This window comes from Diabrotica undecimpunctata, chromosome 8, assembly GCF_040954645.1.
Source record: "Diabrotica undecimpunctata isolate CICGRU chromosome 8, icDiaUnde3, whole genome shotgun sequence".
NCBI lineage: Eukaryota > Metazoa > Arthropoda > Insecta > Coleoptera > Chrysomelidae > Diabrotica > Diabrotica undecimpunctata.
Genome location: NC_092810.1, coordinates 5,609,616 through 6,186,331, shown reverse-complemented (window position 1 = coordinate 6,186,331; position 576,716 = coordinate 5,609,616). Strand labels below are relative to the sequence as shown.

The following is a 576,716-nucleotide window of genomic DNA, read 5'->3' as shown; positions in this document are numbered from 1 at the left end:
ATCTGGACCTTCTGACTCACTATCTTGAACTTATTGAACAATTGACTTCACTAACTAAATGTGTCTATCTTCTAACTAACTTTCTTACTAACTGACTGGCCATCTGACTGAACTGTAACTGATCCTTGAATCCAAATCACCAGGTATTTATATCTTTTTCCATGTTCCAGAATCATCTGGCAAGAAATCCTATTAGAATTGTTCCATTTCCTCCATATGAATGTTCTCGAAACAGTATATGTTCGATTATGTCCATATACATAACCATATTCGAGAACGTTCTACCGTAAACAAAGGTTAAATAGAGAATTCCTTTCTTTTCTATTGAGAATTTTGTTGACATTTAGGCTTTTCAGATCAGAATATAAACCTAAATCAGTAACATAAACACTCTAATTTAATAAACTACACATTTTAAACAACATATTATTATAACCCCACTTATATTCGTAATTATTAATTTCTGTAACTTATGACACTTATTCAAAGTAGGTATATCTGGTTGCCTATGCACATGGCTCACTTAAATATATTATAATTATAAAAAAAAAACTTTTTACACTTATTATATGCTAATTTCTTAAGAATACCCTCATAAATAATTTTTATAAAATTCTCTAGTATATAACTTATAAATTATTTTCTTTAAACACCAATCATCTCAATATATATATATATATATATATATATATATATATATATATATATATATATATATATATATATATATATATTGTTATGATATGTAAAATCGAGAAAAATATTGGGTTGATTAAAATATTTCAAAGTTCAAAAACATTAAAATATTTCAGATAAGTAGGATAATAAACAACAAACATTTCGAAGAAGGAAAGTTATTAAATTCTTGGATTTCCTGTACTAAACAAAATGTAAGCTATACATAAATTATTTCTTTGTTATACTTGAGTGACCCGCATAAGTTTAAGTGAAAGCCAAAGACAATTGAACGGGGTTTTTCAAAATACATTAATGCAGTGATTAAAGACAATAGAAGAGATTTTAGAAAGAGGTTTTTGTTAGTTTTTAAGAATTATAGAAAATATTATTTGTAAATAAGTTTTAGGAAATTTTATAATTATAGGTAAAAATTTGTTTGTTATCGAAATGAATAATGGGGGAATTGTGACGAGTTTTGATTGGCGGAGATTGAAAAAGGTGGGATAAGTATGTAGGAAAAAGTTTAGCGAGATTGAGGAGAGAGAAAGGAGAATCAGTTGGTTTTCAAAATCTGTAAGACGAACGGGGATGGTTCTCTGGCAGTTCCTGAGAAGTAGCAAGCAGTAGTGTTGAATGTTAGTGAGTTTTTGTGGAGTTAGTGTATCTGACAGAAGTTGGAGCAGCAAAATATTGTAAGTCATATTTTCCTACTTATATTCCAAGAGTCACTGTTCAGGCCAACGAGAGATTCAGTTTATCGTAAAGAGAAGATATTCCAAGAGTCATTTTTCACTCGGGCCAACGAGAGATTCAGTTTATCGAGAGGAGAAAGGCTATCATAATTTGAATGATTGTTGCTTTTGAAGGAGATCATTAAGGACGATATACTTGCAACAATCTGTTGTAAGATTGCTGATTACATAGGGAGCGGTTGAGAGGAGATAATATAGTCTACAAGGAACAAGGATTTGGACCACTCATTATCAGAGAGAGATATTTTGTTTTCTGCAGTTTTTTCTTTTATTGATAACACAATTTTTACACTTAATTTAGAAAGGATATAAATATTTTGATTAGGAGAGTTAGAATAGTTCGGAATTTTGAGATTTCAATTAATATTGTTTGTACCATTAATTTTGATTGTTCACGTACGTAGAACAAAATTTTTGAGAATCATTATATGAGATTTGTTTATTGAAAACTTTTGAGTGTGAATTATTTCATTATTTTTATTTCAATATAATATAGTGTCAGATCATATGTGTTTTTTATTATTCCGGTATTCTCTGGACCTTACCTTTCACATGTAATAGCATAGATATTGAAGCACGAATTTAACCCTGAGATAAAAGAATTAAAAATTGTGATAGAGTCATAATCATATCATCTAGATAATTTTAATTAATCAAAAAAATTAATTAGCTAATTATTGCTTGGCGCACCAAGACTTTAAATATCACAATAACATATATATATATATATATATATATATATATATATATATATATATATATATATATATATACATCTAGCGGTTAATGTAAGCTCCGTTCTAAAACGGTATTATACTAACTCCAGTAGAATATACACCGTGTATATTATTATCTGCGTAGCGCTTTATGTAGACTCCGAGCAACACGTAGGATTAAGTGAACTCTGTAATAGGTTAAAACACTTTTGGGATCCGTATGTATACCTTCGCGTACACAACTAAACTCTTGCGATGTTGCCAATAATTTGATTAGTCGTAGACTTTCAAATTTTACAGCAGGTACATTTTGGAACTTCAAATTTATTTAAATATCAATCAATTTAGTCATTGAGAAATTTCACAAATACTTGGTTAATGCAGTTAAATATTTTAGAGTGGTAATTTACATTACTTGCTTAAATTATTTATAAACTTAAGTAGTGTCTATTATAAACTTGGAAAAGGCAAGAGTTCATTTTTATTTATTAGTATTTTTTTTAAATGCGTTGGCACTGAAATTTTTATTATATAAATGAACGTTCCGATGTTTCGATTGCTACAGTTTATTACGTATAAAATATTTGTTTAATGGAGTAGTAAAATTTAAATTATAACAATTTATAAATCATTCTTAAAATTCCAATTTTTTTACCGTCTAATTTCAATATTTCGATTTTTAAATGTAGGGAATTCAATATCCTATATACTATATTTTAGATACACATAAACACATGGATACACTTATGGCAGATACTAAAAGAAGAAATATTTGGGTTCCTTAGGGTATCTTGATTCTCGGCAACATATCTATTACAATTACATATAATATGTTCGGTCTTATTGTTTTAAATGCTTTGTCGCTTGTACAAGCTATTATTATTTTCAACTTTATATAATTGTGTTTTTGTATCATTCGTTGTCAGGCATATCAAAATTTAATTTTTAATTTAGAAGTAAATGTATATATATTATTTTTTCTGTCACTTAGTTTAAATATAGATCACTTATATTCTTCTTGCTTATTTATTTTTATTCGTAATACTTATTAACGTACGTAATAATGTACCCGTTTTTTGTAAAAAGCAACAACGAGTACGAAAAATATCGGGTATCAGGGGAGGTATTTGTCAATCTAAATGCCACTTACGACATATTAAATAAGAGATCATTTCTCCAAAGCTGCATGACATCGCCTTGGATAAAAACATTACTTGTTTTATCCGCGTATATCTACAGAATAGAAGATTTTTCGTATCATTCAATGGTAAGATGAAGAACGCAGATGAATGGTCTCGCTTGGGGTAGCGTAATGGCACCTACACTGTATTACATTTACACAAATGATTAACCGATAACAGTAGATACTAGGACTTTCATGTAGACGATACATTGCACAACCAAAACTTTTGTTGCTGAAGTGAAAAAAAATCTAAATGATTGCCTTAAATATAATAAAATAAACTACGAATTAATTTTAAGCCAAACCCCGAAAAATCTTAGGAGCGCTCCTTCAATTTGTTTAAGACAGGCGCTTTCACAAAACTGAATATCTAATCTAAGATAAATCTAATATAATCTATAGTCTAATATAAATACCTTTTTTTTAAACGCATCTACCACGCAGAGGCATTAGCGTATTTAGATTTATGTTACAGTTGATACAAATAGTGTATATACATTAGTTCACAATTAATAATAATAATATGTATGTGTATTACAATGTATGTTTTAAATCTTATGAAGAAGTTGACAGTCTTTAAGATAAGAAATTATTCTTTTTGTATCTGTATTTTCTTCTAGGGCAGTTGGGTATGCTATATTTCGTTCACTGTTATATTTAGGACACTGTATTAAAAAATGTTTTAACGTTAGAACACGGTTGCACACTTCACAAACTGGTTTATTTTTGCGCTGTAGTAAATAGCCATGAGTAAGTCGTGTATGGCCGATACGGAGACGGGTAAATATCACATGCTCTCTTCTGTCTTTTATTTTTGGTTTCCAAAGATGTGGATGTTTGTTGACTTCATATAGCCTTGATGGAGTGTTGTTCCAAGTTTGTTGCCATTTTTGAATTATTTTTTGTAGTATAAGTTTATAGTTTAAATCGTTTTGTACCAATATGTTACTTTCTTCGGACATTAGGTTAGTTGGTGCGTTTTTAGCTAGTTTATCTACAACTTCGTTACCTTCAATTCTGACATGAGAAGGTACCCATAAAAAATGAACTTGGATTTTCTTATTTGAAATGTTTTTATGTTCTTTTTTACTAAGAAGTAGAAGGGGGTTGTCACAGTATAATTAAGTCAGTGAGGATAATGAATTTAAAGAATCTGTGATTATTATACATATTTCTTGGTTTTTGTTTTGTATTAACGATAGAGCTTTTAGAATTGCAAATAATTCAGCCGAAAAGATGGTTGTAATTGACGACAATTGGAAACTAACTGAGATGTCTTCCGAATAAATTGCTGCTCCAACTCTGTCTTCATTTTTTGATGCATCGGTGTATACGCTGTAGGTATTGCCATATCTGTTTAATAGTGTACGAAACTTTTGTTTAATGACGGTTGACGATATCTCTGATTTCTTAGGTTTGTTTGATGTCGATAGCCGGAACAGATATTGTCCATGGCGCAGGGTTGTGGATTGAGGAGGTATCATAAGTTTTTGAAAATTGAAAATTTAATTTGGATAAGTATGATCGTATACGAAAGTAAAAAGGATGATCAATTTGATGTGTTTGTTAAAATTTATTTGTAAATCGATCAGCAAAAACGTTATGCACAACTGGATTATTTCGGTTTGATGACACTGCTGCTGCTTATGTTAGGCTTAGTGGAAAATATGAATTTTACTATAACGAAATATAAACAAACCATAAAAATTTGATGATTTGAAGAAAGAAAATGTCAAATTAGGCTAGAGCAATAACTGAAACAAAAGAATCAAGTGGGAATAATGTCAGTCATCATATATATACTCTAAAAATAACTAACAAAAGATAGACATTAAATGAGAAGTAAAAATTAAAAGAATAATATGTCACTAAAAGACTTGATTTGTAACGATTATCAAAATTTAATAAAAGTCACAAATGTCATCCGATTAATAACAACATTAAATCGTCTGTCAATAAAAAATGTGAAGAACAATTGGACAACACATACCTAGTTTGGATTTAGAAGTGGATTGTGTATAAAAGAGGAATTGTGCGCAATGGAGGTACTATTACAAAAATGCAGAGATTATAATGAAAACGTATTTATATCTAATATAGATTTTCAAAAGTATTTGACATAGTTCAACCTGGTAAGCCCATACATGCATTAAAATACATACACCTAGATACCAAGATATTAATTTACTAAAAAATCTACTAAAATCAAACAGCGGTCATGCGGGTGAAAGATAGAGAGACAAATCAAGCAGAAATTCAAAAAGGAGTCAGCTAGAGATGTGTGTTGTCAACTAATATTTTAGGAGACACTATGGGAAAGAAGTAAGGAATGGAGTGAGCATCATTAATAACATAAAATTTGCAGACTAAACCCCAATTATGACAGAAAATATAGATGATTTACAAATTCTTATAGAAATTATTAACAGATAAAGCAAAAAGATAGGACTAAACTAAACAGATAAAAGTCAATGTTTACAAATAAGAAATTGAGTGTGGTTATTAGATTGAGATCGTTGAATGTTATGTATGGTCGCAACTGCTATATGGGGTAGAAGCTTGGACCCTGACAGCCAAATCTGTAAAAAAATTAAAGGCATTCGAAATGTGGCTATATAGCGTTTTCTTAAAATTCCTTGGACTGTAAAAGTCTCAAACGAAGAAGCGTTAAGACGAATTGTTTATCTGGACATCGTATCTGGGCTACAATTCGAAACGATAAATACTCTCTTCTACGCGTCATCATGCACGGAAGAGTAGAGGGAAGAAAAGTCTTGGGAAGAAAGACAAAATCTGGCAGAGAAATATCAGAGATTGGACTAACTTCAGTGTTAAAGAAATAATATATCTAAAAAATCTTGAAGCTCTAGAAGCTTGGACCCTGACAGCCAAATCTGTAAAAAAATTAAAGGCATTCGAAATGTGGCTATATAGGCGTTTTCTTAAAATTCCTTGGACTGTAAAAGTCTCAAACGAAGAAGCGTTAAGACGAATTGTTTATCTGGACATCGTATCTGGGCTACAATTCGAAACGATAAATACTCTCTTCTACGCGTCATCATGCAAGGAAGAGTAGAGGGAAGAAAAGTCTTGGGAAGAAAGACAAAATCTGGCAAAGAAATATCAGAGATTGGACTAACTTCAGTGTTAAAGAAATAATATATCTAAAAAATCTAAAAAAATATCTAATATATCTATACCGAATCCTGTAAAATTTTAAATACTTTAAATTAAATCTCTCGTAAATTATAAAGCCTATTCTTAGATTAAAATAACAAATTTCTTAGTATTATGATATGTAGTATTGTGATAATGTGTAGGTGTCAGTATTCTTTTAAAAGAGATTTATAGGTTGGTATATAAATTTCACGGTTATGTGTCATACGGTTTCATCTTTCATACAAACATTAAAAACCTTAAAAAGTTTCATTTTACATACAATTAGCACGTTGGCTCTGGAAATGAGCTATAAATAGCATTGTTAAAAATGGTATACATTTATATAGATTATTATATATTATATAGATTTTCCTTTGTCGTCTTCTGATTATGTATCTCAATTCGTTCCTAATTAAGCACGTGTTGTCCACAAGGTACCTCTCTCATGTTTTATTCACTACTTTTTTCTACCTTTTGCCATAGTTTTCCTCATTTTCTTTATTTATATCGATTTCACTCATAACGAATATTGGGTAGTTTATTGTTTCATGAAACTTTCTCCTTATATGTCCGTATCATACAAGTTGTCTAGTTATTATAGCGTATATAATGTCGTATGTTAATTCCATTTTATTTAACAACAAAATACTAAAAACTTTGTTTTCAAAACTTACACCAAATTAATTGTATTTTATCACTACAGCTGTTTCGGCAGAGTGCCTTTCTCAAGTCCCAAGTTTCTCGAATCCGTCAATCATCTATTGTATTTCTTATCATGATTTTGAAGCAGCTGTGCTCCATTAGTCCATTTTTGTTGCTTTTTTTCACTGTTTCCCTTTTTTCTTTATTGTCATTATTACATAGCGCTACAACACTGGGTGAGTCTTCGCTAATTATAACTTTTTTCCAAGTTGATAGATTTTCCACGAATCTTCAATGAAATGTTAATTTTCTAAGATATGATTGGATGTTTTCTCTCTATTGTATACTGAGACACCCAAGTGGCATTCTTCTGTGCTAAATTTCTTCCATACCAGTTTTACAAGTTTGACATCTTGGCGGCTATGCATGTGTCCGATCTACCTTAAGCGATTTATTTTCCTGAATAATATCGTTATAAGAGCTTTCTTTATTCAGTATATGTTCTTATTCTATACGGATTTGTAGTGATATAATAATGAGGTTAAAAAATTTTAGAAGAATTATGCTCTGTATTTCTTTAGTGACATTATTATTAACCGTGAGTATTGATCTAAGATATTTAAAGTATTCCATACTTTCAAAATTGTAGTTGTTGACTTTATTATTTTATCTAGATGTATTGAATTGCTCTCTTCTCTTGATTCGCTTGTATTTGGTTTTCATTTTGTTGATTTTAAGTAAAACAGTTTTGGTACTCTCTTCACTTTGTTAAAGATGTCGTTTGCGGATGGGAGAGAGTTTCTTATGAGATCAATGTCATTAGCATATGCTAGGAGTGCTTTGTGCCTTGGTCCATTAATGGATTGTATCTTAAATATGCGTTATTTCTATTTTAGTAAGCTGTTCATTAATTTTTTGAATATTTAAATCGAGAATCTGTATTTATTCGACTGTTTTATAATACAGTTTCTTGGCGCCTATTTTAATCTCTGTTTTTTTGACATAGGGAGTTCGGTGGTATGTCCTTAACGTTTCCATAACCAACGTTCGAAAATTTGTCTTACTGTAAAGTGATGACGATTTTACTAGAAAATGTAGTGCTATTTAATAATAATAAAGTTCAAGCTACAATTCCTATATGCATTAACTTGGTACTGATATCTCTGCTCCCCGATCCCAGGTAGCAGTCAGGAAAACAATAAAACTGCTACACTCATGCTTCCTATTATCCAACGATTAGCTGGTCCAGGACTATACGCCTTATTATAGTACTGATATTGCTTCTGCCCCTCATAAGTGAATTTAATATTCAAGGAAGGTTTTGGAAATTTAATAGGATTTTGTATGTTAGAATATTATTTCTCTAAGAAAGTGAAGAATATCTATTTGCTACCCGGTTTAATCCATAAATTAAATATTAGAATGCTATGGAATAATGCTACAAGCAGCAAAAAAACGGTCAATAGTCAGTAATCAGAAAACCAAATAAATGTTCTTTAACATACAAAAGAAAGGATGTAGAGTAGGGCACAACGTAACACTAAACCCATATAATTTTGAAAGATTGCAGCATTTTGGGTATCGTAGATAACGTTGTCACATAAGAAATAAAATGGAATATTCAGGTAACTAACTGATGTATATATAACCCTCATAACACTTTTAAATCCAGAAGTCTAATACGAATCCCTAAAATCAGGATATATAAAATAGTGATTAAACCAATGCTATTGACTGGATACATGACGAGAACACTGACAAAACAATGTAAGTAAAACTCAGGTATTAATTAGATCAGTATTACCAGAAAAGCCATCAGAAGTATTGCCAAGAAATGTAGAGCATATAGTGAAATCTAAATATCGTAGAATAAGATATTCAGACAGTATCGAGCGAAAACATTATTGATGAGGAAAGAGAGATCCATCGCTGAGAAAGTGAGAAACTAATTGCCAAAAGCAAAGGGTACTTTGTAATAAAGTACTCGTACTCTAAAGCATAGGCATGTCTTTTCCTACTCTTTAAGTAAGTGATGGATTCGACTGTCACTTGATGGAAATTTATTTTATCTGACAATAAAACAGGTATGCGTTTACATGTTATAGCCTGTAACTGAATAAGTTGAAGAGGGGACAACTGTTTGTCTCAAGTTGGTGATTTAGAATTATGGCTGTATTTTTTAATTTGCTGATTTCCCTAAATTTTAATTTCCATAGAATCTAAAAATACCTTAAGGCTTTTATCTTAAATATACTTTTTTAGTAATGAAAATACGTAAACAGAACCTTTAATATACCTGTAACCTTTGATCTCTGGGATAAACCCATCTTCTGAGCAATAGCGTCGATATATTTATTTGAAATTTTGTACACTTATTTTACCCGTTTATGTCCTTATTATCCATATATGAGTTGTCACCGATATGATAAACTCACTTACTTTTCACAAAGAGACTCTTTATTAAGTACGGTGATTACTATACATATCTGATTCGAAATATCGTCGAAAAGTAACAGTATGTAAAATTTAAATTTTTAATGAAAAGTTAAAGATTAGCCATTTATTATGGAGTTCAAAAGAGAAGCCTTTACGAAAATTTAAGTACTAATAAGACCACCGCAATCGGACGTACCCTGGGTAATGAACAATTAATTAATCGGCTAATCAACCGTTCAATATGATTTTTGTCAAATCGGCCCTTTTTAGGACCAACTATTCTAATTATGTCTATAAATATTAAGGGTGCTTAGCACAAATGTGACGTATTTCTAGTGCAGGAAACATATAGAGAGCCAAACCTAGGGCATTTGGTATTAATATGATTCCTGAAAAACACATAATAAATGTAAAAGTGCTATCCCTGCTGGCAAATAAGTAAAGAAAAACTTAAATGAGAGAGGACAAAACCAGTCAGCTGAGGGAACCTTTCAACTATGTTGAGCTTGGATCCACTATCTACCTATATAATGAACAATATTACGGTTACTGACTGAAGATCTGAGCACAAAGCTTATAAAATTTGTACCAAAAACACAACAATTACTGATATCCAAAGTCTGCAGACAAGCAAAGCAAAGACAAAGTTGTTACCTTGCTTAAACCTGCAAAAACTCCAACAACCACAAAAGCTATCGGTCAATATATTTATTTTGTCAGCTATATAAAATACTTCTGCACATAATCCTTAATATAATTTTACCGATAATAGAACATTAACACACCCCGTACCAGTAAATACTAGGACTTTTATTACGTAGACAATACATCTCCTGTTGCACAACCAAAAACTTTTGTTGCTGAAGTGAAAAAAAATCTAAATCATATCTTAAACACAATAAAAAAATAGATACAAGGTTGAATGCTCGAATAAATGAACTTTGATAAAATAAAGGCAGATATCGAGGACAGTTTTATTAATTAAATCTTGCCCAACTACTTTCGCTCCCTAGAGCATCTTCAGGGGTATCTGAAATAAGCCAAAAAACGTTTTTTTAAAGGAAGAAATTGATTAACCGCGATAAAGACTCGAAGTTATTGGATAATAAAAAATTTTTGTGATTAACGTTTTAGACTTACTTCGTCAATTTTGGGCTATCCAACAATAATTGCAGAATGTCATAAGTGAAGAATATCAATTTGCTATCCGGATTTAATCCATAAATTAAATAATGGGATGCTATAAAATAATGATATTAGCTAAAAAAACAAACGGTCTAATAGTCAGTAATAAAGCATATAAATGTTCTTTAACATACAAAAGAGATGACGTAGAGAAGGGCATAACGTAACAATAAACCCATATAATTTTAAAGGATTGAAACGTTTTAGATATCGTAGATAACTTTGTAACATAAGAAATAAAAGGGAATATTCAGGTAGCTAACTGATGTATACATAACTCTTATAATACTTTTAAATTCAGAAGTCTAATACGACTCTCTTAAATCAGGAATATATAAAACAGTGATTAAATCAGTGCTAATGTGTGGATATGTGACGAGAACGCTGACAAAACAATGTACGTGAAACTCAGGTATTAATATCCGACTTACAAAGGTCCGCGTACTAACCATTAACGAACGGAAATAATGCCAAGGTCAAACACGTACATAAAGACAGCAACGTCGTACAAGAAGCTAAATCTCAATGCTAAAGTTGCGCTGGCTATGTCCAAAGGCTTTATAATAACTGCATTGCCAAGTTAAATTGGGAGGATGCCCCAAGAGAAAAAATGTCCTTAGGACTTCCACAAATGAAGGAAGAAGGTAACATGAGGTCAGATTTAGGAATCATGAGACTATCTACCGACCCATCATATTTATCAACACATGCCTGTTCAACTACCTGCTATCCTACCTATAGTCAATACTTATCTGTTGGGGACTATCAAATCAATTACATGTAATCAAACAAACCAGAATAAAAAAGTTATCCCAGGAAAGGCACTTCAGAAATATTGACATAAATTTTTAAAGCGTTATTTACGTGGCTTATTAAAATTTAAATTTTTAACGAAAAGTAAAAGATTAGCCATTTGTTATGGGGTTCAAAAAATAACCTTCACGATGTTAATTTTTTGAGATATGATTGGATGTTTTCTCTTCATTGCATACTGAGACGCCCAAGTGGCATTCTTCTATATATATAAACGGAGAAAATCTTAGCCATCTAAGGTTTGCAGATGATATTGTACTAATAGCTGATAGGATAGATGAGGCCAAAGAACTTTTAAATCAGCTCTACCTTTCCTCGCTAGAAGGGGGAATGAAAATAAATATATCTAAAACCCAGATGATGACAAATCTTGTAGTCAGCGAAGATATATGCGTAGGAACAAGATCCATAGACCAGGTAATGGCCTATAAATACCTAGGTCATGAGATTCGCATAGGAAAAGATAACCAAACCGTTGAGCTTCTCCGTCATATAAGACTGACTTGGGCAGCCTTCGGCAAGCTGAACCATATTTTCAAATCGTCTGATATACCAATATGCCTTAAAAGAAAAACGTTTAATCAGTGTGTTTTGCCAGTGTTAACTTACGGTGCGGAAACGTTGACCATGACAAGGAGAACAGTTCAAAAGATCCGTGTGTATCAAAGGGCGATGGAGCGTACTATGTTGGGCATTTCACTACGAGACAAGATCCCAAATCGCCAGCTACGACAAAGAACCGGAGTGGCTGATGCAGTAGAGAAAGTAGCAACACTGAAATGGAACTGGGCAGGTCACGTGGCTCGAATGACAGATAATAGATGGACAAGCGGATACTGGAATGGAGACCAAGAGATGATGCCTACCGAAGCAGAGGTCGTCCACCAACACGTTGGACTGACGATCTAAAACGTTGTCATAGGAATTGGATGCAAGAGGCACAAGATCGAAATAGATGGAAAATTATGAGGGAGATCTATGTCCAGCAGTGGATAAGCGAAGATTAAATGATGTTAATAATAATAAAGTTCAAGCAACAATTCCTATATGCATTAACTTGGTAATGATATTTCTGCTCCCCGATAGCTGGTGCAGTCCCGAAAGCAATAAAACTGCTAGACTCATGCTTCCTATTATCCAACAATTAGCCAGTCCAGGACTATACGCCTTATCTTGGTACTGATATTGCTGCCCCTCATAAGTGAACAGAATATGCAAGGAAGGTTTTGGCAATTTATTAATTTTGTGTGTTAGAATAATATTTCTTCGAGAAAGTGAAGAATATCTATTTGCTATCTGGATTTAATCCATAAATTAGCAGCAAAAAAACGGTCTAATAGTCACTAATAAAAAAATCAAATAAATGTTCTTTAACATACAAAAGAGAGGATGTAGAGTGGGGCATAACGTAACGCCATACGATAAAGCCATATCATTTTGAAAGATTGCAGCGTTTTAGATATCGTAGATAACGTTGTCACATAAGAAATAAAAGGGAATATTCAGGTAGCTAATTGATGTATATATAACCCTTATAACACTTTTAAATCCAGAAGTCTAATACGAATCTCTAAAAGCAGGATATATAAAACAGTGATTAAACCAGTGCTAATGTGTGGATATGTGACAAGAACGTATTAATTAGATCAGGAATCAGCATTGCTAGAAAAGCCATCAGAGGTATTTTCCGACTTACAAAGGTCCGAGTACTAACCAATACGAACGGAACTAATGCCAATGTCAAACACATATATAAAGATAGCAATGTCGTACAAGAAACTCAATCTCAACTCCAACGTTCAGCTAGCTATATCCAAAGGCTCTCTCAATAACTGCATTACCAAGTTAAATTGAGAGAATGCCACGAGACGATGTCTACAAATGAAGGGTGGAGGTAACATATGATCAGATTTAGGAATAATGAGACTACCTACCGACCCATCATATTTATCAACACTTGCTATTCTACCTACAATCAATACTTCTCTGTTGGAAGCTATCAAATCAATTACTTGTAATCAAACGAACTGAGCTTAAAAAAATTATCCCAGGAAAGGCACTTCAGAAATATTGACATAAATTTTTAAAACGTCATTTACGTAGCTGAGTTTACAATAGAAATGAGGAGACAAAAAGAAGAAAAGGCAATAGAATCTTGCTGTGTTTTGGCTATGCGATGACGATGATCTTTATATAACATAGAGGGAGATAGAGAGAAGAATGTCTATGTTTAATCTAGAAACCGCTGGTTTTCTCCCTTTCGAATTGGGTATGTATATGTATTACCATAGATAATAAAAGCAAGAGGACTATAATTATGAAACTTTATCTAAAAAGTAAAATCAATAAACAAATTATATATACAAAAAGATTACATAAGTAAATCCCTAATATTTACACAGACTGCTTTACAAAAAGTGAACGGATGAGCATAAAAACACAACTGTTTAAAAACATAATATTATTAGACAAATTGTGGATTCATTTCACGCAAACTACACCGGTTTAGTTAACATACTACAAAATAAATCAGAAGACTATGCTAAAATATGATACGGCAAAAAAAAGGCAATGACTTTTACAGCTGATTGTCGTATACATATCAATATAACGCAAATATGACGATTTGTCCACAGCATATGAGTATTGTCTCGTAATTTTATATGGAAGGCGTAATTCATCACTTGACCAAGCGCCAAAATATGATTTTGAGATATTTTACTTTAAAGTTTTCACTCTATTAAAATTCACTATATGTTACAATTGTCGTAATTTTTTGTTTTCGAATACAGTTTTTTATGTTTCTTATAAGTGCGAAATAGTAACTTGTCCAATATTAAAGAAAAACAAAAAAAAAAAGTCTTTTGGTCGACTTACGATTTTCGCCACATTGTGTAATTGTGTTATACATCAGTAGACCAAGCGACATGGAGGTCGTTTGGTCTAGTGATGAGTAACTAAAATATCACTTTTAGTGAATTATTGGTAGGCCACAAGCTATTATTTCTTTTTGGGTATGACAAAAATAGTCGTTGTTTTTGAATATTTTATATTACTTAAGAAATTAATCAAAAATATAAAATCTTTTAATGTCGTCTTCTATTGTATTGTTTCTGAAAAGAGAGCAATACAAAGGTTTTGCATCATTTGGTATTAGGTGCGTTAAAGATTGTCGTTAAGCTTAGGCACAAAAAGTGGCTTGCCTGTGGGCCAAAGAGGAATCAAGTGGTTACTTACGGATTGCATTGCAACAGGCCGTCCTTTTTAAAAATCCTTGTAAAGATTTACTTCAACTTCACTAGTGTTAAGTTTTCATAAAAATAATGAGTGGTATATCCTTTCTTATTTAAATTTCTCTTGTTTTAAACCAGCCTTACTGTTTTCTATGTCTGACTTAGGGTTTGTAATCATAGTTTCTAACTTCTTTGTTCCAACGAATTCTTCTTGTTTCATTCTGTGAACTACTAGTGGTTTCTTTTTACGGGATTTTTTCATCACGTTTATTTAATCATCAACGATATATAAACGTTGTTGAAATTTTAGGGCATTTTCAAAATCTCCAAAATCACTACCATTGGGTAAAAGCTATGACTACGAAGGAAATAGCGTAATGTAATTTTTTCAATGGTAGGATGAGTTTCCAAAATCGTTTTCAGAATCAAAACTATTTTGATGTTGCGGTTTTGGCCGCCACAAGAGTCTAACCAAAAAATTACATGTCTTGAAGAAGTAACATTTTCTTCAATATGTTTCTTAAGACAAATGCCTACGTCCTGGGCTCCCCGACCAGCTTCACCTTCTATCCAAATATAACAATGACCTTTGTTATCCTTGGCGCTATGGATACCAAGGTTGTAAATACATAATTGACGCTTATAATATACAATATTTATTAGAATTCTCGGAAGGGGAAGAGTTTTTCTTTAAATCAAAACAAAAGGTTTCCACTTCTGGTTGATAGTTGCTTATCTTCATGTCTAGCTTTCTTCTAGATTGTGCATTTTCAGCTTCTTCTAAGTGCACATTTTTTCTTTTTTTAACTTGCTTAATTGTTCGTTATCTGCGCAATTTTTAATTTCTAATTCGAAACAATCACATCTACTACAAGTAACTTTTTTCAACTTTTTTCTTTGAAGATTAAATCGTGTTAAAAACATTTTTTTGTAAAACGAAAATTTAACAAGGTCATTGTCTGCTTCTTTAATATACAATTCATACATTTTACTTAGTGTTATGTCTTTTGTTAGGTATTCTCTTTCTGTGTTAGCTCTTCTGTAATGTGACTATTATAGAAAAATTTAAGCAATAACTGCCACTACTTCTTTATCTAAACGCCTCAACTTTGCAACTATGCAAAATTCAAAATCCAAAATAAAAAGAAAGGCACTTAATCTTTTTTTAAATATATCTGGTTATCCATTACTAACAGGTTAATGGGATTTATTACGTAGATAGTTTATGCTTTTTTCCACCTTCTTCTTTAAGTTCCATCTTCTATCGAAGGTTGGAAATCACCATGGCTATACGGACTCTGTTGACTGCCGCTCTAAAAAGTTCTGCACTACTGCTTTCAAACCATTTCCTTAGGTTTTTAAGCCAGGATATTTTTCGTCTATAACTATTCTAATTATGTGTATAAATATTAAGAGTATATCTAGAGATAAAGACACTCCACTTTACATATGCGCTTAACAAAATGCAGGAAGCACATATATGGCCAATCCTATGGCATTTGGTATTAAGCTGATCGCTGAAAATTACATATTAAATGCAGGCAAAGAAGCAAAGAAAAACTTATAATGAAAGAAAACTAAACCAGTCAGCTGAGAGAACCTTTCAACGATGTTGAGCTTGGATCCGCTATCCACGTATATAATGAACAATATTACGGCTCCTGGCTGAGGATCTGAGAACAAAACTAACTCTAAAATTTTAACCAAAAATACAACAATGGCTAATATCCAAAGTCTTTAGACAAGCAAAGCAAAGACAAAGTTGTTGCCTTGCTTAAACCTGGCAAACACTCCAACGACCACAAAAGCTATCAGCCAATATATCTATTTATTTTGTCAGCTATACAAAATACTTCTGCACATGATCCTTAATATAAATCGATAATAGAAGAAAAACTCAAATTAAATAAAAAGTGGCTATATATGACAGGTTAAATCATATACGTCACAAATACTAAATCTTGCCCAACACAGCTAAGAGAAGTACGAAAAATATCAGGTATGAGGAGTGGTATTTGTTAATCTTAATGCCGCTTACGACACCTTAAATTATAGGGTATTTCTCCAAAATCTATGTAATATCCCTGAGGTAATAAACTCACTTGTATTATCCGCGTATGCCTACACAACAGAAAATTTTTCGTATCACTCAATGGTAAGAATAGCAGATGGAGAACGTAGAATAACTGTCTCTTTGGGGTCCTGTAATGGCACCTACTCTGTATAACATTTACACAACATATACCAGTAAATACTAGGACTTTTATTATGTAGACGATACATTATCTATTGTTGCACAGCCAAAAACTTTTGTTGGTGAAGTGGAGAAAAATCTAAATCATACCTTAAATACAACAAAAATAGATTATAACTCAATCTTAAGCCAAACCCCGAAAAAAGTCAGGTGTGCTCCTTCAATGTCCCTAACAGAGACACTTTCACAAATCTGAATATATACCTGAACCAATAGTGTCATGAAATCCTTAAACTCTGGACTTGCTATAAATAGCTTGAAGATAGTTTCTATCACACTTTGTCATTCACAGTACTTTTTTTAAAATCAAATGCCAAACTAGAACCAGAAAATAATATTCTCTGCAAACTTGTCAGCTAAAAATGTGAAGCACATCCTTCCACCCTTAAAACGTAGACGCTTGAACTCTATGCTTCTGCTGCCTAATATACCTTGATAGTATAAGTGACACCAACACATACTTAACACGTAGATTTAGTTATAAATTAGTCAGCCAAATTCAGCAAATATTAAGACTCACATCCATACATAAGCTCTACAATATCGTAGCTATCAATCCACCTAATATCCGAAGATAAGTAGCTAGAGAGCAAAAGAAACAAAGTCCAGATTCGTAACATCCACTCCACGAATATCAGCCCATTTTATGACTAAAATCAAGGAAAAATGGCTATATCAACAAATCTGCAAGATATACAAACAAAAATAAGCTGCTCCTCGCCATCTGATCCCTCGAAAGGAACTTCCTTATGGTAGTTATCTTTCTTAAATCTGCCAGGAGGACTCTGGCCTGCAAACACCTTTTAACTTGTGTGCATGTGGGGTGGTACAAGACTTATTACACTTTCTTAGTAAACTTTACCATTCGAATCGCTCTTTTCTGAAGGGACAAGGTTTATTTATGTAAACTAAACATGTAAAGTACAGTCAGTAAGCTATTACTTATAAAGATCATTGCAAATTTGACACTAACTCCACTTATATTGATTACATATTACCCCTAAATAGGAGATAAAACATTCAGAAATATGTAATATTGGTGAAGTTGTATATTTCGTGTTAGATAAATTAATCAGTCTTCCCTTTTTTGTGCACTACTACCCATTTTAACAAAAAATATCTATTTTAGCACTTAAATATTTATTTTGAGATAACCTTCTATCCAGAATTATATGTAGTACACAGATAAAAAAATAAAATAATAAAATAGAAGAAATAAAATAATAAAAAGCTGTATATAAGATATCATGAAACAATGGATGAAATAAAAGAAGTTCTTATTAACCGGATTCTCAAATAAAACGTATAAAGACATACTCACGTTAACAAAATACATTAGATAATTTTCGCATATGAAAAAACACATCCAACTTGGTAATGAAATCCTTTTGTATCTATAAATCTATTTTTAGAAAAGCACGTACCTACCAAAAACAGGTATTTGGTAGTACACATATCTGTTACATACTGTAATGCGTATGAATGATAACAAAAGTAAGGAGTCCATATTAACCGTTTAGAATATCCGCTGGAAATAAACGGCTTAATCCCATAGTTGCCAAACTATCAGAGCTTACTTAAACCGATATACTTATGGTTCCAATATACACGGAAAAAGATCTGAACGACCCCTATAATATATACACGTGAACTAAGCGATATACATTCATGATACAGGGGTACTTAGGGGTTCCACAAAATTTTTAAAAATTATGAAACTATACATGTTGACGAATCGACAGAGCCAATATTATGGAATGGTCAAGTGAGCTCCGTATATCGGTGGCCACTTGACCATGGAGCTCACTTGAACCTGAATTTTAACATGGGCGGAGTCCACTTTATGCCGTAGATATATATATATATATATATATATAAATATATATATATATATATATATATATATATATATAAATATATATATATATATATATATATATATATATATATATATATATATATAATGTTCGGAAAGATTTCCGCGGTTAGTACAATTAAACTTAGAGCTAAGATTAATATTATTATAAAAATTAATATTAAACTCACCAGTCTTCCGGGTTGAACCGCGTCGATATCCATTTTGCCGAGCTTTCGACATCCTCTCTGATGTCTTCTTCAGGGCTTCCGAGGTCTCAGTCTCCCGAGCCCCCAGACACTACTACACTCACTAGTCACTTCTAGTTCACTCACTAGTTCACTACTAACTAGCTAATTGCTAACTTGCTAACTAACATTCAGTTTAAAAGAAAACGTAAAATCAGATAGTCAGTGGAAAAGGAAAAAATCGCAATAGTCTAAATCAATGAGATGATGCTCAAACTCTTCCAACAACATGGAAAACAATATTAAAGAAGAAGTCGAAAATAAATCAGACCACAAGCACGCAAATTTATTGTACAAAAACCGTTGATATTTTATTATTGACCCAAAATTTTATTATAGAAAGGTTTAACAATAGTAGCATGAGAAAAAGAGGCAAAATGTTTTCAGATAATACCTAAAATGGATAAGGTGCGCGAAAAGGCATTTTGTCTCTAAAACAAGCTTTACTTAAAAGGAATATTTTTATTTTGATTTCAGACAGAGAGCATTACAGAAAATATAGTTTGCTCGAAATGGTACATGGCTGATACACGCATTAAAAAAGATATTCTCTTCATATTACTAAGTACTCAAAGATCCTTTACGCTTAATGCATTACCACTTGGAACTTTAAACATGGAACTATTGTTACTGGTACGTACGCACTAAATACAAGTTAAGTAGTTGTAAGAGGAGCAGTTGTAAGTTTTTTTAACAAAACGTCAACTTTCAGTATTTTGTACTGAGATTAAAACTTATTACTCTGTAATAGCAATTATAGATACTTATATACACTTTATAAAATAATTTATTCTTCCAAAGATATCATAATATATCTTATTATAAATAATTATATTAAAGAAATTAGGAGGGTAGTTAGACAAGGATGTGTTCTGTCGCCTCTGCTGTTTAATCTTTCTATTTAAAGAAGCATTGGAGGATTCCAAGGATGGAGTCAAGGTGAATGGCATAAATATCAACAGTATCAGATACGCCGATGATACAGTGTTAATTGCGGATTCCGACGTAGGTCTACAACGACTCATCGACAAGACCAACTCGACCTGTGAGCAATTTGGTATGAAAATAAACATTAAAAAAACCAAAGTGATGTCAATCCGAAAAAACCAAAACGTACTTCAACCTTGCACAATAAATGGGCACATTTTAGAACAGGTCAATAGATTTAAGTACCTAGGATGTTGGATCGATAGCAGCCTAAATTCTGATCTAGAAATAAGATCGAGAATAGAACAGGCCAGAAAATCTTTCGAAAAAATACAAAAACTGCTTTGTGATTCTCGAATAAAACTCGAAATTCGACTACGTTTATCAAAATGCTACATCTGGTCGACTCTTCTATATGCAGTTGAAACGTGGACCCTAAAAACATAAATTGGAGGCCTTTGAAATGTGGATCTACCGGAGAATGCTCAAAATTTCATGGACATCGCATACCTCAAACGAAGAAGTGCTGCATAGAATAGGAAAGGAAAGAGAACTTTTTAACACAGTAAAAGTTAGAAAAACATCATACCTAGGCCACATACTGAGAAATAATAAGTACCAATATGCCCAACTTATAGTGAAAGGAAAAATCGAGGGAAAGAGAGGCCTAGGAAGGAAAAGACTATCGTGGCTCAGAAACATCCGACAATGGACAGGGCTAAATTTTGAACAGCTAATAAGAACAGCTGAAGATAGAGAAGATTTTAAAATTGTAGTAGCCAACCTCCATTGAGGAGAGGGCACTTTAAGAAGAAGATATTAAAGAAAATTCTAATTAATAGAGATAAATTATAGAAAATTCTAATTAATAGAGATATTACGTTAAACCTTAAAGTCAGATTAATACGCTGCTACATATTCTCCACATTGCTGTATGGTATGGAGAGTAGAGATAGAGTCGTATTTGGTATGCCCATTTCTTCAGGTTACTAGTACAACGTGAAACGACAGTTCGTAGTCTGTTTAGTACTTTCCATGTGGGATATGGCAAATTGTCTCCAGCGGGCATTTCCTCTTTGTAGCTGACGCTTGCCATAGGTGTATTCAGCGCGTCTTTGGCTCTTCGGGAAGGGATCGTGATTTTTTCAGAAAGCTTTTCCGAGATCTTAGTCTACTTTACTGAACTTGGTGCTCATACAAGGTGTGTCTTCGATCCGTCTTCTGCTTCTTTCGTTCTATCTCTGACGTGACCTGTCTTCTGATAGTAGGTGGAGCGATTTTAACTATAGGGTAGACCTCTTCGATAGGTGTCGGTTTCAGGCAACCGGATATTGCACGAACCGTTTCATTTAACGCAACATCGACGTTTTTAGCATGAGCAGAGTTTTTCCACACTGGCGCTCTAAACTCGGCGGCAGAAAAACATAGTGCCAAGTCAGAAGTACGGAGAGTGTGTGGTTTTGCTCCCCATTTTGTATTTGTTAGTTTGCGAAAGATATTATTTCTGGCGCATACTTTTTTATTGACATCTTGACAGTGATATCGATAAGACAGAGTTCTATCCAGATGTACGCCGAGGTATTTTGGCGTCTCATTGTGTTCCACCATCTGACCACGCCATTCCACCTTTAGTGTCCTTCGGGCATGCTTGTTTCTAAGGTGGAAAGCACACACCTGGGTTTTTAAAGGATTGGATTTCAGATGGTTTTCGTCATAGTATAGTGCTAAGTCTTCTAGGGTATCTGCCAGTTTTACGTCGACTTCATTGAAGGTACTTCTCTGAGCTGCCACCGCTGTATCATCCGCGTAAATAAACTGTCTTGTTTGTTGATTTTTGGGTTGGTCGTTGGTATAAATGTTGTATAGCATCGGCGTGAGGACACTTTCCTGTAGGAGTCCATTTTTTGATCCCTCCACCGACTGTTCTTGGACTGAAGCCTTACGTAGAAGTGTCTATTCTGGAGACGACATTTCATTAATCTTGTTAGTTAGAAATAATTTGTAATTTCTTAGAGCTTTACCAGCAGCCGTTGATCACCTTGTGTCATAGGCGGCAGTTAGATCTATGAACGATACTCCTGTTATTTCTTTCCGTTCAAACTCATCTTCAATATGTTGGGTTTGACTGCAGCAGCATTTTTCGGGTGTAAACCTTGTTTAGGAATAATTTTAGCGTCCACAGATTGAGCGATCCAGTTCAGTATCATTCTTTCGAACGCCTTGAAAAGGTGACTCAAAAGAGAGACAGCTCTAAAACTCTTTGTATCCGCCGGATCGTTTCCTGGTTTTAAGAGGGCTCTTAAAAAAGACCAATAATGACATACGCGACAGAAACACGATCTGTTACAGAAAGGACAAAAAGGATGTTAGAAACAGCAGAGATGAAAACGCTTAGATACATTGATGGTAAGACACTATGGAACAGAGCTAGAAGTTCTTACTTATATTTCTTATTTGAAAATTCCTTAAATAGTATTAGGTCCTACCTTTCAGTAAATTTGAATTTATAGTCAAATTGCTTATAATCAGGGAATTTTTTGTATATAACTAGGTTAACTGTATATAAGTGGTGGTGGGTAGCATAAAGAATTAAGATAGACTGTATATATTTGTTTGGGTTTTAAATTTGTTTTTAAGATTAAATATTTCAATTAATACTTACCTGTTTATTTTTTATTTCAGCAAAAAGGGTATACAGCATTACAAGATACCTTGGAAGGTATATGTTAATACTTTCCTGGCGCCCACTCACATCATAGATCAACTTAGATCACATCTATTCATATTTTTTTTGATTACTTTGTCATCTATTTTTTCATTCTACGGTCTCTGTAGGGCATGCAAATTGGCCGAATCCTCTTTTGAGTGTCAAGTAGTCACTCTTCGGCACTGTCCGCTAGCCAGCCTTCAATTTAGTTATACTTTTATATTACAATTTGGTTAAATTTTTTCTACATTTCAATTTTGTTATATTTCAAATTCATATTTTACATTTTCCTATGTTGATCATACTGATCTAATCTCTACGTTTGTGAGGATTAGTAGTTTCTTTAGTGTATCAAGGTACATTTTATAGATGACCCTTAGTGGTGCACGAAGACAACCTTCCTTAGTTCATTTGTTTTCTGTTACATTGGCGCTCTATTGTAATTTGTTACATTGGCCCGAAATACATTTTGTTACAAAAATTTTAGAAATTTAGAAGAAAATGTTTATAAAAACCTAATACACTTTTTAATGCACTCACCTATTTTTATTTTTAGATCGTAAAATCATCGTATTCCTATCTAACACTTCTAAATAACACAACCTAGACCAGTCAGATAGATAAATATAGGGAGAACTCAACACGGAAACTAGCTTAGACTACAAAAAACACAGCAAGTATCTTATTCAAGTACTTTATTCACGGCAGTACTAATTGTTTGTTTATCTAATGTTATTGGTACCATTTATTTTTTAAATATGTAGTTATAATTTACTATTATTTAATAAACAATGTTTTGTGACAGTATTATCTTTTGTCAGGCCCGACCAGAGGGTGGGCAGGGGGGGCAAAATCCCCGGGGCCCGGGGCCCGGGGCCCGGGCCCGGCCGTTAGTCAAACATCTCAGATACGTCGCTGAAACCAGCAAAACTTTTGAACAAGCTCGTGTCTCTTAATGTGACAAATCTTTTCCCCAATGTGTGCATTGCTCTTCGCATATTTTGTTGCCTACCAGTATCCGTTGCTCAGGCCGAGAGATCATTTAGTGTTTTGAGCCGAATTAAGATTTGTTTAAGATCTACTATGGGTCAACAAAGATTATCTGATTTGGGACTGTTAAGCATAGAGTCGAAACTTGCAAAACTCTTGATTTCGACCACGTGATCCAAAACTTTGTGGATATGAAAGCAAGATGTTGTAACTAACAGTTCTATTGTAAACAATTAATAACAAAGTTTAATTGTTAAAACTGTTTTAATTTTCTTCCTTCCTGTGTCAATAGCATGAGTGTTCAGTGACTCTGGGCGGCCCTGTCTTTTGTTATTTAACTGATATCCAGAAATATATCAATTTATACAATTGTTAGAAGTATATCTTATATTTTCACTACGCATCTTAAACTAGCAGGAGAAAAAAAAATAATGCTAACATTCGTGGCAGGTACTTAGTCATAAAAGATGAAAAATATTCTGCCAAAGACTTAAGAAATATGGAAAAGGATGAAAATGAAGATGATGTTCAATCAGAAAAACCTAAACCATACAGTGCACCAGAAACACCAACACCAAATTCTAAAGAATTTGAGATACTGAGCTAGGCGAAGCATAGACGATAAGCTCCCATAGTTGATTGAGGTATTATTTTATAATAGTATTTCATTTCTCTTTGGTAGTCTTATCGTTACATATTATAGATGCATACGTGGTAGAGTTCAGAACTTTTAATGTATCTTGGCTGTCAGAGTTAATAAATATTTTCGCTGAATTGGGGCCTCTTTTCAGAAAGTCTTGAGAACAAAAGCTAGTGCTACTTATTGCGCATAATTTTGCTACCAAACAATTTTCGTTTTAAATTAAAAGAAAATAAAGATAATTACATGCTTTATTTCATTTAAATTTTATAAATCATTCACGTGTTAAGTTTAATTATGCAATATGGGAAACCATGCAATCCTCTCAGATTCATAAATTTTAAAACGTTTGTCCTTGGCACTTACACATTAGGGATTAAAAAAATTAACTAATTTTTGTATTTTAAATATTTGATTAGAAAAGTTTTCATTACCATTTTTATAATCACCATATTGTTTATTGTTACTACGAGTTGCTGAACAATATGTTTCGTAATAAGCTGCACCAAGCATTCGGTGTAAACTTTCAGGTTTTAAAGCTTTTCATGCTTTATATTCCGCAGAATACCGAAGTAGAGAAAAAGAGATATAAATATATTTTGGCAACAAGCTTGTTCTTAAGATCCTTCTTCTATATTTCTTCCGGGGGATCAACCATGGTACATTTATATTTTGTGAAAAGAGGTAAAAAACACAGCAACTGAATATCTTTGGTTGTTCCTATTATATTTATATTATTCAATTCCAGATATTAAAGTTTTAGCACGTTTTATTTAAAAGCTTTTAGTATTTTTTTTAATATCTACTATTACGTTATAATTAATTCCACTCTAAAAACTGAAACACTATCCATTTTTAAATTGTAAACTGTAACTTCTTCTTCTTTTGATATAATAAACCTGGATGGGTCTTTGCCTATCTGGCTATGTCCTTCCATTCAGATCTCTATACAGGGTGAGTCATGAGGAACTTTACATACTTCTACCATATGTAGAGTCCCTCAGGGAGCATATCATGTGGCCACTAAAACATGTCAACTCCTCTTCTTTATTAATTAACAGGGTGATTTGTGTAATTGACCATTTATTTCATTTTACTGTAGTGTTTATACGGCTCATTTGATTTTTTTAATTTTTGCATGATACAGTACACTACTATCAAGCATTCGACTGGTATTAGCTAAACTAAAAAATTCCAGGACTGGCTTTGGAAAAATTAATTTAGGGATTCGTATTAAATATTACACCCTGTATATATTTTTTTTAAAATGCAATAAATGATTTTCAAACTACATAAATAGCCAATGAAAACGACATATGCGACAATGTTGTCGCACTTTTATTAAATTTTTAGTGAACGATCAAATCTTACCAAAAATAGAACAACCATAATGAAGTATCAAATTATAAGGTAATTAATTTAAACAAATGTTATAAATTTCAAACATTTTAATTGAAATGATAAACTGAGTCACTGCACAACAAAAAACAGTAACTACTAACAATAACGAAGAACAATTTAAAAAAAAAATTAAAAATATGTACATAGTTATGATAAACCCATAAATTAGAACTGGAAAAGATACAATAATGGTAACAAAATAAAAATAATTCAAAATAGATTTTCGAAATCGAACCCTGCAGCCTGTACACATTTTTGTTGCCGAATTGTTAATTGACGTATTGAATTACGGATACTCTGGGGATCGTTTCTAATAGTATTACAACAATGTATAATTCTATCAATTAATTATTGTCGGTTATTAATATTCACTGCGTAAACTAGTTCCTTCAATCGTCCCCAAATATGGTAATCAACGGGATTGAAATCAAAGGATCTTGAAGGCCACGAAATAGGACCTGCACGTCCTATCCACCTGTTGCCATAAACATTATTGAGATGTTGTCTCACTGCCAGTAAAAAGTGTGGGGGTGCCCCATCATGCTGAAAATACACCCCTCGGATAGCAACGTCCGCGTTGGCAAGAAAATTCGGCAAAATATTTTGTAGAAAGTTCAAATAGACCTGCCTTGTTAAAGGACCATCAAAAAAGTGAGGACCTACTAATTGGTTATTTATGACACCAATCCACACGTTAACCGAAAACCTTAACTGAGAACGACGTTCTCGAATAGCATGGAGATTTTCTTCTGCCCACACATGTGAATTTCGTGAATTATTTATCCCGTCTCTGGTAAATTGGGCTTCATCTGTAAATAGTGTCCTGTATAGCGTTGGTCGGTTATTGTTAATCCATCTACAAAATTCCAACCTATCGATCTCATCTCCAGCATGTAGTCGCTGAACCATTTGAATGTGATATGGGTATAGATTATTTTTTTGTAAGACTCTACTTACTTTTGATTGAGTAACATTGAGTTCTCGACTTACTTGTCTAGTGCTTATTGTAGGGTTCATAGTAACGGCGTCCATAATGTCATCTTCCTGCGCTTCATCTACATGTCGCTCTGTTGTTCCACTAGGAAAAGTGCCATTTACTCGCAAATAATTAAAAACTGACCCAAATGTTGGATGACTGGGAGTTCGACGATTAGGAAATCTCCTGCGATATTCTCTACTAGCAGCCCTACCATTCCCATTACAGAATCCATAAACAAATATTATGTCTGCATATTCTGTGGTCGAAAACTGATGTGGCATTTTGAACGAAAGTAACAAAAGCTCTACCAAAACTAACACAATGTACTTAACGTAGATATGACAGAAGAAATATGTATTCTTGTACACATAAATAACAATTGATAATGACAATAATGACAATGGGTATAAAATATCAAGAAACGTCAAACGGTCAACGCCAACCTTCATTTTAAACTTTTTTAGATTTATTTTTATTTAGTACAGTTGATGCAATGTATTATTATTTGACATAAAATTTTAATCATTTACAATCAACAAAAACTAACACATACAAAAGGTTTGACTTTTTAATCAATTTAATTTATTATTTAATACGATCTATGAGTAAAAATTTAAAATTGAAAAACAATTGATTCTATCGTAGACATAATACAAAGTGACAGTAAAGATGTTAATTTTCTACGTATTAGATTATGTTGTAGGAACTCATTTTAATTAAAATGTTTGAAATTTATAACATTTGTTTAAATTAATACCTTATAATTTGATACTTCATTATGGTTGTTCTATTTTTGGTAAGATTTGATCGTTCACTAAAAATTTAATAAAAGTGCGACAACATTGTGGCATATGTCGTTTTCATTGGCTATTTATGTAGTTTGAAAATCACTAATTGCATTTTAAAAAAAAATTATACAGTGTGTAATATTTAATACGAATCCCTAAATTAATTTTTCCAAAGCCAGTCCTGGAATTTTTTAGTTTAGCTAATACCAGTCGAATGCTTGATAGTAGTGTACTGTATCATGCAAAAATTGAAAAAATCAAATCAGCCGTATAAACACTACAGTAAAATGAAATAAATGGTTAATTACACAAATCACCCTGTTAATTAATAAAGAAGAGGAGTTGACATTTATTAGTGGCCACATGATATGCTCCCTGAGGGACTCTACATATGATAGAAGTATGTAAAGTTCCTCATGACTCACCCTGTATATTTATGGTTTTCAGATCGTCTTCCACGTCATCCAACCATCTCGTCCTGGGCCTTCCTTTTTTCACCTTTCTACCGGCTATTAGCTCATCTATGAACAAATTCCACAAGAGAATTGATAAGACATATATTTTTGTAAATATTAGGATAAAACTATAAACAAAAAATTGAAATAATAAAATTTAGAACAAAGCGTAATTCATATCAATTTTTTTTTAGAAAAACTTGGCGTAGATATTAGCGAGCATTTAGCCGTGATAGTTTCAACATTAGGATTAGTAATTATTAGCTTTGCATATCCAGTATACTCAAAAGATTGGTCGAAAATTATACAAATGCTTACAGATTACAGAATGTTTGGTAAACCTCCTAAAACCGATGAGACAACTAAATTCTGCAATCGGATTGCGATTATCAGCATCATACTTGTTTTTCAATGCACGTTTTTATACGAACTTACTAGTCTATATGAAAGCAAAAGTTGTTTCAAGTTAGCAGAAAGAAAAGGTTTACACATGAATTGCTTAACAATGTTTCCTGTGTGGCTACCTTTCGAGATTGACGCATCGACTCAATTAATAATATCGTTAGTTCAATTTATGTTATTAGCATATGCTGTAATACCTGGTAAGTATAATAAAATTTAAACTACATTTTTAGTTGCTATCAGCAAGTTGCTAGTAAATTCAGTTTATAGCTTATACATCCGAGTTTTTTATCACATTAGATAGAGCATCCGGCATTAAAAGGCTTTTCCGGCTTTTCCCGGTTTATAACTAACTTAGAATTACTATTTCTGAATCTGTAAAAGCATAATAGCTGTAGGAAAGATGAGCATTTACTAAACAAATTTTAGAATATTTTTACTGAACTACATTCATTTTACAAATTCCCAACTATCAACAAACGCACATGAAAGCCAAACAGGGTCGTACTAAGGTGTATCATATAATTTTTAAAAATATTTACTTTTGAAACTATTAATGTAAGAATTTCTTGAAATTTAATCATTGTGAGAAAAATTTAATGTTCCATTGAAGAAAACTGTGTTAAAATAAAATATTCATTAACTGAGAGACACATAACAAAGTGAACATTTTGAATAAAGTAGCATTGTCATAAGTTTATCAAAGCATAAAAACATACTATTTAAATTACTCAGAGTCTGAGGAGCTAGATGTGCTGCTGTCTTTGTCTGGATTTATTATTACGGGTTCGATATGGTTCTTTAATATATTGTCCAACTTCCACATTTTGGACTAGACTTTTTGTTGAACGTGTTGCACACATTTCTGCTACATAGTTGGACTAATATTATTTGTGGCATCATAAAAAATATTTTTTATATCTGCAAATTTAACAGTAGTGTTTTTGGCTGCTACATAATATTTTACTTCTGCCCAGATGAGCTCAATCGGATTGAGTTCACAATGGTACAAGGGCAGCCTTAACACTACTTTGTTTTGTCATCTCATCAATGATATATTTATTATATTGTCCCTGATGTTCCTTAACGATAGCCAGCAGTTGCACTTTTAACATGGAGTCCTCAAACCCTATATTTTTTGATTTCAGCCACGCTTGGATGTCAGCTTTTCTAAAAGCAGTAGTTGGAACTTTTTCCAATTTTCTGGAATGATAAGACGGGTTGTCCAATACAATGATGAACATGTCTTCTAATCGGGCCAGTATATTTTTGAACCAATTTTCGAAAGATTTCCCGTCCATCTCTTTATGGTAGTCCCCACTTTTTTAATTCAAACATCCACAGCTCTTCTGGAACAAACCCATCTTCACTGCAAATGTGACAGATTAATAGTCTTTTTCCTTTTCCTAAAAATTTTGTTATTTTAAAATTTACTTGAAGTGAAAAAGCACATAAACATTTACCTGCAGAATTTTTTTACCCCGTAGAAAGTCAATTTAAAAACGATTCTTTATAAGACGTTACCGAATTGTCGACCCATATTTTAGATTTGGTGTGATCAGTGTTTAGCCAAGTCTTGTCTAAGTAGTAAATTTTGCGGTTTTCATTTCTGTAGGACTTAAAAAAAAGTTATATTGGGCCGATGTTTGTTTTTGCTCTAGTTCCACCCATTTAGTTTCAGTTGTGGAAAAACATACTTTCAAAATACATCAGGAATTGGATAAACTGACTTATTCTAAGCAACCTTTGTTCTATAGAGTTTTTTCACACGATTCACAAGATTTTTAGATGTTTTTGCAAATACCTCAAAACGTAAGTATTTTATCGAAAAAATATTCTTAACATAAATATATCTTATAAAATAGCAAAAAAAATTGTGTACGTATAAAGCCAGAAGCACACTTGTAGCTAATGAAAAGTAGGTTATTATTCGTCAAATTCCAAATCAAATATTTGAACGTGAAAGAATAAAAAAAACTATCACTTTCCTCGATACAGAGTTTTCCCCGAAAAATGCTTCATTTTTTGATATTTCTCGTTGAAATATTCGATTTGAAATTTGAATTACTTTTCATTAGCTACAACTCTGTTTTTACTGAGTCTACAGATTTCATATAGGTATAAGTAAATCATCTTTTTAACTTTTTTGTAAGCTATATTTTTGCTAAGAATATGTTTTTTGATAAAATACTTATTTTGGAGCTATTTGCGGAAAACTGTCTAAAAACGTTGTTTTTTTTTTAATTAACATATTCACTCGCAAATAACTCGATAAGTATTGACTTTGTGCAAAACTGTATACAATAAAAGTTGCTTAGAATTAGTCAGTTTATTTAATTCTGGACTTATTTTTAACGCATTTTTTCACACCCGAAAAGGGGTGAAACTCACCCCCATGGCAAAAGCACACATCGGCACAATATCACTTTTTTTCTTTGCCGTTAGCTATGTATATGCCAAATTTCATGTCAATCCAAGCGGTTCTTTAATAGTTACAGCAAAAACCGTTAATAAATGGACTAAAAGGATATAAAACTTTTCGAAACATCAATAAATTAAAATATTGGTTTCTCTTACCTTTATTAAAGTGATTACCGCAAGCTATTTTTACTTTTTATTAACAAATACTTTGTTTTTGGATGCTAAAAGTTCACTGCACACTATAAAACTTAATACTAAACACTTAAACTAAACTTTAAAAAATAATACGACCAGTAAATAACTTAACAATAACTATCACATATAACACACAATATATTAACTTAGAAACCAGCACGCTACAATTTGAATTTAAACAGACTGACATGTTTGGACCTGTAAAATGAGAATCCGTCTGGCTTAAGGCAATAAATTTTATTTAATAGCCTCTTGACGAATGAGAGGGCGAATATCAACACGTGCGTTTGTTTACAGTTGGGAATTTGCTGAACGAATATACTTTAAAGATTAGTGGTTAGTATGAACAGTTAGGTACTCGTTTATAACGGTATTTACGATATTTATTAAAAAAAATACGATTAAAATAAATCCTTTTTTAATTTGAATACATTTCATGAGGAATGGGAAAACTACATTAAAGCATTATTTAAGGATGATCTAGGATCACTACCTAACTTAAGTGCAAATACAGGACCATCAATCTTAAAAGCTGAAGTGGAAAAAGCCATACACCAAGCCAAAAACAACAAAGCCAGTGGACCAGATCAAATATACAGCGAATGGCTAAAATTACTCTCAATTGACAATATAAAAGAACTCACTGTACTTTTCAATCAAATATATGATACCAGTGAAATTCCATCGGACTGGTTAAAATCGATCTTTATTCCTCTACCTAAGAAACCAAACGTTAAGAAATGTAGCGACTGTAGACTCATTAGTTTAATGAGCCATGCCGTTAAAATACTGTTGCATATTCTTCTAAATCGAATTAACAACAAGTGCGAAGAAATAATTAGTCAAGAGCAGTTCGGGTTCCGGAGATGCCTTGGAACTAGAGAAGCCCTATTTTCTATGCAAACACTCCTTCAACGATGTTGGGTGGTAAGAAAACCCGTATATATGTGCTTCATTGATTTTGAAAAGGCATTTGATCGCGTTCAGCATACCAGACTAATTACCGCCTTGCAGAGCATCCAACTAGATGAGAAAGACATCAAACTTATTGCCAAACTTTACTGGAACCAAACAGCCATTATTAATACCAACAACAGAGAATCAAAGCCAATCAGTATTGAACGAGGCGTAAGACAAGGCTGTATACTATCTCCCACCCTCTTTAACGTGTATTCTGAGAATCTATTTAGGGAAGCTTTAAAAGATCAAAAAGGAATTATCATAGGAGGAGAAATAATTAACAATATACGGTACGCCGACGATACTGTGATTCTGGCTAAAAACATCGACGATCTGCAGGAGCTAATCAATAGAGTTGACATGGAATGCACAAATTGGGGACTGTCGATAAATATCGATAAAACTAAATACATGGTGACCAGTAAAGTGGATATTGGCGCAACCCAACTGATATTAAACCAACAACCGCTGCAGAGAGTTCAGAGATTCAAATACCTTGGATGTTGGATTACCCAAAATCTTTGGCAAATCGATGTAGAATTGATCAGGCAAGAAACTCATTTCAAAAATTCAAGCCTCTATTATCCAATAACTCATTAAATTTAGAAATCCGTGAAAAGTTTACAAGATGTTACGTGTGGTCTGTACTTTTGTATGGATGTGAAACTTGGACTTTAAACGCCGATATCATGAATAAAATCGAGGCGTTTGAGATGTGGTTGTATCGAAGGATACTAAAAATTCCATGGACTAGCAGAACCAGAAACGAAGAAGTTCTTCGAAGAATGGGACATCAACGAACTCTATTAAATATTATTAAGAGGCGTAAACTAGAATATCTTGGACATATAATCAGAGAACCAAGATATGAGTTCCTTCGGCTAATTCTCAACGGTAAAATCGAAGGAAAGAAATGGATAGGACGGAAGAAACTCTCTTGGTTGAGGAATTTGCGGCAGTGGACAGGTTTGACAGCGGACCAATTGCTACACGTAGCGCAAGACCGAGATCAGTATAACAATATTATAAGCATGGTAGTCGCCGACGTTCCGTAGGGATATGGCACTCTAAGAAGAAGACATTTCATTTCGAAGAAACGGGGCGGTGCTTTCACTTCAAATATTTTAGGAGTTTTAAAATAATGTTACTGTTTTGACGTACAAAAAAAACTTTCAAGCTTAATTTAGTTCATAAACAAAACATTAATAAATAAAATAAAAAGCATTAAATTACTAATATACTTCATTTTAAGTTGAATCAGGAATTATCTTACTTTGGGAAGTTTCTCAACAGCTAACCAACCATATGCAGCATTTAAACAATATGTTTAACAATATTTTCGAGACAGATGATAAAGAAGAGCAACGAAGAAGACTAAACAAATGGATTAAATATCATAATCATATCATTAGGTAAGAATAAGTACTGCTGTAACAAAATATTTCTTTGTAGTGCAACCTAGAGTAAGTTTGTATTCTACGCCTGCTACATTGGTGAACATATTTTAGTTATACAGTGCGGTAAGTTTTGGATTAGATATTGCAAATACATAAAGTGTTAAAATCGGCAACATCGCCTCGTACAAATTAAAGATAATTCATAATGTCGTGGACCTGACGTAATCATTTAGTGACGTCGATCTACGAACGAAACAATTTTGTCAGGCATTGCTAAAAACATGCAGCTTTCTTCAGTGCGTTATCGTAGCGAGACAGAGACGAACTAGTTTTTGCCTTAGTGAAATAGCTTTAATATTTTTATTATTTTTTTTGTGAACAATCGTTTTTAATATTTTATCATTTTTTGGGTCATTCTGAATAAAAAAGGTTAATTGTAATTTTTCTCTAAAGTTGATCGTTTTCAACTTATAAACAATTTAAAACTAAAAAAAAAACGAAAAATGATGATTGACGGCTCAAAAACACACAATTATTTTTGAATTCACCAAACAAGTATCAGTTTCTGATAATTTAGTTTGAGCTTATTTAATTTAAAAACATTGTTTTTAGTTGTTTGAGGCCCTTCTCACAACCTAAAAATGGATTTATACAAAACTGTTTAATACATTAGGACCACTTTTTGTATGAGCGACCTCTTGAACATTATTCTGCGGTATTTTATGAAAGTGATTATGCAAACAATCTCATGGGAATATATTTCCCAAGGAATTCGAGGTTTTCGTCCCGTATAAACATATTTTGCTGAATTTAAAACCAAAATTCTATTATTTTTCTATCATACATTGATGTGTTATTTATTTATTTGTCCTCTAGATTTTTTTCAGTTCTTAAAAGGTGTATTTATAAGCCAAATTAGTGTAATGTAAAGATTTTACATTTTTACACAGCAATTCTTATCGGCAGTGAAGACGGGAAGTCATAAATTTTTATTACATCTTTCAATGTGAGATAAAATAAAAATACGATGACTAAAGGAATGTTTAAGATTAGAGAAACATAATAAATGTCATGTTTATTGGAAATATTCGACATCATTAGCACTAGGGATGGGAAAAACCTACCGGTTTTAAGAGAAAACCGGTTTTTTTACTTCGCAATAACCGGTTTTATCGGTTTTATCGGTTGTTTTTTTTGTCCCGGTTATAACCGGTTTTTTATTTTTAAAGTAAAAACCGGTTATCAGGTTTTTACGGTAATTAGGATTAGGTTAGGTATTATTTTGGAATCCAATCATAATTATTATTCTCAAGTAATTATTCCAAACAAACCCATAATTCAAATTTTATTTTATTTTATAAATACAGCAGCAAACTGAAAGTGCAAACTTGTAACCTATTGGATTAAAAAAAAACCGAAAACCGGTTTTTGGAAAAACCGGTTTTTTTTGGCCGGTTATAACCGCAAGGTTAAACCGTAAGCAAAAAAAACCGGTATAACCGAAAACCGGTGTTTTGTCAAAAACCGCCATTCCTAATTAGCACGTGCAAATCCTACCCTGCCGCCTAATTTCCTACGAAATTAAAATGATAAATGTTTTTAGGATCCATTTATTTTTTCGGGCATGCGTATTTACGAGCTCCACGACGTTTTGAAACATCTTTAATTGTAATTCTACGATCCCCTCTGCTCCGATACTTAGACTCCTAGACAGAAAATGAGAAAACTATTAAGTAACACATAACAACGCAAGGGATATGCAACTCCGTCCCTCGATTTTTGTTTTGCTTACGTACATCCGGTTCATTTCTTATAACATAAACTCGATAAAAATACACTGACCATTATAAGGCGGTGCATTTATATCGGTTTTGAATATTATGAACAATTTTTTGTGGTTGAAAAGCGCATTTCTTTAAAAAGATAAAATAACAAATAATTCCTAATAAAACAAGAAATAATTCTTTATGATCTATAGAAATAATTTAAATATTTGACTTTCTGCGGCTGAACAGTATCACATTATATCGTAAAAACTTCTGCGGACAGATGTAAGAGTTTCTGCTGGAATAGAATTGGAGACTTCTCTTATTCGGTTTCTTAATTCATCCAAATTTTGGGTGCCTCTAGCCTTAGGATGATCGTAGATGATGCTTTTTAAATGTTCCAAAAAAAAAAGAAATCCATGAGCGTAAGATCTGGAGATCGCGTAGGCCACTTAATATCGCCTTTCCAGTAATAATTCGATTCGGGAAAGTATTGTTTAAGTACTCCCTAATTATTCGAGCGTTGTGACATGAACAGCCATCTTGATGGAACCAAACATTCTCCACATTTACATCAGGAAGATTGAGAATAGTGGGAAGAACATGACTCTGTAATAAATCGAGGTATACTATACTATTTAAGTTGCCCTCAATAAAAAACGGACCTATTATGCAGTCTCCTAGAATGCCAGTCCACACGTTAACTTTCTGAGGACGTTGAGTTCGGTAAACAACAATTCTGCGCTGGTTTTTCTGAGCCCAATACATCGCAATGGAAGGATTGTGTCTCCCTACAAACAAAACAGAAGATTCATCAGTAAATAAAGTGTTTTTAATAAAATTTGGTTCATCATTCATCATCCAGCCTGAAGAGTCCACTGCTGAACATAGGCCTCTTCCTCATGTTTCCAACCCCGTCTATCTTGCGCCGCTCTTATCCAGTTTTTATTGAGTCGTCTTAAATCGTCAGTCCATCTTGTAGGTGGTCGACCGACGCTTCTCTTGTCTTCCCTTGGCCTTCATTCCAATAACCTCTTTGTCCATCGCCCATCTGTCATTCTGGCTATGTGTCCTGCCCATCTCCATTTTAGTCTGGCTATCTTCTCGATGATGTCAGTCACTCCGGTTCTTCTCCTGATGTCTTCGTTGGTTATTCTGTCTCGCAGAGTTATTCCTAACATGGACCGCTCCATTCTTCTCTGCGTGACTCTCAGTTTGGTAGCTGCTGCTTTTGTTAAGGTAAGTGTTTCTGCTCCGTACGTCAAGACTGGGAGGACGCACTGATCAAATACCTTTCTCTTTAGGCAAGTGGGCAGCTCACTTTTAAAAGTTTCTCTCAGTTTTCCAAATGCTGCCCACCCAAGGCCGATTCTTCTCTTCAGTTCATGAGTCTGGTTATCCCTGCCAATCATAAGTCATTCATGCCATTCATGTCCCAGGTATTTATATCTATCTACGAGTTCTATTTCTTTCCCAGCAATACTGATGTTCTGGTTGGGTACCAAATTGGTCATGATTTTTGTTTTCGAGATATTTATATTTAAACCTACACTTTCTGTAGCCACAACGAGTTCCTGTACCATCTCTCTTGCCATACCTAGATCTTCAGCTAGGTATGGCATTATAAGTATATCATCGGCGAAACGTAAGTTGTTTAGATATTCTCCATCTATTTTTATTCCCTTTGTCCAGAATTTGGATTGGATGACAAAGGGAATAAACAAAGGGTTCATCATTAGCCTTAGTTATTAGAGTTTGATAAAACTCCATTCTTGAAAGTAGTCGTCTGGATAAAGCTGCTGTATTTTCGAATATTTAAAATTCTTGTAACCGTGCTTTTTCCACACTTTCGTCACAGTACCATTGCTAACATCTAACTCCTCAGCAACGTTTCTACTTGAACGTGTTGAATCTACTTCGATTGTTGCACACATTTGTGTATCCCGGTATTCTCTTTCCTCAACTTTTTCTGGTGACACTTCTTGTGCGTGACATTTTCTGAAATTTCTGAGGCAATAACAACTCTCAAATTTTTTTAAAATATTATGAACTGACTGTACGCAAGGAATTGATCTCCCCTCAAAAGGCACAGAAAATAAATCTAGACACTATTGTCCAAAATTACCACCACTAAATCATTTTATTATTTGAACCTTTTCTGCAGGCGTATAAACAGACATGTTGTTTACAAAAATAAGTTAAAAATCCACACTCTTAGTGCTTTAAACAACCACTGTATAATGACAAATTATTAGCGACGGGGCAACGGAGGTTGCCGTTTATAATGGGTATATCTAATTTAAAACTTAACGTACGGTATATATATATATATATATATATATATATATATATATATATATATATATATATATATATATATATATATATATATATATATTATCTTAAAACGTTTTAGCATTATCTATCAACTAAACACTCTTATGAAGGGATGTGTTGGTATGTTATCTTTAATAGTAAGCATAGTTTGTGCTTTAGCCGTAAATCAGCTCACTAACTGGGTATGTAATATAATTTTTATTATTATTTAACAGATAAATATTTGAACTTTAATCAAATTAAAAGCAGATATCGAGCACAGTTTTCTATTAAATCTTGCCCAAGTACTTTCGCTGTCAGAGCATCTTCAGGGACATTTCGTCAACAATGTAGTCTATCGAGCACTTCGATTATTTTTCGTAGTATTATTGTTCAATTATATTTGTCTTATATTTTAGAATAAATCACTTGGTGCAATTACTCATCTTATTGGATGGCTTTGGTCCTTTGCTGCAAATTGCATTACTGGCCAACAAATAATTAATCAGGTAAACTATATGTAATGGAGTGATTAAAGATTAAATACGTGTGTTTCTTGCTCTTTTCTGGTGCTATTTTACATTTTAATTTGTATACATGGTGTTATATACACTTTACATTATGCACATTAGATTTCTGTGTAAAGATAATTGGCACTTTCGTAGAAATCTAAACATTGGCACATCCGTGTAATACAATTTATGTACAAGACTTAATATTTATACTACAGTTCCTTATCAGTTTTGATTATACTGAATATCGTGTAACGAATATTTTGCCTACCACATAGGGTATTATTATAGGGGGTTGAAAATTGGGGACAGAAATTACGGGGCTAGATATAGGGAAATCAAAATAAAAGAAACTGTTGGGAGGGGTTTATTTGGAGAACTGGGTCGTGGATAAGTGAATAAAACAATGGGATTGAATTGGGGCAACTACAAAAATGAGATAAAGGGGTACTTATATAAATCTCCTGGAACAAATAAAACACAAGAAGATCCTCTAGCTATTTAAAATGGGACGCCGTCTTGAGGAAACTTCCTGTTGGATGAAAGAAAAAGGCTCTTCCCTCCTAAAAAACACAAAAAAGGACTTTTTTTTTAATAAATAAACAAAATAATAAATAAACAATACAAAAAAATACTATATAATTAGTTACAAAGATAATAGAAATAGATGGTAGAAATAAATTATTATAAATAAAAAAATATCTTTAAATGAAACTATACATAGAGGTTAACCTTTTTCTAAAAACAAAAAAAAATATCAAATATGATTAGATATTTACCAAATGTCAAAAATAGTGCTAGCTGTCTTATGTCAATACTCAATCTTAAAACAGAACAAATAATATGACAGCTATGGCCACACCCTACATTTATAATTTTAATTATTACAATTATGAAAGCAATTATTATTAGGAAATGTTTATCTTCAAAAATAATTACAAAAAAGTTACCTGGATTTCACTAAAATTTCTTTACTTTAAATTTCTGGACTTCACTGGACTTAAGAATTTCTGGAAATTCTGGAAGTTAGAACTCGAGTTAGATTTACCGCCACACGAACAAATTCATCTCCAGACTGCGATAGAACAAAACAAAATTGAGGTTGAAATTGGCACACTGGACACAAAACTTAGACTCGGCTTCTTAAAAAACTGGAACCATGTTGGTATTTTTAAAATTTGTTGGAAGCGCCGTTTTACAAATATCTCAGATGAGAGACGGCTTACGTCTCTCATCTGAGAAATAAAAATTAGAAACAGAAAAAAACAAAAATAAAAAACAGTGAGTACTCTTATTGGAACTGATACATTACTTTGAGTATAAATCACTTTTTCTAACAAATTTTGTCAGCTTCTTTAAACTACACACCGACGGCTGTTCTCAATGACTATCCATGCAAACCCCACATAAAACTGTATAATTAACTGCCACAATACTACTAATCTTCATTATCTACGATAAAAAAACAATAAGGAAAAACCATTTCGAATTAGAAGGAAAATTCGGACCCCAATAAAACTGAACGCCTTTAACAGCGGCCGGCCTTACAGAGAGTCATGTAATTAATTATCTTTGAAATTAATTCAGTCAACTTAATATAAACAAAACATATAAACGAGTATATTTATTTGAACCGCAGAATATTAAGCGGCTTCGATCAAAAGAAAATACCAAAGAAATACGCGTCCGTGATATATAAACAAACTGTAAAATGATTTATTATCGACCTTGGTCGCAAACAGGATTGAAATACTTTGGTGTTGTAGCAAATACGACGGGATTTCAATATATACCAAGGAATTAAAAAATGCTACAATCTTCATCAAATTTGTTATTTTTAATGAAATCTCCGACATATTATATTATTTTTATATTCTTAGTTTAATAATGCCAACATTATGTATAAACAAATCAAAGATTCTGTTGTAAAAACACTACAAAAGGAAAAGGAAAGCCGCAAACTTTGGATAACTTAAGAAATACTAGACAATTACGAAGAAACACACCTAATCGAATAATTGACAAAATCAATAACCTATTAATAACCCAATTGAAATAAAACAAGCATGAAGAAGATCTTTTCATGGACAGAAGAACGAAACCAACACAAATTGTAAGCGAGGAAGCTTCAATAATAACAAAATCTAAAGTCCAACATGCTATAAATAACTCAAAATCTGGCCGCAACCCTGAGCCAGATAAAGTTCACATCGAGTTAATTAAACTTATAGATGTAGGCAATTTTAGTGCAATAACTGTCCTCTTTAATAACATATACAAATTTTCTGAGATACCTACAAAATGCCCACTATCGGTCTTCGTTCCGCTACCAAGCACCAAGAATTTCAAACACTGTAATGATTATAGATAAATTTGCTTAATGTCACAACCATTACAAACAGTTTTAAAGGTTATACATGCAAGAGTATTCAGAAAGTGTGAAGCTCTATATACGAGGGTGGATTGATATAAAACTAGCCTTTGATAGAAAAAAACAAGTTTTTTGGAATTAAATCGATTTATTTCTCAACATAGTCCCCTTTTAGCTCGATACACTTAGTAAGACGATGTTCCAATTTTTTTATCCCATCCGAATAGTACTTTTGCTCGAGCTCTTCAAAATAGGCCGAAGCTTCAGCGACGACTTCATCATTAGTTGCGAAACGGCGTCCTCTGAGCTATTTTTTTAGGTTTGGAAACAGAAAAAAATCGCTGACGGCAAGATCTGGGGGATACGGTGGGTGTTCAACTAATTGATAGTCCAATTCGTGTAATTTTGGCATGGCGACGGCCGATCAGTGAGCCGGTGCATTGTCTTGGTGAAAGAGCACTTTTTTGCGTTCCAAACCGGGGCGTTTTCGACGCAATTCGGCATCGAATCGATCGAATCGATCCAATAATACTGCGTAGTACTCACCATTGGTTGTTTTTCCTTTTTCCAAGTAGTCGATGTGGATGATGCCCTTCGCATCTCAGTAAACAGTCGCCATTACTTTGCCGGCCGAATGTGGACTCTTTGCCTTCTTCGGCGGCCCTTCGCCGCGTTTGCGCCACTGTTTCGACTATTCTTTGGTTTCCGGTGTGTAATAATGCACTCGTGTTTCATCAACGATGATAAATCGGCGAAAAAAATCCTTCGGATCGCGCCGTATCATCGCCAAAAGCGTGTCCGAAGTGGTCGTACGTTTTTGCATTTGATTGATTGTCAGCAAACGCGGCACCCATCGCGCGGATAGCTTTTTCATGTCCAAATGATGGAGAATGATGTGTACGCGTTCGTAGGAAATTTTTAGGACCTCTATTAACTCGCGGAGCTTATTTCGACGATCTGCCATAATCATGTCATGAACTTTGTTGATCATTTTCGGCGTGGTGACTTCATTTGGCCTCCCGGGACGCTCATCATCAAAAACACTCGTACGAGCACGAACAAATTCAGCTTTCCAAAATTTTACTGTTGCTAACGAAGGTGCAACCTCACCATAAACTTCATCCAGGTCGGCTTTGATTTGCACATTCGTTTTGCCCTTTTTGTGGAGGAACTTAATCACCGAACGATTCTCGACTTTTTCCATTTCTCCGAAAACACAAAATTAGCTTGCTTTTGACGGCTATAAAAACCAAACTAATTGTTTTTAAAACTTAAAATTTTGACAGACGTCATTTCATGATTGGAAAATGTCAACACCGAAACCAATTCGGTATCAAGTAGCGCCATCTATCAAAGGCTAGTTTAATATCAATCTATCCTCGTAGACCAACAAAAAGATCTTCTCGTGTCAGGTATTGGCTATAAGAAAGTTTTCGACAAAGTTAAATATAACACTTTCATGGAATGTCTAAAACGAAAAGAACTCTATAAAAATGATATTAACATGGTTAGAAATCTCTATTGGAACCAACAGGCTGTGGTATTATTAAATGGGAATAGCACGGATGCGGAACAGATAAGTAGAGGTGTGAGACAAGGCTATGTACTTTTACCATTACTATTTAATATATAGGGTGTTTCAAAAAAAGGTAACCCCGTCTCTAGGGTAGGTAAAAAACTGAAAAATAATTGGGGTTTGCTTAGTAAAAAATTTTTGTATCGCCATCCGTTTTCAAGATACAGGGCGTTGAAGAAAAAAAAATTTACGCATTTTTTACGATTTTGCCGAAACTACTGGCAACATTGTAATGAAATTTTATACGAATATGTTTTGGAAGCTGATACATCCCATGAATTTGTTTTTATATCTGATTCTCATAGAGGGCGCTAGTTACACGGATCGTACTAAGTATTAGTCAATATAACTTTTTTAAGAGTATAGTTATTAATCAAAATTTTAAGTAAACTTAAACATCATTCAATTTTACACGAAAAAGGTACTCTTGGTAAAACTCAATACTGTGTACCGTTTTCGGAATATTTTAATTTGAAAATTATGAAGTAATAATTGATGCTGGTAGTAATGATAAAGTTCTAATAGGTATACCTCTATTTTCTCCAATTGTGCCATGGAAATCTGACATTTATTGATTGTTATGACGAAAAATCAACAATAATTAGAGTTTTGAAACCTTGTTATTTGTAAAATCAAATCAAAATGTTTAGGATGTTCTAGTGCAGCTGTGACACGTTATGCAGAAAAGTTTCCTAGAAGAAACTTACCAAGTAAAAAAACATTTAGAGCCGTTGAACGACGTTGTCGAGAAACTGGGAATGTGAGACCAAATAAAATAAATTCTGGTAGACCAAGAACAACAAGAACAATTAATAAAGAAAATAATATTTTAAATTTACTTGATCAAGATCCAACAGTTAGCGTAAGGAATATAGCAAGACAAACAAATACTTCTTCTTCAAGTACTTGGCGGATACTGAAAGAACAGCAATTACATCCTTATCATTACAGACAAGTCCAAGAGCTCTTGCCAGATGATCTACCGGTTAGAGTGGATTTTTGTGAAAAATTGCAACAAAGGACAGCCCAAAATCCAAATTTTTTAAAATGCATTCTTTTTACGGACGAGGCCACCTTTACGCGACAAGGTATGTTTAACTCCCATAATGCACACTACTGGTGTGATGAGAATCAACGAGTCAAAAGGGTATCACATTACCAAAACTCATTTAAAGTTAATGTTTGGGCAGCAACTTTAGGTAACAAATTAATAGGTTATCATATTCTACCTGGAAATTTTAATGGTGATATGTATCTTAATTTTTTAAACAATTCCTTATTCGAGATATTAGAAGATTTAACGCAAAACGAGCGAAGATCTTTATTTTTTATGCACGATGGAGCTCCACCACACTTTGATAGAAGGTGTCGTAATTGGTTGAGTAATCATTTTCCGAATCGATGGATTGGTAGAGGTGCAGAAGCTCCGATTCATTGGCCTCCTCGGTCATGCGATTTTAACCCTTTGGACTACGCAGTTTGGTCGTATATTAAGGAAAAAGTTTATGCTACAGAGGTAAATTCACGCCAAGAATTGGAAGAAAGAATTCAACGTCAATTTAATGACATCATAGCTGATCCCCTACCGTTTAGAAGGTTAATGGAATCTTTAGAAAAAAGAATAGACTTGTGTATTCGCGAAAACGGAGGGCATTTTGAACACTTACTGTAATTGAATTTTATTTTATGTTCTTAGTCATTAATTTAATCTTCTTCTTGTGAGTTTTGTTTAATTACTAACTATTTTATACCAGCATCAATTATTACTTCATAATTTTCAAATCAAAATATTTCGAAAACGGTACACAGTATCGAGTTTTAGCAAGAGTACCTTTTTCGTGTAAAATTGAATGATGTTTAAGTTTACTTGAAATTTTGATTAATTATTATACTCTTAAAAAAGTTTTATTGACTAATACTTAGTACGATCCGTGTAACTAGCTCCCTCTATGAGAATCAGATATAAAAACAAATTCATGGAATGTATCAGCTTCCAAAACATATTCGTATAAAATTTCATTACAATGTTGCCAGTAGTTTCGGCAAAATCGTGAAAAATGCGTAAAATTTTTTTTTTCAACGCCCTGTATCTTGAAAACGGATGGCGTTACAAAAATTTTTTACTAAGCAAACCCCAATTATTTTTTAGTTTTTTACCTACTCTAGGGACGGGGTTACCTTTTTTTGAAACACCCTGTATATTCCAAAAAGTTATTTACCCAAGTGGACAAAATGAAGAACTTAGTAGTCTAGATTACTGAAGATCTAAATCCGAAATCAGATTAATTTAATTAAGAATAGACCAATCAGATAATTTTTGAGGATAAGGAAATTTCTAAGTAACCGAAGTCTCAATCTGCAAACCCGATATCTTCTTCATCTTCCTGTCAATAAGCAAAGCTGTTTATTCATTGACAGATTAATATCTCTATGAAAGGTTGTCACTTCATCTTTTGCGCGGTCTTCTGATACTTCTTCTGCCGATTGGTGACTTATCTGTTGCTATTTTGACGAGTTTTCTCTTTTGTTCTGGTGGACAGTATATTGCAGGTGCTTGTAATTACTGCATCTTTTCTTTAACTACTATTGTAGTAGCTTGTTAATAAATTAATATAAAATTAATTGTAAATAAATATAATAAAAAGGTATTATTATCATTTTCGGTTAGGGATATGTTTATTTTGATTTCAGACAGAGAGCATTACAACAAATATAGTTTGCTCGAAATGGTACATGGCTGATACAAATGCTAAAAAGGATATTCTCTTCATATTACTAAGTACTCAAAGATCCTTTACGCTAAATGCATTACCACTTGGAACTTTAAACATGGAACTATTGTTACTGGTACGTATGCACTATATATAAGTTTAGTAGCTGTAAGAGCTGAGTTTTTCATGTTTTCCACCTTGCATTTACATCGTATATCTGTACTTCTAGCTCTGTCCCACAGTGTTAAAAAAAAAAGAATGCTGGCATTGGTTCACTTCTCAGGATTCGATGTTCTTTTCTCAAAGCTCAGCATCATAAATATTTATATATTTATATATAACGTATGTATTCATTTACTGATTTTTTTTTTATTTTCAGATTATAAACTCATCTTATTCTTATTTAACACTATTAAAGAACGCAACATAGAACTTTAAGAAGCTACTAGCTATGTTATAAAGCACTATTTATTAGAAAACTGCACGAAATTTATCATGGAGTACAATAAATATTAAATAATTAGTATATATTACAGTGGTTAATGGATATATAGTTATGATAATGGATGTTAATCTAGTTATTTATCCATTTATTTATTGAATAAAGAATTCTACCAAACAAGATATAGTATTATTGTTTTTTTAAATCTCGAAAGTAGAAATCCGAAGATTTTCGAATCTCTAAAGTAGAAAATCTCCAAATAGAAATAGAATCTCGAAAGTAGAAAACCAAAATTCAGATTTTTGCTTTAATCTGTGCCTTCTATAAATGTTTAAGTCATAAAAGATGCTAAAAGATGTAAAAGGGATATGGAGAATCTTAAAGTTGCATTCCACAACATATATCCTCTTCTTCTTCTTAACATGCCATACACCAAAGTGCGTAGGCGACTATCTCATTACTAGAATTCTGTTCTTGGCGGCGGCGTGACACAGCTCGCCTGTATTGTGTATTCCTGTCCATTCTTTAATATTCCTTAACCAGGATAATTGTTTGCTTCCGGCTCCTCTCCTACCTTCGATCTTCCCTTGTAGGATTAACTGTGGTATTTCATATTTTGCTCCTCTCAATATATGCCCAAGGTAACCAATCTTGCGTTTTTTAATTAATTCAAACAGTTCTCTTTCCACGCCGGCTCTCTTAAGGACGTCATCGTTTCGAACTCTCTTCACCCAAGGTATGCGCATCATTCTTCTCAATGACCACATTTCAAATGCTTCAAGTTTGTTGATAGATGTTTTTTTCAAAGTCCACGTTTCCATGCCATAAAGCAAGATGGACTATATGTAGCACTTGATCATTCTGTAGCGTATTTCGAAATTTAGGTTTTGATTACATAGGAGCGGTCTGAATTTCACAAAAGCTTGTCTTGCCATTTGTATTCGGGTTTTTATCTCTTGTTGTGGATCCGATTGGTCATTGATTGTGGTGCCAAGGTATTTAAAAGTTTTCACGCGTTTTATGCGATCGTCACCTATGCATATTATCGGGTTTTCTAGAGGGTTTCTGCTAATGAACATATATTTCGTTTTCAAAATGTTGATTTTGAGGCCATATTTTTTACCTATGCTATTCACCCTATCAAGTAATAACTGCTGATCTTCCAAATTATCAGTTATAATCACTGTGTCGTCCGCATAGCGTAGGTTGCTAATTGGTATGCCGTTCACCTTAATGCCTAATTCCGTGTCTTCTAATGCTTCCGCAAATATATTTTCAACATATAAATTAAAAAGCATCGGAGAGAGTATGCAGCCTTGGCGGACACCTTTCCGGATTTCAAATTCATCCGTATATTGGTCTTGATCAATCCTCACCTTTGCCATTTGGTTCCAGTATAGATTTTGAATAATTCTGATCTCCTTCTGGTCAATGTTGGCCCTATGTAGTAGTTCCATCATGATATCATGTTTAACATTGTCAAATGCCTTCTCGTAGTCGATGAAGGTGAGGTAGACATCTTTTCGTTGATCTAAACAGTTTTGTATTAAGGTGATCAAACATAAAATTGCCTCTCTTGTTCCTAGTCGTCCCTTAAAACCGAATTGTGTTGACCCGCTACGTTCTTCTAGTATCTTGTACATTCTTGAGTGTAATATCCTAAGGAAGAGTTTTAGCAAGTGACTCATTAAACTGATTAAGCGGTGTTCATTGCATTTTGTGGCATTAGCTGTTTTTGGGGTCATCACAAAGGATAACTGCAGCCATTCTCGCGGAATGTAACCAGCATTATAAATTCTATTGAACAGCTTTACCAAGATTTCGATATTCTCCTCGTCTAGTAGTTTTATTGTTCTGCCATAATGAGATGAGTTATCCTGGGGAAAAGGTAGTATTGTGGTATCCCGTTACTTTCAACACCGTAGTACCACAGCCATTCAAACTGTCCTAGTCATGCCTGTGGAATTCCAATAACAAGCCGGTCCAAGATAATTTCTTTTGCGCCTTGCGTTGGTACTGGTGATCGCTGCTGCGCTTCACCAGGGTTGAGGACTAGGAGGAAAACATATGGAGGGTGTAGGATAAAGGTTATGGGACATGAGATTCCACGGTGTGGGATGGTGGAATATCATGAGCTAGCGTGGGCGGGGTCGCTAATCCCTGAAGAAGCTCTGTTTCCACCGGGATCGTGAAAAGTATTTGAAATGTGGGTATTGAGTATTGAGAAGAATGATGCGCATAACTAGGGTGGATAGAGTTCGAAACGATGACGTCCTTAAGAGAGCCGGCGTAGAAAGAGAACTCTTTGAATTAATTAAAAAACGCAAGATTGGTTACCTTACCTTCTTTACTTAATTGTTATCTATTTTACTTCTATCAATTTTATCCCATATATATATATATATATATATATATATATATATATATATATATATATATATATATATATATATATATATATATATATATATATATATATATATATATAGACCACTCTTCTTATACATCTCTCCTCCTACACACCCCAGTATTTTGCTCGGATGTTCTGAGGGAAGTTTATAATTCCATGGGAGGTGGCTGAAAACAATTCCCCGTTACTTCTAATCTCGACATTGATAAAAAGAAATCAAAGAGGAAGTGAGGAAAGTTTCTTTCAGCATAAGAAACCGGAGCAAAAAGATAATTATAGTAGATAAAAAAAACCATCCAATCGGATGTAGCGTGACCTTGCTTCACATAGAGTAAAAATATAATGGCCTTGAACAAAATACTATATTAAAATATGAAATAATGAATCTGAATGGATAAAATACTCTAATGTTCATTAAAATATCTGTGGAAATTGTAATAGATGTTAGAGATTTACGGAAAATTCAGAATTTTAATCAGATTCATGCCAGAATGATTGTAAGCTGCCATACTATGCTTGAATTCGTGACCCAAGGTCATTCTGAATACCTTAAGAATGTGGGATGTGGGAACAAAAAGTTAGTTTTTATAATATAAAAAAAATAATTACCAGATAGCTAATCAATTCCGTGCTAGAAATTTCACTTCAGCCTCCCGAGTTTCCGAAAACACCGTCAATTAAATTGTTACGGTTATACTTAGAACATTTAACTTCTTGAAGTGAAGGAAATTCTATGCATTAATTGGATTTTTTTTCGCTAACTACCACCTTTGTACCACTTCAAACTCTCGATCAAAAGTGAATTGTAATTCACAGTTTGTTAACCAAGAGCCAGTTTCCACTCCCCCTAATCTCCTATCATCTCTCTGGTCCGCAATGGTACCAAATTAGATCAGAGTGACAACTTAAATTATTAAAAATACACACTTAATGAGCAAATGAACACTTAAAGTTAGGCAACCCATACTACATCTCTGAAATTATTTTAATATAAATTGTAGAAGTAACGACTGTTACACCCTGTCTAGAGATAGGTTCAAACAAATAACTTCATTTATACGTTTTGACAATTTTGAAACCAGACAATAACGAAAATCAGTAGATAAACTGGACCCAATAAGAGATGTGTGTGATATTTTTATTTCTAATTGTAAGAAATCACTTAATCCAGGCGACCATCTGTGTGTAAATGAGCAGCTCGTGCCTTTTAGATGTAAAGCACTACTCCGAGTTTATATGAAGAGCAAACCTAACAAGTACGGATTAAAGATATAGGCCCTTGCACTACTTGTTTTATTGTAAACATAAAAATTTATTTGGGTAAGTTTTTTAATTGCCAATAAGAAAACAAAACAATTTTTATTTGTAGGAATAAATAGTTATGCTATTTATTAACATAAGCCAACTGACAAAACCAAAACACAGATTTTTTTCAAAAGAACTTTGTTTGGCGCTAATTAAACCATATGTTGAAAAACGAAGTAACAATCAAAGAATACCATCAGACATAAGGGCAAAACTAACAAGAAATAACAGTGGAGAGGATACTCAAGGACCTCCTAACAAGAAACAACGAACAACATTCAGATGTGGAGTGTGTCCCCGTGGAAAGGACAGAAAGTGTCAAAAGAAATGTGTTTTTTGTTTTTTTTTGCCATAGGCATTGCCATGGCATTGCCATTCAGCCAGTCACAACTTTTTTAAGTTCTTCCCAAAGGAAAGAAAAGAAAATAATTATCACAATATATTTATTATTGGTTATTTGGTTATCCATGGAACAAACATGGTTACTCGCTTCTCGTCTAGAGACCCATCAAGACATTAAATTAAAACACAAACTATAGTGTATTTTTATGTATGAGAGAGTAATAAAACAATAAATTATGTATGCAAATCCCTAAACTGTTGATACGGGTGACTCAATGAAAAACAGATAGTTGTCAACAAGTTTACAGAAGTATATAGGAAAACAATTTTAAATTGAGTATGACCACCAGGTATAAAGGTTGGAGCAGAATAGAATACAATAGTTGTGAGGGTTACTAATCCCTAAATAAGGTTGCCATTGTCGGAGTGATGGAGGTTAACAGGTACTAATGAATTTGCAAGAAATGTAAGATGTTTATTTTATGAAGGATTACCCAGAAATGAGTCGAAGTACGTTATGGAAACTTTTAAAAGAAATAGGCTTCCGCTGGAAAAAGAATCCCAGAAAGTCTATTTTATTAGAAAGAAGCGATATTGTCATATGGAGAAGACATTTTCTAAGAACCATAAAGGAAATGAGAAACCAAAAAAGGAAAATATTTTATCTTGATGAAACATGGATCAACGAGGGTCATACACCAAATAAATTTTGGCAGGATGAAACTGTTACAAGTCAAAGGCACGCTTTTGTAAATAACTTATCTACTGGTTTAAACCCACCATCAGGAAAGGGACGCAGGCTGATAATAGTACACATTGGCAGTTCAGACGGTTTTGTTGAAGGTGGTTTATTAACTTTTAAATCAACTCGTACCGGTGACTACCATGAAGACATGAACGCTGATGTCTTTCAAGAATGGTTCGAACAAATGATAGATCTTCTTCCTAATAACTGTGTAATAGTAATGGATAATGCAAGTTATCACTCCAGACTTATAGAAGGACTGCCCACAACCAAGTGGTTAAAAAAAGACTTGCAGAATTGGCTGAGTTCAAAAAATATTACGTACCATCCCGGATCTATAAGAAAGGAACTTTATTCGTTGTATGCCCTTCATAAAGAAAAATTTAAAAAATACGAAATTGATGAAATTGCCAAAAATCATGGAATGACAGTACTTAGATCCCCACCATATCATTGTGAATTAAACCCAATTGAACTGGTATGGGCACAGATAAAGAGTGAAGTTTCAAGAAAAAATACCACTTTTAAAATTCATGATGTTAAACAGTTGTTTTTGGAGTCCGTAAATAATGTAAAACCTGAAAACTGGGAAAACGCAGTAAATCACACTATTAAAGAAGAGGAAAAAATGTGGAAGCTGGACAATATTACTGATAAAATGATCGAGCCAGTTATTATAAATTTTGGTTCTGAAAGTTCATCTTCTGAATCTGATTTGGATTTGTAACAAGTAGCTGTAAGTTTTATATTAATATTTTTATTCATCTATTTAACATACCTTAGACGGTTTTAAAAACTCTTTTTCTCTTTTGTAATTTTTAAAAATTAAAAAAAAATGTGAATTTTTTAAAACCCTTTTTAATGTAGGCCAGTCAGTTCTAATATAGTGTGTGATAAAAGAGGTCACTTTTGTTTACATACACATAACACTTTATAACACTGAAATAATTCATTTATTTTTTACAATTATTCAAAGTAATTTTTCAATTAATCTTGAGCACGCCCATGGAGTGGTCGGAGCTACCAGTTAAAATTATGCTAATTACTCTCTCGTTCATAAAAATAAACTATAGACAGAGTCACGGATAGTAGATTTAAAACAAATGGGATAACACAACGATTACTATTTTTTGACTGAACTTACAAATTGAGGTTACTTTTCGAAATAAATTCTGTTAAGTAGTTATATACATTTTTGTTATTTAATGACAAAAGGTAACAAATGTTATAGGGTGAAAGGATTTTATGTTTGATTAAATTTTTTATTAAGTCGTCAGTTTGTTGTATATATTTTGTACATTCAAAGAAAATGTGGTTTAAATCTGAATCTTTTTGACAAACTTCGCATAAATTGGAATTTACAATTTTAAGTTTTGCCAGATGAGCCGGATAACATTCGTGTCCTAATTTCATTCTGATGATAGATGTAATATATCTACGTGAAACAGAGTAATTTTTAAACCAAAATTCACTCGGGATTGAGGGTTGTATGAGTGCATATTGTGATTTAGAGTGTTGACTGTATTCATGATATTCTTGTTTCCACTGATTGTTTACAATATTCTTGATTTTTACAAATAAATCTGGGATGCAGAGCTTATAATCTGTTTTCGCACCAGAATCAATGGCTTAAAGAAATGTGTTAAATGTGACATTTTTCTTTGTCTTGAACATTGTGTATATTTTTTATACAAAATTTTACTACTATTTAAACAAAAGTTTTTGGTTACTTTTTATAAATTTTGTATTTTTTTCATTCTATATGTCCAACAAAAATTTTGGTAACAACAATTTTTGTTAATAAACTAAATGTTAGTATCTTTTTTGAATCATTGAATTTTTCTAAGGACATTTTTAAAATTTGACAAAGGATATTATAACGATTTGACCATGATTTAACATATTAAGCTTGCATTTAAAAATAAAAAAAATTCTCAATTTTATAAATATTAAAAAGGGGTGATAACTACCCCACCACACAGCTTCTGTCAGAAAATGTCACCACAGTTGCTGGATTAAGCTGTAGCGTATTTGATTTAGGGTAAGATTATGCACGAAACATTGACTTATAGGTATACTTAGTAAGACTGCGAATGAACTTAGTAATAATCACAAGCTTTTACGGATTTTTTGGAATCCCCAGTGCAGTTGGTCGGACTTCATACACTCTTGAGGAAAAAAATCTATTGCTGTTAATTGCAGATAATATCAATACCAAACTATTTTTGTATGAAATTGGAAAAAAACATAAAAATAATTCCACCCTTTACGTCATTTGAATTTTATAGGTCATCGATGTGTTTGGTTTAATAATGCAATATGAGAAAACTGCAATCCTGTCTGACTCATGAATTTTAAAATGTTTTTTTATGGATCCTTATTAAATAAACTATGTCTGATTAAATATGTTTCTATTGCCACCATGTCTTTTATTTCCAATCAGAATTTGTTGTTTGTAATATTTTCGGTTCGCTGTTTTTTGCTTCGTTGAATATATTTTTGTATAAAAAAATTTATTTTTGACTTTATTGGGTGACATTTTGATAGAAAATGTCGCCCATTGATATGAAAAATAACTTTTCTGTAAATTTATATGTACAAAAATATCATAGAATTCACCCAAATACTCCCTATTGCATAGGGACAAATTCATCTCTTTCTCAAAAACTAATACCTTTAAATGATAGCACTAGACGGTTTTGCCATATTTGGGAGTCCATTGGCAATAAATCAGTTAACGGAAATTTAACGTTAACGTTTTAATTATTTTACCTTTATGGAATGTTTATGGTATGAAATATAGTTCAGTGCGTCGTTATTTTCAGACTTTCAGCTATTTTTGGTGAACTGCAGTGGAGATGTTTATCTTTCGTAAATCGAGCAGAACATTGTCGCACTGAACAATATCTATTACTTTTCTTCTTATTGCTCATTATTTTTAAAATTTGATGAAATTTATACGTTTTAAACTATAATTTAACCCAATTTTTGACATTTATTCCCACTTTATTAGTTATCTATTTTGACACCAGTTGGCAGCACGGTCGTTTGAGAACGCAAATAGGATATTTAGTTGATTGAAGGGTTAAATGAGAATTTGGACGCCAACTATTTTTAAAACAAAAACAGTAAAATGAAAGAAAAAGCTAATGAATGAATAAAATAAAAAGAAATTGAAATAAAATAATTATTATATTAAGTATAAATAATAAGACTTACGAATGAAGAGTGTAAGCACTGGTAATAATCCAAACAAATAACAACCAGCCTTTAGAGGTTTACTGCTTGTATACTTTAGAATCTTCAGTGCAGTTGGGCTGCCTTCACAATCTCTTGAGAAAAAAAAATCTGTTGCTGCGAATCACGTGTAATATCAATGCCAAATGATTTTCGTATCAAATTGGAAGAAAAATAAAGATAATTTCATACATTAGGTTCAATAATGCAGTATCAAAAAACTATTATCCTGTCTGACTCATGAATTTTAAAAAGTTTTTTACGGACAATTATTAAATAAGTTTTTTCTATTAATGTAATTTCATAGAAAAGTTTCTATTGCCATCATATCTTTTATTTTCGATAAGAATTGCAGACCAATATGTTTAAAAATAAGTTTCACGAACCATTTGCTGTTAATTTGTCCATTTTAAAGTTTTTCTTGCTTTATATTCCACAAGAAACGGCAGTGGAAAAAAAGAAGTATAAATCTCGTTTGGTAGGAAGCTTTATTATAAAATTTTTTGCCTATATTACTTCCGGAGCAACAACTTTGATACATTTATTGATGGTAAAAAGAGGTAAGGAAGCATAATTACTAATTACTAGACTTCGGCAAATATGCAAATAAAAATGTAGAAAATATGCGCATAAATCTGCACGTGTTTACCCGAAAATATGCAAATATTTTACAAAATATGCATACAAATAAATAAAAAAATCGTAAAATAGTAACAATTTTATTTAAAAAAAAAGTGTACATAACTAAATATTTCCTACTATTCATTAAGATTTACATTTATTTTAAGTAACTACATCATTTTTAAGTATGAATAAACTTATTTAGAATTATGGTAGCAATAAATGACCAAGTGGTGTTCAAAATTTTCTAACAAAAACTTGTGGCTTCTGTCTGAGTACATATATTTATATATGGAAAAACTTCGTTCAACATCAACTGATGTAACGGGAGCATTTTTCAAACTAACCAAAACATTTGGTTTTAAATTAATTGTTTCCGAAATATTTCCAGTTAGAACACTGACTACTTCAGAAAGAATATGGTAACCTTTATTTTTTTCCATAGTAGCTTCAAATTTTTTTAAAATATCTTTTCCAATATTACCTCTAACGTTCCGACAACATGACGCAAATTCTTTTATTAATGCTATACTTTCGAACAATGACAGTTTTGGTGATTCTAACTGAGTAATTGTTTTTTGAACAAAACTAAAATTTGATTTTATAAATGAAAATTCTTGTTGAAGCAAGTTACTCTGAAAAGTTTGTTTAGAATCCAAAAGACATTGGGAACTTTCATCTGTTAACGTATCAATTATGTTCTTTATTTTAACAAAATGATCTGCATAAAAATTAGCTGCTTCTAACCATGTTCCCCATCGCGTTAAAATAGGTTGTGGTGGAAGAGGAATGTTAGGTAGCATTTCTTTATAAAGTTGAATTCTTATAGGAGATTTAAGAAATACTTTTTTGACACTGGATATCATGGTATTTACAAGAGGAAACTTTTTTCGTATTTCCTCTGCAACTCTGTTTAATCCATGCGCTACACAAGTAACATGTATTAAATCTGGGAAAAATATTTTTAAATTTTGTCCTGCTTTCACCATATAAGGTGCAGCATCCGATAAAATAAGCAGTAAATTATTAGAAGGAATAGTTGTCGGAAGAAAAAAAGTTGCTAATGTTTCTTGTATAAAACGCGAAATTGTTAAAGCATTTGTTTTCTCAAGTTGCTGGCATGAAATAAGATGAAATTTTGGTAAGGTATCTTCTTTAAGAACACCAATCAATAAATGAGCAATATACTTTCCTGAGGAATCAGTGGTTTCGTCTACAGATATGTAAAAATAATTATCTGCAATTTCTTCCTTAATATTAATTAACACCGACGAGTATAGCCCGTTCACATTATTTCTTCTTAGAGACCGATCACTTGGAACATTAAGTTTGCAATATTTTTTTAGAAACGAACTAAAATTTACATTTGCTAATTTTGAAAGCGGTATGTTTGCAGACACTAATGCGCGACACAAGTCTTCATTAAAAGTTTCTTGCTCATCTAATTTTTTTGAAGTAGATTGGAAACATTTAGCCATTGAAGTTTGACGTTTTCCTCCTATTTTTCCTTTTTTTGTAATGTGTGAAGCAGTTCTCACATGTTGATCTATCTGAAATTTCTTCTCACATGCTATCTATAAATAAAAATAAAAACCGTTATTTTAACCCAACCTTTAAAATATAAAAATATACAAGGTGTTTTTGGTTAATCAAATAACTGGTTTGGAAAAAAAAAACACTCGCTAAGTGTTTTAAATGCAGTATTAATCCACAAATTAGTTTTTGTTACTAACCATTAGTACATCATATAACTTATTTTAAAATTCAACAAAAGTTTTTTTTTTGTTAATTCAATTACAATAAAAATAATTGTGTTTTAGAATAGCTGACTTCATAAAAAAAAGTAAAGGTAAAAAATTTTTCTAAATACACACCATTGTATTGTACCATGGACAATTTTTTCTCACTAAAGGAAGCTATTTTTCATTTAAAAACAACCTACGAGTACTAAATTTCAAGTAAATACGTTTATTGGTTTTAAAGTTATTGTTGTTATTAACTAAAAGAATTTAATTTTTTTTTTAATTTTAACACCCTGTATCTCGAAAAGTAAATAAGTTTGACCCCTCATTAACTATATCGTTTTGTTCAATTTTTCGAGAAGTATCTACAGTCAAACGTTGTAAGTGTCATTTGGAAACACCCTGTATGTATGAAATATTAGATATTTAATAGAAAATATTAGATACTTACAATTTTACCACAGACTGAACAGTAGATTTTTCCCATATAGCTCTTTATAAGGTTTAATCCAAGTTGAAGCACTGGTTGTTTTAGGCATTATAAAATCACAATCTTCCTTTTTGTTACGCACAACGAGTGTTTACGCTTTGAATATCAAAACAAAAATGATTTACAAATCTGAGCATCAAATTAGAAATGTTTAGGTACCTAATTCAATAAACTGGGAGATTTTGGAAAATCCCTAAATTAGGAACAAAACTATTAGCCGTTTACCTGCTGTTAAGATACAATAAATTGTAGATAGATTTGGGGATTAGATCATAAAATGCAAATGAGCGAACCCTTAGCGATTATCCAATAACTGAATGCCTCAGTGACCGAGACTTTCTAAGAATGTTGAGGGCTACTTAAATTGATCTTCTTTGAAATTGTAAATGTTTTGTACCTGTAGAGATTACGTACTTAGATCATTTCTTGATTAAAATGACTACAAAATTTTATACAAGAATTGAAATAAATTGGTATGTTTAAAAATTTTCAAATACAGTATAAAAATCTGAACTTTTATGCACTTTATGCAAACTTTTATACAAATATGCCAAAATATGAAATATTTGCATAAAATATGCACAATATGCAAAATATGCAATATGCATATTTGCCGAAGTCTACTAATTACCATTGGTTGTTCTATTTGTATTTGGATTTTAAAATTCTAGACATAAAACATTTCGCTTATTTTATTTAAAAAGCTCTCCTAAAACGACACCTCCTACGTAGAGTATCGTAAGTGCAGTCGATCAACTTTACAGTACAGCTGTTTAAAGGTTTTCTCATTGTTTAATAATGATTGTTCAGTGAGAGAACAACCAATATATTTAAAAATTTTCATATTAATTACAAACTAGGTTGGTAATAATCCTGTGTAGTACTTTTGTTTTATTATAACTAATAAATTAACAATCAGAATAAAACAATGTATTCTTTAAGTTAATGTGATGAGTTTAGGTCCTGTCCCTTGGTTCTGGCGTGATGTGGTCCCCTCCAGTGAGAGGATCACGGGTCCATGTTACTGGTCTGTTGGCCACGTCGTTTTAGTCTTCTGATAACTCGATGTTAAGGTATTGCGGAAATTAATGGATTGGAGTGTGTATTAACTTTTTGAATGTATTGTAATTTCTTTTGCTGGTATACTTCTTTCACTGTTGAGATATTGAGATCCTCATAGATTCTTTGGTTGGTTACGTACCAGGGTGCATCAACAATTGCTCTTAAGATTTTTGATTAGCATCTTTCCATAATAGCAATATTAGATTTACTACTACAGCTCCACAGCTCTATGCCATATGTCCATATTGGTTTGATAACTGTTTTATAAATTAGAATTTTGTTATTTATTGACAGCTTGGAGTTCTTTTCAATTAACCAATTGATTTCTTTTTGTCTTAGTTGTATTTGTTTTCTTTTTTTGGTGATGTGTTCTTTCCAACACAGGGTTTGGTCCAAGTGTAACCCTAGGTATTTGGTTGTTTTAGTCCTGGGTATTTCCTCATTGTTAATATATGTTGGTGGTGGTGTTTCTCGTCGTAAAGTGAAAGTTACGTAGGTTGACTTGTTTCCATTTATTTTTATTTTCCATTGTTTTAGCCAGTTTTCAAGCTCATACAAATAGTCTTGGAGTTGTTGTGTAGCTATGTTAATGTGTTTGTGACTTGTAAGTGCTACTGTGCCATCTGCAAATGTGCCAATTGTTACGTTATGTGAAGTTGGTAGATCAGACGTATATAATATATATAATAAAGGTCCCAGGACGCTGCCCTGTGGAATTCCCACCTTAATGGGATGCATTTTGGATATTTCTCCATTTACTTTTGTTCTAAACTGTCTGTTTTCCAAGTATGATGTAAGTATTCGAAAGAATGGTAGTAATATTTGTTTAACTTTATAAAGAAGTCCTTTATGCCAAACCTTATCAAAAGCTTGACGTACACCTAGTGATACCATTGGGCAATATTCCTTTTCTTCTAATGCGGAATGATTTTATTGGTTATTCGGTGGTATTTCTGAATAGTTGAGTGTTCTCGTCGAAATCCAAACTAATAATTTGGTATCCAATCTGCGCCTGTAAAGTCTGGATCTATTCTTTTTATTAAAAGTTTTTTCCAGTAATTTGGAGATTATTGATAACAGACTGATAGGTTGATAGGATGAGACTTTACTTGGATCCTTTCCTGGTTTTTGGAATAAAAGTATTTCTGCAATTTTTAGATTGTTAGGCCAATAATTACATCTTAATATTGCGTTAAATATATATGTATTACTATACACTTTTTTGGTAATTCTCTTAGCACTTTTGGTGTTATTAGATCAATTCCTGGTGAGTTTTTGATATTTAGTCTTAAGATTTCTTCTTTAAGTTCTTTGGGTGTTGTTAATTTTATTGGATTTACTGATGGTTGTTCTGAGTTTAAATAATTAATAATTTCTTGATCTTCTTCATTGTTGTGTGGTTGGAATACTGTTGATAAATATTCAGCAAATAATTCTGATTTTTCTTTATCGCTTCTTGTCTATTGCTTCTGTGTGTCTGTGGTTTTTCTTACTGGTGGCGATATTGCTTGAGGTTTTAAGGATGATTTGATTGGTTTCCATGTTGAATGGTCGTATCTATTAAGTTGTGTTACATATTTTTTGACTGACTCTTCTCTTGCAATTTATAGTTGTGTTTTTAATTTATTGCTTAAGCGATTGTAAAACGTTTTATCCGCTGGGTTCCGACTTTGTTGCCATTTGGCTCTTGCTCTTCTTTTTTCAGCAATGAGCTTTTTAATTTCTAGTGGAATATTTATTCTGTTCTCGATTTTATTTTTATCTGCATCGTTCGGTGTCGTTTCTTTTGCAGCGTTTTGCAATATTGTCATAAGGTTGTTTGTATCTGCTTCTATTTCTGAAGGGCTTCTTGATCTTACATTTAGTTTAATGTTTTCATCCAGTATTTTTCGGTAAAGGTTCCAATCTGTTCTAGGCCCATGCAGTTTTGGAGTAGGTTGTTTGTTAATAACGCAGGTACTTGTATTGTTGCAATCATTGGCGAATGATCTGAAGATAGATCATAATTTGGAACTATGTCCATAAAGTTGTTAGATATTCCTTTTATGATGCAAAAATCTGAGAGGTCTGGTCTTTTTTTGGTACGTTGGTGTTCCTGTTGATAAATATGAGTATTTATTTTCTTGCATTAAGCTATAGAGCTCTCTTCCCGTTGTTGTTATTAATCTTGATCCCCAGTAAGTGTGTTTACTATCAAAGTCACCAGCTGCGATAAATTTTGGACCAAGAGTATTGAAGAAGGATCCGAAATCGGTTTTTTAATATTGTGCTTTGGAGTTCAATATACTGCTGCTATTGTTATTTCGTAAGGTAATGAGCACACTTTAATTACTGTAGCTTGGATATAGTCTGTTATATAACTTTCCATCATGAAATGTTTAATTGATTGTTTGATCAAGATTGCTGTACCTCCATGGGCTGTCTTGTCTGGGTGGTTAGTATGGTACGTTAGATAATGAGGTATTTTAAAATACGATTTGTCTGTAAAATGTGTCTCACATTAATAATATATCTATAAAATTTTTTTGTAGAAATATTATCACCTTGTCCTTATGATTCAGCAGATCATTGGCGTTCCATTCAGCTATTCGTAGAAAGAATTTTATTTGCATACGAGTTTACTTAGCATGTTTATTACCATGCTGTTTTGTTGCAAGATTTGATTAAACATGGCTTTGAATTCTTCTAAAAACTTCATAAGAATAGTGTTTGAATCTTGATTCTCGGAAGGAGCAGCAGGAGGTTGTCTATTACTCACTGGATTAGCATAGCTTACATTTGGTCTATTGCAAATTTTTTTTTTGAATTACCATATAATTGACATCTCATACATTGGATGATATTTTTGTTTTTTTTTATGGGTGGTTCAATTTGTATATTGCAGAGTTGTAATTTCTGAATTTTATAAATATCTTGGTTATTGTCTGATGGTTCAAGGTCAACAAAGAACATATTTACCGGCTCTTTTGTAATCCTATGTTTAGCATTAATGTTGTTTCTTACCTTGTAACCCAGTTTTGTCAGTTCTTCTTTGATATCTTCTGTTGCATGTGAATAGTGAAGGTATTTAATTACGACTCTATAGGCCCTTTCTTCCTTTGGTTGATATATGTGATGATTGTGATGAATAATGTTGTTTTCTCTCATATATCTTGATAATTTTCTGTATCATTCTGGATCGCTACAAATTATTTTGACTGTATTATTTGCCAAAGTCCTGGTTTCTGGTTTCGTATTGTTCAACTTCAACTATTTCTGTACATTTTTTTCTCATTTCTGGGAAGTCGCTTACACCGTAAACAAATATTGGTGGTGGTTTAGGTTTTCTGGCGCTGTTTCATTTTGATTGGTTTAGAGATTGGTTAGAGAGAATTCGATCAACTATGACGCACTGAAAGAAGGGTTTGGGACGGACTATACATTAGACAAATAGGCAAATTTATGTATAATAATGTAAAATTCAACAACCTGTATAAATACCATGTATTTTTTTTTAGAAAAACTTGACATGTTCACCAACGAAGATTTAGCGATTCTTGCCTCGAATGTAGGAATAATAACTGTCTGCTGGGCATATCCAATGTACTCGAAGAGTTGGTCCAACATTTTACGATCGCTTACAGATTACAGTATGTTTGGTAAACCTCCTAAAACCGATGAGACAATTAAATTTTGCAATCGGATGGCGTTTTTAATCATTTCATTATATGTTGTATGCACGATCTTATACGAACTTGCAAGTTTGCGTGACGGTAAAAGTTGTCTCAAACTAGCTGAAAGCAAAGGTGTAGTTACAAATTGCTTTACAATGTTACCTGTGTGGCTACCTTTTGAGATTAGCATATCAACCCAATTAATTATCTCATTTGTGCAAACTGTGTTAATGTTAGCTACTACAGTACCTGGTAAGTATGGCAAAATACGGAAATCATATGAAATTCAATCAAATATTCAAATTACCTTATCTATGACGCTGCCGTGGTAACAAAAAGTCTACTGTATCCGGAAATTTAGTGTCTCATTATAAAAGTTATTTTAATAACAGCTGTAAAACTGAATAGTCCCTTGTAAATACTCTATTGTTGTATAATTATCACAGCTACCAAAGCTGTCAGGATCGGCATACAGCCAAGTCAACTGTAGGTAAAGATAGTTCAAACACTCTTGACCATGGAGCTGCGCGAAGGCGGAGTCAAATTCACGTAAAGGCAGAAAGGTTCTTTTGTAAGTGGAATTATACAGTGCACAGTACAATGTGTTTCGCATGGAAGTGGGAACTGGAACCTCTTTAGAGACATCGTAAAGCCGTAGAAAATTTCCATTGACCTTCCAGCTGTTCTAAATAAACCATCAGCATTCTGATGATTGCTTTTGTTAGCGCCAAATCTGTAAAACAGTCCAAACAGAGCTTTTAATTCTATAAGATCAATTGGCCTAGCCCTTCTGTTATTGACTATGTCATAGCGTTTCAATGCTATGAACTTATTGGTGCATTCTACTATTTTTTCTAGAATATCTGTAATAAAAAAATTCCCAAATCTCTTTTATCACCAATTTTTGCCTAATATCACCTTTTGGTCCTGGCAGATTGGATAGAAGATTTTCAGTACGAGTTCGAACTTTACGATTAAATTCATGATGTTTCCTCTACCTTGTTTCGTCTTTCCCAAACAAACGTGGTATGCGCAGTATTACTTCTACTGGTACATGATTTTCGATATATTCTTCAACACAGAAATCCTCATCTGAATTGGTATCATATTCTAGAACTTCTGAAAAATCATCTTGCACACTTGCGTCGTCATCTTCTGGTTCCGGTTCGGAATTAGCAATAATTTCGTCAAGTTGTTGAAACCTAATTTGTTCTCTTTCGTAAGCCATATTCACATACAACTCCTAAAATAAATATCCATTATTTGGACTATGGACCAAATGGACCAAATATGGACCAAAAACGACAAAAACTTACCGTTGCGTATAACACAAATGGTAACCTTGGTCGCTCACACCGTCAGGTCGAATAACATATGAACTATCCATACTCGGTCACAGATTTTTCAAGACTGTATAGCGTGATGAGGATTCGAAAGCTACCTGGCCGCGCGGACAAAACAATATGCGCATTTGAGTTTTAGCGCAAAATCTACCAAGTCGGTATCAGGGACTGTATGTTACCACTCGAAAGTTAATATTTGTAAAATATTTATTTAAAGTTAGTTGAGTTAGTTCCAGCTAAAATACTTTAATTTTAGCTGGAGTTGGAATTCACTTGCCTTGGGAAATTTCCAAGCAACTTTGCAACCATATTAACCATTTAAACAAAAGGTTTAACAATATTTTCGAGACAAATGATCAAGGGGAGCGACGAAGAAGATTAAATATATGGATTAAACATCATAATCATATACTCAGGTAAGAGTAAGTGTTGTTTAAAAAATTTCTTTGTATTATAACCTATAGTCAATATTTTAAATAATAATCTAGGATTTTAAATCTTTGGAATTGATTCCATCTAGTTAACTGATGCTTGCAGTAAATAAGTCATTACTGCCAAAGCCAAAAATGACCCAGAGAAATATAAAACCATAAATATATTAAGAAGAACGAAAATCAGAGAAGCGAAAGAAAAAGAAGCAAGGAAAAGATGCGAAGAAATTGAGACTTTGCAGTCAAAGTACGATAGTCATAATGTACATAGCAAAGTTAAAGAACTCACAGGGGGACTAAGACGAAGGCAGAAAGAAAATATAGCTGATTCTGACGGAAACATCATCTTGGACAAACAGAGTAAAATAAGAACGTGAAAGAATATCTAAAACAACGATTTGAAGACCAAAGAGATAACACCTTTGAGCTAGAAGAAGAGGTAAATGATGGACCAAGATTATTAAAGCAGGAAGTTTATTCCGCAATAATCCAGTTAAGGGATGGTAAAGCGACAGGACCTGATATTATATAAGAACTACTCAAACATCTGGCATTTGTCGATTATCACAAAGCATTCGACAGTATCGAGAAATGGGCTTTCTTAACAGTATTGGAAGACGCCAGAGTAGATTCAAGATATGCTGCCCTCCTTAAGAATATATATGATGATGCTACTTTTCACGTAAAAATAGATGATGATCTGGAAACTATGAAAATAGACCTTGGTAAAGGTGTGAGACAAGGCGACACCATCTCACCCAAATTATTTACTTTGGCATTAGAAAATGTCTTCAAAAAACTAAATTGGGCAGAAAAGGGATTAAAAATGGATGGAGTATATCTTAACCATTTGCGTTTCGCAGACGACATAGTACTAATAAGCACAGATATCCATAAACTAAAATCAATGCTACAATATTTAAATCACAAATCGAATTAAATATGATTAAAAATAAAACCCGACAAAACAAAGATATTAAGCAACAGCCTAGAAAACATCACGATAGATAACATCAATATAGAAAAGGTAAAACAATATATATATATATATCTAGGACATGCAATTAAAAACAAAAAGGAAAATCAAACCCTAGAAATTAAAAGAAGGACACAATTGTCATGGGCTGCTTTTGGTAAGTTGAGCTTCATTTTATAAAACAGAAAAATCCCAATACACTTAAAACGAAAAACCTATAACACTACCAGTTGCAACTTATGGATTGGAAACTATGGCAATAACAAGAAAAATGGCAGAACAATTAAGAGTAACTCAACGGGCCATGGAGAGGGCCATGTTAAATAAAAGCCTCAGAGACGGATTGAGATGGCAATGGATAGCATATGTAGCAAGACAAGACACCAACAGATGGTCTCATAAAGTGACATTCTGGAGACCTCGAGAAACAAAAAGAAGCGTGGGAAGACCCAAAAAGGGATGGATAGACGATATAACAGCTGTAGATGGAAAGCAGTGGATGAGAGTTGCAAAAGATAGAAAAGCGTGGAAGCAATTGGAGGAGGCCTATGTCCAACAATGGATAAATGAAGGCTGAAGAAGAAGAATTGCTCGGTCAGGCAGTCAATCGTAATTTTGTCTGTTTTTTCCTTTATTCGTATATTTTATTTTTGTCTTGATCTTGGTTTTTTTGGAAACTAGTTCATTCTCTACTCATGGTTTTTTGAGCTTTTATATTTTATTTTGGTTTGTAATATTCGTAATGATCTAGGAAGCCTAGGAATGTCATGCCATCGAAATCAATGTCTAAATTAAAAATGAAAACATTGTGAAGATTATCTTTCATATAGCCATATCATATGAATCAGCCATAGAATTTTTATTGAACATTTGTTATGCGTGGCAACTTTTTTTTTGTATATATATTTAAACATTTCAGCATAATATCTCAATTAGATGCACTTACAAAGGGATGCGTTGGTATATTGACTCTAGTAGTTAGTGCGGTTTGTGCCTTAACCGTAAATCAAGTAACGAAAGGGGTATGTATTATTTTTTTTACGTTCGACCTAGCGTCACTACAATATTAAAATTAACTATGATTTTCATGTAATATAAATGTTTCTACATCTGTTTACGTAGCTGGTTACAACTATGTACTTTAAATGTTTGTTTACTAATGATTATACACTCGCGATCATAAAATCCGGGTCACCTTGAAAATCACCGATATTTCAATTTTAACGAGCTTTATCGTAAATAATAATAACACAAATACAAACTAATGCATGTTTCTGAGAATTGTTGCGGTTTCCTTTGTAACAAAGAATTCCAATAGTGCCGATTTCGCGGTAAAGTGCACACTTCCCAAAATGAACGCTACCTGTAACTCCGCTTGTTTTAAATGTCTCGTTTGTACTTCGACTTTCTGTTCAACTGCCACGGACAAACGTTTATTATTGCCACCATTAGTGTTTATTAGTGTCATTATTAGTGTTTATTTTTTGACAAAAATGCCTTTGACTGTTGTTAAAACGGCACAAATTGTTGCACTTGTGGAAGACGGTCACACTCAACGGCAAGTCGCAAGAACTGTTGGCGTAAGCCTTTCTACAGTTCAACGAGTGCTTCAACGCTTTCAGGAGGCAAGTTTGCTAACCAGGCGACCTGGCTCTGGACGAAGAAGAACGACCAAGGCACTAGATGACCGTTTCCTTGTGTTTCAGGCTTTACGAAACCGGACCTCAACTGCCGTTATGCATTAAAATCGTCTAGAGGAAGTACGAAATCGCAATTTTAGTGTTGCAACAGTCAGAAGAAGACTTCGTTCTTCTTGACTATCTTCTCGGGTAATGGCTAGAGGACCGCCACTTCGCCGGGTGCCTCGAGTTGCACGACTAGCTTTTGCTCGACAATAAGCGTATTGGGGAATTAACGATTGTAGCAAAGTGTTATTCTCAGATGAATCCCGTTTCTGCCTAATTAGATCCGATGGACGTGTAAGAGTTTGGAGGAGAACCGGTGCACGATTTTCACAAGCTTGCATTGCTCCAAGAATGCCATTTGGTGGAGGCTCGGTCATGGCTTGGGGAGGTATATCTTCCGACTTCCACACAGAATTACCCTTCATCGAAAATGGGTCCCTAACTGCACGAAGGTACATTACGGAGATTCCGGAAGAACATGTTATGCCCAATATGGCAGGGCTTGGAGAAAACGCCGTTTTTATGCAGGACAACGTGCGACCGCACGTTGCCAGGATCAGTATGTAATACTTGGTCGAAGTTGGAATTACGAGGGTACCCTGGCCAGCTAGGTCTCCGGACCTGAATCCCATCGAACATCTCTGGGACGATTTGAAAAAATGTATTCAAACCCATACACCTCCTCCTAACAACGCACAGGAGCTTAAGGATCTGTTAGTGAGAGAGTGGAATAACATACCACAACATGTAATCCGGAGAAAAATTGAGAGTATGCCCCGTCGTCTGCAAGAGGTTATTAGAGCAAGGGGAGGCAATACACGATATTGGTCATTGAAATTTCACTGATTTATCAACAATTTGATTTGTTTTCTGTTTTTTTCAATAAAAACAATAAAAAACCATTTTTTTTATTTCAAAACAAACATTGATGACAAATAAAAAATACATTAGCCAAAAAAAAGGTTATTTCTGCACCAAAATATTTAAGAAACTTTTCAAGATGACCCGGATTTTATGATCGCGAGTGTATTTAAAGATTATATATTATTTTAGTTATATATTTTAGGAAAAAACGCTTGCTGCATCGGCTGTTCTTTTTGGATGGTTTTGGTCTCTTACTATAAATTGCATTACTGGCCAACAAATAATTAATCAGGTAAGATAAATTCTATGGGGTGACAAAACTCACAAAAAACGATAAACTTATATTTTTTTAAACAAAACTGCAGAAAAAAACTACAAGGTAAACTAAAAAAATATATACATTACACATAAAATTAGATTTCTTTCTCTTCTCGGCAGTGGTGGCAAGTAAAATTTGTTAAACCAGTGTGCTATTTACATATCAGTAACTGACAGTTAGAGTGTGGGAGACAGGTAAATGGCCTGAAGACTGGACACAATCACTATATATTCCCATACATAAAAAGGGAGCGAAAGATTTATGTAGCAACTATCGCACAATTGCTCTAATTGCGCATTGCAGTAAGATACTCTTACACATAATTCTCGAGAGGATAAAGCCCTTTTTACTACCTAACATTGCGGAGGAACAAGCAGGTTTCGTCCCGGGACGTGGTACTAGAGAACAAATTTTAAACGTGGCAGATTGTAGAAAAATCCAGAGAATTTAACATCACAACATATTTGTGCTTCATAGATTATAGTAAAGCTTTCGATTTGGTCAACTGGAGTAAAATGTGGCAGGTTTTGTCTGAAATGGGAGTCCCCAATCATCTGATACTGCTAATTAAAAGCCTGTACAATAACAATTATGCCAGAGTTAGAATAAATGGGGAACTAACCGATAGTTTCAGGGTCACAAAGGGCGTGAGACAAGGCTGCATACTAAGCCCAATTCTATTTAACATCTATGGTGAATGGATAATGCGGAAAGCTACTGAGGACTGGAACGGTGGCGTTACCATTGGCGGGAAGAAGATTTGCAACTTGAGATATGCAGATGATACTACTATCCTCGCTAGTTCTGAAGCTGAATTGATTCACCTGCTACAACGGATAGAAGACGTAAGCTTAACGATGGGCCTTAAAATAAACAGAGATAAAACGAGAATCATGATAATTGACAGACCTAACAACAATCAAAATCATCTGGTCATGATAAACAATATCGCTGTTGTAGATAAATTTGTGTACCTGGGCTCATTAATAACCAACAAAGGAGGCTGTACTGAAGAAATAAAGCGGCGGTCAGCAATCGCAAAAAGCGCTATGGCAAAATTAACAAAAATTTGGAAAAGCCATGAAATAACTACCGATACAAAAATGAGACTAGTAAGAAATCTAGTTTTTCCAGTTTTTACTTATGCATCGGAATGCTGGACCCTTACTGAGAAAGACAAAAAGAACATAGATGTATTTGAGATGTACTGCTGGAGACGAATGCTGAGAATACCATGGGTGGCCCGAAGAACAAATGAATCCATACTGGACCAGCTAAACATAAAGAAAAGACTAAGAACACAAATATCAGAAGAAATAATAAGCTATTTTGGACATGTCCTTCGAAGAAATGGTCTTGAAAAACTTACCATCCAGGGAAAAGTAGAAGGCAAAAGAAATAGAGGTAGATCTCCCACACGATACACGGACCACATTGTTGCTACCATTGGCGCTCCGTTGTCAGAATGTGCTAGAATGGCAGAAGATAGAAAAACGTGGAGAAACATCGGGAAATTTAGCTAATAGCTTTATGATATCACGATACCTGCATCAGGTTAACGACTAAGAAGAACTGACAGTTAGTACAATAATGTTGGGTAAACCTGTTCTTGCTTACAGGACAAAAAAACATTTTGGTTTTATAGTTGGAGTTGCTCCTTGAGAAACTGATGGCTTTTCTCCGGTTATATTTCAGATCCTGAGTCTCAACTGAAAAGGTAAATTTATGATATTGGAACGTCGTTGAAGAGGGGACATTAAAAGTTGCTTACCAAGCTCTGCAATGTAGCTTCTTCGAGATGTTACAATATTAGTGTTATTGTTGTAAATTATTTGGCTGTTTATAGTTAAAATATTTGGTAGGCTGCAAGAAACAGTAAACGGCCCGCGATTGCTAAATCGAGTCACCGAGTATTCTGCCTTCATTTTATCAACAACATCCACTTCGCCTTTTGTGAGATTGAAATCAGTAATAATCTCTGGCTTCATGGTTTGGTGTTTTATTTTTCCCATGGTCAAAATCTTGGATAACCATCATCTTGACCGCTTTCTTCCATGACATCTTCAGGATCACTGGGTAGATCTTGTGTGGACTGCTCAGAATCGGTATTTTGAATATTGTTTTATCACAAGTCCTTATCAGAATCTAATGGTTCCACATCGCTGTCTATCTCTTTATACCATTTTAGTAACTGGTTTTCCATTTTCTTGTCCATAGTGTAGTTTACTGTGCCCTTTACTACAACGAAAAGTTTTCTGCTAATTCCATTAATCGTTTAGAAGTGCAAGTTGGTTGAATGTATTGTATATAATAATATTGTGATACTTTTTTTTGTGATTTAAATATTATTTCTGATTAAATTACTTTTATTTTTAGACAGAGAGCATTACAACCAATATAGTTTGTTCAAAATGGTACAAGGCTGATAATCGTATTAAAAAAGATATTCTCTTCATATTATTAAGTACTCAAAGATCTTTTACGCTGAATGCATTACCGCTTGGAACTTTAAACATGGAACTAGTGTTAATGGTATGTATGCACTGTATATAAATTTAATTCTTAATTCGTGTTTTATAAAAATAGGATCCATTTCTGTTTTTTCCACCATTTTCATACAGGTCACAAAATTGATTTTCAAATCCCGAGAATCATAGCCCTCCATTTGCTTCTATTGTAACGAAAATATTTTGCCTACCACATGGGGTATGGGTATTACTATTAGGGGTAGAAAATTGGGGAGAGAAACTATGGGGAGGAGATAAGGCAAGCAAAATAGACGCTACTTGTGTGAACGGCACTCAGGGGTTAATTGGAGAGCTGGGTTCGTAGATAAGTGAATGACAAGGGGTCGGATTGGAGTAACTACCAAAAAATTAAAACAAAGGGATATTTACATGAATCTCCTGGGACAAATAAACAAATAAAGACAAAAAGAAAAATACTTCTAGCTGTTTTAAAGGAAGGACGCCGCTTTAAAGAATCCTAAACTTGCTGGATTTAGGAAAAATATCCCTAAAATAAAAAACACATAAAGGATTAGGAGATTATTCTAAAGTAAAGTAAACAAAATAGTTTAGAGAAATGAAATAAACATTTATTTCTGTCTCAAACAAACAATTACATTACAAATAAGCAGAAATACTTTACTTAATTGCTACAAAATTGCTTACTGGAATTGCTACAAAAAACTTACAAAACTGTTATTAAGTTATTTATATATAATAGTCTCCCGTTTTATACCGCTGTCGCGGCTTTGGGAGTATACCAGGGTAGTCTGCTATATCTAGGGCCTACGGTATACAAGGAAGGTAACATGGCCAGTGCTACGCTTCAACCGTCTATTATTACCCCTGGTTTTACCCAAGGTACTCATTTTTATTCAGGCTGAGTCGACCTGGGGCCTATAGACATTTTTAAAATGTCTAGATGTTCTTGCCGGCGGTGGGATTCGAACCCCGGACCACCGGCTTGCGAGGCAAGCATCCTACCGCTTGCGCTACGCAGGCCCTATTAAGTTATTTATAACTGGCAGAAATAGATTATCAAAATTAAAGATATGTTTTTAAAATGAAAATCCCATAAAGGTTAACCTTTTCTACAAACAAACAAAAATATGTCACAACAAATTAAAGGCTAGCTGTCATATGTCAATATTTAATTTAACAGATAAAATCAAAAATGACAGCATAGCCACACCCTAAGATTTACAGTACCAATAAATTATTAAAACCTTTTATTTATATTATTTACTATTTAAAACATGAAAGCAATTATTAGAAAAAAAATGTCTATTTTTATTTTAAAAGTTTAAACACAAAAAAACGTTACCTTGATTTTCACATAAAATAAGCACTAACATTTCTGGGGGTTAAACGGAAAAATTGGAATTTCTGCCATACAAAAGGGGCTTGTACACTTGTTCTTACATTATTAAACTCTTAAATCGCATTAATACTCTATACTACAAACCAATTCCTAATAATCCAACAACATATCTGTAGAAAACAACAACAGCCATTTTCAATACAAGCTCTCTTCCAGTTGACGTAAAACAATCTCCAATTCCTCGTGAAAAGTCTTTCAGAACACCTCGAATATATGGCCTACTCAAATTCACAAACATGATATTCCTCGACGTCCCATTGACAGTGCATACAACTGCCCTACACAATCATTGGCCAAATACTTGGCCAAAACTCTACAACCTCATTATTCTTCGTTAACAATTCTTTTCATTTCATCGCACGTCTTAAACAATACCCGCTCTCACCTTCAGGCATTCTAGTAAGTTTTGATATCGTTTTACTGTTTACAAACATTTTTATAGACGGAAATCTAGCCATTTTGAAAATTAAATACAGTATTTACTGGTCTACATATTTCCCACACAATCTCAACCCAAAGACTCAGACCCTCATCATACCAAAGCTTTTCTTCCTTACATCAAAGTTTTAAACACAAAGTTGACACAAAATTAGAAGCCACGTCACCATTGACGGTATATATGACCCGTCCTCTATTTCCAGCACCAGTCATGCATTGATTAGTAATCAGTCTGGAAGCTCTGGAGACTGAGACCTCGGAAGCCCTGAAGAAGACATCGGAGACTGTTGAGGTTAATATTAATTCCTGTAATAGTATTAATCTTAGCTCTAGTTTTAATATATATATATATATATATATATATATATATATATATATATATATATATATATATATATATATATATTTATTTATTGTGTTTATATTTATTTCTAGATTGTGCAAACATCTTATTCATATGTCACACTATTGAAAAACACAACCTAGAATCGCAAGATATTACAAGCTGTTAGTGGCAACCATAAAACCGTTTAGCAGAATATTGCATATAAGTTAGCGTGGATTAAAAAAAATATAGCAAACAGTTTGTATTATTTATTATACTAGTAAATTTTTATTTACTTACGTTAAAACTGGTGTTAAACTTATTATTTATATATTTATTAAGTGAGTAAAGTTGTCTAAAAAATATAAAATAGTATTATTGTTTTTGTATTTATAAATGTGCTTCATTCTTAGCTAGATCAATGCAGTGAGTTATAAATATTTTATTTAAATTAGGTCTAGTTTTTATTTTAAATGTATTGTTCAAGTTTGTAATAATATGCATTGATATTAATTTAGAAATTCGTGACACCAAATTCAACGAAAACTTTTATTAGCTATTTTTTTATTGTACTAAAAATGACATAAAGAAATATTGATGAAATAGATGAAAAATGAATAACATATTGTATATTATACCCTTGTAGCCTCTTCTGTATCTGTAGAGTAGGAAGGTCGAGTTAGGTTTCACAGCACTTAGGCCGTAATTGACCCACTGTGCATCCTCCCAGGGAGCTGTTACCCTTAGCTCATCTCTCCTATGTGGGCCAGGACTCGCCGAAAGCGTACTCTCATATTAACGATAACTCCGGGCATTCACTCACACAGGACATGCTCTACAGTTTTGTCTGTAGGACGAAATGTTAGGACTGGGCGCATTATTGATTTTTAGAGTTTTACTTTTGTATTTCTTGATATAACTGTAGATTTAACAAGGAGATTAAGCAAAAAATAGCATCTATTAGCCATGAAAATTTTGCAGTTTATCTTTGCGGTTGTGTCATTTTCAGTATTGACGAGCGTTCCCAGGTATACAAATTCGTTAACTGCTTCGATGACGTCGTTTTCTATAACAAGTGGCCGTAGTATTTGTGATTGCGTATCTATTTTCATGTATTTCGTTTTATTGGTGTTTATTATTAAACCCATTTTTGTAGCCGCTTCCTTTAGTGTTACGTACGCCTCTCGTGCTGCGTTTTCCGTTCTCCCAATAATATTGATATCATCAACATATCACCAGATGGGAGGTAAGGGCTTGTGAAAGTATGGCCACTTATACACTCCCACGGTGCCTTACAGAGGGCCTTCGAACCAGTCTATTCGAAGTACCCTCTGCGTATCTTCCTTCTTAGGTATTTCTTACACAGGAAATAAGTGAAACTCGGTTTAGAAGATGGGCAAGGGCCAGCCACAGAGTCTAAATGTTCCTAGAACCGGAGCAGCGCCCCGACATCGGACTCCCAGGGTACACAGACTCTATTTGGGAGCCGAGACTAGACTGACCCGAGAGCTGAAAAATGTCGCATATTTAAAAGCATATTAGTATTTTTATGGCATTTGCAGATCTCCCGGCCAATAGAAAATTAGAAAGATGTTTAAAGGCGGGGCGATGCGCATCAGGGTGCGTATTAGTCCACGACTAAGGCACCAGGATGACAAGCATATGCTAGGATTTGCACAGATTTGTTATATATTGAACCGGTAGTTGTGATTTGTGACGTACGTATTACTTTTTCCAGAGCTAGAGTGAATAGTATACAGGAGAGTGAGTCTCTCTGACGTAGCCTGTTATTTGTTTTAAAAGGTTCAGAGAGTTCCTCCTGGATTCGTACTCTGCATTCAACTTTTTTAAGGGTTAGTTTGGTTAGACTTACCAACTGCCTTGGTACTCGTAGGTCTATCATTGCTCTAAACAATTCTCTTCCATTTACATACTCGTAGGATGCCTTGTAGTCTATAAATATGTGTGGTAATCGATGGTTAGAGCATTCAAAGATATCTCCCTTTTTGTGTATGGTGTAAAGTATTCCAATATTCCACTCACTGGGAAGGGACTTCTGTATCAATATTTCTTTTATAAGCTACTGTAGCGCCATTATGATATCGTATCCACCTTCTTTATATAATTCCGCCAGGAGATTATCTATTCCGGGTGATTTGTTTCTGGCTAGTTTGTTTACAGCGTCTTTAACTTCTAGGATGGTTGGTGGATCCTCCTCCCTCTGGTCTGCTCCGCTTACCTCACAGATTTCGTCTTCCGGGTTTTCTTCTTCTTCCTCTATATTAAGTATCTGGTTAAAATATTCCCTCGATCAGATTAGTACGTCTGTTCTTGTTATTAATAAATCGCCATTCAAAATTCTACATTGATTTGTGTTTGCCTTGAATTCTTTTAAGAATTTTTCTCCTTGATTTCTTGTGTTTGCCTTTTCTGTTGATGTTAACATTCTTATAGAATGTTCTGAATTCTTTCTCTCTGTTGAGGTTTTCTATATATTGAAGTTCCTTTTTTAAGTGGTTTCGTTTCTTCATTCTGTATATTTTCTTTTCATCTCTTCTCTTTGTCTGGTAATTTTCTATACTTGTTCTAGTTCGGCGGGTAAGCATTTTTGCATGGGTTTTATTTTTTTTCTGTGTTACGTCTTTACATTCATCGTCAAACCAGTGATTTTTTCGGGTACAAGTTTCTGTTCCTATTTCATCTTGTGCTACTGACTCAATATCTTCCTTTATCCTGTTCCGGTAGGAGTCTATACCTCTCTGGTCTTCTTCGCTTAGACTTTGATTCCTTATACTCTTGGTAATATTTTCCCAGTACTGTTTTGCATCTCTCAGCTTCTGTACATTCTATTTCTTTCTATCTATTTTTTTTCTTTGTTGGAATTTGAAATTCTCGCCCTTAGTGTTGAGATCACTAAATAATGGTCCGAGTCTATGTTTGCGCCTCTATAACTTCTGCAGTTTGTTATGTTCGTTCCGTGTCTTGAGTCTATTAAGATGTGATTAAACTGACTAGTTATTCTTCCATCAGGGGAGGTCCAGGTTACCTTGTGTATATTCTTGTGTTTAAAATAGGTGCTAGCGACGGTGCAGCACCTAGAAAGTAGGTGCTGCTGCTGTTTATCAGTCGTAATCCATTATCGCTACTGATGTTGTGTAGGTTATGCCTTCCTATAGTCGGCATAAAAACTCGCTCTCGTACTATTCTTGCATTTATGTCACCTAGCACTATCTTGATGTAATTTCTGAGGCATCTTCTGTAGGTTTGTTCTAGGTCTTCGAAAAAACTGTTCTTTAATGTCTTCTAGTTTGTCGTCGGTCGGGGCATGTGCATTAATTAAACTGTAATTAAAGAATTTACCTTTTAAGCGTAAATAGCACATTCTTTGACTATAGGCTTTAAAATCAATAACTAGGCCCTTTGTTCTTTGGTTTACTATAAATCCCACTCCATCTATGTGTTGTTTTTCATTGCAGCTGTAATATATGGAGTGGGTTCTCTTGTCAAGAATGCCTGTTCCCATCCATCGCATTTCCTGCAGTTCCAAAATATCTACTTCTTTAGCCCTGTTTTCTTTTGCTACTCCACTGTAGATAAGTATATATTCACCTAATTTTAATTGATCTTTTCCTTTCTTTTTTGTTTCTTTCTCATTCAGCGCTTGGGTTATTTCTTGGTCCCTTGAGTTGAGTGATCTGATATTCCCAAGTAGTAATTCTTATCTGGGTTTTGGATGTTTTTTGCTTGTCCTTATTTCTTGCCATAGTCGTCTTCATAGTATCAATCCGGTTCCGAGGCTGACTGTTTCTTTGAGCAGTATTTGTTTTTACGATTGGTAGGTTGCTAACCTTGCCAATCACCCTCCACGTTTTATCCGGGCTTGGGACCGGCTGTGGTAACCGTAGAGCTACTCAATCCACTCCGCAATCACCCCAGGCAGTGTTATAAATGACACTTACGTGTTACGAACAAAGAATGTCCGCCCTCTTAATAATCTGTAATAATAAGTTTTTACGAATTTACAAGCTGTATACTTTAGAATCTTCAGTGCAGTTGGCCTTTATAAACTCTTGAGCAAAAAGAAAAGCTTTTACTGTTAGTAGCGCTTAACATCAATACCAAACGATTTTTGTATTAAATTGGAAAAAATAAAGCTAATTCCACACTTTATTGCATTTAAATTTTATAAAAGGTTGACGTGTTGGGTTAAATAATGCAGTATCAGAAATCCGCAATCCTGTCCAACTCATGAATTTTAAATGTTTTTTATGAACAATTATTAAATAATTTTTTTCTATTCGAATATTGTCCTAGAAGCGATTCTATTCCCACCATATCGTTCATTTTCAATAAGACTCGCCGACCAACATGTTCAAAAATAGGTTTCACGAACCATTTGGAGTTAATTTGTACGTTTTAAAGCTGTTGTGGCTTTATATTCCACAGGATACGGAAGAAGAACGAAAGAAGTATAAACTTCGCATGACAATAAGCTATTCTATAAAATTTTGGGCATATATTACTTCATGGGGTACAACTTTCATACATTTAGTGATGGTGAAAAGAGGTAAGGAAGCATAATTACTAATAACCATTGGTTGTTCTATTTGTATTTGTCATTTTAAATTCTAGATAATAAAAATAATAATAATAATAATTTATTCAACAATCATACAAAATTTGTTTTAATAATTAAAAATATGTGAATAAATTAACCCAAAGGATTCGAGAGGTGTGGGAACACCTGTTTCGGTAAATATAACATACAATAAAATATACTAAAATATAAATATATATAAGATAAATTTAGCCATAAAAAAAGCAGATTAAAAATTTAGATACAACAATCAAAGATGTATAATAAAATTAAACTTAGATACTGATAAGTTTTTAACGAGTTCTGCAAATACACAATTATGTTCTGGTAAATATGGTAAATAAAATAAACAATACAATGTATACAATACAATAATATATACTGCTTTTTGAATCATAAAACAATCATAATTAAAATTTTAATAGAAACCTTTGTTTGAATACAGCACTTATAGCCCAGTCTGGTTATACAAAAATCATCGATTTCACGGCAAAATGTTTCGCAGATATCTGAAGCTTTTAAGACATAGGTGGGGGTTACTAGATGACGAATAGATAAAAAGATACTCCTATTTTTACCTTGCGTTTTTTTTAAACAATAATTTATGGTCAGAATTTGATTTTTTATCTACAAGTTTTTTCCCTTATAATTTAAATAAACAATATTTATACCATTTTTTTATATCAAGAATATCTTTATTTTCCCGTTTTTTCAATTAAAATTGAAAAATAATTTACGGAGATATTTGCAAAAAAGCAGTTTTTTTGCACTAATTTATAAATTTAATTAATTTTTTTATTAACAAAATAAAATGTTATTAATATATTTCAACATTGAGGAATTACCGTCCTTTAAATTTGTGCGAAATTTCCCCCCGATCGTTCAAATAGTTTAAAAGTTATTCAATTTGTTTATCCCTATGACTAATAATTTAAACCATTGAACTTGCCCTATGAATGATGCTAGACACATTTAACAAATTTCATAGGATTTTTTAAGACTTCTCAAAACTCATCATACTATCTCAAAAGTTAAATGATAATTGAGTTTTCATCGAAATTATTTACAAAATAAACGTTTGACAAAGGGGTTTGTTTTTTACTTATAAACAATTGTAATAACTTCTATATTTTTCAAGCTACAGACTTGTACATACAACCATTAGATAGCTGGTAAAAAAACTCACATTTAACAAAAAAAAAAATAAACCTTCTATGAACAATAGGAACGAAATTAGCGACAATTTTTTTGTTAATTATATCTCCATTGTTTATAAACATTAAGAAGTAAAATTTGCACAAATTTTGAATGAAAATCTAAACTTTATATTGAATTTTATAGCTATAAAATTCATCAAATTTTTCGAAACTTAAAACCTTTCGAAACGAAGTTACTTTCGAAAGATCGACATAGGAAAGTGGAGGGGAAACTGTTTTAGCCCCTCGCTGCAAAATTTAATATTATGGTTACGGATTTATCATTCAAAAGTTTCAACAGTTCTGTAGGAATTTCATCAGGTCCATTTGCTTTTCCATTTTTAGCGTTTCTTATTGCGTATTCTACTTCTTCTTTTAATATGTCTGGCCCAGTTGCATTGATTATCTGAGTTAAGTTGTTTCTATCGTCTTCAAATAATTCATTCAGGTATTCTGTCCATCTTTTTATTTTATTCTCTAGATCTACAATAAGATTTCCATCTTTGTCTTTAAGTTTACCTATTTGGCATTTCTTTATGCTTCTTGTTATCTCTTTTACTTTTTTGTGCATATTGAACGCATCCTACTTTTTCTCATAGGTTTTTATTTCTTCACATTGTTCTTTAATCCACTCCTCTTTGGCTTCTTTTATTCTCTTTTTTATGTGTTTATTTATTTCTTTGTATTTGTCTGGGTAATTCTTCATCTTTCTTCTTTGTTCCATCAAGTCTAGTATATCTTGTGTCATCCACCCCTTATTCTTTGTTGTTGTTTTTGTAAGATGTTTCTTTCCTGCTGTTTGTATAACTGTATTTATGTACTTTAATTTTTGGTTAACGTTGTTTGTATCGTTAATTTGTTGCTGCACTGAACGGAGGTTTTCATTTATTTCTTCTCCTGTTTCTTGTCGTATATTTTTGTTTCTAAGTTTATTTAAATCTAGTGCCTTTCTATGTGGTCTTCTAATCTTTTTTGGTCTCGCCTCTATCACAGTAATTACCGGGTTATGATCTGAGCCTATATCAGCTCCTGGGTACGTCTTAGTACATTTAACAGCATTATGATACCTCCTTGCTATCATAATGTAGTCAATTTGATTTCTCACTATTTTTTCTTTGATATGTTGTGGAGATGTCCATGTATATAACCGTCGAGGAGGTAATTTGAAAAAGGTATTTGTTATTACGAAGTCTTTACTTTGGTAAAATTGTATCAATCGATCTTCTCTGTCATTTCTGTTTCCAAGCTCATATTTTCCTACTTGTTCTCCTACCTTACCTTGACCCATCTTGGCATTAAGATCGCCCAATAATATGTTAATGTATGGAAAGACTGACTTAATAAGTGAAGACAAACAACCTGCAACAAAAAGGTTCAGACCTGACAGTGAAGTCGAATAAATGAACCAAATTTTAAATTTTAAACCAATGTATGTAGAGAAAATAAAAAAAGTAAAGTTTAATAAACATTACAAAATTTAATAAGGCAAGTGATGAAAAAATCGACTTATTTTATCAAAGCAGTAAGGCAGATTAGATTAATATTGTATATCATATTTGTAAGAAAAATAGAATAAAAATCAATATTGTTAATTATAAAAATACAAACAATTATAATTAATATAAGGAATATAATAATATAATGTGTAAAAAATTACCTGAAATTTAATTGTAAAGTCTTTTCGAAAAATAAGCTAAATAAATTTTATAGCTATAAGCTTAATTAAAGTTTAGAATTTCATTCAAAATTTGTGCAAATTTTAATTCTTAATGTTTATAAACAATAGAGATATGATTTTTTTAAAAATAGTCACTAACTTCGTTCCTATTGGTCATAGAAGGTTTTTTATTTTTTAATGTGAGCTTTTTTACCAGCTATCCAATGGTTGTACGTACAAGTCTGTAGCTTGAAAAATATAGAAGTTATTACAATTGTTTATAAGTAAAAAAACATACCCCCTTTTTTCAAACGTTTATTTTGTAAATAATTTCGATGAAAACTCAATATGCATTTAACTTCTGAGATAGTCTAAGTCCCAAAGAATCCTATGAAATTTGATGAATGTGTCTAGCATTATGCATAGGGCAAGCTCAATAGTTTAAATAATTAGCCACAGGGATAAACAAATTAAATAACTTATAAAATATTTGACTGATTGGGGGGAAATTTTGCACAAATCTAAAAGATGGTAATTCCTTGATGTTTAAATGTATTAATAGCATTTTATTTTGTTAATAAAAAAATTAATAAAATTTATAAATTAGTGCAAAAAAACTGCTTTTTTGCAAATATCTCTGTAAACTATTTATCAATTTTAATTAAAAAACGGGAAAATAAAAATATTCTTGACACAAAAAAATGACATAAATATTGTTTATTAAAAATATAAGGGAAAAAATTTATAGACAAAAAATCAAATTGTGACCATAAATTATTGTTTAAAAAAAACGCAAGGTAAAACTAGGAGTATCTTTTCATCTATTCATCATCTAGTATCCCCCACCTATGTCTTAAAAGCTTCAGATATCTGCGAAACATTTTTCCACCTTTTTTTTTAACTAGACTGGGCTATTATGTATAAATCAATTAGTTAACAAGATTTTTGAAAGGACAAAAGTGTAAACACACATGCTTCAGTAAATATGATAAATACATTAAATAAAACAATAGAAACAATACGATATATTATATTTTTAATTTATCTTCAAAAGGAGTAGATTTATTAAAGTTTTTTTTAAGAAAGTTTAGGTGAATACGGCTTTATAACTTATGCTACTATAATGATATTACAAAAATGTCTTGTCTGTTCCATGAGATATGATCTTAATTTATTTTTAAAGGGAAAGACATTCTTCGTATTTTTGATATCAAGGGGAATATGATTGTATATTTTAGGGGCTAAAAATAAGAAAGATCGTTGACAGAAAGATTTCGTCATTTTTGGAGCCATATAGAGGTGCTTGCCTCTAGTATGATATCCATGTGAAGGTAAGTTGCTTTTAACTTTCATGGTGTGATATTTTACAGATATACAAAGAAAGTATAACTGCTTTAAGTCAAATATTTTGCTCTCCTTATATAGTCTATCTGTAGAACAAGTGTAAGGTTTGTCCATAATGATCCTCAGAAATCTTCTTTGCATGATTTCTAGTGGAAGAATGTGAGTTTTTAGGGCGCTTCCCCAAGCCAGTATATCATAACAGAGATGACTTTCTACTAATCCGTAATATAGTGTGCGAAGGTATATATCCGGTATGTGTTTTTTTAGGTGCTTAAATTTATAGAGGATAAATTGTAACTTTTGAATAACGTATTTAATGTGACAATCTCATTTTAAGTGTGTGTCTATTATAACATCTAAATATTTAACATTCGTTGCTGGTTTGATGCAAAAATTGTGTTAATTATGTGCTATTCGAAGAGGTTTGAATAGATCAATATTCGGGGTATAGATAGAGATTGGTAAATAAACAGTTTTTTTTTTAATTTATTGTAAGTATTTTATAATTAAACCAGTCTTTTATGAATTGTAGATCAGTTTCTGATTTTATTTTTAAGTCATACCAGTTATCAGCTTCATAAATAATAGCCGTGTCATCAGCAAACCCAATTATATGCCCTGTACTTTGCAATAAAAATAAACCATTTATATATAGAATAAATAAGACAGGTCATAACACTGTTCCCTGTGGCACTCCATACGTTATACCTCTTTATCCGCTTGTTGTTTCGGAAACAGTTACTACCTGTTGCCTCTCAGAGAGGTAACTTCTGAATAGTTGAAGACAGTTGCCTCTTATACCAACTTTCTCTAAGGTTTGTAAGAGTTTACTATGACTGACAGTATCAAAAGCTTTGGCCAAATCTAGAAATACACATAAGCAAACTTTATTATTGTTTAGAGCTTCATACACTTTTGATGTTAGGTTCAAGATGGCATCTTGTGTGGAAGTATTTAGCTTAAAACCAAATTGGTTAGCAGAAATTAAATTATACTTTTTGATGCATGCTGTAAGTCTATTATTCAATAATAATTTAAATATTTTAGACATGTGTGGAATAAGCGATATAGGTCGGTAATTTAAAGCAAGAGTTTTGTCTTAACTTTTGTATATTGGTATGACTACTGCTGTTTTGAAGGCTTTGGGCCAAATTCCTTCTTCCATACATATATTGAAAATGTAAACCAATTTGAGTATGTATGGTGAAATTGTTTTCAAACATTCTGAATTAATATCGTCAATGCCAGTTGCCTTTTTACTTTTCAGTTGATTTATTATTGTTTTCATTTCAAATGCATTTGTAGGTAATAAAACCATTGAGTTTGTCAAGGAGGTATTATCATACACCTTGCTGGAATGGATAATGATTTGTTCAGCCAATATTTTTCCCATCTCAGAAAATGTCTTATTAAATTCATTTGCAATATCGAAGGGATGAGTCAATATATTTCCCATTTGGTTTTTAAGACTGTCGATAGGCATTTTTCCTTTTTTTTGTACCACTAAGATCTTGCAATACACTCCATAATTGTTTATTGCTATTTGAATTCTCTAAAATCTTATTTTTATAAAATTTCCGTTTTGTTTTGTTTATAAGTGAATGCAGTTTATTTCTATATGCTTTATATTTTAGCAGTAAATCATGGCCATTCGGATGAAGCTTCGTTAGTCGATACAGTCTATCTTTTTCACTAGCGGATTTTACTAAAGCTTTTGTAATCCATGGTGTAATTTTGTGTTTTTTCTTTTTCTTTTTCATAATAAGTACATTTGTTGATATTTTGGAGGATAACTGTTATTAATTGATCTGTTGCTAAATCCGGGCTACTATTTTTTAGGATAGAGTCCCAAGATTGCTTAGAGATAATATCTACTAGCCTTTTGTAGTTGATTCGTTTAGCATAATAGTCGTTTGCCTTTTTAGTCGTTTTTTTGCTAAAAAATATTTGTAATGCTACTTCAAAGTGATCTGTTGTGTCAGTTTCTATTACTAGAGGAATAATATTCTCCAAACTATTGGTTTTTGATTTTAAAAATATGTGATCTAAAGGAGCTGTTATTCGAATTGGGTTATTTATAATGGATGTAAATCCGCACTCACTCAGGGTACTTGTATATTCCCTGGGATTATCATTTAAATTCAATAGGTGAATGTTAATATCTCCGACAAAGAGACAGTAACTTTCAGAGTTTGTAGCATTGTTGTGTAAAAAAATGTTGTAAATTATTAATAAATTCAGAAATACTCGAATTGTAGTTTTCCTTAGAGGCTGATGGATAGAACGCAAGAACTATAATTGTATAACTATTATCAACAGTTAATTTAATTTTTAAAGCATTGGTTGGTCCTAATTTTACTATATCGTAGGTGAAAAGATATTTGCAATGTATGTAAGACACAACACCGTCATTTTGGTTTAATTCTCCTTTATTATACAGGGTGAGTCATAACTATTGGGACATAGACTAAGGACAGGTTATTTGGACCAAAATATGGCTATTGGGCCAAATATGCCTTTATAAAATGTTGCTGAGAAAAAAGATACAGGGTGAAAAAAGTTAATTTTTGTTTTTCGTTTTTTGCTAATAGTTTCCCTGAATATTTATAAATTGCTATCAAAATTGACACAGAGGCATAATCTTAGACAAGAAATAGTATTTTATTTACAATTTTACGTTTTGTCATAGAGGGCGCCACGTGGATCATTCCTAATGATCAAATTGCGTCTAAACTTTTTCTGATGAAACGTTTTAGTAATTTTTATTAGAAAATATGACGTAAACATCATATTTACGTAAAATTGGTACTCTTGTTTAAACATGATAATTTCAACCGTTTTTGATAAAACGCAGTCGAACTGCTTAGAGTCTTAAAAAAGGATTTCAAATATTATTTCATTTATGAAAAGTATGCTTTGGACTGTCAGATAATTGTTGTTGATAAATGTCATTTGTTCAGAGTAAATTATTTTTGATGTGGCAGTGTAGTTTAATGTTGCATTTTTTAAAAGTAATCATTACTTTTTTTGATTAAAATGCCTCGTCACAATCATTTTACTAATGAAGGCAACCAAATCACAAAACTTTTGCAAGATTATATCGTAGTTTAGGTGAAACTGGGTCATTTCAGACTAAAAATCGGGGTGGTCGACCGAAACAAATCATACCTAATCAAGAAGATGAACTTTTGGTTCGAGTAGATGAAAATCTTGAAATAAGTTCACGACATCTATCAGCAGCAACAGAAGTAAGTCAGTCGTCTATTGTTAGAATTCTAAAAAATAAAATTTACTTCCAACAGATCATCCACGACGGTTACAGTTTTGCCAAAGTATTCTGAATAAACATCGCAATGACAGACACTTTATTAAGAATATTATGTTCACCGACGAAGCAACTTTTACCAGACGAGGGGTTTTTAATTGGCGAAATAGTCAATATTGGGAAGAAGAAAACCCGCATGTTATTAAAGCTATACATTTTCAGCATGAGTTTAAATTGAATATTTGGTGTGGCATTATAGGCGACCAACTACTAGGGCCTTATGTTCTTTCTCCAAATTTAAATGGAGATTCTTATTTATTCTTTTTGGAAAATACTCTTAGTGATATTTTAGATGATCTGTCACTGGATGTAAAAAGAAAAATGTGGTTTATGCAGGATGGAGCGCCACCTCATTTTTCATTAGCTGTTAGAAATCATCTTAATGACGTATTTCCTCAACAATGGATTGGCAGAGGCAGTGATTTTCAATGGCCACCAAGAAGTCCTGAGTACAACCCGCTAGATTTTTATTTTTGGGGACATATGAAGTCCTTAGTTTATACAAATGAAATATTAATACACGAGACGAACTTTGGAGATACATTCAAAATGCAGCTAATCTTATAAGGGGGCAGAATAATATTTTTTTAACGTCCGAAAATCCTTTATAAAAAGAATTAGAAAAGGCATAGAAATCGGAAGAGACCGTGTAGAACATTTAGTTTAAGTTTTTGTGAGTTATTTTAAGTTAAAGTGTGTTTAGTTTTGATTTATGGTCAAAACGGAAACCTTACGTTAGTTGCAACTTTGTTTGTTAGTTTGGTATTTGATAGTGGAATTGTAACTAAAATACTATTTCTTGTCTAAGATTATGCCTCTGTGCCAATTTTGATAGCAATTTATATATATACAGGGAAACTATTAGCAAAAAACGAAAAACAAAAATTAACTTTAACACCCTGTATCTTTTTTCTCAGCAGCATTTTATTAAGGCATATTTGGCCCAATAGCCATATTTTGGTCCAAATAACCTGTCCTTAGTCTATGTCCCAATAGTTATTTAAATCGCATTTCTTCATTAGTAAAATGATTGTGACGAGGCATTTCAATCAAAAAAAGTAATGATTACTTTTAAAAAATGCAACATTACACTACACTGTCACATCAAAAATAATTTACTCCGAACAAATGACATTTACCAACAACAATTATCTGACAGTCCAAAGCATACTTTTCATAAATGAAATAATATTTGAAATCCTTTTTTAAGACTCTAAGCAGTTCGACTGCATTTTTATCGAAAACGGTTGAAATTATCATGTTTAAACAATAGTACCAATTTTACGTAAAAATGATGTTTACGTCATATATTCTAATAAAAATTACTAAAAAGTTTAGACTCAATTTGATCATTAGGAATGATCCACGTGGCGCCCTCTATGACAAAACGTAAAATTGTAAATAAAATACTATTTCTTGTCTAAGATTACGCCTCTGTGCCAATTTTGATAGCAATTTATAAATATACAGGGAAACTATTAGCAAAAAACGAAAAACAAAAATTAACTTTAACACCCTGTATCTTTTTTCTCAGCAGCATTTTATTAAGGCATATTTGGCCCAATAGCCATATTTTGGTCCAAATAAACTGTCCTTAGTCTATGTCCCAATAGTTATGACTCACCCTGTATATTACGTTATAGCCTGGTATGTTAAACAAATTAATATCATTAATTTTCCATGTTTCAGTTAAAACAATTACATAAAAACTTGTAGTAATATCAATTAAATGTAGCTTAAGTTCATCTAAGTTTTTGGATATGCTTCTAATATTATTATGAAGTTGAGTAAAGTTGTTATTAAATTGGTTTACCCGTAAGATATCATCACATGTACTAAAGTTTTTTACAGTGTATGTATCGACAGTGGACAGATATAAAGCATTCAGCTCATTTCATTTTAAAATCTCTTATAATTAATTTCGAATAATGTTGTTCCGAAGCTATTTTCTTGTGGTATCTTAAGGTAATTACTATTTTAATTGGGAATAAACCACAATTTAAGTTTATTGACGTTTCAATTTCCACTTTGGAATGGTATTCATGACGCACGGGTAAAGAATTATGGAATTAAGCAAATTTGTGTATATTTCTTCTTCTTAGAGTGCCATATCCCTACGGAACGTCGGCGACTACCATGCTTATAATATTTTTATACTGATCTCGGTCTTGCGCTACGTGTAGCAATTGGTCCGCTGTCAAACACCTGTCCACTGCCGCAAATTCCTCAACCAAGAGAGTTTCTTCCGTCCCATCCATTTCTTTCCTTCGATTTTACCGTTGAGTATTAGCCGAAGGAACTCATATCTTGGTCCTCTGATTATATGTCCAAGATATTCTAGTTTACGCCTCTTAATAATATTTAATAGAGTTCGTTGATGTCCCATTCTTCGAAGAATTTCTTCGTTTCTGGTTCTGCTAGTCCATGGAATTTTTAGTATCCTTCGATACAACCACATCTCAAACGCCTCGATTTTATTCATGATATCGGCGTTTAAAGTCCAAGTTTCACATCCATACAAAAGTACAGACCACACGTAACATCTTGTAAACTTTTCACGGATTTCCAAATTTAATGAGTTATTGGATAATAGAGGCTTGAATTTTTGAAATGAGTTTCTTGCCTGTTCAATTCTACATCGAATTTCGAAGGATGGATCCAGATTTTGGGTAATCCAACATCCAAGGTATTTGAATCTCTGAACTCTCTGCAGCGGTTGTTGGTTTAATATCAGTTGGGTTGCGCCGATATCCACTTTACTGGTCACCATGTATTTAGTTTTATCGATATTATTTATCGACAGTCCCCAATTTGTGCATTCCATGTCAACTCTATTGATTAGCTCCTGCAGATCGTCGATGTTTTCAGCTAGAATCACAGTATCGTCAGCGTACCGTATATTGTTAATTATTTCTCCTCCTATGATAATTCCTTTTTGGTCTTTTAAAGCTTCCCTAAATAGATTCTCAGAATACACGTTAAAGAGGGTGGGAGACAGTACACAGCCCTGTCTTACGCCTCGTTGGTTCCAGTAAAGTTTGGCAATAAGTATGATGTCTTTCTCATCTAGTTGGATGCTCTGCAAGGCGGTAATTAGTCTGGTATGCTGAACGCGATCAAATGCCTTTTCGAAATCAATGAAGCACATATATACGGGTTTTCTTACCTCCCAACATCGTTGAAGGAGTGTTTGCATAGAAAATAGTGCTTCTCTAGTTCCAAGGCATCTCCGGAACCCGAACTGCTTTTGACTAATTATTTCTTCGCACTTGTTGTTAATTCGGTTTAGAAGAATATGCAACAGTATTTTAACGGCATGGCTCATTAAATTAATGAGTCTACAATCGCTACATTTCTTAACGTTTGGTTTCTTAGGTAGAGGAATAAAGATCGATTTTAACCAGTCCGATGGAATTTCACTGGTATCATATATTTGATTGAGAAGTACAGTGAGTTCTTTTATATTGTCATTTGAGAGTAATTTTAGCCATTCGCTGTATATTTGATCTGGTCCACTGGCTTTGTTGTTTTTGGCTTAGTGTATGGCTTTTTCCACTTCAGCTTTTAAGATTGATGGTCCTGTATTTGCACTTAAGTTAGGTAGTGATCTTCGATCATCCTTAAATAATGCTTTAATGTAGTTTTCCCATTCCTCCATTACTTCGTCTTCTAGGGATAGTGCATGACCTTCATTATTCGTTAATGTTAGGGGTGTATTTCTTTTGTGTACTGTAGTTGTGTATTTCTTCTAGTTCCTCACATTTTGCTCGCATCCATAACTCTTTGGCTTCCCTGATTTTTCTTCGAATCAGATTATGCTTTCGTTTATACTCTGAGTTATTTCTATTTTTAAGCTGTCTTCTTTCGTCCATCATTTCGATTATTTCATCTTTCATCCACGCTTGCTTTTTATAATGGGTGACAGTTCCACTTTGCGTTGCTGTATCGATGATACCAGTCTTTATGTTATCCCATCTTTCTTCGACTGTTGGTACATTGTATACTTGTGTGATGTTGTCTCGAATTTTTTCGTTTATTGTCTGCTCAAAGTGATGTTTAAATTCTTCTTCTTTTAGTTTTTGTCTATCGTATTTCTTTGTAATGGAAGGCTTTTTGATTGTCTTTAATTTTAGGTTCATTCTAGATGCCAGTAAATTGTGTTCGGTGGCTGCGTCGGCACTTGGATATGTCATAGTACATTTACATGAGTTTCGAAATCTATTGTTAATCATGATATAATCTATTTGGTTACGCATTACACTACCATGGCCATCTCTCGGTGATATCCATGTAAAGAGACGTCTTTTTGGTTGTTTAAAACATGTGTTGGTGTTGGTGATAACAAAGTTTTCCTCTTGGAACTCCACCAATCTATCACCTCTTTCGTTTCTTTCCCCAAGACCGAATCCTCCAATAATTCCGGGAGTTATGTCTTCTCCTACTTTAGCGTTGAAGTTTCCCATTATTACACAGATTTCGTGTTTTTTTGTGTTATTTAGTGCTTGCTTTAATACATGGTAAAATTCATTAATTTCGTTGTCTGTACTGTTACTTGTAGGAGCGTATACTTGTATTAAGTTTATATTAATCTTACTTTTAATAGTTATCATCATTATTCGTGTATATTTAGTAATGTATATTTAGTAATGTGTATATTTAGTAATGTAAAATTCAACAACGTACATAAATATTATCTATTTGGTTTTAGAAAAACTTGACGTAGATACCAACGAAGACTTGACTATTTTAGTCTCGACGGCAGGAATAATAATTGTCTGCTTTGGATATCCATTGTACTCAAAGAGTTGGTCCAAAATTTTACTATCTCTTACAGATTACAGTACGTTTGGTAAACCTCCTAAAACCGACGAGACAATTAAATTTTGTAATTGGATTGCAATTGTAGTCATTATATTATATTTTAATTGCGTGTCTATATTTGAATTTGCAAGTCTTTATGAAGCTAAAAGTTGTATGGAACTAGCTGAAAGGAAAGGTGTACGTATGACTTGTTTAACAATGTCTCCTGTGTGGCTACCTTTTGAAATTGACATACCAACCCAACTAATAATCTCGTTTGTTCAAACTATGTTAATGTATGTTACTACAGTACCTGGTAAGTATGGCAAAATTTAATATCATATTAAGTTCGACCAAATATTCAAATTACCTTTGACGCTTTGACGAAAAGGGAATATCACTGGATTTAGTAAAAACCATTGAGAATATGTATATAGAGATATAGCTATGGTAAGATGTAAAGAAAAACTATCACAACCTATCAAATATGAAACTGGAATTAGACAAGGAGATTCGCTGAGCCCATTAATAAGAAATCTGAATGGATGAAATCATAAAGAAAGTTAAAAAAAAGAAGAGGATATAGAATGGGAGAAAAGGAAATAAGGATAATATGTTACGCTGACGAATCCATAATAACAGCCGAAAATGAAGATGACCTACAAAGATTAATTAAAGAATTCGAAGATACGGCGCTCATATACAACATGGAGATCTCAACAGAGAAAACTAAAGCGATAGTGATATCAGCGGAACCGAGAAGATGTAAACTAGTCGTAAATAACAAAATATTAGAACAAGTGATGGAAACTAAATACTTAGGAATAAAACTGTCAAGCTACGGAAAAGTGGAAGAAGAAGTACAAAAACAAGTGAACATGGTAAACAGAGCAGCAGGATGTCTCAACAACACAATCTGGAAAAACAAATACCTCACAACGGAAACGAAAACCAGGATATATTAATCAACAATAAGACCGATAATCACGTACACAGCGGAAACAAGAGCAGATACGGCGAAAACACAAAGACTACTGGAAACAACAGAAATGAAAGTCTTACGAAAAATAACAAACCAAACTCTAAAAGACAGAGTAAGAAGTGAGGAAATACGAGCGAGACCAAAAGAAGAAAAGTGGAATGGAATCAACACATCGAAAGAATGACAGAAAATAGAATAGTACGAATAGCAAGAGACAAATCGCCAAATGGAAGAAGATCATTGGGACGACCGAGGAAAAGATGGTCAGACAACGTCAATTGAAGCTAAAAACCAAAGTAAAATAGGCATTTTGCCTATTTATAAAGTAGGAAGAAGAAGAAGAAGACCTTTGACGCTGCCGTATTAACGCAAAGCACCTCCAGCTACATTTTATATTTACACTGCCTGTATACAATAATAAAATGCATGGATTGTTCGTCTCTTCAAATATCTTTCAAAACGAGATAGAAAAATCAGCACAGATACAACAGTAGCTATAGCCCAGTCTGGTTAAAAAAAAAGGTGGAAAAATCTTTCGCATATATCTGAAGCTTTTAAGACATAGGTGGGGGATACTAGATGATGAATAGATGAAAAGATACTCCTAGTTTTACCTTGCGTTTTTTTTAAACAATAATTTATGGTCAGAATTTGATTTTTTGTCTATAAATTTTTTCCCTTATATTTTAAAAAAACAATATTTATGTCATTTTTTATGTCAAGAATATCTTTATTTTCCCGTTTTTTTAATTAAAATTGATGAATAATTTACAGAGATATTTGCAAAAAAGCAGTTTTTTTGCACTAATTTATAAATTTTATTAATTTTTTTATTAACAAAATAAACTGGTATTAATACATTTAAACATCAAGGAATTACCATCTTTTAGATTTGTGCGAAATTTCTCCCCGATCAGTCAAATATTTTATAAGTTATTTAATTTGTTTATCCCTGAGGCTAATTATTTAAACTATTGAGCTTGCCCTATGCATGATGCTAGACACATTCAGCAAATTTCATAGGATTCTTTAAGACTTAGACTATCTCAGAAGTTAAATGCATATTGAATTTTGATCGAAATTATTTACAAAATAAACGTTTGAAAAAGGGGTATGTTTTTTACTTATAAACAATTGTAATAACTTTTATATTTTCCAAGCTACAGACTTGTACGTACAACCATTGGATAGCTGGTAAAAAAGCTCATATTAAAAAATAAAAAACCTTCTATGACCAATAGGAACGAAGTTAGTGACTATTTTAAAAAAAAATCATATCTCCATTGTTTATAAACATTATGAATAAAAATCTAAACTTTATATTGAAACCAATAGCTATAAAATTTATCTAATTTTTCGAAACGACGGTACTTTCGAAAGATCGACATAGGAAAGTGGAGAGGATATCTGTTTCAGATCCATTTTTTTTTCGGCATCGGAACTTCAAATTGCAACACGTAGGAAAACTTTACATTATCTCGGCTTCCTTTGCAGCTGCAAGCCTCTTTTTTTTATTCTGGGGTAGCTCGTCGAAATATGAATAACTACATAGTTTTCACTGGCCGGAAAATATGGGAAAACTCGGAAAAATTGAGTCCATTTGAAATTCACCCTAAATACTTACTTTTTTTTTAATTTGCTCGAATAGTCTGTCGCAGTATTAATAATGATTACATAATTTTCACCCCCCATAAATCTCGGAAAATCACGGAAAATCAACATATTTTTTTTCATTTTATATCAATGATGTAATAATACTTATATATTTTATAAATTAAATTTCAGGTAATTTTTTACACATTATATTATTATATTCCTTATATTAATTATAATTGTTTGTATTTTTATAATTAACAATATTGATTTTTATTCTATTTTTCTTACAAATATGATATACAATATTAATCTAATCTGCCTTACTGCTTTGATAAAATAAGTCGATTTTTTCATCACTTGCCTTATTAAATTTTGCAATGTTTATTGAACTTTACTTTTTTTATTTTTACATACATTGGTTTAAAAGTTAAAATTTGGTTCATTTATTCGACTTCACTGTCAGGTCTGAACCTTTTTGTTGCAGGTTGTTTGTCTTTACTTATTAAGTCAGTCTTTCCATACATTACCATATTATTGGGCGATCTTAATGCCAAGGTGGGCCAAGGTAAGGTAGGAGAACAAGTAGGAAAATATGGGCTTGGAAACAGAAATGACAGAGGAGATCGATTGATTCAATTTTGCCAAAGTGAAGACTTCGTAATAACAAATACCTTTTTCAAATTACCTCCTCGACGGTTATATACATGGACATCTCCACAACATACCAAAGAAAAAATAGTGAGAAATCAAATAGACTACATTATGATAGCAAGGAGGTATCATAATGCTGTTAAATGTACTAAGACGTACCCAGGAGCTGATATAGGCTCAGATCATAACCCGGTAGTTACTGTGATAGAAGCGAGACCAAAAAATATTAGAAGACCACACAGAAAGGCACTAGATTTAAATAAACTTAGAAACAAAAATATACGACAAGAAACAGGAGAAGAAATAAATGAAAACCTCCGTTCAGTGCAGCAACAAATTAACGATACAAACAGCGTTAACCAAAAATTAAAGTACATAAATACAGCCATACAAACAGCAGGAAAGAAACATCTTACAAAAACAACAACAAAGAATAAGAGGTGGATGACACAAGATATACTAGACTTGATGGAACAAAGAAGAAAGATGAAGAACTACCCAGACAAATACAAAGAAATTAATAAACACATAAAAAAGAGAATAAAAGAAGCCAAAGAGGAGTAGATTAAAGAACAATGTGAAGAAATGGAAACCTATGAGAAAAAGTACGATGCAATCAATATGCACAAAAAAATAAAAGAGATAACAGAAAGAAATGCCAAATAGGTAAACTTAAAGACAAAGATGCAAATCTTATTGTATGACAGAATACCTGAATGAATTATTTGAAGACGATAGAAACAACTTAACTCAGATAATCAATGCAACTGGGCCAGAAATATTGAAAGAAGAAGTAGAATACGCAAAAAGAAACGCTAAAAATGGAAAAGCAAATGGACCTGATGAAATTCCTACAGAACTGTTGAAGCTTTTGAATGACAAATCCGTAACCATAATATTAAATTTTGCAGCGAGGAGCTAAAACAGTTTTCCCTCCACTTTTCTATGTCGATCTTTCGAAAGTAACTTCGTTTCGAAAGTTTCGAAAAATTGGATGAATTTTATAGCTATAAAATTCAATATAAAGTTTAGATTTTCATTCAAAATTTGTGCAAATTTTACCTCTTAATGTTTATAAACAATGTAGATATAATTAACAAAAAAATTGTCGCTAACTTCGTCTCTATTGTTTATAGAAGGTTTATTTTTTTGTTAAATGTGAGTTTTTTTACCAGCTATCTAATGGTTGTACATACAAGTCTGTAGCTTAAAAAATATAGAAGTTATTACAATTGTTTATAAGTAAAAAACATACCCCTTTTTCAAACGTTTATTTTGTAAATAATTTCGATGAAAACTCAATATTCATTTAACTTCTGAGATAGTATAAGTCTTAAAAAATCCTATGAAATTTGTTAAATGTGTCTAGCGTCATTCATAGGGCAAGTTCAATGTTCAATGTTCAAGTTTTATTTTGTTAATAAAAAAATTAATTAAATTTATAAATTAGTGCAAAAAAACTGCTTTTTTGCAAATATCTCCGTAAATTATTTATCAATTTTAATTGAAAAAACGAGAAAATAAAGATATTCTTGATATAAAAAAATGGTATAAATATTGTTTCTTTAAATTATAAGGGAAAAAACTTATAGATAAAAAATCAAATTCTGACCATAAATTATTGTTTAAAAAAAACGCAAGGTAAAAATAGGAGTATCTTTTTATCTATTCGTCATCTAGTAACCCTCACCTATGTCTTAAAAGCTTCAGATATCTGCGAAACATTTTGCCGTAAAATCGATGATTTTTGTATAACCAGACTGGGCTACTAAAATTAAAATTGAACCACCCGTTATTTTAAGCGTTTAACGGGTTATGTAGGCATTTAAACAGAATAATCAGAATTGATTAACCGCTTTTTTGCGAAGCAAAGCAAAATAAAAAGGGAAACAAAGTAACTTAACGTTTCTAAAAAAATTAATATTAAAATAATTTTTAAAATACTTCCATTACAGCTGGAGTTGGAATTCACTTACCTTGGGAAGTTTCTCAACATCTATACAACCACATTCAGCATTTAAATAGTACGTTTAACAATATTTTTGAGACAGATGATGAAGAAGAACAACGAAAAAGACTTAATAAATGGATTAAATACCATAATCATATCATAAGGTCAGTATAAGTGTTGTTACAATTTTTTTTTTCTAGAATAACCAACATAGTGGCAACTCACATCAATGAGTTTGTATTCTACCGTGGCTACATTCATAAATTACTATTAGTCATGCAAATCTACTTAACTTTACTTTACTTAATCAGTAGAGCCATTTGTACCTTTCGGTGTTGGGCCGTTTATAATACAATTTATTAAATTACATTAATTTACAGTCTTCTGAGGTGTCCTAGCTCTTAACGAACTTTCTCCATTCCTTCCTATTGGATGCCATCTGTGTTGCTTCCTGCCAAATCTTACCCTTACTCTGCAGTATCTGTGAGATGTCACTGTTTCATTCTTTAATGGGTCTTCCTCTTCTGTTATTCCCTATTGGTTTGGCGTCCCACACTCTTTTTACTTGTCTATTATTGTCCATCCGGGTTAGATGTCCGAAGCATGCCAATTTTTTCTCCTTGATTGAGTCGAGTATCGGTTTGATTTTGAGTCTTTCCCTTATTTCTTCATTTCTGATTCTATCAGACATATTGATGACAACGTAACAATCAAAGGAAAGGATAAATTCAAATAGTTGGGGTTTATAATCACGAAAAAGGCAACAACAGAGGAAGAAATTAATCAAAGATTAGAACAAACAAGAACAGCAATCCAACAACTTAACTCAGTATGGTGGGATAGACACCTAAATAGGAAGACAAAAAGACAGATTTATAAAACATTAGTGCGAAGTATTATGACATATGGGGCTGAAAATTGGATTAAAAACAAGAAAAGCAGCAGTCAGATAGTAGCAACAGAGATGGAATGCCTGCGAAGATGCTGCAGAGACAATAATGGATAGGAGAAGTAATGACGAAATAAAGCAAAGAACATCAAAAGAAACAGACATACTAACATATATAGAACAAAAAAGACTAAAATGGTATCGACATGTAAGAAGAACTAGCGACAGCAGATGGATAAAGAGAATAATCGAATGCAGCCCCATAGGAAGAACGAAGTAGACGACGTTATGAGTGAGAGAGGCATAAACGATGGAGAATGGAACAACAGAGAGAGATAGAAACGGTTGAGCGAGGGAAATCGGTGAATACTGTAGAATCCCCGAATATATATATATATATATATATATATATATATATATATATATATATATATATATATATATATATATATATATATATTATATATATATATATATATATATATATATATATATATGTATATATATATATGTATATATGTATATATATGTTCGGAAAGATTTCCGCGGTTAGTACAATGAAACCTAGAGCTAAGATTAATACTATTATAAAAATTAATATTAAACTCACCAGTCTTCCGGGTTGAACCGCGTCGATATCCATTGGGTCGAGCTTTTGACATCCTCTCTGATGTCTTCTTCAGGGCTTCCGAGGTCTCAGTCTTCCGAGCCCCCAGACACTACTACACTCACTAGTCACTTCACTACTACGACCAGAAGACGGTTCATCCAGTAGTCTCCATGACGCCATACGGTTACCTTCTACATGGAGACTTCTCATAAAAAAATATCGCCCCCTCCATCCTCGAATCAAAATCCTACTGTCGGAAATGTTCGCGACAACTCTCGCTCCAATCCCCACCCTAACTCCCACCTAGGCTAACCCCCACTTACTGACTTATTTCATGACTTTTTCCCAAGTAGCTTAGATTTTTTATAGAACATTTTTTATGCATGGCAACTTTTATTGTATACATTATATTTAAGAGCGTTATATTTCGGACCAATGCTTTTTAAATGCATTCATTTTTTTCGAATCCTGAGAAAACTAATAAGTATTTTTGAAAAATTTAAAAGCAGAATGAAAGATTATGAAAGAAAGATACATTATTACTGAGGGCCGAAAGTCCCTGAAAACTTCTAGAATGTTTATTTTAATAAGTTACAGGGGTGAAAAAGAAGAGAAAATTTAGTGAAATTTTTAATTTCAAATATCTCAAAAAAAAAACTTTTTGTTTATTCTAATGGACTTTCGACTCTCAGTAATAATGCAATCTTTCATTCTGCATTTAAATTTATTAAAAATATTTATTAGTTTTCTCAGGATTCGAAAAAAATGAATGCATTTAACAGCATTGGCCCGAAAATTTGGGCCTACGCTCTTAAACGCATTTGAACCGAAAGCTGACCTGGAAGCAACACATTAACTCCATAAAACTCAGCTCACTATAAAATTAAAACAAATGAATTGGTTACTTAAGTCAGAACTGTCATTGAAGAACAAAAGTCATAAAACAAAGTCATATTACAAATTACTTAATGTACTGTTTATGAGTAGATTGTAAATACGCATTTAAAACCAAAAAAAAATATATTTGAACATTTCAGCATAATCTCTGAATTAGATAAAGTTACAAAGGGATGCGTTGGTATATTGTCTCTAGTAGTTAGCCTAGTTTGTGCCTTAACCGTACATCAATTAACAAAAGGGGTATGTATTATATTTTTTACATTTAACAGCTATTTGAAACCAATATTTTCCTGGAATTGTTCTTCTACTTAATATATTATGTCTAGTCTAGGTCGGTTTTAAAATCAAGATATACAAAGCATGTTTTAAAATAATCATTGCTTTGAAATTACTCCGCTATAGTGCCACTATGGTCGGCATTTAGCGTGTGTGTACGAATTTATCACTTTATAGACCTAGACCTACATACAATTGTTAGCTACTTCGAGATAAAGCAATTAAGCTTATAAATATTTAAAATAACTCACACGTGTTGACATATAGAAAGCTAATTTTTTTATTCGAAATGTCAGCATTTTTCCACAAATTAAAAAATTCAATGTCCTATGGATCTTAGACTCCGAGAAAGCACTTTCTTTTATTTCTCGATTTTACTATTTCAAAAACTGAATTCATAAAGTCAAATTTTTAAAAGTCACAATCTCTCGGGTTCTATTCAACGAAAATTTATGTTATGTACCTCGTTGCATTGATTATTAATTAAATTTTATTAAAAATGAATTGGATTATTTATGAATGGTTTATTTGTAGAGTAATTTGTTTACACAATTTAAAATAATTATTTGGTTTGCCAAATTTTACTTTTCTCTTATTTTTATTAGAAAAGGTTATGAAAAGATAGGTAACTTAAATATTTATCCATTACATAATGACGGTATTAGATTTTTGTTTTGATACAGGGCAGCGACAGCCGCTTATACGTATTTCGACCTCTTTAGGTCTCCTCAGAACGCTATAGCCACTGCTCTATATATCTATCTATAGAGCAGTGGCTATACCGTTCTGACGAGACCTAAAGAGGTCGAAATACGTATAAGCGGCTGTCGCTGCCCTGTATCAAAACAAAAATCAAATACCGTCATTATATTTTATTACTTACTTCGTTTGGAATACCAGAAACTGAATTCACTACAAATTTTGACCAGGATGAACGGCATGTGGAATGCAATTTTAGATTCCCTTGCCGAGTAATTTATCCAGCTGTTTGTTTCGCAAATTTTAGGAAACACAGTGGTAAAAATTTGAATTCGGTTTCGCTAGGTAGAAATCGTTTGATTTCTCTTTTTAATTATGCATTATCGTTATAAATAATAGTATCCTTTAAAAATAAATTAGGGTAGCGGGTATTTACTCTTTAAATTCTTGAAGATAGTCCTATCAGGGAAAATGAATCAATCCCTACCCTCCGCAGATTCCGGGGGTTTCCTGACCCGGGAAACTAGTACCTATTTAGGGTTCTTTGTCCAGAGTTACGGATGAAGTCCACAACGGCAGCCATGGAGGAGAAGCGGATCTTTGGTACGGTGCGGATGGCGGAAGTGGCAACCCTCGATTATAGGATTGATATAGAATCAAAACAATAGCGTCTGATCCAGAATGGACGGCTACGAACAGCATCTGGCCCAGAGTGGGCGGCTGATATAAAACTCACCAACCCGTCTAGCCAGCGTGGTGTTTTAAGGCTACTCATCCTTCCAACTATATAGATATGGCGAATACTAAAACGAACGAAAACAGTTCCCAGGTGGGTGGAGTATGTTATGCCAAATCCCACACCCAGAAAACAGTCTGCCTCGTGGAATCTGGTGGAGGCAAGAATTCGCTTAGTACACACAGAATGCACATCAAAACATATAACATCAGAACGATGAGGACAGAAGATAATCTAGAAGATTTGCAAAAAGAACTTAAGACCATAAAATGGGACATAGTAGACTTATGCGACACAAGGCTTAAAGGCGAAGAAACGACTCTACTAAAATCAGGGCACACTTTGTAACAATACAATTCAGGAAATAACCAAGGTATAGGAGGCGTAGGCTTTTTGGTACATAAGAGAATTGAAAACTTGGTAACTAAATTCCAAGTGATTTTTAATATAGTTATCTATCTGGTAATAAAACTAAATCGTAGATACAGCATTCAAATAATTCTCTCTTATGCACCAACTTCTTCTGCAGATGATGAAGAGGTAGAACAACTTTATGAAAATATTACAAAAGCCAGAAACAAAAAATAGATGGAATTAAGAGGTAGAAAAAGATATGGAAAAAATTGGACTAGAAGACCAGAAAAGAAAAATGAAAACAAGAAGGAATGGAGAAAAATCACATATCGAGCCAGAGAAGATCTTAGTACATAAAGAAAAGTGAAAATGAAAAAAGAACAAACTTTTCAAGCCATGGGCCTCTAAGGCCTTTAGTGCTATTGTATAAAATTGTAAAAATAATAAGCATAATTGAAAAAAAAAAGATTTGATTTTAAAATAAAAAAATAATTTTATTTAATTAAGGAAAAATTGTTAACTGGGGGCTATTAAAGAACCATCTATAACTACCACATATTTTATTTGATCTCTCATATATTTTCCTTGTACGTTAAATCTTTTAGACACTAAAAGCTTAAATTCATTTGGACAAGATGTATCGACTGTTTTCCTATACTGATGTACCTCTTGCTCTCTTACCGTTACAACAATCCCTAACACATTAAGTCCTCTAGGTACTAGATTATTAACCCAATAGCAGCTTACATGCAGAGGTAATATTATGTTTATGTCATAAAATTTGTGGATTTAATCGTATTCTTTTTGTTAACCTACCCCACACCACCTTACACAGCTCTCTACGTTACACCATTTGGCAGATACATTATTCCGGTCTATTTATCATGCAGCAAAACATACCCGTATGATTATACCCCAATTTTTACACCTATTTTAAAGAGCCCACGCACGTCACCCTACAAGAAGCAATTTGGTCGCTAAGGATATTTTTGACAGTTTCACTCCTGACTACGGTTCTTAACGTAACTACGGTTTTAAACCACACTACGATGTAGGTGTCACCTCGGGGAAACAAATAAGGGTCTAACCACCTTCTATTGTCTCCGGGTGCTCTGTAGAGGGCTTCGAATATACTGTCGAGAGCTCCTCTACTTAAGTCCATTTTCGGGTTATGGACTTGGAAAATATTTATCTTCGGTGTATTGCCTTGAAAAAGGCAAGATATTTCTTACATGACAATTTCTTCGTCGAAATAAAAACACCAAGTTAAGTTGAAACAATTCTCAGCCACAGAGTATGGAAAATAAATGCAGGAAGCAGAGCCCCGAGAACACTAAGCTCTCGTAGAGCCCGTGAGGGACTGACTTGGCTGACCTGAAAATCGCCAATATTTATATGCGCTGTTCGAGCGATAAATAGGGATTTCCAGGTCAAGAGCCAATGGAAAAATTCGAGGCGGGGCGATGCGCATCGAAATGCGTACTAGTCCACAGACTATGGCATTCGATGACATCCCCCCTCCTCTGGAGACTCTGCGTCTGGGAAAAAATATTTATTGATTAAAAAATACAAATATGAAAATACACAAGAAAATATGCATAAAAATACAAGTAAAATGTTCATAAAATGTTCAACAAGAAATTCACACAACACTGCACTACTTACAGGAGGAGATCGGTGGTGATGACGGCATCTCAAGCTCCTACAGGTCCATCCTCGGTCGGTGTGCCAACTCCTCTAACGGGCTCGTCCTCTTCTCGGTCGTCCGGATCCCATCTGCCATATCCGACGGGGTTTCGTAGAGTACCAGTGTGCCGAAGTCTACGTGGTCGTCCAACCACTTTCGGTAGGGAGGCGATGACTGGGTCTACTCCGGGACTTCCATCGGCATCTGGGGCTTCTAACTTTGAATAAGTCTGGCTCGTCAAAGGTGTCTGCACGTCAAGGCGTCAGGTCTGCAGAAATGCGTACTAGTCCACAGACTATGGCATTCGATGACATAGGTCCACCGGTAATGACGTCACATTGTCTGGCCTAAGTGTCCCATACTCTACTAAAATTTAAAGGATATTATTTAAAACTATAATACATAAATATTTAATTTGATAAAACAGTTGTTAGATAGTGAGAGGCAGACCACTAGTGAGTTCTTCTGAATCTTACCTTCTTACTATTTTTAAATATACAATATAATCATTGTTTTCTTAAATAAACGGGAGGAGGATGTTTTAGGAAATAAATTTTTTTATGTTAAAAGAGTACTTTACGCAGACGATCTAATAGATATTTTATATATTTTGTCATATATTTTAGGAAAAAACGTTTGCTGCATTGGCGACTCTCGTTGGATGGTTTTGGTCTCAGACTATAAATTGCATTACTGGCCAACAAATAATTAATCAGGTAAAATAATTTCTATAGAGTGATTGAAAAGTAAAAATATATGGCTCGAGATGTTTATAGTTCCTTATTATTTTTGGTTATACTCACACTGGGTATCAATTTATGTAATATTGAATGTGTTGGATAGCACATTTCCAAACTCTTGAGCTTAAAATATAGACCAAGGACCGACACTTTAAAGTTGCCATCTATTCTAGCAGCTTTACCACTTTTTGTTTGTGTAATTGGTAATTTTACCTCTTTCAAAAGAACTTCTGGTACATTTTCTTGCTTACTGACTACTTCTTTCAAATCAACAACGGATCAAATCTTCACAGTCAAGGCAGATTCTTAAGAAAACGCTTGAGTTCTATGGTGGAATTACAAATGCTGCTTCATCTTGTTCAACTAACGGAACTTGCACTCACAGGCGTAGAGAGTGTAGTCAGAATCCAAAACGACTTTTCAATACCCTTCCATTGTAAAAATGGACTGAGATAGGGAGATGGATTGTCGTGTCTCTTATTTAACCTTGCACTAGAAAAAGTAATTTGAGAGTGCCATATTAATACGAATGGCACCATTTTTAATAAATCTGTACAAGTGGTCGGATATGCAGATGACACAGACATTATTGCTAGGTCCACAGAATCTCTGATCGAAGCATTTCGATTACTAAGGCGTCTGCACTGAGAATGGGATTAAACATAAACGCACAGAAAACCAAGTAAAACACTAGTAAAACACTAATAAGGCCAGTGTTAACATACGGATCATAAACGTGGTCACTTACACAGAACGACCAAGAATTGGTTAAACGTTTCGAGAGAAAAATTCTTAGGAAAATATATGGAGGAGTCCAAGAACAGGGTTTGTGGCATAGGCGCTACAACTTTTAGTTATACAGAAGTTTTGGGGAATCTGACCTTGTAAAATGTATTAAATTAGCACGCCTACGATGGATGACATGTAATTAGGCGAGATGAAGATGCAACGATCAGAAAAATTTTCGACCGAAGAGGACCAGTGGGAAGACGAGCCAGAGGAAGACCAAAACTTAGGTATCAAGATAACATAGAGGATGATCTAAAATCCATCCGAGTTAAAGCATGGAGAAGAGATGCCAGAGACAGGGGCGAATGGAAGATTGTTCTGAAGAAGGCTTTGGCTCATAACGAGCTGTAATTCCACAGATGATGATGATGACTGCTTCTTTAAGAGTTTTAGGAGCTTTGTATATTTCGCTAAAGAATTTCGTCATGAGTTGTATTCTTTCATTTCTGTCAGTAATTCTGGTGTAATATATATTTTGTTGTTGCGGACCTCCGATTTCTTTTTCACTCTCAAGGAGAATTTCCATTAATCGAGAGCTGTCAATTGGGTCATGTCATTTAGTTTTGAGAACAATTTTTGCTCTGATTGGTATATGGTCGTTGTCTGTTTGAAATGTATCTTGTTGTTTAGAATGAAGTCAATATCGTTCCTAGTGGTTCCATTTAGTGCTACTCAAGTATATTTTATGTAAAAAATTTTTTATGTATTTTATATTAATTTGTACAATTTGTATATTGGACCTCTTTAATAGTTGTAAGATAAGTTAGCTACTCTATCCGAGATATTAGTTATTTCTTCTACTTTTCGTTTCCATTTCTTGTTGACAAGGAATCCAATACCGCCTGTTCTGCCCATTGATGTTCCTCGATAGTAGAATATGTTCCCTGACGCTAATTCCAATAGCTCTTTATCTTTCCGTCTTACTTCGCTGATTCCTAAGACGTCCCATTTTTATTTTCAGTTTCTTTTTCTAATTTAACAAGTCCAGCGAGTCTCTTATTTGATAGCGAGTGGCAGTTATATGTCGCTATATAAAGAATAGTTTTATTTGGGTAGCGGTTTAGACTGAGCAGATTCTCAGCACTCTCTGCCCACCCTGTCTTGATCCCGAAAGGTACCCAGGTGAGGGCTGTTTAGGCCTACGGAGAATTAAGGGACATAATTTGAATGTATCTTTCTTGTTAGGGGTTGTGAGGCGTATCTTATCACGCTGCCTTACTTCGGGTAAAATATTGTGACACTTTTTGTGTGATTTAAATATTATTTATGATTAAATGACTTTTATTTTTAGACAGATAGCATTACGACAAATGTAATTTGTTCTAACTGGTACATGGCTAGTCTCAGTGTTAAAAAAGATATTATCTTCGTATTATCACGAACTCAAAGACCTTTTACCCTTAATGCATTACCACTTGGAACTTTAAACATGGAACTATTGTTAATGGTATGTATGCACTATATGCAAATTTAATAGTTTTAATTATGTTTTAATTAGTGTCCTATTTCCATTATTAAATAAATGTTTTTTTTTCGGTAGTTTTAGTTAGGGCATTAAAACTGATAATAGGTTAGGGAGTCGGTGTAGTTAAATGTCGGTATTAAAAGATACTAGGTACTCTTTAACTATATAAATTTATTCATATCATGCTACTACGTATTTATTTAACAAATAAGAAATATTTTAAACAAATATTAATTTGTTTATCGCTTGTCCGGTCAATCAAAGACACTCCAAAGACATTCCAAATAAACAACACCGGTTAACATATTGTAAGTAATGCATCGATTAGTGATCAGTGTCGTAGTGTCTGGGGGCTCGGGAGACTGAGACCTCTAAAGCCCTGAAGAAGACATCAGATAATATGTCGAAAGCCTGGCGCAATGAAAATCGACGCGGTTCAACCCGGAATATTGTTGATTTTAATATTAATTCCTGTAATAATATTAATCTTAGATCCGTAAAATAGTTTCGAAACACAATTCAAATTTCTGCCTTAATCTGAGCCTTCTAAAAATTGCAAGGCGTAGCAGACGTTGATAAAGATGTTAATAGAGACATGAGGAATCTAAAATTTGCATTCCACGACATGTCTCCTCAACTAAGCAGAAATCTTTAGCGAATTGGTTTCTTGTACTTATACAGAGTAGATCCGAATAAAATGAAAAAGACAGTCAAGATTTGATTTCACATACAAAGAGTCTATGTATCTGTTTATACGTATTTCGCTTTAATAAAGCTCCAATTAATAAAGCTTCCAATAAAGAAACCAATTCGCTAAAGATTTCTGCTTAGTTGAGGAGACATGTCGTGGAATGCAAATTTTAGATTCCACATGTCTCTATTAACATCTTTTTCAACGTCTGCTATGCCTTGCAATTTGTAGAAGGCTCAGATTAAGGCAGAAATCTGAATTGTGTTTCGAAACTATTTTACGGATTTAATATCAGATGTCGCTATTGCGTCCGTTTCAAAGTCATTTTATTGTTGCTTCTTAAAAACAGGAAAGATTTATTTTTCACATTGAGAACGCCTATAAATAGCTGTTCTGATGAGCTTTATTAAAGCGAATTACGTATAAAGAGATACATAGACGCTTTGTACGTGAAATCAAATCTTGTCTGTCTTTTTCATATTAATCTTAGCTTTAGGTTTAATATAATATACTCGTATACATATATTTATGTTGTTTATTGTTATTTTCAGATCGTAAAATCATCCTATTCGTATGTAACACTATTGGAAAACACAGCATAGAATCGCAAGATATTATAAGCTATTTTAGAGACAACCATTTAGGAGAATATTGCACTGAAGTTAGCGTGGATTAAAACACAGCACATAATTTGGTTGAGTTTACCGAAAGTACAAGCTGAATATAGCCGCAAATGTCAAAAATATTTCGGTTTGGCAGTTTTGACATGTTTTTATAATGCATATGTGGTATGTTTCAAATATAAATAGATAAAGCTTTTAAAAAGTACATTTTGATTATACTATTTTATGAATCCTGCAATTTTTAATTTATATAAAGCAATAACGAGTAGATATTGGTCTCTTAGGAGATTAGTTGCAAACATTTGTTGTAATCTGGCAACTGCTGATTTGACGATTGCCAAATCTATCCCCTAATCTATCAAAAAGTAATCGCTAAAAAAATGTCTAATAATTAACTGCAATTAATATCCAAAGAAACAAATATTTACTCATTGTTATTTTATATAAATCAAAAATTGCAGAATTCATAACATTTTTTTTTTTAGCCCTTTTTCTATACGAATTGTCGAATAAAGGCCTCTCCCATTTCTCGCCACTCATCCCTGTTGTGTGCTAGGCGTTTCCACATTGGTCCTGCGACTCTTTTGATATCGTCGCTCCAGCGCCAATTCATAACATAATATAAACAAAATGTACTTTTCTAAAGCTTTATCTTTTTTATATTTGAAGTATACAGCATCTACATTATAAAAACATGCCAACACTGCTATAGCGAAATTTTGTGTTCCATGTTTGACATTTGCGGCTATAATCAGCTTGTAATTTCGGTAAACTCAACCCATAATTTCTATTTATTACACCAGTCAATTTTTATTCACTTATGCTAAAATTGATGTCAAAATGATTATAATACTTAGATATGTATTAATTGAGTAAAGTTGTTTAAGAAACAGAAAAAGTGCCTTTTTAAATAACTGATCCGAGTAAACATTGAACAATGTTGGCGACAAAATGCAACCTTGTCTGACTCCTCGTTGTATAGAGGTTTCATCGGTGTAGTTATCTCCAATTTTTACGATAGCAGTTTAATTCCAGTACAAATTTTTAATGACACGAATATCCTTGTCATCTATTCCGATATTTTTTAGTATTTGTATTAATTTTACATGCTGTACTTTATCGAATATCTTTTAGAAGTCCACGAAACATGCAAATGCATCTTTTCTTTGGTCACAGCATTTTTGTAATAGGATATTAAACGCAAAAAGTGTCTCCCTGGTTCCCATAGCATTTCTAAAACCAAATTGGGTATCTTCGAGATCTTCTTCGCATTTGCGTCTAATTCTGTTGTTAATTGTTATTCTTAGTAAAATGTTAATTGTGGCTCATTAGGTTAATTAATCGATATTCTGAGGATTTTCTCGCTTTGTGTTTTTTAGGTATTGCGACAAAGATGGATTTGAGCCAATCTGTGGGAATTACTCCGGTGTTATATATTGAATTAAAAAGTATTACTACTACTTTTATGTTATCATCCTCTATTAGTTTCAGCAACTCAGTTGGTGTATCATCTAGACCACAAGCTTTTCTCATTTTAGCATTATTTATAGCATGTTCTACCTTGCATTTAATAATTTCTGGGCCGTCAGTACAGTTTTGGTGGAATTTGGCAATATTATTCCTGTCATCTTCAAACAACTCTGATATATACAGCTGCCATTCTTTTCTTATTTCGTGCTCATTTACAATAATTTTGTTATTGTTGCCAACGAGTACAGAGGAAACTCGTTTTTTAAATATATTACTCATTTCTTTTAGTTTTTTGGACATAGTCTTGTTAGAATATTAAAAGTCTTGTTTAGATATTACATCCTCCATTTCGTCGCACCTTTCTCTCATCCACTTTTCTTTGGCTAATTTGATTTCCTTTTGTATTCTTCTCTGCAGGCGTCTATATTCTGTTTTATTAGATTTTATCATTCGACGTTGTTCCATTAATTTCAAGATGTCGTCTGTCATCCATTTATTTTTCTTGATTAAGTTTTTTCTATAATCATTGTTTGTGAAGATTTCGTTAACTTGATTTTTAAAGTCACTCCATAGTAGTTCTTGTGGATCTTGTAGTTGTTCTCCGATGTTTTTTATTCTAATGTTAAATTCTTTTTTAATGTTTTTAATGTTATGTTTTCGGTTTATATCGTCAAAGTTAAGTACATTGATTTTTGGTTTTTTGTGAATACTGTGGAGAAATTTAATTTATACACTCGACGGTTAAAAGGAAATTACACTACATACTCGTATATGTCTTAGTGATGGCACTAAAAATATGACTTATTGATAAATTGATTTCATTATCGACAAGATCGACTTTCTCGTTGGATTTGATATCCAATATTTTACCTTTGAATAAAGAGGTAGTCTATTGTGCTTAAGAAGGTAGTTACAATTGTAGCTTTTTATAATTTGTATAACTTTGAAAACTCGAAGACTTAGGGACTAACACTCATGTAAGAAAATAATTTTTATCACAAAGGTACCACGTGACTGGGTGACTAAAGGAGGGCAAAGATACAGTATAAACACAAGATCTAGAATTAAAACCTGAATTTATAATGTCCTACCAATGAGATCCTGCCAATGAAAATGAAATCCCGCTAAAATGTCGGTCGCTTCTTCTTCTTTCGATCCATCAGTTCTTCTTGTTTTTCGGCTGTCATTTGTCAATTCATCTTCTTTTCCGTAGCTAATATCAACTGTCAATTATTCTTATTTTCGGTCTGTTAATTATTATTCTTTTCGGTGTTGTCAATTCTTACTATCAATTATTTACTATCGACCAGCGATTTGTTTTCACGAGCGCAACGAGAAAAACAGAAGGCATGGTTCTCCTTAACCAGCGATATATTACACATTTGTAAAGGTCGTCCGATACAAGACATTGGCCTCCTAGTACATCCACAATACATTATGGGGCTTCACAATTATTAATGCTTGCAGATTTGATTCACAATTTTTGTAGCAGAATTCTCGCTACGGCAATTTTGCCCCTGATACGTATTCCTGCCACCTTGGAATGTGTGAATGGACAATTTTTATGTATCCAAAGAAAGGGTTCGTCAATTGTTTTATAATAGGATATTACCTATGTAATTATGTTTTATAATAAATAAAAAAAATATAGAAAACGTTTGACTTTTAATTAAAACACCTTATTTACTCATTAACCTTTATATTGCATGTAGATTAAAATTTTTACTTTGTGTAACCCTCTATTAGTGTAAATTCGGGTAATTTATGCCCTTATGATGCCCTAATCCATCTGCATATTACCGCAGGTGCGCCTCGTGTACTCATAGTTCCTATCAAAGAGCTGGTGGTAACATTAGTAAATGCCCCTTCTATATCAAAAAAGCGGCCATTGCTATCTCTTTGCCTTTCATTGACTTTGAGATCAGCCTATTTAGATCATCCAACGCAGAGTCCGTAGATTTACCAGGTTGGTATGCATATTGACGATTGTTTAGAGAATTTTTTAGTACTTCGTCTCTGATGTACCTATCAAGAAGCCTTTCTAGCGTTTTTAATAGAAAAGAAGATAGGCTTATCGGTCTATATGGCTTTGGTGTTAGGTCTGATACTTTACCTACCTTAGGCAAGTATATGACTTTAACCTCTTGCTATATTTCCGGTACGACCCCCATGCTAAACTGGCTTTGAGGAGCTTGCATAGGTATGGTATCAATATCTTTAATCCCATATGCAACAGTATTGGATATATGCCATCTGTCCCGGGAGACTTATATGGACGAAACTTATTTATAGCCCATCTAATTCTGTTTGGTCTTGTGATTGCTGTGGCTATTTCCCAATCTGTAGACCTTGGCCTAGTGAGCCTTTGGTCTATGTTGGTTTGCCTATCTGCATCATCTAGAATTGTTGAGCCCGGAAAGTGCGTGTTTATCAGTTCTCTAAGACTTTTCTTTTAGGAAAGTCTTAGTCTTTCCTCTAAATCACATATTATGTCAAATGTGCTACGTTTAATCTTAGATGTCATGTTTTATGTCACCCGTCAAGTTTTATGTCACCTTTTATGTCACACGTCACGTATTATGTCACGTTTTATGTCAGATATCACGTTTTACGTCAGATGCCACGTTTTATGCCACACTTCACGTATTATGCTACGTTTTATCTCACACATCACGTTTTATGTCAGATATCACCAATTATGTCACGTTTTGTGCTAGATGTTTAGATAAAAACAAAAGAGAAAATAATAAAGACGTTTGTAGATATTTCAGATCATAATAGCGAATTACTGCTCACAACAATAAAACTTACAACTTTTTTTGGGAACCAATTGTTAGGCCATGTCTAACTTAGTCTCTTAGGTGTCAGAACGTCTTATATTAAAATATAAATTTGAAAATTGTTTCGATGTATAGGGACAAATAAACCAAAATATTAACTAATCATACCTATGGCGTGAATTAATTGACTATATTAATTGGTCAAGTTGTCTGTTGGTTCCTGTAAAATATACCAGTACATCGTCTACGTATCTCCACCAATACAAAAACTGTTTGAATATCCGATGTTTTGAATTCTTTGTTTCTAGATGGTCCATAAAAAAATCTGATAGCAATGGGCTTAGAGGATTACCTATTGTAAGTACTGCACTGTTATTTGTACATATTTGATTATTAAATTTAAAGTAGTCCTGGATTATGCAAATTTCAAGAAGATGTAAAATTTCAGACGTAATGATTTGATTTGTAATATTATGGTCTAAAAGGTCTTTTACTAGAACAGTTTTTGTAGGAGGAATACTGTTAAGATTGTGATTCATTCACTTAAAAACTAAGCCGGTCCTGTGTGTGGCTGAACTCCACTGACGGCAGTGGCGCATTAAAAGAAGTGCAAAAGCAACCGCATGCGCAAGAAAAAAGATAGAACATTACAATTTTTGGTTACATTAAAATAAGACATACATATTTCGTTTTAATTATATTAGTTTATGAGTACATTCAGTAGTGTTAATAAAATCTCAAATATAGTGCAATCACCAGTTTTTTTATTACTACAGTCCATCTATATTGAAGTCAGAATTAACATTTGGTCCTTCGAGCCGGATAAAATTGGATTGCAGCTTGAGATTTTGCACGTGGTTTATGGAATGGCGCCGGTAATACAAGTAGGTCAAATCCATTTTACCTAAATTCCTGTCGTTGTAGAGTTAATGCTGTTTCAATTTGCAGTCATTTAACAATTGTCTATACATATAATACAATATCAATTATCAATACAAAATCAAATATATAATATAATATCAATTCTACTTGTAAAGCTATTTTCAATGTTTTTTTCCATTTAAATGTGTATGTTTTATTTCCATTTTTATTATTCTTTGAGTTTAATATTTCTATATTAAATACACATAGCTATTATAAGGGTATCTCACTATTATGTTCATGTATGATATCGAGAATTAAACCATTAAACACAGTTAAACGCAATTATAGTCATCTCAAATTCCTAAGGCAAAACAACAATAAAAAGTGATTATAAACAATTACAATTTCAATATTACATTAACAGCTACTTCTTATTTGCTGTAATAAATATATTGGTTATAATTATAAAAGTTATCGATTTATTCATTGAGCTCTAATAAAGTTGGATCTATTACTATTATATACTAAATAATTATTCTACATAAAAGAATACAGGATGGCCGCTAATTTAAATGCAAAGATACGGAAGCGTGGAGGTATTAAACATAAGCTAACTAAATTTCAAAACTATTTTGAACCATTATATAATCGATTTCTAACAAATCAAGAATTTGATAATAAAGAGATAATAGAATTAAAAATCAGATTAGGTAAAGTAGAATCATTAGAAACGGAATTTGAAGAGATTCAAGCCGTGATTGAGGACATTTGTCCAGACGATGAACTTGAGGCACAACGTGAAGAGGCAGACATATTTTTAAACACTCTAATAGATTGTGTAGCTAGGACACAAGAGGTTGTTAAAAAGATTGAAAGTAATTCAATTCCCCAAACCTTAGGGTCAGTAAATAATAATAGTCAATCTTTTAACGAAAATGCAATTAAATTACCACCCATTAAATGCCCTTCTTTTAATTGTGAATTTAGTAAATGGCTAGAATTCAAAGATACATTTGAAGCACTTTTTCATAACAACCTTACGCTTTCAGAAATTCAAAAATATCACTATTTAAGGTCATGCTTAGGTGAAGAAGCCTTGAAAATTATCCAAAGTTTAGAATTTGCAGCACATAATTACCAGGATGCCTGGCAGTTATTGTGTGACCGATTTGACAATAAAAGATTGTTAGTTAATAATCATTTAAAACATTTATTTGAAATTGAGTCCTTACCCAAAGAATCAGCAGTAGGGTTAAGAGGGCTTATTGATTATGTAAACAAGCATATTAGGGCGTTAAAAACATTGCAACTTCCTACTGAGCATTGGGATGCTATGATTGTTCATATGATTTCTTTAAAGCTAGATAAAAATACAAATCGGGAATGGGAGCAATCACGTACAGATAAGATGTTGCCGAGTTTAGCTAGTTTTTTTGAGTTTTTGAAAAATAGAGCAGATTTTTTGGAAACAATAGAAACAAATAGCACTAGAGAAAATAAAGACACGCGACTAAGTGGTCATAAAAGTAAAACACGTCATCATTCATTTTTAGCTAGCAGTTCAGAAAATACTTGGGAACTAAAATGTAATTATTGCAAACAAAAACATTCTATTTATACTTGTGACCAATTTTTAAAATTGTCAGTAGCTGAAAGATGGCACAAAATAAAACAATTGAAACTGTGTACTAATTGTTTATGTCATGGCCATTTTAATACACACTGCCAGAAAGGAAACTGTAAGTTTTGTAAGGGTAAGCACAATTCATTATTACATCATAAGAAATCTAACTCCTTTAATAACAATTCTGCTGATAATCAAAACAATTCTGAGGATTTTGTTAACTCAGAATCTAAACAAAGTGATCAGTTCAATGGGTCATCCATTATTTGTGGTAATACTGTATTTAATGACAATTATGTTATTTTACCTACTGCAATTGTTGATGTTCAAGATAAGACAGGTAAATTTCACAAAGTCCAAGCCATCTTGGATGTGGGTAGTCAGTGTTCATTTATATCTGACAATTTGTGTAAAAAATTAAATTTGAAAACCAATCGCATTGATGTATCAGTATCTGGTATCGCTGGTATTAATTCTAATTTACGGTACAAATGTGAGGTACTAATAAAATCTAATATTCATAACTTTCAAACTGTCCTAAACTGTATCATTGTTGAAAGAATCTCAAGTAATTTACCATCTTGTAACTTCGATATTTCTAATTGGCACATTCCTGAAGGCATTGCACTTGCTAATCCTATGTTTAATTGTCCTAGAAATGTTGATCTATTAATTGGAGCGGATTTGTTTTGGGAGATTGTACTAAATGAAAGAATAAACCTCGGTCGAAATCTACCTCATCTAGTTAATACTGTCTTTGGCTATGTAGTATCAGGTCCGATAAATATTCCTATGAAAAAAGAGGTTAATTGCAATTTTTTAATAAATGACGATCTTCAAAAGTTCTGGTTTGTCGAGGAGATTCATCATGAACAGAAACAGATGTCACAGGAAGATTTGTTTTGTGAGGACTATTTCAATAAAACAGTTTCTCGAGATCCTTCTGGAAAATTTATTGTTCGTTTTCCACTAAAATTAGAAGCCACTCAATTAGGGGAATCAAAAAACTTAGCTGTTAAAAGACTGCTGTTTCAAGAGAAAAAATTGGAAAAGAATGATGTTTTAAAAAGCAAATACTCTAAATTTATGGATGAGTATTTAAACTTGCAACATATGAGGCAATTAACACAAAAGGAATCCAGTCAATTTCGATGTTTTTTACCCCATTTTGCTGTTTTCCGTGAAGACAGTCTTACTACTGACGTTAGGATTGTATTTGATGGTTCGGCTAAAACCGATTCTGGGATATCATTAAATGATATCCAATATACTGGGCCAGCCATTCAGAATGATATATTTAAAATTATGTTGAGGTTTAGACAGCACAAGTTTGTTGTAATTGCTGATGTGGAAAAAATGTACCGTCAAATTTTGATACACCCTGAAGAAAGATATTTACAAAACATTCTTTGGCGACAAAATCCTAATGAGGACCTCGCACCATTTGAGTTGCAAACAGTTACTTATGGTACGACTAGTGCTCCCTATTTGGCCATAAAATGCATAAAACAATTAGCTTCTGACTATAAACATGATTACCCAATTGCTAGTGAATTGATTGACCGTGACATGTATGTAGATGATTTAATAACTGGCTTCACCAGTGAAGAACATGGAATAGAAATTTGTAATCAAATTTCGATGATATTAAAATCAGCTTCATTTAAATTAAGAAAATGGGCTTCTAATAGCCAAGATATTTTAAAGGGTTTACAAGATACATCTGATGAGTTTAGTATATTGGAACTAGGAGAGAGTGATAGGCTTAAAACTTTAGGAATTCAATGGATTAGTAATACTGATGTCTTAACATACAATGTTTCAACATCCAGTAATAAACAACCTATTACTAAAAGAAGTTTACTTAGTAATATTGCTAAGATATATGACCCTTTAGGTTTAATAAGTCCATGTATTATTCTAGTTAAGATATTAATTCAACAATTATGGTTGCTTGATTTAGATTGGGATGATGAACTACCACGAGACCTGCTCAATAAATGGGTAACATTTAAATCAAAATTGTCTGTTCTTAATAAAATAAATATTCCCAGGTATATTATGTGTGATAAAATAGTTCACATGGAGCTGCATGCCTTCAGTGATGCTAGCAAAGATGCTTATAGTGCAGTTTTATATGTTCGAACGGTTGATGAAAATGGAACAGTGTATGTCAGATTGCTATGTTCCAAAACCAGAGTGTCACCTATAAAAGTATTAACGGTTCCTAGATTAGAGTTATGTGGTGCTTTAGCACTAGCTCGCTTAGTCAATCAAGTGTCAAACGCACTTACATGTCAATGTAATGTTTTTTATTGGTGCGATTCTCAGATAGTATTGTGGTGGTTGAATACAGAGGCCAATAAACTACAAGTTTTTGTAAGCAATAGGGTCTCAGAAATTCAAACGCTGAGCAATATATCGAATTGGAGCTATGTCAATACTAAAGAAAATCCTGCTGATGTAGCATCTCGTGGCATGTATCCAGATGAACTATCCAATTGCAAGGTATGGTGGAATGGACCCTCATTTTTATATGAAAAACCATTCTGGCCACGATTATTTCAAGCTGGAGATAACAAGGAGCTTCCAGAAATCCGTAAAATTTGTCACACGCTTGTTGTTACCGAACAATTATTATTGTTTCAACGGTTCTCCTCTCTTAATAGATTAAAACGAGTTTTTGCATATTGCTTACGCTTCATTACAAACCTAAAGGAACGTACAAGGACAAAAGGTCCTCTTAGCGTTCTAGAGATGGAAAACAGTATGTTATGTTTAACTAAATTAGCACAAAAGGAAAGTTTTAAAAATGAAATTTCTATTATTAGTCAACAAAAAAATTTGCCTCATAAACATAGGTTACTTTCCATTTTTAGATTCAAACAGTTTTCTGAGAGTAGGGGGTAGACTTAAAAATTCCTCTTTGTCATTTGATGAAAAGCATCCATATCTCCTAAATGGTAAACATTTATTCACTAAATTAATATTTCACGCCGAACATTTACGATTACAACATGCAGGTCCACAACTTTTATTGTTTTCAGTACGTGAGAAGTTCTGGGCGACTGCTGGCATGTGTCTTGCCAAGAAGGTGGTACGAAATTGCATACAATGTTTTAAAAATAAACCTAGACAAACCGCCTCAATCATGGCTGACCTCCCTAAACATAGGGTTCAAATTTCAAAACCTTTTGCAAATACTGGAATTGATTACGCTGGTCCAGTACTGTTGCGTGATAGAAAGGGCCGACCTTATAAAACTTATAAGGCATATATTTGTTTATTTATATGTTTTGCCACTAAGGGTGTTCACATTGAGCTGGTCACTGAGTTAACGAGTGAAGCATTTCTTGCTACATTTAGAAGGTTTGCCGCTCGACGTGGTACTCCTAATCATTTATATTCCGATAATGGATCTAATTTTGTTGGAGCTTATAAAGAGCTGCAAAAGTTATATAAGTTTTTAGAAAATTCTCAATCTGAGTTTGTTACAATCTGTTCACAGCAAAAAATTTCGTGGCATTTTATTCCACCAAATACTCCACATTTTGGAGGTCTTTGGGAGTCAAATATTAAAAACATTAAACATCATCTCCACAGAGTAATAGGAGAATCTATTTTAACATTTGAGGAGTATTCAACACTATTAACGCAAATTGAGGCAACATTAAACTCTAGACCTTTATATCCTATGTCCTCAGATCCCAATGATTTAAACCCAATTACCCCTTCTCACCTATTGATTGGACATGCTCTCACATCACCTCCTGACCCACTATATGAAAGTATTACAATTAACCGGCTGTCCAGATTTCAATTATTGCAGCAAATGAATCAAAGCTTTTGGAAAAGATGGTCCTGTTTTTATCTATCTGAACTGCAGAAACGACACAAATGGAAAACTGGGAAAATGGATGTCAATATTGGTGACCTGGTCGTCGTAAAGCATGATAACCTGCCTTCTATTAAATGGATTTTGGGAAGAATTGTTGATGTCCATCCAGGCGATGATGGTGTAGTGCGGGTAGTGACTATAAAAACTTCGCAAAATACTTTTAAACGGGGTGTTTCGAAAATTTGTCCACTCCCTTCTCCTAATGACGATGTGTTTTGATAAGAATTTTTGAACATGCTGTTCAAAAGGGGGGAGTATGTTAAGATTGTGATTCATTCACTTAAAAACTAAGCCGGTCCTGTGTGTGGCTGAACTCCACTGACGGCAGTGGCGCATTAAAAGAAGTGCAAAAGCAACCGCATGCGCAAGAAAAAAGACAGAGGACTTTTAGAACATTACAATTTTTGGTTACATTAAAATAAGACATACATATTTCGTTTTAATTATATTAGTTTATGAGTACATTCAGTAGTGTTAATAAAATCTCAAATATAGTGCAATCACCAGTTTTTTTATTACTACAGTCCATCTATATTGAAGTCAGAATTAACAAATACTAGGAAAAAGGTTCTTGACGTTAAATGAAATTAATTTTGAGTTGTTAGTTGAAAATAGTTTATTTTATTAACTAGTTCTATTGTATTTTTTACGGTAAATTAAGGTGTAAATTTAGTATGTTCTAAAATAATCTCTAACAATTTTTTTGATAGTTTATATGACAGAGCTGTATAGTGTATATTTAGTTGTTAAGCAAGGTATTGCAGTTCTTCTAGCATTCTTGTCAGAAAGACGGTATCATCACTAAATTTTCAGTTTATTTTCAAACTTCACTTTCGCTGTGTGATTCCAATAGAGATTCTATAAATAATAATTATAATAGTACTATTTTTCTTATGGTGCCTGTCGGTTCCGAACGTTGGCGATCATTCTGGCTATGATGACTTTGTTGGTTGCTGTACGAAATAATTGTGTTGAGGTCTTTTTATACCATGCTCTCAGGTTAATAATAATGCTCTAATAATACTAATATATTAACTGTATAATGTATTTATTTTATTTTAAACTAATTGTCGTGCATTATGCAACTAGCAGGTTCTCTCCAGAATATTTAATAACATCTTAGTGGTTCTACGTTGAGTTACTTACTATTTTTAAGAAGGAAATTAAGTAAATAAATATATAAACAGCTGTTCAACATACTATATATACTATAATAAATCATAATTAAATATTTGCTGTGTTTTTTTTAATCTAAGAAAAATTTCCTGCAATATTCTACTACCTGGTTCTCTCCAAAACATTATAATAGCACCTTAACGATTCTAGGTTGAGTTTGTTACTAGTGTTAAATAGGAATATGACGACTTTAGAAGCTAAAAATAAAAAACACTTTAGCATATCTATAAAGTATAGAATTATACTAATAATTTAATAACTACAACATATAAATACACCATATTACTAAGTTCTCGAGAAAATTACTAAGTTCTTGGAAAGAACCGTGTTGAGAATTTAAAACGCGACGTTTCGTCACCCATTTTGGAGCCATTATCAAGACAGATACGGTTAAGTTCGAGTTTGGGGTCTCAATCTGCCTACTTCCCTCACTTGTGACGTATCAGTGTCGTATTCTGTAGAAATACAAGAACCGTCAAACAACACTGAGGTCTCAATTTGCCTACTCCTCAGTGTTGAGTAAAGACTTAGTCTTTTTAAAAGTTTTAGTTTTTGACCTGCATGATTTTTAAAATAATTCATTTAAAAAAATAGATTACAAAATTATTGTACAAAAACTATTAAATATATTTTAATAATCTTTTTGTATGATGAATAAATATACTAAGGAGTGTTCTTTCTCGAAATATGAAAGGCCTAGGTTTGATTTTAGTTTAGAAAATAAACTCACAGAAAAAACCTTTCTTTAACTGTTTTTAGTATTTTTTTAATAATAATAATAATTTTTAAGATTTTAAACTACCAGTAAGTATGTAAGTTAATTACAAAACTTTTATGTCCAATAGAAATACAAAATTATACTAAAACTAATTGTTCCTGAGATATGTGCGAAAAATGAAGAAAAATATCGAATTTTTTGAATTTTTTTCATATTTTGTTGAATAAAAAGTTAAGCTCACATTTTACAACTCACGCATAGTAAAATTATCATCTGTAGTGATATTTTGGAGCAATTTGTGCAAAAAACTGCGATTACATACTTCACATCCAAAAATTGTTATTTTATTAAACAGGCATATGTATCTATAATTACATATGTATCTAATGATAAATAAAGCAAAAGTACTAATTGCAGTGGGGTGTAGGGTTGTGTTATAGAGGTAGCACCTTTTATCGGAACGACCACATCGAGCATCATAGATGGGAGATGGTTCTTGGTAACTGGTCCTCATAAGACACCTAACTCTCACTTATGGCTCCAAGTGCCACACCCTGGACAACTGCATTGGTCTGCAGGCTAAACTAAGTGAGGGTAGCCAGATATGGTGAAAATTTCACCGACCGATTGCCGGTATAAGCAATCTCACACTTACTAATCAACGGCTCTGGGCGGAAGAATTGGTAGGTGGTAGGGCACCCTTTTATTCTGGGGTTGAGAAATCGATCTCGAAGATGGAGGAACCAATATACTGGTCAACAGCATAAGGATGTAGAAGGCAAGGGGAAACCACTACATTAAAGATCCCCATGGATATCCCTAGTAAAATCATCATGGTTTTAGAAACTAATAACGGCGTTACTGATCATGGCCCTCGGAAGCCAAGATCCGGCAGGGGAGAAGAAGACAAGGACTCTCAGGTCGTTAATCAGCGAATTCCCTGTCAAAACAACGCAGATGAAAAAATAAGACTGTCCAACACTAGAATAGGAACATGGAATGTTCAGAGCATGTTTCAGCCTGGTAAAATGCACAATGTTATTCAAGAAATGAACAGGTTGAATATCGATGTACTGGGTATCAGTGAAGCTAGATGGCCCAACTCAGGTTGTTTTTCAACAGACGAAGCCACAATATATTATTCCGGTAGCGAGAATAACCAACACAGACACGGCGTGGCAGTAATAGTTAATAAAAAATCTAATAGAGCGGTGGAATGCTATTTCCCTATCTCAGAAAGAGTAATGGTACTGAAGTTAGTGACATCTCATGCCAAACTGAATTTGATACAAGTTTATGCTCCTACGGCGAATGCCGACGAACATGAAGTAGAATTATTTTATCGAGATATCGAAGAGGCACTTAGAATAACGAAAACAAGAGAAATCACGATAGTCCTAGGTGATCTCAATGCAAAGATTGGAAAGGGACAAAGCGGAAAGTGTATAGGAAACTATGGTCTGGGAAATCGAAACGAGAGAGGAGACCGTCTGTTACAATTCTGTCAAGAGCAGAACTTTATTATTACAAACACATTTTTTATGTTACCAAACAGACGACTGTATACATGGCGATCGCCCGCAGATACATCGGAGAAAGTAGTCAGGAACCAGATAGACTACATTATGATCAATGAAAGATACCGTAATGCTGTTAAAGCCGTGAAAGCATATCCTGGATCAGACGTGGCCTCAGATCACAATCCACTTATAGCCAAAATTACACTCACCCTTAAAAATATTAAAAGACATCAAAGAATCCCTACAATAGACACAAGAAAACTTAAAGAACCAAATATAAAAGAATGCCTCCAACATGAACTGCATGTGAACTGCAAGAAATTGAACACAAACACCAACGATATTGACGAGTACTGGAATCGACTAAAAGATTGTCTACTGGAACCCTGTAAAGAAATATTAAAGACTTCCTCAAGAAGAAAAGAGGAATGGATGAATGACGAGATACTTAATATGATGGAACAAAGAAGACAATTTAAAAACAAGGATAACAATAAATACAGAGAGATAAACCACGAGATTAGAAAGACGATAAAGCAGGCAAAAGAAAAATACTTTGAAGAGCAATGCAAAGAGATCGAAGACCTTCAAAATAAATATGATCTGTTTAACCTACACAAGAAAGTCAAAGAACTGGCAGGACTAAGAAAACAAAATCCCACTTGTGCAATTCTGGATAGACACGGTACTGCTATCACACATACGGACGAGAAAATACAAAGATGGGCAGAATATATCGATGAATTGTTCGATGATGAAAGAGGAGATCTGAAGCACGTAGAACTTACGTCAGAAGAAATAGGTCCATATATTACAAAAGAAGAAATATTGCACGCATTAAAAACAATGAAGAGCGGGAAAAGCCCTGGACCTGATATGCTTCCTATAGAAATCCTAAAAATTCTAGATGAGAAGCACATTGATGTTTTAGTGACACTTTTGAACCAAATTTATAGTTCAGGCGTATTACCCAAAGAGTGGTTAACATCTATTTTTATTTGTCTCCCTAAAAAGAAAAACGCAAGAGAATGCAGCGATTACCGCACCATTAGCTTAATGTCTCATACGCTAAAGTTACTACTTAAAGTCATCCATAACCGAATATATCACAAACTGGACATAGACGTTAATAATACACAATTTGGTTTCCGCAAAGGCCTAGGAACACGTGAAGCTCTTTTTTCACTTAATATACTAATACAAAGATGCCTGGACGTCAATCAAGATATATACGCATGTTTTATTGACTATAATAAAGCATTCGATAAAGTACGACATAAACATTTAATGAATGTCCTGAAATCAAAGAATATTGACTACAACGACCTCAGGATCATATCAAATTTATACTATAAACAGCGAGCAAAAGTACGTGTTAACGAACAGCTGTCAGAAGAAATTGAAATTAGATGTGAAGTAAGACAGGGATGCGTATTGTCGCCAATTCTTTTCAACGCCTACTCCGAAGAGGTCCTGAAAAAAGCTCTTGAGGGTGAAACAGCTGGAATAAAGGTAAATGGAGTTCCCATTAATAACATTAGATATGCGGACGACACTGTGATTTTAGCCGAAAACATTGAAGATCTTCAGAGACTGGTGACCAGAATAGCAGAGTATGGAAAAGAGTATGGTCTAACAATGAATGTCAAGAAGACGAAATTTATGAGAATATCGAAAACTCAAAGAAATAACGAGAATCTTCTAATAAACGAAACCAACGTCGAACAAGTGGACAAATATGCATACCTGGGAACAATGATTAACTCCACAAATGATTACAATCAGGAGATAAAAATAAGAATAGAAAAGGTTAGAGCAAATTTCAACAAAATGAGAAGAGTTCTATGTACCAGGGATTTAAAACTGGAACTAAGAGTTAGGTTGGCGATGTGCTATGTTTTTTCGACCTTATTTTATGGAATGGAATCTTGGACCTTGAATGCTACATCAATGAAAAAACTGGAATCATTTGAGCTGTGGGTGTACAGAAGAATTCTTAAAATATCATGGACAGAACACGTCACAAACAAAGAGGTTCTGAGAAGGATGAACAAAGAAATGGAAATTTTAAATTCAATAAAAACAAAAAAATTGGAATATCTCGGACATATTACACGTGGAGAGAAATACACCTTGCTCCAACTGATCATGCAGGGAAAGATCCAAGGAAAGAGAAGCATAGGGAGGCGTAGAATGTCATGGCTGCGCAACCTGAGAGAGTGGTATGAATGTACATCAAATGAACTTTTCAGAGCAGCCGTCTCAAAAGTTCGAATAGCTATGATGATTGCCGACCTCCGCCGCGGAGATGGCACTTGAAGAAGAAGACTAATTGCAGTATTCATGATAAAGTTAAAAAAAAATCTTTTTTTCTTCATTCACAAATTGATCTACTTGAAAAGTCCAGTCCTTGTCCCTCTCCCTGGCATGTTATCCATTTCCTCTCTCACTCTCTCTCTCTCGCTATCTTTCTTCCTCCCTCTCTCTTACTCTCTCTCTCACTTTCTCCCTACTCTCTCTCTCTCTTTTTTTTTCATATAAAATTATTTAAAGTAAAGGTAATAAATTTATTTAGACATCGAAAAATGATATTGCATACGAAAAGTTACCTCTTGCAAGGTACTGCGTATACGTACCAGTAACAATAATGGCATGTCCAACGTTCCAAGTGGTAATGCAGTCAGCGTAAATGATCTTTGAGCACTTAACATAGCAAACTGAACATCTTTCCTAATTTTTATATCAGCTATGTACCAATTTGAGTTCCACATATTTACTGGAATGGACTCTGTCTGGAATCAAAATAAATTATATAATAATTAGTGGTTTATTATAGAAGGATCTAGGGATAATTTTAAGCAATTAATGCACACGGCTAACTATCATGATTTCTAGAACCGGAGTAAGACTAACCGGTGTTCAATTATATTAAAAGTTTTTTTACTTTATAGTTGTAACTGGATTTGTACGTTCCGAACTAAAAACTTTTATTACAATATCAGTACTATACATTTCAATCTTTCTTTATTTTAATAAAATCATTTTACCATATCAATTATTTTTTGACCAGTAAAGCATGTCACACCTAGAGACCAAAGCCATCCGAACAGGTGCATTATTGCAGCAAGAGGTTTATTCTGAAATAGAAAAGAGAACATTATAGTTATATAGATACTCGATTATACTTGCTAAATAATGTATACAAACAACCAAACTTATATGGAGTCATCTGATATTTCGTATTATATTTAACCTTTCCGGAACCTTGCTACAAAAACTTACGCTTCAGGCCATGTGGAGTAACTACTGTACCCAACTAAAATACTTTAATCATCATCATCATTGGTGCTACAGCCCTATAAGAGAGCCTTGACCTTCCCAAGTCTATTACGCCAGTCAGTTCGATACATTACCAACTGTTGCCAGTTTGCTGCGCCTATTTGTCTACCATCCTCATCTACACCATCTCTCTATCTGAGTTTTGGTCTACTCCTACTTCTACTTCCCACAGGTTGTGACATAAGGATTCTTCTGCGAGGGTTGTTGTGCTGTGATCTAGCCAGATGTCCTGCCCATCTTAGTCTTCCTATTTTTATAAGAGATAGTACGTCTTTACCACCAAATATATGTTTATATCTGTGATATATCTCGTAGTTGTACCTCCTTCTCCAAACACCATTTTCACAGAAGTCACCGAATATTCTTCTCAGGATCCTTCGTTTAAATATAAGCAGGAGGTTTTCATCTGCCTTGGAAATGGTCCATGTGTCCGATCCATTTGTTAACACCGGTTGTATAAAGGTTTTATATATGGTAATTTTTGTTTTTTGGCTTAAGTTTCTGCTTCTCATATGTCTACTCCAAAATAGCATTTGTTTGCTAGGAATATTCTTCGCTTGATTTCTACCGTCATGACGTTCTCCTTGGTGATCAGGGAGCCTAAGTATGTGAATTTGTCCACAACTTCAAAGGTAGAGTTATCAACCGTGAATTGGTAGCCGTCGTTTCTGGCTCTATTGTTGGGTGTTAATGCCATTATCTTGGGTTTCTAAAGATGGTACACATTTCTTCTAGCTTGCGTGTTGTGTCGGCAACTAGGTCAACATCATCTGCATATGCCAAAATTTGGGATGATTTATTAAAAATGTTTCCTCTGCTGTCTATTTGGGCATCCCTAACCACTTTTTCCAGAGCTATGTTGAAAAGGAGACACGCCAGCGCATGCCTGTGATTGTTTGCCCTGTATTTCGACTTTCCAAACAACTTTACGCATTATAGCCTTAACCAATCTTATATATCCAATCCACAATATATCTGCAATGTATTCTTTTTTCGGTCACGTGATTCGCAGAGGTGACGATAGTTTGGAGAGATCAATATTGTCCCTGGAAACGTTTCGGGAAAAAGATCAAGAGAACGATTACCAACTGGATGGTCCGACCAAATTGAGAGTTTAGCTGGAAACTCATTCTGCGAAGCTTTCATAGCGTCTGAAGATAGAGACGAATGGAGAAAAATTGTTAGGAACATTGGACGAAATCACGATTCTCAGTAATGGGGAAACGACAAAAGAGAGGCATACCTATAAGCATCTGGGTCACGATACTAAATTAGAATGAGACAACCAAACAACAAAGTTAAACAGGAGAATAGGACTAACATGAGCAACATACGGAAAACTAAGGAAAATCTTTAGATAAAATATGTCCATGTGCTTAATCAATGTGTACTTTCACTTCTAATGTATGGAGCAAAACCATTGACCCTTACCACAAAGTAATCAATAAGATATAAGTGGCATAAAGAGCAATGGAGAGGTCAATGTTGGATATATCCTTTAGAGACAGAGTTTCGAATCAAATAGTGAGGAGAAAAACCAAAGAGGCGCAATGATGAAATGGAACTGGACAGGACAGGATCGAAATGGATTAAGCAAATTTTATAATGGAGACCCAGACACGATGCTTATCATAATCGAAGCAAAACTGGATTCAGGGTGCTCAAGATCGGATCCACTGGAATTATTTACGGAAGGCCTACATTCAGCAGTAGATTCGGAGATACTACTGCATATGCAAAATGATCTTTCAGTATGCTTTCTGTAGCTTAGATCTGATAACAGTTGCTTCTTGCAATTCTACTTCTATTAAAATTTGTTAGAAAGACTTCTAAGGTCTTCTTTTTTTATTAGGATTTTAAAGATAATCTAGATCAGGCATATAATAATAATTAAAAAAATAAGATGCATAAAATAATTAATTAATTTACTGTTACTAAGTATTTATAAAAATTATATTACGTACCCAGTTTAGAAGTTGATTTAGCGTTAAGGCAAGCACTATGCTTACTACTAGAGACACTATCCCAAGGCATCCCTTTGTTAGTCTATTTAATTCCTGGATAATTCTGAAACATTTAAATATAACAAACAGATTAAAGCAGTCTAATAAAAAAGTTACCTTTTTCATAACATCGATTACACTAATGGACAAAATTTAATTGTTTGTCTATGACTTTAAATACTATAGCTGTTTGTGATAAATAATCGTTTTTTGCATTTTTGCGTAAAGTCGTAAAATTTACATATTTTTAACACCTCAGGCATTTATTTGGATTTTTTATTAAATTTACCTGAGCATTGCCCTGTTAGTAATTTAACCCTTTCAATCCCAGATGAATTTAAAATTTGTCGACCTTTAAGTCCCACCGGTACACATAAGTACCACTTCATTTATTTTACATTAAAACAACTAGATTTAAGCGATTATTTCCTAGCGGTACTTCTAAGTCTAGACTTAAACAACGCGATTTCATTGGTTGCTCATGTAGCTCCTGTCATGCGATGTCTAGTGCGAATTGTTAGAACTTATGAAAAATGATGATTTTGATCATTTTTTGCCTCCGTTAGATACTGCAGAAGATACTGATGTTGAATCAGATGTCGATAAGGACCTGGATATTTTTACTGCCTGGATAGATTTACAAATAAAACGCGAAGAAGAGGCAAATTATGAGGACCCTAAATTAGTTCCTGATGACCAATCTAACAAACGACAAATTTAGGAACCTAATGAACATCAAGATCAAGGGCCTGGTAACTTCATGGAACCTGAATGTTTAGAAAGATTAGGGGCGTAAATTAAAAAAAAAAGACAGAAATTCTTCAATATAAAAAAGCTGCATGTATTTGGGAAGAAGTTCATTTTAGAGCATGTGAGACCGCTTTAGATATTTTTGTTAAGCTTTTAGATAAAAGCGTAGAAGATATAACTTATCAGATACAACTGATCTCTTACCTTTATGCCACACAAAAGGGAAAACAACTGAATATGTCTAAGGAAAAACTCTTAGCATTTATTGGGATAAACTTCTTAATGGACTACCTTATAGTTCCTGGAGTCCGAAATTATTGGTTTGGTCAAGAAGATCTCTCTGTGATTTGTTGCAGAAACTATGCCAAGGAATAGGTTTCAAACCATTTTAAGATTTTTGCATGTAAACGACAACTCGCTATTACCAAAAAATAATACCGATCGGTTATATAAAATTAAACTTTCTCTGGATTGTCTAAATTCTCAATTTGGTAATTATTCTGTTGGAGAGAAAATGTGTATCGACGATCAATTGTAAAATTTAAAGGCCAATCATCTAGTATACAATATAATCCGATGAAATCGATAAAAAGAGGGTCTAAACTTTAGTGTTACTTTGACGTAAATGACTTTGTAAAAAATTTCAAGTACATCAAAGCAAAAACGAAAAAATTCAAGAGAAATACTGAAAATATAATTTAGGCGAATGAGTTGTATCTTTGCCAGAAGCAGACTGGGAAAAGAATAAAATTATCCCCTTATCAGAAGTATGGAGATCCATAATTCTAAGAACTGTGACAATTTTACAATATCACGAGTTCTAATTAATGGAATAAAGTTTAGTAAACGCCATTTTCTTTCTTTATTTGAAAAAACATTTTTTATGTCTGTTAGTTTACGATCTTGAGCCTTATAAACAATTAAATTGTTTATATTAATTGTTTGACACTCGGATAGAAACCCACCCTCGAAATTCATAATCAGCAGCCAAAAATACATAGAAAAAACTTGGGATCAGAATTGAAAATGCCACGGTGACCTAGCTGGCTATAGACTACTAAGAAATGAGGACATGGGACGTACAAAAAAGTGGTTGTCAAAAAAATCGACATATCTAGAGGAGTCATATGTTTAATAATGGAGAAATCAGGACTGATTGGTTATGATGGTGATGATGATTTAGTAAGTTTCCATAAGATAAGAATAATCAACGTATTGATCGACTTTTTAAAGGAAACAAACCATGTCATTTAAATAAAACAATTATAGATAGGTTTATACTTCAACAATGCTCATCGATTGTTAAAGGAAGATTATACGCTGATGACATAGTTATACTTGCTCATACTACTACTAGGAGAAAACTCATATATTCAAAAACATTTACAACAAACAATCAATCAGTTAGAATCATGGTCTCGGACTATCGGATTACAATTTTCACCGACAAAAACTAAATGTATTTTATTTACACAAAAACATAACACTCTAACTCCACATCTGAAGCTATATAATCAAACCCTTAGTTTCCCAAATAACATCAGGTTGGTCTTTGACCAAAAGCTCTCCTGGAAAAAAACATACAGACGAACTTAAAAAATCATGCCAAGCAGGATTAAATTTTATGAAAACTATTTCCAACAAAAACTGGAATTACTGAAAATCTTTAGTTAGATCCAAAGTCGAATATGGTGCGATAGTTTATTCATCAAGTAAAGTATCAGTATTGAAAACCTTAGAAACTGTTCCAAAACACAGCTCTACGAATAGCTACAGGTGCGTTTCGAACGACACCAGGTGAAAGTTTACAATGCTTAACAGGAGAACCACCCCTAGGTTTACGATGCAAATACCTTTCTCTCTCATATGCTTCTAAAATAGCTTGTAATAAAGAACACCCTACTTATACCAATACGTTCACAGATCGATTTCAAGACACTTTCTCTACAACAAGACTAGATCCACCATTTTACTAAAGAAACCTTCATGACCTACATCTTGAATTTCCTGAAATTCTCCCAACAAATTTCCTAACTATAACAGACCTGATCAAACAATCATTCTTAATAGAAATGGAAACTTATGAAAATCACGTATCCAAATCTTCAGACGGTGTTGGTGCAGCCATCCTCACACCCATTACATCCTTAAAATTTAAATTCAACCCCATTACATCGTCATACACTGCAGAGTTGTTTGCAATATTATAAGCACTTATCCACATAAAAGAGGCGAAACAGTCCCCGTCTCTCATAATAACCGATTCACTAAGCTCACTTCACACTATCAAACGTTTATATACCAATAATCCAATTGCCTCACATATCCAATCAGAAATAGAGATTCTAAATAATATAAGATCACTGTTGACTTCATGTCTGTTCCATCTCATTCAGTTATACAAGGAAATGAAGAAGCAGATGAATTAGCCCGCTTAGCATCCTTCAGCCAGGACTCCATTATTATTAATGAGGTTTCTTCAGATGACTTCAAGTCAAAAATAAAATATAAAGTGTTAAGTACGAGGCAAAATAAGTGGAGTGCATCACATAATAAACTCAAGGAAATCAAACAATTAGTTAAACCGTGGCCCCAACCCACAGCGAATAAACACGACCAAGTGAGAATAACACGTTTGCGACTAGAACACAGTAACTTTACATATAAACACCTCTTTACGCGAACTGTGCCGCCAAATGTGTGAAAATTGTCAAGTAACACTCTGCGTGAAGCATATACTAACTCAGTGCAAAACATATGAAGCAGCAAGAAAGAAGCACACTATATCAAATAATAAAAAGGAAGCCTTAGGAAAAAACATGAATATTAAAAACACAGAAGTTATCTTAAAGGCTCAGGACTGTATCAATTATTGTAATTTTTTCTAACTTTACCTGTATTATATTTTTTAGGTCGCTAATAACCCTTATGGTTACAGCGTAAATAAAGAAAAAAAAATATAGATATAACAGAACTAATAGATCACTTTAGAAAATACTAAATAAAAATATGTAGCTAAACGACCTACTTCCAAGCCATCTTCCCTCTCTCTGTGTCTTTCTTTATATCTCTTATTGTCTATCTTTCTCACACACATACACAACATCTATACTTACGTAGTAAGATGAAAATTATATTTAATCCAATGATTTAGTCTTCTTCGTTGCTCTTCTTCGTCATCTGTTTCCCAAATAGTATGAAACATATTGTTTAAATGTCGAATGTGGTTGTTTAACTGTATGGAAACTTCCCATGGTAAGAGACTAGCCACTCCAACTTAAAGTGAAATTTTATAAAAATATTTTCATTGTTTCATATTTCTTATACTTAATTATTGTTTAAAAGGTAACAAAAGCCTTAAAATATATGTAAGTTAAGCCATAAATCTCTGTAAAATATAATATAAAATAATAATTATCGACAATGCACAGGACGGCGATAAATCGACCGACCTGTTAAATAAATTACCAGAAAACTAATCAAATATGGAGATAATAGGTCTGTAAGTACTTTAATATATTTACAAAAACAGTGATTTAGAAAAGCCCCTCCATCTCGTAGGGGTGGTGGTTGTAATAGAAAAAATAGATTTACTAAAAATCTGTTTGCCGCAGAAAAAAATATTTAAAATAAAAAATGTAGCTAAGATAATGTCAAACCAAAATGTATATTAGAACTACAAGAAACGCTTAATTTAAACAGTTACATCAGAAACGATCGCACTTCACGGGAAATGCTTCTACAAAGACTACGTTAGGTGGAATTTGTAGCTAAAGATGTTTAGTTTAGAAAAACGTACTTGTGTAATGAAAAAGAAGCAGTGTTAAACGTCTTAGATCGTTTTTTAGGCAAATTTCTAATGCCTCACATTTGTTGCCACAACTCGAAACCAAAATTTCAGGCTATATGTTTTGAATAATGGCCTCTAATAATGATAATTCCATAGGGACAGTCTAGGTCCAGGTCTAAATACACCAGGCACGTTTTCCAAGATAACCCTCTCTTTCAAATGTCGCAGGAGCATTACAGAGTCCAAATAGCATAACGTTGAATTGCAACAATCCATATCCTGTGGTGAAGGCTGTTTTCTCTTTATCTACTGGGTCCATTTTTACCTGCCAGTATCCAGACTTTAAATCCAAAGTAGAAAAAAATTTACTTCCAGCAAATGTATCTAACGTGTCATCGATCCGAGGTAGAGAATAACTATATTTCTTGGTAATTTGGTTCAACAAACAGTAGTCCACACAAAACCTCGCCGTTTCGTCTTTCTTCCTGACCAGCAACACCGGAGAGACCCATGGACTGGTACATGGAAGTTTCTATCACCCCGTCTTTCTTAATTTCCTAAACAATCCTTACAGCTTTCTCTCTCTTCACCTGTGGTAATCGTTGAGCTGTTTGATGCATTGGCTTAGCATTGTCTCGATACCGCTGAAGAAATCAATACAAGTAATTTCCTTTTCCTCACCTAATTTAGAGACTGGCCAGCAACTGCAACCATTTGGTTGAATTTGTCGTCACAGGTACACAGGTTTCTACTTTTGTCTCTTTCTTGGAGATGATCATAGTCATTGGTATTGCTAAGTCTTACAGGAATTTCTTTAGCAGAATTCTTTAATTCCTTTTCAATCATGATTCCTCGGCCAACCTGATCTTCATGATTCTAAGGCTCCATCACAACAGGTGTTCTTTCTTCGACAATTTCCTGTAGGCGAGCTACTATGGCAGCCCATATAGGCGATGAGTTTCACTTCTCGCAGGCACAACTGTATCTTCTTTAACGGCTGCTTGCATAGTTGTGACATCATGTGAATGAAGAAATATCTCCTCGTTACCAACTTTATAGATAGATAGATTTAGAGAGGTGGCCTTTTGGCATCAGCCAACAACCAGTCTACACTAAATATTGCACACGATTAAGCATATTGATGAAGATACTTTTTTTTTATTTAAAATTAACGTGTCTCGGCAGCTTATCACTATGCACTGTTTATATTAGCTGAATTAAACTTGTTTCTTTAAAAAATTTAAGAACACTGTCAAAACGATTTGGAACACTAAGAATGTCTCTTAGATTTCCTTTTAGGCTGTGCTTGTTTCTGGAAGAATCATACCACTATCACGTGTTTGATGGAAAGATATGGAAAGATGCCACAGTAGTGGCATGCTGGAGGGTTTTCTGATGCCATAAGGTATCCATGTGTGAGACAGGTATACCCTATTCGTAGTCGGTGAATAACTGATTTTTCTTTCCTGTTCATAGAGAAGATATTGACGCGAGATAAGTTGGGTTGAACGTCATGCAGCTTAGTGTTTGTTTTATTCTACAGGTCTGTCCATGAGCTGAGGATTTTTTGTTTTATCAATATCTTAAGATCCGTATGGATTTGGACTTTTTTGCAGGCTAAGTCAGAAGAACATGCTACTTTAGCGGCCTGATCTGCTTTTTCGTTTCCCAATATACCAACATGAGATGAAGTCCAGATCATTATGACTTTTATGTTAGCAGAATATAGTTGGTTACAGATGGTGTGTATTTCCTAAACTAGTGGGTTTTTCGAGAAAATGCATCTTATGAAATGAATCGAGGAAAGAGAATCAGTACAAATGGCGATTGTTTTGCTTTCATTTGAAGTAGGATGGATTGAAGTCTTTAATGCTTGGAGTATTCCCTATAACTCTGCGGTGTAGGTACTACAACTTTGAGGCATTTATGTGTGGACACAGCGGAGTCACAATAGTCTTCATTCTTGGACGCATCGGTGTATAAAATTTCATCAAATTGTGCTTGAGGATGTTTTTTGGAAAGATTTTCTAAGGATTAAGTTTGGGGTTTTTGTTTTGTCGAATCTGCATAAATCAGTATTGAATATTGGAAGATTGTGCATTCGTGGAGCTGTATTGGGGGTATAAATAGAAATAGTATTGAAAAGGTTGATGGAATCTAATAAAGGAGATAATATTTGTGGTAATGTGAGAGACTGATTGGATGCGTTTGCTGGGGGAGGTTCTATAGGATTGATTATATTTGTTACCGGGTTACTTGGGTTTGCTGATATTCTTACAAAGTTTGAAAGTAGAAGCTGCTGCCTTTTTAGATGGAGTGGTGTTTCTGAAAATTCAACGCAAACACTTTCAGTGGGGCTTTATTTAAAAGCACCAAGGCATAGTCGTAGGGATGTATTTTGAATTGTGTTTAGAGATTTTAGTAGGAAGCTACTAGATGTCATATAAAGAACACTACCGTAATCTAGCTTAGAGCGAATTAACGCTCTATATATTTTAAGGAGAGATTCTTTATCAGCTCCCCAAGAGAAGCTAGCAAGAGATTTAAGTAAATTGATTCTTTGGGTACAGTTTCCTTTAAGTTTCTGAATATGCTGTCTCCAGATAAGCTTTTTATCAAAGGTGATATCAAAAAGTGTCAAATAATATTCTGTTTGTAAATGAAGTCCATTTAGAGTTATAGAAGGTAGATTAGGTCTATGCCTTTTGGTAAAGTGAATTACTTTGGATTTAGGAGCTGAAAACCTAAATCCAGCAAGCGTAGACCAGGTGTCTATTTTGTTTATTGCATTTTATAGCAAAATGCTGGTGGTAGCTGTGACTCAAATAGGCATTAACAACATTATAGATACGCTAATGTATTAATTGAAAATGATATTTACTTGAACTTTGTTATACTCACCAGGCATTGCAGCAAATGCTATTAATGCAATTTGAACGGCCGCTATTAATATTTGATCCCGTGTTGTAACCTCATAAGGTAGCCACACAGGAAACATTGTTAAACAACAAAGATTTAAATTTTGTTCCCTATTTAGTTTAAAACAGTTTTTACTTTCATACAAATTTGCTAATTCATATAAAAATACGCAGTGAAAAAAGAATATGACTATTACAACCGACACCCGGTTGCAAAATCTAGTTGTCTCATCGACATTGGCAGGTTTACCAAATTTACTGTAATCTGTAAGCGCTCGCAGCATATTCGCCCAACCCTGTGAAAACATTGGATATGCTAAGCAGATAATTATTATTCCTGCTGACGAGACTATAAGGGCTAGATCCTCGCTGATATCCATGTCAATTTTTTCTAAAAAAAAATAAGTAATATTTTAGCTATTTTGAATTCATATACAGTAGAACGTCGATAATACGAACTAATTGGTACAGGGGTAGTTCGGACTATCAAATTGTTCGAATTATCGAACATATGTTCAAAATACAAAGCTCATAAACATAGCACATATCTACATACGTTTTAGTTACAAGGAACAAAACATCTGCATAATAAACAAATATATTGTATGTATTTTTACATAAACAAAACAAAAAGTTAAACTCTAAAAAAATATATGTAGGGGAACATCAATTTTTACAACTTGATTTTTATAAGTTAGATAAATAAAGATATTAAAAAATAATAAAATCTGGACAGTTGATCATACCTTTGTAAAGCTAATTCGAAAATGCCAATTTTCCAACTTATATAGTTCTACCCATTTTATTACTTTTTTTTGTATGTATGTAAGTGTCCCTAGGAACAACCGGTCTGTTGTACCGAAGGACACGAAGAGTTGTATAGTAAAGTCGTTTTACCCAGTCGTATTTTGGATTAATGCCCGAAAAATAATTTATGACTCTAGTTACAGCCACTCTGTTATGCTTTCCCTTTTCTACCTGCTTTGTGGTACCGAACCTCCTACTGGTCGGCTGTAATACTTGAGGATAAATCAGCGCTACCAAAACAATTTTTAGAACATGTTACAAGAAAGACACTTATTGAAAAAATAAAGGACGGAGAACTTTGTGATATGGGTTTGACCAGTTTATCAAAAGTATTAAAAGCTATGGGTTTTACATACAAAAAAACCAATAATCGTAAAGTGTTGTGCGAGCTGTCCAATGTTGTTGGAAAAAGGTGGAAATTTATAAGAAACTATTTAAAAAACAAGAATTCCGAATTTGCCAGACAATTTGTGTTTCTTGGCGAAACATGGATTTTTGCGAAAGGAAATAATACCAAATCATCCTGGCAAGATGATTCTACCAAATGCTATTCGAGTAGTACTGCGAGTAATGGCAAAAGATATATTATATTGCATGCAGGAAATACGGAAGGTTTTATACTCAATGCTAGTCTTATATTTTCTTCTTCCCAATGCTATTAAAAAATCTGGAAAATCCTTCATTAATAGTCTTAGACAATGCTTCGTATCACACCAGAGAGGAGGAAAAGTTTCCCATAAGCAGCTGGAAAAAAGAAGACTTAAGAAAGTGGCTGTCGGAGAAAAATATAGAACACGAACATCTAGTTTTAAAAGCTGAATTATTAAATAAGTGCAAAGACCACATTACTGAGAAAAAATTTGTCGTTGACCAAATGGCACTAAAATATGGTCATGAGGTCCTAAGACTACCACCATATCACTGCCACTACAATCCAATTGAATTGGTGTGGGGCATCACTAAAAACTACTACGATAAACATGCATGTCACGCACAACAATGTGAAGAATACTCCATGAAATGAACTTTGTTTTTTGCAAATGAGGAGTAAAGTCAAGCATGATTTAACGGCTCGATATTCTAAAATGGAGGCATCAGTATTTGCGTAAGATAAAAAATTTCGTTCTCAAGGATACACCGTCGTTTATTTGGACGAAACTTGAATGAATGTAGGACATAGTGTTTCCAACGACCTCTCAGTGACTTCAACCAGGGATGCGTTTGTTAAAGGGTTGTCAACAGGCCTAAAACAGCCGACACAACAAAGCTCCCGATTTGTTATAGCGCATGCGGGTAGCGAATTAGGCTTTGTAGAAGGTGAGGTTTTTTGGTTTTTCCCTAAAAAAACTCAGCGGACTATCATGATGAGATATATGGTCGTACTTAAACAATGGTTTAAGAAAAAGCTGCCTACTAATCTTCCAGAGAAAACTGTTGTGGTGATGGACAACGCTTTGTATTATTCGAGGAGTAAAGAAGTGATTTCGACACAAACCTTCAATAATCCAAATGTCTTTTCAAGATCACTGGAATAAAGTCCCTTCCAATCTTGGTGATATCCATCCCACCGGTAAAAAGCTTGAGTTCCCTTCCATGACACGAAAAATCAAAATCTTAAGAATCGATCATACAAAAAGAACTCATAAACATTTAATGACTTCCCAAAATCCACCTACATGTACATACTCTGGTAATATTCTATCTGTTAAATATATTCTCGTAGACTGTCCCTGTTTCAACAACAACAGAAAAAAGTATCTTTTAAGTCAAAACCTACAAAATATTCTGAGCTCATCAGATCAGTTTAAAAAACCTTATTAATTTTCTCTGTGAAACCAGGCTTTTACAGGAAATCTAGAAAAAGAAACGTCGTTTAGAATTTGATAATTATTAATTGTACGAATATTTAATGTATTTCTTTATTGATTGTAATATTACTGTATATTTTTGTGATGTAATATAATAAAATTGTACCTGTCAGTGTACCTACGCTGTAAAGCTAAATAAAAAAAAAATAAAATGAAAAAAACTTAACAACTAGAGTAAAGTATACATGCAAAATACAAAAAGACAATCAATAATATTTAGTTGTTATAATCCATTACCTTTCCTCACATGATACAAATGTATCATAGTTGTCCCCCCAGAAGAAATATAGCAGCAGATTTTACAAAATACAGCTATTGTCATAATATACTTATATCTTCTTTTTTGCTTCTCCGTTTCTTGTGGAACTAAAAGCGTGAAAGTTTCTAGAACCAACCAACTAATTCCAAATGTTTGTTCCATCTTTTTTTTGTACCTCTGCAACAACATTTTGTTTCCCAACCCTTGTAATGCTTTTAAATCTGATCTGTTCGTTTATGCAAACTAAACGATATTCTTTTCGCCAAAAACCTTTTTATTTAAAATAAATTAATTTTTAATATGGTGATGTGTACGCGCTATAAAAAAATTTTAAACAGTTATGATTTATAAAGGATTGAAATTTTTATCATATTGTATAATTGAATGCTCTATAAAAATTGAATGAAATAATACATAGTATTACGTACTTATATAAGATTTCTTTATTTTACTTTTTATTTAATAGAGAAATCGATAATTAAGGCAAATATATGCAATTAGTAGCAATAGATTTTTATGCTTTAGCGTGTCTGGAAAAAAATTGATTGGGCCACAATATTTATTGATTCTGTCAGCCAAGCTTCACTCAGGAATATAAGATTTGTAAATATCTATTTACTTTTACAAAAGCTACATACAATATAAAAAAAGAATATGTATTGTTATTGGAACAGACCATGCTGCGTTATCCCGTAAAATCTCATCTTGGAAGATGTTTCAAAACGGGAAAAAGTACACACTTAGGGCAGCGTACTATCGCAGGCAATGCAAATGGTTATGACTTTGGTTATAACTTTCAAAAATATATCAAAAAACATGCAAATTATGCACACCGTGTTAACTGCAAACTTTAGACTACATGTTAGCCAATGCCACAAATATCTAAAAAGTCGTTTCAGATCCTAATTGGGTCACTGAAGTTGGTGGTTTTAAAATTGATATTAGGTTTCATTGAAGCTAGGGTTTGTTAGAAAAGTGCGTAGCGCACAGCATACACGTACAGCAAAATCTGTTGTACTTGACTCAAGGCAGTTTGGGTCGAGTCGTTTTGTTAGATTAATTCACATAAATATTCTGCCGCTCTAAAAACAAGATTAGAAATAAGTTTCACGTTTATTCACGCAAAGGTTGTGGGAGTAGGTGTCTAAAAAATGAATTCTCGCAAACTTAACGCAATAATTTTATTACTCCAAGAAGAGGAGGAAGAAGAAGAGTTGATAACGTTAAATCTAAATAAAAGAAATAAAAATTTAAACGAAATTTTTTTATGTCTTAATACAGAAGGTGCTTTTAAATTAACAGTCAAAGAAAGATTGTTTTAAAACGAGGAAAAACTTAGAGAATATTTTAGACTTTCCAGGGATATATTTGGAACTATCTTACAATTTTTACTAGATTCACTAGTCTTTCATCTTCATCAGGAGAAAATTTAGTAGAAGTCACTTAATTATTACAATAATAATTACTATATAAAAATACAATTATTATTTCGGTATAGATGTGTACGGTGTACCCTGTGAGCTCAGCTGAACGTTTGCGTCCAAATCAAATCGCAGTTGATTCCAGCTCACACCGTCGACGTACACGGCTATCGCTCTGCAGTGCGTGCAGCTCAGCAGAACCTAACAAACCGTTATCATAGAGAAACATTTCTTTGATTTTGACGAACGTGCGCGGCGTTCGACTGACTGTGAGTTATGCTTCGCTCACTGTTCTAACAAACCAATTCTACTCTTCTCAACTTAAATACATACTGTTTAATAACAGATCTTTCATGTTGCAGTGTGAAAAGGCTAATCGACCACTTTGAAGTATATAATCGCCAGCGAACTTTCTATAAAAAGCTCAATAAAAAACTATTGTATATAATAAAGAAAGAATTAATTAAATAAATAAATAAATAAATAAATAAATAAATAAATAAATAAATAAATAAATACATAAATAAATAAATAAATAAATAAATAAATAAATAAATAAATAAATAAATAAATAAATAAATAAATAAATAAATAAATAAATAAATAAATAAAAAAATAAATAAATAAATAAATAAATAAATAAATAAATAAATAAATAAATAAATAAATAAATAAATAAATAAATAAACAAACAAATAAATAATTAAATAAATAAATGAATAAATAAACATATCTAGAATCTGTCAAATCAATTTTCTGACAAACAAAATTTTCATAATAATGAGGTCCGAAAATTGACATTGACATACAACACATCAATAAATCTAAAATAACTTTTGGTTCCCTACTCTACATTCCAGTTCTGACACCTAAGATAATTAGCATTTTCAAAAATGTTAATGACTTAAAAATTACAACTAGGAATGTGAAAACGGTATCTAAGTTATACGCAAAAACAAAGGATCCTTTCGCAATACAGGAGTCTTCGAATATTGTTTATTCTATACCGTGTACCAATTAAAACAACGTATATATCGGAGAATCATCTCGTAATTTCCACAGTAGGGTAATCTCACATCGTAGTGACATAAAAACCATTAAAATAAATGCATGTGCACTTACAGAACATGCAATAACTTGAAACATGAGTATAATTTCGAAGATTCCTGTATTTTGGTACAAGAAAAAAACCATTCAAAACGTGTTTTTTTGGAAATGTGATTCATAAAATATAGTACGTCTTGCATAAATAAAAAGTCCGACATAGATAAACTGAGCAACATTTATTGTTATTTACTGGAAAAACATCAAAAATAAAAATAATATTTACTTATACATATACACTTCGCAATACACCTGTGTGCATAACAGGTTGCATACCATTAAGACAGGTTTAAAAATTAAAAATAACCCAGTATGGGTCTCTTGGTTTTTGAAAAGAAATACAATATTAAAAGTACCTAATTACATTTTAATTGTATTGTTTTTTCATTCTGTTCTCTATGTATCAGAGTTAAAACACACCATCAAAAGATGTCATAGAATTAACAAAGTTTTACTATTCTTACCAAAATTTTAGAATGTATTTTGTCCATTATTTTATGTTTGTGTTATTAATGTTGAGGGTCAAAGCTTATTATAAATAATTTTAACAACCAGTAAGTTGCACTAACGAATTGTGATATTTTGTAAATATTTACATATTCTTTTTATCTATATTACAGCGTCTTGAAAAAGGACTAACACAATTCCGAAAGCTAGACAAAAATTCAAAAGAGTGTTTCTTTAACATACCGGCCAACCTTCTGACTGCAGTCTTAATACTCTGTTCGGCTCGCGGAGGTAAGAATATGGCCGAGGCCCTGCCTGTCGTAAGAGGCGACTAATGGGTAGGAATAGGGAGGTGGAGAGCCGTCGCTTGAGGTGTCGGGTTGGTAGAAACGCACACGGTCGCTTCGGCGACACGATCACCGGTCTACATTCCTAGTATCCGAGACGAGACTCTCGTGGGACCACTCTACTCCCATTCCAAAAGAGCCTGGTGAGGTTGAACGAGCTGTGCTCGTACATACCTCTCCTGACCTTGTGTCAGGCGTGGTGTGGGTGCCCCGGCACGTACCCACCGGGAGATCCAAGAGTGGTAGAGGAGAGATCCTCGGCGGCGACCTGTCTACGTGCGAGGTGGAAATTCCTCCGCCTGCCGAGCCTATCCGCCCGTGGTGTTGGAATAACGGGTAGGTGAGGTACTCGCAACACAGGTACTACGGGGAGGGTGAAGCCCCCACATGATGTGACTTGCACACGCTGCGTGGCACCTTCACTTTGGTGTCGGACTCGTAGGGGCAGAGGTTTCACTATGGGCGTATGTCGTGAGATAGGTAGCCCAGGGTCCTGCCAGGTTTTTATACTTGGAGGGCACGCAATTCAGCAATGCAGCCCTAATATCCTCCGTTCGGCTCGCGGAGATAAGAATACGGCCGAGGCGAGAAGGGGCCTGACGTAAGAGGCGACTTATGGGTAGGAATCTAGAGGTGGAGAGCCGTTGCTTGAGGTGTCGGGTATGTAGAAACGCACACGGACGCCTAGGCGTCACGGTCACCGGTTTACACTCCTAGTATCCGAGACGAGACTCTTGAGGACCACTCTAATCTCATTCCAAGAGAATCAGGCGAGGTTGAACGAGCTGGGCCTGTACACACCTCTTTTGGCCTTGTGCCAATCGTGGTGTTGGTGTCCCGGCACGTACCCGCCAGGAGATTTAAGAGTGGTAGAGGAGAGATCCTCGGCGGCGACGATGTCTACATCCGAGGTGGAAATTTCTCTGCCTGCGTCACCTATCCGCCTGTGGGAGGGAATAACGGGTAGGTGAGGTAATCGCAACACAGGTACTACGGGGAAGGTGAAGCCCCACAAAACGTGCCTGGCGTACGTGGCGTGGCACCTTCATTTTGGTGTTGGACTCGTAGGGGCAGTGGAGGCGCTAAAGGTCGTATAGCCGAAAGGCGAGGTAGACCAGGGTCCTGTCAAATTTTATTTGGAGGGCACAAAATATTGCAATGCAGCCCTAATAAACTGGATTTGGATTAAATGCAAAAAGTTTATTACTTTAAAAATTTAATGACTGACTGTAGATTACAATTGATCGGATTCCCCGCCGCATGCGACCGTCAAAGTTACTAGTTGCTGATAATTGCGCTTAATATCAATACCAAACGATTTTTGTATGAAATTGGAAGAAAAATAAAGATAATTCCATGCTTTATTGCATTTAAGTTTTATAGGTCATCGATGTGTTCATCGATGTGATAGGTTCAATAATGCAGTGTGAGACAACTGCAATCCCGCCTAACTTTTGAATTTTAAAATGGTTATTATGGAGACTTAATAAATAATATTTTTCTGAGATATCTGTTCTTAAATATGTGTTGAGAAAAATTTCTATTATCACCCTTTAATTTTAATAAGAGTGGCCGACCAATATGTTCGAAGGACTTTTCACGGACCTTTTGGAGTTAATTTGCATGTTTTAAAGCTTTTTTGGTTTATATTTCACAGGGTACGGAGACGTTATAGTATATTCTATTCTAAAAAAAAACGCAAAAAAATGATTATGATTTTGATTATGATTTCAAAGATCGAATATGTAGATTCTCAGATGGAATAGAACCTTTTTTTAAAAATCGTTTGCTAGTCCGAACATCTAAAAAATAAAACGTTATTTCAATAATTAAGAGAGAACCAGGCTGATACAATCTTACCTAAATAAATTTTCTATCAAATATGATTTACTTGGAAAAAAGTAGTTCTCTCCTTCTTCTTCTTCGTCTTCTTCTCCTTCTTCTTCGTGCGACTAGGATTACTCCTGTTTGTCTGCCTCTTATTCTGTTTCAGTCGTTGTTGACTGTACATTATCTATCCACCTTTTTGGCGACCTTCCAACGGGTCTTCTGATATACGGCTTGTTGTTTTTACATATGTTCGCTAATCTATCTGTATCCTATTTGTATCTTAAACTGTATCTTAAAAGTAATTCGAGTTCTTAAAGTGTCGACTGCATCCATTTATGAATTTTGCCACAGGTTTCGCAAAACGAAGAGCTACTTGCCAGTTTTTTCGTAATTTCTCGTCTAGAGAAATATTCACTGAACAATATCTATTACTTTTCTTCTTATCGCTCAATATTTTTAAAATTTGATGCAATTTACACCATTTTTAAACTATAATTTATTCAAATTTTTGACAATTATCTCTATTTTATTGGTTATCTATTTTGACAGCAGTTGGCAGCACAGTCGTTTGAAAACGCGAATATGCTGGTATGAGATCACTTCTCAGATGTCAAGGGATAAAGTTATAATATAAATAATACATGATTAAAGAACAAACAATATTAAATTATTTATACAGTACTGAAATATACATATATATCAATATATATCATTAGAGACAAACACTTATAGTGCCAAGCAATTAATTATTCACTTTAGAGTTTTCAATGTAGCTTGAATGTTTGAGTCAATAAATATTTTCTTGGAATTGACGCATTTTTTGTGTAATCGTAAGTACAAAAATATATTGCCGTTAATTGAGCATAATTTCATTACCAAACGATTTTTCTCTAAAACTGAAAGAAAAATAAAGATAATTCTATGCTTTATTTCATTTAAATTTTATGGATCATCGATATATTAATTTCAATTATGCAACATGATTAGACCTGCATTACCTCTGATTTATTAATTTTAAAATGTTTGTGATGGGTCCTTGTACATTACAATATTAAAAATTAACTTGTTCTTTTTTTCTAAATTCTGCTAGAGGAGTCTTTTTAGAAAGGTCAATCAAAGAGAGAGAAGAACGGAGAAAAGTAGTGGAAATATCGAAGTCACACCAGAAACTGTAAAACTAAACCCAGAAAGGACTGATCCCCCACATAAAAAGGATCTTGCAGTGAAAACAGCTTCAGCTTCTTCGGGAGCGTATATCTTGTGTATACCTTTTATTTTTAAAAAGAGTTGAAGAACATAATGTTCAAAAATAAGCTGCACGATGCATTTGGAGTAAACATGCATGTTTTAAAATTTTTTATGCTTTATATTCCTCAGTATACGGAAGTGGAAAAAAAGAGATATAAATATTTTCTTGCAATTAGCGTATTTTTACGATCCTGTACCTATATTTCTTCAGGAGGATCAACTATAATACATCTGTACTTTGTAAAACGAGGTAAGAAATGATAACAGCTAAATATCATTGGTTTTTTTCATAATATTTATGTTTTAAAATTCTAGATGTAAAGTTTTAGCTCATTTTATAATAAAAGTGTTTAATAGTGTTCTTTTCAAACATTTAAAATAAAAAATTAAGATCAAATAGGGTATTTAGTTGATTGAAGAGTTGAATAAAAAGTTGAACTCCAACTATTTTTAAAATAAAAATAGTAAAATGAAAGAAACAAGTCAATAAATGTATAAAATTGAAATGAAATGTTTATTGAAAGAAAAATAACCAACATGTGATGTTTAAAACTTTACCTTCTACCACCCATCAGAAAAATTTTTAAACACAACTGAAAAATGTTTCTCAAAAAAAAAAATCAAGAACACAATATTCTATTCAAGAGAAGAGTATATGCAGTAGTAATCTGTATCAACAAATCACAAATAAATACTTGAATAATCAAAACAAAGTAATTATAAAGTATTAACTCATAATTATTATACTTCGTTTTCTCTGAACACTGTCTCAGAGAAAACGAATTAACAAGATTAAAGCTTGATGGGTATTTTTTTACTTATTATTGTCGGAAGGTAAAGGAACATGGAGGTGTTGTAATTTTTAGCGATAATAAAATCTCTACACGACCAGTTTGTTTAAATGATAATGTTCATGTAAATATAAGGGTGAATTTTGTGCATTAGACATTATAGATATTAAAACTATTTTAGTAACAGTGTATAGAACCGGAAATGGGAGTTTTTCTGGACCAATTTGAAAGGTTATTGGTGTTTTGCTCTTTTAATTTTTTATTCTCCGTTCATAAATTGTTGAGAGCACGAAATGTGCCTCAAACTCATAAAACGGTCGTAAACCATAGGCGTTTCTGAGGTGTTTATTCATTAAATAATAATATAATATTTTTTAATACTGTTATATATATAATATTAATAATATTTTAATACTAATATATTTAGCAAAAAAACAATTAAAACTTTCACGGCTAATGTGATGTAATTATATTATATTAATAAAAATAAGAATTTAACCATTAACAATTTTGTAAATAAGAATACCTTATCTCTTTGGATATTTCAATACTAATCTTCGCGTTTAATCACTTTACTAGAAAACCTGGAATTCATATCCGAAGGTACTATTCGTTGCAAGATAATTAGGATGGAATTCCCCAGATTTTTAATAATATAATGGGTATGCTTTGGCCACGTGCCTCGTTTGTTCAGTTTATATTCGAAACTTAACTTAAAAGGGTGAAGTTATTACGAACGAAAACAATTTTTTTGTTTAGTACGTTTTTGATCGTATGTAATTTACGGCTCGTCGGTGTGTCCGCGTCTACGGCAGTAATTAGCGTCTCGAATATTTCTTTTGCGAATTATATGCAGTGCGTGAGTGATTTTTTATTCCATATACCTACGAACATATACGTACCTTTCGCTCGTGCTCGTTTTGTTGGATTGTTTGTGATGGCTTCATCATCAACATCATCAAGATTTACACCGGTACTGTTGCGTCCAGTCAGTAAGTCTGTCTATTCACCAAGAGAGAAGACTATTGTCCTGAATGTTCACGATGCTCTGGTTTCTCAGAATCCCACAAACACTGTTTGCAACATAGTCGAAAGTTGTGCCAACATGACTGGCGTAGGAGAATCAACTATATATATAGGTTCCTATCAGAAAGAAAAAACACGGTATAGCTAACTCAAACACAAACGAACACTTAAAGAGAGGGAAAAAGCCTATTGAAATTGATGAATTTGCCAAAAATGGTATTCGAAGGAAAATTCATGGATTTTTTTTCAAAAAAGAAATACCAAACCTAAACAAAATTTTACAAGAAGTTAGAGACGACCCGGATTTGCCTCATATCGGACGAACTAAATTGTGGCAAGTTTTAAAAGAATTAAATTTCCGGTGGAAGAAATCAGACCGAAAATCACTTTTGATTGACCGGGAGGAGATAATATGTTGGAGAAGAAATTATCTAAGATCCATACAAAAATTCCGGGCTGAAGGAAGGCCCATCTTCTACCAGGATGAAACGTGGGTAAACTCAGGTCATACTCTAAAAAAAAATTGGTCAGATAAAAATATATTAAGCTCCAGGCAAGCCTTTATAGAAGGTTGGTCTACTGGTATCTCCCCACCTCCCCACAAGGCAGTAGATTAATAATTTCTTACATTGGCAGTGAAAAAGAATTTGTTAAGCATGGTTTGTTGGAATTTCAGTCCAAAAGCACAAAAGACTATCACGAGGAGATGACAGCCGATGTTTTCGAAGAGTATTTTGAGCATATGATTGAACACATACCACCAAATTCAATTATAGTATTAGATAATACACCTTATCATTCACGACTAGTAGAAAGACTTCCAACGACTGCGTGGAAGAAACGGGATATTCTTGACTGGCTGCGGAATAAGTATCTGCCTTACGAAGATGGAATGGTAAAAGCAGAACTTCTAAAAATTGCCCGGCAACACAAATCTAAGTTCAAGGAATACCTAGTTGACAAAATGGCGGAAAGGCGAAACATTACAGTCCTTAGACTTCCACCCTACCACTGCGAAATAAATCCAATTGAACTCATTTGGGCACAAATGAAAAGTTATGTGGCTAGAAAAAATACGTTATATAAAATACAAGCTGTACGTGAATTGTTATACGAGTCTTTACAACATATTACAGAACAAAACTGGAAAGATGCAGTAAGGCATGTAATAGAAGAACAAAAAATGTGGGATCTTGATAACATAATTGATGCGACCGTAGAGACAGAACCGCTAATTATTAACCCTCAAGATGACTCGGATTCCGAAGTTGATCCTATTTATTTTGAATTTAAATAGTTTTCTAATCGTAGTTATATAAGGTAAGTAATAATAGTTGTAAAGTTTCTTTTGCATGCAATATTTTCAATTAAAAATTATACTATATTTTATCTTTTATTTTCACCCCTGTTACATAATATATTAAAATAAACATTGTAGAAGTTTTCAGGGACTTTCTGCCCTGAGTAGTAATGTAATCTTTCATTCTGCGTTTAAATTTTTCAAAAATATTTATTAGTTTTCTCCGGATTCGAAAATAATGGATACATTTAAAACACATTGGAAATTTTGCCAGGGGACATTTGGCGCCTATTTCCTTAATTAAATAAATGTATCTTTGACAAATGGCAAGAAACTTTTTATTTTTGAATAAAATAAATAAGTTTTATTAAAAAATACAATTTACATAAGTACAATTTAAAAAATATATTTATTTAGTTCAAATAAATGTTTCAATCATATACTCTACGACACTGGTTGTTCATCTCTAACCATTCAAAATATCGCCGTAATAGGATTATAAGGTATTGTATTCCTTCAGATATAAGGTGGGTTAGTCGAAAACGTCTTAAACCGTCAGTTTTAGGTTGGTTTTTACTATTATATCGTATTACCTATCCTCTCTGTATTTCAGTTTTCTAATTAGGGTTAAACTTGTAGTGAGCTATCAACAAATTGTGAACCGACTGTAGAAATAATAATCATTGGAGATTTCAACATTGATTTCAAAAAAGCTTCTTATGAATTAAACAGTTTTCGTGATCTAATTTCTACTTTTTTCTTAACCATAAATATTAATGGATCTACTAGTATCACAATTAGGTCAGCAACTTGTTTAGATAGCATAATAACAAACATAAGCAGTGAGATAGTTGGTTCTGGAATTGTGGACCCATGTATTTTTTACCATCTTGATCAATTTTTCTACTTAAAAATAAAATCTGAAAAAAGTCATAGTGGTAATACATACAGAAGGCATATAACAAGTAATGGCATCCTGATGTTAAAACAGTCGTTAAATAATGTTGACTAGGCTTCAGTTGTTTCTCTTAAAAACAGCAACAGAATTAACTCTAAAAGTTAACTGAAATCAATTTTCCAATAAAAAAATCACGAACTCATAATAAAGCTCCAATTTCTTGGTTTGATGATGAACAACAATATCATTAAAGAAAAGACTGGCGTATGAGACTTTTTTTTCCAATTTAGAAAATATATCTCGTGAGAGTTGGAAAGGTATAAATATTCACAGAAATAAATTTCAAAATAAAAAAGTCTGTCCAAGCGCGATTACATCAAATGATTTCAATAATTACTTTCCTTCAGTAGCTAAACATATTAGAAGTGCTTTTAATTCTACAGATAAAAATGTAACCATAGACTTTTTGAAAGATGTACACTCTCCTTACAACTCTTTATTGTTATTACCTGTGATACTGAAATCAGGAATGTTTTGCATATATTGAAAAATTCACACTGCACGGATTTTTACTTCTTAAACAAAAAAATAATTGTGGAAACAATCGATAAAATTATTAATAAATTAATTATACTTTATAATAATTGTCTTACTGAAGGGATTTTCCCAGATGTAATAAAAGTAACAAAAGTGCTACCAGTGTTCAAACAGAGAGGTTTAGATGAAAGTGATAGAAGTTTTTTATTTGTGGTAATGTCTGGTGTTTCCGGTTCTAGCGTCGTTTGTTCTTCCTCTCCAGAGAGCTATTTTATGTAGACAATCTACGCATCCACGAGTATGTTTTAAATGTTAATTAATAAATCTGTTAATCCGTTCATGAGAAAATTAACTATCAAAATGAGTACAATTTTTAATGGTGCAAACCTAAAAGTTTATATTTTATGTTTTTTTTAGAAAAACTTGACGTAGATATTACAGAGCATTTAGCGATTATAGTCTCAACAATAGGAATAGTAACAATCTGCTTGGCATATCCCATATATTCAAAGGACTGGTCGAAAACTTTACGATCTCTTACAGATTACCGAATGTTTGGTAAACCTCCTAAGACCGACAAAACAATTAAATTCTGCAATCGGGTGGCGATTCTAACCACCATATTCTTTTTTCAATGTGTGGCTTTATATGAAGCTACAGTTCTATATGGAGGAAAAAGTTGTCTCAAACTAGCTGAAGAGAAAGGTTTGCATATTAATTGCTTAACAATGTGTCCTGTGTGGCTACCTTTTGAGGTTAACGTATCGACCCAATTAATAATATCGCTCGTGCAATTTATCTTAATGGCATATGCTGTAATACCTAGTGAGTATAACAAAATTAAATTATTTAATAAGTTTTATAAAAATATAGTCTTGAATACTATGTTTACCTACATTATATTGAATGTTCGTATATGTTAAACCATCAAAATGTATTTAATAAAAAAAAATTAGCAAATATATAATAAAAAAAAAGATATATAAAAGAAGTTTTGGAGTGTTCGTGAGTGTTTGTCAATGTTGAGTAATTATGTTATCTCTAATCCACAGGAAATACCATCATTTCTTACAAAGGGAATCATTTATATAATACCAAAGGATCAAAATAACACCCAAGATTCAGTTAAGTACCGCCCAATTACTTGTCTTCCAACTTTGTACAAATTGGTCACATTATGTGTAGCCCGGCGTATCTACCAATGCTGTGCTCTAAACAATATCATAGAACCTCAACAGAAAGGATGCCATGGGTTCCATGGGTTGCAAAGAACAACTTATTATCGACTCAGTCATTTCTAACCAGCCATACACAAAAAAGGAATCTTTTACTGCCTTTATTAACTACAAGAAGGCCTTTGATTCAGTTATACAGTTAGACAGATATACTGAAGATATATAAAATATATATAATGACGGACTGGAAGTGGAAGCCTAAAATTCACGTTCAAATACCTGGTGAAAATAATATCGAAACTCAAGATATCCCAATCAAAGGGAGTCTGTTCCAGGGGGACTCGATGAATCCACTTTAGTTCTGTTTAGTGAAGTACCCACTATCTTAGCTACCTAAACTCCACTGGCTCAAGTTTTAGCATCAAAAATAATAATACTGTTGTGCGAAGCTTGATCATCTCATGTATATGGATGATTTGAAATAAATGGCTTTCACTCTAAACCACCTGGATCAAATGCTAAAAACTGTGGAACCATTTTTAAATAATATTAGTATGCACTTTGAACTAGACAAGTGCCGTATACTAAATATAGTCAGAGGAAAGGTTCAGCCTGGAGGTTCCGATATTCAAGATGGCCAAAACATCGAGGTAATGGGTGAAAATGATATATACAAATATCTCGGAGAACAGCAAGCGCGAAAAATTGACCAAAATGGAAACCAAACTAACTTCTAAGTTTGTACGAAGAGTAAGACAGCTAAATCGGTCATATCTGAATAGCAAAAATTTGTTTAAGGCATTAAATTGGTACGCCTGTTCATTTAAAATTATCAGATGGTCAAAAACTAGAAAGTCTTCAGCGAAAAGTAAGAATACTTCTCACAAAGGAGCAAAAACCTGATCCACGCAGTGCAGTAGAGAAAACAACATTACCAAGATATCAAGAGAGAAGAGGACTTATCGACATAGGTGGGCAACTGGATAAACAGATTGCTAGTTTAAGAACTTATTTTCAGGTGCAGGCTGAGACATCTACTTTACATCGTCAAATTTGCACAGCAGAAGATACAACGCCGCTTAAACCGGGGGAACAAGAAATGCGCATAAACCACCTGACTAAGTAAGAAAAAATTCGCACCTAAATGATTAAACCTCTGCATGGGCGACATTACAATGAGATCAGAATATGTCGACAATACAGCGTTGAACCATTGGTTGACATCAGGAAAGATGTTTCCCGAGACTGAGGGTTTCCTTTCAGGATCAGGTTATTCCAACTAAAAATTACCTGAAATATATTGTTAAAGATCTTCAAGTCCAAAATGACAAATGCCAATAAGGAAGCCAAGCCCAAGAAACCATCCAACATCTTATCGGTGGCTGTGTTTCAGTAGGAAAAATTATCTATCAAGAACTAGCTGATAAACTGGAACTTATTCAAACCGAACATCTTCCTTACGTCCTCTATCAATACTTCCCTGATAGAATACTTGAAAATGATAACTATAAGCTATACTGGGATCGTACTGTGCTCACAGACCAACCAGTGGCATATAGTAGATGAGATCTCATACTAGTTAATACACTTACTAGGCAAACAACAGTTATTGATGTGGCGATACCAAACATCAATAATTTCCGTGTTAAATACAACGAAAAGATAGCCAAGTACAGAGATCTAGAAATACAAATCAGGAGACAATGGAGAATGGAAAGTACTCAGCCGGTACCTATTATTGTATCTACTACTGGTGTTATTCCCAAAAACCTACCAGAGAACATAAAACAGTATAAAACCATGCAGAAAGCTGTGCACCTCGCTACGTCCAGATGTGTACGAAAATTTTTGGGAGTTACTCCAACATACCAAGTCACCTATGGCTCGATAACACGGAAAGAGTCCCACCAGAGCTCAATCCTTATGATACCGTAGGTATCTGGGATGAGTGAATTTCCCCCTTAGACTAAGTGTGAGCCATATGACTAAATCTGGATAAAAAAGATATTCAAGTAAAGAGGGTAATTATTGCAACAATTGTTATTCCGAGTAACAATATATCGAAAAACGATATAAAAACTTTAAGCTTAAGTTGTTTCATAGGCAAGGTATTATTAATTATAAAAGAAATTGAGTTAACAATTAGAACAATTAGAATATAAATATTTACTATATTTTCATTTTAGTTGGATTGGCAAGTCTCTTACCTTGGGAAGTTTCCCAACAGCTAACCATCCATATTCAGCATTTAAACAATATGTTTAATAATATCTTCGAGACAGATGATAAAGAAGAACAACGAAGACGACTAAGTAAATGGATTAAATATAATCAACGTATCATTAAGTATGTATATTTTCTTCTTCTTACTGTGCCTATATGTACCGGATATTGGCGATCAGAATAGCTATCCTAACTTTACTTGGAGCTATTCAGAATAGTCTGGTTGCAGACGTATTGAACCACTTCCTTCGGTTTTGAAGCCAAGATATTCTTCTTCCCCCTGGCCTCTCTTTCCAAATACCTTGCTCTGAAGAATAAATTGCAATAAGTCATATCTGTGTTCATTTCTCAACACATGGCCAAGATATTCTAATAAGCGCTCTTTGATTGTGTTGTTGATCTCGCATTCATTGTCCAACCTACATAGGACTTCAATATTAGTCACACGATCCACCCATGAAATTCGTAAGATGCGCCTGAACCACCACATCTCAACGGTTTCGAGCTTTCCTGAAGAAGTTTCAGAGAGCGTCCATGCCTCTACTCCGTACAAGAATGTAGAAAATTTGTAGAGATGTAGAGTTGTTTTATTTCAGTAGAATGGTACCATTGACTGTTTATGTTAGTACCAAGATATGTGTAGCTGTTTTTCTGCCAATTAACTATTGGTTTACCAAAAGATGTGTATTTAATATTCCGCACTTACTAACTACCATGTACTTTGTTTTGTTTGTATTGACATCCAGCCCATATTTTCGGCTTATATCTAAAATGCGCGACATTATTGCTTGTAAAATATCTAGGCTATCTGCAAAAACTACTACGTCGTCAGCATATCTAATGTTGTTTATCAGACGCAGTCCGTTAATTAAGACACCTTCCTCTTAGTAGTTGTCCCAGTGCTTGCTCGAAGATACGCTGCGAGTACTTGTTAAAAAGCACTTGAGATAGAATACATACTTATCTCACTCCTCTATCTATGGAAAATTGTCTCTGTCATTTGGTCATCCACTTTAATGTTTGGTAGTAATATAAATTATATATAATTCGCAAGTCTCTATCATCCAAGTCCGCTTCTTTCAAGATGGATATGAGCTTGTCATGTTTTACTCTATCAAATGCCTTTTTATAGTCGATAAAACAAATATATACATCACAGTTGACAACTCTACACCTCTGGATAAGCACCTGACCAGATTTTGGTGTGTGAGATTGGATAAACCAAAATTATCTTATCACGCGAATTGATCGAAATGAAGCTATAGAGTGGCCACCTAGATCTCCAGCATTAACACCGTTGGATATTTTTGGTAGAGATATTTAAAATTTGACGTTTACAAAACACAATTGATATTTCTGGATGATTTAAGATGAAGCGCGTTATTCAAATTTGTAGAAATATAAAAAAAGAAATTTCAAAAAGGGCTATAAGAATTTGAAAATAGACTTATTACTACTTATAACTTAAAATTAAAATTCAGTAAAATTGTCAGATTTTAAATATCTCTACAAAAAAGTCCAGTGGTGTTAATGCTGGAGATCTAGGTGGCCACTCTATAGCTCCATTTCGATCAATTTACGTAAAAATCGTTAAAAGTAGAAAACTTGGAGAATCATATCTTGTTTAAAGTAAATCATAGAATCCCTTTATAATCTACATTTTAAAGGTAATTGTTTTTTCTTTCTATTAAAGTACCACTGCATATACTTAAAACTCAGTCATATTAGGGTATGTGGCACATAAAGGTACATTAAATAATCTATACCATGTAGAAGCTTGTATATATAAATAAGTTTTTATTTTGATATTTCAGAATTATTGGTGAATTAAATAGACTTACAAAGGCATGTGTTGGAATAGTGTCTTTAGTAGTTAGTATCGTTTTTGCCGTAACCGTAAATCAGTTAATTAGCTGGGTACGTATGATCATTTTAATTTACATTTAACAGCTATTAATTTATTAAAAATATTCTAACTAAACTGTTTTTTTAATTTTTTATTTTATCTCTAATCTAAGTTGGATTCAAAAACTAGATTTATAAAATCAAATGTTTGGAGGTCCATCTAATGATGGATCAATTAGGTATACATATACAGAAATAAATTTTGTAAAAGCAATAATTGTAATAAATATGTTGTACTCAATAACCGAATTCGGCAATTGGCCGAAATTTATACCCACAAAGCGTTGTAAATTTCGTTTATTTCTCACATCGCGTTTCGGGTATTTTTGACGTGAACAGAACGCGTTGTGAATATGATGCGAAGATCCACAATGCGAAACTATGAAGACTGTCGGACACATACAACGATTTTTCGCGTTATCTATAATATAAAAATGAATCGAAAAATGTGTTGGTAAGCGCATAACTTTTTTTAAATGTTCCTTGATGTCTAAGGATGGTTTTTACGGCGAGAAAAATTCGAAAAATTTCCGGGAAAACCCTAAAACAGCCCTTTTCTTTTTTCCATACCAATATTTTCTAACTAAATGTAGAGTCAATTTAAACTTTATTGCTATTCAATTAAGTTTATATTAAATTACAAGCACTCACTGTTGTCTAAACAATATAGGTGTGTTTCTAACGTCGAAGAGTCAATTTGCGCTTTATTGTCGCTGCATACAATTCAAATTCAATCAAATGTATGTGCGTGAGCGTTCGTGTGTGTGCGCGTTCGTGTGTGTGCGTGTTCGCGTGTGAGGATCTAATGCGTTCATACAAAAGTGATAATATCGATCAAATTGAAAAATCAAAAAATGTAAGAGCTATAGATTTAATAGGCCTCGCAATATTCTTTCATTCTTTGTATCAAATGCGGATTAGAAGGGGAAATCCAAATATACAAATAAGCGAAGAAATTAACAATAAAGCATTGATTTCATTTAAGAATATGTGTTTGATGATGTCAAACGAACTATTATTTCAATTAGGCCTGGCCGCGCCCACTCGTCCAATGCATAATGCTTTTAACCAAGAGTTGCACTGAGAAAAACTGTAGGATCTCAACACTTTGAAACAATTAATTCAAACAAATCTTCCACTATTGAATGAACAACAGAAGTATTTATTTTATACACTTATTAACGTAACAAATGATAAAACAGGAGGGATTTACTTCTTAGAGTCCACCTGCTGGTAGAGGAAAAACTTTTCTGATTTCATTGATATTAGCAACAATTCGCTCATAAAATAAAATTGCACTTGCACTCGCTTCGTCGGGAATCGCAGCAACTTTGTTTGAAGGTGGTCGAACCACTAAAAAGCACTAAAATTGCCATTAAACATGCAAAGCAACGAAACTCCAATCTGCAACATTTCGAAGAACTCTGCAATGGCAAAGGTTTTGCAGCAATATAAATTGATTGTTTGGGATGAATGCACGATGGCACATAAAAAATCTTTGGAGGCTTTAGATAGAATCTTACAAGATCTACGGAGCAATCATAACCCATTTGGTGGTTCAATGATTTTATTAGCAGGAGATTTTGTCAAACATTGCCAGTGATTCCACGATCAACGCCAGCTGATGAACTCAATGCATGTTTAAAGTCCTCCAATTTGTGGAAACATGTCAAGGTATTACACTTAAGCAAGAATGTGCGTGTCAAGTTGCAAAATGACCAATCTGGAGACATATTCTCTAAACAACTCATTAACGATGGTAATGGCAAATTTCCTATAGACACCTTGACTGGTTGCATTAACTTTCCTCAAAGTTTTTGTCAGTTAACTCCATCAAAAGATGAACTTATTCAAAACGTGTTTCCAGATGTTGATCAAACTTACAGAAACCATGATTGGTTTAGCGAACGGGCTATATTGACTGCAAAAAACATAGATGTAAATGAATTAAATTTCAAAATTCAAGAACAAATTACAGGCGAATTGAGGATATATAAATTAGTTGATTTGGCCACTAACCAAGATGATGTCGTCAACTATCCGCCTAAATTTTTAAACTCGCTTGATTTACCAGGATTGCCACCTCACAATCTTCAATTAAAGGTTGGATCGAACAACGTGATAGAAGCAACTATACTGAAAGGAAAGTATAAAGGAGACATGCAAAGCAATGAAACTCCAACCTGCAACATTTCGAAGAACTCTGCAATGGCAAAGGTTTTGCAGCAATGTAAATTGATTGTTGGGGATGAATACACGATGGCACATAAAAAATCTTTAGAGGCTTTGGATAGAATCTTATAAGATCTACGGAGCAATCATAACCCATTTGGTGGTTCAATGATTTTATTAGCAGGAGATTTTTGTCAAACATTGTCAGTGATTCCACGATCAATACCAGCTAATGAACTCAGTGCATTTTTAAAGTCCTCCAATTTGTGGAAAAATGTCAAGGTATTACACTTAAGCAAGAATGTGCGTGTCAAGTTGCAAAATGACCAATCTGGAGACATATTCTCTAAACAACTCATTAACGATGGTAATGGCAAATTTCCTATAGACACCTTGACTGGTTGCATTAACTTTCCTTAAAGTTTTTGTCAGTTAACTCCATCAAAAGATGAACTTATTCAAAAGGTGTTTCCAGATGTTGCTCAAACTTACAGAAACAATGATTGGTTTAGCGAACGGGCTATATTGGATGCAAAAAACATAGATGTAAATGAATTCAATTTCAAAATTCACAGGCGAATTGAGGATATATAAATTAGTTGATTTGGCCACTAACCAAGATGATGTCGTCAACTATCCGCCTAAATTTTTAAACTCGCTTGATTTACCAGGATTGCCACCTCACAATCTTCAATTAAAGGTTGGATCGAACAACGTGATAGAAGCAACTATACTGAAAGGAAAGTATAAAGGAGACATGCAAAGCAATGAAACTCCAACCTGCAACATTTCGAAGAACTCTGCAATGGCAAAGGTTTTGCAGCAATGTAAATTGATTGTTGGGGATGAATGCACGATGGCACATAAAAAATCTTTAGAGGCTTTGGATAGAATCTTATAAGATCTACGGAGCAATCATAACCCATTTGGTGGTTCAATGATTTTATTAGCAGGAGATTTTTGTCAAACATTGCCAGTGATTCCACGATCAATACCAGCTAATGAACTCAGTGCATTTTTAAAGTCCTCCAATTTGTGGAAAAATGTCAAGGTATTACACTTAAGCAAGAATGTGCGTGTCAAGTTGCAAAATGACCAATCTGGAGACATATTCTCTAAACAACTCATTAACGATGGTAATGGCAAATTTCCTATAGACACCTTGACTGGTTGCATTAACTTTCCTTAAAGTTTTTGTCAGTTAACTCCATCAAAAGATGAACTTATTCAAAAGGTGTTTCCAGATGTTGCTCAAACTTACAGAAACAATGATTGGTTTAGCGAACGGGCTATATTGGATGCAAAAAACATAGATGTAAATGAATTCAATTTCAAAATTCACAGGCGAATTGAGGATATATAAATTAGTTGATTCGGCTACTAACCAAGATGATGTCGTCAACTATCCGCCTGAATTTTTATACTCGCTGGATTTACCAGGATTGCCACCTCACAATCTTCAATTAAAGGTTGGATCGGTAGTTATAATTTTGAGAAATATCAACCAACCGCGTCTTTGCAACGGCACACGGTTAGCGATAAAAAAATTATTGAACAACGTGATAAAAGCAACTATACTGAAAGGAAAGTATAAAGGAGAAGACGTTTTGATATCACGCATCCCAATGATTCCGACTGATGTACCATTTGAATTTAAACGACTACAGTTTCCAATGCGGCTTGCTTTTGCTATGACCATAAAAAAGTACCAGGGGCAATCATTAGGTGTTTGTGGTATTAATCTAGAAAACCCATGTTTCTCACATGGTCAATTGTATGTTGCCTGTTCCCGTGTTGGAAAACCATCAGATTTGTTTGTATATACCAGGTAATCAAACAAAAAACATTGTATATCATAAAGCACTACAACAAAAACAGATTTTTGTTAATAATTATGATTCACTTGATTTACAATGAAGCGATTACTGAAAATACTTATATACGTTTTATTTCATTATTCTTTATTACATCGGTTATTAACCCTATGTTAATAATAATAATAAATAATTAATTATCTCTACGTTTTGTCATTGAAGCACCCACTTTATAAATATTTGTCATCTTTAACTTCCCACTATCCGTTTAGATTATTTTTCAATCAGGTTTGAACCTTAAGATCCTCTCTTAGTTTGAAGCCCTCTGGTAGACATCCCAGTCGGAGTTTTTAGTGGGTCCAAAAGGGTGGCCAAAGTTCGTGGAAGCGAAGATACTTAGGTCACCCGAGCAGACCCTCACACATCGCCCTATCATCATGGTGACGGTTCTGTTCAGGAGAATTAAATAAATAAACTGCAACATTCCAAATCTATTTGACAGAACGAAGTCTGTCGGATACTCACAAAGCGAATGTAAATAAAAATACGTTAATAAAAATGATAGCTATAAAATATGTAAATGATGCTAAATGATGTAAATAAAAATACAAATACCCACATAACGAAACTTCTAATTTTATTTAAAAAATGCAGATAAAAATAAGTTTTAAACACAAAAAATTTTAGAACCAAATTTCCTCTTTTATTTTTGGATGTCAGCGATCCATAACACTTTGAATTACATTGTTTGTTTCTTTGTTTACAGGAACATTTATTGTAGCCACAAAACCCTTTACAGGTGCACCTGAGAAAATCTTGACCAGAACCTTTAAATAACATATTTACTGCAATTCGCAAAGGTATTTTATCATTATTACGTTCAGACAAAATGGCTTATACATTTCTTGAAGTTAATCGACCGCTATCAACATCCGGCACTGGAATCAAAACATTAGTCCTATTTTTTAAAGGAAAATCTTTTATTTTACTTACATATCATCTTTGATGCCTGAACTCTCATCATTTTATGTGATTCTTCTCTCTCATTCAATATTCTCTTACTTTACAATTTCTGGTCATGTCAAAAATTATAATAAAACGAAATTTGCAACAGTAATAGGAAACTTTGTTAAATCTAACGTAAATTAAATGAACTTAATTTTAAATTAATAAGTGTTTTCAGAGTTTAGTTGTAGTTTACAAAGATGCTTTTAATCTGAGGGCCAAAAATATAAACAATGTATTATTACCGGCTTCAGTTTTTTGCGCTATTTTTAATTGTCTGTACATATTTGTTTTCTATTTTAGAATAAACCGCTCGCTGCCATCATGCATATTTCTGGATGGCTTTGGTCTTTAACTACAAATTGCATTACAGGCCAACAAATAATTACCCAGGTAAAGGAAATTTATAGTGTGATTAAAGGTTAACAAAACAAGGTTTTGATGCTATTTTCTTACAAAATTAAAAAAAAACAGACACATTAACAATGAGATGAAGCCAATAATTTATATAATAGCCAATAGAAGCCAATAACTTAGCCAGTGTAAGACCAATATTGACATATGCCTCAGAAACAAGACCCGACACAGCCACGATGCAAAGGCTACTGGAAACGGCAGAGATGAAAGTACTCAGAAGAATTACAGGAAATGGGCTAAGAGATCAAATGAGAAGTGAATACATAACAAAATAATGTAACGTCCAGTATATAAATGAATGGACACAAAATAGAAAAAAAGAATGGAAAATGGAAATGGAAGGGAATGGATATGGAAATTAGCACGAGATAAGTCACCAATCGGCAAAAGAAATATCGGACCACCACGCAAAAGTGACAACCTTTCATAGAGGTATAGGTGTTTAACTGACAAGGAACAAGCAGAATTACATTGAATTAAAAAAAAAGAAAAAGAAATACATTGATAATCTTTGTAACTGAATATTGCCCTACTCCTAAACTAGAAAAATATGTATAAGAAGCTAGTTAACTGCTTTATTTGCTCCAACATCCAGGGCTGTTGCATAATAAAAGTCTATGAATGCATCCTAAAGACCCAACATAAATATTTGTATAGGTCCACGCAGTAATAGAAACAGTAAAAATTTTTTGTTTCAGACGCGATAAAAAATGCAACAAAAAAAGCACAAAAGAGCAACGAAACATATGCAATAACATTTGACCTTCAACAAGCACTTCCAACCCCCAGATTGTCTACTGGTCCTACATTTTATAAAAAGAAACTTTTTTCTTACAATCTGGATATACACTCGTTGTATCCCTCACAGGGATACTTTTATTTGTGGGACGAGTCAACCGCTGCTAGAGGTGCAGACGAGATCGGAAGCTGTCTGCTCAAACACTTCCAGATGCACAATATTAAAGGACATACGTTAATAGCTATCTCTGATAACTGCATCGGACAAAATAAAAACTGGTCTTTGGTTGGAGTGTGGCTTTGTTTACTAGGTCTGAGAAATTTTAAAGAAATAATACATATTTTACCACAGGTCGGACACACAATGTTACCATCAGACAGAGATTTCGCTGTTGTAGAAAAATACGTACGAGCTCATTGTCAATATGTATATTCTCCTGCTGAGTGGGAAAACATACTAAGAACACGCCAAAAGAAAAAGTCATTCATCGTTTACAAGATGAATCAAGAAGATTTTTTAAAAGTGTCTGAAATGAGAAACTATTTTGTACAACCCAAGTCTACACCAAGTCTACGCCGACGAACTGGCGTAGACGATATTATACTGCGAATCAATAAACAAAAGTGGAGGTGGGCTGGACATGTTGCTAGAATGGAAGACGGAAGATGGACGAAGAGATTATTGGAGTGGAGACCAAGAGCCGACAAGTGAAGTCGAGGCAGACCACCCACCCGATGGACCGACGACCTAAGGAGAATAGAAACAAACTGGATTGCAGCAGCTAGAGATAGAGAGAACTGGAGACGTTTGGAGGAGGCCTATATCCAACAATGGATGTGAAAATGGGACTGGATGATGATGAAATCTACACCGGCTAATCCATGTAGTATTAGAAATGCTGTGCGAATGAACTTTGAACAAATCGAAATCGCTGATACATACATACTCAATTCAAAAAAGAGGAAGAACTGGGATCCTACAAGAACATTTTATTCGAGATCTTCAGAAAAAATATGCTACACGGCTTGGTATTGAACCTAAAACTTAAACATGTACTTTCGTGTTTGGATTGGATTCCCAACGTTCATCACGAGTTTTACAGATCATTATTTGCAAAGTCCCTGTAATGTTTTTCTTATTTCTATTATTGTTTTTTGTGTTTATTTTTAATAACATGGTTGAGTATATTTGTTTCATTTTTATGTCCTAAAAGCAGGAGTTGAGCAAATGGACCTTATTAAAATTATTAAATACATTTTAATTAGATATAGATTTTCTAGTTTTTAATTTTTTATTTATTAAAAAAACAGTATTTCTTTTAAAACAATATATATGTTTATTTTGATTTCAGACAAAGTCTATTACAACAAATATAGTTTGCTCGAAATGGTATATGGCTGATCTACGTGTTAAAAAAGATATTCTTTTTATATTACTAAATACTCAAAGATCTTTTAGGCTGAGTGCATTACCATTTGGAACTTTAAACATGGAACTGTTGTTACTGGTACGTAGTTATGCGCTATACAGATTGAACGAATTTAAAATGGAACATACAATTTAATATATGTCTGTTTGAACTGCATTTGAAATAGTGGACCAATATAAAACTTGGACAAAAATAAATCCATACCCGGTGATAGACATTGTATAAAATATCGTTCAACTATCTGTCTCCTTTAAAGGAAAGAGGAGCTTGCCTAATAGTCGGAGAGATAGAGCCGAAATTTTGAACTGATCAGTAATATGACATTTCTCTATTGGAATATATTCATTGTAACTGGGTTAAGACTTTGCCTTACAGGCGGACGCCCCTCGTGGTACAGGGGGTGGCTATACAGGGATGAAGTTGTAATTTTTTTCGGAAAAATTAACGATCGATAAAATGGCTGAAAATTTGCCCAGAGTAAGATCTTGGTATAACTAGACGAAATCCCAAAGGGCGGACGCGAGAGTGAATACATAAGGGGTGGCGGACAGGGGTGAAGTTGCAATTTTTTTGGGGAAAAATTAACGATAAGTAATATGTCCGCCATTTTCATGGCTCATTATTTAGCCCCTAAAAACTCTAAATCCAAAAGAGCGGACAGCTGGGTTGGTACAGAGAGCCATAAAACGGGGTCAAATGTACCACTTGCCTGCGCATTTTAGGTCTCGGTAACAATTTTCAAACTGATTTTATTATATTTTTATACCGATTGATTTGAAAATTTGTATGCTCACTTCTGTTACTATTCTGAAAAGCGTCAAGTAGAGCTTTCCTCAAAATTTTCCAAAAAATTTCCGTAAATGAAAATTTTCGTAATTTTCTGAGGTAAAATCTAATTTGTAGAATCCTTTCGATTTTCTGTCAGTTATACCATGAATTTTTCCAAAAATTTTCAAACGATTTTTCCGATCAGAAAAAAAAATTTAGAAAAACTTTAAAAATTTCGTCATTTTTCTCACTCTCACTGATGTCATCACATTCATCATCTTCGTCACTTTCACTTTCAATAATATCACATTCATTATCTGCTTCATTTTCAATCACTACTTCTCGAATTGATTCTGGCATCTGAGGTCCACTAAACCATTTGAATTTATATGTTTCATCTTCAAACTCCAACCATGTTCTTCAACAATCAATTCTGTTGGTACTTTTTTATGAGCATTTGTCCAAATATTTGAAATATAATGGGCTCGCAGTAGATGTTGGTGTAATTCATCTTGACATGGTGGTAAGCTTGAAGTATCGAAATTTTTTAGTTTTTTTTTTTTAAAAGGCTCGTTCATATCATGAATCTTATACTGCCGGTTAAATAGTGAAAATCTGACATCGTTTACTTTTCTTTTTGGAATTGTTCTCGTCAGTCCTGTTCCATATAAGTGACATATGAAAGTTTCTAAAGTTTCAAAAACTTCATTACAATTGAAGTCAGTTTCACCAAGTTGGATAAAAGCATCTTGACACTTATTACATTTAGCGCATGCGTCTAGAATTACTGATCTAAATGGAACACGCATCATTATTATTTTAATATTTTAAAATAATAATGATGCAAAATTAATGTCCAAACAGAATTTGTAAAATTATAATTAACTAATGAAAAAAAAAATTCAATCAATTTGAAAGTTAAAAAAAATATTGAAAATATCTAAGTACAAAGTAAATTTCAAAACTTAAAACATTGATAATTCCACTATTAAATTGATTTTTATTAATAATTATTTGTAAAATGTTAAAGGAATTCTACAAATTGAATTTTACCTATTGATAAATAGAAATAATATATTTTGTATTTGATTATTAATGTAATAATAAATCAAATTTTTCTTATATCTGAACAACCATTATTTATGCAAAATAAATTTAAAAACCTTTTTATTGTAATAAAAAATAAGTAAAATTACTATTTGTTATACCAAAAATATTTAATAGTTTACATTATAAAATTACTTTAATTTAATAAAATATCAAATATCAAACATTTATTCAATTAAAAATGTAATTCGTAAAATATTTATATTTAAGAAAAAAATGTGATTTGTAAAGTAAATATGACTTTAGTTTGAAAAAAAAACATTATCATAATATCATTTTAAAACTACAAAATATTCTATAAAAGATTCGGACGATGACGTAGAGTTTTATCAAATGTTTTAGAAAAGTTTTTCTAATTTTTTTTTCTTATCGTAAAAATCGTTTGAAAATTTTTGGAAAAAAATCATGGTATAACTTACAGAAAATCGAAAGGATTCTATAAATTAGATTTTACCTCAAAAAATTACGAAAATTTTCATTTACGGAAATTTTTTTGGAAAATTTTGAGGAAAACTCTACTTGACGCTTCTCAGAATAGTAACAGAAGTGAGCATACAAATTTTCAAATCAATCGGTATAAAAATATCATAATAAAATCAGTTTGAAAATTGTTACCGAGACCTAAAATGCGCAGGCAAGTGGTACATTTGACCCCGTTTTATGGCTCTCTGTACTAACTCAGCTGACCGCCCTTTTGGATTTAGAGTTTTTAGGGGCTAAATAAAGAGCCATGACAATGGCTGACATATTACTTATCGTTAATTTTTCCCCAAAAAATTGCAATTTCACCCCTCTCCGCCACCCCTTATGTATCCACTCTCGCGTCCGCCCTTTGGGATTTCGTCTGGTTATACCAAGATCTTACTCTGGGCAAATTTTCAGCCATATTATCGATCGTTAATTTTTCTGAAAAAAATTACAACTTCATCCCTGTATAGCCACCCCCTGTACCACGAGGGGCGTCCGCCTGTAAGGCAAAGTCTTAACCCAGTTACAATGAATATATTCCAATAGAGAAATGTCATATTACTGATCAGTTCAAAATTTCGGCTCTATCTCTTGGACTATAAGGAAGCGATAAGTGGTTTGACAGCATAATAACTGCTTGTGTAGTCTAGTTTCCACAGTGAACTCGATGGATTCTAGGCAACCTATTTGGGTGGAGTTTTGACTTGTTCTTGAATGAATTCAGAATCCAGCAGCCCGCTGAAGTATTGGATTTTTATAATATAATTATTTGACAACCTTTTGTTGGCCAACCACCTAGAGCGGAGTTGAGCCGAAATACATTGATTTCGTATGTTCCGTTTTAAATTCGTTCAATCTGTATACAAAATCCATATTTGCAATGGGTTTCCTCCTTCTTTTCGGAATATATATATGTATATATATATATATATATATATATATATATATATATATATATATATATATACTAAACCTAGAGCTAAACCCCGAGCTTTCGACATATTCTCTGATGTCTTGTTCAGGGCCTCCGAGGTCTCAGCCTACCGAGCCCCCAGACACTACAACACTGATCAACAATCAATTCACTACTATTATCGGTTCATTTATGGTGACGAGGTTTGGGTGGAGGTTAACGTGAGGGTTAGCGTGGAGATTGGCGCGAGGATCGGCGCGGGGGTTGGAGGAACATTTCTGATAGTGGGATTTTGATTTGCAGATGGAGTGGACAATATTTTCTTTATAAGTGGTCTTGTCAACGGTAACCGGCATCTTTTTTATTGAGATAATTTGGCCTTTTTTAAATTTCTATGGCCTCCCAGATAATTCTTGGTTTATAAAAGCTGATGGAGGCTACTTTTTAAATGTTCTTTTTTTACAAAGGTCACTACTGAACTACGCGGATGTTCCCGACGAACAATACTTTTCAAAAGTCTTTTTCAAAAGTCACTGCTGAATTGATTTTTAAATCTCACACCGTGACACTACTGTAGCATATTTCAATAAAACGGGCGGTTCTAATTTATGTAAATATATTTATTTGTAAGTTCGATAGTATCTTAACAACTAACTTTAACTCATAAAAGCACTATTCATATATACAAGTTATTATGTACTAGAATATTCTGGAATAGTCCACCTCTATTCGCTTGCATGATCGCTTCGATTCCATCCCGGTCGATACATCCAGAAGCTTCTAGAAGGCAGATCATCGTCGTCTCGAGATGCAACCGTTATATGGGCTACGTCGAAATACGGACATTGTTTTGTTGACCATAGGAATTAGGATTTATTACAATCCCATCTCTAGAGTGTATTTATTATAATGCTCTAAAACTCATTTTTTGGTTATTTTTTAGCCTTAATAGCAATACAAAGAAATAAGTAAGTAAATAAGTAATATGCATTATTGTCACTGAAAATTGTAAAAATTTTATGGACAAAGCTTATAGCAATAAGACAAGAAAGAAGAAAAAAATCAGAATAAGAATCGTTTGTACTTTTAAATAAAAAAAAAACAATAAAATTCTTCCAAATTTAAACATAAAAAAAAAATACCTAATTAAGAACCTACAAACTTCGTAAAATGTACCTAACAAAAAATAAAAATTAGGAAAGCAGATTAATGAATTAAGGGCTCAAATACTCCACCTCCTTGTGGTAAAAAGTACCCAAATCTGTCATACAGATTTCTCCTCATTTTTTGTAGTAGGGCTGGTGTAATGCTTGCAGAGAAATGAAATATTTTTGCCCTTAATTCGACTAGGTCTGTGGACCTTTCAAACTGATGACTATAAATGTTTTCTTTGAGAAAATCCCAAAAAAAGAAATCCTTAGGCGCTAAGTCACAGGATCTAGCGGGCCATGTAATTGTACCACCTGTACTTATCAGTCGATCAGGAAACGTTTGATTGAGGAAGTCAATAGTTGCTCTAGAGTTGTGAGCTAATACCCATCCTGTTGGAAATAAACCTCCTGAAAATTAACGAGAAGGCGTCGAACTGCCGGAATGATCTCATTCTGTAAAAGCTGTAAATATTTGGGCACATTTACGTTTTCATCGATAAAAAATTAACCGACAATATGGTCGCCTAATATCCCAGTCCAAACATTTAACTTTTGCGGTTGCTGCGTTCGCACTGCAACACTGAGGTGCTTATTTTTCCGAGAATAATACCTTGCAACGGATGGATTGTGTTTTTTATGTAATGAAAATGAACATTTGTCAGAAAATAAAATATTTTTGAAAAATGTGTAGGTACATTTTCATTCTGTTTATCTAACATAATTTCACAAAACTTAATCCGCCTAAAGTTATCTTTCGGAATCAGTTCTTGGGTTAGTTGTATCTTAAAACAGTGATACCGATTCCTTTTGAGAGCTCGCTGGACAGTTCGAGCATTCACGTTAACTTCCCTAGCAATTTGTACACTATTGCAGGGTTCACTAGCTTCCACAAAAGCACAAATATCAATATCCCTGTTTTGATGCTCCTCATCGACAGGTCTAACACGTGGTTCATTACCTTCATGACACTTTTTACAACTGTTTACACATCCCGAAGTGGTGAGGGTCTATTTTCAAAGGCAACAATAAATAAATCAATTACTTCGCGTATCTAATGACCCTGAAAGTACCATGTTACAAGTTTCATTTTTTCTTGGACGGTATACAACGTAATAGGCATTTTATTAATTATTTGTTTATTCTTTCAGAATTTCGTTTGAAATTTGTAATGTCAATGTGACAATTACAACAATTCGTACCTACTGTGTAATGAATATAGAGGTGGAAACGTGTAACATGTCACAGCGATTGCCATTGTGTTATATGGTCAATAAAACAATGTCGTGATTTGTATATAATTATATTATTACCGCCATATGTCTGAACTTTTAACTGCACTTATCTTTATTTTCAGATTATGAAATCATCGTATTCGTATATAACACTACTGAAAAAGGTTACCTAGAATGTTAAGATGATTTTAGCTAATTTAGAAAGAATCATTAATAGCGTACTCCACGAAAATTATCGCAGATTAAAATAAGTACTTATTATAGTATCACGGTATTTAATTTTAATTTAATTTAATTTACTTATATCAAAGAGAGTGTTAAAATAGTTGTATATATATTGAATAAAGTTGTCTAAAAAATACGGTATATATAGTATTATTGTCTTTACATTAACCAATACTTACTTCATTCTTACACTTTATCAATTGCATGGGTTTTGTCCAGTTATTTCAATAAAAATTCTTTAAATTCGGAATAATTAGCATTGAAATCTAGATATCCCTGACACTGGAAATTTTCCCCAACTTTCACAAAGAGCACCATGCATTACATTCAATTTCAGTCATCGATTCTGTAAAATGCGAATCTTTTATAAGTTGTCGTAGATGTGGCCCATAAATATTCCGGCTTTCAATTTTTCTTTACCAAGTGCAGGGAATTTGCTGGACAAGTATTCAAAACAAGGACGATTCTGGTCCAGGGCTTTTACAAATTGTTTCACCAGCCCTAGTTTAATATATAACGGTAATATTATTTTCTCTCGGTCCACCAACGATTTGTTAACGTTAGCTTCCCCTTAAACTAAAGCATCTCTAAAGCGCCATTTTCTTCTACTCCAGTGTTGGTCCTTGGCCCTGCTATCCCAAAGACACATGTAACAAGAATATTTTGTATAGCCACCTTGTTGTTCCAGGAGAAAGTGCACCATCTTAAAATCGTACACTGATGTTGGTCATACTTGATGTTTTTTAGCACCAGCGATATGGTTTTATATTCTTATTTCATTTTTGTAGAATGCCCAATTGGTATACTTCCATAGTTGTTGCCATTATGTAGAAAGACACTCTTTAAACTTCGTTTGGAACTGTCGATAAAAAATGCCAGTGATCTGGTGCATACTCTGATACACAAATTTTTTCTATTTTAATTTTGTTACAAAAAACCATATCATCTTGCTGAAAAAAAAGGCAAAATATTTTTTCTCTGTTACGGTAGTATATAATTTTGGTGTCTGGGTAAATAAGATTCTTTTTCTTTAGTCTGGAGGCAAGCAACTCGGAAGAATCCTTTAGAAGGTTCAAATCTCTGATAAGATCGCTTAGCTCTTTCTGAGTAAAGCGCTCAGGACGTGTTGAATCTTCTTCAAAATCATTGTCATCTTCCTCAAATCTATTAGTCTGTAGTTCGTCAGATAACGTTTCGACATTATTCTCTGGTAACGTAGGCAGACTGCTAAATATTGGAATGGGTATCTGCTCAGACTGATGTGGAATTGGTCTTATTGTGCTGAATCCAGGTTAGGATATGTCCACGTATGTCGATTGTTACGATTAATGACCTTTATACTTACAAGACAAGATTTTTTGGTTCTCTCCATACCATTGGAACACCAAACTTTAAACATTTTCGTTGTTCTTTCATTCACTGTCACAAGTTTTCAAGACATGTGTTGTACAATACATGTCGAGTCCAGGATTTATCTTGATCTCCTAAATTAACACCAAAATAGGCTTGATATGCCCTTTTTATAAAATCACAAACTGGTTTTGTACTTTCCCTTACAATGTACTCGCCACATATGTAGCAAAAAACGTCCAGGTTGGACACAACAATGCCTGCTTATAGAAGCCATGGTTTTCAGTTGTCAACTTACAACGAAACTCAAGTTCAACCTAAATTTTACGATGGAATGCAGTTGACTTTATAGGAATTTATTAAAGTCATTTCAGAAAAAATACTATTTACTTATTGGACAATAGTTAAAAAGCAATTAGCGATAACTTTAAGTTATTGGCATTTCCAATAAGTACACTTAAATTAGAAGTCATTAGTATGCATTTGTATTAGAAATTGTTGTTTGTTAATAAACATATTGCAATTATAATGTTGGAATATACAGAAATGTAAGAATATTTAAGTATTTGATGATTATGTTATATCTCGAAAAGTAGAGCTGATACAAAGAAAAGGTTTGTATTTTTGAAATCAGCACAGATGAATTAACCAAAATCAACTGATTTTTTGGCAGCAAGACAAAATTTTGTTTTTTGTTGGGCTGTTAACGTATGGTCCTAAAGTTTTGGGAAAAATTTCACCTGGTCTGATTGAGAAGCAAAATACATTTAACAAAGAAGGCCATGGAATTGAAATGTCATCAGTTATTGACATTTAATAAACAAAGCAGAATATTTTGGTTTGTGCTCTGCAAAATGTCTTATAAAATTGATATTCGTCGAGGTGTTTATAATATGGTTGGGCGAATGTCGAAACGAGATATTGTTAATATTTATCGAGATCAAAACATAAGCAAATCGACAATCAGAGAATGTGAAGAAGGGATACCATGTGTTAACTTGCGTAAAAATGGCCGACCGCGGATTTTGAACCATATAAAAGAGGCAAGACTTATTGAAGCAGCTAAGAACAAAATTGGGGTCTTACAGCGAAAACTGGCCAGAAGATTTCATGTTGGAAAGACTACAGTATACAGGATCCTATCGAGTAACAATATTATCTACCGGAAAAGAAGGAAAGCTCCAAAATACACAGAGGATCAATTAGAGAGAATTCCGAGATGTTGCCGCGCGTTAAGGCGAGTGCATTCGTCAACAAGTTGATCGTGATGGACGATGAAAAATATTTTACTTTGTCCAACTCTGAGATGAAGGGTAACGATGGGTTTTACATGAACGATTACGAAAATGTACCTGATGAAATAAAATTCAAAAGTAAGAAAAAATTTGAGGACAAAATTTTGGTAAGGTGTGCAATTTCTGAGGCTGGCTTTATCTCACAGCCCTACATTGGTGTTGTTCGAGGCGAAGCCTAAAACGCAAATATTTATATTCAAAGATGTCTCTCTAAATTGCTTCAGTTTATGAACACACATCATACAAATGATCAAATAGTCTTTTGGCCAGATCTTGCTTCATTGCGAGGATCACAAGGAACTGGTACGAAACTAACAACATTACCTTTGTACCGAAAGCAGACAATACCCCCACCTACCTTAGGCTCGTCCAATTGAAGAGTTCTGGGCAATATTAAGTCGGAAAGTCTATAATAACGGATGGGAAGCACAAAATCAGGAACAGTTAAGACGCCGCATATATACAAAAATTAGAGAAATTGACGCCGAGGTCGTCCAAAGGATGAAGCAACGTGTCAGGGGAATTATTAGGCAAATCTAAAATAATGGTCCCTTGTCTGTCATTTGAATTATGATTTATAATAAGGATAGTTAAGTTAAATTGTTGAATAATTTAATAAAAATATAAGATTATTGTAGTCAGAGTTATATGCATTTGAAATTTTTCCCAAAACTTTAGGATCATACGTTATAACAATAACACATTTTTACAAAATTGCCCCCCATCCTCAATTCACGCTGCGGAGACCTCTGTTACGTCTCTGTTTATACCAGCCTTAGTTTATATTTTAAAAGGTTCAATATTGTTTTTTTTATTGTTTGTTTAAAAAAATCTGCCCAATATACAAGCCTTATAGATAAGCATAAGCATTTTAATACATTCTGAGAAATTACACGCCGACAGTGTCAAGTAATAATAAGTTACATTTCAGTTAGTCAGTTAGCTAAATTTTATGGTTTCAGCAAATGTTTTCATCGGGAATTGGTCATATTAGTAAGTCGATATTAAGCTACTGAATAAAGTACACTTCCATTTTGAGAAATAAAAAATTGTTTTAAAATATAAACAAATATATTACTAATTTAAACAAATAAATAAATAAAAAATAATACATTCCTTTAAACTACAGAGTTGTACAAGTCGATGGAAGATTAGTTCTTAGAACGTAAGTACCTAATACGATGTACATATTTATTACTAAGGTTTCTTACTATAAACACCCACAAACACTCTACAAAACCATACAGTCAGTTGATTCAGATTTATGTTCTGGTTATAATGTTACCAAATGCAACTGATAACTCATAACTATATCTATTATTACAGCAGCAAAAACAAAGCAGTAGTGATTAGTTAAGTTAAACATTTTAACAACGTGGCATCCTAGATAGATAAAAGATATTTTAATATTAGCAACCGCTAGAAGCTTCACCCAGAAAAAAGTTATTCCAAAGAGGGGACGAGACAAAATAAACAAGTTGAATGATAAGAAGTACGATCTTAGAATAACTAACATATGAGGATAAACTAGAAAGGCACAAGGGAGTTATAAAAGGCCTAAAGAACAAGGAGAAATTAAGGTTAAAGCAAAACTGGACAAAAACGAACAGATTATATACAATAATTACAGAAAAAACTCTCTTCTGTAATGAATTCTGGAAATCTCTGAACGCCAGTGACAAAGGTGTCGATTAAAGGGCGATGGACAAACATCGATGCCCATGCATTCTTTAGAGCCACACAAGATCGAGAAGAGTATGCCAGAATTGTCTGGCATCTCCTCCAAGATCGGGAGTGACTGATGCTGTAGAGATAATTCGTTTTCTTTACGTTCCATCTTCTATCGAAGGTTGGAAATCTTGAAATGCACTGTTTGAGAATTGTGGCAGTCTGATATATTAGATTAGAGTTTTAATAATTGAATGGACACATCATTTGGTCCAATATCTTTGTCGTCTTTTATGATTTTGATGGCATAGATAACTTCTTCCCGTAATATTGATCGGCTGGGTTCGTCTGTGGTTTCTAATGACAGTTCTTGGTTCCAGAGGCACGATCTTTCCTTCACATCAGTAATAATATCTCCTTTATTGTTAATACCAGTAGTAGAGATAATAGCACCACTGAAATAGAACTGGACAAGTCACATTAGTCAAATGACAGATAACAAATGGACAAAAAATATACTGGAATAGAGCCCGAGGAATAATTCCTAAGTAGATGTCGTCGTCCAATACAATGGACTGTCGATCTAAAACTTTGACAGAGAAATTAGATACAAGAGACACAAAATCGAAAGATATGGAAAATTGTGAGGAAGATCTATGTCCAACTGTATACAGGAAAAGATAGAATGATGATGCATTGAGCAAGAGAAATTAACATCAGGGATTTTGAACTTAACCGAATTAGTGTATGCCCAAACAGTCCACTAATTATGGGGGCTCTCAGGGTCGTTAAGGTAGATTCTAGACATTGTGAGAATGCCAAGATTGTTGATAGACTAGCGGAAATTTGGTTAATACAGGAGCAGAAGGACTTACTAGAAGAGGTTCAGCTACAAAATACGATGTTTCAGGCCGGCTGGATCCATTAGGAGGATATAACATAACTCTAAAAAAGTATATCTGGGCAAGCACACGTCAAAATGAATATTGGAGGGACATACGCCACTAGAACTGAAGTACTGCGGACGACAGGTAGGGATCTGAAAAAAACGTAGCAGGCTTCCTTACGGGACATTTGCAACTAAAGGGACACCTCCAGACAATGAAGATTATGTAGACAAGCTTCAAGCTTGATAGAAGGGAAGTTGAAACCATATTTCTTATAACTCCAAGGTACTATATCGCACTTTCAAGGTACTAGAAACAGCACTTTTTGGAGAATACTAAGTGACTCCATAATCATATGGTATTACGGAGAGCAACATTAGGAAGACTTTCTTTATGGCGATGTGTTTTAACTTCTTTACGTCAACGAGAACTGACTGACGAGACTGATAAACAGTAAAGAGATTTTAATTCTAGAGAAATCATTTTGGTTTTATTTAAGTTGTAATAATATATTGATGAAGGCTTTAAATTCTTAGATATGGTTTCATCTTAACCAGAACACATTTAAATATACATAAATATTTATAAATTATTTTACAAAGGGTATTTGTAAAAATGCAGGCCTTAATCTCGGTAAAATATATTTATATGAGTTACCCTCTATAAAATAATTTTCTCTTGTAGTTTGATACATTGAGTATACCAAAATGTATACATATCTACCATTTGTACTTAAAATTTATATTTTCCTATATTATTGTATTCAAGACATTGCTTTAAATATATCTACAATAAGTGGGGAAAACACAATATAGTGCTGGTTTGTATAATAAAAATTTGGTTTAGGGTTTAAAAAATAAATGCTTTAAAATTTTTTGTTCCAATGTTTACGCAAAAAGCTTCTTTCTAGTAGTAAATATATATGAGTCTACTTGAAAAACAACTAATCTCTACTTTTTGGACAATCTGACCTGAATACGCCACTGGATTCCTTGTAAAAAGACGCATCCAGCTATTCATAAATTTCTTAACATAACTACCAAACTCCCATTAAAATTAAATGGAGAAAATTGTCTCGAAACGATCATTCTCCAAGGTTGTGTAAAAATTTAGCAGAAAATTCACCATTTCAGTTAAGGCGCCACAGACGGACATGTGTTCGACATGTCTTTCACTCACTGAAAAAATCTTAGAGGAGAAGACACCATCGGTGAAGCAATCCATTATGGCCGCAAAAAGAATTCACAATCTTAGATCAAAAGCCTTTTTTGCATTATTGAAGGAATCTAAGCCTAAATTATTGACTTTATCCTTCGACTTGCAAAAGAACCTTCCGCTGCCTAAAGTCCCGGTCGTCTGATGACCAAATTAATGTTAAAATTATGGTGAATGCACTGTCAAAAGTGGTGAAATATCCCAAAATATTATATTGAATGATTGGTATTACTCATCTGTAAAGGTTGGTAACCATGTATATTGTTTCAAGAGTAAAGTTAGTCTGTGTTGTGAACTCGAAAGCCATTCAGGCATCAAATTGTCCGAACATCTTCTCAGGGCATGATCATCAAAAGACATTCTCCAATGTAATAAAAATTATACTGAAATCCTGGCATTTCCTGAGGTAAAATGTCAAACTGAGCCTCTGTTAGGATTTACTAATGAGGACTATTTCAGGGCGTGCACCATTACAGGTTAGAAAAAATAGTATAGGGTAATTTTTCGAAAAATTTACAAGAAAAAAAGAGTATTAACTTTGATGAGATACGTTTAAAAAAAATGTTACTCGGGAAATTGTTTTTTGTTAATAATAATTTTCTGTTCAAATGCCAAATGTTCTTTCACGGCCATCGTCGACCATTTTCAAACCAACAAAGAAAATCAAGGACTGTTTAAGATCGGTGAAGGACAAACGCGACCCGTTAGCAATGGCCGGAGTATACCGAATACCATGCACATGTGGAATGGTATATGTGGGAACCACGCAAACACAAGGATAAACGAACATAAAAGCCATTGTTGTTTAGGACAAATCGACAAATTGCCGTTGCTGAACACGCTTTGGGAAGCGAAGAACATCGGATACTGTTTGAAGAAACGCAGATGCTGGATAAAACATCACAGTACTACCCACGGTTATATTGGGAAGCGGTGGAAACATATAAGCATCCAAATAACTTTTATTAGATAGAAGAAGGACTAAAAATTAACAAAACATGAGTACCGAAATTAAAATCCATAAACACCCTTCCCGCAAATCACGAAAAAAGAAAAGCACTAACATTTCCAGAGGATGGCAATCCCTAGTGTTGGCGAAACGTCGAGAACTAATATCAGAAGACAACGGCCTAACAGCCCAAAACAAACAGTTTAACAAATGTCCTGTTCATTTGTAAAAAAAAATAAATTTGAATTTGAAAAAATATATAGAATCGCATAAAAAAGGTTTGATGAGGTAAAAATGCAAAAACAAATTTGCACGATATGTTTTATCCACAAAAAAGGTTTTTTCATTTATTTTTTTAGCCCTAACTCCAAATTTTAGGAATAACACTGAGCGGAAGATATACTCGAGCCTTATTGTGGCATTACAGTATGTTGTATAAAAATGTCATTTCGAACCGCACTGTCGTCCTATCACTATGTTTTCTCACTATCGGTTTGCCAATATGTGATTATTTGCACGTATGTACTTCAGTGGATATCACACATGTCTTGCACTCTACCTGGCAACACCATTTGAAGTTGCACTGACATCGTTCTTTGATGACCCTTTTCACAGTGTTGTATCCTCGTCCGCAACACAGCAAGTTACAGCCTAAAAAACACGTACTATTAATTCAAAACATAAATAAATAAAGAAAAAAAACTAATATTATTCTAACATTTGGTTTGAAAGGTTTCAGATATTTTTCCGGCTTCGATGTGAGTCGAACAAAAAAGATAATACAATAGTTGAGGCGTTGAGAACATAGAAAAACCGAACACATAGAAGCGACACAACGGTCCAAAAGCGTGTACCATTTTTGTATACGCATGCCCGATTCTGGTTGTGTAACTGTCAAAAACACGTGCTTATTCTTTAATTCTGTTTGTTTTCGATAGTCCGTAGGCGTCTATGGTAAATACTCGACACAACAAGTGCATTTGACCATTTATATAATTTATTTATAGTTAAAAGGTTATAGTTATAGTTTATAGTTATAGTTAAATATATAAGTTTATAGTTATAGTTTATAGTTAAAAGTTTAATTTATATTTAAAATGTCTAGATATATTTGTGAGATTCGCGGATGTTCATCTGTGACAGGAAAAGGAATAAGTTTATTGATTTCCTAAGAATAATAACAGGTAATTACTATTGCTTTGTAATTATTATTAGTTGTTACATAATAGTATTGGTTTGACTTTCGAACAGTAAGCCGACGCCGACGTGTCTGTCCGAGCTATAAAAAATAAACTTTGGTCTGCCAAGAGATAGTTCAAAATGAAAACATTAAATTTGGTGTCAGTGCTATTTCTTTTATTGAAAGAAGCAAGTCTCCGAAGGCTCAGGTCAAAAAATCAACAGATGGTGGCCCGGCGTCAGTGCGCTCGAAGACAACAATACGAATATAGTATTTTTAGGAAATAAAAATATATAGAGGGTTTTATACACGAGAATATTTTATTTAAGAGCGTAGGCGCAAAATTTCGGGCAAATGTTTTTTAAATGTATTCATTTTTTTCGAATCCTGAAAAAACTAATAAGTATTTTTGAAAAATTTAAACGCAGAATGAAAGACCACATTATTACCGAGGGCCAAAAGTCCCCGAAAACTTCTATAATGTTTATTTTAATAAGTTACAGGGGTGAAAAAAAAAGAGAAAATTTAGTGTGATTTTTAATTTCAAATATCTCATTCAAAAAAACTTTTTGTTTATTCTAAGGGACTTTCGGCCCTCGGTAATAATGTAATCTTTCATTCTGTGTTTAAATTTTTCAAAAATATTTGTTAGTTTTCTCAGGATTCGAAAAAATGATTGTATTTAAAAAGTATTGGCCCGAAATTTTTCGCCTACGCTCTTAAACGAAACAAAGACATTACTAAAATGCTCAAACTAAAAATTGTTGGAAACATAATTAGATCGATAATTGGGAAAATCTTAAAATTACAATAGAACAAGACTTCAAAATTGCAAAAACATGGTTGCAAATAAACAAACTTACATTAGATTATGAAAAAACTAAATAGGTACTCATCTACTTTTTGCTATATACAAAAGTTGTCTGCCAATTTTTAATTCGTTAAATATAAATAAAAAAGATCGAATATATGGATCGAAGTACATAAAATATTTAGGAGTTTTAAATGGGAATTACAAATAAAAAATATTAAAACTTTATTTGTTGCATATCTCAATATTTAGTGACATTTTTGTGACTTAGTCAGGAGAAAACTGTAAATTTATTAAGATTAGATATTCACAAAAGTTAAATATTTCATAACTTACAATATACTTAGAATATACTAATACTGTTATAGTTGTAAGTAATAAAGTATTATTTATAAATACAGAAAAAGTTCTTTGTTTAAAATTTGTTCTGTTAAAAATTTGTAGTGCCAAAGTGTGGATAGTAGCTTGCAGACGAGAAGATTTGTTATTCAAAATGGATTCACTTTATAATAATTATAGGATTTGTGAACTGCATTTTGAAGATAATGTTATTGTAAAAGGAAATAAAAGAAAAACATTGGCGCATGACGCAGTACCTTCAATGATCTTTGTTATTTATATTTAACGAATTAAAAATTGGCAGACAACTTTTGTATATAGCAAAAAGTAGATGAGTACCTATTTAGTTTTTCATAATTTAATGTAAGTTTGTTTGCAACCATGTTTTTGCAATTTTGAAGTCTTGTTCTGTTGTAATTTTAAGATTTTTAGTAATTTCTTTGTTTCGCTTAAGAGCGTAGGCGCAAAATTTCGGGCCAATCCTTTTTAAATGCAATCATTTTTTTCGAATCCTGAGAAAACTAACAAATATTTTTGAAAAATTTAAACACAGAATGAAAGATTACATTATTACCGAGGGCCGAAAGGGTCCTTTAGAATAAACAAAAAGTTATTTGAATGAGATATTTAAAATTAAAAATCACACTAAATTTTCTCTTTTTTTTTTTTTCACCCCTGTAACTTATTAAAATAAACATTATAGGTGTTTTCAGGGACTTTCGGCCCTCAGTAATAATGTAGTCTTCCATTCTGCGTTTAAATTTTTCAAGAATACTTATTAGTTTTTTCAGAATTCGAAAAAAATGAATGCATTTAAAAAACATTGGCTCGAAATTTTGCGCCTACGCTCTTAAGAATTTATATTGTGTGATATGCCCACTGACTATTAATTTTCTGGTTGTTAGCTGTCATTGGCGGCTTGGCCACGTAACTTCAAAGGACTGTCGCTTCTCTGTGTTCGGTTTTGAGAACCAGAACGGCCCATCCCACAAAATTGTGAAATTTTAGATAAGTTTGGTTCTAAACCCAACATTTACTTTCCTTCAATTCCAGAGTGGACCATATGAATTTCCTCTACTCTACAACAGATGGCAGCATATATTAGGATGGTCCATTTTGTTTAAGACAACAATACTTGCGAGCCAGGACTATATGTCACGGTCCGCTTTGGTTTCTGGGAATACCATTTTAACCTTTAAATTGTCAGTGACTTATTAACACATGATAGTACTATCTGCTGATATTAAAAGTGTTTTTTACACAGTATAGCCTAAAAAAGCGTGTAAAATGGCTTCTACGTCTAAGCTGAATATTTCTTATCAACATGAAATTGAAGGTATGTATTATTTCTTGTATTTTAGTGCAGTAAACTTTTGAAAATAACGGTCAGTAAATACGTGGTGCTATCAATGATATAATCAAATCAATGAACAAACCCATTCAAGCGAGATTGTACGCGGATGATCTTATAATATTCTTAAATGGAAACAATATACAGAGTATGGCCAAATTATTACAAGATCAACTCGATAAATTTATAGCATGGTCTAAAAGGAGTGGTTTTCAATTTGCTTTATCTAAAACTCGCTGCATCATATTCTCAAAGAGACCAAAATAGATAAAAGAAATACCTACTTTAAAACTTGGTGGTCAAACACTTGAATATGTAAACACAATTAAATATCTAGGTCTAATATTTGATCAAGCTCTAACCTGGAAGGACCACATCAAATATATATCAGCTATATGTCAAAAAAGACTAAACCTCTTGAAATGTCTTTCTGGTACGAACTGGGGAGCAGACGGTAGAACTCTACTCATACTATATAAAAATTTGATCCGCTCTAAGATCGATTATGGATGCCACGCTTACTCGTGTGCTTCAACAACTCTAAAAGTTTTAGACACCATTCAAAATAACGCTCTTAGAATAATAAGCGGTGCATTTAGAACAACCCCTATCTTAAGTCTTCAGGCAGAACTGGGTGAACTACCATTAGATTTACGAAGACAGGAATTAATGCTCTCTTATGCATCGAAGCGGTACTCTTTACAATATCACCAAACCATTCGCTGCTCGAATATCCAGCGCGCAAAAACCCACATTCCCTTTTACGAAAGATGCAGACGAATCATAAATGAATTAAACATTAAAGTCCCCGAAATCTATCCTAGCAAGATGCCAACTTCCCCTCCTTGGCTAATGTCTTCTCCTCACATAAATTTGGATCTATTATCAGAAAATAAAAAAGAAAGCAATTGTCATCTAATTAATTCTAAATATCAAACGTTAATTTCTCAATTTTCTTCCTTCAAACAGTTATTCACAGATGGATCTAAAACAGAGCGTTGTGTAGCATCTGCCTTTGTAACAAATGATGAAATAAAGAAATATAAACTAGCGGAGACTAATACTATTTTAACAGGAGAACTCTTTGCAATATATAAAGCCATATGTCATGTTACAAAATGTCCTGAAACTAATTTCTTAATAATTACTGACTCACTAAGTTCTCTAGAAATCATCTCAAAAATCTATTCTTCCCATCCTGTGGCCAAACTCATTAGACAAGAATTGCATAACCTAAACCACAGAAACATTGCTTTCCTGTGGGTGCCATCTCATGTTGGAATCACGGGAAACGATTTGGCGGATAAATATGCACGAGAAGCCTTAGAGGACACAACTATTGAATTCTATCCAAAAACTCCAGCGACAGATCTCAAATCATATTTCCACAGCAAAATAGTCAACATATGGAATAGCAGATGGTGTAAAAAACAGGCAAAATTACTTGAGATAAAACCAATATTTCAACCATGGTCTGATAGTTCCACCAATCGTTTTTCTCAGGTTATCATCACACGACTGCGGCTTGGTTATAGTCGCCTTACGCATGGACATCTGATGACAAGGGATCCACAACCGGAGTGTTATGCTTGCGATACCCCGCTAACAATAAAACACCTTCTAGTGGAGTGCCCGTTACACAGTGCGGAAAGGTGTAAATTCGGAATCCCGGAGAATTTGAGAGAACTATTCTTAAAGTGCAGTACCAAAGTGATTATCCAATATCTAAAAGCAATAAACTATTTATACAAAATTTAATTGTTACACTGTTCAATTATTGTTATTACTTTTTCTTTTTTTTTCGCTAATAGCCTTACAGGCTGATGCGAGTTTGTAAATAAAAAAAAACACGTGGTTTTAATACCTAGGTAAGGATTTTTTCTGTAGGCACAATCGCTAGTTTCAATAAATATTCTTTCAAATAAATTTATTTAAAAAGTTTGTTTTTTATTATATTTATCTACTGATTTAAACATTTGTATTCTTTTTAATGAATGCAAGAAATCAACAAAGGATCCTGTTTCCGAGTTCATATTTTAAAACATTTTCAATACAAAGTTTGTTGAGACAAATACAAACCAACGAAAACAACTTGCAAAGAAAAAAAGAGATAAAAATTGAAAAAGAGCTTCACGTGAGAAAATATCAAAACAGCTAAAAGAATCAATGGTACAAGATTCTAAACTTACAACAGATAAGGACGACATCACTGTTTTTGCCTTTGATTTGATGAAAACACTGCCCGCCCCAGTGTTATCGACAGGAATAACATATTATAAAAGGCAATTGTGGACGTATTGTCTGGGCGTCCACAATCTACAGTCTGGAGAAGTTAAGATGTATTCTTCTTCTTCAAGTGCCATCTTCGTTCTGAAGGTTGGCGATCATCAGGGCTATACGTATTTTCGAAACTGCTGACCGAAACAATTCGTTGCTGCTACAGCTATACCATTCCCGTAGATTCTTTAGCCAGGAGTTTCGTCTTCTTCCTATGGATCTTTTTCCTGATATTTTCCCTTGCATAATTATTCGAAGCAGTTCATATCTTTCGCCTCTTGTAATGTGTCCCAAGTATTGCAGTTCTCGTTTTTTGATCGTAAATATGACTTCCTTTTCTTTATTCATTCTTCTCAAGACCTCGACATTTGTGACTCTCTCGGTCCATGATATTCTCAGGATTCTGCGATACATCCACAGTTCAAATGCCTCTAATTTTTTGGTATCAATCTTTTTCAACGTCCATGACTCCATTCCGTAGAACAGCACAGAAAGTACGTAACATCTCATCAGGCGAAGTTTCATTTCAAGGCTCAAATCTCTTCCGCAGAACACTCTCTTCATTTTAGTGAATATGGATCTGGCTTTTTCTATTCTTATTTTGATTTCTGCTGAGCTATCGTTGTCTTCATTTATAAAAGTGCCTAAATATTTGTATTTGCTAACTCGATCGATAATTTCATTGTGTAAATATAAATTTTGGACATTTTGTGTTGATTTCGATATTACCATAAATTTAGTTTTCTTTATGTTCAAAGATAGTCCATATTCTTCGCTGCAGTCTGCTATCTTATTCACCAATGTCTGTAGCTCTTCAAGTGTTTCTGCGATCAGAACGGTGTCGTCGGCAAATCTCAGATTGTTTAATCTAACACCATTTATTTTAATACCTACGGATTGCTCAGAGAGTGTTCTACTCATTTCGTCTTCGGAATAGAGATTAAACAGGGTTGGTGACAGTATACACCCTTGTCTCACACCTCGCTTTATTTCAATTTCTTCAGTGGTATTATTCTCTACTCTCACTACTGCTTTCTGATTGTAGTACATATTTGCTATTAGTCGGATGTCTCGTTTATCTAAATTCTTTTCTGTCAGGAGTCTGATTAGGTGATCATGCCGCACTTTATCAAAGGCCTTGTTGTAATCTATGAAACACATGAATACATCTTGATTTATGTCAAGACATCTTTGAGACATAACGTTCAGTGCAAACAACGCCTCCCTTGTTCCAAGTCCATTTCGGAATCCAAACTAGGTATTATTGATGTCCATTTCCAGTTTTCTGTGTACTCTAGAGTGTATAATTTTCAGAAATATTTTCAGTACATGGCTCATCAGACTGATTGTACGGTAATCACTGCATTGTTTGGCATTTATCTTTTTTGGTATAGTAACAAAGGTGGATAAAAGCCATTCTTGTGGTATTTTTCCTGATGTATAAATGTTATTGAAAAGTTTAACTAAAACGTGAATCGAGTCTTTTTCTATTAGTTTAAGGATTTCCGTTGGTATTTCATCTGGACCTGGGGCTTTACCATTTTTCATTCTTTTTAGTGCGTTTAAGATGTATGTATGGAATGAATCCGTTGCGTCTAGAGGAGCTCAGGAAGTCGGCTCCTGTCTTATCCATTATATTAAAAATTATGCTAGAAGTAAGAAAGTAATCATGTATTCCAATGGCTGTGGTGGTCAAAATAGAAATATTAAAATGGCTTTACTGTGTAGTCATATGGTGCAATCGGATGACTTTCTAGTTGAAGAAATAAAGCATAACATTTTAGTTAGTGGATCTTCTTTTATGTCATGTGGCCCTGACTTCGGTCCAATCGTGAAAAATAAAAAATATCACCCCAACATTTTTCAACCTTAAGATTGGATCAATGTAATTTCCACGGCAAGAAGAAGAAATCCTTTTCATGTAATAGAATGGGTTCCGAAAATTTCTTTTCAACAGCTAATTTGCAAAAAAAATACTACACATAGGAAAGTCACGGCGGATGTAACGAAAGTCGAGTAGGAATATACCAAAGGATCGTTTGAAGGATATATAATTACCAATTTTATATCCTTCTTTTAAGATTAAAGTACGTTTATTGACATTTCAATTTCCACTTCGGAAATCGTTGTCAAAATTCAAAATTATTCTTCATGCAGGAGGGAAAAAAGGCTTTATAGAAAACGCAGATTGGATTTTTTTCTTCAAAATTAAAATCTGCTGATTACCATAAAAACATGAATGCAGATATGTTTGTTATATGGTTTGAAGAGAAACTGTTACCTAGTCTGAGTGAACTATCAGCTATAGTTTTAGATAATGCACCTTATCATTCGGAGATTTTGCATAAAAAATTGGTTAGTTAAAAATAATACCATTTTTCGGAATACGCCTTTCAGTCAGAGTTACTGGAAATTACGAAACGTAATGAAAAACCAACAGTTTATATAGTTGACCAAATTGTATCAAGTTATGGACAACAAGTACAACGGTTACCGCCGTATCACTGCCAGTTTAATCCCATCGAATCCCTTGATTTTATGCAAATTTACTCTAACTGATAATACAGGCAAAAATATTCTAAACAAAGTAAGTAATTAAAAAGATTAAAGAGAACTCCAGTGCAGTTTACCGTGCCTTTTACTACAACGAAATATTTTCTGCGAATTTTGTTAATCGTTTATAGGTGTAAGTTGGTTAAATGTACTGTATATTTCAATTAGATAAAATTATGGAAAAGAATATTACCGTCTATATCCAGCGATGTTCTGTTACAGGCTCGTCCCTGGGTTCCCAATGATCCAGTGATATTATCTTTAATACAATAATTAGGAGAATCTTCCAGATATACAAGATCATAAGCTGTGGGAATGGTAACTTGGGGATCTCTAAGTTGAAGGCGACCTCTTCTGTTTACTCTCACTTCTGTGGCTCCATCATATTTATCTCTTAGATAGTCACCTAAAACATTATTAGAATTTAAACTTCATTTTAATTATTATAAGAATTTAGATTTAATTTCATATTAATATTTGTTAGCTATGCTAACCTAAATCAACAGAGAAACTGAATATTTATATTGCATATGAATGTGCAGCTTTCGACACATTTTCAGTAAAGGGTTAAATAATCTAGGTAAGTTTGTTTAGCACGAGCACTGTTTAGTACGTATCTCGGACGCCCTATGAATGCGTAGTAAAGAACTGTTGAAATACATTTTTTATTTTAGTATATATAATCTCTAACAATATTCAAATGTCATTTGAAATCAATCTAAGAATATACCTCAGTCATCATCATCATTATTCTGGCTTATAGCTTTCTCGAGAATTTCTCTCCAGTCGTACCTATCCATCGCCTTTCTTCGAAAAACCACGTATTCCCATATTTCTCTTGTCTTTATCGATGATATCAAGGAACTTTGTTCTGGGTCTTCCTCTTCTTTTCTGACCAATGGGTCTATCAAGCAGCGTTCTTCTAGCTAGGTCATTTTGTTCCATCCGCATTACATGCTCTATTCACCTCAAACGTCCTATCTTAATATGTTTTATGATCTTATTCCTCCACAGATCTTCTCCACACTCCATTGTCATTCACTGCACCATAGATTCGCCTTATTACTTTTCTTTCGAAACATCCTAACATGTTTTCATTGTTTTTGTTAGAGTCCAGGTCTCTGAACCATATGTTAGGACTGGGTGTATTATTGTTTTGGAGAGTTTAAGTTTTGTATTTCTCGATACAATTGTGGATTTAAGGAGGAGATTGAGTCCAAAATAGCATCTGTTGGCCATGCAAATTCTGCGATAGTATAATTTAGAGTGTTAAGAAGCGCTTCCAGGTATACAAATTCGATCACTGCTTCGATGACGTGGTTTTCTATAACAAGTAGTCGTAGGATTTGTGGTTACGAGCTTATTTAGTGGAAAAGATATAGCGTCTTTCTTTTATCTCTTAAAACGTCAAACCGTTAAGACGTGATTCTGTTTTTGTGGTCTCTTATAGAGGTAAGCCAAAAAAATCCTTTTCCTTTCTATATTTTCAGATAAATACTTATTTTTAGACTCTTATCGTGAGGCTAGAGATGTTGAATATGCTTATTTGACTCGAAGTAATATATTCTAAACTCAGTCCAGTAATTCTTAATGGTATAAAAGGACTCCTAATAAATGGTTTAATCCAATCAAATACTTAGAGGGTAAAAAGAAACAAAGCATATCCTTTTCTTCCTAACCACCAGCAGTTGGATAAATCAGGTTGTACCAAATTTCATATTTCTATTCTCTAATGAGCAAGCGAGGAATATTTATAAACTAAAAAAAATAGTGAAGTCTCTTATTTTTATCTAAAATTATAATAGATATTCTTAGTTAATAAATAACTATATTTCTGTGAATGTGAACGAATTTCGAAATTTGGGATAATACATAAATTCATTCTGAGTTTAACATCATAATATAGAACGTTTGTTTACCTATACGATTTTAAAATTAGTTTTGTATAAACACTTCTCATGGTAACCAAATAATGTAAACATAAGTTGATATTTTAATATCTTTCTGGAATGAGGTAACTTTTAAAGTGAGATCTTTTAATAACGTTTTTTTTGTTCATTACTAAGAAATAAAAGTGTTTTGTTGTAAAACTTTCTCTAAGTTAATTCCTCTGTGGTTAGAGCATTTAAAGACAGCTCCTGTGGTATGGTGCAAATTATTCCAATATTCCAATCATTAGGGAGGGATTTCTGTGCCCATATTTCTTTTAAAAGCTGCTGAAATGCCATTATTTTTTACAACTTGTGGGTAAATATGTCGATTTTCATGATTTTATTGATAATGTTTTCTGACGTACGTTTTTCCAATGTCTTTGAGACAAATATTTGTTTAGTTTATTTAATTTTGAGTTCCTTCATAAGTTTTAGGTTAAAACTTATCATTGGCGCCCAATTTGTTATAAAGTTTAGCTGTATATTTAGTAATCTGTACTTTTCTACCATCTATATCCTTACTCACCCCTACTAAAGGTCCCAAACTGAGCAACGTGGTCTTCGTTAGTTATTGTTAACGAGAAGCTTTTTATTATCTACTGTTTTCAGTCTTTTCGCTACAATATAAGGAAAATTTAAAGAAAAAAAACTGACAGCGACATTGTGCAATTACGTATTTTTAAGGAGATGGTTTAAGTGGTTTGAAGCGATTTACAAGCAATCTTTTTATATGACCCAGATGTGACAATACAAAAGAAATAAAACAATATAAATTGTTTTACTCGTTTATATATTAAAAGACAGACAAACTGAATATAAATACCAACTTGTATACATATAGTTATTTTCACTACACACTTGTAAAATAGAGTACTTTTAGTCTTACTCTTACAAAATGATGAACAATTAAAAATCGGTTACCTGTAAAGTCGGTTTTACGGGCGAAGATTTTACGTGACAACGTCTTTTTCTCGGTAGAATATTTATTGATATGAATATTATTAAATTGCACAATAGGAACAAGGAATTGCCGCTATAAACTCAGTTTCTCAACTTTTGTGTCAATCTAACAATTAATCAATCAATCATAGTTTACGATAATGAAATATTAGTGTACAATTATTTACCTTTATTGTTGTAGTTGTTGTAAATGACGAATCTACTCACGAATTGAAGACAAATCTCACTATCTCACGATTAAGGTCTTACATCTTACGATTTTTAAATTTTTTTTAAATTTCAAGTGTTTCTAATAAAGTGCATGGGAGGAAATCAGCTTTTTTAGATTGTCACCTTGAAATATCCATAAATTGACTGTATTTTTATATCAAAGTGGGCTACTCCAATTAACTCAATTAATATACACAAAATAATATAAACAAAGCTTAAAAGGTTCTTTATGCTTTGAAAGTGGTTTATAAACAACTGAATTGTAATGTATATTTTACCGTCTTTAATAAATATGAAGTATAGACTAAATTTTGTGCAAAGAACAAACATTCAACAGACCTAATAGTAAAAACATATTGATTTAAGTGTGAATTTGAGATAATGTGCTGACAAAATGTTAAATCCTAAGAAAACAAAATTATGTTTTTATGTATATTCATTATACTTAATACTCTTGGGTAAAATACCTCATATCATATATGTCTTTAGACACAGTTAATAATTTTCATTGAAGTTTAAACTATAAAGAATGTTTACAATCATTGCTCAATATTAAATGGATGAATCCATAGCAATATTATAAAAGAATATAGGTCCCTAGGTAATTTCCTAAAATTATATCTGATACTGGTGGTTCCCCCTAAAATAGGACACTGTAAGCACTCCACATTTTCACTACAGACACAGCTGACGATACTTTCAACGATTTTCAACTTTAGCGATTCAACGCGCCTAATTCTCTAGTGCCGCGCGCAGCGGACCGATCATGTTTGAGTGGGAGAGAGACGCAAGGCATTCGCCGGTACGGCGGGCCTCTCTCTCGTTCGATGACTCACTGTAACAGACGTGAGCGGGCGTTACACTTTTTCTTAAATGACTCCGAGCCACAACCTAATTTAAGACGTTGTCACGTCAAAAGTAGGACTAGGGACGAAGCACGTCCTGGTGAAAAATATAAACGAGTGGAGTGGCAAAACAACAATAGAACAATTCAGAACTGCTGCAGACTGTAATTTAATTATCTAATAAATCATCTCAATTTGGTAGATACAAGCTAAAATTTAAGTTTTGTTGTGCACCCATTTAGATGTCTCGTTAACATTGTAAAATAATAATAATCATAAACATAATAAAAAATAATAGCAATCACATACATGATCTTCAACATGTCGATAATATTTGGTTCAAATAAAACAAAGATCGACGAAATATTTTGCTCAAACTTTATAGTTATACAATGTAACCAATTTGCTTTATAAATGTATTCACTTTTCTAACTACGTAATTGTTTTTTGTTAGTGCAACACAAAGGGTGAAAATTTGAATTACAAAAGAGCATCAGCCATTCTGTAGATCTCTACTTAAACCTGATTCGAGTGGGATGCTGCAAATCATAACAAAAGGCTTTACGCCAAGTATGTACCGTGTTAACATTGTAATTACAACCCATGTCAGCATACATTTCAGCAACTTGTGTAACAAAAGAGTGGAGGGAATTGTTTATTGTGGTAGGTTAATCGTAAAAAATGGCACTATAACCATATATTTAGCAGAATGCACTCCACCTACATACACAGGGGTTAAATATCAACAAAGTTTGCTTACTGTTAATTATAAGTTGTATGTCAGAGCCATTATTTATAATAAAAAGTAGGTATTTTGTTTGTGAGTATAGCAAAAATGCCTCGCAGAGTTAATATTATATTGAAAAACTAATGCAAATACAAATGCATCTATATGAAATAAAAATTTCGAAGTAGCAGTTATAGTTATCGACGTTCTTTATTAATATAGTCCATTGGCCAATCAGTAATTTATCTCTAAGCTAATTTATATATTTATTCTAAGATGAAAATTCAAAAAGGACTTAAACAATGTTGTATACTCTCGCAATTATTATTCAACCTGTACTCAGAGGAGATATTTGCACGAGCTCTGGATGAGACATAAGAAGGTATTAAGGTCAACGGAAAAATTGGCAATATCATCTGATATGTCAACGATACGGTATTAATGGCCGGAAATCAAAAAGAATTACAAAATCTGCGGGAAAAGGTAGTGAGCGAGGGTATAAAATATGGTCTCTAAATGAATACAAAGTAAACAACAACAATTGTAATCAAAATAATACTCCAAACATAAACATATTAGTAACTGACAAATTAATTGAACAAGTTGAAAAGTTCAAATATTTAGGATGCTGAATACAGACTTAAGGCTCAGAACAAGAAGTAAATTAGAATAGAACAGGCTAGAAACGCATTTCTAAAAATGTGATAATTTTTCACTAACCGAGATCTTGATCTAACTCTACTTGATAAAATGCTAATCCCACTGCATGGCATGAAAGCTTGGATGCTAAAAATTAGCTCTATACGAAACGGACGTCTGGAAAACGTATTGAAGAAAAGAAGCATCTTCCTTACTTACTTACTAGACTCTTTGGAGGCATTCCTCCACTAAATGTTTAACGGTTTATCTTTCAGCACCACAATTGTAGTTCGAAGAGGGTATTTTGTCCCATCTAAAAAGTGAGTCGAAGCACCTGCCACAGTTTGTTCTGATTCTGTTTAGTGTGACCCAGATTTGTCTTAGTTGGTCGAAACCCTCTGGATTGCTTGTGATATATTGCATATTCCGAGTGTCAGATGGTGCATTCTTTTTCCAATCTTCTCGCCAATGGTCAGTTATCTTGAAGTTTCTTTCAATTAGAGTTCTCACAGAATCTAGAGGATTGTTTCTTGAACGAAGTCTACTTATATCTCTGCAAGTGATACCAACGTGTAAGCGGAGTACAGGATCAGCGTTAATTTTTTTATACTCCCTGACAAGGGCATGATACTATTATTTTTTTTTCTTCTTAGGCCAATGGTATTAGATTTTACATCCAAGGAGCATACATGCTCAAACATACATACTTTTCTTGTTCAAAACGAGGACAACTGTGTCCCACTATTAGAACTAGCCAACTGACTAGGTCAAGGACGAAGTAAAAATTTTTGTTGAGATTGACAGGTCTTCAAGGCAGCGGATGGATTTTTGCCGACCACTCAAACAACAGTCCAATAAGGATATTGTGCTATTGTATGGACTATTGTTTGAGTAGTCGTTAAAAATTCACTTTTTGATTTCTTGAGGACCTGTTATTCCTAACAAAAATTTTTACTTCCTTCCCGACCTGGCAGTGAGATCGTTGTAATAGTCGGACAAAGTTGTCTTTCTTTCGAGCAGAGAAGATATATGTTCCCTTCAAGTTAAATCTTGTAACATCGCCATAGTGTCATTATAATATTAAAATTGTCCATGATTTTCATGTAATATAAAGGTTTCCACACCCAATTACGTAGCTGGTTTCAACTACTTTGAAAGCAAGGATTTTCCCATAGGGTAAAACGCCAGTTATTGGACACGAAACAGTTACTGGACATTACAGTATTATTTTACGATTATAATATTTCTGCAAGGGCTAACAAGAGTATATTTGAGGTCTAAGTGAGCAATTTTAGTTCGCGGATAAGCCACATTAAGATAACAGGATTATAGCGACAATGCGCTGTCCTGAGTTTTTGAATTCGGTTAGGAAACCATGTGGGGGTTCTATTACATGAAGAGCATTTGGCTGATAGTTGTGCCCCTATCGCGCATCAGAGTGCTATAGGGGGAAAAGCGATGGTCTGGAGCATTGAAGCACGGTGGAGTGACTTCTGTTTTTACTCGAGTTGATACACCTCGCTCCAATGAACTGTTACACCCGAACGTAATTCTTAGGAGGAACATGTCTCACAGGCTGGGCTTAATTAAATTGCTTGCTTGCTTGCATGCTCCAATAACTGTATAGTTTACCCTATTTTGTAATTTAACATTCAAAATTTTATCTTATGTTTTTATCATTTTAAGGTAGAAAAATATACTTTCGGATTTTTCACTGATGATGGTTCAACTGGACCGAAAACGTTTTGAAGATTTGTAATCCTTTTGTATAAATTTTAAATAATTTTTTAATAAAATATATCATTATTCACAAGAAGTCTTTACTTCTATGTAATTTTTTTTATAATACACTGCGCGTCACGAAAAAAAGGCCACCTAGAATTTTGTAAGAATTTTTCAATAACTCCCACAATAATCCCACAATGCAGAAACACTTTTAGCGTCTTTTAAGCACCGACAAACGGTATCGACAGGTCAATTAAGGGTAATAAGTTTGCAGAATTGATATCAGTTTTATGACTTCGGATAATGCACGTGTTGTTTGTACCTTATTTTTTTTGGAATATGGCTATTCTGTTTTTCAAAAACCTTTTACTAGTGTAGATTTGTTCGAAGAGTAAACTTGTGAAATTTTTAAATTAAAAACTATGGCTGAGAAATTTGCTAGATCTGTTCAAATTGTTACTTTGATTGGTACTGGAATGAGTCAAAGAGAAGTGGCCAGACAGCTTGGAATCAGTCGTTGTATGGTCCAAAAAATTTACCAACGATTCGTAGAGACTGGATCTCACGAACGACGACCAGGATCAGGCCCGAGAAGAATCACGACGGCCAGAGAAGACCGTTCTTTACAACGTACTTTTTGCAAAAACGATTGTCTACGGCTAGATCAATCCAAAACCGTTTTCAAAATGCTCACGGGTGGACTTTAAGCAATTCTACCGTGAGAAGAAGGTTGAGGGAATTTGGTCTAAGGGCTCGTTGTCCACCAAATGCCGACTACAGTTTGCTAGAGACCATGCGGACGATAGAAGATTGGAAAAATGTGTTATTTAGTGATGAGTCCAGGATGGTTCTTTATGGCTCAGATAGTCGCATCAAAACATACAGAAGATGTGGGGAACGATATGCTGCTTGTTTTGCTTTTGGAGGAGGTTCGGTAATGTTTTGGGCAGGCATTTCATTTGAGGGCCGTACTGATCTCGTATTTATTGATAGAGTAGCGTTGAATGCACACCGATACATTACCGAAATTCTAGACGAGCATGTAATGCCTTTTGCTGGGTTTGTCGGCGAAAACTTTATTTCTATGCAAATAACGCGCGGCCACACTTAGTCAGGATGGTAACGCAATATCTGGAAACTGTCGGTGTGCCAAAAATGAACTGGCCGGCTCAAAGTCCAGATTTGAAACCGATTGAACATGTTTGGGACTAACTCAAACGAAGGGTAAGAAACAGAATACCAGCTCCAATAAATCGTGAGCAGCTTCGGTTGGCGCTCATGGAAGAATGGGAAGCTTTTCCTCAAAACGACATCCAGATTTTGATCAATTCAATGCCAAATCGTGTAATTCACAATAGAGGTGGTAATACACAGTATTAATAATCACGACTTAATTGTAATTTTATAAAGAAAACAAAAAAAATGTACAATGTTAATTTTTTTTTTTTTTAATAAAATCATTATTTTGGAAGAAGTTATTTTTTGACATACTGCTTTAGAACATATTCTTAAACATTACACAAACATCTAATGACAATCACTTTGTGGTATGATTCGTAAAAATTAAAAAATGGCAAAAATTTTAGGTGGCCTCTTTTTCGTGACGTGCAGTGTATATTGTATTAATTTAATAATCCCTTAAATATTCTAGTTAACAGATTAAACGCTGCACATAGGTAAATTCTTTAACGGTTTATACTAAATTTACCTCTAATTTCCATAACACTCAACACTTATCCCTTTTTAACAATACACGAGTCCAAGTCGGCAAACAACTCGAAACGAAAAACTAAAATCCTGTCATAAAATCCACGTTTTACGATCAACATTACATAGTTGGCAGTAAAAACCTTTTACACAAAGGAAATCTTATCTTTTAACAAGATGTACCGTTCAAAATTAACATTAAAGCAAGAGAATTTAAGCCCTTTCTAGTTTGATGGAGCCAATAATACTAAATAAGTGATATCTAAATAGCCGTTTTACTGGTTAGTGATTTAATAGAAGAACATTAAATAAGATAAAATGTGGTCGATTTATACACATATAGTTTTTGGTTAAAAAATATTTCACTTTAGGTAAAAATTTTTCCGCCAATGGACTACCTAAGCACTGACGTCACAATGGGCGGGAATTTTAAAAACTTTTTTAAACATTTCTAATTTGTGTATATTTGTCCCATAAGAAGTTGGAAAGATTGGTTTTTTAATTGTTTGAAGAATAAATAAAGACATTCTGTGCGATTGGTATTGCAGTAGACTCCCTATATAACGAGAACTGAAATAGCAGACTAATTACCTCGTTATAAGCCAATCTCGTTATATCTTCTTCTTCTTCTGGTTCCTATCCGTTTCGGATGTTGGAAATCATATTGGCAATCATGACCTTGCTCGCTGCGGCTCGAAACAGCTCCATTGAGGTTCTCTTAAAACATGTTCTTAAATTCCGCAGCCATGATATTCTCCTTCTACCGGGTCCTCGCTTACCTTTGACTTTACCTTGCAATATAGACTGCAGCAGGGAGTAACGGTGCTGATTATTGTGCAATGGTGTCCCAGATATTGCAATTTTATGCGTTTGATCGTAAACACAATCTCTGGTTCCTTCTTCATTTTTTCTAGAACTTCCTTGTTCGTGATCCTTGCTGTCCATGATATTCTCAGCATTCTTCTATAAAGCCACATCTCAAATGCTTCAAGTTTTTTAATAGTGGTGTCTGTAAGCGTCCATGCCTCCGCCCCGTACAAGAACACAGAGAAAACATAGCATCTCAAATGTCTCATTTTTGTATCTAGGGATATTTTGTGACTTTTGAAGATGGCGCTCATTTTGTTAAAGACCGTTCTTGCCTTTCCTATGCGGCACTTTATTTCCTGTACATTGCTCCACTGTTCGTTTATAATAGTTCCCAGGTAGCAATACTGTTTTACTCGCTCTATCTGCGTCCCATTAATGTATAGATGGGCCCCATTTATATTCTCCTTGCTGATAATCATTTGTTTCGTTTTGTGGGTATTAATGTTTAGTCCGTACTGTTGACTATACTCGTTTATTCTGTCCATTAGCCTCTGAAGTCCCTCTAAACTCTCTGCTATCACCATGGTGTCGTCGGCATATCTAACATTGTTTACTCTTTCACCATTTAGAAGGATGCCTTCGTCTATTCCGTAAAAAGCCTCGTTAAAAATTTTCTCTGAGTACATATTAAATATCAACGGTGATAGGATACATTCCTGTTTAACTCCACGTAGTATTTTTATGTGATCTGTTTCTTCTCCGATAATTTCCATGTATGCGGTCTGATTCCAGTAGAGTTCTGAAATTATTCTGAGGTCTTTGTCATCCAGGTCTGCTTCTTTAAAATGTTTTAAAATCATCTTTTGATGTTGAACTCTGTCAAATGCCTTTTCATAGTCGATCAAGCACGCGTATACGTCGCAGTTAACGTCCCTGCATCTTTGAATCAGTACCTGTACTCCGAAAAGTGCCTCTCTGGTACCCACTGCGATAATGAAGCCGAACTGTCTATCCGATATTTGTTCCTCGCACTTCTTATAAATTCTTCCATGGATGACTCTAAGAAACAGTTTCAACATGTGGCTCATTAGGCTGATTGTTCGATATTCTTCGCACTTTTTAGCCCCCTGTTTTTTAGGTATCGCTATGAATTCTGATTCTAGCCATTTATCAGGGATGATTCCTGTATTGTATATTTTATTGAAGACAGCCGTGATCCAATTTATTCCTTCTTCCTCCAAGAGTTTTAAAAATTCAGCTTCGATATTATCAGGCCCTACAGCTTTCCTGCTTTTCATCCGTTTTATTGCTTCTTCAATCTCGGATTTAAGTATGTCCGGGCTCATCATCCTCTCTGAAAATGGATGCCTATAATCCGTTCTTTGATCTTGAAAAAGTGTCTCCAAATATATTCTCCATTTGTCTTTCATCTCTTGGGTGTCAATGATTAATTTTCCATTGGTGTCTTTGAATTTCATTTGTGTTCGCTTTTTAAAAGTACCCGTTATTTCTTTTACCTTTTTGTGTACATTAAAATTGTCATGCTTGGCTTGTAGTCTTTCTATTTCTTTATGTTTCTCTACAGCTTCTTTTTCTTTAGCTTCTCTTATTTTTCTTCTGATTTAAGCCTGCATTTTTTTATATTCATCTTTATTTCCTTTAATTAACCTTCTGCGTTCCATTAAGTGAAGGATTTCTGGATTTCTCGTTATATCAAACAACAATAATACTGTACATACATATGAATATATAGTTTTCTAAAACATTAACTTCCTATAGTGAAGCCATTCGGAGCAATATAAGGAGCCAAATATTGTTTAAATGGCGTTTTTGTAAAAAAAAGTTGTCTACTTTTATTGTCAATGATATACGTAAAACAAAAAATCTGTATTCTGTTAATATTTATGTGTAAAAAGTATTTCCAATGATAACATAAACTATTGGTTCTGCAATTGGTCATTTTTGACTGCTTTAAATTGTCCGATATCATTCTATCATATATTTTCTAAAGACGTGAAACAGTTGTATGCTTCTTCATTTGCGTTTTGTCTTTTAATAAAGTTTCTTACAACGTTTAAAGCTGCTTTAAAGGCAGTTAAAAGGGTATTTATTTAGAGCGTATATAAGTGTAAAAAACGATGAAATATCTATATAATATATAACAAGCGAGTCTTCTACAGCTGGCGCCGCTTCTCGAATCCTAATTTCCAGCGTTTTCTGTCGAAGCAATCTTCAGTTGTTAGATCTCTGGCGGTCATTGCATCGTCAACATCGTCTCTCCAGGATCGTCTTGGTCTATCTCGTTTTCTTCTAGTTGGAGGAGTCCATTCTTCTATTTTTTTGGCCATCTATTTTCAGGCATTCTCTAAAGGTATCCATACCAGTTAAGTCTTTTGGCTTCGATTGTGTCTATTATGTCTAGATCGATTTCCATTTCTCTCCGAATATCTTCGTTTCTTACCCTATCAAGTCTAGTGAGCTGGCAACATCATCTCCAGTAGTTCATTTCCATGGCCTTAATTTTTGATTTGTTTCTTTGGTTTATTTTTCAGAGTTCGGCGCCGTACAGCCCAATACTTTCCATTATTGTTTTATAAATTCTTCTTTTATTTTCTTTTGTTATTTTTTTATTCCATAATAGTCCGTGTAGCTGTCTGGTAGCTGATCTTGCTTGGCCAATCCTGGAGTGTATTTCTTCGCTACTTCCTGCTTTTGATGTTATTTGGACTCCCAAGTATTTAAAATTGTCTTTTGGTTTTATAGTTCCCGTTTCGATTTGTAGGCTTTCTGGTTTTTCTCCTACAACTAAGTACTCAGTTTTTTGTATATTAATTGTGAGGCCCCATTTGGTATACTCATCTTCCAGTTTTCTAAGCATATAGTCCACATCACTCTCGTCTTCAGCTAGAATGGCTTGGTCGTCAGCGAAGTGTATCGTGTACAATCTATCCTCACCGATTGGGATGCCCATATTGCAGCACTTTCTTCTCCACACTGAGAGTGCCTCATTTAGATATATTTTGAAGAGTGTAGGTGCTATGCAGCAGCCTTGCTTTAGGCCCTTACTAATAGGAATTTCTCTAGTTAATCTATTTCCAGTTTTAATGTTTGCCGTTATATTTTTGTAGAGTTGTACTGCTTGTATATTTTTTTTGTTTATTCCTTGTTTTTCCATTGCTACCCAAAGCATTGAAAGTGGTACACTATCGTATGCCTTTGTCAGATCTATAAAGACTATATGAGTTGAAAGGTTGTGGGCTAATATTTTCTCGATAACTTGCTTTAGAGAGAATATACTGTCCATACAGGATCTGCCTGCACGAAAGCCATTCTGTTCTTCAACATCTGTCATCTCTTTTTCAATTTTGTTTTTTATTATTTTTCCATACAGTCTTGAGAGTGAATTTATGACACTTAGCCCCCTGTAGTTCGAACAATTCTTTCTATCTCCTTTTTTGTAGATGTTGTTAATATGTGCTTTTGTCCACTCCGGTGGTAAGTCGTGTCCATTATAGAATAAGGTGAAGACATACGCCAGTAATTCCCGTAATACTTGTGGGCTATGTTTTAATAATTCATTTGGTATACCTTGTGGTCCGCATGACTTCCGATTTTTTAGAGTTTGTATTGCATTCTCGACTTCCTGTACTGTTATTTCATCGTCTTCACTGAATTACAGTTCATATGTTGTTGTACTGATGTTCGTGAATTGAGGTCTAGTTTCAGTCAAAAGTTGTGAGTAGTGTTCGATCCAAGATCTTTCTTCTATTAAATCTATTCTACTCGTTTCTTTTCTGTTTGTTCTCAGATTTTTTACCGTATTCCATGCTTCTCTTGATCTTGTTGACCCTATATATTTGTTGAGTTCTTCTCATTTACTTTCCCAGGAAATATTTTTTGCTTTAGTTACTAAATTTTTTTCTTCTCTGTTTGATGTTGCATATGTTCGTCTATCATCTGGATCATTTGTTTGTAGCCACTTTTGATATGCTTGTTTCTTGTTGTGTACTGCATTGGCGATGTCCTTTGTCCACCACAATGGAGTATTCTTTTTGTTCTTTTGGATTGTGCCGAGCGCTTCGTAAGCTGCTTCATTGATTTTATTGATTATCTCTTTATAGGTATTCTGGGCTGAGGAGTAGATCAGGTTTGCCAATTTTTGGCTGAGTCGCAGCTTATATAAGAATGATGTCGAGTTGTTTTGCAGTGCATCAATATTGTATTTAGGTAGATTCGATTTCAAGGGTTTTGATTGAGCTAGTTAGTTGTCATTTTGATTTAGTAGCCGAGGCCGATATTATAGGTAACATTTTGATCTTACCATATAGTGGTCAGTTCCGCACTCCGGTCCTCTTAATACTCTTATGTCTTCAACTTGTATGTGTGTTTCTTGTTTTGTGATGACATAATCTATAATTGACTTTGTGTTTCTCGTTGGTTGAACCCAGGTGTACTTATGTATGTTTTTATGTTGGTAGAATCCGTTTAGGATTTTCAGAGAGTGCTGTTTACAGAATTCGATTAAGTGTTCCCCATTTTCATTTGTTTTAGCGTCACCATTAATTAGAACTACGATCGCTAAAAACTAATTAGATCTAACCAATTAATATTTTTGAAGCATTTTTTCCTTTTCACTCATTAAGATGTTTAAACGCATATCAGTGTGTAATGTTTTTTAGTATGTACACGTAGCAATATGTCCTACTTTCAGACTCATTTTCCCATGAATCAATATGGCTTTATATAAAAATTACTCTTAAACAATGACACATATCGGCCCAATACGAATATTAATAATTAATTAAATGATATTTGAATCGTGACTCAAAACTGTTTAGCATTGAATGGTCTTAGAGTTCGTCAGTAAATAAATCAATTTGTTTCAGATTCTAAGTTATAATTAAAGGGTGTAAATATTTAATAAATTTGCATCGAGTTATTTTCAAGGGCTATCAATGTACAAGTTAGGAAATAAATTAAGCATTCCGTTACGGAGATTGTATATTAAATTATAGGTAATACATATTATGGTTAAGACGTTTGTCTACATGTAGCTGTGTAACCGATACAGTTATCATTATATCTATGATGACCTGCATTATCCTATGTTGGTTAATCTAATATAGGAAAATAATAAAAAATCGAATAGAAGAAGAATACCAAGATATGGAAGCCGAAGAACAGGCTGGTTTTCGTGCAGGTCGATCTACAATAGACCATGTCTTATTACTCAGATAATTGAAAAGAAAGTTGCTCGTGGCCAAGAAGTCCATCTGACGTTCGTAGACCGTAGAAAAGCATATGATAGTATCCCGCTTAATAAATTATGGGAGGCACTGGGGAAAACAAATATAAATATAGAGTTGATTGAAGCAGTAAAAACGTTGTACTACCAACAAACAACAAGAATTAAAACAGGAAATCTGATAACACCGGGATTCAAAGTGACTAAAGGACTAAGACAAGGATGCTGTATATCTCCAACATTATTCAAAATATACCTCGAAGCAGCACTCAACAAATGGAAATAAAAATGTACGAATATGGGCATACCACTAATAGACTTAACTTTGTACACTCTGTGCTTTGCGGATGACCAGGTCATCATCGCACAGGACTCTGAAGACCTTAGTTACATGACGCGAAAACTATTAGAAGAGTTTACAGAGTGGGCTTTGAAAGTGAATATGGAAAAAACTGAGTACATGAGTATCGGAGGAGATCAACATAACCTTCTCGTAGAGGAAAATCAAGAGATCAAACTATGTGATGACTACAAATACCTAGGAGTAAAGATCACTCAGGACGGAAAATTAGATACAGCCATTAAGGAACGAAATACACAGGGAAGGAAAGGCATAGCTTCACTGAACAGCGTACTGTGGGATAAAAACATCTCTAAAGAAAATAAAAGAAGAATATACAACACCATAATAAAAAGTATCACAACATATGGATGCGAAGTGTGGCCCCTAAAAGACAGAACAGAGAAAATGTTTAGAGCAACAGAAATGGACTTCTGGCGCCGCTCGGCGGGAATCTCCAGGCGCGACAGAATAACAAACGAGAGAGTCCGAGAAATCATGGGGGTTACACATAATATTGTTGATGACATCAAAACGACACAACTCAGATGATACGGACACGTAAGGAGAATGCTGGAGAATGGAATACCAAGACAAATTCTTGAATGGCAACCAAGAGGTAGGCGGAGACCAGGAAGGCCTAGAAGAAGTTGGAGAGAAGGAGTTGATAAAGAAATCAGAAAGAGAACTGGAGAACGATCTATGGAACGATAGAATGAGATGGAGATTGGAAATCGGAAGACGTCGAAAAACGTTGTAAACGAAAAATTTTGCTTCTAAATCTACTGAACCATATTTGATTAAATGAAGTCGATATACCTTCACAATGGAAAAACTACATATTAGTTCCCATAGGTACTTAAGTCAGGAAAACCAAAAAATCAAGCATCGTCATATATGGCTAAATCTTAACAACCATGTGTTTTAAAAACATACGAAAGAATGATAAAATCACGACTAGAATTTCTTCTGGAATCTAATAATCTTATTCATAGTTCTAAATTCGGATTTCGAAAAAAAAAGTCGACATATGAAAACCTGGCCAATATTGTTACAGATATTTAATTATCACTTTCCAATAACCAGTGAACATCAGCTTTATTTTTAGACATAAAATGGGCATATGACAATGTAAAATTATACATATTATATAAAAAATGTGATGGGTTGGTTTACCAAACCAATCACACAAACAATATTGGATCAAAACCAACATATTATAAATGACTAGAAAGGGATTGCGGAGGTATGGAGAAAATATTGTCAAAGTCTATATCCAGTTGATCCCCAGAATGCAAATCACGATGAATTCACTGCAGAGAGAGAACCAAACCTTCTAAAGTCAGAGGTAGAAAAGGCAATCAAAAAGTTGAAAAATAGAAAATCTCCTGCCGCAAATCAGATTACCGCAGAAGTTTTAAAAGAGACTGGAAATGTTGGAGTAAATGTTATGCATATGATCTGCAAAAAGATTTGGGAAACCGGAGAGTGGCCCAACGACTGTACTACATCCACTTTCATCACTATATTAAAAAAAGGAACTTCGCTAGATTGCAGCAACTACAGAACGGTAACCCTAATATGCCATGCAAGCAAGGTTCTACTTGATGTAATACATGAAAGACTAAAAGCTTTTCTATTGCCTCAGGTATCAGAGGAACAAGCGGGATTTGTCCCAGGAAAAGGCACAAGAGAACACATCCTTAATGTCAGACAGCTAATCGAAAAATCTTGTGAATTCAATACTCCTATGCTTATGTGCTTTGTGGATTACAGAAAGGCCTTCGATAAAGTCAAATAGCAGCAGCCATGCTGTTTATGTATGTCTTTATCACTTCTCGTATTTTCTTGTGGTAATTACCCTAAGTGGTTAAAGCAAAATAAAAAAATACCAATGCACACAGATATGAATAACTTTATCAATTCAACGGAATTCCTTTATGTAATTATTCCTATGAAATGTTTCTTTCTTAAGTTAAGACCCATATTAATGTTAATTATATGTATCAAAACAATCACATTATACCAAAAGAATATTATCGGGATTGTACAGTAAAATGGAAGGAGTATGAAAAACAAAAAGAGAAATCAAACGATTTCTACTTAGCGAAACCGAATTCAAATCTTAACCACTGTGTTTCCTAAAATTTGCGAAACAAACAGCTGGATGAATTACTCGGCAAGGGAATCTAAAATTGCATTCCACAAGCCGTTTATCTTAGTCAAAATTCGTAGTGAATTCAGTTTCTCGTACTTCCAACGAAGTAAATAACAAAACATAATGACGGTATTAGATCTTTGTTCTGATACAGTGCAGCAACAACCGCTGATACGTATTTCGACCTTCTTAGGTCTCTTCAGAACGGTATAGTCACTGCTCTGAACCAAAACAAAAATCTCTCCCGTCCTAGACAATAGTTATTAAAATAACTATATACGGACGTAACTACGCCATCTACGCCAGGACGGGAGAGATTTTTGTTTTGGTTCAGAGCAGTGACTATACCGTTCTGAAGAGACCTAAGAAGGTCGAAATACGTATCAGCGGTTGTTGCTGCACTGTATCAGAACAAAGATCTAATACCGTCATTCTGAGTATGAAAAAGTTTATACTGATGGATCGAAATCGGAACATGGAGTTGACTGTGTAGTTTATTATCCCTCCAAAAATATTAAGCTAATATAAGCTAATATACAAACTGTCAGATATGTTGTCAATTTTCAGTACAGAGCTTATTGCCATAAAAGTAGCAATTAAACTGTGTTTAGAACAAGAAGGGAATAAATATGTCATATTTACAGATTCTAAAAGTTTCGTAGAAAAACTTACTAATCTGTCTTTGAATTCTAATTTAAATTACATCCTTCTTGATATTTTGGAATTGTATCAAAATGTATCCAAATGTAGTATAAACTCGACGGCAAAAAGGTAAAGCGGTTTTAGAGGTGAAGAGTGCAACTTTCGTAGAATATTTTTGTATTTTGTCGAAAATGCAGTCAGTTGTTCACGAAACAACCCTCTAGGTTCTGCAAGAAGTCTAATTGAAAGGAACTTCAAGATAACTAACCGTTGGCAAGAAGATTGAAAGAAGAATGTACCACCTGACACCCGGAATATGCCATGTATCACAAGCTAGCCAACCAAGACGGTACAAGCAGATCACACTGAACAGAATCAGAACAAATTGTGGCAGGTGCTTCGACTCACTTTTTAAGTGGGGCAAAATACCTTCTTCAAACTAGAATAGGGATGTTCACTAATTTTTAAATCTAGTTAAATTCAATTAAATTCAATAGATTATAAAATATATAAAAATATAGCAAACATGAAATTGTTTCAAAATATATATTTTTTAAGATAAATCAATTCTTAATTTTAATTTTGATGGAGGCTAGAAAAACGGCTCCTCGCAGCGAGGCTACGGTGTGTGACGTCAGCAGTCGTATCGACAACTTGTTGTGTATACGTATTTACGAAGTGTAACCAGTTCTTTAAGTATTTATACAGTGATAATAAAGCCAAATAAGTAGTGTTTGCTACAAAGAGAGGGAAAAACTAGAAAAGGCAGTTATTATGCAAGTTAGAAAAATTAGTTAGGTGAGTGATTCACTAGTTAAGTGAATATGGTGTTAAATTGTTTGGAACTGTAATAAAAATCTTCTCAGAATTGTTTTTAGATGTATTTAGACACCCAGGAACAAAACACCACTTATTTGGCTTCATTATCAATGATTAAATACTTAAAGAACTGGTCACGCTTCGTAAATACGTATACAAAACAATATGTCGATACGACTGCTGACGCCACACACCGTAGCCTCGCTACGAGGAGCCGTTTTTCTAGCCTCCATCAGAATTGAAATTAAGAATTGATTTATCTTAAGAAATATATATTTTTAAACAATTTTATGTTTGCTATGTTTTTTTATATGTTATAACCTATTGAATTTAATAATATTTAAAAATTAGTGAACATCCCTAATAGGGATGCTGAAGTGGTGCTGAAAGACAAACCGTTAAAAATCTAGTGGAGGAATGCCTGATCAGAACATATAGTGGCAATCTGTCCGATTTCTTAGTTGCGACCAAAGAGTCCATTCGTTATATTCATCAACTATATGTTTGTAAAAATTAATTATTATTTTTTACTCTTTGTAATGTACTATAAATACAAAACTAAATAAATAAATTAGTACCCTTTCCCCACTGAACCACTAAGAGGCAATTTCGTTTGTATTTTACTCCTGAACTATTAAAATTATTAATAAAATTTTCATTATGATCATTAGCCAGTTTTTGAACTATCTTATCAGCTTCTATACACATTGAACTAACAACAAAAACATAATATATTTTAAAAATATGATGATACGCTACTGACATTCTGTTTTGTATCCATTGCTGTATATCTCCAGCTCTATAGGTATAAATTTCTGATAAATATAATAAAGATAATTCCCATTTGTATTAAAATTTATTGCAAATAGGTTGCAGAATACAACATTTTATTATATTTGCTGCTTATTTAGATTATTATGATTATATATTAGTAATACAGATGGGACAGAAATAAAAATATCTTAAGATAATTCCAGATATCTTCTGCAACTAATATTAAAAAGCTCTTGGGGCTTAATAGGTATTTCAACTCGTAAGTTGAAAAAACTAGTATATCTATTACAGTAATTTTTTATTAAGAACCAGTATATATTGAGGACCAGTTGTTATTTTGCATTCCATACTTGTTTCTTAAAAAAAAATGATACTTTTTGCAAGTAACTTCCTTATTTTTAATAATAACTAATGTTAGCTAAGCGATATACAGCGAATGGCTAAAATTACTCTCAAATGACAATATAAAAGAACTCACTGTACTTTTAAATCAAATATATATGATACCAGTGAAATTCCATCGGACTGGTTAAAATCGATCTTTATTCCTCTACCTAAGAAACCAAACGTTAAGAAATGTAGCGATTGTAGACTCATTAGTTTAATGAGCCATGCCGTTAAAATACTGTTGCATATTCTTCTAAACCGAATTAACAACAAGTGCAAAGAAATAATTAGTCAAGAGCAGTTCGGGTTCCGGAGATGCCTTGGAACTAGAGAAGCACTATTTTCTATGCAAACACTCCTTCAACGATGTTAGGAGGTAAGAAAACCCGTATATATGTGCTTCATTTATTTTGAAAAGGCATTTGATCGCGTTCAGCATACCAGACTAATTACCGCCTTGCAGAGCATCCAACTAGATGAGAAAGACATCAAACTTATTGCCAAACTTTACTGGAACCAAACAGCCATTATTAATACCAACAACAGAGAATCAAAGCCAATCAGTATTGAACGAGGTGTAAGACAGGTCTGTGTACTGTCTCCCACCCTCTTTAACGTGTATTCTGAGAATCTATTTAGGGAAGCTTTAAAAGATCAAAAAGGAATTATCATAGGAGGAGAAATAATTAACAATATACGGTACGCCGACGATACTGTGATTCTAGCTGAAAACATCGACGATCTGCAGGAGATAATCAATAGAGTTGACATGGAATGCACAAATTGGGGACTGTCGATAAATATCGATAAATCTGAATACATGGTGACCAGTAAAGTGGATATCGGCGCAACCCAACTGATATTAATCCAACAACCGCTGCAGAGAGTTCAGAGATTCAAATACCTTGGATGTTGGATTACCCAAAATCTGGATCCATCCTTCGAAAAAAAAAATCAAAGAAGACCCTCTCATCTTACTAAATGAAAAAAAAATGTGAAGCAAACTTAGCAATATAATGTTGCTCAGTAATCAGAATTTGATATTAATAAGAGAGTACAACATCACCTCTGAGAATTCATTCAGAATATGCTTTCTTCTTATACAAGATCAAGACCATTGTCAAATTTGTTGACAGGTTAAATTTAAGAAGGCATTTTACCGGGTAAAATTAAAAGACGTTATCCACTTATTGTACGCAAGAGAGATACCTGTAGGAATAATCAAAACGATCGAAAATATCTACCAAAACAACACAATAAAAGTAAAAGTAGAAGAAGAACTAACCGACCATATTGAAGATAGCAATGTGATAAGACAGAAAGATTCCCTGAGTCCTCTATTGTTCAACCTGGGCCCTGATTCTATTTCCTTTTGATGTCTAAATTTAAAAGCGACTACGCCATGACAGTCGCAATCGCTAGCGATTCTCATTCATTTCGATTATAGTTAAAACTGGGGATATTTACTTTATCATTTTGACACTGATGAAAATTTGGGTTGGCTCTCTTGTTTATTGGCTGCACGCTGCACAACTCTTGTTGAATGTTTGTTTTGTTTGCGTTACGTGAACGTCTGTTTTTTCTTGTTTGAGTTGTTAAATCATATAGTGGCCATTTTTAATTATATTTTGAATTGAAAGAAAATGGACGGAAAGGCTGTCGGTGATCGTGGCACTAAATTGTCTGTGGAGCAAAAGGAAATCATGGTGGCTTTTTTGAAGGACCATGCTGATTTTGCTAAGGGCAAACTCCTTGACTATGATGGCAAGGAAAGAAAAAAGGCGATGTGGGAGATCCTTAAGTTATAACCACTAAGATTTGACTTAGTGGTTATATTCTAATATATTTTTAAATTTACTGCAGCTTAGTAATACTAACCCTAAACATTTTGGGTATCCTAGAGGCATAAACACCCTCCTCCAAATATGGTTCTAATACCCTTATCAAATAATTTGCAGCTTGTTTATTAAGCCGGAATTGCTGCATAAATTGAGCATCACCTAGTGAATAAGAATTTTGAATATCCCGTAACATTCTTCTTATCCTCCGTTGTGAACGTCGGATATCTATCCTCTCTAATTCCTCCAAAACCAGCAAATGTCCGTAAAAAAAAAGTTCACTTCTACCAGTCCAGCCAGTCATGTCAGATTAATTTCGACTCGAAATGAAATTTCAACCACTTTCTTGAAGTTGAAATTAATTTCGATAAATCGAAAATTAGTGACGTCGTTTGGTTAGTTCAGCTGAAATCCACAAGGCTCGCAAAGTTGCATTTCGACGTCGCCATATTAATTTCGACATGTTTTGAATCGAAATCTCAATTAGAATCAAGGCCCTGATTATAGATATAATAATAAAAAGGTAAGAACTAAAAAAGGATACCAAATGGGAGAAAAACAACTTAAAATAATCTGCTATGCAGACGACGCAATACTACTCTCTCAAAGTGAAGATGATTTACAATGTATGCTGCACCAATTTAATTTAATATAATCGCTAGAAAATTTAACATGTTAATTTCCCCAATAAAGGCAAAATGCATGGTTATAACAGCAAATTTACTAAGATGTAAATTGTAGCTGAAAGGTCAGATAATAGAACAAGTGATGGAGTTTAAATATCTTGGCATCACATTATCTAGCTACGGAAAGCTCGAAACTGAAATGGACGATCAAGTGAATAGAGCAAACAGAGCCACAGGCTGCCTAAATGAAACAATATGAAGAAATAAAAATATCGGGAAAAAACGAAAGACAGAATTTACAAAACAGTCATCAGACCAATAATGACATATGCGACAGAAACACGACCTGACAGAGAGAACAAAAGGAATGTTCGAAACAGCAGAAATGAAAACACTTTAAAGAATTGATAGTAAGACACTATGAGACACAGTTGCTCACTAGTGGTAGATTATGAGCAAGGTCATTCGTAGAGATGAGAAACACAAGAAAGAATAGATATAAAGGAAGAAAAAGGAAACAGGGAAAAATAACAAAGAGTCGTTCAAGTAGGACTTAACGCAATTTAGGGAAGAGGATGCCTTATAAAAACAGTTCGGTGCATTACAGGGGCAGGAAGGGTGATTCTACGGTTCGATCAATGCATTACATTACATTGTTTTTTACTTAAATAAAAAAACTATGGAAATCAAATCTCCCTAGTTGACAATCCTTTCCGTTTTTGTTTTACGCAGTGTACCAGGATCTTCTATAAAATTTAACAAAACAGACGTAGTGACAGGACAAAGATGAAGAAAACGGCATAGTTATGTAAAAACTATAGAGAAGCGCCGACTACCAAGAATTGCGCTAGAAGGAAAAAAAGCTGACGGGCGACTATCGAAGAGACCACCAAAGAAATAGCTGGCAGGTATTCACCTCTCAAGAAATACAACAGCAACGAAATTAATAGATCGTCAGATCTATAACAAGTAAAAAATGAAGAATTTTTCATGCGATTTATATAAAATATCTTTTTATCTAGCAGTGTATAACACAGCGGTATCTTAAAGTTTTTGCTATATTTTCTCTTGCGAGCTAAAAGCAAATTACAATCTTGACACTTAAATATCTCACAAAAATACCAACCAACTTTAGAAACCTGCTACAAGTAACAATTATACGTTTAAACGCAATGCTGGTACAGGATCAAATTTGATTAACATAAACCATCGCAATCGACCACGTCTTTCCGTGCGTACCTGAAGAATGGCTCGCATTGAGTAAATAGTTGGTTGGATGGATTCGTAAACTGTCTCCGACAATAATTTGTTTAGGCCTCACACGAAGTCATCGTATTTTGCATGTACGTTGTTCATTCTCTTTACATGAGACATTTGTGACTTGTCTGACTTCGGTGATTTAATGACGATTGTTGAGATTGACACTGTTGACATAGCGTGGAAATGCTGAAATCTACGATATCCTCACTGTTTGTTTATTTTCTAAATTTCTCTACTGCCTGGGCATAATTTTTATATTATACTTAGTTATTATATATATTTATAATAACTATAATATAAAATAAGTTTTGGTTCAATAAGTAATATTAACTTTGGAACTAGATTTTATTGTCCATTGAAATCAACGTTTTGACAGGAAACCTTTGCCTTTGTCGAGATTCTAATATGTACGAGGAACAAAAAGTTCCTCGTACAAAAAGTTCCTCCTGTCATTAGTATACAGTGTGTAAAAGCCAAATGGAATAAATTCATTATTTAGGTTACTGTACATATTTATAAAAAATCCCGAAACACGTCAAATTTAAATTATAACTTGACATTCTTTAACGTGAAAATGCAACCCCTACCTTCAACCCCCTTAAAATGACAGAACCCCAATTTTTAAAATAGGAAGTATAGGCTTGTGATATATCGTTTCAAAGGTGTTTTCATTCTTCATTCAAAAATGTTGTCGCTTTCAAGTTTATTAAGATTAATTAGGATAAAATAAATTAAAATATGTGGTTACCGAAATTCGCTAAAATATACTCAAAACTTATTTCCCGTTTAGGTCTTGATAATGAGAAAGTGAACAAAAACCATAGCAATGTGGTTTTTAGATGGTAACCATTAAAAAACTTTAAAGAATTTCCGTGGCAACGTTACTTTAACGCGCATTAGTAAATTGTTTTATTTAAGTTGTCACTATTTTAATTAATGTAAAAAGTTCGTTCAATGCAATTCTGAAAAATGGTTAGATTAACGGAAATGCATAAAATAAAAGTTTTACAAATGATTAGTTACGGAGATAACACCCGAACACAACAGGAAGTAACTCGCCTATTTCATGAGAAATTTCCTAATTTACCGCCTATATCCCAAGAAACAATAAGTAAAATAGAGAATCAGTTTCGCGAGTTTGGTCATGTAAGGCAGATAAAAAAAGCAGCTGCCAATGCACTGAGTGATGAACTCAAATTAGATGTGTTGCTTGAGTTTCAGGAAAATCCACATACATCGAGTAGACAGGCATCCACTACATTCAATGCTAGCTATACATCGATAGTAAAAGAGTAGTATTAAAAGAAAATAAATTGCATCCCTAAGATGATACCTACTCAGGAGCTCATGGAAGACGATTTTGATAGGAGAACTTTTTTTGTGAGCAAATGATGGACATGTTGGATAACAATATTATCCAATTAGAAGACGTTATGTTTTCTGATGAGTGTACTTTTTCACTTAACGGTCATGCTAATCGGCAAAATTGCCGCTACTGGGCCACGGAAAATCCTCACTGGATGAGAGAAGAACACACTCAATACCCTCAAAAGGTTGATGTTTGGGCAGGAATTGTAGGAAACAATATCATTGGTCCCTTTTTCATTGAGGGCAACTTGAATGACAACAATTATTTGGCACTACTTCAAAATGATGTCATTCCAACGTTGGCAAATTTATATCCTGCTCCAGGAAACCCTCAAGTTCCAGCGAATACGATATGGTTTCAGCAGGATGGAGCACCAACACATTACCAACTTAATGTCCGGCAGTACCTCGATACAATATTTCCCAATCGGTGGATAGGGAGGTGAGGATCGATTGAATGGCCAGCGCGATCACCTGATCTTACATTATTAGATTTCTTTTTATGGGGATATGTGAAGAGCCATGTGTACAAAACGAAACCTTCTGATTTAAATAACTTAAAAGAACGAATAACGCTTGCGACTAGGTCGATCACGCCTGTTATGTTAAATAATGTTAGAAGACAGTTTTATGTGAGATTAGGATGTTGCCAAGACGTTCGCGGTGATCATTTTGAACATCTACTTCATTAACATTCATAGTTCTTTTTCGTCTTCTACATTTTATTACGTTTTGTAAACGGGAAATAAGTTTTGAGTATATTTTAGCGAATTTCGGTAACCACAGATTTTAATTTATTTTATCTTAATTAATCTTAATAAACTTGAAAGCGACAACATTTTTGAATGGAGAATGAAAAGACCACCTAAAAGATGGAGGGATAGTTGGCAATCTACCTCTCAGGAAATTAACCAGATCGAAAGATCTCCAAGAAGTAGAAGAAGGAGAACATTATTTCTGATTACAGAACCGAACAACATACAGCTATTTTCTTATAAATCTCGACATTTGTTTGTGTTTACCAAAAATATCGCTTTCCATTAGCTTTGCAAATTGTTTTCAATGTTTGTTTAGGGATTCGGCACTTATAGTATTTAATATTCATTCTACCTACGCTAGTAATGAACTAATGAACGTTTAAGGTAATGAATAATTCTTATTACTTCTCTGATTAAGCCCACCTCTGCTAATGTCAATAGCAATATAAATTTCATAAAAATCGTATGTGTCTTTAACCTCGTAAAATAATGAAACATACAGTCTCTGTGTATAAGTGCCGTTTCGTTGCTGATAATCCCCATGCAATTTTCAAAATTGATATTGCGAAAAAATAAACAAACATATATCTTATCTTTATAGCGATGGGTATACCAAGAGATCATTAAAGCGTTATTGGCAATTGCACTTACCAACTTCTCTGAAGGTTGCCAGTTGCTGCCAGCAAGTAATGAGAGAACAGGAGCCGGACACTCCATGACACTTGCACGTCACTTTCGATTTCTTTATGACTGCCTGCAACAATATAAAAAAATATTTTAATTAAACTTGATCATATTATAAGCCATGTAGTAATTGATTTTAAAGTTTTTTTGTGGAAATTAATTTTTAATACGAAATAACTAATAGATATTTATTGATAATTTACAATGTAAATAAATTAAAAATAATTGTAGAATAGGGAAAAAATAGGGGAAGAAGTCTACATTCGGCTATAGGGAACATTCGGCTATCCTTAATAATTTTGAATTCTATTTGAATTTCGCGCCAGTTTTAGTATAAATTATTGGAAGTCAGTATTTTACCGGGTTAGTTGTTCTTGGTGCTCCCTCGTTTTTTTCGATATATTTTTTTCTGAGTGAAGTGTAAAATAGTGTCTTCTTAAATCGTCAGTCCATCTTGAAGGTGTTTCCGACGCTTTTCTTGTCTTCCCTTGGCCTCCATTCCAATAACCTCTTTGTCCATCGCCCATCTGTCATTCTGGCTATGTGTCCTGCCCATCTCCATTTTAGTCTGGCTATCTTCTCGATGATGTCAGTCACTCCGGTTCTTCTCCTGATGTCTTCGTTGGTTATTTTGTCTCGCAGAGTTATTCCTAACATGGACCGCTCCATTCTTCTCTGCGTGACTCTCAGTTTGGTAGCTGCTGCTTTTGTTAAGGTAAGTGTTTCTGCTCCGTACGTCAAGACTGGGAGGACGCACTGATCAAATACCTTTCCCTTTAGGCATGTGGGCAGCTCACTTTTAAAAGTTTCTCTCAGTTTTCTAAATGCTGCCCACCCAAGGCCGATTCTTCTCTTCAGTTCATGAGTCTGGTTATCCCTGCCAATCATAATTTCATGTCCCAGGTATTTATATCTATCTACGAGTTCTATTTCTTTCCCACCAATACTGATGTTCTGGTTGGGTACCAAATTGGTCATGATTTTTGTTTTCGAGATATTTATATTTAAACCTACACTTTCTGTAGCCACAACGAGTTCCTGTACCATCTCTCTTGCCATACCTAGATCTTCAGCTATTATAAGTATATCATCGGCGAAACGTAAGTTGTTTAGATATTCTCCATCTATTTTTATTCCCTTTGTCATCCAATCCAAATTCTTAAAAGCATGTTCTAGCACCGTATTAAAAAGTTTAGGTGACATTGGGTCTCCTTGTCTAACCCCCCGTTCTATTTTTATGCGATTACTGTTACTATGTAATCTGACAGTGGTTGTTGCCTGCAGGTATATTTTGTATAATAATTTAGTATATCTATAATCTAGCCTGCATTCTTTAAGCGCCTGTAATATTTTGCTTAGCTCAACTGTGTCAAAGGCTTTGTGAAAATCGATAAATATTAGAACTAGAGGTTTATTGTATTCCACTGCTTTCTCTATTAGGGTTTTTGTACTTTCTAGATGGTCATTTGTTCCGTAACTTTTTCGGAATCCTGCCTGTTCCCTTGGTTGATAAGTCTCTAATTTTCTTTCCATTCTCTTAACTAGTATTCGTGTAAACAACTTATATATATGGCTGAGGAGGCTAATCGGTCTGTAATTCTCTAAATTTGCTTTGTCTCCTGCTTTGTGTAATATAATCATAGTACCGTTGTTCCAGTCTGTTGGAATATTGGCGCTGTGAAGGCAGATATTGAAAAATTGTTTAATTTTTTCAAGTAATACATCCCCTCCAATTTTTAGTGCTTCTGATACTATTCCATCTTCACCCAGGGTTCGATTATTTTTCATTTTCTTCAGGGTTTCTTTGATTTCTGATTTTGTTATATCGGGCATTAAATCTGATCCTTGGTTTAATACCCCAGTTTTTAGTGTAATTGGAGGTTCCGTATTGTTATCTTTTTTTCTTGATCTATATAACTCTGTGTAGAACTCTTCGACTATTCTTAATACTTCATCTCTGTTCATTGTTTCTACTCCAGTTCTGTTTCTCAGTTTGTTAATTTCTATTTTCCCCTTTTGTACGCTCCTCTTCAAAACTTTCATGTTCTTATTCTGCTCTATTGCCTGTTTTATTTTTTCTACATTGTAGTTTCTTATGTCTTTTCTTGTTGCCTTTGTAATCGTCTTATTTGTTTGATTTATCGCTTATTTGCTTGTAGTGTTTTCTCCTTTCATTTGTCGCTTTAGTTCTATAAGGGTTTTCGTGGGTTGACTCAGTTTTTCATCTTTTTTGCTTGTCCGACAATATTTAGTTTGAGCCTGTTGCAGTGTGTTGACTATTTGTTTGTTCAATATATTGATGTCTGCTGTTGTTGTATCTTTCATTGAATTACCAATATATTTTTCGAACTCCTGAATGTTAGTTGGTTTTGTCCATTTCTTTGGTTGTTTCTTATTTATCATTTTGAGTCTTTTTTTTTCAGTTGATATCGTTATTTTAGCTCTTACTAACCTATGATCACTGCTTGTACTGAACTGGTTTAGCACATTTACGTCTTTAAATAATTCTTTTTTGTTTGTTAAGAAATAGTCGATTTCGTTCCTTGTTTTTCCATCAGGACTTTCCCATGTCCATCTTCTGTGTTTTTTCTTTTTAAAGAAGCTATTCATTTGATAGAGATTGTTTTCCAAAAGGAAAGTCAGTAGTTGTTTGCTTTATCATTTTATGATGATCGCCACGCTGTTTGGCATTTATTTTTTTCGGTATCATTACAAATGTTGAGTAGCCAGTCTGTTGGTATATGTCCTGTTTCGTATATTTTATTAAAGAGGCTTAGAATAGAATGTTTGCCCTTGTCGTCGAGCAGTTTCACTTGGAATTTCATCTGGACCGGTTGCTTTCCTATTCTTTGAGAGTATTTTCAAAATGTTGGTCATTTGCCGCAGAAAACTAAGCGAAGACGATGCCAGCAGTGCTCAAAAACGGGATATTTTTATTATTATATTTTTGTTTGTTTATTACAATATTGTGCAGTATTTTTGTATTATTTAAAGTCCTATACCTATTAGTGATACACTTTTTATTATTTGGTACACCCTATGTACCAGAGAAACTAGCATGAAAATTATTCCTTGATTAAACTCTGGTACAACGGTTGACTGGCATTTTTTTCATAGAAAAAACAAAAATATATTCAAAATCTAGTAACTGATGTACTAACTATAGTATTCCAAACTATTATCTGAAAAAAATTTGAAAAAAGTTTATCATATAAACTTGCAGCTGCATCATCAGCCGTTTTAAGTCCACTGCTGGACATAGGCCTCCCGTAAATAATTCCGATGCATTCTATCTTGAGCACCCTGAATCCAGTTGTGATGAATGCGCTTGATGTCATCTGACCACCTTCTTCGCAAGCATCGTGTCTAGGTCTCCATTCCAGAATTTTTTTCGTGTGGCTTAAAGGGTTAAAAATATTTTCACTGAAAAATTTATTAATCCCTAGATGAAAGTCTGTTTATAATATCTCATACTACACACTTTAACTCTCAAACCAGTTTATACGGTTGTGATGAAAAAAGATTTATTTTTTACTAACTTGATTGATCTATAAACATATTCGATTTATTTTGAAAATATTTAGCGCGATTTATTGGAACAACTTTAAAACATGCAATATTTTATGCAATAAATTTATCCCAGCGGAGAGAATTTATTCCATGCAATGTCCATTTATAACACCTCGCAACAGAAATATTCTTTAAAACATTCAAAATTCAACCGTCATTCTCTGACACGCCTTTATATTAAGCAACAGCTCTGAAAAATAGAAGAACGGGTGATATATTGTATTAATTAACTAAAACCAGTAGCAGCATTCTTGCATATTTATTATGCAAATTCTTATTTAATTAGAGAGCAATAAATCAATCAAACATTGTCTTAAGAGATACAGAAGTATCGAATTAGAAACTGATGTGATGTTTACAACCCAAAGTAATTAATTTACCAAGACATTTAATCGAATATGGAGAACGAGGAAGCAGATAAAAAGAACGAGAAGCTCTTTTAAGTACTTTTAGTATTTTAACCTAAACAAAGAAATATGTAGAAGAACATTTATTTCATTATTTATTCTTTAATTAATAAACCAGCTATTTTCTATACTTCCTAATTCACTTTTCAGGGTTAACGTGATATGATGGTACACAAAATTTAACGTAGGACTAGCCGTCCGCAAATCTAGAAAAGGTCCAAAAAACAAATATTTTCGGAAAAACGGTCTGAGAACTTGTCAATTCTTTAAATATATAATTAAAATAAACAAAAAAAACTTGTAACGATGTGCTGAACGTCCTACAGCAACAGCGTTCAACAGTTAGAATCGTAGGAGTGTCGATAATCACGCATCCATTTCCACGACAAGACGACGAGGTGGGGTCCGGAGCGGCTATTTAAAACGGGCGGCTGCCGGAGTTAAATGAGTCTTGTGGTTAACGCTCTAGGCTCCCTGGCACGCTAGTGCATTGAATCTGCGAGCCAACCCAGACAGAAAGACTTCCGCAGTAAGGATTATGCTCTGTCCTTAATCAAGCAGAACTCGCGGGTATAGTGGATTGAACGTTACCGTCAACTCTGACTCAGAGTATAACGTGGATCTGCACAATCGAATATTTTGATTGCGAGAGCATTTGGCGCTTCCGCTGGAAAAATAATAATTTTTCTTTTACAGACGTACGCTGGGGAATTCACTCTCGCGGGATTCAGGCGGGGGTATAGAATATATTTAATTTTTTTGTTCATACGTTAGAATTAATAGATTTATTTTTATTTTAACCTGTGTTTTACTGAGTCTGTCGCCTCGAAAGAGCTACCCGTCACAAACTTTGCACACAAATTTATTATAACTTGTATTTAAACTCATGCTTTGAAAATAAAATTAACAGATTATTATCTTTTTCACATGAGTACTATAAAACACAAAAACCTAAATTAAACAAATACAAAACAACTATTTCTAAGAAATAAAATAAAGACTAAATAAAAAACAAACGTTTAAGATGCGCAAAGTATACTAGAATGAACGGAAATAAGTAAATCTTCGTTGCTGTCTTCAGAAATACCATCCTGTAGTCAGTCAGAGCAAATGCATTTGTAGGCATGGCTTTGAATTTATTATAATCAATGATGATTTCTGGTTTGCCCGTTAATTCGTCTAGCAAATGGTCGTGGTGCATTGTTGAGAGTAAAATAACGTTTCTGTTTTTTCTGAGTATATTCGACACAAACATACTTGTTTTTTCTGGAAGTGGAAGCTCTCTTTTGTTCGTTCAAAAGAAGATCGGCCAAGCTGAAGCTCGTTAAAAATTTGTCCATTGTTACATTTCTGTGAGAACCATATATAGGACTGCAGAGGCAAGGAACGAGGGAAATATTGCTCGTATCAACTTTATATGGGCCAGGGGCTGTTGTTCAACGTACATTTCTAGATTTGCGGTATCGCAGCCGAGAGATGTGGATAGACTGCCTGGGGGCCCTGGATCTGGTGGTATTAAACATCGGCCAGAAGCCCACGTTTGTGTGAGGCGGTTCTGGTACGCACATTGACGCCTGTGGCTCTCACGAGGTCGCTCAGCACGTAAGTGACTGAGCGGTCTTGGCGGAGTACACTGGTACCAACCATAGGTACATCGCCTTCACAGTGGACGGTACTCCTGCTAAGGATACGTCTACCCGGCGGGTGCGATGTAGATATGATTGGAGCGTGTATAAAGGTGTTACGCAATGGAAGGTAGCGATGACTCGAGCCCTACCATCATCAGTGGAGGGACTCGAGCGTATGGTGAAAGCCGGCCTAAGGGAGAGCAGAATTAACTGTAGATGTCGGTATTTATCATTACGCATGATGTGGCCGAAGTAAGCCAATTTTCTGCTTTTTATGGTGTTAACAATTTCTTTGTCTTTTCTTAGCCGCTGGAGAATAGGTATGTTACTTGTATGGTGTATATATAAGACCCTCAACATACATCGGTAGCACCATATTTCAAATGCCTCTAATCTTTTTAAGGCATCTTCTGTAAAGCTCCAGCTTTCTACTGCATGGAGGAGGACACGAATGACGTAACATCCAAGAATTCTTATGCGTATATTGATATCTAAAGATAAGTTGCAGAGAATCTTCCTAAGGCTGTTGAAAGTGCTTCTGGCTTTTTCAATACGAGTTTTTATTTCGTAGCTGTGATCCCAAGTATCCTTAGTATTGCAGCCAAAATAGCATATTTTTTCCACTCTTTCTAACGGTGTATCGCCCTATTGTAATTTGAGCGTTTATGTTGGTGTTCTTATTAATCATCCTTTGAAGCCTCTGCGCACTATCTGCCAGCAACACTGTATCATCTGCATATCTAATATTCTGTATAAGTTGGCCACTTACAGCAATCCCATCTTCGGATTCGTCCAAGTCCTCTCTAAAGATGTTTTCAGAGTATACGTTAAGTAATGCCGGTGATAATACGCAACCCTGTCTAACTCCTTTTTCGACTGTGAAGATATCGGAAAGTTAATTTTCTAATCGTACTGTAGCTTTTTGTTGACGATATGAGTTTAAGATCAGTCTTATATCCTTACCATCGAGTCCTTATTTCTTCATTTCGTTCCACTGTTCTTCTATGCCTCTAGTAGTGTGTTCAACTATTTTCGCCAAATTCTTATTAATCTCTGCTTTTACTTTTTTCTAAGTGTCATTTTCTTTTAGTAGTCTTATATCTATCTTGGGCCTCATTTTCTTATGAATTATTTTGAGTCGTATGTTGATGTAATTACTATTTAAAATGGAATAAGCCACAATTAAAGGTTAAAATTAGTTTATTGACGTTTGACATTAATCCAACTTGTAAATACAATACATTTTGGAGACGGCTATTGCCGTATTCCCGTTCTCCTCCGCCAATCCTCCCGGTCTAAGGCATGCTCCTTCTCCAAACCTCTCGATTCGCTCTTCTAAATCCTTCACTCCATAATTTAATGCATCAAAGTTTATTGATGTTTCAATTTCCACTTCGGAAATCGTTCTCAAAATACAAACATTAGTAAATTTAAACATTTAAATAGTAATTACTTTAATATGCCACAATAAAAAAGCTTCAGAATAATATTAAGAAATCGTATGTTGATATTTGCAATATATATGTTGATAATCCGCTAATAGCAGATGTGAGGTTAAAACTAGCAAAAATTAAGAGAACAAATACAAACACCAGCACGCCTATAAATACAAGAGAACTGATGAGAGACGAAAATCTGAAGAAGAGTTATGCAAATCAATTTAATGAAAGAATGCGAATAATAGAACAAAATGATGATATCGAAGAGATGGTCAATGATATTAAAGGAACGATTCTGGCAGTAAACAGGGAAGTTAAAACACAGATCAGAAAAAAAAAGCATAACGAATGGATGACGGACGAAATTATGGATCTAATGGAAAAGCGAAGGCAACATAAACAACAACGTAATCAAGACAAATACAAACAGATACACAAAGAAATTCGCCAGAAGGTTAAGAAAGCAAAAGAACGTTGTATAGTGGAAAGGTGCAACGAAATAGAACAATTGCAGGAAAAAGGAGATAGTTTTGGACTACATAAGAAGATCAAAGAAATATCGAATATACACAAAAGCCACCACAGAACACGAATACGCAACGACAGAAACGAATACATAGAGTCAGAAGAGGAGATAGCAATGGCGTGAAAAGAATACGCAGAAAGACTTTTTAATGACGAAAGACCAACGCAACCAACGCGCAAACTTCTTCCTTCCAAAATCTTATCAGGGCCATCAATAATGCGAAGTGAAATAGAATATGCAGTTAGAACCACAAAGATGCATAAAGTAACAGGTCCAGATGAAATTAATATAGAAGCAATAAAACTACTAGACGAGGAGAATATCGAAATCTTGGTAAAGCTGTTCAATAGAATTTATGATACTGGTTACATTTCGCGAGAATGGCTGCAGTCATCCTTTGTGATGATCCCAAAAACAGCTAATGCCACAAAATGCAATGAACACCGCTTAATCAGTTTAATGAGTCACCTGCTGAAACTCTTCCTTAGGATATTACACTCAAGAATGTACAAGATACTAGAAGAACTTAGCGGGTCAACACAATTCGGTTTTAAGGGAGGACTAGGAACAAGAGAGGCAATTTTATGTTTGGACACCTTAATACAAAACTGTTTAGATCAACAAAAATATGTCTACCTCACCTTTATCGACTACGAGAAGGCATTGATATACATGATATGATGATGGAACTACTACATAGGGCCAACATTGACCAAAAGGAGATCAGAATTATTTAGAATCTATACTGGAACCAAATGGCAAAGGTGAGGATTGATCAAGACCAATATACGGATGAATTTGAAATCCGGAAAGGTGTCCGCCAAGGCTGCATACTCTCTCCGATGCTTTTTAATTTATATGTTGAAAATATATTTGCGGAAGCATTAGATGACACGGAATTAGGCATTAAGGTGAACGGCATACCAATTAGTAACCTACGCTATGCGGACGACACAGTGATTATAACTGATAATTTGGAAGATCAGCAGTTATTACTTGATAGGGTGAATAGCATAGGTAAAAAATATGGCCTCAAAATCAACATTTTGAAAACGAAATATATGGTCATTAGCAGAAACCCTCCAGAAAATCCGATAATATGCATAGGTGACGATCGCATAAAACGCGTGAAAACTTTTAAATACCTTGGCACCACAATCAATGACCAATCGGATCCACAACAAGAGATAAAAACCCGAATACAAATGGCAAGACAAGATTTTGTGAAATTCAGACCGCTCCTATGTAATTAAAACCTAAATTTCGAAATACGCTACAGAATGGTCAAGTGCTACATATGGTCCATCTTTCCTTATGGCATGGAAACGTTGACTTTGAAAAAAACATCTATCAACAAACTTGAAGCATTTGAAATGTGGTCATTGAGAAGAGCTTAAGAAAATCAATTTGGTTTCTTATGATTTTCCCTGGGATATCCATCTCTTGGCAGAATTGGATTGGTCTTTCTCCTCTTTCGTTTTTTATGCCAAGACCATATGACCCCACAACATTCTCGACTGTACCTTGTCCTATTTTGGCATTGAAATCGCCCATTGTAATAGTAATTTCATGTTTTTTGGTTAGTTTTAGAAGGTCTTCGAGAGTCTGATGGAAATTTTCTATTTCTTCTTCATTGGATTCTGATGTCGGTGCATATGTCTAAATGATGTTTATATTAGCGGAACTGGAGTTAATTTTCAATAGCACAACTCTGTCTGATATGGGCGTAAATCCTATTACTGCTTTAGCTATTTCTATTTTTACTATTATCTGTATGCCAATCTCTCTCTCTCTCTCTCTCTCTCTCTCTCTCTCTCTCTCTGTGTGTGAGCGAAAAGTAGAGAAAAAATGCCTATGTATATTGCTTTGAACACGAACTTAACGTTAGGACGCCACTGAATGAAAATTACATAATAAAACTTACTATTAGGTATTGCAGAAACTTCTATACATAGTATGTAGTCTTAATTAGAAAAAGGACAAAAATCTGAAACAGTTTTCAACATAATTTATTAAGTTTGTTCGCATATATATAACCTTACGCAATACTTTCGAGTTTGTTTTCTTGTGCGTTTTGAAAGTATCTAATGCACTCTAGTGTAACGGACCCAATGCACGCAAGATCCTAAAGTAATAAAAATCCTACTAGTTTTATTTTATTAGTTCTAAATCGAAAATGTCGATCACAATTTATAAATACACACATTCTAACCTTTCAGCCATCACTTTTTCACATACACACCTTCATGTACTTGTTACTCCAGTTGCATAAAAACGGAGTTCATGTAAAATACGACACCAATTATTTGAAACCAGGAGTGGCATTCCTGCTGACTTACTAACCGCACGACGTCGCAGTTTGGAGAAAAATGTTCCAATTTATTGAAGATATTATTCGGTTTGCGAATGTGCTTTCTATTGCAATTGAATTGAATGTTTTTAGAATTTACCTGCTTGCTCGCCTTTTACGATCACGGCAATCCTGCTGCTCCGAAATTTAAATTGGATGGGAAATATTTATTGGCATTATTAAATTTATAACGGCGGTATTAGAATAATAAGAGAACGGCAGTATTAGAACTTGTTAAAGACGAAGAGAAAAACAACGAACCACTTAAAAGGGATAAGCTAAAATTAATACAGTAGGTAAGGTTTCTTTTTATGCTGATATTTTTTATGCGATTTTAAAGCTGTGCGGTTTTTTAAAGCTGTGATCATTTGCCAGATCTAAGAAAACGTTAAATTTTGGAAACAAAGAACGTGTATTAAAATGAGCTAATTTTAGCTTTTTGTTAGACATACTGAATTTTAGTTTTAAGTTGCTCAATTTTACCTAATAAATAACCACAAACTGAACTGTTTGCAACATAAATTGTATCTAAATGAAGTTTTTATCTTAAGTTTAACGTTTTAAAACTATTACAACACATAGTCTGACTGGCAGAATCTTTCATTTCATGAGATTCAGAACAATTCTGACATATTAAATTACTAAGACAATCTTTTTTCTGGTGACCAGCTTCGCAGAGCTTCAAACATTTTACAATATTAATGTGTTCACTAACATAACAAAAAACCTTTTTCTATTAACACTTTGTATAAAGCTGGTGAAACCTCCAACACGACGTTGAAACGCTTCTTAAACTTAACTTTTGTTATAATCGTTTTCATCGTTCTTGGCGTGTGCGTATAAAAACACTTGCAATAAGTTGTTTCATCTGTCTTTCCTTGTCTAAGCTCGATTCGTTTACCTCCTCCAGCGGCGGAGCAAAATGTAGCATGTCAAACGAAATAATAGTTATAAAAGAAAATTATAAATTATTTTTTATTAAATTTCTAATAACAGAATATACGAATAAACTGCGAAGAAGTATTTTTCTAGCTTGCAGTACAATAGGACAGGATATAACGAAAAGTACATTTGAAAAGGATTTTGAAATATACCCAAAAAAGTGTTAATTATTTAACCCACTTTAATTAAAAAATGATACAGATTTTTTAAATTATAAGCACTGTAGCGAATTCTGAACTGTTACAACGTACTGACCTTGATTAATTAGCTAATCAGTCAGCGTCTTCACTGGAACTGTCTTCATCATTGGAATCTTCCGCCAAATCGATGATAATCCTACTTTCATTTTCATCATATGTGACCATTTTTGCCCAGTCGTCCTGAATTAATTTTTCAGTATGGTTAACACAACTCGCCCACACTGCAGGTGTTGCCTCAGCTAATGCATCGCCCCAAACTTTTTTCACTGTTTCATCTCCACGTCCATGTTCTCCAATATGACGATCATGGTATTGTTTAAAAATGCCCCAGACCAACTCAATCGGATTATATTGACAGTGATATGGAGGCAATCTCAAAACCTGATGCCCATGTTCTTGGAGTAGTTAGTCTATAACGTAGCTGGTATTTTGTGGTTTATTCTAGCGACAAAGACTCAATAGCTCTGTCTTGCCCGAATCGTCGTCAAAAATAATTTTTTTCGCTCGTAACCATTCTTGTAAGTCTGATTTTTTCCAACTGGCATTCGGTAACTTTTCTATTAAAGAGCTATGGTATGAGGCATTATCCATAATAATTAGAGATGGTTCCTCCAACATTTGTATCAGCTTTTCGGAGACCCACTTTTTAAAAGACTCTTTATCCATAGAATCATGATAGTCTGCACTCTTCGATTTCGTAGAAAACAGTATTCCAGCATCTTTAACAAATCCTTGCCTACTTCCGGCATGTAAAACAACAAAGCGTTTACCTGTATTTTCGTGTCCTTTTCTGATGATTTTCACACAGTCATCTTGCCAAGTACGTTTATATGCCCCTTTTAGGAATATCCATGCTTCATCTAAAAAAACGAACTGAAGTGGGCTTGGACTTAAAAAATTTCTCATATAATGCCTCAAAAAATACAGTCGTTTGGAGACAATACATGGTTTCTCACATAGCACTCATCTACTATTTTCTAGTTTGTATGAAAACCCACAATTTTTCATAAGACGCCACAAACTTGTATCAGAACCGTCATAGAGATGCTTGTTTCTTAATTGTGTATTTAGAACTTTAATTGTAACGTGCTCTCCTTTTGCTTTCATGCCATACAGTACATTTCTAATCTCTCCTTTTATAGTATCGCTGACATCATTAGTCTTTTTTTTGTACATTACGTGACTCTCCTGGTGCAGTAAGAGCTGCACCCTGTCTTGTATTCACTCTTTATTCTTGTCACTGTGCGAAGACTGATTTTCAAAGCGTCCGCTACTTGTTCATGTACCGATGATAACGAAAGCAAAGGTCCGTTGTTTTCTTTTTCTTTTTTAAAATACTCCAATAAATGAACTACACATTGTCGCATTTCTCCTGTTATCGTTTTTCCCGGCATTTTTTTTATTAAATAGAACAATTAGTTATTCACAACAAAAAATAATAAGTAAAACTGTTCGGAACAAATTCCAACAATGACTGACTAAAATAGACTAAAACAACATAAAATATCAATGGTAATTGCTACAATTATAAACCTATTAGCCAGCTCATTCAAGAACAATGCCACAAGTCATTATTGCAATGGGTATCGGAAGAGACAGAGTTAATTTATAATAAACTGGAATTTTTAAGGTGTCGAGAGTATTATTTTATGTAATGGAATTCCACACAGTAAGAGCTCAAACTATTAATTAATTAAAAACTGTTTACTTATAAAAACTATTTCGTCAGCTACTTAAAACCTGCACAGATCAGGGTAACATGTTAAAAAAAACACGTCACTGCCAGCTGTCTGTATTTGTAAAGAGGCCGAACTTATCACCGACACCGTATCGGCCAAACGCATCGGTGTTATTGCTACAATACTGGGAGACGTGAGTGGTCTCTTCATTCCCTTCTCATCGCACTTTACCATGACGAACGTGACTCGCACAATTGAATTACGCATCTGTGTATCAGAGAGAGACGAATATTAAAAGTTCCGTAGTAGCTTATTTCAGGCACACGCCAAGAACGATGAAAACGAGTATACCATTTTTATATCATCTTCATTTACGTTGAGATCATTTAAAGTAATAAGGTCTTGCAAAAAACTTGTTTTTTCTAGAGAGGCAGCATTTACGCCACGAATCATTAATCTCGGATTTAACTTCTTTGGTTTAGTAACAAAATAAGTATTTCCTAATTGTTTGGTAAGGCATTCCTTTAATTTTTCTAAAGACATTGCGTTGTTACAGTTAATCAAAACTTCATTTTTTATCAACTTAGTACTATCGACAGTAGCTTTTGTAGAAGAAAGATTAATTTTCGATTTAATATCGCTATCTACCTGTACGTTAGCAAGATTTTGGTTCGTTGACTTTACAAGCAAAACAGAATCACATCCAGTTTTATTTACTTTCAAATCACCCATATATCAGAAAAGTACATACTTTGCAATTGTCGAACGAGAAAATCTTATTTAATTTAATCTGTAGGATGCTTGATATATTTATTACAGTTTTTACTCTATATGATCTTAAAATATTTCAACTCGCGCCGCTGAAGCACAGTATGGCGTGCTCCTAACCTCGAGGTATCAGTTCGTAATCAAACAAATCAACTTTTAATTACACACTGAGCAGTAATATCCCTAAAGCAGAACTGGTTTATACCTAACTTGCATAAATACACGTCAATGGCGATGCTCGACAATGATTGCAAATTAGTTGGAAAATTGAGTGCCTCTCGACTATTACCATGTTTACTTTCAGTGGGTAGGCATCAGCAAAAGTGGTTTTCTTGAGTGAGTAATGACTTTATTAAAAGTGGTATTAAAAAACACAATGAAACAAACGGGAAAAATACTTGTAGCGTGTGCTGTAAGAGCAGTTATATACATAGTTCTGGCATTAGAAGTGGTAAAAGAAAAGTTAAATGTCTCTTAGAATTGCAGTATAATATGCATATATGCAACTTTTTATTCCTGTTGTCAAACTTGTATTATTACTATTAGTCCAAGTTCTGATGCCGCTCCCGTAGCGAAAATGTTGATAAAGAAATAAAAAAACACGACAGCAGCAAAGACATACAGAAACTTATAAATGACATAGAGAAATAATCCACCTCACCCAAGAATAGGATTTTGAACGCCATGGTGTTATCTATAATCTCTAGTGAATGTAAAGCTTAAACAATGAATGAATCTTCTTCTTAACATGCCATACACCAAAGTGCGTAGGCGACTATCTCATTACTAGAATTCTGTTCTTGGCGGTGTGATACAGCTCGCCTGTATTGTGTATTCCTGTCCATTCTTTGGTATTTCATATTTTGCTCCTCTCAATATGTGCTCAAGGTAACTAATCTTGCGTTTTTTAATTAATTCAAAGAGTTCTCTTTCCTTAAGGACGTCATCGTTTTGAACTCTATCCACCCAAGGTATGCGCATGATTCTTCTCAATGACCACATTTCAAATGCTTCAAGTTTGTTGATAGATGTTTTTTTCAAAGTCCACGTTTCCATGCCATAAAGCAAGATGGACCATATGGAGCACTTGACCATTCTGTAGCGTATTTCGAAATTTAGGTTTTGATTACATAGGAGCGGTCTGAATTTCACAAAAGCTTGTCTTGCCATTTGTATTTGGGTTTTTATCTCTTGTTGTGGATCCGATTGGTCATTGATTGTGGTGCCGAGGTATTTAAAACTTTTCATGCGTTTTATGCGATCGTCACCTATGCATATTATCGGGTTTTCTGGAGGGTTTCTGCTAATGACCATATATTTAGTTTTCAAAATGTTGATTTTGAGGCCATATTTTTTACCTATGCTATTCACCCTATCAAGTAATAACTGCTGATCTTCCAAATTATTAGTTATAATTACTGTGTCGTCCGCATAGCGTAGGTTGCTAATTGGTTTGCCGTTCACCTTAATGCCTTATTTCGTGTCTTCTAATACTTCCTCAAATATATTTTCAATATATAAATTAAAAAGCATCGGAAAGAGTATGCAGCCTTGGCGGACACCTTTCCGGATTTCAAATTCATCCGTATATTGGTCTTGATCAATCCTCACCTTTGCCATTTGGTTCCAGTATAGATTCTAAATAATTCTGATCTCCTTTTGGTCAATGTTGGCCCTATGTAGTAATTCCATCATAATATCATGTTTAACATTGTCAAATGCCTTCTCGTAGTCGATGATGAAGGTGACGTAGACATCTTTGCGTTGATCTAAACAGTTTTGTATTAAGGTGTTCAAACATAAAATTGCCTTTCTTGTTCCTAGTCCTCCTTTAAACCGAATTGTGTTGACCCGCTAAGTTCTTCTAGTATCTTGTACATTCTTTAGTGTAATATTCTAAGAAAGAGTTTCAGCAAGTGACTCATTAAACTGATTAAGCGGTGTTTATTGTATTTTGTGGCATTATCTGTTTTTGGGATCATCACAAAGGATGACTGCAGCCATTCTCGCGGAATGTAACCAGTATCATAAATTCTATTGAACAGCTCTACCAAGATTTCGATATTCTCCTCGTCTAGTGGTTTTATTGCTTCTATATTAATTTCATCTGGACCTGTTGCTTTATGCATCTTTGTGGATCTAACTGCATATTCTATTTCACTTCGCATTATTGATGGCCCTGATAAGTTTTCGGAAAGAAGTTTGCGCGTTGGTTGTGTTGGTCTTTCGTCATTAAAAAGTCTTTCTGCGTATTCTTTCCACACCATTGCTATCTCCTCTTCTGGCTCTATGTATTCGTTTATGTCGTTGCGTATTCTTGTTCTGTGACGGCTTTTGTATATATTCAATATTTCTTTGATCTTGTTATGTAGTCCAAAACTATCTCCTTTTTCCTGCAATTGTTCTATTTCGTTGCACCTTTCCACCATCCAACGTTCTTTTGCTTTCTTAACCTTCTGGCGAATTTCTTTGTGTATCTGTTTGTATTTGTCTTGATTACGTTGTTGTTTATGTTGTCTTCGCTTTTCTATTAGATCCATAATTTCGTCCGTCATCCATTCGTTATGCTTTCTCTTTCTGATCTGTATTTTAACTTCCCTGTTTACTGCCAGAATCGTTCCTTTAATATCATTGACCATCTCTTCGATATCATCATTTTGTTCTATTATTCGCATTCTTTCATTAATTTGATTTGCATAACTCTTCTTCAGATTTTCGTCTCTCATCAGTTCTCTTGTATTTATAGGCGTGCTGATGTTTTTATTTGTTCTCTTAATTTTTGCTAGTTTTAACCTCACATCTGCTATTAGCGGATTATGATCGGATGCAATATCAGCACCTGGATATGCTGCGATTCTTTTGATAGTTACGAAATCTTCTGTTTATTAAAACGTAGTCAATTTGGTTCCTAATTATTCGATTTGGACGGTCTCCTGGTGATTTCCAAGTATATAACTTACGAGGTGGAAGCTGAAACCATGTGTTCATGACGACAAAACCGTTCTCCTGGCAGAATTCACACAGCAGGTCGCCTCTTTCATTTCTAACTCCAAGACCGTACTCTCCAATTATGTCTTCATATCTTCCTTTACCCACCTTGGCGTTAAGTCGCCCATTATTATGTTTATGTCCTCTTTCTTTGTTAGTCTTATTGCTTTTTCCAGATCTCTATAGAACTTAGTTATTTCTTCTTCTGACTTATCTGCTGTTGGTGCATATGCTTGTGTCACATTTATGTTTACTGGTTTGCCTGTCATTTTGATCAAAATGACTCGTTCGGAAATTGGAACAAAATCTGTCACCGATTTACTGGTCTTCCTGTCAAGAGCAATAGCCACTCCATGTCGGTGATGTCTATCTGTTGGGTCACTACACGAGTAATACATAGTAATCTTATCTTTCGTAAACTGTCCAGATCCAGTCCATCGGACTTCACTGACATGATTCACAATTCAATGAATGAATGAATAAATGAATTCATTGTTAAATGATGGAGTCAATTATTGTCGAGGCGATTTTGTATATTTTGATTGGTGAATATTTGTCTCAATTCTTTTAATTCTCTTCTTATTGTATATTATACAGTATATTCTATATAGGTTATAACTAGACTTCGGCAAATATGCAAATAAAAATGTAGAAAATATGCGCATAAATATGCACGTGTTTACCCGAAAATATGCAAATATTTTACAAAATATGCATACAAATAAATAAAAAAATCGTAAAATAGTAACAATTTTATTTAAAAAAAAAAGTGTACATAACTAAATATTTCCTACTATTCATTAAGATTTACATTTATTTTAAGTAACTACATCATTTTTAAGTATGAATAAACTTATTTAGAATTATGGTAACAATAAATGACCAAGTGGTGTTCAAAATTTTCTAACAAAAACTTGTGGCTTCTGTCTGAGTACATATAATTATATATGGAAAAACTTCGTTCAACATCAACTGATGTAACGGGAGCATTTTTCAAACTAACCAAAACATCTGGTTCTAAATTAATTGTTTCCGAAATATTTCCAGCTAGAACACTGACTACTTCAGAAAGAATATGGTAACCTTTATTTTTTTCCATAGTAGCTTCAAATTTTTTTAAAATATCTTTTCCAATATTACCTCTAACGTTCCGACAACATGACGCAAATTCTTTTATTAATGCTGTACTTTCGAACAATGACAGTTTTGGTGATTCTAACTGAGTAATTGTTTTTTGAACAAAACTAAAATTTGATTTTATAAATGAAAGTTCTTGTTGAAGCAAGTTACTCTGAAAAGTTTGTTTAGAATCCAAAAGAGATTGGGAACTTTCATCTGTTAACGTATCAATTATGTTCTTTATTTTAACAAAATGATCTGCATAAAAATTAGCTGCTTCTAACCATGTTCCCCATCGCGTTAAAATAGGTTGTGGTGGAAGAGGAATGTTAGGTAGCATTTCTTTATAAAGTTGAATTCTTATAGGAGATTTAAGAAATACTTTTTTGACACTGGATATCATGGTATTTACAAGAGGAAACTTTTTTCGTATTTCCTCTGCAACTCTGTTTAATCCATGCGCTACACAAGTAACATGTATTAAATCTGGGAAAAATATTTTTAAATTTTGTCCTGCTTTCACCATATAAGGAGCAGCATCCGATAAAATAAGCAGTAATTTATTAGAAGGAATAGTTGTCGGAAGAAAAAAAGTTGCTAATGTTTCTTGTATAAAACGCGAAATTGTTAAAGCATTTGTTTTCTCAAGTTGCTGGCATGAAATAAGATGAGATTTTGGTAAGGTATCTTCTTTAAGAACACCAATCAATAAATGAGCAATATACTTTCCTGAGGAATCAGTGGTTTCGTCTACAGATATGTAAAAATAATTATCTGCAATTTCTTCCTTAATATTAATTAACACCGACGAGTATAGCCCGTTCACATTATTTCTTCTTAGAGACCGATCACTTGGAACATTAAGTTTGCAATATTTTTTTAGAAACGAACTAAAATTTACATTTGCTAATTTTGAAAGCGGTATGTTTGCAGACACTAATGCGCGACACAAGTCTTCATTAAAAATTTCTTGCTCATCTAATTTTTTTGAAGTAGATTGGAAACATTTAGCCATTGAAGTTTGATGTTTTCCTTTTTTTGCAATGTGTGAAGCACATGTTGGTCTATCTGAAATTTCTTCTCACATGCTATCTATAAATAAAAATAAAAACCTTTATTTTAACCCAACCTTTAAAATATAAAAATATACAAGGTGTTTTTGGTTAATCAAATAACTGGTTTGGAAAAAAAACACTCGCTAAGTGTTTTAAATGCAGTATTAATCCACAAATTAGTTTTTGTTACTAACCATTAGTACATCATATAACTTATTTTAAAATTCAACAAAAGTTTTTTTTTGTTAATTCAATTACAATAAAAATAATTGTGTTTTAGAATAGCTGACTTCATAAAAAAAGTAAAGGTGAAAAATTTTTCTAAATACACACCATTGTATTGTACCATGGACAATTTTTTCTCACTAAAGGAAGCTATTTTTCATTTAAAAACAACCTACGAGTACTAAATTTCAAGTAAATACGTTTATTGGTTTTAAAGTTATTGTTGTTATTAACTAAAAGAATTTAATTTTTTTTAATTTTAACACCCTGTATCTCGAAAAGTAAATAAGTTTGACCCCTCATTAACTATATCGTTTTGTTCAATTTTTCGAGAAGTATCTACAGTCAAACGTTGTAAGTGTCATTTGGAAACACCCTGTATGTATGAAATATTAGATATTTAATAGAAAATATTAGATACTTACAATTTTGCCACAGACTGAACAGTAGATTTTTCCCATATCCATAGACAGCTCTTTATAAGGTTTAATCCAAGTTGAAGCACTGGTTGTTTTAGGCATTATAAAATCACAATCTTCCTTTTTGTTACGCACAACGAGTGTTTACGCTTTGAATATCAAAACAAAAATGATTTACAAATCTGAGCATCAAATTAGAAATGTTTAGGTACCTAATTCAATAAACTGGGAGATTTTGGAAAATCCCTAAATTAGGAACAAAACTCTTAGCCGTTTACCTGCTGTTAAGATACAATAAATTGTAGATAGATTTGGGGATTAGATCATAAAATGCAAATGAGCGAACTCTTAGCGATTATCCAATAACTGAATGCCTCAGTGACCGAGACTTTCTAAGAATGTTGAGGGCTACTTAAATTGATCTTCTTTGAAATTGTAAATGTTTTGTACCTGTAGAGATTACGTACTTAGATCATTTCTTGATTAAAATGACTACAAAATTTTATACAAGAATTGAAATAAATTGGTATGTTTAAAAATTTTCAAATACAGTATAAAAATCTGAACTTTTATGCACTTTATGCAACCTTTTATACAAATATGCCAAAATATGAAATATTTGCATAAAATATGCACAATATGCAAAATATGCAATATGCATATTTGCCGAAGTCTAGTTATAACTATATTCTTTTGATTCTATACTTAAGTTTCATATACTGACTGTTTTCGACTCTGTAGATGATTGTTAGTTGTGATGATTATTAGAACGACTTTTCGATTATAAATATCTCGTTAACTAAAATGCTAACTACTGGCTAGATTTTATAAATAAATAACATCAAAAACACTTTGGGTTTTTTGCTTTTAGTCGACATACTGTATAAACATCAATTAATTTCCACATTTTTGTCTGAATCTTATTGAAAAGTAGTTTCTAACACTTTATTTGTAAAACAATGAACTCAAATACATTAAGTGAATGTCACATATTACATTATAAATGGTAATGTCTTAATAAGTGTGTGTTATAAGTCAGTAAGTAAATTATTATAGTCAAAGGTAAACAAGACAAGTACATAAATAATCGTGTGCTTTATCTTATTGCTATTTAAATGTCAAACTTGTAACAAATGATTTTAATTGTTATAAGTAGGTACATGCTGAATATGTAACAGAATATCTATGAGCCATGGGAAAAGTTAACGGTGAGAAAAATTAATATTTGATATTTGCAAATATCGATATTTTTATACAGGGTGAATTTTTAGTGAGACATCGGTCGATAATTCCATTGTGGTACAAGCAGTGGCGCACCCAGAATTTGTCTGAGGGAGGGGTTTTGAAATTTTTATGCTACTTCCATTTTGAGTCCCTAAAATTTGGGTTTTCGTTTAGTTTAAAGTACTAAAGATATTGGTGACGAAGATTCAGATATCTATTATCCTGCCTACCAACTAAAACCACCCTCTCTTACTTGTGTGCAGTTGACTGTCGCACGTACCGTACTCCGAAAGTGGGGTGGCCGCTGTAACGCTGACGACATTTTTACAACACTCCCTTCTCTTATCTAGATCTTATCTATTGTTCTGAAGCTATTTTTTATGGCATTTTAAAGTAATTACTATTTTAATGGGAATAAGCCACAATTGAAGGTTAAAATAAGTTTATTGACGTTTGACATTAATCCAACTTGTAAATACAATACATTTTGGAGACGGCTATTGCCGTATTCCCGTTCTCCTCCGCCAATTGTCCCGGTCCAAGGCATGCTCCTCCTCCAAACCTCTCGATTCGCTCTTCTAAATCTTTCATTCCATGAGTGTCATGGTCTACCTTTCTTCTTCCAGAGGGCTTCCATTTGTGAAGTTTTTGAGGTCAATATTCGTCAGGCATTCTCAATAGGTGTCCAAACCATTTTGAACCTCTTCTTTCTATTTTGTCAATGACCGTTTCTGTAGCGTCAATGTTATTTATTATAGATTCGTTAGTCTTCATTTCCTGCCGTGATGTTCTAGCACTTATTCGCAAATAATCCATTTCAACTGCCAACAATCTTCTCTCCAGGTCTGTATTAATAGTCTATACTTCAGAGCCATAACAAAGAATTGATTCAACCATGGTTTGTCCTATTCTTTTTTTGTTCCTTATGGAAATGTTACCACCATAAGGAGTTTAGACATTGTACAATTTTACGTCCCTGATTAATTCGGTGTTTAATTTCGGTTTCTCCCAAGCCGTTGTTAGTAATGAACTATTCTAAATATTTAAATTTTTCCACTTGTTTGATTTCCACGTCCTCGTCTATCAACACTTCAAACCTTGCATCTGAATTGATAACTAAATATTCTGTTTTCTTCATGCTGACTTGTAACTCCCATATATATTCTCTGTATAGACGCTTTATCATAAATTCTAGATCATAAGAATCTTGAGCTAGGACGACTTGGTCATCCGCAAAGTTCAAGGAGAACAGTACATTTCCTATGGGGTTTCCCATTCCCTGGCAGTGGTTTTTCCAATTTTGGAGGGCTGCCTCAATATATAAATTAAACAGTAAGGGTGAGATACTGCATCCTTGTTTTAGTCCTTTAGTTACTTTTATTGGCTCTGATAGTCTATTGTCTATTTTTGATTTTTAGGTAAGTAGTGTTATCCCTGTATACTTCTGTGATTATTCCTAAAAGGTATGGACTAATGTTGAGTTGTTGTAAAGCTTGCCACAATTTAAGTCTTGGAACTGTATCATACGCCTTTTCTATGTCGATGAAGGCTAAATGTACTTCGGTACCAACCGCTATTCTTTTTTCTATTAATTGTTGGAGTGTAAACAAGTTATCAGTGCAAGTTCAAAGATCAAAGATTCAAAAGTCAATAAACTTATTTTAACCTTCAAATGCGGAATAATTGGCTTATTCCCATTAAAACAGTAATAAGATCTTATCTCTGTCATTGGCAGATTTGTGTTTCTCTTCTTCTTTTTCTTTCTTTTTAATGACTGCTCGGAAGTAATTGTGAACACTATTCCATCCCTCCGTACTTCCCGTCATCTTCACGATCATCTCTATTACAGTCACAGGGTTCATACCTATTTCTTTATACATTCTGTTTTTCTCCACTATACATCTATTACACTCCAGCATTATGTAACAACAGTATAGACATTTATCTGTATGTGTCTTTCTGAACCTATGAAGATACGCCTTAAAACAGACAATCTACCCAGTCCCTTTAGCTCGGGATCCGCATCTTGGTCCACTGGGCAACATTTTCCTGGTTGTTACACTCTTCTTGCCATCTCTCCATTGATCTTGCCCTTTCTTCTTTTTTTTATAGCTCTCAAATGCTCTCTTCTCTCATAGAGATGTCTCTTTTTTACTGCTAACACATGCAGAGGAACAAAACCCGTGATAGTCGGGTTTTACGATAGAAATTACGATTTTCTCAATTATTTTTTTAATGGAACACGCTATATATTATTTTTTAGAAATATTGTATTTATAGCCTGAATATTGTATTAATATCTTTTATATTTTAGAAATATTGTATTTATGATACTCTTTCATTTTTATATAGCATTCCCTACACCTAACTCATTATTTTCCGAGATATTTGTAGTTGTCTTCAAATTTCAGAAACACATTCAATTTTTGTAAGTAGAAATAAGTATTAAGTATTGAGTGATAATATAACATAATTATTTTTATTCAGTAAGTAACTAACAAAAAATATAAACCATAACCATATGTAATATAGTAACCTATGTGACTTTCAGGGATTTCATTTAACATGCTTTCATCTAAATACTTACCCTTCTGCCTGCCTCATTGTTATGTAAATTCATAAGGACTCTGCCTTGCTCCCTCGTTCCTCTCTTAAATTTTCGTTCTCTTTCCCTAACATCTACAAAGCTTTGAGTGAATCTGAAACAGAAAAATAGTTAACAAATAATAATTAGTGGGACGGTCAAAGATTTTGCAAAATTTAGATTGGATCAAATAACTAACAAATACAGGGTGAGTCATGAGGAACTTTACATACTTCTACCATATGTAGAGTCCCTCTACAGGGAGGAGCATATCATGTGGCCACTAAAAAATGTCAACTCCTCTTCTTTATTAATTAACAGGGTGATTTGTGTAATTGACCATTTATTTCATTTTACTGTAGTGTTTATACGGCTCATTTGATTTTTTTTAATTTTTGCATGATACAGTACACTACTATCAAGCATTCCACTGGTATTAGCTAAACTAAAAAATTCCAGGACTGGCTTTGGAAAAATTAATTTAGGGATTCGTATTAAATATTACACCCTGTATATATTTTTTTTAAAATGCAATAAGTGATTTTCAAACTACATAAATAGCCAATGAAAACGACATATGCGACAATGGTGTCGCACTTTTATTAAATTTTTAGTGAAAGATCAAATCTTACCAAAAGTAGAACAACCATAATGAAGTATCAAATTATAAGGTAATTAATTTAAACAAATGTTATAAATTTCAAACATTTTAATTGAAATGATAAACTGAGTCACTGCACAACAAAAAACAGTAACTACTAACAATAACGAAGAACAATTTAAAAAAAAAATTAAAAATATGTACATATTTATGATAAACCCATAAATTAGAACTGGAAAAGATACAATAATGGTAACAAAATAAAAATAATTCAAAATAGATTTTCGAAATGGAACCCTGCTTCGTACACATTTTTGTTGCCGAATTGTTAATTGACGTATTGAATTACGGATACTCTGGGGATCGTTTCTAATAGTATTACAACAATATATAATTCTATCAATTAATTGTTGTCGGTTATTAATATTCACTGCGTAAACTAGTTGCTTTAATCTTCCCCAAATATGGTAATCAACGGGATTGAAATCAGGGGATCTTGAAGGCCACGAAATAGGACCTGCATTTCCTATACAGCTGTTGCCATAAACATTATTGAGATGTTGTCTCACTGCCAGTAAAAAGTGTGGGGGTGCCCCATCATGCTGAAAATACATCCCTCGGATAGCAGCGTTCGCGTTGGCAAGCAAATTCGGCAAAATATTTTGTAGAAAGTTCAAATAGACCTGCCCTGTTAAAGGACCATCAAAAAAGTGAGGACCTACTAATTGGTTATTTATGACACCAATCCACACGTTAACCGAAAACCTTAACTGAGAACGACGTTCTCGAATAGCATGGGGATTTTCTTCTGCCCACACATGTGAATTTCGTGAATTATTTATCTCGTCTCTGGTAAATTGGGCTACATCTGTAAATAGTGTCCTGTATAGCGTTGGTCGATTATTGTTAATCCATCTACAAAATTCCAACCTATCGATCTCATCTCCAGCATGTAGTCGCTGAACCATTTGAATGTGATATGGGTATAGATTATTTTTTTGTAAGACTCTACTTACTTTTGATTGAGTAACATTGAGTTCTCGACTTACTTGTCTAGTGCTTATTGTCGGGTTCATAGTAACGGCGTCCATAATGTCATCTTCCTGCGCTTCATCTACATGTCGCTCTGTTGTTCCACTAGGAAAAGTGCCATTTTCTCGCATATAATTAAAAACTGACCCAAATGTTAGATGACTGGGAGTTCGACGATTAGGAAATCTCCTGCGATATTTTCTACTAGCAGCCCTACCATTCCCATTACAGAATCCATAAACAAATATTATGTCTGCATATTCTGTGGTCGAAAACTGATGTGGTATTTTGAACGAAAGTAACAAAAGCTCTACCAAAACTAACACAATGTACTTAACGTAGATATGACAGAAGAAATATGTATTCTTGTACACATAAATAATAATTGATAATGACAATAATGACAATGGGTATAAAATATCAAGAAACGTCAAACGGTCAACGCCAACCTTCATTTTAAACTTTTTTAGATTTATTTTTATTTAGTACAGTTGATGCAATGTATTATTATTTGCCATAAAATTTTAATCATTTACAATCAACAAAAACTAACACATACAAGAGGTTTGACGTTTTAATCAATTTAATTTATTATTTATTGAAAATAATGCCCCAATACGATCTATGAGTAAAAATTTAAAATTGAAAATAATTGATTCTATCGTAGAGATAATACAAAGTGACAGTAAAGATGTTAATTTTCTACGTATTAGATTATGTTGTAGGAACTCATTTTAATTAAAATGTTTGAAATTTATAACATTTGTTTAAATTAATACCTTATAATTTGATACTTCATTATGGTTGTTCTATTTTTGGTAAGATTTGATCGTTCACTAAAAATTTAATAAAAGTGCGACAACATTGCCGCATATGTCGTTTTCATTGGCTATTTATGTAGTTTGAAAATCACTTATTGCATTTTAAAAAAAATATATACAGGGTGTAATATTTAATACGAATCCCTAAATTAATTTTTCCAAAGCCAGTCCTGGAATTTTTTAGTTTAGCTAATACCAGTCGAATATATACCCTGTATATAAAGAAAAAGACAGTTAAAATTTGATTTAACGTATAGTGTCTCTGCTTATTCTCTTATATCTATTTCATCCTAGCAGGAAAAGTTCTTTTTCTGTTAAAGATTTAAAAAAATATCTCTAAAAACAGTTAATCATAGAATAGATACTACCTACACATAAAACTAATTTTCCGATAAAATTCTGTACCATGCGCCACTGCTGTAATGATTTAACCAGCCTTCTGTGAGACAAGATTAGCGATTTGTCTCGGTAATAACATGACGTATGGACTGGGGTGGACATGACATTTATTACAGGGGGCGCTTAGCCGTATCAAATTGGAAATACTGAGAGATTCTAGAATTTACTATGATTTATGGCTTAAATGCGAGATTCTGGACCAGAAGGAATCAGGATGATTTAAATATAATTTATAGGATGAAATAAAGTTAGCTGGTGGTCGGTTGATGTTTATATCTGCATAATTTAATGGGATATCAGTAAATATTTCTAACTGAAATGAAACGTTTTGGGTAGCTAATTTAACATTCAAAAGGTAAAATATAAAAAAACATATTAAATTCTTTTAACCTTTCAGGGATAACGTTACGGAATGGTACACAAAACGTCGGACTAATAGTCCGCGAATTTCAGATAAATTTTAGATCCCTGGTTTAATTTCCTTCTCTGTTCTCCTGCTTCTTTTTCTTAATCACCCCAGAAATCAGACAATGTACTTCTCTCTATTCTTTCTCTCCTCTCAATTTATGTTTACCATGTTTCTTTCATCCAGCCCGAAACCCATTCGCCTTTCGAAATCTCCCCCCTCATTTGCCCATCTCTGGCAGTTAAAAATGTGGACGGGAGCGTCCGGTACCCCACAAACAGTACAGTCGGTCGAGTCTGTTTGTGAAGGTGCCAAAACTACCATTTCCGGTCAAAAACTGCGTAAGGAAGTAGTCTAGTTTCCTGAACTTACATTCCCACCACGGCCTCAGATCGGGAATAAGCTCATTTCTGCTATCATTCGCCCATTCGATGTGGCACTCTGCCACTCTACTATCGTTCTTTCTCTTTCATTCTCATCTACATTTCCATCCATCCTCCTCGCATACACCCTCGCTCGCTCTTTGCACAACAAAATCGGAATCATCGCTCTAATGACATATATAGCCTCATTTGAAACCATCATATATGTTCTAGATACCCTGAGGAGCATTTGCCTTTGCGAAGTCTCCATCAGCTTAGCGTATTTCACAGTATTCAGTACACTACACTACACGGGGACAGCGTAGGTTACCACCGACTGGAAAACTCCATTTAGCACCTTTCTTTTGGTGCTACTTGGGCCTCCAATGTTTGGCATCAGTCGTATAAACGCCTCCAGAATTCGGTTCGCCTTCTCTACAGTCTTTTGGATGTGTACTCCGAACCTTAGTCCTTCCGACAACCAGACTCACAGATACTTAATCGATTTAACCGGTGCAATCTCCACACCTTCCACTATAAAGCGAAAAGAGGATTTTTCCCGGCTTTCTTTGAGAACTAACCCCTCAGATTTCTGAGGCGCTAGCTGTAGATCGTTCTCTCTGATCTACCTACTAATGCGACGCAGTTCTGTGTTAGCCACATTAGCCATGTGCATTTTCTGACTCGCCTTCGCAACCAGTGCGAGATCAAAGGCATAAGCTACAAGAGTTCATCCCCTTGGCACCTGTAGCCTCAATATCCCATTGTACAGGACATTCCACAGGATGGGACCTAGTACTGAACTCTGCGGAACACCCTGCGATAAACTGATGCTGGTATGTTTTTCTCTTATGGACCTGTCAGTAAAGTATCTGTCAATTACATTGCCAAGGTACTCACTAACGCCCAATTCTCTCAGCCTGGACATGATTTTTTCCCATGATGCCGTGTTAAAGGCATTTTTGCCGTCAAGCAGGATGAGACCCACCCATCTCTTTGTATCTTGCGTAACTAAAGAGGTTACTTCTGTGACCGCATCTATGGTGGACCTTTTAGCCCTAAAACCATACTGGCAGTCGCTCAGCGCATGCTTTTCTTCTAGCTCTCTCCAAGGCGGCCTTTTATAAGCTGTTCGTACAATTTAGCTATCGAACAAAGAAGACAAATTGGCCGAAATTGTACCTCTTCCTCTTCACCTCTACCTTTCGGGATAAGGACAACCTTAGCTTCTTTCAACATTGTTGGAAACTGCTGTTGTTCAAGCAGTTTGTTTAGCAATCTCAGGAAAACCTGCAGGTATCTTAGTGCGGCGAATCTTACTGTCTCCGGTATGACTCCATATATGCCAGGTACCTTTCGGATCTTCATCCGTCCAACAGCCTCGCCGAGTTCCAACTCAGTAAAAGGTTACGCATCTACGAAACCAATAAACCTTTCACGCCTATCCTCCACCTGAGGAGAGACTTCCCAATTAAACGGAGTTTCTTCTCCTCAGGCAGGAGATAGGGTGTCTTTTTCCCCTTCAATTCGCTACAGACAATCTTGAAGCCCTGCCCCCAGATATCCTTTTCGAGATCCGGAAGCAGGTTACTCCACCTTTCTTTCTTAGATCTTCTTATCTTAATCTTGTATTCATTATGCATTCGCTTTAATTCATATATTCTCTCTTCCAAATCTCCTGCTTGTACTCTTCTTAACCTCTTACACTCTCTTCTTACTCTCATGCAATTTGTCCTCAGATTTTCAAGCTGCTCGTTCCACCAGTATGGTTCTTTTCTTTCATACCTCCCATTTGATCTTACACAAGCGAACTCCTGTGCATCACTCAGACCCTCAATTCACTCACGCACATCCTCATATCCCGGACCAATTAAGCCAAAAGTATCTACAAAAACCTCCTCATTTAAACATCTCTTTAAATTTATATCTCCATTTTTACGTTTCTGTTTTTTCAAAACTCACATACTTGTGTAAGCTGAGCGATTCTTCTTCCAAAACAGTACAGGTTGGCCTATTTTTTTTGTCTACTACAGTAAAAACAACGACCTCGACGATAAGGTTGTGGATTTGGGGCTGGAGCAATTTCTTCTTCAATGCGGAAAATTTCTTTTATTCTTGACCTAATTGATCTAAGAATACGTTTATTCAAAAATCGATGTTGCAGATGATCGTTTACTAGTTCCATACCAAGAGCTTCTAGAAAATGCCTTCTAGACATTTTAGCTATATTATTAGAGTTATTTTTGTTTATTACAAATGAATTGATACTCGCTACATCCATTGCAGAATAAAAAATGACCATTGGCCATTGGCGAGTGGTTCGAGGGCAATTGTAGGCGGCACACATTTTATCAACTAGATGTACTCCTTCTTTAGATTTATTATAGTCAATGATGATTTCTGGCTTGCCCGTTAATTCATCTAGAAAATATAAAAACATACTTTTTTTCTTGTCTCTTAGGATCAGTAAATTAAAGTGAAAGCTCTATTTTGTTTTTTCTCATAGTGTTTATCATAGTCAGATGATGTTCGTTCAAAGGAAGATCGGCCAAGCTGAGGCTCGTAAAAAAATTGTCCATTGTTACATTTCTGTGAGAACCAGACATAGGACTGCAAAGGCAAGGAACCAGGGAAATATTGCTCGTATCAACTTTATATGGGCCAGGTGGCTGTTGTCTAACGTACACCTCTAGATTTCTGGTATAAGGAAACTTAGCGTCTACTAATGCGTAGATTTTTATGCTGTATTTATTAGGTTTATTAGACATAAACCTAACCTAACCTAATGCCACACTTTCCACGAAAAGTTCCACTTTTTCATCTATCGTTGTATATGCTTTTTTTTTACTAAAGACACAGAAGTGTACTTACATTAAAATCTGGTCAGTAAGACCAATTATCAATTTGTTTCTAACTTAAATTACTAATGAAATCTTAAAATTAGGTGTCTACTCACTAGTATCTTTCCTATTATTTCTAATACCTAGCATTAAATTTAGCATGCATACTCGCACAACACTTTACTCTGCTTTTCACTCACTCATTATACCAGTTCAAAAGGCTTTGTTCTTTTGAGCCTTCTCTATAGGTTCGTATTGTTGAGGAGCTGGATAGCCTCGACGTTTACATGATGATGGAGTCGTTGTTCATGGCTCCCTGCAAATTTCTTGATTATCTGATTGACGTCTTCCATCTTGAGGTCCCGGTGAAGGTCGTTGTTCCTAACGTACCAAGGCGCATCTACGATGTTCCTCAGCACTTTATTCTGGAATATCTGGATTACTTTGATGTTACTAGGCTTGGCACAGCCCCAGAGTTGGCAGCCATAGGTCCATACTGGTCTCAGTATTTGTTTATAGATTAGGAGTTTATTATTTATGGATAGAGAGGAATGTCTTCCCATTAACCAATACATTTTCTTGTAGCGGATGCCTAGTTCTTCTCTTTTCTTCTGCACGTGAGCTTTCCAGCGAAGTTTCGCATCAAGAGTGATCCCCAAGTACTTTGCTGATGTTGAAATAGGCATCTAATTGGAATATTATTAATTCTCTTATTGGTAAAATTTATATGGACCGATTAATTCTCATTCAGCTTAATTTTCCATTTTTTGGTCCATTCATGGATTTAATTGATTGAATTTTGTAGTTTTTCTGTAGCTTCTTCGACGGTGTATATGCTAAGAATGAAAAATGTTTTGGTACATTTGAATAAACGCATCTAAGAATTCTCTTACGGCTACCAATTTGTCATATTTTTGCCTCTCTAATCGTGTTCGTTTATCGTAAAAACGGATTTGTCTGAGATCTTCTGCATATCTGTGGTTATTTTTCGTTATTCCAACTATATATAAAATACCCAATAGTGCCCTAAGTTTTAAGATATTTGTCTTTTTTGCAGATTTATTACTGAGATTTTAAGAAAACAGTTCAATAAAGATATTCCTGTTATCTACAATGGTTTGCAAAATCTCTTCAGTAAAAAAACTCCAAATCTTTAATGCGCTTTTCATTTGTCATACTTCCCTAGTTATTTCCTTCATTTAATTGTCACTGCGAGTTCGTATCCGGCGGTTTCCTACATGTTTCTTCAATTTAGTTGTTTCATCGTTACCAATGAAATGCGGCACTCTTCGTGGAACATTCAAGACTTCTGAGATTGGCTCCCTAATTTCTTTTTCCATGTTGGTATCGTTGTCATGTATCTCTTCGACATCTCCTTCCAAACTAGCATCGTCATCGTCAGGTTCAACTTCTGGCTCAGAATTATGCTTGTTGCTTTTCAAAACTCATATTCAAAAAATCTGTAAAGTGTATATATCAATCAATTATACAGAAAATATAATAATCAGTAGATCACTCCCAATTATAAATTACATAAAAAAATTTTATTTACTCCAGAAATAAAATATTTTAAAATTGAAACTTGTATAACGTGCTGACTCAGGTTCCGCAATTCAATATAGCAGCAGAACTAAATGCACCAGACAACTCTCACAACAACTGTACTGAATAGAGTATCCCCTCTTGAAGCTACCGAGCACGCCACGACCGAAATCATAATTAATCATCAGAAATCGACAAATAATTCGACAAGCGGACTCATAGTCCGCACGTTAACTCTGAAAGGTTATTGTCAGCATTGCTAAACACATTTTATTAAAGGATTTATTAAATATATTTAAAATTCCAGATCTGGCGATATCTAATGCAGGACAATTATTCCATGTGGCAGCAGATCAAGAAGCCTTCGCAATGGTGATCGCCAACGTCGGATAATTTTGATATGGCACGTGGAGATTCATCGTCATACAGAATGCATACGCATATCTTTTTGCCTTTTTTAGCAGCATAATTCTGCTGAAATTAAAGTGCGAATTAAATATTACTTGATTTGTCTATAAAACACGTCTCGCTATTTTCGCTGTCAATACACAAACAAACTTTTCCTGTCAAGGTACTACTATCATAAACCTATTAGGGTACTATTAATTAGTCCTCTGTTAAACTATCGGGGATCACTTATTATAACCAGATTAAGTGATACCAAATTTATGGCAGTTCTTACTAGTTAATTTTAGAAGAAAAAATCCTAAAACTTTAAACTTTAGTTTTAAATTAAAATTAATCTGTCAGTATATTTCAGTAAAACCAGAGAACAACCCAACACAGAGAAGCGACAGTCCTTTGAAGTTACGTGGCCAAGCCGCCAATGACAGCTAACAACCAGAAAATTAATAGTCAGTGGGCATATCACACAATATAAATTCTTAAGAGCGTAGGCGCAAAATTTCGGGCCAATGTTTTTTAAATGCATTCATTTTTTCCGAATCCTGAAAAAACTAATAAGTATTTTTGAAAAATTTAAACGCAGAGTGAAAGACTACATTATTACTGAGGGCCGAAAGTCCCTGAAAACTTCTATAATGTTTATTTTAATAAGTTACAGGGGTGAAAAAAAAAGAGAAAATTTAGTGTGATTTTTAAAATATCTCATTCAAAAAAACTTTTTGTTTATTCTAAGGGACTTTCGGCCCTCGGTAATAATGTAATCTTTCATTCTGTATTTAAATTTTTCAAAAATATTTGTTAGTTTTCTCAGGATTAGAAAAAAAATGATTGCATTTAAAAAGAATTGGCCCGAAATTTTGCGCCTACGCTTTTTTATTTATATTTAACTAATTAAAAATTGGCAGACAACTTTTGTATATAGCAAAAAGTAGATGAGTACCTATTTAGTTTTTTCATAATTTAATGTAAGTTTGTTTATTTGCAACCATGTTTTTGCAATTTTGAAGTCTTGTTCTGTTGGAATTTTAAGATTTTCCCAATTATCGGTCTAATTATGTTTCCAACAATTTTTAGTTTGAGCATTTTAGTAATTTCTTTGTTTCGTTTAAGAGCGTAGACGCAAAATTTCGGGCCAATGCTTTTTAACATTTTTTTGGAATCCTGAGAAAACTAACAAATATTTTTGTAAAATTTAAACACAGAATGAAAGATTACATTATTACTGAGGGCCGAAAGTCCCTTAGAATAAACAAAAAGTTTTTTTGAATGAGATATTTGAAATTAAAAATCACACTAAATTTTCTCTTTTTTTCACCCCTGTAACTTATTAAAATAAACATTATAAAAGTTTTCGGGGACTTTTGGCCCTCAGTAATAATGTGGTCTTTCATTCTGCGTTTAAATTTTTAAAAAATACTTATTAGTTTTTTCAGGATTCGAAAAAAATGAATACATTTAAAAAACATTTGCCCCAAATTTTGCGCCTACGCTCTTAAATCAAATATTCTCGTGTATAAAACCCTCTATATATTTTTATTTCTTAAAAATACTATATTCGTATTGTTGTCTTCGAGCGCGCCGACATTTGGCCACCATCTGTTGATTTTTTGACCTGAGCCTTCGGAGACTTGCGTCTTTCAATAAAAGAAATAGCACAGACACCAAATTTAATGTTTTCATTTTGAACTAGGTATCCCTTGGCAGACCAAAGTTTATTTTTTTATAGCTCGGACAGACACGTCGGCGTCGGCTTACTGTTCGAAAGTCAAACCAATACTATTATGTAATTAGTAATAACTAATAATAATTACAAAGCAATAGTAATTACCTGTTATTATTCTTAGGAAATCTAAATAAACTTATTCCTTTTCCTGTCACAGATGAACATCCGCGAATCGCACAAATATATCCAGACATTTTAAATATAAATTAAACTTTTAACTATAAACTATAACTATAAACTTATATATTTAACTATAAACTATAACTATAACCTTTTAACTATAAATAAATTATACAAATGGTCAAATGCACTTGTTGTGTCGAGTATTTACCATAGACGCCTACGGACTATCGAAAACAACCAGAATTAAAGAATAAGCACGTGTTTTTGACAGTTATACAACCAGAATCGGGCATGCGTATACAAAAATGGTACACGCTTTTGGACCGCTATGTCGCTTCTATGTGTCTCTGTTATTCTAGGGTAAAACTCCAACATTTTTTTTATAAAACACTTACTTATATCCGTATTCTAAATTATCTCCGCATCCACCCCAAACCCAGTCTTTCTTGAGGTCCTTCGGCCGTCCCATTCGTGAGCATCCGCAAGATGTAAGCTGACCATCTCGACAGGCCCTTGATACTGAATGAACGACTCCAGCAGACGCTAAAGCGTGAGCAAATGCTGATTCCCTACTTGCTAAAACAAAAAGAAACGTTTAGTAAAAATAAAATAAAAAAACAATCAGAATCTTAGAGATTTCCTAATAAAATCATCAATAGCTCTCAACATTAGCGAGATACAGGGCCGTTATTAGTCCAGGAAATGAAGCATTTCACCTCGCAATGTTTTCGTCCTGCGTGGATTGACTTGAAATTTTAACAGAAGGTAGGTAATAGCCTAAGGATCAAAATCTATATCGAACCAAAGTGCGCCAAAGCCTTGGGGGTGGTTGCCACCCCATCTCGGGGGTGAAAAATTTTTTTTGCGTTTTAACTACAGGTTTCGATTCAAAAAGTGATTCTAAACAAAAAATGTTCTATACATTTTTTTTGTAAAACTGATATTTTTCAAGTTATTTGCGATTGAAAGTAACAACTTTTAGACGAAAAAATCGACGTTTTTAATCGAATAACTCGAAAATGGTGCATTTTATCAAAAAAATTGTAGAAAACAAATTTGTAGCTTTTAAAAAGACAAATACAATTCATTTTTTAAAATGTGTTTGCGATATAATAGGAACCGAAATACGGCCTATCAATGTTCAGCGGTTTTCTTCAAATGCCAAATTTAAAAGATTCAAAGTCAAATATCGGGAAAATGATGCATTTTTGGAAGAAAACTCATAAAACCTTTTTTAAAGAGCATAAATAGACCTATCATAAAAAAAGACTCTAGCTCAAAAATTGAGTGAGTTATGATGAAAATAAGGTCAATACCTCATTTTTTTACGAAAAAATCGATGAAAACAACCCCCTAACCACCCCCATAATTAAAATCGATCTTCACCCTTCTGCAATTCTCTTTGTACATGTATTGTTAATATATCCAAGAAGTTTGACCCATTTAAAATGCTTAGTTTTAGAAAAAGTACAGCTTAAAGCGAGAAACGATTTACAATTTCATATTTTTTACCCTTCTTTTTTTCAATATCCCCGAAAATACTGAATAAATGAAAAAAATAGAAATGTACTAAATTGTAGCTTTTTAATGACTAAAATTTTCCTTTATTTAGATTTGTTGTACAATGAATATTTGGCGAGATATAGCCGTTTAAAGCATTGATTTACGATCAAGCACCATCTTTTTCGAACCCTTTAAACGCACCCCATTTAAAAACCAAGTGTTCCAAAAAGATTTAATTCACAGATCCTTGTAGCCCTTAAAAACCGCTACAAAATCGTTTTTGAAGAAACACTCTATCGTTAAAAATGAAGGAAATACGTTAAAAAAACCAATTAATTTTTTTTCCGGAAAATTCCATTAGTATAGTACAGTACATTTCGGAGCATAATAATCTACAAAACCGGTATATTAGGTAGTGGGGCGTTATACATTCGAAATTTTAAGCGTTCTTATTTTGAAATCCCATACAACAGAATAAAACATCTGCTTACCAAGTTAAAAAAAATAAAAGATTTGGAAGCTTTTCTCGAGCAGATGCGGTACGAACAGTTCATCAAAGCTACAACGAAAAACTGTGCGGTTAAGCTATCATCCGTTCTGCCCACTGTTGATGCCTTAGATGAGCATTCAAAAAGAGGCTATTACCAAATTCAACAGTGGCTTGGCAATGAAAATATCAGATCAACAGATTGGGGATGGTATTCCAAAGATTGTATTCCAAAGTTTGTATTCCAAAGATTGTATTTTAAAGTATTTGTATTCCAGTGAAAGTGTTTGTATTCCAAAGATTGTATTCCAAAGATGGTATTCCAAAGATGGTTTGTTATTACCCGTACGCATGAACAAACAACCTGCACCCGATGAACTTTTGAAAATTATTTTCTGCCAATGCAAAAAAGGATGCGGCGTTTCATGTGGATGCAGAAAAGTTGGTTTATACTGTAACTCTACTTGTTCTGGGTGCTCAGGTGAAGGGTGCAATAATAGTCCACCAATAATTGAAGAAGATGAGGATGACATAGATCACGATGAAGATGTAATTGATGACGAATAAAATTAATATTATAATTGTTTTACCTATAAATGTAAATATTTTCAACTATTTATGTAAATGTATAAGAATATATGGTGCCTTTTTATGTTGATAAATTTTTTTGTATTTGATTCTACTTTTTTCAATTTATATCTATTAAATTAGTTTATAAAAACTGCAATGTTGTAAAGGGTGATTTTCAAAAGTTGAAAAGTTGCAAAATTTTGGCAAAAAATTGTTTTCACCTATAGCACTCATAACAATTGATTTTTAAGGGTTGAAAATTTATGAAATTGTATTTTAAAGTATAAAAAATCACTATTTAACTAATCCAAACCAAATTTCACTCATCTTAAGATTTGTAATGTTATTTTACAATTTTTTAAAATTAGGAGTAGTTTTCACCCCTAAGAACAATCAGGGTTCATCGGCATGACATAAACTATAAAGCAGATGATGAGTTGAGCTTAATTCCAAATTTTTATGCAAATCGTTCCAAGGCGAAATCATTTTCTTAGCATTACTATTTTTTTTTACATTAATCTCTAACAAGGGTCGCTTTTTAAGGGTTGAAATATGATGGAACTTTATTCAAAAGCACGAAACTATCATTATTTAATTAATTCAAACCAATTCTTACCCATATTCAGGTTTAATATGTTATTTTATAATTTTTGACAATTAGGGGTAGTTTTCACCCCTAAGAACAATCAGGGTTCGTCGACATGACATAAACTATGAAGCAGCGGGTGAATTGAGCTTAAATCCAAATTTTTATCCAAATCGATCCAAGGCGAAATCATTTTTTTAGAATTAGTAATTTTTTTACATTGATCTCTAACAAGGGTTACTTTTTAAGGGATGAAATATGATGAAACTCTATTCAAAAGTATAAAATAATCATTATTTAACTAATTCAAACCAAAACTTACCCATATTCAGGTTTAATATGTTATTTTATAATTTTTGACAATTAGGGGTAGTTTTCACCCCTAAAACCCTTCAGCGCACTTCGATTCGATATAGATTTTGATCCTTAGGCTATTACCTACCTCCTGTTAAAATTTCAACTCAATCCATGAAGGACGAAAAAATTGCGAGGTTTTAACTTTTTTCGAGCTTCATTTCCTGAACTATATTGAAAAGTTTCGAAAACGGCAGGATTTTATATCTTCTTTATTAAGAAAAGTTTTAAAAAACTTTATTGGAATTTTTGATAGATATATTATGGAAAGTTTCAGTGGACACGAAAATTTTTTTAGGGGATCTCACTACTGAGATATAATAAAACTTGTGTTTTTTTATATGGAACATGATTATATTTTAATTCTCTTTCTCTTTATATGACATATAATTAAAATTAACAGTCTTCCGGGTTGAACCGCGTAGATTATCATTGTGCCGAGCTTTCGACATCTTCTTTGATGTCTTCTTCAGGGCTTCCAAGGTCTTAGTGTCCCGAGCCTCCAGATACTACTATTACTAATCACTAACCAATGCAGTACTGCCACTGGGAACAGAGGACGATCCATTTATACCGTCAATGGTGACGTGGTTTAGGTGGAGTCAAGCCCAAACTTCTGACTACTGAAAAAAGAATCGTTAAAAGTAATCACCAGCTGAATTTGAATCGGCGATATACATTGGTGTGAGTTTTTTTATTATTTGTATTAGTAACACATTTACATTAAATACGTGGGTCGTCCAGAAAATAAATAACGATTGCGCATCAAGAACGGCGACTATCGTGCACTGCTTCGATTTCATGCGTGCCAGTCACCTCTGTCTGTCGCATCAGTGTGAGTCTCTTTGATCAAGTGTCTAAAATCCCGCCCCCATTGAAAATCCCGCCAAATATAAAGAAGCCAGTGTGATTTGTTTTTCAAATCAAAGGAATAAATTCACGTAGAGATTATGACCAGAGGCGATACAATGAATTCATAGTCCTTTTGCAAAACTCTTATGTAAATACTAAAAAGGGCAATACAGAATAAACGACGTGACATGCTGTCGAAGAAGGTTTTTGATTCACAACAATGCATCGGCAAAAACTCAACAAGAACTTCAACGTCTACATTGGGAAATTTTCGAACTTCCTCTCTTCAGATCAGTCCTCGTGTCTTCTGATTGTTATCTGTTCCCGAAACTGTAGTAATTCTTAGGTGGAAAGGTGTTTTGAAACGACAAAGATCTCAAAGATGTAGTAATATACTAGCTCAGGCGTTTGGCGTTAGAGGACTAAAACACCGTCATCAAAAAGCCGATTTTACGATACAATAAATGCCTTGACAACAAAGGTCTGTCTGTCTATAGTTGTGAAAAAGTGTCAAAATTTGAATACTTAGGAGTAACCATAACGAACACGGAAAAAGAAGAAAAAGAGATAGGCAAAAGATTAACGAAGGGAAGCAGAGCAATAGGGTCAGTAAATTCATTACTGAAAGCAAAAAATGTGCCAAGAACAGCTAAACTGCTAGTCTACGAGACAGTAATCAGACACACAGTGATATATGCCAGTGATTACGCCATTACGTCAGTGATTACCATTATACATATATTGACCATGACCATTATATATATATATATATATATATATATATATATATATATATATATATATATATATCGTATATATTGTTATGAAATTAAAGCTCCTAAACAGTTTTTTTTATATGAATAGTATGAACATAAAACAAAATGACAATATTGAATATACCACATATATATTTAACTCAAACAATTGTATGATTGTTGTTAATTTAATAGTTGAAACTAGATTCAACAATAAGAAAGAAACTAAAAGCAAAAATAAGCAGAATTCACAGACATGTAACAAACCAATAACGACTATATTGTATCACCAGATTTATTAATGTTTTCAAAATAATTTTATTATTATTATAATTAAAACTAGTTGGTTTATTATAAACAAATTTAGCATAATAGAAATAAGATTCTTTTAATACGTGAGTTATTATAGCCACTGAGTTATAGTTGGTTGATAAACACTTTTCAATTTAAAAAAAAATATATATATAAAAAATTAAACCAAAAACAATTGTTGATCATGAAATTGATTATGATTTAAACTTAAGTTATTGTTCGATATATATATATATATATATATATATATATTATATTATTTATGTAAGAGATACTTACAGAATAAGCCAATATAGTCACAACATAAAGATACAAAAAGCAAATATCAAACCACTTCGGATCGAGTGAAAAAAAAAACCATAAATTTGTATTTATTAATTAATTTCATTTTTTATTATAATCCAAATTCTAATATATACAAGTCAATAGAATCTTCAACAGTCCTAAAACAGATAAAATATTTAAGTCATTTATTCACAAAGTAAGAAGTTTCAATTTGTTAGTAAACATACAGTTAACATGGATAGAGCTCGGAAAATAAAACGTGTTAGGAGGTGAAATAGGATATAGCTCATAAATAAGAGTTCAGAATGATATAATCTTTAATGGACAGGTAATCTGAAGACAATTCTCAGTGATTCAATATCAAAAGTGCTTTCAGATAGCTTTAAAATTAAATAAAAGCAAAATAAAAGCAACTAGTTCATGTTAAAATTGGTGTATGTCAAATTTGTTAGTAAAAATTTTAATATTTAAATTATCATTTGTTGTAGAAATTATATGTCAAAGGAAAGCTTAAATTCTCTAGTATTTGTTTCAATTCATTTCAAAAGTCAATATAGTTCTCAAGATTTAACAATTTATTAAAATTTAAAATATTTTTTATTTTAATCATAAATGTCAAAAATATACAAAAATCCTGTCAGATCTTTAAAAACATTGTCAAAATGCTTTTAGATCTGGTAAGCAATGAAAAATAAGAGATAGAAAATCAATAGTTACGAAGAGGTCCAGAAAATTTTTGATTTTTCAGCAGTCACAATTTTTCAAAAGTATTTTAAAAACCTTGAAAAAGTCCTGAATTATAACAAAGTATATTCAAATTACCTTGCCGATAAGAAAACCATCGTTTCTGATCAAATTTCAGCAGAGCCTGCAGATTAACAGTACATTTTCCGATAAGAGAATTGTTAGCAGCCATCATAAAGAGGTCAACAGTTACCAGAAAGGTGAGTTTTTCCACTCATTTGAATTCTCGCTGAATAAAGAGACCGTTTGGTGTTTATTTTTGACTGAAGATCATTTAAAATTCATTTTGGGTACTTATAAATATTTCTCAACCATTGGAGAGATAATTCTGATAGTTTGCACAGAGAACATTATTTTATATCACAATTTTGCGGCCCTAATCCATTAGAAGACGTCACTGAAAGATGCAATCTTTGTTATTGAAGATTTCCATAAAATTTTCAGAGAAGGGATTATCTGAAAGACGAAAGTGAACTTTAATAAAGTTAAACGCAAGTTTTGAAATTTCTTTAGAAATAATCTTACCTTTTTAAACAGCCTATATCATTCTAAATCATCTTTGTGTTAAAAAAAAAATAATTTGAAGTCAAGTTCACAAAAATTTTATTATCGCTTTTGTAATATTAACCAAATATAATTCGCCGTTTCTTTTGCTTCCTAAAATCATTAAACAAAACACTTAATCGATATTAAACTAAAAATTGAAGGATTATAAACCTTTGTTTTCGCTCTAAAAAGATAGTGAGTGAGGTTATAAATACTTTGACAAACAAACACGTATTAGAACAAGTATTTCTTGTTGCAACTTCACAAAGCACTAATTTCATATACTTACTTCAATATTGTATTACGTCATAAATCTAAATCCATTCATATTAGTATTAAACGGTTAAGTATTGGCTTATTTATTGGAAGAATCTTAAATAATTTTTATATATATTATACAAGATATCGTTGTGTAATATTTAATTGATCACTTGTGAATAATTGCACAGTACATTAAAAATAAAACTTCTTGTGTGGTGATTTTTGCTTTATATAATTTTGTATTTCTTTATCAAGCACTACAGGTCACAGAACTCGCTTGAGTTAAGAGTCTGCATGTTCTAAGACAAATAAGAAAAAAAAATTCAAATTCAAAATACAGCACGTTTCTTTCTATACTTTAGATAAACAAACGAAATTTTCTTTTATCAATAATAGAAAAGATTCACTTTGCATAAAAAAAAAGGCAGTATCCTGTGAGATTTAGAGAATACAAGGTGAGTAGAATAAATGTTTGTCAAATTTTTTATATTTTCAGGCGTTCAATAATTTTTTATTAAAAGCATTTCTAAATTTATCAATATTACAAATTAATCAACTTAAAAAAAAAAATTATTTTTATCTTCATAAAGCTAGCCGGTAAATAAGAACAACTTGTAGTTTTCTTGCATCGCATTCACATATCATAACAATATATATATATATATATATATATATATATATATATATATATATATATATATATATATATATATATATATATATATATAGGTGGACAACCTAAGTAATAATAAAAAAATTAAGGCATTAACATACAACAAATATGTTGATATAACTTTTTTATCACTTTAACCAACTAAGTGGTTTGATAAATAGCGATGTTCTAAATTTTATCTATTTTTCCTCTTGTTTTATTTGCTAAATAACGCTAATAGGCTTAAAATAGTTTGCTAAACATCTACGGTTAAAGTTAATGCATTTATTCCAGAAAATTTATCACTTACATACTTAGTCAAACGGTAAAATATATTTTATTTTTCATTCATATCGAATCTTAAATTATATATATAGCACTAAGGTATTAGGTAGGAATGAAAATTATGAGTCCTTTACTGTACGCAGTACTCAATTTACAATTATGTGTTAAGAATAGAATGGGATAATGAGAATGTAATGGTTTTGGGAAATATGCAATAGTAGCCCTAATAAACGAGTGAGTAAATGAAGCATGTTCTAGATCATTTTTTAATGATAATGCTACATTTACATTCATGTATTAATGAAATTTCCTTATTACCTTCAATTACAAAATCAGTATGTTAAGAATATAACTGATTCTGCAATGTGTGAGTACAAAATTTAGCATTAAGTTTAATAGGGATGTTCACTAATTTTTAAATATTGTTAAATTCAATAGGTTATAACATATATAAAAACATTGCAAATATAAAATTGTTTAAAAATATATATTTCTTAAGATAAATCAATTCTTAATTTCAATTCTGATGGAGGCTAGAAAAACGGCTCCTAGCAGCGAGGCTACGGTGTGTGACGTCGGCAGTCATACCGACAACTTGTTTTGTATACGTATTTACGAAGTGTGACCAGTTCTTTAAATATTTAATCACTGATAATGAAGCCAATTAAGTGGTGTTTTGTTCCTGGGTGTCTAAATACATCTAAAAACAATTCTGAGAAGATTTTTATTACAGTTCCAAACAATTTAACACCATATTCACATAAAATTTTCAAACGACAGGTTTTTATATCTGTACCTCGGAGGGATACTCTACAACACTATGTCCATTTTTTCAATTTTGACAATTTTACAGACTAATAATTAACTTTTATAACTTTATTTAAAGGATTAGAGCACTAGGTCCTAAACCATTTGCTGACAAAGAAAGTGACCTTTAAAAGAACACCAAGGCCATTTTTACTTAGAGGGATAAAACACCATGTGGACTTAATGTTTTGTCCCTCTACGCATGTGAATTACCGCTGCGCATATCTCTATGATGAGAAGTAAATTGTTAGTGATCTAATAATAATACTTTTGCTATTTATGGTGTGTTTACAGTAGTTTGTTACTAATAATAAGAACAATGAACCATAATTCTCGTAGGAGAAAGATTCTTGAAGTACCTACTAAAAAGTTCTGCGAATTCTTCTACTGCATTTACAGTTAAGCTACCTTTTTGCTCATTATTTTTAAATTATTAAAAAACATAACCTCAAAAGGATAATGTAGTGATTTGATACCAACCTTAGACTAGCAATATTATTAAATATTTTACAACCAATATTATACGCTTTGTTTAATTTCAGAATCAAATAATTCGCCAAGCAATGATGTTTTAAATGAAGAGCATATTATTAGAGATGCCTTGAGTTGTGATAACGAAGATCAGTCTGATATAGAGAAAAGTTCTGATAAACTATTCGTACTGGAGCATTACTAAAATGGGCAGATACCATCATTCCTGACAGTAACATAGAAGAAATCATACTACGGTCTTACAAATGTTATGGCCAGAATAAAAATGTTAGCATTAATACTTGTTTAAAAAAGTAAAAATTATCATCCAGAAGTTTCTAAAGAGTAATACCCACATGGAGACGGACACTGTCCATGCGCTGATAGAGCGAAATAGAAAAAACTTAACATTTCTATTTACACGGCCTGGGACTGGCAGCCGTTAGTCAGATAAACCTCAATGAAATATACCGTACATACTATGGAACTAGAAGAATTTAAAAATGTAAGGTCTTTGTATGATGTCAAAACATTTTAAAATCCGCCTTTGATTAATAGAAAAGAGACATTAATAAACAACAAGTTCTTCTGTCAAACTGTGTTTAGCTGCAAGTTAAACAAAACAGCATTGGAACCATGTTTTTAAAAAGTAATTTGCATGACGAAAACCAGGAAATTGACCTTGTTAGGTTTCGAAGGCGACACCTTACATTGCCAAAAGATTTGCAACTGGTATCACAAACTCCAATACTTATATCACAGCTTATTCTCTATGCTGATAAAAGTCTATATTTAGTGTCCAGTCTTTTTTTTTTGACAATTTTTGTGAAAAGTTTATAGATGTGTGAAAGCAAACTGATAGGACGGTAGTTTTTTTAAATCTGTCATGTCTCCTTGCTTGTGTAATAAAGTAATGACTGCAATATTTCATTGAGAAGAAGTATTTGTGTTTTTTCTTTTCAGAGCTTTTGAATATGGCAGCACCTCTTCTGGAGAAATTCAAAAGACCTGTAGTGTCTTTTTCTAATCGATTATTGATATACTCCACTTTGTGTTCTTCTGTTTACATTACAGAGTGACCAGTTGGCGCAATATTTGTTGGATAAAATAGATTTGTTTGGTTGTCGTAAGTTTTGTATAATTTCTCTGGCTCTAATTCAAAGTTGTTTTCACAAATAACTTCTAAGATTTTGTGTAGTATCTTTCGTTTAAAGATATGTAGATGTAATTTATTAGATTTTGTTAAAAAGAAGGTTTAAACGAATAAAATGGGATATATCCAATGTACTATCTATGAAATTTGTACTCAACGTATGCGCAATTTCGAGTCAGACGCCCTGTACAGAGAAATATCCAGTGACCAAAGTATGTTAATTTCATCATCTAAGATATAAATAACGTTCTTTCATTCTTTCCACAGTCTACTTATGAGGTGATGAATGTTTCGGTGTAATTCACGACGAAGTGTTGTTGACGTCGTTAACGTAATACGAATCGTTATTTACGATATAAGGATTATTGATGACCAATCTCATGTAATTTACACTTTGAATTTATGACCTACAAGCACTCACATGAAGTTGTAATTAAATACTTAACACTTTCGCCAAAAAGCTGGGAAACCAATCAAGGAACGAAATATGAATGTTAACCAGGTTGTCCCATACATCTGAAACCTGTATATGTAAATGATATGAGAACTGTTATCATCAAAAAAAAAAAGATTTTTAATGAGTAAATTATAGGAGTTAGTTTAGTCTTAGTAAAATCATGAATTGAGCAAATAAAGGTTGAAGACTTACAATCTAAAATTACATTCAGTGACTTAAATAATAAAAATTCATTTAAAAATTCGTCTATAACAAACTGTTTCTCAAACAGTTTTGTGCGAAGAAATTTCAAAGTACAAATCATTTTCATACAAAAAGTCCGATATTTGAATGCTATGCTGAAACAACGTTTTAAATGACAGATCACATTTTGTCGACAAATTAAAAAAAAATACTTTATAAGTATTTTGCATTGCTGATGCTTTTATTGACACTGAGAGACATAAAGAACTAATACATAGTCAAAAAAAATCGGTTGCCTGTAAAGTCGGTTTTACGGGCGAAGATTTTACGTGACAACGTATTTTTCTCGGTAGAATATTTATTGATATGAATATTATTAAATTGCACAATAGGAACAAGGAATTGAATGAAAATAAGAATTGCACAAATTTTAACTATAGAAATATATTTTGTTTACTAAAACATTGTACATGTAAACTTAAACTTAACTAATTTCCAACGCGCCTAATTCTCTAGTGCTGCGCGCGCAGTGGACCGATCATGTTTGAGTGGGAGAGAGACGCAAGGCATTCGCCGGTCCGGCGGGCCTCTCTCTCGTTCGGTGACTCATCGTAACAGACGTGAGCGGGCGTTACACTTTTTCATGAGTGACTCCGAGCCACAACCTAATTTAAGACGTTGTCACGTCAAAAAATATCCTATTTACGAAATCGATTTTTCAGCCTTAATATTTAAACCAACCATTATAATTCCAAACTATCCAGATAATATATTTCTATCAAAATTAATTTTCAAATCTATACTCTGTAATTTAGGAGAGAATACAATCATGATCTATACGAATGGATCTAAAAAAAAAGTTTAAAACAAGCTGTGCATTTTTAGTTTCTAATATTAACCATGTAGAGCAATATCAAGTCCCTCATTATTTATCGATTTTTAGTGCAGAAGCCATAGCTATTAGGAAAGCTTTAGATTGGTGCGAGATGAATTTACCTTTATCTGTGGTAATTGTAACAGACTCTCTCTCAGTTTTGCATGCTATTAAAAGCCCTCCTTTTAATCATTATAACAAAAATATTCTTCTATCTATAAAAAATAGTCTATATAAACTGCAGGAGTATGGTGTACAAGTTACATTAGTCTGGGTTGGAGGTCATTCAGGGATAACTGGGAATGAAGCAGTTGATCTCGCAGCTAAAACAGCACTTGGCTCAGAATTGAAAGTAAACATGTGCAACCCATCAGATCTTATTAATTTATATAAGGGATGTAAGGGATCAGAGAACCTCTATTTTAAACTTCAACCGGTTTTACCGACGAACATTCCTTACATCAATTCGTGGGATTATAATAGATATAAGTCATCAATTATATCACGTTTAAAACTTAATCATGGTCGCTTTCCAGCACATTTGTTTAGGATTGGTATCTTAGATTCTCCGATTTGTCCTCACTGTCCACTGTCCAAGTATTTTGCACTGCAGCATCAATTAACCATGTAAGTATAGACCAATACCATTTCTTACTACGAATACTTATACGTTAAATTTTTATTTATTCTATCAGTGCCTCCCATAAACTTGTAATACATTCCAACAACATATGGGCGAGGAACTTGAACATCTTGTGGTATTCTGTTCTCTCTTATTGTTCCTGTGACGCCATATCCTTTTTATTTTAAATACGCAATTAAAGTGAATCCAGTAAAAAGGTTATCTACATAGATTTGGTAAGGCAGCTTTTATTGTGGCAAAGCTTCCAACGTCGAGACAAGGGGAGCGGCTATTGGTAAAAATCGTTCGAATTTGTACTTTTCTCTTCATAGATCTCAAAATTTACAAGGTAACTAGTTTTGGAGTGAAGACATCATACTTTATAACCTACTCTTATCAGTTTTTCCCTAATGAATTGTTTACAATTATGACGACCATAATATTTCACCATCAAATCATCATAATTCATATTTTCAGTTGGTTGATAATATTTGAGAAAAGAACTCTGTAATTTTTTGATTACTGGTCTCAATTTCCACATTTTATCATTTAAATCCATTTGCGTATTATTAGCACAGTGCATGAACCGCATTATTTGGATGAACCTGTCGCGACGCATTGCATCCTTCACCATTTTATTGGAAATGTTTGCTCCATTGTCCCAATAAAACCTTTTTCCAGGAAGACAGTTGTATCCAGACACAAAACAGCGTATTTTCTGGTTTCGTCTAAAATATGGACTAACATTTCGTTATCGAAAAACAACTCAAATAAATGTATAGGGCTCATATTTTCAAATTATGAGTAGTCTGCTTTGGGAAAGTCGAATGTTTTACAAAATCTCCATCGATCCAAGTTCTTTTTGTATACTTTTTTCCCTTAAGTGATTTCAAAAAACTAGTATTAGGTTCTGTATCAAGTGATGACACGTGGTGTTTGCTCGTCTTCCATCTTATTAAAAACACTATGGTCTTCTGGTTGAAAAGTAAGTTACTGAATCGTGAGTCTAAGCTGAGAATCTATAAAACAGTAATTAGACCAGTGGTCACATATGGATGTGAAACGTGGACCCTCTCAACCACTGATGAAAATCAACTAAGAATATTTGAGCGCAAAATACTAAGGAAGATATTTGGACCAACCCAATGCAGCGATAGTTCGTGGAGAATTAAAATGAACCACGAGCTGGATGAACTAATGCAGAGCGAAGATATTGTCAGATTTGTAAAATCACAAAGACTAAACTGGCTTGGTCACCTAGAAAGAATGCCAGATAATCGAGCTGTAAAAGTAGTCCAGAGATGGAAGCCCCAAGGAAACAGAACAAGAGGAAGGCCCCGTAAAAGATGGATAGACGACGTAGAGAGGGATCTTAAAACCATGAACATCAGGCAGTGGCGAAGGAAAGTAGCCGACAGGGCAGAATGGAAGAACATTGTTAAGCAGGCCAAGACTCACAAAGGGTTGTAGCGCCATTAGAAGAAGAAGAAGAAGATGGTCTTCTGGTGCACCATCAAAATATCCCAGCTCGGCTTCTGCTAATAATTGTCTTCGGGACAGGTTAATAAAATATTAATTAGATCTCTTATTGAAGTTATACTTCTATATGCGCGCTCCACTTTGGAAATTTGTATGGGAGTGAATCTGTGAAATCATTACATATGTAAGATAATGAGTAAGAGAGAGACAGAAAATATATGTTCTCTCTCTTCCTCTCTCGAATACAAAAATGTTCCTTTTGTATATATATTTAATATTATATATACTTATATATATATATATATATATATATATATATATACATATAATATTATATATATAATAACATATTTATTAATATTATTATTTATGTGATATGCTTTGTATTATTTATTAAATGTTCATAATTATATTAGTCTTTTGTATTTCAAAATAATAATCTCAATAAATCACTGTATGACCCAGAACTGTCAATTTTGAAATACTTTTGTGTCATGTCCTCGGTAGTATAGTAGTCAGTATCCCCGAATGTCACGCGGGAGACCGGGGTTCGATTCCCAGTCGGGGATGACTTTTTTATTAATATTATTACATAAACATATGCGTAAGTAGAACAGTTATGAATATTATTGTCATTTTTAAATACTTATGAATATTGCATTTTAATTTGTATTGTATTATTATATTGAATTATGTTGCAGTGTATTGTATTGTATTTTTATATAAATAACAAAATAAACAATGAATTTTACTGTAGAGTATGTGTAAAAAAATTTTTGCATTCAACTCCTTTCATACATATACGAAAATAAAAATATACATTTTCATCAAAATATTGATTCAATCCTTCATTTACTATACTCTTATTACAGGTCAAATGTGTTGTTTATTAATTGTTAGTAAGTTGTTATTAATTCTGTTTCTCTTTCTGCTATGTCTTACCTATAGCATTACATAAATATGTAATGATTGTGCAGATTGACTCCCAAATAAATTTGTAACGGCGAATGCGTGTATAGAAGTGTAACTTCTACCGGCAGTCCCACTGGACTGCCACACCCGTTTTTTAACCTAGTGTGACCATTTGGTAACAGTGTGATTCAGTCTCATGTAAATTTTTATGTTAATGGATGAGGTTACCTGTAATATTTTTTTATGTTATAACCTACTTCTTAACTATATCAATAATTATTTAAATTGCCGGAAAGTCTTAATAGTAAGCTAATAAAACTACCTATTCAAACCTCGGTTCAATAATTTGCACATTCGTTAATATGCATAAATTCTCAAAGCCTTCTATTCCTATTCCTATTCTTTCCCTCGAAACTGTTGAATTTAATACAGTAACAAATTGAGTACACTGACATCTAGTAACTATAAGTTGAACTTCGGATAGATTTCTAGCGTTAAGTTGAGCTACAATCAACATAAATTGATGGCTTGTTTGCGAAACCAAGTGGTCACACAAGGCGTTGATGGGTTAATCAAGCTACTCATTATATTATCATTGTAATCCAGTTTTGAATCTTTATTGTTTTTTGCTGATAGTAAAAAACTTTCTCATTTAAACCAGTAATTTTTTAATCTAATATTCAGATTAATTATTTGCTGAACTCTATTAATTGGGTAATTGGGTGCACATTTAATAGAATCGTTTATCCACGTTTCATCCAGATAAAATGTAAGTCTCCCTTCATCCCTAAATTTAGATATAGCATCCAAGTATACGTTTCTTCGTGAAAGAGAAATAGCTCTTTGCGCTTTCATTGACATAGAGGGAGCATTCGATAATACCTCTTTTGAATCCATAAAAAGAGCACTAGTAAAGAGGAGCATTGAAGTCTCACTAATACAATGAATTCAGTCAATGCTAAAAACGAGAATCATCACTGCTAGTATTGGAGGAGAATCTGTGTCTGTGACAGCGGTAAAGGGGTGCCCTCAAGGGGGAGTATTATCGCCTCTGCTGTGGTCTTTGGTTGTGGATGACCTTCTCACTAAGTTGCATGATTCTGGTTTTATAACCCAAGGTTACGCAGATGACCTAGTTATTACAATTAGAGGCAAGCATGACCAGACTATATCTAGTCTCATGCAAACTGCTCTTAACGAAATTAAAAGTTGGTGCTCGAAAGAGGGCTTAAATGTCAACCCCAGTAAAACGACTTTGATACCTTTCACAAGGAGACGTAAATACAATTTACAGGCTTCAACTATGAATGGCATCACATTAGACTATTCCAAGGAAGTAAAATATCTGGGGGTAACCCTAGATCAAAAACTCACCTGGAATAGTCATATTGAAAAAATTTTATCCAGAGCTTTGGTGGCAAGTTGGACCTGCCGCAAGACGTTTGGAAAAACTTGGGGCCTACAACCGAAAATGACTCTCTGGTCATATAAAACAATAATTAGGCCCATGGTCACATATGCATCATTCGTATGGTGGCCAAAAACACAACAAACAATAGCTAACGCCAAGCTTCAAAAAGTGCAGCGGCTAGCTTGTCTGGGAATCACAGGGGCAATGTCAACATGTCCCACTGCAGCTCTAGAGGCGATGCTGAACCTTCCTCCCTTGCAGTTCTGCATAAGGAGGGAGGCAGTAACTACCGCCTTAAAACTGCGACAGACACAAATAATGAAACCTGGAGATCTAGTTGGCCACCTGAAAATCTTAGAAGAAATTCCATTGGATTCTAAGGACATGCCGACAGATGTTATGCCAGTCAAATTCGACTTTGAAACACCCTTTGCAGTGGTCATAAAAAACCACCAAATGGGTGAAGAAATTGAACCAAAAGTGGAAGAAGGTTCACTCGTATGGTATACGGATGGATCTAAGATAGATGAAAGGGCAGGAGTGGGAGTTACTGGGCCCAATTTCAGGCTATCTAAATCTCTTGGAAACGCCCCAACTATCTTCCAGGAAGAAATACATGCTATAGACATAAGTGCCCAAGAATGTCTCAACCGAGACACCCGTAGAGCAAGAGTCCTTATTTTATCAGACAGCCAAGCCGCCTTAAAGGCTCTAAAGTCATTTACATGTGAGTCGAAGTTGGTTTGGGACTGTAAACAATCTCTCAAGAAGCTGGCGGAACGCAACAATGTAACTGTGATGTGGTTGCCAGGTCACAAGGGAATTGCAGGAAATGAGGAAGCTGACAGCCTCGCAAAAGAAGGAGCTAATACCCCATTCCAGGGTCCGGAACCCTTCTGTGGACTATCGAAAAGCCACATCAGAGAGGAACTCCGTACCTGGGAACTCAATCAACTAAGATCATATTGGTCTAACACACCAGGACAAAGGCAAGCAAAAAGGCTCATAAAAGTGTCGCCTACTGCAACAAACCGCCTTCTCGAAATGAGTAAAAAAGATATCAAAGTGGTCACTGGCCTTCTCACTGGTCACTGCCCTCTGAGATATCATCTCAAGAAGATGGGCAAATCAGATAGTGAGAACTGTCGTTTCTGTCACAATGAAAAAGAAACGGCAGAACATATACTATGCAACTGCGTAGCACTGTTCTGCAAAAGACTAAAATTCCTAGGAGAGGTCAGTCTGGCGTCCTCTGACATAGGAAACAAGTCACCTAGGAAGCTAATCAACTTCATCAGAAGTATTGGCATTCTAGAGTTTAACTAGATTAAGGTATGCACAAAAGATCTCTATAGGTCGAAGTGCGGTGAGACCGCATGGCCTTAACGACGTCACATAATCTAATCTAATACGTTTCTTCAGTTAACAAGGCGAGAGGAGTCGGTTATTGCTGATCGCTTGATATGATTCAAAAATCTTGATAAAGTTGAAGGCAAATACGTAGGAGAATAGTCTTTACCCAGTTAATCTTAGATTAATCCAGAATTTCTTTGAATAGAAATTGTAAACTGCTCTTTTAATTACCTCAGTGACTTTTTCTTTTACTGCTTTATGTGTAAAAAAGTCACTCCGCTTATTATGAGGTTTAATTCTATTTGTAACAATTTTTCACAGTGTTGTATATGGCATCGTTATGCCATATACAAAGCCATCCTTAAAAAAGGTCACAGGAAATAAAGAAAAAGTTGAAAAAAGTGTCAGTTGAGATAGCTATGGTTAAAACCAACTTTTATGTTCCATTGTGCCCCAGCCTTGCCTAAATATTGAGATAATTTAAGAAAAAATTACTACTTTGAGCGCCAGGAAATGTTAGTAACTTATCTTTAGAATGGAAATTTAATTCATTTTACCTAGAAAACAATTACTGTTATACCCAGATAATTATCTGTTTGATTCATATAGAAATAATTTATTGCTTTTCTTCTACTGATTCATATTTTCAAGACTTTACGACCAATATTCAATAACGTTTTTCCTGGAAATAACATTATAGTATTAATGATCTCGCTACCAGTCATTAAAAGTATAAGTTTTTCAGTTTTTGCTGCTACCGTCTTTTTTTGTAATTGTTAAGTCAGTGGCAAAAAAGGAATTTGGCAAGGGATATTAAAAGTTTTGTTTAAAGCATCACTTATATTTGAAGACTTGAAATAAATAATGTGGTAAGTGCCAAAATCATTATTTCGAAATAATCGATTTTTTTTCTTCTACAATGAATGTATTAGAAATAACTTTCTCAAAATTAAACATAGGTTTATTCAAGTAAATTATGTTTTTGTCCATGAAATAATTTTGCGAACTTTTTGTAAAATAATTGTAAAAAAAATAAAACAGCTATAAAATCTTAGAATGTGCTAAGTGCCATCACAAAAATATAAAATATTGGGGTAAGTAATAATGAAAAACACAAAACATGTAGGTTCTAAGGAGTATTGGGATTAAATATAAAATTTTCTTTCTTCAAATAGGGAACCATTGCCAACAAGTTTTGTTTTTTTTTCTTCAGAAATTCTACTCTGGCAGGTCAAGTTAGGAAGAGTAATTTCTGCAATTGTTTTAATTGTAACATTTCTCTTTAAAACCTTTGTTGATTTCCAAGTTTCTAATTCTCATGGTTCATTAATGTAACAAAAAATGGTGTTTTCTTTACAGCTGTTGTCATCACTTTTACCAAATCCATAGGTACCTATTGGTAGGTTATCTTGCTTTTTTCGCTTTTCAATTTGGGCGAAATCCCTGTCGCAACTCATAAATGAATGACCTGATACTAGATACTTGTGAAAAAAAACGTTATTTTCGAATTTCAAAAATGTTATTTATATGAGCTGCTGGTGTTTCTTTCTGAGAACAGCAGTGGGCTCAACACGCATCCCAGTTTGACGCCTTGACTTGTAGTAAATTATTCGGATTCCTCGTTGTTGGTTCTCACCGTATTTGTATTATTATTGTATATATCCTTTATTACATCAATTGTTATCCTGTCAACTCCTCTTTCCTTTAATGTCCTCCATACGTCCTTTCTTTGTATTCTGTCAAACGTCTTTTCCAGATCAATAAAGCATATATGTATTTCTCTATTTTTATTGATTACTTTCTCACTTATTTGTCTTATTGTGAATATGTGCTCTTGCGTGCTTCTGTCATTCCTGAATCCACATTGTGTACCTTTCATAGTTGTTTCTATTTGGGTTTTTATTCTTGTTTCTATTATTCTTGCGAATACCTTCCCAGGAATACTTGATATAGTAATACCTCGGTAATTATTACAGTTTCTCTTGTCGCCCTTTTTGTGTATTGATAGTATAATGTCTTTCTTCCAGTCCTGTGGTATTTCTTTCATGCTGTCCACTCCCTCTATTCCCATGAATTTTATCATTTCCGGGGTGATATGATCCTTGCCTGGTGCTTTGCCTAATTTAACTCTTTCAATTGCCTTTTCTAGTTCCTCTGTTATTATGGGTTCTACTTTTTGTCCATCATTTATTTCTTGTATCTCCACTATGTTGTCTACGTCTGTATGAGTTAGCTCTTTGAAATGTTCTCTCCATCTTTCCATTATTTGGTTTTCTTCTGTTATTACCTTTCCATTCTTGTCTTTTATATTCGGCATCATGTGTTCTTTCTTTTGTCTGAGCTGTTTTAATGCGCCATAGAAGAGTTTTTGATTTTCTCTATAATTATTTGTTATTTTTAGTCCAAACTTTTCCCATGACCTTTCTTTTTCTGCTTTCACAGCTATTTTAACCTCTTTTTTTTTATTTATATGCCTCATAATCTTCAGGGCGCTTTGTACTTAGATATCTCTTCCATTTTTCTTTTTTGTTCTTTACTTTCCTTCGTACTTCGTCCGTCCACCATTCAGTTCTCCTCATGCTACTATTTGCTATTTTTTTCTTCCCGCAAGTTTCCTCAGCAGCTATAATTAAGTTGGTCTTGAGATTTTCCCACTTTTTTTCTATACTTGCAGTTTTTGCCCTACCTTTCAAAATATTGTCTAATTTTTCTTGGAATATCTTCTTATATCTTTCTTCTTTTAATTTGTAGCTTTTTACTTTTTCATTTACTACCTTTCTCCTCTTTTCTTCCTTTTCTTTTGCTGTTCTCATTCTCATTATTACTAGATGATGATCACTGCCAATCTCTGAGCCTCTTTTCACTTTCGTGTCTTGTACTCTTTTCCATTTGTTGCTACTTACCAAAAAGTAATCTATGATTGATTTTTCATTTCTGCTTTCTTGTACTCTCGTGTATTTGTGTACTTTTTCATGTTTAAATTTTGTATTTGTTATTTGAGAATAAACAAGTTTATTCTCCATACATATTTCTATTATTTTTTCACCATTTTTGTTTAGTATTTCTTTTCCTTCTTTTCCCATGCATTCCTCAATTCCATTGTTATTAACAATGGAATTATCCAAAATACAAAATACTCTGTAATTATCCAACATTTACTGATATTTTAGGTTACTTAAATATAAAAATAATATCCAGAAGAATATTTTGGAAATTCTACTACCCACCAAAGAATTTCTTGTACTACGTACGTACTTTTATTCTGTTATTGTTTTTAAATTGCATTTTTCCTTGTACAGTGATTATTAGTAAATAATTATATGGTTGCAACGTAATAATTGTATTTATTTTTACGAGCTCCGGTCTTAAGCAAATGACTGCGGTGGCTACTGAACAACATACCGCCACGAAATTACGTTATAAAATTACACGTTGTGCTAGGCGGCACCTGAATATTACAAAGAAAATCATCAAAATTGTTTTGTTGGAATTATTTTTAGAAGCGTAATTAAAAAAATATGTATTTCCTGTGTTCTGTGTTTGATCGTTGTAGATGGTTTGTAAATAAAGTTTTACTAGAAGAAACAATGCCTTAAATGGTATGGTATTACACTAAATTCTGAAAAATAGATGACAAGCATGAAAACTGGACCCCAAAAGATGCCAAAAATTAACGCCAAAAGTATATTATATTCAAAATTATATATTGTGTTGGAACGCTATAAACGTCACATGTTTGTAATTTTCCTTTAACTAGCACATCTCTACATCGTTGAAATAGCACTTTTATGCTAAAGAGAGCCTCTCTGTTACCAACTGAGTTCCGAAAACCAAACTGTGTACGGCTGATTTTTTTCTTCGCATAGTCTATATATCCTTTGATGTATGATTTTTAGAAATAACTTTAAAATGTGGCTCATTAAGCTGTTGATATTCTTCTTCTTCGCGTGCTATATCAGAATTATCCGACATTGGCGATCACCATTGCGAAGGCTTCTCGATCTTCTGCAATATGGAATAATTGTCCTGCATTTGATATCTGAGTCCATTCACGTTTTCTTCCTACACCTCTACGGCCCTCTATTTTGCGTTTAAGGATCAGTCATTGACACTCCTTAGTACTTCTGTACTTCCTGTCCAAGGTATCTTTAGCATTCGTCTGTGAACTCACATTTCCGATGCTTTAATTTTGTTCATGATCGATACTCTTAACGTCCACACTTCTGCACTATACAAAAGTACGGACCAAACATAGCACTTAACTCTTTGTCTTAGTTCTAAACTGAGATGATTATTGCAAAGAAATGACTTCATTTTCATAAAAGTAATTTTAGTCACTGCCATTCTACGTTTTATTTCTATGTCTGGATCTAGTTGATCCGTTAACAAAGTTTCCAAATATGTCATTTTGTGAACTTTCTCAACTTGGACTCAGTTTAATTGAAGCTTTGCATCTGGATATGGGTCACGACTAAACACTAAAAATTTGGTTTCGTTTGAGTTTATTTTAATGACCATTTCCTCTTCTACCTCATGAATACGATCAAGCAGAATTTGGAGACCTTCAATATTATCTGACAGAATTACTGTATCGTCTGCATATCTAATCACATTAAGTAGATCTCTGTTGATTTTTAATCCATATGGTTGTTTTTCAAGTGCCTTTTTAAATAACTGGTCCGAAAAAACATTGAACAATGTTGGCGACAAAATGCAACCTTGCCTGACTCCTCGTTGTATGGAGAGTTCATCGGTGTAGTTATCTCCAATTTTTACTATAGCAATTTGATTCCAGTACAAATTTTTAATGACACGAATATCCTTGTCATCTATTCCGATATTTTTCAGTATTTGCATTAATTTTACATGCTGTACTTTATCGAATGCCTTTTCGAAGTCTACGAAACATGCAAATACATCTTTTCTTTGGTCACGGCATTTTTGTAAAAGGATATTAAGCGCAAAAAGTGCCTCCCTGGTTCCCATAGCATTTCTAAAACCAAATTGGGTATCTTCGATATCTTCTTGGCATTTGTGACTAATTCTGTTGTAAAGTATTCTTAGAAAAAATATTCTGAGCATTTTCTCGCATTGTGTTTTTTAGGTATTGCGACAAAGATGGATTTGGGAATCAATCCGGTGTTATATATTGACTCAAGAAGTCTTACTACTACTTTTATGTTATCATCCTCTATTAGTTTCAGCAAGTCAGTTATTGTATCATCTGGACCACAAGCTTTTCTAATTTTAGCATTATTTATAGCGTGTTCTACCTCGCATTTGATAATTTCTGGGCCGTCAGTACAGTTTTGGTAGGATTCGGCAATATTATTCCTGTCATCTTTAAACAACTCTGATATATACAGCTGCCGTTCTTTTCTTTTTTCGTGCTTATTTACAATAATTTTGTTATTATTATCAACGAGTACGGAGGGAACTCGTTTTTTAATTATGTTACTCATTTCTTTTAAGTTTTTTGTGCATATTAAATAAGTCGTGTTTAGATATTACGTCCTCCATTTCGTCGCACCTTTCTCTCATCCATTGATCTTGATATTATTCCGTTTAAATATATATCATTGAATATTTTTGTTGGTCGTTGAATACCGAGATTTATGAGTTCAGCATATGCAGTGTCAGGTCCAGGAGCATTGCCATCATTTAGTAGTGATATTGCTTTTACCACTTCATTTGATGTGATTGGTAAGTGGTCAGTGCTCCCTTGCCAAACGGGCAAGGGAGCTTGCCATGCAAGGTTAGGGCTTTTTTCGCGTAACCCGACTGTACTAATGTAATAAATAAATACTCACATATAAAAAAAATTTCCGTTTCCGCCTAAGCGACAATATTTTTGACACCTTTATCCACTTAAGCCTTTTTTCAACTTTTAAATTTATGTTTACTATTTACTTAAAATCTGTACAAGACATAACAAATTATTTGTAATTACATACATCCAAATTGAAGAAATGTTAAATGTTAAACAAACTTTATGCACTCTGTTAAAACTGAAGAGTGTTTGCTAACGTGGTTTCTTCAATGAGTGGATTGTCAAATATTTGTTCTTGGGATAGACTCAAGTATGTTAATTTTCACGAAGTGTTTAGAAAATTGTGTGTTCTAAGATAATTGTCGAAAAATTACTGCAGTAATTATTTACGAAATTGTATTTGTATTTATTGATAAATATACAGGGTGTTTCAAAAAAGGTAACCCCGTCTCTAGGGTAGGTAAAAAACTAAAAAAAAATAATTGGGGTTTGCTTTGTAAAAAATTTTTGTAACGCCATCCGTTTTCAAGATACAGGGCGTTGAAGAAAAAAAAATTTTACGCATTTTTTACGATTTTGCCGAAACTACTGGCAACATTGTAATGAAATTTTATACGAATATGTTTTGGAAGCTGATACATCCCATGAATTTGTTTTTATGATTCTCATAGAGGGCGCTAGTTACACGGATCGTACTAAGTATTAGTCAATATAACTTTTTTAAAAGTATAATGATTAATCAAAATTTCAAGTAAACTTAAACATCATTCAATTTTACACGAAAAAGGTACTCTTGGTAAAACTCGAACGAGAGGCTAATTCGCCCAAGTGATGCCGACGTTGCCAAATAGTGATGTGTTGGTCTTCTGTCAGTCACAACCACACAAGGTAATGTGAAATGTGAAGGTATGTGATTTAATTTGCAAAAAAAAACAGACTTTGAAAACTGGAAATAAGAAATCGAAATTGCAAACAATTGCTCTGACATTTTAAAAAGTAAATGTAATAGTACCACTGTAGAAATACTTTGTTTTAATTGTAATAGAAGTAAATCAAATATGTTAAAATATTTAACTGAATAATTAAATATTCATAGATTTATTCTTTATAGGTTATGTCCCAAAAAATAGAACAAAGATCTAGATTAAAAAAGGGTCAAGGATCACGTAAGATAGCAATTCATGTAGTACAAGTACAATTAAAGTAATTATAGAAAACAACACAATTCTTGTAGAATGGCGAAAACATCATTATGGTCATACCAAAGAATTTCTTTAGTCATACTTTTGATTCACAACATATCAATTTAAAAAAGGAAGATAAGAACATAATAGCAAAGAATATAGACGCTTATAGAAGAATTGTTCACTGTTATTTTTGAAAGTCGGCAAAGGTTATAAGCGTCTATATTCTTTGATAATAGGCTCAAAGCTAATAATCGGAGTCCTACAGCAAAGGTAAAAAAATTGTCTTTCTTTTTTTTCTGACTTACAAAATTCTCTCCGAGTGTATTAAACATTCATTTGATTCACAAATCAGATTTTTTCCATAAAAAAGAAGAGAGTGCAAGTAAACTCCAGTCTTATAAGATCTACTAAACAAGAACTCAGCGATATTAAAGAAAATTTATAACATTCCAATGAAGAATAATTTTTTATATTTAAATCTATATAGCCATCACGACATGAGTATATCAATATTAAATATATATACATTTTCTAAAATGTCGAATTTTTATTGTATTGCAACTTGCAAATTAAAATTTCTTAAATAGAAATGTGTAGTTTTTATCATGTTATCATTATCATCATTATCATTTATGTTAACATCGTAATCGTCAATATAAAAATTTTACAAGTGAAGTGTTGTTTTAAATAAAGTATGTATTCCTTGCTATTAACGAATCAAATACTCAAAGTATTTATTTGTTTTAAAAAATAACTACAAAAATATTTCATTCTTTTGTTAATAACATAGAAGATTTTATTCAAAACAAATGATTGTTTTGAATAGTCTTCATAAAAAATTTTCATTTTGATGGTTAAGATGTGTTTCCCGAAAGAGGATTATTACGCCTCCATTATTTAAAAATCGCGCTAAAATCTAGGTACAGAAAATCTGGCAACGTCGGCATCGCTTGGGTTAATTAGCTTCTCGTAAACTCGATACTGTTTACCGTTTTCGGAATATTTTGATTTGAACATTATGAAGTAATAATTGATGCTGGTATAAAATAGTTAGGTAGTAATTAAACAAAACTCACAAGAAATATTATATTCCGAAATAGAAATTAGAAATCAAAATATTCCGAAAACGGTACACAGTATCAAGTTTTACCAAGAGTACCTTTTTCGTGTAAAATTGACTGATATTTAAGTTTACTTGAAATTTTGATTAATAATTATACTCTTAAAAAAGTTATATTGACTAATACTTAGTACGACATGTGTAACTAGCGCCCTCTATGAGAATCAGATATAAAAACAAATTCATGGGATGTATCAGCTTCCAAAACATATTCGTATAAAATTTCATTACAATGTTGCCAGTAGTTTCGGCAAAATCGTAAAAAATGCGTAAAATTTTTTTTTCTTCAACGCCCTGTATCTTGAAAACGGATGGCGTTACAAAAATTTTTTACTAAGCAAACCCCAATTTTTTTTCAGTTTTTTACCTACCCTACAGACGGGGTTACCTTTTTTTGAAACACCCTGTATAATTGGAAGCAAAAAATAATTTTATGAAAAAGTTTAGTAAAATTACGAAATAATTTGTTTTTACTAATATTTGCGATCCAAACAATATTGGCACAAATGATAAATAGGATTTGGAAGAAAGAATGCCCAATGCGTGTAGAGAGAGTGTAATGTTATCATATAGAATAAAAATTTGGGAGAGAACTGCATAGTGAACGTTAAGTGGAGAAACATCAATAGGAGAAGAACAGTTTGGGTTTATGCCAGTAAGAAGAACAACGGTTGCCTTGTTTACTCATAGGTAATACAGAAATTACTTTATTTTATTTTATTTAATAAAGTAATTGATGAAGGAAACATTCCTCAAGAATGATACAATACCGAAGTCATTCTACTATTCAAGAAAGGAGACAAAGCAAACATCGATAATTAACGACCAATATCCTTGCTATCACATCTGTATAAATTACTAACTAAAATCATAACCAATCGCCTAACACATAAGCTCGATTTCTATCAACCTATTGAGCAGGCTGGATTCAGAAAACATTTTAGTACCATAGACCATTTGCACACCGTAAGAACAATAATAGAAAAATGCACCGAGTATAATGTTCCAATTCATATGGCGTTCGTCGATTTCCATAAAGCATTCGATTCCATCGAATTATGGGCAGTGCTGGAATCCCTAGAAAATGCATCTATAGATTCAAGATACACTAATATAATTAAAAACATATGTGAAAATGCCACCATGCAGATCAAGCTGGACGAAAGCACAAAAACTAATCCCATAAGACTACAACGGGGATTAAGACAAGGAGACACCATCTCTCCCAACTATTTACCCTTGCTCTAGAAGACATTTTTAAGAAACTAGAATGGAACAACAAGAGTATCAACGTAGACGGATCATACTTAAACCACTTGAGATTCGCAGATGACATAGTCTTAATAGCCGATAATATCCAAGAACTAAATGATATGTTACAACAATTAAATGCAGTTTCAGGAGCGGTAGGCTTAAAAATGAACTACAGTAAAACAAAAATACTCAGCCGAGACCAGACAAATATAACAATACAAAATCATACCATAGAAAATGTTAAACATTATGTATATCTACGTCATGTCATCAAACTAGGAAAACCAAATCAAGATGCTGAAATTAAAAGAAAAACTCAACTGGCATGGGGCGCTTTGGGAAGACAGTAGCCCTTACCAAAAAATCTGCTAAAAATTAGAAACAACGCAAAGAACAATGGAACGAATCATGCTTGGAATATCACTGAGAGACAAGATTGGAAACACCAAGATAAGACGTAGAACGAAGATTAGGGATATTGTGGAAGAAACTACAAAAATGAAATGGCGCTGGGCAGGTCACGTAGCCCAATATAACGACAACAGGTGGACACGGAGAATTCTAGAATGGAGACCATGGACGACAAAAAAGATGGGTAGATGACATAAGAACAGTGGCAGGCAAACAGTGGATTAGATTGGCGCAAGATATAGAAAGAAGGAAGCAATTGTGAGAGACCTACATTCAGGAGTGGATGGAAAATGGTTGACAAAGAAGAAGAAGAAGAATAGAGGAATATTGCCAGAAGAAAAGAGAGCTACATTTGGTATTTATAGATCTTTAGAAACCGTACGACACAGTTAGTAGACAAGAGTTATGGAGATGTATGAGAGAAAAATGGATTCCTGAGGCTCGTGAAGGATATGTATGATGGAGCGTAGTACAAAGTAAGGACTTTCTTTACTTACTACGGATTGACTGAAAGTTTTCCAATGACGGTTGGTTTGCATCAAGGGTCTTCACTGAGTCCCTACTTAGGTGTATACTAAGGTTAGCAGGTCGAAAATGGAATATATGTGGTTGGGAGATATAAGAATGGTTGGGGTCATCGGCTTGGAAAAAAAATAGGACGAGTAGGAGAGTTTACATATCTCGGTTCCTACATAAAGCAAAATAGGATGTTAGGTCAGTAAAATGTCCATAGGATACAGGCAGCTTGGGTTAACTGGAAGCGAATGAGCGGGTTACTCTATGATCTAAAAATCGGCGAAGGGCTACAAGAAAAGATATATAAGTGTGTGGAGAGGCCTCAGTTGATGTACGGCGGTGAAGTGTTTCTTGTAAAGAAGATTCAGGAAAAGGAATGAAGGTAGCTAAAATGAAAACGTTACGATGGATGTTGGGTATAACTAGAAGAGACAGAATCAGGAAGGACTTGATGAGGGAACGAGCCGGGGTAACTACAGTTACCTCGTCGGTTTGGTCTCGTCACCTCTTCGTCGTAGAAGTTAAAGAGAAGAGAGGTACAGGAAAACCGAGAGGAAGATGGAAGGACTGTATGACAAAACCCTTAAGGGAGAAAGGTTTAGGTAAAGATGACACTACGGACAGAAATGAATGGCAAAAAATAGTAAGGAATAGTGACCCCTGAAAAGGGAAAAGCTGAAAAAGATAAAGATCTGATGCAACAATATCCTACAGCTTTACTGCCGCTTTACGGGGCGCTGTTTCTTTAAATTATTGCAGAAATTTGATTAAGCAGTTTATGAGAAAACCTTTCTTATAGTTCAGGAAGATTAAGCCTTAATTTAACGTCAAATGCAAACCACTGACGAACAGTCTAAATATTGTACAAGCAAATTGATTTTATGCTTTAAATTAGGATAATGTTTTTTTTTGGCAGATACCATCTTCGTTCCTAGTGCCCGCTGAATTTAAGTTGGTAATAAATATGGTGAACAATTCTTTACCTGAAGTTTGGTGTACAACATATCGTCGGTATACTGCGAAAACCAGGTAAATGTCGGAATACCGAAATCGAGAAAAAACGTTTTTAAAGTTTAGTTTTATATTGTGAATTAAGCAGTCAGCTTGTTTTTGATATTAGGTATTCTAGTGAAAGATGCATATATCTGAAATTATATTCTATCATTACTTTGAAAAAGTTGAGACACCTATCTGACTAATCCTAAATTTAAGTTGGAAATGCTATCACTTAACTGGTTTTACCTGTAAATCTAGATAAATCAATTACTCTTTAAATAACATATTTAACACAAATATAATAAACCAAGTATAATATTGTCCAGTTTTGTGATCGAGATATGAGGCTTTTACTAGGTAATAGCAATGTTTTAAGGTATTAGTCGATATTTATGACATTTAACTGGTTTTCCCTGAAAATTTTATTAACAGCTGTGTGTAGTTATAGTTATTGTTTATATGAATGACAGGCAGTTTTATAGAAAAAATCAAATTTATTTCGAATATAATAATAACAATATTATTATTATGAGGCTTCCTCGTCCGATTCGTCACTGAAAGCAGGCTCTGGCAAGATGTTTGTTACATCATTTCCCGTTTTCAAATTACGATACCACCCGTGATATTCCTCCGGTATCACTCTCTTACTAGCTTATAGCTGTACCAAATCTCTCTTTTTTGCTATGCTAATTTTCAAATGTGCATCATAAAGCCGCTTAAGTTCTTCAAGATTGCTTGAATTAGTTGATAACTTGGCGTGCTTTTTTCTTGTTGACTGCCGTGCAGTATCAGTAAGGAAATAATTGAAGCTTGTTGACATGTCATAATTAAAATAGATTCTGTTTGTCTCTCCTTTCACGAATCTCATTCTTTTTATCTTCAACCACATTATTTTTTCGCCGTTTTGGTCTTTTGTCCGGTTTTTAATTAAAGTGTGTGACACATTTTTTAAATCATAAAAGTCGTAGTATTTAAATTCTTTACATTTGTATGGTGCTATACATACTTTTTATCATCAACTTTGATATTTCTATTTCCTTTTGCATTTTGAAAAACAGACAAGTAATCTGGCATCCCATAGATAGATCTGTGTTTTTTAGCGGTTTCGTTACTACTCTGCATAGAGTCAACTTCCATATAGGAATGTCCAGAATCTAAAAACTTGTGTTCAATAATATTTAAACGGATTCTGTCCTGTGTAGGTATCAGAAAATAAACTTATTTCACTTACATATTCTGGAACACATTTTGATAAGTAGTGGAGTATAATGCTTTCTATTTCAGAACTGCCTTGTCTACCGTTAATTTCTGACCAGTCAAAACAGTAAGCTGCATTTGGTAATGCGGCTTCATATACACACAAATTGTAGACACATAATTTTCGAGAATAATATAGTTTTCCAGTCAATCCACTTGGAATTTGTAGTACGGCCTATAGATCGAAAGTAACTGAAACAAAATCCCGTTGTTCATTAGATCTTTTCTTATCATTTTGTTTTTTAAGATTACATACTTCTTTTCTTTTCTGATGTTCTCTGTAACTGTCTTCTAAATCCGATTTGTCAGTTGGATTAGCCCTATCATATTTATTACAAACTAAACATTGATCTTTTTTATCAACAAAAAAGCTTAAATTATAGTCGTTAGAAAATATTCTTCGATATGTAATTTCGCTAACACCTTCCAGTTTCTTCTGCACATAGTCATTTATAAAAAGTTGGTACATTTTTCTTATACTTAAATTTTTGTCCAAATATCTACGCTTTGAACTTTGGCGAATATAATGTGGGCCCATGGTTGGAAAAGACTCAATATGAGCCTTCACAATTTAGCAAATGTGCATCATAAAGTCGTTTAAGTTCTTCAAGATTGCTTGTATTAGTTGATAACTTGGCGTGCTTTTTTCTTTTTGACTGCCGTGCAGTATCAGTAAGGAAATAATTGAAGCTTGTTGACATGTCATAATTAAAATAGATTCTGTTTGTCCCTCCTTTCACGCATCTCATTATTTTTATCTTCAACCACATTATTTTTTCGCTGTTTTGGTCTTTTGTCCGGTTTTTAATTAAAGTGTGTGACAAGTTTTTTAAATCATAAAAGTCGTAGTATTTAACTTCTTTACATTTGTATGGTTCTATACATATTGATTATATACTATCTTGATTTTTTTTAGCAACAAAAAAGCTTAAATTATAGTCGTTAGAAAATATTCTTTGATATGTAATTTCGTTAACACCTTCCAGTTTCTTCTGCTCACAGTCATTTATAAAAAGTTGGTACATTTTTCTTATACTTCAAGTTTTGTCCAAATATCTACGCTTTGAACTTTGGCGAATATAATGTGGGCCCATGGTTGGAAAAGACTCAATATGAGCCTTCACAATTTAGCAAATGTGCATCATAAAGTCGTTTAAGTTCTTCAAGATTGCTTGTATTAGTTGATAACTTGGCGTGCTTTTTTCTTTTTGACTGCCGTGCAGTATCAGTAAGGAAATAATTGAAGCTTGTTGACATGTCATAATTAAAATAGATTCTGTTTGTCCCTCCTTTCACGCATCTCATTATTTTTATCTTCAACCACATTATTTTTTCGCTGTTTTGGTCTTTTGTCCGGTTTTTAATTAAAGTGTGTGACAAGTTTTTTAAATCATAAAAGTCGTAGTATTTAACTTCTTTACATTTGTATGGTTCTATACATATTGATTATATACTATCTTGATTTTTTTTAGCAACAAAAAAGCTTAAATTATAGTCGTTAGAAAATATTCTTTGATATGTAATTTCGCTAACACCTTCCAGTTTCTTCTGCTCACAGTCATTTATAAAAAGTTGGTACATTTTTCTTATACTTCAAGTTTTGTCCAAATATCTACGCTTTGAACTTTGGCGAATATAATGTGGGCCCATGGTTGGAAAAGACTCAATATGAGCCTTCACGATTTTTCGGGTTTTACTGCTTGTTTTATTTGACGGTGTATGCTTGCCTCTTTTATCCGTATCTGCATAACAGCCTAGAATATCAGCTTTTCTTACAACATCTTGTATTAACGACTCTGATATACAAAGTGTCTTACAAAGAAATTTCTCACATACCTGTATGTCTTGACCATTCAAAGAAAAGTAACACTTTTTGGAAAGTGCACGTGGTTTTTTAAACTTCAACGGACTGCAACGACTCTCTTTGGTGGCTCCGTTTTAATACGTGCAATAAGAAAATGTTTCTGGCCTATATATTCTAACTTTCAATAATCACGACATAGTCTTTGTCTGTAATCTTCGCTGAAATAACTGGCACATTTGTAAAAGCACTCTGAACAATTAACTGGTTTTGGCATTGCTGGTCTATGGTCTTTTTTTTTATCTTATAAGGCAAACCCTCAGCAAGCCTCCTTTTTGCGACATTTATTACCCAATCTTTGGGGTTAGCTTTTCTCCAACGTTTTAGTGGACGTAGGTCTTTCCATACTTTGTCAAGAAGTAGATTTAATATCCAACTAGCTATTTAAGTTGACACTAAATTGTTCGTGGGTGCACCTATTTCAGTATCTTTTTTCTCATTATTTAGGCTATCAAAGTGTGTAAATCATATAGACTTCCTAGAGAGAGCGATCCCTCTTCACTTGGCTGATATGTGGGGTCTACATCTGAAAAGTCAATATCAAAAATGGATTCCATCATTGAGACTATATTGTTCTCAGAATCATCAACAATTGAACTGTTGTCTTCAGTTATTCTATCTGTGTATGTGTTATAAAGATCATTTATGGGTTTAGCTTAGTAACCTTTCTAAATTTTAACTCAACCCGCTTTCAGGTAGAATGAAGTAAGTGTACTTAAAGGTTTTTACTAGTCGATATGAAAGAGAAATTTTAATAAATCATACACGTAAAATGTATTAAAGACACTTATCACCTTTTTACTGAATATGGTTTGCAGTAGTAGAAATATATTGTTGTCCGGCATAATAATATATGTGGGCTTACTTTGTTTTACATGCAACAGAACTTTAATTTTATGGAAGTAAGTAGCGATATATTGTTTTATTTGAAAACGAAAAGTTGATTAGGTGTAACTTATTTGTTTATTACACAAATTATCTGCTGAATGGTAAGTCGTATCATTTATTTGGTTTTACCTGTATGTAGAGCGGAAAAAGCTGAGAATTTTGGTATACTTAACTCAATATTTTAAAATTTGTCATTTACCTGGTTTTCGCAGTATACCGACGATATATACCATATTTTTTAAAAAAATTAATCCTTACACTTAATGTAGATGTAGTTATCAATCATTATAAAATATATTTTTTGCTTGATTATATAAAAATCTGTGCGCTTTCTTGCCATTTATGTCAATTTGTGGTATAATATCCCATTATTATAAACTGATCTTTGATAAATCTTCAAACATTATGATTAGGTGCAATTTATCGAGAATCACAAAAGCATAACATCAGCTTTATTTTAAAAACATAAATTTTCGCCTTCGATCACGATCAGATGTGCTGAAAGCGATTGAAAACTCATTTCATGAGTCAGTGATTTAGAATGGGTGCAGACAATAAACTGATACACAGGATGTTGATAGATTGCCATGAAATTTGCATACTCTATTGCCTTTAACGGTTGTCAGGCCTTATTAAATTAATGCCCATGAAATAAGTGTTAATAGTTTATAAGATGGCTAATAATTTATTGAATATTGGTACAATCAGAATGGTCTGATCGTTACGAGATTTCTACAGTGAGAGGCAAAATTATAGAATAAGTATATTTAATTTATGTGAATGAAACCAATTCACAAGACGATTTCTCAAAAGTCTGATTTATCGTCGTTACAAGTTTATTACAAATTTACTTATTGTTGGTTACTGGAAGTACTTTTCTGGTACTTTGCGGTTGGTTGCTGATTGGTACTTTTTAAACTTTACGTTTAATGACATTTCTCTCGAAAACTTTTAAAATTATCTCTTTAGTTCTCTAAATAAATGTATTTATTATATTATTAATATTGAGTAAAAATAATGTTTACTACTTGTCAAATATAGCTTGAAACTTGATCTTTTTAATATTAGGACATCATTAACATCATCAAGGACAGAAATAGGGCCAGAAGAGCTTTTCAGAGGACAAAGAGACAGGAAGACTCAGAAGTCTTACAGAAAACAAATGGCACAACAACATCAGGAAAGCTGAAGAAAACCATGTAAACGTGTGGAAAATTCTAAAAGCCAAACGAGGAGGAAAACAAAAGATGCCCCAAATCATAGACCACGAGGGAACACACTTCAAAACACAAGAAAAAGTGGATGCAATCGCTAGAAGAATGGCAGCAACACACAGGCAAAACCAAACATATCAGATGCAAGAACCATAGAAGTCAAAACAGAATACGAAAGGATCAAAAGAAGAAACAGGTTTTTAGTAAAGAAAGAAGAATACACCAACCCAACAGAAGTCGCCAAAATTATTAAAAGCTTAAAAGGAAGCAGTGCTTTAGGATCAGAAGGAATACACAACATCGCCTTCAAGGAACTACCAAAGAAGATTATAGTGCAGCTGTACTATATCTTCAAGTACTGCTTGGAAAAAGGACACTTTCCAAGTAACTGGAAACACGCCAAGATCATCCCTCTACTAAAACCAAGCAAAGATGCAAGAAGAGAGGAGGACTCACACCTGTACTTGCACAGGGAATATTTCTATAGGTAAAAAGAAAGTTGAATAACCTTTGTTCTACTGTTAATGTAGACTTTTCTAAAAGAAATTTCTTGAAAGCAACCTTTACTGTTTGTACGTGTCTCTCAGCAGTACCATTGGACTGGGGTTGATATGGAGGAGACTTTACTACCTTGATACCATCTATTTTACAAAATTTAAAAACACAGTTAGAATTAAATGGTGGGCCATTGTCTCTAACAATGATGTCTGGTAGGCCCATTATAGAAAATGTTAGTTTCAATTTTTCTATAGTATTTGTTACATTAGTACCTCTAACCATGACATGTACATCAATCCATTTAGATTTACTGTCCACTAATAACAGATAAGAGACATTATTAAAAAAAAGAAATCAATATGAACACGTTTAAAAACATTAGCAGTTCTAGGCCAGGGCATTAAATATTTTTCACTATTGTTTTGTGATAATTGACATATTTCACAACTGGAAATCATTTCCTTAATATCCTGTTGAAGACCTGGCCACCAAACTATTGACCTAGCAAGCATTTTGGATCTTACCATACCATTGTGGTTCTCATGAATTAATTCTAGAATTTTATTTCTCAAAACAGTAGGGACTATTACTTTTGAACCCACAAGTAGACAGTTTTCTTCCACAGACAACTCATGTCGTTTTAAAAAATATGGCTTTATAACTTTTTTTTCGTCTTTATAGAGGGGGTGAATCTTCAAAAGACATCTCAGTCCAGGACGCCGCCTGACTAACTTTAGTGCAGGATTCGTTCTTCATACTCCCGGCGATAGTTCCCGAGGTACTTTAAGATGCCCTCTCGTCGCCGAGTCTACGCCGAACGCCTACCTGGTAAACCAGACCCTCCTCTATCATCCAGCGATCCGGAAGCGGAATGGCCGCTGTAAGGCCGGCATCACTTCCGAATCACTACCTTTATTCATTCATTCTCCATTCATACACATCCACACTCTATTCATCAGCAAGGAGGCTCCCTGTGTCGTTCCAGGTAGCGCTTAGAAGACACTCATCGCTCCTAGTTCGGCATCATTCCCAGATGGGCATTTCCTCCTTCCCCACAGTCTGACTCACGCATTTTAACTCATACAGTGTGACCCACTTTTCTAGCTTTACCTTTCAGCATCATTCACTCTTACCTTTAGCGTTGGTCCAGCAGTCTTTCTTCCTCTTCCTTTTTCTTGAAAATGGAAGAGGAAAATAATGCGAACTGGTAACTACTTTTCGTGAAAAGTAGTTACCAGTTCGCATTATCAGGTAGAAAGGAAAGTTAGTTCCAGCGATCTCTCGATTTGGGAATTCTAGTTACTAATTATATCTAAACAATTAACTTCTAGGTAGAAGGATTATAAACAGAGGTATTAAAGATTAAAGAACACTCTGTTGTTCGACAGTATTAGAAAAATTTAATAATTTTGTTAGTTTTGATTTGACATTTTTTTTTTTTCAAATCTAAAGGAAAAAGATGTTTCTGTTTATTTGACATGTTATTTTGTTCACTGCAGGTTTACCAGACTATTATTGTAGAATGAAATTAAAATTATATTGCAAGAGAGCGCAAATCGGCCGATTAAGGAAACTATAGTAGTTAGATATTTCTATTATGAAAATTGCAAAGCGCAAACCGGTCGATTTCAGGTAAGGGCACAAAACGATCGAGCGCAAACCGGCCGTATTCTGCAAAAATATCTTCAGGTAGTGGTAATGGGTACTGCTCTATACTTAAAACTTTATTTACCGTAACTTGAAAATCAGCGCAAATTCTAACATCCTCAGTAGACTAGGCGGGATCTGTAGAAATTCAGACCATAATGGACATTTTCCATAGGAAGCTATTTTTTTGCTGGAATCTCTTCAGGATGTGCCCAATATCGATAATCGCGATGTGAGCCAGTCGCAAACCCTGTGCTAAATTTTTTATTTAACAAAATCTGAAAACAATTGAAAATTTCTCATTTTTTTGCTCCTATTTTCGTTTATAATTCGGAAAATATTGATCGTGGAGAAAAAATTATAAGAAGTTAAAAGTTTCGTTATTCAATTTTACATAATATTTCGTTAGCTAGAAATTGAAAATTCAATGTTTATGGTTGAAAAAATAGCAATCATTGGAAAAAACAGTACAAAAAAATGAAGTTAATCCTTTAAACGTTTTCGACATTCTAAACTTGACTTACAAGCTCCATATTCCGCCTAGAAAAACCTTTTAATATGTTTAAAACGTGTGCTAAATTTTGTTAAGATCGGTCCGATAGGTTTTGCATAATAATTTTGCAATCCAGCCTACTGGAAAAAAATCGCAAATTTTCAAATTTATAGTAGGCCCTAAATAAGGCTCTCAGATAGTTGCAAATTTTTTTACATATAAAGGAAGGCTCAAACTTTCAAACGCTTTTTGTAAAATTCTAATCGGTTCACTAGGAGAGCCTAGAAAATTTTTAAAAGTTTTAAACATTTTTTAGGCTGATAAACAAGTTGAATAACTTTACGAGCTTTAAACATATCAATTTCAAAATTTATACACTTAAAGAACATTAAATGACGCTTCTTTAAAAAAAAGATACATTCGGCTTACTGGTTGCCGAGATATTGAAGGTCAAATTTGGCATACATTTGCCGTGTAACCATAAGTGATAGAGGGCTCGTTTTTAAACAAATACCCTCGTCTTGTCAAGTGCTTTTTATATGAAAAGTTGTACGTAATGAGCTTCATGGCAACATCCATAAAAAAGACAAATATAAAACCGTTTTCGCGTAAAATCTCGCTCAGAATGCATGAGAGGTGGTGGTGGGGGACATTCACTCGAAATGTGAATCGGCGAGTATCTAGTAGGAGACCATCAGTTTAATTTCGGCTGTTGAAATAAAAACATATAGTATAGTGAAGTGCTCCACTACTTCAATGTATAAATTGCAAGCTCAAAAAAAATGCAATTACTTGTTTAACATACAATTGTTTATTGCAAATTTCCCAATTTGCATTAAAAAATGGTATTTGAAAATATGATATTTAAAATTCTTGTCGTCCGAGACATCGATTCAAAAAAAAAAGAGCAAAATTGTTAACAAGAAGCCGAGATAATGTAATTTTTAGCGCGCGCTATGATTTTGAACTCGCCGATTCACATTTTGAGTGAATGTCCCCCACCACTACCTCTCATGCATTCCGAGCGACATTTTACGCGAAAACGGTTTTTTATTTGTCTTTTTTATGAATGTATGCCAACTTTGACCTTCAATATCTCGGCAACCAGTAAGCCGCATGTACCTTTTTTTAAAGAAGCGTCTTTTAATGTTCTTTAAGTGTATAAATTATTTTGAAATTGATATGTTTAAAGCTCGTAAAGTTATTCAATTTGTTTATAAGCATAAAAAATCTTTAAAAGTTTAAAAAATTTTCTAGGCTCTCCTAGTAAACCGATTTGAATTTTATAAAAAGCTTTTTAAATTTTGAGCTTTCCTTTATGTGTAAAAAAAATTTGCAACTATCTGAGGACCTTATTTAGGGCCTACTATGAATTTGAAAATTTGCGATTTTTTTCCAGTAACCTGTGTTGCAAAATTATTATGCAAAACCTATCGGACCGATCTTAACAAAATTTAGCACACGTTTTAAACATATTAAAAGGTTTTTCTAGGCGGAATATGGAGCTTGTAAGTCAAGTTTAGAATGTCGAAAACGTTTAAAGGATTAACTTTATTTTTTTGTACTGTTTTTTCCAATGATTGCTATTTTTTCAACAATAAACATTAAATTTTCAATTTCTAACTAACGAAGTATTTTGTAAAATTTAATAACGAAACTTTTAACTTCTTATAATTTTTTCTCTACGATCAATATTTTCCGAATTATAAACGAAAATAGGAGCAAAAAAATGAGAAATTTTCAATTGTTTTCAGATTTTGTTAAATAAAAAATTTAGCCCAGGGTTTGCGACTGGCGCATATCGTGATTATCGATATTGGGCACATTCTGAAGGGATTCCAGCGAAAAAATAGCTTCCTATGGAAAATGCCCAATCCAAAACAATCCCGCCTAGACTACAGTGTTTTTCTTAGCTACAACTACAATGGGTGAAGCCCATTCACTATGTTTGACAGGTTTTAAAATACCAACTTGAACCATCTGATCTAATGAAAGATGCACTAACTTCCTCAATAAATTTGTTAATGTGTCCGCCTCTGAGGTCCGTTTATTTCTAAACAATAACGATGCAAGTTCTGAGTTGAGGATGACAGAAGCGAAGCGCGTAATCGCATCAAGGCGGCGAACAAATAATCAAAGCCCACTGGATGATTGGTTACGCGTCATTATGCAAATCATTAGAGAGGGTTCTTCTCTCGGCGTTTCCATTCTTTTATCTACAACACCGACCGATGAGACTATGCACCGCTGATGCACTTCTTGTCACTTTCAAAAAACATGAGGAACATCTGAAGATAACTATAGGTTTAAAATTAATAATAAATGACGAGATTTTATTTACGATATGAGGATTTGTTGCATTAATTGCCTTATTTTACTTAACATAACCATGATGGTCCAAGAACTTAATAGATTAAAAAAAAAAATTTAATTAATTTAAATGTATTACTATAATTTAAAAACACTTTTTTTACTCATAGATTATAGTTTATTTTTATGAACGAGAGAGTAATTAGCATAATTTTAACTGGTAGCTCCGACCACTCCATTTTCGTGCTCAAGATTAATTGAAAAATTACTTTGAATAATTGTAAAAAATAAATGAATTATTTCAGTGTTATAAAGTGTTATGTGTATGTAAACAAAAGTGACCTCTTTTATCACACACTATATTAGAACTGACTGGCCTACATTAAAAAGGATTTTTAAAAATTCACATTTTTTTTAATTTTTAAAAATTACAAAAGAGAAAAAGAGTTTTTAAAACCGTCTAAGGTATGTTAAATAGATGAATAAAAATATTAATATAAAACTTACAGCTACTTGTTACAAATCCAAATCAGATTCAGAAGATGAACTTTTAGAACTAAGATTTATAATAACTGGCTCGATCATTTTATCAGTAATATTGTCCAGCTTCCACATTTTTTCCTCTTCTTTAATAGTGTGATTTACTGCCTTTTCCCAGTTTTCAGGTTTTACATTATTTACGGCCTCCAAAAACAACTGTTTAACATAATGAATTTTAAAAGTGGTATTTTTTCTTGAAACTTCACTCTTTATCTGTGCCCATACCAGTTCAATCGGGCTTTATTCACAATGATATGGTGGGGATCTAAGTACTGTCATTCCACGATTTTTGGCAATTTCATCAATTTCGTATTTTTTAAATTTTTCTTTATGAAGGGCACACAACGAATAAAGTTCCTTTCTTATAGATCCGAGATGGTACGTAATATTTTTTGAACTCAGCCAATTCTGCAAGTCTTTTTTTAACCACTTGGTTGTGGGCAGTCCTTCTATAAGTCTGGAGTGATAACTTGCATTATCCATTACTATTACACAGTTCTTAGGAAGAAGATCTATCATTTGTTCGAACCATTCTTGAAAGACATCAGCGTTCATGTCTTCATGGTAGTCACCGGTACGAGTTGATTCAAAAGTTAATAAACCACCTTCAACAAAACCGTCTGAACTGCCAATGTGTACTATTATCAGCCTGCGTCCCTTTCCTGATGGTGGGTTTAAACCAGTAGATAAGTTATTTACAAAAGCGTGCCTTTGACTTGTAACAGTTTCATCCTGCCAAAATTTATTTGGTGTATGACCCTCGTTGATCCATGTTTCATCAAGATAAAATATTTTTCTTTTTTGGTTTCTCATTTCCTTTATGGTTCTTAGAAAATGTCTTCTCCATATGACAATATCGCTTCTTTCTAATAAAATAGACTTTCTGGATTCTTTTTCCAAGAACTTTATCCAATGTTGGAAATTCTTGTCTAAAGAAGAATTCATGCACTTTCCGTCGGAGTCCTTCTTTAAAATGATATTCTATTTGAAATTTTGGTTTCCCTGGAGCATTACGTGGCATTTGAAAACTACCACATTTCTCTTCTTTAATAACTCTGTAAATCGTAGATTTCCCAACACCAAGTGTGCTGCTAACTAACTCAACGGTCTCATCAACACTTTCACATAAACGTTTGTCTGTAAATGATTTAAAACAATTAAATATTAATGTTTTTTCATTAACTGTTAGAGGACCAATTTTTCGGCGTTTACACGGCACTTCCAAATTTTCCATAACACTAGTATACACAATAAACTGCACCTTGCAACTGAAGTACCTACTTTTAGTGAACCGTTAAGAATTTTGAATACGCCACTTGGACCTTCCTATATACAAAATGGAAAAAACCCACTATCACATTTTCTGTGGAATAAGTTTAGAAGGCAATTATTTAGTCAATTACTGTCGTAGATTCCTGGAATTAAATAATTAAATGTTTGATTGTTGAAACGCTTACTTCGTGGAATGCACTCATTTCAGATAAAATAAAACGTTTTATTTTATCTAAAGAATTAAACTTTATTTTGCAAATAGGCAAAGAATTAAACTTTATTTTGCAAATAGATAAAATAAAACGTTTTATTTGATCTAAAGAATTAAACTTTATTTTGCAAATAGGTAGGTACTTATTAAACTTTTATTGGTTATATATAACCAATAAAATAAACATCTTACATTTCTTGCAAATTCATTAGTACCTGTTAACCTCCATCACTCCGACACTGGCAACCTTATTTAGGGATTAGTAGTCCTCACAACTATTGTATTCTATTCTGCTCCAACCTTTATACCTGGTGGTCATACTCAATTTAAAATTGTTTTCCTATATACTTCTGTAAACTTGTTGACAAATATCTGTTTTTCATTGAGTCACCCGTATCAACAGTTTAGGGATTTGCATACATAATTTATTGTTTTATTACTCTCTCATACATAAAAATACACTATAGTTTTAATTTGTGTTTTGTATTTCTAATTCTTGGGATAATACCGCACTTTGGTCTCATTGGTGTGTTGGCCAAAGCGTATAGTACATTACGCTGAGAGAAAAGGCATTCAAGCATCAAAGATCCGAAACTCTTTGCAGGTTCATAATAATCAAAAAACTTTCTCTAACGTCTTTTTCTTTTAGTGCCGACTCCACTACTACAGATTGGTTTAAAGCGATTGAAAATTCCATCGAGCCATCGATTGCCATCAAGCAAATTTAATGAGAGCCATAATTGTGGAGGGGGACCATTCAAAAAGGTTATTTATAAAGTGTTATATTTAAAGGGATCAAAGGAATTATATGCAACAAATATCATTAAAGTATAGGAGAATTTTGTAATAAAACTATGGCATACTATGGCAGTAAAGCATGGGTCCTGAGAGAAACATCCAAAAGCAAACTCGACACATTCGAAAGGAAAGTACTGAGGGGGATACTAGGACCTGTCAGGGAAAACGGAATCTTCAGAAGTCGATGCAACAACGAGCTTTATTAATTTTATAAGGAAGCACCACTGTCAGATTTCACAGTAGAATACAAAGATTGCGATGGGTCAGACATGTGATAAGAATGGAAGAGATAGGCTACCAAAAAGTGCACTCAATGCTAGAATGCAAGGGAAGAGACCGGTTGGAAAGCCAAGAAAGCGCTGGAAAGACACATTAAACAGCGACGCACAAGCCCTTTTAGAAGTCCGTGTATGGAGAAGATCAGCCACAGACCAGCAAGGTTAGAGGCAAAAAATAAACGAGGCCAAGGCTCACTTTGGGCTGTAGTACCGTAGAAGAAGAAGGATAGGAGAATTTTAGTGAATTACAATTTAGCAAAAGTCATCAGCATGTATACTCAAAAGAGGCCAGAACTAATAGCGATATGTAAGATGTATTTGTTCGCGACAGTTTTTGATAAAACATAAGACATTTATAATTTGCACAACATTGATACTGGAATGATTGCAAGAGAGGAAACAAATTGTTACGATGCACTGGCAGTTCTAATTGTAGCTATGAAGGCTTTTGATGGAAAGAAATTTAGTAAAATAAAAAAATCCAAAAAAGATAAGGTTATTTCATTACTTGGTGTAAACAGCACAATAGAAATTGGTGGCCAGATTATTGCTGTAAATTGCCTTTAACTATTCCATGGACTAGCAGAACCAGAAACGAAGAAGTTCTTCGAAGAATGGGACATCAACGAACTCTATTAAATATTATTAAGAGGCGTAAACTAGAATATCTTGGACATATAATCAGAGGACCAAGATATGAGTTCCTTCGGCTAAATCTCAACGGTAAAATCGAAGGAAAGAAATGGATAGGATGGAAGAAACTCTCTTGGTTGAGGAATTGGCGGCAGTGGACAGGTTTGACAGCGGACCAATTGCTACACGTAGCGCAAGACCGAGATCAGTATAAGACTATTATAAGCATGGTAGTCGCCGACGTTCCGTAGGGATATGGCACTCTAAGAAGAAGAATTTAAAGAAAGTTTGTTATGAAAAAAAGTGACGAGATATTGCAATCTTATTAAAAATTGAGTTAGCACCGAATCCACTACCTTGGGTTGACAATACAGGTACAAAGAAAAAGGCTTCTTCGTATTCATTTTTTCAACCCCTTAATATTACCTTAGAAAAAGAAAATTCTGCATATTTCATCGATGGGGGAATTTTGTTATGCAGAGCTAAATAACCAACCGACTACACATATAAAAAGTTTTTTGAAATATGTTTCTTATCTTAAGCGTAATTTTGGCAATCTTATCATAACAGGAATGCCATTTTGTTATAACTAATATTATAAAAGGTCATTAAATAATTTTTTTCCAATTCTCAATTCAATTCTCAGACAATCTTGGGGCAAAGATGTAGTTCTATTGTTATTAGTTTAACCACCATATTCTTTTAAGTTCCAAGTATAACCAGAATTACAGCTTAGTTTAAACATTTTTATCCCATAGTTGTGGGTTTTTTGCGGTATATATTGTTTTAAAAGCAAGCGTCCTTGAGATGAAACCATACTCTCATCAATACTCTATTTCGTTTTAGGGATATCGCTGTGCATTTGTCTGAGAGAAATAATCTGTACTTATCTGTCTATACTTTTTTAAGGAATATATTATAACCTTTCGAGACTGGCTGAATGACGAAAGTCAATGCCACAAAAAAAAAAAAAATACTCTCATCAATACAAAAAAACTTCTCCTGGAGTATACAACACTTGAAAATTTGTATTGCACATATTTAACAATCCCTGTATTTTATAAAGGCGATCACCTTGGGGACAAAATTCATTGTCTGCAAAATGCATCATCTGTAGAAGAAGCTGGAATCTGTTCCGACTTATTGTATTCCTCACAACATTATTAATGTACAATATAGATTTGGACAAGTAACTCTTTATTGCTGGCATTTTCACCAGACCCATGTAGCCTATAAGTCCTAGAAATCTTTTCATTTCAGAAATAGTCGTGGGTTCCCATTTATGTAGTCGCAAGGATCCTGGGATATTATTTGCTGTTGTTAAGAATTGTGTCGTATATAAATTTGTTTGCTGGACAATATAGTCAAATATTATTAATGTACAATATAGATTTGGACAAGTAACTCTTTATTGCTGGCATTTTTACCAGACCCATGTACCCTATAAGTCCTAGAAATCTTTTCATTTCAGAAATAGTCGTGGGTTCCCATTTATGTAGTCGCAAGGATCCTGGGATATTATTTGCTGTTGTTAAAAATTGTGTCGTATATAAATTTGTTTGCTGGACAATATAATCAAATATTATTAATGTACAATATAGATTTGGACAAGTAACTCTTTATTGCTGGCATTTTCACCAGACCCATGTACCCTATAAGTCCTAGAAATCTTTTCATTTCAGAAATAGTCGTTTGTTCCCATTTATGTAGTCGCAAGGATCCTGGGATATTATTTGCTGTTGTTAAGAATTGTGTCGTATATAAATTTGTTTGCTGGACAATATAGTCAAATATTATTAATGTACAATATAGATTTGGACAAGTAACTCTTTATTGCTGGCATTTTCACCAGACCCATGTAGCCTATAAGTCCTAGAAATCTTTTCATTTCAGAAATAGTCGTGGGTTCCCATTTATGTAGTCGCAAGGATCCTGGGATATTATTTGCTGTTGTTAAGAATTGTGTCGTATATAAATTTGTTTGCTGGACAATATAGTCAAATATGTTATTATCCATACAAGCGGAATAAAAGTCAAAAGAAAAATTTTTCTGCCATCCGGTAGGTTCAGACCAACCATCACTGATTTCTGTAACAAGTCGGTTGACTAGGGAGACTTGTGTTGTAATTTGTCAATGGGTTATCACTCGAATCGAAATCTAATGATTCACTGTCTATAGTATAGTATATTGACGTAACAAAAATCCTTAATTCTAGATCTAAAATATTTTTTTTTAATTATTACATGCTTCATTTTCCACTTTTATTGTTTTTTTTAAAGGGGGTAGTTTACACCCTTAAAAACAATAAACACATATCGGCATAGGGTAGATTTTGATGTGGAAGGTAAGTAGAGCGTATTCCCAAAATTTTATAAAGTCGATGTGTCTTCAAAGAACCCAGAGGTTATACCTCATTTTTACCTTGGTAGACTGGACTGGACTTACCTTTTAAGGCATATTGGTATATCAGACGATTTGAAAATATGGTTCAGCTTGCCGAAGGCTGCCCAAGTCAGTCTTATACGACGGAGAAGCTCAACGGTTTGGTTATCTTTTCCTATGCGAATCTCATGACCTAGGTATTTATAGGCCATTACCTGGTCTATGGATCTTGTTCCTACGCATATATCTTCGCTGACAAATCTTGTAGTCAGCGAAGATATATGCGTAGGAACAAGATCCATAGACCAGGTAATGGCCTATAAATACCTAGGTCATGAGATTCGCATAGGAAAAGATAACCAAACCGTTGAGCTTCTCCGTCGTATAAGACTGACTTGGGCAGCCTTCGGCAAGCTGAACCATATTTTCAAATCGTCTGATATACCAATATGCCTTAAAAGAAAAACGTTTAATCAGTGTGTTTTGCCAGTGTTAACTTACGGTGCCGAAACGTTGACCATGACAAGGAGAACAGTTCAAAAGATCCGTGTGTGTCAAAGGGCGATGGAGCGTGCTATGTTGGGCGTTTCACTACGAGACAAGATCCCAAATCGCCAGCTACGACAAAGAACAGGAGTGGCTGATGCAGTAGAGAGAGTAGCAACACTGAAATGGAACTGGGCAGGTCACGTGGCTCGAATGACAGATAATAGATGGACAAAGCGGATACTGGAATGGAGACCAAGAGATGATGCCTACCGAAGCAGAGGTCGTCCACCAACACGTTGGACTGACGATCTAAAACGTTGTCATAGGAATTGGATGCAAGAGGCACAAGATCGAAATAGATGGAAAATTATGAGGGAGATCTATGTCCAGCAGTGGATAAGCGAAGATTGAATGATGAGACTGGACTATTTTACTAACCACATTAGCAAGCATTCTGCTATTAATATCTTAAGAAATATATTAATATATTTCCGGCTTAATTTAAATGTAACACCATAACTATTTAATATCAAAACCCCAACAGCTGAAGTAGCATCACGTTAAGAACGTGTAGTTATTTTCAACCATATTGCTGTCAAAAATATTGATTTGGTAAGGTAGTGTTTATTACAGTGCATTTGCATGTCATTGCAATATTCTATTATTAGATATAATGGTGTTCACTAAGTACAAGAATTTGAAGATGACGGAAATAAATGGGTGGTAATGTAGATAATCACTTTTAACACCATGTTCACGTCAATATGTTTTAAATGTTCCAAAACAAATTGGACTGAGTTAAAGCATAATTAGAATGACATCAAAATGGTGGGTATTCTAACAGTTATTTATGAGAAACTTAACTTTGAGTCTACTATATCTTTCATTCTTAACATTTGACTGATTAAATAAATATTTCTTCAACCGTTTTACTTATTTTTTAGGGTATAATAAATATTATGTAAATTATTTGTAAATACAGGATGCAGCATTAGTGCAAGGAAGTCCATTTACTCATTTTTGTTGTAAGAGATACGAAAAAAATAATTTAGGTAACAGTTGCAGCGTAGTTATGACCATACTTTGAAACTATTTTCAAATATACAGGGCCACCCGTATTAACAGGGTGAAACAAAATTATCTTTTTTATTTTAATGGAACACACTGTATATTTCTAAATTTTTGGACTCTTCACGATGCTCTCGTTTTTTCAATATAGTATCATATCAATATAGTATTATATCAGTGTGAAGTGGGAAGGAAAAAGGAAAAAAATAATGTGGAGTTGCATTTGTGGTGGATAATGATTTTAAATCAAAAATCATAGACTTCCAGGCAGTCAGTGAAAGGATATGCAAGTTTATGCAATTTGCACCTACGTCTTTAACCTAACAATGATAAACATTCACTGCCCAACAAAAGAACAAGAACAACATACAAAGAAAAGCTTCTACCAACAGCTGGAGATAGGATATGAGAATGCGCCCAAAAATGACATCAAAATTATAATGGGTGATTTGAATGCTAAAATAGGCAAGGAGCCGCAGTTCTATGGCACAACAGGAAAACACACACTGCACAATGAAACAAGTGAGAATAGGGAGTTTTTGATAAATTTTGCCACCAGTAAAAACATGGTTATAAGTTCCACATGCTTCCCACATAAGGACATACACAAAATGCCATGAATGTCACCAAATTGATCCAGAACCAATCAAATCGACCATGTGCTGATAGACAAAAGGGCAGCCAGTGGTATTTCTGATGTGAGAACACGACCAGGAGCATACTGTGGATCAGACCATCAACAAAGAACAAACTCATTTTATTGAAGTACCTTTCTCATTTTATTGAAGTTTGTTAGTGCTTTCTCTATTCGAACTTTGATTTCTTTGGAGTAATCGTTTGTGTGATTAATTATTGTGCCAAGATAATTGTAGTTTTTAACTTGTTCTAAAGTTTTACCGTAAATTATCAGGTTTTCATAATTAATTTGGGTTTTTGATATCCTTATAAATTTAGTTTTCTTGATGCTTATTAATAAATCCATATTCTTCTCCATACTGAACTTTCTTGTTCATTAGCTTTTGGAGATCTTGGAGGTTGTCTGCTATTGTGATAGTATCGTCCGCATATCTAATGTTGTTAATTGGCGTTCCATTGACCTTTATTCCTGCTGTTTCTCCCTCAAGAGCTCTTTTCATAATTTCTTCAGAGTATACATTGAATATTAGTGGTAACAATACACACCCCTGTCACACTCCTCTTTTAATTTCGAACTTTTCTGATTTGTGTTAATTAATGCGTATGTGTGCCTGCTGTTTATAATATTGTTACTGTTACGAACATGCTCTCGGCATCGCCCAGGTAACGGTTGCATTGCATCTCTGATACCCTTCCAGAAGCTTAGCGGTATATCGAGTGCGAGAGAGAATAACCGGTCACGTAGGCGAATTAGAGGTGGGACTACGCCAGAATGTTCTCGAACATAATACTTTTGGTATATATAGGTAACAATGTTGAAGTAGAGTTAGTTGTTAAGATACTACCGAACTGTAAAGTTATAAATAAATATATGTATATAAATTCGAACCGCTCGTTTTATTTAATCTCGCTACAGTTGGTGTTACGGTGTGAGTAAAAAAAAATAAATTCAGCAGTGACTTTTGAAAAAGACTTTTGAACTTTTGCAAAGTATTGTTCGTCGGGAACATCCGCGTAGATCCGTAGTGATCTTTGTACGAAAGAACATTTAAAAAGTACGTGTGTGCCTGACCAAAGATGCTGCCAAAGACCAAAACTGGAAGAACGCGATGAAGACTGCAGCGGGTCCAAGAAGATACTTCAAGAACGACTAAAAACGGTTCTTAACAAGAATGGAGATGGCCCAGAGACATTCCATTTTCAGTCAGCAGAAGAAGCAGTTTTAATGAAGATAGAAGAAACTTCTAAAAAAACTGATGATAAATTCGAGACTGTTTCCAAAAGATTCGATGAAACGTCTCAAATGATTGAAGAATCTTCTCGAAAGAATGATAAAAGATTCAATGAAACGTCTCAAACTATTAAAGAAATAGCTAGACAAAACGACGAGAAATTCGAAAATATGTCTAGAAGATTCGACGAAGTATGTAATCAAAACAATGACAAATTTGAAGAAGTCACAAGAACATTCGATAAAGTAGAAGAGAAGACCAAACAGTTAGAGAGCATGATAACTAATACAAAAGTGCTACCACCAGTTAACACAATAGCCTTAGATCCGGTAGTGAAAGAAGAATCACCTAGAGACGAAACGACACATACTATGAGATTCAAATTGCCACCATTTGATGGAAAGTCTTTTTGGTCCATATACCTTAGACAATTTGAAGCTATTTCGACAGCCAATCATTGGACAGAACAAGAAAAAGCTGTTTCCTTGACTGCTGCTTTACGAGGTGATGCTGCAGATATCCTAAGATCGATTCCTAAGGGTCAAGAAAAATGTTACCAGACCTTGTTCACTCGACTAGACAAACGTTACGGAGATGCCCATCTACAACAAGTCTACAAGGCGCAACTAAGAAGTAGAATTCAACGAGCAAGTGAAAATTTGCAGAGTTTGAAGCAGATGTTGCTCGTATAATGCGGTTGGCTTATCCAGAGGTACCAGACAACATTTTGGAAGAAATTGCTGTAGATACCTTCGTCAATGGGTTGAGAGAAAGTGAACTACAGAAAGCTTTACGACTAGCAAGACCGAAAGTTTTAGATGAAGCGCTGGCTATTGCCTTGGAGCATGAAACAGCTAGTCAAGCTTCACGGAGCTATCGAGTAAGAACCATTGAAGAAGGCGACGAACCAAACGATGAACGTCTGGAAGATATGGTACGAAAAGTAGTTCGTAACACGATGCCGAAGAGACGTGAACCCAGATGTTGGAATGGTAACGACGTAGGTCACATTCGTCGTAAATTGCATAAAAATAATACAACAGCCGGAAAACTAGAATGTGTCAATACCAAGGGGGAACTGCCGACCTCGAGAAACACAGCCCCCATAGTAACTATGAACATTACGTCCTCCGGTAAAATTCATAGCTTGTATCTCTGGATTAGTAAGTTTAATGCAAAGAGAGCTTCACGGGTACCTACGCCTCTACGGAATCCAAATTGGTAAATGCCAATCTAAATTGGTTTATGGATGATCTTTAAAAACATTTTAAGTGTGTGTGACATCAGGCTTTTATTGCGGTGGTCGGTACATTCTCTAGCATTTTTCTTTTTTGGGAGACAAATAAATGTTGAGGTCAACCATTCATTGGGTATGTCACCTGACTGATAAATTTCATTAAAGAGCTTTAAGAGGACATCCATGTACCCATTGTCTATTATTTTAAGGATATCAATAGGCAGTTGATCTGGCCAGGGGTTTTTTCCGTCTTTGGTGTTCGTTAGTGCATACAATATGTTCTCGAAAGATAAGGTCTATAAGAATATGAATAACAAGTCTTCTACATTTATAAACAATACGGTTTAAAATACTGGACTTCGTTTTGAATTATTTTTTCATAACTTCGGCCTTTAAAATACACTCTAATTTGCAAAAATGTGCCTATATAATGTTATAAAAAGCCTAAATGATGTTGATTATTTAAATTACTAATTTTACTACTAAAATTGTAATGACAAAAAGTATTTTTTAAGTAAAACATTAACTTCTGATAAATAAAAATAACTAAACAATAAAAATTAAAGCTGATTTTTTGTGAAAACTCAAAACCACATCACGAATAACTACTCCCCACGACATAATCTCATTTTCTGGTCTATCTCTTTAAAAGCAAACACTATTTGCCAAGTCATATCTTCCACAATTATTATGAGTGACATTAGACAATCTAACGACAAGCAAAAAAAATTCCGTTGTACATACCATTGTAGCGTAGCTATTCACTAATGCACTAGTTCCCGGAGTTCTATGCTGGTCAGTTTCGTAACAGAGTGCTATCAAGCGTTGAAACTGTTAGTTTTGTTAGATAAATATCGTAGATTTTATCTTACTGTTCCCAGGGGTACGTACTTTTTCATTTTACGGAGATATACGTTGAGAAAGTCGTAATTATACAGATTACATTGTAAAGTATAATAAAAAAATTAACTTACAGTGGTATGGATTAATATTATTGAATGATATCGAAAATTATACCTTGTTTACAATTCAACTAAAAAAACATATACTATAATACTCTGTTGTAAAGTGAAATATAAAATTTAAGTGTGAATTTTACTTGTGAGTATGGTATAACCAAATACACATTCACCAATCAACTGTCAATGTGATATAGATTGGTTGAGTGAACATAATCTACTTCTTCGTCTTCTTCTTCTTCTATAGCACTACATCCCAAATTGAGCCTTGGCCTCCTTTATTTTTTTGCCCCCAACCTTGCTTGTCTGTGACTGATCTTCTCCATACACGAACTCCTAAAGAGAGTGCGTCGCTGTTTACAGTGTCTTCCCAGCGCTTTCTTGACTTTCCAACCGGTCTCTTTCCCAAAGTGGTGCATGGTGTATCCCAAGGGATACACCATGCACAAAAATATAAATTTATATTATAACAAAAAAATAAAAGGCAAATAGTTCATCAACAAAGTTATATTGAGGTATAATAGTTAAAATAAATGCACTATAACACTTTTTAGTACGAGATAAGTTATTGCAGAATTTATTATTGAATACAACAAAAAATATTGTTTTTGAATAATAATTACGAATAATTTAGTATTCTCAAGGATAGGAAAAAAAGCAAGGAATATTATAATTGTATCTTCGTCAATATTCGTCAAATAAGTGATTTTTATGCCTTGAGAATACGTAAACATTTACTAAATTTTGATCGTGATTACCTCAAATCTATGCATAAAATTTATCATGAATATAACCTACATTTAAAATAAATTGTTGTGGCTACAGAAAGTGTAGGTTTAAATATAAATATCTCGAAAAAAAAAATCATGACCAATTTGGTACCCAACCAGAACATCAGTATTGGTGGGAAAGAAATAGAACTCGTAGATAGATATAAATACCTGGGACATGAAATTATGATTGGCAGGGATAACCAGACTCATGAACTGAAGAGAAGAATCGGCCTTGGGTGGGCAGCATTTGGAAAACTGAGAGAAACTTTTAAAAGTGAGCTGCCCACATGCCTAAAGAGAAAGGTATTTGATCAGTGCGTCCTCCCAATCTTGACTTACGGAGCAGAAACACTTACCTTAACAAAAGCAGCATCTACCAAACTGAGAGTCACGCAGAGAAGAATGAAGCGGTCCATGTTAGGAATAACTCTGCGAGACAGAATAACCAACGAAGACATCAGGAGAAGAACCGGAGTGACTGACATCATCGAGAAGATAGCCAGACTAAAATGGAGATGGGCAGGACACATAGCCAGAATGACAGATGGGCGATGGACAAAGAGGTTATTGGAATGGAGGCCAAGGGAAGATAAGAGAAGCGTCGGTCGACCACCTACAAGATGGACTGACGATTTAAGAAGACTCAATAAAAACTGGATAAAAGCGGCGCAAGATAGACGGGGTTGGAAACATGAGGAAGAGGCCTATGTTCAGCAGTGGACTCTTGAGGCTGGATGATGATGATTAAAACAAATGGTTCGTAATTTATACGTATATATTATACTGTAGTTTTATACTGATAATAGTTAGGTCGGTTGGAGTTAAAGTAAATATCCATAAATAAATTCTATACAATTTAGGTAAAAATGTCGGTACTCATAATTGGATAATCTGTATTGTACTTAGCCAGTAGTCAGTAGGCACAGGTAATGACGTCTTTCATACACCGGTCTCAATAATAAAGGCACTTGACGCGTGGCCCTTGCAACAGGTACATGGGGAGTTCTCAAGAGGCATGGATGATTCAAGTAGAGTACCGAATTACGGTGTTTCAATCCGCAATCTCTCAAATTAATGTAGGCAGAAAGAAGAGGAAGAAAGAGAAGCTGCTGAACAAGACCAGCATGCAGTAGTAATAAAGGTAGCCGTAAATAGTAGAGATGAACGTAGTAGTAAAGAGTAGAGACGAATAGTAGAGACGAAATGTAGAGACGAACAGTAGAGACGAACGGCAAACAGAAGTTTCTTCGTTTCTTCGAATTGGAAGACGTCTGTTTAACAAAAGAGAAAATAGTTAATATAGAAAGCACTGTGTGAAGATATATACATAAGGGTGAATTGAAAATACACTTACCGCCGTTTGATGTAGACAAATCGCTTGCCATAGGAACCCACTCGAAAATGAATTCGAATTCTGATCTGAGACAAGCTAAGGATAAAAAAAGAGTGGGAGTATTGGCCGAAGAGTACCACGCGAAAATGATACTTAAATAGCAAGGCTAGTTTTTGTAACCTAACCAGTTTCTTCCGACAGGAATTATAATTTCATCGAAAATCAACATCTCTGCTTTTCTTAGAAGCTAGTCAAGGTATTTGACAATAGAAACTGATTTGTTTGTTACTAGGAAGTTTCTATTTAACAAATGATAGATAAAAAGAGCAGAGAACATTTGGCGAATTATTTCGTTGTTAAAAAGAGGCATGACAAATCTCTCGTTGCTTTTGGGATATTTTTAAGTTTCCTAGCAAAATATATAGACATAGGTGGCGTGAAAGTAATTTTCTAAGGGGAATAATTTAAAGAAATTTTAAACATGCTTCAACCTACCTTATACAAGTCTGCTGGTATTTCGTCAACTCCCGGGGCTTTATTGCTTTTCTGGGCCTTAATTATTTCGAGAACTTCTTCTGTGGTTGGAGCTTCTACTCCATTCTCTACTTCATTGTTTTCTACGTAATTCGTACCCATTTCATCTTCTATGTCTACTTGTGTACCAAGTAGGGTCAGGCAATAATGCTTCCAGGTTTCTGTGACTTTCTGTTGGTCACTGATTATTTGCCGACTTTTATCTTTACATAGACTTATTTGAGGTTTATAATCACTTTTTATCTTTTTTGGGTATTCGTAAGCCCCTCTACTTTCGTTGTTTTTAAAATTTTCTTTCATTTTTTCTATTTGTCCACTTTCATAGGCTCTTTTTTTATCTCTACATATCTTGTCTGCTTTTCGAACATGATACACACTTACGCATAAACACACAAGATGTAACATCTTAGTACCAAAGAAATGTATAGCGTGGGAAGAAAACTTGCCTAATCGATATTTCAAAGAACTAATATTTCTGCAGTAACAAAAGAGACAGCCCAGAATAGGATTTAAAAGTTCTTCTTCTTGCAGTACCGTCTCCTATCGGAGGTTGGCTACCATCACAGCAATCTTTACTTTGTTGGCTGCAGCTCTGAACAACTGTATTGAACTGCACCCATACCACTCCCTTAAATTTCGCAACCAGGAAATCCTCCTACGTCCCACATTTCTCTTTCCCGAGATTTTTCCTTGGATTATGAGTCTAAGCAGAGAGTACTTTTCTCCTCTCATTATGTGGCCCAGACATTCCAGTTTTTCATTTGTATGGTTTTTATGACTTCGAATTCCTTCCCCATCTTCAGCAGAACATCTTGATTTGTTAGTCTTTTTGTCCATGGTATTTTCCACATTCTCCTGTAACACCACATCTCGAATGCCTCAATGTTTTTGATGTTTATCTTTTTCAGTGTCCAGGCTTCCATGCCATACAGCAGAACGGAGAAAACATAGCACCTTAACATTCTCGTTCTTAAGTTTATATTTATGTCCCGGCTGCATAGGAACTTTTTCATTTTGACAAACGATTGTCTCGCTATCTCTATTCGCCTCTTGATTTCTCTTGTCTGGTCATTAGTACCAGTGAAGCAAACCCCTAAATATTTGTAGGACGTAACTCTTTCAACTGGCTGATTATTTATGGTTAAATTCACATTGGTGTATAGCTTCTTTGTTACAATCATGAATTTAGTCTTTTTGATATTCAGTTTTAGACCATACTTTTTGGTATGGGTGTTTATGTTTTCCATCAAAAACTGTAAATTTGCTAGGTTATCTGTTACTATTAGCGTGTCATCAGCGTATCGTATATTGTTAATTAACTCTCCGTTAATGTTCATACCAATGTTTTGCTCTAGGAGCGCTTCCTGACATATTGTTTCGCTATATATATTGAATACTAGTGGAGAAAGCACACAACCCTGACGCACACCTCGACGAATCTCAATTTCTTCGGTTTACTCATTATCAACTTTGATTTTTGCTGTTTGTTCCCAGTACAACCTGGATATGATGTTAATGTCGCGACTGTCGATTTTTTTGCTTCTTAGGATTTCATACAGCTTTTGGTGTCTGACTTTATCGAAGGCCTTCTCAAAATCTATGAAACCTACGTAGAGGTCTTGGTTTACAAGACCTCTACGTACGTACTACAATTCAAAAATTAGTGACTCTTAAAAACGCATGTACACAGAACAAGCACAAGCATTAGGATTAACGGAACCTTACTGTATATATAATTATTTATTCTGATTTCACGAACTTCTTCTAATTCGTTTTATGTTATAACTCCTGTTTGATATTTGTTTCAGGGTGTTTGCAATGCATAGAACTGTGGTTTTTTTCCTTGATCTCCAACCGTACCTCTATCATATTCTTAAATTCTCTCTAACGCGTAACATTGGCAGCATCACTGTAAGATCCATCACTTCGTATTATCGCTACAGTTTTAGTAGTAGTATACACATAATAACCCATTAAGTTTGCATAAAGTTTCATTACGTAACAAAATAGATAAAATAATTTTAGGAGTTCATATTTACTGGAAGAAGAAAAAGTTTAATACAGTGAAAAAACTTATCCAAAATAATTATATGAAGGAGAAAACAAATTTCCACACTAAAAATAAAATAAAAATTATTATTTTTTATATGCATACCTATTGTTATGATTGGTCCGAATACTGTGACATCGTTGAGAATGGAACAGTTCCATCTTCTGTTATGAAACTGATATTTGCATTCACTTAGAGTGTGTTTAGCGCCAATAGCAACTGCATTCATATGATCTAAGTACAATTGGCATAATCTTCTTTGGCCGGAACTGAGACCTGGTAAGGCTCTACACGATGGAGGTCCTTGGTCATTTTGCATCATATCGTCGAATACCAGCCCCATTCGTCTATAAAGAAAATATACCAATAAAATCAAATATTATGGGTTTGTAATTAAATCTATTTACTCTATTAAATGGCAAAGAAAAGTTAGGTAGCTTGTTTTTATTGTATAAATATGTATTCTTGCAGATTAACCCTTATCCGGGCAAGGTGGGTCCTTGCCCGGATAAGGAATAAATGAACTTGAATGCTCGAATAAATGAACTTTGATCAAATAAAAGGCAGATATCGAGCACAGTTTTATTAATTTAATCTTGCCCAAGTACTTTCACTCCCTAGAGTATCTTCAGGGGCATTTCGTCAATTGCGGCCTATCCAACAAGAATAAAATGTTATAAACATAAAATTAAATATCACACTACAATACACAAGGACAAACACTTTAAAATTTTAAAAAAACCGGAGACAGAATGACATTTTCCATAAATAATTTCACAGCCTTGATCTGTGGATGTACATCGCTGCCAGAAAGAGGCTTGCCATCTATGATCGCCCGAGCCAGAGCGGATCTATCGGCATGGTATCGTGTTTGGGTCAAACGGTAGTGTTGAGCCCTTTGATGTCGCCTATTTTCAATAGCCGGGGCGTTAGAAGCTTTCGATTGGCGTGTGTTTGGCTGCACTTGTTGTTTTCGCTTCCCGGCACTCGCAGTTATACTGTCGGTGATATACTCGTTTAACAATAATCTGACTCCCTCTCGGTGTCGCTCAGCGTTCACGTATTGAGTATATCTAAAAATTGCCTGTTCTTTATCCGACCACCCGGTCTTGGTGTTATATTATTCCAGCATGTAAGAGGCAATCGTCTCACGGTTTCGCAACGGAACAGGCTCGTCAACTTCGGGGTTCGGCACATCAGCGGACAGTGGGGTGTCGCTGCTCCGACCGGCGTTGTTGAGCCCGGGGGACGAGAGGGTATCCGATTCACCCTGAGCGGATATCCTCGCCGGCGAGGGTTCTCCTTCCGAAGAGGCATAGTTTGCGAAAGTCTCAGTGTTGGAAGGTCCAGCGACGGGACTCGGAGACCGAATCGTACGTCGCTCTTCCTCCCTGAGACTTTCGAGGAACTCCTTGTATTCCGTCTTCTTACGAGCGGACCGGATCTGTTCCTTCGTATTATCAGGAAAAATTTCCATCAAATGCTGAAGGATGAACCGGCCCTCGTACCGAAGTTCCTCTAGCCCCATCCGGATGAGATCCTCGTCGGCGAATATGACCCGCCGACCGGGATCCTCGTATCTCCTCTCGAGATCCCCGTTGTACTCATCGGAATGAGCACGGCACTTGTGTTGGCGCACCCCAGCAAAAGACTTGAATGCGTGCCCACAAATGTCGCAGACGTTGTCGTCAGCTAGTCTGGGTCCTCGGCAGCGTAGCCTCCGTATGTGAATATCCATACCGGCCTGCGTGGCGAAGTTAGTACCACAGACACAGACGACCATCTCGTTCGATGGTTTGAGAGTAACTGGACGAGTAGGAAACAAAACTTACTCGCCTCTTAGATATTTGGGACCTACGTTACTCTAAAACTAAAGCTTCCAGGAGACTGGAAGGGTGTGTAGCCTTGTAGGAGTTCGAAAAATCCGACTGGTTAGTAACTACACAGGTGCGCGGACTCAAGGGTCTGAAAACGACCGAAAGCTCGAATATGGCGCACACTACCAATCGGATACACCCTGTACAATCAGCAATCACTATTCGCCAATCGGAGTACGTGCGCTAAAAAGTGCCCGTATTTCCGATTAAACGAATATGGATTCCCAGCTCTACCAACGAGGAGGTTTGTACTAGGACGATTTTTGTGGTAAAGATGAACACGACGTTCACCCAAACGCAAATATAACTGAAGAGCCGCTTGAGGAGATTTGGAAGACTCTTCCGCTAACTACTTCAGCCAATTACGTCTGGCGAACGACGGGCCAAGCAAAAACCACAATTGCAGAACCACAGGCTCTGCAATTCTGGAAGGCTACACACCCTTCCAGTCTCCTGGAAGCTTTAGTTTTAGAGTAACGTAGGTCCCAAATATCTAAGAGGCGAGTAAGTTTTGTTTCCTACTCGTCCAGTTACTCTCAAACCATCGAACGAGATGGTCGTCTGTGTGGGTTTCCATAAATAATGTAGCTTCGCCTACTTTTAAAAAAAATTTAAAGTGTTTGTCCTTGTGTAGTGTAGTGTGATGTTTAATTTTATGTTTATAACATTTTATTCATATTATATGAATTCAAATCTTCCAGGAAGTATGATCAATAAAATAATTAAAGATAAGTGGCCTGCATTTCAATATATTTTTACTGACGGCTCTAAAATTCAAAATAAAACGGGTTGTGCAATATATCACTGGAATTCTGATTACAAAGAATCATGTCGATTGCCCAATGAAGCTTCAATATATACTGCCGAACTATCAGCTTTATTTCTTGCGTTAAAATATATAGCCTCTATTGGTATGAATAATTATATCATTCTGACTGATTGTAGAAGCATTATGGACAAACTCACTTCTATCAAAACCACAAAAAACCTAAACCATATTGAGATAGAAATAAAGAAGTTACATTATGATATTATTTCCGCAGGTAGCTCGATTATTATTTGTTGGGTAAAAGGATACTCTGGAATATTAGGAAATGAAGAAGTCGACAAATTAGCTAAATCTGCAGCTTTAACCAAACATAATATAAACAACATACTTCTTCCAGTAGCAGACATAGATAATATCAGTAGAAACAACTGCAAACAAAGATGGCAATGTTTATACAACCAAAGTACAACTGGAATAAACTTTAGAGCTTGCCAACCACTAATACCCAATGAGAGATGGTTCAAATATGAGACAAATATGTTATTTATAAAAACAATAAACAGAATAAGATCAAACCACGCACTCACTCCTGCATACAAACACAGCATAGGTATTATTGATAACCCATATTGCACCTGTGGTAAAGTGGGAGATCTGCAGCACTTTATATTGGAGTGTGGACAGTACAAACAAAGTATCAAAATGATGTATGAAAAACTAATTGAGCTAAATTGTCATTGCCTGTCAATTTAAATACAATTATTTTTTCAAATAATAAGCAGATATTAAAATGTATCTACGAATACATAACATCCTGTAAATCTAAATTATAAGTAGTTTTAGGTATTCAAATTAAAAATTGTAAATATGTCAAAAATTGAATGTGTATACGAACATATTCCTTCCTGTAAATTTATATTATAAATAGGCTTAGGTAATAAAATTCAAAATTGTAACTACCACAAATAGTCTGGCTAATTGGCTATGCCAATTAGCCAGACTATTTGTGGTAGTCAATAGCCAATTGGCTTTTTATTGTATAATGGCAAAGCCATTATACAATAAAAAAAAAACATTTTATTCTTGTTGGATAGGATGCAAATTAATAAAACTGTGCTCGATACTTGCCTTTTATTTGATCAAAGTTAAAGTATTAATTTATTATTATTTAAGTAAAATAATAATATTCTTCTGACTTATGCATTTTATTCATTTTGTATAGATTGTTTACAATGTGTTATATCGGTACTTTATACATGAGCTACTAATTACCATAATATTTTCTCAGAAGGGTTTTCACATAATAATTAAAGGCAACAACACCGTAATCTTTTTCCAGGGTATGCGTAAACATCAACCCCTCTTTTCAAATAAAATGGCCTGGTAGATTTACAAAAAATTTTATTTATGTATTAATTAATTCTTTATTTGGCTCCAAATGTTTATTTCTTGCATTTCATTATTTTGAGCAAATACGTAGACCGCGTATTATAGTAGCACCTTTTTTTGATCTAGACAATTTAAATTTATCTTTAATAAAAAATCAAAAAAGAATATTAGAAATATATGGGTAAATATGAATAGTATATTCAAGAACAATGGTGGGCCCAACGGACCCGAGTTACCCGGTTACGTAAGTAAAATGTGTTACCCGGATAAGGGTTAATAAAATATGCAGGGAATTTAATGCTACGCGATGTGTAATGTAGTAAAATATTGTGTGAATAACCCTTTTTGTATTATATGTAGAGTGTGATATTAGTTACTACTGTAACAACTGCTGCTGTTATTACACAAGCAAAGAATCGCATATATTTAAACATATATATAACAAATACGGTGCTTCGAGTGAGTACAGACTCAACAGCGAAAACTATGTATAACAATAATCTACTACAAGGGTAACATATCTGAGCAAAAAGTAAATTGGAAAGACCTATCTCTCCCCCCTACCCCATAATTACCTTACTGATTACCTTATCTCTCATAACAATTATTATGCTCTTCGTTGTCCCTTTGACAAATGACAACAATGAAGGAACTCTAGAAAAACATTTCGAAAATATTCAAATATTACATTCCTTGTGTCAAAAAATTTGTCTCTTGTGAAAGAAACTAATAATTCAATGTTAGGATGGAATTATTGTTTGAAAAATGGTAAATGCGCTGAAAACCACATAACTTTAGAACTTGTTCTCAACTGATTTACGAGTAAGCTTTCTAGTGCGTGATCATAGGCGTAGCATAAATATTTTATTTTGATTTAAAAGAAATGTATTAAAAAGTAAATACAATTAATCAATAAATAATCCACAAATAGCAAGATTAAGAGTTATTATTAACTACTACGTGTAATTTTCATCATGATCATCATTGTCTTGGGATTTTTTTATGCGATTTAGTCAATTTGACTCCACTCTACATTAAATTGCTATTCCCTTTTCGAACATTTTCTTCTCTTGTTTTTTACAATTGAGCTATTGACAGCTCTTCGTAATAGGCAATAATAAAACATACATTTCTTACGCAAATACAAAAAAAAAATGAATTAAAATTACAAAAGTCCTAGTATAGTCCCCCCTCAAAACATTGACTACAAACAGAGGTAACATGTTTGAGACAGAGGAATTTACTACAAATTCTATCGCTTTAAAATCCGTAAACTAATTTTCGAAACCAAATTCAGAACTTTGCTTTAATCTGTACCTTCTAAGAATTGCAAGTCAAAACAAACGTTGATAAAGATGTTATTAGAGACATGGGGAATCTAAACATTGCATTCCACAACATATCTCCTCAACTAAGCAAAATTCTTAGCGAATTCGTTTCTAGTACTCGTACAGAGTATATCGGAATAAAAAGGAAAATACAGTTAAGATTTGATTTCACGTACAGGGCGCCTGTGTATCCGCTCATACGTATTTCGACCTAATAGGCCTCTTCAGAACGGCTTTCACAGTCGCTCTGAACGTGAAAATAAATCTTTTCTGCCTTAGACTGTGAAAGCCGTACTGAAGAGGCCTATTAGGCCGAAATACGTATAAGCGGATGCACAGGCGCTCTGTACGTGAAATCAAATCTTAATTGTCTTTTCCTTTTTATTCCGATATACTCTGTACGAGTACTAGAAACCAATTCGCTAAGAATTTTGCTTAGTTGAGGTTGAGGTATGTTGTCGATGCAATTTTTAGATTCCCCGTGTCTCTAATAACATCTTTATCAAAGTCTGTTTTGCCTTGCAATTCTTAGAAGGCACAGATTAAAGCAAAGTTCTGAATTTGGTTTCGAAAATTAGTTTACGGATTTTAATATCAGATGTCGCTATTTGGGTCTATACGAAGCCATGTTAGAGTTGCTTCCTAAGACAGAAAAGATTTATTTTAAAGTTTAGAGCGACTGTGAAAACCGTTCTGAAGAGGCCTATTAGGCCGAAATACGTATAAGCGGATGCACAGGCGCCCTGTACGTGAAATCAAATCTTAACTGTCTTTTCCTTTCTATCGCTTTATTTTATTTTCCTATTTTGTTTAGAGGTACACATTTACTTTCCACTTTTGTGGGTATATCTCATATATACAAAATAAAACGCTTTGATAAAAAAAATTTATCGAAGTAGACAGCCCCTTTGTAATTAAAGAATATAACCGCCATATGAGAGGGGTTGATCTCATGGACAGCCATATTGGACAAGATACAAAATTTCTGTAAAAAGTAGGAAATGGTACCTCCGGGTATTTTATCACTTACTTGATTTATCAGTTGCCAATTCCTTGATACTCTATAAAAGAGCGACAGTTGCTAAGAACCTACAGGCAAAGCTTTTAACACAAGCAGATTTTCGCACAGAACTTGCAGTGGCTGTGCAAAATGAACACAACGACAGCAAAAAGAGGGAGACCAAGTACATTGGAAGCTGACATCCGAGACAAGAAAAAGAGAGGATCAGCTCAGTACATTCCCCCCCCCCCCAAAGACATTAGGAGGGACCAATATGGACACTGGCCGACTATAGAAGATAACAAACAACGGTGTAAATATCCTAATTGTTAGGGGTTTACACATACACAATGTCAGAAATGTAATGTGGCACGGTGTTTCAATAAAAATAATAATTGTTTTTATAATTTTTATGTAAATTAACAATGTATATTTTATATCCTAACTTGACCTTGTCTGTACAATGTAGCATTTTGGCAACAAACCTGTTACTATCAAAAACAAATTAAACTTATTTTTTTTTATTATTTTTTCATCATTTCTAAGCTTCCACTAAAGGCCTTTTTTGATATTTGACATCAATAAAAAAAATCATGCATTTAAGAGTTAAATAATATGAGATCTAAAGGTCCCACTGGATAACAAAATTTTAAAACTCTCGATACGACTCTGTATGTATTTAAGGACACCAACACAGCACTTTATCACTCCACACACCTTAAGATTGTCACAGAATTTAAGAGACTGTAATATTCTGTTTATTAGAAACAACAGCTTTTTACATTGTCGGATAATGAATAGATAAAATCATAATGGGATTTTAAACAGCTAATTTACATGGTGCAGGAATTTTGAAATAGCTTTAATCTATGTTTATAATTTATCAACAATTATAATTTTTATTATTACTGTAAATAGATGGTTGGTGTTTCAGATTAGTAATCCTGAAGTGACAATTATGGTTTGTTTTCTGATTAAACGCAAGATTAAAATTATTTTTAATAATTAAAAAGAAAAAAACAACATTAACAAGCAAGATAAATAGGTCGATAAAAAAGTTTGGTTTTGCAATTAATTTTAAAATCTAGTTATAATCTTATATACCCACATATATTTTTTATGCTAAACACATTATAAAACATGTCCTTAGGCAAAAAATATGTGTTTTGTCACATTCCGGGACATAGAACAGTCGTTTTATAACGCATTACACAAAATTCCATGTAATACATTCAAAAAATATTGTAAAAAATCCTCTCTCCCTCTCTCTCCATTGGCGCTACAGCCCAAATCGGGCCTTGACCTCCTCCAAAGTATGCCTCCAACCTTGTCGGTCCCGCGCCGATATTCTCCAGGTGCTCACGTCTAGCAAATTTTGCGCTTCATCCTCCCATCTTTTCCGTAGCCTTCCTTTTGGTCTTGCGTCCTGCATTTTACTATCTAGGACTCTTTTCGGCAATCTTTCTATCTCCATTCTTACTACATGACCAGCCCAGCGAAGTCTCTGAAGTTTAACGAATTCTGAGATCGGTGTCTCTTTGGACAGTTGGTAGAGTTCATGGTTATACCTGGATCTCCAGTTTTCATTTTCGTTAATAGTAAAAAACCCACTATACGAAATTTGTTCAATTGAAATCCACCTTTGATCATTTTAGACTTGAAAACAAATAAATCCATTATTACTGAAAGAGCTCTCGGCTATTTTTCTTGTAATATGCAAAATTAATAATGGACCCAAAGCCTACCGTTTGGTGCAGAAATTAGCTAAATTCGATTATTCTTTACTTGATTTTCTGTGTGAGAAAATAATGGTTTAGCGTAGAAAGGACCTAAGTAAACTAACTTAGTCCCTTTAAGAAATAAATATTTAAATTTGTGTCATGCTGTATTTGACCATGCGCTATGTTTTGGTTTAAAATGCAAGCCTCGTGTCGCGAAATAGAGGCACTGAAAATGAAGAGGAGCCACCTCAATCAGATAATCTTAGAAAAAGATGGAGAGGTGTGAGGAATGATGATAATTACCAAAGAAATGTAATAAAAAAAATAGAGTCAGTGGTACTGCGTATACAGATTATAAAGGCAAGTTGGTTGGAGGTGCTTGCAAGTAAGTTAAATATAGTTACATATATATTGAATAGTCTAGGTATACAGATGCGTTATTTTTTCTATTTAAAATGCAAGATTTTACTAAACGATGAGCAAAAGCAAATAGTATTTGAGAATTGCTACATAATGCAAAACAAGGATGATCAGACGAAGGCCTGATCACTAGCTACATCAGAAAAATGTAGCAAAACAAAGAAACCAGAAAAATGAAAACATTTATAGTGTATTTTTATGTATGAGAGAGTAATAAAACAATAAATTATGTATGCAAATCCCTAAACTGTTGATACGGGTGACTCAATGAAAAACAGATATTTGTCAACAAGTTTACAGAAGTATATAGGAAAACAATTTTAAATTGAGTATGACCACCAGGTATAAAGGTTGGAGCAGAATAGAATACAATAGTTGTGAGGCATACTAATCCCTAAGTAAGGTTGCCAGTATCGGAGTGATGGAGGTTAACAGGTACTAATGAATTTGCAAGAAATGTAAGATGTTTATTTTATTGGTTATATATAACCAATAAAAGTTTAATAAGTACCTACCTATTTGCAAAATAAAGTTTAATTCTTTAGATAAAATAAAACGTTTTATTTTATCTATTTGCAAAATAAAGTTTAATTCTTTGCCTATTTGCAAAATAAAGTTAAATTCTTTAGATAAAATAAAACGTTTTATTTTATCTGAAATGAGTGCATTCCACGAAGTAAGGGTTTCAACAATCAAACATTTAATTCTTTAATTCCAGGAATCTACGACAGTAATTGACTAGATAATTACCTTCTAAACTTATTCCACAGAAAATGTGATAGTGGGTTTTTCCATTTTGTATATAGGAAGGTCCAAGTGGCGTATTCAAAATTCTTAACAGTTCACTAAAAGTAGGTACTTCAGTTGCAAGGTGAAGTTTATTGTGTATACTAGTGTTATGGAAAATTTGGAAGTGCCGTGTAAACGCCGAAAAATTGGTCCTCTAACAATTAATGAAAAAACATTAATATTTAATTGTTTTAAATCATTTACAGACAAACGTTTATGTGAAAGTGTCGATGAGACCGTTGGGTTAGTTAGCAGTACACTTGGTGTTGGGAAATCTACGATTTACAGAGTTATTAAAGAAGAGAAATGTGGTAGTTTTCAAATGCCACGTAATGCTCCAGGGAAACCAAAATTTCAAATAGAATATCATTTTAAAGATGGACTTCGACGGAAAGTGCATGAATTCTTCTTTAGACAAGAATTTCCAACATTGGATAAAGTTCTTGTCTCAGTTCGAGATGATAAGAATTACCCAGAAATGAGTCGAAGTACGTTATGGAAACTTTTAAAAGAAATAGGCTTCCGCTGGAAAAAGAATCCCAGAAAGTCTATTTTATTAGAAAGAAGCGATATTGTCATATGGAGAAGACATTTTCTAAGAACCATAAAGGAAATGAGAAACCAAAAAAGAAAAATATTTGATCTTGATGAAAGATGGATCAACGAGGGTCATACACCAAATAAATTTTGGCAGAATGAAACTGTTACAAGTCAAAGGCACGCTTTTGTAAATAACTTATCTACTGGTTTAAACCCACCATCAGGAAAGAGACGCAGGCTGATAATAGTACGCATTGGCAGTTCAGACGGTTTTTTTGGAGGTGGTTTATTAACTTTTGAATCAACTCGTACCGGTGACTACCATGAAGACATGAACGCTGATGTCTTTCAAGAATGGTTCGAACAAATGATAGATCTTCTTCCTAAGAACTGTGTAATAGTAATGGATAATGCAAGTTATCACTCCAGACTTATAGAAGGACTGCCCACAACCAAGTGGTTAAAAAAAGAATTGCAGAATTGGCTGAGTTCAAAAAATATTACGTACCATCCCGGATCTATAAGAAAGGTACTTTATTCGTTGTGTGCCCTTCATAAGGAAAAATTTAAAAAATACGAAATTGATGAAATTGCCAAAAATCGTGGAATGACAGTACTTAGATCCCCACCATATCATTGTGAATTAAACCCGATTGAACTGGTATGGGCACAGATAAAGAGTGAAGTTTCAAGAAAAAATACCACTTTTAAAATTCATGATGTTAAACAGTTGTTTTTGGAGGCCGTAAATAATGTAAAACCTGAAAACTGGGAAAAGGCAGTAAATCACACTATTAAAGAAGAGGAAAAAATGTGGAAGCTGGACAATATTACTGATAAAATGATCGAGCCAGTTATTATAAATCTTGGTTCTGAAAGTTCATCTTCTGAATCTGATTTGGATTTGTAACAAGTAGCTGTAAGTTTTATATTAATATTTTTATTCATCTATTTAACATACCTTAGACGGTTTTAAAAACTCTTTTTCTCTTTTGTAATTTTTAAAAATTAAAAAAAAATGTGAATTTTTTAAAACCCTTTTTAATGTAGGCCAGTCAGTTCTAATATAGTGTGTGATAAAAGAGGTCACTTTTGTTTACATACACATAACATTTTATAACACTGAAATAATTCATTTATTTTTTACAATTATTCAAAGTAATTTTTCAATTAATCTTGAGCACGCCCATGGAGTGGTCGGAGCTACCAGTTAAAATTATGCTAATTACTTTCTCGTTCATAAAAATAAACTATAATTAAGGGAAGTATCTTTTGATCAATAATAGCAACCAATACCGAATGAGAACAAATGCTGAGGTCAAGCAAAAGTATAGAGCGAGCGATATAGTCCAAGAGAATAAATCCCAACGTCCTAGATGGGCTGGCCATGTCCATAGACTCCCTAATAACCGCCTTGCCAAATTAATATGGGAGGAAGCCCCCACAGGAAGAAGACCCTTAGGACGTCCACGAATGCGATGAAGAGACAATATATGGTCAGATCTAAGAACAATGGAACTGCCCACTGACCCATAATGTTGTGCAGTCAGTCAAAACCCACCCCGGGTTGTAGTACTACGAGAAGAAGAAGAAGAAGAAATCTTTTGATCATTTTATTCGCGTCAGAGATCTGAAAGTAAAAGTGTGTTGTAGGACTTTTTTAAATTTGCATTCTATATCTGAAAAAGGAATAAAGCGAAGAAAATAATTGATTAAAAATAATCTGACTCCTAGAGATAAACGTGCAAAAATAATAAACAAGCAATGCCAGAAGATCAAAATAAATTAATTCGTCAGTACATTCAAAGCTATCCAGTAAAAGAAAGTTGCTATTCGGGCAACAAAATTCGACAATTCGACAGCAACAAAAACGAATTAGCGTTAAATAGAGAAATTAAAAGAGCATGTAGGGATGATAAAAATAAACATATAAATGAAGAATGCGAAGAACTAGAGAGACATGCAAACCGGTATGAATCCCATGAGCTATATAACAAAGTCCGATATCTATCCAGGGAATTTAAACCAATCACACAAACAATAATGGATCAAAACCAACATATTATACATGGCGAGAAAGGGATTGCAGAGGTATGGAGAAAATATTGTCAAAGTCAATATGCAGATGATCCCCAGAATGCAAATCACGACGAGTTCACTGCAGAGAGAACCAAACTTTCCAAAGTCAGAGGGACAAAAAAGCAATCAAAAAGTTAAAAAATAGAAAATCTCCTGACGCAGACCAAATCACCGCAGAAGTTTTAAAAGAGACTGGAGATGTTCATCTTCGACACATTAAAGAAATTAGGGGCTTTGAAGTAGTAAATAGTTTCATATACCTGGGGTCCGTAATAACAAATGACGAAGGGTGTGACAGAGAAATACGTAGAAGGTTGACTATTGCTGGAACAGCTATGATGAAACTGGTAACAATTTGGAAAAATTCTAGCATAACAATACACACAAAACTAAGGCTGGTAAGGGCACTCATTTTTCTCATAGCCACATATACATCCGAAACGTGGACATTAAAGAAAGCGGATAAAAATAAACTAGAGATATTTGCAGTATTTTGGACACATTGCTAGAAGAACAGGTACGACAGAAAAACTAATAGTCGAGAGTAGAGTTGAAGGAAAGAGACCTAGGGGAAGATCTCCAAGTCGTTGCGTTGGGTAGATTAAACAAAAATATTGATTAACCAAGGGTGACATGAAGCCGAACAACTAGCCCAGGTCAGGAAAGGATGGAGGGAAATCGTGAAAAAACTGTAAAGGCCTGATGGTGTCACCACATCCCAAAAGGGATTAGGACTGAGGAGGGGGATTCGGGAAAAGAATATAAATATCTAGATAGTAGGCTTAATATAAAAATTATGTACGAAATGTTTAGATCTAAGCATCCTGAAACGACAATTAAATACAGCTATTATTATATATTTTTTCGCGAAAACTACTTTGAAATTTGGCCGTCCTTAAATAGACACATGCGTAAAATATGAAGAGTTGAATTTAAACAAAAAAGTCCCTCTCTGGGAGATGCCTAAAAAAAGTGGCTGTTGATGAACTGTTGGTACACAAAAAAGGACTAACAAGTTTGATACGAATTTAAAGGATACTGTTAAAGAGTGTCGCGAGTGCATTTGACTATATGCAAAATGTTCATCTACCACATATACCTGTACAAGAAGTCTTCTATAAGACCCAACTAACGGTTAATGTATTTTGCATACATAATCTTAAAATAAAAAATTCTTTTTTCTATATTTATCACGAAGGACAGGCCAATAAGGGCCTGAATTAAGTATGCACTTAAAATTTTAACTTTCACGTTTGATTCAATTAAAGTGGTGATACTTATTATTGTATTGGCAAGCGTTCAATCGTCAAGGGGTGCTAAGAATCCCCAAGAGGAAACTTAAAATTGCTACGTGGAATATTAAAACTTTATATAGAGCAGACAAACTAGCAAATGCTGCAAACGAGATGAGACGAATGACGTGGGACATACTTGGTATGTGCGAGGTGAGATGGAAAGGAGAAGGATATGTGGATACAGTAAATGGCAACCGTTTCTATTATGCAGGCAAAGATGATGATGCCCAGTCAGGTGTAGGAGTGTTGGTAACAGCATCCACGAAACAACACACGAAAGGTTTCCTACCAGTCAGCGACAGATTAATGACTATCAAATTAAATGGACAACCATTCGACATCAATATAATACAAATATACGCACCGACAGCAGACAGACCAGACGAAGATCTTGATATTTTCTATTCCTTTATTGAAAAGATTGATGGGAGATTGGAATGCCAAAGTAGGAGCAGAAAAAGTCGAATCGATCATCGGCCCATATGGTTTAGGAACCAGGAACGAACGAGGCACACGCTATGTTGAATTTTGACAAGAGAACAACCAGGTGGTTCTTAACACATGGTTTAAATTACCTAAAATACGTATATATACGTGGAGGTCTCCCCAAGATTGCGAAAGAAATATTGTGAGGAACCAAATCGACTACATTACATTTAACAAAAGGTTCCGTAATGGTATTCTAAATGTAAAAACGTACCCAAGCTGTGACATAAATTCAGACCACAATCCTGTAGTCGCAACTATCCGATTAAAACTTAAAAGAGTAGACAAGGCTAAACAAAGTCAGAGAATAGCATGGAGTAGTGCTGACCAAGGACAGCAACAGAAGTATGAAGACATGGTAGACACGCAGTTAGAGTCTAAGACAATAGCTCCCACTAAGAAGAAGGCAATAAAAGAAAACATTAAAGACATGTTGGGGAAAATTAAAAATACTGTGTTGGAGGCAGCAGATCAAAATATACAGAAAGATAACCGTAAACATAGAAAACCATGGATGACAAACGAAATATTACAAATTATGGAGAGGAGACGGATGGTAAAAAACAAAAACCTAACAAGATACAAAGAACTCAACAGGGAAATTGAGAAAAAAATAAATGTAGCTAAGGAAGAGTGGATGAAAGAAAAATATAAAGAGGTAGAAGATTTGCAAATGAAGCATAAAGATAGAGAACTACACAGAAAGGTTAAGGAAGTAGCTGGAATATGGAAACCCAAACACTTATCGATGGTCACAAATAAGAAAAACCAAATGAAATTAGACCCTGAAAAACAGAAAGAAATATGGGGCAATATCTTAAAGATTTGTTTGGTGATCAGAGAACAGAAGAGCCCCCACAAATAGATACAGATGAAAAATTAAACATTCTCACCCAAGAAGTCTTGCAGGCAATAAAAGACGCAAATCACAACAAGGCACCCGGCAAAGACCTAATAACAGCTGAACATTTTAAACACCTAAGTGATAATGCTGTCAGGAAATTAACATACATTATATATGAACATGGCATAATACCGCATGACTGGCTAACATCTACATATATAGCTCTTCCTAAGAAACAAAAAGCAAGAAAATGTGAAGACCATCGAACTGTATCTCTAATGAGTCATGCCGCTAAGATTTTTATGCGAATAATTTATAACCGAATTCACAATAAGTGTGAAGAATACCTGAGTCGTTCTCAATATGGTTTTAGAAAAGGTACAGGCACTAGAGAAGCAATTATGGGATTGACACTAATGGCAGAAAGGTATCTTGAGGTTCAAAAACGGCTGTATGTGTGCTTTGTCGATTATAGAAAGGCCTTCGACCGCATCAAACACGGAAAATTGATTGAGGTGCTAAAAGAAGTAGGTTTGGACGGACACGACATAGCTATCATAAGTAATACATACTGGAACCACACAAGATGCGTCGAACAGAGATCGGAAACACCAAGTACATCAACGTAGAATGAGGAGTGCGTCAAGGGTGCATTTTATCCCCCCTATTATTTAATGTATATGCCGAACAGTCGCCTTCTCTTGAAGATCGCCCTGAAGGTGCCAGAGCCAATGGAATCATCATTAACAATATAAGATATGTCGATGACACCGTAGTATTAGCAGAAACAGGAGACCAAGTAAAAATATTGATGAACATATTATCAGAAGAAAGTCACAGGCTGACCTTGGACATTAACTTTTCCACAACCAAAATCGTGGTATTCCACAAAAACCCCCATGAACAAGTTACACCTAACATACAAATAAATGGTATTATCCTTCAGAGTTCCCAAAGCTTCATATACCTGGACAGAGAACTAAATAGTCAACTAGACCACTCAAAAAAAATTAGAAGACGCATTGAAACAGCAAGATCTGGTTTCATGAATATGCGTAAAATGCTCTGTAACCCCAAGCTATCAGTCTCAATAAGATTGGGAACACTAAAGTGTTATGTGTGGTCTCTATTACTATATGGCTGTGAGACCTGGGCATTAAAACAGTATGACGTCAACAAATTAAATTCATTTGAAATGTGGATGTACGTCGAATGCTAAGAATAAGCTGGACCAGCAGAACTACGAATGAAGAAGTAGTGAGAGCAATGAACACACGCCCTCATCTGGTCAATACTATCAAAATTAGAAAGACGTCATATCTAGGACACATAATGCGCCATAGGGAATTTGAGCAGCTCCAGGTAATATTAGAAGGCACGATTGAAGGTAAAAGGGGCATAGGACGAAAGAAAAAATCTTGGCTACGAAACATCAGAGATTAAACCCACACAAAAGCAAATGAATTAATTCACCAAGCACAGAACAGAGAGAAATTTGCCATATTGATCGCCAACCTCAACAGAGAAGGCACTTAGGAGGAGGAAGATACTTATTGTAGAATAACACTGATGATGACATGGTTACTCCTAAAACCTTCTGTGATGTAGCCCGATAGAGATTTTTGAATAATATACATTTTGTAAAGGATTTTTTTTAAAAAAGATTAAAAAAATTATTGTAAATGTAACATTTCTTTATTGGTAAGTATGTATTACGTTTTTTGTGTATTTATTCTACTGTTTACATAATATATTTATCACTTAATGTAATAACTAATAATTCATACGTTGCAGGTTATCTTGATCTAAAAACATGAAACACGTCCAGTATCTTAAGAAAAACCGCTTCGTAACACGTTTTCTAACGTACCTACTTAAAAATACTACAAGATTTTATCTAAACTCTTACACATAAAGTATTCGATTTCCTTGTAATCAAACGCTAAATCTGTTACGTTTTGATTTCTCTTAAAACAAAACAAATCTAACCGCCATTTGTAAAAGTATCGCTATCAAGTCGAGTTGTTTTTCCAAATCCAGTCTCTAGAAGTGTGTAAAAAGTTGATAGTGCACAACCAAAGGTGGAACAAGCTCTGATCTTAAAGTGTATATTATTCAATTCAGGGGACATTTAGACTAATTAGATGGGCTTTGATGACTTTTTTAACATCACAGAATACTAATGCGGTTTGGAAATACAGATTGTGTGCACGTTCTTCGAGCCACGGATGTCTATATGTGCTTATCTTGACGGACTGACAATAATAATAAATCACTACTGAATGTGCGTGACGTATTACTTTTTCTTTACGTACACTTAAAAATAAAGCTTGGTTTATATTCGTTTTAAGACGATAATTCTGGATAGTACATATAATGAATTAGCAATACAAGGGACTATTAAGTAATTTTTTTAATATGTAACCTTATAAACGTCACATCTCTATTAATTTATATTTAAATAATTATTTCATTTTAATTTCTTTATTAATTTATTAATTTCTTTATCTTCAGTTTAATTTTTACTATTTTTTATTTATAAAAGTAGTTGGCGCCCTCTGTTTTCTCTTCTTTCTCTGTCTTTATTTTCTCTCTCTTTTTGTCCCGTAGAAGAAATATTCGCCCTCTCACGTTTTGTTCGGCAGACTATTCTGTTCCGTGTTGACAGACAACCTAGTTTTATGATATCTATAGCAACATCCTAAGACCTAAGACATATGAGTCCGCTAGATGCAAAACTCTGTATTTGCAAAAATTGTAAAAATTGAGTTTTAGCTGACGGTTATTTGTCACATGTTATAGCTATCTGCTGATGTAGAAATTCAGCAGCAAAGTAAGGTATTTACTAAGAAAAAGGCATTAGAAATCTTGAATCAGACGCAAAACTCTGTATTTGTCAGCCTTTGACAGTTGCATAACTGTGTAATTGCAATTGGCCAATCGCTTACATTGTTTGAGTCACATGACACGTCTCATGTGCACATGTCAATTATTCCATCATTCGCCATTACCGGTTTCACTGTTTGTTATTTGAGTACTAAAAACACCAAGTTTATTGCAAATAATTAACATTATGGATCTTCATGTGCATATTAGACCTTGTGAAAAAGGAAAAGGGAGAAAACGAGTTGTACAAACAGAAAAATGGAAACGAAATGTAATAAAACTTAAGAGGTAAGAGGTGTCTACAATTAACTAGATAGGTTTGGGACTTATTGTCAATATTTTTAGGCATAAACCTAAGGATTTACCCGGTTTCCCACCTGTAACCATACAAAGAAAGTGTATTGTTGTATAGATTTAAAGATGCGAGACATTCAGCGTTTCCATAATAATCTGTATTCAACAACTGACAAAATAAAACAAGATTTTTTTTGCTGAAATTTTGTGAAGGTCAAAAGCCCAAGAGATCAGGTACAAACCTACATGGAATTTCAATTAAATATTTTGTTCCTACAGTAGAGGGTGGACTTTTAAGAGTATGCAAGACAGCATTTCTTGGAATAACTCATTTAAGTTCTGAAAGAATAGAGCGTGTTGTAAGAACGTTTGTTATCCGGGGTGAAATACCAAAAGAGAGAAGAGGGGGAGATACAACAAAAGGTAGATTTGATCCAATAAAATTAACTATCCAAACATTTATGGGGCGTTTGAATGGTGCAGAGAGTCATTATAATAGAGGACGATCGACTAGATTGTATTTACCATGTGATCTGAATTTTACAAAGCTTTACAGAATGTATGTAAAGTTATCATATTTCCGAACATACGTTAATGAACACTACAACATATCATTCGGCACTCCCTAAGTAGATGCTTGTTCTGCGTGTCTCAGAGCGAAGGAAATTTTGAGAAAAGAAAATTCAGAAGAAGAAAAGTTAAAGGTTATAACAGAGCAGAGAGTTTATACGTTAAGAGCTAAAGCCTTTTATTCTTTGTTAAAAAATAAATCAAATCATAACATACATACTAACATAACATACTATTTTCTTTTGATTGTCAAAAAAATCTTTCTTTGCCAAAGCTTCCCGACCAGGCGGCTTATTTCTCACAGCAAATAAATTTTTATAATTTCACCATCGTGGCTGGAAATTCGAAATCCCATCTTTCTTCTGCAAATGTGACGTCATATGTCTGGCTGGAGTTTGAACATCCAAAAGATTCAAATGCTGTTGCCTCTGCTGTACATGATACTCTCATAAAATTCAACTTTAAAAATCAAATCGAAAAAGTTCACCTATTTGCAGATGGATGTGGTGAACAGAACAAAAATAGCACGATGATGTCTATGATAATCTACTGGTTGGTTTATGAAGCACCTGGTCACATCAAGAAAGTGGAGTTTACGTTTCCTGTTGTTGGTCATTCTTTTTTGCCACCAGATAGGATTTTCGGTATGATAGAAAGGGAGATAAAAAATAAGAACGTTGTAATAAACAGAAAAGAATATGAAGACATAATTGGAAAACACTCAAAGGTGCTGAGACTTGGTAAAAACTAGCAGATATCAGACTGGAGAAAGACGAGTGACGTTGTTGTTAAAAAACCTTCCCAGTGGCATTTTAAATGTAATGCAACGAAACGATTTATATTTTCTAAGGACAAAGATTATATGGCTACGGTAAGGGGGGAAATATTTTATCGTTCTGACATAGGGTTCAGCAAGTCTATAATACGAAAAGGGAAAAAGATTTCTTTATTGAAACCAAAGTTACAACAGATTGGATGTTCATTGAAAGGAGATAAATCGTCCATAGGCACTCTCCTTAGAAACCATTTTGGTGAAAATTGAAGAGACCAGCCGGATCTCAAATTTTATAAAATTATAGATACTGGCGTACAAGCAAATAATAACGAGAGTGCTGCAGAAAATGATCATATTGATGATGAGGACCCAGAGGAACTTAGAGTTTAGGAATTAATATAAATATATGCATATTATAATTTGTAATACCTTTTGTACTTTAGATAAAAATAAACTTCACTAAAAGTTTACTTCCACATGCTTTCTTCCTTATTCCTAACACACTAGGTTTAGAAAACAGACTAATATAACAATCACTAATATCGTTAATGGTTGACTATTATCATGTATTTGCAAATGTTAGTTGCATAAATCTGTATTTACATAGTTCACTTGCAAAACTCGGTATTTTCAAATTTTTCTTCCCTTTCTAGCAAACCCAATAACTTTTCTAAGAAAAAAATCATTATATTTTACCTAATAAAGCATTTATCTATTACAAAAAAGTGCCATTTATTATGTCTAAGGTTTTTTACAAAATTTATCAGTTTTTTGCAAATAACTCAGTTTGACTTATACAGTAAATACAAAGTTTTGCATCTAGCGGACTCATATGTGCTAACTTCATTCAGACTCCCACTTTCTGTCAAAACAACTTTCCTGTAGTGGGATTATTTTTTGCCTCTTTTTGAAATTTATAAAAGAAGGCAAAAATTATTATAAGACTCATTTTTATGGTCTACAAATTCTCTTGGATTTATTGGATTTATTGGAATTATTGGTTTTATTGGTTTATTGGACATTTTATTGGACATTTTATTGGACATTTCATTGGACATATCAAAACTTTATTGGCTTTATTGGCATATTAACCACCTTATTTGGATTTCAACAATTAATCAGGACATACAGCCACGTGTGACTGCAGCTCTCCAGAAGCCACAACTTAATTGGAGGACCTAAACAGCTAGAACACACAAGCAGCCCATCGAAGCAATAAGTAGCACTTATTAACTGTTAAGCTTTGGCAGGGTTAATTATTGTTTTAAATAAATATGTTTGGTTAAAATTTGTCTTATTTGCTATCAGCTGAGAACTCAGGTTCAATCCCTAGTTTAAGACAAGACGAACTCACCCTTGAGATACTGAGCTAGGCAAGGTATAGACGATAAGCTCTCACGGTTGATTGAAGTATTATTTTTACAATAGTACTTTAATTCTCTTATAGTAGTCTTATCGTTACAAATATTTAACTAATATTTTAACGAATATAATTGTATTTTTCTACAACTTTCACAAAAGAACACCATGCACTGTATTAAATTTCAGTCATTGATTCTGTAAAATGCGAATCTTTTAAAAGTTGTCGTATCTGAGGCCCATCAAATATTCCGGCATTCAATATTTCTTTGCCAAGTGCAGGGAATTTGCTGGACAAGTATTCAAAACAAGAACAATTCTGGTCTAGGGCCTTAACAACTTATTTCATCAGTCCTAGTTGAATATGTAACGGTGGTACTATTATTTTCTCTCGGTCGACCAATGTTTCGTTAACTACGTTAGCTTCTTCTTGAATTAAAGCATCTCTAAAACGCCATTTTCTTCTTCTCCAGTGCTGGTCCTTAGCCCTGCTATCCCAAAGAAACAGGAAACAAGGATATTTTGTATAGCCACCTTGTTGTCCCAGGAGAAAGTTAACCATCTTAAAATCAACATAGATCGCCCACTGATGTTGGTCATACTTGATGTTTTTTAGCACCAGAGCGATAGTGTTTTATATATTCTTCTTTCATTTTTGTAGAATGCCCAATTGGTATACTTCCATATTTGTTGCCATATGTAGAAGAACAGACTTTAAACTTTGTTTGGAACTGTCGATAAAAAGACGCCAGTGATCTGGTGTATACTCCGATACACCCATTTTTTCTAACAGTCCTTTAATATTGTTACAAAAAACCATATTATCTTGCTGAGAAAAAAAAAAGGCAAAATATCTTTTTCTCTATTAAGGTAGTGTGTAATTTTGGTATCTGGGTGAAGAAGATCTTTAGTCTGGAGGCAAGCAACTCGGAAGAATCCTTTGGAAAGTTCAAATCTGATAAGATCACTTAGCTCTTCCTGAGTAAAGCGCTCAGGACGTGTTGAATCCTATTCAAAATCACTGTCGTCTTCCTCAAATCTATTAGTATGTAGTTTGTCAGATAACATTTCGACATTATCCTCTGGTAACGTAGGTAGACTACTGAATATTGGAATGGGTATCTGCACAAGCTAATGTGAAATTGGTCTTATTGCTGAATCCAGTTTAGGATATGTCCACGTATGTCGATGAAAAACTGACATGAATGTGTATGAAAAACTGACATGGAAAACTAATAGGAGTACTAAGAAACAAAGATATAGACAGACGAGACTTACGAATCATTATCAATCTGTATTGGAATCAAAAGGCCAATATAAAGATAGAAGAACAAAAGTCAGAAAATGTAGATATAAAGAAAGGAATAAGACAGGGCTGTGTTCTGTCACCATTACTGTTTAACGTGTACAGTGAAGCCATATTCCAGGAAGCGATAGCGGATCTGGGTGATGGAATCTCTGTAAACGGAAGAATAGTAAATAACATAAGATTCGCTGATGACACCGTTATAAAGGCAGACACCCTGAAATCGCTACAAGAATTGGTAAATAGAATTAAAGATTATTGCATTAGATACGGACTAAAAATAAATAAGAGAAAAACTAAATTTATGATTGTCTCAAAAACGCAACATGGAAATGAAAGATTAATGATAGAGCAAACCCAAATAGAAAAAGTAGAGACATACAAATATCTGGGAACCTGGGTTGATCACAAAAATGACCAAAGCAGAGAAATCAAAGTCCGAATTGAAACTGCAAGGCAAGTATTTGTGAAAATGAAGACAATGCTCACCAACAGAGACCTTCAGTTGCATCTCAGATTGAGGACTCTAAGATGTTACATATTTTCTATCTTACTATATGGAATGGAAGCTTGGACATTGAAGAAATAACACATAAGAAAAATAGAAGCGTTCGAAATGTGGTGTTACAGAAGAATATTAAAAATTCAGTGGGTTCAAAGGATATCCAATGCTGAGGTACTACGACGTCTAAATAAAGAGTTAGAAATTATGAACAGCATAAAAAGAAGAAAACTAGAGTATTTGGGTCACATAACCAGAGGAGAAAAATATGAGCTGCTGAGAATTATTATGCAAGGAAGGATCCAAGGAAGAAGAAGCATAGGAAGAAGACGCATCTCCTGGCTGAGGAACCTTAGAGAATGGTTTAACTGTAGTTCACTACAACTTTTCAGAGCAGCAGCCAACCAAGTGACCATAGCCGTTATGATATCCAACCTCCGATAGGAGATGGAACTTTAAAAAGAAGAAGACGTATGTCGATTGTTACGATACATGCCCTTTATATTTACAAGACAGTCGGTCAGAAGCGGGCTAGGCGGCCGATTCTCATTCGCTTCACTGTCGAATGTTTCAGGGGATATGGGTTCCAGCCACAGCTCGGTGTACAGAAAAATAAAAAAGGCTAACGCAGCAGTTTAAAATTCTAGATGAATCTGGCTTAGACTAGAATATGCTGGTGTCTGATCGGCCTATGGTGGAGCAGTACGGCTAAAGATAAGGGCTTGCGGCTCGGTGATACTCCTCCATAGATCCCTACCGGAAGGGCCTAAATACCGGTATATATATATATATATATATATATATATATATATATATATATATATATATATATATATATATATATATATATATATATATTACAAGACAGAAATAGCAATCGTCAAAATGATTCTTTGGTTCCCTTCATACTATTGGAGCATTAAACTTAAAACATTTTCCTTTCATACAGTGTGACAAGTTTTCAAGACAAGATTTGCACGTTATTACACTCATAGCCTCATATGAAAGTAATGTCTAGTTTCTTCGAGTTGCTCCTTATCGCTTCAATATTGTAGTAGCTAAATAATTTGCCAATTTGATGCTTGTTGGCATTGCTGTAAACTGCTTGATATTTTATCACGTCGTAATTGACCATGATTTCTCATAATTGAACAATTTTTGTTGCTCATGTAAGCACACGTTAACGGTCTTAAACAAACTATTATATACGAGGCGTGTTTTTTAAGTAAGTACCGTTTTGGAATTAAAAAAAGACGTGCAAAGATATGGCAATAATTTTATTTTTACATGAAAGCCTGTACCGTAATCTACTTTTCTACATAATTTCCGTGAATATTGAGGCACTTGTCATAACGTGGCACCAGTTTTTGAATACACTCCTGATAAAATTCTGCCGCCTGACTTGTTAACCACTGCATCACAAATGTTTTGACTTCGTTATCGTCTTGAAGACGTTGACCGCCCAGGTGTTTCTTCAAGTGATGGAACAAATGGTAGTCATTGGGCGCCAGATCAGGGCTGTATGGAGGATGGTCTAGAGTTTCCCATTTAAATGATTTGATGAGATCTTTGGTCTGATTAGCCACATGTGGACGGGCATTGTCATGCAGCAAAACGATACCCTTACTCAACTTGCCACGTCTTTTGTTCTGGATTGCACGACGCAGATTTTTCAATGTCTCACAATAAGACGCTGCATTTATTGTCTCATTACGAGGCAGAAACTCCACTAGCAATACTCTTTTTCTGTCCCAAAAAACTGTGCACATGATTTTCCGGGCAGAAATTGTTTGCTTAAACTTCACTCTTTTGGGTGATGATGAATGTCGCCATTCCATGGATTGTTGTTTCGATTCTGGTGTGACGTAAGCAACCCACGTTTCGTCACCAGTAACAATTTGGTCTAAAAAATCTTCACCTTCACTGTGGTACCGCTCAAGTAAAGTCAATGCACTGCCTAAACGTTGGGTTTTGTGCAAATCCGTCAACATTTTTGGAACCCAACGTGAACACAATTTCCGGTAATTGAAGTTCTCGATAACAATGCGATACAAAACACTACGAGAATACTGAGGAAAGCAGTCGGACAATGATGAAATTGTAAAGCGTCTGTTTTCTCTCACCTTTTCGTCCACTTTCTGCACCAAATTTTCATTTACGACCGAAGGACGCCCACTCCGTTCTTCATCATGCACATTTGTGCAGCCATCTTTAAATGCTCTCACCCATTTCCTTACCATACCATTCCATCACTCATAATGGTTTGTCGGTAAACTTCAACGATCTCACGATGAATATCGATCGGTTTTACGCCTTTGGCACTAAGAAATCGTATAACATCCCGTACTTCACAATCAGCGTGACTCACGATTGTTGGAGGCATCTTAAACACTGGAGTAAACAAGAATACAATGAAGAATCAGACTGTAATGGCGTCAGTGCGTAGACAAGAGATGTAGGTAACCAGCGCTCACGCGCGGAGCGCCGATCGTAGCACTGCGGCGGCGAAATCGCAAAACGATACTTACTTAAAAAACATGCCTCGTATATTGATATGTTGATATTATCTTAAGGAAATATATAACTATTTTAGTGAAAAATAAACTATTTTTGACTTTTTTTTCTATACGGCATCGAAAAAAAAGCACTTAATGAACATTTCCTTATAATTCACTTCAAATAGTAAATTCTGGAGTTGTTTCCCTATGATACTGACGTATAGATATGTCAAAGACAATAACGCGGAATTGCAAATTTTCATAGTTTCTATCCAATTAAGTTTATCGTGTTGCCTTCTTGAAACACCCCGTATAATTGGGCTTTATTTACTGTATATACAAAATATTAAATTTTAAGTCACGTATTTTCTGTAACTACCGGTTTGAAAATAGTGAAAAAATGATTTCACACAGTTTTATCCAACGACACTCTCTAAAAAGGATGTAACAAAAAACATAACACGTTGTCTATACAACAATAAGAAACTAAATAGTATAAATGCAACATAGCAAACGTACACCTAATGTCCTGTATAAAATGTACTTACTTTTCTCCTTAAATGTCCGATTGAGGTAAGAGAAAAATTACTAATAGCTTCCCACTGAGAAGGGACCGCATTTCTGTATATTTTTCTTGTAGTAAAAAAACAGAAATGTCTTCTTATGATTTATGTCCACGTCTGGTAGTCTATTATGTTACTTTTTTACATTTCTTTGGCGTCAGAATATAAACCTTATAGCCCAGTCTGGTTATACAAAAATCATCGATTTCACGGCAAAATGTTTCGCAGATATCTGAAGCTTCTAAGACATAGGTGGGGGTTACTAGATGACGAATAGATAAAAAGATACTCCTATTTTTACCTTGCGTTTGTTTTAAACAATAATTTATGGTCAGAATTTGATTTTTTATCCATAAGTTTTTTCCCTTATAATTTAAATAAACAATATTTATACCATTTTTTTATATCAAGAATATCTTTATTTTCCCGTTTTTTCAATTAAAATTGATAAATTATTTACGGAGATATTTGCAAAAAAGCAGTTTTTTTGCACTAATGTATAAATTTAATTAATTTTTTTATTAACAAAATAAAATGTTATTAATATATTTCAACATTAAGGAATTACAGTCCTTTAAATTTGTGCGAAATTTCCCCCTGATCGGTCAAACAGTTTAAAAGTTATTCAATTTGTTTATCCCTGGGACTAATTATTTAAACCATTGATCTTGCCCTATGAATGATGCTAGAGACATTTAACAAATTTTATAGGATTCTTTAAGACTTATACTATCTCAGAAGTTAAATGAATATTGAGTTTTCATCGAAATTATTTATAAAATAAACGTTTGAAAAAAGGGTATGTTTTTTACTTATAAACAATTGTAATAACTTCTATATTTTTCAAGCTACAGACTTGTACGTACAACCATTAGATAGCTGGTAAAAAAACTCACATTTCACAAAAAAATAAACCTTCTATGAACAATAGGAACGAAGTTAAAGACAATTTTTTTGTTAATTATATCTCCATTGTTTATAAACATTAAGAAGTAGAATTAGCAAAAATTTTGAATGAAAATCTAACCTTTATATTGAATTTTATAGCTATAAAATTCATCCAATTTTTCGAAACTTAAAACCTTTCGAAACGAAGTTACTTTCGAAAGATCGACATAGGAAAGTGGAGGGGAAACTGTTTTAGCTCTTTGCTGCAAAATTTAATATTATGGTTACGGATTTATCATTTAAAAGCTTCAACAGTTCTGTAGGAATTTCATCAGGTCCATTTGCTTTTCCATTTTTAGCGTTTCTTATTGCGTATTCTACTTCTTCTTTCAATATGTCTGGCCCAGTTGCATTGATTATCTGAGTTAAGTTGTTTCTATCGTCTTCAAATAATTCATTCAGGTATTCTGTCCATCTTTGTATTTTATTCTCTAGATCTACAATAAGATTTCCATCTTTGTCTTTAAGTTTACCTATTTGGCATTTATTTATGCTTCCTGTTATCTCTTCTACTTTTTTGTGCATATTGAACGCATCGTACTTTTTCTCATAGGTTTCCATTTCTTTACATTGTTCTTTAATCCACTCCTCTTTGGCTTCTTTTATTCTCTTTTTTATGTGTTTATTTTTTTCTTTGTATTTGTCTGGGTAATTCTTCATCTTTCTTCTTTGTTCCATCAAGTCTAGTATATCTTGTGTCATCCACCCCTTATTCTTTTTTGTTGTTTTTGTAAGATATTTCTTTCCTGCTGTTTGTATAGCTGTATTTCTGTACTTTAATTGTTGGTTAACGTTGTTTGTATCGTTAATTTGTTGCTGCACTGAACGGAGGTTTTCATTTATTTATTCTCCTGTTTCTTGTCGTATATTTTTGTTTCTAAGTTTATTTAAATCTAGTGCCTTTCTGTGTGGTCTTCTAATCTTTTTTGGTCTCGCCTCTATCACAGTAACTACCGGGTTATGATCTGAGCCTATATCAGCTCCTGGGTACGTCTTAGTACATTTAACAGCATTATGATACCTCCTTGCTATCATAATGTCTATTTGATTTCTCACTATTTTTTCTTTGGTATGTTGTGGAGATGTCCATGTATATAACCGTCGAGGAGGTAATTTGAAAAAGGTTTTTGTTATTACGAAGTCTTCACTTTGGCAAAATTGAATCAATCGATCTCCTCTGTCATTTCTGTTTCCAAGCCCATATTTTTCTACTTGTTCTCCTACCTTACCTTGACCCACCTTGGCATTAAGATCGCCCATTAATATGTTAATGTATGGAAAGACTGAATTAATAAGTGAAGACAAACAACCTGCAACAAAAAGGTTCAGACCTGACAGTGAAGTTGAATAAATGAACGAAATTTTAACTTTTAAACCAATGTATGTAAAGAAAATAAAAAAAGTAAAGTTCAATAAACATTGTAAAATTTATAAGGCAAGTGATGAAAAAATCGACTTATTTTATCAAAGCAGTAAGGCGATTAATATTGTATATCATATTTGTAAGAAAAATAGAATAAAAATCAATATTGTTAATTATAAAAATACAAACAATATCATTGATATAAAATGAAAAAACATATGTTGATTTTCCGGGATTTTCCGAGATTTATGGGGGGTGAAAATTATGTCATCATTATTAATACTGCGACAGACTATTCGAGCAAATTAAAAAAAGTAAGTATTTATGGTGCATTTCTAATGGACTCAATTTTTCCGAGTTTGCCCATATTTTCCGGCCAGTGAAAATTATGTAGTTATTCATATTTCAACGAGCTACCCCGGAATAAAAAAAAAGAGGCTTGCAGCTGCAAAGGAAGCCGAGATAATGTAAATTTTTCCTACGTGTTGCAATCTGAAGTTCCGATGCCGAAAAAAAAACGGAGCTGAAACAGATATCCTCTCCACTTTCCTATGTCGATCTTTCGAAAGTACCGTCATTTCGAAAAATTAGATAAATTTTATAGCTATAAGTTTCAATATAAAGTTTAGATTTTCATTCAAAATTTGTGCAAATTTTACTTCTTAATGTTTATAAACAATGGAGATATGATTTTTTTAAAAATAGTCACTAACTTCGTTTATATTGGTCATAGAAGGTTTTTTATTTTTTAATGTGAGCTTTTTTACCAGCTATCCAATGGTTGTACGTACAAATCTGTAGCTTGAAAAATATAGAAGTTACTACAATTGTTTATAAGTAAAAAACATACCCCTTTTTCAAACGTTTATTTTGTAAATAATTTCGATGAAAACTCAATATCCATTTAACTTCTGAGATAGTCTTAGTCTTAAAGAATCCTATGAAATTTGCTGAATGTGTCTAGCATCATGCATAGGGCAAGCTCAATAGTTTAAATAATTAGCCTCAGGGATAAACAAATTAAATAACTTTTAAAATATTTGAATGATCGGGGGGAAATTTCGCACAAATCTAAAAGATGGTAATTCCTTGATGTTTAAATGTATTAATACCATTTTATTTTGTTAATAAAAAAATTAATAAAATTTATAAATTAGTGCAAAAAAACTGCTTTTTTGCAAATATCTCTGTAAATTATTTATTAATTTTAATTAAAAAAACGGGAAAATAAAGATATTCTTGACATAAAAAAATGACATAAATATTGTTTATTTAAAATATAAGGGAAAAAATTTATAGACAAAAAATCAAATTTTGACCATAAATTATTGCTTAAAAAAACGCAAGGTAAAACTAGGAGTATCTTTTCATCTATTCATCATCTATTATCCCCCACCTATGTCTTAAAAGCTTCAGATATCTGCGAAACATTTTTCCACCTTTTTTTTTAACCAGACTGGGCTATTATACATTTGAATGAACAACATTTTAAAATAGTATTAACAGTATGTTATAATGCGCCAACTTTCTTGGCGTTCATCATTAAATAGTTGTTGGATGTAATCGGAACATTAATGCAATCTCTCCTTTACATCAGTAATTATAACCCTTTTAGTATTTTTAAGGATATGCGTTTTCTGCAAATTAAAACTATCATATTTTTTATCCAGATCTTCCAGATTTCCTTGCATCTGTCGAAGAGTCAACTCTCTTTTCATTTCGAATTTTATGTGTAAAAAAGAGACGAAACAGTTAACCTTTATCATTCAATATTTGCTTGTCTACTGCTGTCTATTTGCTTGTCGACATCTGTTTCGATCTTGTACTTCTCGCATCCACTTTCTATGCTAGCGTCAGGCCAACGTGTTGATAGACGACCTCTGCTTCGGTAGGCATTATCTCTTGGTCTCCATTCCAGTATACGCTTTGTCTATCTGTTATCTGCCATTCGAGCTATGTGACCTGCCAAGTTCTACTTGAGTATATTACTATTCTCTCTACATCATCAGCCACTCCTGATCTTCGTCGTAGCTGGTGGTTTGGGATGTTGTCTCTTATTAAAACGCTTAACATAGCTCCCTTTGAGCCACATAAATCGTTTTCACTCTTCTATTTTTCATAGTCAACGTTTCTGCGTAAGTTAACACTGGCAAAACAAATTGATTAAAGGTTTTCCTTTTAAGACATATTGGTATGTCGGATGATTTGAAAATGTGGTTTAATTTTCCGAAGGCTGCCCAAGTCGAACTGATATGACGGAGAAGTTCAACGTTTTGCTTACCTTTGGTCATTTCTAGGTATTTATAGGCCATTACCTGGTCTATGAATTTTGTTCCTAGACATATATCTTCAGATTGTGCAAAATCCGAATGAAAACACATATATGATAAAAAAACACCAGAATACACCACAAAGATAAAAGTCGAAAGCTTACAGGATGACTCCACAAGATAACAATTCCAAAAAAATTATCGAAAAAGCAGAAATACATATATCACAGGAAATGATAATGAAGCTGTGGCTTAATTTTTTGTTTTTGTTTTCAGCACGAGGACAGTATTTATTTTCAACTTCTTTTAATATTATTGTCTACTCTAAGTCATGAGTATCCCAAATATGTTTTCTTCATAAAGTGTTAGATCCTCTGGGAATATTCATCTTCCAGTCTTCTTTTTGAGGAGTATTTTCGTTCTTTCGGCTTTAGTGTTGAAAGTGGTTTTTGCTTTAATTAATCCATCGTAACTAATTTGATCAGACAAAGAATAGAAAAAGAAACTAGAACAAAAATAGGTGAATACCAACATGGATTCAGAGAAGGTAAGTCGACAATAGATGCAATACACATTGTAACGCAAATCGTCGAAAAAAGTTACGAGCACGGAATAGATCTACATATACTGTTTATTGACTACAAGCAAGCTTTTGACATTTTGACAGTGTAATAAAGGAGGAGCTAATTAAGGATATGAATCAATTAGGCATCCAAGAAAAACTAATAAGTCTCACGAAAATGACGATGAAGGAATCGAAGGCACGAATCTTAACAAGGGAATGCCCGTCAGATGAAATCAAATGGAGGTAGGTGTCAGACCGGGAGACTCCCTGTCAACAACATTATTTAACATTACCATAGAGGGGGCAGTAAGAGCAGCCAAAATTATGGGAACGATTATCGAATCTTCAGCCCAACTAATAGCGTATGCAGACGATATTGCACTGGTTACTAGAGATTTAAAAACCATGCAGAACATAATATTAATACTAGATAAAGAAGCAAAGAAGAGAGGGCTAGTAATAAACCGAAGCAAAACGAAATACCTCAAGTGTTGAAGAGAGAATACGAACATAGAGAAAGAAATTAAGCTTGGTGCATATACATTTGAAAGAGTACACCGTTTCAAATATCTGGGAGTGATGGTGAATGACAGAAATGATAGAACGGATGAAATAAATGAACGCATCCTACTACGGTAATAAAACCTACTGGAACTACCAAAAATTCCTGAAAGAAAAGCACATTAGTAAGAAAACCAAATTAAAAATTTACAAGACTGCAATCAGGCCAGTGATCACCTATGGTGCAGAGACGATGTGCCTAACACAAAAAGATGAAATGAGGTTGGAAATCTTAGAGAGAAAGATAATTCGACGAACAATGGGACCGGTGAGGACAAGTGTAGGCGAATTTAAAAGATTAACCAATGAAGAGATTAAAGAAGTCATCGAGGGTGAAGACATAATCAAGTTCGTGAAGACGCAAAGGCTCAGGTGGCTGGGACACACAGAAAGAGCTAACCCAGACTCTACGCTAAAGCGAATAACTGGATGGAGACCAATAACAAAGAGACCAAAGGGGAGACCCAAAACAAGATGGAGAGATCAAGTCTTAGGAGACATAAAGAAGCTGAGAATCTACAATTGGAAGGAGCGCTGTAAGGACCGGAAAGAATGGAGGAAGATTGTAGACAGGGCCAAGTCACACACGCTGCTATAATAATAAAAAAAACAACAGCGGACTGATTCTCGGCAAACACTCCGCCAGGAGTAAATAAGCCATGATGATGATGAACTCCCTGTTGAAAATTTATTCAAAACTGTTACATTCTGAACTATATCATCTTTTCTATTTGATAGTATAAAAAAATATCAAATTGGGAAGTGAACTTTATAATTAAGTAACCTTAACCTTATATTAAATTACATGTTTTTCGTGTCTCTTTTTCAAAAACTGTTAGATTTATTTTAACACGTTGTTCTAACGTATTATATTTCATCGAGTGGTATTAGTGATGAAAAATTAATATTCATAGAAGGATAGACAACTATTTAGTGAATCACCAAATACTTGCATGTTTCTAAATATTTAAAGGAGCCTAAGGCTCTGAAAGTTCAATCAGTAAACCATCTGGTATTGTAAGAAGTGAATAATTTGTTATAATCTATAATATAACCGTAAATCCGTAATATAGATGGAAGACATAAATTGCAAAATAGCATGCTTTTCGCTGAGTTCTTTCTTAGTATAATTGAAGAAAATGAAGCATTTATATTGCAACCACCAATTTTACAAGCGGAACAATTATAGTTATTACTTGCTAATCATCCTTCGTGTACCACATGCACTTTAACATTTCTACAAATTTTGTATTTCTTCGAAGGTATTTTTTATATTTTTTTAAGTGTAAAACGGTGCTTTAAGTATTTCGTAAAATATGTAATTAGTTTGTGTTTACTTAATGCATAGAGGCATGTATTTATGTCATGCTTAAGTTTTAGACGTGTATGGGAAATTCATTTTTGATATCTGAATGACTGTTTGAATCTGTGGTATGTGGTATATTAAGCCCCTCTTACTATTTGTCCATTGAAATGTTATATTTAGGCCTTAGTGTCTTATTTTATTGTTTTGATGTGTTGGAAGGGTAAGTATAGGATTGAGTTCAAGTTTGTCCCCCGGCCGCATCTTGGAAAAAGGGATACAAAGAGTGTTCGCGCTGCATGTCGTAAACTAGCAGCCCCACAGAAAATTGTATCAGTATTATTTATAGCAAACTAAATTACCTACAGCTTTATCCACATTACTTTTTATTGTAAAATGGAAAATAAAAAATTATCAACAAAAATAACTAAAAATTTTAAACAAATTTTCTTTTGGGCTTTATAACTTTCTTCTATAACTTCTATTATAACTTTTAGTACTTTTCAAAACTGCTCTATCAGAAGTAAGTTTTAGTGTCGACCAGGCTAAAAATGACAACATGGGGTTCCTTTTACGTTAGATGAACTGTCTGAGGCGTAGAGCTCCCGTAAGTGTCACAGAGCTCCCAGTCTAGATGGTATCCCATCTGATACGGTTGTACATCTGGGCCGATTAGAGCTCGTGCGGTTGCTGGAGCCCATGAATGCTCTTCGTGCATGAAGGATCCTTGGTAAAAATCTCGAGGCTTATGCTCCTGCTTAAATTCAAAGCGGGTAAATATCGTCCTATTTGCTTTCTTCCTTGCATCGGAAAGTTGTATAAAAGGAGTGGCACGAGGAATTGGAGCTGATCACCGATGGGTCATCCTGATCCTCTTCGACGTCCTTTCAATAACAAATACTTTCAATACATCACAGTGGGGTCACGTAATATGCTCTTTGGAAGTAAGGAACTGTCCCGATAATCTGAGGATCGTGGTTGCTTATTATCTTTCCAAGAGGAAGATTGTGATGGAAAATTATGCGTTAGTGGATATAACGGCTAGGATACCGCAGGGTTCCATCCTGAGTCCGACACTGGAACTTGGCATTCAGTCTTAGTTTTTTGTAAAAGTAGAATGTAATGGTATGTCTTGCAAAATAAAAAAACAAAAGAGAAAATAGTATATCGATGGAAGACAACCGTATACACATATTTCTGACGATTGGTCGTCTTCAGTATGGTGCAGTCAAGTTAGAAAAGGAGAATGTTAGCTTGTAAAAGGATTACTACAGGAGCAATGTAACCAATTTGTGGCAATAATGTTAGAAAACTCTGAGGTTTCCAGAGCAACAACTAACACATCCATGGAGGAAGCTAAGCTACCTGAGGAAAGGAATGCCAAACGTTTAATACAAGACCAAACAGAATTAGATGCGCTCTAAATAAGTTTCGGCCATATCAGTCTCCAGGAATAGATGGCATATATCCAATACTGTTGCATATGGGATTAGAGGTATTGATACCACACCTATGCAAGCTCCTTAAAGCCAGAGACGAAGTGCTAGAAGATAATCCCCCAAGCAATCGTCAATATGCATACCAACCTGCCAAATCTACGGACTCTGCGTTTGATGATCTAAATAGGCTTATCTCAAAGTCAATGGAAGACAAAGAGATAACAATAATATGCAGATGGATAAGGGCATCCCTGGAGAATATGACAGTAATGTCTACTCTGGGTAAAGCAACTATCAAAGCAAAAGTAGGTGGAGGGTGTTCACAAGAAGTAGTTCTGTCCCCTCTACTTTGGGCAACCTTGGTAGATGATCTCCTCAGAAATCTGTCCACAGAAGGCATTTATTGTCTAGGATATGCTGACGATATAGCATTCGTTGTCGGGGACAGGTTTTCTCAGGTGGTGTCTGAGAAAATGCAAGCAGCCCTAAATATAGTTGAAGACTGGTATAAACAAAGGAGACTGATAGTCAATGCTTAGAAAACACAAATCGTCAACTTCACTAAAAAAACAGCACTACAAGACCTAAAACCACCGGTGCTGGGAGGAACAGATATTTCATTTGCCAAATAAACAAAATACCTTGGGGTGTATTTTGATCATAGGCTTACATGGAATACTCACATTCTGAAAACCAAACAAAAAGCTACTATGTCCGTGGGCAGATGTAGAAAAATGTGCGGTAAGAATTGGGGACTCTTGGTTATACACAAAGGTTATTAGACCCATGATAACCTATGGCTTGGTGGCGTGGTTGACAAAGACGTAGCAAGTGGAAGCAATAAGGCTGCTAGGTAATACACAAAGGCTAGCATGCCTGTGTATTACAGGGGCCATAAAACCAACTCCTGCATCGTTGGAAGTCCTGCTGAATCTACCACCACTTATCTCTACAAGATACCAGGCGGAAAGATTGGAATAAAGGTGTACCCATACAAGCTGCTGCTACCTGGTACACGGATGGCTCAAAAACATCGGAGGGTATGGTGGGAGCCGGCATAGTAGGGACAAATCAAGGGATACATTTCCCTGTAAGTCTATTTAAGGATGTGACAGTTTTCCAAGCGGAAATAACGGCAATCCATAACAAAACAGCGCTCAAAACACTTAATTCTGTAGAGGTCAATTCCAAGCTAGTATGGGATTGTGTTTGTGCCCTAACTAAACTAGGAGACCGTAGCAAGGTTACGGTAGCCTGAGTATCAAGTCACGAGAGTCATAAGGGCAATGAAAAACCAGATGAAATGGCCAAACAAGGCTTATCAATGTCATTCATTGGACCGGAACTCTTCGGTGACGTTGCAAAGTCAGTAACAAGAATGGCTACAAGGAAGTGGTTAGCTCACAAATCTCTGAAGGAATGGTGGAGGAATTCATCAGGACAAAGACAGGTGAAACAGTTCATTACAGAACATTCGCCAAAATTTACGGCAGACCTAATATAAGTAAAGACAGGAAAACAGTCAAAGCCATAGTAGGTCTTCTAACAGGGCACTGTAAGCTGAATAGGCACTTGAAGCTGATGGGATTATCAGATGATGACCTGTGCAGATTCTGTCACCTCGAAGAAGAAACAGCAGACCACATTTTATGTCAGTGTGACAGTCTGGCAAATGTGCGGTTCTTTGCATTAGGAGAAGACAATCCACCGGCAAATGGAAGGGTACAGTTTCAAACAAGAAGAAAAAGGTTAATGCGAGTTATTTTTTTTTTCATTTTCTTCTTTGCACGATATTTTATATTGTGACAAATGTCGACAAAAGTAAATCAGTTGGTAATATCTCAATGTCATAAATTCTGTTAAAGAGACCAGACGGTGCTTTAATAATTCCATTTTCTCCCAATAACTTCAGTATTTCAGCACTAACTTCATTGAGGCCAAGTGCTTTTCCATATTTTGTCGTTTGTTTTACCCATGTAACGTCACTTTCTGTTATAGATGGACCTGTTATAGCAATCGGTGTATCATATAGGAATATTATTAGAATATTATTTAAAGGAACTTTTAGACTTATTGATGAATCGCCCAAAAAAGATTTTATATCACTTTGAAAACACCTTGTATACTTAATATCCTCGTTGTAGTGAATTCTTCAATATCATTTATACAATTTGAGTGTATGCCAACCTTTATTTTGGATTTTGTCGATTTAATTGCTTTCCGTACTTTTTTTCGCAGTCGTTTTTAGCTTTATTATTATTTGTTTTTTCATTTATATCTACCCGTGGTTATAACTATCTTGTGTACAATTTAATATTTGTTGAAATAGTTGTATTTGTTTTTCCTAATAGCCTTAAAAATGAAGAAATGTACATATTTTTATCGCGTCAAACCAATTGAAGAAAGCAAATACGATCACAAATCCAATGTTGACATTTCTTTTACGGAACCTTCAAGAGCAAATGTTTAAACAGAGTTAAATGATACCTATCCCATTATTTAATATCAATATAACTCTAAATTATCTGAATCACAACCTCTCGTTCAACCAGTTCGGCCCTCCTTTCATCCGACGCAAATAATGGTTTTAAATTACATCTGAACAATAATGGACCACCACCACACCTGCATTCAATTCAATGCAGGTAGAACCACCTAATTGATAATTTATATGGCGAATAATATTTTTTAACTTACGGTGATAAATAATGTGAGCTTTCGAATCACACCTTCACATTTTTAAACAAATCTTGTTTGTGTGTTATTTACTTCCAGCTGTGATATATATTTTACAGGTCTGCTGAAGAAATATTTATCAATTTATATATTTTTTACAGTTATATTTACGTTATATAAATATTTTCCCATCGTAAAATATTAATATTCAGTGTTTTTTTTATTTATAAAGCAGCCTTAGAGCTTCATAGGTCAGTTCTCGCTATGCTCTCGGTTCGATATAATATTCTCATATTTTCGTTATCCATACATATTCAGATTTTGATTACGGTTCATTTCGCTTTTTTGTCAGTCAATGTACAAAGTCCAGTTCAATTTTTCGATACAAGAATTAGTTGTGGTAGCTTTTCCTTTAGAGAAGTTGATGAAAACTTATCATAAAATCAAAAACGAAAACTTTTTGTAGGCAAACTTATATTGGCAAATAAAAAAAATGAAAGGCAAAGAATCACAGCGTGAATGCTTCATCTGTATTCAATTATATATTTTATGTACGTTTTTGTATGTGAGTATGAGTGTTTTCGCTTGCGTTTGCCAGAATTTGCAACATAAAGCATTTAGCTCTTTGTTTGACCTTGTTACGGGCTGCTCTCAAATCTTGTTCTGATGAACACTACTATTCTTCTTCTTCAAGTGCCTTCTTCGCTACGGAGATTGGCAATCATCATTGCTATTCGTATCTTTGAATCTGTTGCTCTAAATAATTGGTTAGATGTGCACTGGAACCAGTCTCTTAAATTGCACAGACAAGATATACGTCGTCTCCCCACGCTTCGTTTGCCCTGAATCTTTCCTTGGATAATTAACTGGAGCAATCTGTACTTTTTCCCTCTCATCACATGACCAAAATATTCCAACTTTCTTCTCTTGATGGTGATCAACAGCTCCCGTTCTTTGTTCATTCTAACACCACTATTAGGTACTCGATAAATGTACTTAATCGCTAGATTGAAACCGATCCTCCATAACCTCAGGATAATTCTTTTTTGAGCTTGCTGATGAATATACTGCATTGCCTAGGTGTTTTTTTGTTGGTTTTGGAGTCCTGTTATAGGTTTTACACCTCTTTTGGACGCGGTTTGTTTTTTGGTTGGTTGGCTTTATGGCTGTGTGGTTTCACTGGTGGTAGATCTCGTGACTTTTCGGCGGAGAAGCTTCCTGGGCAATCAGAGGTGAAAGAGTTGTGAGTAAACGGTCCTTTTTAGACTTTTTGTGGATTTTTATGCATGAATTTGATAAATAACTCGCGTGAGGGCAGCTGTGGCTGTATTTCTGCAATAGACAGGTGCAATGAGATCGGGAAACCAGAGAAAATCGATCTCTCCTTGTCTAGGCAAGCTCGAAGTGAGCATTTACTGGTTAATGCGACGGTAGTAGAGGGGAGTTGCCTCCAGGATGTCAATGTATTTATCAGGGAGCTCGTTGCTGGCGAAAGCCAGTAATATTGTGGGTAGGAAAGGGATTTTGGATTTACGTGTTCTTTTGAATACATTCCCGATGGATGAACAGGTAGTTTTCAGTATGTTTTGGGCTCTGGAGTTTTGGCATCGGATGGTTTTGATTGGGTAACTCCTGCTCAGGTAACAAGAAGAACACGGGAAAGACGAACATCATTTGAAGTCGCAAGACGGAAAGCAGACAAGATATGCAGAAACAAAAAGAGAGCCTATGAAAATGGACAAATAGAAGAAATGGAACAAAATTTCAAAAAAAAACGAAACTAGAGGAGCTTACGAATACCTAAAAAAGATAAAAAGTGGATATAAACCTCAAACAAGCCTATGCAAAGATGAAAGTGGGCAAATAATCAGTGACCAACAGAAAGTCACAGAAACCTGGAAGCATTATTTTCAGACCCTACTTGGAACACAAGTAGATATGGAAGATGAAATGGGTACGAACCATGTAGAAGAGAACGAAGTTGAAGTAGAAGCTCCAACCATAGAGGAAGTTCTCGAAGCTATTAAGGCCCAGAAAAACAATAAAGCCCCGGGAGTTGACGAGATTCCAGCAGAACTGTATAAGGTAGGTGGCAACCACCTATCAAGTCATATCCACGCGCTTATCAAAGAAATATGGCAAGAAGAGAAAATACCCGACGAATGGAAGAAAAGTATAGTATGCCCAATCTATAAAAAAGGAGATAAACTCCAGTGCAAAAACTACCGTGGAATTTCTCTACTATGTACAGCGTATAAAGTCCTCACGTATATTATAAACCAGCGACTCCAACCACTAGCAGAAAATATTATTGGAGAATATCAGACGGGCTTCAGACGGGGAAGATCGACAATGGATCAAATATTTACAGTCAAGCAGGTCTTGAGTAAATCGTGGGAACACGACATTGATGTTCACAACGTGTTTGTAGACTTCAAACAGGCATACGATTCAGTCAAAAGGGACAGACTATACTATATATTGGCAGAATTAGCAATACCACATAAGCTGATTAGACTCATTAAAGCCACAATGGATGAAACTCAGGCATGTGTACGAATACAAAACAACCGGACAGACTTTTTCAAAATCTCGCAGGGACTAAAGCAGGGAGATGGGCTGGTACCAACATTGTTTAACCTGGCACTGGAGTATGCGGTAGGCAAATGCAAACTGGACGAGAAAACCTACTGACCAATAAAACGGTTCAACTGGCTGCCTACGCCGATGATATTAATATTATGAGTAGAACATCAACAGGAGCACAGAAAGCATGGGTCCTGAAAGAAACATCCAAAAACAAACTCGACACATTCGAAAGAAAAGTACTGAGGAGAATACTAGGACCTGTGAGGGAAAACGGAATCTTCAGAATTCGATATAACAACGAGCTCTATCAACTGTATAAGGAAACACCCCTGTCAGACTACATTAGAATACAAAGATTGCAATGGGCCGGACATGTGATACGAATGGGAGAGGATAGGCTACCAAAACGAGCACTGAACGCCAGAATGCAGGGAAAGAGACCAGTTGGAAAGCCAAGAAAGCGCTGGGAAGACACAGTAAGCAGCGACGCACAAGCACTTTTAGGAGTCCGTGTATGAAGAAGAGCAGCCACAGACAGACAAGGGTGGAGGCAAAAAATAAAGGAGGCCAAGGCTCATTTTGGGCTGTAGTGCCGTAGAAGAAGAACTCCTGCTCAGAGCGGAAAGCCTTTCATGTATGGGCTGGATATTCGACAGGTGATGTATAAGGGCGGAGGGGTAGTCGCATCATTTGTTATTGACTCTACGCAGGATTCTCCTTTCCAGTTTTCCAGTCCCCTGCAGTTTTTGTGTGAGGTGGTCCCGCACCGTCGATGACCGCCCTAATAAATGTGGATGTGTCCTTTCGAACTTTCTATAAAGAACATTGAGTAGACCGACTCTGCTTCTAACCTTGTACAGGCTATGTCCAGATCAGTCCTCCAGTTTAGTGTTTGTGTAAACACCACACCGAGGTACTCAATCTGGCAGCGGAGCTGCAGTCGGTCCCCCCAAAGTCTAAGGTCTTGTTTTTCAGATATGATGGGTGTGATGTATCCGCTGACCTTGGGGTGTCTAAAGAGAATCATTTGTGTTTTATTTGGGCTAATGAAGAGTATCAATTGTGTTTTATTCGAGTCAGGTGTTACTTTCCATCTTCTGCACCACCTATCGATATGGTGTAGGTAAGTTTGAGCACACCTTGTTATAAAACATGTGTATCGTGATGTTATGAGAGCATTGTATAAAGTAGAATTATGGTTTTGATGTGTCGAGAATCCAGGAAGTCGCTGTTGTAGATAGTTTATAGTGCAGGTGTAAAAATGGAATCTCGATACACTTTCGCTATAGTAGTGAAGTAAAGTAGTCTTTTTTTGACTTACCAAAAGATTTTCCAAAAGTGCTTAATACCAGCATCTATGTATTCATTTGGTGCTTCTTTGAAATGAGTTTTATTTTTTTAGGAATCATATTCTTTATTAAGAGCCTGATTTTCCTTTATGAGAGCTTTCTCGAGTAGCAGCCCAGGTAACTTTTTGGAATTACGTAGTTTGGTGCTGTATTGCATCATTAACAACCGTTGTAGAGTTAAGTGGTAGGTTCAAGTTGATTGAGGACTCAGTGACCAATTCATTAAATATGTTTTAATTTGTCATGCTGTTGGTTAATGTGAGCTCTTTGTTGATGTATGTTATATATCTGTGTTCAAACTTATAAATAAGGAAGAGTGATCAGAAGACAGGTCTAATGATGGTTGTGTATTTAAGTAATTTGAGATGCCTTTTATGACACAGAAGTCAATGATACCCGGCATTTTTCACCTGTCAGTTGTCCAATAGGTTGACCTGTGAATACAGTGCTAAGCTTATTAATCAATGTATTTTTGAGTAAAGTTCGGCCACGTGTGGCTATGATCCTTGATCACCATCGACGATGCTAAGAATTGAAGTCGCCATCGTAGATGAATATTGATTTAAGCGTTTTAAAGAAGGTAGTAAAATCATTTTCTTTTATTGGTTTGTTTGGTGGGCAATAAACAGCAGATAAGATCAGTTATCCATGCCAGTCTTCTATTGATATCAAGGTAGGCTGTATGTTTAATTCTTTAGTTTTGTTTGTTTTTTATTTTGTTTAGTTGAATTATTTGAATTAGTTGTTCAAAGTTACTATTGTTTGAATGAGTGTATTCTCCGTTCATAAATTGTTGAGAGCACGAAATGTGCCTCAAACTCATAAAACGGTCGTAAACCATAGGCGTTCCTGAGGTGTTTATTCATTAAATAATAATATAATATTTTTTAATACTGTTATATATATAATATTAATAATATTTTAATACTAATATATTTAGCAAAAAAACAATTAAAACTTTCACGGCTAATGTTATGTAATTATATTAATAAAAATAAGAATTTAACCATTAACAATTTTGTAAATAAGAATACATTATCTCTTTGGATATTTCAATACTAATCTTCGCGTTTAATCACTTTACTAGAAAACCTGGAATTCATATCCAAAGGTACTATTCGTTGCAAGATAATTAGGATGGAATTCCCCAGATTTTTAAAAATATAATGGGTATGCTTTGGCCACGTGCCTCGTTTGTTCAGTTTATATTCGAAACTTAACTTAAAAGGGTGAAGTTATTACGAACGAAAACAATTTTTTTGTTTAGTACGTTTTTGATCGCATGTAATTTACGGCTCGTCGGTGTGTCCGCGTCTACGGCAGTAATTAGCGTCTCGAATATTTCTTTTGCGAATTATATGCAGTGCGTGAGTGATTTTTTATTCCATATACCTACGAACATATACGTACCTTTCGCTCGTGCTCGTTTTGTTGGATTGTTTGTGATGGCTTCATCATCAACATCATCAAGTTTTACACCGGTACTGTTGCGTACAGTCAGTAAGTCTGTCTATTCACCAAGAAAGAAGACTATTGTCCTGAATGTTCACGATGCTCTGGTTTCTCAGAATCCCACAAACACTGTTCGCAACATAGTCGAAAGTTGTGCCAACATGACTGGCGTAGGAGAGTCAACTATATATAGGTTCCTATCAGAAAGAAAAAAACACGGTATAGCTAACCCAAACACAAACGAACACTTAAAGAGAGGGAAAAACCCTATTGAAATTGATGAATTTGCCAAAAATGGTATTCGAAGGAAAATTCATGGATTTTTTTTCAAAAAAGAAATACCAAACCTAAACAAAATTTTACAAGAAGTTAGAGACGACCTGGATTTGCCTCATATCGGACGAACTAAATTGTGGTAAGTTTTAAAAGAATTAAATTTCCGGTGGGAGAAATCAGACCGAAAATCACTTTTGATTGACCCGGAGGAGATAATATGTTGGAGAAGAAATTATCTAAGATCCATATTAAAATTCCGGGCTGAAGGAAGGCCCATCTTCTACCAGGATGAAACGTGGGTAAACTCAGGTCATACTCTAAAAAAAATTTGGTCAGATAAAAATATATTAAGCTCCAGGCAAGCCTTTATGGAAAGTTGGTCTACTGGTATCTCCCCACCTTCTGGTAAAGGCAGTAGATTAATAATTTCTCACATTGGCAGTGAAAAAGGATTTGTTAAGCATGTTTTGTTGGAATTTCAGTCCAAAAGCACAAAAGACTATCACGAGGAGATGACAGCTGATGTTTTCGAAGAGTATTTTGAGCAGATGATTGAACACATACCACCAAATTCAATTATAGTATTAGATAATGCACCTTATCATTCACGACTAGTAGAAAGACTTCCAACGACTGCGTGGAAGAAACAGGATATTCTTGACTGGCTGCGGAATAAGTATCTGCCTTACGAAGATGGAATGGTAAAAGCAGAACTTCTAAAAATTGCCCGGCAACACAAATCTAAGTTCAAGAAATACGTAGTTGACAAAATGGCGAAAAGGCGAAACATTACAAACAGTCCTTAGAGTTCCACCCTACCACTGTGAAATAAATCCAATTGAACTCATTTGGGCACAAATGAAAAGTTATTTGGCTATAAAAAATACGTTATATAAAATACAAGCTGTACGTGAATTGTTATACGAGTCTTTACAACATATTACAGAACAAAACTGGAAAGATGCAGTAAGGCATGTACTAGAAGAACAAAAAATGTGGGATCTTGATAACATAATTAATGCGACCGTAAAGACACAACCGCTAATTATTAACCCTCAAGATGACTCGGATTCCGAAGTTGATCATATTTATTTTGAATTTGAATAGTTTTCTAATCGTAATTATATAAGGTAAGTAATAATAGTTGTAATCGTAAGGTATTAAAGGAAAAGTCGCAAAATGTCGCCTGTCAAAATGTTCAATGTGTTTTAAATGTATCCATTTTTTTTTCAAATCCTGAGAAAACTAAACAGCATTTTTGAAAAATTTAAAGGCAGAATGAAATATTTATTAGAATAAATAAAAAGTTTCTTTTGCATGCAATATTTTCAATTAAAAATTATACTATATTTTCTCTTTTATTTTCACCCCTGTTACATAACATATTAAAATAAACATTGTAGAAGTTTTCAGGGACTTTCTGCTCTCAGTAATAATGTAATCTTTCATTCTGCGTTTAAATTTTTCAAAAATATTTATTAGTTTTCTACGGATTCGAAAATAATGGATACATTTAAAACACATTGGAAATTATGCTGCCAGGCGACATTTGGCGCCTTTCCCCTTAATTAAATAAATGTATCTTTTACAAATGGCAAGAAACTTTTTATTTTTGAATAAAATAAAGAAGTTTTATTAAAAAATACAATTTACATAAGTACAATTTAAAAAATATATTTATTTAGTTCAAAAAGAATGTTTTAATCATATACTCTACGACACTGGTGTAACACATCTGTAACCATTCAAAATACCCTCGTAATAGGATTATAAGGTATTGTATTCCTTCAGATACAAGGTGGGTTAGTCGAAAACAACTTAAACCGTCAGTTTCAGGTTGGTTTTTACTATTATATCGTATTACCTATCCTCTCTGTATTTCAGCTCTCTAATTAGGGTTAAACTTGTAGTGAGCTATCGACAAATTGTGAACCGTGTATAGATGTAGTTGAAACTGAGGTTTTAACATGGTGGCTTATTGGATTTTTTGTTATTTTACGGCTTGATTACTTGTTTTTCCAGATATTATAAAGTTATATTTTGTGTTGTTTGAGTTTTCTATTTTTCGCTTTGGTAAAAATAGAAAAATTGGCGAGTTAAATGATTGGGATTTGATTGGATTGATTACAATGATTAAAAATGAGTATAATCAAAATTGATATCGCGTATTGAAGCAAAAGTTGTATACAACAGTTATAAAAGTTATAGGAAACATTGTTCAGTGTTATACTTTTAAAATCGTTTGTCTGAATATTGCAAGAATATTATTTTTAAACCGAATTCGAAACTCATTCCAATACTAAAGAAATACCTTATAGTAATTTAATTGAGCGTAAACGTCGGCTTAGCATCAAAATACGTGAAAAAAGATCCGCAGACCGATACATTTTCACGTCAAATGATTTAGCAGGAAAAAAAAGCGACTGAAACGGTCTCTTGACTTCAGATTCGCTCCACAAACGGTTGTTTGTGTAGCTGGTTAAGGATAAAGTTACTAAAGAGAATGCCAATCTGACCTGATTATACGTGTTTAATCTTATTTATATATTTAAGAATTGGTTTTTAAATCGAAACTGTATTTATAAGATTAAACGATTGTAATTAAAGTTAAATATTGTTTTAATATGGGATTAAACCACATCTAATTGTAATGTGAATCGGCGGGCGAACTTTCGACACCAAATTGTCTTTGTACCTGGGGTAATCGAAGGGTCAAATTTTATTATAGGAAATTTCGACACCGCGGCGTAAAGCAGGTGGGTAGGTAATTAGCGGCGATGGACATTTGCACCCAAGCAGGACAAGCGGGTTTTCCCAATATTTATTGTCACGGCGGGGGGCGTGGCACTTGTGTACTTGTGACTAAATTATTTCAGTTGTAATTTATTTCTTGTTTGACGTTGACTTGTGCACGTATACGGATATTTAAAAAATGAGTTTGATAAAAAGTTCCCGTGGTCGAGATTTATTAGTGGTGGAGCATCATTCGTTCTTGAAACAGAAAGTGTTAAAAAGCGGCAAGATATTTTGGCGCTGCATCCAAATAAACACTAAGTGTTCCGCAAAAGTGTTTACAATAGGCTGTGAGGACCTCAGCATCACAAGAAATGATTTGGTACATAATCATGAAGCCGATCCAAAAAAGCTTGAAGTAAAGATGGTAACCAATGCATGTAAACGAAAAGCCCAAGAGGACATATCGGAAAAGCCTGCCAAAATTACAAGAACTGCTGTTGCTGAGTGTGATGCCAATTTGCTGACGGTTCCTGACATAGCTAGCATAAGAAAGAACATTTACAACTGTCGTCGTAAACTGTTACCAGGTCCGTTACCAAGAAGCATATCAGAAGTCCATAACGCAGTTAGTAATTATTCTCCTAAAATCTGTCGCAATGAAAGTTATTTGTTTTTAAATCATCCTGAATTAAATGTAATTGTATTTTCATGCGAGACAAGTATTCGTTTGTTGTGTAAATTAAAAACTTTGTATAGGATGGTACATTTTCATACAGTACCAAATATTTTCTACAATTATTTACTATACATGGCTTGGAAAATGGACATTATGTTCCTTTAGCATACTGTTTGTTAAAGGACAAATTGTCAATGACATACAAAAATTTATTTTCTTTATTAAGGTCTAAGATTTTTGAAACATTTCAATTATCATTAGAGCCAACTGAAATATTTGTGGACTTTGAAAAAGCAATTCACTGTGCTTTATTGTATATGTGGCCCAATGCAAAAATTAGTGGATGCCGTTATCACTTACACCAAAACTGGTTTAAAAAAATTCAATCTTTAGGTTTGGTACAAGAATATAAGGATACAAATTCAGAAATTGGAAAATGGTTAAGGCATACGTTTGGTTTGACTTATTTAAATCCAGCAGAAGTTGAAGAATGCTTTCTTTATGATTTAATGTCATATAAACCTATAAACGCAACACTTGATATATATATATATATATATATATATATATATATATATATATATATATATATATATATATATATATGCAGATTATTTACTGGAAAATTACATTTTCGATAGCGCTCTATTTCCACCACACATATGGTCTAATCAGACTCCGTCTATTGCGAGGACCACAAATGCCTGTGAATCCTTTCATTCGAGATTTAATTCTTCTTTTTATTCAACACATCCTTCTATTTTTATTTTTATTGAAAAGTTAAAAGAATTTCAAGTAGACACTTATGTCAAAATAAATAGTTTACATATACCAGCAAAAATCAAAGATACTACTGTTAAGGCTAAATTGGCATTTTTGGAGAAAATGATGGATAAACTACGATCCCAACAAATACGTAGGTTAGATTTTATAAAAGCTGTATCTTATCATTCCTATAATAGCAAATAAATCATCGTATACAAGTATATTAACGGTAAAATGTACAAAAATTAGGTACTAGTTGTATTATATTTAGATATTATTACAGTTATAAAGAAATAAAATGCACATTACTTTTATTAAAATAAATAAATAAATTAATTATGGTATTTTATTTATGTCGCAGCTATATTTATTTGGTGTCGAATATACCTGTAAGATAAAAACGGGAATTGGGGCTGGTGTCGAAAATTGTCATTAAATTTTAGTCGCTACCTGCTTAGTGTCGAAATTTCCTACGCCCATGTGAATTACATTTTACATTTGTTTTGACATTTGAATTCGCAATCCGGAAATCGTCTTCAAAAAAATTTATAAATTAAAATATTGTGTTATCCTGTAATAAATGAAGACACAAGTGCATAAAGGATCTATGTAACATAAACAACTTTTCAAGTTAAATGAATTCAAAGTTTTTTAATTAGAACTTTTTTATTAATAAGCCTAGAATGATACAATTTTAAAGAAACTTAGACCTTAAAGTACACTTTTTAATAATGATAATTTAACAATAATAATTCACAACTAAAGAAAAATATTTAATTATAAATGTACATAAATCCTTTATTCCCTAAGTAACTTAGGCAAACATTTTTAATTCAAAATGCATAAAGGATACAAGAAACAATAAAACGATGTAAAACCAAATGTTATTTCTAATTCGTTCTTCTTTTTTCTTCTTTATTTTCCCATAGACGAGTATAAAAATGTCTATAAGTTTCCTCTATAAAACAAAGTTGTTGTTTTAAATTATTAATTTTTTCAACGGACAGAGTATTCGTTTTGTTTGGTATAACTTCTAATACAAAACCTTCTCCTGAATTCGCCCTTACATGTTTTATTATATCCACTTTTAAGAACGGCGTGTTTGGGTCTAAGGAGTTTTTGTAGTAATATTCACCGTAGCTATCCACACGTATCCATTTGATATCATCTCTAAAATTTATTTTATCTCCACAGCAATTTTTTTTCTATTTAATAAGTGTAATTTATTTTCTATGTCTGCTATATTTTTAAAATGGTCGGTCATATTTATAATAACAGAACCTTTTCTACTTGATTCTCTTATAATATCTCTATATTGATCTGCGGCATATATGGTCTCAACTTTTCGTAATTTCTTTTCAATTATTCCAAAATCTCTATCAGAATCTAAAAAGGAATGCCCTACTTCTGGAAATTTATGGTCTATTATCTTCACGTATCCCTTTAAAATTAAGTACTGATATAGGCATATTAGGTTAAAATTTTTGTTCTGTCCTACACACGAGTCAGACCATATGAGAAGATGGTTTATTTCTTTCTTTCTGCTTGTTAAAAGTTGAACAAATGTGTGCAAGCTACAGCCAACTTCAAGACTGCCCTTCGTTGCTACATCTTCGGTCCAATTAAAAAAGTAGGTTTTATCACCCTCTGCCTCAAATAAAATGCCTTAGAAGTAGTAAGGCGTGGTAAAGGCATGTTCTGTTGTAGGTCCATGGTTAAATAGCATATTTCTTTATTATTATGTGCCCGTTCTCTATCGACTTTTTGTTGCTCAAAAGCAAATTTAAATTTTTCTTTGTGGATCTCATCCCCTAAATTGGCATCGCACATACTGCATGTATCACTTTTGGGCTGGCCAAAAGACAAATTAAATTCCGATGAGAAAATGTGCGTATAAAAACTTTTTGAAACCAAAAACCGTTTGTCCATCTTAGTTTCTTGAACATATTCTTGATACAATTCATGCAGTTTTGTTATATTTAACAAGGGAGACAAATACATTTTATTGGCATTTTTGTTTCGCGAATAGTGTAACTGTTCTGCAGGAAAAGAAAGAATGTGTCCTTTTACAGCATCAACCACATCTTTTTCTATTTTATTTGGTCTAGAATTATGATGCCCCCTTTTATCTGGTGAAGGAGCTGTAGTCCCTGATTTTAATTGATTCTAAATGAGTTTATGTGATATTTGGTAAAGGGAGATAAAGGCAGTCTTACAGACAGTTTTGATACGTGTCTGACACGTTATTGTGTAACCAAATGTATATGATTTATTTTTACTAATGTTTTTTCTATGGCGATTAACTGGCATAATCGAAACAGATTTAAAAAGTAATGAGTTTTTTGCATTTTGATCTAATGCGTAAAACTTACGAAATATTGTTTCCCTATCAAACTTGTTAAATTGCTCATCACATTTCTTTTTGCAATTTTCTTTTTTGCATAAAGATCCTAATTCGGGACTTTTGCTTGGCATCTCTTTTTTACTTTTTAATGACATGTATGTCTCACCTCTCTGTCTCGCTAAGGCAGTCTTATTCTTCTTCCATGTTTCAGGACGGCGTTTCCTTATTGTTGATTTTTTTTCTGGCAAATTGAATACCTTTCTCTTAACATTATGTCTAGATATTAAACGACTTTCCATCCTGTCCAATAGATTTTCAGTATTTTCATGTTGAGTTATAAGTAAAACTGAATCTTCTGCTGTGACATGTGGTACTGATACGGGATGACTTTCATCCTCACAATGAGAATCTTCAAAACTTTCGCTCGAATCAGTACTATCTGGATTGTAGTCGTCTGAAGTATATTCTGGAGAAATTACTTCATCTTCAGATATAGAATCTACAATTTAAAATTTTGTTTAAACATATTGGGTAGGTAGGTTACTTTATAATTTTTATCTGTAGACCAAAACCTTTAAACAATTTAATTTTAGAATGAATATTTACCGTTAAATGTATCTTGCAACTCCGGTGAAGATATCTGCTTTTCATGCAGGATATTCTCGATTCTTGATGGAGTTTTATCTTGTTCAGGTAAAGTTTCGGCAATATCTACGACAATAAAGTTATGCTTAATCTCTTTTTATCTGATCAAGTTGTTCTACAATGTTTAAATAATTAAAACATTGCTAAAAACAAGTTTTATGCAGGTATTTTGTTACCGTTCCGGTAAACTCTTAACCTCAAATTAATATTAAGAAGCATATTTTAGTAAAAAACAAGATTTATTATTAATTCAACATACCTTCATACTGTTTTTGTCCCAGATTAAGTAAAAGTCTACTTCTTGCTGGCATTTTCGCAACTTATTTCACTATTTTCACTATAAAAGTACACAGTACGATTTTAGATGTAAAGAACAACATAACCTAACTTTAGGGATCTATGTAACATGACGTGACAGCAGCAACATTGGTCAGACATAAAAGATCTATGTACAATATTGAGCACATGGATCTTTTATGCACTTTTGTAATAAAATATTGCTTGGTACATAGCTCCTTTATCCCCTTTTTTTAAAAAATGTTACATAGATCCTTTATGCACTTGTGTCTTCAAATGTTTATTAATTGACGCTTTTTTGCAATTAATTGGACAGTTGACTTATTTGGCTTTGATAGGAGATAGGCTTCGATAGATATTTGGAGGATTTCGATATGCGGCATTATCGTCGAATCCTAAAGATATCATATACCGACCACGTTACTAACCAGGTTGTTTTATTAAGAACGGAAAAAAGAAAAGAGTTGTTTACCCCAATAAAACAGCCAAAATCAAATACTTCGGTCACATCATGAGGAACAGCGAAAGATATGGGTTACTGGAGTTAATTCAACAAGGAAAAGTAGAAGGAAAATGAGGACCAGGAAGGCGAAGGATTTCCTAGCTGAAAAATCTGCGTACGTGGTTCGACACAACGACTCCAAATCTAAAAAGGGGAGCAGCAGTTTGCAAAATACAAGTTGCCATAATGGTCGCCAATATCCGCAACGGATGGATGTACTACAAGAAGAAGAAGTCTGAGGGAGAGTTACAAGAGTAGCTCCGGTTTTGTGTGAGTCATACGAATACTACAGATATTGTTTGTACACTTTCTAACTGAGGTTTATGCGACGCAGCTGTTAGAAAACTAGTCTAGTAAAACAGTCCAGAATTACCAAAACAGACATATAAAGGGTGATTCATGTAGAGGTACTTTTTTTGGTGGGAATTTGATTGGAGATCGTGCATGAATACTGTCAAACTGACATTTCGCTTTTGTTCAGTATTGTTTGACATTTCATGATGGACTTAGCCCGGCACAGTGTCTAGAAATTATTAAGTTGTATTTTGAAAATGGGAGTTCTGTGAGGAATGTTTTCGTGCACTTAGAGCAATTTATGGTCCACATAATCGATCTACCGAACGTACAATTCGTTTTACGATTAGTAAGTTTTAAACCTAGAACGGATAGTGTACTCGAAAATAATGAAGAATCGATTCGTCGCCGTTCTCAACAGCTTGGCTTGTCATATGGCAACCACTTGGCGTATTTTACGTAAGGATCTTGGTTTAAAAGCATACAAAATTCAATTAGTGAAGACCTGAAGCCCACCGACCTTCCGAGTCGTCACCGTTTCAGTCGATGGGCTCTTGATAAGCTTTCAGAAGATCCACTGTTTTCGAAAAAAATTTTGTTTTCAGATGAGGCCCATGTTTGGCTTATTAATGGGTATGTTAATAAACAAAATGCCCATATTTGTGGTGACGAACAACCCAAAGAGGTTCAAGAGTTGCCATTACACCCTGAAAAAACAACTGTTTGGTGTGGTTTATGGGCTTTTGGAATCGTTGGTCCATATTTCTTTAAAACAGAGGCCGGCCAGAATGTTACTGTGAATGGAGACCGTTATCGTGCCATGATAACGGACTATTTGGTACCTGAAATTGAAGCTCGTGGTCTTCGCGGCATTTGGTTCCAACAAGATGGCGCCACTTGCCCTACAGCCCTTGGAAGCATGGCTTTACTGCGAGAACGATTCGGTGAACAAATTATTTCATGCATTGGACCAGTGAATTGGCCGCCTAGATCCTGTGACATCTCACCTCTAGACTCTTTGTTTTAGGGCTACCTAAAGTCCAAAGTCTACATGAATAAACCAGATACGATTGAGGCATTGGAGGCCAATATTACTCGAGTCATTAGTGAAATACCAATCTAAATGCTGGAACGAGTCATTGAAAATTGGAACTTCAGATAAACCAACTTAATCGTAGTCATGGCCATCATTTAAAAGAAATTATCTTTAAGAAGTAATTGTAAAGAATGGTTCTTTTGTATGATAATAAATATTTTCAAATAAAATTTATTTTTTTCACTGTTTTTTCTTGTTGTAAAAAGTACCTCTAAATAAATCACCCTTTATAATGCTTTCCAAATTGATCGAATAATAACAAACAAAGAAGGTTTATCATCCATACAAGATTGATAATTAATTTGAGTAAACCAAACATCCAGGCAATAAATGTTCTGTAATAAATGTTAAATAAATGTGAAAATATTTTAATTTGTTCCTGTGCTCGATATAATATTTCAAAGTGTACATACAACAATGATACTTCTCTAATTGGTTTTAGAGGCAAGAAAATATAAAGCAATTTATTATAATTTCAAAATAAAATATTATCTCTCTACTATACATATATTAGCAGACTCCCGGAGAGCATCTCCAGATGGTGCGTACCTCCTAGAGATTTATTCTTGTAATTCAACAATTCATTGCACCTACGTACATCACTATACTATAATCAAATAATACTTTGTTTATTGACACCAAGAAACAAGAATTTTTATTCGGTTATATCTTTAATTGATATTGGATATGCAGTGACGTAACAGGATTTGTACTTTATAGAAGTAGTATAAATATATAAATACTTTAAATAAATAATCGAACAAAAATTAGTAACATAAGGATTTTGTTTATTACATGTCATTTCACTAGTCGCACAAATGACTTCTCGGGTTGAAAAGCTTAGTAAAAGATAATAATCTTAAGGAAATTTTGACAACAATTATTGTGTTGTGCTGACAGTAAATATTGATAAGAAATTAATTATTTAACAGATTGGTGAAAGTATACATGATACTGCCAGTTCATGACTGGACTATGGAGTAAAATCAAGAACTTTGTAGACCTACTGGAAGACATACAGGTCATTGCAACGCCTTTAGATCATTGGTACAGAAATAGCTGGATGCCAGAAAGCAGCGACTATTTTTATGATGGGTTTATCGTAGAGTCTTTTTAGTTGCAATCACAGATAAAAAATGTAAAACTTTGGTTTCCCCGAAAGCAGTACTGGCAAATTGCGACCGTAATATTGCGATGAATAACGTCAGATTGCGGTGGAAAAATCTTCTTCTTGTTCTTCTTCTTCTTCGCGCGACTAGATTACTCCTGTTTGTCTGCCTCTTATTCTGTTTCAGTCGTTGTTGACTGAACATTATCTTTCCACCTTTTTGGCGGCCTTTCAACGGGTCTTCTGCTATACGGCTTGTTGTTTTTACAGATGTTCGCTAATCTATCTGGTCCCATTCGGTTTACATGTTCGTTCCAGTTTTTTTTTTCTTGTTTTTATCCACCTGTTAATATTTTGAATTTGGCATTGTTCGCGTATACTTCTGTTGGTTTGTCTGTCTCTTAATGATATGCCCGTTATTGATCATAATACTTTCATTTCGATATTGTTGATTTGTTGTTTCGTCTTTCTTGTATCACTCCTTGTCTCCGCTGCATATGGATATATGCATAGGATTGGTCTTACTGTTGTCTTGTATACTTTTATTTTGCTTTCCATGGTCAGATATTTGTTTTTCCATATGGTTTCTCGGAGGCAACCACTTACTCTTGCCACTTTGGATGCTTGCCTTGTGGTCTCTGTTCTTATATCCCTGTCACTAGTGATCTCTACTCCTAGGTAATTGAATTTCATTACTTGTTCTACAATTTTGTCGTCTATTTCTAGTTTGCATCTACGCGGATCTTTACTGATCACTATACATTTAGTTTTTTCTACTGATATTCTCATATTAAGTGTTTGCTGTGATATTGAAGGTGTGGAGCTGTCTTTGTAGGTTATCTTCGTTATCAGCAATTAGTACTGCATCATCGGCATAGCATAGTATCGTGATTTTATGCGCTCCCATGTGGTATCCGTGTCGTTTTCTTACTTCGTGAATTATTTGATTCATCACCATATTGAATAACAATGGATTGGGTGAGTCTCCTTGGCGGATTCCTCCTTTTAGTTATATGCATTCTGTTTCTCCTGTTGGCATTATAACTGTGGTCTTGTTGTTCTTGTTAATTTCATTAATTGTCCTTATTATCTGATGGTCTATTTGTTCAGCTTGTAATAAATTTAAGATGTCATTTCGCTTCACCCTTTCAAAAGCACTTTTTAAATCTACCTGGAAAAATCAAGTTCCTTTATTGCGGCAATGAAATGTGTAAACTCAGAAAGCGTCGTCTGTACTGTTTTGCGTTGAAAACGATCGACCATGGACGACCTCGATGGTACTCTTTTAGTAGTGCTAGATGGTGAGGAATCAGAAAAAGAGAATAATAGAAAAAGTGAATCTGACCTTTTTAAAAATAGAACTGTAGAGGGTGCATACCAAATTTTGATTTGTCGCCATTTACATACTAACGAAAATACGTTCAGAGAATATTTTAGCTTGACGACGGTCTTATTTGATTACGTCCTAGGATATATAAAAGACGATCTTTGAGGCATACCAACAAACCGTGCTCCAAATCTATTGACTCCTGAGCAGAAATTATGCCCGTTTTTAAGGTATGTATTTTCATTACTATTGACTACAACAAACACTAAAGTAACACATAGTCTTACATATACTTTTATTTTGAAGAAATGTACATTTATTTGATAAATTTATATACAAGTATTTATAAAGTATTTTAGGCCAGGCTCCGCCACTACTGAAGTAGCGGATAGTCCCATTGCAGTTATCTTTGATGTGGAGCTACCTGCTGATGATGGTCTATACTCACAGTCAGAACTTGTCAATGATGATAGTTGTTCAGTCTCTGCATTTCCTACTAAATTTCCAATTTGCATTCGAAGCCTAGCCTGAACTACTTTTGGCAAAACATAGTTATTTTTGCCATTGATGCACAGAATAAATCATTTTCATCTTGCTTTTCCATATTTTTTAGATCTTGTCTTTCGGTTATTTGTTTTAATATTTTCAAACGTTCATTTGCAGATGTGGATGTAGTTTGCGATGGATATTTGCGTTTATTAACTCTTGGAGTTTTTACAATTTCAGCTTCGGCTTCTTGGATATTTACAATGTTGTTGCTAGTTTCATCTGCGGTAATAAGTAGTTCAGACGGTTGTTGCTCCATGTAGTCGTCTCCATTTTTACAATGACCTGTGCTATTTTCCACACTCTGTTGAGATTTAGACTGCTCTATATTGTTGAGAGTACTAAAAATATTTTATTATCAGTAAAATAAGGAAATATAAATTTACCTTCTCTTGGCCGAAGAGATACTATCTAAGAATGATAGCTGGAGCGATCTTTTTTTCGCTGCTTCCCCAGATGAACCCGTGCTAGGCTTGCCTCGTCTTTTTCTGTAATAATTTCTTACATATACCCACCTCTTGCTGCAATCATTGTCTATAAATATAAAAACAAAAACAATGAGTTAGGTGTCATGAATTACTATATGTTATTTTTTTAGGTTTTTGGCTACAGAAGAATCTTTTAGATCGTTGGCGTTTTAGTTTAGAATATGTCATTCATGTATTAGTATAATAATAAGGCAAGTTGCTGAATCCATTGTTACAAGAATACTCACTTTAGTAATGCCACAACCAACAGAGGAAATGTTCAAAACAATATCTAGGAAATATAGATCTCTTTGGGATTTTCCGAATTGTGTTGGAGCAATTGATGGTAAACAATTTCGAATAAAGGCTCCAAAAAATAGTGGTTCCAATTTTTTCAATTATAAGGAGTTTTATTCATAAGAGTTATATTCGCAATTGTAGATGCAGACAATAAATTTGTTGCAGTAGACATAGGATCGTACATTGCGATAGAAGGAGAGAAGGAGATGCAGGTAAATTCATTACAATTAACGTAATTTTAATTTTTATAATAAAACATATTTCATTTTAGGCATGTATTCAAAAAGTAGATTTGGACAAAAGATTCTGTCTGGTATGAATATCCTGGTACATCATGTTATTCTCGGGGATGAGACATTTGCTCTTCATGAACATCTCATGAAACCATACCCAAGAAATCAATCAGTGACTGATAAAACTAAAGCAATATATAACTACCGACTTTCTCGAGCTCGCAGGACAGCTGAAAACGCCTTTGGCATTCTTTGTGCATTTTTTCGAATATTTTTCAGCCAATTGCTACGCATCCTGAAACCACGGATAAACTAATGATGTGTGCCTGTATCTTATATAATCCTATATCTTATATAATCTTATATACTTCCGACATCAACTAATAGTAGAGAGAAATACCCACTACCTACAGAAAATTTACTTCCACTAATTCAAAACAACGTATGTATGGCAAATATAGCAGTCCAAAACTCCAAATTCGTGAGACATTTAAAACGTATTTTAATGGACCCGGTGCTGTAGCATGGCAGGAACAACATTAGCGAGAAAATAAATGAATTACAGCAATGTAAAATATTATAAATAAATTTTTTTGAAGTTGTGTTATTTTATTACCTGTTATTTGAAGTATCTGGGCTAGTTCTTTCCATAAACTCTCTTTTAGTTGGATTTTCCTGTAATCTTTACATTGAACATTAGACAAACATTCATGGTTTCTAACAAAATCTATCAATATTTCGTCCTGCTCACTTATTACGCTAAAAAAACAATTTTAAATAACGTTAACTTTATAAGATAAAACATATAGGTATACCTATTTATCAGTTGAAAGTTATTACAATATAAAAACACAAACGAATCACCACACTTCACCACCGCAATAAACCGTTAACATGTTTCTCGCCGCATTGTCTACCGCATTCAATATGCCAGCACCGTCATGTTGCGTTGCGGTGGCTTCCAACGCTTCCTTGAAAACCACTGCCATCATTGTGCATGGTACAGTTTTCTATGACGTCATTCGCCGCAATATTGCGATCGCAATTTGCCGATACCGCATTCGAGGAAACCAGAGCTTAAGATTGTAGTAGATTGCAATGGAATCAGAAGTAGAATCAAATTGTGTTTATTAACGTTTCTGAAAATAAACACGACTGGTTTTAAACCAATTAGTTCTGTAACCATCTAGGCCTTTTGATATTTTAGCCACTGAATATTTATGCAACATGAGAGGTAGAAGATTGGGTCAATTTCCTGGAATAATAATTTTTTTTTATGTTTAAGACAAAAAGTTCACTTCGTTTGGTTGGAGCTTAGTTGCTCCAAACAGAAATGTCCTGATGCAATTCTTATTTTGGCACGAAATCTATTTCTTTTACGTCTTTTTTAACACAACTTATTTTTTAATCATACATTTCTCTCATAATATTGACAGACTGAGCAGGAAATTCTCTATTATTGAGTACTCACCAGAAAAGCTCTTAGGGCATCCCATCGTATGCTTTCTTAAGGTCAATGAATACGGCGTAAGCATTTGAAGGCATTTTTTATTCAGTGAATATTTAAATAACATCCCATTTAGAACTGTACAATATGTGGAAAATATTTTTACATTTGTAGAAAACAATAAATATGATTACAGTGTACAAAACCTAGGTTTTCTTTTCACGTTTGTCTATATCGAAATCAGCAGTATCCATCTTTACAAGACACAATATTCACACAAATCAAAATGTAGTTCTTAACAATCAGTATTTTATCTTTAAAATCATCTTAAATATCTCAGCCTTTTCAGCGACAAAAAACTAACGTTAAAACAACACATAAAGCCCTGATCGACAGATTAGTAAAACCGCGGTTTTATGGCTCGTTAGTATATCAGTGCAATACCGCGGTTTTATATATCGACAAGCCAAGATATATATTTTGCTTACAGGCGAATCAGACTATGCACGAGCCGGCACTGTTTTGTTTAGTCAGTTTGTTAGATTTTTTTAAAATCAGCTAATTCATTGTATGATCCTTCAGACATTCTTAGATAAGGTTCTGTAATCAAGTGGTTCTACTAACAATTCTTGAAATAAATGGGTGTGTTACAATCCTTTGGAAGATTTGTAAACTAAATGTAGAAACATAATAACTGAGAGGGTATCGGAAATATTGGGGAAAACCAAACCAGTTAGACAAAACAGATGGTTTGACGGGGAGAGCCAAGAAGCAACAGATAACACAACTAGAGCATACCTATAGACAAATTAAGCTAGATTAAGCTAGAAGATTACATAGAAAAAAAGGCAATTTGAAGAAAAGCAGTTCTTTGAGATAAAGGATGGACTCAGACAAGGGGATGCCCTGGCTTGCTTCCTATTTAACATTGTGTTGGAAAAGGTAGTCCGATACACACGAATTAGAGACGGCGGTACTATTAAGAATAGATCGATACAAATCTTAGCATATGCTGATGACATTGATATAATAGGGCAAGCGAGATGTTGCACAATATTTCCTAGAGTTGTAATAAACCAAGTACATGTTGGTTACTAAGGATCCTCTAGTAAATGAGGAACTATGGACTCTTTAAACAATTCCACTCAAGAAATATCCAAAGAAAAACCAAAATCGTAAACTAATTTTCGAACTTAACTTTCTTAACTTCTTGTCTTTTCCTTTTTAAAAACCAAAATTTTGACATACAAAACACTGCTGATGCCAGTACTCACATAAGGGGCACAAACATGGACTCTAACGCAGAAGGATGAAAGGAAGATGAGGGTAAGATACTCAGCAAAATATTTGGAGCTATAAACGATCAAGGGCAGTGGCGCAAAAGATTTAATTTCGAATTATACCAACTCTATAATGAACCAGATGTCGTAACGTTCATTGAAACACAGGGACCTAGATGGGCCGGACACATAATACGAATTAATTACTATTTAAATGGGAATAAGCCACAATTACAGGTTAAAATACGTTTATTGACGTTTCATTTTCCACTTCGGAAATCGTTCTCAAAATACAAACATTAGTAAATTAAACAAATTTTGTTTTTTTGTTAATTTAATTTAAAAAAACAAAATTTGTTTAATTTACTAATGTTTGTATTTTGAGAACGATTTCCGAAGTGGAAAATGAAACGTCAATAAACGTATTTTAACCTTTAATTGTGGCTTATTCCCATTTAAATAGTAATTAATTTAAAATGCCACAAGAAAATAGCTTCAGAACAACATAATACGAATGCCTGACAACATGATTGGTAAAAAGCTAACGACCGGAACACCTATAGGAAGAAGAAACAGAGACCCACCGCTAATTGGGTAGTTAGATGGAGTTGAGATCGACTTAGGGGTATTAGAGTATCCACAGAGGATTGTCGAGCCAAAGATGATGATGATGACAATCCTATCCTTTTTTCTATCCAATTTTTAACCCAAACTCTAGGGCGTTTTTGCTCATTTTGCAATACTCATTTAGACATGGCTGTTTTGCTGGCTGGTCTATAAGTACCAATGGGCTACGAGCAAAGCCCACGTTATTTAAAACTGCGATACAGGCTCGTACATAGATCACCCGTATTACAATATATTCTTGTTAGAAGCAACAAAGGTCTTAATTTTTTCAGAATGACAACGACGGTATGGAAGGGCTGCAATTTTGAAACATCTTTATCTTGCTTATATACGATCCATCCTGGATTATGGTGACACTCTTTACAGTTCCGCTTCCAACTTCCTGAATGAATCTTGAATGATATTTTTCAAAATTCTCTCATGAGAGTAGGTATGTTTGGGTTCTATAAGATTCAGACCTATAGAACCGTTATATGTAAAAGCAGATGAGTCTCCTTTTGAGATCAGAAGAAACTTTTTAATAGAAAAAAGCGTTTTTAAAATTCTCTCGAAAACCTAAATTACCCTCAAATATATGTCAACTTAACAAGTCAGATGCATTGCATTGCAGAATAATCAAATTTTTTCCAAGATTTGTACGTCGTGGATAACGCACTTGATTATATTGCTTTACTTTATAAAACTGATGTAATAATATCCACATACAGTGATAAAATCAACATCAGCAAAAATATTCTAAGAACTCTTTTAGACTGCTACAGAGAAGTTACATTTGTACACACAGATGCATCCAAAACGTTAGAAGGAACTGATTGTATTTATATTTTATCTTTAAAAGGGATCCGAATTCAAATACAAGCTTACACCAGCTTTAATATTTTCAGCAGAATTACTTACTTTTTATTTTACCACAATGAATTTGTTTTACACACTTTCCTGACACTTTCCCGAATCGAATGCAAATAGTACTTAACTAGCGGACCAACTCGACATCGAGTTTTGATGTAAGTTTTGCTGATATTTAAGAGGGGCGGAGTCTAACGATCCATCGTTTCCGTCGCCTGGTGTCAATGAAAGCCCTTTTCTTGTGCGCAATACTCCTCCTAAACGGTGATAGATAGGAGAATAATTTTTTCGATTAATTAAACAGATTGTTGAGTAGATTCCCCCTAAGGTTTAAAATTTAAAAAATTCGAACCGATTTAAAAATGGCGGCCATAAAATGAATTTTTCCTATAGTAAAGTATAGGAATTTTACAGGTTTCATTCTTCAAAATTTATAGTCCTAATTTTCAATGTATTTTTAAAATATGCCCGCGTCTACTTTTTTCTTATACTTACTGATTGAATTCAGAATTATGAAACCGGAAGTATTTACTTCCGGTAAGATATGCCAGCCTAATCTAACCTAACCTAAACTAAACTAACCAAATTGCAAACAAAAAAACCAACTTCGAATTTCAAGTACAAACTATTTATTAATTCATTTAGCTAGTAGAAACCTGTAAAATTCCTATACTTTACTATAGGAAAAATTCATTTTATGGCCGCCATTTTTAAACCGGTTCGAATTTTTTAAATTTTAAACCTTAGGGGGAATCTACTCAACAATCTGTTTAAGTATTCGAAAAAATTACTACTACGTCCTCTGTGGACGTAGGCTGTGTGTGGTGCCTCTAGGCTGTGCTACGTCCCCTACTCTGTTTAAAATATTCTTGGAAAAGACACTCAAACCATGGAGAAGAAAGTGCGAAGGAATGGGCATACCAGTAAGAGACGAATACCTATACACCTTAAGTTTTGCCGACGATCAAGTAGTCATCGCACAAGATGAAAAAGATCTCAGCTTTATGCTCAGAAAACTAGAAGAAGAATATAAAAACAACGGATTGGAAATAAACTTAGAGAAAACCGAATACCTAACAACAGAAAACAAGGATATGAGAAACCTAGAGATAGACGAGGGAAGACAAATAAATGGAACAGATAAATTCAAGTATTTAGGAACCATAATATCGAACCAGGGAACAACAGAAGAAGATATAAACAACAGACTGAGACAAACAAGAAACTGTATAAGACAACTGAACTCAGTGTTGTGGGATAAGAACATTACGATAAAGACAAAAAAGAGAATATATAACACCCTGACAAGAAGTATCCTGACATATGGGTCCGAAAACTGGACAATAAACAAGAGAAATAGAGGTAGAATAAGAGCAGTAGAAATGGAGTTCCTGAGGAGAAGCTGTAGACTTACAAAAAGAGACAGAATTGAAAACGCAGAGATTAAGCGGAGAATGGGAGTGCAATCAGACATAATCGACTATATAGAGGAGAAGAGACTATCCTGGTACGGCCACGTCAGAAGAGCGGACAGAGGACGCTGGATAAACAAAATTACAGAATGGAGCCCGATTGGAAGAAGAAAGAGAGGAAGACCCCGAAGGTCATTCAGAGATGAAATCGACGAGGCTATGGAGAAAAGAACCCTGCGAGATGGAGACTGGAATGACAGGGAAAATTGGAGAAAACGGTTGAGTGAAGGAAGACAGTGAAAACTGTGGAAATCCTTAGTAGTAGTAGTAGTAGTAGAAAAAATTATTCTCCTATCTATCACCGTTTAGGAGGAGTATTCCGCACAAGAAAAGGGCTTAGCCTTTTAGTATATAAGATTGATTCCTATTACGTAAATTACTACTTACTAAAAAACTTTGAACACAGTCTTATTATAAATGATATTAAACTGGTTTAAAGCGGTTACTGCTATTCTAAAACATAAATTCATGAAAGAATAAATTCTTTGCATATTATTTGCTTGTTTCAGATCTGTGTGTGGTAGGTCAAAAATAATGTATTCTACGCCAGTGTGTTTTTTAAATAAGACATCGTCTAGTTGCAGTGACATGTTTATAAATACAAAGACTTTGTAAACGACCAGCCGCATGTTTATTTTAGTTTATAAGCCAATTAGAAAATACTAATGTTAGAATTTATTCGTGACTAGGTAGTTTGTGTCAAAATAATGATAATAAGCTTTTACAACCAAGCTCTTGCTTAGAATACCCATGTTTTTACATTTTTTAATTTATTATTCTGACAATTATACCGGAGAAATTTTGTTGTTAAAGTAGAAAATGTGGAAACTCATTTCAATATTTAAATTGAAAAATATTTTAGATTGCCTAAATGTTCATATAATTTGAATCAATTGTGAAGGTTATTTATATACATATCTATCTTTAGGATTTATATAGTCCATCTATAGACTTTTAGAAAATATCACAAAGCATGGAAATAAAAGGACCACCCAATAATACCCCGAATTAATCATTCATTAAAATAAATATGGAGAATGATCAAAGGACAAAGAAAAGAGATGAACGAACTAATAAAAACGAAATACATTCAGAAGAAAACATGGATAGGCTACTTTCGATCCATATTTGCTAAAAGTGACGATAATGAACCACCAATATCAGAGAAGAAACAAATATTGAGGAGGAGCAGGTAAAGCAAGCATTAAGGAAATTAAAAAATTAGAAAATCACCAAGACAGCACAAAATATCGGCATATCTATGTTTCGTAGACCTTAACAAGGCATTTGATCGGGTCAAATTAACGGACGTTATCCACGTATTGTGCGCAAAACAACACAATAAAAGTAAAAGTAGAAGAAGAACTAACCGACCCTATTGAAACTGGCAATGGGATAAGACTGGCAATGTAGCTGGAAGGTCAGATACTAGAACAGAATAGAAGTAATTGAGTTTAGATATCTAGGCATCACATTATCTAGCTACGAAAGCTCGAAACTGAAGTGGAAGATCAAGTGAACAGGACAAACAGAGTCGCAGCTGCAGCTGCCTGAATGAAACAATATGGAGAAATAAAAATATCGGGAAAGAAATGAAAAGCAAAATTTAAAAAACAGTCGTCAGACCAATAATGACATACGCTGCAGAACCACGACCTGACACAGAGAGGACAAACAGGATGTTAGACACAGCAGGGATGAAAATAACTCAAGTTGAATTTTTTGGACGGTTCTTTGCAGAGCTGGTTTCCATGTTGTTGGAAGTCTTTGGGCATCATCTCGAGTGTTTAGGTTATTTGGATATTTTTCTATTTCTATGGCTTCCCTGATTATTCGCTTGGTTTTGTGTTCGATGTTCGCTAGCATTGTTGTCTGTTCTAGATCGATTGTGTGTCCTGTTGTTAGGGCATGTTGTGCAAGGGAAGATGTCTTTTCTTGCTTTGCAATAGCGTTTCGATGTTCTTCTCGTCTTACTTGAATTCTTCGATTAGTCTGTCCGATGTAGGATTTGTCGCAGTCCCCACAGGGAATCTTGTACACTCCTTGGTTTTCTAGTGGGATTTTGGTTTTTGCGGAGTTAAGCATATTAGAAATTTTCTTATCCGTGTTGAATATTGTCTCTATTTTATGTTTTCTTAGGACTCTACTGATTTTTTCCGTAGTGCCCTTCACGTACGGTAAAATCGTCTTAGCAATAGGTTTTTCTTTTTCTTCTGTTGATTCTTTGCTTTTTCCTCCTTGTGATTTTTGTGCCCTTTCAATTGTGTACGTGGTGAAGCCATTTTTTCTTAATGCTGTTTTGACCGTTTTTATTTCTTTGTTCCTGTGTTCTTCATCTGTTAATCTTTCTGATCTTATAGTCAGGGTTTTGATGACTGACTGCAGTTGTGCAGGATGGTGGTGTGAGTCAGCGTGTAGATATCTGTCGGTGTGTGTTGGTTTTCTGTATACCGTGTATCCTAAAGTTCCATCTGTTTTCTTTATTATTAAAACATCCAAAAACGGTAGCTGTTGGTCTTTCTCTAGTTCCATAGTAAACTGAATTTTGGGGTGGATGGTATTAATGTGATTTAGGAATGTATTTAGTTTTTCTTCCCCATGTGTCCAGATAATGAAGGTCTCCACGTATCTCAACCATAGTTTCGGTTTATACTCTGCCGTTGTTATTGCTCGTATTTCTATTTCTTGCATAAACAGATTTGCTATCACCGGTGACAGTGGTGAACCCATGGGTGCTCCCTCGACTTGTTTGTACCTTTGGTCTTTGTATATGAAATATGTGTTGTTCAGGCAGTGTCTCGTTAGGTTTACTGTATCCGGTGGTATTGGGTATTTTTTTCCTATAATCTCTAACGATTCTTCTACTGGGACGTTAGTAAAAAGTGACACCACGTCAAAACTCACTAGCAAATGTCCCGGGTCAAGAGTCACGTCCTTTATACGCTCGATGAAGTGGCCTGCGTTCTTGACGTAAGAATCCGCTTCCTCTGCGTAATGTTGTAACTGATTGGCTAAGAACTTTGCGAGCGGCTGTGTGGGTGATCCGATTGAACTAACTATTGGTCGTAGTGGCATCCCAACTTTATGAACTTTTGGTAAACCGTAGAGCTTAGGGCACCTAGATGATTTTTCGCGTGGAATCAGCTTGGGCTGATCCTCCTTTTTTATGTTTGAAACTTTGATCTTGGCCTTCGTTGTTTTTTCTAGATACGTTGTTGGATCTGTGGCAATTTTTTCGTATGCTGTGTCGTTTAGAAGATCTGTTAATTTTTTGTCGTAGTCATCTATATTCATTACTACCGTGGCGTTACCTTTGCCCGCTGGAAGGACGATTATTTCTTTGTTTTTCTGCAAATCTCGCAACGCCTCTTTTTCCTCACGTGTTAAATTTCTTTTCGGTGGTTTGGCTGTCCGTAATATCTGCGATATCTCTTGGCGTATGATCTCAGCTGTTTCCGGAGGTATATTGGTAATGGAACTTTCTACTTCGCTGATAATGTTTTCAACAGGGATTCGTGCGGGTGCTACGGCGAAATTAAATCCTTTTGACAGAACACTCGTTGTGGCCTCATTTAATTCGAGATTCGAAAAATTGTAAACCAATTTGTGTGTTTCCGTCGGTGGTGTTTCCTTTTTTCTCGGTCTTTGTTCGGCTGTTAGACTATTGAACTTTTTCAGTTGTTTTATTTTTGTTAAGTCGGCGTTTGTCTCTGCTCGGAAGTTGGATAGTGTTTCCAGTGTATTCCATAGTATTGGATGTAAACTATTACTTAGAACTAGGTGTAGCTCTAGTAATTCTGAATTGACTTTGTCGATATCCCGCCTCGTGTCATGGATAGCTTCCCTAATAAGTGCAAAACTGGCCCTTCTTAACATGTTTTTAGTTTTATAAGTCTTTTTATGAAACGTAAGCTTCATGCTTTTAGGAATTATTACAGCATATATATATATATATATATATATATATATATATATATATATATATATATATATATAGATATATATAAGGATAATCGGTATCTAGTATAATATAATTATTAATTTGCAGATGACTTTGGTATCTAGAAATGGTACACCATTGTCTTTTTCCGTTTCAACAGTAAATTGTATGTTTTTGTTGAATAAATTAAAAACTTTTAACGTTCTCTGTACATGATCTTGTGAGAAAAGGTAGCTTGAAGGGCAAAGTAGGGACAACTTCTGCTATTAAATGATCCAAAACAATTAGAGCTAAAATCGGATTGATAGGACTACCCATGGGCCTTCCAAAAATTTGACGGTAAAACGTATTATTGAAAGAAAAGTTTTGGAAAACAAATTTTATCAAATTTAAGAAATGTTCTTTGGGTATCCTTGTCTGATGTTCAATAAAAATTCCCACGTTGTTGGCCGTATTATTGAGTATACCAAATTTTCTGAAATATCAGTGAACAGCGAAACTACATCCAGAGAAATGAGTATATAGTAGTTATCATTTATTAGATCATATACGAGAGTCTTCCCATATCAGTTGGCCGGCCGAAGGCGCACCTATGGAATTTGCAGTTTAAGTCGATTGCCATAAACAAATTATACCCTGCATATTTTGATAAGTTCCCATATTCATTAATATGGTATTTTTATTAATATTATTAAAAAACATTTTCCGTCGACCTTCCATTTATGATTAATTTTAACACCCTCAAAATCATTGATTAATGACCCCTATTAATGAATGATTTTCTATTAATGAACGATTTTATTATAGGCAATACAACATACATTGCTTGTATAAATTAATTTAACCACACTTAACGCTCTGTGATTGGCAGTTACCTGTGGTGTAGGCAACCAAACATACCTATTTATATTCCCACTAAAAAATTATTTAAAATGAAGTAGCCGCTGTAAGTACTGTCTGTTATTGTATGTCATTATTTATCGTTAAGTAAATAAAAATTTTAACTAAGATATTTTTATTTCTGAAAAGTATGGTCGACGGAAAAGTTTTGTAACGAACTCGTGAATTAAAATTAACAATCTCGAACATTAACGCACTCGCTTCGCTCGCGCGTTAATATATCTCAATTGTTAATCGCCCTTATTAATACACTTGTTGGTTAAATAACTATAACCTTATGGTTTTCATTAAACCCTGGCTATGCATTCAGTTATGTAAATGCATAATATTCATAATTACGTTAAATCCAGAGGTAACTGTGGAAAAATGACATCAAAACAATATTATTGTCAATTAATGTCAAATAAATGTATTTTGTAGTATTGTAAGACTTTTTGCCGTTTGTGGATTGTACAATGGGTAGAGGTAAAGTTATCGATGAGAACATTTCTTCAATCATTATTAGATTTTTTAATTCTGGATAAAATCCAATTAGGAAATCGCAAATATGTTGCAGTTGACACGCTATAGTGTAAGAAATATAGTCAGAAGATACAAAACAACAGGTTCGGTCGTAAAAATCGACGAGCAAATTATATGGAGTTAAGCGTTTTATGGAGTGACGTTATTGGAAGATACGTTTCTAGATCAACATTTCACCGAAAGGCCCACAAATTATGATTTGGTACTTACAAAGTAAGTTTTATAAATGGGATTCAATACAATAAAGTGGTGAGTTCAGATTGGAAGTGTGTGTTGGAGACAGTAGAAGTCGCGTCATTTGCAAGAGAAATGAAGCTTTCTATCCCGACTGTCTGAAGAGAAAAGTCAAATTTCCTGCATCTGTCATGATCCGGGGCAGTATGTCGTGTAAAGGTATGACAAAAGTTACGTTTTATCGATGGGTTTGTAAACATGGACAAATATTTAATTTTTTTATCAATCTTTGTCCTTCAAGCTACGTTTTCTATACAAGTATGTCGATGATATAATTTGCGCTATAAAAATTCACGATCATTAAATAAAGAACTATATTTATATATGTACATGGAAAAAATTAATTAAAAGACTATTAAATATTCGCCATCAATATTTATTCCATTTTTAGCCCAATCTAATTCTATAAAGAACGAAGTTTGGATTCAGGGATGCGTTAGGTACAAAAGAAGCCTTGTTCGCGGTTCAGGTATTATTTCAAAGGTGCACAGACGTCAACTGCGATATTTATGTATTCTTTATCGACTACCAGAAAGCTTTCGACAGAATCAAGCACGATAAGCTCGTAGATATACTAAAGGCAACTGATCTGGATAACAAAGACCTTCGAGTAAGCAAGAACCTATACTACAACTAATCAGCAACCATTCGGGTGAAAGACCAACTAACAGAAGAAGTTGCAATAAAGAGAGGAGTAAGAAAGGGCTTCATACTCTTCTCTATTATTTAACGTCTATTCGGAACACGTCATAAGCCAGGCCTTAGAGCATATCGAAGAGGCTATTCTCATAAATGGTAAGCGCCTGAATAACATCAGATATGCAGACGACACCATCCCCTTTGCAGACTATTTAGAAGGTTTACAGACATTAGTAACGCAATTGTGGAGAATCAGTCATGAATACGGGCTTGATTTTAACGTCAAGAAAACAAAGTACATGGTCATCAGTAAGAAGCATATTCCACCTAGTCAATTACTGGTAGATCAGTAACAAATACTCCAAGTGCCCCGTTACTACTATTTAGGACCCACCATAAACGACCAATGGGACCACTCAGTTGAGATAAAACAAAGAATTGAGAAAGCCAGGTCAGCATTTGTCAGAATGAGCAAGATATTTAAGAGCCACGATCTAACCTTAAAAACGAAAATCCGTTTATTGAGATGCTACGTGTTTACAGTGCTGCTCTATGGGGTTGAATCATGGAAACTAACCCAGGCATCCATGTGAAAACTCGAGACGTTTGAGATGTGGTGTTATAGACGGATACTGAGGATCTCCTGGGTGGACCGAATAACAAACATTGAGGTTTTACGTCAGATGGATAAAACATGTGAACTTATATCCACAGTGAAACAGCGCAAGCTAGAATATCTTGGACATATAATGCGAAACGATCATAGATATAACCTGTTGCAACTTATATTACAGGGAAAGGTCTACGGAAAGAGGGGACCAGGAAGAAGAAGAATATCTTGGCTCCAGAACTTACGAAAATGGTTTTCCTTGACCACTTCAGGACTATTTCGAGCTATGATCAATAAAGTTAGAATTGCCATGCTAGTAGCCAACATCCGTAACGGATAGGCACCACAAGAAAAAGAAGAATTCTATAAACGCATATTCTAGAGCTGCAGTTAAAAGTTGGGGAACGTGCTGTCGCCCTGTCTAATTCCTCGCTTAATGCTATATTTTGCTGAACCGCACTACGAGGTAAGTAATCAAGAAAAACAAGTCACTAAAGAAGATACATAAGAACAATTCAAACTTAATAAAGTTTTAAAATAATTTAGTTAAAGACATGCCCTATGCATTTAAAAGTGAGGAAGCGGCTAATTACAAACAGACTGAAAAACACACTTACACTGATTGTACCACAGTCATACTCCTTTAAACGGGAAGTAAGCTACATAGAGAGTTAATGTACTAAACGAGTTGGAAACCCATTTTCTAAATTTTTTCGCTGCGGTTTCTTTGAGATGTTCGTTGCTCTGAAACGAATTAATCATCGTATGTGTCGGGCTTTGGTTTGTTCCTGATGTTGGTAATGTAGTAATTAGCGCATGAATCAAAAACGATGATATTTGTAAAGAATAAAATTAAATGTACAAAAATATATTTTGTTATTACATCTAGGTAATAAAAAGGTAGTAATATATCGACAAGAATATACAGGGGGAGTTTCTAGTGCAAATTTAGTTATGATACTCTTTCATTTTTATATAGCATTCCCTATACCTTAATTAATTATTTTCCGAGATATTTTTAGTTTTGTTCAAATTTCGGGAATACATTCAATTTTTGTAAGTAGAAATAAGTATTGAGTATTGAGTGACAAGATAACAAAATTATTTTTATTCGATAAGTACCTAACTAACAAAATATAAACCATAAATTCTATTAAAAGCTTCTCTTATTCTATTTTTCATATCATCTGGCGTTGTTGGAGGTTGCTGGTATACAAGGTCTTTCATATAGCCCCACATGAAAAAATCAATTTTGGAGAATTCCGGTGATCGCGGTGGACAAACAGTTGGTCCTCCTCTGCCTATCTACCTCTCAGGAAAGTTATTATTTAGACGATTATAAATAGGAGCAGTGTAGTGAACTGGAGCACTGTCGTGTAAAAACAACATGTAAATACATAATGATAATTACGTATTTACTGTTTTTTTAAAGAAAAATGCTAGTGGGTCATCAAAAAAAGTATCCTACAATGATCCTCCCAACTTTGAGTAGACTTTTATACAGTGGAGTAGGGGTTTAGATAGCGATACAGAAGAAGAAACAAATAATGAAGTAGAATTATTCCACTCTACGTTCGACACAGAACAAAGCGAAGGAATCAATGACGAGGATTAAACAGTGTTGGAACAGTCTTCTTTTGAGAGTAGTGAAGACGAACAAGCAACTAATAAAAGAAGAGCCTTTTATGGGAAGAATAGATATAAATGGGCAAAGCTACCTGCTCAGAGAACTCATACAAAAACTCTTTCTGTTAATCTAGTCAGGAAAATTGCTAGTCTCAAAGGAAATGCCAGGGCTTTAGAAAATCCAAGACCACTAGATCTTTGGCAGTGTATCTTTACAGACGATGTCCCCTTTGAATAAGAAGGACAAATAAAAACTGAACTTGCGAGAATAAAATACAATGACCAACAAAAAATTGAATTAGTTGATGTTGACCTGGCAGAAATAAATGCGTTCTTTGGCATTTTGTTTTTTTCATCCATTTTTAAATCGAACAACGAAGATCTTGATAATCTTTATGCTAAAGACGGAACTGAGAGGGGCATTTTTTGGTGTACAATTGTGCTAAAAAGGGTTCAAGTTTTGTTGGCATGTTTGAGACTTAACTGTGATGATAGTCGAAAAGAAAGAGAGAAGACAGATAGGACAGCAGCAATATCATGTATTTTCAATTGAATTGTTAAAAAACTCGGAAGAAAACTACTGCTTGAATGATTTGGCATGTATTAACGAAATGCTTATTGGATTTCGAGGTAGATGCAGATTTTAAGTATATATGCCAACACGCCTAATAAATATGGCATCAAAATTATGGCCTTATGTGACGATAGGTAGTGATGGTCGAGTACTAACAGCAGAATTAAAAGCAATTATCATCTTCAACTCAAGCTATTTTGCTTGAAGAAGATACCTATCGAATTCCTGCCATCAAAAAGTAGAGCTAAAAACTCGTTCTTATGTGGAATTACATCTAATAAAACACTTTTGTCTTACGTTCCAAAAAAGAATAAAGCAGTTTTAATGATTTCTTCCATGCAAAGAAACAAGGCTACTGATGTGTGACTGGAAAAGAAGAAATAATTTCCTTTTATAACATAAGAAAAGGTGCGGTTTTGAAAAGCAGACGAAGTCGAAGGTGGCCGATGGCGACTTTTTTTTCAGCTCCTGAACAATTCTTCCGTAAATTCATATGTTTTATATATGTACATGAACCAAAAATTGTGAAGACAAATCTAGATATCAGTTTATCAAAGAGCTTGCTTTTTCTCTCGTAAAACCTCAACTTCATAGAAGAATCGAGAACACACGGGTATCACAAGAACTCGGAATTTCCATTAGAGTTGATCGTTGCTATGGACGAAAACAATTTAAACAAAAGAAAACGCTGTGGAAAGTGTCCTAGGTCCAAAGATAAGAAAACTGTATCCTCCTGTAAATTTTGTGATACACCAATATGTGCCAATGTACAGAAAAAATTTGTAAGGTTTGTTGTGAAAAATAAATTTGGTCCAATAAATCTACTGTCATTTTTTAACTAGAATAAACTTAGAACTTAATATTTTAGAATTGCTATTATCTTTTTTTATTAAAATATGCTTTCATTTTGTGGTTTTATAGATTAATTGTTAAAATGCTCAACAAAATTTGTTTTAGTTACTAATAAAGTTTATTCTTGTCAAAATAAAGGGTTTTATTCAGAATGTGTTAAATAGTCATGTAATAATCAAGATAGCTATTTAAATTTAGATTTTTTTTCTATAGCAAGACTTCAAGTTCAGGTAAAAAATAGAATTTCAAAGAAAATTGTAATTTTTAGCACAAACATCGCAATTGTGTTGCTCCGTTGCTAGGGATATGAATTACTCTGCCAACAAATGTCAAACAAATGTTACGTTTTGGTATTTGCGGAGAATATTGTTGCGTTTTGTGTACAAAGTGAATAAATACAAAATGGACTGAAAAGAATTGACACAAGAAAAGGAAAACCTGCCATCAAATGTAGAAATTGCAGCGTTGGAAGCAGAAAGTTTATTGTTGCCACAAAAATCTAGGATGATGTATGAGAAAGAATACCAGTCTTTTAAAAAGTGGAAAAGCATTAAGAATATGAATGGCGTGAGTGAAAAAATACTTCTGGCGTATTTTTCTGAAAAGTCGAAGAAAGCGATGCCATCGTCATTATGGTTGTATTATTCGATACTGAAGCGTACGTTGTTGGTGAATGAAAATTGTGACATTTCTAAATTCAGCAAGTTAACCACCTTACTAAAAAACCAGAGTGGAGGATACAAAGCTAAAAAGTCCAAAATCCTGAAGTCAGATGACATTATTAAATTTCTGACAGAAGCTCCTGATAACGTCTATTTGTTGATGAAGGTTATTGCTATTTTTGGTGTGCATGGAGCGACTAGGTCCGATAAATTGTACAAGTTAGAAGTGTTTAACGTGGACGACAGAAAATCGGTGATAATCGTTTCATTATCTGATACTAAAACCAAGCAGGAAAGGTCGTTTTGTATTGCTGACAAGAAAAGTGGACTGAGTTTCTTGGAAATTGTGAGAAATCATATTGCCTTGCGCACAAAAACGTACCTCACAGTAAGTTTTTTGTAAATTACCGACAGCAAAAGTGCACTACTCAACCGGTGGGGATTAACACTATATATAATATCCCCAAGAAGATTGCAGATTTTTTGAAACTTGCAAATTCAGAAATGTACACGGGGCATTGTTTCCGTCGTTCTTCAGCTACTATGTTCGCAAATTCTGGAGCTGATCTAGTAAAAGTTAAACGTTTAGGTGGATGGAAATCGTCATCTGTTGCAGAATCTTACATTAAAGAGTCAATAAGCAATAAGATTGCTGTATCCAAGTGTATACTAGGCGGACCAGAAAATCAATCCAGTACCTCGAATCAAGTGTTTAAGCAAACGAGTACAAGTTGTGATGCTCCAAAAATAGATATTTCTAATAATGTTAATTGTAAAATTTTAGTTGTTTTTAATCCTTAATGTGTTTGAATTTGTAAATTTTATTGAATAAAAAAAAGTTAAAACATTTTATCTACTCTTGCTGTTAAAGTGTCACTTTATCTACCCTTGAGGTTAAAGTGATACTTTATCTACTCAAAACAGTTGTTATAGCAACACTTTAACATTAGCTATGGAAAAAAAACAATTATTCAATTTATAAAAAAATAAGCCGAATAACATTATTTTAAAAATGGAATACGCTAAGACCCCACGTCACCTAGTACGTAACATATTGTACACCTCACCAGGAACATTTAACATTTATTTTCTATAGTAATTGCCATTTTTTAAACGTTATACAATAATCAAATAACATTTTTTAGTATTGTTAAATCACCAAACCAGTTGGGGATATGAACGACTCACAAATTATTGAATAGGGTTTGTGCTGATTCCTGTATATATTGAAAAATTCTAAACCCTTATCATTTTTTTTACATTTTCATTAGAGGAGAAAGACAAAGGATCAAATAAGTACTTTAGATTTGTTCTTAAAAGATATCCAGTTTGTAACACCACTGAGTTTTACCGTAAAAACTAATCTAAGCACCATTCAGCTCTTCGTACTTGTCCGTTGATTACCTTTTAGCTACTAGCAAGAGTAAATCATCGGATAAAGTGCTCACTAGATACTGAAAAACGAACGGCAACAAAAACAAGTATGAAGAAAGATTGTACATTATTTAGCAAAAAATTTATGAGTTTGCTGGTATCGACAATATTCATGTAGTATAAAAAGGCTCAAATAAGAGCCTTTTAGAATATTAAAATGATTATTCTGATGTCATTATCTATTGAATAATGCAAGTTGTTTGCATATTTCTAGTTCACTTAAAAAACTGTTATATTTTGACTAAAAGAATTGGGATAAAAAAAAATTAATTTTTTAATTGTGCTCTTTCAAAGGGGATTGTTGATAGAAGTATGAAACTGAAGTAGCAAATGTAGTTTATTGTGCAGAAGAAACAAGTTTGATCTATCGAAGCATACAAAGGATTATGCATAATCCTTGACTTATATAAGTCTCCTCGCATTCGTCACATCGCTCTTAAGATCCGTTTTCACACTACGTCTTATTGTACGTTTTGTGGGTCATATAAAACGTACGACAAAATGTACGTTTTGTCCAGTGTATACACACTACGTTTTTCCTTCCGTTTTTTACCTCATTTCTAATTCAGAGTCTTGAGTTGTGTGAAGTTTGTTTAGTGATTTTTTTTATTATGGATAAAACACGGCTGCTTTCTTTTATTTTTTCAACCATAACGATACTATGACTAAGGAAAAAGGGGATGAGGAGGGAAAAGAGAAGATGGTCAGGAGAGTGGGCTTCTAAAAAGAAGCCAGTATTTCCACGTCTCGTTACTAAAAGAACTGAGAGGCGAACCAGATGACTGGCGCAATTATTTGCGAATGGACACCTCAGCCTATTGTCAATTGCTTGAGTTGGTAACACCATACATATTGAAATAAGACACCCATAAGAAAAGCCATTACACCCCATGAAAGACTCACAGCAACTCTCAGATATCTTACAACAGGACGCAGCGTCAAGGACTTAGAGTTCACAACCATAATATCCAAACCAGCGTTAAGCCAAATAATTCCTGAAACCTGTAATGCAATCTACTTGGTTTTAAAACAGAACTACTTAAAAACTTTTATACAATTCAATAAATTCCACTAGAATATCGTGGATGCATTGCCGCAAATCTGACATTATTAGGTTTTTTTAAGAAAAATGAAGCGAACTGCAGTGGAACTAGTCGTCAAAGAAGTCAAGATCGGACGACTTGTCTGAACATGTATTTTCACGTAACGTTTTATCCTATCAGTTCTCGCAAAACTATGCTTCTCCCATCACTTCTACGATCTGACCATGGATTTCATTTCGATTCGACAAGACGTACGTTTTGCTGTTTACATGCCACGTTTTATTGTATAGGATTTGTCCTATCCAACAAAACGTACAATAAGACGTAGCGTGAAAACCGGCCTTTAGATTCTCCTCGAAATTGTCCTTTTTATGCTTTCATACACAATTTTCCTCTGAGGTCTCCTTGGGAATATTCTTCCACGTGTCCAAGCCAGCCATGACATTATCTCAACTTTGCAAACATCAGTTGTGTCACAGCTATCAATTCAATTCTTGAGGTTAAAAATTACTTCTAATTCGCTATATGATACTTTTCATCACAAGTAGATTTTTCGAAGTATTAGTAAGGGAGAATTTTCATTCCTTTGGCTAACTGCAGTAGTTCCGGCTTGAACAATTCAGAGGACTGAGTTATAACTTACTCAGGAAACAGAATTCAACTGTTTTAAAAATTTAACCCTTATTAAACCGGGACGGACTGTTAAGGACGATTTAAACACATCACAGATCCGGCGCCGAACCGGTCCCGTCTGGTCACAGAACTATTCGTTCGTCTATTCGCACACACCCGAAATGCATCAGTCTTCGGCTACCAATCTGTTGAAAAGATGAAAAGTTTCTCGAATGAAGAATTAGCAAATATTATTATTATTTCCTGTCAAATATTTTTTTTTCATCGGTCAGATAGCCAAGCGGGCTAAGCGGCCGATTCTCATTCGCTTCACCGTCAAATGGTTCAGTAGATGTGGGTTCGAGCCCTAGCTCGGTGTACAGAAAAATAAAAAAGGCTAACGCAGCAGTTTAAAATTCTAGATGAATCTGCGGCTTAGACTAGAATATGCTGGTATCTGATCGGCGTATGGTGGAGCAGTACGGCAAGAGATAAGGGCTTGCGGCTCGGTGATACTCCTCCATAGATCCATACAGGAAGGGCGTGGGGCGCCTAAATACTGGTTTATATATATATATATATATATATATATATATATATATATATATATATATATATATATATATATATATATATATATATATATATATATATATATATATATATATTATTTTTAAAATTGATGTCCATGGATTTTGTATGCGACAAATCATATAAAACATTATATTTTCTCACACACTATATTAATTTTCTTTTTCTTCCTCTTTTTTTTTTATAGACATGACTGTCTGTTTTTCAATGTGCCTCCAATAAGTTGTCGTTACATCGTTTTCGTGGTCTTCCTACTGATCGTCTTCCTATTGGGCGTCTTTACTTCTCTATTTATTGTCATTCAACTTATATGATCGTTCCATTCTACTATTCTATTTCTTACCCAGTTCTTGATGTTCTCCACCTTGCATCTACGTCATATATCTGTACCTCTAGCTCTGTCCCATAGAGTCTTACCATCAATTTTTCTAAGAGTTTTTATCTCTGCTGTTTCTAACATAATTTTTGTCCTCTCTGTGTCAGATCTTGTTTCTGCCGCATATGTCATTATTGGTCTGATGACTGTTTTGTAAATTCTGCCTTTCGTTTCTTTCTCTATATTTTTATTTCTCCATAATATTTCATTCAGGCAGCCTGTGGCTCTGTTTGCTCTATTCACTTGATCTTCCACTTGAATTTTGTAAAATTTTGCTTGTTCGTACGATTTTTAGGGGTCAAATCCATATATTTCTATATATACATATTATAAAATATGTTTTAAGATCATATTTAAAATAAATAGTAATTCCAAGCCAACGAGATTTTTATAGAATATGTCAAGTAAAATTAATTTATGTTAGGATGTGTTGATTTACTTTTATACTGTACTCAATAATTTGGTAATCTCTTGATTGGCTACTTTTTGTATAAAAGTCATCAAACCTTAAATAGAAATGGTTCTTTTTGATTTACCCACGCTAGTGGTTAGGTGCAAGTCGGATGTGGGACGCATTGACCTACTTTTAGTCAACAACTTACGACTGAAAAATAGTAACACCTAATACACACTTATATTTTGTACTTTTTATGATGAGATAAAAAGCTATTGTTTGTTTTTAACTAATGTTATAGCAAAAGTTAAAGTTATGTTTATTTCTGTTAATTTAAAAATTTAAATGTGATAATCTTTTTTTTTTTAATTAAAAAAACCAAACACATATAAGGAAACTCAAAATAAACTCAACAAAATGGAAGAATATAGACAACACACTGGGAATTGTAGGACGAAAAAGATTAACATTTGTAAAAACTAAAAACCAAGAATGGATATCCAGAAATCTTTCATTGAATGTCAAGAAATTAAGAAATATAAAGAAAAAAACGAAAAAAAGTTCAGTATATTTTAGCAAAGCTCAAAAGAGAAGATATTAGTTATAGAGCCATACAGACGATCTATATGATCGCAGTAATCTATGCGAAAAAGTTTAAGAGGCTCAACAACTCCTTTGAAACCTAAAATCTACAATTACCTACCTTAGCTACCTAAGAGAATTGTAGTTTGTAACTTGTTCTAAAGTTTTACCGTTAATCGTCAGGCTTTTATCATTATTTTGGGTTTTTGATATCCTCATAAATTTAGTTTTCTTGGTGTTTATTGATGATCCATATTCTTCTCCATACTCAACTATCTTGTTCGTTACCTTTTGGAGGTCTTGAAGGTTGTCTGCTATTATGATAGTATCGTCCGCATATCTAATGTTGTTAATTGGTGTTCCGTTGACCTTTATTCCTAATGTTTCTCACACAAGAGCTGTTTTCATAATTCCTTCAGAATATCAATTGAATAGTAGTGGTGACAATATACACCCCTGTCGCACTCCTCTTTTAATTTCGAACTCTTCTGATGTGTGTTCATTAATGCGTACATGTGCTTGCTGTTTATAATATTGATTTGTTATAATTCGTTATAACTAATTATATACACAAAGAGCTAACAATTATATGCTATAATTGTTAGCTCTTTGTGGCAGACTTCATCAAAATCCTTGTTGTAATCTATAAAACAGACCTAAATATCTTGGTTCACATCCAAGCATCTCTTAATTAGTACGTTGAATGAAAAGAGAGCTTCACCGGTACCTACGCCTCTACGGAATACAAATTGGATTTCTTTAATATCAATATCAAGTATTTGGTAAATGCATTTATGGATGCTCTTTAAAAACATTTTAAGTGTGTGACATCAGGCTTATGTTGCGGTGGTCGGTGCATTCTCTAGCATTTTTCTTGCTTGGGAGACTTGGGAGATCATTAAGAGGACATCCATGTACTCATTTTCTATTATTTTAAGGATATCAATAGGCAGTTGATTATTTTTTGTTGAGTATTTTTCCGTTTCTGATGTTCTTTAGTGCATACAATATTTGTTCCTTTGTAATTTCTATACTTGTTTCTTTGTCCTCGAAAGATATGTCTTGTAGGTTTGTCCAGAAGCTCACTAAAACTTTTTAAAAATATGGTTAATAAAATCAAGCTAGCGATTACCAGTTTTAACCTATGATAGGTTAAATATGATAGGAAAAATAATCTGAAGAAGAAGAAGACTTTTTTAATAACACCTGTTAATTAGTTATTCCTCCGTTATTATTATTATTAAAATTATTTCATAAGTATAATAAATATTATAAGCAAAACCCAACAACCACCACAGCAACTGATATTAGACAATGAAAGAATTGAACACGTGGATTCGTACATCTACTTGGGAACAACAGTTAACTCAAATTGGGATCAAGCGAAGGAAATACGTATAAGAGTAGAAAAGGCATGAGCATCGTTTACTAGCATGAAGCAAATTTTCACCTCTAAAAGCCTCACCATACGTCTCAAAATTCTACTTCTGAAATGTTATGTATTCCCGGTTTTGTTATATGGAATGGAGGCGTGGACAATGACCACAACATTGATGAAAAAAGTAGAGGCCTTCGAAATGTGGGCTTACCGACGTATATTACGTATATCCTGGATTGAGCACGTGACCAACGAAGAGGTACTACGCCGGATAGGTAAAGAGAGAGAGGTAGTATAAAGAGAATAAGTATTAAGAAAAGAAAGTTGGAATACTTGGGTCATGTTATGAGACATAATAAATATAGAGTACTACAGCTGATCGTTCAAGGGAAAATAGACAGCAGAAGAGGTCCAGGGAGGAGAAGACACTCGTGGCTCCAAAACTTGCGGCAATGGATTGTCATCTGCTGAACTATTCAGATCTGCCGTAAACAAAGTCAGAATAGCCATGTTGATTGCCAACGTTCGAAACGGACACGGCACATGTAGAAGATAATAAATATTATGAGAGAAGTAGCAGATCAGATGCATGATTAGAAGAATGCAATAATACTTTTAGAAAACTAGTGATTTTGCCATGGGTTGCAATCAATTTCCATCTACAGTCACTCAATCAATTTGTAAAATAATAAACTTCTTGCAAGTATGATCTGATGCACTTCTGACCTGACATCATTTTTTTTACTATACCATATACCTTTTTAGAATATAAGGTTTGTCTTTTGTTTACAAAGAAATTGGGGAAAGAATTATAAAGTTTTGTGGCCAGGTATAAGTATACAATAACCGAAGTAGTATTATTAGCTGTATTGCCTCAAGAAACTTAGAAACAAAGAAAAGATCTTATTTATGTAAAATTTGGAAATACCAAGGTTATGTAACATAATATCATTGAGCTTGTGTTTGACAAGTAACAGAATTTGTTTGGTTGAAAGGAATAGCGTGGTGTGTAGGATGTGTGTGTCTGATTGGTGAAAAGTAGCAGGAGGGATTGAAGTAAAGGAAGTCATGTTTTGCTCGGAAAAAGGAAGATTACTGTGATTTGAACGTCGGAAGAAGCAAGTTGTTTTTGTTCCATATCCTGCATTGAAAGTTAGCAGAGTTCTTGTCAAATAATAATTGTGAAAAGGGTTTTGTGTCTGTAGAACGAGCCTCAAGGGTTCATCCTGTAATAAATAAACAGGTGTATAGTATATTTTGGACTTCTTTTTTTCTAAAAGTTGTGTTTTTTAACCAGCTTTTCAAATATTTCTTGTGATTTGATTTGAACTAAATTCAACAAAGTTATTGTATTTTTGTACATTTTGTGTTACATTGTGTTAAATTTTGTGAAGTGATAGTAGTAGTATTTTTTATTTTTATTATTATTTTTTTTGTAATATATTTGGTAGTATTATATAAAAATAAATAAATCTTAACTTACAACCAAGTTCCATTCGCTTGTTGTCTTCTAGCTGCTCCTGCCAAATTAGTAGAGAAGATACCGATCAGGAAATAGAAGACAAACGGTAATGCGGTCATTGCTGCACTACTTGTTTTACTCTTCGATTTCGACTTCTCCTTTAACTGCATAGTCCTGAAATAACAAACAATATTATGATACATTACGATTGGTTACAATAACTAATGGTATTATTATATGTTAACAATAATTGAAATATTTTTTTGCGTACCAGGTATTACTAATTAGTATATAATATTATAATATACAGGTATAACACAGACTTTTCTTGAAAAAATATAAAATTAACATTGAAATGTATCAGATTAAATACTGGTAAAAAAAATGAGGTACAAACAAAGTAATATGTCAACTCTGATAGGGATAATCACTGTTGTGTTTGTTTGTAAGCCGTCTCTCATATGAGATATTTGTAATACGGCGAATACAACAAATTTGAAGGATAACACCATGTTCCATTGTTGAGTTTTTAAGAAGCCCAGTCTGAAGTCTGTATCCAGTGCCGTCCATTTCAACCTCACTTTATTTGTCCGTGGTCGTCGTTTCAGACCATAGAAGCAGTCATTTTGTTCGCGTGGCAGAGAGTTTAACCCCAGTTCTACCCCAGAAATTTTAGTAGGTCCAGTTTCCGACCCCAGAAATCATTTAAAAGAAACAACTTTAGTGCAATCCAGGTAACTTTTTTGTTTGAACTCTTGAAGTAAAAATAAACAGTTTAAAATAATAAGTGCTTTCATAACAATTTAAATTTTGATAATTAATATTGTAAATCTTCTGACAGCTAGTTTTATAATTTTTGACATTGGTTTGTTGTTTTTTAAAAAAAGTTAACCTCTTTATGAATATGTAGTTTCATTTTAAAAGATATTTCTTTATTTGTAATAAATTATTTCTGCCACATGTTTAGTCCAGTAACTATTTTTGTAATTTTTGTAGCAACTCCCACTTGTAAAACAAAGTTTGTAAACGGATGACAGGTAAGTTTTCTTTGTTATTTTTGGTACAAATCTTTGTAACTATTAATATAGTATTGTTTGTGCCATCTATATTTTGGTAACTGTTTGTAGAGAGGCAACAAAAAATGTTTAATTTATTTCTTTAACCAATTTGATTATTATTTATTTTAGAAAAGTCTCCTAACCTCTTTTTGTGTTTCTTATTTTAGGAAGGAGGAGCCTTTTGTTTCCTCTATCCAGCAAGACTGGGACCCCTCGAAGCGGCGTCCATTTTAAATTGCTAGAGGTCTTTCTTGTTGTTTTTATAACCCCTTTGTCTAGGAGATTAATGTAAGTATCCATTTGTTTTATTTTGTAGTTGCCCCAATCCGACCCCTTGTCATTCACTTATCCACGACCCAGCTCTCCAAACAAACCCTGAGTGCCGTTCGCACAGTATCGTTTATTTTGCTTGCCCTATCTTCACCCAGTAACTTCTGTTCCAATTTTCAAACCCCTATAATTATACCCTATGTGGTAGGCAAAATATTTCGTTACAAGCGAAGTAGGCGGATCCTCGATGCCAATTTTAGGTCTCTGTTAAATAACACCTTGGACATCCTTCTAAAAGCCGCTCTAGCCTGCTCTATCCTAGATCTAATTTCGCCGTGACTTTCTGCGTTACAATTTAATTGCTGTCCAAGGTAAACGATTTTATCAACTTGCTCAAGTTTGGTATTGTTTACATATGTATATAGACGGTTTTACATGCTGTTTTTTACTTATTACGAGTATTTTGGTTTTCCGTATGTTCAGATCCAGACCTGCCTCCCTACAATTCTCAACGACACTATCAAGTAGTGTTTGCAGATCTTCTTGACTAGAAGCTAGGAGTACTGTATCGTCCGGATATCGCAAATTATTGATGACTTCACCGTTCACAAGTATTCCATTTGATGACGATTGCCTGAAATCCATAAATAAAATAAGCATGGCTAGAAGGGACATGTTACAAAAAGGACCTGTATGTATCTTAACATTGGATGGAGCTGGTAACTTCTACAAGCAAAAAGTTCTTTAGAATACCTACAGATAAAAAATGACGACCTTTTAGACTAGAACAAGAGCGAAAGTGAAATACAGAGCATGCAATGGTTACATTTTCAACAGGACAAACCTTTAATCCTGTTTTAAGAAAACAGCTGAAGGTATCATAGAAGAGTTTAGTGAACTATCTACGAGATCCACTTGAGCTGGCAAAAACTATGCCCTTCTTCCAGATCTCTTGCCAATACCGATTGACAAAAGGCTTCGCATTCTGCAATCTAAATATTCAAATATTCAACAGATAGTTAATTACGTAAGAGTTTTTCATAAATCTGTGACATGATGGTCCACAAGCTGGAGAACTAGCAAACTTAGAAGAAGCAGATGACGAAAATGACGATTTGGATCACTGATGTCGATATATTATGATGAAGAATAAATTTGTACAAAAACTTAATGATCTTTTTACATGTTTTACCTTTGTGTTGCATTTCTTAGAAGTAAAAGAGTACAAGTGCTACTTAGCAACCTAACAATAGCTCCAAAGTGAGTAAAATCAATAAAATTATGATTTTTTTGTTACAAGCGATAATAATAATGCCTACAGTTACTTAATTATAGAAGAAAAACTAGCATTAAAAAATCATGGCAATTACAGTGAAGGCTCAACTTTGAACTTTTTTGTTCAAATGATTTTGCATGATGCTGGCAACTTTTTTTAGTGAACTAATCACACTCTTACTTAGTATAATGACAATGTTGTAAATTTATTATTGTAAATTAGTATTTTAAAAATATTCTAATTAAATCAATCCAACAGTCCTAGCAAACAATACTACTAAAATGAATTAATTTTTTATTTTTAAAATATGAAAAGGTCAAATAGGCGAGCGGTTTACCCCTCAAAACACGCTTAGAAACAGAATATACCGACTAAAATTCTTTTTGCATTTCTAATGCACCAAACGTTTTTTATTCGATTCTATATATTATTCCAAGATGAAATGTATTTTTTTAAAATTTTTACAAGTGGGCCGGCAATTGTTATTAACAAATAACTAATACAAAAAAGCAATTTCCCCGAATTGCTTCGGAATTAATTTTTTTAGGTGTATCTCATCAAAATAAACACTTTTTCTTTCCTGATAATTTTTCGAAAAATGCTTCCTTTTCGAGTTATTTGCATTTTTTTGTTGAAAAAATGCCTTAATTAGTGATTTTTGGGATTTTTTTTCTAAAAAACTACTAAATGAATTGCAATTCTACAAATAGCTTTATAATCTTTAAACCGTCGAATACAAGTTAAAATATTTTGACAAGGATAATTTTTTTCTATCTTGCTAAAAACGTGGACCCAAATATTTCGAATATGCCTTTCGAGCAGTCTACCGCTAAGTGTGTACAGCGGTTGCGGCGATACAGGCGTGCGGCACGTAGAAATATTTTTTTAAATTTAAAAAATTAATTCAATACAAATATTACGTACAATTTATTAAAAAAAAGATATTTCTAATTATTTTTATATAGACATATTATAATTAAAACAATTAAAATTAATTTTTTACAATGCTATAATAATGTAATTTTTCTTTTAATATACAGCTCGTCAAGAATTGCAATGTCTCTGAGTTTTGACAAGAATATAAATTTGGAGGGGAGGATCCGTCAGTAGCCCGAATATACTCAGTTCAATTTTGTTAGCAGAAGCAAACAGATCAGACGCATATCAATTACACTGGTGTAGGACTTATTAATCCGGTTCCGTTACAATGGAATTTAAATCAAAAGTTCATCGTAAAGTTTTGAGTGGTCAATCTCGTGAAATTATAGCAAATTTGATATATTTTATGAGACGAGAAGCGGAGGCTAAACATCCGATAATCTTCTTCTTCCTATGCCGTCCCCATTAACGGAGGTTGGCGACCACATTTTTAAAAGCTTCTCTGTCTTTTGCAACGTGGAATAATTCGTCTACAGTCATGTTTGTCCAGTCTCGAATATTTCGCAGCCATGACTTCCTCTTTCTACCTATTCCCTTTTTGCCATCGACTCTACCCTGCATGATGACCTGCAAAAGACTATATTTATTATTTCTTAGTATGTGTCCAAGGTATGCAGTCTTGCGTACTTTTATCGTTCTCAACAATTTTTTGTCTCGAATCCGATAATCCGATAATAGAACTAACGAAAATTCAAGAACGTGTTTCGCGCGCAACTGGTGTTAGTGTTGGTTCTGTAAAGCAAATTTCAAATGAAATTAGATCAGTTGAAGATGGTGAAAGTGATTCGTTCCATACACCTAATATTAAGAGACAAAAAAGTGCGACCAAAACTAAGTTGAATAATATGGATAAGGAAATTCTTCGGAGATTTGTAATAAATATTCACGTCCACGAAAAAAAAGTTACTACGTTGAGAGGCATACACAGGAAATTTGTCAATGAAATTAATTACACAGGATCGTATGGAAGTTTACGAAAAGTATTACATAAAATTGGTTTCTGTTGGCGAAAAACTCAGACAAAGAAAAAATTGCTTATGGAAAAACCTGACATCCAATAAAAAAGGATAGCTTTTTTGCGAAGTATTAAGAGTTACAGAAACGAAAATCGTCCTATTGTATACATGGACGAAACATACATCCACTCTTATCACACATTCAATAAAAGTTGGAATGATGATTCTCACGATGGTTTGCGTAAGCCTATCTCTAAGGGACAGAGGTTAATAATAGTTCATGCAGGGGGAGAAATGGGGTTCATAAAAAATTCCTACTTAAAATTTAAATCAAATTTAAAAACTGGTGATTACCATAGTCAGATGAACTTTCAAAATTATAAAAAGTAGCTAGTTGAAATGTTGATTCCGAACTTACCAGCACAAAGTGTATTAGTGATTGATAATGCCCCATACCACAATGTTCAAAGTGAAAAAAATATAACAACTGCATCAAAAAAAGATGAAATAAAAGAGTGGCTAAGAAAGAGAAATATACCATTTACAGGTGATATGTTAAGAGCCGAGCTATAGACTTTAGCAAAATTTTATCAACCTCATCATAAATCATATGTGGAGGTTTTATGTAATCAATTTTTTGAGACATTTTCAGAGGATGAATGGAAATTACGGTGTGAAAATGCCAAACAGGCAGAACAGTTTTTTATGAAAAGCGCACCGGCAGTGGACTTAGTTACGGAGAAAGTGATAATTAACTTGGATGATGATGATGATGACAACGATGACGCTGATAGTGATAGATGATCTAGAAAACACAGATTCGAGTTCCGATCCAGATATTTAAGGCATTGAACTATTGTAACGTTATTTTGTAAGTATACTGTTAGAATACGGACGTTTTAGAGGAAAAAAAATGATTAAACAATTTATTTTATTTTTATATTTCAATATGATGTATACAATGCTAAAATGATCATATAAAAAAAAGATGATGGTTGACGGAGATGGTTTTTTAATTTAAAAATGAACTGGTTATGTTATTAATAAGATTCTGGTTTTGGAAGATTAACTTGATTATAAAATTAAATGACCATTTATATATTATAAATTTTCTAATAGTCAGTTTACTTTCTCTTGTTTTGTTAAGGACATACCTAGAATTACTTAGCTATGTATTTCTTTGCAATTTTGTGCAATATCTGTATGTGAACTTTTATATTGCTTTTAATTTTCAAACATGTTAAATTATGTTGAAATGATTTTATTAATAATTTGATATCTAAATATCAATTTTTTACAATATATTTCATCTTTAAAAACAATAAAAATCGATAATTTTCATCACATAATATTACGTGGAATAATTACTCCTAATTGTTTAAATTTCAATACCTATTGAGTTCGTGGTGACTATATTATTGAATGTTTTATTACAGTGAAAGCATTAGCCTTAATTAACAGACATTAAGCAATATATATAATTAATTTTCATTGAAAAATATAATAAAATTAAAATATAATATTAATTATACATCGTTTTCATTGTCAATAATTTGAAAATTTTCGTCAACAGCAACAGGATTTCCATCTAATAAGCTGATTTCATTGTCTTCAATAGAGTCACATACTGCGCAGCATTCTAAATTATAGGAAATACAATTACAATTTTTCGTAGAATATTTTCCGGTACATGAGCAAAAATACTTTTGTAACATATCTAAACTAGTTTCGCCTTCAAAATAATTAAAATCGAAACAATTATTTTCCATTGTCCAACCATGGGTTAATGGATCAAGAGATGAAGTAATATTGTTTTTTGCTTGAATCCATTCATTTATTTGCCACTTTGTTCTTAAGTAATGTTGTAATAATGCTGGTTTCGAAGGTGGTAATTTTTCATTAGATGCATTTTTTTAGCGCCTACAGCACCTCAACCGCTGTACACGCTTAGCGGGATACTCTCAAAAGGCATATTCGAAATATTTGGGTCCACGTTTTTAGCAAGATAGAAACAATTTATCCTTGTCAAAATATTCTAACTTGTACTCGACGGTTTAAAGATTATAAAGCTATTTGTAAAATTGCAATTCGTTTAGTAGTTTTTTAGAAAAAAAATCCCAAAAATCACTAATTACGGCATTTTTTCAACAAAAAAATGCAAATAACTCGAAAAGGAAGCATTTTTCGAAAAATTATCAAGAGAGAAAAAGTGTTTATTTTGATGAGATACACCTAAAAAAATTGATTCCGAAACAATTCGGTGAAATTGCTTTTTTGTATAAGTTATTTGTTAATAACAATTGCCGGCCCACTTGTAAACATGTTGGACATATTTTTTAAATACTTCACAGTTAAGTCATAATCAAAGAAAGCCAGAAGTTTGGCTCACCCTGTATATGTATATGTAGATATAAATGTCAATCAACATTGCCAAATATCAGGGTGGTCTCTTTCATAATGGCCAACCCTGTATACTACTCCTAAGTAACGCCATAATGTAACTAATTTAAAAACCTTTCACTTATTGTTTGCTACAATTATTATTAGGAAGCATTTTCTCCAACAATTAAATACCGTATTAAACATTTACAGTTACCATTTATTGTCTAAATGTGTTATTTTACTTCTGACTTTATGTTTAAATCTTAATCGGACATATTTGGGACGTGTTTCCGTTCAGTTACAATGCTTATTTATTAATTTAATTGTTGTTTTCTTATTAGTTAATTAATGAAGTCGTTTTAAATCCTGTTCGGCATTAACTTAAATGAAGGCCTGTAATTAAATAACTGGCATACGTATTTACAGCTACGACCTGTTTGTTTTATGCAAAAATCTATTACGTGTATATTATTAATGGCGTATTTAGGAAGAGAAAAAGAGAAACCTGGTGAGTTATTAAACATTATCTATGGGTAATTCTATCTACTAATGGAGTCCCTGAAAACGGGTAGTAATTTCTTAAACATATACACGGTTCACAATTTGTTGATAGCTCACTACAAGTTTAACCCTAATTAGAAAACTGAAATACAGAGAGGATAGGTAATACGATATAATAGTAAAAAACCAACCTAAAACTGACGGTTTAAGACGTTTTCGACTAACCCACCTTATATCTGAAGGAATACAATACCTTATAATCCTATTACGGGGGTATTTTGAATGGTTAGAAATGAACGACCAGTGTCGTAGAGTATATGATTGAAACATTTATTTGAACTAAATAAATATATTTTTTAAATTGTACTTATGTAAATTGTATTTTTTAATAAAACTTATTTATTTTATTCAAAAATAAAAAGTTTCTTGCCATTTTTAAAAGATACATTTATTTAATTAAGGAAAAAGGCGCCAAGTGTCGACTGGCAAAATTTCCAATGTGTTTTAAATATATCCATTATTTTCGAATCCGGAGAAAACTAATAAATATTTTTGAAAAATTTAAAAGAATGAAAGATTACATTATTACTCAGGGCAGAAAGTCCCTGAAAACTTCTACAATGTTTATTTTAATATGTTATGTAACAGTGGTGAAAATAAAAGAGAAAATATAGTATAATTTTTAATTGAAAATATTGCATGCAAAAGAAACTTTTTATTTATTCCAAAAAATATTTCATTATGCCTTTAAATTTTTCAAAAATGCTGTTTAGTTTTCTCAGGATTTGAAAAAAAATGGATACATTTAAAACACATTGAATATTTTGACAGGCGACATTTTGCGCCTTTCCCCTTTAATACCTTACGATTACAACTATTATTACTTACCTTATATAATTACGATTAGAAAACTATTCAAATTCAAAATAAATAGGATCAACTTCGGAATCCGAGTCATCTTGAGGGTTAATAATTAGCGGTTGTGTCTCTACGGTCGCATTAATTATGTTATCAAGATTCCACATTTTTTGTTCTTCTTCTATTACATGCCTTACTGCATCTTTCCAGTTTTGTTCTGTAATATGTTGTAAAGACTCGTATAACAATTCACGTACAGCTTGTATTTTATATAACGTATCTTTTTTAGCCACATAACTTTTCATTTGTGCCCAAATGAGTTCAATTGGATTTATTTCGCAGTGGTAGGGTGGAAGTCTAAGGACTGTAATGTTTCGCCTTTCCGCCATTTTGTCAACTACGTATTCCTTGAACTTAGATTTGTGTAGCCGGGCAATTTTTAGAAGTTCTGCTATTACCATTCCATCTTCGTAAGGCAGATACTTATTCCGCAGCCAGTCAAGAATATCCTGTTTCTTCCACGCAGTCATTGGAAGTCTTTCTACTAGTCGTGAATGATAAGGTGCATTATCTAATACTATAATTGAATTTGGTGGTATGTGTTCAATCATCTGCTCAAAATACTCTTCGAAAACATCAGCTGTCATCTCCTCGTGATAGTCTTTTGTGCTTTTGGACTGAAATTCCAACAAACCATGCTTAACAAATCCTTTTTCACTGACAATGTGAGAAATTATTAATCTACTGCCTTTACCAGAAGGTGGGGAGATACCAGTAGACCAACCTTCCATAAAGGCTTGCCTGGAGCTTAATATATTTTTATCTGACCAATTTTGTTTTAGAGTATGACCTGAGTTTACCTACGTTTCATCCTGGTAGAAGATGGGCCTTCCTTCAGCCCGGAATTTTCGTATGGATCTTAGATAATTTGTTCTCCAACATTATCTCCTCCCGGTCAATCAAAAGTGATTTTCGGTCTGATTTCTCCCACCGGAAATTTAATTCTTTTAAAACTTGCCACAATTTAGTTCGTCCGATATGAGGCAAATCCGGGTCGTCTCTAACTTCTTGTAAAATTTTGTTTAGGTTTGGTATATCTTTTTTGAAAAAAAATCCATGAATTTTCCTACAAATACCATTTTTGGCAAATTCATCAATTTCAATAGGCTTTTTCCCTCTCTTTAAGTGTTCGTTTGTGTTTGGGTTAGCTATACCGTGTTTTTTTCTTTCTGATAGGAACCTATATATAGTTGACTCTCCTACGCCAGTCATGTTGGCACAACTTTCGACTATGTTGCGAACAGTGTTTGTGGGATTCTGAGAAACCAGAGCATCGTGAACATTCAGGACAATAGTCTTCTCTCTTGGTGAATAGACAGACTTACTGACTGTACGCAACAGTACCGGTGTAAAACTTGATGATGTTGATGATGACGCCATCACAAACAATCCAACAAAACGAGCACGGGCGAAAGGTACGTATATGTTCGTAGGTATTAAAAAATCACTCACGCACTGCATATAATTCGCAAAAGAAATATTCGAGACGCTAATTACTGCCGTAGACGCGGACACACCGACGAGCCGTAAATTACATGCGATCAAAAACGTACTAAACAAAAAAATTGTTTTCGTTCGTAATAACTTCACCCTTTCAAGTTAAGTTTCGAATAGTACCTTCGGCTATGAATTCCAGGTTTTCTAGTAAAGTGATTAAACGCGAAGATTAGTATTGAAATATTCAAAGAGATAAGGTATTCTTATTTACAAAATTGTTAATGGTTAAATTCTTATTTTTATTATTATAATATAATTACATAACATTAGCCGTGAAAGTTTTAATTGTTTTTTTGCTAAATATATTAGTATTAAAATATTATTAATATTATATATATATATATATATATATATATATATATATATAATAGTATTAAAAAATATTATATTATTATTTAATGAATAAACAAATCAGGAACGCCTATGGTTTACGTCCGTTTTATGAGTTTGAGGCCCATTTCGTGCTCTCAACAATTTATGAACGAAGAATAGGTATTTTGATATCTGATCCATTATTAACAAGTTAAGAATCAGTCTAGAATATTATGTTTTTTTTTTGAGAAATTTCTCACTTTTATAATGAGACACTAAAGATATGAACGAAGTATACATAGTCATTTCTGAAATATTCTTTATATGATTTAATAGTAAAATAAACAATAAAATTTTAATTAAAGTTCAGATATTCAACAGTTCTCGTGATTTTCATTTATTTTGTAAACAATAAATCCTTTTAATAACATTCGTAACTATAAGAATAACCTTTGTGCTAGTTTACTGTCTCTCTGATTCCTTTTTATGAACAAAAATTCATGGGAAAGTTCATATTTGCCGTAAAACCTCTCCGTTTCAAATTAGACACTAACACGCGGATGGCATTTATAAATTATTGTTATCATGCCTAAGAACCGTGTAACATGAAGAGATGTATTTAGTCAGATTAGGCGGACAAGTTTGACACATTCTTACCAAATGATGTACTCTAACCGTCGCTTTTCTGTTGTCTTCACGGTGCATTTTGGTTTAAAAAATGGACTTAGGTACATTCCAACATCGTGACTGGTTTTTTGATAATAGTTAAATTGTTGAATAGTTACGGATGAGCTTTTGTATCAAGGTAATTATGTAAGACCAAACCGAAAACTCGACATTTTAAACGAGAGAAATAAAAAGAGACTTTAATATTATAGTGCTAATAGTTTTTTTATAACTACAAATTTTATATAAACCAAGAGAAAAGACTTTTTTTTTATTTACAAATTCGCATCAACCCGAAGGTTATTAGCGAGAATCAGATTTACAATATTAAATATATTATATATTAACAAAATTAATAGCTTTTAAGTAGTTTAACATATTTGTGAATGAACAATTTGCACCAAGTGCTTTCTCTAAGTTTATTGAGATACCATAATTGATTCTTGCTGTGGAGAAAACTGGGCAGTCTACAACAACATGTTTCACCGAGAGTTTAACGTTACACTGCTCACATTTTGGTTCGGATTCTTTAGTAATTAAGAACTTGTGCGTGGCACTGGTATGACCTAATCTAAGACGAGTTATTGTCACTTGATCCCTTCTTTTATTGGGGAAACATCTCCACGGTTTAATGTCCGGTTTAATATTCCGAAGATTGGAGACTGAAAATTCCCACCGGTTTTGCCACTCACTTAGGATCCGCGATTTGATAATACTTGAACCATCACTATCGCGTATCACAGCTATCAATAGTGTCAGCTGAATTGACGGCTTCACGTGCACACTTATCTGCTTCTTCATTACCTATAATACCATTATGTGATGGGATCCAAATAAAGATTACCTCCTTATTACAATTTTCTATCTCTATCAGATTTTGTTTTATTTTTTCAAGAATATGATTCTCTGGGTATAAAAGAAAAGACTTTTCTTGGACACTTTTTAAGCATTTAATAAAAATCCACAGCTTAAAAAAACATAAAAGGAAATATGCAGTAATAAAAATGGGTTTTCTACCCCATATTTGAGACATAGGCAGGACTTCCCAAACTTATTCGTACTGTGATGCCCTTGAGACTTTGGTATTTTTTTGCGACGACCCCTTAACCCAACCTCCAATAATACTTACCAATTTTAGTACTAGCCTAGTAATAATGTATAGTTATAACAAAAACACTATTTGAACATTTATATTTTTTATTAGAAATTAAGAACGAAATCAAAATATAGGCATAAAAATGAAAAGGGTTATTTATTTATATAACTGGCTGGCTAATGTGAGGGATGTACTTGCTTTTTTGAGCACAGCTTATGAAACCGGGGCTCCAGTTTGGAAATTTCCACTCTCATTTCTTTTTCTAAGTTTATATTTGACCTGTACTTGTTTTTAATTACTGCGACTGCAGAAAATCCCGCTTCGCACAAGTACGAAGTCGCAAATGGTAATAAAACCTTTTAATGCAGCAGTGCTGATGGCATGATATTCATGAGAAAGTAAGTTCCCAAATTCAAACAGTTTCCTTGTCATATTGAAGCTTTACGATTCCGGCTTTACGATTGGTAAATTGCAACCATAATTGTAGCCAATGGTATTGTCCGAAAGTGAATATTGGCTGTTGTGCAAGCTCCAATGGCAGAGCGCCATGTAGCAGTTGACCTAATTAATTTCGTATAAATATATGCGCACAACGGTCAAAAGTTCATTCTGGTCTGGACAGTGATCCGCAGAACCAGCTTTCTTGGCATTAGAGACATTCTGTTTGATTTAGTTCCCAGAAACTCGACTTTTACTTTATTAACTAACCGCTGTCTTTTTTATTGCAGGATTTTTCTAGTTCCCTAGTTCTTTAGCCGGACTTATTTCAGGCATTTTCGACTTAGAATATTTCTCGTGAAATATTTTATTTCGATTTAATTTGGATTTTTAACTTAATCCTGGAGGAACGAAGTAGACGACGCCATGAGTAAGCGAGGCCTAAACGATGGAGAATGGGACAACAGAGAGAGATGGAAACGGTTGAGCGAGAGAAGGCAGTGAATACTGTAGAATCCCTGAATATATATAAATAAAATATTTATTGTCGATTTAATTCATCTTTTTAACGTATTAATATATTAACTGTTATTTCTTTCAGGATTTTTCTGAATCTATAAAACGACTTGGAATAGTTTTCATATTTAATTTATTTGATATTTTTAGGGAATTTTGACTTATTTTGTAAAATTATTTCTATTTTTATTTGTCTTTCAGGCTTTCGTTCCTGAACGGAGTTCCTGAACTTAAAAGAATTTTTATAATACTCTCTTTCCAGCGACTTTATACGACCAGAATATTTTTGACAAATTATTTCTTTGCAGGTGTCGTAAGTTCCCAAGCGGACTTTTTTCTAATATTTTATTTCTTTAGGGACTTTGAAATATTTTTAGATATAAAATAACTTTTTTAGTTATAGATTAGTTATATAAAATAATTTTTTTTAGTATAGAATATTTTTTACATTTTTCATAGGTCTCATCGACTTTCCGAAAATTTCCAAATATTAATAATTTGCTTGCTTTGTGTCGATATTTCGCATCACGGGATTGTTGTTTATTCCCGAAGTCTCCACGACAAACACATCTATCATATTTTTAGCGAAATCGACTTTTTGAAATTTCAGGAAAAATTTTCACTTTTTTTATTTTTACTTATTTTGCGTAATTAGTCTTAGGTGCAATAACTAATCATTTCCCTTACAGATTCTTAGTTCTAAGACTAACTAACACATTTCTTGCAGATTCTTATCATTAGTTAATACTTGTATTGCATTTATTTTAAAAATGTATTTCCATCTAGCTTTTGGACATATTATACGACCTATATGTCCACGGACCGTGACTCCTATCTGCTCCGGTCCAATCCAGCTATGGATAGTGCGACTGGACCACCTTCCCCTTATTCCCGAGGGTTCAAGCCAGCGACAATAACAGTAAAAGACTTGCGCTCAAATAAGACCAAGAATTTTCAATGCCGGTTGGAAAAAGGTTTAGCCAGCATATCTAACAAGCAATGCAACCATTTAGACATCGACACTATTAGATGATATAATTAATTTGGCACATGAAATTGGCGGAGATGGTTTTAATACCTTCAGTCACGATGATATAGATGAATTACTTGTGGATAATGCATTAAATGATCATAATATAATTGATCAAACTTTAGATTGTGAGTTGTGAGTCTAGAAGATGATAATGATGAGGAAGAAAAACCAATCTTCCTCACTGCCAAAATAATTCAAGAAGGTCGTCAACTTTACAGTAAATTAGAAAATTATTTTCTTATTAATGACCTCAATTCTGAATGAGATTTGAAATTACAACGTGAGTTGCAGAACTGTATGTCAGGATATCGTGAGCTATATAGAAAATTACTGGCATCGTCATCGCAAAGCATCAGGGTACGCCATGATAAGCTAAAAGACATTCTTGAAAGAAAGGACATAGATAGTAAAGATCTGCGAATAATCCTCAATCTATATTGGAATCAGAAAGCTAATATCAAAATGGAAAATGAGATATCACAAGCAATGGAAATACGTAGCGGAGTACGACAGGGATGCATTTTATCACCGCTGCTATTTAATGTTTAAAGTGAAATCATCTGCCAGGAAACCCTTTTGCAAGCAAACGAAGGAATCGTAATCAATGGAGAGGTTGTAAACAATATTCGATACGCAGACGACACTGTACTAGTTGCAAGAACAGTAGAAGAATTACAACGATTACTTACAAATATAGATATTGCCTGCAACAATTATGGCATAAGTATCAATATCAAAAAAACTAAGTATATGGTCTTCAGTAAGAACATGACACAACCAACACATATATTAGTATAAACGGCATTCAAATTGAAAAAGTATTAAGTTACAAATACTTGGGTACTTCAATAAACGAAACTGGAGACCAAAACAATGAAATAAAAAGACGTATCAAAATTGCCAGGGCCACTTTCATAAAGATGAGGAAATTCTTCTGCAACAGAGATATAAGCATTCCTCTCCGATTAAGAATGCTAAGGGGCTACATATTTAACACTCTATTATACGGTGTAGAGGCCTGGACTCTCAAGTAAAAGAATATAAAAAATATTGAAAGTTTCGCGATGTGGTGCTACCGTCGAATGCTGAAGATAAGTTGGGTTGAAAGAGTTACAAATGTTGAAGTAATGCGAAGGATAGGAAAAGGCCCAGAAATTTTGTCAACGATCAAACGAAGAAAACTTGAATATTTGGGTCACGTGATGAGAGGACATAAATACGCATTACTTCAAAATAGAATGCAAGGAAAAATAGAAGGAAAACGGAATCCAGGCCGTAGAAGAATGTCATGGCTGCGTAATTTGAGAGAGTGGTTTGGCTGTACCACTAATGAACTCTTTAGGTCAGCTGTAAACAAGGTCAGGATAGCCTTGATGATTTCCAATCTCCGATAGGAGTGGCACAAGAAGAAGAAGAATGTCAGGATATCGTGAGCTATATAAAAAATTACTGGCATCATCATCGCAAAGTTTAATTACTGATTAGATTGTCAGAAAAGAAAGAGCTACACAGAACGAGAATGAAGTTTGTGAAAATCCATCGCCTTTACCGCAAATATCTATTGCAGAGACAGTTTCTTCTGACGATGAATATGATTTTGAGCCACTTCGCAAACGGTGCAAACCATTATCAGATAGCGATAATGATTAGAAATGTAAATGTAAAACTATATGTACCTATTACTTTCCCATAAAATAAAATTAATTAAGTTTTGAATACAAGTTTTTTTAAGCTTTTGTATGAATTTCGTTCAGATTTTTATCATTCTGTCTATATCTTTTAATTTCTGAAAACTGTTTTGTTTTTGTCTTAGTTTTATCTAATTTTAGAAAGCTATGGATCGTATTCAGACTTTTTCAAGACAAGTAATGGATTTCTGCGATTTTTTATGAGCGCTTTTCTGTGGAAAGTATCCACCGTATCAAACAAGACTTTACTGTATTGTAAAATAAAGGTACTTATTTAATATATTGAAAAAGAATTAAATGTACTTATTTTGCTGATTCTGCTCAGAAATGTTTAGTATTCTAATTTAAAATACTTTTACCACTTTTTTAAGCGATGTCTACGATGCCTGTCTTAAATTTATTTATTTCATTATAATTGAATTTTATCTACTAACTTTATATACTCTGGACGCCAATAAATCTAATAACCCATTCAGATCTCCGCATACCAACAATAGTGACATACCACGACGACTTCACTTTTTAACATACTTTAATCGCAAAGCGTAATCTCCAAAGATCGGTAAAGGTGTTAGAAAAGTAGTTTCCTCCGGACGCTTTACGTCTTCGCTGACACTTGGCCATCTCGATGCGGCGGTTTCAACTTTAACTGGCCGATCGGTTGAATCTAAAACAAGTGACGGAAAAAGAAGTACAAGAAAGAGAACGGCTGAACCGGTGAACGGTGGAGATCGGTTGTGCAGAAAGTTGACAAGGGACTGCTGCTGGCGTTGATTGTTACAAACGATGATTGATGTTTGCAGGTGATTATTGCAGTAATCAGAGGTGTATCAAACGGGTTAAAAATTGTTATTTCTGTTGTTGCTTTACAACACTGAACAAGGAAGCGATAAAATGTTCGACAAATTAAAGAAACTGTTTGTAAATCTTGAATCAGTATATAGAAAAACTAAAAATTTTGTCGAATTTTAAAATATAGCCATGTAACCCAGATGAGTTAATTATTAAATGTCAAATGCCGTACTTCCGAGAAGGTTACTATCAGGGAGGTACTATAATAAAAATTAGAATTCTGTGGAAGACATAAAAGGAATAAATCGTTCATTTGGAAGAAGAGATTTACATCTCAAAATGTTAAAGTCTTTTTATTGCATCAATAGCTTCGAAATACTTTATTCTACTTTGGCCAAAAAAGTTACATGTGTAAGTACGCTAATTTCCGAGAGATGGCATATGTAACTCCTTGTGTTTCCCCTAATTAAACAAGTTGGCTATGACAAATACTGTTATATCTCAGTACGTACTTGACCTTTCTCAACTGAACGTTATTTACTATAGAAAATACAGTTATATCTTGGAATATAATAGTCAAACGATAAGTTAATTATTAAAAGGATGATATTTGTGTTAAAAAAAATCATCTACAAGAGACTGGTGAAGCACACAGAAAGAAGAAGAATTATCCAAGAAGACCAGTTCGGATTCAGAAAAGGAAGAAACTGCGAACTTCAACTAGCAAGGATTATCAGGGACACGAAGATAAAATTCAACAGGAAACAGAAGACAGGATTAGCCATACTGGACATAGAAAAAGCATACGACACGGTTTGGAAGAAGGCACTAATCTTCAAGATGGACAAGGCTAGACTTCCACACTACCTCATCAACATCTGCGACATGTATCTATCCAATAGAACATTCCAAGTTTCAGCTGACCAAAAGATGTCGACGATCCAAGAAATCCAGGAAGGAATGCCTCAGGGCAGCATTTTATCACCTATATTATATAACATTTTTGTTTCAGACCTTCCAACAGATCCAAGGACTTCTACAGCCTTGTATGCAGACGACACAGCAGTGTATGCATCCGGAAAAGACGAAAGAAGAGTCATAGATGACATGGAGAACCACCTGGAAAAAATCACGGACTACACCGAAAAATGGAAAATCAAGATCAACGCCGAAAAGACGCAGTTCATCATATTCACCCAGGACAAACGACCACCACAGAACGAGATCACAGTAGGAGGCAATAGAATTCAGGAATCAGAGACGGTCAAATACTTAGGAGTCCACCTCGACAGAAGACTCAACTTCCGGGTGCATACACAAAAAACAAAGGTAAAAGCTAATACAGCTAAAAAACTAATACTTCCTTTCATTTTTAGGTCCAGTCCACTTTCGAAGGCTAAGAAAATTCAACTCTACCAAGCATATGTTAGGTCGGTGATTCTGTATGCAGTACCAGTGTGGAGCTCCATTGCGGAATCACACTGGAAAAAGTTAGAAGCAACTGAAACATCATGCTACCGAATCATCGACGGAGCATCATGTGAGGATAGAGTTACCAACGTGACAATCAGGAACAGACTAGGATATACGCCACTAAGGGAGGTGGCCGAGAATAGAACCAGGTGATTCTTCAACCAGGCCACACGAAGACTACGTAAGACCAGGGATATCCTCGAGAAGAACAGGATCCAGAGGATATTTAGATCCACCCATAGACTGATCGACCACCTGATCAGGGTCTAGAAAACCAGGCATGCAGGGAAGTAGGTACGTTTGCCGATACAAGTACCTACAGAAGCAGACGAGGACACCACCAAGGAAAATCCAGGAGCCGAGAGGAAGAAACAACAAACGCTGGCGGTGCAAAAGCGGTACGCCGAAGAAAGAAGGCTGAAATTTTTGTTTGACATGTACATATATTTTTAAGGCAATAAACGTTTTTATTTTTATTTTTATTTTATTTTATTTTATTTGGACCCATTTTTCTGAAAGGAAATATTATTTTTATACATTTATTTTTGGTATATAAGTTACAAGTAAAGATATACCCATTTTTCTTAAAATTATAACACTAAAAGTGAATAGTATGTTCTGATAGAAGATGACTTTCTTACATTTTAACATAACCTTTTTCTTGATAATATTTCATAAAAAAGAAGCACTATCGTTTAGGAGGGTTATTCCTCTGTCTCTGTAGTTGTCACAGATTGTTTGATCTAATTTCTTGTGGATAGGTACAATATATACCTACATTTCAGTCTTCTGGCAACTTTATTTGCTTCCAGATCAGTTCTACCAGTCTACATATACAGTATGTCAGGTTTTTTTGTCATGCTTTAAAAGTTCTGAAGGAATGCCATCTGCTCCAGGAGCTTTGTTTTCTTTCAATTTTTATATAACTTGGATGACTTCTACCTCTGTTGGGATGTTATCTTTCTCTCTTTCGTCGTCAATGTCCTCGAGTTGGATTTCTGATTTGTAGACCCCTGTCTCACCTCTTATATTTAGCCTTTCCTCGAAGTTTTCTGCCCATCTTTCTAGTATCTGGTCCTGATCACCAATGATCTTCTTCTTCTTTGGGTGCCGTGTCCGTATTCAGACGTTGGCTGTCATCATGTTTACAATTTCCTGAAACCCTTCTCTGTCGGCTGCTGCGCGAAATAATTCTTCTACTGTGGAACCACACCATTGTCTAATATTACGCAGCCATGAAAGTTTCTTTCGACCAATCCATCTCTTTCCTTTCACTTTTCCTTGTATTATAAGGCGAAGTAGATGGTATTTAGGTCCTCTAATTATATGGCCGAAGTATTCTGTTTTTCTCCTCTTTATGGTGTTTATGAGCAGGCGTTCTGAATTGATCATTTGAAGAACATCTTCATTGGAAGTATGCGAAACCCACGATATCTTTAGGATTCGTCTATAGCACCACAATTCGAATGCTTCTAACTTGTTTAGCATTGTGGTTTTTAACGTCCATATCTCACAACCATACAATAGGATGGACCACACATAACATTTTAGGACCTTCTTACGAATATTCATCGACAGGTTTCTGTTGCATAAAACTGGTTTCCAGGTCATAAAAGCCTTACGTCATATTTCGATCCTGGTTATTATCTCTTCATCAGAGTCAGAATTTACATTTAACCACCAAGGTATTTGAAATGATTTACCCTTTCGATCTCCTCTCCATTAAGAAAAATCAGACCTTGATCTATATTGATCTTTCCAACTGCCATCCACTTTGTCTTTGAAATGTTGATTTTAAGGCCTCTCCGATAACTTGCTTCACTGACTAGATTTAGTAATGTTTGGAGATCTTGTAAATTTTCTGCAAGAATGGCTGTATCGTCAGCGTATCTAATATTGTTAATTACTTCTCCACCTAGTCTTACTCCCTCTTGTCTGTCATCCAAAGCCTCCCTAAAGATTTCTTCAGAGTACAGATTAAAAAGAGTGGGTAACAAAACACAACCCTGCCGTACTCCACGTTTGATGGATATTTTTTCAGTCGGACTGTCTTCAATTTGGATAGAGGCTACTTGATTGTAATATAAGTATTTCAGCAGTCTTATATCATAGTGATCAAGTCCTGTTGCCCGTAGGCAATCGAAAAGTGTATCGTGTTGTACTCTGTCGAACGCCTTCTCGAAGTCGATGAAACAAACATAAACATTCTTTCGGAATTCACAACTTTTTTGTAATAGAACGCGCATACAGAATAGTGCCTCTCTAGTTCCTAGACCGTTTCTAAATCCAAATTGCACCAATGATCTTCCCTGTTCTATGTCTTCTAACGATTGATAATCTAGGTTTGAATTCTTTCCTGTTCTGGTTAATCCTCTTGTAGAACTTTCGCATTTCTGCTTGTGTCGTATAGTTTTCTAGTTCTTTTAGTTGGCTCTCTATATGCTCTTTCTTCTTTTTGTTAAGTATTCGTTTTTCTTCTCGTCTTAGCTGCCTATACTCTTCCTCTGTTTGTCTCGTTCTTCGCCCTTGGAGTCTTCTATATGCCTGGTTTTTTCTTTGCGTTGCGTTGCGCATTCCTCATGGTACCAGTCTGACCTTAATTTTTTACGTTTTTGCTTTCCGATAACTTCAGTTGCCACTTCTTCCAATATGGCTCTAAAGAGTACATTGAAGGAAGTAAAACCATAGCCGATTTACACAGAGACTACCTTGAGATATGTAAAGAACAAACTGTTTCTTCGGAGAACCATTTTATGTACTTATCTTATCTTTAATGAAGAGTTTAATCTAGCTTTTCATCTGCCTAAAAAAGATCAATATGAAGAGTGCTTGCACTACAGGTTTTCGACAGAGGAAGAAAAAGTAGCTTTACAAGAAAAATTCAATAAACATTTAACAGAAAAAGATTTATCAAAAATGAAAAAGATATTGATAAAAATAGTTATGGTACAACCAAAGTCATACTTTACGATCTTCAAGCGGAGAAGCATCATCTTTTTATTATGTTTCAAAACTGAATGTTCAATTTTACTCTTTATGATATTAAGTCTCACGAAAGTGCTTGCTTTTTATGGCACAACGGTGAAGCTTTGAGGGAGTCAAATGAAATAGGATCTTGTATATTAAAGTTTTTTCAAAATATTTGTAATCACGAAAATTTAAATAAAATCTTCTATTCTGATAATTGTGCAGGGCAAAATAAAAACAAATTTATAATTGCCCTGTACTTGTATGCTATAAAAAATTTGCTCATAAAATCAATAACACAGAATTTTTTTGTCCCTGGACACGCACAGAGTGAAGGGGGTAGTGTTCACACTATGACAGAAAAACAGATTAAAATATAAAAAATCAAGTCCAATATACATACCTGATCAATATTTGTGCATTATTCGAACAGCTTAAAAGCCAAATAAAAAAAGTCCATATAAAGTACATAAAATAGGTTTTAATGATGTGTTTAATCTTAAAGCTTTGTGTGCAGACTTAACTCTTAGTATTCCCAAAAATGTTAAACTATCTGATGTGAGGATCTTGATGTTAGATCGAACAATCCTGTTATTCTTTATTATAAATCATCTTTTAATTTAATATAATGAAGTTAATATCAATAATATTGCTTTGAAGAAAGCTTTTACAAAAAAGAGGGAATAACTGAAGCTAAGAAAAACGGACTGCTGTCTTTAATAGAAAAAAAAGCGATGTGTTTCTGAATACTGAATACAAAAATTTGTAAAAAAAAACAATCATTATTATTATTGATTTATGTTTCTTAAATGTTTTATTAATCAGTTTTAGCAAATTATATTGATATAAAGGCATTTTTAATTATTCTTTCTAAAATGTAACTTTATGAGCAAAAACCATATCTTAAAAAGATAATATTTTTTTATTCAAGAGGGTTATATCTAATTTTTTTCTAAACCTGAATTATTAAAATAAAAAATTCTTATCAGTTAGCCTACAGTACCGCAGTGGGCGGTACTGTAGGCTAACGCGAAGCTTATGGGTCCTAATTTCAGAATGCTTCCAACCAAAATACTGGCAGCCCAAAGTGAAAAAACTGCGCCTGGGCTTTTAAAAATATTCAAATAAACTCCCTACCCACCATGTAGAGGAATCAACGTAGTGCGTGGATTGATTGCCAAATTTTTAAAGATTATTTTTTTGATGATTTCGTTTGCGTTGTTGGAATCTACTTAAAAAAACTACCAAGGAAAGCTATTCTTCTCTTGAACAACGCGTGATCTCATCCAGATGCAAGTTCGTTGGCTAGCGGTGACATTAAAGCTATTTTCTTGCCACCAAACCTCACAGTTCTCATTCAACCTCTGGACCAAGGAATTTTAAAGGCTATGAAACGAAACTATCGTCGAAGGCTTCTCCAAGTGTTGTTGACCTGGTTGGATGAGGCGATGACTGTGACAGCAGCTCTTAAAACGATCACCATTAAGGATGCGTCTTACTGGATAGCGTGGGATACTGGATAGCGTGGGATTATATGAAAGTAACAAATTTTTGCAAAAGTCATGTCCAAAGCTTTTTCAGATTGAAGCGAAAAATGATGGAAAAGATAACAATAACTGTATTGCTGAAATAGTAGACCTTGCTTATCATTTGCCAACGGAATTGCTGATAAATGATAAAGACGTTAACGAGTGGATCATACAAGATCAGCAAATGGAACTGACTGATGATACAATCGCCAACATGGTTTTCAACCCACACAATGTCACTGATGGTGACACAGATGAGACAATCGAGAAAATATCTCACTCCAAAGAATTGAAGGCGATTGGAGCTGCCCTCGCCTACATTGAAAAACAGAAGAGTCAACCCCTATCGATGTCCTTTATCTTCAGCGTTGGCGCAATAGCCCAGCGTCAAAACGGGGCATAAATCTATCAAAGACTTTTTTAAAACATGAAGATGATCCGGTACGTAACTGTTTTCCTATCTACATACTTACACTTACACTTATTCTTACGTTACTTACATACTTCTATTGTATATAATAAACTAATTACATACGTCATAACTTCTGAACTTTTCGTTTATTTTAAGTAAATATGGATTGTACATATTGTAATTTATATGTATATATACCTTGAAAACAGGCGCATTATGGCAAGAGATAAAGAATAAATAAAGGCCTTGAATGAATCTATGAAAATAAAGGTACAAAGTATAAGAGCACATGGACTTTTAATAAGGAAAGAAAGGACAGCCAAAGAGACATTACGGAATATATGTCACCAAAAAGAAGAACAAAGACTGTTAAAAAAAAAAGAAAATACGAAATGTTAGAAAGAAGGTAACAGGTAGGAACAATTGGAGGAAAATGGTGACAGAAACGAAAACACAAAAGATTGTAAAAAGAAAGTTAAAAAATCCCCAATATTTTCAGTGAAACCTTAGATATAAGATCTATTTTAATTTAAAGTTAAATTTATCTTAAAGGGTATAAGTAGTTGTTATTTTAAATGTGAATAGAATATTTGAAATAAATCTCTCTTCTTCAATAAAGTAGCTACTTGGAATATCAGCACATATTCTCTGCTGCTAAGTATGCATCACACAATTCATTAATCACTCATCGTTTTTAATACGATTAGCTTGCAGTTGGTAGCGGCTTTAATGCAGTTTGAATAATCAGGATTCCACTTGACGTTGCCCCATTATTCACCTGTTTACTGCAGAGCGTAATCAGAGATTCATTCGAGTTTTTTGTTATCTCGACACTTACATCCTTAGGAGAATTATTAGCGAATATACTATCTCCTGAGGTTTAGAATATTGTAAGGCAACGACAGGGAATTTGAAATTTATAGTCCAATACAACTATTGTAGATTAAAGGCAAAGTTTTGCACTGATAAAGCCTACTGTCACAAAAGTTGGAGCATATAATCATTTTTAAACATATTAATATTTTTAAGATACGATTTAATACAAAATAATTTGAAGTTTTATGTTAGTTTAGATTTAAAATTCTAGCGTCATCTAGGAAAGAAATCTGAACAGATTAATTGAGAAATAAAATAAATTAAAATTATCTGACATATAAAATATAAAATATTTATTTGCCAAATAAAGTAACTAATAAAAAGTTATCTGGAAAATAAATTGTGTTTATTGTAGTTCATTATTATGTTGTAGGTTATCGCGAAATCAAAAATATAACCTAAATATTGTTGTTTAGTGTAGGTTAGAGACATGGGTATTAAAAGATTTAATGAAATCGGAGAGTATGATCAGTATGATGTTTATAAACTTAGTGGGAGGATATAATATTTGATGCAGAATTGAACATTTTAAATTTTGTAATAATAAACACTTTTTTAAAAGGTTAAGATTAAGTAAACCAACAGTGATCTATATTCTGAGAAAATATTGTAAATAGTGTTAATAAAGGATTATAAAAGTAGGTGTATACATATTTTCATTTACTTAGTTTAGGGATTCAATATTTTCATAATCTTGATAATTAAAAAATGGAATAATAAACCTTTTTCAAGAGATATTGGTGCTATTGATTCAATAATAGTAGTATCGAATTCCAAAATGAAAAATATGTACATAGTACCTAGCTTGTCAGATTCTTTTAATAATTATAAAATACATTCAATTCAGAGGCCAACAATGAATTTGGTGTTTTAAAATAAACATCCTTTGTTAGGTAATTTTGACCTCCTGAATCCGAAACAGACATTAGTTTATTTTTTATCACCTTCCAATTTTTCGCAAATCGAGATTTTATAAAAATTCCTTGATTATACGAAAAGTTTATATATAAAATTAGAAAAACGGTTTTTAGTGTAAATATATATGGCACAAACAGTTGTCCAAAAATATTTTAATAAAATTCTGCATTTTGGCAACACTGTAAAATTAGTGAACTAGTGCAATACCGCGGTTGCACCTCTCCCAGTCGTAAATAAATGCATCAAAATCAGTTGTTTGTTTTTAGCAGTTCGAGGAGGTTTATCGCTGTGTTTCGCTTATTTGTTCGTAATGCGTACCATGCCTATTTTGGAGTAAAAATGGGAGAACAAGACAAATCTTGGGCACCACATATTGTATGTAAAGTTTGTGTAGAAGCTTTAAGAAGTTGGACAAAAGGAAGAAAAAAGTCATTGAGATTTGGAGTTCCCATAGTGTGGCGTGAGCCACAAAAACAAAAGAAAAGTAAGAATGACGACTATTTATTGACTCTAGCAAAAGTAGTCTAAAAGGTGTTTTCTGCACAATGGTAATACACTGGCTTCTGTTCCGGTCGCTCATTCTGTTCACCTTAAAGAAACATACGAAAACTTAGAACTTCTCTTAGAAAAAATTAAATACCGAGAAATACCAGTTAGGTTATACTAAATATCCTTGCTTCATTTGTGAATGGGATAGCCGAGCACGAGATAAACATTGGACCCAAAAAGAATGACCTACAAGAGAAAACCTTACGCCAGGAAGTAAAAACATAAAACACAATGCCTTAGTTGATCGGGAAAAAAATTTTATTGTCCCCTCTGGTAAAACGGAGAATTTTTTAAATATATGTGTTCAAAATTTCCCAAGTTGTAAGATGCAAAATTAAAAGAAGGAGTTTTTATTGGTCCCGACATTAGATTTTTATGCAGAGACGAAAACTGTCAAAATTCTATGACGCTTATCGAAAAGAAAGCGTGGCCTTCATTTAAAGAAGTTATCGAAAAGTTCTTGGGAAATAAGAAAGTTTCAGACTATGAGAACATTGTCACACAAATGCTACAAAATTTTCGTATTCTAGGATGCAATGTGAGTTTAAAAGTACATTTTTTATTCGCTCGTCTAGACCAATTTCCAGGAAATCTTGGAGCTGTTAGCGAAGAGCAAGGGAAACCTTTCCACCAAGACATTAAGCAGATGGAAAGACGTTATCAGGGTAAATGAAGCGTATCCGTGATAGCAGACTACTGTTGGATGCTACAACGTGATAATCCTGACAAAATTTATAGAAAAATTTCTACCAACCGAAATTTTTTTACAAAAAGGAAAAGATTTTATTAAGTTGTGCATACAAAATATGTAGTTTTATTTATTTTGAGCATTACTCTTATTTTTAAAATATGTTAATAAATGTATTTATAAGCACATTTAGTGTTTTTTTTTTTATTTTTTAATTTGCTAAAATATCTTACGTGATAGAAAAAATTGGTTTGCAGATTTGGAATCAGCGCACCAAAATTATATAAAATCACTTTCAAATTTAAAACATATTTCAAAAAGTTTTTTTTTGTAGACCTGTTATTATTTATAAAAATACTCAGAGTAAGTATACAAAATATCCAGAGTGTAGTAGGAAATTTTCAAAACTGTCAATAAATCTTCTATGTAATATATGGAATATAGATTTTGAATTCTCACAATTTCGTTATACTTCCTGCATATGTTTTTCTAGGTACGTACCAGGTAGGAATAAATATTTCTATATTCTTGATTAGAAGTTTAAGTGGAGATAATAGAAATCAGTTCTAACAAAGAGATTCTCATTATAAAGTAAAGCCATTTTTACAAGGTCCATTAAACAATACAATTTCTATAATGAATTTCGTATTAGAACCAGATATGCAAGTTTTTATGTATGAACGAGAAGGTTTAGGTACTATTTTATCCAGTGGAAGTGGCTGTAAGGTTGAAAAGATTCAACCGTTCTAATCTACAGCAACAAGTATAACCTAGCGAGAGATCAAAATTAAGACAATTTTAAAGATGAAAAGCTAAATGAAGATATTACTGAACTTTTTGAAGGTTTGAGCTAACCTCATATAATATTTTAGTGTCATGGAAAAACCTGGGAAGAATCATTGAAGATGTACAATGTTTTATTCGTTATTAAATTTTCCTTTACATAATTTAATTTATTCCTGTCATCACAAATTGTATAATCAAAAGAGATATTAAAACATTATTGTGATTTCTTTAACAATTAATTAAATATTGGTGTGTTCCGAAATAAATTGTGTGAAAAGACTACATTTTATTTTATAAATAAGTGTCTATCATTCAAATAACTATCTGTCAGATAGGACAATATATATCTGGAGGTGAAACGACCGGCCCTTTTATGTTTATTACTTTTAAAATTAAATTTTTAATTCTTTTAAAAATTTTGTTCTTTAAAAATTGGCTGCAAATTTGGTGATCGGTAAAAAATATAATACAAAACTCGAGCTTTCCCAACATACAAATTGCCAAACTAGAACTACGCTGGTTTTTTCATAAGACGACTTTACGCAAAAAGTTCAGCGACTCTCCAAAAATGACTTAATTGTTATGAAATTTGTACAACAGATTAAAATATTATTCTGTTTTCGTCCTAGCCTTAAATAGGAGGAAGACAGAAAAAATTAAGTGGAGTGATTGTAGATGCAATTGATTGGATCCTTGTCGCAAAATTACTATCAAACAGGGGACCATGTTTAAACAAGACAAAAACAAAAATAATACCGAAAAGTAAAGAAAAAAGTACATAAAAATAAATGTATATAAATATGTAATCATAATTAACGGGGAGAACAAAAATATATATAGTGACATTTATCGTGGAAAATTCAACGTTGGAATGAAAACAAGAATGTGAGATGTTTGAAAAGTGATCTTTAAAGTTAAGTAAGTTGTCACATTTAAAAGAAAATTAATTCATAAAACATAAATTCAATAATTATAAAGTTTTCTTATTGTTAAATATTGATTGTATTTGGATTTTATTAACTTAGTATTGACCAGATCATCAGTCTTAACCCCTATGAAAGATTCATTAACGTATTCCTATCAAATTCATCAATTACAGTTATATTTATGTATGCACACTAAAGTAAAAGGAAATGCTACTTATTAGTGGCATGCAATAAAAAGATAATTTATTACAATATTATAGTGGCAATAGAATAGATACTAATAGTGAAATAAGATTAATGTTTTCCGTTATGCTTTGATCTGTGAGCTAGTCTTACAATAGATTTGTGGATACACGATATCAACATTAGGTAAATCAGTTTCGAAGATCTTGAAATCAAAATTTAATTAAAATTTAATAATATTTTCATCTACACTCTAATATAAGTTCAAGATTTCGGGAATTTTGAGTATAAATTTTAAATATGTAAGTAAGTATATATGAAATAAAAACTTATGATATCGAGAAAGTTCTGAAAGGTGAAGACTATTAAACGCTTTTCAACAAGGTTTAATAAGGCTGCTGAAAAAAAAAATAATAGTCTTTTCTCCTTCCTCAGGTACCCACTCCTTTTCAGAGATTGGCGACTATCAACTGGAATTCTTTTATATCTTGTGCTAAATGTATATTTATGCTGTCCTCCCCAATGTCAAGCCAATGTCATAAGTTTCGCAGTCAAGAGAACTTCTTTCATCTGATGCTTCGTCTTTTTTCGATCTTTCCTTTAACGATCAACTGCAAAAAATCATATTTATCGCTTCTAAAAATATCGCCAAAATAAACTACTTTTCTCTGCTCAACAGTTCCTTATATTTATGCATTCTTCCCAACACTGGATCCTCACAACCCAGTTGTAGGAAGGTTTAGAATTAATCTAAAAAAGCTTGTGGCTAAAACTAAAGTAGAGAGGATACAAGTATCCCGTTTGAGAGATCCATCAACAAACGAGCAAGTCACACTAAAAATTAAAGAAGAGCTCACCAAAATGGAAATTATTCCTACTGAAGATGCGAACAGGAAATGGCATATGTTAAAAGATGCTCTTATACTCACATGTGAGACAACACTAACACCTAAACTGATCAAGAACAAAAATGAATGTATGACCGATGAGATTCTGGATCTCATGGAAGCAAAGAGATCTTATAAAAACAAAGACAAAAACATGTATAATATTATACACACAGAAATAAGCAGAAAGATCAGAGATACAAAGGAAAGATGGTATAGTGACAGATGCGAAGAGATTGAGCAGTTGGTAGAGAAATATGATAACTTAAAACTTCATAAAAGAATTAGGGAAATAACAGGCACTAATATTAAGAAACAATCAAACATACTGCTGGATAAAAACGACAAAATAATTATAGACGTCGGTGAAAGGCTTAAAGATGGCAGGAATATATTCAAGAGCTTTTTAAAGACGAACGGACTGAGATAGTACTAGAGCAGGGAAAGTTCGACAACGGCCCAGACATAACAGAAGATGAGGTATTAGAGGCGATAAAGCGAACAAAGAACAACAAAGCAACAGGTCCTGACGAAATACCTGTAGACATAATACGGTAGAACAGCAAATTGGAATATTGGTCGACTTATTCAATACAATATACAGTACAGGAATCATTCCCAGACATTGGATGATGTCAACATTTATAACACTACCAAAAAAACCAAATGCAAAAGAATGCCAAGATCACCGGATAATAAGTTTAATGAGTCATACGCTCAAAATATTTTTAAAAATTATACACCGGAGAATACACAACAACCTTGAGCAGGACATAAGTGACACACAATTTGGATTTAGAAATGCACTGGGAACGAGGGAAGCCCTGTTCGCTGTGAATGTACTAATCAGCCAGTATATATGTGTTTCTTGGATTACAACTAAGCCTTCGGTAAGGTCAGACATAACCGTCTTATAGAATTACTTGAAAAGAAAAACTTAGATATGAGAGACATCAGGATCATTAGCGCTATCTATTATAATCAGATTGCTGTGGTAAAAGAGAACAACGTCTTTTTAAACGAAATACAGATTGAGAGGGGCGTCAGGCAGGGCTGTGTCTTGTCTCCTACTTTGTTCAATTTGTATTCAGAGGAAATAATCCAGGAAGCACTAGAAGAACTAACTATGGGAATAAAAGTAAATGACCGATCAATCAATAATATACGGTTTGCCGACGACACTATTTTATTAGCGGAATGTCTTGAGGATTTACAAAAAATGGTTGACAAGGTGGTAGAAGTCAGTAAAGAAAACGGACTGTCCGTAAACATAAAAAAGACACAATTTATGGTAATTACAAAAGCCCAACAGCGGCAAGAAAACATAGCAATACATGGAGAACAAAGTAAAAAAGTTGAAAAATATAAATATCTGGGTATATACTCAACGAAAATAATGAGTACACAGAAGAGATTAAGGCAAGAATAGGACAGGCAAGAAATTCTTTTAACAAACTAAAAAAAGTACTCTGCAGCAGGGACATTTAAATTTTTTTAAAGATAAGACTTTTGAGATGCTACGCGTTCTCCGTATTATTTTATGGGTTTTTAGGCTTGGACATTAAAGACAGATGTTTCGGACAGATTAGAAACCTTCGAGTTATGGGCCTACAGAAGAATAAGTTGGGTAGATAGAGTCGCGACTGTCGAGGTGTTGAGAAGAATGGGAAAAGATAAAGAGGTTTTAAATACAATTAAAGTCAGATAACTGCAATATCTGTGACATATCATGAGGGGCGAGCGTTATAACTTGTTGCAATTAAGAATGCAAGGAAGAATACAAGGTAGAAGGAGTCGCGGAAGAAGACGCATCTCCTGGTTAAACAATTTGGGAGCTTGGTTTAACTGCACTTCTGCTGACCTCTTTAGAGCAACGGTATCGAAACTGCAAATTGCCATGATGGTTGCCAACCTTCTTAGAGCAGATGGCGCATGAAGAAGAAGAAGAAGCAAAATTATGTGAACCACGTCAAGAAAGTAGAAGAAAAAATGTTTGCGGTGGAGAATTTGCAGGAAGAAATTCAACCGATAATAATTAGTATAGGAGATGATATAGAGGATGAGGACGAATTAAATATGGATTGCCATTAGTAGTAATTAACGAGAAATATCTCAGATTTAATGCTCGTTTGTTTTTTTAGTACTGCACGTACAGTATATTTCAGTTATGATCTTCTTGGGTACTTTACGTATATATATTTATCATGTCGTATAGAGTAAACTACTTGCATTTTTTTGTATATATGTATATAAGTATTTACGAGGTATTAAATATTTTATGCATACAGTTTAACTCAGTTTCTAATTCAGTTAAATTAATGAGTAAAGATTTTTGAAACGAAGTGGGTACTGTCCTTATTTCTTAGTCTATTGCCAAACTACCACACAACTACCACTGTAGGTGTGCCGACACAAGCGGCATCACTGCGCGCCGTAAGACCAACACTGCATTCTAACTGTGGTTTTAACTATAGCATTTAATGGCACACCATCGAGTAGTCGGACTCAAGTCTCTATAGGAGAATAGTGCATTAGTCATTTTAAAGAACGTACTCATTGTTACTTCGATTAAGTACTTAGACCCCTTTACTCTTTCTATGTCCTGATTTACGATTCGTTTAAGGACCATAGTTTGTCAGTTATTGCATAATATATTATGCATATATTCGACATATTCAAGCGGATAATTTAATATATTTATTTTATGAATGTTTGCCTATATGTTATTATTTCCAGGTTAGAATCAAAAAGCCAAGTACCATCATGCTGGTAGATCGTTGTATTATCTAAAAGTAAATCGCTTAAAAATATTTATTTTAAGATTCTTGAGTAAATAACGTGATGTGACTAGCAACGATAAATCTTCCAACCGATAATAATCAACAATAACATTCATTAAAGATCGTAGAACCAGTTAAAATGTAGTTCTTTTGCTTCTTAACGTAAAATTATCACGTATTTCGGACTTTCAGTAGGTGTAAGTAGGATGTAGGTAGTTTAAAAATATCACTGCTTTCTCATATATTCACTTTATAATCGGTAATCAGATTAACGCTGTCTGATATGTCAACCACCAACACTAAAATCTATTAAAAGTGTTTAAAATTTGTTGGAGGATAAAAATTCGAATACTACTTATTAGTAGTTAGAGTTAAATTTTTAGTACAAACCTTAAATAAGGAACTTTAAATTGGAAAATTAGAGACACACGAGTAAAGAGATGAGCCGAATATGGCACTGACCACCGATTAATAATTTCACAAATGAGGTTTCCCTACATGTTGAACACCCAAACTAGAAGGAAGAAAGAACACGAAGAAGACCAAGTAGAAAATGAACAGAAAGAAGAAGAAATGAAGTTCAACATAAATTTACTTCAAGAGGAATCGACAAGGGACCTATACCAGAAAAGACTGGACCAGAAGTTACAGGATTTCGGTTTCACGTCAAAGAAACGTACGAGCACGTCAAACACAGCATAAAAAAGGCGGCATTAAAAGCTTTGGGAAAACTTGAGAAAAGAAATACCCAACACAAAGTAAAAATAAACAGAGAAACCAAAAAAATGTATTGGGGAGAAGAAAATTCTATATATGAAAAGTATGAGCACCCAATCCCCAGAAGACACACAGAAGTACAAAGAGAAAAACAGAGAAGTAAAACGAAGAAGGGCAAAAGAAAAGAATGAAGAATGGGAAGAAACATGTGCACAAATTGAACAATACATAGGAGGAACAAGGAATTCGGAATCCTGGAAAATACTGAAATCTTTAAGGAAGAATAACAACGAAAAGGTCCAAATACAATATATATCAGAAAAAGAGTGGGAAGACTACTATAAAGAACTACTCACAGCAAACCGCCCAGATTTCATAGAGACAGACACAGAACAGGAACAACAACAAAATCAGAATGAAGAACAGATTGAGATAACATTAATCGAAGTAAAGAATGCCATAAAGACTTTAAAGAACAAAAAATCAGGGGGACCAGGAGGAATCGTTAATGAACTAATTAAGTACGGAACGGACAAAATACACAGAATTGTACACGAAATGTTCAGTAACGCTATAAACCTGAACGAAATACCAGAAGAATGGTCCAAAGCATATATAACTTCGATACATAAAAAAGGAGATAAGAAGAAACGCGGGAACTACAGAGGCATCAGTGTGATAGCATGTATGGGCAGGTTATATGGAAAAATACTAAAAGAAAAACTGGAAAAATCTATCTCAAATAAAATCGGAGAAGATCAGGCGGGGTTCACGGCAGGAAGATCTTGCATAGACCACATTTATACACTCCAATAACTAATTGAAAAAAAATGGCAAAAAATAGACCAGTACACATGGCATTCATAGATTTAAAAATGGCATATGACACGGTCCCCAGAAAACAACTATGGAACACGATGAAGGAAATCGGAATAACTCAGAGGTTAATATAAGCCGGAAAAAAACCTTTACAACAACAACAAGTTAAGAGTTAAAACCGGCAATAAATACTCCAACGAATTTAAGACCACAAAAGGCTTATTGCAGGGATGCTCTACATCTCCGACACTGTTCAAGACATTCCTAGAACAAATATTAAAACCATGGAAAAGAAATGTGAAGGGATGGGAATACCAATCCGGGACAACTTCTTGTACACATTAAGCTTTGCAGATGACCAAGTGGTAACGGCTCAAGATGAAGAACATCTGTGCTATATGCTCCGAAAATTAGAAAATGAATACACAAAAAATGGACTGGAAATAAATCTAGCAAAGACCGAATATTTAACAACAGAGCAAGAACCAGTGAGAAATTTGGAAATGGACGATAATAGGGAAATTAACGGCACTGACAAATTCAAATATTTAGAATTCTTACTCTCAAAAAATGGAACCACTGAGCAAGAGATAACCAGCAGATTAGCACAGACAAGGACATGTATTAAACAAATGAACGGGGTACTGTGGGATAGACAGATTACCAGAAATACAAAGAAGAGAATTTATAACACCTTGGCACGCAGTAAAATGACCTATGGAGCAGAAAATTGGGTAATAAATAAATGAAACAGGTTCAAAATCATAGCAACTGAAATGGAGTTTATGAGAAGAAGCTGCAGAGTGACAAAAATGGATCGCATCAGAAATGAGGAGATAAAACGAAGAATGGCAGTAGAACAAGACATACTCAGCTACATCGAAGAAAAACGTTTAATTTGGTATGGACATGTGAGAAGAACAAATCATACAAGGTGGATAGCAAAGATTTCGGATTGGAGCCCAATAGGAAGGAGGAAAAGAGGTAGACCCCGAAGATCATGGAAGGATGAAGTGGACGAGGCCATGGAAAGACGAGACCTTAGAGATGGAGAATGGCAGAACAGAAAGGACTGGAGACGTTGGCTAAAAGAAGGAACACTGACAAGACAGCTGTAAAAATCCTTCTATAGAAAGATAGGTAGAAATTGGAAAAGGCTAAGGCTTGGTAGTAGACATATAAATATCTCAATATATACATTCAAACATACCTACTCTAAATCAATTGCTTTTACTCGTAAACTATACTTTGGTAATATACCAGGACAAAACTGGTCCATATTTCAATTCTGTGACTTCTTCTTCTTCTTCTTCAAGTGCCCTGTCCGGTGCAAACGTTGGCTATCAACTTGGCAATTCTGATCTTGTTTGCGGCGCTTCTGAATAGTTCGACCGATGTGAGTCCGAACCACTTCCGCAGATTTTGGAGCCACGTGTGTCTTCTCCTGCCTGGCCCCCCGCTTACTGTCTATTTTCCCCTGGACAATCAATTGCACTATGTATTGCACAATTGCAGTGTTTTGTGACTATTTATATTTATTCATGTCGTATCTATAAACAGGAAAACAGGAGAACATCTTTGTTTTACTAGTATTAGTAGGATTAAACGGATATTTGTTCAACAAATTAAGATGGTGATCTTGCTACCATTTAGAGCGTACTAATTCTTGTAATTACTTCCAACTTGAAGGACCAACCACTGGCATGGGAAATAAGAACACAATCAGTTTAAACAATACGTACCTCCACATTTCCCCCTCCCCTTTTCGACGATACCTCACACGTCACGATCTGACAAGCCGTCGCGCCTCCACCACAGAAATATCAAAAAATGACCAGACAAAAAAATAATCGTAAAGGAAAAATATGTTCCTGGGGAATTAAAAAACAAAACCTTCATCCCTAATCAAATCAAACCCTATCATTTTTAGTTCTCACTTTTTTTAGTATTGCGTACAGTAACTGGATAACGTCGTTTAATTGACCCGGTCAAATGCCTTTGTAAGGTCCACAAAACATAGATATGTCGGTGTGTTGTATTCTAATGATTTCTTTTGCACTTGCCTCATTATAAATGAAAATATCTTAACAGTATATTTAAACGTTTACACAAAAAAATATAATTGCCGTGATATCGCCATTTTAAAGAACGTTGATGCGGTTAATGTAAAAAGGAAATTTTTGTCATAACTTCTTCAAATATTTAGCCATAATTAAATCGACAACAAACAACTATACACAATAACGATACTCGTAATACTAAGAAAATCAAATGAAAATTGACAGAAAAATGTTTATTGCACATTGACTATCAGTTACACTAGTCAACAACGTATAGACCTCGTAATCGACATTCTCCACATACAATCCGATTGTCATAAAAGAATCTGAAGATGTATCCGAGAACCATAAGAAGGCTATTAGACCAGGCAACGTGCTTGGCCATATTAGAACACATGAAGATACGAATCAAACAAGGAGATATATACAAAAACATATGAAAATGGATAAAACTGTTTTAGCATTTTGGACTAAGTGCTACCGTGTTTTTTAGTTGTGATTATTTATTAGCTGCTGTCAATAAAGCAATGATAGCGAATATTGTAGCCAACATGATTTCCAACGATCAATAACGCTAATGGAACTAAAAGAAGAAGAAAAGAAGTGTCTTTTGTGAAGGTAAAGAAAAAAATTATTTTAAAAAAATAATTACATTGTTATTGATATATCTATACCTTGGAGGGATACAACACTAAGTCCATTTTTTCAATTTTGACAAATTTTTTCACTAACAATCAACTTTCATCACTTTATTTAAAGGAATAAAGCACTAGGTCCTAAACCATTTGCTAATTGAAATAGTGATCTTTAAAAAAATACCAAGTCCATTTTCACTTCGAGGGATAGAACACCATGTGGATTGTTTTATTTTCATCATCATTGGTGCTACAGCCCTATAAAAGGGCCTCGAGCTTCCCAAGTCTATTACGCCAGTCAGTTCTATCCATTGCCAACTGTTGCCAGTTTGCTGCGCCTATTATTTTATTCCTCTACACATGTGAATTACCCCCGCACATAATGTTGTATATCTCTATGATGACAGGTAGACTGTTAGTTATCTAATAATAGTACTTTTGCCATTTATTGTGTTTATAGTTTTTTTTTACTAATAATAAGAATAATGTACCATAATTCTCATGGGAGAAAGATTTTTGAACTACTGAAAAGTTCTGCGAATTCTTCTACTGCATTTACAGGTAAGCTACCTTTTTTGCTCATTATTTTTAAATTATTAAAAAACATAATCTCAAAAAGTTAATGTAGTGATTTAGTACCAACCTTAGACTAGCAATAATATAAAATATATTTTACAATCAATATTATAAGCCTAGTTTTATTTCAGAATCAAATAATACACCAAGCAATGATGTTTTAAATGAAGAGCATATTATTAGAGATGCCTTAAGTTTTGATGAAGAAGATGAGTCTTATATAGACAAAAGTTATGATGAACTACTCGTGGTAGAAATGAAATCGGATCTGCATTGTTGAAATGGCAGATACCGTCATTCCTAGCAGTGAGATAGAAGAAATCATACTATGGTCGATACGCCCCGAATAAAATTGTAAGCATTATTATGTGTTTGTTTTGGATACTCAATAAGTATCCTCAAGTAAAAATCATCACTCAGAAGTTTATTCATTCCTTGTATGAGCCTCGGCAGAATATTAGTTCGATTTTCAACAATATCTTCAGGATTTGTTGTTTCATTAAAAGAAAATCAGTAAGCAAAATGTTTATTATAAAAATAATCCAATAAAATAGAGTTTTCATATAGCTATACTTGCAAAGTACACACAAATACTCACAATTCAGTATTATTACTGTTTGATATGGTTATACTTTACAAACATAAACAACTTTTCTAATAAAAAAAACACAGCTATAAGGATTCGAAATATCTAAGAAAAACAAACTACAAACCTCTATGTATAACTACCAAAGTCTGTAGAAGTAAATCAAACGAAATTAATAAAAACAAAATTATATACAACAGAATGGAAATTCCTATTAACGAAACACACATTATATTAGAAAATATAACCAAACAATACAAATATTTAAATTAATATACAAATCATAAAACAATTCTTTTTATTTTCCTTTTTTACCTAGTTTATATATTTTAAAGGCAGGTTCGTTATCGACTAATCACAAAAAGCAGTAATTTTAAATGTCCAACCTTCAAAATATTCTTTGAACCAAAAATATTTACAATGAATCATACTTGGATTTAATTTGTTGACAACAACACATATAGAAAGCATTATAGACGATATCAGGAAGTAATTGGCCGAATAAATAACCAATAACCTGGTGTAAATTGACTCATTTAAATAGAATAGGTGGGTAATTTAACGAATCGTCATCACTCAGAAGTTTTTACTAAATGATCACACCCATATGGAGGCGGACACTGTCCATGTGCTGACAGAGCAAAAGAGAAAAAAACTTGTTTAACGTCCTAGGACTGGCAGCAGTTAGTCAGACAAAACACAATGAAATATAACGTACATAATATGGAACTAGAAGATTTTAAAAATTTTAGGTCTTTGTATGATGTCAATCAAAAGTCATCTCAAAATGCGCCTTTGATGCATAGAAAAGGAGACATTAGCAAACAATAAATTCTTCCGTCAAACTGTGTTTAACTGCAAATAAAACAAAACAGCATGGAAACTCTGTTATTTAAAAGTAATATTCATGATAAAAATCAGGAGATTGACCTTGTTAGGTTTCGAAGGCGACAGCTTAAATTTCCAAAAGATTTGCAACTGGTATCACAAAGTCCAATACCGATATCACAACAAAAGTATAATGATTTATTGACATTACTGCCATCTGCTCCTAAATTTTGACATAATTTTTATAAATACTTAAAGCATACTAGTAATTGTATTTCCTTCTCTTCCATACATAAAAAGTTATGTTATATATTTGGTTCTAATATGAAATTCATTATAGAAATTGGATTGTTGAGTGGACTTCTTAAAAATGGCTTTATTTTATAATCAGAATCTGCTTGTAAGGACCCATTTCTATTATCTCCATTTAAACTTCTTATCAAGTATCCAGACTTATTGATTCCTACCTGGTAGGTACCTAGAAAAACATATCCAAGAAGCATCACGAAATTGTCAGAATTTAAAATCAATATTTCATATCCAGATTTAGCCATACGGCTCACACTCCCTCTAAGGGGAAAATTCACTCATCCCAGATACCTACGGTATCAAAAGGATTGAGCTCTGGTGGGACTTTTTCCATGTTATCGAGTCCTAGGTGACTTGGTACATCGGTGTATCTCCCAAAAATTTTCGAACGCATCTGGACGTCGAAAGTAGCACAGCTTTCTGCATGATCTTATATAGATGTTCATTTAGACCCAGCTTTCTTATGTTTTCTAGAAGGTTCTTCGGGATGACTCCAGTGGTAGAAAGAATAATAGGTATCGTCTGGGTACTTTCCATTCTCCATTGTCTCCTTATTTGTATTTCCAGATCTCTGTACTTGGCGATCTTTTCGTTGTACTTAACACGCAGATTATTGTTGTTAGGTATCGCCACATCGATTAGTGTTGTTTGTCTTGTAAGTTTATTAACTAGCACGAGATCTGGTCTGTTATGTGCTACAGTTTGGTCTGTGAGCACAGTGCGGTCCCAGTATAGCTTGTAGTTGTCATTCTCAAGCATACTCTCAGGAACGTATTGATAATATGGGAGATGGTTTGTTTGTAGAAGTCCCAGTTTAAAAGCTATCTCTTGATGGAGGATCTTTCCTACTGAGTCATGCCGTTCCTTATAGTCAGTTGCAGCAAATGCCTGGCAGCCCCCGGTAAGATGTTGGATGGTTTCTTGGGCTTGACATCCATATCGGCATTTGTCGTTTTGGACCTGAGGGTCTTTGACGATATATTTCAGGTAATTTTTTGTTGGTATAACCTGATCCTGAATGGCCAGTAGTGAACCTTCTGTTTCAGGGAACATCTTTCCTGATGTCAGCCAATAGTTCGACGCTATATTGTCGACATGGTCTTGACTGACCTCATGGGGATGTCGCCCGTGCAGAGGTTTACCCATCCAGGTGCGCATTTTTTCGTCCTTAGTAAGATGGTTTATGCGCATTTCTGGTTCCCTCAGTTTGATCGGTGTTGTATCATCTACTGCGCAAATCGCGCGATGTAGAGTAGATGTCTCAGCCTGCACCTGAAAATAAGTTCTTAAATTAGTAATTTGTTTTTCTAGTTGCTCACTTATATCCATAAGTCCTCGTCCTCCTAAATACCGCGGTAATGTCGTTCTTTCTACTGCACTTCGAGGATGGTGTTTTTGTGCCTTTGTGAGGTGTGTTCGTACTTTCCGCTGAAGATTTTCTATATCGGTTTTTGTCCACTTAACAATACCAAATGAGTAGCTAAGCGCGGAACATGCGTAGGTGTTTAGTGCCTTAAACAAATTTTTACTGTTAAGATGTGAACGAAGCAGCTGTTTTACCCTTCGTATAAACTCAGTAGTTATCTCAGTTTTCATTTGCTTATGGTCAATCTTCCGAGCTTGCTTTATTCCGAGGTATTTATACATATCATTTTCACCCATGGCCTCGATGTTCTGGCCGTTTTGCATATCGAATCCGCCGGGCTGAACCTTTCCTTTGATTATATTTAAGACACGGCACTTGTCAAGACCGAAGTGCATACTAATATCATTAGAGAAATTTTCTACTGTTTTTAGCATCTGATCCAGGTGGCTTCGAGTGGAAGCTAGTAGTTTTAAATCATCCATATACAATAGATGATTAAGCTTTGCAACAACAGTGGTGTTATTTTTGATGCTAAAACCTGTGTTAGTTGAGTTCAGTATCTGGGATAGGGGGTTCATCGCTAGACAAAACCACAGTGGGCTCAACGAATCTCCTTGAAATAGGCCCCGGTTGATTGCAATATTTTCAGTTTCGATATTGTTTTCACCAGGTATTTTGAGGTGAATTTTTGTCTTCCAATCTGACATTATATGTTTTAAAAAGGTCACTATGTTATCATCGACTTTATATATTTTTAATATATCTATAAGCCATTCATGTGGCACTGAATCAAACGCTTTCTTGTAGTCGATGAAAGCAGTAAAGAGATTCCGTTTTTTGCTATATGCTTGGTTAGAAATGACAGAGTCGATGATAAGTTGTTCTTTGCAGCCCATGGAACCCTTAGCGCATCCTTTCTGTTGTGGCTCTATGATATTGTTTAGAGCACAGTGTTGGTTGATACGCCGGGCTACACAGGATGTGACCAATTTATACAGAGTTGGAAGACAAGTAATTGGGCGGTACTTGGTTGGATCTTGGGTGTTATTTTGATCTTTGGGAATTAAATAAGTTGTTCCCTGGGTTAGGAAAGATGGTATTTCCTGCGGATTAGAAATAGTGTTATTAATTACTGCTGATAGGCACTCATGAATACTCCAGAACTTTTTAAGCCAGAAGTTCTGAACGCCATCTGGTCCAGGAGATTTCCAGTTATGAAGCTCTTTGATAATATTTGAAACTTCTTCAGTGGTGAAGGGTTCGTAGGGAGCAGTAACGTAGTGTTGGCAGTTGTGCGCCGTATCTTCGATCCATCCAGCATTGGTGTTAAGAGCGGCTGGTGTGGAAAGTTGATTTCCCCAAAACTCATGGATTTCTTCTCGGCTTGGGTAAGATTTATTGGCACTTTCTGCAGTAGAATTGAGTTTCCGATAGAACGCCTTCTCGGCATTTTCAAAAAGCGTATTGTCACATTTTCGTTTGTTACTAATTTTGTATCTCCTTAGTCGGCCTGAGTAAACGGAAAGCTTTTGTTTTAATGTATCCAGGCACTGTTGTGCTGTGTTGTTTTCTGGATTATATTGTGAGTGTCTTGCGGTGGTTATCATTATTTCTTCAGCTCTTCTGATTACTTTTCTACTTGTTGTTCCTCGAACATATTCCGTGATTTGACCAATGTCCCTACGTAATGATTCAATTTTCGTTAGCAGCCGTTTTTCCCAAGGTGCAACTCTGTTATCTGCCCCTCCGATATTAGTACCCCGTCGTGTTCTGGTCTTAATGCCCATAACATTAGCAATTGCTGTTGCTGCACAGTAAATCAGCGTGTGAATATATTCCAATGTATGGGCTTCTACGACATAATTGGGCAGAACTTCAGTGTTCACAATTTGTAACAGCACTCCTAGTTTCTTACAAGAGTTTACTCTTGGTAGCGGTGGTCTGCTAAGTGGGTTTGTTCCATTAAACTCTTGTACGGCGCGTGCCATTTCGTTAACTAGGCTATCGCGCAACTCGTTCTCCTGCTGTGTATTATCAGGTTGAGTTTCTTGTTCTTGTATGACAACCTCAGGAATTGGCTCTTGTATTTCGTTAAGGGCTTGATTTCCAACTACCTCTTGATTATGAATCTCCCGTTCGACTTCGCTTCTGATGTTATTGCGTCTAGTCTCTGGGATCAGATTATTTCTGATAATTACCCGGTATTGATCTGCTACTCGTTGTTCAGATACTTGGATTTCTGGGTACTCTCTGCAAAATTCGGCATACAGATTTTGTCGATAGCCGATCGTTTCTTGACCGAGGTTTGTCACCTTATAATAAAAGCGCAAAATATTTTCATTCATGGACACAGTCCATTTCATGCGCTGCCTCGGTCGTCCCGCTTGAGTGAGCGCCGGCTGATGTTCCAGCGCAGCACCTTCAGCGAGCGGAGCTCTTGTTGTTGTTTGGCTCGCTTGTGGTTGTTGTTCTTGTTGGGCTGTAGCTGATTGTATGACAGGGGCCCGCCTCCTCAACACCCTGCCACCGACGTCCCGCATGCTGTCACGTCCAGCGCCGGCTCCAGACGTGCCCTGGCGATCCCCAGGCAGCGACCCTAAACATAAATTATTATACTCCATTATCATGGGTGTGCATTTTATACCTACTGCCAGGTGTCAGTTTTTGTTCCACGGCAGGTATCCCTGCTACCCTCTGGGTATCTGCGCTACGAATACCCAGAGAGCATCCCCCATTCGCAGGGGGCCGCGCCTGATAGAAGAACTGACAAAAAACTCCCACAGGATATTTCATATATTATTTCATATATTATTATTATTTTTTTTATAGCCCTTTTTCTATCCGAATTCTCCGAATCCGAAAAGGCCTCTCCCATTTCTCGCCATTCATCCCTGTTGTGTGCTAGGCGTTTCCACATTGGTCCTGCGACTCTTTTGATATCGTCGCTCCAGCGCATTTGAGGTCTTCCTCTTGGTCTCTTTGCATCGTACGGTCGCCAGTTTCCGACTTCTTTGTTCCATCTACCATCTTCGAGACGTTCGTTGTGTCCAGCCCATTTCCATTTTAATTTAGCTGCTTGTTTCGCGGCGTCCTTTATTTTTGTTTTGTTCCGGATTGCTTCGTTCGTTTGCCGATCTATTAGTGAGATACCAAGCATCTGTCGTTCCATGGCTCGCTGAGTTTTTCGAATCTTGTCCATGTTCTTTTTTGTGAATGTCCAGGTTTGAGCTCCGTAAGTGAGAACGGGAAGGATACAAGAATCGAACACTTTGGTTCGAAGGTTTTGAGGTATCTTTTTGTCTTTCAGTATGTATGAGTGTTTTCCAAATGCGGCCCATCCCATTCTTACTCGTCTGCTTATTTCGGTAGTTTGGTTTTCTTTGTTTACCTTGATATTCTGACCCAGATATATGTATTCTTCTACATGTTCCACTTTTGTTCCTTGGATGGTTATCGTCGGTTGATCATCTTTATTCGACATTAGCTTAGTTTTACTCGGATTCATTTTCAGTCCTTTTTTTATGGATTCCGTATGAAGCTCATCGATCATCGTCTTCAGTTCTTTCCAGCTGTCAGCTATTAGTACTACGTCATCTGCATATCTTAGATGGTTTAAATACTTTCCGTTTATCGATAGTCCCTTCGTTTCCCAATTTAGTGATTTAAAGATGTCTTCAATGCGGCAGTAAATAGTTTTGGAGATATGGTGTCTCCCTGTCTTACTCCTCGGTTGATTTTTATTGACCTCGTTTTCATTCCGTTATCCATCGTGACTACCATTTCTACCATATATTATATAGAAGATTTATTGAAAGTTTTGAAAATTTCCTACTACACTCTGGATATTTTATATACTTACTCTGAGTCTTTTTTATAATGTATAATTAAATTTATTTTATATTTATTGAAAGAATTTGAAAACCTAGGTACTATATGCATTTTTTCATTTTGGAATCTAACACTACTATCATTGAACCAATAGGACTAATATCTCTTGAAAAAGGTTAATTAATCCATTTTTAATTATCAAGATTATGAAAATATTGAATCCCTAAACTAAGTAAATGCAAATATGTATACATCTACTTTTATAATAAGTTATTAACAACTATTTACAATATTTTCTCAGAATATAAATTACTGTCGGTTTACTTAATATTATTCTTTTAAAAAAGTCTTTATCATTACAAAAATTAAAATGTTCAATTCTGCATCAAATATTATATTCTCGCACTAAGTTTATAAACATCATACTGATCATACTCTCCGATTTCATTAAATCTTTTAACATCCATGTCTCTAACCTACACTTCTTCTTCTTCAAGTGCCCTCTCCGCTACGGAGTTTGGCAATCATCATTGCTATTCGTATCTTTGAAGCTGTTGCTCTAAATAATTGGTTGGATATGCACTGGAACCAGTCTCTTAAATTGCGGAGCCAAGATATACGTCGTCTCCCCACGCTTCGTTTGCCTTGAATCTTTCCTTGGATAATTAACTGGAGCAATCGGTACTTTTTCCCTCTCATCACATGACCAAAATATTCCAACTTTCTTCTCTTGATGGTGATCAACAGCTCCCGTTCTTTGTTCATTCTTCGAAGAACTTTACTATTTGTTACTTTGTCTGTGCAAGGTATTTTTAAAATTCTTCTGTATATCCACATTTCGAAGGCCTCTAGTTTATCAATATTGCTCTTGTTTAAAGTCCAAGTCTCTACTCCGTACAGCAGTATCGAGAAGATGTAGCATCTAACCAATCTCATTTTCAGGTTTAAGTTAATGTCATGACTTCCTAGAAGAATGTCCTTCATATTAACAAAAGCAGCTCGAGCCTTTCCAATTCTAGTTTTTATTTCTTCTGTGATGTCATTGTTGTTATTAACGCTTGTTCCCAAATATTTATATTTGTGCACCCGTTCGATTTCGTTATTGTGAATGTACAGGTTTGCATTCGATCTTTGTTTTTTTGAAATAATCATGAATTTCGTCTTCTTGACGTTTATTGTTAACCCTTTCTCTTCACTAGCTGTGACCTACACTAAACAACAATATTTAGGTTATATTTTTGATTTGATGAGTATTTGGAACTTCCTGACGCTTTACGACCGCCGCTCTGGAGGAGGATCGTAAGCTTTTGAGACCATCCTCGTGTTCGTGGGGTTCAACGTGAATCGGGCTTCTGCGTTGCAAGAAGTTGTTGCCGGGCCTCTGTGGTCGACGAGGGGATACCGGCAACCAGAACACTATTAACAGTTCGACTTTCTTACAATGACTTTATCTTACATGAACCTGAATATATGTTTAGTATTCTGGGCACAGTGTATACCTCGAATTCCATAGAGATGCCAGCACTTTTCACCACGTTGTGTTGTCACCTCGGGGGAACAAATAAGGGTCTAACCACCTTCTGATATCCCCGGGTGCTCTGTAGAGGGCTTCGAATATACTGTCGAGAGCTCCTCTACTTAAGTCTATTTTCGGGTTATGGACTTGGAAAATATTTATCTTCGGTGTCTTGCCTTGAAAAAGGCAAGATATTTCTTACATGACAATTTCTTCGTCGAAATAAAAACACCAAGTTAAGTTGAAACAATTCTCAGCCACAGAGTATGGAAAATAAATGCAGGAAGCAGAGCCCCGAGAGCACTAAGCTCTCGGAGAGCCCGTGAGGGACTGACCTGGCTGACCTGAAAATCGCCAGTATTTATATGCGCTGTTCGAGCGATAAATAGAAATTTCCAGGTCAAGAGCCAATGGGAAAATTCGAGTCGGGGCGATGCGCATCGAAATGCGTACTAGTCCACAGACTATCGCATTCGATGACAGTGTAGCCACGTTCACTCTCCTCGAGAGGCACAAGAATGCCGACAGCGTTGACTCTGGCACTGCCCCTCGCTTCGTGTCACTACCTTTCGTAAACAGTATTTCGATCTTGTAAGGACGGTTACTATTTGCATAAGGTTTCTGGCGACGAATCGTTATCGCAGCTCGGCCACTGAGTGGAAAAGTAATTCCAAGCCCACTTGGGGCTTTTATTCGCTCTTTACCATCACAGGCCCCAAAGAACGCTTTGTCAGTTCGACATGATCAGAAATAGTTTTAAAGACCACTGTTTTTTCTATTTTCAATGGCTGTGTCTTACTGGCAGGTAGCGTTCTTGGTCAACACGCCGGTTCTTGTGCTTCTTTGATTTTTCTTCACAGGTGATGAAGTCTTGTGTTGTTCGACGTCTTCGACGAAAATAGGTTACTTGGTTAATAATAAAACTCAAAGTAACAGTGGTAATGGCACCAAGACAACAAAGTCTAGTGGGGCTAGTAGTGTAAGACGACTAGATCCCTATCACAAGATGTGCTGCTCTTTTATACACTTTGTGTTTGAGAAATCGCAGCAATCCTCCGCCGGGAGACCAATGACAAAGCAGTTAATAACGAGCTTTGTGATTGGCCGGCCAAAGTAACAATCTGTGTTGTGATTGGTCACTTTGGCGACAATAGAAGATATATAGAAAGATGCTTCTCATTGTGACATATACATGTCACAGTTGTAAATGAAAGGGTCAATCATTACCTTGTTATTCTGAGTATTTCTCATTCGGTCTATTAGTTTTATATCAGTAAAACAACAAAATTTATTTTAAGTTTACATACATAACAATTAGTAATAAGAAAGACGTTTTACTCGTCCTGTATATCTAATTTCTGATTTAAACTAATTACCTTCTAACCTAAAAGTAATTTTTTAATTGCCTGGTCTAGAATATCCAAGAAAAATAAGCAGAGTATGTTAATACCCCCTTCTGGAGAACCGTCGCGGTATATCGGTGAGATCCTTAGTAAGAAATTGTGCGCATTAACACATTGTAGTACACAGTTTACGTCTAAATTGAGGAGAAAACACGCGCGCGATGCACATAAAAATACGTAAGGAGAAATGCCAAGGTGAAATCTTATATATCTTTCCGATAATCAAAATCAGCAATGCCTATTAGTAACCATTAAGTAAACTTAACTACCCTAAAGTTAAACTTAAATTAGTATATACAGGGTGATTCTTTGGTAGTTCTAATAATACGTTTTTAGAAAATCTTATATAATTAATATCTTAAAATATAGGATAAAGGATTTTTAGATATGTCCAATTAATCTAAAATATTTAGCGCCTTCTACCACTTTTATTTATACCGGAAGTTGGCTAAAACTTCCTTATTTTAATTTTATTCACGGTGTATTAGACTGGCCACTAAGTAGATTATCCACATTGACTTTTTTTTGTCTGCTCAACAAGAAGAAGACTTCTAAACTGCTTGTCGTAAAAGCCGACTAAAAGGATCAGCAATCTCTCTCTCTCTCTCTCTCTCTCTCTCTCTCTCTCTCTCTCTCTCTCTCTCTCTCTCTCTCTCTCTCTTTGGGTTACTTCGGTTCGTTTGACGCGGGAATCAGTCCTCATTAACATTTTGCTTTTAGCATCAACTAAATGGTTGTGCGTATTGTACACTATTTCTCAATTATTTTCTGTTGTTGTCTTATGATTTTTAATTCTCTAAGTCCCATCCTCTTAAGGTCCGCAATTATTTGGTTCTCCCATCTCGTGTTCGGTCTTCCTCGTGGTCTAACTGATACTGGTCTCCATTTGGTGATTTTCTGTATTTTTTCTTTCTAGATGTCCCATCCATCTGAGTCTCTGTGCCTTAATAAATCTGACGATGTCTTCTTCATTCAAAAGTTCTCTTACTTCGTAGTTTATTAGTTTTCTAAAATTCATTATTACTTAAGTTTAGCGGGCCTGCTATTCTCCAAATGATTTTTCTCTCTAGAATCCTCAATCTTTCTTCATCTTGCTGTGTCAGGCATATTACTTCAGCACCATATGTGATTACTGGTCTAAGAGCTGCTCTAAAAATTTTCGTATATAATATCATAAGAGAGAAAATTTTGCAATACTTTCGACTCGTATGAAAATTGGTTGCCAATTAAATCACGAGAAGTCAGTAGAGTGATTTTGTCAAAATTTCATAAGCAAAAATTGACAAAAGGCACAAACTTGTTAGCAAATAAAATTAGAAGAAAATATTTACTCTATATTGAAACTTAGAAAATTCATCCAATTTTTCGAAACTTACAGCCCTTTTTTGTTGATTTTCCGGGATTTTCCGAGATTTCCGGGGGGCGGTGTGAAAATTATGTTATCATTATTAATACTGCGACAGACTATTCCAGCCAAATTAAACAAAAAAGTAGGTTTTAACGATGAATTTCAAATGGACTCAATTTTTTCGAGGTTTCCCATATTTCCAGGCCAGTGAAAACTATGTACCTAGTTATTCATATTTCGACGAGCTACCCCAGATTAAAAAAAGGGCTTGCTTCTAGCTGCAATGGAAGCTGAGACTCACTATATTGGCAATTCTCATGCCATAGATATTTATCACATTTATTTACTATATTATTATACCACTCCTGCATAAAGTGTTTAAATGAAGAGATCTTAAAAATATGAAATTAAAATACTTTTTATTTCTGTATCTTTTATTTTTCTGTATCTCCTGCAGAATGCCGTATTTTCATGCATTTAAATTTATATTTACAAACATTGCAATCATTAAATATTTTTATAGGTTTGTCGTTCATCAACTGTTTGTTTCTGGTCAAATTTTATAGTATTAGTAAGATGGTAGGTGAAGTCAATGACAAGATCAAAAAGAATGAGTTAAAGAGGATTATTTTCAGTATGCAACCAGAGTTTTATGCGTTTGAAGTAACCATTGTAGCCTCAAAAGATCCGACTTATATACCATTAAAAATGAACGCCATGTGGTGAACAGAATGTAATAAATGGTAAAATTGTCTTCGTGTATATTATTGTCATATTATTCCAGACAACATATGTGCATAATATCTAATTCTAAAACATTGATAATTGAAAAATGTGCTTTTTATGTAAAACAATCAAGGAAGCTGTAAATTGATTGAATACTACTGAGCGTCCAAACCTCTTCTAACTTAAATGTTTATATGAGATAATGCTACAATTGATTGTAATGAAAATTACATTTTTAACTAATGATTGACGTTTAGGAAATTTAGAAATTTAGAAATTTCCATTTAGGAAATTGTATTCAAAAAAATACTATTTTAAAAAGTTCTGCGAAAATGTATAACAAACAAGTTTATTGACGTTTCAATTTAATTAGGCACCTCATTATTATTAAACTTATTTTAAACGTCAACTGTGGCTTATTCCTATTAAAATAGTAATTAGTGTAACAGGTAAAGTGCCACCATATTGAAAATTTTAATATATTCATTGGCGGACCACTTTTTTTGAAGTATTTCTACTACTTTCTTTAACTTTCAAATCAAAATCTAACACTAAAATGCAAATTTGGTTAAAATTTAATTTTTCAAAATGTGAGTCCACAGTTTTTATCACAAAATGCCTATGAGAGACCGAAAGAAAAAGAAAAAGAAAAATCAAAACGAAAAAAGATAAAACGTTCATATGTGCAACGTGGAATATACAAGGATGGAACAAAAAGGCGACGGAAATGATGAAGGAGTTTAGAGAAAGCAACATCGACATACTAGTAACAACAGAAACCAAAAAGAAAGGAAATGGAATGGAAACAATAGAAGACCATATCCACTGCTGGAGCGGAGTTACTAAGAAATGTAGAGCAAAGGCAAGAGTGGGAATACTAATCAAAAATAAGTGAAAGAACAGGGTTAGAACATGGGAACCAATTTAACGAGAGAATAATTAAAATGCATATAGACATATACGGTAAAGAGACAGTGATTCTGATATATGGAAATGATAGTGTATATACTAGAATATACTGATATTCTAGAGTTGTTCACGGAACAACTCTAGAAGAAAGAAAACGATAAAGTAGTGGGAAGATTTGAAAAGGATGAACAAACCCATAACGGAGAACGTCTGATTAATTTATGCTAACTAAACAACCTAAAAATCACCAACGGATTCTTCAGACATAAAAATATTCATCAATATACATGGACGCAAGAAACACGAAAGCTGAAATCGATAATAGACTACATAATAACCAAACCAGATACCACAATAAAGATAAAAGATGTAAGAGTCAGAAGAGGAGCAGAATGTGAAACTGACCATAAACTACTGACAGCAAAATGGGCATTAATTGTAAACATAACAAGACCCCCTCTACAGAAGAACCGTTGAACACTATAAGAGAAAAACAATACAATATAGAACTACTCCAAGAACAATCAGTAAGAAGACTATACAAACAACGTCTAGACCAAAAATTAATAGAATTCAGAAACGGCAATATCGAAGAAATATACGAGCATATAAAGGCTAGTTTAAAACAAGCAGCATTCGCTGCTAATTAACAAATAAACAGCACTATTATGAAATAAATGAACCAACAAAAATAATAATTGAAGAAAAGAAGCAACTCTATAGAAAATAGCTGACTACAAACAACGATGAAGTTTATAAAGAATATAGAGAAAAGGATAGAGAAGTGAAAAAACAAATATCACAATAAAAGAATGAAGAATGGGAAAGAACCTGCTTAAATATTGAAACATACATAGGAGGTACAAGAATTTGGAGTCATGGAAAGTACTGAAAGGATTGAAACAAAACTCAAAAGAAAAAATTAAATTGGGAAATATACAGGACAAAGAATGGAAGGACTATTACAAGGGACCACAATTCATTGGAAAATAAAACAGGCGAAGACGAAGTATGTCTCCACAACAAGAAATAGAAACAACAGATATGAAAATGAGGGAGGCCATAATAGCAATCAAAAATAAGAAAGCACCGGGACCTGGAGGCATCTCACCTCAGCTTATAAAGTACGGCTCAAAAAAATTACACCGGATGATAAAATGGATATTTCAGAAAGCCATAAATGGAGAACAGCTCCCAAAGGAATGGACGGAGGCATATATGACATCTATATTTAAGAAAGGAGATAGAAAACGATGCAAAAACTACGGAGAAATAAGCGTAATATGAGCAATGGGAAGATTATATGGAAAGATACTGCGAAAAAAATAGAGCAAGCGATAAGACGCAAAATCGGGGAGGATCAGACAGGCTTCACGGCAGAAAGATTATGCATAGACCACATATACACACTGGAACAACTGTTGGAAAAGAAAAAAGCAAAAAATAAAAATATACATTTGGCATTTGTGAACCTCAGAAAGGCGTATGACTCTGTACCAAGGTCAGAACTATGGGAGACAATGTACAAATTAGAAATACAGACGGAACTCATAGAAACTACAAAAGCTCTGTATAAAAAAATAAAGTATCCATTAAAATGGGAACAAGAATCATAGGAGACTTCACCACAACAAAAGGGCTCCTGCAGGGTTGTTCCACATCTCCAACCCTATTTAAAATATACTTAAAGAAAGCCTTGACTACATGGAAAAGAAAATGCGAAAGCATGGGAGTACCGGTACGAAACGGATAAATATATACGTTAACTTTGCAAACGATCAAGTAGTGATTGCACAAGACCAAGAAGACCTCAGCTACATGATGAAGAAACTACAAGAAGAATATACCAAGGCTGGCCTAGATATTAACCTCGCGAAAACAGAGTACCTATCTACAAGTGAAGAAGACATAGAAGATCTACAGATTGATGACAACGTAACAATCAAAGAAAAGGATAAATTCAAATACTTGGGGTTTATAAATACGAAAAAGGCAACAACAGAGGAAGAAATTAAGCAAAGATTATACCACACTAGAATCCAACGTGGTATCACGCCGTGTCTGTCGATGTTGATAACGCGTCGGCAAATCTAACAAGCGAAGGCACCGTCACCGCGGCGTTTTCTTGTTAGTACTTAGATTAGAGCTGTACAATGCAGTCGTACCAGAAAAACAAACCAACTGATTCTAGTGACAGTGAAGACGAATCGAATATTCCGGAACAGAATAAAAAAAGAAAACACAAGAAAAGAACAAGGATGAAAAGATGAAAAGAAAAGACAAGATGTATCGGCGTCCACCAGTAAAGAAAAAGAATATACGAACTACGGAGAACATGTTGATGCTACTGTAGAATCTGTCATTGCCCAACATTCTAAAGTCTCCGAACAGGAAATTTTAGAAGAACCAATAGTATAAAATGCAATGAATGGAGTTATTGTCTGGGAGCCGGTCAACAGCGAAAATTTACAGAAATTTACAATTAAAGGGACTATAATTCTGCAGGTTTTTATACAGAATTATACGAAAACTTTTACAACAAATTGCCCTTTCAATTCTACGAATACTTTGTAGATGATATTGTCTTTTATCCATGATATTTTTTAATTTTTAGTTCGAAGAAACAAATCGTTATGCCCTGCAAATAAAACGATTCCTGGGTATAGTTATATGGATAGGATTATGTCATTTTCCATCTTTTCATTCGTACTGATCAAAGATTGATCTATGTGAATAATATTTAAAAAGTAATGTCAATGAATATTAAGCAAAGATTAGGACAAACAAGAACAGCAATCCGACAACTTAACTCAGTATGGTGGAATATATACCTAAATATGAAGACAAAAAAAACAGATTTATAAAACATTAGTGCGAAGTATTATGGCATATAGGGCTGAAAATTGGATTATAATCAAGACAAACAGCAGTAAGATAGTAGCAACAGGAATAAAGAAAAAGAATATACGAACTACGGAGACCATGTTGATGCTGTTGTAGAATCTGTCATTGCCCAACATTCTAAAGTCTCCGAACAGGAAATTTTAGAAGAACCAATAGTATCCAATGCAATGAACGAAAGCTATTGTCTGGGAGCCGGTCAACAGCGAAAATTTACAGAAATTTACATTTAGGGACTATAATTCTGCAGGTTTTCATACAGAATTATACGAGAACTTTTACAACAAATCGCCCTTAAAAAAGTAATGTCAATGAATCGCTTCCAGTTATTGTGGAAAACGCTGCATTTCAACGATAATTCAGTAACAACAGATGACCGTTTACAGAAGATCGTTTCCTTGGTTAGCATACTGAAGGATAAATTCAAGGCTGCCATCGTTTCAAAGGAAAACTTGTGCATTGACAAAACTTTAGTGCCTTTTCAAGGGCGACTAAAATTCAGGCAGTATATTGCCAATAAGAGGCACAAATTTGGGATAAAAGTATTCAAACTTTGTCTGGAAGGTGGGTATACCTACGATTTTAACGTTTATTGTGGAAAAGGACATGCTGAAGGTAGCACCGTACCAATAAATTTAGTCATTAAACTTATGGATGGACTGCTTGACAAAGCACGAACACTTGCGATTGATAACTACTACAGTTCTGTCACACTTAAACTGTACATAAACTCCTACATCGAAAAACTTATATGATTGGTACGCTACGTGCAAATAGCAAATATAATCTCAAAAACGTCATTTCCAAAAAATTAAAAGTAGGCAAACATGTAGCTGAGCAAAGTAATTCGGGCATCGTTGTTCAGGAGTGGATAGACAAGCGAGATGTGCTGATATTATTATTACCAAATTCGCTGACGAAATAGTGATAATGCAGAAGGCACGCAGTGATGTTATAAAGCCAAAGAATGTCATCGAATATAATAAATATAAAAGCTTCATTGTTATATCAGATCAAATGAAAAGCTATAATTCGCCATTACGTAAAGGAATAAAATGGTACAGAAAATTATCGATGGATCTCTTGACTGGCACAGCACTTAAATATGCATAAATGCCGAAATATCCCTGTGTATTTTCAATGAGTTCGAGAAACCGCTGTTGGGCTACACAGCATTTTCTGACGACCTAGCGCGTGGATCCACGTCGGCATCACGTCCACTGCACCTGTTCTACAAATTACAAACTTACAGTTCGAGCATGAACGCTGCAATGATACACAGTTTTTTGATAGGTACTGTCGTCTCGGATGAATTAATAAGAGTCTTAAACACCTTCAGATCCTCGTACGCTCTGTAGTGGACTTCGAATATAACAGTCGAATGCTCCTCTACCCTAGTCCATTTACTGGATATGGACTTGTAAAAGTTTTCTTCTGGTATCTTTTCTTAAAAAAGACAAGATATTTATACATAACAAATATTAAGTCGAAATAAAAATACCAGGTTACAGTAGAATAAACTCTCAGCCACAGTGTATGGAAAAAATTGCATAAAGCAGAGCCCCAAGAGCACTTAGCTCCCGGAGAGCCTGTAAGGGACTGACTTCACTGAAGGCATCAGATCTGCAGAAGGCCTCGATGTCGGAGTGTTAGAGTATAGCTTTCTAACACTCCGTGGCTCTCCCCACTGTTCTCTTGACTTCAACCCATGTTGAAGTCAATCGTGTGTTGCCTTCAGTGAATCGATCTGGGCGTAGGTTCAGAATAATCCACGTTATCGGGCGCCATGTCGTCTCGGGGGAATTAATAAGGGCCTTAAACACCTTTAGATCCTCGGCCGCTCTGTAGAGGGCTTCGAATATAACAGTCGAATGCTTTTCTACCCAAGTCCATTTACTGGATATGGACCTGTAAAAGTTTTCTTCTGGTATATTGTTGTGAAAAAGACATTTTCGTGTGCGGAGCACAGTTTGGGAAACGCTCGTCTAAACGAAGGTAAACTTAAAGTTTTTTGGGTCTTTTATACCTTTCAGGTGTTCTAGAGTATAATCATCAGAATGTCGATTCATTATTTTCGACAAGTGTTTTAGGTAGGCCAATTTTTCGTACTACATTATCAAAAGAACGATTCTTATTTCTTTTCGCAGCAATAAGATTTGACAATCATGAAATAACAGAGCAAAAAAAGGAAATGGAGTTCGAGTTGCAACAGTCTCATATTTATTTAACTGTCTCGTATCTAACAGTATAGCAACCTACACCTATTTCGAATATGTTACAGTGGACAAGATGCTGGTTAGGTTTATAGGTAGATGCCCGAAAGATTCTCCTCAATAGAGCTAGTTGATAAACTAAAAAACTTCGACTTACCTGTGTAGGCACAATGGGTAAGAATAAGGGAGAAATTCCTTCACAATTTAAACCAAATAAAAATTACGAAGTTGATAAGTGTTTATTTGGTTTTTCACGAGACAATACAATTGTATCATATGCCCCTAAAAAAATAAAAGTGTATTTATGTTGTCGTCCATGCATCACGACAAATCTGTTGACCAGGAAAGTAAAAATCCTGATATAATAGATTTATACAATTCGTTGAAAGGGGGCGTTGATGCAATTAATCACAAATGTGCACTTTATCGTTCAGGTCGAATTTGCCAGCGATGGCCTTTAGTAATTTGGTATTCCATAATCGATATTGCTATAGTAAACAGTCACATTATTTTTCATGCAGCTATTCCTGGGGTTAGAAAAAGTCGGTCGCATTTTATACAAGAGCTGGTAATCAGTCTTATAAATGAACATTTAGAAGTAAGATTTGCAATGCCAAATTTATCTAGAGAATTACGCTCGATAATATCCAAAACATTTTAGAAAATAAAATTACTCATCAAGATCAGACTAGACCAGAAAGGCCAGTTGTAAGACGTATATGCTACTTGTACTTGTGTCTCAGAGGTACGGATAACAAACATTCCACATTTTGCACAGAATATCATAGGACCATGATATTGGTTGTTCAAATATTTTTGTCGTAATATTCTAAAATTACGAAAAAAACATGACTGCTATTTTTTATATGGTAACCCCATTATGATTTTCTTTTGTATTGGGTTAAGAGGTTATTATTATAAACTACTTTTCAGAAAATGAATTGTTAATTTCAATTTAAGATAGACATTTTTTTGTTATAATAATGAGTTATGTTCTTGATTAAAATTTCTTTTAAAAGTTCTTTAATTTGTATTATAGCATCTTAATTTTCTTGAAATAAAATTTAAGTTGACAAAAATTTCTTTTTTATATACACATGCAATTATAAAAAATACAAAAAAAAATAATAAATATATTTTTATATCTTGTTTAGAGATTTTAAAAATTCGGGTCATCTATGACCCCAGGATAGTAATTATGTAGGTGTAAATACACGATAGTGGTTCTTCTTAGGTAAACCGTTATTATTCTCCCTTTTTTAAGATGTCACTTTTTGATTGTTCTTTCATATTACTTTCATTACATTGTCATTGTCAAATTTATTATATAGTATTTTTTTAAAAACGCCTACAATAAATATTTAAATAAAACGAATCTGAAGCGTGCCATCGAGTCAATCTGGCACCTCAATTATATGCTGATGAATATTAAAATATTGATTGGTAGCTTGTTATTAAATAGAAAGTATTTTTGTATAAATTATTGCCTCCGATTTATATCCTTCAGGTATATTTTACCGTTTATTTTTATAGCTTCCCATTATTGCAAAATATAATTACAGTTTGTTGTTCTCTATGACCTTAATTATTTTGCTGTACCTAAATATTTATTTTGGCAACGATGATATTTCAAAGATAATAAGTGTATTGAAGAAATGAGAAAAAGTCTGATAAAACATCTTTTGGACGTTTTATGAGCCACAAAAACCTAAATGTTAGTACAAATAAAAATATATAAATATAAATATATTATTAAATAATATGGCCATAAAAATATGTGTAACCTCGGAAACCTTCTTTGGATGGTGCTAGAAAGGTCACCAATGGAGACACTGCGGACGGCAGCCAGATGGTTGGTGGAGAGCGAGTCGTGGGTTCGAAACTAGCTTTTGGAACCGGGAATGGGTCCAACGGACGAAATAAGTAAATATAGGATAAGAGATATCAGAAAAGATACAGAAATAAACAAAAAGATAGATGGGTAAAATTACCAAAGATACGATAAGATAAAAACAGGGCGCCACTTAATTTTTTTGGGTTTAAGGAGAAAATTAAGAAACCTAAGATAATTTGGTTCTGAGACCAAATCGAAGGAAAGATACCAACAGTTAATTATTAAATAAATTTGGTCAACACACTATATAAGCACAGAGCTGCACATAACGAGAATAGAGTTTGTGAAAATCCATCGCCGCTATCGCAAATATCTATTGCAGAGACAGTTTCTTCTGACGATGAAGATGATTTTGAGTCTGGATCTAATTCTGTGTTGATGTAAACTCCCAGATATTTATATTTTGGCACTCTCTCTATTTGCGCTGTCCACCAAGGGTTAGTTGTTCATTATTTATTGGACTCCTTGATACTATCATAAATTTGGTCTTATCTGTGTTGATTTCAAGTCCCATTTGAATGCATTCACTATTTATTGCATCTAGTAAAGTTTGTAGTTCTTCTATACTCTCAGCCATAGTTACCGTGTCATCTGCAAATCTCATGGTGTTTACGATTTCTCCACCAATTCTTATTCCCTCTTTTCTTTCCCATAAGGCTTTTCTGAATATGACCTGTGAGTACACGTTAAAAAGCGTCGGAGACAAGACGCATCCTTGCCTGACCTCTCTCGCAATCGGTATATTATTTGTTTCTATATCGTTCACCTTTCTGGTTCCAGTATATAGCCTTAATAAACTCAATGTCTTTTTTTGTCTAAGTTGATGTTTTTTAATTCAAGTATTAACTTCATATGCTGCACTCGGTCAAAGGCCTTCCTAAAGTCTATGAAGCATACATATGCACTCTTGTTATATTCCCGACATTTTTGCAAGAGTACCGTCAACGCAAATAATGCCTCTCTTTTACTCATGCCTCCTCTGAAGCCAAACTGCGTTTGATCTATCTGCTCCTCACATTTCTTATAAATTCGGTTTTTAACAATTTTCAAGAGAATATTTAAAGGGTGGTACATTAGGCTTATCAATCTATAGTCATTACATGATTTGGGATTGTTGTTTTTTGGTAGAGGTAAAAATATCGATTTAAGCCATTCCTCCGGAATGTTTCCCTCTACATATATGTGGTTGAGAATTTGGGTGAGTCTCTTTATATTACTGTCATCTAAGGCTTTTAACAGTTCAACTGGAATTTGATCAGGACCCGGTGTTTTTCCTTGTTTGGCATTCTGTAGGGCATTCTTTACTTCTGAGGGTAAAATTTGTAGGTATTGTTCTTCTTCACCTATATCTTGCTCATTTTCCCTCTCGTCATGGAACAGATGAATTATATATTGTAAAGACACTAAAAAACAGTAAAGCGCCAGGAACGGAAGGAGTTTAGGCAGAATTGTTGAAATATGGAGGATCCGAACTCTGGAGACGAATCCATTGCCTGATAAAGTTGGTATGGACCAACGAGCAAATTCCGGAGGAATGAGCAGTTGGTCCTATGTAGCCAATATATAAAAAAGGAGATAAGAGGGAATGTCAGAATTACAGACCAATTACTTTGCTAAATATAATATACAAAATCCTTTCTGGCATTATCTACACTAGATTGTCAGAATACTCCAAAAATATAATTGGTGATTATCAAAATGGATTCAGACCAAATAGAGCCACTACAGACAACATATTCATACTTAGAATAATACAAAAGAAAGCTTATGAATATGACATAAAACTATATAATATGTATATAGACTTTAAACAAGCTTTTGACAGTGTGAAAAGAGACAAAATGCTGGAACACCATCGAAATCTAGTTATACCAAAAAAATATATCAGCTTCATAAAAATTACGTTTCAGGGTTCAAAAGCAGCAGTTAGAGTAGTTGGAGTACTGTCTCCCCTATTTGACATCAACATGGGGGTGAGAGAGGGAGACGGACTTTGAACTATGCTGTTCAACCTAGTTCTTGAAGCAGTCATCAGAAAAACCAATGTAACCGGCCATATAAACACCAAAACAGTACAAATTGCCGCATATGCAGACGATGTTGCCATTATTAGTAGAAATAAGACACGACTAATGGAAACGTTCAAGGAAATTGATCCTGAAGCACAAAAAAGAGGTCTTAAAATAAACGAAACAAAAACTACGTACATGATCATTAAAAGAACAACTGAGAATGAAAATAATATAGCAATAGATAACTATACTGTTGAACGTGTGGATGCCTTCACATATCTGGGCACAGAAATTAATCAGAAAATTTCCGTACGTAGCAAAATTAATGCACGTATTTCCAGTGGAAATCGTACATACCATGCTAATAAAATATTGATGACATCAAAATCATTAGACAAAAGAACCAAAATGACTATATACAGAACTTTGATTAGACCTGTAGTAACCTATGGTTGTGAAACCTGGCTAATGATGAAAAAAGCGGAAGCCCAACTAAGGACATTCGAGAGAAAGATACTGAGAAAAGTATGTGGCCCGGTGCAAGAGGAAGACGGCATATGGAGAATCAGGAGAAGCGGTGAGGTTAATGAACTGAATGAAGGATATGCCAGTGTAAGATTTGTAAAAAGTCAAAGACTGTCATGGCTGGGATATGTTTAGCGACAAGAAGATACGAAAACCACAAAGAAGATGTTACAGTGACGATGACAGATGATGGAAGACGACCTGAAAACCATGAATATAAGACAATCGAGGAGAAGGGCCCAAGAGAGATCTGAATGGAAGGACATAGCCAGACAGGCAAAGACCCATCCAGGGTTATGATGCCAAAAGAAGAAAAAGAAGTTACTTGTTATATAAACGTACCGTAATTTCTTAGTTATTCGTTAAGAAACTCTTCCACTAAATAATATGGTCTTTTAGATAGATAAGCTTTTGTCATTTTACAGAACTTAAGAAAAAAAGTTGCAGATTTAAGTTGCAAAGGAAGATGGTTGTATAATTTTTTTGCCGAATATAATATAGATTTCTTTACTAACTCAGTTTACGGGATCGGTAAATACACATCAAAGGTTGAATTTCTGGTGCCGTAGTCATGATTAGGTCTTGCAGGAAAGACATGTAGGTGTTTACGAATTAAGCAAATAGTTTTTACAATATATAAAGAGAGAAGAGTTAAAATCCCGTGATTTTTGAAGTAGCTTCTGCAATGTGCTATTCTACCCAGGCCACAAAGATACTGTATTCCTTTTGTTTGAAATTTAAAAATAACATCAGATTGGGCAGCTATCCTAGAACCCGAAAAAGGAAGACCATACCGAAGATGAGACTTGAATAAAGTAAAATATGTTATTTTGGAACATGCTAAACTGATTTCCTTCGAAACAGATCTTATTGCATAGCAGGATGAGGCTAGTTTCTTATTTAAAAAATCGATATGAAGGGAATTGGTGTTGAAATACTAGAATGTAATGTAATGTATAAAAATACATCCATTTGACGTAATTTAATTAAAGAAAATATTCCTACTTAGTGTTACAGTTAGAACATTTTAACTGATGAAATTGATATTGTCTTTATTATGAGAAATTACAACTTTTCACTTATTAACTGCTTCCTATTTATATAAACTATCGAACAACTTCCCTAGATAGTACGAATTCCAATGTTGAGAACCGTTGTTACATACGTTTAAATCCAAGAAATTTATTGAAGATCCTTATCGGTTTATCTTGAGCTTAAAAGCCATAAGAAATGCAATCATATCGGTAATAATTCAACTACACACTTGTGCAAATATACCTTTATTTGATTTTATCAATGGCTTGTGCAATACAATTGAAAATTTATTTGAATTTATTGCTAAAGTGTTTAAAAAGTTATTATGTCCAGGAAGCCATAATTAAACGGAGAATTAATTTCTAAAGACAATTACATAGTAGCCGAGTATTAAGATAAATGTATGCTGTTATCATATGACGACTGTTTTCACGCTTTTACCTAACCATTTTGATATCCGATACTTTCTATTAGGCAATATCCTCTAAAAAACGGCTTTAAAATAAAAAACGATCGATAAACGTCAAGTGATTATGGAATCTGCTCGTCTACAAATATCTTCTTCTTCTTCTTTGAGTACCGTGCCCAAGTTTTAGGCGTGGTAGCTTGCATGACGATTTGCCGATATCGTTCTCGATCTTGTGCGGCATGTAATAATTCATCTGCTGATAAGCCAGTCCATTGACAAAGGTTTCAGAGCCATGAGTATTTCTTCCTACCAATTCTTTTTTTTCCGTCGATCTTTCCATTGAGTATCAACTGCATTATCCTTTATCTGCTTCCTCTCAGTATATGCCCCACATATTCGAGTTCTCTCTTTTTTATCATCTTTATTAAGTCGCCTTCACCTTGATCTATTCTGTTCAAGACTTCTATGTTTGAAATGTGTTGAACCCTTGGTATTCTGAGCATTCTACGATACAACCACATCTCGAAGGCTTCTAATTTGTTTATAATCCAGGTTTCGCATCCATACAGAATACACATAACATTTTAGGAAGTTAATTCTCAGCTGTAAGTTCATAGTTCAAAGTTTCATAAATGCTCCTCGTAGTATTTATGCTTAGTCCATTATTAGAGCATTCTCTAGTGACTCGATCTATAAGGAATTGAAGATCTTCGATACTTTCAGCCATAATCGCGTTGTCTTCTGCATATCTGATGTTGTTAATAGTTTCTCCCCCGATTCGAACACCACATTTCCCTTCCAAGGCTTCGTTAAAAATGATTTCTGAGTAAACGTTAAATAAAGTTGGGGACAACACACAACCCTGTCTAACACCTCTTTGAATACAAATTTTTTCTGTTACTTTGCCGTCTACCAGAATAGAAGCTTCTTGATTCCAATAGAGATGTTGTAAAAGTCTCAGATCTTTATCATCTATTCGAATCAAGGAATGGGTATACCAGTAAGGAACGAATATCTATATACGCTAAGTTTTGCCGACAACCAAATAGTGATCGCACAAGACGAGGATGACCTCAGTTTTATGATGAGAAAACTGGATCAGGAATATACAAAGAATGGGATGGAAATAAACCTAAAGAAAACTGAATACCTAACAACGGAGGATACAGAAATAAAACAGCTGGAAATAGACGAAGGTAAACAAATCAAAGGAACAGACAAGTATAAGTATTTAGGCTTCATAATATTAAACAAAGGAACAACGGAGGAAGATATAAAAAATAGACTAGGACAAACAAGAGACTGCATACGAAAATTGAACCCGGTACTATGGGATAAGAACATCAGCATGACAACAAAGAAAAAAATATATAATACCATGACAAGAAGTATCCTCACTTATGGGTGTGAAAATTGGACAATAAATAAGAAAACCAAAAACAAAATAAGAGCAACAGAGATGGAATTCCTAAGGAGAAGCTGCAGAGTAACAAGAAGAAGAATAAATAACATGGAGATTAAGAGGAGAATGGGAATGATCTCCGACATAATAGACTACATCGAACAGAAGAGGTTAACCTGGTACGGACATGTCAGAAGAGCAGACCAAAATCGGTGGATAAATAGAATAACAGAGTGGAGCCCGATAGGAAGAAGAAAGAGAGGCAGACCCCGAAGATCTTTCAGAGATGAAGTGGACAAAGCAATTAGTAGAAGAAACCTACAGGAAGGGGACTGGCTAAACAGGAAAAATTGGAGAAAACGGTTGAGGAAAACTGTGGAAATCCTTGTATATATATATATATATATATATATATATATATATATATATATATATATATATATATATATCCAATCATTTCTAGATATTCGAATAGCCTACCATGTTGAACCCTATCAAACGCCTTCTCAAAATCTATAAAACAGACGTAAATTGGTTTCTGTACTTCCCATGATCGTTAAAGTAGTGTTGCATTGAGAACAAAGCTTCCCTTCTTCCCAATCCTTCTCTAAAACCGAATTGTTTATTTCCCATTGTGTCTTCGCATTTCTACTTGATTCTATTAAGAATTATCCTAAGAAGTAGCTTGAGAGAGTGACTCATGAGACTAATTAGTCTAAAGTCTTTACATGATGATGTATTAGGTTTTTTTGGAAGTGGGATAAATGTAGACTCTAACCATATTCGTGGCAGTGTTCTAGTTTCGTATATGTGCTTATAAATGTTTATTAGTTCTGAGACATTGTCGTGGTCTAGAAGTTTGAGCCAGTCTGATGGTATTTGGTCAGGGCCTGGAGATATCCCATTTTTGCTTTGTTTGATGGCTTTCTCTACTTCTGCTTTTAAAATACTAGGACCGGTATTCGTATACTTTGTGGTGTTAAGTGGTGGCCTCGTATCCAGGAAGAGCTCTTTTATATAGTTGGTCCATTCTTTCTTTTTTTCATTTAAGTCGAGAATAATTTTACCTTTGGAGTTTCTCATAAAATGAGGAGTTCTTTTTCTCTGAATGTAGGTAATTTCTTTAAGTTTTTTGTGAATATTAAACTAGTCATGTTTTCTTTGTAGTTCTTCCATCTCACGACATCTCTGTTTCATCCAGGCCTCTTTTGCTCGCTTAACCTCGTATCTTATTTGTCGATGTATTTCTCTATATCGAGTCTCATCTTTATTTTTACAATTTCTTCTTTGCTGAATAAGGTCTAGTATGTTATCAGTCATCCAATCCTTTTTCTTTACTGGCTCTTTTTCTGATTTCAAAACTTCGTCTGCTATGGTAACCATGGCGGAATTCATTATATTAATATTTTGTCCAATATTTTCTTGTTCAGATCTTTCTAGCTATTTTTTAATCTCATAATTTACTTCTGCATTTCTTAGGAGTCGATTATTATGTTTTTTCTGATATGTCTAGGTTTTTATTATTTTTAATTTCAGTTTGAATCTTTTGTTTGTTTCTAAACCTTCTGTTAATGATAATGTACTCGATTTGATTTCTGACTACCTTTCCTTCTTGATCAGCTGGAGATTTCCAAGTATATAGTCGTCTTTTAAGTTGTTGAAACAAAGTATTTGCTATAATGCATTCTCTTCTTGGCAGAACTGTATTAGTCTCTGCCCTCTTTCGCTCCTTTCTCCAAGTCCATAATTGTTTTATTATGTTTTATAATTTTTAACAATTATTAAAAAACTATGGTTGCAATAGATCAATGTTTTTATACTCCTTTTTAATTATACAGGGAGTTAAACTTGATACGGTTTTCACGTAATATTGGTTATAACTTTTTAAATACCTGGTATAACATAATAAATCTTTACATTTGAGTTGATTCTTCTTTAGATTTAAAATTTCAAATAAAATACAGGGTGTTCCGTTTAAAAAAACATAAGTTTGGTCTGCCACCATCTTACGGAACACGCTGTAAGATTGTAACTAATTTTAAAATGTGGAGTTTAAAGTTACCTAAAATTTTTGTTAATTACTTTTTTTTTGTAATTTTTACTATAAGAGATCTACTGAGCTTCCTCACACTAATCAATCACCCTGTATATATATCTCTCTCTATCTCTCTGCTAGTTACGCGAAAAATGCCGTGAACCCTCTTTTGAATCATATAGACAACAGAGGCAAATGTGCTCTATCTGTTGATCTTAGTGTTAATACCTCGAGACACGTGTGTACAAATCGGTAAAGCCAGCTTCCCCCGTACGAGAAACAACCACGAGTGAAAGCCTACAACTACCGTGAGTGTGTGCAGCAGCAGTATTGGTAGTCTCTTTATAAACTTGATTTGGCTATTATCTGTACAACCTTTTACTACCTCTCTTGGGTTCTGATGGATTTAACCGATATGTTAAACATTCAAGTGAGAGAGAAAGAGAAAGGGAGAGAATGTCTGTTACTAGCGGCAGTCAGCAGTCGAGAGAGATTATGTCTGTTGATAGCGGCAGTAAACAGTCTAGAGATATTGTCTTCTGAGATTAGTTCTCGGGCGTTTGGCCAACACTAGGGGTTGGCATCTTCTGGAGATGTTACTGCTTCGCTTGTAACCTGAAAATGACGCTGCGTTGTACTACGGAGGTGTCATCCTGGTGCCTTAGTCGTGGACTAATACGCACCCTGATGCCCATCGCCCCGCCTTTGAACATCTTTATATTTTTCTATTGACCGAGAGATCTGAAAATGCCATATAAATATTAATATACTTATAAATATGCGACATTTTTCAGCTCTCAGATCAGTCTAGTCTCGGCTCCCAAATAGGGTATCTGCACCCTGGGAGTCCGATGTCGGGGCGCTGCTCCAGTTCTATGAACACTTTAGACTCTGTGGCTGGGCCTTGCCCACCTCCTAAACCGAGTTTCATTTATTTCCTGTGTAAGAAATACCTAAGATGGAAGATACGCAGAGGGTTCTTCGAATAGACTGGGCGAAGGCCCTCTGTAAGGCACCGTGGGAGTGTATAAGTGGCCATATTTTGACAAGCCCTTACGTCCCATATGGTGATATGGCGCCCAACAAAACACACGAGCCTACGACCCAGGCTCCCACCGAGCTCAGCTAAAGCTCTCACAGCAGCAGCAGCTAATGGTATCATCGACCAATTTTGCAGTTCCTGACACTGTCCAGTGTCGGAGGTTCCAGCGATCGAAAAGTCACCGAGGCCACCAGTCCCAGAAGCTACTGAGGCCCCCGGAGTAGCCGCTGAGTCACTCCCTGCCCTACTGCATGTGGTACATACACCACGTAGGCACAGGCATACCCCTTACTAAGAAACCGGCTGGCAAATGACTATGGGTTACTGATGAGCTAGAGGAGGACGAAGTCGTTGAAGTCGAAGGTACTGTGATGGAAGATGACCACCGGAAGCTGCTGTGCAGTGTTGTGAATGAGGTACAGACTTTATTTTCATAAACTTTTTTCATAAACCTTCATAAATCTTTTTTAAACTCTTGTTTCATAACTTTTTATAAATTTTTTTAAACTTGTTATAAATTTTTTCAACATTTTCATAAATATTTGTCCAGGGTTACATTCCTGGTACTATACTAATGTAATTTTATTGTATATTGTATTTGTATAAATATGTTGTTTTAAATAAATTTCTTCCCAGCCATAGAGTCTTCGAAGGGAGGGGGATGTCATCCTGGTGCCTTAGTCGTGGACTAATACGCACCCTGATGCGCATCGCCCCGCCTTTGAACATCTTTATATTTTTCTATTGGCCGAGAGATCTGAAAATGCCATATAAATATTAATATACTTATAAATATGCGACATTTTTCAGCTCTCGGATCAGTCTAGTCTCGGCTCCCAAATAGGGTCTCTGCACCCTGGGAGTCCGATGTCGGGGCGCTGCTCCAGTTCTACGAACACTTTAGACTCTGTGGCTGGGCCTTGCCCACCTCCTAAACCGAGTTTCATTTATTTCCTGTGTAAGAAATACCTAAGATGGAAGATACGCAGAGGGTTCTTCGAATAGACTGGTCGAAGGCCCTCTGTAAGGCACCGTGGGAGTGTATAAGTGGCCATATTTTGACAAGCCCTTACGTCCCATATGGTGATAGAGGCAATATTTATATTTCCCACTCGCCTCCCCTCCACTCGTTTCGACTTGAAGGGGGCGTGTCGTCGTTTGTAGTATTTTTTCTTTCTTCGTGTTTGGCGGGAAAGGTGTTTGTGGATTTTAATATTGGTATCCATGTCTTGTTAATTTTAAGTCCCTCCTGTATCCGATTAAAATTATTTGGATGCTTATATATTTCCACCGCTTCTCGATACAACCGTGGGTAGTACTGTGAAGTTTTGTCCTAAACGACAATGGCTTTTATGTTCATTTATCCTTGTGTTTATGTGTCTTCTCGTGGTTCCCACATATACCATTCCACATGTGCATGGTATTCGATATACTCCGGCCGTTGCTAATGGGTCGCGTTTGTCTTTAACCGATCTTAAACAGTCCTTGATTATCTTTGTAGGTTTAAAAATGGTCTTTACGTTGGCTTTCTTAAGTATTCGCCCAATTCTGTCCGTTACCCCTGATATGTAGGGCAAGAACGCTTTGCCTTTACATTCTGCTTCTTCGTCCTTTCTTCTAGAGATGTTGTTCATCGCTTTATGTATTTCTCTTCTGGTATAACCATTGGAGGTGAGCGCTTTTTCAATATGAAGAAGTTCACTTTGGAGATGTTGTGGTTCACAAATTCTCTTCGCCCTCTCCGCCAGAGTTTTGACGATACCTTTTTTTTGGCTTGGATGATCATTTGAGTTCCTGTTTAGGTATCTGTCTGTGTGTGTAGGTTTTCGATACACTTTATGTCCTAAGTAACCTTCCTTTCGATTTACTAATACATCTAGGAATGCTAGTTATTGATCTTTTTCTGTTTCCATCGTAAATTGAATATTTGGATGTAGTGTGTTTATATAAGACAGGAAATCGTTCAGTTTTTCTACTCCGTGATCCCAAATCACAAAAGTGTCATCGACGTATCTAAACTATACCCTTGGCCTGTATGCTGAGTCCATTACCCTCTTCTCTAAATGCTCCATGAAAAGGATGGCTACGACCGGGCTTAGTGGGCTTCCCATTGCTACTCCATCTATCTGTTCATAAATCTGGTCTTCCCATAAAAAGTAGGTGGTAGTGAGGCAAATACGGTATAATTCCACCATATCCTTGGAAACTAGTCCCTCAATTAAATTCAGAACGTCTTCTAGAAGAACTCTTGTAAATAGGGAAACAACTTCAAAGCTAACAAGAATGTCAGATTCCTGTAAAGTTATCCCTTTGATTTTCTCAATGGAATGGGCGGAGTCTTTTACAAAGGCATCGTTTTTTCTAATATGTGGTTGTAAAATATCGGCCAGATGTTTAGCAAGGCTGTAATACGGAGATCCTATGGAGCCCACAATAGGGCGTAGAGATACATCGTCTTTGTGGATCTTCGGCAAGCCATACAAGCGTGGTGGGACTGCTTCGCTGTTGCACATTCTTAGCTCTAATTCTATTCTATTCTATTCTTGGAGAACTAATCTCAGAATACAACGGCCTAACAGCATGAACAAATAGTTTAACAAGTTAGACGATGGCCGTGAAAGCCTAACGCAGTTTATCAGTCTAGAGATTGTCTTTTTCGTTTGTTATTGTAAAACTGTCTGTATTTCCAAAGAAGTAGGGAAGTGGGAGAAGGAAATATTATTAAGTTTTGGAGTGGTGTAGTGATTTTAAACTTAAGGTCAAGAATGATAGTAATTAGGGAGAGAGTCTTTTTCGTATAAACAGCTACAAATAACTCAATACAGTTTATTAAATTCAAAGCCAAAAGCTTCGACTTAATGCTCAACACTTTGTTTTTGTTAAAAAATTTAGATTCGAACTAACTTAACTAACTAAACTCGATTTCGCTCCCATTTTTTATCAGGCGGTTTGTTTCATGAACTGTTTAAAACACTAAAAAAACTTTAAAATAAAAGTTTATTTAATCAAATAAAATCTTTTGCGGTATTACGTTTGATAAAATAACAAAAAAAAACACATACTTTTTAGACGTAGGTACCTACCTATTATAGCATAGAATAACATAATTAGTGACTGCAATAGCTTCTCGTTTTAATTTGATTGTAAGTTGCAAAACCACTTGTACTTGTATTCAATAGATTTTGAGATACGACAATGGTTATTGGTTTCACCTGACTTATGCGTATTTGCCGATATCATCTACTCACTAGATTTTAAGGAATGCTTTCTGATTCGTGACTTGAGGGCTATTAAGTGAAATGAAAATGAAAGAAGATGCTTCGAATTTAATTCATTGCGTACTTGAAACAATAGATAATAAAAGCTCTAAGTTAGTAACCGTCGGTTTTCTAACTAATAGATAACTCATAATAGTTCCCAGTAGACAGTTAACAATAGTGACTGCAGTGTTTAAATTTAACACGTCTGTCAATTTCAGAAATAAATAACTCAGATTCTGGCATGTTGTAAGTATTTTTACGGGAGCATTGAGTTCGCTAGTCTGGAAAGATTTCCAGTGTTGTCAGACTGTAATTTTTTCATCAATTTTTCATAAATTTTCATATTTGTTATTAACAATTTTATGCTTAAACTAGTGAAAGATACATTAAACACATTATTTTCTAAGATTATAATTGATGTTATTTATTATTTTATATTTTAACTTTGGTGCTATGAAGATTTTGTTTGAAGTTTGGTGCTATGAAGATTGTTTGACTATTTCTAAAATTAGATCTAAATTTTTAAGCAATTTAACAGAAATATTTAATAAAAGAACATGTAATGACGAATAGCATACTATCTATACTATCTTAATTTGCTTGTTTTTTGCTAAGGGCTGCCCTTTAGTGGCTGGACGTAGGTCTTGAACCCATTATCCTTTCCCTACCAGTTTCCTCCTAGTTACGGTTATAAAGATTTATATGTATCCAGGATTGCCACCGGACCTCCATTTTAGACACCCATCATGCTTGTTAAAACCGGCAAGCCTATCAAGCTTGCTCTGCTCTTTGTCACTACCTTTTTGTTTAGTGAGAGTGAAACCAAAGCGGCTGGACAGTAAAAGGAAAAGAAAAGTAGTTGGCTCTGTCTTTCCTCTCGTCACATCTGGGACACATTGCTCATTGGCTGAAGTGTCTCGCGAGGATAGCGTAACCTGTGGGAAACCTGTACTACCATCTCTACTCAAAGCAGTTAGTTGATTTTTCAACAAGACTGAGCCAAAGGCCTCCTCGGTCTGACAACAATTGGCCCTCCGATTTTATCTTGCCAGGTATTGATCTAGACACCACTTTCGAATATTAGTTTTTTATTTCTGGTACGAAACTTGGGTAAAAGGGTTTAGATACGAGATATACCTAGTCTGTACCTTCCTTAGCCGCTACATCGGCTGTCTTATCCCTCCCAATACCAGAATGTTCAGGATCCCCTTTAAAAGTTGATTTAGCCTGCAACTCATGTAAAATTAAATGCAAAACAGATTGTTATGCAAAACAGATTTTTGATGGCCAAAAATAGATCCGTCCATCTGGCTTTTGTTGATCTTAAGAAGGCATATGACTCAATACCTAGAACCAAGCTATGGGAAGCAATGGAAGACATCGAAGTTCCACGAAGATTGATAAACGCGGTAAAAGCACTCTACAAGAATAACGAAGTAGTTATCAAAACGGGCAATGGAATATGCAGTCCATTTAAGACGACAAAGGGACTACTACAGGGTTGCTCCACATCCCCCACCCTGTTCAAAATATTCCTGAAAAAAACCCTGAAACCATGGAAAAGAAAGTGCGAAGGAATGGGTATACCAGTAAGGAACGAATATCTATATACGCTAAGTTTTGCCGACGACCAAATAGTGATCGCACAAGACGAGGATGACCTCAGTTTTATGATGAGAAAACTGGAGCAGGAATATACAAAGAACGGGATGAAAATAAACCTAAAGAAAACTGAATACCTAACAACGGAGAATACAGAAATAAAACAGCTGGAAATAGACGAAGGTAAACAAATCAAAGGAACAGACAAGTATAAGTATTTAGGTTTCATAATATCAAACAAAGGAACAACGGAGGAAGTTATTCAAAATAGACACACATAGGACAAACAAGAGACTGCATACGAAAATTGAACCCGGTACTATGGGATAAGAACATCAGCATGAAAACAAAGAAAAAAATATATAATACCATGACAAGAAGTATCCTCACTTATGGGTGTGAAAATTGGACAATAAATAAGAAAACCAAAAACAAAATAAGAGCAACAGAGATGGAATTCCTAAGGAGAAGCTGCAGAGTAACAAGAAGAGATATAATAAATAACATGGAGATTAAGAGGAGAATGGGAATGAACTCCGACATAATAGACTACATCGAACAGAAGAGATTAACCTGGTACGGACATGTCAGAAGAGCAGACCAAAATCGGTGGATAAATAGAATAACAGAGTGGAGCCCGATAGGAAGAAGAAAGAGAGGCAGACCCCGAAGATCTTTCAGAGATGAGGTGGACGAAGCAATGAGTAAAAGAAACCTACAGGAAGGGGACTGGCTAAACAGGAAAAATTGGAGAAAACGGTTGAGTGAAGGACTACAGTGAAAACTGTGGAAATCCTTGTATATATATATACAGATTGTTATGTAGCTTTGTCGTTTGATTCATCAACGCTTTGAGTCCTGATTGGCTATACATTCAAGCTTTGATTATTGTTTCTGCCGCTTCTCGCAGGGCCAATTTCTCCGCCCGGAAAACAGTAACATGTTCACCAGGGTAAAAGCTAGTCCATTCACAAAGACCGTTCCGGCCCCGGTTTTCTCAGTTCTCGAGCCATCTGTATAACATATTACCGTTATGTATACCCCTCATACCTTCCGATACCCATAACATTCATACTCCACTTTCACTTCAAATCTACGATCAATGATCCAGACCGGAATATGGAAGTCTTTTGGCATCGCTAGTATGGGAAGCACCCACCTACCTTCTTCACATATATCTACATGGCTACAAAGTCTATCCTTTGTACCAACCAGTCTCTTTCCAGACCATGTTCCAAATCTTTCAATCCGATAAAAGGATTTAATAGATTAATACATCCATTATGCTTGTTTTGCCAGTACCTACCGACAACTCTTTTGCATTGCATCAGAATTGCGAATCCTACTTACGACATATGGATTCTAGGATAGTTTACTTTCTATCGCTCCTCTCAGACACCTCACTGATGTCTGTACTAGGATTGTTTGAGCCTCTAGTATCAGCGATTCTAACTGGTATTTCCACCTCCACGTAAAAAGTACTCCCTTCGACTTTCATGGACAGAATCTCAAGGAAAAGTTCCAAATCTACTTTTACAAAGCTCGAACAGTACTTTGTGCCAAGTTATGCAATGTTTTTAGATTCTCTCTCCTAAAGATCACAGCAAGGTCGTCCGCATATGCTTAAGCATAGCCTCCACACCTCTCTATTTCTCCGAAGAGAGAACAGATCGCCATATTCCAAAGGGAAGAAGAAAGGATTTCCCTTTCCCTAACATCCAGTTAATTTTGCTTCCACGCTCTCCACAGTAATTCACCTGTGCCCCAACATAAAACCGATCTACTGGGCTACTAGCTCAGGGACATGGCAACGCACTGTTGAGAGCTTCAGCAATTAGTAGTGTACATTGTCGAAGCTCTATGTCCATGACTAATCCTCGACCAAACTCTCTTTTCTCTAGGCTTCAAACTAGTTGACTCCACAGACGGACCCGGTGCCAAACTTCACCGATTATCATTCAGAAGTCTCGAAATTTCAGGCTCGAAATGAACCAATGAATTAACCTTTTCATTATCTTTAATTGAAACGGGAATAGTGTAATCATCCAAAAGAATCGAACTTTTTGGTAAGAGTCCCGTTTTGGTTTGGCTATAAAAACTCCCTTAGACTCCCCCAGGACGGAGGCACATATCCAATAATACAACAGACCTTGAACATACTAATAATTATGCCTTTTGCAGCTTTCTCTCCTTTCTGAAGTACTATGGGATAAATACCATCTCCCCCAGGTACATTATATGGTTCAAATCTGCTCAAGGCTGTTCGACATCTATTGTCCTTGGTCGTGAGACTTCATATTATTTAACTGAATGACATTTGCCATAATTTAGGACATTATGATCAAGCCTTATCTTTAAGATTTCCTACGGTGAGTTAGTAGAATAACCATTGGATTTCTCCAATAGTGAGTCATATAACACCTTCAGAGTTTTTGCCGCTGATGCAGCTCCTTCAATGTCGGTTTAAAATTCTCTCTGGGCAGCTCTGAAAAGCTTTCAGTCTTACTGACTACTACATCGCTGAGCCTTATTCCATGCTTTCCTTGTGTTATAAGTTCAGTTAGGTTTCATGGTTTTATACCAACCTTCCTAAGAGGATAAGTCTCTTCTTAGTTTGATTTCATGAACTCCAGAAGTCTTTCCGCTACAGCGTCAATCTTCTGAGGTAAGGAGATCTCTTACTACAGGCCCTGGCTGCTCTGCACTATATTCTCAAGCCAGGTCTGGCATTTCTGCCAATCTGTTTTCCTTACATTTTATACAATGTTTATCTTCTTTTTTTACGCTATTTGGACTACAATATTTCGAATACCTGTGATCATATCAATCTTTAACTTTTACAATTCTATTAAAAGTATTTTTCCATCAAGTGTCAGAAATTTAATCATCAATTTTGTATGCTACGAGAGAAATACGCTCTTTTATATTTATTAAGGAATTTTGTTTTTACTAACAGTTTTTTCAATCTAGCAATGCAATTAATGTCAATAATTTTGTTAAATATTTGTGTATGGTCTATACTTTTGTCAATAGGTAGATCACTTTAACAGCACAACTTATTTTACATCCTACATAATTTCACCTTGTATTATTTCCAGTCTGGTATAACCTAGTCCTACATTTGATTATAATTTCTATCGACAAACCCTCTTAATCCCTTTTTTGATACTTGCGAGTTTCATTTCTGCTTTTATTAAGCATATCAATTGTATTCGAGAAGTCGTCTAACCATATCTGGCGGCCTATACCGAAGAAAATTCAATAAAAACTCTCTGAGAGCTAGAAAGGTAGCCTGTGCGGCCATTAAAATGTTTTGCTATTCTAAGTATATAAGATATAAAGTTCTTTTCAGCGTTATGTAAATTAGTAATATTATATTATCCAAAATACAACTACAGCTTCACAATAAAATTCACAAATTACTTTTATAATGCATTTTTCGGGATATAATAGTCTCCCCAATAGATATCTCTCTTTTTCGTTCAAAACAACATTCGCATAAAATGTTTTTGAATAATCACATTGTTAAGGAATCCCAGAATTAGGTTACAGAAGACGTCATGCGAAAAGAGGTCCTAATTTTATTTAAACAATTTTTTAAACAAATTGTAAAAATGAACTGTTTCGGCACAGACAGATTTTTTTTATATTTTTTATATCCCACTGAATAAAAAAAGCTCTCGCAAAAATTCCGGGATGTACCCCTTAGAAAAACACTGCACTGGGTAGCAGTAGCAGGAAAAATAAAAATAATAAAATATGTTTCCTTTTTCATATTGACCACCAAATGGAAACATTTAGCTCAACAATTATCTGCTGAAGCAATATAGAAAAGGTAAAAACTTACTTTGAATTTCTTTGTTTCACTATACTTGCTTTTTATTGTTCTGAAGCTATTTTCTTGTGGCATGTTTAAGTTATTACTATTTAAATGGGAATAAGCCACAATTAAAGGTTTAAGTACGTTTATTGACGTTTCAATTTCCACTTCGGAAATCGTTCTCAAAATAAAAACAATATTAATGTTTGTATAATAAGCCAGGCAAAGAAATTGTTAAAAGAAAGCTGATTTGTTGTCTCGAAATCTTTTTAAGGGAAAGGTCGAGGAGCATGCTTTTGTAACGGAAATAGTGCATACATTAAATATAACAGAAGAAAGGAAAGAGGAATTTATAGCTCAAACTAAACAGGATAAGCAGCTTCAAATAATTAGAGATTTTTGTGAAAAAGGGTTGCCGTAATGTTCATCGAGGGCATGACGTTTACTCATTAAATGATTTGATGTTTTATAGGAACAGAATAATAGTTCCGGATTCTTTGCGACATAGGATGTTTAAATTGCTTCATGAAACACTTTGGGGATACAAAAACACAGCAAAGAGCGAGACAGGTATTGTTCTGGCCAAATATGAATAAGGACATAGTGAATTTGGTTAGAAATTGTGTTGATTGTGAGAAATATCAGAGAAATAATGTTAAAGAGCTGTTAATACTAAGAGAAATTCCAGAACTGCTATTTCAAATGCTAGCGGCTGATATTTCTGAGTTAGGAGGAGCATCTTATTTAATTTTAATGGATTATCTCACAAAGTGGATTGAAATTGTTCCGTTGCAGTCCAAAACATCCCAGGCAATAATAAATTCATTTAAGACTATGTTTGCCACTCATGGGATTCCTTTGGAAGTCGTATCTGATAATATGCCTTTTGGCTCTAAGGAATGACGAGAATTCTCTAAGGAATGGAACTTTATATTTGTGACATCTAGCCCTAGATATCCTAGAACAAATGGGCAGGCAGAACGAGCCGTCCAGATAGCTAAAAATATTTTCAGGAAGTGTGAAGATCTTGAGTTAGCCTTATTAGAATATAGAAACACAGACAAATCCCCAGCACAACTCTTGAATAGTCGTAGACTTAGAGGCAAACTTCCAGTTTTGCATGAAAAATATTTACCAGAACAGGTAGACCTAAAAAATGAAAAGAATAAATTAGATAATAAAAGAAAATTTTACAAGCACTACTATGATAAAAATACAGCTACAAAAGAAGAATTATGTGTAGGGGATAATGTGGTTATAAGAGAAGACGGGCAATGGAAACCTGCTGGTTAGACGAGGTTTACAAGAGCCGAGATCATATGTTGTTGAGAAAGAAAATGGGACATTTGTAAGAAGAAATAGCTATTCACTTGAGACCATCTAATAATATGCCTTAACATCATATTAACCTAGCAAATGATTTTGATCACAATCAGAATGACAGACCTTCAACATCAATGGCCTGTGAGAGTGAAATACCGAATCAGTTTCCTACCAGAAGTAAAAGATTAATTAAATCCTCATCTAGATATAATGTTGAAGTCAATGGTGTGTTGCCTTCTGTGAATTCGAGCTGGGTCGTGGGTTCTGATTTTAACCACGTTGTCGGGCGCCATGTCACCTCGGGGGGAACAAATAAGGGTCTAACCACCTTCTGAAATCCCCGGGTGCTCTGTAGAGGGCTTCGGAGTTAACGTCGAGAGCTCCTCTACTTTAAGTCCATTTTCGGGTTATGGTAAATATTTTGGTGTCTTGCCTTGAAAAAGGCAAGATATTTCTTACATGACAATTTCTTCGTCGAAATAAAACACCAAGTTAAGTTGAAACAACTCTCAGCCACAGAGTATGGAAAATAAACGCAGAGCCCCAGGAAGCAGAGCCCCGAGAGCACTAAGCTCTCGGAGAGCCCGTGAGGGACTGACCTGGCTGACCTGAAAATCGCCAATATGTATATGCGCGGTTCGAGCGATAAATAGGGATTTCCAGGTCAAGAGCCAATGGGAAAATTCGAGGCGGGGCGATGCGCATCGAAATGCGTACTTGTCCACAGACTATGGCATTCGATGACACAGGACTATGACATGGGACAGGCGGCAGAAGGTCTCATGGCATAGATAGAGGTTATAGGTTAAGAACTTTAGATTAGGTTATGATGACAATGTATTACTAAAACTAATAAAAAAACGGGTGTGGCAGTCCAGTGGGACTGCCGGTAGAAGTTATACTTCTATACACGCGTTCGCCGTTACAAATTTATATGGGAATCAATCTGCACAATCATTACATATTTAATGCTATAGGTAAAAGAGAGCAGAAAGAGAAAAAGAATTAGGTATATAGGTATATGGCGCATCATTTGCTGTACATAAACATTTGACCTATAATAGGAGTATAGTAAATGAAGGATTGTATCAATATGTTAATGAAAATATATATTTTTATTTTCATATATGTATAAAAGGAGTTGAATGCAAAAAAAAAATTTTACACATACTCTGCAGTAAAATTCATTGTTTATTTTATTAATATAAAAATTACAATACAATACACTGCAACATAATTAAATATAATAATACAATACAAATTAAAATGCAATATTCATAAGTATTTAAAACTGGCAATATACATAACTTACTTTACGAAGATAAAAATAAAAAACCAACAACTCGGATCATGTTGTAAATTTTCATTTTATTTTAAAATTTAGCATTTTTGCGTATATTACATATATTTAATAACATTAACGTGAGGTTTTTAAATATTTTAAAAATAAAAAATGAAATTCGTATTGGGATTCGAACTCACGTACACCAGCGTATGAACCAAACACGTAAAATATTTGCCAATTAGACATGATACTAACGGATTTCAAAATTGACAGTTGTCTGTCATACAGTGATTATTTTGAAATACAAAACCTAAAATAGAACATTTAATAAATAATACAAAACATATCATATGTTTAATACAGAAATACTGTTATACTGGCCGATAACATCGAAGATTTACAGATGATGCTAAATAGAGTAAATACAACTGCCAACCAATTTGGACTGAAGATCAATAGAAAGAAAACTAAATTTATGGTGATCAGTAAAAAGAACATTCAACATATCGACCTGAATATTGAAGCCGAACGTATTGAAAGAGTACACCGATTTAAATATCTGGGATATACAGTAAATTATAAGTGGGACCCAGACGTAGAGATTAAGATCCGAATTGAAATAGCAAGATCCAAATTCATCAAAATGAGAAAGCTCTTAAGCAACCGCCACCTAAGCATTAACCTCCGATGGCGCGCCACGAAATGCTACGTACTCTCTACGCTACTTTTCCGAGTTGAAGGGTGGACGTTAATAGCAGCAACTATAAAGAAGAGAGCGGCTCTAGAAATGTGGCTGTATCGACGCATACTGAGAATACCTTGGACAGACAGAGTGACCAACACAGAGGTATTAAGACAAATGGGTAAAGAGGTGGAATTGTAAACAACTGTTAAAAGGAGGAAAGCGTCATACCTGGGCCATGCGTTCCGTAATGATAAGTACAATCTGCTACAGCTTATCGTGGAAAGCAAGATTGAAGGTAGAAGAGGTTTGGGCAGAAAGAAGAAATCCTGGCTGAGAAACTTGAGAGAATGGTTTCAAATACCAGAAGCTGCGAACATAATACACAGCATGCGGCACAAAACAGAGAAACCTATCGTTTGATGGTCGCCAACCTTCGGTAGAAGACGGCACATAAAGAAGAATACAGAAATAAGAGTGGTTTTAAATTTTTTAGTCGTTTCACAACAAACAGTTGCAAAACATATTCCTTATGATTATTTATACGATCATAGTTTAACAGCCATCAAATATAATTAGGTACATTGCCCGAAAAATAAATTATACGGATATAAGAAACAGTATAATTGTATTAATTAAGGTTTCAAATTACATGGGAGAATGTTCATTAATACATTAGCACACATTCATATCAGTAATAAGTTATTTTCTGCAAAAATCAGGTAATAAATCTATCAAGCATTTTAAGTGGGCTTTGTTTTAATGAATCACTCTCTCATTTTATAAAATTTTGCGTGGTCGGCAATAATTATCTGTTAACATTGTAAGATATATTCCTGTCTCTTTTGTAAAAATTATGCATAATATTAAATATAACATAATTACCATTCCATTACAAATGTGAATATCTACATGAAGTCAGTCGTGACATAAAAGTTTTTATTACTGCCTACCATAAATATGCAAACTTCAGTTTAACCAACTTTCATGTAATGAATTTATAAAAAGAACGTAAATTTAAGTCGGTAATGTGGGAAATATACAGTAAGGCGCAAAATTATTGAATAAATTTATTTTTTCGAGAACAGGCAACTTTGGAGACAAATTCCGAAACAGTTCGATTTTAATTTTTAAATTATGATTTTTTGGTACATATATCCTACTAGTAATATTGTTCTGAAGCTATTTTCTCGTAGCATCTTAACAGGTTAAGTGCCATGAGAGTCCAATACGGACTGACACATAAAAGTTATATACTGTAATATAGTGTAAAAAAAAATAATAATAAATAATGTTTGTATTGGCCCTTCTTCTTTGTATTGGCGCTTTTCGATCTAGTCCTGTAGAACCTCCTCTTTGTATAAGAAGAAAACAACTGCTACTCTCTTATGCTTCATCGGTATCAGCTAACCCCTCTAATCCAGTGCATCCCTTATTTGTAATGTCCACGTATAATTTACACAATACCAATTCCTTACCACCAATAAAACCTATTCCACTAATTTTAGCACAGACACTTAATGATATCTCTCTTACACATACCCTTCCTCTTTATCCCCCTCCATCTCCTCCTTGGATCATGTCCACGCCCAAATTTAACACCTCGCTCACCAACTTCGATAAAAATAAACATCCGAAAGAGATCATTATAAATGCATTTAAGGACATTATAGATACAAATAAATACGACCTAATATTATACACGGATGCCTCAAAAAATGACACAGGAGTAGGCTGCTCTGTTACAACCTCTCATTTACTAATTAAGTCATCACTTATACCAGCCGTCAGCAGCGTTCATACTGGCGAATTATTTAGTATATTGCAAGCTTTTAACCATATATCTCCACCTAATAAGCAGGTTGCCATATGCACAGACTCTTTAGCATCAATCCATTCTATCAAAAATATATTTACTTTTCATCCAATCGTCCAAAAGATCCTAGACTCTTACCAAATTATCTTGTCCCAAAACATAACAGTTACCATAATCTGGCTGCCATCACATATTGGTATAGAAGGCAATGAAACTGCAGATCACTATGCTAAACTTGCTACAGTATCACCTGAAATCACCGATAAAATTCAAATTTGTAAGGACCTAAAATCATATACTAAAAGAAGAACCAGACTCCTTTGGCAGCAGCATTGAAACTCTAACCGTTCGATCTTACACGAAATACAACCGTCAATAACCAGTCAGCCTACATTTGACTATTCAGCCCTCTCAAGACGAGATCTCATTGTGATAAGACGACTTCGTATAGGACATTCAAAACTCACACACGGCTACCTAATGTCCTCTAGCATCCGTCCCTCCTGTCAAAGCTGCCAATCATATTTGACAATCAAACATATTCTCACTGAATGTCATCAACATTCGGCCAGAAGATTACAATACAAACTCAAAAGTGAAGTACGAGATATCCTAAACAACCCTGACCAAATAAAAGCTGTGCTACAATTCCTTAGAGATGAACACTTATATCAAAAAATATAATTAGATTTTAATTTAGACATTGTATAACATATTATTATCATTCCGTATTATTGTAACATATTCTTAATGTAACACTTAATGTTTGTGTAATGAAAATTCATGTTATAGTACCTGTGTAAGTGGCCATAGTAGCCGAGCACGTTAAAGTTGAAATAAAAAAAAAAAATAAATAAATAAATAAATAAATAAATAATGTTAATAAAAACTACAAGCAATAGATTATTTTATTGACATTTAAACAAAATGCATCCAGAGGACTATTTTTATGACCGGTCTAGTAGACCGTGTGCGACTACTGATACACAAAACTAAACTGCGTCTACTGAAAGGTTAAGAAGAATGAAGTAAGAAAATAACAAAAATTATTCCTTCTAATTAAAAGAAATCAGTCAGTTATCTGTTCGTAGTCAGGCTAGGTAATTTTATGGTTTTATAATTTGTGTATTTGTTTATCATTTTAAAACCTAGCGTCGTTATTAACCCACATACACAATTTCCCATCAAGATAGTACTTAAACCAGACGGCATATTAATATTTTATAGACACAAGTAGTTGCGACATTCTGCAGCCCAGCGGTTAGTTCCCAAGAAAACTGTAAATGTTACTACCGACATTTTTAACGCACTTATCCCATCATATATCAAAGCTCATCAATTCATCTCTTTGATGAACTTCAATATAAATATTTAGACATTATAACTGGACCATTAAGAACCAATTATCGAATTCATATAGATATAAATCGGTTATCTCATTTGAATAAAAATAATTAAAAAGGTCCTAAAATTATCAATTAGCTTATGAAACGACGGAGACGTAGGCCCAAAGAAATGAAACAACGTGAGTGTATTAAAGACTGGGTTAATTCTAGAACAGGTTTGGCATTCAGTTCAGTCTCGAGTAATTGGTGTTATTATATATACCATATTTTTCATATAAGTCAAAAGAAAATATGAATATAAATGAAAAATGCACTTATGAATAAAATAATGGATTATTTATAATAGGTTTGTTTCTGCAGTGGTTTGCTTACCATTTGTAAACTAAGCATTCTGCGCAGACGTAAAATTAGACTGTTTCCTGTCCGTAGCCAAAATTTATGTTGCACATAAATTTTGGCTACGGTCAGGAAACAGTCTACTTTTACGTCTGTCTACCAGAATTTACTAACATGGAGGACAACACGATAGGTATACGTATAAATTCATCACTATTACAAATAAGTAAATCAGAGATGGAAGAAATAACCAAATCCCTGAAAAATGGAAAATCCCCTGGTCCTGGTGACATCCCTGCAGAATTAGTGAAAGCCGGCACAGACAAACTCCAGGAACTGTTAAGAAAACTCTTTCAAGACTGCTTGAATAGGGCCGAATTACCAAAAGAATGGAAATTATCTATTATGTTAACTATCCATAAAAAGGGTAGCAAGGATCAGTGTGAAAATTACAGAGGAATTGCGGTAAACAGCACAATAAGTAGGATGTATGGGAAACTTATTAAGAACAAAATAGAAAATGACTGTAGAGATTACGAAGCAGAGGAGCAAGCTGGTTTTAGAGCTGGGCGATTCACAGTAGACCACTTGTACTCTATTACGCAAGTTATTGAGAAAAAAACAGCCGTCAATAAAGAAGTTCACCTGGTGTATGTAGACTTACAAAAAGCATATGACAGTGTACCCCTCAGTAAACTATGGTCAACCCTACAGCAAACCAACATTAAGCATGGTCTTATCAAAGCAGTCCAAAGTCTGTATAATGGAACGACTGCAAAAATTAAAACTGGATCAAGGATATCTGAGGAATTTAAGGTCACGAAAGGGCTAAAGCAGGGTTGCTGTATTTCGCCTACCCTTTTCAAAATTTATCTGGAACAAGCACTCAAGCTGTGGAAAAGAAAATGTAATGGCACGGGAGTCCCTCTCAATGACCAGACTACACTGTACACCTTATGTTTTGCTGATGACCAAATACTGATTGCTCAGGATCATGGCGACTTGAGTTACATGACTCGGGAGCTAATAGAAGAATATAACAAATGGGGTCTCGAAGTCAACATTAAGAAAACTGAAACCATGTGTATTGGAGGGACAAAGCAGTCCATTATATTAGACGATGGGGTAGAAATTAGACACTGTGATGAATATAAGTACCTGGGTATGAAGATAACTCAAGATGGAACACTCGATGCTGCTATAAAAGACAGAAACATACAGGGTAAAAAAGCCATATCCATGATGAACGGCATTCTGTGGGACCAAACAATATCTAAAGCGAACAAGCAACTCATATACAACACCATACTTAAAAGTGTAATCACATATGGCAGTGAAGTTTGGCCAAAGAAATAAAGAACAGAGAAACTGTTACTAGCAACAGAAATGGACTTCTGGAGAAGAGCAGCAGGCAAATCAAGGAGAGATCGGATACCAAATGAGAGAATACGAGAAATGATGGGAGTCAAGCATACAATAGTTGATGATATAAAAACAAAACAGTTAATATGGTACGGCCATGTACAGAGAATGCCAGATGACAGGATTCCGAAACAGATTTTGACGTGGACATTACAAGTGAGAAGGAAAAAAGGAAGGCCGAGAAGAAGCTGGAGACAGGGAATTAAAAAGAACTAGAGGAAAGAGAAATCCCTTCAGGCCTATGGTTAAATAGAGAAGAATGGCGGTTAGGAGTCGGAAGGCGTCGGAGAACGCTGTAAACCAATAGTCCCATAGACCCATTTCAAATGACTTGGAGGCAGCATAATTTGTATCATTACCCAACGCTACGCCCATGGCTAACAAATCCTTAGAAGGGTTTCTAATTGGCATATCGAGGACAATATGTATTAATATGAGCTTTTCCTTCTTAGAAACAACAACGCTTAGAAGTCACTCCTTTGCTTCTAAGAACCTTTTGATAGCGATACTGAATTCAGATACCCAATTCCTATAAAAAAAAGTTCCAAAAAAATAGTGAAGAAAATAGAAGCCATGGACCTCCAGGCATGAAGAGCTGTTAAAATATATTCTTTCAGAGATATATTTGCATTCATGTACTTGGTGTAAAAAATTCTGTGAACTAACAAGACAGCTCCTTCTTTGGCTCTGATTTTTTCGCAACCCACTTTGAATCATTAGAAAATCATCCAGCATAATTTGACTCTTTACTTTTTTTTGTTTAGGGACTTCACATTCTAAGTATCGATTCAAATTATATTTCTCGCTTTTCAAAAATTCGTTGTCCTCTTTCTCATGTTGGTCGTCGTAAAAAAATCATTTTTTTTTCCTGACTAATCCTGTTTCTATGAACTGTATGGGTCTATTATTAGGGTCGTAACCTGGCTCTAGACCCACTCTTTCTTTATCTGGACTTGACACCAGCAAGAGTTATGTCGAGCTACTATATTTAGGGTACTACTTTTTGTTTAAAATAATAATGAAAGGCGGCTATATCAGAAGCTTGTCAAAGCTAGGGAATATTTACATAAAGTAGGATCTTTTTAGCCTGTCGCATAAGTAATAAAAATGTCTGTTAAGATTTGCCTCAGGTAGTCAGCGGTTCTCAAATTAAAAATGTACGGTTTTCTTAATTTGATAATACGACATTAGGGATTTTTTTAATAAAATAACTTTGTATTATGTTTTATAATAATTGAATATCATAATGTAAATTGATAAACATTCAGTATGAAATATACACGGTCATTCACGCAACATATTGGTTAAAAGTTTTCAAAGTTCTGGTCGTCACTGGTTTCTGCAAACTTGGAATAATGGATTATGCAAAGCATTCTTCATTTTTTAAATATTTGCATTCTTCTAGCACTTACGGTTGTACTGGAAGTCGCCATTATGTTTCTTATTTTAAATAGAAACTATGCTTTTTGTTATTTTTTTTTTAGAATCTACGTAAAATTCTGGATCGATTTGTATTGGGATACCATTCTCGAAAAATAGCCGTTTTTGAGATATTTAAAGTTTTTGAAAAATTTTTCGTATTACACAACTTCAAAAATTAATATTGTGGTTAATATTTATGCTGAAAAAACAAAAATTCTTTTTCAGCGTGTACTAAACTCTATTTTTATTTAAGCATAAAAAAATTTGCCAATGTTAATACTGGGTGTTCAAAATTTTGTATTATATTTTTATTTTTATATATTTTATAAATATATCTATAAAAATATATATCTATATAAAACAAAGACTTATTCCTACTTCCCAAACACACCTTTCCAAACCCACCGAGGTAGGTTGTCCTCCTGCGGTACAACCAGCCCCGGCTTTCCTCCGCCCCCTGGTCTTTGGAGCCAGGTCTCGACTATTTCGCGGTATCCCCCGCCAGGCAATGGGAGATGTTCCGTGTATTTACATTTAAGTGGTAGGTTAGCCCATTTGACTTTATCACTACCAGTCAAAGCAATTGTTCGGCGATCTAATGATGGTTGTGTGTGCCGATACTTGCTTTCCGTTTTCTGCACCAAGTGCAGTCGAGAGCGAGCAAGCATTGAATCCTTTCATCCGTCGTCTAATACCCAGTCATTCGTCCAGTCATGTCCTTAATCTACCTTACTTGCTAATCTAATTTTTTTGGTGCTTGCATGCAAGAGCGTCGTGCGGCGTGCCTCCGGTCTTACTTCATCAATAACTTGTTCTATTTCATATAACTCTAAAAATTTTTTTCAGTATGCTCAATTCATTTCCGCCATTGTTCCTCATTAACTTGGTTTAGTGCATCTTGCCAGAGTTGTAAAACGCTGGCTTCGTCGGTGGTCTTACATGCATGTTTATCATAGTAGTTTTTAGTGATGCCCCACACCAATTCAATTGGATTGTACTGGCAGTGATATTTTGGTAGTCTTAGGACCTCATGACCATATTTTAGTGCCATTTGGTGAACGACAAATTTTTTCTCAGTAGTGTGTCTTTGCACTTATTTAATAATTCAGCTTTTAAAACTAGATGTTCGTGTTCTATATTTTTCTCCGACAGCCACATTCTTAAGACTTCTTTTTTTCAGCTGCTTGTGGAAAATTTTCCTCCTCTCTGGTGTGATACGAAGCATTGTCTAAGACTATTAATGACGGATTTTCCAGATTTTTTAATAATTTTTCCTTAAACCAATGTTCAAAAATATCGGCGTCCATATTTTCGTGGTAATCATCAGTTTTTTTTGTCGAAGAAAATATAAGACTAGCATTGGGTATAAAACCTTCCGTATTTCCTGCATGCAATATAATATATCTTTTGCCATTACTCGCACTAGTACTCGAATTTGGTAGAATTATCTTGCCAGGATGATTTGGTATTATTTCCTTTCGCAAAAATCCATGTTTCGTCAAGAAACACAAATTGTCTGGCAAATTCGGAATTCTTGTTTTTTAAATAGTTTCTTATAAATTTCCACCTTTTTCCAACAACATTGGACAGCTCGCACAATACTTTACGATTATTGGTTTTTTTGTATCTAAAACCCATAGCTTTTAATACTTTTGATAAACTGGTCAAACCCATATCACAAACTCCTCTGTCCTTTATTTTTTGAATAAGTGTCTTTCTTGTAACATGTTCTTTTGCTTTGTACATGTCATAAATGATATTTCTGATTGAGATTTTAATACCTCGTGGCAAGTCGAGGGTTTTCGGATGCAAACGAATCCTTTTATTTTCCTTACTTAATTCCTCCTCACTCATTTTGGGAACTCTTTGCAAGGTCCGTTCTGAAATTCCACAAGCTGCACTTGTCCTTTTTTGAACTGCCAGTACTGATGTAATTGGTCCCATGTTGATTTTTTCTAAAGTAAAATAATTTTCCACTTTCAACACAATTCGACGCTCACTCGGAGATAAAAACTTATATTTAGGTGTTCTATTGTTTTCTTGTACGTTATCGATTGTCACTATTGAAAACCGGCGATCGTTGAATACTAATAGCGAGATTTTTCGGAGCTCTCTGAATATATACACGAGGGGGCGGGGCCTCGGTGACAGGGCGCGTCGGTCATTGGCCGATGAGTCCGGTCAATGGAGAGCCTCGACTCCGCAGACTGTTTACTATTTTTGCAAATATAACAACTACAATTTTCCAGAGTTAAAGATATTACAGTTATTTGGGTTAAAAGTCATATAGGTATCGAGGGAAATGAACTGGTTGATCAGCTTGCTAAAGATGCGACCCATGTTGGACTCTATATTCCCATATTTACATTGGAGGACTTACAACAACATTATTATAACAAAATTTTTATAAATTGGAAAGAAAAATGGAAAAACATAGCAACGAATTCAAATAATCAATATTATACTATCCACCCTACCCTACCACAAGATGTTGACTATATTTTCAAATATGCAATGCCAAAGAAGTTGACAGCCACAATTACTCGACTGAAAACTAATCACGGTGCATTCCCAGCTCACTTGGCTAAGTTAAATATTATCCCTTCTGGGGTATGCTCATGCGATAATATATCACAATGTGACATCAACCATATTCTTTTTAAGTGCGATAAACATAGGTATGAAACAGATCAGCTGTATTCAAAACTATCAGAACTTAAAATTCAGACTCCCATAAACATCACCCATTTACTCTCCTTAGATAGTAGAGAAGTATACGAACTAATATGTAACTTTTTATTTAAAGTTGGTTACATTATTTAAAAACTTATATCTTACATTACAATTCTGTGGCTAAAGGACTAGTTTCCAAGCCAACTCACCAAACACACACACACACACACAATTTTCCAGTTATACGACCACAAGGAATGGATGCACTCCTCGAGACAATTTTATTTGAAATAAAATTATAAAAGTTTTTTCAATAAATTATCATCACAAAGCATTCAATTTGCGTTTTTCACGATTTATAAAAAAATTGTTTTGGTAGCGCTGATTTATCCTCAAGTACTACAGCCGACCAGTAGGAGGTTCGATACCACAAAGCAGGTAGAAAAGGGAAAGCATAACAGAGTGGCTGTAACTAGAGTCATAAATTATTTTTCGGGCGTTAATCCGAAATACGACAGGGTAAAACGACTTCACTTTATCAAAGATGAGATAAGACTAGAACAAAATAAAACAGAGAATCAGATAATTATCAATTACGTTCAAGAAGGCATATTATGTAAGACGATTTAGTTTATTTTATGCTTGTATAATATATATTAGTGTTGTATATAACCTAACCAATTAATTTCGACTTAACATGCCCATATTAAAAATAATCACTCTAAACCTGTATATAATAATATATTTATAGACAACGTTAATCTTTTACAATTTTGTCTTGCATCTCTTCAACTTCGAGTAAGATAGCTAACACTGCTTCAAGTCCATTTACGGCTCAGGTGACTAAATTATATACTCTTCGAGACTGTTACCACCCAAAATTTTCAATAAAAATGCTAATTATTTTCTAATACCAAGTGATGTGTTCATTAAAGCTAATACTTGTAGGCAAAGAAGTATGTATGAGGCATTTATGAATACGTTATTAGCTAACTGTAAGTTATAATACACATTACAGTTTGTTAAAGTACATTTGGCGAAGTAATGCATAGTAAATATGATAAACATACGAAGATACGTTGGAACAAGAAATCAACTTGGTGATAGCAGAATTGATTTTAAACTGAAGACGATGACTAGCCAATTTGTAAATTGATTATTATAGTTTGTACATTAGCTTGCACACATATTTTTTTTCAGAAGATTCCTTGTAAATTAAACAAAAATTCTTTTTTTGTTGTGTATAGTGTATTTTTATGTATGAGAGAGTAGTAAAACAATAAATTATGTATGCAAATCCCTAAACTGTTGATACGGGTGACTCAATGAAAAACAGATATTTGTCAACAAGTTTACAGAAGTATATAGGAAAACAATTTTAAATTGAGTATGACCACCAGGTATAAAGGTTGGAGCAGAATAGAATACAATAGTTGTGAGGATTACTAATCCCTAAATAAGGTTGCCAGTGTCGGAGTGATGGAGGTTAACAGGTACTAATGAATTTGCAAGAAATGTAAGATGTTTATTTTATTGGTTATATATAACCAATAAAAGTTTAATAAGTACCTACCTATTTGCAAAATAAAGTTTAATTCTTTAGATAAAATAAAACGTTTTATTTTATCTATTTGCAAAATAAAGTTTAATTCTTTGCTTATTTGCAAAATAAAGTTTAATTCTTTAGATAAAATAAAACGTTTTATTTTATCTGAAATGAGTGCATTCCACGAAGTAAGGGTTTCAACAATCAAACATTTAATTCTTTAATTCCAGGAATCTACGACAGTAATTGACTAGATAATTACCTTCTAAACTTATTCCACAGAAATTGTGATAGTGGGTTTTTCCATTTTGTATATAGGAAGGTCCAAGTGGCGTATTCAAAATTCTTAACAGTTCACTAAAAGTAGGTACTTCAGTTGCAAGGTGCAGTTTATTGTGTATACTAGTGTTATGGAAAATTTGGAAGTGCCGTGTAAACGCCGAAAAATTGGTCCTCTAACAGTTAATGAAAAAACATTAATATTTAATTGTTTTAAATTATTTACAGACAAACGTTTATGTGAAAGTGTTGATGAGACCGTTGAGTTAGTTAGCAGTACACTTGGTGTTGGGAAATCTACGATTTACAGAGTTATTAAAGAAGAGAAATGTGGTAGTTTTCAAATGCCACGTAATGCTCCAGGGAAACCAAAATTTCAAATAGTATATCATTTTAAAGAAGGACTTCGACGGAAAGTGCATGAATTCTTCTTTAGACAAGAATTTCCAACATTGGATAAAGTTCTTGTCTCAGTTCGAGATGATAAGGATTACCCAGAAATGAGTCGAAGTACGTTATGGAAACTTTTAAAAGAAATAGGCTTCCGCTGGAAAAAGAATCCCAGAAAGTCTATTTTATTAGAAAGAAGCGATATTGTCATATGGAGAAGACATTTTCTAAGTCATCTATTTAACATACCTTAGACGGTTTTAAAAACTCATTTTCTCTTTTGTAATTTTTAAAAATTAAAAAAAATGTGAATTTTTTAAAACCCTTTTTAATGTAGGCCAGTCAGTTCTAATATAGTGTGTGATAAAAGAGGTCACTTTTGTTTACATACACATAACACTTTATTACAGTGAAATAATTCATTTATTTTTTACAATTATTCAAAGTAATTTTTCAATTAATCTTGAGCACGCCCATGGAGTGGTCGGAGCTACCAGTTAAAATTATGCTAATTACACTCTCGTTCATAAAAATAAACTATAGTAGATACCTAAAGATTCATTTATATGTGCCACACAAAAAGATTAGTGTTCTTCTCTAAACTTCTAGATAAATATATAAAGTGTACACATTAACACGACAAACGATGGGCAGTGTTTGCTTCTTCTTCTTCTTCTGTCTGTCTGTCTCTTATTCTATTTCAGTCATTGTTGACTGTGCGTATACTTCTGTTGGTTTGTCTGTCTCTTAATGATATACCCGCTATTGATCTTAATACTTTCATTTCGATATTGTTGATTTGTTGTTTCGTCTTTCTCGTATCGGTCCTTGTCTCCACTGTATATGTTAGGATTGGTCTTACTGTTGTCTTGTATAGGTACTTTCATTTTGCTTTCCGTGGTCAGATATTTGTTTCTCCATATGGTTTCTCGGAGGCAACCACTTACTCTTGCCGCTTTTGATGCTTGCCTTGTGGTCTCTGTTCTTATATCCCTGTCACTAGTGATCTCTACTCCTAGGTAATTGAATTTCATTACTTGTTCTACAATTTTGCCGTCTATTTCTAGTTTGCATCTACGCGACTCTTTACTGATCACTAAACATTTAGTTTTTTCTACTGATATTCTCATATTAAGTTTGTTTGCTGTGATATTGAAGGTGTGGAGCTGCCTTTGTAGGTTATCTTCGTTATCAGCAATTAGTACTACATCATCGGCATAGCATAGTATCGTGATTTTATGCGCTCCCATGTGGTATCCGTGTCGTTTTCTTACTTCGTAAATTATTTGATTCATCCCCATATTGAATAACAATGGGCAACAGTGTTTGCAGTACATAAAATTAAGAAGGTTGCGTTGCTCATAGTCGGGGGAGATGTGGGGGTGATCGTTATAATATTTTTGCAAACACATTGCTACTAGAGCTAAACCAGAAATACTGAATAAACAAAACAAAGAATAATTATAGAAAAGGACGTCATTGAAGCTGTGAACGAATTTGTAAAACCAGAATAATGATAATGAAGAATAATTATAAATAGTGTGCAGTGTTCTTATATAGTGTAAAATTAAAAAAAATTAATAAATAATAAAACATGGTCTTTAAAAAAATAAACATTTAAAATTTAAATAAAACTTAATAAATAACAAAAGCATATGGCCTTATATACATGTTACTTTCTTTTAAATAAACGAACTAAAAAAATTTACAGAAGATAATACAAACTTAAGAAATATTTCATTGTGAATTTTCCTTTCATGGAGTAGGCAGGTACTGGATCGAAAGCATAGGATTTTATAGTTACGTATTCCCAGTCAAATATAATCAATAGTTCAGCAACGGTCTATAATCCAAGTCTGATTTAGTCCTGCTTGGTCTTACTTATCCGCCAGAAAGAACATCCACTAGAATCACTGCTTATTTCCATTTGAAGACAGACAAAAATAAAATTGTTAGACCAATAGATAATGCTCTATGCATACCCGATGGACATCTTCATTAAAAACAAGACATGTGATTCGTTCGGTAGTTAGAAATATTTTAACAGCGGATCGGCCGCAAACGGCGTCATTTCCTATCGAAATTATGTCAGCGCTGAATCGTATGATTAAATATAACCATTAGAAAAGAATTTCAAGAAAAAAAATTTCGATAAATAAACGAAAATAAGTTTACAGGGAGTGCAAAAAAAATTCTGCTTTCGGAATTAAGTGAAAATAAAAAAAAAATATTCTTTGGATCATTACAATTTTGTATAAAGTTGGTACTTTTTAATAATCTTTCTCCACTGGCGCTACAGCAGAAATCCAGCCCTGGTTTTCTTATCCTCCGCTTTCCAGCAATATATCTCTAGCAACGGTTCTCACTTCGTCTATTCACGTCTTCCTTGGTCTTCCTACTGACCAATGTCCCACCATAGTCCCAATAAGCGTTCTACTAGATGTTCTATTATGATCAATTCTTATAAGGTAACCTGCCAGAGCAATTCTTAAATTTTTGCATAATTAACTATAGAGGGTTCTTTGTAATATTGGTATAACTCGTGGCTGAACTTTATTTCCCAGATATCATTGTCTCAAATGGGTATCTTTCTCAATATCTTTCTTTCAAAAGTAGTAATACGATTAATTGTTTTTTCTGTCATGATCCATGTTTCTGCGTCATATGTTCCTATTAGTCGTATGATGGTTTTATTTATTTTAAACTTTACTTCCCTATAGATGTCTTTGCATCCAAATATCTATAACAAACAGAGGTATACTATCTTAGCAAGCATTAGATTCTTCCATATTTCCTTCACATCGCTCCCCGTCCTCAATTATCTGTACGGCTAGGTACGTAAGCTCTTTTACAACTTCAATATTTGCGTCGTCTATTGTCAAATTTTGCAAGTTTCGTTATTGTCTTGTCTATATTAGGACTCTAGTTTTATCTACGTTAACAGCTACCTCATTTCATTCGCATTTTATTTAAATAGAGTTCTGTTTATACGGGGTCTGCAAAGTAGGCTTCACTGCAAAGTAGACCTAATCATTCGACTTAAACTTCTGCCCGTCGGGTGACTTTTTTAGTTTTGGAAACAAAAAGAAGTCGTACTGGGCCAAATCTAAAGAATACGGTGGATCGGGCAGCCGTTTGTAGCTTAATTTGACTAATTTTTTCATGGAGACGGCGGAGGAAGAGCCGATGCGTTGTCTTGGTGGAAGAGCACGTTTTTGTTCGCCAAATGAGGCGGTTTTCGACGTCAAATCTACCCAATTATTCACCATAGTAAAGCTCTATGATCGTTTTTCCCATCTCCATTTAGTCTATATAGATTATACCTTGTGATTCCCAGAAAACGATGGCCATTACCTTTCCGGATGATAGAACAGTATTCGCCTTCTTCGGAGCACGTTCCCCGGGTAACGTCTCCTATTTCGACTGTTCCTTGGTCTCTGATCTGTATCAGTGGATCCAAGTTTCGTCGACTGTTACAAAACGACATAGAAACTTCTTAGGATTACGCTTAAACAGCGATCTCGCGGTTATGATTGTTGAAAATAGACGGAACTGAAATTTTCCTAACTAACGGCATATTTTTCAGCACTCTCCCTAAAGAATTATTTACTATATTTCCAACCAAAAACCACAATTTGAAGTAGAAAAATTGGAAAGAGAAGCGTGACCAAAAACTAATAAAAATATAGTACACCAAGTAGAATCAATTACACTAAAATTAAGCGAAAAACGTACGTGAAAGTAATAAGAGACTGATGCAGACAGCTGTTAAAATAAAGGAAAGAGGTAGATGATTATAAAAATCCTTACATGTTAATTGTTTGATTTATCATTCCTTAAGGACAATTTTATTAACGGTAAACAAGTGATTACTGACAATATTTTTCAACGTCACATATTTATTTTTCTCTGTTTTGACTTAACTTACTTGAACAATTTGTACATAAACTTACATAATAACCGCGGTAACTTTAGGTAAAGCCAAAAAAACTGACAGCGACATTGTGCAATTACGTATTTTTAAGGAGATGGTTTAAGTGGTTTGAAGCGATTTACAAGCAATCTTTTTATATGACCCAGATGTGACAATACAAAAAAAATAAAACAATATAAATTGTTTTACTCGTTTATATATTAAAAGACAGACAAACTAAATATAAATACCAACTTGTATACATATAGTTATTTTCACTATACACGTAAAATAGAGTATAGTTTGTCTCAAAATATATCGTTTTGACTTTCCCGTCGTTAAAGGATTAGTGGTATTATCGCCATTATTAATAGACAAATACGTTTTAAATTTCTACCTGACCGCTCAGGGTTGAATCAGGTACGGCTATAATGTAATCAGTCATTAACAATCTCTACTTGCAACTGTGTGTATAGTATATTAGTGAAGAATGAAGATTGTTCGTAACAAATATGTTTCGTCCACGGAAAAATAATCGCTCGAGATCTACTAAACATAATCAAAAGCATTTGTCATTGGAAGCAAAAAATAGTTAAAAATGTGTGTCATACTTTAATAGATAGGGGCCTAATTAAACAAAATGTTGTGAAAAGAACATATTTACTTACAAAAACGTTGATATCGTCGACAAAGGCTATTGTAAGCGAAGAAACATTTACAGGACGAAAAAAAGTAGTAATTTTTAGTCTCATTATTTGGACAGTACTTAATAAGATATTATAAGAAGATCAATAAGTTGTTCTTTACGAAAATCAGATAGTTCCTACGTTAGATAAATTAAATTGAAGTTATAGGAAGAAGAAACAAATATAGATACCACTCTCCATGTAGTCCTTTCTAAAATAAGTTTTAAACACTTGAAGAACTGAGTATCTCTCTGAAATTATAGGTTAGAAAACAAATCTATCATATATCTGGATAAAACATGGTTTGATACTCATGATATAGTATTAAAAGAAGGTCGATTTTAGTAAAAAATGTCATACGAAAGCATCTTTAATTACAGGAAAATGCATTACAATAATTCACGCCAGTTCGAAAGATATGTGGGTTCTAAACTGTTATCTGCAAAGAATATCAAAGACTTCAGCTTAGACTATCATGAAGATACCAGTGCAGAACTTTTTGAAAATCGGTTTCAAAATTCTCTTTTGAAAAATATTCCTGAAAGTAGTGTAATCGTCATGGATAACGCAAGCTACTACAGTCTAGAGCTACAAAAAGCGCCAAACAAGTACTCACGCCTTTCGAACTGGCGTGAATTATTGTTATGTGTTTTCATGTATTTAAAGATGCTTTCGTATGATATTGTTTACTAAAATCGACCTTCTTTTACATACTATATCATGAGTATCAAACCATGTTTTATCCAGATATATGATAGATTTGTTTTCTAACCTATAATTTCAGAGAGATATTCAGTTCTTCAAGTGTTTAAAACTTATTTTAGAAAGGACTGTATGGAGAGTGGTATCTATATTTGTTTCTTCTTCCTATAACTTCAATTTAATTTATCTAACGTAGGAACTATCTGATTTTCGTAAAGAACAACTTATTGTTCTTCTTATAATAATATCTTATTGAGTACTGTCCAAATAATGAGACTAAAAATTACTACTTTTTTTCGTCCTGTCAATGGTTCTCTGCTTACAATAGCCCTTGTCGACGATATCGACGTTTTTGTAAGTAAATATGTTCTTTTCACAACATTTTGTTAGATTAAGCCCCTATCTATTAAAGTATGACACACATTTTTAACTATTTTTTTTTGCGTCCAATGACAAATACTTTTGATTATGTTTAGTAGATCTCGAGCGATTATTTTTCCGTGGACGAAACATATTTGTTACGAACAATCTTCACTATAATGTGTAATCTTCACTCATAATATACTATACACTCAGTAGCAAGTAGAGATTTTTAATGACTGATTACATTAGCCGTACCTGATTCAACCCTAAGCTGTCAGGTAGAAATTTAAAACGTATTTGTCTATTAATAATGGCGATAATACCACTAATCCTTTAAGGACGGAAAAGTTAAAACGATATATTTTGAGACAAACTATACTTTTAGTCTTACTCTTACAAAATGATGAAGAACAATAAAAAGTTTTCATTGGCATTGACTGGGTTTTTTTGTATTACTTTTTCCTGTTATCGATAATTTATTTATAGCGACCTTGATCAAATTTTAGATCTTTCTGACCATTAATTTGTAAAATGTGCAGGGAGAAACATTAATTTTTATCTTTTTTTTTTTCAATTTTCTTCTTAATATAATTTTAGTTTCAATTAACCAATTTAGATTTTCCTGGTGAGTTATTTTTTTTTTTTTTCATTTGTGTTTCCACTTTATCTGTTACTTTTTCTTGTAGCTCTTAAAAAAGAATGTAAACACATTCAAAAACTCTAATAATAAAAAATAGTCTTCCAACAGCCCTTGACTCATATTGACTCCAATATATGTGTATATGAACTGAGTGGACTGTATATTATTTTTATTTGGTCGAATTAAAACGCATTCGCTTACGCATAAGGGGTTTATTTACTAAATTTACAATACGAATAAAAATGTGTCTTCACACCACGGCGGTCGGTGAAGGTCTCTCTCTGTTGAATTTTGAATTTAAGACGCCACCTCGGCACGGACCATCTGGCTGGTAAGCTGCGTTGCCGATGTTTGCAGTCTTTAACATGCCCCCGGCCTTGAAAGGACCTGCTTTCAATCTTGAATTGGTAGTGGGCAAATTTTTGGAAAAGATCGACGAATGACACCAGTTGCAGTTCGGATCGATGCCACTCGACAAATTCCATCCTTTTCAGGATGTAACTCCAGAACACGACCCAGTCTCCATTTCAACGGATTGATATTATCCTCCTTCACGAGTACCATGGAGCCTTGTGATAAAGTTCTCTGCGTATTTTTCCATTTAACCCTCTGCTGTAATTCGGATATATATTCTTTCGACCATCGTCGCCAGAAGTTCTGTCGCATTTGTTCCAGGAGTTGGAAACGAGAAAGTCTTCCAGTAGGTAAATCTGTGATGTCGGGTTCTGGTGTTGCTATTAACGGTTTGCCGATGAGAAAGTGAGCAGGAGTTAATGGATTTTCATCGTTAGGATCGGAAGAGAGTGGTGAGAGGGGTCGGGAATTTAAAAATCGCTTCGATCTGTGCAAAAACTGTTGATAATTCTTCGAATGTTAGAATATTATTACCTACAACTCGCTTTAAATGATTTTTGCTTGATTTAATTCCTGCCTCCCAGAGGCCACCGAAATGCGGAGAATGTGCTGGAATAAAGTGCCAGTTTATATTTTCGGATGAGCACAACTCCAAAATTTTATTTTGATTTGAAATCAAAAACTTACTTAACGCTTGTAATTCGTGATTCGCGCCAACGAAATTAGTACCATTGTCAGAATATATTTGTTGAGGTTTTCCGCGTCTGCTAATGAATCGTTTTAGTGCTAATAAAAAAGTATCTGTCGAAAGATCAGAAACTAGCTCAATGTGAACTGCTTTGACAGCAAAACATACAAACAGTGCCATATAACATTTTGAAGTTTTACTGCCCCTACCGTATCGATTTTTAATAATAAAAGGTCCGCCATAATCTACCCCACAAACCTTGAATGGATAACCAGCATCAAATCGAGTTTTCGGCAAATTACCCATTATAGGATTTGTGTTCTTCGCATTGAATCTGAAGCAAGTCACACACTGTCTAACTGTTAATTTAGCAAGATTTCTTCCTGATACCGGCCAAATGGACTGACGTAAAGAACTAAGCAAAAGTTGTGGGCCGGCATGCATCAATTTTAGATGCTCTGATTTAAAAATTAATTTGGTTAACGGATTGTGTGCCGACACGATAATGGGATGTTTCTTGTCATACGAATAATCTGAATTTGTTAAACGACCACCAACTTTTAATAAACCTTCCTGATCGATAAAAGGATTAAGATTAAGAATTTTGCTTTTAGTATTGATTTCTTGTCTGTTTAATAAGTTGTTTATCTCTACGGTATATGACTCTCTTTGTGACATTTTGAGAAGAAGCTTGTATGCCTTTCTTAATTCTTCAGTATTAAGAGGACCATTTGTTCGTCTAGAATCTTTATTTGAGATCATTGAAATGAATCTTAGAACAAAGGCTACAGTTCTAATTAGCTTGCTCAATGAAGAGAAGCGACTTATATCTACTACTGGTTCCAACGCACGTATTAAGAATGCATTTGAGGCACACTTTAGTTCAGGCAAGTTCTCTGGACACTTTACTTCTTGAGGCCAATCGCATTCGGATTTGTTTAACCAACTTGGACCAGACCACCACAAATTAGATACTTCCAACTCATATGGACTGATACCGCGTGACACTAAATCTGCAGGATTGTCCTTTGAGGAAACGTGCCGCCAATCACAAGAACTAGTTAAAGTTTGTACTTCGGCAACTCTATTAGAGGTAAACGTTTTTAATCGGTGTGGTTCCGTTTTTAACCAACCGAGCACGATTGTGGAATCTGTCCATAAGGTAACTCTTTCAAATGTTGTGTTGTTAAGTGCATCCTTAACAATTGTACATAATTTGGATAAAACAACAGCTGCGCATAACTCGAGTTTGGGAATCGTAATAGTTTTCAACGGACTTACTTTAGATTTTGCGCATAGAAGCCTAACTGAAACTTGATTAGTTCGAGTGATAGAACGTACGTAGATGCATGCTCCATACGCGCGCTCGGAAGCATCCGAGAAACCATGTAATTCAATTGATCGTACATTTGGTAATGTTACGTGACGTGGAATAATTAATGAATTAAGTTTAGGAATCTCAGATTTGAACTTAAGCCATTCACCATGTAACGGTTGAGGAACTGATTCGTCCCAACTTAATCGCTCTAGCCAAGGCTTTTGAAGTATAATCTTCGTTTTAATAATACAAGGCGCTAAAAGGCCTAGTGGATCAAATATTTGACCCACAGCCGAAAGAATGATTCTTTTAGTTACACGACCGTCTATAGCATTTGGTACAATTTTAAACGTCAAAGAATCAGAATCGCATGACCAACCAAGGCCTAATGTTTTTGTGTTTTGATCTTCACTGAACTGGACCGGTGAATTGATCTTCTTTGAAGGTACGTCGCCCTTTATTATTTTAAGTATAGTATCGCTATTTGAGTGCCATTTTCGCAATTTAAAACACCCTTCAGATAAAATTTTTGAAATACCCACGCCTAAACTCACCGCTTCTTGAATAGAATCAGCACCCGTAATTAAATCGTCTACGTATATATCGTTTTTAATTATTTGAGATAAATCTGGACTGTTCCCTTCACAATTTAAGGCTAGCTCCATGATGCAACGAATTGCTAGAAAAGGCGCTGAAGCTGTACCATACGTAACCGTGTTTAATTCGTATATCTCTAATTCCTCGTTGGGATTACTTCGCCAAAATATTCGTTGTAATGATCGCTCTTTCGGATTAATCATTACTTGCCGATACATTTTCTCGATGTCGGCTGTTATCACGAATGCATGAATTCGATATCTTAAGAGTATTGACAAAAGACTACTTTGTATTGTTGGGCCTACCATTTGTAGGTCATTCAGTGATAAACCTGTGGATGTGGCAGCCGAAGCATCGAAGACAACACGAAGCTTTGTAGTAACAGATTCCTCTCGAAGTACTCCATGGTGTGGCAAGTAATAGTGAATAGCATTTGTATTCAATTTATTTACTTTGGTCATATGATCTAACGCTTTGTATTCATTCATAAAATCGACATATTTTTTACGTAAATCCGAATTATGCTTAAGTTTTCGTTCTAATGATAAAAATCGCCTTCGAGCTTGTTCTTCCGAATCACCTAATTCATCTGTACCCGTTTTAAACGGAATAGATACTACGAATCTGCCCGTTTCTACATCGCGTTTCGTATTTTCAATAAAATGTTGTTCGCATGACGCTTCTTCTTCGGATATTGCGGGTTTTACACAGCATTCTTCTAATAACCAGAATTTCTCTAGTTGTTTTTGAATATCACCATTTAAAGATAGATTGCAGTGAGATACATTCGAATTTTCTGTAATGTTTCCAGAAATTATCCATCCAAAAGAAGTTTTTTGTAATACTGGCTGATCTGATCCTAGACGTATTTGTCCAATTTGCATCAGATTCCAAAATAAATTTGCTCCAATGAGCAAGTCTATGGGACCTGGTTTGTAGAATTCTGGATCAGCAAGGATTATATTTTTTGGAATATTTAACCTATTGATATTAACAACAGTAGTTGGTTGGATTCCAGTAATTTCGTTTATGATAAGACATGATAATTTTACCGAATATGCACTATGTAGCGACTCCACAGAAATTTCGCATTTTTTCTTAATATGGGATTTGCTACTATTAAGACCTACCACGGCCATATTGATATTTTCTGTTTCGAGATTAAGTATATGGCATAAATTTGATGAAATAAAACTAGATTGGGAACCTGAATCTAGCAACGCGCGTACGGTATGAGGTTTATTAAATTTATCAATTACTTGTACCAAAGCTGTGGCAAGTAAAACGTTTTCCTGAGAAATATTTGAACAAGTTAGAGATACATTTGAGTTCTCTGTAGTATTATTTTCGCGTCTATTGTATTCGTTATTTTGTATATGTAATAATGTATTGTGTCTACCGTTACATTTTCTGCAGTTGCTTAATCTGCAAACCGTATTTATGTGACCAGGTCGTAAACAATTTATACATAATCTAAGTCTTTTCGCATGCGTATTTCTTTCTGCTGGGGAAAGTTTAAGAAATTCTGCACAGTTTCGAATATAATGATTTTGTTTGCAGAAAGCACAAGTCATGTTATTTCCCGAACGATCAGCTGTTTATTGTTCCTTAAAGAAACATTTTCCGTATTGACAAACGATTGAGATATTCTGGATTGTTTTTTATGAAAAGAAGAGGTATTTCCTGAAGATGTATCGCGTTTAGATTCTATTGTTTCCAGCAAATCAGCCTTTGATTTTAAAAATGTTTTTAAATCTTGCACTGTTGGATATTGCATTTTCGATCTAAATTCTTCCCACTCTCGCGCTGTTTTATTATCCAACTTAGAAGTTACTATGTAAATTATTAAAGTATCCCAATGTTCGGTGGGTTGGTTTAATTGTTTTAATGCTTTTAAGTGTTTTGAAATAGAATCTATCAAAAACCGTAATACTTTTGACGACTCACATGTTTTTACATCTAAATTAAATAATGCTTTTACATGATTATGAACAAGAAGTCTTTCGTTATTATAGCGTTCACAAAGCAAATTCCACGCTACAATGTAATTTGCCTCGCTAAACTCAATTGATGCTATTACTTCGGACGCGCAAGCTGAAAGTGAAGATTTAAGATAATGAAACTTTTGAAAATTCCGTAGTGCACTGTTTGTATGTATTAACGAGCTAAAAGTCTCGTGAAATTCCAACCAATCTTCATGACTACCACTAAATTTCGGTACCTCAACTGGCGGAAGACGAAACCCATTAAAATCGTTTACTTGACTACCCGATGCATTTTCCGAGTATGAACTGTTATTTGATAAATCTGTACTATGCCGAGAAAGTTTAGATTGTAATCGCTTACTTCGGGCCAATTCGCAATAAAAAGATTTCGTAAATTCCTCGCGTTCGGTATAACAAGTTTCTAATTCATCATCATCAACTAAATCCTCTAACTCTAACTGGGATTCCTCGTAATTTTGTATTATTTTATTCGCTTCTTCGATACGTAAATTTAAATTGTAAATCGCGTCCTCTAAAATATGAATTTCAGACCTTGTCTCCGTTTCCAAATCATTTAAAAAGTTTTTAAAATGGGTTAATTTGGCTTTTACTGCACCCCGTTTTCGTTTTACAATTTTTATTTGCTCTTCGGTATTCATATTTATTTTAGTTATAAATAAAATTATTATTAACTTACTACTAAAAATTAAGAAACGAAAAAAATAAATTCGTATAAATTCTTTCGAAGAATAAATCAAGCAGTATTCACACAAACAGAAATTATTTTATTTTTTGGAGGAATAAATTCGGTAAAAGGATTTTTGTACTCACTCTTTGAATTTTAGGCGACGCCGCTAGCTCTCTGGCCACCCTCTGGCGTCAGGTACAACGTACAAGTCGTACAACAGCTTGGTTTTGGATGATCTGCTCTTGGTTACACGTGCACTTAAGAATTATTTGATGAAACTGTCCGTTTTCGAGTATCAAATCACTTTGATTTTAACGTTTATGCTGATTACTGATATCCGGTCGATGGATCAATCTATGTATATGAACTGAGTGGACTGTATATTATTTTTATTTGGTCGAATTAAAACGCATTCGCTTACGCATAAGGGGTTTATTTACTAAATTTACAATACGAATAAAAATGTGTCTTCACACCACGGCGGTCGGTGAAGGTCTCTCTCTGTTGAATTTTGAATTTAAGACGCCACCTCGGCACGGACCATCTGGCTGGTAAGCTGCGTTGCCGATGTTTGCAGTCTTTAACAATATGTATATACACTTCTCCAAGAAATTAAAGCACCACTTCAAAAATCAATTTTATTTGTAAACAGGCAAAGAATAAAAAATAAAACTTCACCAGATTTATTCTACATTTTATTGGTAATTATAAAAATTTGTCTAATCATCAGAAAATATTGAAGTACACGAGAAAAAAAATAAAACGGAAAATTCTAATAAAATAATGATAAGAAAAGTAAACTAAAATATGAAAAAAGTCTTAATAACGAGTGTTTCCACATCTACTACGTATAACAGCCTCACATCGTTGGCCCATACTTAAAATTAATTGCCGTATTTCATTTTGGTCTAGTTCTCTCCAAATCTGGATCAGCCTCTCTCCCACTTCCTGTAAGTTGTTTGGTTGGATCGGTGTCGCTCTTAATCGCCTACCAAGGTTATCCCAGAGATTTTCAATCGGATTTAAATTCGGACTATGTGCTGGCCATTCCATAGTGTTAATTTCTACCTCTTCTAGATAATTTCTGACGATCTGTGCAGCGTGAGGTCTGGCATTATCTCGCATTAGTAAGAAATTTTTACCGATATAAGGAGCGAATGGTACTACATGCTGCTCCAAAATCTCCAATATGTACCTTTCAGCTGTAATAGTTCCATTTTGTATGACCACTAGGTCCGTCCGTGCGGTCAAAGAAATACCACCCCACACCATAACGGATCCTCCACCAAAAAATGTGGTGTGTGAGAAGTTACACTGAGCATATCGTTCGTTGGGTCGTCGCAACACACGAACACGTCTGTCGTTATTGTACAAACAAAATCGGGATTCATCAGTAAATAGCACTCGTTTTATCAGTCAGCCTCTAACCAATTAACGTGTTCTCTGGCAAAATGTAGTCTCCTTCTTCGATGCTCTGCAGTTAATATAGGACCTCGGGCGGCAATCCTAGGTATTAAGTTGTATTCCCTAAGTCGCTGGCGAACAGTTTCAGTACTAATTTGTATAGCATGCACGTCTCGAAGCTGAATTTGTAGATTTCGATGTATTACAAAACGTTGTCGGAGAGCAGAAATTCTTAAAAATCGATCTTGAATAGGGGTAGTTACCCGGTTTCGTCCTTGCCCTGGTCTGCGAATATGATCCGCTGTTTCGAGGAATCTTTCTAACACCCGTGAGACGGATGTGTGGGACACATTAAACCGACGACCAATTCTTCGGTAACTCCAAACTTCTTCCGACAGTATCACTGCTTGGGCACATTCATCTCGGGTTAATTACGTGATTGACGCTATGTATATATATATATATATATATATATATATATATATATACAGGGTGATTTTTAGTGTGACATTGGTCAATAATTTCATTATGGTACAAGACATCCAAAAAACTTATTTAGAAAAAATATAGGCAATGATATTCTCCATGCTTGGAAAAGATGAGGAGTTATACAAAACTCACCCTGTATATATATATATATATATATATACAGACATAATATAATATATTTATTTGCCCCGAATACACCTTCTCTTCCACCTTTTAATATCCACCATTTGATTTATAGATTTAGAGTGTTTTTTTATTTGATCGTATTTCAAGCTATTTCACACCATTTTAATTAAAACTTTTATTACAGCATAGCTATTTAAAAATAAATATATACTTCATATTCCAGATATATGAACTGAGTCCCTATTTGTTTGTCCTATAATATCGTAAATCAGAAGTTGGCTATAAAATCGTTTCGGCAGTAAAAAAAGAAGTAGTTTTAGTATGTTATAGAGAGAGAAGCAATCATCATTATTTTACACTCAAACAAGTTGTTAACACAACAAATTTATATAATTTTAGTTAGCAATATTTACATTTTATACTTTAATATTTGAAAATAAATGCAAAAGCCTACATCATTATATATATCTACATAAAAAGAACCGTTATTCAAAGTGTGTTAAAAGAAGCAAGACGGTCGAATATTTTGCGAATTAAACATCGGATCAAAAAACTGAAAAACACTTTTTCAATATTGTTCAAAATTCTATTGAATGACACCAAACGAGACCCTCTCCCATGCTCCATGCGGGGAGTCGTGCAACTTTGAAATCTTAAATAGAAACCTCCATTTTTTATATTAGGATTTTACCTGAAAAAGGAAACAAGTTTTATCTGAACATTTTTTGGATTCGTGATAGATGGCGCTGTAATTACAGAAATCTATAAAAATTAAAAATCTAACTTTTATGGTACTGAATACAGTTTTTTTTTAAGTAAAAATGACGCTTAAGAGGGGGCCGAGGGTTTTATTTTGCGTTTTTTATGTTTGCATATCCGAGCAAAATCGATGGAGTTATAGGCATTTAGAAGTGAGTGAGCGACGTTGAGTGAGTAAGTGAGGTGAGTGTCTGAGGTGAGAGAGCTTGGTGAGTCAGTAAGATGTCTGAGTAAGGTAAGTTAGCTTCTTCTTCTTGTAGTTCCTTCTCCTATCGGAGGTTGGCTATCATCACAGCTATCCGTACCTTATTGGCGGCTGCTCTGAAAAGATCTACTGAGCTGCAACTATACAATTCTCTTTCTTAGCCAGGAAATTCTTCGTCTTCCTATGGACCTTTTACCCTTGATGTTACCTTGCATCCTAAATATTCCAGCTTTCTAGTTTTGACGTGCTTTATGACCTCGCAATCCTTTTGTAGTCTTTTAGTGTCCAGCTTTCCATTCCGAGTGCAAGTCGAGAACACGTAGCATCTTAAGGCTCTTATCCTCTGTCCAAGAGGAAGGTCTCCATTAACAAAAATTGTTTTCATTTTTATAAATACTTGTCTTGCAATTTTAATGCGTGTCCTTATTTCTCTACATTGATTATTGTTTTTATTTACCCAGATTCCCAGATATTTGTAGTTATTCACTCTTTCTACTTGTTTTTCCTCGATATCTAGCCTTCCTACTATATGTTGCTTAGAAATAATCATGCACTTGGTTTTCTTAACGTTCATTTGTAGTCCATATCTTATATTGACTTGATGTAATCTATTTACTAAGCGTTGCAGTGATTCTAGACTGTCTACAAAAACAGCGGTGTCGTCTGCGAATCTTATGTCATTTAAGATCTTTCCGTTTATTGATATACCCTGTTGTTTCTCTGGTATTGTTTCTTAAAAATAGCTTCACTGTACAGATTGAATAACAATGTGGACAGCACGCAACCCTGTCTACCACCTCTTTTGATTTCTATAGTTTCTGTATCGACATTTTCGATTCTAACCTTTGTTTTTGACGTGACAACGTCTTAAATTAGGTTGTGGCTCGGAGTCACTCATGAAAAAGTGTAACGCCCGCTGACGTCTGTTACGATGAGTCACCGAACGAGAGAGAGGCCCGCCGGACCGGCGAATGCCTTGCGTCTCTCTCCCACTCAAACATGATCGGTCCGCTGCGCGCGCAGCACTAGAGAATTAGGCGCCTTGAATTGGTGCGTGCTTGTGTCTCTGTCTTTCTCGAGCGTTCTTGGCGTTGGAAAACCGAGAAAGCGTCATAATACAAGTTCACCTATGATTGATTGATTAATTGTTAGATTGACACAAAAGTTGAGAAACTGAGTTTACATGTACAATGTTTTAGTAAACAAAATATATTTCTATAGTTAAAATTTGTGCAATTCTTATTTTCATTTAATTCCTTGTTCCTATTGTGCAATTTAATAATATTCATATCAATAAATATTCTACCGAGAAAAAGACGTTGTCACGTAAAATCTTCGCCCGTAAAACCGACTTTACAGGCAACCGATTTTTTGATTTCAGTACAGATTGACAATAACCCGTATATCTCGACTATCCACATTCTTTTCTTTTAACAGTTTTACGAGTTTCTAATGTTGTACTCTATCAAAAGCCTTTTGATAATCTATAAAGCAGACATAGAGATCCTGGTTCATATCTAGTCGTCTTTGTGCGAGAACGTTAAAAGCGAACAGAGCCTCTCTCGTTCCTAGTCCTCCTCTGAATCTAAACTGGGTGTCATCTATATCTTCTTCTACTTTTTTGTATAAAAAATCAGTCATATTTGTCGTCTCTTGAGGAAAAATAAATTGCAGATTGTATAGAAATTATGGACAAAAATGGGTTTGGCCTATCCAGGGAAGAAGTATCCAGGAAAACTTAGTACAACTGTATATGAGACAGAATAATATCAAGAGTAGATTTAAAGACCAGAAACCAGGTCCTGACTGATTTAGATCATTTAAAACTAGGCACCATCTGTCAATAAAGAGACCAGTAGTATTAAACACGTTACATGCAATCAGGTGAACCCTTGGATCATCTATAATACTTATATTAGTACTTATTAACAAAATATACTAATATATACTAATATAAATACTAATTAACAAAAACTGTGGAAGATCTAAAGCTTAAGAGGAAACCAGAACAGATAGTTATTGCAACGAGACGTCATGTAGTCATGACCCTAGTAAAACAAAGGTCGTTGGTCCAATTGGTACAAAAAGCATACTGAAGACCAGTTTCTGTCTGTTTTGTTTGTTTTGTTGTGTTGTTCTGCTGATTGTCAAATGATACCTCTCCTCTGTGTATTTAAATGTAAATACGTAATGAATAATTGGATTAATAAGAATACAATATCCAAACTGCAGTTTCTACAAGGTCTCGAGGTTAAATGGAAACTACTTTGTTTTTTAATTGGTTTAGAGATGTTTTTTTTACTTAATATTACAAAGGAGAGACCAGTTTTATTAATTTATTATAATCATTCTACCCATGTGTCTACAGATTTGATTCAGTTAGCACAAAAAAATAAAATGACTATTATGAAGTTACCTCCACACATGACACATTTATTGCAACCATTAGATGTGTCAGTCTTTAAAGGTCTGAAAAATAGTTGGGACAAGGCATTTAGTAAGTGACAGAGTGAAAATTCTCGCAAAAAAATTCCTAAAGAAATATTTGTTCAAATGATAAGCAAGCTAGCACAAGCTAGATCAACAAGATCCTAACAGAGATGTAATCCCTACATCAATATTCAAAAAAGATTATTTGCTTAGGTATAAAAATAATCTTCCCAATTCCACTACAGTACACTTGGAAGCCACTGCTTCTTTGAATGTCCAACACTTAGTAACTATCCCTTCCTCAGCCACAGTACAATTAGAAGACAGTAGGCCTACATTTTCAGCAGCACTACAAGCAGATGCGAATCCCGTTATAGCCACTGGAAATCAAGAAGACTACAATTATTCAAATGTGAGGCAACAAGCATCCCGCACTTCTTCAGATACGGTACAATCAGATGTCTCGAACGCTTTAATCCTAACAGAATAGGCAGAAACCTATGTCTCTACCTTTGCAATGGTTAAAAGAACAGAAGCTAGTTCCGCAAACGAAGTTTAAGTAGAAAAGGAAAGCCCTATCTCGCCAATTGGATGTTCTTTACAAATTCGTAAATCATTTGAGAAATTGTTGTTACAAATGATGAAAAAATATAAAAGACCACAGAATTCTGGGAAGAAACGAAAAAGACTAGTCACCTGCAAAGATTATTTTATAAAAAAGAACAAGAGAACAAGATGAGAAAGAAAAAATGGAAGAAATTGAAAAAAAAATATGAACAAAGGCCATACCGAAAGCTAAACGAAGAAGGTCTACAGTAAACTTTTTAAAACATAAGAAAAAGAACAGTTTTGATTGTATATCATAAAGTAGTGATGATTTTGATTTGCAAGATATTGTAGAAGAAAATAAAAGATATTTAGATAGCGAGAACGCGAGAAGAAATTTGAAATGTTCTGTAATAATATTGATGAGAAGACCTGACGAAATTTTCGGCAACTAGGCCTTAACCAAATTGTCAAAAAAGTTTGTGAATATGTAATCTTTAAGTATGAAGAAGAGATGCAGAAATCTTTGAAGTCTTGAAAGTGGCCAGATAAAGCACATATTGGAAAATACGATTGGGATGACGTTGTTGGTGCAATTGAAAAACCAAAAATTCTTTCTAAAAGAGGGCTTTTTCATGTGAAAGAATTGCAGCATTTGTGGGACATTATATAAGATTATAAACTCTTCTTTACTAATCTTATTTTTCAATTTGCAGTTTCTGTTTCATGAAGAATTTTGTTTAGGAATATATTAAGATATTAGTCTTGATTTGTTCAGTTTTAATAAACTCTTTAAATGTAAGTTTATAAACTCTTTAATGTAATGTCATTAAATACAAATTGTTACCTATATAAATAACAACAACACTTATTAATTTTAGTATTAAACGTGAATGGATAATCGGCTACCAAATATTTCAAATTAATTTGGAAAAACACGTCTACTTGGCCTTCTACAAACCAAGTATAAATTTAATTATTATTTTCATAGTTTATTCCATAATTAAAATAAAACTGTCAAGCTACTTTTTAATTTGTCAAATTAAGTTGATCATTCTTTTTTTATAAATCGATCTACTATTAATCGAGCAGCGAAATATTGATTCCGAATTAGAATATTAATTAGGTAAAAATTTAAAAGTTTTAATTATTTTTTCGGTTAAAAGTCAGTCAAGTATATCAAATATTATTTTTGTTTTATATCGACTATGTAACACACTTTATTAACTATATTTTAAATTTCCAATGGAAAGTTAATTTTATTTAATTTCATGGTAATTTAGTACAAAATACTAAATATCGTTTACATATGAACGCATTATATATAGATAGATTCTTACCAATTTTAATCCATAATTTAATTACAAATCCCTGACACTAAGTTTCACCAATCACTATGAATGTATCCATCACCCTCTTCAACATTATGTCTTAAAATTAACCACCTTACCGTCCAGCCACCGGTCGTCGTCCCTTAAAAGATACCGACAGTCGAAAAAGAAGAACAAAAACACCGTAGCGGCGCGTGATTACCGAGATCCAAAGCCGACCGAGATCAAAGAGATGGTTCGCGAGCCGGTGAAGGCACGATGCCGGGCATCAAGAGAGAACTGAAAACTGAATGGAGAGTTGAGCCATGCTAGAAAGAGGCTAACAGAGCCCACTCTCTCACGAAGAAGAATGGGTTGGATGGTGGATGCATAGGGGAGGATAAGGGGTGACTGAATTATAATAATAAGCTACTACGTGCTATAATAGACGCAATCACATTATAATAACTGAAAATTATTTGAAGACAAGAAGAAACGTAATCGTCAGAAAGAAAACGAGGAAATAATGTTCTTTAATGACGAGTTTAAAACGCTGGGCAGGTAGATGACTGTCTAACCCAATAGCAGCTTATATTTCAATACTCTACATTAGTTAGGAACAAATTTAAAACGTATTTTAGATTAAAATATGATTCAAAAATTGTAATTAATTATAGACAATTAATATACAGATAACGACATTGTTTTGTTGACCATAGGAATTAAGATTTATTGCAATCCCATCTCTAGAGTATATTTTTTATTATAATGCTTTAAAACTAATTCCTTAGCCTTAATAGCAATACGAATAAATAAGTAAGTAAATAAGTAATATGCTTTATTGTCACTGGAAATTGTACAAATTTTATGGACAAAGCTTATAAGACAAGAAAGAAAAAAAAATCAGAATAAGAATCGTTTGAACTTTTAAATAAAAAAAAAACAATTCTTCCAAACTGAAACATAAAAAATACTACCTAATTAAGAACCTACAAACTTTCGTAAAATGTACCTAACAAAAAATAAAAATTAGGAAAGTAGATTAATGAATTAAGGGCTCAAATATTCCACCTCCTTGTGTTAAACAGTAACCAAATCTGTCATACAGATTTTTCCTCATATTTTGGAGTAGGACTGGTGTAATGCTTGCAGAGAAATGAAATATTTTTGCCTTAATTTGATTAGGTTGGTGGCCCTTTCAAACTGATGCCTATAAATGTTTTCTTTGAGAAAACACCAAAAAAAGAAATCGTTAGGAACAAGTCACAGGATTTAGCTTGCCATTTAATTGTACCATGTGTACTTATCAGTCGATCAGGAAACGTTTGATTAAGGAAGTCAATAGTTGCTCCAGCCAAGAGCCAAATCTAGACAATATATCTCCTCCATAAATGAAAATACTAGCCCAAACCAAGTTTGGAAAAAAATTGGGGACAAATGCAGGGCAAAAAAAATAACCTCAAATTCTTCAATCTCTTTTTTAGCCAAAAGGTTATCATTGACAATCAAGAGACAGCAAAGATTCGGGCAGAAACCTTAAAAAAAAGTTTGGCAAGTTACCAATCTGCACTCAAATCCTGTAAAAACACAGCTGCTGGCCTAATGACCTTCCCTACATATTCTTAAAGAAATTGTCACCTCCATGTCTATATAAACTTCTTAAGATATCCTACTGAGACCTAGAGTATTTTTTTAAATATTTTCAAACTATTTTGGGTTTTTAACCTTTTATTTGATTGCTGCTTAGAGCAAAAAATGGCAAAAAAATATGCAATGGAAAATCTGGCTTTTCTCAATGTCACATATGTATGACATTGGGTCTATCTGTTACCAAAATAAACTTAAACATAAGAAAGAAACAGTAAAATAAATACTCATATTTAAGCAATCATTTATTGTTCATTATTTTTCTACACAGAACAATGTATTAGAACTTAGTCTTTGGTAGGAAACTGTAAAAAACAATTTCGTTTGCGTATACTACATAAAAATATCTTACATTTTATAAAAAATGCAGTTGTAGTATTTTTACAATTCACCTTTCTGCATCTATCTTGTTTATCAGCATAGACCACTAAATGTTCAGCCTTATGACGACATTTAACTTCGGCAGGTATGGGTTGAATTTCGAATCTTCGTTATTTATGTTTTGGCTCCAGGTCTTCGTAGTCGCTGCAGGTCTCAGAATCGGAAGACTGAGGAATGTTTTGGCTGGTACATGTTTCTTCTTTTGTACTGCCCTGTATTGACACCAAGAGTTGTAAACTGCTAAATCTGGCATATGGCTGATGAAACGAATTGTCCACTTTTTTATACGTGCTCGTGCCGGACAGACTGCCAACATTTTGTCAACAAGGTCAACTTCACCCAAGATCTGGTTGTAGTTCTTGATCACCTCAGGTCTATTAACCGTTTCGTATTCCTTTTTACGTTTTTACCATCTTCTGCATTAATCTGGGTTGTTAGCAGCATGGTATGTTGACAGAATCGTAACAGGTTTGTTGTCTAACCAGCGAGTTATGGCAATTCTTCTATCACCTCGAACCTTTGTTTCAGATGTACCTCTTGGATTTTTCATGAACTATTTTTCTGGAGAAAAGATACAATTCCGAAGGACTCTCTTGTTTATAATCGTACCTGTTGCGTGGAAACTTCTTTCTAGTAATACATCAGCAAGTTTTATTGTCGTAAAATAGCGATCGAAGTAAATGTGATAACCGGGAACAAGATATTCACACAAACTAAGAATTGCTGATTCAACCAAGCTATATTTCTGTGCTGTAACCTCTGAGGATGTTGAATCACCCTGATATACTATCATATCGCATATTAACCCATTGTGATTGACAAGTACAAAAATCTTAATACCAACAGGATTTGGTTTTCCTGGGCAATATTGACGAATGCCGCAATGATCGCAATGAAAGGTATTATCATTTCATCTATACTTATATCATCAAATCTTATTTGAGCATGATAACCATTTAATATACTGTTAAACAGAGGTAAGATTTTCCAAATTTTGTTTACTCTTTGTTGGTTATCAATTTCATCATCAAAAACAACCTTTAGAAATGTTCTGATTATAAAAAATCGGGTTTGCGTCATAAGATTTTTGACGATCGGGACAGCATACTTTCTCGACCAATACGTTCTAGTTTTCGGAAATTCTGTAGCACTCATAACGAATAGGACACCAATGAATGTTTTTAACTCTTTACTTGTCAATTTCATTTATGTTCCTTTTCTTTCAAGAGTACAGTCATGGTTTCCAATATGCGGTAATCAATATATTGCTTAAAACATTTTCAAGAGTCCTTAACTGACAATCCACATCTTTATACCTTGGTTGATAAAGGGGTCTTTCTAGGGGAGAGAAATTACCTGTCTATGCATCAGTTAAAACTGGTAGTGGTACTGGAGTACCATTACGGCGACCTCCACTACGTCTTACTCTTGTTCTGGCACCACGACTACAACCTACTCTGATCTACGTCTACGAGACGAACATGTTTCTTGTGTTAGTGACGATGAGAGGGATAATACTGACTCCGAGAGAATCTCTGAGGTTTCTTCTGAGGTATCCGAGTTATCTGAAGAATTTATGTAGTCAGAATTGTAGTTATCTGATTTTGGCGGTAAAAATAATGGGTCTTCTTCGTCGAAAAGGTTTAGATCCGATTCGTAAAGAAGCTCTTCAAAGTCATGTTGAGTTTGGTTGTTAACCATTTCTGGTTAACTAATTTTTTTGTTTGAGGGATGTTTGGTCATTTTAATTTGTCTGGCTGATTAAATGTAACTTTATTAAAGTTCCATTAATAACATATTTAAAAATCAGACATGTAAAAGTAAGTAAAGTTCATTTAATTTTAGTGGAGCTTTAAAGCGTCTGACAAAAGTTCTGGTCCATGACAAGTGTCTGACACTTATTACAGTATTTTCAAAATAATATTCTACAAAATATGTATAAAAATCAGTTATGTAAATTTAAGTTAAATAGCTCTTATTTTTACTTAACTTTCTCACCTGGTACCTGCTCAGGTGTCACTCAGCAAGTTTCATAAATACGCAGGTATTCAAAGCACACGAGACGCTACTCAGACACTAAGGTTTCATCTGTGTGAAAATAAGTTATGTCTGATCACTCTGGGATCTTGGACTATAAGGAATAGCGAAGAACCGTCAATCTTTCGTCGGTTTCAACTTCTTTAACAAATTTTAACGTATTTTCATACAGTGGGTAATTTCTTTCTCAATAAACCATTTTTTGCCGTATATTCACGAAATAAATGCATAATATAAAACAAAAAAACTGAAAGATTTATTACCCTTTTAAGAGTTACGAAAACAATAAACATTACTGACCCACATCTTGATAAATATTAATACCTGTTTTTCTAATGAATTTGCAAGCGATTTAAATACGACAAAGAAATATTTTATGACCAAGTGTGATCAAAAACGAAACCTTTTTTACTGATTTTTATATTGAGACGAGGAATGTTATCGTCAAATATGATAAAAGTTCTTTAAATAAAAGTTCTCTGTCCTGTATTTAATTTTAAATACAGGCGTATTTTATTAAGGACAAAAATAAAGGACAATAATAAAGGATGCAAAACTGCGCATGCGTGATGTCACAATAAAGGTGCTTTTATTACATGAGGACACAAAACACCTCTTCAATAACTCTCTAATATCTAAACCTATACGTTTGAACTTTCAGTCAACCCTGTATATCTTATCTGAAAGCCAATTTGTATCAAAAATTGATGTCGTGCTTCAAAATACAACAAAGGATTTAATAATTAGGGCTTCTCGATGCTGTGGCGCGGATAATTTGGAAATAAAATACAGTGTATATTATGGCTTGAACAAAAGATGAATGCAACCCACAGCCCTCTAATCTGAATATAAATTTTATTAAAGAGAGGGTTCCGAAAACCACCCCTGTGTGGTCCTAGCCTAGTGCAATGAACTAGGTTAAAAGGGCTTGAAAGTTGTTTTATGACAGATTTTGATTATCGTTGAAACATCCAAGTGGTCTTTTTATTATTATTAGTTTGCTCACAAGGTAATATTAAAGGTCCGGTTTTGAATCATAGTGCTTTTTAATTTTAAAAGTGTTTTGTTATCTAAATAGGACAGCTATGATAAAAATAATAGAGCTTAGTAGTTTGACACTGGAAATTTATTTAGTAGGGTATCTAAAAAAATCTTAATGCTCAGCCTTGTTTGTCTTAAATCTTTAGTTTCGTACGATTATTATATCTAATGAAAAAGTTATGTTGAAATAAGAAAAAATTCGATAAAAAAAAGGAAAGAAAATTTCAGAAAGAGAGAATATAGTAATTGTTTTAAATATTTGAAAGCTCAAGAAAAATTTACACGTAAATAAACAAAAAGTACTACTTTGAAACTCTACATTATATATCGCATGCTATTTGGAAACATATTTCTTTTTATTTAAATTTATGTGTCTCGGTAACTAATCTGAATCTTCTCCTATTATAATTAGTACCTGTTCAACCTTCTTCTTCTCATGGCGCCGTCTCCTTTCAAAGGTTGGCGATCCAAATGGCAATTGCAGTTTTGGAAACTGCTGCGCGAAAGATTTCTGCGGATGAGCGGTTGAAACATCTCCTCAGGTCTTTCAGCCACGAGTTCTGGCGTCTTCCTACTGATCTTTTGCCCTGTACTTTTCCTTCCAGTATACCTTGAAGTAATTCATATCTTTCGCCTCTCAACACATGACCCAAGTATTGCATTTTCCTCTCTTTGATTATTCTTAGTAATTATTTTTGTTTACACATGCGACGAAGTACCTCAACATTAGTAACTGTTTGTACCCATGGAATTCTCAACAATCGTCTGTATATGTACATCTCAAAGGCATCTATTCTTTTTTCTGTTTCAGAGTCCATTGTCCAACTTTCACAGCCATACAGTAAGAGAGAAAAAACGTAACATCTGATCATTCGGATTCTAAGCTGTAGACTAAGGTCTGATCTTGTAAAAAATGTTTTCATGCTCATGAATGCTTTCCTTGCTTGTTCGATTCTTGATAGGATTTCTTTTTTTGGATTACACTGACTATTGATATTTGCTCCCAAATATTTTATGGAATTTACCTGTTCTATTATTTGACCCTTGCCATATTCAGTAAAGAAAGTAGAAAAAAAATGTTTGCGGTGCAGTCATAGACTTCATCCCTCGAAATGATAGAGTAGCAATGTTGAAATTACCAACAAATTAAAGAAAACTAACTATTATTCAGGTCTATGCTCCAACAAGTGACAAGTCAGACGAAGAAATCGAAAAATTTTATAACAACATAGATGAAATAATGCGACTGGTCGTCGTGGTCCAAAATTGGTCGTGGTACTGAAGGAGACCACATAGGAGCATACGGTCTAAGTACCAGGAATAATAGAGGAGATAGACTTGTAAAATTCTGCGTAGAAAACAATCTGTTAATAGCCAATACCTTCTTCAAACAACATCCTAGAAAGCTATACATATGGAAATCACCTGCAGACAGACAAGACAGAATTGTTAGAAATTAAATATTGACTTTATTTTGCTCAATAACACCTTTAAGAAGTACATACAATCTACGAAAACATACCCTGGAACTGATATACATAGCAATCACAATCCACTTATAACGGATTTTAGATTAAAAAGATTTCTCAAGTCAAAAAGAAAACAGTAACAAGAAAAATAGACATCTCATAACTGAAGAACCCTGAACAGAAAAAAGAAATAAGTATCAAGCTTGAGGAAGAAATAAAAACGATCGAAAACTTGGTACAGACAGACATTGAAGTAACATGGACTGCTCTAAAAACAAAAATAACAAAGATACAAGAAGAAGACATCGGGTTCATAAAACGCAACAAAAAACAAGAATGGATAATGCAAGAGATCATGGACCTCATGGACGTAAGACGAAAACATAAAACAAGCCCAATAGAATACAAGCGAATCAACAAAATCATTAGAAAAAAGTGCAGTGAAGCGAAAGAAAACTGGATGTCAACAAAATGCCTAGAAATCGAACAACTTCAGGAAAAATAAGACAATTTTAATATTCATAAAAAAGTAAAAGAAATGACAGGTAGACACAAAAAGAGACAAGCAACAATATTAAAAAATGATAATAACGAAATAATTATGGGTACAAAACACAAACTAGAGAGATGGAAATAATACATACAAACTCTTTTTGACGACGATAGACCTTGTTTCCCACCATCCACAGATAATCGAATAAATGAAAAAGGTCCGGAAATAACCAAAGAAGAAGGGATCCACGCAGTAAAATCTCAGAAAGATAGAAAAACCACCGGTCCAGACAATATCAATGTCGAAATATAAAACTAATTGCAAATAACGAAAGTAAAAGCCTAGACTTAATAATAGCACTATTCAATAAGATATATGACACAGGTAAAATACCAACAGACTGGCTAAAATCAACATTAGTAGGATTACCAAAAAAATGGAATTTCTCACAATGCGATGATTATCGAATATTAAACTTGATGTCTCATGTTCTTAAAACTTTTCTCAGAATTATCCATACACGAATTTACAAGAAGTGCGAGTTCCAGATGAGTGACACTCAATTCGGATTTCGAAATTGATTGGGAACGTGAAAGGCTCTTTTTGCTTTAAATGGGTTAACGCAACGATGCAGCGACATGAATGTAGATGTATATGCATGCTTTATTGACTATCGAAAAGCATTTGACTGCATTAACCATCAAAAGATGATCGAAATTCTGAGAACAACTGGAGTTGACGACCAAGACTTGCGAATTATCTCAGAACTATACTGGCACCAAACGGCAACAATTGAAATAGAGCACACAACATTCGAAGGTATACAAATCCGACGTGGAGTGAGACAGGGTTGCGTCTTATCACCGCTACTGTTTAATTTGTATTCGGAGTCTATATTCAGAGAAGCATTAGACGAGGTCCAAGGCGGGATTAAGATTAACGGAATCAGCATAGACAACATCAGATATGCTGATTATACCGTCTTAATAGCAAGCAACGCACAAGAACTACAAAATATAATAAATGAGGCAGTTCATCACAGCGAAATATTCGATTTACATCCAAACGTTTCCAAAACTAAAACTTTAGTATTTTCAAAGACCTCAATAAACGTACATTTATATGCCAAGGGTCAAATAATAGAACAGGTAAATTCATAAAATATTTGGAAGCAAATATCAATAGTCAGTGTAATCCAATTGAAGAAATCCTATCAAGAATCGAACAAGCAAGGAAAGCATTCATGAATGAAAGTCTGCAGCTTAGAATCCGAATGATCAGATGTTACGTTTTTTCTATCTTACTGTATGGCTGTGAAAGTTGAACAATGGACTCTGAAATAGAAAAAGAATAGATGCCTTTGAGATGTATATATACAGACGAATGTTAAGAATTTCATGGGTACAATGAGTTACTAATATTGAGGTACTTCGTCGCATGTGTCAACAAAAAGAATTACTAAGAATAATCAAAGGGAGGAAAATGCAATACTTGGGTCATGTGTTGAGAGGCAAAAGATACGAATTACTTCAGGTTATACTGGAAGGAAAAGTACAGGGCAAAAGATCAGTAGGAAGACGCCAGAACTCGTGGCTGAAAGACCTGAGGAGATGGTTCGACCGCTCATCCGCAGAAATCTTTCGCGCAGCAGTTTCCAAAACTACAATTGCCATTTGTATATTGAAATATATTGTTCAGTATTGCAGACAATACTTAAAATTAAACTAAAAACAGGTAGAAAATTATAAATTGTGAAGGCATTCTACCTACAAATAAATTAATACAAAACCAGAACAGTAAACGATATTGACTGCGCAGACGGCAAAGTTGAAACCACCAAAATATCCTTCAGTATCAATTCAGACTGATTGAACTGCTCCCTTTAATACATTTGTATCACTTTGTATGGTACTTCCATGATAAGAGTCCATAAAAACAAATAATTAAATAAGTCAACGCAAACTGCATATCATTATGGTAATTTAAAAACGTGTTAAAGGAGTATTAAATACGACTCACGGCCAGGGAATTATCTTACGGTAATTGAATGATGTATTTATTTACTGAAGAAAGTGGGAAGCAATTATGTACTCCGATAATGGTTTCTTTATACTGCATCGTTTGGTTTAATAAATTACTTAAATGTGTTAAGTGGAAACCTTTTAGGATTATGTGACTGACATTTGTTCAATACCTCGCTATCAATTCTGTACTCGTACATTTTAAATATTATTGCAAAAGCGAGTTTGTTTGCCAAATATAGTAAACATAAACAAATAAGATCAATTTAAAAAATTGGACGTTAAAAACACAGACCACTAATGTTAAAAACTGGGTTTAACTTCTCTATAGAAAAGACACAATATATAATTTTTAATAAAAGCAGATCTCAGTATTCAACTGGCCTAATTTTAAATAATTTATCATTAAAACAATCAGAAGAAGTAAATTTTCTAGGTTTAACTTTTACCAGAACCTTAAATTGGAACTTGCATATCAACAAACTACAACATTCCTGTCAATCTAGGTTAAATATACTCAAAATTCTGTTTAATTAAATTTTAGGAGCAGATACTAAAATATTAAACAAACTATATTACGGTTGTATTTGTTATAACGCCTCAAGCAAAACTACCTTAAAAAAGCTTAACAGTATTCAATCTTTAGCTTTGAAATTGGCACTTGGTGCATTTAGATCTAGTCCCACTAGTGTTCTATAAATTCCAGCTAAAGAGCCACCTCTAAACAAAAAGCAACAAAAAGCAACAAAAAGCAACAGGCCTCAAAGGCCTAAGGCTTCAACGGTTTTCTTCCATTTCTTTCTATCTTGTGCTAAGTTTTTCCAATCTTGTACCCGCAGCGACTTCAGATCTTCTTTTACCGACTCCAGCCATTTTCTTCGGGGGCCTCTTTTTCTTTTTGTACCAGCCTCCGTGTTTATTAATTCATTGGGGACTCTTCCTTCCTTCATTCTTGCTATATATCCGAGCCATCTTAATCTTTGAATTTTAGCGAGTCTTGTTATTTTTGGTTGCCCATATATTTGCATTATTTCTTCATTCGTTCTTCTTCGCCAGATGTTTCCCTCTTTTACACCTCCGTATATCCTTTTAAGAATTTTTCGTTCCCATCTATCTAATTTTACTTCTATATCTTTATTTAGTGTCCAGGTCTCGCTAGCATAGAGTACTGTAGGTCGGATAACTGTTGTATATATTCGTTTTTTTGCTGTTTTGGATATTATCTTCGACCTCAGTATCTTAGTCAGGCTCCCAGCACTCTTACTACCTTTGGCCATTATTTTTATGATTCCTTGGTTCTCTTCGTTCCTATTTGTTAGTGTCACTCCCAAGTAATCGAATTGGCTAACAACTTCAAAGTTATATTCTTTACTTGGGCTTTGTATCTTAAAGGACTGTCCTAGATGATTTTCGTTTCCCCTTATCACCATTTATTTTGTTTTTTCTTCGTTTATTTCTAAACCATACTCCCTGGCTATTCCCTCTATTCTAGTAAAGATTTCTCTTAATTCTGCAGGTCTCCTTGTTATTAAGGTAACATCATCTGCATATGCTACGCATTGATGATATATTGTGCCTCTAGTGTAGATGTTACATTCTCGTAAAATCTTCTCTAAGATCAAATTGAAAAAATCTGTTGATAACAGGTCACCTTGTCTACCGCTATACCGCTATACCCTGTATACCGCTAATAGAAAGAATAAAAGTCACAAATTTTAACATGGATTAAATTACTCTATTGTTATATACAAATGCAATCTCCCCTCCATGGACAACACGCCTATTGACCATTGACCAACACTAAGAGTACCCCAAATCAAATACAAACTTCTCGATAATTAAACATCTTTTTGCAGAAATCATATCCCGTTACCCCAACTACTTACAAATCTTTACCTTCTTCTTCTTGAGTGCCTTATCCGGTCCGAATGTTGGCGATCATCAAGACTATCATGGTTTTGTTGACTGCTCTGCGAAACAGCTCCGCTGAGGTCATCCCAAACCATTGTCGGAGGTTTTTCAACCACGAGATACGACGGCGTTCTGGTCCTCTTCTGCCAAATACTTTACCCTGCATAACGAGTTGAAGAATTCGATATTTTTCTTCGTTCCGCATCACGTGGCCGAGGTACTCAAGCTTACGTTGTTTAATTAAATTAAGCACTTCTTTTTCTTTTGTCATGCGCTGTAGGACCTCAACGTTGGTGACATGGTCCACATAAGATATTTTTAGTATCCTTCTGTATATCCACATCTCGAAGGCTTCGATTCGTTTTTCAGTGGCTTGCGTCAGTGTCCAGGCTTCAACTCCATATAGTAACACTGGAAGAACGTAGCACATCACTATTCGCATCTTGGTTCCCAAACTGAGATCACTGCAGCACAGCAAGGATCTTTACCGACACCTCTAAAACCCCAGATGGATATGCTGTTGCTTTCTATTCCGATCAAGAAAACTCCTACAGCATACACTTATCTACAAATCGGAGTATACTCACAGGCGAGACCACAGCTATATTAAAAGCCTTAACTTTTTTTAAAACGAGTAATAATGAAGTTCGCCATCACTACAGATTCACTTAATGCGTTATTGAAATTAAAGCAAATTTATTCAATAAATGCCATTATACAAGCAATAAAAAATGAATTAGAAATATGTACTTCATTCCATGGGAAAGGACACAGCTCTCATTTGGGTACCATCGCACACTGGAACCTGCGGAAATATAAAAGCAGATCAACTAGCAACTAAAAGCCGTATCAACTTAAAAGATACTACAAAAATTACAAAATATCCTTTTAGTGACATGAAACATCTAATTAAAATTCATTGCAATAACATTTGGCAAAATTACTGGGAAAATTCAGCAACCAAATTAAACCCAATATGCCCAAAGGTGAACAGCTCTTTAAATAAACCCACAAGTAGACGAGATCAGGTAATTATAAACCGTTTAAGAATTGGTCATACTGTCATCCTGGTGCGTTAGTCGTGGACTAATACGCACCCTGATGTGCATCGCCCCGCCTTTGCACATTATTATATTTTTCTATTGGCCGAGAGATCTGAAAATGCCATATAAATATTAATATACTTATAAATATGCGACATTTTTTCAGCTCTCGGATCAGTCTAGTCTCGGCTCCCAAATAGGGTCTCTGCACCCTGGGAGTCCAATGTCGGGGCGCTGCTCCAGTTCTACGAACACTTTAGACTCTGTGGCTGGGCCTTGCCCACCTCCTAAACCGAGTTTCATTTATTTCCTGTGTAAGAAATACCTAAGATGGAAGATACGCAGAGGGTACTTCGAATAGAATGGTCGAAGGCTCTCTGTAGGGCACTGTGGGAGTGTATAAGTGGCCATATTTTGACAAGCCTTTACATCCCATATGGTGATAATACAGCTGTATAGATGGGATGCCATATGGTGATATGGCGCCCAACAAAACACACGAGCCTACGACCCAGGCTCCCACCGACCTCAGCTAAAGCTCTCACAGCAGCAGCAGCTAATGATATCATCGACCAATTTTGCAGTTCCTGACACTGTCCAGTGTCGGAGGTTTCAGCGATCGAGAAGTCACCGAGGCCACCAGTCCCAGAAGCTACTGAGGCCCTCGGAGTAGCCGCGGAGTCACTCCCTGCCCTACTGCATGTGGTACATACACCACGTAGGCACAGGCATACCCCCTACTAAGAAACCGGCTGGCAAATGACTATGGGTTACTGATGAGCTAGAGGAGGACGAAGTCGTTGAAGCCGAAGGTGCTGTGATGGAAGACGGTACCTGCAGAAGAAGAAGATGACCACCGGAAGCTGCTGTGCAGTGTTGTGAATGAGGTACAGACTTTATTTTCAATATTTTCATAAACTTTTAAACTTTTTTCATAAACCTTCATAAATCTTTTTTAAACTCTTGTTTCATAACTTTTTATAAACTTTTTTAAACTTGTTATAAATTTTTTTCAACATTTTCATAAATATTTGTCTAGGGTTACATTTCTGGTACTATACTAATGTAATTTTATTGTATTTGTATAAATATGTTGTTTTAAATAAATTTCTTCCCAGCCATAGAGTCTTCGAAGGGAGGGGGATGTCATCCTGGTGCCTTAGTCGTGGACTAATACGCACCCTGATGTGCATCGCCCCGCCTTTGAACATCATTATTTTTTTCTATTGGCCGAGAGATCTGAAAATGCCATATAAATATTAATATACTTATAAATATGCGACATTTTTTCAGCTCTCGGATCAGTCTAGTCTCGGCTCCCAAATAGGGTCTCTGCACCCTGGGAGTCCAATGTCGGGGCGCTGCTCCAGTTCTACGAACACTTTAGACTCTGTGGCTGGGCCTTGCCCACCTCCTAAACCGAGTTTCATTTATTTCCTGTGTAAGAAATACCTAAGATGGAAGATACGCAGAGGGTACTTCGAATAGAATGGTCAAAGGCTCTCTGTAAGGCACCGTGGGAGTGTATAAGTGGCCATATTTTGACAAGCCTTTACATCCCATATGGTGATAATACAGCTGTCACACACAAATTTTTAATCGGTAAAGATCCACCACCAATTTGCAACAACTGCTCCACTTCACTGACAGTGAAACACCTCCTGTTTGACTGCCCATATTTCCAAAATCAAAAAAAAAATGCATGGAATTTTAGACGATAAAAAATATTCATCAATAATAAAATTTTTCAATATTGTAACATTTTGGTTAACATTAAGGATTTTTTTAAATAACTTTATATTTGCATAAGATAGGATAAAAGTGATTAGACCAAAATAAAGGCCTAATCTAACCTAACCATTCTCGAAAATTATATTTTAATCCATTGAAAGCATTCAATCACAATCATATTGCACAAGCGATTCCGTTTCAGAATGTACGGCAAAAAAACAAAATCTTAAAATGTCCCGAGACAAAGACATAGCCAAGTCTTGCATAAAAAATTGTTGAGGGTTCACACAAAAGAAAATGAATTGGCATGGTAAGGCCATTTGACAAGATCATTTCCTGCGTGGGGAAATAAAATAATTGGTCCGCCCAAAATCACTGACAATAGAATTGAAATGAATAAAATCAGCGGCGTAGTTGTGCAAAAAAGATTGCTAAGGTTAAGAAAATAGAATATAGGATACTTTTTATGAGGTAAATGAAGCATTATTACTATTGTTTATAAACTCAAACTAAATATCAACCCAGGAGAAGAGTACCTCGAACAAACAGAAGCAGGATTTTAAGAAGAGGAAGCCCTGTTAATTTGCAGATTAAATTTTGATTTAAAATTTTCAAAAGATAGTCAGAGGGAGATAGAAGTGTTTTGATAAGTTATAGGTTGGTGAATAGAAACAGATTTTCTTATTTGATTTCCAGAATTGAAGAAGTTGTTAGGAACATATTTAGACAAATAATAATTTATTTCGGTTTTACTTTGGATATTTTGTTTTGTATATAATTAAAGAAATTATACTCAATAGACTAAAGTATAATACAGTAGACTCCCTATATAACGAGAACTAAAATGACAGACTAATTACCTCGTTATAAGCGAATCTCGTTATATCAGCAAACAATAATACTTAATATGAATATGTGTATTTCTAAAAGTCATTAACTTCCTATAGTAAAGCCATTCGGAGCAATATAAGATACTAATAAATATGGCGTTCTTGAAAAAAAGTTGTTTACTTTTATTATCAATTAAATACGTTAAAACAAAAAAGAGTTGTTTACTTTTATTGTCAATGATATACTTACGTTAAAATAAAAAATCTGTACTTACATTTTTTTCCAACTACATAATGTATAAACGGCATTTTGAAGGATAACAAACTATTTTGACTGCTTTATATTGTCCAGTATCATTCTATCTATCATATTTTCTGAAGATGTGAAACAGTTGTATTTATTGTAAAGAAGTTTATTGCGGGCGGCAGTTAAGTTTATTGCGGGACAGTTAAAAAGGCAGGGTCACGATGTAAAATATATATAACCACGGCAGGGTCAAAATGTAAAAAACACATTTTTCGTTCTTATTTTCTCTCGTTATAAGCAAAGTTACCTCGCTATAGACGATTATAGTTCAATAGAAATTTCACGGGACATCTAATGTACCTCGTTATAAGCGAAACCTCGTAATAACCGTGTTCGTTATAGAGGGAGTATACTGTATTAAAATCTATATGCTGTAGATGGAGTTATTGAAATCAATTTTTTAAAACAATTGTTCTTCTTTTTTATCATAGCTACAGCTTTTTTCAAATCGAGTGGCGAGCCCTTCCACGAAATAGTTAATCGCGCAGACAATAGAATATCTATGATCAGACCCAAGCAGTGGCGTTGCAATATTAAACAAATTAAAGTATTTGACATCAAACTTATTACAAAATTATTACTCACTTAAATAATAAATGGAGTTTGATTGTACTTTTTGTCTGTTATAATACTATCTTTAGTAATTGATACTAAAGCTGTAATTATAAAGTCATTATTAATGACTCCTTAACGACTCGTTAAGGACATACAAGGAACTGATAAGAATTATTTCTGAGAATTTCTAGTCACTTGAGATCAAACGAGTAATTTAGTCTCAATATGTTGTCGAGTCTCAACAAGAAAGTTGCTACCACGCGTATTAGAACTATTTTAAAGAATGGAGATGGTTAAATGTAGTACGAGTGAACAGATCAGATTGACACCAGAATCCAAAGGAATAGTTTACAATGTATTTAAATATATGCAAATACTATTTCCTTAAGATAATTAAACCAGTATTAAACAACGTGTGAGTGAAGCTACTGGAATATCTTTACGTACAGTAGAAAGGATCATTCAACAAGCGAGTATGTTAACAATTGCAGAGTTAAATAATATACCAAAATTTCCAGATACAATACTTGCTCGAAGAAAAGCAACCGTGACAGACTTGAGTGAGTATGACAAACAGTTCATTGGAAATACCATTTATTTTCTTGAGACTGAACGTTGTCGTGTATCGAGAGTCCATTACAATGGTGGAAAAACCATCGCCATGTATATCCTAACTTAACCACTATATTCATAAAATATTGTAAATGTGAACACATGTTTAAAATCTGGTTTAATTTTAAATAAAAAAAGAACACGGTTAACAAGAAGTAAAGTAGAAAAACTTATGTTTTTAAATGTCAATTTAGAAGATTCGCGATTTGATAATAACGTGTAATGTAAATGTAAGTACGATTTACTATTTGTATTGTTTAGTTTATTTTTAGTTATAATATAAGTTGTTTAGTTATAAGTTATAATAAATATATCCTTCATTAGTTTCTTCCACTTCAATAAATATACACATAGATGATAATAGCCATTATGTTTGTTTATGTAGGTACTCTCTTACTTGAAACTACTGTTAAACAATCGTAGTTACTTGTTTACGAAAATCGGTTCAGTTGCGTTAACGATAAAAACGTCAACGACCCACCTCTACTCGTTACCACTGTCCCTACTTTGATTCGGTGTTACCGTATACTCTCTCTTTTTAAAGAGGTGTTTCTCACTCCATCTCACGTAAGGTCCATACCAACCATAAACTTTTACCTACACTATATGTATGTGATATATTATAATTTATAATAATACAGGGTGAGTCATGAGGAACTTTACATACTTCTACCATATGTAGAGTCCCTCAGGGAGCATATCATGTGGCCACTAAAAAATGTCAACTCCTCTTCTTTATTAATTAACAGGGTGATTTGTGTAATTGACCATTTATTTCATTTTACTGTAGTGTTTATACGGCTCATTTGATTTTTTTAATTTTTGCATGATACAGTACACTACTATCAAGCATTCGACTGGTATTAGCTAAACTAAAAAAATTCCAGGACTGGCTTTGGAAAAATTAATTTAGGGATTCGTATTAAATATACCCTGTATAATTTTTTTTTAAAATGCAATAAGTGATTTTCAAACTACATAAATAGCCAATGAAAACGACATATGCGACAATGTTGTCGCACTTTTATTAAATTTTTAGTGAACGATCAAATCTTACCAAAAATAGAACAACCATAATGAAGTATCAAATTATAAGGTATTAATTTAAACAAATGTTATAAATTTCAAACATTTTAATTAAAATGAGTTCCTACAACGTAATCTAATACGTAGAAAATTAACATCTTTACTGTCACTTTGTATTATCTCTACGATAGAATCAATTGTTTTTCAATTTTAAATTTTTACTCATAGATCGTATTGGGGCATTATTTTCGATAAATAATAAATTAAATTGATTAAAAAGTCAAACCTCTTGTATGTTTTAGTTTTTGTTGATTGTAAATGATTAAAATTTTATGTCAAATAATAATACATTGCATCAACTGTACTAAATAAAAATAAATCTAAAAAAGTTTAAAATGAAGGTTGGCGTTGACCGTTTGACGTTTCTTGATATTTTATACCCATTGTCATTATTGTCATTATCAATTGTTATTTATGTGTACAAGAATACATATTTCTTCTGTCACATCTACGTTAAGTACATTGTGTTAGTTTTGGTAGAGCTTTTGTTACTTTCGTTCAAAATGCCACATCAGTTTTCGACCACAGAATATGCAGACATAATATTTGTTTATGGATTCTGTAATGGGAATGGTAGGGCTGCTAGTAGAGAATATCGCAGGAGATTTCCTAATCGTCGAACTCCCAGTCATCCAACATTTGGATCAGTTTTTAATTATTTGCGAGAAAATGGCACTTTTCCTAGTGGAACAACAGAGCGACATGTAGATGAAGCGCAGGAAGATGACATTATGGACGCCGTTACTATGAACCCTACAATAAGCACTAGACAAGTAAGTCGAGAACTCAATGTTACTCAATCAAAAGTAAGTAGAGTCTTACAAAAAAATAATCTATACCCATATCACATTCAAATGGTTCAGCGACTACATGCTGGAGATGAGATCGATAGGTTGGAATTTTGTAGATGGATTAACAATAATCGACCAACGCTATACAGGACACTATTTACAGATGAAGCCCAATTTACCAGAGACGGGATAAATAATTCACGAAATTCACATGTGTGGGCAGAAGAAAATCCCCATGCTATTCAAGAACGTCGTTCTCAGTTAAGGTTTTCGGTTAACGTGTGGATTGGTGTCATAAATAACCAATTAGTAGGTCCTCACTTTTTTGATGGTCCTTTAACAGGGCAGGTCTATTTGAACTTTCTACAAAATATTTTGCCGAATTTGCTTGCCAACGCGAACGTTGCTATCCGAGGGATGTATTTTCAGCATGATGGGGCACCCCCACACTTTTTACTGGCAGTGAGACAACATCTCACTAATGTTTATGGCAACAGGTGGATAGGACGTGCAGGTCCTAATTCGTGGCCTTCAAGATCCCCTGATTTCAATCCCGTTGATTACCATATTTGGGGACGATTGAAGCAACTAGTTTACGCAGTGAATATTAATAACCGACAACAATTAATTGATAGAATTATACATTGTTGTAATACTATTAGAAACGATCCCCAGAGTATCCGTAATTCAATACGTCAATTAACAATTCGGCAACAAAAATGTGTACAGGCTGCAGGGTTCCATTTCGAAAATCTATTTTGAATTATTTTTATTTTGTTACCATTATTGTATCTTTTCCAGTTCTAATTTATGGGTTTATCATAACTACATATGTACATATTTTTAGTTTTTTTTTTTAAATTGTTCTTCGTTATTGTTAGTAGTTACTGTTTTTTGTTGTGCAGTGACTCAGTTTATCATTTCAATTAAAATGTTTGAACATTTGTTTAAATTAATTACCTTATAATTTGATACTTCATTATGGTTGTTCTATTTTTGGTAAGATTTGATCGTTCACTAAAAATTTAATAAACATTGTCGCATATGTCATTTTCATTGGCTATTTATGTAGTTTGAAAATCACTTATTGCATTTTAAAAAAAAAATATATACAGGGTGTAATATTTAATACGAATCCCTAAATTAATTTTTCCAAAGCCAGTCCTGGAATTTTTTACTTTAACTAATACCAGTCGAATGCTTGATAGTAGTGTACTGTATCATGCAAAAATTTAAAAAATCAAATGAGCCGTATAAACACTACAGTAAAATGAAATAAATGGTCAATTACACAAATCACCCTGTTAATTAATAAAGAAGAGGAGTTGACATTTTTTAGTGGCCACATGATATGCTCCCTGAGGGACTCTACATATGGTAGAAGTATGTAAAGTTCCTGATGACTCACCCTGTATGTATTAAAATGTAGTACAATATTGCCAAAAATATAATCTAATATCGCTATTTAATAAATTGTGTGTACCTATCTTTAACAATTTGATTAAAATCATAATTATTTGTTGGAACGCCACTGCTGTGTTTGATTAGGCTTTACTGTTCCTAGAAATTTCTGACACTACAGTTGAAACATACTATACTATAACCTTAATATATTTGTATGTATTGAACCCATTATTGTTAAGTTGGTACTTTGGGTACGACTAAAAAACATCAACTTCATTCTTACTATATTCTACAAATGCAGAAGAGCATTCAAAACACTTGCAGCTGCAAATGAACTCTTCAATATTATCGCATTACTTTCGAAACCACCCGTATAGTATTCTCGTTTATAGAAAATGCAAATGGGTTTGCCCTTCGGCTCCAATTCTGCAGAACATACACATCAGATTATTGATTAAAATAAAGAGAGAATTTATTACCGTACCTAAAGGCTTTTCAGTATTTACAGCGAGGTTTTGTAATTATTTGCTTTCTTAACTAACAATTGAGACTTGTCTATATCTTAACTTGGTATACTGAAAATGAATTAGTTGCTTAGTAGTTTGTTTTAGAAAGTATACGAGTAGTTATATTATTATTTTATAAATAATAAAATATGGGATTGTTCTCTAGAATTATCATAAATATTTCTCATAAATTACGCATCTTACCAACAAAAGCGGTGCTGCCATATTACAAAAATTCAGTCACAATTTAGTACATTTTTATGGCCTAAATAAAATTTTAGAAAAATTCGGCAACATAATTAAATAGTTTGTGCACTTTCATAATTAAATATATCTCTAACAGTAAGTTTTTCAAAAAAGAAAAAGAGATAAAATAATTTTTATCAATTTGCATTAAAAGAAAATCTATCTATATAAAAGGCTATGATCAGTGGCGGATACAAGGGGGGGGTCACGGGCATCATGACTCCCCCCACCCCTAAACAAAAGTAAATAATCCTAAAAAAAATAATTTAAAACCCATCAACGCATTTTTTACATTGCTCTTTAAAAAAAATCAACAATTCTGAATACAGTAATATCTTGACTATAACGCTGCTACCCAGACTTCAGAGTTACGCGATTTTCAAATTTTGTCAATTCGTCATTTGGGTACCAGAGAATCGTTCGATTATGGATGAGATAGAATTACCTCCCACACATTATTACTCATTCAATGTACATGACATGACTTTTCTTCGAACGAAATCAGCACATTTTTATTTTGTATTAGGTATTTCTTATCTTCAGTTTTGTCTACAAATTGGTTGTTTGTAATTTGAATATGTATTATAATTGTTGAGACTGTGTGATACATTTTATAATTTATCTATAACAAATATCAAAGTGAATATTGTTGTTGCATTAGCTCTGTCTGATACGTTAGTGAATACAAATAAAGGAACTGGGGGCTGCTGTCCAAGATAATTGTAAAACTGATTGGTTTAAAGGACATGAAGGTCATCTTCAGTTCCAGGGCAAATCAATCATCAAAATATACAACGCTCTTGAAATAATGTTTCAAGAGTGCTTTGTTTATTTTAGAAAAATCTCCTAACCCCTGTTTGTGTTTTTTATTTTAGGAAAGAAGAGCCTTTTTTCCTTTATCCAGCAAGATTGGAATTCTTCGAAGCGGCCTCCTTATTTCAAATAGCTAGTCTTTCTTGTTGTTTTTATTTACCTTTTTCTCCAGGAGATTTATGTAAGTATCCATTTGTTTCAATTTTTTTTGTAGTTGCTCCAATCCGACCCCTCGGCATCAACTTATCCACGACCCAGCACTCCAAACAAACTCTGAGTGCCGTTCGCACAGTTTCGTTTACTTTGCTTGCCCTATCTCTACCCCCAATAGTTTCTGTCCTCAATTTTCAACTCCTTAGGGTAATACCCTATAAGGTAGGTAAAATATTTACGTTACAAAATGCACAAATTTTGTGACAGTTTGAGTTTTTGAGAAACAACACTTTTATTATATCTTTATATTTTTATGTTTAAAAATGGCTGCAATACAAGAACTTTTTTTTTATTATATATGTTTATTTACAATCTACATCATTACAGAGTATTAAGTAAATGTGTTACAAGTTTTGCGCGTGAAGGAGAGACTTCCAATGATGTCTCACCTTATTCTATTTTGGTTTAGTTTTGAAGTAGGTCTTGGGGCCAGGTTCTATCTAGTCTTCTCGTGGCTGAAGCATTGTTGAATAGTTCCCTTACTAACTCATTTTTATGGTGAATGGTAAGTTCATTTTGTGACTCCGTGACTCCGATTTTGTTTTATTTACTTTTGTTCTCCATTTCGTATAGCAATCACTGAGTATGTTCAGATGATGTTGCAGGTTTTGTGAGGCTTGTATGGGATCTTCATTTACAGCTAGTATTGCTACGTCGTCAGCAAAGGAAGCGATTGTAGTATTATTAGTTTCTGGTATATCGGCTGTGTAGAGTGAGAAAAGCATCGGCCCTAGAACACTACCCTGCGGGACTCCGGAGTTGATAGGGCAGAGGTTGGATTGTTGGTCTTTGAATTTTACAGAGAAATATCTATTTGATATGTAGAATTTAAGTAGGAGGAAATAGTTACTGGATAGTGCTATTTTTACTTTGTAAAGCAGACCTCTGTGCCAGACTTTGTCAAACGCTTGTGAAATGTCTAGAAATACAGCGTTGCAGTATTTCTTTTCTTCAAGACTTTTTGATATTTCATTTATCATTCGATGAACTTGTTGGGTAGTGGAGTGATTTTCCCGAAAACCAAACTGATGTTTTGGAAGTAATGTTAGGAATTCATGATCTGCGGCAATACAAGAACTTAAATGCAATTATCAAAGTGTCAAGAAAACGCAAATTGTAGAAGTAATGCAGAGACTTTTAGAAATAAAACAACGATTACAGCGATATTTGGCAATCTTATCAATACAACTAAAATTGATGCAGCTGCAGTTGCAGTTAGATAACATGAACAAAAGATTTTAAATATAATTTGTTTAGTTGTCCTAAAATCATGAACAGCTTTAGATTATTTATAAAAACATCGTTGGTAAAACGTCCAATTATTACAAATTCAATTTTTTATTTTTTAATTAAATGTCTATCTTTGAGATAACTATCTGTCAGGTAGGACAATATTTATCTGGAGGTGAAAAGACCGGCCCTTTCATGCAAGAAGTTTATTATTTTAAAAATTGAATTTTTAATTCTTTTGAAAATTTTGTTGATCTTAAAAAATTGGCTGCGAATTTGGTGATCGCTAAAAAATATAATACAAAACTGAACCTTTCGCAACAAATAAATTTCCAAACTAGAATTACGCTGATTTTATACGTAGGTCGATTTCAGAAGACGACTTTACGAAAAAAGTTCAGCGACTCTCCAAAAGTGACTTGTACAACATATTAAAATATTATTCTGTTGTCGTCTTAGCCTTAAATAGGAGGAAGACAGAAAAAAATAATACTGGAGTGATTGTAGATATATTTGTATACAATTGTATACAGCAACAAATATTGAATTATTTATTACAAAATTATTACATGTAATATGCATCTATGTATTTGTTATTTGAGCATATAGCATATTTGTGTATTTATATAACAAGACTAATATATTAAATCAATATCAATGTATCACTGCCACTAAGCATAAAAAGGAATTTCTTGTCTCGTCTGTTGTTACTAGTAGGGTCAAACATAAAAATAGGACAAATTGTATTTAGAGGATTCCACCGACAAAGACCCACCTGGGTTCTAAAATAGTGTCTCTAGACATTGGCGTGCTCTGCGTGGTTGCGTTAGTTTTATTTACAATGTGTTTATTTAAAATCAGGTACAATTATTTAATTAAATCACAATTAATGAAAGATACGAGTTTTTTTTACGTTTTTTTTTACGACAAGAAAATTTTCTTGTCGCTGATGTGCGGTTTTAAATTATATGGAAAAAAATCTCTACTCATCAGCCTTTAAGTTTATTAAGTTTTAAATTATAGATTATAGTATGTTTGTGCGACAGGTATAAAGTTAAATTTTTTCTTCTTCTTCTCCTCCTTTCTTGTATGTAGGCTTTAAAGCCTGTTTCTTCTTCAATATTAGCCTCCTAAATTGTTTAAATTGTCGCACCATCTTTTTCTTAGTCTGCCAATACTTCTTCGTCCATTTGGTGACTTATCTCGTGCTATTCGCAGTATCCTATTCTCTACCATTCTACTAATGTGTTCGTTCCACTCCTGTTTCCGTTTTGTCGCCCATCCATTTATGATAGATAGATAGATGGTTTATTGGTAATAAATCAATACAAAGTATTTTTTACAAGTCAAAACATAAATACAGTGTTTTAAAATATACTTACAACAATTACAACAAATTAAAATTGGAGGTAAAATACTCCTCATAAGTAAAAAAGGCATTCACTATAAGGTAACTCTTAATTTTCGCCTTAAACTGATGAAAATTAAGAGCTTTTATTCTAGCTGGTACAGAAGTTATAGAATTTTATGGCTAAATACCTTGAACCATTGCTGAATCTCTCAAGACAGCTAAATTCTGGTATAAGATTATTGTTAAATCTGGTGGGATACTTGTGAAAATCTACATGCGCATTGTATTGACTAAGATTTTGTTTAATGTGCAACAGACACTGCATAATGTATACACAAGGTAAAGTCAAAATTTGTAAAGCTCTAAAGGAGTTTCTACAATCTGCTCTACAACAGAGCTCAGAGATAATACGAACACACTTTCTTTGTTGTGCAAACACTTTATCAATATGACAAGAGTGACCCCAGGAGAGATAGCATATGTCAGATGAGAATGAAAATTACTATGATAGGCTGTTAAAATAGTTTCCCTGGAAGTCACCTGTACAAGGTTCCTAAAGAGGAAAAGTTGTCGGGAAAGCTTTTTCGATAGATTAACTATATGTTGTTTCCAGGTTAATCCTGCATCCAAATATATATCCCCAGAAACTTCGCTCCGGTTACACATTGTGGTAGAGCAACGTTTTCAACACAAGTGTTATTTCTTAGAGTAAAATTAACACTTTGTGATTTAGAGTTGTTCAAAGAGAGACGGTTAGTTAAAAACCAATTGAATAAGTTTTTTTCAGATGTTTGGTAATCAAGGATGTCGAATTCAGAAGGGTGATAGCTTGCATAGAAAGTAGTGTCATCAGCAAATAAAACAGTGTTAACTGTTTCATTTTGAGAGTACACTAGATCATTAATATAGATAAGAAATAATACCGGACCCAAAACCGAGCCTTGGGGGACACCAAACAACAGAGATTGTTTTTGAGAATCACACTGGTTGAAGTGAACATATTGATCACGATTTGATAGATATGAATCAATTAGTTGAATAGCATCACTATGAAAATTATAATAAGGAAGTTTTCTAAGCAGAATACTATGTGTGACACAATCGAAAGCCTTAGTAAGATCTAAAAACGATGCAACAGTATCAAGATATTTTTCAAACCCTTCCAAAACATTACTAGTGAAATGATCAATAGCTAAAGTTGTTGTTTAATTTTTTCGGAATCCGTACTGGTTTATGGCAAACAGTTTATTAGATTCAAAATGTAGAATAATTTGATTTTTTAAAATTCGTTCATAAACTTTTGATAAAATGGGCAACAAAGAAATGGGTCGATAATTGTTATAATCATCAATAGAGCCTTTATTCTTAAACAGAGGTACTACCTTTGCAGTTTTGAAAACTTGAGGATAAGTATTACAAGATATTGATTGATTTATTAAAGTTGTTAGAGGTTGAATAATTATATCTTTAATTGTTTTATGTCTTCTATATTGCATGCTCTTCTTATATTTTCGCTTCTCTCTCTATCCAACAGACTTTTCCCTGATATTCTTAGGAGTATTTGTTCACTAAGATTTTAGAGGCAGTGGAGAGTGTTTTTCTGGTGAATTTGATGAATTGTGATTTTGTGGATGAGAGGGACAGGCCGAGGGCAGTCAATTTATTTTGTAATAAGTTCACTGATGTTTGGAGAAGTTTGCAAGTCGTAGTGGTCGTAACACCATGGCGATAAATTATAAGGTCATCAGCACATGTAGTAAATTTCACTGGGGAGTAAAGACTGTGGCATATATGGTTAATCGATAAAATAAACAATGTGATGCGTAATACAGAGCCCTGAGGGACTCCGTCTTGTTGGATCTGGGATGATGATAGGCAACCATTTACAGAGACTCAAGGATCTAAAGCTAAGAAAGTGCTTGATGAATTTAAAAATATTTCCATTGAGGCAATATAATAATAGTTTATCGAGAATAATCTGTCTAGATATTTTATCAAAAGCAGCTTCAATATCAAAAATGCAGGCAATCACTTCTTGACTGTTATTAATAGCTTCGGCGATGTGGGTATAAAGGAGGACGAGGTTATCGCTTGTGGAACGATGTCGGCGAAAACCAGATTGTTCTTTAGGTAAAATTTGGTGTTTTTCAATAAACCATAAAAGACGCCTGATTATCATCTTCTCTATTAATTTGCACATGGTGCAAGTGAGAAAAATCGGTCTATAGGACTGAGGAAAGGTTGGTGTTTGGCCATGTTTTGGGACAGGTATAATTACGAATGCGTTCCATTGAGTAGGAAATATTTGCGAAGACCAGATAGAATTATATATGTCTAACAGAAAAGTGAGGCAACGGTTGGGTAGGTTTTTAAGAAAAATATAAGGGATATCATCAGGGCCGGTGGAAGTATGAGGATAAGGCAGATGTAAGTTCAGCCAGTGAGAAAGGAAAATTAATATTGTCGTTATCTTGTATGTGCTATGAAGTGAGATTGTAGGAGAGCGGTTCTTGTGTAGAGGATGAAATAAGGGGTTTGAGTTTGTTGTGAAATTGTTCCTCAATGAATAAGCCAAGGTATTGCAAATAATTTGGCTGTTGCTAGAAGAAGGGCTGTTAGAGATTAAATGGGTAATTTTGGTGTTAGTTTTTTGTTTCTGGTCTTTTTTTCGAATTTTTTTCCACATTTGGGAGGGATTTGTGTTATCATTCAAAGACGATACATAGTTATGACAGTATGTTTTCTTGATCTGCTTGACAACGTATTTGGTTTTGGCTTTCAGCTTTTTATACTTAATTAGATTTTCAGGACTTTTATGTTTGCGGTATTGATTGAGCGCAGTCTCCCAGCAAAAATTAATTTACTACAGAACACATTAAAACTTAACACAGACACAAGTAAAAATAATTTCTTTAAGTTAACTTTGATGTATCATGTGCTAACATATAAATCGGTTGCTCTTTGCCACATAAAACTAGATCACTAGCTGGTGCCAGGACTTTTGAAATAAGTAAGGGCATGTCATTTTAGGACACCTTCCCCTATATAATCACAAAGAACAAAGTATGTAAAAACTATATAAGTAGGTAGGTACAGTAGATTTTACAACATTGAAAGTGGAAAACAGTGATAGGAAGGTTTAGTCACAATTTATAAATTACTTATTTTTGACTTCAAATAACATATACCTATTTGTTTCAATAATTAAAGTAAAAAAAGGTTTCCTGTATTATCTTCAACGCATCTTAAAACGCTCACAAAGAAGAGAGCTGAAAGACATTAAAAAAATTAATAGACAGAGAAGTGATGTCGAAAGAATTGAATATAAAATAATACAGAACAAAATTTAACAATGTATACCGACACATAAATTATGAAAATCGATTAACATACAATTAATATTAAGTTACAAACTAAAATGTTTTTGTTGTGTTTACTTCTTTTACTTTTTATTAAACTGCTGTGCCGTGACTGACTATCAGGCTAAAGCCCAAGCAAAAAAAGATTTTTTTAACATTACAATTCGCTAAATTAACAATTAAAGAAATTAAAATGTTTGATTTAGTAGAGCAGAGCCATATTATGACGAATATTTCACCAAGAGTTGGGATTTCTCATATTTAAAAATATTTTATCTGGCAATAGTATTTCTATGCCCCTTTTTATATACAATGTATGTATATAAAAAGTGTAATGAATATCAAGATTATTTTTTAAAAATACATGTGAGATGTATTTTAATAACACTACTGCTACTACCATCTTCCGATATTCCACGTTATTGCTACGTATTTTAAAAGAAAATAAGTTCAACACTGTTGGAGTGTTACTACTCACGGAAAGAGGGCAGTGCAAGTCAATAAAATCAATTTTTATTTGATTGAAATCTGGTATAATATACATATTTATAAATTTTTATTAAAATTATTTTATTAAAAAAACTTAAGAGTATTTTTACTTTGACTGAATGACATACAATTTAAACTACTTCCTAGTGTTAATGTTTATTTATTATAAAACAGGTTTAGGATACCACAAAAACGTTGTAGAAATGTAGAAAATATACACTGCTGCATTAACAGTTGTTATTAAAAAGTAGAATATCATTAAGTTCTAAAATAATCACAAAATTTATGAGAAATATCCTCTCACAAAACTATGAGTAAGTTTTTACTTCTCCATCTTATCTAAATAAAGATTAATCAATGAAAAAAGTATTACGAACTTTGTGGAAAAATTAATTCAAAAGATTGCATTGTGTTTGACAATATCCACTATAATTCAATCAACATGACAGAGTTTCTGATGAGATATAGGTATGTGTGAAGAATACAGCATTTGTTTTCCTTTAAAGAACGTATATACCTAGTAGAAAACGTGCTATTCGTTCGTTTAATCGCAAACTTTGAAATTTAAAAAACAACTTTACGGTTGTAAAGCAACTTAGAGAAAAACAGAAACCTACAAGGAAAATACAACGTCCAATCAAAACTTAAAACCAGAAGAGATTAACCAATACTTTACGAATATAGCAGATATTAATCGAAATCAATAGGAAACTCTGAGCATGACATAAATTATTATCTTAGCAGGCTACCTATAAGGTCGATTTCGTTCTTTATGGCCCAAATAGTAACATCTGATGTGAAAGAATAAATGCACACCTAACTGAATTGTTTGTTTTTATATTTTTATATTTCTATTTTTCATTGTATATGTTATATTATTTCTTAGTTATTTCTTATGTATACATAAGTGACTTATTTATATTGTGAGATGACATATAGCGTTTACTATGTAAAAATTGTCAATAAACGTATCTATCTATCTATTATACAGGGTGGTCCTTAAGTAATTGTACAAACAGAAACCGTAGATTATGCACTTTAAAATATTACGATTTAAGTCAACTTGCTTTAATAAAATGTTGATATTAAGAAATATACAGGGTGTTAAAGTGGAAATTTAAAATTTTATTTTTCGCTATAACGTTTACGTTTGTAAATATTTTTGGACAAAAATTTACAGTTGGGTGTTTTTGAGTAGTATAAATTATAATTTTATACTTACTTTAATGTAACTAATAGAGGGCGCCACATATGCCACATGTGTGGCATAAATTTGCGCTTTAATTTAGCTCTATTTGTGTTAAAAAATAAAAAAGATACATTATTTTTACAAAGAAAAGGTATACTTGTTAGTAACCTGAAAATTCAACCGTTTTCGAAATAATCACATTTTATAAGTCAGTTGCACAATAATTCTTAGTTTGATATTTGTGCGGTAAAGCACTGAATACCTGTAGATAAGCATAATTCATAGTTTATTCTTATTAAAACAACTCAAAGTTGATAATGTAACATCACAAAATGCTTTGTTATGGGTGCTAAATGTCTTATTGTAGAAAATATATTCTTCTTTAGGTGCCGTGTCCGTATTCAGACGTTGGCCGTCATCATGTTTACAATTTCCCTTTGCTATCGCTTCCTAAGTTTCTATAATGGCGTTGTACTACTTTTTCTCTATTGTAAAATGCTAAAAACCCAAAATATGTGGTTTATGCAAGATGGTACACCACCACATTCTAGAGAGAAGGCAGTTAGAACATAGTTAAATACAACTTTTCTAAACGTTGGATTGGTCGTGGTGGTAATATTCCTTGGCAATGTGGTAAGATATTAATATAATTATTTAATTCATAAAAAATCCGAAAAGAATACTTATTGTTTATTACGTAAATTGTTTACGCATTTTTATTAGGACAAATAATAGAAACTAGAGCACAGGTATTGAATAACACATATGTGTCCTGTTTCATAATATTTTTGCTATAAATCTAACCTGAAAGACTCAGCATTTTTGCAAAAACATCATCGTTGTCCTAATAACCGATATTGTTATAAATATAGTAAACACACAGGCAATTTAGTTCAGCATAATATTAGTTCGTTAGTAAATCATAATAGTCTATTCGTTCGAGATGTAATTATAGTTACTCGTAAGCTGTAACGTAATCATATAAATAAGTAATGTCATCGGTAGGTTATTCCGTGTGTATATAAGGAACTAATGAACGAGATACATCACAATTTAATACATTATTTAACTTCTGCGACAAATAAGATGTAGTTCCATAATATAGCACAAGATTTGGATATGTATCCAAAATAAAATATTCATCCATTATACATTATAGCCACCATGTACCCCCGAATTTAATCCGCTTGATTTTGGTGTATGGGGCGCATTAAAACAACGTGCCTATAAGAATCCCATAAACATTCGCAACCAGCTATGGGAAGAAATAAATACTGCAGCAGTTTCTTTAGAACTAATGATGCTGTTTAATATGAGACGATCTTTAATGGAATATATTGACAAATAAATTAAAGAAAATGGTGGATATATCGAACACTTACTTTGACAAAAAGTTATGTTATTTAGTTTAACTAATTCTTAATTTGGTTTGTAAACAAAATGTTTTGATTATGACTTTAATTTAACATAAAACGTAAAATGTTTGATGTACTTAAAATCCTATTATTCTCTTATTTTGTCAAATCCTATTATTAATTATCCTGCTGATATATTTATTTTATTTAATATTTCGTTAACTATTAACTTTAGTTAAAGATATTTTATACCAAAATTCAGAAGTATTAATGTTTTTGTCTATTTTTTCTTCATTGCCTGGAGTAATTGCCTTAGATCAGAATTATGCAGCTGATTTTTAAAATGCGATTACATCGAAAACTGTTGAGTTTTGAAGTTATTAACAAGTATACCTTTTTTTTGTTAAAATAATGTATCTTTAACATTTTTTATCCCAAATACAGGTAACTTAAAGAGCAAAAAAGTTAAGTGCAAATTTATATCACATATGTGGCATAAGTGGCGCCCTCTATCAGTTACATTAAAGTGTGCATCAAATTATAATTTCTCATATTTAAAAGTACCCAGTTGTAAATTTGTATACATAAATGTTTACAAACATGAAAGTTATAGCGAAAAATAAAATTTTAATTTTGCACTTTAACACCCTGTATCTTTCTTAATATCAACATTTTATTAAAGCAATTTGGCTTAAATCGTAATATTTTAAAGTGTAGAATCTACTGTTTCTTTTGGTACAATTACTCAAGGACCACCCTGTATATGGCAATCAAACAAATATTGAACAACGGTTGAAGATTACATTTTTTTTTCTTTTATTTCCATTGTTCCTGTATTTTAGGTAAAGATGGCGCCAAAAATTTTTCGTCCAAAAATTATTGCTCCTACTCCAATAAATGACCATTTTGGAATGTAATTTTCCTTTTCACGACTATTTGCTTGAAAATTTGGATTTAGGTTGAAAGCCACCCTATGCGGGGGTGAAAAAACATACCCATTGAGTTCATTTAGTGTCCTATGTATGGAGGGCGCAAATCTAAAATATAAAATTCGAGAAGTGTTTTAAAAAAGAAGTGCCCTTACGTGACAGTTTACCAGAAAAATTTAAAATTCTTGAAAACAAACAAAATGGCGGAAATTTGAAAAAATTGTTCAAAAATTGACCTTTTTTCGACTTTTTCAGTCACAAAAATTTTATTATTTTTTTTAGCACAAATTGTGGTAAAATGTCAGATAGAACCAAAACAAACAAAATAGAAATAAAGTTTTCTCCAGTAGTAGATTGCTGAAAAGACTGGTGACGTCAACACCAGCTTATTTATATTATACCAGTTGGAATTGTAATCTATTTCTGCTAGTTTTTGCAAGAATTGTTGTTTTAGATGCCACGAAGTAAGAACAAAATAACTAGACTTAAGCCTAATGCGGATAATGTCAAAGAAGCTATAAAGAAGGTTGTAGAACAAGGATGGTCAGAGAATTTAATGTTTCAAAATCTTTGATAGGCCAATATGTCAAGAAAAGCAAAGAAAGCGAGAATATAACAGGCATTTAAAATCCCAATAATTCTGTGAAAAAGGGTATTGATGAGGAAGAAGAGCAGTTGGTTCAATATTGCTTGAAAACATCCAAAATTCACTATGACAATTGCAAAGAGGAATTTCTGAAGTTAGCATATATATATATGCAGTTTTTTTTAAAGCCTGCCCAAGTCCTTTTGACACAAATAAAGCAGCTGAAAAAAAGTTCTATGAGTTTTGTCGTACGACACCAAAATCTTAGCCTATGAAAACCAGAAGCCTCAAGCTTTTTTCAAAAATATAGGGACTTGCTGCTCAAACACAATTTCACTTCTGGAAATATTCACAATGTAGACTAGTCTGGGCTGTCTTCTGTATACACGCACATGAAAGTTTTCGCCCCAAAAGAGGCAACATGGCATCAGGCGAAAGAAGTAGCAGCGTCACTATTATTGCTTGTATCAATGCGCTAGGAAATTCGGTGCCTCCTTGTATAATATTTCCAAAAGTGCTTGTTTAGAGATGTTTCGCTCCACATGATTAATGGCGCACCCCAGAAACATTGGGTCTTACTACTCTTAATTGGTGGTCCAACGCTGAAAAGTTTGAAGATTTGTTAAACCATTTCATTATACATGTCTGACCCAATGTGGAAAATAAAGTGCTACTAATCATGGATACTAATACAAAGATGCCTGGACGTCAATCAAGATATATACGCATGTTTTATTGACTATAATAAAGCATTCGATAAAGTACGAGATAAACATTTATTGAATGTTCTGAAATCAAAGAAGATTGACTACAACGACCTCAGGATCATATCAAATTTATACTATAAACAGCGAGCAAAAGTACGTGTTAACGAACAGCTGTCAGAAGAAATTGGAATTAGATGTGGAGTAAGACAGGGATGCGTATTGTCGCCAATTCTTTTCAATGCCTACTCCGAAGAGGTCCTGAAAAAAGCTCTTGAGGGTGAAACAGCTGGAATAAAGGTAAATGGAGTTCCCATTAACAACATTAGATATGCGGACGACACTGTGATCTTAGCCGAAAACATTGAAGATCTTCAGAGACTGGTGACCAGAATAGCAGAGTATGTAAAAGAGTATGGTCTAACAATGAATGTTAAGAAGACGAAATTTATGAGAATATCGAAAGATCAAAGAAATAACGAGAATCTTCTAATAAACGAAACCAACGTCGAACAAGTGGACAAATATGCATACCTGGGAACAATGATTAACTCCACAAATGATTACAATCAGGAGATAAAAATAAGAATAGAAAAGGCTAGAGCAAATTTCAACAAAATGAGAAGAGTTCTATGTACCAGAGATTTAAAACTGGAACTAAGAGTTAGGTTGGCGAGGTGCTATGTTTTTTCGACTTTATTTTATGGAATGGAATCTTGGACCTTGAATGCGACATCAATGAAAAAACTGGAATCATTTGAGCTGTGGGTGTACAGAAGAATTCTGAAAATATCATGGACAGAACACGTCACAAACAAAGAGGTTCTGGGAAGGATGAACAAAGAAATGGAAATTTTAAATTCAATAAGAACAAGAAAATTAGAATATCTCGGACATATTACACGTGGAGAGAAATACACCTTGCTCCAACTGATTATGCAGGGAAAGATCCAAGGAAAGAGAAGCATAGGGAGGCGTAGAATGTCATGGCTGCGCAACCTGAGAGAGTGGTACGGATGTACATCAAATGAACTTTTCAGAGCAGCCGTCTCAAAAGTCCGAATAGCTATGATGATTGCCGACCTCCGCCGCAAAGATGGCACTTGAAGAAGAAGAAGAATCATGGATAATCATGGAAATCAAAAGGTTTTAGAAGACCTACATCAAGCGACTGTAATTTGTGTGTACAATGAGGAGAAGTTTCTATGTTCCTTAGTTCACCAGGCTCATACATGCTTCTAACATTCCATCGCTATTTTAAAAGTGACTTTTGTACTTTTAGTACGCAGGGATTTCGTTGGTTAACGACCTGAGGAGCCCTGTCATCATTGTTATTTCTCCCCCTGCCGAATCTTGACATCCGAGAACTATGATTAGTTCTCGGATGCATTAGTACCAAGCATTAGTAGTGATGCTTGGTACTAGCTGCCATGGCGATTTCTAGAGGTATTCTACGAGTTTTTAATGCAGTGGTTCCCCGTTGCCTTCTGCATCCGCCATCCATTGACCATTCCTTGGTTCATCCAGGTTATATTTGTCATTTCTTATTATAAGGCCTAGGTACGAGGTATTTCTTTTCTTAATCGTTGTTATAAGTTCTAACTCTGTATTTTATGGCATTTAATACTGTTTGATTCGTAATGTGTTGGGTCCATGATATTATGAGCATTCTGCAATAAAGCCATATTACTTTTAATGTCCCGGCTTCAACTCCATACAGAAGAACTGACCAAACATAGCATGTAATAACATTCGGATGTCTAAGCTTAGGTTTCGGTTTTAGGAAGATTTATTGTCAGTCCCATTGTTTCATTTGCATTATTAACTGTCGTCTGTTATTTTTTTTCCCATTTTCTCCCAAAAAAGTCTTCCATTTTTCTGGTATTAGAACGGTATGATCTGCATACCTGATACTGTTAATATATTTACCGTTCATTTTTATACCAATTTCGGCGCCGTCTAGCTATATTATATTAATCAGGACATTCTCATGTCTTTTTTTCCTTCTGCGTGAGTTCTTTCAAATAAGGAGTAGTTGTTAAAACTCTGGAAATTGTTTGTCTAGACTTTCTTTTTCTACTTTCACTTGCTACTGAAGAAATTTCGTGCAGTGAATTTTTTTGTTTGTTTTTGAAAGTATATTTTCTTTCGTAGAGGTAATTAAAAAATATATTCATGAAGCGGCAAATGAAGCAGTGGGAAAAGTTGAAAATTGGAAAAAAGGAAAACCTGAATGGTTGTCAACGGAACTAGAAGAGAAAGTTCTCAAGAAAAAACAAGCATATCACATATGGCTTCAATCCAAAGATCCTCAAGACAGAGAAATATACGCTAAATGGAATAGAGAAGTTAAAACAGACGTGGATAAGTCTAAAAATATAAACTGGGAGGCTAAGTGTGATGAGCTGGACATATTTATGGGTGGAACAAAAGTGGCACAAGCTTGGAAAACATTAAAGCAGTTTAGGAAAAATGAGAAAAATGAAGACAACATTTCTCTCATAAAGTTAAATGAATGGGAAGAATATTATACGAAACTGCTGAAAGAGGATAGAGTAGAGTACAGATGGGAAAAGATAAGGGAATTAATAGACAACAGAGACGAAAGACAGGAAATCCCTATAATAACATTATCTGAATTGACGGAAACCTTAAAAGAGGTTAAAAACGGAAAAGCCGCAGGGCCTGGAGACACTCCCATAGAGCTGGTTAAATATGGGCACTTTTAGAATTAATAGTAGACCTTTTCAATAAATGTATGTGTGGAGTGTGGAAATTCCTAAAAATTGGAATAAATCTTATATAAGCTCCATATATAAGAGAGGGAATAAAAGAGGCTGTTCCAATTATAGAGGTATTAGTGTGACGAGCTCTGTGGGCCGGTTGTACGGCAGAATATTAAAGAAGAGGGTTGAAAGACAGATACAAGATATTGAAGAACAAACCGGCTTTCGCACCGGGAGATCCTGCCTTGATAATATATTTATCCTTCGACAAATAATTGAAAAGCGTGTCGAAAGAAGTAGAGAGACCCATTTGGTATTTATAGACCTTGAGAAAGCATATGATAGTGTCCCGTTAAATAAAATGTTTGAGGTCCTCGAAAGGTCCGGATTGGATTCGACGTATATCCGAGCGATATATAAATTGTACGAAAATGCAGTTAGTTGTGTAAAAATTGAAACCAGAAGCTCAAATGAATTTAAAGTCATTAAAGGCCTAAAGCAAGGATGCTGTTTGTCACTGACACTCCTTAAAATATACGTCCAAGAAGCATTGAGGAATTGGAGAAATAAATGTAGATTTATGGGCATCGAAGTGGGACAAGAAACTCTGTATACACTGTTGTTTGCAGATGATCAGGTGGTGGTTGCAACCGATGAGGAAGATATAAATTATATGAATCGAAAATTATTTGAGGAATATGCCAAATGGGGGCTTACTGTAAACATAAGCAAAACAGAATATTTAAAAATTGGAGGAAATATCACAGATCTGAGGCTTGAAAACGCAGTCATAAAAGGCTGCAACCAGTATAAATATCTAGGAAGCATCATATCAGCAGATGGCAGAGTTAAGATAGATGTACAAAACCGAATAACCCAAGGGAAAAAATGCATCCGAATACTGAATTCATTACTGTGGTCTAATAAAATAAAGATGCATACCAAACTTCGCGTATACAGAGCAATTGTAGAACCAATTACCACATATGGTGACGAATGTTGGACGATGACAAAGAATGAACGAGATAAAGTAGACGTTGTGGAAATGGATTATCTTAGAAGGTCATGTCGAGTATCGAGAATGGAAAGAATCAGGAATGAGGAAATACGAAACCGTACAGGAATTAGAAATACTCTTTCAGATACAATACAAGCAAATCGATTACAATGGTATGGTCACGTGATGAGAATGGAGGAGGAGCGGTGGCCAAAGAAAGCCATAATGTATGTTCCGCCAGAAAGAAGGAAAAGGGGAAGACCACCAAATTCCTGGAGAAGAGAAATTACAAAAACAATGCAATCTAGAGGCTTAGAAGAGGGAGATTGGAGAGATAGGAAATGATGGAGACTGAAATGTGGGAAGCGGCAATCGCCGTAGGACCCCCGTTATATGATGATGATGATATTTTCTTTCGTATTGTTATCTTTCGGATCACCTCTGGTCTCATTTTCTTTATTGTGAATGTTATCCTTCTGTGCCACTGTTGTTCTACTTCACCATCAATTGATTCCGGCGTGGAACATTGTTATATTTTATTAGTATTGTGTGAAGAGCTTCCCAGAAGTTTTAATTGTTTTGCCGCTAACAGCGAATTAAGCAATTATAGAAATATTTGTTTCTTTCATGATTCTCATCGTTGTAGATTTGTTTTGTTCACTATAATTAATTGAGCACTATACTATGCAAAGCATTTTATTGAAATTTTAGGGGAAAATCAATATATTTGCATTTTCACTGCAGAACTGATAGCGAGCCCATTGAAAATGTGTAATGGAAACCTTTATATTTTTGCAAAAAAAACTCGTACAAAGGGCGCTACAGTCTACGCACCAGAAATTCAAAATGATATTTTTGTACATTAATTATAAGCATCCCATGTCATTTTGAAAATATGACACAGCGAAATAATTCACAGGCTGAAAATTGAAATATTTTTCGTAGCGCACTCCCAGCGAAAAACAGATTTTCATTCTGGGATATCTACTTGAATTTTCAAGGGAATATACTGTTACAGTTGGTTTTCTCGCTTTAGCACCCGTGTGTCGTATTTTCCGTCCTTGGGGCTGTGCTTTCCTTGCTGTTTTGTTCAAAGTTTGTATTTGAAAACAGACTAGGAAAACAAAAACAATGTAAATTTGTAAGGGTGTTTACAAAAGACGTATCTTTCAGTATTTCATAAAAAAAAAGAGAATAATAAAGCAAAATTTATTATTTTTTTGTTGAAGTTTGCTATACGAGCATGAATAATAAAGTTATTGTTAAAGGTCTGCTAAAAAGAGAAAATAACTAAATTGATTTAAGTTTTATAACTGATGAGAATAAAATAGATACCGATATAAAGAATTAAGAGATGGAGTGGAAGAGGACTGGAAGAGAAAATGAATGAATCGTCTGAGTCTACAAATAAAAATTTAAAAGAACTACCAGAGAAACAACGCGTAACGAACCTTCAGCAAGTAATTTTGGTATGAGAAACAGCTTCAAACACAAACATAAAACTGATAAAGACACAAAATTATGAAATACTAAGTAATAAAAGAGACATATCAAATGAATTTGTAGACTACAATACCGATTTGGGAAAACAATATGCAGAAATGATTCCTGAGCCAACAATAATATAAGATCTGAAACTTTATAAGAAATAACCAAACAGATTTCAAAATAAATACATGTCTTAATTTAGGCACTTTTTCAGTCGTGGTGTTGCAGCACTGGCACAAAATCTGGTTACTGGAATTCATTAGGTGTCCATGTGTAAGGCGTGTGTGCCCTATTCTCAATCTTTGAATGATAGATTTGTCATTTCTTTTCATTGGTGGGAGCTGGTGGTAGAAAATGTTTGGTTGTAGAACGCTTACTTGGTATTGCTTCTTTTCCAATGATCATTCCAAAGGTACATTATTTTATGTTTGAGTGTTCTTTTTAGATCTGATGATGTTTGAATGTATGTTATTACGTTAAGAGAACATGCTTGTTTTGCTGCTTGATCGGTTTTTCGTTACCTGGAATACCAACGTGTGATGGAACCCACAATGTTATTACTCTAAGTCCATTAGTTTGAAGACGATTACATATACTCTGGATTTCTTGAACTATTGGGTAGATACAATGTACGTTTCTTATGGACTGCATGGAGGACCGAGAGTCCTTACAGATTGCTAGAGATTTATCATTGTTGAGTGGATTTTCCGCCGCTTGTAGTATTCCATATAGTTCAGCAGTATAAATACTGCAATTGTTGGAGAGTCTAAACAAGTTGACGGTCGTTGTAGTCTTTGTAACAGCACAGCCAACACCTTCTTCAATCTTAGATGCGTCTGAGTAAAGCATCTTATCGAAGTTGCATTGATGTAGTATTTCATAGAATCTTTGTTTGATAATGGAAGGTGATATTTCATTCTTATTGTATTTGGATAATTCGATATTAAAATTTGGAAGTTTAAATATTTATGGAGGAGTTTGAGGGACCGTGAAAGGGTTGGTCAACAACAGATTGATATCCAAATAAGGAATTAACATCTGTATAGTGGACGGTACCATTCTAGGATTATTAGTAACTGGTAATTCTCTATTACAGATGAGGTTTCTTGTGGGAGTTGTGGGATTTGCTGAAACTCTAGCGAAATAGAGCAGTAGAAGTTGTTGTCGTCTTTGTCGTCAGTAGAAGGTTTAAAACATTCTACATAAATGCTTTCCACTGGACTGGATCGGAATGCTCCTAAACAGAGTCGAAGGGAAGTATTTTGGACTACGTTTAGTGAACGTAGTAGTGATTTACTTGATGGCATGTAAAGTACACTACCATAGTCAAGTTTGGAGCGAATAAGAGCTCGATATATTTTTAGTAGTGTTTCCTCATCGGCTCTCCAACTATAATGAGCTAGTGATTTAAGGAAATTCATTCTTTGAAGGCAGCTACCTTTAAGTTCTCGAATGTGTGGTCTCCAGGAATGTTTTTTATTGAAAATAATGCCGAGAAGCTTTATTTGGTCTACTATTTGGAGAAAATTTTCATTCAAAGTAATGGTTGGAGATTGCGTGTTTTGTCTTCTGGTAAAATGAATAACTTTGGATTTGGATGAGGAGAAGTTAAGGCCGGATTGACTGGTCCAGTTGTTTATTTTACTTAGCGTGTTTTGTAGTAAAGTATTTGTGCTGCTTAGGAGGGACTCTTGTGGGACACCGTTTGTGGTTGTGTGTTGTGAGGAAGTTTTGCCATTAGTAATTACTTTAAAGGATCGCTCTGTGAGAAATTTTTTTATAAACGAATATGTATTACCGGATAGCTTGTTCTGGTTTAGTTTGTTTAGTATCACAGAAATTGTTAATTGCAGAAGTACAAGATTGTCCATGGTGCATCGATTTGGTCTGAAGTCTGATTGAAATTGGTCGAGGATTATATTTTGTTCAAGGTACCAAAGTAATCTTTTATTAACCATTTTTTCTAGAAGTTTACATAATGTACAGGTAAGAGAGATTGGCCTGTATGAGTTTAGCGTGTCTAGGGATTGAGCGCCTTTTTTGATAGGAATCGTTAGGGATTGTTTCCATAGTGATGGGAACTTTTGGGAAGACCAAATGTTATTGAACAGTCGGAGTATTTTCTCGTATGTATTTTGATGAAGGTTTTTTAAAACGATAGAGGGAATATTGTCGAGGCCTGCAGCTGAGCTTTTTGTCGAAAAAATGGCATCGTTTGGTTCTTGGAAACTGAAAAATATATTAATGGGATGATTATCATTGCAAGTTTTTTGAGTAGCGTCAATTTCGTTATGTGGATTAGTAGCATTATCTGATGTATTGAGAAAGTGTTGGGAAATCATATCACTGATTTCTTGGTCACCTGTAATTATTTTGTCCTGAATGGTGAAAGCTGGAATTTTGTATGATGTGTAATGTCCTTTCATTCTCTGTACTTTTGACCATACTTGAGTCGATGGGGTGTCTTTGGTAATAGTGCTGGTAAAATGATTCCAAGAATTTTGTTAACTGTTTTTTATTATGCGTTTTGTTTTTGCTCTGAGCACCAGAGAATTTAAAACAAATTAAAAATAATAAAAAACATGGATATAAATATGAAATTAAACAATGGATTGAAAACAAAACAACACAATTCTATAAAGAACTGATTAATGGACAATAATAATAAATAATAAATATCTAAATAGACTTTGATTAAAAACTATATTTATTGAATTTACTGCAATTAAATATCATGTACTTACATTTGTGTATCCACAGTTGAGTCACATGCTATATTAAAATTAAAATTAATGTATTTTTGTCAGTACGCACATGTAAGTTACTATTTATATTTATACAATTGTTAAATATTTATTTGTTTGGATATATATTTTTAAGTCTCACGCACAAGGGGTGCTACTTTTATAGTAGCTCTTTTTCAGTGAGTTTTTATGTTTATTTTGTATTTACTGTGCTTTTTATTTCTTGTAATCTATTTTATAAGCTTCTTTTGGACGCAAAAAAATTATATGAAGGGGAAATGCTATTATCTATAATAAATGGACAAAATATGCACTACAAAACTAAACCCAATTCCTAGTAGTGAAGAAGAATCCGTATTCGTTAATGAATACTGTAAATTGTACATTATATTAGTGATGTAAATATCAATTAAATTAAATATTCTTAAATTGTCCTAATTTTTACTTCGAAACGAGAAAATGTGTTACGAGAAATTTCAATTTTTTTCTTATTTATTCTTGAGGTTGGCGTGCCACCGGTGTATTTTCTCACAATTTCTCTGCGATTTTGCGTGAAAAATAACCATAGCGATATCGATGTAATAAATTGTAAAATTATTTATTTCTTGGAGGTCGACGCAAATAGCACATGACTGGAAGACACGTACTTACAATCAGTACAGAGAGGCACTACTTTCTTTGGGCGTTTCTATTCGAAATATTTGTCTACCTTCACGGTGTAACCCACTAGAACAATACAAATGGTTCCAGTAAGTTGGAAATTCAGAATAGTATCAACTGAAAGATAAGATAAATAATTCACAGGCTATCTTATGTATTTTAGTGTGCTAAGTTCGAAAATCTAGATAAAATATAGATTTTAAGCCGATAAATCCGCGAATGAGCTGCTTAAGGATCAGGGGCAAGTTTTTTAATATTAGCCTTATTAATGTACATGCCCCAACAGAGGACAAGGAATACGAAGAAAAAGACAATTTCTATAATGAATTAGAAAGAACATATAACAATTGTCCCAGAAATGACATTAAAATAGTAATCGGTGATCTGAACGAAAAAATCGGAAGGGAAGAAATATATCTACCGCACATTGGTAAATATAGTCTCCATAATAATATTAAATCGAATGGACACCGAGCAGTCACCTACGCAGCCTCAAAGAACATGATCGTAGGAAGCACGTGTTTTCTACACAAAAAAATACATATGGGGACTTGGACCTCGCCTGATGGATTAACGAACAACCAAATTGATCATGTGATCATAGATGCTAGACACCTCTCCAACCTTATGGATGCCTGCACCTATTGAGACGCCAATATTAATTCAGATCATTTTCTAGTTGGCACAAGAATTCGGGCTAGAATCTCAAATGGCAGCTCAAATGGGCTGAGAAGAAGTACAGATGTACCAAAACAAGGCGCCTTAATATTGAACTCCTTAAAAACCTGCAAACGGTAGAAAGGTTTCAAAACTATATCGAAACTAAATACATAACTAAAGAAAATCTAACAGTTAGTGAACAATGGGAAATGTGTAAAAATTATATTAAAGATGCAGCAAATAACATTCTAGGGCCGCAAAGACCACCACCACGCAATGAGTGGTTCGATGCTGAGTGCGAGGACATTACAAGAAGAAAGAACAATGCATATAAACTGATGCAGCAAAGAAGAACCCGAGAAAAAGAACAAAACTATAAAGATCTCAGAAGAGAAGAGAAGTACATCCATCGGAGAAAAAAGCGATCTTATGAAAATAGAATATTAGAAGAACTTGAGGCATTAAAAAAGGAAAATCAAACAAGAAAATTTTATAAAAACCTAAATAATGCAAGAAAAGAATTTAAACCAAGGATCGGACTATGTAAGGATAAGGAGGGGCATATACTAAATATAAAAGATCAAGTATTGAAAAGATGGGTGGAACACTATAAAGAACTACTTACTATCGAGGTAAAAGATCAAAATCAACCACCCCCAGGAGCAAGCAATAATACACCATTGGAGCCTCTATCAATTCAAGAAGTACGAGATGCAATAAAACACCTAAAAAATAATAAATCTCCAGGAAGTGATGGTATACCCGCGGAACTCATTAAATGTGGAGGTGCTGCTCTGACTAATCATATATATAAAATCATACTGAGAGCCTGGAATGAGGAACAAATCCCGGAAGAGTGGTGTATTGGGATCATTTGCCCGCTACACAAAAAGGGTGATCAATTGAAATGTAGAAACTATAGGGACATAACCCTCCTTAATACAGCATACAAAATATTTTAGAGTATTTTATATGGTCGCCTGAATGCATATTCAGAGGAGCTTCTTGGCGAATATCAAAGTGGTTTTAGGCCTGGTCAATTAACAACAGACCAGATCTTTGTGCTAAGGCAAATACTGGAAAAAAACCAATGAATTCAATATCGACACATACCATCTTTTCGTAGATTTTAAATCGGCCTATGATAGTGTCCTAAGAAATAAATTGTATGAAGCCATGGATGAATTCCACATCCCCGATAAACTGATAAGATTGGTTAAAGCTACAATGCGTAAAGTTGTTTGCAAAGTCGAAATACATGGCGAACAATCAGAGGTATTTGAAACACATGTTGGGCTGCGACAGAGAGATGTGCTGGCGTGCCTCCTTTTCAACATAGCACTGGAAAAGGCGGTCAGGGATGCCCAAATAGACAGCAGAGGAAATATTTTTAATAAATCATCCCAAATTTTGGCATATGCAGATGATATTGACCTAGTTGCCCACACAACACGCAAGCTCAAAAAATATGGGTCTGCAAGTAAATGAGGAGAAAACTAAGATAATGGCATCAACACCCAACAATAGAGTCAGAAACATCGGCCACCAGTTTACGGTTGATAACTCTACCTTTAAAGTGGTGGACAAATTCACATACTTAGGCTCCCTGATCATCAAGTAGAACGTCATGACGGAAGAAATCAAGCGAAGAATAATTATAGCAAACAAATGCTATTTTGGACTGACTAGACATATGAGAAGGCCCTGCCTTCTGGTTTAGGTATGGTAGATAAAGCCCTGCCTTCTGGTATGGTAGATAAAGCACAGGTCCAATAACACTGCCTTGGGGTACACCTGATTCAACTGGGTACAAGTCAGTGCATTCCTCTTGGTGTCTAACTAGGAAGTATATGTTAGTTAGATAAGATTGCAGCACACTATAGCATCTATGCGATAGATGCTTTTAGGCAAAAGCCTGACTTATATCCACAATGGCTACGGAACAGCATCGTCTATTTTCTAAATCGTTGTCGATTTGTTTTACAATTTCTTCCATGATGGTAGATTTCAATCTACCCTTCCTATGTCTTGAGCTTATGTAGAGCTTGATACAAAATTATGTGGTCGGAATACTTGTACTAAATGTTTGCCGTATACTTTGACTTTTTCTGCATTATTTTTGCCCATTATCCAGCTATGTTTCTGATTGGTTAATTGACTTAAGAGCGTAGGCGCAAAATTTCGGGCCAATGCTTTTTAAATGCATTCATTTTTTTTTCGAATCCTGAGTAAACTAATAAGTATTTTTGAAAAATTTAAACGCAGAATGAAAGAATACATTATTACTGAGGGCCAAAAGTCCCTGTAAACTTCAATAATGTTTATTTTAATAAGTTACAGGGGTGAAAAAGAAGAGAAAATTTAGTGTGATTTTTAATTTCAAATATCTCATTCAAAAAAACTTTTTGTATATTCTAAGGGACTTTCGGCCCTCGGTAATAATGTAATCTCTTATTCTGCGTTTAAATTTTTCAAAAATGTTTGTTAATTTTATCAGGATTCGAAAAAAATGAATGCATTTAAAAAGCATTGGTCCGAAATTTTGCGCCTACGCTCTTAAAAGGTATCTTGTTGCTTTTTAGAGTAAGTATTTATTGTTAACTGATGGAGAAAATTTCTGAACATATTTTTTATTACAACAAAACTTTGTTTATTACTATATAGTAAAATTAGTCGTGCCCGTTAATACAAACTTTGTAAATTACATTCTTCATTATCAAACATCAAAAATTGCCTCGGCTGCAACCTCCAAGACTTCTCTTGCTCTCGTACTTAATACTCGTATCGTAGGATCAGCCCTTCTTGGGCTTCAGTTAGGGCGCTGATGGTGGGGGCCGTAGTGAAGAACGAAGTAGCCTCGTGGAACTTAAAAATGCCGCCGTGAGGAACCGAATCGATACGAGCCTGGCGAATCACAAGCGGACTCTGCATTCCGTGACGAATTTCGACATTCTTAAAGGTAACTCTATTTGTGGGCCACTTATTGTCAAAATACCAGAAATAAAATATTTAGATATTTATTTTGTACTTATTAAATAGAGAAAAAATGTTTCGAAGCAACCGAAAGTTTAGACTTTAGACCTTGAGGAAAAGTAGATAGAAGCGATAAAAAATAGTTCAAAACCAAGTTTATGATAATTATCAGTAAGTCATCTTACAAGGAAGTTTTATTTCCCTACATTGTAAAAACCTTAAAAAATAGAGGAAAATAAAATTAACCATGACCGGTAGTGATCGTGAATAACCTTCTCGGGCATGAACGTAACCGAGCGTGAACGTAAACAATAAAGTGTGAGCGTGACTCACGACAATTCGCAATTGGAAGCTTCCTCGACAATTGCATCAGTTGTGGCGGTTTAACCACGAGCTGGATGAACTAATGCAGAGCGCAGATATTGTCAGATTTGTAAAGTCACAAAGACTAAACTGGCTTGGTCACCTAGAAAGAATGCCAGATAATCGAGCTGTAAAAGTAGTCCAGAGATGGAAGCCCCAAGGAAACAGAACAAGAGGAAGGCCCCGTAAAAGATGGATAGAAGACGTAGAGAGGGATCTTAAAACCATGAACATCAGGCAGTGGCGAAGGAAAGTATCCGACAGGGCAGAATGGAAGAACATTGTTAAGCAGGCCAAGACTCACAAAGGGTTGTAGCGCCATTAGAAGAAGAAGAAGAAGCTTTTTAAATGCATTCATTTTTTGGAATCCTGGGAAAACTAATAAGTATTTTTGAAAAATTTAAACGCAGAATGAAAGAATACATTATTACTGAGGGCCGAAAGTCCCTGAAAACTTCTATAATGTTTAATTTAATCAATTACAGGGGTAAAAAAAAGAGAAAATTTAGTGTGATTTTTAATTTCAAATATCTCATTCAAAAAAACTTTTTGTTTATTCCAAGGGACTTTCGGCCCTTAGAAATAATGTAATTTTTCATTTAAATTTTTTAAAAATATATGTTAGTTTGCTCAGGATTCGAAAAAAAATGAATGCATTTAAAAAGCATTGTCCCGAAATTTTGCGCCTACGCTCTTAAAGAAGGAAATGCGGACAGTGGTGTGCGAGTGAAATTTGGATTACTAGGATTTAAAGGAGTTATTTAAGATTTTGCTCGGTGTATTTTCTTTCAAACTTACTGCAATATGCAGATGGGGAAAACTCTCTGCAAGACTTTAAGAACGCTCAAAGACCTGCAAGGTTCTGAGTAACTAAATCTACTGTCATATCTTTTTTGCAAAACTCATTGACATGACTGATATTCTTTAACAAAGCATATTTTGCGCCTACGCTCTTAAAGAAGAAAATGCGAACAGTGGTGTGCGAGTGAAATTTGTATTACTAGGGTTTAAAGGAGTTATTTAAGATTTTGCTCGGTGTATTTTCTTTCAAAGGTACTGCAATATGCAGATGGGGAAAACTCTCTGCAAGACTTTAAGAACGCTGAAAGACCTGCAAGGTTCTGAGTAACTAAATCTACTGTCATATCTTTTTTGCAAAACTCATTGACATGACTGATATTCTTTAACAAAGCATACCAAAAACTAGCCAAAAAGATGAATTCAACTTTCCAAATTTTGTATTAGCAAACAAAATTATCTCAGCTACATTTGTTGTATAAAACATTTTTTTATATCCTTTTTCAGTTCTTACTTTTTGAAGTTATACTTCTATACGCGCGCTCCACGTTAGAAATTTGTATGGGAGTGAATCTGTGAAATCATTACATATGTAAGATAATGAGTAAGAGAGAGACAGAAGATATATTTTCTCTCTCTTCCTCTCTCGAATATAAAAATGTTCCTTTTGTATATATATATATATATATATATATATATATATATATATATATATAAAATAAAGTTTTATTTTGAGGTTGCAGTCATTAATAGGGCAGGAAAGTGAAACTCTTTGTTCTTTATCAAACTTTCGCAAAATTTATTTGCTTCTTCAGGATATGCTAAAATATGGTATCAGTAAATACAATGAAATTAGAATTAAATAGCATTGTATAAAACTAGTATAAAAACTTACAACATGAGGTTAATCCATTAAATTTTCAAATTTACAAAACATTAAAACTTAACTTATTAAAATTATATAGTTATGTAAGTACAATATTTTAATTTTATTTAATTTTGTACAAATTCATTATGACATTGATTATGTTGATGTTTGATTTATGTCAGAAAGACACTCGTTTCTGTTTATTATATTTTTTGTTGTTGATAACTAGCTCTTGATTGTTATTATGGTTACGTACAAACTGGCGCCAAATATGAATATTTAAATTTTTTGAAATTATAGTATTTATAGTCAGAAAATCTAATATTAGAAAATTATAGTATTAATTTTCGTAAGACAGAATGTAATTATAGATATTGCTTAGTTTATCAATATAAGTTTTTTTATTAACGCAGTGATATTTATTTATGCATACCATTTCTAAGAATTCTCTTTTATTTAATTGGTTTTCACGTCTTAATATATTAGTTTCATTGAAATTAAATGAATGATTTTTATTAATTGCATGATCTATTAATGCACACGTATTTTTATTATTTCTAAGGTCACTTTTATGTGATGTTAGTCTGCCTATTAGATTTCTAGATGTGTGTCCGATGTATGACATATCACAATTTTCGCATGGTATTATATAAACTACATTTGAGCTTTCCATAATGCTAATAGGTGATTTAGTTTTTGTATACAATGATGCTAATGTTTTAACATTTTTAGTTGCAATTTTAATATCAGAATAGTTAGCAAAGATAAATTAAATTTTGCGAAAGTTTGATAAAGAACAAAGAGTTTCACTTTCCTGCCCTATTAATGACTGCAACCTCAAAATAAAACTTTATTTTACATAACGTGTCAGTCAATAATACCTAACATAAAAATATACATATAATATTATATATATAATAAAATATTTATTAATATTATTATTTATGTGATATGTTTTGGATTATTTATTAAATGTTCATAATTATATTAGTCTTTTGTATTTCAAAATAATAATCTCAATAAATCATTGTATGATTCAGAACTGTCAATTTTGAAATACGTTTGTGTCATGTCCTCGGTAGTATAGTAGTCAGTATCTCCGGCTGTCACGCGGGAGACCGGGGTTCGATTCCCAGTCGGGGAGGACTTTTTTATTAATATTATTATATGGTAAATGTATAATGGTAAAACATATATGCGTCAGTAGAAAATTTATGTATATTATTGTCATTTTTAAATACTTATGAATATTGAATTTTAATTTGTATTGTATTATTATATTAATAACAAAATAAACAATGAATTTTACTGCAGAGTATGTGTAAAAAAATTTTTGCATTCAACTCCTTTCATACATATATGAAAATAAAAATATACATTTTCATCAAAATATTGATTCAATCCTTCATTTACCTATTACAGGTCAAAAGTTGTTTATTAATTGTTAGTAAGTTGTTATTAATTCTGTTTCTCTTTCTGCTATGTCCTACCTATAGCATTACATATGTAATGATTGTGCAGATTGACTCTCAAATAAATTTGTAACGGCGAATGCGTGTATAGAAGTGTAACTTCCACCGGCAGTCCCACTGGACTGACACACCCGTTTTTTTTTATTATTTCATCCATAATCAGGTTGAACAATAAATAACTCAGGGAATCTCCCTGTCTTTTTTTTTCTATAAACTTATTATTTTTTATAAACTTTTCAAATTTTGCCGCCCTATGAAATCACTTGCCCCCTTGCTCATCTGGATCCGTGCCTGTGTATACTGTTTGAAAACAATGTTATTTATGTAGAAACTGTATTTATTAATTATCAAAATTTTAAGTTTATATCTTTAATACGACAGCCCTCATTTTAATATTGTTTAAGAAAAGAGTTTATTGTTTAAAAAATGAACTCCAACGGATACGCTACCCTTCCACGGCGAATTCCCTCCTTCTACAGAAACCTCTCAATCACGTGGTGCGCACGCCAGCCAATGACGCCACAATTCATCCCGACTTCGGACTGGTATCTAGCGTGCGGTTCTCGTCGAACGAAACCAGTTCCAATCGAGACATCGAGGTAGTGAGTTCGCGTCAGTTAGTATGACACTTCTCACGTGAAATCGTGATATTGTGCGGTGTAGTTCGGTTTTAATTTCGTCATAATCATGATGGAAGACCCGACACAAGTGTTGTTTACAGAGTTACCAGTGCCCTTACTGTCGACAGCCGCGTTTCTTCGGCACCACACCAGGTACCAGCCGTACCATCTTCCTCATAGGTTTCACATTCAAGAGTTTGTCCAACAGCGGACCTACGAGGAAGAACAAAGGGAACTCGACTCTGGAAAGACGCACATTTCCTGTCTTTACCCCGAGATCTTAGCTATTATCTTCAGCTATTTGGACGTACGAGACAAGGGACGAGTAGCTCAAGTGTGTACTACATGGAGGGATGCTGCTTACCACAAATCGGTCTGGAGAGGAGTGGAGGCTAAGTTGCATTTACGTAGGGGAGCGAATCCGTCTTTATTTCCATCTTTGGTGAGACGAGGGATCAAGAGGGTTCAAGTCTTGAGCATAAGGAGGTCACTGAAAGACGTTATTCTCGGTAGGTATTCTACTAAGGTAATTAATAATATAAAAACAGAAAATAACTTTAATGAAGTCGTAATCAATTTCATGTATGTTCGGTACTGTGGACTGTTAGAGTTACGGGAGTTCTTTTCTTTCTTAAGCAAGTCCTTGGTAGAATAAAGGTAAATTCTTTGTAATTGTGAACATAAGTATTAATTGAAACAGGTATCTCTGCATCCTACAGGTTTTTTCAAGGCCAGAATAGATTAAAAATAGATATACTAAAACATATTTACAGCTATTTCACTGTTACTGTCAGTTTGTGAATAATATAAATACATAACGATGGATATAATTTGAAAAGATGAAGTTGTGCAAACAATGGTATCTACTAAACTTATTTACATATCGTTGTATGTATAGATAGTTGCCAAAAAACGCAGTTTCTAGCAAAATAAAACCATTTTAGTTTTAGAAAAAAAAATGACGAAGTTTCGTGTAATGCTTTTCATCAATAATGTATATAAAACCGTTAAACACCGTCGATGGAAAGGAAAACAACCCATGCCGAGTTTTTAGGAGCATATTTCATGTTTTATAGTAGATTCAAATATATATATACCTATAGTTTAAAATCACACTAAACAATTTCTCACTGTCACCAGAGGCGTACGGTCAGGGCACTTGGAAAATTACCAATTATGATATTCTCCTCCATTGGCGAAATTGCCAATTGGATACATTTCTTAACTCATTGAACCTACTCAGTACCTATTTTCTTGTTTCGTAACGATAATGGAATGATTTTCCAGATCATACATTCGAGAAGTCAAACATTAGTCCAGTTACTGAGGCTTAAAATATGGTAATACCTCCGAATTTTTTTATAACTGCATCGATTTCTTTGAAAATTTCAAATTAAGCTTATCTTACCCCCCACTTTAAAAGTTATATACGCTCTAGGTGCGCTTTTTGTTTTTAAGGGGTGAAAACTACCCCTTATTGAAGAAACTGGGAAAAAATTATTGGGATTTAATTATTTTATGCACTTAAATCTTGTTTATTCGCATAAGGTAAATATTGTAATGTGTTCTCTAATATAAAAATTAATTATTCACAATTTTCAACCCTTAAAACCCTTTAAAAACCCTACTTTTTATAAAAATAATATTAAAAAAATGTCGTAGCAGCTTGAGACATTTCAATTATGTATTTAAATACAAATAAAAATTAATACCCTAGCCATACAATATTTTATTTATTGGAAATTTTCAACCCTTACAACCACCCTTATGATAAAAATGAATTAAAAAATATTTTTATCGGTTTGAAACATTTCTTGAGTGCATTTTATTTAACGAAAATTAATTTTTTGCATATAAAATAAATTTTTAATATAATTTCAACATTTCAACCCTCACAGCCAACCCCTTTTTTGAAAAATTAATTTAATATATTTTTATTGGTCTGAAACATTTCTTGAGTGCATTTTATTAAACCCAAATTAATTTCTTGCTTATAAAATAACATTTTAATATAATTTCAACCCTCACAACCACCCCCTTTGTCAAAAATGAATTAAAAAATATTTTTAACGATTTGAAACATTTTTAGAGTGCATTGTTTGTAGACAAAAATTAATTTTTAACTTATAAAATGAGCCTACTTTTTTCAACCCTTACAAGCACCCCTTTTGATGAAAATAAAATCCTTAAATCCTTAACTTAGACATGGACATAAATGGAAAAAATTTAGTTTATAATATATTACAATTTTTTTATTTTCCAAAAAACTATAAATGAATAATATTTATATAAAACGAGGTATAAAATAAATGAATATCTATTCATCATCGGAATCATAATTTTCACCGTCCAATTGGTCTTCGTTTACTGGAGGACAATTTTGTCAATTGTCACCACAGCATGTTCCGCATGTTGCATTGCAAAATAATCCCAGCCTAAGAGAGCCACAGGCTGATCCGCAACCTTTTGTACAATTTGCAAAAAATCATTTTCAGCAGTTCTTCTGGAGCTGGTAAACTTTGCATTTTAATTGGCTCCAAAGAATCTCCACTTTTAGACCAACCCCAATCCAAAATATTTAAGCTGTTATTTCCCAACCATATCTGGATTTGTAAATAAACTTTTTTGGTATGTTCATCCAAAGCTATACTGACGAAAAAGTACATACACACACACACATATATATATATATATATATATATATATATATATATATATATATATATATATATATATATATATATATATATATATATATATATATATATAAAGAAGCAAACGTTAAATATTGGGTTTGCAGCAATAAAAAATGAAACGTGTACTCTTTTAAATCTTTATTCCAAGCTTTCGGACATTGTTTATGTCCTTCATCAGGGAGCTACAAATGTGATGAATATATATATATATATATATATATATATATATATATATATATATATATATATATATATATATATATATATATATATATATATATATATATATATATATATATATATATAGAGAGAGAGAGAGAGATACATAGATGCAATGTATGTATTAAATGTCCATTAGTTCCATTAAAATGCTCCAAATTATAAAATTTTTCCATGCTCCAAAATTTATTCTAAAAAGTACTATTGGTTTTTTTTATATAACTCGGTTAATTTTGATTCTACAACATGCATAAAAACGAACAGGTAATTTAACGGACTATAAGTATAGGAATGTTAAAACATTCTAAAGTCCTTCATGTTTAAAGGGTGAAGGGTCAAAGGGTCGGAGACCAGTGGTTCATGCGCTATAAAGCAAACTTCAACCAACTATATCTCCGTTATTTTTTAAGCTAGAAAAAAAATTAAAAAATGAAAATTTTTGTCGAAAGAAAACCTATTTTTTGTATTCTGTCATCTGTACGTCTCTTTTATAGTTTTGAAGTTATTATAAAAAAAAGATTTTTTTTTAATATTTACAAAAAAAATGTAATCATACTTTTCTCAAAAACTGGGTATTCTAAAGTGGCTAAACTTTTGGATCATACAAAAAACCCTAAAATAAAGTGAATTCTATAAGGAAAACAATTTATTTCAATCCTAGTAAACATGGCGTTTTTTTATTGCATTTTTTTTACAAAAATTTGAGAAACCCATCGTTTTTTTGATCGTATCTCGTGTACAGTTAGTGCAAAAGACTTTTACCACCACTCATTTTAAAGGTCTTTTCAAGCTCTTTTAAAAATATTATATGAGTTTTTGTCGAAAAATGTACCCGTTTTCCGTTATTTAACGTTAAACTACTCCTATTGAAAGACAAAAACAAAAACAAACCTTCTTTGAACAGCCATAACTCAGTTAATATTGAACAGAAAATATTCATCAAAAAGCCAATCTTTTTGTTTTTTTATGAGCTTTAATTTTAGTCTACACTTTTTTTTTTTGATAAAACTCTTAGTTTCAGAGCTATTCTTAAAAAACCTTTGAAAAACATGTTTTTTTTTTAACGAAAAATGACACTTTTCAACAGCGAATAACTCAAAAAGTATTGATCTAGCGAAAAAAAAGTTTACTACATTTTTTGTTTGAAATTTGTTCTTCTATCGAATAGCGTGGTTATTTTGAGTGAAAAATTTCCACCCTAGAAAAGGGGTGGCAAACACCCCCAGGGTGGAAGCGCATATCGGCACTATCTAACTTTTGTTCCTTGAGTAATTATTTACCAACACACAAAATTTCAAACGAATCGATTCAGTTATAAAGAATTCGTGAGGTAAAAACCCTTAGTAACTGATCTACATATATTAAACAATTATTTTCTTTCAATATGTACCAATCTCGCCTACGGTTTTTATCATAGGGTAGCATGAATTGCTTTAATGAAACTGTAGGAATTATTTGGTCTAATGTTTACAATACAATTTTCCAAAAAATCAACTTTTTCATGTATCCAGCAATAAAAAATTAATAGCAACCATTTTTTTTAATTATAAGAACAAAATTTAAAATTGATAAGTACAAACACATTTTCCAACCATCTACTATCCACATGGGCCTATATTTTCTAAGATCGAACTCACACTGGAAAGTAAATACTCTTCTATACTCTTTTTAAAGTATATTATGAAATATTGCAAACAAATTTAGTTTACTAGTGTACTACTAGGGCTCTGTAAATATTTAGATTGTTAAACAATTTCAAAACTAACTTGTTATTGCCCAAAAATATAAAAACTGTATTCAGAGTGTAGCCTACTCAAATTTTCCGTAATAGATTTAATCAGTTGGGGTACACTACGAAATTTAAGCCCAAACATTATACAGGACGACCTAAAAAACAGTAGATCTTCTTCTTTCTCCTGTTTATAAGCAATTCTGCTTGTTCATTGGCGGATTAAGACCTTTATGGAAGGTTGTCACTCCGTCTTTTACACGGTCATCCAATACTTCTTTTGCCGATTGGTGACTTATCTCTTGCTATTTTGACGATACAAGTCTCCCCCATTCTGCTTATGTGGTTGTTCCATTTCTTTTTTCTATTTTGTGTCCGTTTATTTATACCGAGTGCGTTACATTTTCTTCTAATGTATTCACTTCTTTTTCGATCTCTCAGGCTATATCCTGTAATTCTTCTTAGTACTCTCATCTGTGCCGTTTCCAGTAGCCTTTGCGTTGTGGCTGTGTCGAGTCTTGTTTCAGAGGCATTGGTCTTACACTGACTGTATAAATTCTTGACTTCATCTCAGTGTTAATGTGTCTGGTTTGTCATATAGTGTTATTAAGGCATCCTGTCAATGTATTTGCTTTTTGTAATTGATGTCTCACTTCTTTGTCCAGGTCTCCATAGCTGGACAGTGTAATTCCCAGATATTTTATTTCCATTACATGTTCAATACTAATGCCATCAATTTCTATTTTACATCTAGTTGGTTCTTTGCTAACTACTATTGTTTTAGTTTTCTGAGATGAGATTGTCATTTTATATTCTTTCCTGGTATGTTAAATCTGTGGACCAGTCTTTGCAGACTATCTTCATCTTGGGCTGTCAATATTGCGTCGTCTGCATAACAGAGCATATTTATTTCTTTGTTTCCTATTCTGAATCCTCTTCCTTTGTTAACACTTTTGATGATTTCATCCATGAATAAATTGAAGAGCATGGGGCTCAATGAATCCCCTTGTTTTATTTCGCTGCCAGTTCCTATAGGTTCTGTAAGTTGTCCATCTATTCTGACTTCCATTTTGTTGTTTTGGTAGATGTTTTTGATAGTTTTTATAATGTTTAGGGAAACTTCTCTATTATACAGAAGATGGATCTACATCTTTGAGTCTTACTCTGTCAAACACTTTCTTCAGGTCACTCAGACACAGAAATGCTGGTCTATTATATAGTTTTCTTCTTCGCGTGCCATCTCAGAATTATCCTACGTTGGCGATCATCATTACGAAGGCTTCTCAATCTTTTGCAATATGGAATAATTGTCCTGCAAAAACAAGAAACTTGTTTTCTTTCTACACCTCTACGGCTCTCTATTTTGCCTTTAAGAATCAGTTGTAATATTTTATATCGACTTTCCCTTACTATATGTCCCAGATAAGACATTTTTCGATGTTTAACAATCTTTAGCAGTTCTCTATCTTTGTTGATGCTCCTTAGTACTTCGTCATTAGTTTTCCGTGCTGTCCAATGTATCTTTAGCATTCGTCTATGAACACATATTTCTAATGCTTCAATTTTGATCATTATCGATACTTTTAGCGTCCACACTTCTGCACTATACAGAAGTACGGACCAAACATAGCACTTAACCATTCTTTGTCTTAGTTCTAAACTGAGATGATTGTTGCAAAGAAATGACTTCATTTTCATAAAAGTAGTTTTAGTCATTGCTATTCTGCGTTTTATTTCTATGTCTGGATCTAGTTGGTCCGTTATCACAGTTCCCAAATATGTCATTTTGTGAACTTTCTCAACTTGGACTCCGTTTAATTGAAGCTTTGCATCGGGATGTGGGTCACGACTAAACACTAAAAATTTGGTTTTGTTTGAGTTTTTTTTTATACCCATTTCCTCTCCTACCTCGTGAGTACGATCAATCAGAATTTGGAGACCTTCAATATTATCTGACAGAATTACCGTATCGTCCACATATCTAATCACATTAAGTAGTTCCCCGTTGATTTTTATTCCTTATGGTTGTCTCTCAAGTGCCTTTTTAAATAGCTGGTCCGAGTAAACATTGAACAATGTTGGCGACAAAATGCAACCTTGTCTGACTCCTCGTTGTATGGAGATTTCATTGCTGTAGTTATCTCCAATTTTTATGATAGCAGTTTGATTCCAGTACAAATTTTTAATGACACGAGTATCCTTGTCCTCTATTCCGATATTTTTCAGTATTTGCACTAATTTTACATGCTGTACTTTATCGAATGCCTTTTCGAAGTCCACTAAACATGCAAATACATATTTTCTTTGGTCACGGCATTTTTGTAATAGGATGTTAAGCGCAAAAAGTGCCTCCCTGGTTCCCATAGCATTTCTAAAACCATTGGGTATCTTCGAGATCTTCTTCGCATTTGCGTCTAATTCTGTTGTGAAGTATGCTTAGGAAAATTTTAAGAGTGTGGCTCATTAGGCCAATTAAACGATATTCTGATCATTTTCTCGCATTGTTTTTTTTTTTAGGTATTATGGCAAAGATGGATTTGAGCCAATCTGTGGGAATCACTCCGATGTTATATCTTCTTCTTAACATGCCATACACCAAAGTGCGTAGGCGACTATCTCATTACTAGAATTCTGTTCTTAGCGGCGTGACACAGCTCGCCTGTATTGTGTATTCCTGTCCATTCTTTAATATTCCTTAACCAGGATAATTGTTTGCGGCCGGCTCCTCTCCTACCTTCGATCTTCCCTTGTAGGATTAACTGTGGTATTTCATATTTTGCTCCTCTCAATATGTGCCCAAGGTAACCAATCTTGCGTTTTTTAATTAATTCAAAGAGTTCTCTTTCCACGCCGGCTCTCTTAAGGACGTCATCGTTTCGAACTCTATCCACCCAAGGTATGCGCATCATTCTTCTTAATGACCACATTTCAAATGCTTCAAGTTTGTTGATAGATGTTTTTTTTCAAAGTCCACGTTTCCATGCCATAAAGCAAGATGGACCATATGTAGCACTTGACCATTCTATAGCGTATTTCGAAATTTAGGTTTTGATTACATAGGAGCGGTCTGAATTTCACGAAAGCTTGTCTTGCCATTTGTATTCGGGTTTTTATCTCTTGTTGTGGATCCGATTGGTCATTGATTGTGGTGCCAAGGTATTTAAAAGTTTTCACGCGTTTTATGCGATCGTCACCTATGCATATTATCGGGTTTTCTGGAGGGTTTCTGCTAATGACCATATATTTTAAGGCCATTTATTGTTATATATTGAATTAAAAAATCTTACTTCTACTTTTATGTTACCATCTTCTATTAGTTTGAGCAACTCAGTTGGTGTATCATCTGGACCACAAGCTTTTCTAATTTTAGCATTATTTATAGCGTGTTCTACCTCGCATGTTCTGCCAGATGTTTGCAATCGTTTTCTTTACAAAATTCATACAACCTCTGTCCTCGATCGTTAGGTTGTCCTAGACCATACGGACCTACAGTCTGACCTCGTCGACCTTCCCCAATTTTTGCATTGATCTCATAACTGTTGTATATATTTTTATTTTTGAGTTAATAGATATCAATTTTGACTGTATAATATTCTATAGGATGTAGAAGCATTTGATGATCCTAAATATTCGAAATGGTATACTCTTTCAAATTTTTGCGTGCCTAAAGGTAGATATATGAGTGCCTTTCATTTGTATTTTTTCATGTTGGTTTCATGTACTTTGTGTTTGAGACATTAACTCCTAGATCCATAGTATGTATGTACCGTTTCTTTAAAATATGTATAAATCTTGTCTACGTCTTTTAATGTACAGCTAATGATCATCTGCGTAAGCTATGACTTGGTTGATCTTTGTAATTATTGTACCTTCTCTATCTATAGAAGTTTTCCTGATAACTTGTTCCAACGCAAGGTTAAAAGGTTGTGGATAGCGGATCTCCTTGTGGGAGACCTTCGTTGATATTAAATTCACATCGAAAAACATTTTACAAACCGATATTTGTGTATACTCACACTTGCACGTGTACATCTTACACAGAAAAATAGAATGAATTAAAGTCTTTCCGCATGATCTTACGAATCTTTTTAAGTGCTCGTTCCTAATATTTCTAAACATTACCTATTTCTGAGTCTGGCCATATCATCTCACGAATTCCCAGGACACCAATGTCGAGTCTGTCCATCTCTTGGATAGTAATGAATCATTCCGCCTTCAAACATTCTGTTTATTCGTTGTAAAAGAGATTTTTATCATTGATCGATTCCTTTTCTTTTATCCTTGAGTATTATCGCCCTTTTTTCAACTAGACTGTGACTGCCATATTTAAGACCGGAAAATTTCAAATGATTCTGGAATTCTTCCTCACTGATTATGTTACTTTGGAAATTATCAGCAGTATCACATCTATTAATAATTTATCAAAAGAAGTAGAAAAACCGTTTTCTGCATAATTTGCATCAGTTCTTTTTGATGTCATTATATTTCAAACTAATTGTGCTTCAAGAAGAGAAGTTCGATAAAAAGAAGTGCTAAACCTTTAGCTTAGAAGTTTTTGAAAGATATACATAGATTACAGTAAATAATCTCTTTTTTTCACCTCTTGGTTATAATTTTCTGTGGGACGAATTGTAAATTAACGCAATAAATCATGAAGGATTATTGTTAATGCCCGGGGTTGGAGACATCGTTGTTAAAACGATTATACATAATCTTACGCCGCCTTTAGATATTCTAGGCCTTTCCCAGTATGGGATCGACCCCAATAAAGACGGGGGAACTAAGGCAAACAAACAGCCTTAGTTTAGGATTCTGTAAAAATGTGAAGAAAATATTAAAAGCCAGGTTTACTTTATGTTATATTCATAGGTAGTAGTAATGCAGTAGTCATAAAAAAATAAGCATAATATAAAGGTGCACATTGTGTGAGAATTGTAAAAACTTGTCACTAAGCTAAGCAATATTCCAATTATAAAATTATTATATACTAAGTAGGTATATTAACCCATAAACGTCCAATTAAATTTTTTTTAAATTTAAACTTGTACATTATTTTCAGTAATATTGTTCCAAAAATGGAAATATTTATTATAAAATTGTTCAAAAAATATCTGTTTATAATCGTTTTCATCGTTCTTGGCGTGTGCGTATAAAAACACTTGCAATAAGTTGTTTCATCTGTCTTTCCTTGTCTAAGCTCGATTCGTTTACCTCCTCCAGTGGCGGAGCAAAATGTAGCATGTCAAACGAAATAATAGTTATAAAAGAAAATTATAAATTATTTTTCATTAAATTTCTATTAACGGAATATACGTATAAATTGCGAAGAAGTATTTTTCTAGCTTGCAGTACAATAGGACAGGATATAACGAAAAGTACATTTTAAAAGGATTTTGAAATATACCCAAAAAAGTGTTAATTATTTAACCCACTTTAATTAAAAAATGATACAGATTTTTTAAGTTGTAAGCACTGTAGCGAATTCTGAACTGTTACAACGTACTAACCTTGATTAATTAATTAATCAGTCAGCGTCTTCACTGGAACTGTCTTCATCATTGGAATCTTCCGCCAAATCGATGATAATCCTACTTTCATTTTCATCATATGTGACCATTTTTGCCCAGTCGTCCTGAATTAATTTTTCAGTGTGGTTAACACAACTCGCCCACACTGCAGGTGTTGCCTCTGTTAATGCATCGCCCCAAACTTTTTTCACTGTTTCATCTCCACGTCCATGTTCTCCAATATGACGATCATAGTATTGTTTAGAAATGCCCCAGACCAACTCAATCGGATTATATTGACAGTGATATGGAGGCAATCTCAAAACCTGATGCCCATGTTCTTGGAGTAGCTCGTCTATAACGTACCTGGTATTTTGTGGTTTATTCTGGCGACAAAGACTCAATAGCTCTGTCTTACCCGAATCATCGTCAAAAATTATTTTTTTCGCTCGTAACCATTCTTGTAAGTCCGATTTTTTCCAACTGGCATTCGGTAACTTTTCTGTTAAAGAGCTATGGTATGAGGCATTATCCATAATAATTAGAGATGGTTACTCCAACATTGGTATCAGCTTTTCGGAGGCCCACTTTTTAAAAGACTCTTTATCCATAGAATCATGATAGTCTGCACTCTTCGATTTCGTAGAAAACAGTAATCCAGCATCTTTAACAAATCCTTGCCTACTTCCGGCATGTAAAACAACAAAGCGTTTACCTGTATTTTCGTGTCTGATACTTTTCACACAGTCATCTTGCCATGTACGTTATGCCCCTTTTAGGAATATCCATGTTTCATCTAAAAAAACGAACTGAAGTAGGCTTGGACTTAAAAAATTTCTCATAGAATGCCTCAAAAAATACAGTCGTTTGGAGACAATACATGGTTTCTCACATAGCACTCGTCTACTATTTTCTAGTTTGTATGAAAACCCACAATTTTTCATAAGACGCCACAAACTTGTATCAGAACCGTCATAGAGATGCTTGTTTCTTAATTGTGTATTTAGAACTTTAATTGTAACGTGCCCTCCTTTTGCTTTCATGCCATACAGTACATTTCTAATCTCTCCTTTTATAGTATCGCTGACATCATTAGTCTTTTTTTTGTACATTACGTGACTCTCCTGGTGTAGTAACAGCTGCCCCTGTCTTGTATTCACTCTTTATTCTTGTCACTGTGCGAAGACTGATTTTCAAAGCGTCCGCTACTCGTTCATGTACCGATGATAACGAAAGCAAAGGTCCGTTGTTTTCTTTTTTTTTTTTAAATACTCCAATAAATGAATTACACATTGTCGCATTTCTCCTGTTATCGTTTTTCCCGGCAGGCATTTTTTTTATTAAATAGAACAATTAGTTATTCACAACAAAAAATAATAAGTAAAACTGTTCGGAATAAATTCCAACAATAACTGACTAAAATCGACTAAAAAAACATAAAATATCAATGGTAATTGCTATAAAATACAATTATAAACCTATTAGCCAGCTCATTCAAGAACAATGCCACAAGTCATTATTGCAATGGGTATCGGAAGAGAGAGAGTTAATTTATAATAAACTGGAATTTTTAAGGTGCCGGGAGTATTATTTTATGTAATGGAATTCCACGCAGTAAGAGCTCAAACTATTAATTAATTAAAAACTGTTTACTTATAAAAACTATTTCATCAGCTACCTCAAACCTGCACAGATCAGGGTAACATGTTAAAAAAAAACGTCACTACCAGCTATCTGTATTCGTAAAGAGGTCGAACTTATCACCGACACCGTATCGGCCAAACGCATCGGTGTTATTGCTACAATACTGGGAGACGTGAGTGGTCTCTTCATTCCCTTCTCATCGTACTTTACCATGACGAACGTGACTCGCACAATTGAATTACGCATCTGTGTATCAGAGAGAGACGAATATTAAAAATTCCGTAGTAGCTTATTTCAGGCACACGCCAAGAACGATGAAAACGAGTATACTAAAGTTGTGGCTGCCTAAGTTTAGATTTTCGTACTGCGCGTAGTTTCTTTTTGCATACCAAAATGTTTTTTCGTTTTTTGTGAAAAATTTTGTGTGGATTTTGTGGAAAAAATGTGGAAAAAAAAGACTTTTTTGTTCTAAATGGTGCCTTTTACCTACTTATACCTTTAAGGAACGCACTATTTTCGGGGACACCCTGTATAACCTTAGCGAGATTACAATAAATAAAAAAAATTACCACCTATATAATTGTCATTTATTGACATATTTCATATTCACATAAAAAACACTCGTTTTGATAAAAAAAAATGGTGGGCATATTTCATACACGCATAAATAAACACTTGATAAAAAAATTCTTGGAATAGTCACAAATTTGACATCGAGTTGTTCTACGAAATGTGGAATACCAGAATTATTTATAAATAAATATGTAATCTAAATGATATTAAATAATAATCACGCTACAAAATGATTACCTAGAAATTTCGAGGGTATCAGATTAAAATTTATATCACCTTTTTGTGTATTTTGAACGTCTTCAAAAATTTATGCTTTTGTATTTTCTTCCTCTTTTTTCTGTAAAACTTCTTAAGTAGCTTTTTCACCTATGCGAGGCATTCTTTTGTTCCCGATTATGTGACCAACAGTAATCTGCCATCATGTTTGTGTTCCAACGTTCCTGGTATCATTTCTTCATCACCTTGATATCCTGTGGGATCGTTCGCCTTATTCTTTCCATCTCTCTCTGTTGTCCCATTCTTCATCGTTTAGGCCTCTCTTACTCATGGCGTCGTCTACTTCGTTCCTCCAGGATTTTAGGGGTCGTCCTCTTTTCCTCCTACCTATGGGTCTTCATTCAGTTATCTCTTTATCCATCTGCTGTCGCTAGTTCTTACATGTCTATACCACTTTAGTCTTTTCTGTTCTATATATGTTAGTATGTCTGTTTCTATTGATGTTCTTTGCTTTATTTCGTCATTACTTCTCCTATCCATTCTTGTTACTCTGCAGCATCTTCGCAGACATTCCATCTCTGTTGCTACTATCTTACTGCTGTTTTTCTTGTTTATGATCCAATTTTCAGCCCCATATGTCATAATACTTAGCACTAATGTTTTATAAATCTGTGTTTTTGTCTTCATTTTTAGGTGCCTATCCCACCATACTGATTTAAGTTGTCGGATTGCTGTTCTTGTTTGTCCTAATCTTTGTGTAATTTCTTCCTCTGTTGTTGCCTTTTTCGTGATTATAAACCAGAAGTATTTGAATGTATCCTTTCCTTTGATTATTCCTATGTCTTCTTCACTTGTAGATAGATACTCTGTTTTCGCGAGGTTAATATCTAGGCCAGCCTTGTTATATTCTTCTTGTAGTTTCTTCATCATGTAGCTGAGGTCGTTTTGGTCTTGTGCTTACTTGATCGTCTGCAAAGCTTAACGTATATAGGTATTCGTTCCGTACCGGTACTCCCATGCCTTCGCATTTTCTTTTCCATATAGCCAAGGCTTTCTCTAAGTATATTTTGAATAGGGTTGGAGATGTGGAACAACCCTGCAGGAGCCCTTTTGTTGTGGTGAAGTCTCCTATGGTTCTTGTTCTCATTTTAATGGACACTTTATTTTCTTTATACAGAGCTTTTGTAGCTTCTATGAGTTCCGTCTGTATTTCTAATTTGTACATTGCCTCCCATAGTTCTGACCTTGGTACAGAGTCATACGCCTTTGGCAGGTCCACAAATGCCAAATCTATATCTCTATTTATTGCTTTTTTCTTTTCCAACAGTTGTTCCAGTGTGTATATGTGGTCTATGCATGATCTTCCTGCCGTGAAGCCTGCCTGATCCTCCCCGATTTTGCCTTTTATCGCTTGCTCTATCTTTTCTCACAGTATCTTCCCATATAATCTTCCTATTGATGGTATTACGCTTATTTCTCTGGGGAGCTGTTCTCCATTTATGGCTTTCTGAAATATCCATTGTATCATCTCTATAAGCTTAGGTGAGATGCTCCAGGTCCCGGTACTTTCTTATTTTTGATTGCTTTTATGACCGTTCTCATTTCCCTATCTATTATTTCTATCTCTTGTTGTGGGGATCTGCTTCGTCTTCGCCTGTTTTCTTTTCAAATGAATTGTGGTCTTGGTTCTGTTAATAGTTCCTTGTAATAGTCCTTCCATTTTTTGTCCTGTATATTTCCCAACTTAATTTTTTCTTTTGAGTTTTGTTTCAATCATCTCAGTACTATCCATGACTCCGAAGTTCTTGTACCTCCTATGTACGTTTCAATATTTAAGCAGGTTCTTTCCCATTCTTCATTCTTTTGTTGTGTTATTTGTTTTTCACCTCTCTATCTTTTTCTCTATATTCTTTATAAACTTCATCGTTATTTGTTGTCAGCCATTTTCTGTATAGTTGCTTTTTTTCTTCAATTATTCTTTTTGTTGGTTCATTTATTTCCTAATAGTGATTATTATGTAGTCTATTATCGATTTCAGCTTTCATGTTTCTTGCGTCCATGTATATTTATGAATATTTTTATGTCTGAAGAATCCGTTGGTAATTTTTAGGTTGTTTAGTTCGCATAATTCAATGAGAAGTTCTCCGTTATCGTTTTGTTCATCCTCTCCAAATCTCCCCACTACTTTATCGTTTTCTTTCCTTCCGATTCTGCCGCTAAGGTCTCCTGTTATAATTATCTCCATTGTTCTAACCCTGTTCTTCCACTTATTTTTGATTAGTATTCCTACTCCTGCCTTTGCTCTACATTCTTTATTTACTCCGCTCCAGCAGTGGATATGGTCTTCTATTGTTTCCGTTCCATTTCTTTTCTTTTTGGGTTTCTATTGTTACTAGTAAGAGTTGCTTTCTCTAAACTCCTTGATCACTTCCATCGCCTTTTTGTTCCCTCCTTGTATATTCCATGTTGCACATATGAATGTTCCATCTTTTCTTCGTTTTGCCGATGGGGCTCCCTCTATCAGAGGTGTGGATTTCCACCCGTTGATGTGTTTCCGTATTTGGCTTTTTCATCTTGCGATTTTTGTTCTTCTTACTCTTACATTTTTCTGTGCGTTAGGTTGCTAATTCCTAACGCCACAACCCCCGTTTGGAGGACCTTTTCTTCAGCCGCCCATTCTGGATCAGACGCTTTTGGTTCTTCCGCCCTCTCGACCATTGTGACTTTTCCAGCCGTCCTCTGCTCTCAAGATCGTTGACCGGTTTTTCACCTGTACCCCAGGCAGGGACCCTCACAGGATGCTATCAGCCGGGTCAACTGAACCCTGGTTTTTTTTAGAGGTGTTACTCCTCTATCCCTACGCTTTTATCCGGGCTTGGGACCGGCTGCATCGGTTATAGAGCTACTCAATTCACCCCATACCAATCCAGGAAGAGTTTTGCTCTACTGACCCATTCATAAATACCAATTCTTCGATTCAACAATTATTTGAAACTTTAAAGTCATTTTCTATCAGAAAACAATATTATTGCAACAGTTTGGCGGAAAAAATGGGTCATACAGTATTAAGACTTCCTCCCTACTATTGCATGATCAATCAGATTGAACACATATGGCATGAGCTAAAAGCATTGGTAAGGAGAAGTAATGTTTCGCCCACCCTAAATTCATCTGTGGTTGGTCTAATTGAATTAGAAATGGAGAAAATAGCCAATGACAGCTGGAAAAACAGTGCTGCCCATGTTCCCAAGATGGAAAGATCTTATATAAATACAGATAGGTTGCTCAAAGAAACAATTATTATAGATCTAGATAACGACAGTGATAGTGAAACTAACTTACATGTAATTTTTTTTTTAAATGTACTTAAGTACTTTTTGAATTATATTTATAAATGGTAAACTTTCTACGTATACTTAATTTATGTAAATATTTTTAAATTCAGTTGATAACGGTATAAAATAAGCTCTTAGACACCTTAATTTTGAAAATATTTTTGCCTCTGTTCTTTTTGTACTCTATTTAGTAAATTTTTTTTATATATGTGAATGTAGTGTATGTAAATATTTTTGCAACTATTATAACTTTAGTAGACAATGATAAAGACCGGCTTTTAAACACACCTAACAATCGAATAAGTAATGCAAATCGAAAATAAAAATACGATCCTGTTCAGAGGCGATTCCAAGCTGCCTTGCGGTAGACACTTATCGATAATAAATATTAACGACTCTCTTAGATCTCTGCTAGGACTATACTTTGACAGATTTTGTTTCATTATGATTTGTCTACTACGTACCAAATTTCACACTCCCCATTTTCGTATCGTTTTACAATCATAATTGGGGAGTAATTTTCCTTTGACTAGACAGTACTATCACAGCAGGAAGTAGTTTAATTGATTTTGTAAAAGTTGACCTTTTAGCGTTGCATACTTCTATTGCATTGTAAACACGGTGCAAGATAATAAATTATAATGTATGTATAGTTAGAAAAACAAGTTTGTTTTCAAAGAAAATATTTTCTGAGAACCTGCATACTTACTATAATTAGTTTTTATTTTGAACTTACCAAAGTTCAGTAGTGGCGACATATTTTTCTATTGGCTTGACAGCGTGATGTAATATATGGTCATACTAAAAGATTTACACTTATAAACGGGACAATGTTCACGGTATTTGAATAGAAATGCCAAGTTTCCTCTTGTTATTTCTATTATAGTTTATTTTTATGAACGAGAGAGTAATTAGCATAATTTTAACTAGTAGCTCCGACCACTCCATGGGCGTGCTCAAGATTAATTGAAAAATTACTTTGAATAATTGTAAAAAATAAATGAATTATTTCAGTGTTATAAAGTGTTATGTGTATGTAAACAAAAGTGACCTCTTTTATCACACACTATATTAAAACTGACTGGCCTACATTAAAAAGGGTTTTAAAAAATTTACATTTTTTTTAATTTTTAAAAATTACAAAAGAGAAAAAGAGTTTTTAAAACCGTCTAAGGTATGTTAAATAGATGAATAAAAATATTAATATAAAACTTACAGCTACTTGTTACAAATCCAAATCAGATTCAGAAGATGAACTTTCAGAACCAAGATTTATAATAACTGGCTCGATCATTTTATCAGTAATATTGTCCAGCTTCCACATTTTTTCCTCTTATTTAATAGTGTGATTTACTGCCTTTTCCCAGTTTTTAGGTTTTACATTATTTACGGCCTCCAAAAACAACTGTTAAACATCATGATTTTTAAAAGTGGTATTTTTTCTTGAAACTTCACTCTTTATCTGTGCCCATACCAGTTCAATCGGGTTTAATTCACAATGATATGGTGGGGATCTAAGTACTGTCATTCCACGATTTTTGGCAATTTCATCAATTTCGTATTTTTTAATTTTTTCTTTATGAAGGGCACACAACGAATAAAGTTCCTTTCTTATAGATCCGGGATGGTACGTAATATTTTTTGAACTCAGCCAATTCTGCAAGTCCTTTTTTAACCACTTGGTTGTGGTTAAAATACTATAAGTCTGGAGTGATAACTTGCATTATCCATTACTATTACACAGTTCTTAGGAAGAAGATCTATCATTTGTTCGAACCATTCTTGAAAGACATCAGCGTTCATGTCTTCATGGTTGTCACCGGTACGAGTTGATTCAAAAGTTAATAAACCACCTTCAACAAAACCGTCTGAACTGCCAATGTGTACTATTATCAGCCTGCGTCCCTTTCCTGATGGTGGGTTTAAACCAGTAGATAAGTTATTTACAAAAGCGTGCCTTTGACTTGTAACAGTTTCATCCTGCCAAAATTTATTTGGTGTATGACCCTCGTTGATCCATGTTTCATCAAGATAAAATATTTTTCTTTTTGGTTTCTCATTTCCTTTATGGTTCTTAGAAAATGTCTTCTCCATATGACAATATCGCTTCTTTCTAATAAAATAGACTTTCTGGGATTCTTTTTCCAGCGGAAGCCTATTTCTTTTAAAAGTTTCCATAACGTACTTCGACTCATTTCTGGGTAATCCTTATCATCTCGAACTGAGACAAGAACTTTATCGAATGTTGGAAATTCTTGTCTAAAGAAGAATTCATGCACTTTCCGTCGAAGTCCTTCTTTAAAATGATATTCTATTTGAAATTTTGGTTTCCCTGGAGCATTACGTGGCATTTGAAAACTACCACATTTCTCTTCTTTAATAACACCAAGTGTACTGCTAACTAACTCAACGGTCTCATCAACACTTTCACATAAACGTTTGTCTGTAAATGATTTAAAACAATTAAATATTAATGTTTTTTCATTAACTTTTAGAGGACCAATTTTTCGGCGTTTACACGGCACTTCCAAATTTTCCATAACACTAGTATACACAATAAACTGCACCTTGCAACTGAAGTACCTACTTTTAGTGAAATGTTAAGAATTTTGAATACGCCACTTGGACCTTCCTACAAAATGGAAAAACTCACTATCACATTTTCTGTGGAATAAGTTTAGAAGGTAATTATCTAGTCAATTACTGTCGTAGATTCCTGGAATTAAAGAATTAAATGTTTGATTGTTGAAACCCTTACTTCGTGGAATGCACTCATTTCAGATAAAATAAAACGTTTTATTTTATCTAAAGAATTAAACTTTATTTTGCAAATAGGTAGGTACTTATTAAACTTTTATTGGTTATATATAACCAATAAAATAAACATCTTACATTTCTTGCAAATTCATTAGTACCTGTTAACCTCCATCACTCCGACACCGGCAACCTTATTTAGGGATTAGTAACCCTCACAACTATTGTATTCTATTCTGCTCCAACATTTATACGTGGTGGTCATACTCAATTTAAAATTGTTTTCCTATATACTTCTGTAAACTTGTTGACAAATATCTGTTTTTCATTGAGTCACCCGTATCAACAGTTTAGGGATTTGCATACATAATTTATTGTTTTATTACTCTCTCATACATAAAAATACACTATAGTAAAACTTCATTTTGATTTCGATATCACATCATACTTTAGGGATGTGCTTGATGATTTGAATTATGCTAGAATGGAATATAGTCCAGTCGTTAGAGGGTTAACTCCTAAAAATCATACGAACAAGCTGAATTTTACCAAGAATATTAACTTTGGGACCTCAAAAAAGATGCAAAAAAGTTTACCGCTTTTACTCCCGGGCTTCCCCCTAAAACTCCCCTCGTAAAGGGGTAAAAACGCACAAAAATCAATTTACCAAGAATCTATATGTTGTAGAAACATGTTCCATAACATTTTCCACCAAAATGTTACGATTATTTTGTGTTTTCCTCCATCAAAATTGCATTTTTTTAATGACTCTTCTTAGTGAAGTTCCTGACATATGGTTATCGTACTCTTCCATAATTTTAATATTTTCTTAACCGTTTAACAGTAATACGACACTTTTCTGTTCTATGAGAATTATATATTATTCGGCGAATGTTTCTAATGTGATATTCAGGCGAATTCGTAATTGTTGATTTCTTAATGAAGCTTTTTCTTGAACAGTGTGGACTCTTTGAAAAATAATATCTAAAACTACATTTCAACACAAAAGGACATTATTTTGAGTGATGCTGTGTGCAGATTAGTGAAAATACTGTAAAATCTCTAGTAGAACCACCAAAGTAGATTTTATCTGTATTATTAACGTTTTGTAACGATTGTGAGATTGGCTAGGAAGTAAAACCTGTTCTACCACTTCTAGGGCCTACTTCTCTAAAATTATTCTTTACGCAGTGGTCCCATATACATATCACTGAGACCAAGAACTCATCCACAAGTCTTTGCAAATGTAATTCTTCAATAAAAACTACTATTCTTCATCGATCACTATCAGATATCACGTGGCGATTCAGGTGTACGGAATAATAACAAAATCGCATTAGCAGGCAATTACAAAATCGGGGAAAACATGGCAGGTACCTTACATAAATTTATTAATGTGCTACCAAACCAGTTTTACCATGTGTTAGGCAAAATGACTAACATATTAACAATAAGTGATGTAAAACTTAAATAATATGTATATATAAACCACATAATAATACGTATTGCTGTTTTATTAATATGTACATTAAATTTATAGGCAATATTAACATTGTGAAAGTAATCATACTAATTGAATCAGTTGTAATTTTCTACTACAAATTTCTCTTTGTCCTTGAGTAAAATGTGTTTTTTCTTGTTGTTCTTAGATTTAACGGCTTTATCCTGTCGTAATCACTCTCATTTTAAATGTTTTGTTCACTGTCACGTATAATTTCTTTTATGGGTCCAAATATGCTTTATGTTGTGAGAAGATTTGTCAAATTGTTATGGCTGAGCCAGGTTGCTGTTGTAATTTTCTTCTTTTTATGGTGCCTATCTGTTACGGATGTTGGACACTAACATGGCTATTCTGACTTTGTTGACTGCTGCCCTGAAAAGTCCGGTAGTGGTTAAGTTAAACCATTTTCGCAGGTTATGCAGCCAGGATATCTTCTTCGTCCTGGACCTCTTTTCCCATGCACTTTACCTTGAAGTAGGTCATATCATTGTTCATTGCGCATTATATGGCATTAAGTGTCTGCAGACCTTCAAGACTGTCTGCAAAAATGACAGTATCATCAGTGTATCTTATGTTGTTCAATCGTTCTCCGTTTATAAGTATTCCCTCTTCTATGTCCGTTAGCGCTAGGTTCATAATGTACTCTGAATATGTATTGAACAATAATGGGGACAATATACATCCCTTTCGCACACCTCTTTTTATCTTTATGTCGTCTGTTAACTGATCACCAACTCTAACAGCTGCAGTTTGTTTCTTAATAGATATTGTTTATTATACGGCGATCTCTGCTGTCTTGACCAATTTAATTTAATATTTTCATCAGTTCGTCATGTTTTATTCTATCGAACGCTTTCTGGTAATCAACAAAACACACACATATAGCACAGTTCACGTCTCTACATCTTCGAAAGAGAACTTGTATTGCTAAAAGTGCCTCTCGAGTACCCAATGCATCCCTGAAGCGGAATTGTGCGTTTTTCATGTCTTCTTCACACTTTTTATATATTCTTTGTCGTATAATTTTTTAGGAGATGGCTCATAAGGCTTATTATTCGATAATCTTCACATTTTTGGAATTGGGTTTTTTAGGGATTGTTATAAAAGTTGATCTTATCCACTGTTGGGGTATTCTTCCACTTTGGTTTGCATCGAGCGCATGGAGCACTCGATTTATCCCATCTCTCTATTATGTCCGACGTGTTCTCGTTAATGTCGTTTATTTTCTTTCCTAGTTGTTCTCGTACTTTTATTTCGGTTTCTGGGTTAGTGAGTTTCTTCATATCAATTGTGTTTAAATTATATCTTTTCTCGAGCCGTTTTACTCTCATGACCATTCTGCATAACAGCAGATTGTAATTAATTCTAGTAAAATAATTCAATCCTAAAAACAAAAGAGTAATACCGACACTGCTGGAATTGTTTGGAAACAGTTGACAGTTATAAAATCAGTTCTTACCAATGAATCATCCTCTTCAATAAATTGTTGGACTATACAGTCTGACCAAACTCAATTTGTATTTGAGACACGCACAAAGAGAACGGAGCTCATGGAACTCGTAAGCGAATGTACACTCCATGCAGGTATTTTACTTGGCGAGACGTTACCAAAATAAAATTCAGAAAAATTCCGGTTTACCGAACGTCAACACCAGTGCGCATCCACATCTCAAACACACAGTGAATTTGGTTACACTGTAGATGCAATTGCTTATCGTCAACGTTCTAAAGGAACATGATACTCGAAGAAAAAGATCAGGCTATTCTTATAGTTACTTAAGATATGCACATTTCTTGGTTGTTTTGAGAATGTCCTTATCTTTGTTTGTACGTTATGTACGTCATCTTAGTTTGTACATACTGTAAATAACTTTAATCAACACAGCTGAAGAAAGGTTATTGCCGACAAAATAACTTTCACCAATTTCAATCATTTATAATTTTTGTACACAAATAGTAAACTTTTTTATAGTCTTAGTGTTCTTACTCCTTAACTGTCATTCTTTAATTGATTATACACTTTTCTATGCTTTCAAATTATCAGCATTTAATTTTTATTCCGATTTTTCAATGAATATCAACACGAACTGTGGAATTGCACTCGTTTTCTCCGTAAAAATGTACTTTCCTATATTTAATGAGTAATTATAGTTGAAATTATAAGTAATTAGAGCTCATTTTCTATGAATATATTAGTTACTATTTCCTGCTAATGAACCACTGCGGTGCATGCATGTAGCGCGTTTAAAGTTGGAGAATAATCTTGAATTGGTGATCCTTCATGTGGTCATTTTATTGGCCCGTATGAACTTCAAATCACAGATGAACAAATCGAAACAAATAACGTAAAAACTAACAAAGATACTAAGGATGAATAAAAGGAAAGCAGGGTCCCGCAAGGCTGAGCGGCGCCTGCGTGCTGTACATATTTTATCGCCCTTTAAATCTACCATATTCAATTTTGAACTAAATGTACAATTTTTTTTACTCATAATAAAACAACATAAAAATTGCAAGAACTGAAAATTTATTTTTCTTTTAACTGATTTACTGATGATGGCAAAAAAAATATGGCAAAACAGATACATTAACACTGAGATGAAGTCCAGAATTTATAAAGCCAAATGACCTATGTCTCAGAAACAAGATCCCCCGACACATCCACAACGCAAAGGCTATTGGAAACGGCAGAGATGAAAGTACTAAAAAGAATTACAGAAAATACGCTGAGAGATCGAAAGAGAAGTGAAGACATTAGAAGAAAATGTATCGTATAATGTATAAATGAATGGACACAAAATAGAAGAAAGAATGGAATATCCACATAAGCAGAATGGGGGAGACCCTTGTCGTCAAAATAGCAAGAGATAAGTCACCAATCGGCAGTAAGAAGTAAAAGATGGAGAGACAACCTTCCATAGAGGAATTAAAGCGCCAATGAACAAGCAGAATTGCTTATAAAGAGGAAGAAGAAGAAGAAAAAATTCTTTTATAATATCTATGTCAATTTAATTGACGAGCTTTTGCTCCTTAGCTAATATTGAGAAACCAGATAATCTTTCCTGTCCGATAGTAGACCTCAAATAATTTTTAATTAACTTAAATTTGGAAATGATCTATCACCAGAAGCAACAGATACAGGTAAAGTGAGGAGGATTCTTAATGAAATAGTGATATTTGGTGAAGGTGAAATTAGATTATTTTCAAATATATATTGAAGAATATCAAGAGGATTTGATGAGTCAAGTAATGAAAATAATTTTTTCTTTAAACGTCAAATAATGATAACATTACTTATCTAACTTGATCCTGTCAAAGTTTGATGTCTCCGCCGGCAGCGGTTTTTTTTCCCATTTCTTTACGGCGGAGGGAAAAATGTTGTCATGGCAACAATATGAAACATGTCACAAAGCAACAATACAAATGTCATTAACAACAATTAAACATCATTTTTATTTATAGTAATATTAAAAGTACAATTAGTTGAGGCATTTTCAAAATTGAAACCGTGCAAAAATGTTCCCGACTCTTGATACGCATTGGTAATTGTTGATGATACTGATGGTCGAGATTGTCGAGAACAACTTTCAGCAATCATTCCCGATGTTGGCGAATCATGAGGGTTTAAAATTTTTTGAGCATTATCGTTATTATTTCTTATTGAATCCTCTATATATCCTTCGGCAACCGTGCTTGTTTTCCAGCCCCCATGTCGTTTGAGGCATTCTAGATTTCCGCGTCCATCAATTAAAAGTGTTGCTGAAGTTCGTCGTAAAGAATGACCCGTGTATGCGCTTGCATCGTTTAAATTTAAATAACTAGCTACTTTTTGGGCTACTGCGCTGATCGAATGTATTCCCATGACGCTTCGATAACACTTTCCATTTTGGTACTTGATAAAAAATCGGTTTTCTGTGAAATTTTCAGGCCGCAGTGATGCATACTTTTTATACAGTTTAATGTAGTTTTGACCAATTATCGTAAAAGATCTAATTTGTCGTGTTTTACTGTCTGGGATGTTGATAATTATTACATTTTCTTTATCCTCAGTATACTACATGCTTTGCAATATAATTTTTTTTACCTGTAATCCTAAATAGAACTTATCTGGCGCTTCAAACAAAAATTTATCAAACTCGTCTTTAGTGAAAACTTTAGACTTCTTTGCAGTATATCCTTCGCTTGTTTTTTTTTTCAGAAAGGCACGTAACTTTAAAAAATTGCTTATATCCACATTTTTTCTAATAACTAACTCGGATTTTATCATAGAGTATCGTGACCACATTGTAGAAGATTTCCATTTATTTTCCTTTTCCATTATATTAAAATATGCCAGTAAAACGTCTTCGGTAACTTGCCGTACTCCTCTTGTATCGCACCACTCTTGGAAGTGCTTGTACGCTAACCGATACTTTATTCCGGACTTGGAGGGCCCCAAACGTGCTACTGCATCATTAGCCGCGGACTCAATTTCGTTTAGGTTTTCCATTTTCGCACTAAATTTGCGCTTGCGGTTGCAACAACAATAAGCTGTCTTTAATAATTGCAAACAACTGTAACCAGAGAGACGCAAATCCCACCGACGACTTAATTATTTTAATTTCTAACATCTAGACGACTTTGATAGTTGTCACAGTTAATTTCGAGTAAAAATAGCGTATGAATTGTAGTATTATGGTTTTTTTTTCTTGACTTTTCTTGACTTGCCCTCTATTACGCGCGTCACTTCGTTCGGCGCGTAATATCGGGCGCGTCAAGAAAAGTCATTCTTCTCCGCCTCATAAAGTAATATACTATTATTTCGCTAAATAAATCAGTTGTATCAATATCCGCCTTCGTCTTTACTGGATCAGTGTGCTTTTATTGAAGAGCAAGACAGTTTTTTAAAATATCATCGTCACTTTTAATGTAAAAATATCACTAAAAAACCGAAGAAATCATCATAATCAGACATCACATAAAATCTACTTTTTAATACTTGAACAATTATTTTAAGAAAAAATATTTTTGGATTTTTGGATCTTGAGGTGTCTCATCTCTATCTTCATAATTGAAAAAAAATTTTGTATTTTCGTCTCACAGTATTTAACGGAGGAAAACCTGTTCTATTTCAAGATCAGTCGCCCAAGTTTTCCGCTTGCGCAATTATTTCCTCAACATTTTCATCTTCGTAATTTTTAAAATGATCAACTAGATTCTTTATATAGTTTTGACAAAATAATCACACTACAAATAAATTTAAATGATTGGATATTTAATAGCAAAGAACTTGCTTTTAAAGATATTATTATCTGCTATATATGTAGGAGACTCACAAATTTTAATTGCATATATGAAATTTAAATGGTTTACAGTAGGATATCCTCCTCGAACATCACTTAGGAAGTTTAGATTTCACTCAGGAATATGTAGTTTTATAATATCCCATATTTTTGTGGAGGAAGAGAAAATTACGTAAAGTTCTTGTACAATATTACAAATGTTTATTATTTCTAGAAGACATTAATTCTATAAATTCGTTTTATATTTGATAGCCTAAATAATGCTTAATTTTTGAAGAATTTACCTAAGAGGTTTGAACTCTACTGAGATGTTCTCTCATCACTGGATCAAATGGGAAAATCATCTGGACAGCAAGGAAATTTCTGTTATGTTGAAAAATTATTTTGAAACAACTCTGAAATACCAGACATTATCTGGATAAAAATTCTACAACTACAACAATTCTTTCCAGAATGTCATGCAAATTTGTTTTTTTCAATTTCTAATAAGACCCCTAAGCGATGTTCGTTTACAGTTATAGATAATTTTAACATGTTTTTAAATCCACTTAAGTATTTATATTAACATTATGTACAATAAATTGATGTTTCATGTCTTTTTGTAGAAAACGAGTGTTTTTCAATGGGAAACAGTGGCGCACCCATAATTTGCCTGAGGTTGCAGGGGAGGGGGCAAAAAAGCCAATGCAAAGGAGTGCAATGAACATCGCACCATAGCCTTAATGAGTCATGTCTTGAAATTGTTTTTGAAAGTAATTCACAATAGAATACATAAGAAATTAGACGAAGGCATAAGTAATACACAAATGGGATTTAGGAAAGGACTGGGAACACGAGATGCACTGTTTGCAGTAAGTGTTCTTTCGCAGAGATGCTTAGATATAAATCAGGAAGAATATGCCTGTTTCATTGATTTTGAGAAGGCATTTGACAGAGTGCAGCATAATCGGCTTAAAGAAATTTTATTAAATAAAAACATAGACAGTAGAGACATTAGAATCATATGTAATCTCTATTGGAACCAAACAGCAAAAGTGAAAGTTGAAAATGAACTGACCGAGGATATCCAGATTCGCCGTGGGGCCCGGCAAGGGTGTATTTTATCACCATTGTTATTCAATTCATACAGTGAAGCCATCTTAGAATTAGCGCTTGCCGTGGTCACTAAGGGCCTTATAATAGCTGATGAGTTATCAAGTCATATCATAAGTCATATGTCGCCATGTTACCTAATCCAACGGTAACTTTAACATCCTATTAATTTATAAGAAATGCTGTCAAACTAATGTAACTAAATATTTGTTAACGGGTTTTTACCCATATATTTAGTGGCTACATTCATGTACTCCTAGACACTGATGATGGAATGATGGATTCCGAAAACGTTTTGTCTAACACAGTCCGTTTGGGTTTTTAAATATATACCTTTTACAAAGGATTTTAATTAATTTTTTAATATATGGTATACAGCCAACTACATGTGGAGAATGAGGAAACTTTTTTGTAATCGCGATATCAATATATCGCTCCGAATAAGAATGCTTCGATGATATATTTTCTCTACTCTTTTGTATGGGGTTGAAGCTTGGACACTTAAAAAATCCAACATTAAAAACCTAGAAACATTCGAAATGAGATGTTACCGACGTATTTTGAAAATATCATGGATTGATCGCAAAACAAACGAACAAGTTCTCGAACAACTAGGAAAACAATGCGAAGTTTTAAATTTAATAAAAATCAGGAAATTGGAATACTTGGGGCACATCATGAGAGGTGAAAAATACGAGAACCACTAAGGAATATAATGCAGGGTAAAAAAGAAAGGCAGAAGAAGCGTAGGAAGACGTAAAAAGACGTTTTGGTTTAATTTAAAGTACTAAAGATAGCAGTGCCAAAGATTCAGGTATCTATTATCCTGCCTACCCACTAAAACCACCTTCTCTTACTTGTGCGCAGTTGACTGTCCCACTTACCGTACTCCGAAAGTGGGATGGCCGCTGTAAGGCTGACGACATGTTTGGAACACTCCCGTCTTTTATCTAGATCTGATCTATTGTTCTGAAGCTATTTTCTTGTGGCATTTTAAAGTAATTACGATTTTAATGGGAATAAGCAACAATTGAAGGTTAAAATAAGTTTATTGACGTTTGACATTAATGTTTGTAAGGTAAGTGAACCAAATATTGCCACCTTAGCGTTTGGTTCTAAATAAATCCTATACTTGTATTAATAAATGAGGGCAAGTAAATTTTTCTTTGTCATCTTTAGTCCTGTACAAGCCTCGTGAATATAACGATAGCACACTATGTACAAGTGCATATCTTTTTTACTGCAGATGTTACAAAGAAAAAAATACCAAGATTCTTCATTACTTGATTTTTTTTTTCGTTATCGTTTGTCGTTCTTTTGTCATTTGCTCGTTGCTTTTTTTTCAACTTTGATTGCAATTTTGGTATTGATGCTAACAAATCTTTGGTAACTTGCTGGGCTTTACTGTTTAAAGCAGGCTTTCTCTTTACGGTGGCTGGCTAATTTAATTTTCGATGTAATCAGCAGTCCTGTATCTTTAGAAGAACTGTTTAAGCATTTGGAGTAAGAAGTTTTTACTTGATTAGACCCCGGATTACTTACATTTTGTTGTTTCTCTTGTAACCGTATTGCATCTCTGTTTATATTTTAATTTAGTTAGTGAACTGTCATCTTCAGAGCTGCTGCTCCTCTTAGATTTTTTCATAGGTACATCTTAACTAAAGACATCGTCAAGTGAGTCATCGTAACGACTAAAATCTGATAATAATTCGCTACTTGAGACAGTATTTAAACGCTTCTTTTTTTTTTGTTATTAGTTTTCTCTGGCACTTGATATCCGCTTGTACTCGCCTCGTTTTTATATGCGGGTTCAACCGACTTGCTATAATCTTTATATATTTTTTACTTTATATGCCCTGGGGGGTTTTAACCTCCAAAACCCGGTTAAAACCCCCCTGAGTGCGCCACAGCTGGGAAAAAACAGTAGAATCTAATATTTTCTATAAAGCTCTAATATTTGCCATATCATAACTACCTGTTATAATATGGCATAGCTACCTCACGGTGACACCGGTTAAACTCTCCCGGTGACATTCAAGGAAAACTGATAAAAACATTCTTTAATGAAACCGTTTATATTTAAAAATTTTAATTTACGATTATAACTGTACACTTTACAGTATATCGATAAAAGAACTCTGTACCTACATACGTATTTGCTATTACGGAAATTCCTGAAGCTTGTTTTATTTAACCAACATTGACAGACATAAGCAAGATACCAAGAAAAAACGTGGGTCTGATTCATGATGTTACATCTGCAAATAGTTGTTAGTGTATATACACAACATGAGCATTGTGGAATTGTTTAAATGCCATTTATTTAAAACATGTGTATATCACATTGGGATAGATGTAAGAGTACGTGGGAAATGTAATAGACGGCCACATTATCATTTTTAGATTATTTTGCACGTAGCATAGTTGGGAATTTAATGTACTAAAAAATTTAAAAAAATAGTTTATAAAGAAAACGAGATACCAGAAATGAGACAAATTGGAAATATAAGACATTACACAAGAAGTAGAGTAGACAAAGAGATTATAATATTCGCTAAAATAGCTAATTAAATTGTCAATTGTAATAGATGGTTTTTCTATTGACAGATGCATCTATCGTCAAACAACTCAATTCTTTGTTTTCAAATGCCAAGGTCTCATTGTACAGACAATGACATCTCTTCACAATGAACAAAATATCTTTAGGGAAGCTGTGCCTGGCAATAGGAATATCGGTACCCACTTTGTTGAGGACACATCCTACACAGCAGCATCTTCAAGTGCGGACATAGCCGTGTTTGCTTTTTTATAAGATCATTCAATATGGAAGAGAAAAGTAATACCCAGAGAATGGACAAATGTAGTAATTATACCTATATACAAGAAAGGAAACACAAGAGACTGTAGGAACTATAGAGGTATATCACTACTATGTGTAGCAGCAAAAGTATACGAAACCATAATAGAAAGGAAAATTAGAAAAGAAATAGAACATAAATTAGAGGATGTACAAAGTGGATTCAGGAAAGGACACAACACACAAGACCATATATTGACCATGCAACAAGTAATAGAAAAAGCCTTAAAGAAAAATAAAGAAATACATCTGAGCTTTATAGACATGGAAAAAGCATTCGACTCAGTCAAAAGAAAAGATATATGGGAAAGCCTAAAGAAGAAACAAGTAAGTGAAGAACTGATAGAAACAACAAAGAGTATATACATGAAAACAACAAATACAGTAAGAATGTTAAATATACAGTCAGAACCATTTGAAACAACACAAGGAGTTAGACAAGGGGAAGTCTCAGCCCAGTAGTATTCATAAATGTAATAGATAAGATGGTGAAAGAATGTAAGAAAACATTCAAGAAATACTGCATCGGTTGGAACAAAATGCAAATGATAAATGCTGAGATGTGTATATTTGCAGACGACATAGTATTAATTGCGGAAACTGCAGAAAAACTGAAATACAACTTAGAGAAATGGAACCTAGAAGCAAGCAAATACAACTTAAACGTAAACAAAGAGAAGACTCAAATAATGAAAATATCAAGGAAACAAGGGACGGAAGATCAAATAGAAGTAATGATAGACCAACAAAAAATAATACAGACAAATTCATACAAATACTTAGGAACAGCAATCAACAACAAAGGAGACATCGAGGATGATCTTAACAACAGAATGGAAAACACGGGAAAACTATTCCAAGCACTAAATAGAGGATTCCTTAATAACAAAGAAATATCAACAAAGACCAAGATGACAATGTACAAAACAATATATAGACCTACAGTGACATATAGAGCAGAAAATTGGATATTAAACAAAAGACATCAGAGCAGAATTCAGGCAGCAGAGATGAAATACCTCAGAAGAACGATAGGAGTAAAAAGAACTGATAGAATCAGAAATGAAGAAATAAGAGAAAGACTCAAAATCAAACCGATACTCGAGTCAATCAAAGAGAAAAAATTGGCATGGTTCGGACATCTAACCCAGATGGACAATAATAGACAAGTAAAAAGAGTGTGGGACGCCAAACCAATAGGGAAGAACAGAAGAGGAAGACCCATTAAAGAATGGAACAGTGACATCTCGCAGATACTGCAGAGGAAGGGTAAGACTTGGCAGGAAGCAACACAGATGGCATCCAATAGGAAGGAATGGAGAAAGTTCGTTAAGAGCTAGGACACCTCAGAAGACTGTCAAATATTGTAATTTAATGAATTGTATTGTAAACGGCCCAACACCGAAAGGTACAAATGGGTTCTACTGATTAAGTAAAGTAAAGTAAAGTCTTCGAGCATAGCTGCAATTATCAGTTTTGTTAAATATCGTAAACCACCAACCAGGTTACACAAGCAAAGAACAAACTGGGGATACTACAAGGTCAAAATTTAATTAAATTTAAACTAAAAAATAAGTCTTATAAACTAGCTATGGTCCCCCTGCAGATGTGCAGTTCGTGCATCGCACACGCCAAAAAAATAAGCGGCTGCATCTAATTTTATCAATCAAGCAAAAACCAAGTATTTATCACAATAAAACCACTTAAGTAATATCCTAAGTCGAACAAATATGCTGTTTTTCGAATAATTTTTTTAAGATAGCATAGTTAAAGGTTTTTTTCTTATCATGAATGTGTTGCTTGTGTGAGTCCATTTCAAAAGGTAAAAGAAATAATAAATTAGACTTACTCACAATCAATTAAATTTAACTAATCAGACTTAGACAGGTTTCGCTTTCTACAATATGCAAAGCATCTTCAGGTCACGATACAAAGTTAAATAAATGCTGAAAATAATAAACCCATATTAGGGTGTTGTCTAATAAAGATAAAACAAAGATAGGTGATATGAATTATATAAATTACAGTAATTATGCCAATATTACATGTCTGTGGTTTTTCAAAATGAATAAAATGTTTAAGCAGACAAGGTAAGACCCACAAATTGGGAAAATAGTCTATTAAACTGTAATGAATTAATAAATAAACAAATAAATAAATAAAAATTACTTACATGCCGGTACTCTATTAATTGATGGTTGAAAGAACATGGTTCAAACTATCTTGTATTGTTGATTGGAGAATCTTGTATTGTTGATCGGTTTTTTTCTTATTAGCGATGTTGGCGTTGGCTTATTCATGACGGTATGCTTGAAACGCTGCATGTTGGCCAAATTTGGTCCAGTTATTGCAGAACATCTTAATAATGTCAGTAAATGTAAAGATAAGAAAACTTGAGTTCCACAATACTTGGGGCAGCATTTTCAAAATGAGATAATTAATATTTTAACAGAACCTATTCGTAGAGGTAACACATTGTCAAAGAAGCCAAATATTATGCTTTAATTCTCTACTGTACAACAGATAATAGTCATACAGAACAAATAGAAGTTATTAGTGAAAGAGAAACAGAGTAGGAAAGTCGTATCAATACTATTAGATCTCTAATACAAGACCCAGAGAACTTTATTACTGCATTACACATGCATTAATTGAAGATCAACAAAGAAATCAATCATTAAGTCTAGAAACAGTTAAATGTTGTGTTCAAGACAGCTTTTGATTTTGCAATTATTGTATCTGAGTGCTATTCAATATTCCGCTTTCTGCACGAGTTTCATAACATTTCTAATAATATCCTTATGAAAGCCTACATGGCCTTAGATATTAAGTTACAGATACAGAACGAAGAAAGAATCGTATAAATATAGATTATAAACAACTCTTTACTGAAATAACTTTTTTCAAAGTGGAAAACAACCAACAAATATAAATTATAGTCAAAAATTGTCTCACTTACTGTTTCCACATTTTGCAGTGGCATTAAGAATTTTTTTAACCATACCAAAAAGGCTTACAGATTTGGTCATCATTTTTATCGAATCAGAATTCTTTTGAGTTGACCAAAATTATTGACAAATTTGCTTTCCGAAAAGTTAATTTATAAATAATTATTAGGGCTATTAGGTAAGGAGGAGCTTTCTTTTTATATGAGTTAATATCTAATAAACAAATAGCTTTTTGCTCTTGCAGAATCACAAGCACATAGCGGGCTAGTACGTGGTGACATTATGCGTGCTAAATAATCTCGAAATAAATTTCGACAACACGTATTAGCCCGCCGTGTGCTTTTGATTCTGTAAGGGCGAACACCAATTTGTTTACATACAAACTTTCTACTTATGTGCAGCTTTTAGAGAAATATGTAGCATGTAAAAAGTTATGAGGACTTAAATTTAGGCTAAATCTTCGATTTCTCGACTTAAAAAAATATTTAATAACTTTTTAAAGTTTACACTTTCTAGTTTTAATATGTGTAAATATTGCTATATAGTTATTGTATACTTATCAGCCTTCAAGAAAATGACGTAGGGGTTTCCAAATTTTTCGATGTAACACTTAAGGTGGTGGCATATTATCGTGTACGTATAGTTTCCGGAACGTAGCGCTTCCACTCCAGCAATCGGACTGCGCGTTCACATTTTCATACATAGAACGTTTCAGTTTGGTTCGGTGAAGATATGATCTCGCTTTTCTCGACAAAAATCATGTGCAATTGCTCTTCTACTTAACGATGAAGAATGAAAAACTGTGTTAAAAAGAAGGTTTGAAGTACATCCAATGCTAAGAGAAAGGAAGAAGGAAGGTGAATACTTGAGTTTATACAGAGAATTAATTGATGACGATGAAAAATATTATGGATATTTTAGAATGAACATGATTCAGTTTAAATATGTTTTAAATTTAATTACACCTTCAGTTAAAAAACAAAATACTACATTTAACGAAGCCGTACATATCAAACCAAAAAGTATTTTTAAAAAGAAGACGTATCACTTCCGTACAAAAGTCCTAATTGTTTACCACTTCCGTGATTAATTGTCACAAAGCAATAAAAACACATGCATAAATGACAAAATAGCCTCGAAAATAATTTTTTTAAATACTCTGTATCAAAATCAAATAAATACCTAAATAAACAACGAGGAGAAAACGACGGACATCTAATTCACATTATCCGTACCAACCGGTTACGATTCGTTACGTAGCCGTCGGCATCAGTAAAATATTGTTTTCGAATATACGGAAACGTTAAGTGTCTGAAACGCTACGTTCCGGACAGTGTGAGTTGTTCATATTTAAAACCATTTAAATTATATTTTTCGGAAACTAAACGCTATGTGCTGGAAACGCAACGTACATGATAATATGCCACGACCTTTAACCGATAATTGCACTTCATTACTATTTGTATATGTAATATTCTTACTTTGTAATATCACTCTCATATATATGCAAAGAACTTCCAACGTTTCTGCGTTAAATTCCTATCCGCTGGTACCTTATGTTTAAGTTTATGACATGAAGTAAAACAATGTGGAATTCATTCCTATTACTAACTTAGAACCTAGCACTCTCATTAGAAATTCTAATGAATGCCTAAAGATATTGGTTTTAATGTAATCCTAACTGTCGATAAAGATTTTTTAATAATGAGCACACAGGCCAGCTGTACCACAACAGATCAATAAAATGTAAATGAGATCAGATGGAAATCGGTTAATGGTATGCTTTTGAAATACTTATTGAACCACTTGGTAGAATATTTATATAAAAAATCAGCTGACATTGGTATATAAAATACTAATGGCTATAACTGTTTAATACCCATAATATAATATATTTTTATTTAATATATAAAAGTAGTGTAGCGAGTACAATATAATAGTATGTAATACATACAGCGACCTTTCTATACACGGTGCTATGGTGACCTTTTTGTATGCATCAGTGGCGGATCTAAGGGGGGGGGGGTCATGACCTCTCCCCCAAACAAAAATAAATATCAATCAAATAATCCTAAAAAAAATAATTTAAAACCCATCAACCCCATAAGCAGGAAGTTAAGAGTTAAAATCATTCAAGAAAATAGGAAGAATTTGAATCCAATAATAAAAACTGTTATTCTTTGTGGTAGACAAAATATTTCTTTGAGAGGGCATAGAGATGATAAAAATATTAAAAGTTTTGTAAACAGCGATGGTACAGAAAAAAACGAGTGTGGCAGTCCAGTGGGACTGCCGGTGGAAGTTACACTTCTATACACGCATTCGCCGTTACAAATTTATTTGGGAGTCAATCTGCACAATCATTACATATGTAATTCTAGAGGTAAGACATAGCAGAAAGAGAAACAGAATTAATAACAACTTACTAACAATGAAGGATTAAATCAATATTTTGATGAAAATGTATATTTTTATTTTCATATATGTATGAAAGGAGTTGAATGCAAAAATTTTTTTGCACATACTCTGCAGTTTGTTTATTTTGTTATTAATATAATAATACAATACAAATTAAACTGCAATATTCATAAATATTTAAAAATGACAATAATATACATAAAAAAATACACTACAATACAGTGCAACATAATTCCATATAATAATACAATACAAATTAAAATGCAATATCCATAAGTATTTAAAAATGACAATAATGTAATAATATTAATAAAAAAGTCCTCTCCGACTGGGAATCGAACCCCGGTCTCCCGCATGACAGGCGGGGATACTAACTACTATACTACCGAGGACATGACACAAATGTATTTCAAAATTGACAGTTCTGGATCATACAGTGATTTATTGAGATTATTATTTTGAAATACAAAAGACTAATATAATTATGAACATTTAATAAATAATACAACACATATCACATAAATAATAATATTAATAAATATTTTATTATATGTATATTATATGTATATATATCTTTATATAATATATATAATATTAAATTATATATACAAAATTTTTATATTCGAGAGAGGAAGAGAGAGAAAATATATATTCTGTCTCTCTCTTACTCATTATCTTACATATGTAATGATTTCACAGATTCACTCCCATACAAATTTCCAACGTGGAGCGCGCGTATAGAAGTATAACTTCAAAAATGATGGCAATTTTAGAGCATTGCTTCAGTTTAGGATAGATGCTGGGGATAATGATATGCGAAAAAACAGGAGACTGCTCCGGCTAATGCTACATTAATTAGTAAAACTACTCAAAATGATATCATTTATTGCTGTAAAGATGAATGTCTCTGCGATATTTTCATTTAAATGAGATTAGAGAAGATTTCATCACATTTTTTAACGCCTACGATTCGATTCTAGAAGACGTCGGTCAGAAGGAGAACGCCGCTTAACTGGAGTTGCTGTAGGCCACATTGTTTAAGATTTCGTAAAGAATTTTAATATAGATTTAAATTTTCGCATAGGTTTTTGTGTCTACAGTTGCTCAGTAATGGCATCCGAAACGAAAATTGCCGATAACGAATTAAAGAAATCGGCCAAACATGCTGTGCGTTGCCCATGTAGCGTAGCAATCATATTTTGAATAATTCCTTGGCAAGCTCCTCAAAAGTTATATCATGTCATAATGCTTCAGGAACCATGAGAAAAGTAGTAGTTTTTGCTAAACGACGTGATTTTTTAAGAAGAAACTGGGGGCTACTGTCCAAGGTATTTGTGAAACTCTTGGGTTGAAAGGCATGAAGGTGATCTTCAGTTCCAGGGTGAATTAATCATCAAAATATACAACGCTCCGGAAACAATTTCTACCTGAAATGGCAGTAAAACGTCAGCTGATGCATTTTCATTAATGCAAACTGGTAGGAGCCCAGAATTTCTCATTTCAGTAGTTTGTCTTAGTGATATTTTAGGTACAACTGTATCACTTAGTCGTCTTCTTCAGTCACCAAAATTTGATTTGATTTGATAGATTTGAAGAAAGCTTCTGAGGCCATAGAGGACACTAATGCATTCTTCAATATAAAAGATCAAATGCTGAATCTGTTTTTAGCAAACTTTACTATGAAGTATAGTTTTTCGTTAAAACCAACCTGCTAACTCTTACTAAGAATATTTCCAAAGATCTATTTATTTACCCCTTTTAGACAATATCTTAACTGAGTTAGAAGAACGGCTTTCACCGGAAGTTATGAATCTATTTAATCTTCGAGTTGTTTTACCTTAAACTGATAACACACCATAAGATAAAGTTGCATTGATAAAAAATGGTTGACACCTCCCAGGATATTATTGGACCATCTACTGCATATTCCACATTAGAACAAGAGTTTTCACTGTGGATTAAAAAGTGGAAAAAAGTTGTGCAAAATAATGGAAAACTTAGAAGTATAAGAAAACTGTGATATTCATATGTATCCAAATATTAAAATATTTCTGCAAATATTAATTACACTGCCAGTCAGTACAGCAACAGCAGAGCGTAGTTTTTCTACGCTTAAGCGTCTAAAGATTTGGCTTAGAAATAGAACGTGGGGGGAAAGGTTAACTGGTTTAGCACTCATCAATGTGCATCCTGAAATTTCTTAGATATTGATGCAATCATAGAGCGATTTGCTAAATCGGATAGGCGGCAAGAATACATTTTATAAAATTATATAATATTTACTTATCTTATTCTTATAGTATTTTTAATCACTGAACTTTAATTTGCCACTCGTTGCCGGCTGTTGCTGACAATTCGTGAGAAAAATTTTAATATCGAGTCAAAAAATATTTCACTGGCTTGTAGCCTAATATGCCTAATTATAGAAATAACTATTCTTAAATTGTATTATGTTTTTTGTTGAATAAAATAATTTAAATAAAATGCTGTTTACACTTCTTCTTAAGGTTCCTTCTTCATTACTGAAGGGTGGCTATAACACTCTATGTTAGGCTCTTCTTAGTATCGAATGTGTGTCCATGCCTGTCCAGTCTCTTACATTCTTCAGCCAGGAGCCCTTTCTTCTTCCTGGACCTCTTTTTCCTTCTACTTTCCTGTCCATTATAAGTCGTAGAAAGTTATATTTTTCTCCTCTGTAAATATGTCCTAGATAACTCGTTTTTCTGTTGTTTACAATATTTAGGAGTTCTCTCTCAGTCCTCATTCTTCCCAGCACCTCTTTCCTAGATGGAGTCGTTAGTTTACTAAACAAACGGTGTGACTTGTCATCATAGACTTTTATATAGATGGATGTTACTTTAATTAAATCTGGAGACAAACTCTTTTAATTCCTAAGGAGATGGGATAAGTTTAAAACTATTAAATTATTGATATGTAGATTCAATTATGAGTTTAAATTATAAAATTTTATTTTTTTGTTGCAGGAATCCCCAACATGGAGTCTTTAAACCTCAGTGGCTGCTACAACGTCGCTGACGTGTGTATCACGCAAGGTTTCACCATTGCATATCCATCACTCACCCAACTGAACCTTTCCCTGTGCAAACAAGTTACTGACAACTCGTTGAGTAGGATAGCGCAACATCTGAAGAACCTAGAAGTATTAGAACTGGGTGGATGTTGCAATGTCACTAATACCGGTTTGGTGCTCATCGCCTGGGGACTCAAGAAGCTTAAGAGACTGAATTTGAGGAGTTGCTGGCATGTTAGTGACCAAGGAATAGGACACTTATCCTTCGCGAACCAATCTTTGGAGTATTTAGGTAAGTTGATAATTGTTAACACCAAAACAATATTATTGAATCATATATTAAAAGTGCTTTATTTTATAACTTTTGTAACATAATGTACTCGAAGAGTTGTACTGATTTTTTTGCATTTATCATTTTCGAGAGCTCCTTTTGGCTTCTTCAACCGTTTATTTTTGAAAAATTATTTTAATAAGGTTTTTTGAAATAAGACTGTCTTTAAATAAATAATCCTATAAATCAGCTACTTAATAATAAGGGTAAGCTTTTTGTACTCATTAAAACACATTTTTCCGAAACATCCTTTTAAAAAGTTGCTAAAATACCAGCTTACCCAAGCTCATGAACATGGAAGAAGCATCCAATTTTTATGGGTTCCCTCACACGTCGGAATAACAGGTAATGAAGAAGCTGACAGGACTGCACGAGAGGCAATTTTAAGTGATTTGTCGGAGCCGATAGACAAGTGTGTTTCCAGTGACTTAAAAGCTTATTTTAAAAATAAAGTGTTTGTGGCGAAATGAGTGGTATCAAACTAATTCCAATCTAAATAAAATCAAAAATAATATGTCTCAGTGGTTTCCATCGTCGCGCAGTAGAGGAGAACAAATTGCGGTTGCGCGTTTACGTCTGATGCCTGGATCAAGATATATACGTATGTTTTATTGACCATAATAAAGCATTCGATAAAGTACGACATAAACAATTAATGAATGTCCTGAAATCAAAGAAGATTGACTACAACGACCTCAGGATCATATCAAATTTATACTATAAACAGCGAGCAAAAATACGTGTTAACGAACAGCTGTCAGAAGAAATTGAAATAAGATGTGGAGTGAGAAAAGTGAAGACATCCTGAAAAACGCTCTTGAGGGTGAAACAGCTGGAATAAAGGTAAATGGAGGTTCCCATTAACAACATTAGATATGCGGACGACACTGTGATCTTAACCGAAAATATTGAAGATCTTCAAAGACTGGTGACCAGAATAGCGGAGTATGGAAAAGAGTATGGTCTAACAATGAATGTCAAGAAGACGAAATTTATGAGAATATCGAAAACTCAAAGAAATAACGAGAATCTTATAATAAACGGAACCAACGTCGAACAAGTGAACAAATATGCATATCTGGGAACAATGATTAACTCCACAAATGATTACATTGAGGAGATCAAAATTAGACTAGAAAAGGCTAGAGCAAATTTCAACAAAATGAGAAAAGTGCTATGTACAAGGGATTTAAAATTGGAACTAAGAGTTAGGTTGGCGAGGTGTTATGTTTTTTCGACTTCATTTTATGGAATGGAATCTTGGACCTTGAATGCGACATCAATGAAAAAACTGGAATCATTCGAGCTGTGGGTGTATAGAAGAATTCTGAAAATATCGTGGACAGAACACGTCACAAACGAAAGAGGTTCTGAGAAGGATGAATAAAGAAATATAAATTTTAAATATAATTAAAACAAGAAAATTGGAATATCTGGGACATATTACACGTGGAGAGAAATACACCTTGCTCCAACTGATTATGCAGGGAAAGATCCAAGGAAAGAGAAGCATAGGGAGGCGTAGAATGTCATTGCTGCGCAACCGAGAGAGTGGTACGGATGTACATCAAATGAACTTTTCAGAGCAGCCGTCTCAAAATTTCGAACAGCTATGATGATTGCCGACCTCCGCCGCGGAGATGGCACTTGAAGAAGAAGAAGTTTACATCTAGGACATACCAGATTAACGCACTCCTATCTTTTCACAAAGAAAAATCCACCTATATGTGATCAGTGTAACGTCCGAAACAGTCGAACACTTTTTAATAATTTGTAGTAAATATGACCAAGAAAGACAGCACTACAAGATCCCAAACGCTCTACCACAGGCTCTAGGTCAAAACTGTTCCTATGACAATATAGTGAATTATCTCAGATCCATAAAACTTTTGTACAATCTGTAGGTGTTTAACTTTGTTAAAAAAACAAAAAAACGAAAGATATGGAATATGATTTTTACGGCCTACAAAAGGATATTATGGCGCTTTATAAGAGGTCAAAGAACAAAGGTAAAGGCACTAATAGAAGCAAAACACATCGAAAATGATACGTGGATTGACTACATAAAAAAGCTATATGCAGAGTAAGAACAAACGACGCGCTAGAAATTACTACAAATGAAGAACTTAATATAAATGACATAACAACCTTCCATAGATGTATTAATCCGCCAATGAACAAGCAGAATTGCTTATAAAGAGGAAGAAGAATATTGATGTCAGAACTCCGAAAGTTATACCTTTCGGTGTCTTCGTATAAAATTAATAAATATCCTTCGTATCAATAGATTTCATTAAAACTGAATATTGTGCCGTCAAATATAAACTGTAGTGAGTACATTGCAAAACTAAATTTAAATATTCACTTATATTTATATATAGTAGACCGTTTAAAATGTAAGCAAAGTGGCGGTGTCTGTAAGTATCAAAAAGTAAACCTATTTGTAATATTCAAGAGTCGACTCTACATTTACTTAATAATTTACAGACACTGACGCTAGTCAATAAACAAGACATATTACACGAACGACTACAACGTCCATTCAATTCAACAAATTGTGACAGAACAGGCCATTGTGAAACCGGCCACGCACTACACCGTGTAAAATAATTCCTGGGCGAGGAAAGCAATAGCCGCCATGTTGAATATGAGAACCATAAATCTATAACATCTGTTGCAAGGGACCTGATGTTGTGGACTAATATTAAACACGGCGTTTCAGGAGGATCTTTGCCTAAAGACTTAATTGAGCTCGAATAAAAACGGCAAGGTGAGCTGGGTTATTAGTTAGATTTGATGAGCTAGAATGTTTTTTGCTTTACGCAAGAATAAAGAAAATCTGGTTTTCCTTTTCATCGTATTCCGATAGCGACATACGTAGCAGAAAAGCGGAAAACAACCTTAAAACAATTTGGAAATTATGTTTACCTTTGTATGTACTGTAAATAAATTCATTAATAAAAGGGTGAGGAAAACTAACTTACAAAATTTTATCGAAAGAGCAAAATATTATTTGCTTGAGAATTTCATCGTAAATGTTTATCAATTATTATACCTAGATATTTAACCTCGTTCTCTCTCTCTCCTGTTGCCGACCAGCATGTAGCTTTGACTTTTTAAATAATTTTAAACTGTTTATCCTTGTTTAGTGTAGTGTTATGTTCAACTTTATGTTTATTTTTGTGTGTATGACATTATGCAATTGTTGGATAGCCCAAAATACCCCTGAAGATGCCCTAGAGAGCGAAAGTACTTGGGGAAGATTTAATTAATAAAACTGTGCTCCATATCTGCCTGTAATTTTTAAAGTTAAAAGTAAAGTGTCAGAAGTATTGCGTCAGTTGCATGACGGTTGATCAAGTGAACACTTTGGTATTATGAACGAAAGGTTCGAGAACGGTTCTATTGGGTGAACTGTAAAGATGATGTAAGAAGATGGTGCGGGAAATGTGAACTGTGTGCAACCAGTAATGGTCCAGTTGGTAAAAAGAGGGCACCCATGAAACAGTACAATGTTGGTAGTCCTATGTACAGAGTAGCAATCGGCATTGCAGGTCCACTTCCAGTGACGAATGATGGAAATAAATATATCCTGGTAGCCTAAAGTTGGGAAAGTACTGAGATTAGAAGATGATCCTCGATCTTTGCTGTATATGGTGACCAGGAAGTCGTATACAGACAGCAACCTACGAGGATATATGGCGTGCTCTAACTAATTTGAAGAAAATCGTCTGCAATTACGACATCAAGAATTTGGCCTTACCCAAGATAGGCCATGCACTAGATAATCTGGATTGGAAGATTATCAGAAGCATGCTTGAAGTGATCTTCCGAGAAAACGGCGTACGAATTACTGTGTGTTGCATTATACCGATGAGATCGTATCCTTCAAAGTCAGTAAACTGTTATTTCTTTCTAAAGGGGTTCATGCAGAGCTGGAGAGCTCTGTAGATTCCGCCATCCTGGGCCTACATCTGGAGTTACTGATCGGGACGCTCAGCTCTAAGAGGGGAGCAGTGTAACGAAATAGCCCATCTCCGATACGTCATAATTCTTAAAAGGAAAGATCTAGAGAACTCAAGAATTGGCATTTCAATGCCGCCCGTCTTTCGATGAGACGAATTAGAGGTGGGACTACGCCAGAATGTTCTCGAACATAGTAACTTTAGTATATATATGTAACGATGTTATCAGTTTAGTTTAGTTGATAAGAGAGTACCGAACTGTAAACTTATAAAAAAATATATTTATATAAATTCGAACCGCTCGTTTTATTTAATCTCGCTACAATATGAAACTACTGAGCTGCTGGATGGAAGAAAAAATGAAAAAGAAAATAATTTAAGCTTCTTTTCATCTGAATCGATGAAGCAGTTAAATATGGGGGCGTAATAATTACCCTCTTAACATGACTATTACAGAAGATCGCTGGGACTGAAATATTAGGAAACAAAATCATTTGGAGAGGGGAAAGTAACGAACCCTAACATATCAAAAAAGAAAACCCCACGGTTGGGAGAGGAAGTAAAGACAAAATGTGAAGAAACGAAGAAAGTCTTTTTACAATATAAACGAATCAGAAATGAAACGAATACTTTTGTTAGACAAATAAAAAGAGAACACTGGTAGAGCTTCGTAAAGCAGATGAAACACGGAACACAAAAAGAAATATGGAGAATGATCAGAGGACGAAGAAAAGAGATGACATGTTTTAAGACAAAGAAATTTCATGTAGCTGAAATTTTAAAAGTGAATTCAGACATCGCATAAGTACAAACGAATTATTATTTTGTTCTACTGTATTAGTAGAAAGGGTCCCACTTTACTCCACTTCGACCTTTGATCCCGCACTCTCGACGCAGCCCCTCGCGCCTCTCGATAGCCCACGTGACCTTGGCGGGGTGACGACCACAGACCGATTAATTATGTGTAATTATTTTTAAAATTATTAAATTATTTATTATTATTAAATAAAAAATACTATTATAAACAGGCAATAATGGATATAAAAAAAAGAAGGCTAGCGACGAAAGATCTGAACAGCATAAACTGTACGCGCCACCGCTTCGCGCATGAGACATTGAACGCTAGGATCGACCAGCTTGAACCGTAGGCGCAACCGTTTCGCGCATTAAATTCATATTGGATATTACCTTATATAGTATAAAATAAAGCGATAAAAAGCGATGAATAACGATGTCTTGTCGATCGCTTTAAAAAAAGTGATAAAAAAGCGATGAAAAGCGATCACTTTTCATCGTTTTACATCGCTTTTTTAACATTTTAAAAAAAGTCTATTTATCAATGATTTTGCATGTATTATAGGGGATCAACAAGTGCGTAAGCGATAAAAAGCGGTGAAAAACGATCGCTTTTCAATCGTTTTTTATCGCTTTTAAAAAAGCGATGAAAAAGCGATGAAAAGCGATCACTTTACATCGCTTTTTTAACATTTAAAAAAAAAGTCCATTTATCAATGATTTTACATGTCTTTATATGGGAACATGGGAGTAAAGCGTCTTTTCGTCTCTTGAGTAAAGTTAGCGATGGTTGAGCGATGGTTAATTTATTAGGTTAGGTGGTGCCGCGAAGCGACCCCACCAGGGTTACATTGTAAGTTACTAAATATTCTTATATAGTGACTCACCTACTAAAACAGGTGGCACTGACCATACTATGCAGCGCTATAAATGCTGCATACATTATTTCTGTGACTACCAACCCTGTAAAATGTCCATTTAGAGAAAAATGAGATTAATACATTAATTATGTATTATACAATGTATTAATACTTAATACATTGTATTAAATGTGTTTAAATATGTTTTTACAATATCATCTCTTTTGTTTCAGGACTCCAAGACTGCCAAAGACTTTCCGACGAAGCCCTGAAGTACGCAGCAGCTCTAACCTCCATAAAATCTATAAATTTGAGTTTTTGCATAAGCATTACCGACAGCGGACTAAAACATCTAGCCAAAATGACCAATCTTCGTGAACTAAATCTTCGTTCCTGTGATAATATCTCTGACATAGGCATGGCCTATCTAGCAGAGGGAGGTTCTAGGATATCATCTTTAGACGTCTCGTTTTGTGACAAAATAGGAGATCAAGCTTTAGTGCATATTTCGCAGGGACTCTTTAACCTGAAAAGTCTATCACTTAGTGCGTGCCAGATTTCGGATGAAGGTTTAGCTAAAATTTCGAATACGCTGCACGATCTAGAGACGTTAAATATTGGACAGTGTAGTAGAGTGACTGATAAAGGTTTAACGAACATAGCTGAAGCGCTTACTAGGTTAAAATGTATAGATTTGTACGGTTGTACCAGAATAACCACCGTAGGACTTGAAAAAGTAATGAAATTGCCTCAATTGAGTGTACTTAATCTCGGATTGTGGCATGTTAGGTGAAACGCGTTCCTTTAGATAGCTAGAATTTTTTATACAAAGCAGTACAGTGGAGTTGTGTACAAATATATACGATTTACGCAAATTTTGAATGTCATCTATTACATCAGTTTTTTGGTCATTCTTCCTTATTGCGTCCAGTTAGATTGAATGACATATTTCCTGTTTTGTTTCAAACATAATAGAAATCTAGTAACAAAAGAAGCTGTAAAAGATACATAAAAGATTCTTTCTCATAGAGGCACTGCTTCAGCTTCTCTACTGAATACCTTTGGATACAGAATCCATAATACTTTATTTACATTTTAGTACTATAGTCGGTTTGCTATATTTGCGCGGGTTTCGGATTAAAAATTTTATTGTAAGTACCCAGTTTTAATTACCTGCTCTTTGGGGAAATATCAACTGGTCAAATAAAATGAAAAATAATCCATAACTTTTTTTAATTAAATAATAATGGAAAATCTTTTATATAATTGACAGTATAATAAGGAGAATTTCTTCATTAATAGAGTCTAATATGGCTAATATAAACCTAATAATAATTTTATATTACACTTCACACAGAAAATATGGTCTATGTATATTTGTTCCATGGAGAGAATTTTTAATGAAAAATAAAAAAATTTAACTTGCCAACAAAAATGAAAATCAGTCATTATCATCAAAAATATCATAATCGTCACCATCATCACTGTCATCACCATTAATTGTTATTGTGATTGGACTTATTTCGTCTATTTTATTTTCACGAGTCCACCAATCTTCTATTAGTTTCTCGCACTTGAATATACAGTTGCACCACACTTCTGGAGTTACAATTGAAAGTGCCTTTCGCCAAGTTTCCCGAACTGCGTCGTCTTTATAACCGTTAGGCCCAATATGGTTGTCATAATATTGTTTTGCTATTCCCCATATATATTCGATGGGATTAAACTGGCAATGATACGGTGGCAGACGTAAAACTTGATGACCGTAACTTTCAATAATCTGATCCACAACAAAGGTTTTTAGTTTTGCGTGGATATTTACCAAGCGTAATAATTCTGATTTTAAAATATGTTGTGTAAATGGTATTTGTTCCTTTGTCAACCATTCTTTAATTTTATTAACAGTCCAAGAATTCGTTGGACTTTTGTTTAATACTTCAGAATGGTAAGGTGCATTGTCTAAAATAATTACGCTGGGCTCACTTAAACCTGGGAGAAGTTTTTCATGTAACCATTTTACAAACATTTCTGTGTTCATATTATCGTGATAGTCACTTTATTTTGATTTGGATGAAAATATTAAATCAGCACCTTCTATAAAACCCGATTTCCCTCCTGCATGTAAAATTATGTGTCGCTTCCCTTCTCCATCAGTATGTTTGATAGACTTTACGTTATCATCTTGCCATATTCTCTTGGTTGCACCCCTAGAAAATATCCATGTTTCGTCTAAATATATAAAATTTGCCCTTTCTTCTTTTAGTTTAGAATATTTTCTTAGAAAGTTAATTCTTTTATGCACAACAGAACTTCTTTCACAAAGGGCTTTTCTGTTATCCTCCTTTTGAAATTTGAAACCCAAATTATGTATCACTTGCCATAGACTTGTTCTGCCAATTTCGTCAAATTTTCTATCTTTTAATTCCGAGAGAATTGTATTTAAGGTCACATGTTCCTTGTTGGCTCGCATTCGATAAATCGTATCACGAATTTCAAATTTTTTTCCATCTGGTATATCTTTCGTTTTCAATGATAGGCAAGTTTTTCGGTGATCTTCTTTCGGCCGTTCATTATTGCGATTTTGTAATACTCCTCTTAGTTTGGTTTCACTAATTCCTAGAGCATCACATACGCGTTGTTGAACAGACATTACCGATTTTAAAGGACCACCATTTTCTTTTTCATCCGTAAAATACTTATGTACACTACAAATTAGACCATCTACATCTAACACACGTCTAGGCATTTTTAAATATTTCCACCAAACATACAATGTCAACACTGGCAAAGAATAAATTCAACTGCAATATTATAACAAATTTATATCCTACCCTAATGTTATTTTAATGTATTTTAAAATATGACCATTAATGCAGTTTTTGCCAAATTTTCTGGGAAGTCGTTTACTGCAACTGGTTATCAATGAGTCATTAGCATAATTTTGTTAATCCGAAACCCGCGTAAATATAGCGAACCGACTATATTGAATTTTCCGTCGTCCTATCGATTTTCAAAAATTTTACACGACTTCACTTGTTTACTGTTTTGGTTTTTGAGAAGAATTTAAGTTTTACACAACTCCAGAAATCTATTATATATTTTTATATAAATTATTTGAAGGCATTAATAAAGAATAAGTTATTATTTATTATAAGTAAAGTCAAGTTTCTTTCTCTTATATACACAATAATTGCTTTTCAAGTTTAATTGTTAGATTTTCGTATGTGTTTTTTATTAATCTTTGACCTCTCTGAACAGAACAATTTGAAAGTTTCCTATTTATCCCATTCTTCTCGTTGGAAATTAAAACATTCATATTCAACCTCATCTTTATTTTCCAATATCTCAAGTACTCCATTGATGGATATATGCTTTCCAAAGGAAAACATTAAACATCTCTTCTAGGCATATATTAAAAAGTAAAGGGGACAGTACACATCCTTGTCG

The 576,716-nt window shown here is 33.9% G+C and overlaps 5 protein-coding genes across 5 annotated transcripts; 2 read left to right on the top strand and 3 right to left on the bottom strand.

Annotated features, from left to right (window-relative positions):
- Positions 1–109,214: 109,214 nt before the first annotated feature.
- On the top strand, positions 109,215–114,399 carry LOC140448309 (uncharacterized). The gene is made up of 2 exons (XM_072541397.1): positions 109,215–113,049; positions 113,162–114,399. Exons 1-2 carry the CDS (start codon positions 109,215–109,217, stop codon positions 114,397–114,399), a joined length of 5,073 nt encoding a protein of 1,690 aa, XP_072397498.1.
- A 1,103-nt stretch (positions 114,400–115,502) lies between these two features.
- LOC140448308 (odorant receptor 85c-like) lies at positions 115,503–126,062 on the bottom strand. The gene is made up of 4 exons (XM_072541396.1): positions 126,000–126,062; positions 120,642–120,731; positions 120,231–120,386; positions 115,503–115,553 (listed from the first exon to the last, which is right to left on the bottom strand). The coding sequence occupies exons 1-4, from the start codon at positions 126,060–126,062 to the stop codon at positions 115,503–115,505; spliced, it is 360 nt and encodes a 119-aa protein (XP_072397497.1).
- A 40,664-nt stretch (positions 126,063–166,726) lies between these two features.
- On the bottom strand, positions 166,727–481,113 carry LOC140449201 (protein Wnt-5b-like). The gene is made up of 8 exons (XM_072542370.1): positions 480,849–481,113; positions 374,029–374,181; positions 294,593–294,834; positions 239,121–239,301; positions 228,475–228,586; positions 205,316–205,418; positions 179,089–179,301; positions 166,727–171,035 (listed from the first exon to the last, which is right to left on the bottom strand). The coding sequence occupies exons 2-8, from the start codon at positions 374,175–374,177 to the stop codon at positions 170,893–170,895; spliced, it is 1,143 nt and encodes a 380-aa protein (XP_072398471.1). The 5' UTR covers positions 374,178–374,181; positions 480,849–481,113; the 3' UTR covers positions 166,727–170,892.
- On the bottom strand, positions 468,313–472,450 carry LOC140448306 (uncharacterized). The gene is made up of 2 exons (XM_072541394.1): positions 469,220–472,450; positions 468,313–468,771 (listed from the first exon to the last, which is right to left on the bottom strand). The coding sequence occupies exons 1-2, from the start codon at positions 472,448–472,450 to the stop codon at positions 468,313–468,315; spliced, it is 3,690 nt and encodes a 1,229-aa protein (XP_072397495.1).
- Positions 481,114–529,459: 48,346 nt separating the features above from the next.
- Positions 529,460–576,428, top strand: Ppa (F-box and leucine rich repeat protein partner of paired). Its single transcript, XM_072542369.1, has 3 exons — positions 529,460–530,025; positions 567,272–567,610; positions 573,503–576,428. Exons 1-3 carry the CDS (start codon positions 529,584–529,586, stop codon positions 574,060–574,062), a joined length of 1,341 nt encoding a protein of 446 aa, XP_072398470.1. The 5' UTR covers positions 529,460–529,583; the 3' UTR covers positions 574,063–576,428.
- The last annotated feature ends 288 nt before the right edge of the window (positions 576,429–576,716 follow it).

Coding starts and splice junctions, on each gene's coding strand:
- LOC140448309 (XM_072541397.1), top strand. CDS start 109,215: ATGGCCGCTAATTTAAATGCAAAGATACGGAAGCGTGGAGGTATTAAA. Junction 113,050..113,161: donor CGTTCTAGAGATGGAAAACA/GTATGTTATGTT, acceptor TTCCATTTTTAG/ATTCAAACAGTTTTCTGAGA.
- LOC140448308 (XM_072541396.1), bottom strand. CDS start 126,062: ATGAAGTCAACAGTGATCTTATATTATTTAGAATCTCTATTTCTGATT. Junction 120,387..120,641: donor GTCAAAAAATAATTGATATG/GTAAAATGATTT, acceptor TTTTGATTCCAG/ACAGAGTCCATTCCAGTAAA. Junction 115,554..120,230: donor ACATGCCATTATTGTTACTG/GTACGTATACGC, acceptor TTTTATTTTTAG/CTTCTAAAGTCGTCATATTC.
- LOC140449201 (XM_072542370.1), bottom strand. CDS start 374,177: ATGCAGTTAAAGGAGAAGTCGAAATCGAAGAGTAAAACAAGTAGTGCA. Junction 228,587..239,120: donor AATTTAGAATACGGATATAA/GTAAGTGTTTTA, acceptor TTTCTGTTTCAG/ATTCACTCAAAGCTTTGTAG. Junction 171,036..179,088: donor AACATCGCTGGATATAGACG/GTAATATTCTTT, acceptor CGTGTTTTTTAG/GCTGTAACTTGCTGTGTTGC.
- LOC140448306 (XM_072541394.1), bottom strand. CDS start 472,450: ATGACTTGTGCTTTCTGCAAACAAAATCATTATATTCGAAACTGTGCA. Junction 468,772..469,219: donor ATGCTGGTTATCCATTCAAG/GTTTGTGGGGTA, acceptor AATTATCAACAG/TTTTTGCACAGATCGAAGCG.
- Ppa (XM_072542369.1), top strand. CDS start 529,584: ATGATGGAAGACCCGACACAAGTGTTGTTTACAGAGTTACCAGTGCCC. Junction 530,026..567,271: donor ACTGAAAGACGTTATTCTCG/GTAGGTATTCTA, acceptor TTTTTGTTGCAG/GAATCCCCAACATGGAGTCT. Junction 567,611..573,502: donor CCAATCTTTGGAGTATTTAG/GTAAGTTGATAA, acceptor CTTTTGTTTCAG/GACTCCAAGACTGCCAAAGA.